Source organism: Platichthys flesus, chromosome 10 (genome assembly GCF_949316205.1).
Source record: "Platichthys flesus chromosome 10, fPlaFle2.1, whole genome shotgun sequence".
NCBI classification, from domain to species: Eukaryota; Metazoa; Chordata; class Actinopteri; order Pleuronectiformes; family Pleuronectidae; genus Platichthys; species Platichthys flesus.
In genome coordinates this window covers 22,335,730-22,877,520 of record NC_084954.1, presented here as the reverse complement: position 1 = coordinate 22,877,520, position 541,791 = coordinate 22,335,730, and the positions used below count along the sequence as shown (strand labels likewise).

At 41.6% G+C, this 541,791-nt stretch overlaps 11 protein-coding genes, 340 non-coding genes and 1 pseudogene across 360 annotated transcripts; 6 read left to right on the top strand and 346 right to left on the bottom strand.

Moving 5' to 3' along the window:
• The first annotated feature begins 14,330 nt into the window (after positions 1-14,330).
• On the top strand, positions 14,331-39,492 carry daam1a (dishevelled associated activator of morphogenesis 1a). Of its 2 annotated transcripts, none has more exons than XM_062397685.1 (26): positions 14,331-14,910; positions 22,093-22,287; positions 22,416-22,505; positions 22,607-22,678; positions 22,991-23,085; positions 23,162-23,381; positions 23,928-24,041; positions 24,549-24,659; positions 26,238-26,341; positions 26,482-26,548; positions 26,976-27,093; positions 27,188-27,326; positions 27,855-27,913; positions 28,899-29,086; positions 29,176-29,430; positions 30,869-30,970; positions 31,138-31,235; positions 33,022-33,106; positions 33,488-33,594; positions 34,082-34,170; positions 34,305-34,473; positions 34,759-34,866; positions 35,527-35,587; positions 35,669-35,803; positions 37,671-37,841; positions 38,150-39,492. In XM_062397685.1, exons 2-26 carry the CDS (start codon positions 22,108-22,110, stop codon positions 38,342-38,344), a joined length of 3,132 nt encoding a protein of 1,043 aa, XP_062253669.1. In that variant the 5' UTR covers positions 14,331-14,910; positions 22,093-22,107; the 3' UTR covers positions 38,345-39,492. The 2 variants fall into 2 exon arrangements, with proteins under 2 accessions (XP_062253669.1, XP_062253668.1); XM_062397684.1 differs by having other exon boundaries at positions 31,135-31,235.
• Positions 39,493-41,625: 2,133 nt separating this feature from the next.
• Positions 41,626-53,353, top strand: LOC133961950 (mitogen-activated protein kinase kinase kinase 7-like). Of its 2 annotated transcripts, none has more exons than XM_062397365.1 (14): positions 41,626-42,023; positions 42,462-42,572; positions 43,518-43,583; positions 44,195-44,240; positions 44,439-44,577; positions 46,235-46,359; positions 46,994-47,122; positions 47,562-47,692; positions 49,647-49,725; positions 49,845-49,972; positions 50,048-50,186; positions 50,694-50,755; positions 51,164-51,279; positions 51,942-53,353. In XM_062397365.1, the coding sequence occupies exons 1-14, from the start codon at positions 41,958-41,960 to the stop codon at positions 52,111-52,113; spliced, it is 1,509 nt and encodes a 502-aa protein (XP_062253349.1). In that variant the 5' UTR covers positions 41,626-41,957; the 3' UTR covers positions 52,114-53,353. The 2 variants fall into 2 exon arrangements, with proteins under 2 accessions (XP_062253349.1, XP_062253348.1); XM_062397364.1 differs by having other exon boundaries at positions 41,629-42,023; positions 49,842-49,972.
• A 25,416-nt stretch (positions 53,354-78,769) lies between these two features.
• Positions 78,770-94,863, top strand: LOC133962112 (transcription regulator protein BACH2-like). The gene is made up of 5 exons (XM_062397565.1): positions 78,770-78,785; positions 79,503-79,783; positions 83,131-84,546; positions 92,972-93,178; positions 94,286-94,863. Exons 1-5 carry the CDS (start codon positions 78,770-78,772, stop codon positions 94,721-94,723), a joined length of 2,358 nt encoding a protein of 785 aa, XP_062253549.1. The 3' UTR covers positions 94,724-94,863.
• Positions 94,864-103,578: 8,715 nt separating this feature from the next.
• Positions 103,579-106,518, bottom strand: LOC133962111 (gap junction alpha-10 protein-like). Its single transcript, XM_062397564.1, has 2 exons — positions 106,391-106,518; positions 103,579-105,096 (listed from the first exon to the last, which is right to left on the bottom strand). The coding sequence occupies exon 2, from the start codon at positions 105,055-105,057 to the stop codon at positions 103,579-103,581; it is 1,479 nt and encodes a 492-aa protein (XP_062253548.1). The 5' UTR covers positions 105,058-105,096; positions 106,391-106,518.
• A 2,160-nt stretch (positions 106,519-108,678) lies between these two features.
• On the bottom strand, positions 108,679-116,766 carry ankrd6a (ankyrin repeat domain 6a). Its single transcript, XM_062397482.1, has 14 exons — positions 116,506-116,766; positions 116,315-116,413; positions 115,948-116,046; positions 115,688-115,786; positions 115,151-115,249; positions 114,741-114,818; positions 114,487-114,591; positions 114,177-114,347; positions 113,446-113,571; positions 113,118-113,270; positions 112,586-112,699; positions 111,996-112,284; positions 110,902-111,269; positions 108,679-110,523 (listed from the first exon to the last, which is right to left on the bottom strand). The coding sequence occupies exons 1-14, from the start codon at positions 116,653-116,655 to the stop codon at positions 110,338-110,340; spliced, it is 2,136 nt and encodes a 711-aa protein (XP_062253466.1). The 5' UTR covers positions 116,656-116,766; the 3' UTR covers positions 108,679-110,337.
• An 11,978-nt stretch (positions 116,767-128,744) lies between these two features.
• LOC133963941 (U1 spliceosomal RNA) lies at positions 128,745-128,908 on the bottom strand. The gene has a single exon (XR_009923419.1). It is a non-coding gene; the product is annotated as a U1 spliceosomal RNA (small nuclear RNA).
• Positions 128,909-129,435: 527 nt separating this feature from the next.
• Positions 129,436-129,599, bottom strand: LOC133964100 (U1 spliceosomal RNA). Its single transcript, XR_009923572.1, has one exon. It is a non-coding gene; the product is annotated as a U1 spliceosomal RNA (small nuclear RNA).
• A 526-nt stretch (positions 129,600-130,125) lies between these two features.
• LOC133964007 (U1 spliceosomal RNA) lies at positions 130,126-130,289 on the bottom strand. The gene has a single exon (XR_009923482.1). It is a non-coding gene; the product is annotated as a U1 spliceosomal RNA (small nuclear RNA).
• A 524-nt stretch (positions 130,290-130,813) lies between these two features.
• Positions 130,814-130,977, bottom strand: LOC133963965 (U1 spliceosomal RNA). Its single transcript, XR_009923442.1, has one exon. It is a non-coding gene; the product is annotated as a U1 spliceosomal RNA (small nuclear RNA).
• Positions 130,978-131,504: 527 nt separating this feature from the next.
• LOC133964006 (U1 spliceosomal RNA) lies at positions 131,505-131,668 on the bottom strand. The gene has a single exon (XR_009923481.1). It is a non-coding gene; the product is annotated as a U1 spliceosomal RNA (small nuclear RNA).
• Positions 131,669-132,194: 526 nt separating this feature from the next.
• On the bottom strand, positions 132,195-132,358 carry LOC133964094 (U1 spliceosomal RNA). The gene has a single exon (XR_009923566.1). It is a non-coding gene; the product is annotated as a U1 spliceosomal RNA (small nuclear RNA).
• Positions 132,359-132,883: 525 nt separating this feature from the next.
• On the bottom strand, positions 132,884-133,047 carry LOC133964090 (U1 spliceosomal RNA). The gene has a single exon (XR_009923563.1). It is a non-coding gene; the product is annotated as a U1 spliceosomal RNA (small nuclear RNA).
• A 531-nt stretch (positions 133,048-133,578) lies between these two features.
• Positions 133,579-133,742, bottom strand: LOC133964016 (U1 spliceosomal RNA). The gene has a single exon (XR_009923491.1). It is a non-coding gene; the product is annotated as a U1 spliceosomal RNA (small nuclear RNA).
• A 533-nt stretch (positions 133,743-134,275) lies between these two features.
• On the bottom strand, positions 134,276-134,439 carry LOC133964055 (U1 spliceosomal RNA). Its single transcript, XR_009923529.1, has one exon. It is a non-coding gene; the product is annotated as a U1 spliceosomal RNA (small nuclear RNA).
• A 524-nt stretch (positions 134,440-134,963) lies between these two features.
• Positions 134,964-135,127, bottom strand: LOC133964015 (U1 spliceosomal RNA). Its single transcript, XR_009923490.1, has one exon. It is a non-coding gene; the product is annotated as a U1 spliceosomal RNA (small nuclear RNA).
• A 533-nt stretch (positions 135,128-135,660) lies between these two features.
• On the bottom strand, positions 135,661-135,822 carry LOC133964086 (U1 spliceosomal RNA). The gene has a single exon (XR_009923559.1). It is a non-coding gene; the product is annotated as a U1 spliceosomal RNA (small nuclear RNA).
• Positions 135,823-136,347: 525 nt separating this feature from the next.
• On the bottom strand, positions 136,348-136,511 carry LOC133963961 (U1 spliceosomal RNA). The gene has a single exon (XR_009923439.1). It is a non-coding gene; the product is annotated as a U1 spliceosomal RNA (small nuclear RNA).
• Positions 136,512-137,200: 689 nt separating this feature from the next.
• On the bottom strand, positions 137,201-137,364 carry LOC133964073 (U1 spliceosomal RNA). The gene has a single exon (XR_009923547.1). It is a non-coding gene; the product is annotated as a U1 spliceosomal RNA (small nuclear RNA).
• Positions 137,365-137,890: 526 nt separating this feature from the next.
• Positions 137,891-138,054, bottom strand: LOC133962747 (U1 spliceosomal RNA). Its single transcript, XR_009922321.1, has one exon. It is a non-coding gene; the product is annotated as a U1 spliceosomal RNA (small nuclear RNA).
• Positions 138,055-138,587: 533 nt separating this feature from the next.
• Positions 138,588-138,751, bottom strand: LOC133964077 (U1 spliceosomal RNA). Its single transcript, XR_009923550.1, has one exon. It is a non-coding gene; the product is annotated as a U1 spliceosomal RNA (small nuclear RNA).
• A 525-nt stretch (positions 138,752-139,276) lies between these two features.
• LOC133964074 (U1 spliceosomal RNA) lies at positions 139,277-139,440 on the bottom strand. Its single transcript, XR_009923548.1, has one exon. It is a non-coding gene; the product is annotated as a U1 spliceosomal RNA (small nuclear RNA).
• Positions 139,441-139,966: 526 nt separating this feature from the next.
• LOC133963907 (U1 spliceosomal RNA) lies at positions 139,967-140,130 on the bottom strand. The gene has a single exon (XR_009923385.1). It is a non-coding gene; the product is annotated as a U1 spliceosomal RNA (small nuclear RNA).
• Positions 140,131-140,876: 746 nt separating this feature from the next.
• LOC133964054 (U1 spliceosomal RNA) lies at positions 140,877-141,040 on the bottom strand. Its single transcript, XR_009923528.1, has one exon. It is a non-coding gene; the product is annotated as a U1 spliceosomal RNA (small nuclear RNA).
• Positions 141,041-141,573: 533 nt separating this feature from the next.
• On the bottom strand, positions 141,574-141,737 carry LOC133964052 (U1 spliceosomal RNA). Its single transcript, XR_009923526.1, has one exon. It is a non-coding gene; the product is annotated as a U1 spliceosomal RNA (small nuclear RNA).
• A 402-nt stretch (positions 141,738-142,139) lies between these two features.
• LOC133964105 (U1 spliceosomal RNA) lies at positions 142,140-142,302 on the bottom strand. Its single transcript, XR_009923577.1, has one exon. It is a non-coding gene; the product is annotated as a U1 spliceosomal RNA (small nuclear RNA).
• Positions 142,303-142,827: 525 nt separating this feature from the next.
• Positions 142,828-142,991, bottom strand: LOC133962829 (U1 spliceosomal RNA). The gene has a single exon (XR_009922398.1). It is a non-coding gene; the product is annotated as a U1 spliceosomal RNA (small nuclear RNA).
• A 527-nt stretch (positions 142,992-143,518) lies between these two features.
• LOC133963974 (U1 spliceosomal RNA) lies at positions 143,519-143,682 on the bottom strand. The gene has a single exon (XR_009923451.1). It is a non-coding gene; the product is annotated as a U1 spliceosomal RNA (small nuclear RNA).
• Positions 143,683-144,214: 532 nt separating this feature from the next.
• Positions 144,215-144,377, bottom strand: LOC133964104 (U1 spliceosomal RNA). Its single transcript, XR_009923576.1, has one exon. It is a non-coding gene; the product is annotated as a U1 spliceosomal RNA (small nuclear RNA).
• A 402-nt stretch (positions 144,378-144,779) lies between these two features.
• Positions 144,780-144,942, bottom strand: LOC133964103 (U1 spliceosomal RNA). The gene has a single exon (XR_009923575.1). It is a non-coding gene; the product is annotated as a U1 spliceosomal RNA (small nuclear RNA).
• A 525-nt stretch (positions 144,943-145,467) lies between these two features.
• LOC133962817 (U1 spliceosomal RNA) lies at positions 145,468-145,631 on the bottom strand. The gene has a single exon (XR_009922387.1). It is a non-coding gene; the product is annotated as a U1 spliceosomal RNA (small nuclear RNA).
• Positions 145,632-146,158: 527 nt separating this feature from the next.
• LOC133963973 (U1 spliceosomal RNA) lies at positions 146,159-146,322 on the bottom strand. The gene has a single exon (XR_009923450.1). It is a non-coding gene; the product is annotated as a U1 spliceosomal RNA (small nuclear RNA).
• A 532-nt stretch (positions 146,323-146,854) lies between these two features.
• On the bottom strand, positions 146,855-147,018 carry LOC133963905 (U1 spliceosomal RNA). The gene has a single exon (XR_009923384.1). It is a non-coding gene; the product is annotated as a U1 spliceosomal RNA (small nuclear RNA).
• A 526-nt stretch (positions 147,019-147,544) lies between these two features.
• On the bottom strand, positions 147,545-147,708 carry LOC133963969 (U1 spliceosomal RNA). Its single transcript, XR_009923446.1, has one exon. It is a non-coding gene; the product is annotated as a U1 spliceosomal RNA (small nuclear RNA).
• A 534-nt stretch (positions 147,709-148,242) lies between these two features.
• On the bottom strand, positions 148,243-148,405 carry LOC133964049 (U1 spliceosomal RNA). The gene has a single exon (XR_009923523.1). It is a non-coding gene; the product is annotated as a U1 spliceosomal RNA (small nuclear RNA).
• A 526-nt stretch (positions 148,406-148,931) lies between these two features.
• Positions 148,932-149,095, bottom strand: LOC133962736 (U1 spliceosomal RNA). Its single transcript, XR_009922310.1, has one exon. It is a non-coding gene; the product is annotated as a U1 spliceosomal RNA (small nuclear RNA).
• A 527-nt stretch (positions 149,096-149,622) lies between these two features.
• LOC133963987 (U1 spliceosomal RNA) lies at positions 149,623-149,786 on the bottom strand. The gene has a single exon (XR_009923463.1). It is a non-coding gene; the product is annotated as a U1 spliceosomal RNA (small nuclear RNA).
• A 526-nt stretch (positions 149,787-150,312) lies between these two features.
• On the bottom strand, positions 150,313-150,476 carry LOC133964078 (U1 spliceosomal RNA). Its single transcript, XR_009923551.1, has one exon. It is a non-coding gene; the product is annotated as a U1 spliceosomal RNA (small nuclear RNA).
• A 527-nt stretch (positions 150,477-151,003) lies between these two features.
• On the bottom strand, positions 151,004-151,167 carry LOC133963939 (U1 spliceosomal RNA). Its single transcript, XR_009923417.1, has one exon. It is a non-coding gene; the product is annotated as a U1 spliceosomal RNA (small nuclear RNA).
• A 526-nt stretch (positions 151,168-151,693) lies between these two features.
• LOC133964043 (U1 spliceosomal RNA) lies at positions 151,694-151,857 on the bottom strand. Its single transcript, XR_009923517.1, has one exon. It is a non-coding gene; the product is annotated as a U1 spliceosomal RNA (small nuclear RNA).
• A 526-nt stretch (positions 151,858-152,383) lies between these two features.
• On the bottom strand, positions 152,384-152,547 carry LOC133963932 (U1 spliceosomal RNA). Its single transcript, XR_009923410.1, has one exon. It is a non-coding gene; the product is annotated as a U1 spliceosomal RNA (small nuclear RNA).
• Positions 152,548-153,075: 528 nt separating this feature from the next.
• Positions 153,076-153,239, bottom strand: LOC133964083 (U1 spliceosomal RNA). Its single transcript, XR_009923556.1, has one exon. It is a non-coding gene; the product is annotated as a U1 spliceosomal RNA (small nuclear RNA).
• Positions 153,240-153,773: 534 nt separating this feature from the next.
• LOC133963893 (U1 spliceosomal RNA) lies at positions 153,774-153,937 on the bottom strand. The gene has a single exon (XR_009923372.1). It is a non-coding gene; the product is annotated as a U1 spliceosomal RNA (small nuclear RNA).
• Positions 153,938-154,463: 526 nt separating this feature from the next.
• Positions 154,464-154,627, bottom strand: LOC133963914 (U1 spliceosomal RNA). The gene has a single exon (XR_009923392.1). It is a non-coding gene; the product is annotated as a U1 spliceosomal RNA (small nuclear RNA).
• Positions 154,628-155,154: 527 nt separating this feature from the next.
• LOC133964096 (U1 spliceosomal RNA) lies at positions 155,155-155,318 on the bottom strand. The gene has a single exon (XR_009923568.1). It is a non-coding gene; the product is annotated as a U1 spliceosomal RNA (small nuclear RNA).
• A 527-nt stretch (positions 155,319-155,845) lies between these two features.
• On the bottom strand, positions 155,846-156,009 carry LOC133964070 (U1 spliceosomal RNA). Its single transcript, XR_009923544.1, has one exon. It is a non-coding gene; the product is annotated as a U1 spliceosomal RNA (small nuclear RNA).
• Positions 156,010-156,527: 518 nt separating this feature from the next.
• On the bottom strand, positions 156,528-156,690 carry LOC133964101 (U1 spliceosomal RNA). The gene has a single exon (XR_009923573.1). It is a non-coding gene; the product is annotated as a U1 spliceosomal RNA (small nuclear RNA).
• Positions 156,691-157,216: 526 nt separating this feature from the next.
• Positions 157,217-157,380, bottom strand: LOC133962652 (U1 spliceosomal RNA). The gene has a single exon (XR_009922232.1). It is a non-coding gene; the product is annotated as a U1 spliceosomal RNA (small nuclear RNA).
• Positions 157,381-158,434: 1,054 nt separating this feature from the next.
• LOC133964048 (U1 spliceosomal RNA) lies at positions 158,435-158,598 on the bottom strand. Its single transcript, XR_009923522.1, has one exon. It is a non-coding gene; the product is annotated as a U1 spliceosomal RNA (small nuclear RNA).
• A 1,047-nt stretch (positions 158,599-159,645) lies between these two features.
• Positions 159,646-159,809, bottom strand: LOC133964047 (U1 spliceosomal RNA). Its single transcript, XR_009923521.1, has one exon. It is a non-coding gene; the product is annotated as a U1 spliceosomal RNA (small nuclear RNA).
• A 527-nt stretch (positions 159,810-160,336) lies between these two features.
• LOC133964080 (U1 spliceosomal RNA) lies at positions 160,337-160,499 on the bottom strand. Its single transcript, XR_009923553.1, has one exon. It is a non-coding gene; the product is annotated as a U1 spliceosomal RNA (small nuclear RNA).
• A 526-nt stretch (positions 160,500-161,025) lies between these two features.
• LOC133964089 (U1 spliceosomal RNA) lies at positions 161,026-161,189 on the bottom strand. Its single transcript, XR_009923562.1, has one exon. It is a non-coding gene; the product is annotated as a U1 spliceosomal RNA (small nuclear RNA).
• A 526-nt stretch (positions 161,190-161,715) lies between these two features.
• On the bottom strand, positions 161,716-161,879 carry LOC133964066 (U1 spliceosomal RNA). Its single transcript, XR_009923540.1, has one exon. It is a non-coding gene; the product is annotated as a U1 spliceosomal RNA (small nuclear RNA).
• A 526-nt stretch (positions 161,880-162,405) lies between these two features.
• LOC133964093 (U1 spliceosomal RNA) lies at positions 162,406-162,569 on the bottom strand. Its single transcript, XR_009923565.1, has one exon. It is a non-coding gene; the product is annotated as a U1 spliceosomal RNA (small nuclear RNA).
• A 525-nt stretch (positions 162,570-163,094) lies between these two features.
• LOC133962641 (U1 spliceosomal RNA) lies at positions 163,095-163,258 on the bottom strand. The gene has a single exon (XR_009922221.1). It is a non-coding gene; the product is annotated as a U1 spliceosomal RNA (small nuclear RNA).
• Positions 163,259-164,312: 1,054 nt separating this feature from the next.
• On the bottom strand, positions 164,313-164,476 carry LOC133964046 (U1 spliceosomal RNA). The gene has a single exon (XR_009923520.1). It is a non-coding gene; the product is annotated as a U1 spliceosomal RNA (small nuclear RNA).
• Positions 164,477-165,003: 527 nt separating this feature from the next.
• On the bottom strand, positions 165,004-165,166 carry LOC133964079 (U1 spliceosomal RNA). Its single transcript, XR_009923552.1, has one exon. It is a non-coding gene; the product is annotated as a U1 spliceosomal RNA (small nuclear RNA).
• Positions 165,167-165,692: 526 nt separating this feature from the next.
• Positions 165,693-165,856, bottom strand: LOC133964088 (U1 spliceosomal RNA). Its single transcript, XR_009923561.1, has one exon. It is a non-coding gene; the product is annotated as a U1 spliceosomal RNA (small nuclear RNA).
• Positions 165,857-166,382: 526 nt separating this feature from the next.
• On the bottom strand, positions 166,383-166,546 carry LOC133964065 (U1 spliceosomal RNA). The gene has a single exon (XR_009923539.1). It is a non-coding gene; the product is annotated as a U1 spliceosomal RNA (small nuclear RNA).
• Positions 166,547-167,072: 526 nt separating this feature from the next.
• On the bottom strand, positions 167,073-167,236 carry LOC133964091 (U1 spliceosomal RNA). Its single transcript, XR_009923564.1, has one exon. It is a non-coding gene; the product is annotated as a U1 spliceosomal RNA (small nuclear RNA).
• A 525-nt stretch (positions 167,237-167,761) lies between these two features.
• Positions 167,762-167,925, bottom strand: LOC133962629 (U1 spliceosomal RNA). Its single transcript, XR_009922210.1, has one exon. It is a non-coding gene; the product is annotated as a U1 spliceosomal RNA (small nuclear RNA).
• Positions 167,926-168,979: 1,054 nt separating this feature from the next.
• LOC133964045 (U1 spliceosomal RNA) lies at positions 168,980-169,143 on the bottom strand. The gene has a single exon (XR_009923519.1). It is a non-coding gene; the product is annotated as a U1 spliceosomal RNA (small nuclear RNA).
• Positions 169,144-169,677: 534 nt separating this feature from the next.
• LOC133964072 (U1 spliceosomal RNA) lies at positions 169,678-169,841 on the bottom strand. Its single transcript, XR_009923546.1, has one exon. It is a non-coding gene; the product is annotated as a U1 spliceosomal RNA (small nuclear RNA).
• A 526-nt stretch (positions 169,842-170,367) lies between these two features.
• On the bottom strand, positions 170,368-170,531 carry LOC133964056 (U1 spliceosomal RNA). The gene has a single exon (XR_009923530.1). It is a non-coding gene; the product is annotated as a U1 spliceosomal RNA (small nuclear RNA).
• Positions 170,532-171,057: 526 nt separating this feature from the next.
• LOC133964063 (U1 spliceosomal RNA) lies at positions 171,058-171,221 on the bottom strand. Its single transcript, XR_009923537.1, has one exon. It is a non-coding gene; the product is annotated as a U1 spliceosomal RNA (small nuclear RNA).
• Positions 171,222-171,748: 527 nt separating this feature from the next.
• LOC133964040 (U1 spliceosomal RNA) lies at positions 171,749-171,912 on the bottom strand. Its single transcript, XR_009923514.1, has one exon. It is a non-coding gene; the product is annotated as a U1 spliceosomal RNA (small nuclear RNA).
• Positions 171,913-172,437: 525 nt separating this feature from the next.
• Positions 172,438-172,600, bottom strand: LOC133964017 (U1 spliceosomal RNA). Its single transcript, XR_009923492.1, has one exon. It is a non-coding gene; the product is annotated as a U1 spliceosomal RNA (small nuclear RNA).
• A 527-nt stretch (positions 172,601-173,127) lies between these two features.
• On the bottom strand, positions 173,128-173,291 carry LOC133964095 (U1 spliceosomal RNA). Its single transcript, XR_009923567.1, has one exon. It is a non-coding gene; the product is annotated as a U1 spliceosomal RNA (small nuclear RNA).
• A 534-nt stretch (positions 173,292-173,825) lies between these two features.
• On the bottom strand, positions 173,826-173,989 carry LOC133962687 (U1 spliceosomal RNA). Its single transcript, XR_009922265.1, has one exon. It is a non-coding gene; the product is annotated as a U1 spliceosomal RNA (small nuclear RNA).
• Positions 173,990-174,515: 526 nt separating this feature from the next.
• On the bottom strand, positions 174,516-174,680 carry LOC133964057 (U1 spliceosomal RNA). Its single transcript, XR_009923531.1, has one exon. It is a non-coding gene; the product is annotated as a U1 spliceosomal RNA (small nuclear RNA).
• A 440-nt stretch (positions 174,681-175,120) lies between these two features.
• LOC133963981 (U1 spliceosomal RNA) lies at positions 175,121-175,284 on the bottom strand. The gene has a single exon (XR_009923457.1). It is a non-coding gene; the product is annotated as a U1 spliceosomal RNA (small nuclear RNA).
• Positions 175,285-175,809: 525 nt separating this feature from the next.
• LOC133962723 (U1 spliceosomal RNA) lies at positions 175,810-175,973 on the bottom strand. The gene has a single exon (XR_009922298.1). It is a non-coding gene; the product is annotated as a U1 spliceosomal RNA (small nuclear RNA).
• Positions 175,974-176,499: 526 nt separating this feature from the next.
• On the bottom strand, positions 176,500-176,664 carry LOC133963944 (U1 spliceosomal RNA). Its single transcript, XR_009923422.1, has one exon. It is a non-coding gene; the product is annotated as a U1 spliceosomal RNA (small nuclear RNA).
• A 525-nt stretch (positions 176,665-177,189) lies between these two features.
• Positions 177,190-177,353, bottom strand: LOC133964044 (U1 spliceosomal RNA). The gene has a single exon (XR_009923518.1). It is a non-coding gene; the product is annotated as a U1 spliceosomal RNA (small nuclear RNA).
• Positions 177,354-177,879: 526 nt separating this feature from the next.
• On the bottom strand, positions 177,880-178,043 carry LOC133964084 (U1 spliceosomal RNA). Its single transcript, XR_009923557.1, has one exon. It is a non-coding gene; the product is annotated as a U1 spliceosomal RNA (small nuclear RNA).
• A 526-nt stretch (positions 178,044-178,569) lies between these two features.
• On the bottom strand, positions 178,570-178,733 carry LOC133963261 (U1 spliceosomal RNA). Its single transcript, XR_009922769.1, has one exon. It is a non-coding gene; the product is annotated as a U1 spliceosomal RNA (small nuclear RNA).
• Positions 178,734-179,259: 526 nt separating this feature from the next.
• On the bottom strand, positions 179,260-179,422 carry LOC133964102 (U1 spliceosomal RNA). Its single transcript, XR_009923574.1, has one exon. It is a non-coding gene; the product is annotated as a U1 spliceosomal RNA (small nuclear RNA).
• A 525-nt stretch (positions 179,423-179,947) lies between these two features.
• On the bottom strand, positions 179,948-180,111 carry LOC133963986 (U1 spliceosomal RNA). The gene has a single exon (XR_009923462.1). It is a non-coding gene; the product is annotated as a U1 spliceosomal RNA (small nuclear RNA).
• A 525-nt stretch (positions 180,112-180,636) lies between these two features.
• LOC133962617 (U1 spliceosomal RNA) lies at positions 180,637-180,800 on the bottom strand. Its single transcript, XR_009922199.1, has one exon. It is a non-coding gene; the product is annotated as a U1 spliceosomal RNA (small nuclear RNA).
• Positions 180,801-181,326: 526 nt separating this feature from the next.
• On the bottom strand, positions 181,327-181,490 carry LOC133963970 (U1 spliceosomal RNA). Its single transcript, XR_009923447.1, has one exon. It is a non-coding gene; the product is annotated as a U1 spliceosomal RNA (small nuclear RNA).
• Positions 181,491-182,015: 525 nt separating this feature from the next.
• LOC133964058 (U1 spliceosomal RNA) lies at positions 182,016-182,179 on the bottom strand. The gene has a single exon (XR_009923532.1). It is a non-coding gene; the product is annotated as a U1 spliceosomal RNA (small nuclear RNA).
• Positions 182,180-182,705: 526 nt separating this feature from the next.
• On the bottom strand, positions 182,706-182,868 carry LOC133964085 (U1 spliceosomal RNA). Its single transcript, XR_009923558.1, has one exon. It is a non-coding gene; the product is annotated as a U1 spliceosomal RNA (small nuclear RNA).
• Positions 182,869-183,394: 526 nt separating this feature from the next.
• Positions 183,395-183,556, bottom strand: LOC133964097 (U1 spliceosomal RNA). Its single transcript, XR_009923569.1, has one exon. It is a non-coding gene; the product is annotated as a U1 spliceosomal RNA (small nuclear RNA).
• Positions 183,557-184,082: 526 nt separating this feature from the next.
• LOC133963959 (U1 spliceosomal RNA) lies at positions 184,083-184,246 on the bottom strand. Its single transcript, XR_009923437.1, has one exon. It is a non-coding gene; the product is annotated as a U1 spliceosomal RNA (small nuclear RNA).
• Positions 184,247-184,773: 527 nt separating this feature from the next.
• On the bottom strand, positions 184,774-184,937 carry LOC133963951 (U1 spliceosomal RNA). The gene has a single exon (XR_009923429.1). It is a non-coding gene; the product is annotated as a U1 spliceosomal RNA (small nuclear RNA).
• Positions 184,938-185,462: 525 nt separating this feature from the next.
• LOC133963937 (U1 spliceosomal RNA) lies at positions 185,463-185,626 on the bottom strand. The gene has a single exon (XR_009923415.1). It is a non-coding gene; the product is annotated as a U1 spliceosomal RNA (small nuclear RNA).
• A 526-nt stretch (positions 185,627-186,152) lies between these two features.
• LOC133962605 (U1 spliceosomal RNA) lies at positions 186,153-186,316 on the bottom strand. Its single transcript, XR_009922187.1, has one exon. It is a non-coding gene; the product is annotated as a U1 spliceosomal RNA (small nuclear RNA).
• A 526-nt stretch (positions 186,317-186,842) lies between these two features.
• On the bottom strand, positions 186,843-187,006 carry LOC133962611 (U1 spliceosomal RNA). Its single transcript, XR_009922193.1, has one exon. It is a non-coding gene; the product is annotated as a U1 spliceosomal RNA (small nuclear RNA).
• Positions 187,007-187,532: 526 nt separating this feature from the next.
• Positions 187,533-187,696, bottom strand: LOC133962593 (U1 spliceosomal RNA). The gene has a single exon (XR_009922176.1). It is a non-coding gene; the product is annotated as a U1 spliceosomal RNA (small nuclear RNA).
• Positions 187,697-188,222: 526 nt separating this feature from the next.
• On the bottom strand, positions 188,223-188,386 carry LOC133964011 (U1 spliceosomal RNA). The gene has a single exon (XR_009923486.1). It is a non-coding gene; the product is annotated as a U1 spliceosomal RNA (small nuclear RNA).
• Positions 188,387-188,912: 526 nt separating this feature from the next.
• On the bottom strand, positions 188,913-189,076 carry LOC133963881 (U1 spliceosomal RNA). The gene has a single exon (XR_009923361.1). It is a non-coding gene; the product is annotated as a U1 spliceosomal RNA (small nuclear RNA).
• A 525-nt stretch (positions 189,077-189,601) lies between these two features.
• On the bottom strand, positions 189,602-189,765 carry LOC133963980 (U1 spliceosomal RNA). Its single transcript, XR_009923456.1, has one exon. It is a non-coding gene; the product is annotated as a U1 spliceosomal RNA (small nuclear RNA).
• Positions 189,766-190,291: 526 nt separating this feature from the next.
• LOC133962864 (U1 spliceosomal RNA) lies at positions 190,292-190,455 on the bottom strand. Its single transcript, XR_009922432.1, has one exon. It is a non-coding gene; the product is annotated as a U1 spliceosomal RNA (small nuclear RNA).
• Positions 190,456-190,981: 526 nt separating this feature from the next.
• On the bottom strand, positions 190,982-191,145 carry LOC133964051 (U1 spliceosomal RNA). The gene has a single exon (XR_009923525.1). It is a non-coding gene; the product is annotated as a U1 spliceosomal RNA (small nuclear RNA).
• Positions 191,146-191,671: 526 nt separating this feature from the next.
• On the bottom strand, positions 191,672-191,835 carry LOC133964010 (U1 spliceosomal RNA). Its single transcript, XR_009923485.1, has one exon. It is a non-coding gene; the product is annotated as a U1 spliceosomal RNA (small nuclear RNA).
• Positions 191,836-192,361: 526 nt separating this feature from the next.
• LOC133963870 (U1 spliceosomal RNA) lies at positions 192,362-192,525 on the bottom strand. The gene has a single exon (XR_009923350.1). It is a non-coding gene; the product is annotated as a U1 spliceosomal RNA (small nuclear RNA).
• A 525-nt stretch (positions 192,526-193,050) lies between these two features.
• On the bottom strand, positions 193,051-193,214 carry LOC133963979 (U1 spliceosomal RNA). Its single transcript, XR_009923455.1, has one exon. It is a non-coding gene; the product is annotated as a U1 spliceosomal RNA (small nuclear RNA).
• A 526-nt stretch (positions 193,215-193,740) lies between these two features.
• Positions 193,741-193,904, bottom strand: LOC133964050 (U1 spliceosomal RNA). The gene has a single exon (XR_009923524.1). It is a non-coding gene; the product is annotated as a U1 spliceosomal RNA (small nuclear RNA).
• A 526-nt stretch (positions 193,905-194,430) lies between these two features.
• Positions 194,431-194,594, bottom strand: LOC133964009 (U1 spliceosomal RNA). The gene has a single exon (XR_009923484.1). It is a non-coding gene; the product is annotated as a U1 spliceosomal RNA (small nuclear RNA).
• A 526-nt stretch (positions 194,595-195,120) lies between these two features.
• On the bottom strand, positions 195,121-195,284 carry LOC133963859 (U1 spliceosomal RNA). Its single transcript, XR_009923339.1, has one exon. It is a non-coding gene; the product is annotated as a U1 spliceosomal RNA (small nuclear RNA).
• A 525-nt stretch (positions 195,285-195,809) lies between these two features.
• On the bottom strand, positions 195,810-195,973 carry LOC133963977 (U1 spliceosomal RNA). The gene has a single exon (XR_009923454.1). It is a non-coding gene; the product is annotated as a U1 spliceosomal RNA (small nuclear RNA).
• Positions 195,974-196,499: 526 nt separating this feature from the next.
• On the bottom strand, positions 196,500-196,663 carry LOC133962581 (U1 spliceosomal RNA). The gene has a single exon (XR_009922165.1). It is a non-coding gene; the product is annotated as a U1 spliceosomal RNA (small nuclear RNA).
• A 526-nt stretch (positions 196,664-197,189) lies between these two features.
• Positions 197,190-197,353, bottom strand: LOC133962853 (U1 spliceosomal RNA). Its single transcript, XR_009922421.1, has one exon. It is a non-coding gene; the product is annotated as a U1 spliceosomal RNA (small nuclear RNA).
• Positions 197,354-197,879: 526 nt separating this feature from the next.
• On the bottom strand, positions 197,880-198,043 carry LOC133964012 (U1 spliceosomal RNA). Its single transcript, XR_009923487.1, has one exon. It is a non-coding gene; the product is annotated as a U1 spliceosomal RNA (small nuclear RNA).
• Positions 198,044-198,569: 526 nt separating this feature from the next.
• Positions 198,570-198,733, bottom strand: LOC133962840 (U1 spliceosomal RNA). Its single transcript, XR_009922409.1, has one exon. It is a non-coding gene; the product is annotated as a U1 spliceosomal RNA (small nuclear RNA).
• A 525-nt stretch (positions 198,734-199,258) lies between these two features.
• Positions 199,259-199,422, bottom strand: LOC133962570 (U1 spliceosomal RNA). Its single transcript, XR_009922154.1, has one exon. It is a non-coding gene; the product is annotated as a U1 spliceosomal RNA (small nuclear RNA).
• Positions 199,423-199,948: 526 nt separating this feature from the next.
• On the bottom strand, positions 199,949-200,112 carry LOC133963943 (U1 spliceosomal RNA). The gene has a single exon (XR_009923421.1). It is a non-coding gene; the product is annotated as a U1 spliceosomal RNA (small nuclear RNA).
• Positions 200,113-200,637: 525 nt separating this feature from the next.
• LOC133962559 (U1 spliceosomal RNA) lies at positions 200,638-200,801 on the bottom strand. The gene has a single exon (XR_009922143.1). It is a non-coding gene; the product is annotated as a U1 spliceosomal RNA (small nuclear RNA).
• A 522-nt stretch (positions 200,802-201,323) lies between these two features.
• LOC133964081 (U1 spliceosomal RNA) lies at positions 201,324-201,487 on the bottom strand. The gene has a single exon (XR_009923554.1). It is a non-coding gene; the product is annotated as a U1 spliceosomal RNA (small nuclear RNA).
• Positions 201,488-202,013: 526 nt separating this feature from the next.
• LOC133963249 (U1 spliceosomal RNA) lies at positions 202,014-202,177 on the bottom strand. Its single transcript, XR_009922758.1, has one exon. It is a non-coding gene; the product is annotated as a U1 spliceosomal RNA (small nuclear RNA).
• A 526-nt stretch (positions 202,178-202,703) lies between these two features.
• Positions 202,704-202,867, bottom strand: LOC133962805 (U1 spliceosomal RNA). The gene has a single exon (XR_009922376.1). It is a non-coding gene; the product is annotated as a U1 spliceosomal RNA (small nuclear RNA).
• A 526-nt stretch (positions 202,868-203,393) lies between these two features.
• Positions 203,394-203,557, bottom strand: LOC133963284 (U1 spliceosomal RNA). The gene has a single exon (XR_009922791.1). It is a non-coding gene; the product is annotated as a U1 spliceosomal RNA (small nuclear RNA).
• Positions 203,558-204,083: 526 nt separating this feature from the next.
• On the bottom strand, positions 204,084-204,247 carry LOC133964286 (U1 spliceosomal RNA). Its single transcript, XR_009923748.1, has one exon. It is a non-coding gene; the product is annotated as a U1 spliceosomal RNA (small nuclear RNA).
• A 525-nt stretch (positions 204,248-204,772) lies between these two features.
• On the bottom strand, positions 204,773-204,936 carry LOC133964039 (U1 spliceosomal RNA). The gene has a single exon (XR_009923513.1). It is a non-coding gene; the product is annotated as a U1 spliceosomal RNA (small nuclear RNA).
• Positions 204,937-205,463: 527 nt separating this feature from the next.
• Positions 205,464-205,627, bottom strand: LOC133964233 (U1 spliceosomal RNA). Its single transcript, XR_009923698.1, has one exon. It is a non-coding gene; the product is annotated as a U1 spliceosomal RNA (small nuclear RNA).
• Positions 205,628-206,153: 526 nt separating this feature from the next.
• Positions 206,154-206,317, bottom strand: LOC133963834 (U1 spliceosomal RNA). Its single transcript, XR_009923317.1, has one exon. It is a non-coding gene; the product is annotated as a U1 spliceosomal RNA (small nuclear RNA).
• A 526-nt stretch (positions 206,318-206,843) lies between these two features.
• On the bottom strand, positions 206,844-207,007 carry LOC133963823 (U1 spliceosomal RNA). The gene has a single exon (XR_009923306.1). It is a non-coding gene; the product is annotated as a U1 spliceosomal RNA (small nuclear RNA).
• Positions 207,008-207,532: 525 nt separating this feature from the next.
• Positions 207,533-207,696, bottom strand: LOC133964069 (U1 spliceosomal RNA). The gene has a single exon (XR_009923543.1). It is a non-coding gene; the product is annotated as a U1 spliceosomal RNA (small nuclear RNA).
• Positions 207,697-208,222: 526 nt separating this feature from the next.
• LOC133963811 (U1 spliceosomal RNA) lies at positions 208,223-208,386 on the bottom strand. The gene has a single exon (XR_009923295.1). It is a non-coding gene; the product is annotated as a U1 spliceosomal RNA (small nuclear RNA).
• Positions 208,387-208,912: 526 nt separating this feature from the next.
• Positions 208,913-209,076, bottom strand: LOC133964062 (U1 spliceosomal RNA). Its single transcript, XR_009923536.1, has one exon. It is a non-coding gene; the product is annotated as a U1 spliceosomal RNA (small nuclear RNA).
• Positions 209,077-209,602: 526 nt separating this feature from the next.
• On the bottom strand, positions 209,603-209,766 carry LOC133963238 (U1 spliceosomal RNA). Its single transcript, XR_009922747.1, has one exon. It is a non-coding gene; the product is annotated as a U1 spliceosomal RNA (small nuclear RNA).
• A 525-nt stretch (positions 209,767-210,291) lies between these two features.
• Positions 210,292-210,455, bottom strand: LOC133964033 (U1 spliceosomal RNA). The gene has a single exon (XR_009923508.1). It is a non-coding gene; the product is annotated as a U1 spliceosomal RNA (small nuclear RNA).
• A 526-nt stretch (positions 210,456-210,981) lies between these two features.
• Positions 210,982-211,145, bottom strand: LOC133963226 (U1 spliceosomal RNA). The gene has a single exon (XR_009922736.1). It is a non-coding gene; the product is annotated as a U1 spliceosomal RNA (small nuclear RNA).
• A 1,700-nt stretch (positions 211,146-212,845) lies between these two features.
• On the bottom strand, positions 212,846-213,009 carry LOC133964041 (U1 spliceosomal RNA). The gene has a single exon (XR_009923515.1). It is a non-coding gene; the product is annotated as a U1 spliceosomal RNA (small nuclear RNA).
• A 526-nt stretch (positions 213,010-213,535) lies between these two features.
• LOC133963214 (U1 spliceosomal RNA) lies at positions 213,536-213,699 on the bottom strand. The gene has a single exon (XR_009922725.1). It is a non-coding gene; the product is annotated as a U1 spliceosomal RNA (small nuclear RNA).
• A 526-nt stretch (positions 213,700-214,225) lies between these two features.
• Positions 214,226-214,389, bottom strand: LOC133962699 (U1 spliceosomal RNA). Its single transcript, XR_009922276.1, has one exon. It is a non-coding gene; the product is annotated as a U1 spliceosomal RNA (small nuclear RNA).
• Positions 214,390-214,915: 526 nt separating this feature from the next.
• Positions 214,916-215,079, bottom strand: LOC133963929 (U1 spliceosomal RNA). Its single transcript, XR_009923407.1, has one exon. It is a non-coding gene; the product is annotated as a U1 spliceosomal RNA (small nuclear RNA).
• A 525-nt stretch (positions 215,080-215,604) lies between these two features.
• LOC133964275 (U1 spliceosomal RNA) lies at positions 215,605-215,768 on the bottom strand. The gene has a single exon (XR_009923737.1). It is a non-coding gene; the product is annotated as a U1 spliceosomal RNA (small nuclear RNA).
• Positions 215,769-216,294: 526 nt separating this feature from the next.
• LOC133963800 (U1 spliceosomal RNA) lies at positions 216,295-216,458 on the bottom strand. The gene has a single exon (XR_009923284.1). It is a non-coding gene; the product is annotated as a U1 spliceosomal RNA (small nuclear RNA).
• Positions 216,459-216,984: 526 nt separating this feature from the next.
• Positions 216,985-217,148, bottom strand: LOC133964263 (U1 spliceosomal RNA). Its single transcript, XR_009923726.1, has one exon. It is a non-coding gene; the product is annotated as a U1 spliceosomal RNA (small nuclear RNA).
• A 526-nt stretch (positions 217,149-217,674) lies between these two features.
• On the bottom strand, positions 217,675-217,838 carry LOC133963985 (U1 spliceosomal RNA). The gene has a single exon (XR_009923461.1). It is a non-coding gene; the product is annotated as a U1 spliceosomal RNA (small nuclear RNA).
• Positions 217,839-218,362: 524 nt separating this feature from the next.
• On the bottom strand, positions 218,363-218,526 carry LOC133964251 (U1 spliceosomal RNA). Its single transcript, XR_009923715.1, has one exon. It is a non-coding gene; the product is annotated as a U1 spliceosomal RNA (small nuclear RNA).
• A 526-nt stretch (positions 218,527-219,052) lies between these two features.
• On the bottom strand, positions 219,053-219,216 carry LOC133963923 (U1 spliceosomal RNA). The gene has a single exon (XR_009923401.1). It is a non-coding gene; the product is annotated as a U1 spliceosomal RNA (small nuclear RNA).
• Positions 219,217-219,741: 525 nt separating this feature from the next.
• On the bottom strand, positions 219,742-219,905 carry LOC133964071 (U1 spliceosomal RNA). Its single transcript, XR_009923545.1, has one exon. It is a non-coding gene; the product is annotated as a U1 spliceosomal RNA (small nuclear RNA).
• Positions 219,906-220,431: 526 nt separating this feature from the next.
• On the bottom strand, positions 220,432-220,595 carry LOC133963203 (U1 spliceosomal RNA). Its single transcript, XR_009922714.1, has one exon. It is a non-coding gene; the product is annotated as a U1 spliceosomal RNA (small nuclear RNA).
• A 526-nt stretch (positions 220,596-221,121) lies between these two features.
• Positions 221,122-221,285, bottom strand: LOC133962793 (U1 spliceosomal RNA). The gene has a single exon (XR_009922365.1). It is a non-coding gene; the product is annotated as a U1 spliceosomal RNA (small nuclear RNA).
• Positions 221,286-221,811: 526 nt separating this feature from the next.
• Positions 221,812-221,975, bottom strand: LOC133963190 (U1 spliceosomal RNA). The gene has a single exon (XR_009922702.1). It is a non-coding gene; the product is annotated as a U1 spliceosomal RNA (small nuclear RNA).
• Positions 221,976-222,501: 526 nt separating this feature from the next.
• On the bottom strand, positions 222,502-222,665 carry LOC133963922 (U1 spliceosomal RNA). The gene has a single exon (XR_009923400.1). It is a non-coding gene; the product is annotated as a U1 spliceosomal RNA (small nuclear RNA).
• A 525-nt stretch (positions 222,666-223,190) lies between these two features.
• LOC133963789 (U1 spliceosomal RNA) lies at positions 223,191-223,354 on the bottom strand. Its single transcript, XR_009923273.1, has one exon. It is a non-coding gene; the product is annotated as a U1 spliceosomal RNA (small nuclear RNA).
• Positions 223,355-223,880: 526 nt separating this feature from the next.
• LOC133963921 (U1 spliceosomal RNA) lies at positions 223,881-224,044 on the bottom strand. Its single transcript, XR_009923399.1, has one exon. It is a non-coding gene; the product is annotated as a U1 spliceosomal RNA (small nuclear RNA).
• A 525-nt stretch (positions 224,045-224,569) lies between these two features.
• On the bottom strand, positions 224,570-224,733 carry LOC133963924 (U1 spliceosomal RNA). Its single transcript, XR_009923402.1, has one exon. It is a non-coding gene; the product is annotated as a U1 spliceosomal RNA (small nuclear RNA).
• Positions 224,734-225,259: 526 nt separating this feature from the next.
• Positions 225,260-225,423, bottom strand: LOC133963178 (U1 spliceosomal RNA). Its single transcript, XR_009922691.1, has one exon. It is a non-coding gene; the product is annotated as a U1 spliceosomal RNA (small nuclear RNA).
• Positions 225,424-225,949: 526 nt separating this feature from the next.
• LOC133962782 (U1 spliceosomal RNA) lies at positions 225,950-226,113 on the bottom strand. The gene has a single exon (XR_009922354.1). It is a non-coding gene; the product is annotated as a U1 spliceosomal RNA (small nuclear RNA).
• A 526-nt stretch (positions 226,114-226,639) lies between these two features.
• Positions 226,640-226,803, bottom strand: LOC133963273 (U1 spliceosomal RNA). The gene has a single exon (XR_009922780.1). It is a non-coding gene; the product is annotated as a U1 spliceosomal RNA (small nuclear RNA).
• A 526-nt stretch (positions 226,804-227,329) lies between these two features.
• Positions 227,330-227,493, bottom strand: LOC133964239 (U1 spliceosomal RNA). The gene has a single exon (XR_009923704.1). It is a non-coding gene; the product is annotated as a U1 spliceosomal RNA (small nuclear RNA).
• Positions 227,494-228,018: 525 nt separating this feature from the next.
• On the bottom strand, positions 228,019-228,182 carry LOC133964038 (U1 spliceosomal RNA). The gene has a single exon (XR_009923512.1). It is a non-coding gene; the product is annotated as a U1 spliceosomal RNA (small nuclear RNA).
• A 527-nt stretch (positions 228,183-228,709) lies between these two features.
• Positions 228,710-228,873, bottom strand: LOC133963908 (U1 spliceosomal RNA). The gene has a single exon (XR_009923386.1). It is a non-coding gene; the product is annotated as a U1 spliceosomal RNA (small nuclear RNA).
• Positions 228,874-229,399: 526 nt separating this feature from the next.
• LOC133963777 (U1 spliceosomal RNA) lies at positions 229,400-229,563 on the bottom strand. The gene has a single exon (XR_009923260.1). It is a non-coding gene; the product is annotated as a U1 spliceosomal RNA (small nuclear RNA).
• Positions 229,564-230,089: 526 nt separating this feature from the next.
• On the bottom strand, positions 230,090-230,253 carry LOC133964226 (U1 spliceosomal RNA). The gene has a single exon (XR_009923692.1). It is a non-coding gene; the product is annotated as a U1 spliceosomal RNA (small nuclear RNA).
• A 525-nt stretch (positions 230,254-230,778) lies between these two features.
• LOC133964068 (U1 spliceosomal RNA) lies at positions 230,779-230,942 on the bottom strand. The gene has a single exon (XR_009923542.1). It is a non-coding gene; the product is annotated as a U1 spliceosomal RNA (small nuclear RNA).
• Positions 230,943-231,468: 526 nt separating this feature from the next.
• On the bottom strand, positions 231,469-231,632 carry LOC133964061 (U1 spliceosomal RNA). The gene has a single exon (XR_009923535.1). It is a non-coding gene; the product is annotated as a U1 spliceosomal RNA (small nuclear RNA).
• A 526-nt stretch (positions 231,633-232,158) lies between these two features.
• On the bottom strand, positions 232,159-232,322 carry LOC133963166 (U1 spliceosomal RNA). Its single transcript, XR_009922680.1, has one exon. It is a non-coding gene; the product is annotated as a U1 spliceosomal RNA (small nuclear RNA).
• A 525-nt stretch (positions 232,323-232,847) lies between these two features.
• LOC133963765 (U1 spliceosomal RNA) lies at positions 232,848-233,011 on the bottom strand. The gene has a single exon (XR_009923249.1). It is a non-coding gene; the product is annotated as a U1 spliceosomal RNA (small nuclear RNA).
• A 525-nt stretch (positions 233,012-233,536) lies between these two features.
• LOC133963753 (U1 spliceosomal RNA) lies at positions 233,537-233,700 on the bottom strand. Its single transcript, XR_009923238.1, has one exon. It is a non-coding gene; the product is annotated as a U1 spliceosomal RNA (small nuclear RNA).
• A 526-nt stretch (positions 233,701-234,226) lies between these two features.
• LOC133963931 (U1 spliceosomal RNA) lies at positions 234,227-234,390 on the bottom strand. The gene has a single exon (XR_009923409.1). It is a non-coding gene; the product is annotated as a U1 spliceosomal RNA (small nuclear RNA).
• Positions 234,391-234,914: 524 nt separating this feature from the next.
• LOC133963976 (U1 spliceosomal RNA) lies at positions 234,915-235,078 on the bottom strand. The gene has a single exon (XR_009923453.1). It is a non-coding gene; the product is annotated as a U1 spliceosomal RNA (small nuclear RNA).
• A 535-nt stretch (positions 235,079-235,613) lies between these two features.
• On the bottom strand, positions 235,614-235,777 carry LOC133963742 (U1 spliceosomal RNA). Its single transcript, XR_009923227.1, has one exon. It is a non-coding gene; the product is annotated as a U1 spliceosomal RNA (small nuclear RNA).
• Positions 235,778-236,303: 526 nt separating this feature from the next.
• On the bottom strand, positions 236,304-236,467 carry LOC133963934 (U1 spliceosomal RNA). The gene has a single exon (XR_009923412.1). It is a non-coding gene; the product is annotated as a U1 spliceosomal RNA (small nuclear RNA).
• Positions 236,468-236,992: 525 nt separating this feature from the next.
• On the bottom strand, positions 236,993-237,156 carry LOC133963730 (U1 spliceosomal RNA). The gene has a single exon (XR_009923216.1). It is a non-coding gene; the product is annotated as a U1 spliceosomal RNA (small nuclear RNA).
• A 527-nt stretch (positions 237,157-237,683) lies between these two features.
• LOC133963936 (U1 spliceosomal RNA) lies at positions 237,684-237,847 on the bottom strand. The gene has a single exon (XR_009923414.1). It is a non-coding gene; the product is annotated as a U1 spliceosomal RNA (small nuclear RNA).
• A 525-nt stretch (positions 237,848-238,372) lies between these two features.
• LOC133964215 (U1 spliceosomal RNA) lies at positions 238,373-238,536 on the bottom strand. The gene has a single exon (XR_009923681.1). It is a non-coding gene; the product is annotated as a U1 spliceosomal RNA (small nuclear RNA).
• Positions 238,537-239,061: 525 nt separating this feature from the next.
• On the bottom strand, positions 239,062-239,225 carry LOC133962675 (U1 spliceosomal RNA). The gene has a single exon (XR_009922254.1). It is a non-coding gene; the product is annotated as a U1 spliceosomal RNA (small nuclear RNA).
• A 524-nt stretch (positions 239,226-239,749) lies between these two features.
• LOC133963989 (U1 spliceosomal RNA) lies at positions 239,750-239,913 on the bottom strand. The gene has a single exon (XR_009923465.1). It is a non-coding gene; the product is annotated as a U1 spliceosomal RNA (small nuclear RNA).
• A 526-nt stretch (positions 239,914-240,439) lies between these two features.
• Positions 240,440-240,603, bottom strand: LOC133963957 (U1 spliceosomal RNA). The gene has a single exon (XR_009923435.1). It is a non-coding gene; the product is annotated as a U1 spliceosomal RNA (small nuclear RNA).
• Positions 240,604-241,130: 527 nt separating this feature from the next.
• Positions 241,131-241,294, bottom strand: LOC133964005 (U1 spliceosomal RNA). Its single transcript, XR_009923480.1, has one exon. It is a non-coding gene; the product is annotated as a U1 spliceosomal RNA (small nuclear RNA).
• Positions 241,295-241,821: 527 nt separating this feature from the next.
• On the bottom strand, positions 241,822-241,985 carry LOC133964060 (U1 spliceosomal RNA). Its single transcript, XR_009923534.1, has one exon. It is a non-coding gene; the product is annotated as a U1 spliceosomal RNA (small nuclear RNA).
• A 526-nt stretch (positions 241,986-242,511) lies between these two features.
• LOC133963155 (U1 spliceosomal RNA) lies at positions 242,512-242,675 on the bottom strand. The gene has a single exon (XR_009922670.1). It is a non-coding gene; the product is annotated as a U1 spliceosomal RNA (small nuclear RNA).
• A 524-nt stretch (positions 242,676-243,199) lies between these two features.
• LOC133963950 (U1 spliceosomal RNA) lies at positions 243,200-243,363 on the bottom strand. The gene has a single exon (XR_009923428.1). It is a non-coding gene; the product is annotated as a U1 spliceosomal RNA (small nuclear RNA).
• Positions 243,364-243,888: 525 nt separating this feature from the next.
• On the bottom strand, positions 243,889-244,052 carry LOC133963717 (U1 spliceosomal RNA). The gene has a single exon (XR_009923204.1). It is a non-coding gene; the product is annotated as a U1 spliceosomal RNA (small nuclear RNA).
• A 526-nt stretch (positions 244,053-244,578) lies between these two features.
• On the bottom strand, positions 244,579-244,742 carry LOC133964203 (U1 spliceosomal RNA). The gene has a single exon (XR_009923670.1). It is a non-coding gene; the product is annotated as a U1 spliceosomal RNA (small nuclear RNA).
• A 524-nt stretch (positions 244,743-245,266) lies between these two features.
• On the bottom strand, positions 245,267-245,430 carry LOC133963975 (U1 spliceosomal RNA). Its single transcript, XR_009923452.1, has one exon. It is a non-coding gene; the product is annotated as a U1 spliceosomal RNA (small nuclear RNA).
• Positions 245,431-245,965: 535 nt separating this feature from the next.
• LOC133963705 (U1 spliceosomal RNA) lies at positions 245,966-246,129 on the bottom strand. Its single transcript, XR_009923193.1, has one exon. It is a non-coding gene; the product is annotated as a U1 spliceosomal RNA (small nuclear RNA).
• A 526-nt stretch (positions 246,130-246,655) lies between these two features.
• Positions 246,656-246,819, bottom strand: LOC133963933 (U1 spliceosomal RNA). Its single transcript, XR_009923411.1, has one exon. It is a non-coding gene; the product is annotated as a U1 spliceosomal RNA (small nuclear RNA).
• Positions 246,820-247,344: 525 nt separating this feature from the next.
• Positions 247,345-247,508, bottom strand: LOC133963694 (U1 spliceosomal RNA). Its single transcript, XR_009923182.1, has one exon. It is a non-coding gene; the product is annotated as a U1 spliceosomal RNA (small nuclear RNA).
• Positions 247,509-248,035: 527 nt separating this feature from the next.
• On the bottom strand, positions 248,036-248,199 carry LOC133963935 (U1 spliceosomal RNA). The gene has a single exon (XR_009923413.1). It is a non-coding gene; the product is annotated as a U1 spliceosomal RNA (small nuclear RNA).
• Positions 248,200-248,724: 525 nt separating this feature from the next.
• On the bottom strand, positions 248,725-248,888 carry LOC133964191 (U1 spliceosomal RNA). Its single transcript, XR_009923659.1, has one exon. It is a non-coding gene; the product is annotated as a U1 spliceosomal RNA (small nuclear RNA).
• Positions 248,889-249,413: 525 nt separating this feature from the next.
• Positions 249,414-249,577, bottom strand: LOC133962664 (U1 spliceosomal RNA). Its single transcript, XR_009922243.1, has one exon. It is a non-coding gene; the product is annotated as a U1 spliceosomal RNA (small nuclear RNA).
• Positions 249,578-250,101: 524 nt separating this feature from the next.
• LOC133963988 (U1 spliceosomal RNA) lies at positions 250,102-250,265 on the bottom strand. Its single transcript, XR_009923464.1, has one exon. It is a non-coding gene; the product is annotated as a U1 spliceosomal RNA (small nuclear RNA).
• Positions 250,266-250,791: 526 nt separating this feature from the next.
• LOC133963956 (U1 spliceosomal RNA) lies at positions 250,792-250,955 on the bottom strand. The gene has a single exon (XR_009923434.1). It is a non-coding gene; the product is annotated as a U1 spliceosomal RNA (small nuclear RNA).
• A 526-nt stretch (positions 250,956-251,481) lies between these two features.
• LOC133963948 (U1 spliceosomal RNA) lies at positions 251,482-251,645 on the bottom strand. The gene has a single exon (XR_009923426.1). It is a non-coding gene; the product is annotated as a U1 spliceosomal RNA (small nuclear RNA).
• Positions 251,646-252,171: 526 nt separating this feature from the next.
• LOC133964004 (U1 spliceosomal RNA) lies at positions 252,172-252,335 on the bottom strand. Its single transcript, XR_009923479.1, has one exon. It is a non-coding gene; the product is annotated as a U1 spliceosomal RNA (small nuclear RNA).
• Positions 252,336-252,861: 526 nt separating this feature from the next.
• LOC133964180 (U1 spliceosomal RNA) lies at positions 252,862-253,025 on the bottom strand. Its single transcript, XR_009923648.1, has one exon. It is a non-coding gene; the product is annotated as a U1 spliceosomal RNA (small nuclear RNA).
• A 526-nt stretch (positions 253,026-253,551) lies between these two features.
• LOC133964082 (U1 spliceosomal RNA) lies at positions 253,552-253,715 on the bottom strand. The gene has a single exon (XR_009923555.1). It is a non-coding gene; the product is annotated as a U1 spliceosomal RNA (small nuclear RNA).
• A 526-nt stretch (positions 253,716-254,241) lies between these two features.
• LOC133963915 (U1 spliceosomal RNA) lies at positions 254,242-254,405 on the bottom strand. Its single transcript, XR_009923393.1, has one exon. It is a non-coding gene; the product is annotated as a U1 spliceosomal RNA (small nuclear RNA).
• A 525-nt stretch (positions 254,406-254,930) lies between these two features.
• On the bottom strand, positions 254,931-255,094 carry LOC133964021 (U1 spliceosomal RNA). Its single transcript, XR_009923496.1, has one exon. It is a non-coding gene; the product is annotated as a U1 spliceosomal RNA (small nuclear RNA).
• A 524-nt stretch (positions 255,095-255,618) lies between these two features.
• On the bottom strand, positions 255,619-255,782 carry LOC133964059 (U1 spliceosomal RNA). The gene has a single exon (XR_009923533.1). It is a non-coding gene; the product is annotated as a U1 spliceosomal RNA (small nuclear RNA).
• A 525-nt stretch (positions 255,783-256,307) lies between these two features.
• Positions 256,308-256,471, bottom strand: LOC133964032 (U1 spliceosomal RNA). The gene has a single exon (XR_009923507.1). It is a non-coding gene; the product is annotated as a U1 spliceosomal RNA (small nuclear RNA).
• Positions 256,472-256,997: 526 nt separating this feature from the next.
• LOC133963144 (U1 spliceosomal RNA) lies at positions 256,998-257,161 on the bottom strand. The gene has a single exon (XR_009922659.1). It is a non-coding gene; the product is annotated as a U1 spliceosomal RNA (small nuclear RNA).
• Positions 257,162-257,687: 526 nt separating this feature from the next.
• Positions 257,688-257,851, bottom strand: LOC133964001 (U1 spliceosomal RNA). Its single transcript, XR_009923476.1, has one exon. It is a non-coding gene; the product is annotated as a U1 spliceosomal RNA (small nuclear RNA).
• A 525-nt stretch (positions 257,852-258,376) lies between these two features.
• LOC133964031 (U1 spliceosomal RNA) lies at positions 258,377-258,540 on the bottom strand. The gene has a single exon (XR_009923506.1). It is a non-coding gene; the product is annotated as a U1 spliceosomal RNA (small nuclear RNA).
• A 528-nt stretch (positions 258,541-259,068) lies between these two features.
• On the bottom strand, positions 259,069-259,232 carry LOC133963133 (U1 spliceosomal RNA). Its single transcript, XR_009922648.1, has one exon. It is a non-coding gene; the product is annotated as a U1 spliceosomal RNA (small nuclear RNA).
• A 526-nt stretch (positions 259,233-259,758) lies between these two features.
• LOC133964168 (U1 spliceosomal RNA) lies at positions 259,759-259,922 on the bottom strand. The gene has a single exon (XR_009923637.1). It is a non-coding gene; the product is annotated as a U1 spliceosomal RNA (small nuclear RNA).
• Positions 259,923-260,448: 526 nt separating this feature from the next.
• On the bottom strand, positions 260,449-260,612 carry LOC133963928 (U1 spliceosomal RNA). The gene has a single exon (XR_009923406.1). It is a non-coding gene; the product is annotated as a U1 spliceosomal RNA (small nuclear RNA).
• A 525-nt stretch (positions 260,613-261,137) lies between these two features.
• LOC133964157 (U1 spliceosomal RNA) lies at positions 261,138-261,301 on the bottom strand. Its single transcript, XR_009923626.1, has one exon. It is a non-coding gene; the product is annotated as a U1 spliceosomal RNA (small nuclear RNA).
• A 526-nt stretch (positions 261,302-261,827) lies between these two features.
• Positions 261,828-261,991, bottom strand: LOC133963681 (U1 spliceosomal RNA). Its single transcript, XR_009923171.1, has one exon. It is a non-coding gene; the product is annotated as a U1 spliceosomal RNA (small nuclear RNA).
• A 526-nt stretch (positions 261,992-262,517) lies between these two features.
• Positions 262,518-262,681, bottom strand: LOC133963669 (U1 spliceosomal RNA). Its single transcript, XR_009923160.1, has one exon. It is a non-coding gene; the product is annotated as a U1 spliceosomal RNA (small nuclear RNA).
• A 526-nt stretch (positions 262,682-263,207) lies between these two features.
• On the bottom strand, positions 263,208-263,371 carry LOC133963983 (U1 spliceosomal RNA). The gene has a single exon (XR_009923459.1). It is a non-coding gene; the product is annotated as a U1 spliceosomal RNA (small nuclear RNA).
• A 525-nt stretch (positions 263,372-263,896) lies between these two features.
• On the bottom strand, positions 263,897-264,060 carry LOC133964146 (U1 spliceosomal RNA). Its single transcript, XR_009923615.1, has one exon. It is a non-coding gene; the product is annotated as a U1 spliceosomal RNA (small nuclear RNA).
• A 526-nt stretch (positions 264,061-264,586) lies between these two features.
• On the bottom strand, positions 264,587-264,750 carry LOC133964135 (U1 spliceosomal RNA). Its single transcript, XR_009923604.1, has one exon. It is a non-coding gene; the product is annotated as a U1 spliceosomal RNA (small nuclear RNA).
• A 527-nt stretch (positions 264,751-265,277) lies between these two features.
• Positions 265,278-265,441, bottom strand: LOC133964123 (U1 spliceosomal RNA). The gene has a single exon (XR_009923593.1). It is a non-coding gene; the product is annotated as a U1 spliceosomal RNA (small nuclear RNA).
• A 525-nt stretch (positions 265,442-265,966) lies between these two features.
• Positions 265,967-266,130, bottom strand: LOC133964029 (U1 spliceosomal RNA). The gene has a single exon (XR_009923504.1). It is a non-coding gene; the product is annotated as a U1 spliceosomal RNA (small nuclear RNA).
• A 526-nt stretch (positions 266,131-266,656) lies between these two features.
• Positions 266,657-266,820, bottom strand: LOC133963121 (U1 spliceosomal RNA). Its single transcript, XR_009922637.1, has one exon. It is a non-coding gene; the product is annotated as a U1 spliceosomal RNA (small nuclear RNA).
• A 526-nt stretch (positions 266,821-267,346) lies between these two features.
• On the bottom strand, positions 267,347-267,510 carry LOC133964111 (U1 spliceosomal RNA). Its single transcript, XR_009923581.1, has one exon. It is a non-coding gene; the product is annotated as a U1 spliceosomal RNA (small nuclear RNA).
• A 526-nt stretch (positions 267,511-268,036) lies between these two features.
• LOC133963355 (U1 spliceosomal RNA) lies at positions 268,037-268,200 on the bottom strand. The gene has a single exon (XR_009922858.1). It is a non-coding gene; the product is annotated as a U1 spliceosomal RNA (small nuclear RNA).
• Positions 268,201-268,725: 525 nt separating this feature from the next.
• Positions 268,726-268,889, bottom strand: LOC133964028 (U1 spliceosomal RNA). Its single transcript, XR_009923503.1, has one exon. It is a non-coding gene; the product is annotated as a U1 spliceosomal RNA (small nuclear RNA).
• Positions 268,890-269,415: 526 nt separating this feature from the next.
• Positions 269,416-269,579, bottom strand: LOC133964020 (U1 spliceosomal RNA). Its single transcript, XR_009923495.1, has one exon. It is a non-coding gene; the product is annotated as a U1 spliceosomal RNA (small nuclear RNA).
• Positions 269,580-270,105: 526 nt separating this feature from the next.
• On the bottom strand, positions 270,106-270,269 carry LOC133963110 (U1 spliceosomal RNA). The gene has a single exon (XR_009922626.1). It is a non-coding gene; the product is annotated as a U1 spliceosomal RNA (small nuclear RNA).
• Positions 270,270-270,795: 526 nt separating this feature from the next.
• Positions 270,796-270,959, bottom strand: LOC133964099 (U1 spliceosomal RNA). The gene has a single exon (XR_009923571.1). It is a non-coding gene; the product is annotated as a U1 spliceosomal RNA (small nuclear RNA).
• A 526-nt stretch (positions 270,960-271,485) lies between these two features.
• Positions 271,486-271,649, bottom strand: LOC133963926 (U1 spliceosomal RNA). The gene has a single exon (XR_009923404.1). It is a non-coding gene; the product is annotated as a U1 spliceosomal RNA (small nuclear RNA).
• Positions 271,650-272,174: 525 nt separating this feature from the next.
• On the bottom strand, positions 272,175-272,338 carry LOC133964087 (U1 spliceosomal RNA). The gene has a single exon (XR_009923560.1). It is a non-coding gene; the product is annotated as a U1 spliceosomal RNA (small nuclear RNA).
• Positions 272,339-272,864: 526 nt separating this feature from the next.
• LOC133963656 (U1 spliceosomal RNA) lies at positions 272,865-273,028 on the bottom strand. Its single transcript, XR_009923148.1, has one exon. It is a non-coding gene; the product is annotated as a U1 spliceosomal RNA (small nuclear RNA).
• Positions 273,029-273,553: 525 nt separating this feature from the next.
• On the bottom strand, positions 273,554-273,717 carry LOC133964075 (U1 spliceosomal RNA). Its single transcript, XR_009923549.1, has one exon. It is a non-coding gene; the product is annotated as a U1 spliceosomal RNA (small nuclear RNA).
• Positions 273,718-274,243: 526 nt separating this feature from the next.
• On the bottom strand, positions 274,244-274,407 carry LOC133964064 (U1 spliceosomal RNA). The gene has a single exon (XR_009923538.1). It is a non-coding gene; the product is annotated as a U1 spliceosomal RNA (small nuclear RNA).
• Positions 274,408-274,934: 527 nt separating this feature from the next.
• Positions 274,935-275,098, bottom strand: LOC133964053 (U1 spliceosomal RNA). The gene has a single exon (XR_009923527.1). It is a non-coding gene; the product is annotated as a U1 spliceosomal RNA (small nuclear RNA).
• A 525-nt stretch (positions 275,099-275,623) lies between these two features.
• LOC133964027 (U1 spliceosomal RNA) lies at positions 275,624-275,787 on the bottom strand. Its single transcript, XR_009923502.1, has one exon. It is a non-coding gene; the product is annotated as a U1 spliceosomal RNA (small nuclear RNA).
• Positions 275,788-276,313: 526 nt separating this feature from the next.
• Positions 276,314-276,477, bottom strand: LOC133963098 (U1 spliceosomal RNA). The gene has a single exon (XR_009922624.1). It is a non-coding gene; the product is annotated as a U1 spliceosomal RNA (small nuclear RNA).
• A 526-nt stretch (positions 276,478-277,003) lies between these two features.
• On the bottom strand, positions 277,004-277,167 carry LOC133964042 (U1 spliceosomal RNA). Its single transcript, XR_009923516.1, has one exon. It is a non-coding gene; the product is annotated as a U1 spliceosomal RNA (small nuclear RNA).
• A 526-nt stretch (positions 277,168-277,693) lies between these two features.
• LOC133963344 (U1 spliceosomal RNA) lies at positions 277,694-277,857 on the bottom strand. Its single transcript, XR_009922847.1, has one exon. It is a non-coding gene; the product is annotated as a U1 spliceosomal RNA (small nuclear RNA).
• A 525-nt stretch (positions 277,858-278,382) lies between these two features.
• Positions 278,383-278,546, bottom strand: LOC133964026 (U1 spliceosomal RNA). The gene has a single exon (XR_009923501.1). It is a non-coding gene; the product is annotated as a U1 spliceosomal RNA (small nuclear RNA).
• A 526-nt stretch (positions 278,547-279,072) lies between these two features.
• Positions 279,073-279,236, bottom strand: LOC133964018 (U1 spliceosomal RNA). The gene has a single exon (XR_009923493.1). It is a non-coding gene; the product is annotated as a U1 spliceosomal RNA (small nuclear RNA).
• Positions 279,237-279,762: 526 nt separating this feature from the next.
• LOC133963086 (U1 spliceosomal RNA) lies at positions 279,763-279,926 on the bottom strand. Its single transcript, XR_009922620.1, has one exon. It is a non-coding gene; the product is annotated as a U1 spliceosomal RNA (small nuclear RNA).
• A 526-nt stretch (positions 279,927-280,452) lies between these two features.
• Positions 280,453-280,616, bottom strand: LOC133964030 (U1 spliceosomal RNA). Its single transcript, XR_009923505.1, has one exon. It is a non-coding gene; the product is annotated as a U1 spliceosomal RNA (small nuclear RNA).
• A 526-nt stretch (positions 280,617-281,142) lies between these two features.
• On the bottom strand, positions 281,143-281,306 carry LOC133963925 (U1 spliceosomal RNA). The gene has a single exon (XR_009923403.1). It is a non-coding gene; the product is annotated as a U1 spliceosomal RNA (small nuclear RNA).
• A 525-nt stretch (positions 281,307-281,831) lies between these two features.
• On the bottom strand, positions 281,832-281,995 carry LOC133964019 (U1 spliceosomal RNA). Its single transcript, XR_009923494.1, has one exon. It is a non-coding gene; the product is annotated as a U1 spliceosomal RNA (small nuclear RNA).
• Positions 281,996-282,521: 526 nt separating this feature from the next.
• Positions 282,522-282,685, bottom strand: LOC133963645 (U1 spliceosomal RNA). Its single transcript, XR_009923137.1, has one exon. It is a non-coding gene; the product is annotated as a U1 spliceosomal RNA (small nuclear RNA).
• A 526-nt stretch (positions 282,686-283,211) lies between these two features.
• LOC133964008 (U1 spliceosomal RNA) lies at positions 283,212-283,375 on the bottom strand. Its single transcript, XR_009923483.1, has one exon. It is a non-coding gene; the product is annotated as a U1 spliceosomal RNA (small nuclear RNA).
• Positions 283,376-283,901: 526 nt separating this feature from the next.
• Positions 283,902-284,065, bottom strand: LOC133963982 (U1 spliceosomal RNA). Its single transcript, XR_009923458.1, has one exon. It is a non-coding gene; the product is annotated as a U1 spliceosomal RNA (small nuclear RNA).
• Positions 284,066-284,590: 525 nt separating this feature from the next.
• On the bottom strand, positions 284,591-284,754 carry LOC133963996 (U1 spliceosomal RNA). Its single transcript, XR_009923471.1, has one exon. It is a non-coding gene; the product is annotated as a U1 spliceosomal RNA (small nuclear RNA).
• Positions 284,755-285,280: 526 nt separating this feature from the next.
• On the bottom strand, positions 285,281-285,444 carry LOC133963940 (U1 spliceosomal RNA). The gene has a single exon (XR_009923418.1). It is a non-coding gene; the product is annotated as a U1 spliceosomal RNA (small nuclear RNA).
• Positions 285,445-285,969: 525 nt separating this feature from the next.
• LOC133964025 (U1 spliceosomal RNA) lies at positions 285,970-286,133 on the bottom strand. The gene has a single exon (XR_009923500.1). It is a non-coding gene; the product is annotated as a U1 spliceosomal RNA (small nuclear RNA).
• A 526-nt stretch (positions 286,134-286,659) lies between these two features.
• On the bottom strand, positions 286,660-286,823 carry LOC133963074 (U1 spliceosomal RNA). The gene has a single exon (XR_009922611.1). It is a non-coding gene; the product is annotated as a U1 spliceosomal RNA (small nuclear RNA).
• A 526-nt stretch (positions 286,824-287,349) lies between these two features.
• On the bottom strand, positions 287,350-287,513 carry LOC133963984 (U1 spliceosomal RNA). Its single transcript, XR_009923460.1, has one exon. It is a non-coding gene; the product is annotated as a U1 spliceosomal RNA (small nuclear RNA).
• Positions 287,514-288,039: 526 nt separating this feature from the next.
• Positions 288,040-288,203, bottom strand: LOC133964117 (U1 spliceosomal RNA). The gene has a single exon (XR_009923587.1). It is a non-coding gene; the product is annotated as a U1 spliceosomal RNA (small nuclear RNA).
• A 526-nt stretch (positions 288,204-288,729) lies between these two features.
• On the bottom strand, positions 288,730-288,893 carry LOC133963633 (U1 spliceosomal RNA). Its single transcript, XR_009923126.1, has one exon. It is a non-coding gene; the product is annotated as a U1 spliceosomal RNA (small nuclear RNA).
• Positions 288,894-289,418: 525 nt separating this feature from the next.
• On the bottom strand, positions 289,419-289,582 carry LOC133963972 (U1 spliceosomal RNA). The gene has a single exon (XR_009923449.1). It is a non-coding gene; the product is annotated as a U1 spliceosomal RNA (small nuclear RNA).
• Positions 289,583-290,108: 526 nt separating this feature from the next.
• LOC133963960 (U1 spliceosomal RNA) lies at positions 290,109-290,272 on the bottom strand. Its single transcript, XR_009923438.1, has one exon. It is a non-coding gene; the product is annotated as a U1 spliceosomal RNA (small nuclear RNA).
• A 525-nt stretch (positions 290,273-290,797) lies between these two features.
• On the bottom strand, positions 290,798-290,961 carry LOC133964024 (U1 spliceosomal RNA). Its single transcript, XR_009923499.1, has one exon. It is a non-coding gene; the product is annotated as a U1 spliceosomal RNA (small nuclear RNA).
• A 526-nt stretch (positions 290,962-291,487) lies between these two features.
• Positions 291,488-291,651, bottom strand: LOC133963949 (U1 spliceosomal RNA). Its single transcript, XR_009923427.1, has one exon. It is a non-coding gene; the product is annotated as a U1 spliceosomal RNA (small nuclear RNA).
• Positions 291,652-292,176: 525 nt separating this feature from the next.
• LOC133963296 (U1 spliceosomal RNA) lies at positions 292,177-292,340 on the bottom strand. Its single transcript, XR_009922802.1, has one exon. It is a non-coding gene; the product is annotated as a U1 spliceosomal RNA (small nuclear RNA).
• Positions 292,341-292,866: 526 nt separating this feature from the next.
• On the bottom strand, positions 292,867-293,030 carry LOC133963971 (U1 spliceosomal RNA). The gene has a single exon (XR_009923448.1). It is a non-coding gene; the product is annotated as a U1 spliceosomal RNA (small nuclear RNA).
• Positions 293,031-293,556: 526 nt separating this feature from the next.
• LOC133963062 (U1 spliceosomal RNA) lies at positions 293,557-293,720 on the bottom strand. The gene has a single exon (XR_009922601.1). It is a non-coding gene; the product is annotated as a U1 spliceosomal RNA (small nuclear RNA).
• Positions 293,721-294,246: 526 nt separating this feature from the next.
• LOC133962711 (U1 spliceosomal RNA) lies at positions 294,247-294,410 on the bottom strand. Its single transcript, XR_009922287.1, has one exon. It is a non-coding gene; the product is annotated as a U1 spliceosomal RNA (small nuclear RNA).
• A 525-nt stretch (positions 294,411-294,935) lies between these two features.
• LOC133963051 (U1 spliceosomal RNA) lies at positions 294,936-295,099 on the bottom strand. Its single transcript, XR_009922591.1, has one exon. It is a non-coding gene; the product is annotated as a U1 spliceosomal RNA (small nuclear RNA).
• Positions 295,100-295,625: 526 nt separating this feature from the next.
• On the bottom strand, positions 295,626-295,789 carry LOC133963938 (U1 spliceosomal RNA). Its single transcript, XR_009923416.1, has one exon. It is a non-coding gene; the product is annotated as a U1 spliceosomal RNA (small nuclear RNA).
• Positions 295,790-296,315: 526 nt separating this feature from the next.
• On the bottom strand, positions 296,316-296,479 carry LOC133963332 (U1 spliceosomal RNA). The gene has a single exon (XR_009922836.1). It is a non-coding gene; the product is annotated as a U1 spliceosomal RNA (small nuclear RNA).
• A 525-nt stretch (positions 296,480-297,004) lies between these two features.
• On the bottom strand, positions 297,005-297,168 carry LOC133963947 (U1 spliceosomal RNA). Its single transcript, XR_009923425.1, has one exon. It is a non-coding gene; the product is annotated as a U1 spliceosomal RNA (small nuclear RNA).
• Positions 297,169-297,694: 526 nt separating this feature from the next.
• On the bottom strand, positions 297,695-297,858 carry LOC133963968 (U1 spliceosomal RNA). The gene has a single exon (XR_009923445.1). It is a non-coding gene; the product is annotated as a U1 spliceosomal RNA (small nuclear RNA).
• Positions 297,859-298,383: 525 nt separating this feature from the next.
• Positions 298,384-298,547, bottom strand: LOC133964002 (U1 spliceosomal RNA). Its single transcript, XR_009923477.1, has one exon. It is a non-coding gene; the product is annotated as a U1 spliceosomal RNA (small nuclear RNA).
• Positions 298,548-299,072: 525 nt separating this feature from the next.
• LOC133963622 (U1 spliceosomal RNA) lies at positions 299,073-299,236 on the bottom strand. The gene has a single exon (XR_009923115.1). It is a non-coding gene; the product is annotated as a U1 spliceosomal RNA (small nuclear RNA).
• Positions 299,237-299,762: 526 nt separating this feature from the next.
• LOC133963611 (U1 spliceosomal RNA) lies at positions 299,763-299,926 on the bottom strand. Its single transcript, XR_009923104.1, has one exon. It is a non-coding gene; the product is annotated as a U1 spliceosomal RNA (small nuclear RNA).
• A 526-nt stretch (positions 299,927-300,452) lies between these two features.
• On the bottom strand, positions 300,453-300,614 carry LOC133964003 (U1 spliceosomal RNA). The gene has a single exon (XR_009923478.1). It is a non-coding gene; the product is annotated as a U1 spliceosomal RNA (small nuclear RNA).
• A 525-nt stretch (positions 300,615-301,139) lies between these two features.
• Positions 301,140-301,303, bottom strand: LOC133963927 (U1 spliceosomal RNA). Its single transcript, XR_009923405.1, has one exon. It is a non-coding gene; the product is annotated as a U1 spliceosomal RNA (small nuclear RNA).
• Positions 301,304-301,827: 524 nt separating this feature from the next.
• Positions 301,828-301,991, bottom strand: LOC133963964 (U1 spliceosomal RNA). The gene has a single exon (XR_009923441.1). It is a non-coding gene; the product is annotated as a U1 spliceosomal RNA (small nuclear RNA).
• Positions 301,992-302,518: 527 nt separating this feature from the next.
• LOC133964014 (U1 spliceosomal RNA) lies at positions 302,519-302,682 on the bottom strand. The gene has a single exon (XR_009923489.1). It is a non-coding gene; the product is annotated as a U1 spliceosomal RNA (small nuclear RNA).
• A 526-nt stretch (positions 302,683-303,208) lies between these two features.
• On the bottom strand, positions 303,209-303,372 carry LOC133963955 (U1 spliceosomal RNA). The gene has a single exon (XR_009923433.1). It is a non-coding gene; the product is annotated as a U1 spliceosomal RNA (small nuclear RNA).
• Positions 303,373-303,898: 526 nt separating this feature from the next.
• On the bottom strand, positions 303,899-304,062 carry LOC133963999 (U1 spliceosomal RNA). Its single transcript, XR_009923474.1, has one exon. It is a non-coding gene; the product is annotated as a U1 spliceosomal RNA (small nuclear RNA).
• A 525-nt stretch (positions 304,063-304,587) lies between these two features.
• LOC133963321 (U1 spliceosomal RNA) lies at positions 304,588-304,751 on the bottom strand. The gene has a single exon (XR_009922825.1). It is a non-coding gene; the product is annotated as a U1 spliceosomal RNA (small nuclear RNA).
• Positions 304,752-305,276: 525 nt separating this feature from the next.
• Positions 305,277-305,440, bottom strand: LOC133963946 (U1 spliceosomal RNA). The gene has a single exon (XR_009923424.1). It is a non-coding gene; the product is annotated as a U1 spliceosomal RNA (small nuclear RNA).
• A 526-nt stretch (positions 305,441-305,966) lies between these two features.
• On the bottom strand, positions 305,967-306,130 carry LOC133963967 (U1 spliceosomal RNA). The gene has a single exon (XR_009923444.1). It is a non-coding gene; the product is annotated as a U1 spliceosomal RNA (small nuclear RNA).
• A 525-nt stretch (positions 306,131-306,655) lies between these two features.
• Positions 306,656-306,819, bottom strand: LOC133963910 (U1 spliceosomal RNA). The gene has a single exon (XR_009923388.1). It is a non-coding gene; the product is annotated as a U1 spliceosomal RNA (small nuclear RNA).
• A 525-nt stretch (positions 306,820-307,344) lies between these two features.
• LOC133963600 (U1 spliceosomal RNA) lies at positions 307,345-307,508 on the bottom strand. Its single transcript, XR_009923093.1, has one exon. It is a non-coding gene; the product is annotated as a U1 spliceosomal RNA (small nuclear RNA).
• A 525-nt stretch (positions 307,509-308,033) lies between these two features.
• Positions 308,034-308,197, bottom strand: LOC133963913 (U1 spliceosomal RNA). The gene has a single exon (XR_009923391.1). It is a non-coding gene; the product is annotated as a U1 spliceosomal RNA (small nuclear RNA).
• A 526-nt stretch (positions 308,198-308,723) lies between these two features.
• On the bottom strand, positions 308,724-308,887 carry LOC133963588 (U1 spliceosomal RNA). The gene has a single exon (XR_009923082.1). It is a non-coding gene; the product is annotated as a U1 spliceosomal RNA (small nuclear RNA).
• A 525-nt stretch (positions 308,888-309,412) lies between these two features.
• Positions 309,413-309,576, bottom strand: LOC133963916 (U1 spliceosomal RNA). Its single transcript, XR_009923394.1, has one exon. It is a non-coding gene; the product is annotated as a U1 spliceosomal RNA (small nuclear RNA).
• Positions 309,577-310,102: 526 nt separating this feature from the next.
• On the bottom strand, positions 310,103-310,266 carry LOC133963899 (U1 spliceosomal RNA). Its single transcript, XR_009923378.1, has one exon. It is a non-coding gene; the product is annotated as a U1 spliceosomal RNA (small nuclear RNA).
• Positions 310,267-310,790: 524 nt separating this feature from the next.
• On the bottom strand, positions 310,791-310,954 carry LOC133963963 (U1 spliceosomal RNA). The gene has a single exon (XR_009923440.1). It is a non-coding gene; the product is annotated as a U1 spliceosomal RNA (small nuclear RNA).
• A 527-nt stretch (positions 310,955-311,481) lies between these two features.
• LOC133964013 (U1 spliceosomal RNA) lies at positions 311,482-311,645 on the bottom strand. The gene has a single exon (XR_009923488.1). It is a non-coding gene; the product is annotated as a U1 spliceosomal RNA (small nuclear RNA).
• A 526-nt stretch (positions 311,646-312,171) lies between these two features.
• LOC133963954 (U1 spliceosomal RNA) lies at positions 312,172-312,335 on the bottom strand. The gene has a single exon (XR_009923432.1). It is a non-coding gene; the product is annotated as a U1 spliceosomal RNA (small nuclear RNA).
• A 526-nt stretch (positions 312,336-312,861) lies between these two features.
• LOC133963998 (U1 spliceosomal RNA) lies at positions 312,862-313,025 on the bottom strand. The gene has a single exon (XR_009923473.1). It is a non-coding gene; the product is annotated as a U1 spliceosomal RNA (small nuclear RNA).
• Positions 313,026-313,550: 525 nt separating this feature from the next.
• LOC133963308 (U1 spliceosomal RNA) lies at positions 313,551-313,714 on the bottom strand. Its single transcript, XR_009922813.1, has one exon. It is a non-coding gene; the product is annotated as a U1 spliceosomal RNA (small nuclear RNA).
• Positions 313,715-314,239: 525 nt separating this feature from the next.
• LOC133963945 (U1 spliceosomal RNA) lies at positions 314,240-314,403 on the bottom strand. Its single transcript, XR_009923423.1, has one exon. It is a non-coding gene; the product is annotated as a U1 spliceosomal RNA (small nuclear RNA).
• Positions 314,404-314,929: 526 nt separating this feature from the next.
• LOC133963966 (U1 spliceosomal RNA) lies at positions 314,930-315,093 on the bottom strand. The gene has a single exon (XR_009923443.1). It is a non-coding gene; the product is annotated as a U1 spliceosomal RNA (small nuclear RNA).
• A 525-nt stretch (positions 315,094-315,618) lies between these two features.
• On the bottom strand, positions 315,619-315,782 carry LOC133963909 (U1 spliceosomal RNA). The gene has a single exon (XR_009923387.1). It is a non-coding gene; the product is annotated as a U1 spliceosomal RNA (small nuclear RNA).
• Positions 315,783-316,307: 525 nt separating this feature from the next.
• On the bottom strand, positions 316,308-316,471 carry LOC133963576 (U1 spliceosomal RNA). Its single transcript, XR_009923071.1, has one exon. It is a non-coding gene; the product is annotated as a U1 spliceosomal RNA (small nuclear RNA).
• Positions 316,472-316,996: 525 nt separating this feature from the next.
• On the bottom strand, positions 316,997-317,160 carry LOC133963912 (U1 spliceosomal RNA). Its single transcript, XR_009923390.1, has one exon. It is a non-coding gene; the product is annotated as a U1 spliceosomal RNA (small nuclear RNA).
• Positions 317,161-317,686: 526 nt separating this feature from the next.
• LOC133963565 (U1 spliceosomal RNA) lies at positions 317,687-317,850 on the bottom strand. Its single transcript, XR_009923060.1, has one exon. It is a non-coding gene; the product is annotated as a U1 spliceosomal RNA (small nuclear RNA).
• A 525-nt stretch (positions 317,851-318,375) lies between these two features.
• LOC133963783 (U1 spliceosomal RNA) lies at positions 318,376-318,539 on the bottom strand. Its single transcript, XR_009923266.1, has one exon. It is a non-coding gene; the product is annotated as a U1 spliceosomal RNA (small nuclear RNA).
• Positions 318,540-319,065: 526 nt separating this feature from the next.
• LOC133963553 (U1 spliceosomal RNA) lies at positions 319,066-319,229 on the bottom strand. Its single transcript, XR_009923049.1, has one exon. It is a non-coding gene; the product is annotated as a U1 spliceosomal RNA (small nuclear RNA).
• Positions 319,230-319,755: 526 nt separating this feature from the next.
• LOC133964036 (U1 spliceosomal RNA) lies at positions 319,756-319,919 on the bottom strand. The gene has a single exon (XR_009923510.1). It is a non-coding gene; the product is annotated as a U1 spliceosomal RNA (small nuclear RNA).
• Positions 319,920-320,445: 526 nt separating this feature from the next.
• LOC133963040 (U1 spliceosomal RNA) lies at positions 320,446-320,609 on the bottom strand. The gene has a single exon (XR_009922580.1). It is a non-coding gene; the product is annotated as a U1 spliceosomal RNA (small nuclear RNA).
• Positions 320,610-321,135: 526 nt separating this feature from the next.
• LOC133963997 (U1 spliceosomal RNA) lies at positions 321,136-321,299 on the bottom strand. The gene has a single exon (XR_009923472.1). It is a non-coding gene; the product is annotated as a U1 spliceosomal RNA (small nuclear RNA).
• A 526-nt stretch (positions 321,300-321,825) lies between these two features.
• LOC133963663 (U1 spliceosomal RNA) lies at positions 321,826-321,989 on the bottom strand. The gene has a single exon (XR_009923154.1). It is a non-coding gene; the product is annotated as a U1 spliceosomal RNA (small nuclear RNA).
• Positions 321,990-322,514: 525 nt separating this feature from the next.
• On the bottom strand, positions 322,515-322,678 carry LOC133963995 (U1 spliceosomal RNA). Its single transcript, XR_009923470.1, has one exon. It is a non-coding gene; the product is annotated as a U1 spliceosomal RNA (small nuclear RNA).
• A 525-nt stretch (positions 322,679-323,203) lies between these two features.
• On the bottom strand, positions 323,204-323,367 carry LOC133963993 (U1 spliceosomal RNA). Its single transcript, XR_009923469.1, has one exon. It is a non-coding gene; the product is annotated as a U1 spliceosomal RNA (small nuclear RNA).
• A 526-nt stretch (positions 323,368-323,893) lies between these two features.
• Positions 323,894-324,057, bottom strand: LOC133963028 (U1 spliceosomal RNA). Its single transcript, XR_009922569.1, has one exon. It is a non-coding gene; the product is annotated as a U1 spliceosomal RNA (small nuclear RNA).
• A 526-nt stretch (positions 324,058-324,583) lies between these two features.
• Positions 324,584-324,747, bottom strand: LOC133963992 (U1 spliceosomal RNA). Its single transcript, XR_009923468.1, has one exon. It is a non-coding gene; the product is annotated as a U1 spliceosomal RNA (small nuclear RNA).
• Positions 324,748-325,273: 526 nt separating this feature from the next.
• On the bottom strand, positions 325,274-325,437 carry LOC133963017 (U1 spliceosomal RNA). Its single transcript, XR_009922564.1, has one exon. It is a non-coding gene; the product is annotated as a U1 spliceosomal RNA (small nuclear RNA).
• Positions 325,438-325,962: 525 nt separating this feature from the next.
• Positions 325,963-326,126, bottom strand: LOC133963546 (U1 spliceosomal RNA). The gene has a single exon (XR_009923043.1). It is a non-coding gene; the product is annotated as a U1 spliceosomal RNA (small nuclear RNA).
• A 526-nt stretch (positions 326,127-326,652) lies between these two features.
• On the bottom strand, positions 326,653-326,816 carry LOC133963005 (U1 spliceosomal RNA). The gene has a single exon (XR_009922554.1). It is a non-coding gene; the product is annotated as a U1 spliceosomal RNA (small nuclear RNA).
• Positions 326,817-327,341: 525 nt separating this feature from the next.
• Positions 327,342-327,505, bottom strand: LOC133963540 (U1 spliceosomal RNA). Its single transcript, XR_009923037.1, has one exon. It is a non-coding gene; the product is annotated as a U1 spliceosomal RNA (small nuclear RNA).
• Positions 327,506-328,031: 526 nt separating this feature from the next.
• On the bottom strand, positions 328,032-328,195 carry LOC133963920 (U1 spliceosomal RNA). The gene has a single exon (XR_009923398.1). It is a non-coding gene; the product is annotated as a U1 spliceosomal RNA (small nuclear RNA).
• Positions 328,196-328,720: 525 nt separating this feature from the next.
• On the bottom strand, positions 328,721-328,884 carry LOC133963528 (U1 spliceosomal RNA). The gene has a single exon (XR_009923026.1). It is a non-coding gene; the product is annotated as a U1 spliceosomal RNA (small nuclear RNA).
• Positions 328,885-329,410: 526 nt separating this feature from the next.
• LOC133963919 (U1 spliceosomal RNA) lies at positions 329,411-329,574 on the bottom strand. The gene has a single exon (XR_009923397.1). It is a non-coding gene; the product is annotated as a U1 spliceosomal RNA (small nuclear RNA).
• Positions 329,575-330,099: 525 nt separating this feature from the next.
• LOC133964023 (U1 spliceosomal RNA) lies at positions 330,100-330,263 on the bottom strand. Its single transcript, XR_009923498.1, has one exon. It is a non-coding gene; the product is annotated as a U1 spliceosomal RNA (small nuclear RNA).
• A 526-nt stretch (positions 330,264-330,789) lies between these two features.
• Positions 330,790-330,953, bottom strand: LOC133962994 (U1 spliceosomal RNA). Its single transcript, XR_009922553.1, has one exon. It is a non-coding gene; the product is annotated as a U1 spliceosomal RNA (small nuclear RNA).
• Positions 330,954-331,479: 526 nt separating this feature from the next.
• Positions 331,480-331,643, bottom strand: LOC133963517 (U1 spliceosomal RNA). The gene has a single exon (XR_009923015.1). It is a non-coding gene; the product is annotated as a U1 spliceosomal RNA (small nuclear RNA).
• Positions 331,644-332,169: 526 nt separating this feature from the next.
• LOC133963918 (U1 spliceosomal RNA) lies at positions 332,170-332,333 on the bottom strand. The gene has a single exon (XR_009923396.1). It is a non-coding gene; the product is annotated as a U1 spliceosomal RNA (small nuclear RNA).
• Positions 332,334-332,858: 525 nt separating this feature from the next.
• LOC133963506 (U1 spliceosomal RNA) lies at positions 332,859-333,022 on the bottom strand. Its single transcript, XR_009923004.1, has one exon. It is a non-coding gene; the product is annotated as a U1 spliceosomal RNA (small nuclear RNA).
• A 526-nt stretch (positions 333,023-333,548) lies between these two features.
• On the bottom strand, positions 333,549-333,712 carry LOC133963917 (U1 spliceosomal RNA). Its single transcript, XR_009923395.1, has one exon. It is a non-coding gene; the product is annotated as a U1 spliceosomal RNA (small nuclear RNA).
• Positions 333,713-334,237: 525 nt separating this feature from the next.
• LOC133964022 (U1 spliceosomal RNA) lies at positions 334,238-334,401 on the bottom strand. The gene has a single exon (XR_009923497.1). It is a non-coding gene; the product is annotated as a U1 spliceosomal RNA (small nuclear RNA).
• A 526-nt stretch (positions 334,402-334,927) lies between these two features.
• On the bottom strand, positions 334,928-335,091 carry LOC133962982 (U1 spliceosomal RNA). The gene has a single exon (XR_009922542.1). It is a non-coding gene; the product is annotated as a U1 spliceosomal RNA (small nuclear RNA).
• A 526-nt stretch (positions 335,092-335,617) lies between these two features.
• On the bottom strand, positions 335,618-335,781 carry LOC133962770 (U1 spliceosomal RNA). The gene has a single exon (XR_009922343.1). It is a non-coding gene; the product is annotated as a U1 spliceosomal RNA (small nuclear RNA).
• Positions 335,782-336,307: 526 nt separating this feature from the next.
• Positions 336,308-336,471, bottom strand: LOC133962970 (U1 spliceosomal RNA). Its single transcript, XR_009922532.1, has one exon. It is a non-coding gene; the product is annotated as a U1 spliceosomal RNA (small nuclear RNA).
• A 526-nt stretch (positions 336,472-336,997) lies between these two features.
• Positions 336,998-337,161, bottom strand: LOC133963429 (U1 spliceosomal RNA). Its single transcript, XR_009922931.1, has one exon. It is a non-coding gene; the product is annotated as a U1 spliceosomal RNA (small nuclear RNA).
• Positions 337,162-337,686: 525 nt separating this feature from the next.
• On the bottom strand, positions 337,687-337,850 carry LOC133964037 (U1 spliceosomal RNA). Its single transcript, XR_009923511.1, has one exon. It is a non-coding gene; the product is annotated as a U1 spliceosomal RNA (small nuclear RNA).
• Positions 337,851-338,377: 527 nt separating this feature from the next.
• LOC133962958 (U1 spliceosomal RNA) lies at positions 338,378-338,541 on the bottom strand. The gene has a single exon (XR_009922520.1). It is a non-coding gene; the product is annotated as a U1 spliceosomal RNA (small nuclear RNA).
• Positions 338,542-339,067: 526 nt separating this feature from the next.
• On the bottom strand, positions 339,068-339,231 carry LOC133963494 (U1 spliceosomal RNA). The gene has a single exon (XR_009922993.1). It is a non-coding gene; the product is annotated as a U1 spliceosomal RNA (small nuclear RNA).
• A 525-nt stretch (positions 339,232-339,756) lies between these two features.
• On the bottom strand, positions 339,757-339,920 carry LOC133964067 (U1 spliceosomal RNA). Its single transcript, XR_009923541.1, has one exon. It is a non-coding gene; the product is annotated as a U1 spliceosomal RNA (small nuclear RNA).
• A 527-nt stretch (positions 339,921-340,447) lies between these two features.
• On the bottom strand, positions 340,448-340,611 carry LOC133963483 (U1 spliceosomal RNA). The gene has a single exon (XR_009922982.1). It is a non-coding gene; the product is annotated as a U1 spliceosomal RNA (small nuclear RNA).
• A 526-nt stretch (positions 340,612-341,137) lies between these two features.
• Positions 341,138-341,301, bottom strand: LOC133963724 (U1 spliceosomal RNA). The gene has a single exon (XR_009923210.1). It is a non-coding gene; the product is annotated as a U1 spliceosomal RNA (small nuclear RNA).
• A 525-nt stretch (positions 341,302-341,826) lies between these two features.
• On the bottom strand, positions 341,827-341,990 carry LOC133963314 (U1 spliceosomal RNA). Its single transcript, XR_009922819.1, has one exon. It is a non-coding gene; the product is annotated as a U1 spliceosomal RNA (small nuclear RNA).
• A 526-nt stretch (positions 341,991-342,516) lies between these two features.
• LOC133963471 (U1 spliceosomal RNA) lies at positions 342,517-342,680 on the bottom strand. The gene has a single exon (XR_009922971.1). It is a non-coding gene; the product is annotated as a U1 spliceosomal RNA (small nuclear RNA).
• A 526-nt stretch (positions 342,681-343,206) lies between these two features.
• LOC133963459 (U1 spliceosomal RNA) lies at positions 343,207-343,370 on the bottom strand. The gene has a single exon (XR_009922960.1). It is a non-coding gene; the product is annotated as a U1 spliceosomal RNA (small nuclear RNA).
• A 526-nt stretch (positions 343,371-343,896) lies between these two features.
• LOC133962946 (U1 spliceosomal RNA) lies at positions 343,897-344,060 on the bottom strand. Its single transcript, XR_009922509.1, has one exon. It is a non-coding gene; the product is annotated as a U1 spliceosomal RNA (small nuclear RNA).
• Positions 344,061-344,585: 525 nt separating this feature from the next.
• On the bottom strand, positions 344,586-344,749 carry LOC133963942 (U1 spliceosomal RNA). Its single transcript, XR_009923420.1, has one exon. It is a non-coding gene; the product is annotated as a U1 spliceosomal RNA (small nuclear RNA).
• Positions 344,750-345,275: 526 nt separating this feature from the next.
• LOC133963448 (U1 spliceosomal RNA) lies at positions 345,276-345,439 on the bottom strand. The gene has a single exon (XR_009922949.1). It is a non-coding gene; the product is annotated as a U1 spliceosomal RNA (small nuclear RNA).
• Positions 345,440-345,965: 526 nt separating this feature from the next.
• Positions 345,966-346,129, bottom strand: LOC133963953 (U1 spliceosomal RNA). The gene has a single exon (XR_009923431.1). It is a non-coding gene; the product is annotated as a U1 spliceosomal RNA (small nuclear RNA).
• A 526-nt stretch (positions 346,130-346,655) lies between these two features.
• On the bottom strand, positions 346,656-346,819 carry LOC133963389 (U1 spliceosomal RNA). The gene has a single exon (XR_009922891.1). It is a non-coding gene; the product is annotated as a U1 spliceosomal RNA (small nuclear RNA).
• Positions 346,820-347,345: 526 nt separating this feature from the next.
• Positions 347,346-347,509, bottom strand: LOC133963196 (U1 spliceosomal RNA). Its single transcript, XR_009922708.1, has one exon. It is a non-coding gene; the product is annotated as a U1 spliceosomal RNA (small nuclear RNA).
• A 525-nt stretch (positions 347,510-348,034) lies between these two features.
• LOC133963991 (U1 spliceosomal RNA) lies at positions 348,035-348,198 on the bottom strand. Its single transcript, XR_009923467.1, has one exon. It is a non-coding gene; the product is annotated as a U1 spliceosomal RNA (small nuclear RNA).
• Positions 348,199-348,724: 526 nt separating this feature from the next.
• Positions 348,725-348,888, bottom strand: LOC133963435 (U1 spliceosomal RNA). The gene has a single exon (XR_009922937.1). It is a non-coding gene; the product is annotated as a U1 spliceosomal RNA (small nuclear RNA).
• Positions 348,889-349,414: 526 nt separating this feature from the next.
• Positions 349,415-349,578, bottom strand: LOC133963958 (U1 spliceosomal RNA). Its single transcript, XR_009923436.1, has one exon. It is a non-coding gene; the product is annotated as a U1 spliceosomal RNA (small nuclear RNA).
• A 525-nt stretch (positions 349,579-350,103) lies between these two features.
• On the bottom strand, positions 350,104-350,267 carry LOC133963080 (U1 spliceosomal RNA). Its single transcript, XR_009922616.1, has one exon. It is a non-coding gene; the product is annotated as a U1 spliceosomal RNA (small nuclear RNA).
• Positions 350,268-350,793: 526 nt separating this feature from the next.
• Positions 350,794-350,957, bottom strand: LOC133964034 (U1 spliceosomal RNA). The gene has a single exon (XR_009923509.1). It is a non-coding gene; the product is annotated as a U1 spliceosomal RNA (small nuclear RNA).
• A 526-nt stretch (positions 350,958-351,483) lies between these two features.
• LOC133962964 (U1 spliceosomal RNA) lies at positions 351,484-351,647 on the bottom strand. The gene has a single exon (XR_009922526.1). It is a non-coding gene; the product is annotated as a U1 spliceosomal RNA (small nuclear RNA).
• Positions 351,648-352,172: 525 nt separating this feature from the next.
• Positions 352,173-352,336, bottom strand: LOC133963990 (U1 spliceosomal RNA). Its single transcript, XR_009923466.1, has one exon. It is a non-coding gene; the product is annotated as a U1 spliceosomal RNA (small nuclear RNA).
• Positions 352,337-352,862: 526 nt separating this feature from the next.
• On the bottom strand, positions 352,863-353,026 carry LOC133963423 (U1 spliceosomal RNA). Its single transcript, XR_009922925.1, has one exon. It is a non-coding gene; the product is annotated as a U1 spliceosomal RNA (small nuclear RNA).
• A 526-nt stretch (positions 353,027-353,552) lies between these two features.
• LOC133963952 (U1 spliceosomal RNA) lies at positions 353,553-353,716 on the bottom strand. Its single transcript, XR_009923430.1, has one exon. It is a non-coding gene; the product is annotated as a U1 spliceosomal RNA (small nuclear RNA).
• A 525-nt stretch (positions 353,717-354,241) lies between these two features.
• On the bottom strand, positions 354,242-354,405 carry LOC133963412 (U1 spliceosomal RNA). Its single transcript, XR_009922914.1, has one exon. It is a non-coding gene; the product is annotated as a U1 spliceosomal RNA (small nuclear RNA).
• A 526-nt stretch (positions 354,406-354,931) lies between these two features.
• Positions 354,932-355,095, bottom strand: LOC133964000 (U1 spliceosomal RNA). The gene has a single exon (XR_009923475.1). It is a non-coding gene; the product is annotated as a U1 spliceosomal RNA (small nuclear RNA).
• Positions 355,096-355,621: 526 nt separating this feature from the next.
• Positions 355,622-355,785, bottom strand: LOC133962934 (U1 spliceosomal RNA). Its single transcript, XR_009922498.1, has one exon. It is a non-coding gene; the product is annotated as a U1 spliceosomal RNA (small nuclear RNA).
• Positions 355,786-356,310: 525 nt separating this feature from the next.
• On the bottom strand, positions 356,311-356,474 carry LOC133962847 (U1 spliceosomal RNA). Its single transcript, XR_009922415.1, has one exon. It is a non-coding gene; the product is annotated as a U1 spliceosomal RNA (small nuclear RNA).
• A 526-nt stretch (positions 356,475-357,000) lies between these two features.
• LOC133962923 (U1 spliceosomal RNA) lies at positions 357,001-357,164 on the bottom strand. The gene has a single exon (XR_009922487.1). It is a non-coding gene; the product is annotated as a U1 spliceosomal RNA (small nuclear RNA).
• A 525-nt stretch (positions 357,165-357,689) lies between these two features.
• LOC133962729 (U1 spliceosomal RNA) lies at positions 357,690-357,853 on the bottom strand. The gene has a single exon (XR_009922304.1). It is a non-coding gene; the product is annotated as a U1 spliceosomal RNA (small nuclear RNA).
• Positions 357,854-358,379: 526 nt separating this feature from the next.
• On the bottom strand, positions 358,380-358,543 carry LOC133962911 (U1 spliceosomal RNA). Its single transcript, XR_009922476.1, has one exon. It is a non-coding gene; the product is annotated as a U1 spliceosomal RNA (small nuclear RNA).
• Positions 358,544-359,068: 525 nt separating this feature from the next.
• LOC133963911 (U1 spliceosomal RNA) lies at positions 359,069-359,232 on the bottom strand. The gene has a single exon (XR_009923389.1). It is a non-coding gene; the product is annotated as a U1 spliceosomal RNA (small nuclear RNA).
• Positions 359,233-359,758: 526 nt separating this feature from the next.
• On the bottom strand, positions 359,759-359,921 carry LOC133964098 (U1 spliceosomal RNA). Its single transcript, XR_009923570.1, has one exon. It is a non-coding gene; the product is annotated as a U1 spliceosomal RNA (small nuclear RNA).
• Positions 359,922-360,446: 525 nt separating this feature from the next.
• On the bottom strand, positions 360,447-360,610 carry LOC133963377 (U1 spliceosomal RNA). Its single transcript, XR_009922880.1, has one exon. It is a non-coding gene; the product is annotated as a U1 spliceosomal RNA (small nuclear RNA).
• Positions 360,611-361,136: 526 nt separating this feature from the next.
• Positions 361,137-361,300, bottom strand: LOC133963366 (U1 spliceosomal RNA). Its single transcript, XR_009922869.1, has one exon. It is a non-coding gene; the product is annotated as a U1 spliceosomal RNA (small nuclear RNA).
• Positions 361,301-361,827: 527 nt separating this feature from the next.
• LOC133962899 (U1 spliceosomal RNA) lies at positions 361,828-361,991 on the bottom strand. Its single transcript, XR_009922465.1, has one exon. It is a non-coding gene; the product is annotated as a U1 spliceosomal RNA (small nuclear RNA).
• Positions 361,992-362,517: 526 nt separating this feature from the next.
• Positions 362,518-362,681, bottom strand: LOC133963401 (U1 spliceosomal RNA). Its single transcript, XR_009922903.1, has one exon. It is a non-coding gene; the product is annotated as a U1 spliceosomal RNA (small nuclear RNA).
• A 525-nt stretch (positions 362,682-363,206) lies between these two features.
• On the bottom strand, positions 363,207-363,370 carry LOC133963930 (U1 spliceosomal RNA). The gene has a single exon (XR_009923408.1). It is a non-coding gene; the product is annotated as a U1 spliceosomal RNA (small nuclear RNA).
• A 526-nt stretch (positions 363,371-363,896) lies between these two features.
• LOC133963846 (U1 spliceosomal RNA) lies at positions 363,897-364,060 on the bottom strand. Its single transcript, XR_009923328.1, has one exon. It is a non-coding gene; the product is annotated as a U1 spliceosomal RNA (small nuclear RNA).
• Positions 364,061-364,586: 526 nt separating this feature from the next.
• Positions 364,587-364,750, bottom strand: LOC133962888 (U1 spliceosomal RNA). The gene has a single exon (XR_009922454.1). It is a non-coding gene; the product is annotated as a U1 spliceosomal RNA (small nuclear RNA).
• A 527-nt stretch (positions 364,751-365,277) lies between these two features.
• On the bottom strand, positions 365,278-365,421 carry LOC133964106 (U1 spliceosomal RNA; annotated as a pseudogene).
• Positions 365,422-365,946: 525 nt separating this feature from the next.
• LOC133962759 (U1 spliceosomal RNA) lies at positions 365,947-366,110 on the bottom strand. Its single transcript, XR_009922332.1, has one exon. It is a non-coding gene; the product is annotated as a U1 spliceosomal RNA (small nuclear RNA).
• A 526-nt stretch (positions 366,111-366,636) lies between these two features.
• Positions 366,637-366,800, bottom strand: LOC133962876 (U1 spliceosomal RNA). Its single transcript, XR_009922443.1, has one exon. It is a non-coding gene; the product is annotated as a U1 spliceosomal RNA (small nuclear RNA).
• Positions 366,801-374,449: 7,649 nt separating this feature from the next.
• Positions 374,450-377,836, top strand: LOC133962241 (transmembrane protein 252-like). The gene is made up of 2 exons (XM_062397769.1): positions 374,450-375,185; positions 375,584-377,836. The coding sequence occupies exons 1-2, from the start codon at positions 374,920-374,922 to the stop codon at positions 375,825-375,827; spliced, it is 510 nt and encodes a 169-aa protein (XP_062253753.1). The 5' UTR covers positions 374,450-374,919; the 3' UTR covers positions 375,828-377,836.
• A 28,317-nt stretch (positions 377,837-406,153) lies between these two features.
• Positions 406,154-413,245, bottom strand: ldah (lipid droplet associated hydrolase). The gene is made up of 7 exons (XM_062397544.1): positions 413,160-413,245; positions 411,648-411,819; positions 410,661-410,795; positions 409,551-409,720; positions 409,126-409,366; positions 406,976-407,058; positions 406,154-406,898 (listed from the first exon to the last, which is right to left on the bottom strand). The coding sequence occupies exons 2-7, from the start codon at positions 411,784-411,786 to the stop codon at positions 406,710-406,712; spliced, it is 957 nt and encodes a 318-aa protein (XP_062253528.1). The 5' UTR covers positions 411,787-411,819; positions 413,160-413,245; the 3' UTR covers positions 406,154-406,709.
• A 4,146-nt stretch (positions 413,246-417,391) lies between these two features.
• On the bottom strand, positions 417,392-441,020 carry apoba (apolipoprotein Ba). 2 transcript variants are annotated; one of them, XM_062397542.1, is made up of 29 exons: positions 440,868-441,020; positions 440,034-440,075; positions 439,271-439,383; positions 439,031-439,176; positions 435,912-436,059; positions 435,508-435,648; positions 435,019-435,143; positions 434,848-434,924; positions 434,302-434,758; positions 433,801-433,945; positions 433,533-433,679; positions 433,112-433,323; positions 432,686-432,893; positions 432,413-432,583; positions 432,015-432,218; positions 430,989-431,162; positions 430,673-430,878; positions 430,401-430,583; positions 430,057-430,187; positions 429,598-429,808; positions 429,241-429,413; positions 428,964-429,139; positions 428,133-428,254; positions 427,674-428,047; positions 419,802-427,376; positions 419,599-419,710; positions 419,202-419,249; positions 418,910-419,096; positions 417,392-418,787 (listed from the first exon to the last, which is right to left on the bottom strand). In XM_062397542.1, the coding sequence occupies exons 1-29, from the start codon at positions 440,923-440,925 to the stop codon at positions 417,657-417,659; spliced, it is 13,197 nt and encodes a 4,398-aa protein (XP_062253526.1). In that variant the 5' UTR covers positions 440,926-441,020; the 3' UTR covers positions 417,392-417,656. The 2 variants fall into 2 exon arrangements, with proteins under 2 accessions (XP_062253526.1, XP_062253527.1); XM_062397543.1 differs by having other exon boundaries at positions 419,202-419,234.
• A 1,364-nt stretch (positions 441,021-442,384) lies between these two features.
• On the top strand, positions 442,385-463,481 carry LOC133962092 (D-glutamate cyclase, mitochondrial-like). Of its 3 annotated transcripts, XM_062397536.1 has the most exons (17): positions 442,385-442,481; positions 442,612-444,044; positions 444,496-444,584; positions 447,191-447,344; positions 448,962-448,982; positions 449,628-449,714; positions 451,056-451,212; positions 451,746-451,896; positions 452,289-452,411; positions 453,349-453,588; positions 455,042-455,159; positions 455,362-455,504; positions 455,687-455,786; positions 456,714-456,862; positions 457,753-457,872; positions 458,137-458,297; positions 462,163-463,481. In XM_062397536.1, exons 3-17 carry the CDS (start codon positions 444,503-444,505, stop codon positions 462,322-462,324), a joined length of 1,968 nt encoding a protein of 655 aa, XP_062253520.1. In that variant the 5' UTR covers positions 442,385-442,481; positions 442,612-444,044; positions 444,496-444,502; the 3' UTR covers positions 462,325-463,481. The 3 variants fall into 3 exon arrangements, with proteins under 3 accessions (XP_062253520.1, XP_062253518.1, XP_062253519.1); XM_062397534.1 differs by lacking the exons at positions 442,385-442,481; positions 442,612-444,044; positions 444,496-444,584 and adding an exon at positions 445,426-445,624; XM_062397535.1 differs by lacking the exons at positions 442,385-442,481; positions 442,612-444,044; positions 444,496-444,584; positions 448,962-448,982 and adding an exon at positions 445,426-445,624.
• Positions 463,482-463,629: 148 nt separating this feature from the next.
• Positions 463,630-480,413, top strand: dglucy (D-glutamate cyclase). Of its 5 annotated transcripts, none has more exons than XM_062397538.1 (15): positions 463,630-464,204; positions 465,928-466,016; positions 468,524-468,677; positions 471,062-471,148; positions 472,185-472,341; positions 472,862-473,012; positions 473,406-473,528; positions 473,709-473,948; positions 475,446-475,563; positions 475,766-475,908; positions 476,091-476,190; positions 477,379-477,527; positions 478,518-478,637; positions 478,909-479,069; positions 479,777-480,413. In XM_062397538.1, exons 2-15 carry the CDS (start codon positions 465,935-465,937, stop codon positions 479,936-479,938), a joined length of 1,947 nt encoding a protein of 648 aa, XP_062253522.1. In that variant the 5' UTR covers positions 463,630-464,204; positions 465,928-465,934; the 3' UTR covers positions 479,939-480,413. The 5 variants fall into 5 exon arrangements, 4 of the variants coding, with proteins under 4 accessions (XP_062253522.1, XP_062253524.1, XP_062253523.1 ...); XM_062397540.1 differs by having other exon boundaries at positions 471,021-471,148; XM_062397539.1 differs by lacking the exon at positions 465,928-466,016.
• An 11,027-nt stretch (positions 480,414-491,440) lies between these two features.
• Positions 491,441-510,092, bottom strand: LOC133962089 (ovarian cancer G-protein coupled receptor 1-like). The gene is made up of 7 exons (XM_062397532.1): positions 510,013-510,092; positions 496,185-496,463; positions 495,121-495,270; positions 494,290-494,423; positions 493,795-494,017; positions 493,512-493,692; positions 491,441-493,426 (listed from the first exon to the last, which is right to left on the bottom strand). Exons 2-7 carry the CDS (start codon positions 496,269-496,271, stop codon positions 493,062-493,064), a joined length of 1,140 nt encoding a protein of 379 aa, XP_062253516.1. The 5' UTR covers positions 496,272-496,463; positions 510,013-510,092; the 3' UTR covers positions 491,441-493,061.
• Positions 510,093-541,791: the final 31,699 nt, after the last annotated feature.

Below are 541,791 nucleotides of genomic sequence, written 5' to 3'. Positions count from 1 at the left end.
TTGGATAAGGCCAGTGATGGAAGAGAGAATGTGCTGGTTGTCACTGATGTCTTTTCAAAGTTTTCCCAAGCATTCCCAACACCAGACCAACGGGCCAGTACAGTAGCCTGTGTGTTGACTGAAAAGTGGTTCTACATTTATGGCGTACCCAAACGAATTCACAGTGATCAGGGAAAGTGTTTTGAAGGAGACCTTTTGAAAAGACTGTGTCAACTGTATGGAATTGAGAAAAGTAGAACCACACCTTACCATCCCGAAGGCAACGGACAGTGTGAACGCTTTAATCGAACATTGCATGACTTGTTGCGCACCCTCCCCAAGGAAAAGAAGAAAAAATGGCCAAAATATCTACCTCAGGTTCTCTATGCTTATAATACCACAGATCATCAATCAACTGGTTATTCACCATATGAGCTAATGTTTGGCCAGAAGGCACAACTCCCTGTGGATTTCCTATTGGGCGCATCACAGGAGGAACCCACGTCTAGGTCCGCAGAGGATTGGATGGATGAACATCAAAATCATCTGAGTTCAGTCTATCTTCATGTAAAGGAACGACTCCAGCAGGCAGCAGAACAAAGGAACAGACTCTATCAGCCAAACGCAACTTCGCTTATCGCTCCTGGAACCCTGGTCTACAGGAAAAGTCACCCCATAGGACGCCACAAAATTCAGGATGCTTGGGATCCAGCTGTGTATGTGGTGGTGAAAAACATGGATAAAGAAGGAAGGGTATATAAGATATGCCCTAGAGATGGTGTTGGCCCAGAAAAGAACCTTAACAGGGCAGAACTTAGGATTTTACCGACTGCCATCATCCATAGGCCCATGACCCAAAACCAACCAGTACCTGATCCAGGCCTGGTCGATGATTCACCGGATTTTAATGAAGACGACGAAGACAGTGACTCAGATGGGGTCTTAATCACCACGGAACCCGACTGGTGCAGAGTTCAGGCCCCCTCCCTCACTCCCCTTGAGCTAAATGGTCAAACCATGGGCACAGAATTACATAGCTCTGGCACCCCACTATCCACTTCAGATCACAGCCAAGAAAGTGGCCCAAGCAATGTTAATATAGTAGCAACAGGGCAGCCAAATTTATCACAAAGTAGGCCCAAAAGGAACGCAGCTGGGCATCACACTAACCCTTTTAACCTTCCAAGGTCAGTAAATGAAACCGTCGACATCTCAGTTAGAACCGTGCAGGTGAACCAGGCTGCAAATCATCACGTTGTTGAGACAGTGTTTAGACCCTGGTTGTAATTTGTCACCGGGTCGGTGACCTTTCAAAATTGGGGCCATTGTAGCGGGTCAGTTTTATACTTTTAGTACTGTCATTTTCCCCGCTCTGGATGTGTTAATTAACCTGACAGGACAGCAACTCCTATAGGCTGCGGGGAGGCAGAGGAGTTTATTTAGGGACACCTTAGCACTCTCCCTCGTCCTCTCTCTCTCTCTCCCCACTGCCGGTCCTGTGGGTGTGTGCATACGTTTAGCGTGAGCGCAGCACGTGCGGTCGCAATTGTTTGTCGCGGTAAGTTGCTGGAAGTTATATAATATTAACGGAGATCACAGAGAAAGTGTCCGCAAATTGTAACTGAAGTTTGTCCTTAGAGCCCAGCGCGAAGCTGTGTCTGTGTGCGAGTGCGTGCGACGGTGTCGGCGTCACCGTGGATGCACGCTGTCCCTGCTTTATTTTAATGACTTAAAGGTATGAGATAAGGATGTGTTTTTTTAATGTTTGTAAATGTTTTTAAATATTATAAATGTGCTTTTTAATTGTGTGACCTAACTATAACATGTGTGTTTTATAGGGCTGCCTCCAGCAAAATAGTTACGGTCACTGTTTTTTCCCACTTTAGATTTCATTTAGATTATTTGGTTTGATCATTTGTTTCTTTGTGTTATTTTGATTTGTTCTATGGCAAAGTGCAATATATATGGTTGACTGGGACTGTGCAATTCAGTGGTAGTGACTTGAATGGTGGTGAATTATTGGCTCCATAAAGTAGAGGCCCTCTTTTGACATTTTGTTGTATATCGTTTGCAGTGATTTTCTTAAAGTGTGTTATGTTTGGTTTTTAATGCATGATATTTTAGCATTGTACAATTGGGTCTGGAGCCTCTAATTTCTCTACTTTTTAAGCTGTCATTTATATCAAGTCCAGGCCAGCTTTTCCAACCTTTGCACATGTCACTTTACTGTTTGAGCAGTCTGTTTTAAACCATTTGCATCTATTAAATAAATTGTATTTTGTTCTGATATCTCAGCCTCCCGTCCCGTCTTATTCTGGATACTTGTTGAACCGAATTGACATTAACTGTCATCAGTAGAACCATTTTTAATCACTACATATAAGTTTAAAAAACAGTTTTCCTATTTAACTGCATGAAACTTAATACTGACTGTCCGTACAGGATTTAACTGTGTTATGGTTATGGCCGTGAGGAGCGAGCTCTGGATCGCCTGTGTCGTGGCTCAGGGCTGTAATGCGCTGATGGGCCAGGCTCTAAGTTGCGTTCAGAGGCGCTGTTACTGTGTGCTCGGTCATAACCATATTTTGAACTGTACTCAGAGATGCTGTCGTCATCTTCTGAGTAGTGGTTGTCTGTTTGGGCCAGAATGTCAGAGTACGGCTTCCTGCAGCTTCTACTGTGGGAATGCCTATCTCTGGGCAGTTGGTGAACATGGCGGATACGCTCTGTGTCCCCATGCTGCCTGCTGTCACCCCCCCCTCGTTTTGTTGTGAGGGGGCCTTTTTGAGGCTGTGGATAAATTTGACACCTTGGTGTTTGTTCTGACAGGCTCGGTTGCACCAACTGTAGCCTTGAGAATGATAACAGTTTCCCAAGCCACCTGTGACATCTTCCTGATCTGCTGCATTGAATGTTTTCCTTCCTGTGTCATCAGTATGACATGTGTGCGGATACATGGATGTAAGTTACGTAAGAACATGGCCTTGAAGGTGGGATTTTCTTCTAGTCCTGGTTCGTTCTTTCCTTGAAAATAAACATGCCTCAAACGTTTGAAATAATCCTTGGGATTTTCACGACGTGAATGTTTAATTTCTGATGCTGTAACAATGGCTGTTATCTCATCAGCAGTAGAAGAGAATTCCTCGACTAGTGCTTGACGGAGCTCTGTGTAGTTACTGGTGACACTGGAAGGAAGTGACCGAATTAACTTGTGAACAGCTGTAGAGCTGGTTTTTAACACAAGTCTAACCTTCTCTCTTTCTGTTGCATTTGGCACATCACTTAAGCTGAGATCTAGTTCTCTAAAGTAATTATCAATGTTGTGATCACAGTTGTCTGGATCAAATTGTTCAATATCTTTAGCTAGAAACTCCAACAACTCGAAGCGCGGACACTGTGAGGTCCGGCTGCGTGCATCTCCTGCTACAGGTCTCTCTGGTTGAGGGGGATGTGCTAAAACATTTTTGAATGTTGAAGTCCCCCCTTTCGAGAGTTGTGCACGGAGCAATGTGTCATGCAGCAGTGGATGAGAAGTGTATGAGGCACAATGTGTTCTTGAAGATAAACTACATATGTCATCAATGTCAGTCTCAGAGTCAGAAAGATGGGCGGTTAGGAAGCTGTTACCTCTTCCTGTCAGTGGAGGATCAGAAAGTGACTTCATTCCCAAAGACTTCGGGTCGGATGGGATTCTGTCCCATCTTGGGAGTGAAGAGGGAGTCAACCGTACACTAACGGAGGAGTATGAATCGGAGTAACCTGAATCACATTGGTTCAAAAACTGATGTGAGGCCGCGCCTTCTAATCTAAGTTTTAACAATTCCTCCTTGTGTGAAAACAGATCTGACTCTGCTGAGTGCAGGTCTCCCAAATAGTGCAGAGTTTTCTTACTAGCAGTCTGAACCTCCTGGAGGAGAAAAGCATTTTGTGCTCTAAGGGCATTTACCTCCTGTTCCATGACTGCTTTGCTCTGACAGGCAAGGTTGATTTGCCTGTGGAAATTAAGAATCATACATCTCAACAATGGACCCTTTGATGCTGTCTGTGCATCACACCTGTCATTAAGTAAAGAATCTATTTCTTTATCACACTCATTGAAGTTCAACTTGTTGATGAATTCAGGATAGCCAGGGTTCAGGCTCGGTGCTAGGGAAGAAACAAATTGTTCTACACAGGGGTTCTCCATTGTTGGATCTGAAATGTAAGGATTAGATTTAAGTTTATAAATCAAAAACAGTGTGGTTGGCTTTGGTGTTGCGATGGCAGACACCTTGTAGTGTGGATTTGATCATACACTAGCCTAACCAAAACTATGGTGAGTAAAACAATTCACCAAACTTTGAATCACACTAACTGATATGCAGGGCAGTAACAGTTAGGGGTTCTATAAATTCACAGGGCTGTAAGCACACTGTGGCTCTTTCTCAGGTTCTCTCCCCAACTTAGGCTGATATGCTAGGCAGTAACAGCCAGGTACAAGCTCTGTTACATAGGGCCGGTGGCAGGCTATGTCATAATTCAAAAGCATTTAACAGTTACAGGCAATTTCGCAGCTTGACCAGTTAACATTGAATATGTGATATTCAAATGTTAAAAGAAATTCTTAAAATTTCAACAAAGAACGTTCAACTATTATTAGCATTATTAGCATAGAATTATTAGCAACAATAGCAATCTTTAAGGGTTACACTATGGGACTTAAAATGGTAGTTCTTAATAAGTAATTATTAATAAACATTTAATTTCTGAGTAAATTAAATTTCACCACAATGCACTTGTTTGTAAATACGGTTGAATGTCTACTCCGGTAGCAGACTAGTGGAATTGAATTCAAGCCTCTGGCTTGACTGAAAATTCCAAATTCACCTATTTCTGGCTTTTGCCAAAAATGAAAAACACATTAATATTGCATAGTCATGAAGTTTTTACCAACTGTACTCTGCCTCACACGGGGCACCATCAATGTAGCTGGATCAGCCAGGCCACATTTGTATAGAAGGCATTATATGGCTCAAACTGCTTCTATCTCTATTCATTTAGAGTTCAGTCAGACAGAGACTATAGGTAAAATATTGAAATCCTAACACTACCTATGTTTCAGATCGGTGTAAAGACAGGATTAGTGTTGTGTCATCAGCATAGCTATGGTATGAAAAGCCATGTGAGCGAATGACAGAGCCGAGAGAGTTGGTGCACAAAGAGAAGAGGAGAGGACCCAGGACAGAACCTTGAGGGACCCCAGTAGTGAGAGGAAAAGGTTCAGACACAGATCCTCTCCAAGTTACCCTATAAGTGCCTTCGTTGAGGTAGGAAGAGAGCAGGGAGAGAGCAGAGCCTGAGACACCGAGGTCCTGAAGGGAGGAAATAAGGATCTGGTGGTTCACTGTGTCAAATGCAGCAGCGAGGTCTAGAAGGATAAGGACAGAGGAGGGAGAGGTTGCTCTAGCAGTGTGAAGCTGCTGAGAGACAGCAAGGAGGGCAGTCTCAGTTGAGTGACCTGCCTTTAAACCAGACTGTTGAGGGTCAAGAAGATTATTGTGGTTAAGATAGGAGGAGAGTTGATTAAAGATAGCGCGCTCAAGAGTTTTGGAAACAAAGGGAAGGAGAGAGACAGATCTGTAGTTATTTACTTCAGATGGGTCGAGGGTTGGTTTCTTCAGGAGAGAATTTACTCTTGCCTCCTTCAGAGAATTAGGGAAACAGCCAATTTACAGGGAAGTGTTGATAAGATGGGTAAGAAAAGGAAGAAGGTCAGGAGCAATAGACTGGAGAACGTGAGAAGGGATGTTGTTAAGGGGGCAGGTGGTCGGGCGGGCATAGGTTACCAAGGTCAGAACTTGATTGGGAGACAGGGGGGTGAAAGAGGAAAGCGAAGGTGATGAAGTCGAGGTTGATGGAAGTGTGGTTATAGAAGGAGGATCTGAAAATGAAGAGCGTATGTCATCTTTCTTTTTTGTAAAGTAGTTGACAAAGTGGCTTGGTAGAAGGGAGGAAGGAGGAGGGGAACTGGGGGGGTCGAGGTGGTTGGAAAAGATGGAGAAGAGTTTTTTGGGGTTAGAAAATGAGGATTTGCATCTTGAACTGCAAGATGAGAAAATGCAGTTTTTTATTTTAGACTAGGAAACATGAATCCTGATTTTTGCATGATTGCTATGTGCAGTAACAAAATACAAACTTCCAGCAGAAAAATATCTTGGTAGCTGAGCAGTTACAGTTCCTGCCATGAAAGACCAGAGTCCCTGTAAATATCATCTTTCCAATAAAGACCAAAAATGCCTCAAAAAGAAAATGTTTGGGACCTGATGCTGTTTATGTGTCCAGGGGCCGTATTATAAAGCATTTTATCTTAGCGCTAGGAGTGCTCCTAACTCGCGCTAAAACATTTTACGTAGGAGTTTTTTCTTAAAAGTTATTCACAAAGCCTTTGAGACCTACTCTTACTAAGGATAAATCACTAAGAGTGAACTAAGAGTGGCGCGCCGTTGCTATGGATGACGTTGATTCTCGTGCACGAGTTTAGAAGCGGTCAGTGCGGTGATTGGTTGTTCAGACGAGCCCACTAAATTACCGAAAAACAAGGAAATAGACTAGGCTAGAAATGAATTCCTATGAAGTAGTTATGGACAGTGCAGTTAGCAGAATACACGCATGATGACAAGTTTGTGCAGACCACGATAATGACGTTGTAGCCTGCACGTTCAAGAGAGAGAGAGAAAGCAAACAATAAAAATACGTAAATTGCTTTCAATCAAGGAGGCAATTAAAAGCACCCTGCAAAATACTATCCAATGAGCATTTTTCAGCACTTAAAACACTTTAAATAACAGCCCATACCGCCGTTCAAGTCCCCCTATCATGATGGATGTTGAAAACGTGAAACGCAAGCGAAAGGCCAATTGGTCCCAGGACCAATTGTTACTACTTGCCCAGTTTGTGCTGGAGCGGAGGGGGGTAATAAAGGGTAGATTAGGGGCTGGAGTGACAAGTAAGAAGAAGCGGGAGGCATGGGAAGAAATATGCGTAAACATAAATGCTTCCTTCCCTGCTGTTTGTCGCTCTACCGACGATTGCGAAAGATGTTGGTATGCCCTGCAATCACAGTGTAGGTTCGAGATTGCCGACTATAAAAGAGCTGTTGCGGCTACAGGTAAGTCCATTATTATCATTGCTTGCATTCATTTGGGAAATGCATTTGCATGTCTTAAATTTACAATTAACAAAGGCTACAGTGATATGAAACGTGAATGAAACTGAAATTTAATTTGTTGGAGGAGGATCTGCACCAAAGCCGTTGTCCCCGGTCGCATCGATGGTGTATGCCGTCCTAGGCTCGGACGCAAGCATTACTGGCCTTCAGGGTGCAGCTGATCCTGCAGTCGAGTTGCTAAAGGAGATTGAGGGGTATGCATGCAATGATTTCAAAAGGCTTCATGAAAAACCTTTCTGTTTAATATTTACAGAAGAATTACAACGTGCAACTGGTCAACCCACTTCCCAAAAATGTGTTACAAATTAAATATATATATATTCCCCACAGGAGAAATGAAGATGAAAGTCCAGCTGCAGCATCACATCACACAGCTCTTCCTCTTCTCCCCCTCCTAGCCCTTCCTCTGCCAGCTCTTCCTCTTCCAGCAGCACCTCCTCTCACAGCTCTTCCTCTTCCAGCAGCACCTCCTCTCACAGCTCTTCCTCTCCCAGCTGCACCTCCTCTCACAGCTCTTCCTCTTCCACCCCTTTCTCTTCCAACTCTCCCTCTTGGTGCACCCACTGGCTCTCCTCTCCCTCCTGCTGCTGGTACCAGTTCACTGTACGAGAAGAAATTGAGGATGGAAATGAGGGTTTTAAAAAGGCAAAGAAAGGTCCTCAAAGCGAAAGAGTGGCTAATAAAAATGAAGACAGAATATTACAGTCTTAAGATCGAAAAGTTGAAAAATTGAAAAAATAAATGTTATGAACTACACATGTGTGTTGACTGATTTGTGCCAAGGTGTTAAAATGTGCCAACAATACCTAAAATGTGTATTCACAAAGTGATCCCTAAATGCCAGTCCACTCGGTTCCACACGGCCAAATTCATTGTCATGTTGTCGAGCACCATCATCATCATCATCGGGGTCATCGTCCTCTAGATCGTCATCATCGTCTGGCTGTGGAATGTTCCTCCGCTTGCAGAGGTTGTGTAGAATGGCACATACAGTGATGACTGTGCTTGCCCTCTCTGGGGTGAGGCGTATTTCGCCGTGGAGTACATGAAACCGACGTTTCATCTGCCCAATTCCTCTCTCCACAACATTTCGTGTATGTTTGTGTGCTCTAACATATATGGAGGAAAACGGTTAACAATAATAAATATGGATTTAACAAATAAAAGGCGTCAAAGAGCCAATACGATGTGTTTTACGCATAGGACTAAGCGTAATCTAAAGCGTAATCTGCGTAATCACTTACATGTTATACTTTAGCTGTGCTCCCGGTTGTGGATTGAGGTAGGGTGTCAAAAGCCACGTCTTGCAGGGATAGCCACTGTCACCCAGCAAGTGACACCCAACTGGTACATGGTGCCTCTCAAAAAGCTGCCTCAGACCGCTCTCCATTAAAATGCGCGAATCATGGGTAGCTCCAGGCCACTTTGCAACAACATCCAGTATGTTGAAATTTGCATCAAAAACAACCTGCGTGTTGATGGAATGCACTTTCTTCCTATTGACGAACACGTCCTCATCTTTTGATGGAGCAATTATTTTTATGTGCGTCCCGTCAATAGCACCGACCACACCGGGCATACCTGCAATCGCCATGAAGTTGGCTTTGATCCTGTGTAATTGTTGAATGTCCAAAGGAAACCGGATAAACTGTTGGATAATATGTGGTCTAGCTAGCGCGTTGATATTTTGGTTTATGGCACGGCTGACTGATGGTTGTGATATTGCTAAATTGTCGGCATTGCAAAGTTGCATTTTCCCTGTTGCTAAATAACGTAGTGTTACTAAACATTTTATTTCGGGACTAATGGGATTATTCCTGTTAGTCGGGGATGTTATTGCATCCCGCACTAAGTCCACAACAAGTTGAATACCCTCACGATTTAGCCTATATCTCTTGATTAACTCACGGTCTTCCATTGTCTCCAAAGCATTTCGTCTCGCAGCCATTTTAGGATTCTTTGTGAATAGGTCTTAGTGAGTTAGGAGTCCTCTTGAGGACATTTAAGCTCTCCTTGACTTAGGTGCTACTTTTAGGCCTAAAATACTTTGTGAATTGCTCTTAGTGAAAAAAGTTAGGAGTCCTACATTTAAGAGTGACACGCCCATTATTTTTAGGAGTTACTCCTAAATTCGCCAGTTAGGACCTACTTTTAGCCCTAAAATCCTTTGTGAATACGGCCCCAGAGCTGCAGGATTCAGACAAACAACGATTATTATTATTATTATTACTATTATTATTATTATTATTATTATTATTAGTAGTAGTAGTAGTAGTAGTAGTAGTAGTAGTAGTAGTAGTAGTGGTGTCCCTAATTATGTATTACCATGAATAATTATAACTCTTGTTTGTCTCTCTCTATTTTCTCTCTCCCTCTCCTCCTTCCTCTCTCTTCTCTTCCCTCTTTTAAACCCCCCTCTCCTTCTTGCCCACATTGAGTCAGGTTCTAGAGGTTTCTTCCAGTTGATGAGGGAGTTTTTCTCTCCACAGTCTCCAAAGTGCTGCTCCTTGTGGGAACTGTTGGGTTTCTCTATACATTTTAAAGTCTTTCTATTTAAAGTGCCTTGAGATGATATATATGATTATATAAATGGTATTTAAATATAATTAAATTGACTAAAAACACATGACTCTTTGTCTTAGAGAACAAAGGTATTTGTTTTCAAATAGTCTCCATTTCTGTTTTTCAGCTCCAGGAAAGATTGAAGGAGAAAGGACTGAGTGGCGTCACCTTGAAGTGGAAAGAACCGGCTGATGGGAACGTTTTCCACGAGGAGGAAAAAGGTTCGGACAAGAAAAAAAAAACTGAGCTTTAAAAATTAGACTGTAACTTTTATTGCATGCGCTAATGTATCATGTCTGCACGTATTCACACCACTATGACTGTACGCAGTTAAACCATACCAATGAATGCTGTTGTATAAAAACTAGCCTTGGTTTGCTTATATGCTTAAACTGTGCGTCTGTGTATAAAGAGCATCAGGAATTTTATGCTGCCTGGAAAGAATGTCTAATTAACAGCAGACAAAGGGAGAGTCTCAATCGGAAGGAAAATGTAATTAGTTGTTAGGAAGGTTAATAATGTTACAGCTGATGATGTCTTATACTAAGGGAATGTCAAAGACACACAGCACAGCTCAAGCCCATGCAAAACAGATTTCTGTTTCCAACTGTACGCTTTCACCAGACAGCACCATATATCCAGCATAACGAAATGTAATAATGTATGTGCCCTTACTGGAATGATTGTTTTTTTAACTTATATTAAGTGTGTGGAAATGTAATCATTAAAAAAAAAATGCAGACAGTCATCACCTGAAATCTAATGGAGTCTGAAGACTGGACCTTCTAAATCGAGTAAGGCCTGAAACAGAGGCCTCCAAAACTCCAAGATTAATAATGGTGTCAAAGTTACAATCACAACTTTAATACACCATTTGAATCGACCCCTGACGTAACTGTAGGGGGAGACAAAGTCAACCACTCTTGAAATAATCAGGAGATGGAGAGATTCACCTCCTGATTGGTTGAACGTGCAACAGCAGAGACGAGGGTGAGCAGATAAGCAGAGGGTGTGAAGCTTAGTCTTCAGCTGGGTTCTGGAGCCAGTTCGGGTTTACAATTGTTAAAGAATAAACACTACTGCATTGAACTCTGACCATCTCCAGTGAATTCTTTTGACCAACTATCGAAACTCCAGTAATACCATAGTATACGTGTTTGAAAAGAAGTCTAGACTTAGCATCTGGTCCAGTATTAGACTTTTTATCTCTAATAAAGCCTCCTGTAGAAGAGTCTGACCCTCTTCATTACAACTGTTATTTACAATTTATAAACAAATCCTTTGTTTTCGTACTCCAAAGGGGCAACAAATAACCACAGGTTTTTAAATTGGTTCTGAATAATGTCTGAAGAATTAGATTCACGTTCATCCCAGAAATCCCAGAAATTGACACTGATTAACTTCAATGCATTAGGAGACAATCTCTTGACGGTTTTTATTTGACTCTGCTGATCCCTAGGGGTAAGACCATGGACTGCAGCTGCAATGAAGACTGCAGCCCCATTTACCCCAACCTTCCCAAAACAGGAATGTATACGCAAACTGCATGTACAACACACACACACACACAAACAAACTAACAAACACATTTATATATACATACACACAAAAATGTAAGGAGGAATTATGGTAAAAAGTATTCACATGGCAGTGGAATATTTCAATTTTTAATTTGATAACTTTATTAAACATGACTTTTTACATCTGACTATAGAGTGTAAACATTGTGTTGCCATGACTATAAGCAGTTACAGATCTTACAGTGTACAGTGTATGATAGGGTTGTCAGTGTTAAACTCGAGCTGTGACTCTTAGTGAAGGGATCATGAAAATGTTTCTGCATGTTTGTGTGTTTCCTGAAGGAGTCATTCTTCCTCTTCCTGCTTCTGTGGCTGCTCTAATGCATCCTGTAGGTTTTCCTAGCCTGGGCTCTCTCCTACTCCAGGACCTCTGTGTCATCCAGAAGCTCCAGACCTGGGATCTGACTGATGACGTACTGTCTGAAGAGGAACAAATTAAGACAAATGAGAAACGCCAATCACAGAAAAACGTAGGCATCTCACAATTTGAGGGCGAAATTGTACGATGGCTACGTTTTTCCAAGTAGCTCAACCCAACATAGCTATTACACGTTTTCTGATGAGACTGGGTTGGTCACCACTATGCTGATGGAAGGTGGGTGACATTTGGAGTCTTAGGAGTAAACAGCGTTGCAGCCAAATCCAATACAATTGAAGTAACTGGTGATCAACTTTTGTCTGCCTTTGTGTGCATCTGCACACAATCCAAAAGTTCAGCAAAGTTGGTATTTTAAGCCCTAAACAAATATGGTTTGATCAGAAGTTGCTATATTTATTGTTTATTAGAAAACTATTCACAGAACAGCCTTAGAATTGAGCTTCAGATCAATGTTTCTGATCACAAGAGTGATTTTAAAAACTTCACTAAATAAACTTCAGTGAATCAATGAACACAATACATGCAGTGTTAAGAAGTATTATGTAAAATGCAGGTTTACCTACTCAACATGCCGGGCATGGTGCACTAGGACTCAGCCAGTGGATGCTGAGTATGTCATAGATAACAACGTTACACGTTAGTATCCCTGTGGACAGAGTGGCTGTGACCATGACATGATTGTGTTGTGTGGCGCTGCTGGAGCAGCAGTGAACTTTTTATGGGCTCTGTGAAGGGGAAGAGCTCTGTTTGTGGCTGGCCTATCAAGGAATGATGTGGACACAGCTATCCAATGAGGAGGTTCATTCATCACGAGTATGAATAATGACACATTTTACTCGGATTGGAACTCCTGCCTGTAAAAGTCATTTTCCGTACCATATACACGTTTCATCTGAGTATTCAGCTCAACCCTACCCCCAACTGCTCTACAGAAATCAAACACGAATCCAGTGGAACCACTGTGATGTGGTTGAACAGGAGATTGGCAGCAAGAATGTGCAAGTGACAAATCTGCAAAAAAATGGTGGAATGCAGTCATGTGAACACAGAGCAGAATCTCAAGGTTAAACGCTGGCCCAAATCAGTGTTAGTAAGATATTCAAGATAAAGCGCTTGGTGAGTATGCATGTGTAAACTGAACAATGGTTTGTCTTTAGTAGTTTTTATTTTTGCTCAATGCAAAAATAGGCAATGAAAAAACAAGTCACGGGCGGAATTGGATTTTGATACTTAATTCATATTATTTGTTTGACCCGAATGATACACAGATTTACACTTCATAATAAATGTTAGGTTTTTTTAAGTTTTTAGTTATGAGCTGACTGCTCTCACCATAAAGGCCGATATACCTACTGCAAATCAGATGTCAGCGTGCTCCATTTCATCGATAAATGAAACTCGCATTATATTTTTTATTCAAAGTTGGTTTATCTAATTTTATTTAGTTGTTATGACACTGTCAATGTTGAAGTGCAAATTTTCCCTGTAACTTTCGTGACCCTGTAACTTTTGATATAATTATTTATTACATGCTATCAAAATGCCATGATTTTCAGCTGAGACTGACTAGTGATTGGTTGAACGGGTGTTTCACTGGTGAAGTGCTATTGTGGCTCCAGTACATCGCTAATGCATCAAATGCACTAGATAGCAGCATTCGTATCAGGGATATTTTAGCATAACTTATCCATTTTTACTGTCTATTAGAAATTGTTTACAATCATCATTACCAGTGGTGCACTACGTGTTAGTTCACTGACCGGACTATGCCTTTTGGAATGTAGCATCTTTTTCTGACACGTGCTGCCTTAAAATGGGGCCATGTTTACTGTGTTCACAAGAACAATGATGGACGCCACAAATTTCTTAAAGCTTCAACCTCAAAAGTGGAAATTTGTTTGCTGATCCTTTCAAAAATGGAAGAGGCTGCAGAGCTTCTATTTTTGTTGAATGGAAAAGGGAAATTTCCACTGTCATTATTTCTTTCCATGTCCTGCCTTAACTTGCACAATTGTGTCCCCTAGACGTCACAACAACATTAATATTAGCGTCTGTGTTGCTGTTTGCTAGCAGCAGCATTCACATACTGTCCTCGTCACAACCGCGAGCTCACAAGTTCCATTTGAAGGCGGCAACAATAAGTAAGAAGCATCAGAGGCCTGATGACGCTTTGTCCGCCCATCCCTAGCTTAGTCACTTACAATATGCTAATGACAGAGCGTGGGCCATGTGAGCGCAGCAATGCTAATTATGTAAACGTTGGTAAAACTGGTTGTGAGGAGCTGAACAACAGTAAATGTGAAAATGTTTCTGATCTGCTGATCGACATTTGAAAAATCTGTTTTTTGTTTGATGAGAAGCTACAGATATCACCATACAGACTGTCACATCTCTCTCTCTCTCTCTCTCTCTCTCTCTCTCTCTCTCTCTCTCTCTCTCTCTCTCTCTCTCTCTCTCTCTCTCTCTCTCTCTCTCTCTCTCTCTCTCTCTCTCTCTCTCTTACACACACACAAACACACACACACACACACTGTAGTGGGTGAGGTCTGGGCGTGACTGCCTCCACCAGGAATGTGGTCGTGTGTGTTTTGAACTCTCCACATTCTTTATAGTCTCACTCAGGCTGATCTGTCAGTTTCCCTGTGCCTGACAGATACTGAGAATAGGAATAGAGAGGTAGAGAAGAACAGGCCCTGTGTGGACATACGTGGAGATTTCTGATTTTCTTGGACACCTGCACATTTCTGCCCAACTCCCAGGAAATCCTTCTTTGACTCAGCTCTTGGTGACACTTCTTTCTCTGGTGGATTTTGTATTTATCTAGTTTCTATATTGACAAACTTTTTTTGGATTATAAAAACGCCTTCAGACACTGATTGGACTTTTGGAATTCAACTGTATCTCTGCTGAAAGTCCCACATACTCATTCAACGTCTTTAAAAAAAGGTTAGGGTTGGGATCTTCGCCTCAACATCATCTGCATTGTTGCGTTCTTTCTTTGTGTTGTTTAAAACGCATTCAGAGATTGTCGTTACTGATAACCAGCTGTTACAATGTTGGAATGACATTCGAGTTCGAGCTGCACTGATGGCGGAGTGAATGATCTCTGCTACAGACATTCATGTGACACCTGACTGATGCTACACACCTTGCTGAAGCTGAGCATGCTGTCTCACTGGATCACATAGAAGAGGATATCAAAGGTAATTTTTATTTTTACAAACAAGATCTGGCATTAAGTACCCCTATACTATAAGTATGTAACTGTACTCCATGAATGATTCAATTGTTCATTGTTTCAAGACTTGTTCTACACCTGTTTTAAACTGCTGTAACCCATATCCTCACTTTGGGAAGGATTCTCAAACAAGCGTAAATCTAAATTTCCAGAGGTGTACTTTGCCCGTGCAGTTTTACATGCCATTGCAGTGAAAAGTATTGTACCGTAATCTGTTTATATGTTCCCCAGAATTTCTGTATATCAATTACATGCACTGCACACTGTACAACACTGTAGTAGGAATCAGTTACTATTGGGACCACACTCATTCAATATAAATTAACCTTAAAAGTAGTGAACTGCGACTACAGTAACAGTTGCTGCTGTGTTACCTCGGATGCTGATGCTTTCCTGGTCTCTGAAACCTGATTAATCCTCTGTGACAACTCTTTGGATTTCAAATGTACACATGGAGACGTCTGGGGGCATGTTGGTGCAGTAGTCAACTCTGTCGCCTCAAATGCACGGCGGGAACGTTATGGGTTTGAAAGTTGCGATCACCTTCTGTCTGGAGTTTGTGTTCTCATCGATTTCCTCCCACAGTCGACTTCCAGGTAAACGGAGAACTCTATATTGCCCATAGGTGTGTATGAGAGTGTGGATTATTGTTTGTTTTCATGTTGGCCCTGTGACGGACTGGTGACCTATCCAGGGTGGACTCCGCCTTCGCCCAAAGTCACCTGGGATTGGTTCTATAGCCTTGCAATCCTCAAAGAATAAGTGGCTTTGATCCAATCATCTGTTTCAGTTGAAATGATTAAAATAATATTAATTCTGTATTAAAATTAACCATTGGGAAACACCTAGAGTCTCCAATATATATAACATACCACAAAATGAAAGTGTTCAAGATTTATGCATTGAGAGAATGGGATGGAACAATCTTGTTATTGTGTGCAAAAGGTTATTTAGAAAAAATGCATTTAAAATAATTAAAATAAGGAGAAATTGAAATATGTCTTGAAACGTTCTAAATTATTTGATGGATTTCTCTTTAGCACATTTGGACCATTGATTTTTTGACTGGCTGGAACTTTTAAAGTGTGGTTACACTTCACGAGAGCCAAGGGTGACAAAGTTCATTGCTACAAGTGCCACAACTCTTTTGCATGTGAATGAAACACAAGCACATGTCATCTACATCCAGTTTAAGTCCATCACATATAGGCGAGGAAATGTTCTCCACTACTGCCCATAGTTCATGTGTCGTGGTCCCAGGTTTATAACGTATTCAGCAGCCTGGAGCCCACAATTGGAGTTAACTAAACTAATTACATAAAATGGACATGGGTTAATGATTTACAATTACCATTAAGCAGCTCATGCAATGGGTGTATACATATATTTAGTCCGACATGTTCAGAAAATCATCTAAGCGTCTGTTCAGAAATAACGAGTGTAATTTTCAGGTCACTTATAGCCCGGGTGGCTGTAATGAGTGTTTGTTTGAACCTTATCAGGTTCAAACAAACCTGATAAGAGATGCGTTAGAGCACCAGGTCAATGACTGTATGCGAAAGCAATGCAAGGTTGTTGCATCCAAAGCAGAGCAGACAGGTGAGAGGAAAAGAGCACTGGTTTCATCTGGCTGAATTATGGACCACACAACATTGGGGTTACATTTTCTAATTACATACAAGAGTGGGGATGGGATTTATCTCCAGTTATCACCAGTTTCCTTCATGGTATTCTGAGCTGGAGTGATAAAATAAGATTGTAAAGGCGTAAATTTCCAGTAAATAAACTATCTCTGCATAATAACTGTCGAACAACTAAACAACCCATCACCCAATAGATGTGAAAATTACCCACACACCATTACATTTTTTTCATGTCAGTGCGACTGAGCTTTAGCATTTGTTAATTGTTGAGCTTTGGCAGCAAAAACTGTCTGACATTTGCATTACTTTTTTTTCTGCATGAGTATTAAGTGTAAATTCTTCGTATCATAGTAAATCAGACATTAATTCTGGTTGTGTAATAGTGGATCTGATGATGTTGCTTGTAAGTAACAACTCTAGGATATATTAATAGATATAAAAAGGTAGGAAAACGCAGATATGTTAGCTTTGTACAGATTAGCCAGATAACCTTTTAGTACACGCCCAAGCTGTTTTAGGATTATTAGGATAGGATCATCAGAACATAAATAAGGCTTACTCAATGAAACTATACATGGCCAAGAGCCAGTGTCACTTTTGTTTACAGTGAGAAAAACACAGAATAATAGTATTCAAATGCACTACTCAGAGACAGAAGGTTAAAAGATCAGTCTTTACTTGCAAACATTGGTCAGTACACAGGCTGTCAGTAAAACAGGCCAAAAATAAAATCCGACAAGGAGTGTATGTTGGACAGAGGCCGAAAAACTGCAAGGAGAAATGCGATTAGACATGATGTTCAAGATAAAATGACAGAGAGGAAGGGGAACACAGAGGTGGTGAAACCAATGAACCATAGGGGAAACCACATGCAGCAGACACACAGGAATGTGAAACCGTGAGAGGAGTGACTAAAAAAAAAATAGGAACAAATTCAACCTAGCAAACAGGGAAACATGACTGAGGGAGAGGAACGGTACATGACACAGCGCGTCCCTTAGAGATGTGGAACTGCTGTTCTGTTGCTGACACTGACCTTTGACCACTGTGTGGAAGAGGGGCAAGAGAAAACACAGTGGCCCTGCAGGGATCCATAAGAATTGATTAAACCCTGCAAACTCTGAGCTGAGTGGTTTAGCTGGGCATCTGGATGAACAATAACTCTGTCATCAATCCACACTGAAAGCAACATACACACAGCTGATCATTATTTGAGTCCTGCAGCAACAATTGACATGCTGTTATGTAAACAAACATTTTGGTGACTGAGGCAAGGACACTGCCTCAGTGTTTGTTCCAGGGATGTACATGTAAAAGCTAACTTCCCTATCTACTAATGGAGATTTGTAGAGACAGAAACTAGTCAACTTGTCTAAGTAAGATAACTCACAGAAAACTACTAAAACAGAGAACAATGTAGTTGGCATCCAAGCCAGTGTCACAATGTCATATTGATTTGTTGAGTTTGGCTGATTTAAACTACTAGAACTAATAGCCTTCCCTCCTTGGTTAACATCCATATGCCTGCGCTGAATGTGGATACGCATTGCTCCAGTCCAGCTAATATTCTTCGGTTATTCTTTATTACATTTTTAAACATAACCAGGTTACATGTTCAATCCTCTCTTTATATTTGTCATCTGTGAGCTTCTGTAAAACTTGTTACTTCAGTTCCTGGCCAATGGGCCCGGAAACTCCTTGAATTTGGTGTTTAACAAGGTCTGCACAAACACTACCAGACATATATCTGGCTGTCAGTGAGTCAATCTGTCCGGCACTTTGGTTTGGACAAAAACCTCTAAATGCAAACATGGGAAGAGAAACAGAAAAAGTTTTGAGATTTTTATTGTAAAAAAAACAAACAATTAAAGACAGCTGGTAGACGGACTGGACAAGGACCTGGGGCTGGGGTTCAACGAGCTAGGCAGGCAAATGTAGAACTGGTTTCCTGATAATCGACCAGTGGAGGCAGATGCTGAATCTGATTTGTGTTTTCATCTCTGATCTTAGTTGTTGAAAGGATAATTTTCCGATTACACTTTACCCTAAAACTGCCCTTTACTGTTTTCTTCTGTTGTGTCTGCAGGCAAAACACAGTACACTATGACTTTCCTCGCGGCAGATTAACCATTAACTCCGAGCATTTCATCATCCCTTGCAAGGCTCAGTTTTTACAATATATTCTGGAGCCATTATTGAAAAACCTCCTTTTAATGAGGTTATGTCAACCAGTCTTTGTACAAACTGAATGACTGCCTTCTCTTGAGTTGCATCAACCATTGGCCTTTAGAAACCAAGCAATGGATGGCTGTAGCTTCATCCAAAGTGAAGAGTGAGGGATAAGGCTTTGGGTGGCATTTTCTGAATCATTCACAACAAGGTTGATTGTCAAGTATCTTTTAATCTCTGGGACATGTGCCGGAATCACATCAACTTCCACTTCTAGGTTACACCATTGACCCCTACAGAGAAGTTCTACATTATATTAATCCATCCGTTTGATGCTTCATCTTCAAATTTTTCATCATTGTGGTGGCTATAGCAGAGGACGATAAGTGGATTGCCCCCAGACAGCTAATGATTAGATCCCTGGCTCTTCAAGACTGTGTGACTTAGTGTCGTTGGGCAAGATAAAGGACCCCAAAATGTTTGAATGGGATGAAAGCGGGATAGAGAAGCACATGGTGGTGCAGTTGTTAACTATGTTGCGTCAGAGCAAGGAGGTTCTAGAAACTTTGAGACCTGAGAAAACATTTACACTGTTGATTTGACTCTTTATTCTCAACAGAATACCTTTCCCCCTCAAGTTAATTTGACAATGCAACTTTATTTTGTGTTGAATGTGCATGTACTACCAGAATAGAAAAATACAAATGACACACATTGCAATCTAGACTACTTGTGCTGTCTTTGCTTGTGTGGCCTGAACCAAACAGCAGGTGCAAAGGACAACAAATGTGTTAGTCCTTGCCGAAATGAATCTTGTCCTGATGTTCTAACAAAGCATTACTTATCATTAAATGTTCTAACCTGTTTGAACTGTTGGCATTGATGCCAATTAACTTTAACTTAATGACAGTTGAGCTAATCCCTGATTTAGGAATATTGAATGAGTCATTAAAGCAAAATCAGTTCAAATCTGATAGATTTAGGAATAGGTTAAGATACGAATAGGATTCAAATAAAGTGCTGCAAAAAGTGTCCATTGGAGAGAACAGACAGCAGGATGCTGTTGATCACTGTATCCAAGGCTACCAATAGGTCCAGCAAGATAAGAATCAAAAGCTGCTTTCAGACACAATGCTAGCAGCCACTGGTCACCAGTGAAGGGAGCTGAGGAGCGGAGTAGTGTGAGTGAATTTAGGTTGGTTAAAGACCAGTCAAGCTGCTGCATTCTGGATGAGCTGCAGAGGTCGGATGGCACTAGCAGGTACACCAGCCAGGAGGGAGTTACAGTAGTCTAGGCGTGAGATGACCAGAGTCTGGACCAGAACCTGGACCAGAACCTGCGCCACCTTCTGAGCGAGAAGGGGACGAATTCTCCTGATGTTGTGCAGCATGTATCTACACGAGCGGGTTGTTGCATTAATGTTGGCAGTAAGGGAGAGTTGACTGTCGAGTGTCACATCCAGGTTAAGAGCAGTCTGGGTGGAGTTATCAAAGGTAAAAATCAGGTTTTGGGTGGGAGAGCCTTTTCCTGGAAGGAAAAGTAGTTCAGTCTTGTCAAGGTTAACGTTCAGGTTGTGTGCAGACATCCACTGAGATATGTCAGTCTTGCAGAGATTTGTGCTTCTACCTGTGTTTCAGATTGGGGAAAAGAGAGGATTAGTTGGGTGTCATCAGCGTAGCTGTGGTAGGAAAAGCCATGTGAGTGAATGACAGAGCCGATAGAGTTGGCGTACAGAGAGAAGAGGAGGGGACCAAGGACAGAACCTTGAGGGACACTAGTACTGAGAGGACAAGGTTCAGACACAGATCCTCTCCAAGTTACCATATAAGTGCGGTCTTTGAGATAGGCGGAGAGCAGGGAGAGAGCAGAGCCTGAGACACCCAGGTCCTGAAGGGAGAAAATAAGGATCTGGTGGTTCACTGTGTTAAATGCAACAGAGAGGTCTAGAAGGATAAGGACAGAGGAGAGAGAGGCAGCTCTACTAGTGTTACGTTGCTCTGAGACAGCAAGGAGGGCAGTCTAAGTTGAGTTTCCTGCCTTGAAACCAGACTGGTGAGGCTGTTATGATGAAGAGCAGCCTCACCAGTCTGGTAATCAGTCAGATAATCACAGCAAGAGGAGCCCAGCCTCTACCAGATCCAACATATTTGTGTAACCTTGAAAACAAAAGGTTGTTTGTCTCTTGCTTAGGATACAATCCATAGCTGTGTACCAATAGCAGATATACTGGACCTGTGTTGTCTCGGTACATATATGTTACGTGTATTTAAATGGAAAATAAAAGTCCTATCCATAAACTATCCATAAATTATATTTCCTACAGTATGTAGTTGCTGTTTTATTGTAATGTGAAAGGCTTGAGATGATGGAGTGCATATGAAGATGGACAACACATCTCCACTTCCTCCAATTATACAAAAATTAAGCTAAATTATCCTGGAAACAAGTTCTGCCATTTTGTGCTTTTGATGTAATTTGGAGCCAGAGTGTATGAAGTTGTTAGGATGGAACAGGGCTACAGTGTCAACATTCTGCTGACACAAATGCTCAGCCAATCACGAGCCAGTCTCAGCTTTCAATCATGGTGTTTCACTCCATATTTATCGCATCAAACAAACATATTAAAACCAAACATAACGGGAACATTTTACATTCGAACACTTATATGAACATTTATAAGAACTAATGATAAAAAAAATATTTCATTTGTACGTTGACGTTAGTTTTGTCAATGTCCATTCCACTGACATGGAGGCAGGTGTTTATGAGCGATAGTGCAACCTGCCACCAGGTGGTTATGAGGTTGATTTGGCTTCACTTTTGGGTAACTGTCATGTCATAAATCTTTAAATACAGTCTATGATTGAGAGTAGAGTATCACTACAAACAACCACACATAAACTTTATGGTTAACTTAACAAACTGTACACTGTGTTACCACTCTAACTTGGGAAATGTAAAGAAAAGCAAATTTTATTACTATATAGGGACCTGAGTATGCAGTTGTTTTGTAACTTCACTGAAACTATTTCTGTAGTGCAACAAACCAAATGATAAATCACACTCCTTATTGAATGACCATACACAGGACGGTGTTGTCAGTGCACTGAGCCACACCTCGTGATTCACCTGAGCCGGAGTGGTTCCAGATATGACTTATACATCACACCCAAACGAATTTGTGTGTCTGAATGTGTTACTTTGTGCATGTGCTTGTGTTTGATCATGTCAGTGCTGGTACAAAGGGGATCTTTGTGCAACCTTTGAAGACCTGGATAACTAACCACACATTTCACTGCTGTGATTATTCTTACCAGCTAATACTTCTGTTTAGGTCCCTGCTATAACCATGGCATCCCGGGTGAAGCAGCCCCAGGGGCGCAGTTTGTCCTCTCTGTTTTCTTGCTGCTTCAAAGGAAGGGACCAACCAGAGATCACCTACTGCCATGATAACATTGTGGCTTCAATGGAGCCTACCTTGCCCATGCCCCCTCTTCAGGAGCTGGACTCAATGTTCACCGAGCTGGTGGTGAGTACAAGGCGTTTTTCGAATGCTCAACACTTGAGTATGTCTAAGTGCCTTCAAACCTCAATAAGTATTTAAGTGCTTTTCTTCTCATCGTCCCTCTGTATCCTCATTGTGTCCTTCTATCCCAGGATGAACTGGACCTTACAGGGGAGCACAGGGCTGCCATGTTTTCTTTACCAGCAGAGAAGAAATGGAACATCTACTGTAGCAAGAAACTGGTAAGAAACTATAAATACACCAGAAAACCTATCTATGCAACCTAAAGCGTACAGTTTATGCATCATGACCTCATCTGCCTGTGTGTCTTTCTGTTTTTCAGGAGGCGGAGGAGAACAAAGGCGCAACCAACTGGCCAGAGTTTTATATTGACCAGCTCAGGTCCATGGCTGCCGTGAGTCACACAAGACATTCTGTTTTCATCCTGCTATTACCAGTTCATTCACAGAAAAAAATCAGATACTTTTGCTCCATCTCCAATTTTCTTCATAAAATTAGAAGATTATATTAATTTGAAAAATATAAATATATATAAAACTGTCAAAATGTTACACATGGGGGTTTCATAGATATAGTTATATACCTTTATATACTGTATGAATGAACTGTACTAAAATTTTGTCCCACTAAGGAGCAAAAGTTCTGTATGCCAAACACTCTCCATTATTGGCCCTGAATTAATTATTTTGTTTGACTCCATATCCAGAGGAGGTCTCTACTGGCGCTGGAGGGTGAGGATGAGCAGGGAAGACTTAAGATCGTTGATGGTCTTAAAACAGCTCTGAGGACACAGCCAATGAGGTATTGTTCCACTTCTAACACACGTTTCTGTGAAAAAGAATTACCTCCAACTTTCCCTCTGACTGATCTCCCCCAGGTTTGTGACACGATTCATTGACTTGGACGGCCTGTCGTGTATCCTGAATTTCCTCAAGTCAATGGACTATGAGACCACGGAGTCTCACATCCACACCTCACTGATTGGCTGCATCAAAGCTCTGATGAACAATTCACAGGGTCGAGCTCATGTCCTGGGTCACTGCGAGAGCATTAATATCATCGCACAAAGTCTGGCCACTGAAAACATCAAGACCAAGGTACAAACATTACATAGCCTACTCCGTGACTTTCTTTATTCTCAAAATCGTGTAGAAAATCTTTAGAAGCGGATTGATTTGATGAATGTCATTTTGTTTGTGCATGCTGGTTTGAAATTAGGAACTAATTTATTAGGATCAGTGAATGGGCCTATCTGGTCAACATGTCTTGCAAGATAATCAATCATACAAGTACAAAGGGTCGCAAGGCAACTGCAACATGACCACAAAGACAAGTAAGACAACCAGAACATGACATAAATGAGCAAAAAGACACAAAAGCAGAGATGAAAATTTACTACAAGACAAACTTAACAACCAATCAGAGACACAAAATAACCACATGACATATATAAGAACAAGAAATAGAAAAAAAACACATTGACATATAAAATGACTACGAGAAATGAAATGTGCACAAAGGGATGGCACTGCCCCAGCCTGTTTGTGCATTGCAACTAATGTTGGTTTCATGATGGATTTTCTTTAAGGACAAACTTTTCTTCTTCTTCTCATGTGTAACTGACCTTTCCTCTCTCTTCTTAGGTTGCAGTGTTAGAGATCCTTGGAGCCGTGTGCCTGGTGCCAGGAGGCCATAAGAAAGTGCTAGAAGCTATGTTGCACTACCAGAAATTTGCCTCAGAGAGAACACGTTTTCAGGTCTGATTTGTTTTTGTTTGATATCTTTTCATTTTCTGCAAAGGCAGATTTGAAAGGACGAAATAGAGGCGATTCATCAGATTTCTTGCCATGACCACTCATAGCTTAACACGCAGGACAAGGATTTTCTTTAGGAGTCAAAATGCTGAATTGGGGTGTTACAAAATAAAGTCAAATAATAAAAAAAACATTGATTCAAATGTTGAATTAATGTGATAAAATTTGTACATCCATTAGGTATCTTTCAGATATTTAATACTTTGCTCTCTGTATTGCTTGTATCGCTTATGTCTGTCCCATCATTTGGAATCATCCTCTTAGTGGTTGGACAGATTAACATGCTGACAGTGTGTGACAGAAAGTGATTAGCTACAGCCAGACCAACAGAGAAAAGACAATCATTTTGAAGCTCACCTGGTGTCAAACATCCAAAAGACCAGCAGCAAGTTCACTGTACCAACACAACTTACAAGTCTATAACCGGAGTTTTTTCTGTCCTGTGTGCAGAGCCTGCTGACAGACTTGGATAGATCCACGGGCCGCTACAGAGATGAAGTGAATCTGAAGACTGCCATTATGTCCTTCATCAATGCTGTGCTCAGTCAGGGAGCAGGAGAGGTAATGAACAAACTGTCTCCGTATGTTGTTTATTTATATTTTTTCTTTGGGTGCCATTCCTACGCTCCATTTGCATCCTAAGATAAGACAGGTTTTAAAGTTTGTATTTTAAAAACACCTGAGATGTACTTTATTACCTTCCCATCAAGAATGTGTCGCCAAGCCCGAAGTTCACTTGTCTTAGTGAAAATGACATTTTTTGGCGCCACTTAGTAGTGGCTAATTTGGTGTATTAGTGATTGTGTGTGTGATGACAAACTCAAACGTTGTGTCTCTTTATACTCGAACTTGTAGCATACTGTATGTTGATAAGCCTACTGAGGGTTGGTTAAGTCAGTGATTTTCAACCAGTATGCCGCGGAACACTAGTGTGCCGTGAGAGATCGTCAGGTGTGCCGTGGGAAATTATCTAATATCTAGTGTTGCACCAAAGTATCGGCCAAACATTGGTAGCGGCCGATATTCGCCTCGTTTACCGACATCTGCACATCGGTAATAAACTTGACTTTCACCGATATCATTGGTATTATTTGTGGTTAAACCGCTGGGCACGTGCCGTGGCTGGGGGAGAAGTCGCCCCGTCGACCTCCTCTCCACGCCGCCGGAGACCTGGCGTGCGGCACGCCTCTACGTTTTTTTAGGGGGGGAGGTCCTCTTCCGCGGTGCCTCACGGCGTCAGTGGTGCAGGGGCTTTCTTTCTCTTGGTCCACGGGGTGGTGTCCCCCACCGGTGCGGAAGGCGGGCCGTTGGAGGGGACCGGGTATGGCGGTCGGCGGCGGCGACTCTGGACGCGTGTCGGCCCTTCTCGCGGATCAACTCAGCTACGGCGCCCGCTAGGGGAACCCTCCGTTCGCGCGGGGGGGGGGGGGGGGGGGGCTCCGCCTAGCAGCTGACTTAGAACTGGTGCGGACCAGGGGAATCCGACTGTTTAATTAAAACAAATCATCGCGAAGGCCCACGGTGGGTGTTGACGCGATGTGATTTCTGCCCAGTGCTCTGAATGTCAAAGTGAAGAAATTCAATGAAGCGCGGGTAAACAACGGGAGTAAATATGGGCACTCAAAACAGGTCACTCTGTTTTAGACAGGGTTAAAAGGTCCTGTTTTAAATTATCCTTGTGGTATTTTGACCAAAATATGTTACAGACATTTCATTAAGACCCCAAGGAACCATATCAACTGTGATAAAATGGGTATAATATGTCTCCGTTAAATAAAGTTTAGTTAAATCAAAGATTTTTTCATAAATTTGATTCAATTTGTGCTCATTAAAAGATAAGAGTAATAAAGGGCTGAAATAATTTTAAATAGTGCTTTTTAATACATCAAATGTATTTACTTGCAAATGTAAAAAATGTGCCGCGGCTCAAAAAAGGTTGAAAATCAAGGGTTCCTGATCACTCTAGAAGAAGATAGTCAGGGCGACTGGCTCTTAAACTTTCGGGGACTGATTCTACTCCCAGATGGTTTCTGTTGGTGTTTGAGAATCCTGCATTTTCATTTTATATAACGTCAACAACAAAGATGAATATGAATAATATATGTGTTAATGTTGTGTCCATGTGTGTGTGTTCCACAGACCAGTCTTGAGTTCCGTATCCATTTGCGCTACGAGTTTCTGATGTTGGGCATCCAGCCAATTATTGACAAACTACGTTCCCATGAAAACGCCACCTTAGACAGGTACCGTACATCAGGTGCACTTCAAGGTGCAACCATGGAACTAACAAATAAGCACCAGAACACATGAATTGATTTATAGATTAACAGAGTTGAAATGTACTTTCTGAGTTTAGTTGTCACAGCTTGTTGTTGTCTTCCAGACATCTGGACTTTTTTGAGATGTTGAGGAATGAAGATGAGCTTGTGATTTCCAAACGCTTCGATGCTGTAAGTAATTTAGAAAAACCTTTACACTTTCCAAATGCTCTAACGCAAACTTTTCTTTATGTCAAATCCTTCAGATCCATCTGAATTTCAAACTTTTATAGATGAACAGATTCAATATTTTCAATTTTTTTACATTTAATAATTCAAATTTTTTACATCATTCCAAGAAACTTTGTTTTTTGTACACACCACAACTTTAGGGGATTAATAGAAACCAAAGACATCTAACAATAATAATAAATCATAATAATTAACATTTATACAAGCTGCATTTTATTGGTGCAAGTTTAGGGAGCTGTGTTTTCCAGTCCTTTATAATCGAACCCGCTGCACATCTTCAGCATGTCACATGTCATTTGAAAATACAAATCAAATATGTACTATGTTATAAAGCCAGTAATAAATGTCTTCTGCTACATTGTCTCAGGTCCATATAGAAACCAAAAGTGCAAGCCAGATGTTTGAGCTGATCAAGAAGAATCTGAACCACACTGAAGCTTACCCTCACCTCCTGTCAGCGCTGCAGCACTGTCTCATGATGCCATGTAAGACTGTCTGGCTGCCTGCTCGCCTACAGTTCACTGAATGATCCATGCTAGTAGAAGTTTCTCTCTTACTTGTCTCATTGTCTGTCTGCAGATAAACAGAACACCACCACACTTCAGTACTGGGTGTTGTTGGACCGGATAGTTCAGCAACTGGTTCTGCAGACGGACAAAGGTGAAAACCCTGACGTCGCTCCGCTGGAGGACTTCAATGTAAAAAATATTGTTCGCATGTAAGTGTGCTGGCATCCTTACTCTGAGACATGAACATAGCTAATTAATGGTAAACAAAACATTTCCTGTAGAGGCGGGTGCCGACGTTGCTAAAAACGATAAAATCAAACATCTTAATTTGTTATTTATCGTTGATACACAAATTTGATTTTGTCTCAAAAATACAATGAATCACAAATATTGGTATAATCCTTATTTAACTTATTAAATATTTAATAAGTTAAATAAGGATACAAATAAATATTTGTATATATATATATATATATATATATATATATTCATATATATATATATATATATATATATATATACATATTATCTTACATCTTTTTCAACACCTATCTTCAAAATGGAAAATTTGTGCCTGGTAGAAAAGACATGTAGCTCCATGAGAATGAGTTTCCAGGGGAATAGTGGACAAGCGTCCGTTTTGTTTGCGTGCATGTGTGTGCACACTTGTGTGTGTGGTGGTGGTGGTGGTGAAAGGCGCAAACTAACTTCTCATTTGTGTTCGTTTGTGTCTTTAGGCTCATCAAGGAGGGTGAGGTCAAACAGTGGAAAGAACAAGCAGATAAAATGAGAAAAGGTAAATACACACATGTACAGCATGTACAGCATTAAAATGAACAAACTTGGTTGGTTGTAAAGTTTTGCTTTTCCTGACTCATCAGCTGATTATGCAGCAGCAAGATTTATATGTAAATTTGTCTTCAACACTCAGTGCTTAATCTAAGTTACATGAATGAAAAAATACAATCTATTTGAACTAATAATACACAACTCATATATAGTTCTTACACATCATTCAAACAGATAATGAAATCAGATTTAACAAAGCTAGAGTCCAGCAGAGGTTTATGTTAGAACTACTTTGGTTTATAAACATACTCACAATCATTGGAGCTGGTTAACCTCTCTATTCATGAGTTGACCATCACAAACAATAATGCATGGTTGCTAGAATGACACCATGGAGAAGCTGTTGCTTCCCAGAAAACATCATTGTGGGCCTGAAGTTTTTTTTCTACAGAGCTAAAATGCTCCTCTGGATGGAGGTTATTTTCTTTTGCGTAATGCATTTTTGAAATATTTTTTTTTACTGTGGAGAATTCACAGCACTTGATTGGAGTTAAAAGGGGTCTGCATACACATGTGAAAACAACCATTGATTTTAGAATATGAATCAGCAGTTCTGTGTGAAGAATGGTCCAAGCACTGTGAGCATTTGATGGGTGTGTTACAAATAACGTAAATGTTTGTGTGAATCACTTAGTTAATCATTTAGATCAGGTCCCAATTAATAACCAATTATATTGTAATTCCAGGAGGTTCTTAATGTTTTTCTTGCCCCTGCAAATGCTTAGTCAATGCTTTGCCTTTAACAAAACAAACTAGACTACACTAGCTGGATACCTCCGGGACCGAGCTGGTAACACAAAGCATTTCCAAAATCACAATCAATGTCTTCCAGCCTTTGTATTTCAAGACTTATACCTCCAATAACTCAACCCCAGTTGGTAGAGCGAGAGCTCCTGTGAGTTTCTAGCTCTCTCACCCACTTTTTCATCCAGACCAGCAGAACTTACAGCAGCGTTTTGAGAAGAAAGAGAGGGAGTGTGAGGCCAAGAAAAAGGAGAAAGAAGATATGATGGCGATGGTGAACAAGATGAAGGTCAAACTGGAGCAAGAGGGCAACGACCACAAGCAAGCGAAGCTGCAAGTGGCAGGACTGTCTGCTCGTCTGCAGCAGCTCAGCTCTGTATGTTCACCATCACAACGAGCTCGCTCGTCTGTCTGTTCAGAACTTGTTGTCCTTGTTTGCTTTATTTTCTCTTGTTATCTTCTTAGAACTCCAGCATTCCAGGAGGACCTCCTGTGACTTCCGGAGGTTTAGTCCCCGCGGCTGTTGCCCCTTCCATCCCCTCTCCTCCTCCACCTCCTCCTCCTCCAGGTGGCCTACCATCTTTTGGAATGGGCCCAGGTGCTCCTCCTCCTCCTCCTCCGCCTCCTCCTCTAGGAGCTCAATTTAACGCTGCCCCGAAGAAGAATATTCCCCAGCCATCCAACCCAATGAAATCATTCAACTGGAACAAATTGCCTAAGGTCTATTGGTGCTAATTACTATCACTATTGATACTGTCTTTATTAACTACAGCCAACTGCTGATGATCCACATTAATTAGTAATTACTATTTATGTATCAATTTCTTACCTAAACTAGATGACAGATGTTGGGCATGTCAACTACTGACATCCTGACTCTCTGGACAGCGTAACAGAACTTGAGATGCATCAGCATCTACACCAACAAATACTGTTTATCTGAATTTTTCAGAGGCGAAGAGCTTGTTCAGCCATATCCTTAATAAGAAAATGTGTCTCCTATACATTGAGCAGGTTTTGATTAAAAGTTGTGGGTCTCCTTTGCAAAACTTGACAGGTGTTGATTAGTTAGTGTCCTGCTTTATATTAACCCAATAACTTTATAAATCCTACAAATGATTATGTATAACAGTACTTAACTGATCGCTTATTATTTATTTATTCAATTATTTATTTTGTCATTCATTGTCATTCATTCATACTGAGCAGCAGTGATCAGGTTTGCCATGTAAAGGTTTTGTTACTCATTTGTTAGAGACAAGGAGAAGACAACTGTGTCCTTAACTTCCTTTAAGGTTCAGTGCGTAGGATTTAATGGTCTGTATTTATATAGAGCTTTTCTAGTCTTGATGACCACTCAAAGCTCTTTACAGTACAGTTTTGCCAGTCACCTATACAAACACACAATCATACAGTGCATCTATGTGCAGAACTTTCTCTATACCATATCAATCACACGCTAGCGGCCCACTAGTGAGGGCCAATATGTAGTTCAGTATCTTAAGGACATGACAATATGTTGAATGGGGGAGATTGGGATCGAACCACCAACAAAATGTATGTCCCTCACCTTAATCTCCCTTACTTCCCTTTCAACTGTGTTAGAGAACCTACGGTGGCCCTCAAGTTACATTTAACCGGGATCTTCCCTCTCTAGATCCAGACTTTAGTTTGTCCATTACGGGTTAGTGTAAAAACATAGTGGACTCAGTGGAAGTGGACCTGCTCTCTTCGTAGATATGAAGAGCTGATTGTAGGGTAACAAAAACACAAGTGATTACATAACATTGAAATCATTGTTATAAAACATCCTTTTCCACACTGGACCTTTATTGTTGTGTTTATTTTCAATCTCCAACATCGCGACGAGTAATGTGAGACATGTTCATTCTTCCTTAAAGAATCTACAAGCTGATACTGACAGTAGCAATCACATTACAATCAAGGAGCAGCCAAAAGCTATTTTTTTCTTAAGTTTTATATTACTACACCACTATGAAGTGGGCAAGGAACTGGATTAGTTTGTAGTAGTGGTGGAATACACAGATAATCTCTACAGAGGTCAGAGTCCTGTCACAGTGTTGAAATTATAGGGTAAGTTATTAATTGGACCTCTAATCAAAATGATGTTATTAACATTGTTTATTTCTGGAAAAAGACGGAAGGAACCATATGGAAAGAGATTGATGATGTGAAGGTGTTCAAAGAACTGGATCTAGAAGAGTTCCAGAGGACATTCTCAGCTTACCAAAGACCACAGGTGACATAGTGAATACTGCACGGACACGAAACATACAATTACATACATTGCATTTGACGTATAAATCCATTGATATGTTATCGAATATATTTTCCCTGCTCCCAATTATCGCAGGGTTGTGTTGTATCGTTTTTTGTTGCTGTCTGACTATTCTTTTCATATAGCAGAAGGATGCTGAGGATGATCGCACAATTGCCAAGAAGGTCAAAGAGCTCTCAGTGATTGATGGTCGCCGCGCACAGAACTGCATCATTCTGCTCTCACGGTCAGTGTGTGGACACAATTGTTGCTGCTGGAAAAGTGGATATCGCTACCTATGGGCTTATTCCACTAATGATGGCATGACCAGCATTGGGTCATATCTCCATATGTGGTCTGAGTGATTTAATATCTCGTCTCATCTTGGATGCATTCACATCTCAACTTAGAGCTGTCCTCTTGGGATCAGATCAGTTAGGACAGATATTAATACCATATGTGAAAAGCACCTAAATTGACCTCATTCACTGTTTACAGAGAATGTCCTGCCAGTTAATGACAGTGATTATGATTTACCTCAGTGCAACTTCACATCTGGTGCCCACGGTGGGAACTGACCATGACCCAACAACTTCACCAGTCCACTGCCATATTGAACTCAAAACAACAATGACATTCCTTCCTGAAAGTCTGTAGTTTAGGCTTCTATGTCTCCAGTTTTTGACCTGATTTTAGCAATTATCAAATGGTTCTGATAGCATAGAGTAGGAGTGTCACCATTGGCTGTTCTTGTCACTGATTATGGGATGAACATTTTACAGACACAGAAAACAGAGCCCTGTATGTTTTTGATTGTATTTGAGTTAAGAACTAGAACAGCATTCTGCTGAAGAGTCCTATACGCATGATGTTGGATTGGTTAAAATGTATTAAGTACTTCTCAGGCCCAAGCCCCAACCTCCACAAGGTTTGTTGGAATCAGTTCTGTGCCTACCTTTTTGTAATCCTGCTAACAAATAAATCAACCAACAAATACATCAACAAACAAACATGGGTGAAAACATATCCTCCCTGTTGAAAGGTAAAATACTGATTTACAATATTGTTTATGGTTTGTATGCTAGCATAGAAGTTATATTGTTTTTATAAAGTTATAATAACAGTAGTTTATTTTTTATACTTTTGAGTAACAGACGTTTCACACCCTCAACAAACAATATATCCTGCTTGATTTATAATTAATTAATCAAAGTTCCTGTTGTTGACGAAAAAATTGTTGTTATTGTATACAAATTGTGTATCAATGTCAATATCAGAATCCGACTTTAGAATCAGAAGAACTTAATTGATTGTTCAATTGGGTTTAACAGTTACGGTACAGATCCATATAAAAATAAATATAAAATATAAGTATGGATGGGAAAAATAAGAGGTACATATATCTAGTTTGCTACTATATGTATAGAAAGAATAATATATATATATATATTTATATATAATAAAAATAATAACTTCCACATATGTATATTACAGTTCATACAACAGCTGAAATATCAGTAAAGAATTTAACTACTTTAAATTAATCAGCTAAATTTACATTTCAGGCGTTTTTTATTTGCTGCTATTTGCTCTCTGACATCGGTCAGACATTTTATTTAGTTTTGGTTTAATTTGCCTTTTTTTTCTTTTTGTAAATACATATTTGATATTACCACAGGGAGTCACCAAAATCAATTTCACAAACGACCCTCGACATAGTAGTCTTAATATTTTGGTTCCATATCAGTGTGGTATGTGTTAATTAAAGATATTTGATTCAAATATTGTTTTATCCTCTGATTACAATTTATTTAATAAACTCAGTTGCTACATCCCTGTCGAGATATATTTTTTTTACTTGGATTTCCCAGGTGTTAATGATTTAAGGAAGGTTTAACAAACAACAGAAATGACTTCCTCCACAGTGTTAAAAAAAACACATCTCTCTGTCAGCCTCTACACAAAGCCAGCATGGTAAATGTAAAACGTGTAAGTAATTCACAACTGAAATACAATCTATATCTGTGTTACAGGTTAAAGTTGACCAATGAAGAGATCCGTCATGCAATCCTGACCATGGATGAACAGGAGGATTTACCTAAAGACATGCTGGAGCAGGTGCTTAAACGCACACATTCAAAGGAACACAACCCGCAGACACACATCCCCATTCCTAAACATTGCATCGTGAAGAGTAGGGGGAGCATCTGTTCTCCAAGGCTCCTACTTTATTTGTAAATCCATTCGAGTGCCTGGCTGTTGGAAATTCTTCCACACCAACATGTTGATATAACAGCACTTTTTTTTCTATGCTGAGAAATTTGGTGTTCAGTATCTTGCCCAAGGACACTTCGTCACTGATAATAATGGATCGGTTTAGAGAGGTCTCTAATGGAAAAATGGAAACTACTCATTTAGGCTCATATGTCTGATAATTAACAACCAACTGATTGACAAAGCTTTCTGATCGATTGTTTGTATGTGTCTTTGTGTTTGAAGCTTCTGAAGTTTCTTCCTGAGAAGAGTGACATTGAGCTGTTAGAAGAACACAAGCATGAGCTGGACCGTATGGCCAAAGCAGATCGCTTCCTGTATGACATGAGCAGGTACGTACCAAATAACATGTTCTGATCACAGTTTGACACAGTCATTGGAATTTTGGTTATTGAAGCAGTTTCTTACCATCAGAAATGCTAAAAGCAGAAATCCCCAAGTTTAATAAACTCCCAGTCTTACAGTTAAATTTCACCAGAGGAAAATGTAGTTCCCTGGGGGAAAAAAAGCCTCCCTGTCCAGAAAATGCTGTTATCGTCCCTATCTACAGATTAATACCGTCGAATTTCCTACAACGTCAAACATTTCATATGAACTAGTTCTCCTCCAGCAGTCCCATGTGGCATGTTGTTCCCTCGCAACACATAAACATTAAAGATTAATCTGCACAAATGGTTTGAACAGCATTCACAGAGGAATTTTGATTATTGGGTCATTCGTTAAACAGATATACCATTGAGTTACACTTAATAAGGCTCCACCTCTTCCTGCTGGTGGATAAATATTCATAGTTGTTGTCTGTTTTGTGTCCACACCCAGAATCAGCCACTACCAACAGAGACTGCAGGCTCTCTACTTCAAGAAGAAGTTCGCTGAACGAGTGGCTGAGGTCAAGCCTAAAATCAAAGGTACCCTCCCTCTCTCATTTCTCTCTTTAAGCTCTGTATTATGTCCTCTGCTGAGATAATGATACGATACTAATTTGCAGTTATGGTTTGAGCGCTGGTCGTTAACATTTGCCTCCTTCTCTCTGTGGTTTCAGCTCTGTGCCTCGCGTCCCGAGAGGTGGTGCAGAGTGGGAGGCTGCACCAGCTGCTCGAAGTGGTTCTGGCCTTTGGGAACTACATGAACAAAGGACAGCGAGGAAATGCCTACGGCTTTAAAGTCTCCAGTCTGAACAAGCTAGCCGACACCAAGTCAAGCATAGACAAGTACAGTTCTCATCGAGGCTTCCTACGTCATTAGCCTTTTTTCATTGAAGACATTTTGACATATGGAAGCAGGAAACATTCTTGTGCCGACAATATAATGAGAGATGGCTGAATATTAAATACACCTGTGGATGGAGTGATTGTTTTTTTCTACTATTATGAGTCAACATGTCTCCTGGGATAAAATAAGGCCTTTACACATGTTCAACAATTTTTTTTCAAAGAAGTAAAGAAATTGATGTGTTCGTTGATTGATTGTCAAATGTGTGTGCTGTTTGTTCATAGAAACATCACTCTGCTCCACTACATGATCACTGTACTGGAGAAGAAGTACCTGGGTGTGGTGACCTTCGGTGACGAGCTACAGAATGTGCCAGAAGCTGCTAAAGTCAAGTAGGAATCAATCAATCATCAATCAACTGGAATTTGTGTAGCCCATATTCACAAATCACAATTTATATCAACGGGCTGGGAATGAAGTAACACACACAGACACGCACACGGCCATGAAGGTGATGGGATGTGACTCCAATGATCTAAGGTTTAAAAGCATTATGATTTAGTAGTGCTTTATATTTGGGGATTCAGTTGGTCTCCTCAGAGTCTGGAGGCTTGACAACAAACACTGGGCCACCTTTTGTTTTCAGCCGAGACTCTGTGACAGATAGCAGACACTTGTTTGAAATTCTCAAGCAGTAAGTTAGTAATAGGAGGAGAGCAGCTCTGACATATAAGGGTGTGATAATCCAGACAGAGCCTGTCAAATTATTGAGCGTAGTTTAAACTTGGACCTAAAGGAAAAGAAGGTTGGGAGGCAAAAATAGCTTTACTATGGCCAGAGTTTTAGAACCAGTTAGGAAGCTCGCTTCAGCACTTTGAATAAGTTTTGTGAGACATGTGTACAAGGTCATATATATATGCAGTGTATAACCTGGCCAAGACTTTGGAGGGTTCCATAAAAGTAACTACACTCAGCTGTTGGTCCAGTAGTTCCAGTTGCAACTCACCCTAAAACCACAAATAGCATGTGTTTGTTTTACCGTCTCCCGTCAGTATGACCGAGTTGGAGAAGGACATTGGCAATCTGAGATCTGGTCTAAAGAGTGTAGAGGCGGTAAGTGAGCTCAGTGGAGAGCATGAATATTTTGGTATAATGTCCTGTCCTTCTGTCTGATGTCCTGTGGTCCATTTGCAGGAGCTGCAGTACCAGCAGGCTCAATCCTCTCACTCTCCTGCTGACAAGTTTGTCCCTGTGGTCAGTCAGTTCATCACCGTGGCCTCCTTCAGCTTCTCCGAGGTAGAGGAGTTGCTCACCGAGGCCAAAGAATTGGTGAGTGGGCAACAGATAACTGCCATTCAGATTCACTGTCTGATTCATTGTGCTTTAAAATCCTTCAATATCATCAGAACCAGAAACCAGAATTATAGTTAAACATCTATGTGAAATTTTGGATCAGACTTCCAGTTTTCTTCTACCTTCAGTTTGATATCGGGATAGTTCACGGAAAAACTCATGATTTACTCACTTTTGGAGTTTTTAAGGAGTAAAGATTTTTGCAGCCAAATCCTCTGGAGCCGCATTCCCGTTCACTTACACACTGCACACAAGTTCTTGCCCTAGGTCACTTGCGGGGCACTTTTTTTTAGATTAGATTAGATTCAACTTTATTGTCATTGCACAGTACAAGTAAATATACAACGAAATGCAGTTAAGCATCTAACCAGAAGTGCAAAAAAAAAGGCACTAAAAGTGCAGAGTATTGTGCATAGTGGAATATGTAAATAAATAGGAAGTACAGTTAGAAATATAAATGGAATGTGAACAGTATTAAGAGGTAAGGTATGATATAAGAATGAGTACACTATGAGCAGGATAAATATATAAATATGAATACACTATAGGTGGGATAGGTGGGATAATACAGTAGTAGAAAAAATAACTCTGCAAACTAGTGCAAATGTTCACTGGCTGGAGGAGGGTGAGTGGCAATCCAAGCCAGAGAGGGGAAGTATAATCACTAAAGGCGAGTTCCCATACCTGGAGTCAAACCTGGGCCGCTTGGGTGAAAATCAGGAATCCTAACCACTTGCCCATATGGGACTGGTTTTAATGTGCTATCCTCGGATATTTATTGTAAAAATGTTGTAAATGTTGTGCAATAGTGCTTAAAAAGTGTTACCATAGAATTATGTGCCTTTAGGCACTCAATAAATTTGGTTATCAAAATAAAATAAAAAACATTAATATTTTAAATATTAATATTAAATCATAACTTTAATTGGTTAAAGTTGTGCCGGGTCACCACCCTTCAAAGAAGGGAAAAGATAGCTAATTTTTTTAATAAGATCAGTCTCATTTAGATCTAGTTCAATTAGAAATCTCAATATTTACTATTAAAGATTATATAATGAGTGATTTTCATTCTTCTGTGAATTCTCCCTTTATTCTGGGCCTAACCCTTAATAAACATACAGACATACGATTAATATTCATCAAAACATCATAACGAATTATGCAAATAAGCACATTAGCCAAATTGTTGTAATTTTCCTTTAAGATGGTATTGGGCCTACGCAAATGTGAAGCGAATAGCGTGAATCAAAGTTCACCAATGTTGCATTCCAGGGTAGCTATGCTGAGGAAGGGGATGCTGTATTTGCCTCCTTGCTCATACAGATTGGAAGTGAACAGGATGTTGTTGTATGTGTGACCAGTCCAAATACTTATGTTTGTCTCCACATTACATTGCAGCATTCATTTCACATCAGCATATAGACCAAAACAAATCAGCTGGTAGATGCCTTCCATTTCCAGTTTGTATCAAGTGATTATTTTAACCTGATGACATTTAAACCTAAAAAAATAGGTGTCTCCAGTGTCCATACTGAGGTCTGCTAGAGATATATTTAAAAAATGATAGAAGAAGAGTAGACAAATACAGTGACCATGAATGAAGCATTTTTTTCTCTCTTTTCGTTTGGTCTTGTCATCATGCCATCCACACCTTTCGTCAATAACCTGAGGATTTAAATCACAATTCCTCCTTGGGTCTATTACACCTGTACAGTCATGTGGTCAAGCTCCAGTCTGATAATTCAAACGCCAGGTGTAACTGGGACGTCCCTGTCATGAGGGCTGTGGGATCACAAACACACTTTTCATTGTCACTGTGCTCCCTCTTTGTCTCTTCTTGTAGTTTGGAAAGGCACTGAGACACTTTGGAGAGGACACATCCAGCCTGCAACCGGATGAGTTCTTCAGGATCTTCGACACTTTCCTTGTGGCGTTCTCCGAAGCCAAACAGGACAACCTGAACATGGCCAGAAGCAAGGAGGAGGAGGAGAGACGGGCACTCATGGAGGCACAGGTCAGCAGACATTTAGAGATGAAGAGAGGGATGAGCTGTCAGCAGATGTGAAAACGTTCTTTTGAAAGCATAGACAATTTATTACATCTGCTCTGGACCAGCTGTTTGTTGGTGGTGCACTCTTTTGAAAATGTTGCAAACTGCACAAACTTTAATGGTAACTTTTGAGAGCTGATATCTATGACAACACCTACCCACTATCCATTGTGTCTATTGATCACCTCATTCATGCATGGCTAAATGTACAGTTAAAAAATCCTCATCCATCCTCTCCCTGTCACAATCTCTGTCACTCTCTTTGCCTCTAGCTTAAGCGAGACCGAGAGCAGAAGGCGAAGAAAGCCAAAGCCAGTGAAGAGGAGGGCGAGTTTGATGACTTGGTGTCGGCCCTGCGCTCTGGGGAGGTGTTTGACAAGGATCTGTCCAAAATGAACCGCAGAAAACAACGAAAACTCAACTCGTATGAAGGCAGCCGAGAGAGACCAGCGGCAAAATTGAAGTAGTACCAGGAAACTTCACGGACAACAGCAGCTCACTGGGACTGTCCCATCGGGGATGTCTCAGTAACAATATGGTCGAACAGGAAGTTAACTATCTTAAATCCACTTTCATGGTTCAAGGTTGTGCAGATACATAAAGTATATACAGTATGCAGAAACAACCTTTGCCTGCAAGGATTTTTTTACTTCAGCCCTTTATTGTGTAACCAATGCTTTATGGAGAGCTGAGGCTAAAAGGACTATTGGTTGCTGATGACATTTTATGCTGGGTTACATAAATGTGTTTTGTGCATCTGCCGTGTGTTGATGTTGACACACAGCATTTGGATTTGGGGTTTCTTCCCATCAGTGCTCAATACAATGCTGAATAGAAGTACAGTGGACACAGCCAGATGAGCACGCACCAGGTTCAGCAGCTGCATCTACCCCCTCTTTCCACACTCATTGGTGGTTGATGACAGGCAGGAAATGTATTTGCATTAACTTAATTTTATTGGCTTGCGCCTGCACATAAGTGTTTGTTTGAACAAGATTTGATTGGCTCCTGCAGCACTTTGATATTTAATAATTTTATTAAATGACGGTCTGTAAATATATAGAAATTGTATCCAAAAATTGTATTCATTAGGTTGCTGCAGTATTTTTCAAATAAATACTTTTTGTGTGGACTCCTTATAGATGGATATTTAACAGGGAACATCTTCATGATCAGTTAATGTGCTCATATATTTTAATATGTGGAAAGTGATGAAATGAAAAGTGATATTATTAAGAATAATCACAGCACTATAACAAGGCTCAAGCTGCTCGTGAATTACCAGCTGCTGTAAAATGGTGTCCAGCTGTGTTGTGGACCTTTATTTATCTGTTTCTGTGTGGAGAATGTGGCCTTTAAAGATTGAATGTCTTTTTTTGGTAGAAACTGACAGTTAACATGTTGAGCATCTGGGAACATGTGGCACCTCTATGCCAACCTCTCAGAGGATGGAGAGGCTTGTGACTACTTGCACAAAAAATATATTTTCATGATTTCTTAGCCCATGATCTTGACACATTTATCCACTGAAAAAAATATATATATTATGCCTCTTCGGTCTGTTTAAATGTTGTGCTGTGGTCACCAATGTCAAGTAAAAGTGGTAATAAGAATATACCTATAATGACGTGTTTTTTATTTGTCTGTTTCTTTTATGTTAAAGAAAGAATTGAATAGGATAGAGCAACAACTACTAACAAAATAACAATAATGAATAATCAAATCCACTGTGTCGATTCAAGTTTGGTATATATCATAATCCATGTCCATGGGGAAGTGGCTTTGTGAGATGTACCAGACTCATTTTTAGAAATCTTTAACTTTTCACTTAAAATGCTAACATATTAACAGCTTTAGAAAGTATTTTTCCAATTTAGCAGAAAAAACAAGTAATAACTGTCTTAGGAAAGGCCTCCAGGTTAGATTTTGGAGAAGTTATGTCAAACAGCAATATTCGATTATTGTGTTTGTTCACTTGTGAGTTGTTTAGATTGGCCCAACTGATGTAGTCACTTACAGTAGTTGACATTCCTATGGAGAGAATGGAGATCAACCTCTATAGTGGTTAGGAGTCCCGAGAGGTCTGATCAGCATGTATGGACACAGCATCATCGAGCTGCATATCTCAAGTCTCGTAGAAGAGTTTAAATGCACCAAAACAAGAATGGAGAGGACGCTCTCAGAGTCCTGCGACAAATCTTTCAGGCTGTTGGACCATCATCAACCTATGAGGTCCTTCCCTCACCACAAAACCTGAACGAACACATGTACATGGAGACACAACCAGGTACTCAATGCCTTTTAGCAACAATAGAAACAAAGACAACTGCTACCAAAGCCTTGCCATCAAAACCTCAAACTCAGTTAAAAAGAAAAAACATTTGTCTGTGAGGGGGGACAGGGACAGTGAGGGCCTCCTCCACTGACCAGGAGACGTCAGTTGGAGCAAGCCAGAGACTTGGAGCTGTTAGTGGATGTGGGCCAGCGGCTTACAGTCCCATCACATATTGTCACTACCACCCTAAGACCTGAACTGATACTCTAGTCCAATACATTGTCCACTTTGTAGAATTGACATTACCCTGGGAGGATAAGGATGATGAAGTGAATGAGAGGAAAAGGCTGCGGAATGCAGACTTGGCATTTGAGGCACAACAATGTAGTTTAAAAGCAAGCGTTTGCCCTGTGGAGGTTGGCTGCAGGGGTTTCCGACAGCAGGTTGCTCAAAGATCTGGGAATCAATGGACAACCTTGCACAAGACCATAAAAGAAACATCACACATTGCAGAACACTGCAGCCACAGGCTCTGGATCAGAAGGAAATATCCCAACTGGGCCCCAAGATGCTAGGGAAAAAGGCACCTGAGTCTGGTCAACCTGTGTTGGGTCTGCCTTAGAGGGTGACTTGTGAGTTAAAGGCTGAAACACCTGATGACGATAAAGCACACCACTGAAGATTTGTCCATAGCATCTGCTGCTCAGTAATATCTGATAACATCCACTCGCAGTAGGCATTAATTAGTGCGGTAGAATGTAAAAGGGATATTCTCCCCCCCAAAAAATACATATAGGTAATGATGTCTGATCTACTGAGCGGGCAACATGGTTTCCATTGTACTGCCATACAAGCTAGCAGCCAGTCAGATTTACCTTTAGCCCCAATGTAGCCCATAAAGTTCGGTCTGTATCATTAATGTCAAGGCTAAAACACTGGATTACGCTAAGTTGCACAACTGAAGACATGTCCCTAACGTCCGCTGATGGCAGCTAGCACCTGCTTACATCTATTGATTGTTAGTAACTTAAATTCTGCAGAAGACTGGGTCTGATCTGATAGACTGGAAATAAACTAAGGGGTGGTGAGGAGAGGATTTTTTTCAAGGCCCTGGTTGTATAGGCTATTATAAATATATAATATACACACACACACACACACACACACACACACACACACACAAATAACAAATAACAAACATAGCAAATTAAGAACTGATGAAACACTATCTCATCAATTTGCAATGAGTGAATTCTGGAGGAATAAAAAAATAACTATAATGATGATGATGATGATGATGATGATGATGATACATGTCCATTCAAAGGGCTTTGGGGTCAGAGGTTTATGAAAGTTGTGGTGATTAATGATTGAGAAGCTTTGTCGCCTCCCCGTGGAGACTCCGGGCCCTGCAGAAAGGAAAACAAAGCTGCATTCAAGAGCGCGAGTCCATCCGCGGAGCGCTGGTGTGATCGCGTCATTATTCTGATTGTTGAACTAAGTGAAAACCTAATGTGATGAAATCAGCTCGACGGGGTTCAGTCCGTCTCGTGCTGGGTTCAAGTGTCAGAATGACTCCCGGTGCTCTTCACTCCGGCTGCCGTGAGACGTTCACAGACACTAGCATGGAATGAGACAACAGCCCTGCTTCTGCTCACTTCCTGAATCCACAACAACAGACGGAGCGCCGCTGTGTGTCAGGAGCAGCCGACACACGCCGAGTTTGTCTCGATAGCAGCAACTTTGAGGCGGTTTGAAATCCTGCATCGTCGGTTTGCGTTGACGAGTGTGGCCGCTGCTGTGCGATGGTGGAGGCTCCAGCTGTCTGTCTGTTCGAGGACATCCAGTATGAAGACATTCAAGTGGAAGCGGTAAAGTTACAGAGGCGGCAGCAGCAGCTTGACATTAGCTCTGAGCTGCAGGGTTTGTTTCAGTCCAGCTGTTTGTTTCATTCTGTGCCTGAGCAGCATGAAACTCAGCTGCTCGCACTGCACGATGCCATGTCGAATACTGTGAGAGCCCACCGAGGCCTGCACAGACCACCACACATCTCCCAGGGGTTCACACACCGAGCACAAGGCCCCAGGTTCACTAGAGACTGCCTGAGCTGGAACATGTTTTCAAGTGCAATATAATTATCTTCATACGTGTGAGCCAGCTCTCCTAACACTGGAGAGGCTGTGCTCTCTTTAACAAGGCCTGGTTGAGCTGTTTGGGATGTAAGGGGTTCCTGGGCCATAATAAGTTGGTGCACAACCATCCTGTTGGGTTTCGTCCTGGTGAGTTATGTCCTTGTTGTCTTTCTTCAGGCTGTTGGCAGAGGGACGTTTGGAGTCGTCTTCAAGGCCGTGTGGAAAGGAAAGGATGTGGCCATCAAGACCATCGAGAGTGACAATGAAAGGAACGCTTTCCTGGTCGAGGTACGGTGATCACCTCGGTGAAGCCCACCACTCCAACCATATCCCGACTCTCCAGTGCCCACTGTCTGAACGTCTAGATACGTTCTACATTTAATGGGAGAATAAGTCCCTTTAAGTCAGAGGAGGCTTTCTGTAAAACATTGACATGTGACAGGAAAGATCTGATCCCTCAAACCAAATTCTGTGGTGGCCAGATTAATTTACTGTGTGAATGCAAATGCATCCTGGGCCACACTGAGGGACCTACATTTTGTATCTTTTCACTGTTTTACATACATTGGATAACTTTTGGTCACTACCAGGATATTAACACTGGCCGACACTTATTGATTTAGTATTTTTTTTGTTTTTAAAATGGGTGAATTTATGAATCACTACATTGTAAAGCTGTGAGGAGCACATGTATTCATTTAGGCCCTCTCTTTACCTTGTGATTGTCCAAAACTCATCTCATCCCATCTGAACTCCTCCAAGTTGTTGCTCTGGTTGATCGTGCTGCATCCACAGTGCGTACAAAACTCCACACTTGCCTGTCCCTCTCTCTCTCTCTCACACACACACACACACACACACACACACACACACACACACACACACACACACACACATACACATCTCTAATTCTCTATTGTGAAAACCGTAGTTTTTTCTTCGTGAACAGAAATAACGTACATGGTTATTTTCATATAGAGCAGGGAAGGGAGGTCTGATACCCGTGGTCACAGGAGACGCATGTGGAGACATGATTCTACTGTCGGGTGGGAACTGACAAACTTAGAGCCGTCCTCTTGTGACCGGTTCTCTCAGGGCAGACGACAATACCAGGGTTAACCCTTGAGATTAAAGGTTTTATATGAAAACACATCGCAGTCCAAACACACTCACTGATCAGGTGTGTATAGTAATGTGTTTTTTTTTTCCACCTGCTCTCTTGTGTGTGCTCAGCTCCGCCAGCTCTCCCGGGTGAATCACCCCAACATAGTTAAGCTGTATGGCTCCTGTGACAATCCGGTGAGTATCACAGTGATCATGGCTAATGCCGAGTCAAACACATCATAGCTCATCAACAAGAGTTTCTGATTCAGGGCAGTTTTGGCACATACAATTTGTCTATTTAATTAATAATAAATACATTTAATATTAATGTAAAACCCTCATTCCAAAAAGTTGGGATAGTTTTTTTAAACAAAAATTGAATGGAATAATTTGCAAATTTTGGACCCTTATTCAATCTTATTCAATCTCCCCAAAACATACTAGATGTAAAATGTTCAAACTGATCAACTTTTTTGTTTTTGCAACCATATGCTCATTCTGAATCTTCTGAAAACATATGGCAATGGCAGAAAAGTAATGAAGATTAGAGGAGGTAACAATTTGCCATTGCATGGTTGATAAAAGGTTGATAAGTAATGATATGCATTGTAGTTACATGATATCTGGATATAAAATGACCTCCGACGCGAAAACCTGAAACAAGTCCACATAGCCTTCGACAGGGATTTATAATGTCCTGTTCACTCTTCAGCTCGTCCTGATCTGTAGGAAACTGACTTCTGCAGCTCTGAGGTCACTGCAATGATCTCACTGCTGATGCACAGTAACATGATTTGTGATTTCAGGTCTGTTTGGTCATGGAGTATGCAGAATGTGGCTCTTTATATAACGGTAATACATTATGCACATGCTTATGAAAATGTTTTTTTTTGTTAAAATACACATTTTAGTAGATTTATGTAATATTTTGGGCAATATATATCAATATAACCAAAAAAACGACACCAATGGTGCTTGGGTATTATCAGTGCAATGATAGTAGTCCACTTGTGGGCTCATATAGTGATGTCATTCTTTTCCTGACCTCAGTCCTTCACAGTGCCGACCCTCAGGCCCAATACACATCGTCTCATGCCATGAGCTGGTGTCTGCAGTGCGCCAAAGGAGTGGCCTACCTGCACGCTATGAAGCCGAAGGCCTTAATTCACCGTGACCTCAAACCACCAAAGTAAGACTTAATTAGCAAACACATAGAAGTCACACAGTTCAAACTTACTGGAAGAACTCTGGAAACTTTTGGAGGTGTGTTTGTCGGGCTACAGTTAAAAAGGTAAATTTCTTTCTGAAGCTGTTTTCAGACGTGACCTGTGGGTAAAGTCCGGAGAATTAGCTACAGAGTTTACCCAGAGTTTGTCTTTCACACATGCACAACTCATAAGGAGGTTCTCTGCACTGTTCACCACAAGAATAATTCCTCCACATTGCGTAGGCGAGAGGTGAAGCAGCTGGGTGCAGCACAAAGAAGCAGGAAGTCATATGTTAGAGCTACCGTGTAGATCATGTGATCACGTCTACAGCCCCCTGACACCGTCGTCAGCTTTTTCATCTGGAGATATTTGTTTTTTCCGTTTTGCTATCTGTCGTGCGTTACAAGCTTCATCAACCCCTCCACTCGCTCGCAGCGGGGATCCCCTTCTGGGCTCATACATTGGTTTCTCCTGATATTCAGCAGACTTTACATTTGCTGGAAGAAGTCAGCAGATAATCCGGAGCCTCTCACTCTGACTTTTGCGTTCACACATGCACCTCCGAGGATCTGCAGAGTTCTGTGCATGTCTGAAAGCAGCTTGATTCTGTCAAGATGTACAGATGCTGCACAATATATCGAAAATGTATTGTCATCGCAATGTCCACATACACAATATAAGTATCGTAAAAGACTGCTTGAACTGCGATAAACATTGTTCCATGTACCGTGCATTCACGAGCTGCACCTGGCCAATCAGATGGAGCCATGCTGCCGTAGATAATAATCTCAAGATATTCTGATCATTGATGGGTTTTTCCGTCAATGAATTGTATTTAAATGTTGATTTGATTGAAATGATAATATCACACAAAAATATCAACCCTGATCATCACATAATGATCGATACTGTTCTTAATGAGTTAAATCTACAGCCGTCTCCCTCGGGCTGCGGAGCTTTCCATGGTTTGTTTTATGTTTAATTCTTGAAAGTCATATCATCATCGCGATATTCATATTCCACAAGATTATCACTTTTTCCGAATATCGTTAAATTTTAAAAAGTAGCTGGTGTCAACTTTTCACCATTTCATATATCTTTTACTTTTCAGCTGTTCTGTCTGAATTCAAAAGTTCCTACCTGCTTGGTCTTGAATATATTGGTAGATGTGTGAGAGTATACCAGGTTATCTGTAGTATGTATGTCGCAGGGTTCTTTTTCATCTGCCATTGATTTTTTATTTCTTTTTTAAATAGGAAAACAAGATGGTTTTTTTTATATAACCGTTCGCTTTACACAGAAAATGAGAAGTCCAGGACTAATGTTCTGGGACAAAAGCAGCTCCTTTTAAAGCAGCAGCCCCTCCCACTACGCTTAATATTTTTTATAACTAAATACAATCAGACTTATTCTTCCCCCGTAAGGGGTCTTCAGCAATTTATGGCAGACATTTTCTAGATTACAAACAAAAAATTATTTTGTAGTTCATGTGACCACAAATGTGTAAGAGATCGAGTTACATGATAGGATTAAATGTGACTCTGTGTGCACTGCCTGCAGTCAGTGACGGACCTGCTCTGTCACAACGTAACACTGTATTTTCTTAGGTCTCTAATCTCTGTCCACTGTCTGTTTCAGTCTGCTCCTTGTGGCTCGGGGTACAGTGCTGAAGATATGTGACTTTGGCACAGCTTGTGATATCCAAACAACCATGACCAACAATAAAGGCAGTGCAGCGTGGATGGCACCGGAGGTCTTTGAAGGTGAGAGACGAGCACGACCGTCACTTCTAATTATCGAGATCCAGCCGAGGGCCGCTCAGATCAGTATTGATTATTGGCTAAAGATTTGCCTGTGTGGTTTGCCGGAGTACTCCAGCTTCTTCACACAGTCCAAACACATGCAGCTCTGTAGGTGTGAAAACTCACAACAACACAGAAATCTCTGCAGCATTCACGTGAGGTGTGGTGCAGCAGGCCGAGGCAGGACATCATTTTGTTTACAGTTCATCAACACCAGCGTTGGATTTTATCATCAAAAGCTCCCTTGACATCTTTGTGTGTCTTGTACGTGTACGGCCCCACTTTTTCACCCACGGATATTTATTTTCTTTTCTTTTTTTTTACTTTTGAATCTGTCGTATGTTAAAAACATCTTTAACTAGATTTGCATGTATGTAACTGATGCTTTTTTGGGTTCAAATATAAAGATTTATTATTGAATTCCCCCCCCACGAAGACTGTACTTGACTTGAAAGATGAGTTAGAATTTTGACCCTGATTCTCTATTGATCTTGCATTTTGTTAAAATATGACCTGTTTATTCAACAAATTGTTACCTTCATTCTGTGGCTGATGCTCTGATACAGTAAACATTGTGTTGATGTGTATTCCTCAGGCAGCAACTACAGTGAAAAGTGTGACGTGTTCAGTTGGGGTATTATCCTGTGGGAGGTCATCACACGCAAGAAGCCCTTCGATGAGATTGGCGGCTCAGCCTTTTGTATAATGTGGGCTGTCCACAGAGGTGAGTGGAATCCTAACACTGACTCAAAGGTCTAATGTGAAATGGTCACAAACCATTGAGAATTAAAAGGGCATATATAGAGGTGTGTTTTCGATTTGTTGGGGGGTACTGTTGGATTTGTAAAAAGGTAATGAAGCTGTGTCAAACGTGATAAATGGCTGGAGAAAATGGGGTTTTGGAGTCTGGTCGGACCGATGGCTGAGAGGAATCATGATGTTGAGCCCCAAGTGTTTATCATTCTCTGCTCATTTAGAAGACTTTAAAACCACGACCTCACTCAGGGGCAAAAATCTGCCATCGAACTTTAAAGAAATGAAAATGTGACCGGTTTTGTGATAATTATCATTATCAACTGATTCAACTGATGTCAAAGTAGGTTTGACTCACAATGTATTTTATTATGATGTTAAATTATTACTTTCTTCCCACTCTGTACCAGGTACACGGCCTCCTCTCATAAAATACCTCCCTGAACCAATCGAGACTCTGATGACCCGCTGCTGGGACAAAGAGCCCAGCCAGAGACCGTCTATGGAGGAGGTGGAGAACACCATGAGCCATCTCATGAAGGTATAATCCCGACTAGAAACCCCCTCCCTAAAAAGTATCCATCGTAGCTGGACTAAGTAAGAAAGTGACTAAGAGAGTGATGGAAATTGTGATCAAATTACGCCATAGGTTGGTCAGCAGAGTTTCCTCATCAGACCTCGCTCTTTCAAAATGAATTGACATTAACAGTTTTTATTATCAGAGCCGTCTAGTGACTGTTTTATTTAAAAGCACTAAGTTACTCTCCAGACTTTTTGGACTGACCTTAGCTACTTTCCATAGGAGAGTGTCCAGTACTGACCTGCGAGCGAGAGGCTCACTTCTCTCAGACCTTGTATTAACATACATCCTCTGATTTGCTAACAAACACAGGACTGAAACTGGCTGACATGAAGCAAAATGCAAACACGATGGCCTCAATTCCACACATTGTCTTCTGTACACAGGGTTTTGACCCTCTCTTTTTATTTCACCTGCTACACGAGGCTAACCACACTTTAACTCCACATTGGGTGTTTGTAAAGAAAGCTAAAGAAATTAGAGATGTGCCGAGCCTTTCATACTAAGGCTGAAAACCCCACTTCTGAAGATATTTGAGTATATTGTAATAAGAAGGATTAAGGGATTTAATATATGTGATCCTTTTATTGTGGGGCAAAAAGCAATTGCAGATATATTTGTAAAAATCTTCCACTGACTTTAAAATTACACTCATTGACTTTTCTATCACTGTAGTAGTGAGTCTGTTTTTCATTGGGTTCAGCTTGTAATGCCTTCTTTTGATGCAAACTGGATTATGTCATCTTTTTCCGTGTGTCTGGACAAAATAGGGCTGTGTGATATGAGCGAGGTCTGGAGCCCTGCTCCGTTGCAAAAAGCCAATGCAGAAGAAACCTACTACAATAAAAAAAAAAAGCACACACCAATCAAGTTAAGCTCAGCTTGGAAAAGACAAGGAACCATGGACGATGATGCCACCGTTCGTTTGCATCACCAGAAGTAGTTTTTGGTGAATTTTTTTTCACACATGTTGTCCTTTAACAGCAGAACGGTTGTGTCCTACTGAGGTTCGAGAGTGGAGAGTCATCTTCAGTGTTGCAGACATAAGCAAACGAATCGACAAAACCCATGAAGAATTACATTGATTGCACAGAGAGGGGACAACTTCATTAGAATGTCTTTTTTCAGAAAACACTGGTGGTTGCATTTGGACGATTGTGCAATAAGCATTATCGAAAGTTGCATTTCCCTCATATACACATGTACACTGCTGTACATTCAAATCATCACCAAAGCATATAGCCCATAAAAACAATCGAAAGGGTCAAAGTTGTCCAATTTAAACTAGATAAATAATGATTTATCTCATGAACTAAGTAAAAATAAATTCCACCTAAGAGTTACTGGTAGTCTTGGCTGCAAGAGCAGGCTGCTATTGCAAGCCGACTCCCATGCTGACCAGTAATTTGGGGCAATGAATGAAATGATTAGTTATGTTTATCACAGGCTGTCAGGGCCTGTGGGTGCAAAAAAAAACACAATTTACTCTTCTGATGATTTAATTTTTATAAGAAACATTAGAAAAGCACAACTCTTTCTGGAAACTCCTCTTCTCTTCTTTTTTTCTGGAAGAATAATGATATAGTGATCACAGATGTAATGATCAACAGTTGAATGTTTCCTAGACAAATGCTGTTTAAATAATTTGGTTATAGTGATCAGTGTTGATATTTGGTATTTTCTTACATGTTTTTACCGTAAAGAAATTTTTTGCCGTTTTTACCTCCAGAAGCTGTGAAATCGAGTTTTAGTGATCATCCACTTACAGTGATCAATTTGGCCCAGACAAAGGTGATCACTGTAAGTGGTTTCATAAACTTGGTAATGGTTTGTAATACTAGTAAATACCCTCCAATGCATGTCCTAATAAAGTGGAGTTGTGGTGAGTGACATGTGGTGTCTTTGAATCTCTCAGTATTTCCCAGGTTGTGAAGAACCACTGCAGCTGCCTCACCAGTCTTCAGCCAACAGGATTTCATCAGCCACAAGTTCAGGTAGCTATCAGCCCTGCTACTTTTATCAATGCACGAATATTGAATATCTATAAATAGACTTGTGTGTGTTGTTGTAGCCAGAGAAAGTATTTTCATAAATTCCTATGTGCTTGCAGCAGGTTCGTACGCCGACTACACCAACAGTAACAGAAGTGATGACAACGCGGATTACAGAAACTCAGAGGGCAGAGAAGAAACCCTGAAAAGCTCTGAGGCCAAATTTCCACTTCAGTTCAAACCTTCAAAGGTAATATAACCTTTACGAGTTTGTTTTCTTCAACCTCTGCTTTAGGGTTTTAACTTTTTTGTTTATCTCCCTCAGACAGCCACATTGCGCACTGGTTTGTCCAAGGTGTCCAGTGTGGACAGTCAACCAGGACGCTCCCAAAGCCCCACCTACTGCAGCAGCCCTGTAACCACCACTAACCAATCAGAGCTGAGGATGACATTTAGTCCAACAGGTAGGCAGCACCATGAGAAAGACAAAGGCTGATGCTGAAGATGCAGCAAGGCTGGAACTTGCTGCACTTCCAGCATTCTGACAGAGAGACAGATGTTTCTGGAATTATTAGTGAGATTTATCAATATTACAAATATTATCATTTTAGAGAATAGGAAGTTCCAGCTGTGGTAAGCTCTCATCATTGTTGAGAAGCAGACCGGTCTGATATAGATCTGCATAAGAACAGTATTCAATGTTAGCATTTATGGCCAACAGGTGGCAGAGAAGAGACCAGACTTTCGCCTTCTCCTTATCTTAATCATATAAGTAAACGTAAAGATGCTAGTAGCTTATTATTGAACCATATACTTTTTTATTATCCTATACCCGACAGTTGCTAGGTAAATAAGAGCTATGAATGCTAGGCATAGTCACTTATGACAAAACCTACTTATACCAGATATCTACTTACTGTTATCAGCCCTGAGATTTCATACTTCGACATTTTGTGTTTGTGTGTCCTTAGCTACCAATGGTGTAGACAGCTCTATTCCCATCGCCTACCTAAAGCTGGACCACCAGTTGCAGGTAAGTTAATAATATGATATAAGGTTGTTGTGATAATCATTGTCTTATTTATTTATATATATTATTACTAGCTCACAAATTATTCATTGAATTAGTTCTAGTCAGATATAATACTAATAGTCCAGAATTTTCTGAATCAAGATTCAACAAACATTTAACTGAAGTAAAAAACAAAGGTTGTGGCCTAAATAATTGTCTTGCTCGGATATTATCGGGTTTCATGAGATTCATTATTCCGTATAAAACCATATTTCCAAATTCCACAAATTTTTGTCCTGACATGGCTCTTGATGCATATTCTGCAAAATCAGGGCACAACAACTGACAAAATGTGTCTTCCACCTGTTGTAGATTTAAAGCTTTTGTTCCACAGTGTTAGTATATTAATCACTGGACCTGTGCTTTCAGCCTCTAGCTCCCTGCCCCAACTCCAAAGAGTCCATGGCTGTGTTTGAGCAGCACATAAGGATGGCTCAGGAGTTCCTCAAGGTCCAGTCGGAGATCACTCACCTTGTCCAGAGGAAGTAAGTCGAGTCTGAGATCGTGTGTTATCATCTTTGAGAGAGCTATACAGAATTGATCATAAAGGATTTGTAAAATCCATCTGCTGCTAATCAGCTGGGATGCATCTTTGTGCAAGATCATTTGGTAGTCATGGGCCATTTTCAGGCAAGACGTCCAGAGGAAGTCTGCAGAATGGCTCCCCACTTTCTCTTCACCTATGTACAATGCAGTTGGAGATTCTCCGCTCAGAAGCATTCACATGATTCAAATCTCTGCAGCTTTCAGGTGAAGGGTGATGCAGCAGGCAGAGGCAGGAAGAAACTAACTTTTACAACAAACGTTTGTTAACAGCACATCGACTTCCACAAGTATTCCACAGGCAATTCTTTTTTATTTTTATCTTCTTTAAATGTTTGCATCATCAACACACCCATTCGCGTGCATCTTAATCGGGGGGTGCTCTCACAATGGCATTTACGTTCACACAGACGGCCCCTCTGGAGAATGTTCGGAGGATCTCTGGAGTTCAATTGTTTACAGTGTCTGGCTCATATTAAAGCAAAATGAGAGAAACAAGCATATTTCCAAAACTGTTGAATGAATCCTGGGAGACATGTTTTACATGTAGGTGGATATTGTCAGTGACAGTGATGGAGTCTCTGCGCTGCTAACCTCTGCCCAGACAGGAGCTGATGTCGGAGCTGGAGGTGGACCAGGGGGAGCAGCACTCTTCATCTCGACTCATTCAGGAGCACAGGAAGCTGATGGAGGACAACGGCCACCTGTCGGCCCGCTACCAGGGCCTGAAAAGCAAACTGAGCCTGACAAGGAGTCATAACCAGCAGCACAGCTAGAACAGGAGACGGGGTCACAGCGATTCATCTACACCCTCTCTGTTGTTTTATTTGCTCTCTTCTGGACTCCCTCTTCTCATCATAGAGGAAATGAGACACTTCCACAGAAAGAGAAAAGGAGGGAAGCCCATCATCCTGAGAAAATTTGACATTTACCACCTCAAAGCAATGTATCCAGATAACATGATAATTAAATCCAAAGCTTTAAAGTGCGCCTGAAATGTAAGTTAGTTTTGTAATGAAAGAGAAAAATGATAAAGGAGCTGTCACAGATGTTTTGTGTGGTTCAAACCTCTGAGTGTGTTTTTCCATGATATCTGAGTGACAGCTGAGAGCTGGTATTGGACAGACCTGCCACCATGTTAAAGTAAATGGCTGGTGTTTTGAACCTGGGGCTTACTCATTCATTTAGTTGATTCTTACAACTTGTAAACTTCACACTCACATCCACTGTAAGGATTTGTAAAAACCCAACACCTGGACAGAAACATTTCATTTCAGGCATTTATGTCCAGAGTTTGGGCCCCCCAAAAAAGTATTTCCATTCACACAAATAAACCCCAACTGTTAATGAAAATGTTTTGAAGAAACAGCTTTAGGTATCAATTCCCTGTGAGGTTATAAATGAACTTACCTTTTACCAAGTGAGTTGTATTTTGTGTATTTTCTTTTTTTAATTATTGAAACTGACTACAACTGATAATTGTAAATCCTTCTTACTTTTATATATTCTGGTTATCACAGCATTTGTATTGTGTATTATGAAAAGAGGAAAGGCGGGGTGGGCGGAATCATGTTACTGTGAATACAAGTGTTACAAAAGCAGATCTGCTTCAGACATGCTGCCTGCGAGAAAAAGAACAGCTGTGTAGAAAGGTTGTTATAAATAACTGTAGAATAATGAACCTGACAGACTCTTATCTGTTAACGTTCTGTTGTCTTTAGTTCCTTTTTACTTATTTCACAGAATTTAATTAACATTATTCTACACTGCACTATCTGGGTGAGATCTACAGCATGTGATGTAGTCTCAGTTTAGTTTGGTGATTTCTATGACAGTGGGTTCCTCTGGCACTCTAATGGTTGTTAAAATGCAGTTCAAACGTTGCCTTAGGGTTCTTGTACAGTTTATTTTCTCACATCAAGTTATTTCATAAAATACGACACATTTCTTCAGTGATTTAAAAATGTACATACTGTACCTATATGTTTTTATAAAGTAAAGAAAGTGTGAAGTATTTTTCTCATTGTTTTGATTTAAAAAAAACTGCTGATGTTTCAAAAGTGCTTTTAAAGTTCAACCTGTCAGTCACAGTAGGGTACGTGAGTGGAGGTGACATGATGATTTACCGACGCACTTGTTCTGCTGTTAGTTTGAGGAGTTCCAGCACAGATGATTAGAAATGTCACCCAATCCCTTTAAATGAGGTGACAATGACATCATGCGTTGAATTAAGTGCACATGGCAGTGAAGTGAACCGTGAAACTGCGTCATAGCCAATTTATAGTTTTATCATTTTATAAAGTCCCAAAGTCGTATCTCAACCTATACATTTTTTAACTCCGGGACAAGAGTTTGTGTTCTCATCTTTATTTGTAAGTAGGATTACACAAAAACAATTTTTACCATGAAACTTGGTGGAAGGATGTAGTATTGTTCAGGGAAGAATCTGATGATCCAGATCAGGAGGTAGATCCAGTATTTCTTTGGTAGATTTCTTTAAGAATTCACATGATTATTGAAATCTTGCAATTTCAAACACAAAATACATTCATTTAAATCATCCTGCAGTGCAAATCATCATCACCGCACATCATCGTGCAGCGCACATCATGCTGGGGCGCACATTGTCCTGCGGCACACATCATCCTGCTGCGCACATCATCCTGTGCCGCACTTCATCCTGCGGCGCACATCATCATGTGGTGCACATTATCCTGCTGCGCACATCATCCTGGGGAGCACATCACCGTGCAGCGCACATCATCCTATGCCGCACATCATCCTGCAGCGCACATCATCCTGCGGCGCACATCCTCCTGCGGCTCACATAGTCCTGTGGCGCACTTCATCCGCACATCATCCTGCAGCGCACATCATCCTGCGGCGCACATCATCGTGTGGCGCACATCGTCCTGCGGTGCACATCCTCCTGTGGCGTACTTCATCCTGCGGCGCACATCATCCTGCAGAGCAGATCATCGTGAGGCGCACATCATCATGGGCGCACATCATCACCACACATCATTGTGCAGCACACTTCATCCTGCAGCGCACATCATCCTGCGGCGCACATCAAAGGAGGAGGGTTGGGGGAGCTAGAAGTTCCACCCCACATTACAGCCTTTTGATTAAATTTGTTATTCTAACAAAATCGATTTATGTATGTTGTTCTAGATAAAGTCATGAAGTTATTTTGAGAAGTGATTTCTATTTTAATGGCAAGATAAAAAAAAAGAATCAACAGAAGAATACGGAAGCGTATTGCATTCACTTTTATTTTTTAATTTTTTGGGGCATTTGTCTCGGAATTTCCAAGATAATTATCCCAGAAAAACAGAATAAGTTTTTGGGGAAGTGAATGTAATACGCTTCTTTAGAAGAAAGCTTATTTAAAGTTATAAACATATTTAGGGTGTTTTTTTGTCACTTTATGTTCGTCCTATAGCGACCATTACATTATGCAAATTAGTCGATGACGTCATTTAGCGACTTTTAGGACAGCCGATAGCTACTTTCCTTACTGAGGAGTTGGCAACACTGTCCGGCTTCCGCGGAGAGCTTTTCGTGCAGCTCTAATTTTTCTAACTACACGTCGGCATGGCGGAGAGCCTACGGATAGCAACTGGCTGTGATTGGTCCGTTAACGACAGTATTTCGGAACGACATCATTTCTGGACCTCAAACTTCCTGTTTCATTTCCGTTATCACAATTAACCCAAACATAACTACGATTCTAAAAAAAATGTGACCAGTGTGTTAAGCCAGTGGAGTTGTCCGGCTGACGGTGGCTGGTTAGAACCCTGGCGGCATGTGTGTACGGTCAAATACGGTTATAACGTACTTTCATAACGGCGCTAGCCACCATGCTAAATGCGGTGGTAACTGTGCAAAACATGCTGTCACAGCTTTAATTCCACGGGTGTCATGACACTGTTTCTCAAACACCGTCAGGTTGAAGCAAACACTTGGTAGTAGTTAGTATCGGGTGTCCCTGCTGACTGTGTGTGGAAGCTGGGGGGGGGGGGGGAGCTAGCTGTGTAGCTTCAGGCTGTTGATTTAGCAACGCAGTTCGGAAACAAGACCGGGGAACCGCTGTGCTAAGAAACGATAACATAAGCATTTTGACCCGCAGGGTGTCACTTTATTTTATTGAGTTGCCATCGTAGACGGAGTGTGTGAAAAGCCGGGATCAGGTAAATAATGAACGTGGACTTCTTCTGAGAGCTCATGAGGTAGGCTTCTCTAAGCTCGTCTTACGTAGCGCCATCTACTGTTCTGGCGCCCAACTGTTTTCAGCAACGGAGAACTGTAAATCAAAAAGTGTCCGTCCGATCCGTCCATCCATAACTGACTCGGAGAAGCATAGATTGGCTTTACTATTGGCACTCAAACCAGGTCGATCTGAGGAGGGCTGTTTTAAATGATCTTTGTGGTATTTTGACCAAAATAAGTTACAGACATTTCATTAAGAAGACCCCAAGGAACCATATCAGCTGTGGTAAAATGGGCATTATATGTCTCCGTTAAATCAAGTTTAGTTAAACCAAAGATTATTTCATAAATCTGATTGAATTTTTGCTCAATAAAAGATACGAGTGATAAAGGGCTGAAATATTTTAAAAATTTAGTTTTTTAAATAATGATTTAATTATTTTCCTGGCACAAAATGCTGAATGAATAACAACAAAAACAAAATAAACAAACATCGTTATCGGCTATCGGCCAGACTGTTGTTTTAAACGATATCGGCCAAGAATTTCCATATCGGTGCATCCCTAATTTTTATTTAATTTATTTCATAATAAATGTTGTTTCATCGTCGATACTCTATAGGCCTTGTTAGTTCCAGGTTAAATATGTGCACTAAGGTTCTTTCAATAAGTTTTCAATAAACGTTGAATCCTTCTGGCCCTTGACTTGTAGCAATTTTTTAATTTCGGCCCACTGTGTATTTGAGTTTGACATCCCTGGCTTACAGGATGGAAACTACATATGCAACAGACATGGTATAAACTATTTTGGAAAGGTCTTGAACTCCACTACAATAGCCCAATGAAAAACTATGGGGGGCGCCACTGAGTAGGACCAAAACCTTTAAAAAACTAGATTTGACCGTTTTATTAGTAAGAAAAACTAATTCTGACTAAACAGGTGATTTCTCACACCAAAAAACCATAAAGAAGCATGCTAGGTTCCCGGTCGCAGTCTCACATATTAGTGAAAACACATTAGAACAACAAAAGATGGGAACAACACACACATGAACAGGATTGCATTCAATTTGTAGTTCTCTGTATGATTCTTCCTGGTTGAGAATAGGGTTGTGAAAATAGGGTTTAGAAAACATAATAGCATTTTTTTATTCATAGCCTAATCTAAGGAGTAATTTGCTCCACAGTCTTTTTTAGAAAGCTCATAGCCCCAAGAGCTAGCCTTCTAGCTAGCTAACTTCTTCCAACTGCAGCTAACCCTTTTCTCCTTAACACCTACCTTTACATCTTCAATCATCCACTGTGTTGCAACAAATAAAACACCAGCACTTGCATATATTCTGTGCTGTCCCTGTCTACATTCTGTACTGTTCGTTTTGTTAGGAACCATTGCGTCGCACAGCCTTATTCATTATTCGTGTACAAGTCGCTCACAGCCACACACACAAACACACTAACAAGACCACAACGTTGCAATTAGAACTTTATTAACTTCACTACACACTGTATCTGCAAACAAACACAACTTTGGACAAGTTTCTGATTCGTCAAAGTCAGGCAACCGATGAGCCAGTTGCGAAGAAGCCAAAGCTTCGCAAATATGACGAGAGCTATTTGCAGTTTGGTTTCACCGTCAGTGGCAAGATTGAGCAACGTCCTCAGTGTTTTTTGTGTGCCGAGGGGCTGGCAAATGACAGCATGAAGCCATGCAAATTAAAAAGGCACCTCGACACCAAAGACCCCGACTTGAAAGAGAAGCCTGTGGACTTCTTTAAAAGGTAAAAGTGATGGCCTCCAGCAACAACAATCCACCATCTCCAAGCATAGCACTGTCTCCAAGCTATCTATCTGTCTACTATCTATTGTGGTGTAGTGAAGGTCGGTGGCAGCAGCGCGGAGTGCAACTACCCCTAACCAGCTTTGGGGGGGCCCAGCTTGCAAAAGTTTTAGAACCCCTGGTCTAAAGCATACAGTTGTAGTGGTGAATTATCCCCTACTGTAGGTGAACATGGTATCATGTGTAGTGTTATTGAAATTTGTTCTGACTTCTCTTCAGAAGAACTGCTACACAGGCTGATTAATTCATGCCCCTGCAAAAAACTTTGTTTAAGTCTTGTTGTCTTGCCCATCTTTTGAGGGATTTATGTCAAACCTCACACTAGTGGTCAGTATAACAATTTCAATATGTATTGTATGCAGCAAGGTGATCATGGCAAATATCTGTTTCTCTTTGTAGGTTCACCTGCTGCATGTCCTTGCACTGAAACACAACACTGTCTGACACTATTGGTCTCTTTGAGGTTTCCATTTCCATTTGGTTATTAATATTTTTACTTTATAACAGGTCCAGCCCTCGCTATATGATCATTCTGAATATCACAATAAGGCATTTAAGTCATTAAGAGGTGGTTTTAATTGAGAGGTGACAATTGGAGGAGGCAAAGCTGAGAGTGATATTTTTGAACTGGGAAACAAACGAGGTGACATAACCTGTCCTGAAAACACAGCAGATAGAAGAGAGCAGGCTATTGGTGTTAATGGCTGTTTCCACTGGAGATATGTGTCTGGTTTAAAAAAAGACTGGATTCTCTTAGATGCAAAGCAGCAGTTTCCATAGCGATCCATGTTTTTTTTATAAATCCCAGTACTCCCTCCGACAACATTTGGCACACGCTATCGTCACAGTCACAGTCACGCACAAACATGCACGCATGTAAGCACATGCAGAAAAGGTTTTTGATAACAGGTTTGGCTGAATTAAGACCACACCGGACATCAGTAGTTTGTGACATTCAGCAGAGCCATCTGATTTGTTAAAGAGGAAGAAAATATATGTGTACTGACTGCCATGAATTTGTCACCTCCTGCTGGTTAGAGCTTGTTGTTGAGTTAGGCAAGTCAGTACTCAAACATTATTGCAATATGAGTTATAGAGATAGAATACATTAAATAAAGTGACAGGCTATCTCAAGGCCAAGAGCTGGAACACCGAGTGAGAGCCTCCGGAGTCTCTGAGGTCTTTTGCCAGCTGGAACCCTAATGTCCGCAGAAATTTTATAGGGACACAAGTGAGAACACGGCAGGAGATCTTCAGCAGGATACTCCAATGAGCGAGTTGGGGGGTTGATGACATTTCTTCCATGCAACAGACAAAACATTTTAATAAGAACTAGAGCACAATATATCTGAATGAAAAGCAGTACCATGCACAAAGAATAAACAAAGATGTCAAGGGAGCTTGTGGAGTTGTGAACCGTCGCCATTGTCGATGTGCTGTAAACTATCATGATCTCTGCAACAGAATCAATATCTTGCTCCATCTTTCAGTGGGTATCTGCTTTTCTGGGGACCAGTCATTCTTATCCCCGATGGCCCCTGCAAAAAAAAGGTTTCTGAAATTGACCAGCTGTTTGCCCATATTGTTTTCAAACATGTACAAAGTTGCACTGTGGACCATTAATTGGCACACTAGAGTTCTCACAGTAGCAGCAGATACTATTGTTATTTAGTATATTCCTTCATTTACGTTTACATGTAAATTTACAGAATAAAATTATTCTAGGATGCATGAAATAGGACCGAATTAATTGCTCAACTAATGTTTCACTTTGCAGTTTTTAAAACGACCTACAATGTTCCTGTAAATCCAAGTGGCCATTTTTCAACATCACCTGCCTGGTGCTTTTGCCCTCAGGCTCTTGGAATGTCAACTCAGATGCCTTCTCCTGCCAGTTTGAGGAGATGACAGGAGAAATGCTCTCCAACAGGACATTATTTAGGGCCCCGGTTTGACTGAGGTCTATTATCTGAATAGTGCCACAGCCAGTCTCTTTTTTTTTCTGCTCCCAGTGAAAAGGCCAAACTGAATACGACAATCGAGAGGTGAAGATAAGCCTTTGATGTCTGGTATCAGAGGGCTAATCCACGTGAAATCATTATTAAATTTGAATAGGATCACAGCTCTGTCTGTTTCAGCCAGAGGTCTGTCTCCGACGCCTGAAGCCATTTACAACATCCATGCATCTCTTGTTTCCTATTTTAATGTCGTTATTTTTTCATGCTGTTTCCTCTATACCCCCCATGAAGATGGAGAACTTGTTTCCAAACATTCAATCAAATGACTTTTGATTTAATAGTTATTTGTATGTAGAAATAACCTGAGTGTCAGATGGTTCCACCACTTACTACACAGGACTCACAGACTTTGAACTACAGTGCATATTATTGTCTTATGAAAGGTGACTGTTCAGCATTTTGTTTATCTGACTGCTAATACTTTACTGTATTCGTTATTATAAGAAATACCATAAAAAAATACCATCAGAAAGTATGTGAACAGCTACCTGAGGACATTACTACCTTTAGATAATCTTTTCTTTGTCATTTCAACAGTATGAGACGACCCTTGGATCCATTCAGCCTCTTTCAAATAAAGATCCCGCTATATAGGTGACCAAGACCCCTCACTATTGTGTATGCTTGTTTACACTGAACCAAACAAAGCTGGCATAGATCTGCCCCAGTGTGTGATTTTACATAGAATGCTGGTGTTCCATAATCAGAGGCATGGCATGTAACACAACGTTTGGCGTCTGTCCCGTCATGCCGGCTCTCCCTTTTACACAGACATCAATCTGGCTCTGTGACTACCTCTGCCAAACCAACAACCCCACCCCCAATCTGTGTTCAGACATTTTAGACATAACACCAATGTGGAATAAAGGTGCAGGATTCCCACCTTGAATGGGCTTGTAAAAAAGGGCCGCCAGGGAACATCACATCCCCCCGCTTAGCTGATCTTAGCTGTCAGAGGAGCTGTACAAATCAGTTCTGGCTATTTATAACGTCTTGACATTGAGAATGTGGGCTGATCTGAATGCAGCGGCTCAGAATGAGGCCCAAGAGGTGCCTGTCTGTGGCAAACTGATAATATGTAGCAGTTCTGCCAGTTCCCGCAGGATTACGCTCTGGATTAGAAACCGTACTGTACCTACTGTCCTGTTGAGAATGGCCTCAGTGCACTGCAGACAATATATAATTATTCAATTGATCATATTTATATTTCTTTGTGTTATAGTTTGACTATAATGTATAATTGTGTTATATAATTGTGTTTGTTCAATAGATACGAGATATATATGAATTATGTCTGTATTGCAATCAAATTGATTGATTTTATTATTTAATTAATAATAATTAATATTATTATTATTTAAGTGTCTAAATAATTCAGCAGGTAAATCTTTTAAGAAAAGATTTAGTCATCTAATAACTACATTGTGATTTTTTTTCTGTCAATTGTCAGACAAAACAGTTTAACTGATTAGGAGACGTTAGTTTGGACTCTGGGAAAACTATAACATTCTTCATTGTTTATGGACCTTTAGACCTGTGCTCAAGAAAATGTGACAACAACCTTGCTAGTGACTGTGCTTTGGGCCAAAATGCTAATGTTAGATGTTAGCTAACATTAGCATGACATTTGCATCTTTGCACTAATCATAAAGTATAGCTTGGGTTTAGTTTTAACAAGACTACTGAACAAATACAATTTCACCCTTTTGGCTATGCAAGATGAAAAGTTAAGGTTCAACAATGTCAGTAGTACAAATCGTCTCTGGATCAGAATCTGCAGGGAAAAAAATATAGAGATGCATTTCAGTATGGACCAAGCAGTAGACCAATGCACAGTAAACTTGATCAAAACTGCTATTATACAGTAAAAAAAAATTTTCTTTTCTATTCAACTAAACATGGTGCTTTGCATTATGAATAAATCTAACCCAGATATTGATAACCTTGTTATCATCAGAGCACTCCCACTTATTTTTTCCGCATATTAATCAGAATCTTGGACCTTTGTTTACATCCTAAACAGCAAAGAGGGATTGAAAACCTGAACATTCTAGTAAGTGTTAATAGTGACACCTCAAAATGTCTTCTATGAAAAAGGAACAACTTCAGTAGACCTCCGGTAAACTGAACCTCAAGGCACACATTATACACACATGCAAAATAGTACTACAGTACTAGTATTAATGTTACTTATAGTACTACAAAGCTAAGATTTAATAAGACATGGGACTTAATGTGACCTCATAAATAAATGGGTAATGGGCATTTTAAGTAGCAAAGATTTTCACTTGTCAATGACCCAACATAAATGACATTGGCCCCTGAAAGTGACTTGTCCCATCCTTCATTACAATAACTTGAATTGAAATTATCCCTTTCTTAGGTCAAATTTCTGCACCACTCATCAATAAAAGTTAAATGAAGTTGTGAAGTAATACAATGTGTCTGTACTTCTTTTGCATTGTAGATAAATGTCTTTGTGAAGAAAAGACCCACTGATCCTAGCTTTCACTCCACATTTCTTGTGGACGCCTGCCTCCCAGTTGGCAGAGCCACTGTAGACTAAACACTAGATCAAATGGCAGAAATCTGACTTATTGTGGATTCCTGAGGAATTCAGAGGCATTGTGGGTTTAAGTCTGCTGTTAACAGGTCACAGCAGTTTCTGACGGTTCTCTGGGGATCTGTGTGGACATGGAAAGGAGGTAACAAGGTTCTAATTCAAGATTTCTGGCATGGTGTCCAGATGTCTCAAAGAGCTCCAAAATATATTAATTCACCTTTTTAAGTAATAGAAGCTTAAGGTAAGCCAGAGATTGGTAAATTGATTGGATTAATCAATAACTATAGTGATAATGTATGAATTGTCCATCTGTAATAGATGCATATATCTTGACACCCTTGGCTCAGGGTTTTAAGACACTTCCCTGACCCAGAAGGGATGAGTGTGATGCCTGATCGGATTCATGTGTGACTGATGGATGAAATGTGCTGCAGAGCACAACATCTCCACTGCATCGTCAAGGCAGGAGGCTCCATAGTCGTAGAGGAGCAGAGGGGGGCTTGGCCATTGTTGTGAATGAGGGCCAGCATGACGTCATGAAGCCAATGTCAACAATGCAGCTCCTGGAGGAGAAAAGGCGTTTCATCCTTACACACGCGCACGCACACACACGGAGGATCTATCTCCCACACACCGACTGATGCCGAGGGTCCATTAACAGCAGCAGTTGTGGCTGTCGGAGATTAGACACAATGTGGACTCGCTGGTTTTTCTGAGGATCAGCAGACGAGCAGGAAAAACAAGTAAGTCGCTGCCCGCGTTACACACAGTACGCGACCATTGCACGCTTGAACAACCTCGACCACGGGAGTCCCTTGTCAGCCGTGGGTTCGATGCTCGTGTGTCACTGACTCTCCGCACTTGCTTTGTGTTGCAGCCTGTCTCTGGTTGAGTAGCTTTAACTCCCCGTTACTTGCCCACCTTTCGATCATTTTAACTCCCGGAGGTTACGGGGATGCTGCTGCTCCTTGCTGTGTTTCATCGCAGATAAATGAAAGAACAACGTGTCTGGAGATTCCCGTCGAGGGGGAACAGGCTCCAGCGTGTTGCGGAGCGATTATTAAGAATGAGCGTTCGTAGTAGCAGGCTGAATGACCACGGTGCATGTGTTGGTGTTGTCGTTGTGACAGAGCGCACACGTTGCGGCGGTTCCACATGGAAGTTGCTCGGTGTTTGCGGGTCATTTATTGGAATGAAGACATTCTAACGGAGCTGCGGTGGGCTGAAGAAGAGGGGGGCGGGGGCACATGTTTTTCACTGCACACACACTGAATGCTGCCACAACCGGGGCACGCGCTGCTGTCATGCTGGGGGAGGAAGCGGCTGCAGGACAAAGGACCCAGCCTCCCACCCCCTTATTCCCGCCCTCAGCACCACTAAGCACCCATATATATATTATATATACACCCGCATGTGATGTTATATGCACTTATACATTATATTATTACATTATTTCATACGTATACGTCATATACGGCATAGTCATACGTATCTATATGACTATTTCATAAGCTGTGCGATACTGCCATTCACATATCATTACATAAAATGATATAAATAATAAACCACTTTGTTTATATTATATTTCAAAACATCTGTTGCGACAGAACAAATAATAAACATATCAAAGACAGGAAGTAAATTAATACGGTGTTATTTAACATCAAAGACAGCAAATGATACAACTCAAATGTTCTATTGAGGTCTTCTTTTCATTGTAGCCCTCATACGTGTATGTACTTATGCATGTTTTGTTATTCAATCAACACTCATATTCCATTATTATGAACCCTCTCTAATTCAGTGGCAGTTTGTATGGCTTGTTTAGTCCATTGTGTCCATGCCTTGTTGTAAAACAGATTAGCTTTTATTTTCCTATCCTTCAGGCCATGAAGTCACTCTCCTCATTTCCATCTTTCATTGCTCTCCTAATTTGGAAACAGCAACATCAAGCAAGAGTATTTTGGTTGTAATGGGGAGGGAGGACTCCTCACTCTGTTCTCCACTGATTTACACACAGTTCGGCTGAATGGCACAGATGAGAGTTGACTGAGCCAATGAAATATTTACTGCTACCACTTTGCCTGCAGTCAGCTATTGAGCAAAGACTTCTAAAATGTTTGCTGTAAATATTATTTTCATAACCCAAAGGGATAATGTTCTGGCAATACATACAAATTATAAGCAAATTTTATAACATTTAGCATAACATACTGTATGTTCTGTGAAGTCAGAGAATAACTTTGACTATGGGTTGTATCAGCTTGGGCTTGGATTTATTTAAGTTAGTCAAACAAGAGATGGTCTTCAGGCACATCATGGGAAGTGTAGCATTCACATAACATTCTGGACCCAAATTATGGACTTAAAGCAGAAGGTCCTGGCCACTGAAAAGTATTTATTCATTTATTTATTCAATCAGTTCACTTCTGTTGAATTGTCGATCACTTGTCAAGAAGTTGTTTCCATTATTTTATGAAGACATGTTTATATCGAAGGCTTTCCATGTGATTCGCATTACCAAGCTCCCTCAGCTATCGATCGAATGATGGGCTAGACTAAGATTTCCATTGTTAAGGGGGTTTGCAAGCAGTGAGGCAAAAAATGAAAAAAAATAGAAAAAGCGGTGACACACGTTAAAGACACCAATGGAGATGTCAAGAGAGTTTGGGTGATAAAAGCTGACGCCGGTGTCGGAGGGCTGTAAACATGATCACAAGATCTATGCAGCAAAGTTAAAATATCACTTCCTGCCTCTGCTGCACCTGGCATGCTCCACCTCTCACCTGGATAACATGGAGGAACCTCCCACTGCGGTGTGTGAAAGGCAAACTATGGTATTTAACCTGGAGTTCATGACTTAAAACAGCTAATGAGAAACCTGCTTTAAACTAAACACTTAAAAGTAATAACACAGATAATTTAAGTCCCAGGGACCATTGGTCATTTAAGTCAACAGATGTTTATTTTACTGTTCTCAGGACTTTTAAAACTTTGAACTAACTCAATAAACTTACCTTCAGGGATCCAGACAAGTTTGATCTCTGGACCTGGCCTCCACTTCCTACAGCTTTGCTTTCATGTATTTGTTGTCTGTTTTATTAGAGAGCTGCACAGCGACTCCAATTCATCAACATGGCTATTGTCGTTGTTGACGCCAGTTTCAAGTGACTGGAGCCGCTAGCTTGTCTATCAGTTGCTGCTCCTCATCATTTTCGTCATTTTCATGGTTGTGACCGTTTTTCGTTGACATAGTCTGGAGCTTGTTAAGCAGAGAGGAGAGCAGCTTGTTCAGGGCTTTTGTGCATTGAGGATTAAACCACGAAAAATATTTATATTATATCTATGATATTATATTTCTGTTATGTTTAATACATGCAAACTGTTCCTGTTTTTTTCTTATCAAGATCACTAAATTATTGAAAACCTTTAAAGAAAGTGTTTAGGGCTCCACTCAGACACGTCCACATCAGCATAGAAATTGTTTTTGTTTACAGCACATTCGACTATGAGAGTTTCAGTGTAGTTAACTAATTTAGTCACCGCTGCTATTTTTCAACGAACCCATATTTTTCACCACTGTTGCAATGATCTGCATTACATCTGTGAGAGACCTCGGTCTGTAACATTGCACTCAGATGCACTGGTCTACCTCAAAATTACGAGATAACCAACTGTGTGTTGACTTACTTAAGGCCAATGTATACTTCTCCGTTTTGACGGACACGGGCAGATAGGACCGCCTTCTTTGCCGTGGAACCTCCTCTCCAGGCTCCGCGGAGAGCTCTTCGTGCAGCTCTGATTTTTCTAACTATACGTCGGCATGGCGGAGAGCCTACGGATAGCCATTGGCTGTGATTGGTCCGCTAACGACAGTATTTCATTTCCGGACCTCAAACTTCCTGTTTCATTTCCTATATCACAATAAACCCAAACACAACTACAATTCTACGATTAATGTGACAAGTGTGTTATTTATCTGGTTTGTTGAGGGGTGGGGAGGTAGGGCTCTGCATCTGAGGTTGGTTTGAAAACAATGTGACTATAGCATGTTCGCAAACAGGAAAGGAGCGAGCACATGGGGAGGCATGTATTGATGTGTTTGGTAAGCACAGAGCATGTCGTACCATGGATTAATTTCATGTGGGTGTGTGTGCTGGGGTGGTGGTGTCATAGAGTCTTTGAACTAGCATTGCTCAGAGTTTTGAGCAAGTTTTCTTTCTTCTTCAGTCGACACTTCTCAACATCTCACTCTATTAACACTTGGTGAGGTAACCAGCTCTGACACTTTACTGACCAGAGTCTGTAAAAACTGTAAAAATGTATCGATACAACTGGTGTACATAGAATAGTTGCCTTTGCATTATGAAGAAACAGGGAAAATAAAGGATTTTGGACTAATGGTGTCCTTATGGAGTTGCAGATCATGCCTCTCAGTAAATGACCCTAGCTAGAGACATGCCTTACAATGACCACTAGGGAGCAGATGGATGAACCTGGACTGACTGAATGAGATGAGAGTCTGTGTCTCTTTGAGGGCTCTGCACAGGAGTGGGTGTGTGAACATCAGATACTGAGGAAGTTTGTCAAATGATGATTGTTTTTATTTTATCAAAATCTCCATGGCTCCGTGTTGTGTTTGATTTGCAAAACAAAACAATCAAAGTTCAATCTGATGAAGACAGCTTGTTTAGTTTTTGCATAATTTTCCTCTTCTCAAGCTGCTTTCTAAATTACTTCAAAAAATGTATCAAATAGCTTCATAATTCAGACTCTGCAGCTCTGATACATGTGTGTAAAGATGTGCAGGTGAAGGAAGTGTTGAGCACCACATGTGTGAGCAAGGGTAATGAGTACAGACTGACTGAGACCTAACACAACTCAATGGCAAACTGGTCTTAGTAAGTTTGGTGGAATTCTGTCAGCCATATCTCTTTTCCTTCCTTATCCATTCCTCCCCCATCACCTCTTCTTCACTCTGGCGGATTGTGTTCATTTTGGTGTGAAGCAGGGATTTCTGTTTGTTCTCCCTTGCTTGTCTTTAGGGTAATTTATTTATCCTCTAAGAATAGCTCTGACCACTGATATATTAAGTGATTGAGTATTTTTAATCATTAATTACATTAACATAAAAAAAAAAAAACACAGTGGTTTCCATATATTGTTGAAATTAGCAGTCTTGAAGTATATTAGAGTGGAATTTGCTCTAGTATTATCCTATTGAAACCAAATGTGGGTCTGGGTCAGACTTAGAGCTACTTTTTCAAAGATCTTGTATATGGATGTAGCACTAAGCCTATGTCCACACTCATACATTTCAGTTTTAAAATACATAACTTACGTCTATTGGAGATTTTGATCCTTTAACGCAGAGACTTTTGGAAATTCTGCTGGTCCTGTTTTAGTCTGAAAACACCAGGATTGCGTTTAAGACTAGACAGGCATAAAGTGAGACTTGAAAATAACTGAGCAGGCAACCACATTTACATCCAAATTGGATTTTATCAGATTAGAAGCGACAAATACAACATTGATAATAAATTACAAACATTGCAGATCCAGCTCGTTATCAGTCCATGAAAAAAAACTGTTTCTTCCTGTTTATACTGGCACACACAGCAATTGTATGTGAATTTTCAAGTGACATGTATTTTCAGGTGGGTAAGTATAAACCGGAAGAGGTAAAATTATTTTTCTTGTCCTATTAAAGACGATGTCAGACTCAGAACATGATCATTATTGGTCTCACTCTTTTAACCTCTGGTGTTAACCATCTGGTCTGTTCCTGTTTGGAAAAATTATTATATTTATGTGTGGAGCAAAAACTGTATCAGTATAACGTGAATGTATGTGTTCCTATGGAAACACTACATGTTAAAAAGTTATTTAACACTGAAACCCTTCCCCCCCTCCCTGCCTGGTTTGTGTTATCAGTTTAACAGCCATGTCCATCTTAGTATCCTACTGTCTGTCTATTGTGTTCCTGATACTAGTAATTAAATAAGTGCTATTTTCCACAGAAATTCAAACAAAATTACAAACTATATAACCAGGACATTTCTCATCATTACTTCCAGCTCTTGTTGCCATTTGTTGGCATTCCTGGTTTATCTGGTCCATAATCTTGCCACAGATCTGGCAACCCATCTGGCAGGGCTGGCGGTCATTAGTTTAGACAGGGTGGCAGATGGTGAGATAATGGTCAGCTGTTTGGGGCATTACTTAAATCAACATATTCCATGTAAGGTTTACTCTGCTTAAGCTAAATCTGTTGTTTAGTCCACAGAACTTTAAATCAGAGTGTCGGAGGGCTGTTTAGCCCGGCGGCCAAGGAGGAACCTGAGCATAAAAAAAGTTTGGCTTCCTTCTTTACCCAATCCCAAGGATGACCATTGCCAAAGCAAATTCGTAGTCATGATCAAATAACATTTATTTGATAAATCAGATAAACAAAGCATCAGGAAGAGCACAGCTCACCAACTAACTAACCTGTATCCAAAAGTAACGGGGGGGGGGGGGGGCAGGGATACCACCTGTGTCCCACCCTAACATAAGCAGGAGAAAAAGATAAATAAACAAAACAAAGGGCTTCTCACCCACAATTACCAGCGCTGCTCCGAGTATTATTCACAGGCTTTGAACAGACGATACAACGACGTCGGCACGATCGTGTTGGGAGCCAGGAAAACGGTTAATGTAAACCGTCAGCTCCTATCGCCCACCAGCCCCGAAAACCAGACACAGGAAAAAACACAAAGCAGGGTGAACAGCACAACCCTTACGCAGGGAGGGAGAACACCATAAAACTCACACATTCAGACATTATGACTCAGAGTCATAACAGGGACACATGTAGCTAGAATGAAAAATAAAAGACACATGCTTGGCTCAGTCAATGGCTGGTATTTTCTTGCCACGTCAGACTGTGCTGTAATTGAGTCTGATCATTGTGCTTGATGCCATGATATCATTTCATCCTAAGGAACCTCAGCAGGATCAGTTTAAATCAACCACACCTCCAAAATAGGAAAAACTCCAACTATCAGTCTATAAAGAATATGGCAGTCTAATCAGCAGCCCTCAAACCACCAATATGGGGTGTTAAATCCCACCTTCTCCACATAGATGTATTAGTTCTCGTTTTTCTCCTGCTCAATCAAACTATTTGATGGAAAACACTCAGGAGTGTTTAGTCAAGTACATGTTTGGTCTTAGTGGAGCCATTGAAGCAATTTGTGAGCTGATGTAATGTTACCAATGAAGCTGCAAAGGCTGCTTGATGCTGTGGAGGTTCCACCTGTCGAGACAGATTAACACAGGCTCTCACATTCATCTCCATATCTACTGCTGAGGGTAGACATGGCTGCGATTTTGATAGAAGGCAATTAGGATTTGTTTGCTTTGAAGGATTACAGCGGTCGCGTTGATAAACAAGACCTCTGATATGCTTTGCAAAGACGTGGCTGGCTTTAATGTATATCCAAAATGAAACAATGCAAGGTACAATGTAATGTGAGTGTGTTCTCACAGGATACTGAACACCAAGGCCCCACATGGCTGTTCCTAGCCTTCTCTTTGTGGCTGACTTGTGCCACTTTGTAGGCCTATTTGTAAGTTATTACAAGTTCCTTTCCGTTGATGTGTTTAAGTTTCAACTCAAGGTCACTTTTAATAGCACTTTAAATTGACCAATGGTACTCGGGTTGGAGAATCCAAAACGATGGAATCTATCATGGCACTGTGTTGCACCATCCACTGAAGTTTAAACTGCTTCACAAGAGAGGATTTGTCCACTGTAATGTGATCGCCACCAGGGCAAAATAAAATAAAATATATGAATGTATTATTGTCCTAATATAAACCAAACTAATGAGGCTGCTAACTTACCATTAGCAAAATCATCCTCGGAAAGCTTCTCTCTTGATTTCTCATTGAATGAGACGATGAACCGTACTGGTAGGAGTTAGTAAACCACTAAGTACAGAGAATAATCGGGGAAGAGTTATTGTGACTGACGAGACCTAGCCTGCTCCATGCTAACTCACATATCAGCTTGCCAAATAGCCCTTTGTGTAGCTTCTAACTGCCTTAAAATGGCATTGTGTATACTGTTTTCGCGAGAAGAGTCCTCTTGTGGTAAATATTGTCCTAAGAATATGCTGAAACCTCATTGTCCACAAGCAAAGGGATGTGATGCTGAAAAACCACAGAAGCAAATTCTTCATCAGATGATAATTCATATATTAAAATTGAATCACTCACTCACTCAAGTTCTGCAATATCAACATCGTATTGTGAAAGATAGACTGGGGGTTGATCCCCAGCTCTTCCAGTCTGCATGTCAAAGTGTCCTTGAGCTAGTCACAGAACTCCAACTTCCCCTTGAAGATGTGCCATGAATGAGTTTTCAGGGTGTGAGTGTGACATGCAGTGACGCACGTTAATGGTCCATAAGATTAGAAATACTTTATACAAATTCAGTCCATTTGCTCTATTTTAATTTTTTTGGCTGCCTTCCCATTGTGGTGAATTTGGATTTCTGGAGCAGTCCATCCCGGGCGTGTCTCATACAGCAAAAAAAACAACTTCACTTTCCCTGAAACCCAACAAGCCTGATCCACTATACTCTTAATGGCCCTGTAGCCTAAGGCAGAGTGATGTCAGCTCAGGCTCCCAGCTGAAAAGAGGGAATGGAAGTGTCAGGAACCAAGGACGACCTATAGAGGAACTCCCTTGGGAGGTAAAGTTGTCTTTTGCTATATCCATAACCATCAAACGTGAAATAAAATCCAGGGGATTCTGGCTTCTCAAATGTTATTGGGTTAATAATGGCAGTGACGTCACCACAATATTCAGTGTGACAACAGGAGGAGATGACAGGAGAATGATATGCCAAACGAACATCCGCTGAGTCTACGGATGACATCTGAGTCACCCCAGAATCTCTTGCGCTAGTGTTATGTGTTATAAATACAATATCACAAAGCTGCTCATGGTTTCTCTGCAGTGCAAGACAGCTGAAACACTGAAAGAATTCAGTGTATTTCATGAGGGTTAATCTGTCCTCCATGGAAACTTTGTGGGCGTCTTGCAGCCCACATGTGTACTTTCATTTTACGCCTACACACACACTGTGTTGCCTTGTGCAGAAGATAAATAATCCTTCGCTCAACATCCATGCCTTTATGACTCACGTGGCATTTGAGAGCTTGTGTAACCTCTCAAAAATTATTAACTTATTGCATAGTTTTGATGTGACACATTAAGCCTTGCACCAGGCATGAACATACTATATAATGGATATAATATATTTACACTGGCCACTATATAATAGCATGGCGATACTTGTGTGACTGGACATGCTGGTGAATGACTGATGCTGGTTATTTTCACGTGTAAAAGAAAGTGCCAAGAGTAGTTTCCAACTCACACTGTTGACTTGTGCTGAAAGGCACTGAATAGTGGAGTTTCCTCTTAATGCAACAGAGCTCATCTCTGTTCATCTCCAGTTTAACAGCCCTGTGAAAATACACATATTGTCCAAGAAGGAAAGCATTTTTGACCCAGAATGTTAATTCTTTCATTAAGAAGCTTGTGATCGATAAGTATCATCAAATATGTCTAGCTGTTATCGATAATTATAAATATAAAACAAAACGGTGTTCCTCACAAGACCTCAAATACTATTATATTAATTCAGACAAAATATATTAAATAAAACAAAATAATAATGATGCAAAAAAATATATATCCTCGTTGGAAGTGGGGAAAAATGTGACAAATTACATTTGGTGGCAGCCATGAGGTTAAAAAAGGGTTAATTTGATGGAAAAAATTGATGTGCTCAAACCATTCTCAGCCAAGGCCATTTAAGAGAGACTCCCATTTCGCTTGTGACGAGAGAAGGATACGGAAGCTCATTTGCAGTCACTCAAGCATGACGTATCTGTCTTGGAGGAACCATAACAAATCGCGGGAGTTGTTTTTTTCCAGAGTTTTTGGGTCGGTCGACATGCCAGATACCCAAATTAATGTGTAGAAGCACTACAAAAGTAGAATTTTCATAATATGTCCCCTTTAACCTTTAATAATGAATATCCACATCCAATTGCATGACCGTTTTGAAAACTGAAGATAGATCTGTCACTGGCTGCCATAACAGTCCCCTGGCATTGCATTACAATGTCCTCACATTCCTTTTAGGAAACAAACTAATTACTAAGGTATGATAATTTTTGATTTAAAAAACAGAATAAGGTACACTACCTTCAGAGATTATAATTAACAATTGATGCAAAGCTGCACTCCTTTATTGCAGCCTGGTTTGATAGTATGAGTATTTTGCTGCCTATGAGAGTGAAAGAGAATGAGACAGCTAATAACTACTCTCTGACAAATTTAAACGTATCTGTTGCATCCTCTCTGAGTGTTTTTGTAGTTCCAACAACTCCTACCTGATCAAGACATGTCAATTTTTCATCAAAGTTATCTTCTTTCAGGTAACGCTCATTCAGATCATAATAATTTAAGATAATCAATGTGAAAAATAAAGAGTGAGCGAATGGAGGAGCTAAATTGAAGCACAGTACTTTTGCTCTTCACCAGTAAAGTGATAAATTCTGTAATTTTACAATATCAGACTGAGACACTGACATTCACACAACAATGCTGGTGCATTATGTTTATGAAATAGTAGACATTTTCTGCTTTAATTTTACTATATTTATTGTAATAAATTTCCTAACCCTAACCCTAACATTGATTCGGTTGTCCTATGCAGTTTCAGTCTTCCCCAAATAAAGTTGGTTAGTTTCCCCATTCGATTCACACCTTAACCTTAATGTATTAGCTAAAACCACAACATTTCACACACAGATATTCTTCAATGAAATACGTTTTAAAAAAGGTTGTCATTTAACAGAATCAGAATGATCCAATATGAGTCTTCTTATCTGGAGGGCAGGTATGAAAGCAGTTAAATGTCTTAGTACATTTTTCCAGAACCTCTAAGGAGGGAAAGTGCTCCTCTCACATTTACAAATGGTGTCCTGAAGGAAGCAGATTAGAGCGCAGAGTGCTCTGAATCAGTGTTGAATGACCCACATGCAGTCTGCAGTGCTCTTGTGTGTGTGCGTGCATGTTTGTGTACTTACAGGATAAAAGGTGAAGTTATTGATGGAGAGGTCGAAGGCATGAGATACAAAGTACCTAGGTCAGCTATTCAGCTTCTATAGATTGTAACTTAATCACTAGTTAAACACACACACACAGAATGCAGACATTGTCCTTACCCCTTCCTGCTCATACCAATACATGTCTCCTTCCCCAATAAATGCTGTGCCATCTCCTACCAGTTCACTTATAATCCCTCCCTCCTGCAACAGGCCACTTGCCCTTCACACATACACTCCTGATCAAAATCTTAAGACCAGTTAAAAAATTGCATGAATTAGCATTTTGCACTGTTGAATCTTAGGAAGGTTCTAAGTAGAGTTTCAAAATGCAAAAAGAAGAAATGGGAACAAGAGCCCAAAATTTGTGAGCAGGCAATTTATTGAAAACAACAATTTAACTGAAGTAGGCTGTTCATCAGCTGATCAAAAGTTTAAGACCACAGCTCAAAAGAAAAAAAACCCTCCTAAAACAGAAATTAAAGTGTCAAAAACTGACTCAGTAATGAGTAGCTCCACCATTATTGTTGATCACAAAAATTCGTTTTGGCATGCCTGATGCAAGTGTTTCCAAAAGGCTAGTGCGTATGTTGCGCCAAGTGGTGAAGATGGCTTCACGAAGGGCATCCACTGTCTGGAACTGAAGTCCATTTCTGTAAACTTCCCTTGCCATCCATCTCCAAATGTTCTCAATTGGATTAAGATCAGGGGAACATGCAGGATGGTCCAAAAGAGTGATGTTATTCTCCTGGAAAAAAGTCGTAGTCAGACGGGCATTGTGAATTGGAGCGTTGTCCTGCTGAAAAACCCAGTCGTTACCACACAGACGAGGGCCCTCAGTCATGAGGGATGCCCGCTGCAACATCTCCACATAGCCAGCTGCGGTTTGACGCCCCTGCACAACCTGGAGCTCCATTGTTCCATTGAAGGAAAAAGCACCCCAGATCATGATGGCGTCCCCTCCACTGTGCCGCATAGAAAACATCTCAGGTGGCATCTCCTTGTCATGCCAGTAATGTTGGAAGCCATCAGGACCATCAAGGTTACATTTTTTCTCATCAGAGAATAAAACTTTCTTCCACCTTTGAATGTCCCATGTTTGGTGCTCCAAAGTCTAAATGGGCAATTTTGTGGCGTTGAAGGAGACGTGGCCTTTGAAGACGTTTCTTGTTTTTGAAGCCCTTCCTTCGCAGATGCCGTCTGATGGTTATTGGGCTGCAGTGAGCACCAGTAATGGCCTTAATTTGGGACGAGGATCGTCCCGTGTCTTGACGGACAGCCACTCGGATCCTCCGGCTCAGCGCCGGTGAGTTTTTTTTGGGTCTACCACATGATTTTTTGTTCCATAACCCTGAGGATCTTTTAAGAAATGCAAAATGACTGTCTTACTGCGTCCAACCTCAGCAGCGATGGCACGTTGTGAGAGGCCTTGTTTATGCAGTTCAACAATCCTACCACGTTCAAAGACGGTGAGCTTTTTTGCCTTTGCCATCAAGAGATCTTCACAGTGTGTTTACTTGACAGGAAATGACATGGAATCCAAATTTTTGCACAGATTTTGGCTTTTAAAGGCTGTGATCTTAAACTTTTGATCAGCTGATGAACAGCCTATTTGAGTTAAATTGTTGTTTTCAATAAATTGCCTGCTCACAACTTTTGGTCTCTTGTTCCCATTTCTTCTTTTTGCATTTTGAAGCTCTACTTAGAACCTTCCTAAGATCCAACAGTGCAAAATGCAAATTCATGCAATTTTTTAACTGGTCTTAAGATTTTGATCAGGAGTGTGTCTACAATGGCCCTCTGACATATTGTCAGGGCAGCTTATATATTCTGAGGGATGAAGAGGTTACATTTGCAACATTTCCACTTGACAATGGCAAGGTGAGTTATGCAGAGTTGAACGAGGCTTAGGTTAGAGCAAACACTGTTGGCTCTGACCTCAGAGGTCATTTGTCAGGATCACAATAACCACAGTGTAAGTGAGAGCTTCCCCAGAGCTGCCTTCTCAACAAAGGCTCATTGTTGAAAAGGAGATGCTGATGTCATAGAGGTGAGTTTCCGGAGCTCAGGAAGTGCCCAGGGAGAGCCTGGGTAATGTAGCCAAGATTAAGCACTATCTTTAGCTCTGTAAATTGAGTAAAAGGTCTCCCTGCCATAAAGTTTCTTAAGTATTTGCATGTGTCGATCTGTTGACATGAAAAATCAAGCACTTTGTCAGATTTGGTAAATAAGGCACTAAGGAATACATTCTACTTACTTTAAATTAAGAGGCCAGGCGGATAAAGTCTGCGGAGTGTCTCACTCGTACATTTGCATTCACACATGCACTTTCTCCAGGGAAAATACAGAGAGTTAAGTGAAAGTCTGAAAACAGCTTATAGACCCTTTTTCTCTGGTCAGGAAAGCACTAATGCCTGGATTTTGCCTACTGGGATTGTCTCTAGCTGCCTCTGATGACTCTCAAAGGAAAAGTGATACAGAAAATAGGTTGTCTGTTATTTGACACTCATTCAAACTCAACACTTCCTGTTGAAGTTTCAAATTAAATATCACACACTTTCTTAATTGGCCCTAAAATCCTCCACACCCCTCTCTCATATGCTTATAATGTGAAAATGCACATGATTAGTTCAGTCTGATTGACATCAGCTAAAACTTGGGGAGTGGTGAGCATGAGTGTTATTATGCTGATTAGATTAGTATTGTGGAAATGGGCTCTACTCAGAATACCCCACAGACACCATCAGATGAAAATAAGACATATTCAGGGCAGTGGAGATGGCAGGAAAAGGGTGTAGGAAAGTAGGGCATCATAATACATAAAAATACTGTATGCATTGACTGTAACCCCCCCCCCACACACACACACACACATGCGTACAGATGCACCTAGTGGAGATGGTAAATTATTAGTGTTTGTTGATTAATATTTGTGTGAGTAGGAGCAGCTTTGGAGGAAGATCCCAACCTGGCCTTGAAATAAATAATTCCCCACGTATGTTTTTGCTCTGCCTGCTGAGATGTGCGTATGCGTATGTGTGTGTATGTGTGTGTGTGTGTTTGTGTGTGTGTGTGTGTGTGCGTGTGTGTGTTTGGATGGCCTCAGATAGGTGTGTATCAGTGATGGATCTGCTGGGTTGTGTGTAGGCTACTGGAGGGAAATTGCTGAGGGGTTGAATATTAGGAAACACTTGCAAAGCCACTTGGGCAAGAGAATCCTCCTGCTGCTCTGCTTCACTGGGGTTTAGCCTGTTGATAGTGACTTTGAGATCTGTGTTTGCATACAGTTCGAGTGCTGTGTGTGTACTTACAGGATTAGGCTTAACTCTCTTAACCAACTCTGACTGTTTCCGACTGGGTCCATCATGGGTGGTCATGAGCGTTTAGGCCCAACTGTTCATTCTAAAGATAGATTTACTTTTAGAACCCTGGGCTTCCTGTGTTCACAGACAGTTCCAAAAAACAGCACTGGATCTCAATGCCACAACGCGAGCAAAGGGACAGATATATATAATATATTACACAAAGTGCAGGCTGAGCAACTCATCAGCACCTGGTTATTTTAGCCCAGTTACACGCTGTATCTCTCCTCTCCTTACTCCTCCCCCAGCATGGTCTGCGGCTAATACATGCCATCCTCTTGTAACACATATTAACACATAGCCCAGACAAAATGATGAAACCACTGGCAATGTCTTGTTTACCAAAGCCCCTCATACTCGATCTGAACACTTTACCCAGCGTGGAGGGAAAAAAAGGCCAAACATGGAGTAACACAGCCTAATATGTCAGAAACTGCTAATTCAAAGTGAGGAATGGCGAAATATTTAAAGTGGGGAATGTTTTTGCAAATTTCTGTGGTAAAGCAACTATATCTGAAATATCCAGGTTTACATTGCTGTTGGAGTTAATATGTTTTTTGAAAAAACTGTATTTTAATGACACAATCATTTTAAAGCAACCCTTCCATCACTGTCTCCATTGATTCTTACCTCAAAATGTAACTCACTTTGGCAACATTCAGTCAGGACTGTGGCTGTGTTGAGTCAGCTCTGAGTGCAGTAAGGTACTGTAGAGTAAAGTATAGGGATAGTAAATTCATCTCAGCCCTTTGTAGTAGAAATACATTAGATGACTTGACACAAAAAGCGATGTTAGTGAATGCATTTCCTCATTCTTTTGTTTTCACTCTCAACAGGCAGCCGCTCAAAAGATATGAGCACAGTGGTGCACTGGGCAAAGGGCTGTCATGAACAATTTGCAAGCATCATAAAAACTGAAGAGAATGGTCTGAGCCTGAAGTGTTGCTGAGGGGAGGCTGAAGATGATGTACAACGCTGAGATGATGATTGGCCCTTGGGCCACTGGAAGAAAAGACAGAACACTACTTCAGCAAGCCCCCAGTTCTGGTCTCTGCCTATTCAAAAGCCATGAATCAGCAGAAAGCAGCCCCCTCTCTGCCTATACTGACACACACACACACACACACACACACACACACACACACACACACACACACACACACACACACACACACACACACACACATACACATACACACACACACAGCCTATGGCTGATGAGACAGATAGACTGCATGCTCAGCTGTCTGTGTCAGGGCTTTATGTACTGCAGCATTGAAATGAAACACAATGAAAAGCCTCTGGATGAATCTGCCTGGAATGAGTGTGCAGGCTTCTTTATATTCATCTACTACTTATGTGCTTCTATCAACACATATAAATGTGCTGTATACACAGGTATATACACGTGTTTGCTCTTATAATAAACATTTTACAATTTACTATACAATAACCCCGTAGGGAATAGTTAAATACCCTTTTGTGTCCTTGTGCTGTTCAGATGTCTGAGACTGTCAGAGAGGTGTTGACGTGAAAAGAGAACTGGCAAGGCTTTTATTTTCAGAGAGACTCAGCAGTGTGAGGACAGCCATGTAAAGCGTATTACTGTTGTAGCAAAGACAGTGAGATACAGAGACACACACTGGAGGCAGGGTTGAGAGTAAAAGGTCTTTACTAATGTTCCAAAGGGTCATACGGAGTTGGTCTATCAAAAACAAAGACTATATATATAGTAGATGTAACTCTGGAAAGTTGGGAAAGCGAAGCCATTGCCTTAAACCTGTATTCTCTCGTATGGCCAGCAGAGGGTGACTTTACTGTTTGCAAAAATAAGTCCGTACCTATAGAGTCAACAAGAAAAGAACCGTACTTCTCACTTGATTTATAACATCAGTAAACATTTTCATACAGGAATGAAAATCATGATGTCCATTCAGTAAATGATGTTCCTATTTAGAGTCAAATAGATGAGAAACTATGGTAAACATTGGGACAAGTATGCTGTATGATTGATAGCTAGGACTGCAGGTCACAGGTGTAGGTGGGTGCGACGTGTCCTCAAGCTCTCAGTCAGGCTCATCCCCCCTCTCCTCCTAATGTGGTTATTTCTGGTCTCAAAAAAACAAGATGGTTGTGGGGTGGTATGGTGTTCATCTGCCACCTCACAGCAAGGTTTGAATCCAAGCTTGGCTGGGCCAAGGCTTCAAAAAGCAGTTCACAAACCTGAGAAAATTGTTGTTGAAAGCTGAGTACAAACAATGACTGTATACATGGGGATGAACCATGGTATTTTTTTTGCATATTAACAGATGCCAATTCATTTTCTAGTGCCTTTACTTATATTCCTACTTCTGTAGTATAGTGTGTGGCTCAGAAGTGGCTTGGTGTTGCAGTTGGACTTCATCCAGTTTTTCATACCATCACAATTTCCCCAAATTGTACATGGCATTACTGGGGCATTTAGGAATGTTGTGGAACTATAGGAAACAAATATATATTGATCTAAGTAGGTTTTTAAATAAACTTTTAATGCTACTCAACAACCAAACATTCTCAATGTTTTCTAAAGAACAAATCACCTAAATTAGCGAACAACTATGTTTCCTAGTTTGTACATGTTTCTATCAGGTCCTTGTTGTTATTTTTCAGATTCACATATTATTTATGTTGATTTGTAAGATCTTGTCAGTAGTCATGCTGAAGAGGAATTTGAGTGACTCCTGAAAATCTTTGTGGACCTAATTTCATGGTAATTTAGAAGGACTCAGAGTGGCATTTTGCGCTTGTCCGAAGTGGTGGACAGTTGGATGGACGGTCAGACAGATATTCTCGGTTATTTATCCTATGTAATTGTCTTTAAACACAATTGTCCAACAAACAACCTAAACAAACTCCTAGTTACCATAGTCGCTTCTGAAATTGAATACATTATCCTACACAAGAATGTACCTATGTAGCAAGCTGACACTATATCATTCCCTTCTTTCTCTCTTCTGTGCACAGTCCTCGAGGGAGTGATGTTGGCAGGCGAAGACCAGGACAGTGAGGCGGCATCGCCCATGTACGTCTATGAATCCAATGTCCACTGTGCCAATGTGCTGTTGAGCCTGGAGGAGCAGCGGCGGCAGGGCATCCTTTGCGATGTGACCATACTGGTGGAGGGCAGGGAGGTCCGCGCGCACAAGGCAGTTCTTGCTGCAAGTAGCCGCTACTTCCTCCAAGTCTTTCTAGGGCCCAACACATCACAAGGCGAAGCGGAGCCCATTATTGACCTGCCAGACAAGGTAAGAGGCCCCAACAAGAAAAACACAAGAAAAAGACTTTTACAGGGAGTGATCTGAAGTTGGAAGTATACAGGTTAAAGGGAAACAAATAACATAAAGCCTGTCTAATACAAGTTAGTAAGATGTGTGTATTCTAGAGGGCTGTCGGCCAAATTGTGCCTTCATCAGCATTGGTAATTGCTGTTATAAGCTTCCCAATTATGAATGTATTTTAATGTTTGTTTGTGGTTGGTTTCCTTTATTTTTAACTCTACGCTATTTTATTATCTAACATTATTAATTCCTGAATTGATTCAATACAAGATTCAGGAGTTTATGTGAATTTATTGATTTTACCCAAACTTAGACACTTCCCTGATAGACAGTCTAGGGCTGAGGGACTTTCTAGACATTTTGAGTGCATTGTCTAAAGCCTACTTCAGCTCAACAGCCAACCTGAGATGCCCATGGTAGAGTAGAGGTATTCATTAGGTCGTTTGGACCCGATCAGAAACATACCCTTGTAAAACCTACTTGAACCAGATATGCTTACGTCAGGATTTATTTCATCTGAGAAGATGATAAATTATATCTGGTCCAGAATGCAGTGGACTCAGACAGATGCAAAAATAAAGAGGACAGCAACACAAGCAGATGATCCACCAATTAACCAGCTACTGCAATGGAACAATAGAACAATGCATGGCATCACATGATCAGAGCTGCTAGAGTCTTCTTCGAACTCAGGTTTTGGACAAACAATTTGTGAAGTGAGGGCTCATGGATTGAAACAGCAGGGTTGACATAATTGATCTGTTAATAAAAAAATGTTGTGGCATGATTATTAATGGCATCGTCATGATAGTTGCTGCCGCTTGCCTTCACCACTGGGGCTGATCAGGGAACAGCTTCTGAACCGAGTGGCTTGCATTACCTTATTGTGTCCCAGATCTGTCATATTGATTAATGTTTTTTTTTTACTCTACTTTATACACCAATAACTCACGCTGGCCTGTAGCACTAGACAAATCAAACTCCTGATTTTCGTTCACTCTATCTCTCGTACATTTCTGGAGCTTATAAGAGCGCACAGCTGAAATCGGGTGTGAAATGTAGTATTTTCAAAACAGAACAACATATTGTTACATAATGGATTCATGTTAAATAGAACAGTTCACTTTACAGGTTATTGTATTCCACAGGTGATCAGATGCTACAGACTCATTTATATTATTCAGCGTGGGTCTTTTTGAATTGCACTGTAGACGGCTGAAGTAGAAAAATTCAAATATTTCCATTTAATAATGATAAATAAAGCAGCATTCATTAGCCTCTTAATAGGTAACGTTTTCATATAAACACATTTGAAACGGCTACGTTACAGTTGTCGGTAACTGCCAGCCTGTGGCCCACAACTGGCCAAACAATGTCCAGACTAGGAATCCCACACACTGTGCTGTACCTGCAAAACAACTTTATTGAGAAGGACGATGTGTCTCCACTTCCTCTCACTGTACATAAATGAAGCCAAACTATATATCTGATATATCGATGTGATTTTGTGGTTTAGAGTTGCATCTTAAACAGGCTTACACAGTTTGGCTTATTAGAGGAAATTACATAAAAACATCAGTGTTACTTTTGTCAGAGGTTATTTTTGACACAGTTCTCCCCTACATAATCCTCACTCATGTTTGGTGTTCGTTGTTAGAAATTGAAGCATATTTATGATTCAAGTCAGTTTGCTATTGCTTCAATTGATCAACCTCACCCCAATAAGTGACAGAAAACGTATACATATCTCAGTTTTAGATGCTGGGGTCTTTTAGGAGAGAGGCCAGTGTAGCTAAAGCACTAAATCAAATTTAGAAAAATTAAGACATATTTATCAAACTTCACACTAAATGTATTTACTTATTATTTGTCTTATAGTCCATCAACACACAATTTAATTTGTATTTTCAATGGTGCACTACCATTTGCTGTTCAATAGGGTAAATTAATTTGCTTAGTAGTGAAAATAATAATGACTGTCATGACTGGTTGGGATTCTATAAATGCTCAGGGTCATGCATGGCATCCTGACTAAACTGATGGAGTTCCTTACTAATACCATTTGTTATGTAATAAATGATGTTCTTGTTAACCTAAATCTGGTCAAACCCATTGTTTTAAATTCTATTGATGATCCTAAATTTTCTACAGATTCCAAATATCAGGCAGAATTTTGAGATAACATATGGATGTATACATTGTAATATCAATTTTAAAGGTTTAAAAGGAAATCCAGAATATTTTCTATAGATGGACTGGTGCTGTCAGAGGGTCTGGTTCAAATACTTCACTCAGTAAACGTTTCAAGATGACACCGAATATACAGTATTTATGCTGTCACACAGAGTTGAATTATTCTTTTTTAAAACCTTACAAATGCTTAAGAGGAAGTAGATCTTGAACTAGATTTGTAATAATTAATCATAGTCAAGAATTTGTTTACTCTCACCTCCACTGTCCTCTATATTATTTCTAGATTTCATAATTTGTTTTCCTTGTATTTGCTTCTATTTGGAGCCCCTGCTTTGCATCTATAAGTGCATCTATTCTTAATATTCTAATGTAAAAATGTGCTCTAATCAGTTTGTTGAAAGAGCTGCTGGAGCATTCTACCATGTAATAATTGCTCGGGTCCCAAAAGGAGTTTGCACAGAAAAATGATTTCATATTCCCTGATTACTCCCATCTCATTGCCACACCATCTCTTCCTCTGCTGCTTCTCATAGTGAGATTGTTAAAATTATTGACTAAGCTTCTCCAGGCTCCTCTTTGAGCATATAAAGACGTGTTTCTGCAGAGAAAACAGCAGCTGCTGGTGTAAGCTGAAAACGGGTTTACATCCACACTAATGTAAACACACATACATCTTCATGTATATACGTACACACAAAGCAATAAAGAGTAACCATATATAACAGCCATGGTGACCATTGGGAAGATGTGGAAGGGAACAAGGAAAGGGATCCTATTAAAAAGTAAAGACATCATGTAAAAGATGAGTAAACCAGGAATGTGCCTAAATGTTTGTCGGGTAAAATTCAGTTTCATCCATTTATAGTTAACCACCTCTTTCTTAAAAACCCAGACTGAATTGTTTTCCCATAGGTATTCCCACATCCCATGATGTTGTACACTAAACATTTCACTAGCAATATTATAATAATAATATTCTTTTTTTGCCATGGTCTTTTAAGAGTACTAAAATATTCTCACCACAATATGAACTCTAATAATACTGCTAATATTGTATTGCAATTATGACCATTTTATATCTCTCACTTATTAAAAAAAGTGTTCTCTACTCTCCTCTACAGGTGACAGCAAAGGGTTTTGCTCCACTCCTTCAATTTGCCTACACAGCCAAGCTGGTTTTAAGTCGAGAGAACATTCATGAGGTCATACTTTGCGCTGACTTCCTGGGTGTTAACAATTTGGAGGACTCTTGTTTTCGGTTCCTGCAAGAACAGCTACAGAATGACAGCCAACATGCTAGCAATGGCAAGGTGAAATATGACGATGACTTCACGGCCAAGGACACAATGTTTTCTGAGCAAAAATCTTTGGATGATTCTGCAGACACGAAGCCCCACGTAGCAATCACCGTTCCACTTCCCACTGACCTTCCTCAATGTCCTAAATACAGACAATATCACCACCAGATCTCTGACAACAAGCTTAATGGAGAAAACCACCATAGCGATGATGATGTCATTTTGCCCCATCATGCCTCAGTGAGCCCTGTAAGCTCACTGCTTGGAGACAACAGTGCTGCTTCACAAACTGTACTTATACCCTCAAGAATCAAAGAGGAACCCTTTGCGTTTGAGGAAGAGGACGAAACCAATGGTTGCAACCCAGAGTTGTGTTCTGAGGAAGTACTGGAGATGGAGCTAGAGGTAGAAGGGGTTCCAGTAGCAGCAGAGCATTCGCCAAGCCGAGGCTCACCCTCTTCCTGTCTGCGCTCCTACCTCCAGAGAGGTGGCCTGGATCTAAGTGGTGTGCCCAGTGCCACCATCCAGCAGCTACTGAACAACAGACTGTCCCTCAACCACTTTGGGGAACTCGTTAAACACAGACAGAGGGATAAGATGGAATCGCAAGCGGACCTCAAGACAGGCATTGCAGATGTGCTGCCAGCAATGTTGACTGGCATTGGTGACAACATGGACAGGCCAGTTTCCAAACCCTCCTCCTCTAAACGTGAGGGGGAGCTAGACAGGCGCAGTGTAATTTTCTCTTCGGCAGCTGGCGAGCGACAAATGATGGCCCATTCCCACATGGATGAGAATTTCATAGAAAAGGTCTCAACCCTGATGCAGGTAGAGCCTCTTTCATCTGGTCGGTCTAGCCTCATCACCAGCTGCCCTGTTCCCATCAAGACCTCAGCCCACTCTCCTCCTCCCTTTGAGGCTCAAACACAGACCCCCAGCTCCCGTTCCTCATTCTCTTACCCAGAGGACGCAGGCAGTTGTAGCTCGTCTTCCAGCCTGCCCCAGTTTGACTTTTCCTCATCCCCCCACTCAGGCTCCATCTCTGGACTGTCTCACTGCCTGGCTGGGGTGGTGGACCAGAGGAACACCCACACTGGAGAGGTGGTCTTCTCTCAGGGTTGTGCAAATATCAAAAGTGCACAGGAATTTGGTGCCAGTGGTGACAACTCCAGCGATGAATCAGGATCTTTCTCAGAGGGAGACAGTGAAAGTGGCGCCTCCAGAATCTCTGGTCCTGAGGTTAGTATGGTCTTCTATACTTTCTTGACCATAATTTTGTTTTTGCTAGTATCAAGGTCAATTGAGTTACTCCTAAGGCTGACCTTGTCTTGACACTGACACCAGTTTGACAGCTGTGTTAATGTGAGACTTTTGCTGAGCACCCCTAACTGCAAGTCTCAATGGGACAACTTAATATTCCTCAATTTCCTGAGATTTTCTTGAGTAAGTTGCTCAAAAGATATCCTTATTTGTAGCAAACTGGAGGAATGGAATTATGTTACATTACATTTTATTTAGCTGAGGCTTTTATCCAAATCTACTTACAATAAGTGCATTCAACTATGAGGGTACAAACCCAGAACAGCAAGAATCATGTAAAAGTACATTAACTTCAAAAGCCAGACTAAAAGTGCTACTTGTAAGTGCAACTAAACTTATTTGAATTTTGTTTTAATTGGTTATTAATACATCATCTTCTAAACCAAGGAGTTGGAAGAGATGTGTTTTTAGATGCGCTGGAAGATGTGTAAACTTTCAGAGAGTCTGTTAAGTGTTTAGCTCGCAGTGAGGGAGCAGTAAGCTGATTTGCAGATGCAGAGCGGAGTGAACAGGCTGGGGTGTAACGTTTGACCATGTCCTGGATGTAGACGGGACCTGATCCGTTCACAGCACAGTACGCAAGTAGTAATGTTTTGAACCGGATGAGCTGCAGAGGTCGGATGGCACTAGCAGGTAGACCTGCCAGGAGGGAGTTACAGTAGTCAAGGCGTAAGATGACCAGGGCATGGACCAGAACCTGTGCTGCCTTCTGAGTGAGAAAGAGACGTATTCTCCTGATGTAACTACACAAGCGGGTTGTTGCAGTAATGTTGGTAGTAAGGTAGAGTTGACTCTCGAGTTTCACAACCAGGTTCCTTGCAGTCTGGGTGGGTTCAACAGAAAACAAAAACACCTGGATATTGTGTATTTACTTAAGAGCTTAACGAGTAGAACCTGACCAATGTATGTTCAGTTATAACCGTGAAACCAGAACACACACATCATACACATCTTCATCTTTAAGATGCTTATAAATCTTTAAAAACAGACACCGCTTGTAGTTAATCATCATCAGCTCTCCCATGTGGCCCCAGAGTAGAATAATGAATTCTACTCTGGTTTGTGGGCGCCTTCACAACTGGGGCGTTAACCCTAACCCTAACCATAAATTGTGAAGCAAATACTTCTCAGGATTATTTGTCATATCTGTAGCACTCTTTCCACTTTTTATCTTGCACTACAATCAATTGAAAACAAAAATATAAAAATATTTATGATAAAATACTTTTTACCCAACATTTTTTAAATGCTATATTTTTTGCATTCTAGCAAAGGCTTTGAAAATAGTATAACAATATACCTGGAAAGATAGACAGATAGATGTACTTTATTGATCCCATTTGAGAGGATATTGTATCACAGCAACATGTCGAGGGCCTTTTCAAATAGAGCAAAGAGCAAAAGGCTCAATACAAAAGACAACAAAAGAGACAACCGTGCAAAATTGCAGTAGTTGTTGGAACATTGATGTGCAGTAAAAAATGTTTATGAATATAATATGTGCAGGAAAAAAATTCAGAGAGTTGTGGTGTAGACATTACCTATAGGGCTCATGGTTTTGAAGGTTCACCTTTTGACAGAGGTGAGAAATTGTGGAGTCCTATTGCTGTGGGCTGGAAAGATGTTCCTGTTTCAGTCATTGTGACAGTGGAGCTGAACCAGTCTGTTGGAGAAAGTGCTCCGCTGTCTGTCCACTAGGGGGTGGAGAAGATGCTTGTGATTGTCAATGATGGATAACAGTTTGTTCAGCGATTCAAAAGAGTCCGGTTTGCAGCCAATGCGGAGCCAGCCTTCTCAATCAGTTTGTTAAGTCAATAATATTGGCGAGTAAATATTCTCATTGTGGACATTGTACATGCACTGTAATGGTAGAATTTAGCCCAAAGCCCCACTGGAGCCTCGTGGAGCTTTGAGAATGGATGTTGATTTAAACATGTACTATGCAAGTTGTTTATGTGGTTTTTAGAATTTAGTTTCCCATTCAAACACTCACTCTCCCTTCTCTCTGCTTATAAATGGTGACATTAAGGTATTGATCACCACCAAGTGATAACCAGGCTCAATTTTTCAAGCTAAACATTAAAAGCACATATTCCTGGATAAGTAGTCTGGAACTTTTTTTCTCTCTCAAGTAGGCTGTAGGTGTAATATACAGCTGAGACTATTCTTAGACAATTTTCCTCTAAGGAGAAATGACGCAAACATGTCATCCTTATAAGAGCAGTATGGTTGCCATGGTAATACCTAAGCATATGCAATATGTAAAGATTTGAGAGAACAGTTTCTTGCTAGAGCTTTCAGTCTGTCTCACATTCACACACACCTACACACACTGATGAGATATTAAGTTTGATATTAATTAGTGATTATGGTCTATGTCCAGTCGATGACTCATGATGAGAGGTTAATGTTCTGTGAGGTGCTCAGATAATCTATCTACAGACATTTCAGTTACTGCTGTCCTAACTTGTGTATGGTCTAAATACAGTTAAGGAAACTGACAATTATGTAATTTCAGTCTAAATTCTATCCCTCTTAGCGTAGTAAGTCTTTTAAAAGTCTACATGTATCAGTAGGCAGGTACAACCTAAGGTTTGCAGAATCACATGTTACCTGGTATTGACATATTTAAATAACTATGGGTGCGTCAGCCTGGAGTTAAGAAGGCAACCTCTTGTTGTCTCTAAGATATCTGTGATGTTTGTTCCCACTCATTTTAAATGTGTAAAATGTTGTGTTACTAAGAAGCCTAAACCATACTCAGAAGAATTTTTAAATTAAGTCTCGGTGTTTTTCCTGACATTTAAAACAGAAAAGTGCAGGTTATCTTAGTCATTTAAAGTCAACATTACTTTTTTTTATATTTATTCATTTTCAAGTCAACTAAGACTCATTTTAGCCTAATCATAGTTAAAGAAAAACTGAAAAATTATTATAAAATGCTATAAGATAAGATTTGCGATGAATTTTTGGAAATTCCTCCAACTGATTTTACCCATTAAGTCTGGAGAGTTGCAGCAACCGTCCAATGCAATCCAACTTTTGCAACATCATGTAGAAAGTGACCAGAAAAAATAATTTTAGAATAGGTTCAGGACAAAAATAATCTACTTCATTAAATGTCGTTAATCCTAAATATCCCAGTCCATGACAAGTGATTGCTATCTTCTCCTGCCCCAGGATCCTTAAATTTTTTCAGACCATCAGTTGTGTAGTTTCAGAGGAGAGCTGTGAGACGGTTAGATCTTAAAATATTCAGCTTGTTTGTTACGAAGATCTAACCGTCTCACAGCTCTCCTCTGAAACTCCAAAACTGATGGTCTGAAAAAATTTCAGTTTCTCCCACAATTTATGTTATTAATACAATAGGACAACACACAATCACAGAAAAACACTGTCATTGACAATGAATGAAAGAGAGGCTGCTATATTGGATGGTGACACTTAATACTGTTCCAGCTCAAAGCAGAGTGATGATGTCACATCCTGCACATCTCTTTGCCTGTGAGAGAGAGAGAGAGAGAGAGAGAGCGAGAGAGAGAAAGAGAGAGAGAGAGAGAGAGAGAGAGAGAGAGAGAGAGAGAGAGAGAGAGAGAGAGAGAGAGAGAGAGAATAGTTGTGTCTGAATTCACAAAGTCCCTGATCACTATATTTACTGACAGCATTATATAGTGAGATCTTCATGGATGTGAATATTTTTCTTCTACTCTCACTATGGCCCACATTTATAGCCTTGCTGAGACCTACACAGGTGCCACCACATGACTATAACGACCAGTCAGCTGACCAAAAACAGAGCAAGCAGAAAGGGAGGGGCCGTAACAATACCAAAATCATAGGCCGGCCACTCCTGTGTACATTATGGATTTTTATGTGGTCTGTCCTACTTTGTTGCCTTGACCCAGTTGTCTCACCAAAATAATGGCTACACACACACCCAAGTGTGCCCTCTAGGCAGGTGGAAGGTGTCCTTTACATGTTTCCTCCACCATCTGCTACTCCTGACCCCCAATCTGCCCGGCTCCCATTATGGCAGCCTTTAAGGCCCTCCCCTCCACTAAACTTAGTTTTTTTCTGTTGTTCTTTTTTCCTTCTGATTTAGGTATATTTACGTTGTAATAAGAAATTATGAATGGTCATTATTAATATTAATAAGATAGGATACATTTGTATTTTCGGAGTGCAATTTTGAAGTTTTATTCATCCTCATATATTCTGCAGAGCTCCGAAGTCCCACATTTTCTTTCTTGTTAGATAAAAAATTATATTGTGTAGCACATTCTGTATTAGAAGGGGTAATTTGTGATTCAGTATCTTGCCCAAAGTAGAGGCACAATGTTCATTTTCTTGCTGCAGTGCTGTATACTGAGCAGAATTACCCAGTTATATACTTGTATAGCTGCAGACTTGGGTCTGAAGGTTGTGTCCGTTTCTGAGCAGACCTACTGTAGTAGCAGACATGTTATTATAAAAATATGAAATATCTCAGGAGCATTAACACAGGCCAAGCAAACAGGCAAGTTATGAATGGGAACTGCAATAGTAATAATACATTTTAATATTCAGCTGATAATTTGATCTTTAAGTAGCCAGATAAACGTATATAACTTTAGATACATTAATAACATAAACCACATTAGCTGCCTATTTACCGCCACTGAAACAGAAACATCAAAAAGTCAAAGTTACACTCAGAGTTGTCTGGCTATATCCTACACAATAGGTAGCCACCTGCTCTTCAAGTAGGAACTTTGGGAGCCAAAAGGGAAAGGGGATTTCCGGGGTCGAGCATCGAATCCAACTGAACACCCTCCAAATAAAGGAAACCAAACCACATCATTGGTTAAGTGTTTATTTGAAGTGTAAACCCCCGTAATCACTACAGGCAAATCATACGAATACAATATTGAATTAAAAATCATGTCTTGTTTAGTATCATTGCCTCAAGCCTTCTTGAATTGCTGCAAAAAACTGAAAATGTTGATGTGGACACCTTAAACAAGTCATTGTTATAACACCAGTTAAATCAGGAGAGACCTCCATTCAGTGTTTTAACAATATTTATTGACCTAAATTGTTAGAAAGTGACAGAAAGTGATGTGGATGTTATAGTGTTTTGGAGTTTGAGACCCCTATGTGATGTCATTGGCATTAGATGGGGAGACGCAGAACGTAGTACAGGGATTTCCCCCAGGGACTGGACTCTGTTGGTGGTTCAATCAATCAGTCAAACAAATTGTATTTGTATAGGTAATATTCAGGAATCACAATTTGTCTAGAAGGGCTTTACAAGGTGCGACATTCTCTGTCCTTAACCCTCAACAAGAGTAAGTAAAAACTCCCCAAAAGATGTAGTAATCTCAGAGAGAGCCACATGGGAGGGATCCCTCTCCCAGGACCGACAGAAGTGCAATAGATGCCACATGTAACGGAAAACATCAGCAAGTAAGAGTATGTGAGTTAGCATATTGTGTATCATGCAGTCTTATATTGTAATAATAGTCCACGATTAGCTACCACCACGATCGGATGCCATCATAGTCCACAATCCATGGGCCATTTAGAAATGCCCACAATCAGCTGATATATAAGCACAGAGAAAGTGAGAGATTTGAGATTTGATTGAATGGGGGTAAAGTCTCCCTGACTGAACTAACGCTGGGTTTCATTTAGTGATATAATTTGTCTCAGAGGATACACACTGTAAAATGGAAACCAGACCACCAGAGAGAGACACAGATTGGTTGGGGGATTTATGACCATCCAAGACTCACTTTGTCATTCCAACCTTATTATGTGACAGTTGAGAGTCACTATAAATAGATGTCTATAGAGTAAAGGACAGGCTGCACCTAAACACACACACACAGTGTTGTCATAAGTCACTTTCGGGGACATGCGTATTCATTGGACAGAAATAGCTTCAACCTAACATTTTAGTAACCATAATCTTAAGCACTGAGCCAAATAAAAAAATGGCTCTCAATTAAAATGTTCCCAGTTGGACATGACTGTGTGACAGTGAACCAGCATGCCAGAAACTGAGGCATCTAAATGGAATTCAGCCATTGTTCATATTATCATTATTTGCACTTGTGATCTTCCCACTTTGGCCTGTGAAAATGTTTGCCATGAGTATGTCTACTGGGGACACAGATTTGTGTCCCTGATTGGACAAGCAATCCCCAATTAAGTACTTTTTTATTCTGAAATTTGTCCCCAGATGTAGCTTATGACACACACATACGCACACAAACACTTATGTCATTGCTGTTTACTCGCAGCTCTGTGCTTAACACTGCTGGAATGAAGAAAATAGCATGATGTGCTAAAGCAGGTTGTTCGGATGTACAAAGAATACAAACAGTCAACACACTCAGTCATTCATCAGTGCTTTTCTTACCTTATGTTACAATTTTCAGAAATCAAAAAGCAGATGTAAGACAAAGGCAGGCAGGTTCGGTTAAAAGTATTTAACTAGAACAGCTCTGGCAAGCAGGCAAAAACAGAATCCAAATACTCATCCAAACAATGAACAAGGTAGTAAATAGAGCGGCCTGGTTACAGGAGCAGATGAACATCACAGTACAGATGAACCGACAAAAAGGACTGACTGAGGAGGACCTGGACACAGGTGAAACACATTAGAAACAGGCGAGAAACTTGCTAAAGGCAGGAAGTAAACTACACACATAAGAAATGTCAAAATAAAACAGGAAATAATAGTTTTATTATGTCCAAAATAAATTAAAGTATACCTGCATTCGTACTTGTAAGGCATTGAAAGCATAGAGTATGTGACATTTGCTGCATTGAATGACTACAATAACAGATACATGATAACTAAAACAAAATATCAGTACATGCTTAAGCACGTTAATGAACCAGAAAAATTGAAAAACGAAAATAATACACAACCTAAGCAGTTATTAAATTCAAACACATTGACCAATAAGGAAATAGCAAGCATGAAACACACTAAGTGCTTATTTTATATTTTGCACATGTGGGACCAAATTAACTATGGACTGTGGAACAAAGAACTTGTCCTGTGTTCCCTTTGTGTCAAAAGCTGCTCCAGTTATCAAGCAGTGTAATACTGACATCTAGTGGAGTGCTCAATATATTTGTTCTGCCTTTGTTATTGAATGCTAGATAATAATGAAGTATTAATCTTACAATTAAAACCCATATGTTCATTACAGGTGAAATACCTGCATTTAAAGTAGTTTTTATATAAAAGTATAAACATTTATATCCAACACATTACAACTTTGTGATGGAACTATGACAATAAATACCTTATAGACTGCTGCATTATTGAACCAAAACTAAATTAGAATTGCATTTAAACAACATAATGCTGTTCTTTATAACAAATATCAGGGATAGAAGAAGAATCCAGATTTTTTTACACAAGTAAATGTACCAATGCAGCAGTGTAAAATTCTCTATTCAAAACAAACGTTATACATTATCAGAATTTCAACATTGGATTATTAATAATTCAACATCAATGTACAAGCATCATATCACTGTTATAGCTGTTGGATAAATAGCTGCTTTACACACAGTTGTATGTACAGGGACACCAGATTAATCTGTATAATATACAATTTAGATGAACAGATGTATGTAAGCTGACTGTTTCAGACTGGCTGAAACTTACTTTAGTTGTTATGATAACAGCAGAAAGTTTATTAGCACAAATTGATTTTAGGAGCAATGATATGGATCTATTCCACTTCTGTTCGTCCTGGGAGAGGGATTCCTCACATGTGGCTCTCTCTGAGGTTTCTACATTCTTATCCCATTTTTTTTTTACATTTTCCTTACTCTTGTTGAGGGCAGAGGATGCCCCACCTTGTTGAAGCCCTATGAGACAAATTGTGAATTTGATTTGTGAATATAGGCCATTCAAATAACATTTTATTGATGACCATGTTTTTGCTGGACACCACCTTGGCAGATAGCAGTTATATGCAGCAAAACATGCCATCACTGCATAGATTATAGGGGCCTTGTGAGTCCAACATTGTCTTTGTATTTTACAAACTGATTCCAATTGGCAAAATCAGGCATCATTGTTTGACTTCATTTACATGATTCAGCCTATGCCTGCAGTTTTAAATTGGATTCAAAGTGCTATAGGTTGCAGTCAACACAGGCAGTGTTGCATATCTTGGCAACAATCAATACTAATAAATATGGAATATAGGTTCCCATGGCTCCCATGGTTCCCATAGTTCCCATGGTTCACTCAGGCTCTGTTCAAAATTTGACTACTAGGTGATCGCATGACATAACGGATTTTGATTTACATTAAAATATGTTGTCCTTTCAGGTGAAGCTGCCCTTCCCTGTGAACCAGATCACCAATCTGCCACGCAATGACTTCCAGATCCTCGTCAAGATGCACAAGCTGAGCTCAGAGCAGCTGGAATTCATCCACGACATTCGCCGCCGCAGCAAGAACCGCATCGCCGCCCAGCGCTGTCGCAAGAGGAAGCTGGACTGCATCCAGAACCTGGAGGGCGAGATCCGTAAACTGGTGCGATTGTACACACACACACACTCACACTCGCACACATCATTCCAATTAAACAAAGCTGCAACCAACTTGTATATGAAATGTAAGTATGTTAACAGGTTTAAAAACCTTTTAGGCGAACGCATCATCTGGTGGCCATATTGGAAGGTTTCTGTTGTCTATCCCATTATTTAGGAACAGCTAAATGCTATAAAATGTTGCCCATCAATGTTTTCAGTTTACGTATCCATCCCTTATGTGATAGCGTTATATGTTTTGATAAGATGATGACAAAGTGTGTTGTTCTATTGTATTTACCATTGTCATGAACACACAGTTCTCTGAAATGAGTCATCACAATATCACAGTTAATTCAGCTGTGGACAGTTTAAAGAATGTGGCTAAACTGGTACAAATCATTGGCTTGTGTTTCTTACTTCACTGGAGTTGTGGTGTTATCACATTTCCAGATCACAGCAAAAAGAAAACAATGGGCAAAATCTTTAAACTGATAGGCCTAACTATACATTGGAAACATAATTTAAAGTTGAGGTATACCTCCAGACTAAGCAATGTAAAATATAGTTTTTTACAAGCAATATTACTGATACAACCACTATTTTCTATGTTAGACTATTTGTGAGGGTAAGGTAAAGATTATGCATTGAATTAAAATGCCTACAACAAACAACATTTACGAATAAGGAATAACAGTGAACATTACTTGGAAGGAGGAAACAGACAGACTCTAAACTACACTACTATCACACCCCCACATGTTGCTTGCTAAATTTTAAGAGCAGGGTTAGACTGAAAACCACTCTGTATTGAAGCTATTTAAAGGGATATATTTGCGGGAGTCTGTTGCCTCAGGTACCACTGTGTGTTGGAAGTTTGAAGCCTTTCAGAACTAAACCACTGCAGAGTTTAAATGGAAAGGGATTTTACAGCCTCACATGCACAGTGTTAATGTGGGTGTGAATATGAGCATACATAGACTGTATTTTGCTTTGGCTCAGCGGTTTTTATGGTGAAAACAGTCAAGTTATTCTTGATAAAGTGCTTACTGTGGAGTGTACTGTGATTCCTCTCTGCTGACCTGATCATAGTTTGTCTTATTAACCTTAGGTGAGTGAAAAGGACAAGCTGCTAGGCGAACGCAACCAGCTGAAGGTTTGTATGTCTGAGCTGTGGCAGAACCTCTCCTTCCTCTCCCAGCAAGTGTGCAGGGAGGTGCAGGGCAGTCAGCTGCCTACCGTCTCCGCCAGCATCGACCTGACAGCCATGCCACCGTCGCCTTCTCCTGAAGATGTCGTATCCCAGCCCAGATCACCCATGACACAACACAACGAGGCAGTGTGTCTGTCGGATGTGGGTCTCCATCATGGGGGGGAGGATAGGCAGTATAGGGTAGAGGTGTCAGGTTCGGGGCAGGAGAACACAGATTGTCCACAGGAGCATGGATCCACTGAGGAAATACGTAGCCCCACTGTAACGGTGGATTTCTGTCAGGAAATGACTGAGAAATGTACGACAGAGGACCAGAAAAGAAGGGATTGTACTTAGAGTCTGGTGACAAAACGGTTTTGTCTATGACACACTTGTCTTTACCTTGATATTTGAAGTATTTTTTTTTTAATTTTTTTTAGATATTTTTTTTTTTTAAATGGATGACACAAGCGCTCTCAGCAATACTGTTCAACCGATATTTTTGGACTGGTATAAAACAGAAGCACTGGGAGATTTCTCTCTCCTCCTCCTCTCTCTATCATCTCAACTCTTTCTTCCCGTCAGCTTCCCCAGTTCTCTCGTGCATCACGGGAGGCCGAACTCAGGAATTCCACAGAATGTTTACTAATGTCCCTGTCAACATGTACATGCACTTTACTTTATGAGTCCTGTCTAATCTTGATCATTATTGTTAGTGCATATGATTGATTTGCGATAAATAATTAGCAGTAAATAATTCACATTAGCTTCTTTTCTGACAGTGAAATGAGAAGATGATACCAGCTTCATGTCTGTGTGTAGGGTACAGTAAAGAGCTGGAGCCAGAACATGGTTAGGCTAGATTAGCATAACAACTGGGCAAGGAGAAACAACTTGTCCGGTTTCTGCCAAAGGGAAAGAAATATGCCTAACAATAAGGGCAAGGCAAGGTAATTTTATTTATAAGCTCAAGAATCTAAATGTCTGCTTGAACTTTTGATATTTCTGTTGATATAGTATTATACATTATATAATGTTATCTCGGAATAAGACATGGATATTTCTGGAGTTGGTACGGCTGTAAAACCTTTGGAGAGGATGTTATGTCTTTACGAAACTGTCTAATTCCCCGCTGAATTCTTTACTCTCGTTTTGATTTATGGTGTGTTTATATCGCAGCTACTGCAATAGGAAATCTGACAGTTTGCAGTTGGTTCCAGGTGTGAAACAACTTTCCCTTCAATTATCACCTCACCTGCTGCCCGTAGGATTGAGAGAAGTAATTGGAGATTTCTCCATTTTCAGAAAGGAGGCCCACTTCTCCCTTTAAGTAAGTGGAATGCAGGGTAGTAGATAACGGCTCATTTTTCTAGGTTATTGTCACCGGTGTAGCGCCACTATTCTGATTGGGTTGATTTTGGTGTCGAGGATATTGGGAGTTATTGAATTGCTGGAAAAGAAAAACCTAATGTGTAAAAAGCTGCTACGAAAAAAAACTAGGTTTATTCTCTTGCAGTTGTAGTATTGGATTGTATTTATAGTAGACTAACTATCTTGCCTCTGGTGTGTTGACACAACTTTTGCTCTTTTCATCAAGAAGGAAATGTACAGACCTAATTTCCTGATATCTCTGACTAGAAATTTTGTTGAAACTGTACTGCTTATAATTATATATTGAAGAATTATGTTAACATGGCACATGACTTTACTGTCACTTGGCCCAGCTTCTGCTCGCCAAGAAAGAATTCTGATTATTATCTCCAACCGAAACCACAATTTGTATGCATCTTTTTTCTCTAGTTGTCTAGAACTACGTTATTATGTAAACTTGAGAGCTGATGGTAGACATACCTTTCACCTTTGGTGGCATAGTCAGAATATCTAGGCTTACCATGCCCATCTTCTCACCTCACTCAAAGAGAGAAAACTAAATACATTTTCAAAAATGTTGGTCTTTAAAATAATCAACAAATGTTTAAACATCAAACAGCTTGCTTTTTGTGATATGACATAAAGCTTCAGTGTGAATGATTTACTGGTGTCCAGCAGTGCGGCTGCATATTACAACCAACTAAGTACCTCTCCCTAACCCCCAAGGGCATATGGGGAAACTACTGTGGCCTTCAGGTATCACAAAAACACATAAGTCCCTCTCTAGTGTCAGAGTTTGATTTTTCCTTTCACATGGCAGTGAAACATGGCAGCCTCTGGGAAAGAGGACCTGCTCCTGATGCGGATATAAGGGCTAATTTTAAGGTAATAAAAACACAATATTTCTTAGTTTCAGGTGAATTTACGCTAATGAAAACACAAACTTCCTTTTTGCCGATAGATCCCCATGAATCCTACACACTGGAGCTTTTAACATCTCAAGTGAGTTGTCAGTAGTGACACAGGACTTTAAAGTAAAATGTTACCAAAGGTGTGTATTTGAAAAAAAAAAAAATCTCATTATGCAACGTTTCATTTAAAACACTCCACTTTTACTTTTTCTTGTACTCAGATGGACATTTCTACACATAACTTGTCTGCCTTGTTTCATATCTGTGCTAAGAGATAGAACATTGCAAAACATAAGCACTGCCCACCACCTCCAAGAGGTTACGCCTAGCACTGAGCAAACATGTCCAAACGAAGGGCCACGCCAGTGCTGATATGCATTTTTGCTGGCCATTTTCCAAAACATACTGCCTTGGTTCTAAGTTGATTTCATTCATTTCACTTTGCATGAAACTCAACATGCGTTTTGCTCTCGTTGTTTCAAAGTTACATGATATTCATGACAGGTTACTTGTTTTTTATTTTAAAGTTATTGTATATGAACACCAGAAATAATGTGTGTGAAATAAGAGATGGATTTCAATCAGACCTTCTTTTTTTTTCCAAACTTTATTGTGTTTAAATTTTTAATAGATGATTGCCATTTTTGTCTACCCAATATCACATTATGACAAATTAAATATATATTTTTTTTTTAAATTGGCAAACTTTAACAGAAGTTTTCTGAAATAATACTAAAGTAACGATTGATGTATCTAAAACATTCCTAAAGATTTGTGTGCTCCCAGAAGCAGAGTGGCCTCTATCATTCTAAATGGAAGAAGTTTGGAAACAAGTAGGACTGTCCATAGTCGGTTATTTAGCCAAACTGAATAACACAAGAAGGACCTTACTCAGGGAGGTATCGGTTTAGCTACTTAATGAATGGAAATTTCAGTTTTGTATTAATTATTCATCATTTTGTCGAGTGTAATGTGGGCAAAAATGGCAATTTCTGCGCAATAAAGTTAGCAAAATGTGAGGGTGTCTGAATACTTTCTGAAGCCACATTTACAAAATATAAATGAATGGAAAGCAACAGCTGCCGTAAAACTTATGCAGCACCGTGCCATGCTTTGGTAAATGGACAGTAAAAATGTGAAGTATAAATTATCCCTTTTAAATTTTAAACATTCTGGATTATTCCTTTAAATAACTGTTTAAATAACTGTTTAATTAACTGTTTAAATAATTTATAAGTGCTTTTTTCAACCTATTTATTTATTCTCTTAAAAGTAGCAACAATTTATGTTTGTACTTATGGCAATCATGTATTTAGCTACAATGTTCTAGTGTTATAGATAAGACAAAAACCCAGACTAAAAGTATTTGGTACAGTATATCTGTTCAAACGCAAACACACACACAATGTTCCTACTGACCAATCAGTATTCCTCATAGTGTATGGTATGAAGTTCAAAGCTCCAAACAAACACACTGGCGAATTATTGATTCAGGGAGATGCCAAATTCATCTGCTGTTGAAAAGTCGATGGTGATGCACGTGGCATGGGTGAGTGCTACTCCCGTCTGTTTTGTTGCTTAACTGTCATCTGCACATTGGAGCATGTCGACAGCATTTGAATACTGAATGTGTTTGGGCTTCTTTCTCCCATCAGGGTCAGGGTGGAGTGGTTTTTAACACAGGAAGGTCAAACAGCAATTTTAAACTGCAGTTGACAATATTTCATGCAAGTTGATTTTTAGGAACTGAACCTGAAAATCAAGAGCTGCTATTTCCCCTGTGTGATTTTGTAAATGTCAAACTATTCATTTTGAAGAGGGGTATTTGAAACCAGCGCAGTACATAAAGACAAATTGACCATGAAAGAAAAATGAACTGATCACAATCATGACATCAACATGTTAGCCAATGATAATCGTATTAGAATGTACTGAAGTACAAGTACACCGAAGAACACTGCTCACATAATTTTCATAGACGTTCATTTCTTAATGTGAACTTTATTTATTTGTACGTGTTTGGGGGGGGGGGGGGTGTTTGGGGTGGGACATGGGTGGGGGTGGTAGAGGAAATTGCATAGATGTAAAATGTAGGTCGCTACCCTTTCTTAGAATGAATTTATTGATGGTTGTAGTTTGTTATCGTTGACTATTTTATGAAAAAGTCCTAATTTACAAGTCACATGTACTTAAGTTTTAATATTTGAACTCAAAGGGGAGCGTGTTTACAATTTTGTGTCTTGCCTGTTCTTCTTGTTTTGTAAAGAAATAATTAAAATTCATTTGAGTGTTTCAGACTTTGAAAGAATAAAATGAATCTGACAAGTGCAGCTACAAATTCTTGCCTTAAGTTACAGAGGCCAAACTATCCACTAACTGAACAAATGATTTTGTTAACTTTCTACTTTATTCAGTAGAAAGTAAATATTCATAAAGGTTCTTTTTGTTACAAGTATATCTCACCCTCTGGAAATATGGAGACTCAAAGTGTTCAGTATTAAATGAAACAATGTTATGAATCACATAGATACTAATATAAGATCTCTCAAAACATAATATAACCATGAAACTGTGAGACAATAAGAATTAGACAAATAGTTTTTTCAAAAATTGTGTGACATAAAAAGATTTTTGAAGTGAATCAAATATCACAGTGAATTGTTGTTTCGGATATAAAATAACTGATAAGCTTTAAATGTAATATAATGTATTGTTTTATTTTACAGTTTTTGTACATGTCAATTTATTATTTTATTTGTTTCACAACATGCTATTTATTTCTTTAATGTTGGCCACTTTAATATTAACCACTGTGGGTCTCTATATAGAAGCCAAATTCAAAGTTAAGTGTCTTCTTGGAAGAGATTTGTTTCAACATGTATTTGCTGTAATGAATCAGAGGAATTTTGACATTTAAGTTAAATACCACAAGAAGTTACACTTGAGTAAAGATCTGTATGATGCATCATATGGATCAGCTTATAATCCTTTCTACACAAAACTGTGCAAAAAATGTGAACATTGGTGACAATGTGATAGCCAAACATTCATCTGCTAATGTGTTTTCATTTTTTGCAACAGTTTTTATATTTATAGAACATAAATTCCATGAACTTATTCTGTGCCTGACTTTTTAAATTCACCAGGACAACATGTTCCCTCAGTTTTCTCTCCACGCTACGATGTGAACGAAGCACATGCTGTATTTAAATGGAGCGCTGCACATCAGAGATGTTTACTGAAGTTGGTTGCTCTGCATTCTTTTTCTTTCAACTCTGAGAAGCACAATATTCCTCATATATGGAACAAGATTAGACCAAAGATGTTAAACTTTGAGGAATGATCACTCATCATAATTCTGTTCACAACGTCATGATTTTGGGAAAGAGTTAAATTCAGTGTTAAATTATAAATCTGATATTAATGTTCAGAATTATGCCATAAAAATCTATTTCCAATTCCATAAATCCTTTATTTTTACTAATCAGTCTTGAAAGTTCCCTTTAGATCTCTGCATCATTACCTTTCCCGTACGGAACCAAAATTAACTGGAGATTAAAAGGTTTGCTTGAGTCAGGTGATTCTTCACATGTTTGAAATGTTTGCAGAGGCTCAATATTGTTGCCTGGCAACGCTGAGCAGAATTTTCGGAACTAACTTCACTTGCAACTCCACCACGAAAACAAAACACTGACAGCAGTAAAAGTTGTCACTCTGCCCGCTGAGTAGCAAACTGTAATGAGATAAAAGAAGACACATCTGCCTGGCTTACGTTCAAAAAGCTTATAGTTTGCATAATGGTCAGCAGCAGTAATGTAGGCACTGCCAAAAAACACTGGTGTGCATTGCCTTTTGGAAATCATGTGTATGGCTTGTGCCATATTGTGCCTCTAACTGGTGCTGTGGATGTGCATGTTTTCAAAATAGCAGCTGCTGCTTTCTCCATGTTGAAGCTGATCAGAGGAAAATCCTGTAGACTCGATTGAGAACCACACTGTCTAACTCTATATCCTGCCATATTAGTCTGACATCAGATCAGTCATATCCACAAACTCGAAGACTGACGTACTCATCTTTTGGTCAGTCAAAGAGCAAAAGATGATTTTATTTGAATAGTATATTTGAGTTTCCAACTTTCCAACATCTCTGAATGCAGCGCTAATCTTGGCCCAGCAGTTACTACTTTAATTCTGGTTATCAGGGGAACATTTTCCCTTGTGGATGTTAGTGTTTTGGAATCAACTTTGCAATGACAACATGATGGCAGTACTTATTTAATCCAATCTGTTTAAAGAAAGAGTCTCAGATTGTGATTTAGGTTTTTCTAAACCTCTGTTGAACAGACTCTTAACACTTATCTACCTGGATGATTCAGCATACCTCTTTTTATGGACTGTATGATAGAAATGTAGAAAGTTTCTGTGATGTGTTTCTAACTTTTTACAGTGATCATTGTATTTGTAGATTTTGGTGAGCCATTTCTCACATTTCCTTTTTTTAGTACATGCAACATGACTGTTATTTGCAGATTCAGCATTTTTGATTTCCTATTTTTTATCTTTGAATGTTCAAATTACCTTTAAATTTGTTTAGATTTTCTTTGTAAATATTGTGCAACATGTCACGTTTTGTTTATTTGATATGACGGTTTTAAAGAGGAAAAAAAAAAAAATATGTCCAGGCAATTTTTGTTGAGAAATAAAACAAAAAGCATGAGAAGTCTATGTATGGGTGTCGCTGTGTTGATTCTGATGAAATCTTTGATGAAAAAGATGCTGTTTTGTTAAGAAGCATTTAATCGGAATATAATATAAAGTTTCTCTTGTAATTGCTGTATATAAATGACTATACAGACCATACACACATTCTAATCAAGTCTTTCACTTTAAGAAAATGTACTTTAGGTCCATGTTACAGTAGCAGACAGATCCTCTGATGAGATGCTCCATAATCTAGTGTTGTTTCTGCACAACCTAGAAATTCAGCCAACACATGGAATAATGACTACATTTTTTTTTTTTAACGACTCCATTCTGTCATTTAAGAAACCACGTGCAGGCATTTTAAGGTGCTTCCAAACCAAATATCAAATACTTGGCTTTGGCTGTCTCGTCGTGGCTGTTCTGGTTTTGGCCCCATGTAACTTGATTGGTGGCTCAATGTTGATGGCTGGATCATTGATACAGTTTCCCCACTGTTTGTGAACCAGCTGGGCTGTGGAACACAGCTCATATGGACATGATGTAAGCCTCATCTCTTCACTTCTTCATGATAGAGGAGATATCCAGAAACATACTCTGAGAAAAACAAGAAGGCATAAAACACTCATTGTATACCTGCAATCCACGAAAAAGCAAGCACATCTTTCAATATTTATCCATAAAGCCATTACTACATCTGTGCACTTTATGTACACAAATACACTTAAAGGCACACTTTTACTTTGGGGAACAATATAAAAGATGATATTTAAACCCTTTTGACCCTGATTGTTTTAAGGAGGAAGAACATATGCCAAACCATAAATTTTGCCTAGTTATGCAAGGTTATATGTGAGGTAGCAATGCAATGTTTTGTAGATACAATTTTTTTTTAATCTATAGAGAGTTGGCTGGTAACGTGAAGAGTAATACAGACATTACAGATCAATGCATTTCATCACATAACATTAACACTGTGTTTGGGCTGATTAAATTAATATTGTTTGAGAGAATCATTCTTATTTCCATATCTCAACAGTTGTCTTTGACATCCCTTAAGGTGACAGTCTGAAAAGTTCAAATTTTACAAGTCACTGTTAAATGCAAAATGAAGTGACACCAAGTGACTAGGCTTAAGTGGCGCCGATGAAAATACTGCATTATTTACATATCTGTAATATTAAGAAAATTAGTTGTCTGATGCAACTTTCCTGGGAACAAATTATGCCAATGAGATTTCTTTTAGGAATAATACCCTACAATGCTAAAATCGTCATCAGACAACAAATGATGGGCCATGAGGTTGGTACTCAATTATGTAGCTTCTCATTCAAAACTAACTTTATACTTCCTGTGACTAGTTTACTAATGATAACAGGAATGTGTTTATTGTTGAACTTGTCAGTATTTTTCAACAGCTGCTAAGTTGAAATATTGCAGGGAGTAATGGAGCAGTTGGGAGCAGCCTAAGTGAGCTGTCAGATGAAAAACTGCAAACATCCAACTCCTCAGCCTGGAAACTGACTCCTTCAACTGTGCCCTCAAAGTCAGATTACATATGCTCACAGATTGATGGAAAATTACTCCCTTAAAACAACAAAAGTCTGTTGTGGAGGTTGTCATTTGCCAAATTTGTTGTTTTTTCTTCTGGTAATTCCTTTGCACATCAATTTGAGAATGAATTTGTTATCGTGAGAGTTCGATTTAGTTATTAACTGTAAAAGATATATAATCTTATGTACAATATTATGGAATTCAATGTATTTTTTTTTTACTTTTAAATTTAATATCACACTCATCCTAAATTTGCAATTATAAAATATGTGTATCTTTTTATTGATTTACTTTTTCCATCACATTTTTATAAAATATTTTTTATCTTTGTAATAATCTTCGATCAGTTTTGCATTTTACATATTATACTTTGGTTATGATCTAAATATGATTAATTAACTTACACTAAAAATATTAGAAACTAGTTCTGTGACATCACCGCAATGCTCTTTCTTTATATTGCTCATTTCCTCTTTATTTTTGTTGCTTTTTTTCCTTTTTTATTAAATAAAGCTTTTATCTGGTTAGTCAGATCTGCAGGCCATTATCTCAAATTCCTTCAGAGCAGTTTGCAGTTTGCTTCTTTTCAGTACTTCCACAGAGAACACTAAATCTACACTGGCTGCCAGTCTGTCACTTCTGGGCTTTGTCTGGATAATCAGGAAAACGTATGACTTTATAACATTATAACACAAAATAATATTTTGTCTTTACTTGCCATTGACATTCTCCGGCCTCCAGCAGGTGGCATCATGGGCATGTCTCCCTGCAGGGAGCCTAATTCATCCGACTCCTCTGAAGAATGTAAGGAAGGGCTCATGGAGTCACTGATGGAGGAAAAACTCTCAGAGGGTGGTCTGATCATGAAGCTTGTCTTTCTGGGGTTGGGGATCAGGACCTCACTCCTCACTGATTCCCTACGCTCCTCCTCATTAAGGTCTCTGATAGTGCTGGGTCTGAAGGTGTTACCAGAAAGGAGACCCTCCAAATGGCCTGGGTGAGGGTGTTCCCCCTCCTGTATGTCCGCAAGATGGCTTGTTGCACTTCCCTCTGCATTGGATACAGCTGAAGCCCAGGGAGAATGGTGGTCCACCATGGCTGTGTGGCCCTCTGGACGTTCATGGGTTTGGGGGGCTTGCAGTGCACAGATCTGGCCATATCTGGGTGGCATCCTAGGTTGGGGACATATATAGATGGTCTGACTGTTTCCCAGATGAGCCAAGCTGTTATTTCTTTGTGCATCCTGGTTGGCTTTGAGCCCAGTGCTGTAATGAGGAGGCTTCATATCCACCTCTGGAATCACTTTGAACGTCTGAGTCAAAGGCCCATTGTGAGGTGATAAATTGCTCATTACACAAAGGTGTGGTAAGGATGTCTTCTTTTTGGACTTGTAAATGAAACTGTCATCTTCAATGTATCTATCTCCATACAGTGCCTGTTTGATTTTCTTGATGCCCAGGTGAGATATTTCCAGAATGTTGAGGAAAAGTGACACACCAGCAATGCCAATCATGAAGACCATGAAAATAGTCTTCTCTGTTGGCCGGGAGATGTAACAGTCTACACTGTTGGGGCAAGGCAGCCTCTCACACTTATACAATGGCTCCAATTGCACACCATAGAGTAAATACTGGCCCAGGATGAAGCAGACCTCCACCACAGAGCGTGTAAGGATATGGATGATGTAGGTTCTCAACAGAGATCCTCTGAGAGGAGCCTTCTTCACCTTCCTCTGCTCGTCTAACCTTCTCAGTTCCCTCTCCATTCGCTTATGGTCATCCAACGGCAACTCAGCTTCATCCAGCTCCTCCTTCAACTGAACTCGTCTGCGGTGGCGTTCCTTCTCCAGTGATCTGATGCAGTAGAGGGCATGGCCCATGTAGACCAGTGAGGGCGCGGACACAAAGATGACCTGCAGGACCCAGAAGCGAATAAGGGAGATAGGGAAGGCACGGTCGTAGCAGACTGCCTTGCAGCCTGGCTGGTCAGTGTTGCAAACAAACTCGGACTGCTCGTCATCCCAAACATCCTCAGCAGCAGCCCCCAGGATCAGCATGCGGAAGATGAAGAGTATGGTGAGCCATATCTTGCCCACGATGGTGGAATGAATGTGGACCTCTTCTAGGATGCTGCCCAACAGGTTCCAGTCACCCATGGTCAGCTTCTCACCAATTCACTGCCACATTTCTTAAAACTGTGAGGACACAGCATGCATGGAATGATTACGATATTGTTTCTCATTGTTTGATATCTGTTTATGATCATCTTGTCTTTTTATGGTCATTTGGTTCCTTTTTTACCTGATCTCTTTGACTTTCAAACAAGAAATGGTAACTGATCATGCAGGTGATCTGATAACTGGATCTTTGCTCCATAACATTGCACTTGTGAAAGTGGTTTAGTGAGTGTAATGTGGCAATACAGCTAACAATGAATCCAAAAAGGCTAGAAAGACAGATAATCAGACAGGTTGAAAGTAGTTTAGCCAGATTGGCTAATGCCTCTTCTGGAGATAAGATTGAAAGTAGGTGCAGCAGTAACCTCGTTAATAATGGCAGAGGCAAAGTAAATGTGCATAAATTCTGAACGGGACATTGACCCAGACATTTTGGTTGTAAGCTGTTGTGGATTTTTTCAATAGAGAGTTTTGGTTGAATGTTTGCATTTTATGCTTCAAATAAATTTCCCTGACCTGGATCATTGTTTACAATCTCGCTGAGATCATGCTGCTGGTGTTTGATCCCCTATTTTGGGTGATGTCGCAGTTCCAAGATCTTGAAGAGATTTGGGTATGGCTCTCTCAATCCCACTAGTTCCTATTGAAGAAGTAAATCTGAAAATATAAAATAATAAATAGGTCTTTTTTCTAACTATGCTCAGTCATTTTCTTCTACAGCTGACAACTATAGTCTATAGCAAAGCTTACTCAGAGAAAAGAGGGTATTTGCTCTGGGCTGCACCTATTGGTGGTCTGTAGAATTGTAAGTACTTTTGGCAGAAGGATGATGTATTGGGTCAAAATGAACTAAGTACATGCAATCAATGTAGAATATTACTTGAATTATTCTCTGTGTCTTGAAAGACTTCAAGCTGAGAATCACTTCAGTTACATGCTTTCAAACATAACAAACATTAATAGTCAACATTCTATACATATATTTTACATGACTTATTCATATCATTCAGGTTGTTGTTTTCTGACAGAAAAACATGATTGTCCATCATGACAATGTAGAAATGAGCCTCGTCCAGACCAAACAGAATGTGGTCTGGCATGTTGTTGCAACTTTAGAACAACAAATAGTCAGTGCCATTAAAGTCCAGGCTTTATTCAATCAATCCTTGAGCTCAAGAAGCCATCCAACATCATCACCTCAGTCTACATTTAGTTCATAAGAATGCGACTTAGCTCTAATATTTTTTAAGGGTGCATGTCATGACACTAAATGGCTCCATTCAAAAAAAAAAATCATTTTAGTAGCACTTACATATCACTGGTCTGGGCTCCCTCTTTGCCTCTTGATGCCCTGCATCATGTGTCTAGGAGTGGACAGTGTCTGTATGGCTACCCCATGAAGCTGTTTTGGAGTTCCTCTTGCGCTGGTACCTAACTCCGGTCCACATTCCTTTTCTCTCGCCTGTCGTTGTTTTAATGTGTATGTGTGTGTGCTGGTGCTGCCTGTGTGTATGATTGCTCTCCTGTGTAACATGCAGGGTTCACAGGATGTGAGTATCGATTGCCTCCCGACGGGACAATGCCCCCCATCCCCCTCCCCTCTCCCCTCTCCCGTGCCAGCAGTACCAACTCCAACCAGTGCCATCAATATCTCCCTCTCTGACAGAGTGATTTGATATTTGTTTATGGCTAGTTTTTCACGTAGGACCTGCTCCTGGTGCCGAATAAAGATAAAGATGTTAGAGCCAGCAGAGAGGCCTTTACATTTAAATTTACCACTTGAATGTGGCTAATGTGGTTTAACGGATCCTTCTTACCTGCCGTCTTGCCCAAAGCATATGTGCATGACTGCCTGGCATCTCTGCTGTGCACATTCAATCTAACAAGGTCTGTACAGGGACAATGACACATGTGAACGATTACTCAATAGAGAAAAAAGATTGCCAAATTAATTGTGATACCCATTGTGATGGGTATAGGGATAACATCTGGATTGTATTGTTAAAAAGCAACCACATAATGACAGGCAGGTATTCTTCTGTTTCTATATTCCCTTAAGGTTCAACATTAGTGAACTTCTTCACTTTTTTCAGAGACTGAGATTGATATCAATGTCATATCTGTGTTTTATGTATCTTGTACGAACAAATGTCATCGTAAGCCAAACTCAGCATAAAGACTTGGAAGTCTGGCCTACACTTTTTTGTGGTGACAAGCTGTCTTGCTTGTTTAATCTTTATTCAAAAAGAAATTAAACCATAGTATGTGGTTCCGGGGGAAGTCATATGTTGGATCCATTTCTTGACAGTTAACAGTTTATCCGTCTGCTTGTTCTCCTCAGTATAGCAAGGTTTGCCCGTGGGGTTTGGGTTTTAGTATTGGTCTCTAACCATGGCAAAATCTCGGCAGCAACAAGACTCCATGAAGCTGCCCAGTCATCGAATGAGGTTCATTAACTCCAATAAGGACAGCTTCAATGAAAAAATAAGCTATCATTATACAATCATATTAGCAGACACAAGGTTGTGACTTGCTTGTTATTTACATGTAAGCTCATTATCCAGCTTTGGTTCCCACTTACAATTTATAAATGTAATTATGGTTAATGCAGGTGGACCAGAAATAGTTAACATTAACCATCAGTCAATGTAAACACTTACACACCCCACTGTGATATCATTGTAGTTTATACTTTTTATCCCAAACATCAGTTCAGTTGTTTATGGTGTACCAAATATACAAGGTAATTTTGACCAGAATGCACTGCTGTATGCTAATAACAGTGACATGACATTGGCATGAGTTGTTTTGCATATTGAATGCTGACACTATGCTGCTCAGGGAGGCCTACATGCCCCCTCCCTCAGCGTTCAGAGTAAAGCAATAGTTCATATTACTGGCTTAATTTTACAGCCTTGGTGCTTGGCTGCATAAAATGACCAGCTGTGCCTGGAGGGCCTTTAATTAGGTTTCCATCGCGCTCTGACAGAGTCAATGTAGCATTGATTTGATTTTCCCTTCAGAAGCTTCTGCCGTGGTCACTGAGGCCAAATGCCAGATGTCATAGGCAGCTGTGGCTGAGGGGTAGAGTGGTAGTCCTCCAACCTGAAGGTCGGCGGTTCGATCCCCAGTCTGAACAATCTGCATGCCGAAGTGTCCTTGGGCAAGATGCTGAACCCTGAATGGCCCCCATAGAATAACAGAGTGCTGGGATAGATGCACTGTATGAATGTGTGTGTGATTGGGTGAATGTGAAACTGTAGTGTAAAGCGCTTTGAGTGGTCATCAAGACTAGAAAAGCGCTATATAAATACAAATCCATCCAAATACAAATCCATACCAGGATCATTAGGTTACACAACCAATGACTGCTCTGCCCGACGGACTGAGCTGTGAGGGTAGGACGATGTCTAATCCGTCTGTTGTTGTTTGACACTAGGCCTAAACTCATCCATGTGTTGAGCTTGATATCCTTATGAGGACTTTCCATTAGTTCATTAAATCCAACTTATCAAGAAACTAATGTAATGTAAGTATGTACATTTAAGGACCTTTTACTTTAGTGTAAAAGTTCATGCATTGAATTACTTCTTACTGGACTAAATGCAAAATTGGATTTTACAAACACAATTAGCAATACGCTTAGCAAATGATGCATTCATATTCCTCACAGTACAGAATTATTGTGTCACATCTCCATTCCACAAGCTCCATCCCAACAACTATAACAATGACATAAAATTTATAAATACAGTATCTGGTAACAATTAAGTGAGAAAAATGTAATGTCTTAGATGTCTGGTAAGGAAGGATAAGACAAAGGTCGTTAAGCAGATTCAAATTCAATATCAAACACATATAAAGAGTTAAAAAGTCTTTGGTTTTAAAACCCATACCAAATCACATGTTCCCCCCTCCCCTCCATAACATGATAAAAACAAGTAGCCAAGTTTGAGTTCTGCCTGACTCTTATTTTTTATTTTTCATTTGGGACAGGTAGTGAGGCAGTGGGCAGTATGATTTAAGCATAAAAAGTCAAAATAAAACCCAAGAGAGTGGAAATAAATCTATAAAAATACAGAATCTAACAGGGTAACATCAGAAAACAAATAAAATAAATAATAAATAAATGCATACATAGGCTACCTAAATACACATCTTGTTGTTGGCTGCACCATCAGTGTGTAAATTATGTGTCATATAAAAGCGTGTTGAAATGCTGTATGAAGGTTTGTCTGAATGGGTGAATCTGTGACTTTCTGTCAAAAGCACTTTGAGTTGTTGTTTAGAGCACAAATGTGTCATATAAACTCTGTCCATTTACAATTACAGCATAATTACATATCAGAGGGCTTATCCAAGCGGTGTAATCTAAAGTGACCAGCAGAGGTCACTGTGTTGTAAATGAACACGACAACAGATTGAAGGGAAAAGGTGAGTTACTCTTGAATGAGGATTTGAAATCTGTTTTATGGGAAGCTTTAATTTGCTGTCAAATGAAATTAAACAGGCTTTTAGTGTCTTAGTTTCTTTTCCATATGTAATCCAATTATGTCACGTTTCTGATCCATAGACAGCAAACTGCCTGAATATGGATCAGCATTGAGGAGACTGAACATTAGATAATATGGGATTAGCTACTACCTCATACTAACCTCTACAATAATACCTGTTACTGTGTCTATTAACTGTTTCACGAATGAATGGAGAGTGTTACCATAATACGGAAGCCCTATACGGACATGGAATCATACATCATATTTCCTTTGTTTTCCCTTGATAACAGGATAATTCCTTTTCATTCTCTTTTTTCTCCTAACCCAGTAATAGAAATGGCTGTTCGATGGCATTCCATAGTACTTTTTATACTAGGAGATGGGAAATGCAGCATAATATTGTGGTCAACCAAGTGGTAACCCATCATGACAGCGCCCATTAGTTTGTGAACTAAAGCCTCAAATTTGGCATTTTGGACATTCCATCTTGGGTTAAACTATGCACACCTGTTTGTACCTGAAACTTACTGCACCAGGCTTCTGGCTGCTCCACCTGAGAAACAGGTTGACCACAGCTTAACAGGGTATAATCTTTTTTATCAATTTTTTTTAATTTGTAGCCCGTTATACACAAAATAATTGCCTGATAAGAGGGAAGCATTTGCTTTAGATTAGTTTATTGAGTACTGAGTGGATAAATATTCAATTAAACTGAAAAAACTTAAATCATTCTTCTTTCTGTGTGGGTGACTGTGCTGGTGTATCAGACGTCTGCATTCTCATTGGTGTTCAGCCTCTGGAGCTCCTCCTCCAGCGTGCTGATTCGTTGCGTCAGCTCGTTCCTGTCCTGCTGGGCCCTGAGCTCGATCTGCTGCTCCACCTCCCCAAGCTTCCTCTCGTACCAGCGCTCTAACTGAGTGGACACCGTGTCAAAGAAACGCTGGGTCACCTGACAGTAGAGGTATGAAGTTTGAAAGAATTCAGAGCTTCCTACATTCATAAATATAAATATAAATTCTCAAGAGAACAGTCCAAAGTTTTTGGAATTGTGCATATTTTCTTTCTGTCTGAGATTAAGAAGAGAACATTGACATCTGTCTGTCTTTGTGTTAAGTACAGCTGGGAGGGCAATTAGCCTAGCCTAGCATAAAGACTGGAAACCAACCAAACCCTCCATGTTGCCCTCTATTATCTGAGTAAAATAATTACTGATAGAATGATGGCTACACATAATACAACATTGATCTGCTTGATTGACAGGTTCAGCAAAAACCTTTTATGCTCACTGTGGTGACCAGTTCCTCCTCCAACCCAGTAATACACTAACCTCCATAGCATGCAGATAGTTCCTCTCCTGGTTGAATGAGGGCTCAGTGGGTTTGATGAAACATTCCAGTGTTGTGGTGCTTTCATTGTGCCTGTTTTCTTGCCTGGAGGAGCTCATCAACTCTCCAAAGTGTTTCATGTGGGTCATGTCATGTCTGTGATCCTGATGTGGGATTAGTCCAGGTCCTTGTTCGCTGATGCTGGACTGACTGCTGCTGCTTGAGAATCCCCCCCCACACAATGGCACCACTGCAGCTACGGGACTGTCCTGCACTCCTGAATGTTGCCAGATGGGGTCAGCAGAACCCAGCGGGATGTCTCTGATGTGGCTGCTGTGTGGAGGAAACAGGGCTGTGTTCTCGTAATCATCTGAAAGAAGTGGGGTTGGAGAAAAAAATATTTCATCTACTCTACACAAAAGGAAAATAGAATATGTTCAATAAGTAACGTTGTCTGTCCATGGCAAATACCACACAATACACAAACAATTCATCATTCATTCAGTTTCAAGTTTTTTTTTCAATTGCTTTCAACAATGAAGCAGTTAAAATAAAAAAAATGCAGAATATCTGACTCAGTCCAACAGTGTGTGTTTATTACAAGTCATCCTTCTTTATCTCACCCTTTATTTCATGTCATCTCTACAGTGTTTTCTAATTTATAGTAGATATATTTACAAATGCAAAATTGATTTTTCATTTGTATTTTACGGTACTTACTAGCTTTTTTATGAAATGTTACCTGTGATCTTCCTCAATGAATGTAGTTGGCTTTATTGACACTGGGATGGCTTATTAGTGATCTACCACACTTTTAGTTTCAGTGCAGTTTATGATTTAGAATTTTAATTTGAATTCATGCTGTTTTGCAACGTAAATCATTTAAGTTAAATACCCCCCCCCCCCCCCCCCCAAAAAAAAGGTAAAATTACTGTTCTTAATTTGCATATAGTAGGCTACATGAGTAATCTTCTTCTCTTTCTTGGGCAGTTTCAATCTCAGATCATGAAGTGATATCAGCCATTAATACACTGTTGAACACCTCTTTTCAAAACGGGTCATTTAACTGCAATATTGAAGATTTTCTTGGACGTACCTGGTGACCTTTCCAGTCTCATTTCAAAGTATCTCCTCCTCCCAACCTGCTCAAGGTCCCCTTGGCCGGATTTTGTTGGCAGGATGTTGACATAGTTGGCCAGTGAAGTGCTGCTGTCACCAGATACAAGAGACAGCAGGGGGAGTGATTCCATATCAGCGTCTGCCTCAGACATCTCAACAGATGGTGAAGAGAGGAGTTTGTAATACTGGCTATTAGTTGGGATTCGGACATCCATGTCGTTTAGGTGAGACGTCCACCACATTTTCAGTTCATGACTCATTGCTGCCTGCTTGAGATAAGACACAAAGTTGCCGTATGATAAAATGTATTTATACAAAATTTGACCTAAACAACATCAGTCTTTGGAGTGCCAAAGATAGGTCCAGTTTAATTAAAAAAAATTCTTTCTGGAATTTCATCATTAAAATTGTGAGACAAATAACTAATTACTCAGTTTCATTAGCATTGCATCAAAGATATCTATCTTTTTAAGGGCTGAGAATTAAATGGCAAGATAAAACTGGCCCTCCTTATGCGGTTTCTGCATGGAAAGAAATCGAGGGTCAGCTGTAAGTAGTAAGTGATACCTGTGTCTTCAGAGCCTCCTCTCTGTCCTGGGCAGCTCTCCGCTCCATCATATAAACCATGTTCTTTTTCTCTGCTGCTGCTCTTTCCTCATTCAGCACATTCAACACTTTAATCTGTGCAAACCAAGGAGTAGAAAAATCTGGTAGAACACTGAGTCAACCAATTTGAACATATCAATCGTTAAATGTCGGTTTCACATGAAAATTCATATTTAGGTTTGCAAAGGGGGAATCCTTGTTAAATTGTAGTGAGCCAAAACAAAACAAAATTAAAACTAAGTTGTTACATTTTCTACAATGATGGTTTCCCTTTAATTGATGTTATCTAGCGAGAATTTATGGAACCAATTGATTGCTGAGTGTATAAACCCAATAGGCACACCTAAAGATATGCAATAGAAATTGTTCATATTAACAGACACTGGTAAAAAAGTTGGAAAACCCAAATGAGTTGAGCCACTATTTTATGGCACTGTGGGTGTAAAAGAAGTCTGAAACCATGTTCTGTTAGCAGAGATGAATGGAAAGAGACCTGATGTCGGTTCCTTTGGTCCATTTTGCCCATTTGGCTACTGACGCGCTCCTGGACGTTGAGAATGTGCAGCATCATCTCCTCCTGAGTGGCTTTCATTTGACCCTCCAGCTTCTTCAGGAAGGGCTTACAGTGGCATCCATTGGCTGGTGCCTAAAGAGAAAATGCTCAATATGTTAAGTAGCAACTTGATATTTTAAGCTCAGTGACAAGCAATGTTTGATGAGTTTCGTGAAAATGTGCCCTGGCATTGTTCCCCGATTTAGAACCACTGCTTTGCAAAAATGGTTTATGTTTGTAGTAAAAAAACATTGCATTCGTCATTAACCTGTATAAGGTTGCCATCCTCATCACGGTACCGCGTGAAAAGCTGGGTGAAGCCATCATCACAGAGTAGATCTCTCTTATTGTGAAAGTCAGTCTTCCCATTTATCAGATCATCTTCGTCCAAAGTCTTCAGAAGAGTGAAAGTAACACACTGTTACTAAAAACTGCAACTTACTTTCCTCAATGAAATTCCTATTTGTTTTTCCTATGATTTGCATGATATTTGGTGGTCTTAGAACAAGTGGAAACTACAATCTAGCTAAACTAGATGGGTTATCATTACAAGCTTAGCTTAGTTAGTGACCCACAAAAAACAACTACAAGAACATTTTAAAAGATCAATGTTATACATCACCTTCACTGCTAAAGCAGTAACTTTTGTAAATAAAAAAAAAACTTTTAACATTTAGTGAGTATGATTAGACGTGTATAGTGGTCTTGTGAGGTCATAAAATCACAAAAGAAAAAAGTAATTCTTGCATCTTCTAGCAGCCCAATTCTCTAAAATCAGTAACAGCCAACTTAAGAGGGGGGGAAATATTGACTTGCAGCCCGCAGTACTGCAAATAAATACTACTATGTTTTCATACTCTAAGTCATAATATTTCAAATTGTGTTATCTGCAGGATATGAGACCAACTTTTCAATTACCAAAATACAATAACTGCCAAGCAGGTGTAACTTTATGTGAGTTGAACATGCTGGTCCTGGTGCCTCCTGTTGTTCACCCACCTGCTTCTTTTCTCTTCTCCTGCAGTGGCTGTGAGCATTGTCTATTGTGGCTGGGGTCTTCTGATAAAGCTGCTGCTGCTGCCTTCGTCGCTGAGGCTGCCGCTCGGCTGCAGTTCGGTTCTGCATTTGTTCACTGTTGCGACATTCCTCCACCACAGAACAGCTGTCCTCCTAAGGACACACAGAATAAGGAACAGATTTTTTATTAGAAAAGTCTAAAAATGAATATGAAATGTTAAAGATTTGATTTAAATTGACTAACGCTCCTTCTCTCATGACACCCATCCTCATATGTTTAATAGTTTCTTACATTATTGGGCAGTATTTCTTCTCGGGTGAAAGACTGGGACCTGCGCTCAGATGTCAATCTTTCTCTTCGTTTCCTTATTGTTCTTCCTCTCATGAAGCGATGTACCTGAGGAGATACCAATCAAAAAGCCTGAATGCCAAACAACATGGCTACTCATATTACCAAACATGTCTGGATTCAAATTATTTTTCTAATAAAAAAACTGGGGCTAATAAAAGATAAGGTAATAAGATTCTAATATTGAGAAGACTAACCTGAGGAGCCCTGGCCAGAAGAATTGCCAGCTCTTTATGATTGTTGTCTCTGGCCTTGTCCAGTGATGTTTTACCTGCCTGGAAAGTATGTTACATACAGTACACAGGAAAACACAATGACATTTCATGACCTATAGCAACAATCCAAAATATTTCTTTCTGAAATATCCTGGATCTGGTTTTCATGACCTTTGGCAAGAGTTGTTGTTAAACGACTCTCCCCTAAAAGATCAACTTGAATAGTGTTGTGGGCATATACAAATACTTTGTGGTGCAGGTTTAGCCTTCTTAATGATGTTACTCTTGACATTGGAGCTCCAAGGTGTGTCAGAATTGGATGTATATCTAAGATAGGTAATCAGATATTTGAGAAATTATGTATGGCGTTTAACTTGTAAAAGGGAACTTACATTGTTTCTGATTTTCCCATCAGTCCCTGCCTCCAGTAAGAGCTGAACTGTTTTCTTATGGTTCAGAGCAGCAGCCACATGTAGAGCGGTTTCCCCTCCCTATAGGAAAACACCAACACCAACCCAGTCTTGTTGAAATTCCAATTATATAAAACTAATATGCAACAGAAAATATGTTTTACATGTTCTATTAATGTTAACCTTTATATTGGATAAGATGCAAATATTTAAGATGTACACAGACAACACTGTTATTATGTGTACAAGTGTCTTTGAGTATTCCACATAGATGGAGGTCAATGAAGAATGAACAATTGCAGCTGCATCTTGATCTTGCTCCTTGCTCACAAAGGGGGAACCTAAATGGCAGCTGAACTATACGTGCAGACACATTCAGTGAGATGTGGATATCAATTTCAGAGTGCCTCCGGTTTTATTGCATTGTCAGTGTGTGGATTAAGGTATATAAAAGCTGAAACTGTAACTAGAATCCATAAAATCCTTCTGAATATTGTGTTGATGACTGATATACTGCACCTTGTTCCTCTCTGTCACAGAGCACAATGAGTTTAACAGGATTTTCACCAGGGTCAGGTTGTTGTAGCGAGCAGCTACATGCAAGCAGGAGTCACCTACCTGGAACCAAAGCAGAGTTCTTTGTTTAGTCCTATACTGTTGTGAATTGTTCAACAGTTCATTGTACAATACCTCGACAATCTCATAGTGACAGTCTGAGTCCACTACTTTTTAAGTCTCTCAGAAGAGTTTGGTATATTGTGGCATGCTGGACAACTCACGTTATTCTTGGTGTCTGGGTTGGATCCTCCGAGCAGCAATACCCGAGCAGTCTGAGCGTGTGCATTCTGACAGGCCAGGTGGAGTGCTGTGTTTCCTGCCTGAATCAACTTAATACAGTTACTAGTGTCGATTTACATTGGGTTAATAGTTGGATACCATTATCTATAAAAGGAGCTTTTTGCAGACGTTATGATTTCATTAGAGAGTTTTGACAGTCAATGATGATTAATATATTTAGCTGACTTTCTGGTCCACAGTGTAACTCTTGTTAAATTATAAGAATAATAAAAGAAACAATTACCCTGTGGGGATCAATGAAATGTATGATTATTTTTATAATTATTATAATTATTGTTATTATCCTACCTTGTTCATGATGTGCACAGCAGCTCCTGCTTTAACCAGCAGTTTGACGCCCTGAGAAAACCCATGCCAAGACACCTCATGCAGTGCAGTGTTGCCATCCTTAAACACATATTGGATGCAATGCTCCAATTACAAATTGTTCTGTTGGTGAATGAATGAGATTTGAAATGCTGAGTGTGCCCACTACTCACCCTGTTCTGCAGGTCCAAAGCACAGCCTCCCTGAATCAGAGCAGTCATTGCATCACTGTTTCCCACCATGGCAGCTTGGTGCAGGGCCGTCTGGTGACCTGGGCCCTGGCATGATGATGCTGGGACATGCACTAGTGCTTGGACATTCATCACTGCTAGCACACACACATTCACACATTTTCATGTTTTTTTTACCAACATATCATTCAACATGTTATTTATTCGCCGTCGTATCCAATGATTACCTTCTTTTAGCTCTTGTTCAGAGAAAAACAGTCCTGGCTCTTTAGCTACTCAATTCTCCAGCATGTGGACACTAATCAAAGATTAAAACATTTGTAAATGTTTTGCTGTGCATGCAGCCACTAATAATATTACGTTTCTTTTTGTTGTCAACCAAATGATGTTCAAGTGATGCATTTTCTGTATTATCCTTCATAGTCTGGACTAGCCTATGTTGGCTCATTCACTAAATAGCACTGACCTGATTTCTTACACTGGCTGTCCTGTTCCTTTAATGTTAAGCATGACAAAGGATTTCGTGTCAGCACTGAAGAGCAGATAGTCAGATTATGCTGCATTCCAAGGGTCAATCTTTGTTGGCGATTAGATACTATGTTGAACCCAAAGCCTGAACAACAGAGCCTCTCAGAATGATGAGCCTTATTCTCCTCCCTCATCACTCAACACAATGTAGAACATACACCGTTCTCACTTTTTTTGCTGCGTGAATACAAATTCTTTATATTTTATACATACAGCTCACCCTATTATGTAATATGTTCTATGGAGTTTCTTCATCTGTTTGACTGTTCATTGAATTTATATTAGTGAACTTTTGCATCTACTGCCAGATTTTTTTTTTCTAGTCTTGGTGTGAAGATGGTGGAAGACTAATTTAGCAAAAGGCCTATGAATAGTTCTATGTTAAATACACCTACCTCTACATGATCAAAATGTAAAGGTGACACTTTTACAAGGAATGTGTTAGAGGTCTTTCTTGATAAACAACAGTCCATGGTGTGGCTGTGTTGGAATTCTTGGAGGCTTGTCATCACAGATTGTCAGGTCTGTTACAATCCTGCCCATGCAAAGACCTAAGCCTGCTTTATACCACATATTAATTCACAGCTGTAAGCCCGGGCTTAGAGAAAACACTACGGCAAGGTTCTAGACAGATACAACAACTGCTCCAGCCATAAGCCTTATTGGTATTAAAATACATTTTCACAATGAACATACACTCTAATGAGTCAGCTAGAGTTGCTAGCACATTTTTTATGTTTGGGCTAGTCCATTCAAAACATATCTATAATGGTAACATCAAGCCATTGTTCTGCTGTCAAGGTAAAAAAAAAAAAAATCGCTACACTGTAGGATAACAAATGATAATGTTGTTAGTGAATGTTTAACAGTTATGCTCAGTAAGACAATTTTTGCTTTGTTTTCAAATATATAGTTTTTGGGAGACAGGTTTGGATTAATATCGATCTTCCTTTCTGAAAGAAGGAAAATTAAAAGAAAAAAAACATTTAACAAAAAATTACAATTACTCTAATATTACATTGATTGATATTGTAAAAGCATAATTCAAATTCAACAAATGGCAGTTATACTGTTTCCCAGTTTAGCCTATTCAATGTTTGCTAGTGTTAAAAATGTCAACGTGATGGTAGATATTCCCACATTAGATGAAATTGTTGCTACATATTCTCATAGAAAATAAAAGCATTGCCCAAAATATGTTCTACCTTACTGACCGCGGAACCTGCAGACTTCTGTTACTCTCTGTTGTAGCAAAAAGGACCATTCATGCAAATCCAAACAAACAGTCCTACAAAGAGTTGGAAGCTTTGTGGTGTGTAAGAGGATGATGCAAAACCACCAACCACTCAATGTGTGAGTATGTGCAGAGAGGATGCCAGCTGTTGCACTGCAGCTTAATGAGTGAGAGATATACGGGGGGGGGATTGGTGAACATATCTACATCGATATGTGAAGCCATCTTACACGATGCCAAGGTGTGTTAACAGTTAACAGTTCATCTGATGTGAAATTATTTCACGGTTTCAACTGATTGATTGATTGATTGATTGATGAATTCTAGCTCATGCACATACACATACAAACACACACACACTTTCATTTATTTCCTGGAGACTTAATCTAACGATAACTTTTACTTTCCTTACCCTAACCTAAGTCTAACCAATTGTAACCATAAAGTACAAATTTTGGTGATTCACATTTACATTGGAGACCTGTTTTCAGTCCTCATAAGGACAACCGCACTCACAAATATAACACAGGGAGGATTAGGATCAGAATACGAAAATTAAATCTCGGACATATCATGCTTTGCTGGGAAAGCTGACATTCATCTAAGCTTTTGATGCACAGGATAGACAAAAAATTCCCAGAGTTGAACTGAAATTTCAGTAATGCCATAATAAACTAAAAAGACTGACGTCTTGTCATGTTCCCAAAGCCATCCTCCATACTTTGTGTATGATCACGAACCAGAAGGTAAATGGGTTGAGGTTTGGTTAGGTTTTGGGCTAGGCCTGGATGGCCTTTTATCTTTTACTTCTAAATTCTGCCAAAACTCTATTTTATTTGTCCTTGGGCAAGATATTAAACCCCATATGTCCCCTGGCTGTGCCGTCATTGTGGCCGCAACATCATGTACAGCTCTCTTTTCACTTTGATTCACCTCGTCATGAGGAGTTTTTCACTTCTGAAATGTCTCTGTCCAGATTCATCTTACAGTGATATGATGCCACCCAGTGAGTAAGATGAAGTAATGCATCCATCACTGACAGCCTCCATTTTTCTCCCAACATTGCAGACGTTAAGGCGCAGTGTTGTGATGCTACTATCTAGATCTAACTCTAGTAGATGTAACTTTACTTTTCCAGACCCATATCTTTTTAACAATCAGTTGCCCCCGCCATTTTTAGTAGGTCCAGATAGTTCTTCAAGCACGAGTCCATATAGAAGCAAGCTGGTTTGCACGCCTTCCAATTTAAAAGGATGAGATTGTTATTGGTTCGGCATAACAATGTCCAGAGCCGATGAACTGTGAGACTTAACTTATTGTCTCAGTTTTTACCTAATAGGCATGCTATATGAAACTCTAGAGAATTAAAATTAAAATCATCTCCAACCATATCATCTCCAACCAGAATGGGGATATCATCTCCAACCAGAATGTTTTAACAGCTGGACATTCGCACAGTAAATGGAGTTGTGTACATTGCTTCCCACTATTATACCAGCAAAAATTATAATCCAGAATCTCACACATTTAGAAGCACCCATAACCGATCTCGAAATTGTGTCCCACTGTGGAGGAGTTAAGGATATATTAAGGTCATGCTCCCAGGCCAGCTGGACAGACGAATTTGCATCAGGGGAATCCCTAAACATTAAGCTGTATATATGTCAATGTCCCTCAGAAGGTGATCCAACATGAGGCAGGGACAACTCCTTCTTTGCATGTCCTGCTTATGACAAAGGATATTTGTTGTTATGCAGTAATGCATTAAACGTGATACCATTAAATGGTGTGCCTTTCGGCATTCAATAAATGTGGTTTATCAAAATAAAACATTAAATATTAATATTAAATATTAGTTTTAAATAATAACTTTAATTGATTAGAGTTACCTCGGGGCACCACCCTTCTAAGGAAGGGAAAAGATATCAAATGCATTGATTAAGTCTCAATGGAACTATTTGGAACTATGATTAACAAAGCCGGTAACGACCTGGACTATATTTTCACCAGAAACTGCTCAACATCTAACCTCACTGTAACCCCACTTCATGTCTCCGACCACTTCTTTATCTCTTACTCTCTCCCATTATCTCAAACTGACAACCTTAACACATCAACAGAGTCTGTACCTGTCCGTCGCAACATTTGTTCCCTCTCTCCTTCCTCTCTAGCCTCCTCTGTTTTATCAGCCCTCCCTTCCACTGACTCTTTCTCACTCATGCATCCTAACTCTGCTACTGACATTCTCCTTTCTACTCTGTCCTCCTCTCTTGACTCTCTCTGTCCTCTTACGTCACGACAGGTCCGCAAGTCCTTCCCAGCTCCGTGGTTGTCTGACTCGGTGCGTGCCGTCAGAGCCACTATGCGAGCATCAGAAAGGAAATGGCGGAAATCTAAACACCTGGACGACCTGCTAGCTTATCAGTCTCTTCTCTCCTCTTTTTCTGCCTCTATTTCCACAGCCAAAAGCACTTTTTACCAAACTGCAATTCAAGCCTCATTTTCTAACCCCAAAAAACTCTTGTCCATCTTTTCCAACCTCCTCAACCCTCCCAGTCCCCCTCCTCCTTCCTCTCTTCTACCAAGCCACTTTGTCAACTACTTTACAAAAAAGATAGATGACATACGCTCTTCATTTTCTGATCCTCTTTCTATAACCACACTTCCAACAACTTCATCTTCATCCCCTTCGCTCTCCTCCTTCACCCCCCTGTCTCCCAATCAAGTTCTGACCTTGGTAACCTCCGCCCGCCCAACCACCTGCCCCCTTGACCCCATCCCTTTTCACATTCTCCAGTCTATTGCCCCTGACCTTCTTCCTTTTCTTACCCATCTAATCAACACTTCCCTGTCAACTGGCTGTTTCCCTAATTCTCTGAAGGAGGCAAGAGTAAATCCTCTCCTGAAGAAACCCACCCTCGACCCGTCTGAAGTAAATAACTACAGACCTGTCTCTCTCCTTCCCTTTGTTTCCAAAATTCTTGAGTGTGCTATCTTTAATCAACTTTCCTCCTATCTTAACCACAATAATCTTCTTGACCCTCACCAGTCTGGTTTCAAGGCAGGTCACTCAACTGAGACTGCCCTCCTTGCTGTCTCTCAGCAGCTTCACACTGCTAGAGCAGCCTCTCTCTCCTCTGTCCTCATCCTTCTAGACCTCTCTGCTGCATTTGACACAGTGAACCACGAGATCCTCATTTCCTCCCTTCAGGACCTCGGTGTCTCAGGCTCTGCTCTCTCCCTGCTCTCTTCCTACCTCAATGAACGCACTTATAGGGTAACTTGGAGAGGATCTGTGTCTGAACCTTGTCCCCTCACTACTGGGGTCCCTCAAGGTTCTGTCCTTGGTCCTCTCCTCTTCTCTTTGTACACCAACTCCCTCGGCTCTGTCATTCACTCGCACGGCTTTTCCTACCATAGCTATGCCGATGACACCCAACTAATCCTGTCTTTTCCCTGATCAGAAACACAGGTAGCAGCACGAATCACTGCCTGTCTGACCGACATCTCTCAGTGGATGTCTCAACACCACCTGAAGATTAACCTTGACAAGACTGAACTACTTTTCCTTCCAGGGAAAGACTCTCCCATCCATGACCTGACTATTAACTTTGACAACTCTGTGTTAACCCCCACTCAGACGGCTAGGAACCTGGGCGTAACACTCGACAGCCAACTCTCCCTTACTGCCAACATTTCTGCAACAACACGGTCCTGTAGATTCATGCTGTACAACATCAGGAGAATACGCCCCCTTCTCACTCAGAAGGCGGTGCAGGTTCTGGTCCAGGCTCATCTCACGTCTATATTACTGTAACTCCATCCTGGCAGGTCTACCTGCTACTGCCATCCGACCTTTGCAGCTCATCCAGAATGCAGCAGCTCGACTGGTTTTTAACCAACCTAAATTCACTCACACTACTCCTCCTCTCCGCTCCCTTCACTAGTTACCAGTGGCTGCTCGCATCCGGTTCAAAACACTAGTACTTGCATACCATGCTGTGAACGGACACCGGTCCAGTCTACAACCAGGACATGGTCAAACGTTACACCCCACCCCGTTCACTCCGCTCTGCTTCGGCTAATTGGCTCGTTGCTCCCTCACTGCGAGCTAAACAATCATCAAAAACACGACTGTTTGCCGTCCTGGCTCCTAAATGGTGGAATGAGCTCCCCATTGACATCCGGACATCAGAAAGTTTACACATCTTCCGCCGAAAACTAAAAACATACCTCTTCCGACTTTACCTTGAATAAAAACAAAAAAAAAAAAAACAACTACTAACAACTTTTGAAACACTTTAGTAGCACTTAAATGGCACTTACTTATAGCACTTTGTAGTTTTGCTTTATTTTGACGAAATTGTACTTTCTTGATTATTGTCGTCCTTGGTATGTACCCTTGGGTTTGAATGCACTTATTGTAAGTTGCTTTGGATAAAAGCGTCAGCTAAATGAAATGTAATGTAATGTAATGTAACAATTAAATTAATAGTATAACCAAAGTTACTTTATAGTGAGCTAAGTTGAAGGATATAGAGTTCTTGAGTGTAGCCGTTGAACATTCATTAAAACAACATTTGCCAAAGAAAACATTTATTATGAAGATATTAAAGTATAAAAAACACAATGGTGTACTTACTATATAAAGATGTGTATCAATCAATCAATCAAATTTTATTTGTATAGCCCATATTCACAAATTACAATTCATCTCATAGGGCTTTAACAGGGTGTGACATCCTCTGTCCTTAACCCTCAGCAAGAGTAAGGAAAAACTACAAAAAACCCTTTTAACAGGGTAAAAATATGTAGAAACCTCATAGAGAGCCACATGTGAGGGATCCCTCTCCCAGGACGAACAGAAGTGCAATAGATGCCACGTGCAGGACAACATCATCAATAATCAAAGTCTCTAGCAGCATTGATGAGGGTAGACATCCTGAAGGACAACCCCAACATGACATGCCAAGCAGTCCCGCTGCAAGCACAGTCCATGCTCAGCAACCATCTAGACCACGATCCACCATCCAGACCAGATGCCACTCCAGTCCTCAGTCACCGTCCACCGCCGCCCACCAGGAGGACCCATCACAAGCCACCACCGCGGTCCTGGTCCACCGCCCGTGCCCAATGCCAACGCGACACAGGGTCCGCCACCAGCACCACGATCAGCCCACATGACTCAGAATCCGCCACACTGGATCCAACACCGCGACCCCCGGTGCGCGATCCACAAACCGTAATCCATGGTGTGGCCACAGAGGCCCTGGATCTGCGGGTGATAAAGCAAAGGGATTCCGGGGAAGGGGGATAGGGATGGAGAAGAGGAAGGAGAAGCTGGAAAGAGAAGCTCTGTGTGTCATAAAATAGAACAAGTAACGTTCTGGCGCACTAATTAGCTCTAACTATAAGCTTTATCAAAAAGGAAGAATTTGAGCCTACTTTTAAACGAACAGATGGTGACTGCCTCCCGAACTGAAAGTGGTAGATTATTCCACAGCCGAGGGGCTTGATGGCTAAAAGCTCTGGCTCCTACTCTACTTTTAGAGAATTTAGGGACGACAAGTAGGCTTGAATTCTGGGAGCAGAGTGCTCTAGTGGGTTTATAAGGTATTAAAAGCTCTTTAAGGTATAAAGGCGCTATATTATAAAGGGCCTTGAAGGTGAGGAGGAGAATTTTAAATTCTATTCTAGATTTAACTGGAAGCCAGTGTAGCGATGCTAATATTGGAGAAATGTGCTCTCTTCTCTTTGTTCTCGTCAGGACACGTGCTGCGGCATTTTGGACAAGCTGTATAGTCTTTAACGACTTCCTGCTGGAGCCTGATAATAATGAATTACAATAGTCCAGTCTCGATGTAACAAAGGCGTGGACTAGTTTTTCTGCATCTTTTTGTGAAAGGACATGTCTAATTTTTGAAATATTACGCAAGTGGAAAAAAGCGGTCCTAGAAATTGTTTTAAGTGACTATTAAAGGATAAATCAGGATCGAAGATCACTCCCAAGTTCCTGACTGTTTCATTGGAAGCAAGGGCAATGTCGTCTAGCGCAGCTATATCATTAGATAATGCATCTCTAAGGTGTTTGGGGCCAAGTATTATAACCTCTGTTTTGTCTGAGTTTAATAAGAGAAAATTGCGGGTCATCCAGGTTTTTATGTCCTTGAGACATGTTCGAAGTTTAGTTAATTGATTACTTTGTTCAGGTTTTATTGACAAATATAACTGGGTGTCATCCGCATAGCAGTGGAAATTTACCGAGTGTGTCCTGATAATGTTTCCTAGTGGAAGCATATATAATGAGAATAAAATTGGGCCGAGCACAGAGCCCTGTGGAACACCATGATTAACTTTGGTGCGCACAGATGACTCATCATTAATTTGCACAAATTGGGGGCGATCAGAAAAATATGATTTAAACCAGTTAAGGGCGGTTCCATTAATGTTAATTAACTGTTTTAGTCTTTGTAATAAAATTTGATGGTCAATTGTGTCGAATGCTGCACTGAGATCTAACAGAATGAGGACAGACACAAGTCCCTGATCTGAGGCTATTAAAAGGTCATTAGTGACTTTTGCCAAGGCTGTCTCTGTACTGTGATTGGCTCTAAACCCCGATTGAAAGTCTTCATATATATTATTTTCCTGGAGAAACTCACACAGCTGATTGGCTACCACTTTTTCTAAGATTTTAGAAATGAAGGGGAGGTTAGATATTGGTCTGTAATTGGCTAAAACCTCTGGGTCTAGGGTGGGTTTTTTGAGTAGGGGTTTGATGACAGCTATTTTAAAAGACTGTGGTACATAACCTGATGATAATGACAGATTGATAATGTTAAGTAACAAACTATCAATTAGGGACAGAATTTCTTTAAGTAATTTGGTAGGAATGGGATCTAAGATACAGGTTGTTGGTTTAGAGCCTGAGATTAATTTGGTAAACTGATCACGGGTGATCAGAGAGAAGCTGTCTAAGTAATGGGTAGGATTCTCAGCCGTTTCTGAGATCTCTGTTGTTGGGAGGGTATTAGTGCCAATTGAGGGCAGGAGATGGTTGATTTTATTTCTAATAGTTTGAATTTTATCATTAAAAAAGGTCATATAGATATTGCTATTTAGGGATCGAGGAATACTGTGTTCGGTGGAGGTGTGACTCTCTGTCAGCCTGGCTACAGTGCTGAAGAGAAACCTGGGGTTGTTTTTATTCTCTTCTATTAGTTTTGAATAGTAGGCGGCTCTTACTCTGTGGAGAGCCTTTTTACATTCTTTAACACTATTCTCCCAGTCTATGAGGTTTTCAACATTGTTGCTGGAGCGCCACTTCCTTTCTAGTTTTCTTGATAATTGTTTTAACTCATTTGTCTGGGAATTATACCACGGAGCTAATTTACTATGTTTGACATTTTTCTTTTTTTAGAGGCACTATTGAGTCTAATGTTAATCGTAATGAGTCTGCAGAGCTATCGACGAGGTGGTCGATCTCAATGGAGCTCAGGGTTTTAAAGAATTTGTTGTTTATGTCTACTGCTAATATGGATTTAAATGTAATTGGGATTATTTCCTTAAATGTAGCTACAGCACTTTCAGGTAGACATCTAGAAAATGAATTTTTTATTAGTGGCATATATTCAGTTATTGAAAAATCAAAGGTTATTAAATTATGGTCTGATAGAACTGGATTGCGCGGAAGTACTGTTAAATTTTCAATTGCGACACCGTACGATAATACAAGGTCAAGTGTGTGGTTACCACAATGAGTATGCGTATGCGTACGTGAGTATGCGTGTGTGAGTGAGTGTGCTTTCAAAATGGTGGCTGGCCACTTAAAAGATAATGCCCCCCCCCCTCCCTTTGGAATGTTTACGACGTGTAGCGGAGATATTTGCGTGTGTGTGTGTTGGTGGCAATTAGAGAAGGTAACTAGATGCATGCAGAGAAAGACTGTGAAGGGCATAACATAACTAAAATTAACTTTCAAATAACTTATAACCAAAATATCACAACAAGTCATCCTTTAAAAAACACACGGGTAAAGAGGATGCTGGTTTACTTAAAATGAGCAAAATATAATTTGCATATATATTTAATATAGCATTGTGTCCATGAAAGTTCACACCATGTATGTTGTTACTAGAGCACCCAATGGCTCGATCTGCAGCACACTACGAAGGTACAGGATGAAAAATATTAAAAGAGTTGAGCCCAAACCTGCCTTGTTTATTTAACCTATTCATTCCTCATATGAAGCAGCAGGTAACTGGTGGAGGGATTATGCAGTAGTTGGAACCACCTTCATTAAAAACCCAGCCCTTCCAACTGAGATTTCATTGTTGCTTGTTTTCAGCCATCCAACATCACCTCCTCATAACACAGACTTCACTCATGCATACACCCATTAGTCGAGGACTTGTTGAAGTGAAGCGAACACTGCTGTGAAATTGCCAGAGGTGTGGACTCGAGTCACATGAGTTGGACTCGAGTCAGACTCGAGTCATGAATTTGATGACTTCAGACTCGACTAGACCAAATGTAAAGAGACTTGCAACTCGACTTGGACTTCAACATCAATGACTAGTGACTGCACTTGGACTTGAGCCATTTGACTTGATAAGACTTGCTCCTTTCCACAAAACACAAAGATTAAAAAGTATGTTATTAAGGAGCGCTCTGTATCTTTCATCGTGTTTGTGTGCGTCTGTGTGTGTGTGTGCAGCACCGCCGCTCCCAAAACGCGCACTACGCGCTGTGCATTGGGCACCAAGTCCTGAGGGGGCACCAAAAAAAAAGCAACTGAAAAAACATAATAGTTATAATAATTATGTAGCCGAGCGTTTGGTTGTATCATAAGTCCGGCTTCAGCCGACAAAGTACACGAGAGCAGGTCATGCGCTCGGGACAGCACACCCGTTTATTCTTCGTTCATTTTACAACTTCACTCGTCATCACAGCACCCACTTCGTTTAAAACCTCCTTTCAAAATAAGAGTCACTACCAATAAACCACTTAAAACCGGAAATACAAATCAACCCTCAACAATAAAGTCATTAAATAAATTAGCTTACAATTATAATGCCGATATTATTTCAGTAAAGAAATATTAGGTACCTTTTAGCCATGTATATCACAAAGAAGGCAGAACAAGAGATATATTAAATTGCTCAAAAAAAGTTAAAGAAGATTGACTATTCTTGTTTGTACTTATTGATAATTATTTAATGTAATCATAGAGGAGTTATGCTTAGGGCACCAAAATGGCTCACAGCGGCACTTGGTGGAATCATACTACTTCCCCATCGTGCACAAATGACTGACAGACTTTTGGCCAATTTGGTCTTTTGCAAATGCAATGCAGCATAGGGCCCTGACATTTAAAAAGCACAACCCTGTTCATTGTTATGTTCAGGTATTTGTTATGTTTCTCACATGTACACACACTCACAGACAATATGAGGTGAGATAAATGAGATGAGATAAACACAGGACAGGACAGAAATGTTCATGTTCATTTATTTGTTATGTTTCTCACATGTACACACACACACAGACAATATGAGGTGAGATAAATGAGATGAGATGAACACAGGAAAGGACAGAAACTGCTGTGGAACTAGTTAAAATGCAAAATACAATGTTAGCACTTTTGTACAAATAATTACAGTTGCACTTGTTTTTTCAAATGTGTTCATTCTGTAGGAGTGGTTTAAAATGAAGAATATTCTTGCAAAATATGAGTTAAATGTACAAAATGACTGGTTAATAGTGCAATAGGGAAGTACAATGTTGGCAAAAAATGTTTTCTGTAATTTCAATTGCACTTGTTTTAATAAATAAATACAGATTTTAAAAGCATACATGATCTGTGTAAATAGATTATTAATCAGTGATCAAAAGGACTCGAAAAGACTCAAAACTCAAACTGCAGGACTTGGACTTGACTTGAGACTTGTCAGTCTTGACTTTGGACTTGACTCGGGACTTGCCTGTCTTGACTTGGAACTTGACTTGGGACTTCAGGGCAAAGACTTGAGACTTACTTGGGACTTGCAAAAAAATGACTCGGTCCCACTTCTGGAAATTGCAATACCTTTATGACATCTAATTATTTTATCAATTTCCTTGTCTCCAGCCCTTTTATTTCCTCTGCAAAACACAGAAAACCTAGATGAAAAGCAACAAGGTAAGCCCTGGCCGTCTCTGATAAATCACCACAAAAGACAACACAAACTGCTCTAAATTCGGAATAATCAGCATACAGGCAGTAAAGAATTTCTAGCAAACATTACTTATCAAAACAGCAAACTTGGAACAGGAGTGAACCAGTCTATTTGCTGTAAAATTATACTTGAACCACAATCAGTGGCATTATAGATGCATTGTGTCTGGAGCACAAAATATCTACATCAAAGTCTATAAAATAGGCGCAGTGTGGGGCTCTTATTGCATTGAACATAACGATCAGGGGAGAGCGCGGACGCAGTCCCGCACTACCACAAATTATGCAGTCGAGATTCCCACATTTGGGGAATTCGCACGGGTCAGCACAACCGAAGTGCAATGGCTGAGCCTCGCCCTGGGTGAACCACCTTCATGATCATGGTATCTCCCCTGCCAGGTAAGTATGAGTTGGATGCATTGGAGACAGGCTCTTGTATCTTAGACCCAGTTGTTAGGCTCACGGTGCCTGCCATGCATATTAAAAGATTCCAAAGGCCTTCAGTATCACATCTTCCCCTTTTGGTGAAGGACTTGTTGGAGTGAAGCAAACACTTCTATGAAATGACATCTAATTAGTTTATCAATTTCCTTGTCTCCAGCCCTTTTATTTCCTCTGCAAAACAGAAAAAACCTAGATGAAAAGCAGCAAGGTAAGCCCTGGCCGTCTCTGATAAATCACCATAAAAGACAACACAAACTGCTCTAAATTCGGAAAAATCAGCATACAGGCAGTACAAGAATTTCTAGCAAACATTACTTATCAAAACAGTAAACTTGGAACAGGAGTGAACCAGTCTATTTGCTTTAAAATTATATTTCTACCACAATTAGTGGCATTATAGATTGCATTGTGTCAGAAGCACAAAATATCTACATCAAAGTCTATAAAATAGGCCCAGTGTGGGGCTCTTATTGCAATTGAACATAATGATCAGGGGAGAGCGCGGACGCGGTCCCCCACTACCACAAATTATGCAGTCAAGATTCCCACATTTGGGGAATTCGCACGGGTCAGCACAACCTAAGTGTTATGGATGAGCCTCGCTCTGGGTAACCCACCTTCATGATCATGGTATCTCCCCTGCCAGGTAAGTATGAGTTGGATGCATTGGAGACAGGCTCTTGTATCTTAGACCCAGTTGTTAGGCTCACGGTGCCTGCCATGCATATTCACAGATCCAAAGGACTTCAGTATCGCATCATCCCCTTTTGGTTAAGGACTTGTTGGAGTGAAGCAAACACTTCCATGAAATGACATCTAATTAGTTTATCAATTTCCTTGTCTCCAGCCCTTTTATTTCCTCTGCAAAACAGAGAAAACCTAAATGAAAAGCAGCCAGGTAAGCCCTGGCCGTCTCTGATAAATCACCACAAAAGACAACACAAACTGCTCTAAATTGGGAAAAATCAGCATACAGGCAGTACAAGAATTTCTAGCAAACATTACTTATCAAAACAGTAAACTTGGAACAGGAGTGAACCAGTCTATTTGCTTTAAAATTATATTTCTACCACAATTAGTGGCATTATAGATTGCATTGTGTCAGAAGCACAAAATATCTACATCAAAGTCTATAAAATAGGCCCAGTGTGGGGCTCTTATTGCAATTGAACATAATGATCAGGGGAGAGCGCGGACGCAGTCCCCCACTACCACAAATTATGCAGTCAAGATTCCCACATTTGGGGAATTCGCACGGGTCAGCACAACCGAAGTGCAATGGATGAGCCTCGCTCTGGGTAAACCACCTTCATGATCATGGTATCTCCCCTGCCAGGTAAGTATGAGTTGGATGCATTGGAGACGGGCTCTTGTATCTTAGACCCAGTTGTTAGGCTCACGGTGCCTGCCATGCATATTCACAGATCCAAAGGACTTCAGTATCACATCATCCCCTTTTGGTAAAGGACTTGTTGGAGTGAAGCAAACAATTCTATGAAATGACATCTAATTATTTTATCAATTTCCTTGTCTCCAGCCCTTTTATTTCCTCTGCAAAACAGAGAAAACCTAGATGAAAAGCAGCCAGGTAAGCCCTGGCCGTCTCTGATAAATCACCACAAAAGACAACACAAACTGCTCTAAATTCGGAATAATCAGCATACAGGCAGTACAAGAATTTCTAGCAACCATTACTTATCAAAACAGCAAACTTGGAACAGGAGTGAACCAGTCTATTTGCTGTAAAATTATACTTGAACCACAATCAGTGGCATTATAGATGCATTGTGTCTGGAGCACAAAATATCTACATCAAAGTCTATAAAATAGGCGCAGTGTGGGGCTCTTATTGCATTGAACATAATGATCAGGGGAGAGCGCGGACGCAGTCCCGCACTACCACAAATTATGCAGTCGAGATTCCCACATTTGGGGAATTCGCACGGGTCAGCACAACCGAAGTGCAATGGCTGAGCCTCGCCCTGGGTGAACCACCTTCATGATCATGGTATCTCCCCCGCCAGGTAAGTATGAGTTGGATGCATTGGAGACAGGCTCTTGTATCTTAGACCCAGTTGTTAGGCTCACGGTGCCTGCCATGCATATTAAAAGATTCCAAAGGCCTTCAGTATCACATCTTCCCCTTTTGGTGAAGGACTTGTTGGAGTGAAGCAAACACTTCTATGAAATGACATCTAATTAGTTTATCAATTTCCTTGTCTCCAGCCCTTTTATTTCCTCTGCAAAACAGAGAAAACCTAGATGAAAAGCAGCAAGGTAAGCCCTGGCCGTCTCTGATAAATCACCATAAAAGACAACACAAACTGCTCTAAATTCGGAAAAATCAGCATACAGGCAGTACAAGAATTTCTAGCAAACATTACTTATCAAAACAGTAAACTTGGAACAGGAGTGAACCAGTCTATTTGCTTTAAAATTATATTTCTACCACAATTAGTGGCATTATAGATTGCATTGTGTCAGAAGCACAAAATATCTACATCAAAGTCTATAAAATAGGCCCAGTGTGGGGCTCTTATTGCAATTGAACATAATGATCAGGGGAGAGCGCGGACGCAGTCCCCCACTACCACAAATTATGCAGTCAAGATTCCCACATTTGGGGAATTCGCACGGGTCAGCACAACCGAAGTGCAATGGATGAGCCTCGCTCTGGGTAAACCACCTTCATGATCATGGTATCTCCCCTGCCAGGTAAGTATGAGTTGGATGCATTGGAGACGGGCTCTTGTATCTTAGACCCAGTTGTTAGGCTCACGGTGCCTGCCATGCATATTCACACATCCAAAGGCCTTCAGTATCACATCATCCCCTTTTGGTGAAGGACTTGTTGGAGTGAAGCAAACACTTCTATGAAATGACATCTAATTAGTTTATCAATTTCCTTGTCTCCAGCCCTTTTATTTCCTCTGCAAAACAGAGAAAACCTAGATGAAAAGCAACAAGGTAAGCCCTGGCCGTCTCTGATAAATCACCACAAAAGACAACACAAACTGCTCTAACTTCGGAAAAATCAGCATACAGGCAGTACAAGAATTTCTAGCAAACATTACTTATAAAAACAGTAAACTTGGAACAGGAGTGAACCAGTCTATTTGCTTTAAAATTATATTTCTACCACAATTAGTGGCATTATAGATTGCATTGTGTCAGAAGCACAAAATATCTACATCAAAGTCTATAAAATAGGCCCAGTGTGGGGCTCTTATTGCAATTGAACATAATGATCAGGCTAGAGCGCGGACGCAGTCCCCCACTACCACAAATTAGGCAGTCAAGATTCCCACATTTGGGGAATTCGCACGGGTCAGCACAACCGAAGTGCAATGGATGAGCCTCGCCCTGGGTAAACCACCTTCATGATCATGGTATCTCCCCTGCCAGGTAAGTATGAGTTGGATGCATTGGAGACGGGCTCTTGTATCTTAGACCCAGTTGTTAGGCTCACGGTGCCTGCCATGCATATTCACAGATCCAAAGGACTTCAGTATCACATCATCCCCTTTTGGTAAAGGACTTGTTGGAGTGAAGCAAACAATTCTATGAAATGACATCTAATTATTTTATCAATTTCCTTGTCTCCAGCCCTTTTCTTTCCTCTGCAAAACAGAGAAAACCTAGATGAAAAGCAGCCAGGTAAGCCCTGGCCGTCTCTGATAAATCACCACAAAAGACAACACAAACTGCTCTAAATTCGGAATAATCAGCATACAGGCAGTACAAGAATTTCTAGCAACCATTACTTATCATAACAGCAAACTTGGAACAGGAGTGAACCCGTTTATTTGCTGTAAAATTATACTTGAACCACAATCAGTGGCATTATAGATGCATTGTGTCTGGAGCACAAAATATCTACATCAAAGTCTATAAAATAGGCCCAGTGTGGGGCTCTTATTGCAATTGAACATAATGATAAGGGGAGAGCGCGGACGCAGTCCCCCACTACCACAAATTACACAGTCGAGATTCCCACATTTGGGGAATTCGCACAGGTCAGCACAATCGAAGTGCAATGGCTGAGCCTAGCCCTGGGTGAACCACCTTCATGATCATGGTATCTCCCCTGCCAGGTAATCATGAGTTGGTTGCATTGGAGACAGGCTCTTGTATCTTAGACCCAGTTGTTAGACTCACGGTGCCTGCCATGCATATTCACAGATCCAAAGGACTTCAGTATCGCATCATCCCCTTTTGGTAAAGGACTTGTTGGAGTGAAGCAAACAATTCTATGAAATGACATCTAATTAGTTTATCAATTTCCTTGTCTCCAGCCCTTTTATTTCCTCTGCAAAACAGAGAAAACCTAGATGAAAAGCAACTAGGGAAGCCCTGGCCGTCTCTGATAAATCACCACAAAAGACAAAAGACAACACAAACTGCTCTAAATTCGGAAAAGTCAGCATACAGGCAGTACAAGAATTTCTAGCAAACATTACTTATCAAAACAGCAAACTTGGAACAGGAGTGAACCCGTTTATTTGCTGTAAAATTATACTTGAACCACAATCAGTGGCATTATAGATGCATTGTGTCTGGAGCACAACATATCTACATCAAAGTCTCTAAAATAGGCCCAGTGTGGGGCTCTATTGCAATTGAACATAATGATAAGGGGAGAGCGCGGACGCAGTCCCCCACTACCACAAATTATGCAGTCGAGATTCCCACATTTTGGGAATTCACACGGGTCAGCACAACCGCAGTGCAATGGCTTAGCCTCGCCCTGGGTGAACCACCTTCTTGATCATGGTATCTCCCCTGCCAGGTAAGTATGAGTTGGATGCATTGGAGACAGGCTCTTGTATCTTAGACCCAGTTGTTAGGCTCACGGTGCCTGCCATGCATATTCACAGATCCAAAGGACTTCAGTATCGCATCATCCCCTTTTGGTTAAGGACTTGTTGGAGTGAAGCAAACAATTCTATGAAATGACATCTAATTAGTTTATCAATTTCCTTGTCTCCAGCCCTTTTATTTCCTCTGCAAAACAGAGAAAACCTAGATGAAAAGCAGCCAGGTAAGCCCTGGCCGTCTCTGATAAATCACCACAAAAGACAAAAGACAACACAAACTGCTCTAAATTCGGAAAAGTCACCATACAGGCAGTACAAGAATTTCTAGCAAACATTACTTATCAAAACAGCAAACTTGGAACAGGAGTGAACCCGTTTATTTGCTGTCAAATTATATTTCTACCACAATCAGTGGCATTATAGAGTGCATTGTGTCGGGAGCACAAAAAATCTACATCAAAGTCTATAAAATAGGCCCAGTGTGGGGCTCTTATTACAATTGAAAATAATGATCAGGGGAGAGCGCGGACGCAGTCCCCCACTACCACAAATTATGCAGTCGAGATTCCAACATTTTGGGAATTCACACGGGTCAGCACAACCGAAGTGCAATGGCTGAGCCTCGCCCTGGGTGAACCATTTTCATGATCATGGTATCTCCCCTGCCAGGTAAGTATGAGTTGGATGCATTGGAGACAGGCTCTTGTATCTTAGACCCAGTTGTTAGGCTCACGGTGCCTGCCATGCATATTCACAGATCCAAAGGCCTTCAGTATCACATCATCCCCTTTTGGTGAAGGACTTGTTGGAGTGAAGCAAACACTTCTATGAAATGACATCTAATTAGTTTATCAATTTCCTTGTCTCCAGCCCTTTTATTTCCTCTGCAAAACAGAGAAAACCTAGATGAAAAGCAGCAAGGTAAGCCCTGGCCGTCTCTGATAAATCACCACAAAAGACAACACAAACTGCTCTAAATTCGGAAAAATCAGCATACAGGCAGTACAAAAATTTCTAGCAAACATTACTTATCAAAACAGCAAACTTGGAACAGGAGTGAACCCGTTTATTTGCTGTAAAATTATACTTGAACCACAATCAGTGGCATTATAGATGCATTGTGTCTGGAGCACAACATATCTACATCAAAGTCTCTAAAATAGGCCCAGTGTGGGGCTCTATTGCAATTGAACATAATGATAAGGGGAGAGCGCGGACGCAGTCCCCCACTACCACAAATTATGCAGTCGAGATTCCCACATTTTGGGAATTCACACGGGTCAGCACAACCGCAGTGCAATGGCTTAGCCTCGCCCTGGGTGAACCACCTTCTTGATCATGGTATCTCCCCTGCCAGGTAAGTATGAGTTGGATGCATTGGAGACAGGCTCTTGTATCTTAGACCCAGTTGTTAGGCTCACGGTGCCTGCCATGCATATTCACAGATCCAAAGGACTTCAGTATCGCATCATCCCCTTTTGGTTAAGGACTTGTTGGAGTGAAGCAAACAATTCTATGAAATGACATCTAATTAGTTTATCAATTTCCTTGTCTCCAGCCCTTTTATTTCCTCTGCAAAACAGAGAAAACCTAGATGAAAAGCAGCCAGGTAAGCCCTGGCCGTCTCTGATAAATCACCACAAAAGACAAAAGACAACACAAACTGCTCTAAATTCGGAAAAGTCACCATACAGGCAGTACAAGAATTTCTAGCAAACATTACTTATCAAAACAGCAAACTTGGAACAGGAGTGAACCCGTTTATTTGCTGTCAAATTATATTTCTACCACAATCAGTGGCATTATAGAGTGCATTGTGTCGGGAGCACAAAAAATCTACATCAAAGTCTATAAAATAGGCCCAGTGTGGGGCTCTTATTACAATTGAAAATAATGATCAGGGGAGAGCGCGGACGCAGTCCCCCACTACCACAAATTATGCAGTCGAGATTCCAACATTTTGGGAATTCACAGGTCAGCACAACCGAAGTGCAATGGCTGAGCCTCGCCCTGGGTGAACCATTTTCATGATCATGGTATCTCCCCTGCCAGGTAAGTATGAGTTGGATGCATTGGAGACAGGCTCTTGTATCTTAGACCCAGTTGTTAGGCTCACGGTGCCTGCCATGCATATTCACAGATCCAAAGGCCTTCAGTATCACATCATCCCCTTTTGGTGAAGGACTTGTTGGAGTGAAGCAAACACTTCTATGAAATGACATCTAATTAGTTTATCAATTTCCTTGTCTCCAGCCCTTTTATTTCCTCTGCAAAACAGAGAAAACCTAGATGAAAAGCAGCAAGGTAAGCCCTGGCCGTCTCTGATAAATCACCACAAAAGACAACACAAACTGCTCTAAATTCGGAAAAATCAGCATACAGGCAGTACAAAAATTTCTAGCAAACATTACTTATCAAAACAGTATACTTGGAACAGGAGTGAACCAGTCTATTTGCATTAAAATTATATTTCTACCACAATTAGTGGCATTATAGATTGCATTGGGTCAGAAGCACAAAATATCTACATCAAAGTCTATAAAATAGGCGCAGTGTGGGGCTCTTATTGCATTGAACATAATGATCAGGGGAGAGCGCGGACGCAGTCCCCCACTACCACAAATTATGCAGTCGAGATTCCCACATTTTGGGAATTCACACGGGTCAGCACAACCGCAGTGCAATGGCTGAGCCTCGCCCTGGGTGAACCACCTTCTTGATCATGGTATCTCCCCTGCCAGGTAAGTATGAGTTGGATGCATTGGAGACAGGCTCTTGTATCTTAGACCCAGTTGTTAGGCTTACGGTGCCTGCTATGCATATTCACAGATCCAAAGGCCTTCAGTTTCACATCATCCCCTTTTGGTGAAGGACTTGTTGGAGTGAAGCAAACACTTCTATGAAATTACATCTAATTAGTTTATAAATTTCCTTATCTCCAGCCCTTTTATTTCCTCTGCAAACAGAGGGTTAGGGTTAGGGTTAGGGTTAGGGTCCAAAGGACTTCAGTATCGCATCATCCCCTTTTGGTGAAGGACTTGTTGGAGTGAAGCAAACACTTCTATGAAATTACATCTAATTAGTTTATCAATTTCCTTATCTCCAGCCCTTTTATTTCCTCTGCAAAACAGAGAAAACCTAGACGAAAAGCAGCAAGGTAAGCCCTGGCCGTCTCTGATAAATCACCACAAAAGACAACACAAACTGCTCTAAATTCGGAAAAGTCAGCATACAGGCAGTACAAGAATTTCTAGCAAACATTACTTATCAAAACAGCAAACTTGGAACAGGAGTGAACCCGTTTATTTGCTGTAAAATTATATTTCTACCACATCAGTCGCATTATAGAATGCATTTTGTCGGGAGCACAAAAAATCTACATCAAAGTCTATAAAATAGGCCCAGTGTGGGGCTCTTATTACAATTGAACATAATGATCAGGGGAGAGCGCGGACGCAGTCCCCCACTACCACAAATTATGCAGTCGAGATTCCCATATTTTGGGAATTCACACGGGTCAGCACAACCGAAGTGCAATGGCTGAGCCTCGCCCTGGGTGAACCATTTTCATGATCATGGTATCTCCCCTACCAGGTAGGTATGAGTTGGATGCATTGGAGACAGGCTCTTGTGTCTTAGACCCAGTTGTTAGGCTCACGGTGCCTGCCATGCATATTCACAGATCCAAAGGACTTCAGTATCGCATCATCCCCTTTTGGTTAAGGACTTGTTGGAGTGAAGCAAACAATTCTATGAAATGACATCTAATTAGTTTATCAATTTCCTTGTCTCTAGCCCTTTTATTTCCTCTGCAAAACAAAGAAAACCTAGATGAAAAGCTGCCAGGTAAGCCCTGGCCGTCTCTGATAAATCACCACAAAAGACAACACAAACTGCTCTAAATTCGGAAAAATCAGCATACAGGCAGTACAAGAATTTCTAGCAAACATTACTTATCAAAACAGTAAACTTGGAACAGGAGTGAACCAGTCTATTTGCTTTAAAATTATATTTCTACAACAATTAGTGGCATTATAGATTGCATTGTGACAGAAGCACAAAATATCTACATCAAAGTCTATAAATTAGGCCCAGTGTGGGGCTCTTATTGCAATTGAACATAATGATCAGGGGAGAGCGCGGACGCAGTCCCCCACTACCACAAATTATGCAGTCGAGATTCCCACATTTGGGGAATTCGCACGGGTCAGCACAACCGAAGTGCAATGGCTGAGCCTCGCCCTGGGTAAACCACCTTCATGATCATGGTATCTCCCCTGCCAGGTAAGTATGAGTTGGGTGCATTGGAGACAGGCTGTTGTATCTTAGACCCAGTTGTTAGGCTCACGGTGCCTGCCATGCATATTCACAGATCCAAAGGCCTTCAGTATCACATCATCCCCTTTTGGTGAAGGACTTGTTGGAGTGAAGCAAACACTTCTATGAAATGACATCTAATTAGTTTATCAATTTCCTTGTCTCCAGCCCTTTTATTTCCTCTACAAAACAGAGAAAGCCTAGATGAAAAGCAGCCAGGTAAGCCCTGGCCGTCTCTGATAAATCACCACAAAAGACAAAAGACAACACAAACTGCTCTAAATTCGGAAAAGAAAGGATACAGGCAGTACAAGAATTTCTAGCAAACATTACTTATCAAAACAGCAAACTTGGAACAGGAGTGAACCCGTTTATTTGCTGTAAAATTATATTTCTACCACAATCAGTGGCATTATAGAGTGCAATGTGTCGGGAGCACAAAAAATCTACATCAAAGTCTATAAAATAGGCCCAGTGTGGGGCTCTTATTACAATTGAAAATAATGATCAGGGGAGAGCGCGGACGCAGTCCCCCACTACCACAAATTATGCAGTCGAGATTCCAACATTTTGGGAATTCACACGGGTCAGCACAACCGAAGTGCAATGGCTGAGCCTCGCCCTGGGTGAACCATTTTCATTATCATGGTATCTCCCCTGCCAGGTAAGTATGAGTTGGATGCATTGGAGACAGGCTCTTGTATCTTAGACCCAGTTGTTAGGCTCACGGTGCCTGCCATGCATATTCACAGATCCAAAGGCCTTCAGTATCACATCATCCCCTTTTGGTGAAGGACTTGTTGGAGTGAAGCAAACACTTCTATTAAATGACATCTAATTAGTTTATCAATTTCCTTGTCTCCAGCCCTTTTATTTCCTCTGCAAAACAGAGAAAACCTAGATGAAAAGCAGCAAGGTAAGCCCTGGCCGTCTCTGATAAATCACCACAAAAGACAACACAAACTGCTCTAAATTCGGAAAAATCCGCATACAGGCAGTACAAAAATTTCTAGCAAACATTACTTATCAAAACAGTATACTTGGAACAGGAGTGAACCAGTCTATTTGCATTAAAATTATATTTCTACCACAATTAGTGGCATTATAGATTGCATTGGGTCAGAAGCACAAAATATCTACATCAAAGTCTATAAAATAGGCGCAGTGTGGGGCTCTTATTGCATTGAACATAATGATCAGGGGAGAGCGCGGACGCAGTCCCCCACTACCACAAATTATGCAGTCGAGATTCCCACATTTTGGGAATTCACACGGGTCAGCACAACCGCAGTGCAATGGCTTAGCCTCGCCCTGGGTGAACTACCTTCTTGATCATGGTATCTCCCCTGCCAGGTAAGTATGAGTTGGATGCATTGGAGACAGGCTCTTGTATCTTAGACCCAGTTGTTAGGCTTACGGTGCCTGCTATGCATATTCACAGATCCAAAGGCCTTCAGTTTCACATCATCCCCTTTTGGTGAAGGACTTGTTGGAGTGAAGCAAACACTTCTATGAAATTACATCTAATTAGTTTATAAATTTCCTTATCTCCAGCCCTTTTATTTCCTCTGCAAAACAGAGAAAACCTAGATGAAAAGCAGCAAGGTAAGCCCTGGCCGTCTCTGATAAATCACCACAAAAGACAACACAAACTGCTCTAACTTCGGAAAAGTCAGCATACAGGCAGTACAAGAAATTCTAGCAAACATTACTTATCAAAACAGTAAACTTGGAACAGGAGTGAACCAGTCTATTTGCTTTAAAATTATATTTCTACAACAATTAGTGGCATTATAGATTGGATTGTGACAGAAGCACAAAATATCTACATCAAAGTCTATAAATTAGGCCCAGTGTGGGGCTCTTATTGCAATTGAACATAATGATCAGGGGAGAGCGCGGACGCAGTCCCCCACTACCACAAATTATGCAGTCGAGATTCCCACATTTGGGGAATTCGCACGGGTCAGCACAACCGAAGTGCAAGGGCTGAGCCTCGCCCTGGGTAAACCACCTTCATGATCATGGTATCTCCCCTGCCAGGTAAGTATGAGCTGGGTGCATTGGAGACAGGCTCTTGTATCTTAGACCCAGTTGTTAGGCTCACGGTGCCTGCCGTGCATATTCACAGATCCAAAGGACTTCAGTATCGCATCATCCCCTTTTGGTGAAGGACTTGTTGGAGTGAAGCAAACACTTCTATGAAATTACATCTAATTAGTTTATCAATTTCCTTATCTCCAGCCCTTTTATTTCCTCTGCAAAACAGAGAAAACCTAGACGAAAAGCAGCAAGGTAAGCCCTGGCCGTCTCTGATAAATCACCACAAAAGACAACACAAACTGCTCTAAATTCGGAAAAGTCAGCATACAGGCAGTACAAGAATTTCTAGCAAACATTACTTATCAAAACAGCAAACTTGGAACAGGAGTGAACCCGTTTATTTGCTGTCAAATTATATTTCTACCACAATCAGTGGCAGAGAAAACCTAGATGAAAAGCAGCCAGGTAAGCCCTGGCCGTCTCTGATAAATCACCACAAAAGACAAAAGACAACACAAACTGCTCTAAATTCGGAAAAGTCACCATACAGGCAGTACAAGAATTTCTAGCAAACATTACTTATCAAAACAGCAAACTTGGAACAGGAGTGAACCCGTTTATTTGCTGTCAAATTATATTTCTACCACAATCAGTGGCATTATAGAGTGCATTGTGTCGGGAGCACAAAAAATCTACATCAAAGTCTATAAAATAGGCCCAGTGTGGGGCTCTTATTACAATTGAAAATAATGATCAGGGGAGAGCGCGGACGCAGTCCCCCACTACCACAAATTATGCAGTCGAGATTCCAACATTTTGGGAATTCACACGGGTCAGCACAACCGAAGTGCAATGGCTGAGCCTCGCCCTGGGTGAACCATTTTCATGATCATGGTATCTCCCCTGCCAGGTAAGTATGAGTTGGATGCATTGGAGACAGGCTGTTGTATCTTAGACCCAGTTGTTAGGCTCACGGTGCCTGCCATGCATATTCACAGATCCAAAGGCCTTCAGTATCACATCATCCCCTTTTGGTGAAGGACTTGTTGGAGTGAAGCAAACACTTCTATGAAATGACATCTAATTAGTTTATCAATTTCCTTGTCTCCAGCCCTTTTATTTCCTCTACAAAACAGAGAAAACCTAGATGAAAAGCAGCCAGGTAAGCCCTGGCCGTCTCTGATAAATCACCACAAAAGACAAAAGACAACACAAACTGCTCTAAATTCGGAAAAGTCACCATACAGGCAGTACAAGAATTTCTAGCAAACATTACTTATCAAAACAGCAAACTTGGAACAGGAGTGAACCCGTTTATTTGCTGTCAAATTATATTTCTACCACAATCAGTGGCATTATAGAGTGCATTGTGTCGGGAGCACAAAAAATCTACATCAAAGTCTATAAAATAGGCCCAGTGTGGGGCTCTTATTACAATTGAAAATAATGATCAGGGGAGAGCGCGGACGCAGTCCCCCACTACCACAAATTATGCAGTCGAGATTCCAACATTTTGGGAATTCACACGGGTCAGCACAACCGAAGTGCAATGGCTGAGCCTCGCCCTGGGTGAACCATTTTCATGATCATGGTATCTCCCCTGCCAGGTAAGTATGAGTTGGATGCATTGGAGACAGGCTGTTGTATCTTAGACCCAGTTGTTAGGCTCACGGTGCCTGCCATGCATATTCACAGATCCAAAGGCCTTCAGTATCACATCATCCCCTTTTGGTGAAGGACTTGTTGGAGTGAAGCAAACACTTCTATGAAATGACATCTAATTAGTTTATCAATTTCCTTGTCTCCAGCCCTTTTATTTCCTCTACAAAACAGAGAAAACCTAGATGAAAAGCAGCCAGGTAAGCCCTGGCCGTCTCTGATAAATCACCACAAAAGACAAAAGACAACACAATCAGTGGCATTATAGAATGCATTGTGTCGGGAGCACAAAAAATCTACATCAAAGTCTATAAAATAGGCCCAGTGTGGGGCTCTTATTACAATTGAACATAATGATCAGGGGAGAGCGCGGACGCAGTCCCCCACTACCACAAATTATGCAGTCGAGATTCCCATATTTTGGGAATTCACACGGGTCAGCACAAGCGAAGTGCAATGGCTGAGCCTCGCCCTGGGTGAACCACCTCATGATAATGGTATCTCCCATGCCATGTAAGTATGAGTTGGATGCATTGGAGACAGGCTCTTGTATCTTAGACCCAGTTGTTAGGCTCACGGTTCCTGCCGTGCATATTCACAGATCCAAAGGACTTCAGTATCACATCATCCCCTTTTGGTAAAGGACTTGTTGAAGTGAAGCAAACATTTCTATGAAATGACATCTAATTAGTTTATCAATATCCTTGTCTCCAGCCCTTTTATTTCCTCTGCAAAACAGAGAAAACCTAGATGAAAAGCAGCAAGGTAAGCCCTGGCCGTCTCTGATAAATCACCACAAAAGACAACACAAACTGCTCTAAATTCGGAAAAATCACCATACAGGCAGTACAAGAATTTCTAGCAAACATAACTTATCAAAACAGTAAACTTGGAACAGGAGTGAACCAGTCTATTTGCTTTAAAATTATATTTCTACCACAATCAGTGGCATTATAGATGCATTGTGTCTGGAGCACAAAATATCTACATCAAAGTCTATAAAATAGGCCCAGTGTGGGGCTCTTATTGCAATTGAACATAATGATCAGGGGAGAGCGCGGACGCAGTCCCCCACTACCACAAATTGTGCAGTCGAGATTCCCACATTTGGGGAATTCGCACGGGTCAGCACAACCGAAGTGCAATGGCTGAGCCTCGCCCTGGGTGAACCACCTTCATGATCATGGTATCTCCCCTGCCAGGTAAGTATGAGTTGGATGCATTGGAGACAGGCTCTTGTATCTTAGACCCAGTTGTTAGGCTCACAGTGCCTGCCATGCATATTCACAGAATCCAAAGGCCTTCAGTATCACATAATCCCCTTTTGGTAAAGGACTTGTTGGAGTGAAGCAAACACTTCTATGAAATGACATCTAATAATTGTATCAATTTCCTTGTCTCCAGCCCTTTTATTTCCTCTGCAAAACAGAGAAAACCTAGATGAAAAGCATCCAGGTAAGCCCTGGCCGTCTCTGATAAATCACCACAAAAGACAACACAGACTGCTCTAAATTCGGAAAAATCAGCATACAGGCAGTACAAGAATTTCTAGCAAACATTAACTATCAAAACAGCAAACTTGGAAAAGGATTGAACCAGTCTATTAGCTGTAAAATTATACTTCTACCACAATTAGTGGCATTATAGAGTGCATTGTGTCGGGAGCACAAAATATCTTCATCAAAGTCCAGAAAATAGGCCCAGTGTGGGGCTCTTATTGCAATTGAACATTATGATCAGGGGATAGCGCGGACGCAGTCCCCCACTACCACAAATTATGCAGTCGAGATTCCCACATTTGGGGAATTCGCACGGGTCAGAACAACCGAAGTGCAATGGCTGAGCCTCGCCCTGGGTTAACCACCTTCATGATCATGGTATCTCCCCTGCCAGGTAAGTATGAGTTGGATGCATTGGAGACAGGCTCTTGTATCTTAGACCCAGTGGTTAGGCTCACGGTGCCTGCCATGCATATTCACAGAATCCAAAGGCCTTCAGTATCACATCATCCCCTTTTGGTAAAGGACTTGTTGGACTGAAGCAAACACTTCTATGAAATGACATCTAATAATTGTATCAATTTCCTTGTCTCCAGCCCTTTTATTTCCTCTGCAAAACAGAGAAAACCTAGATGAAAAGCAGCCAGGTAAGCCCTGGCACTCTGATAAATCACCACAAAAGACAAAAGACAACACAAACTGGTCTAAATTCGGAAAAATCAGCATACAGGCAGGACAAGAATTTCTAGCTAACATTACTTATCAAAACAGCAAACTTGGAACAGGAGTGAACCCGTTTATTTGCTTTAAAATTATATTTCTACCACAATCAGTGGCATTATAGAGTGCATTGTGTCGGGAGCACAAAAAATCTACATCAAAGTCTATAAAATAGGCCCAATGTGGGGCTCTTATTGCAATTGAACATAATGATCAGGGGAGAGCGCGGACGCAGTCCCCCACTACCACAAATTATGCAGTCGAGATTCCCATATTTTGGGAATTCACACGGGTCAGCACAAGCGAAGTGCAATGGCTGAGCCTCGCCCTGGGTGAACCACCTCATGATAATGGTATCTCCCATGCCATGTAAGTATGAGTTGGATGCATTGGAGACAGGCTCTTGTATCTTAGACCCAGTTGTTAGGCTCACGGTTCCTGCCGTGCATATTCACAGATCCAAAGGACTTCAGTATCACATCATCCCCTTTTGGTAAAGGACTTGTTGAAGTGAAGCAAACATTTCTATGAAATGACATCTAATTAGTTTATCAATAACCTTGTCTCCAGCCCTTTTATTTCCTCTGCAAAACAGAGAAAACCTAGATGAAAAGCAGCCAGGTAAGCCCTGGCCGTCTCTGATAAATCACCACAAAAGACAAAAGACAACACAATCAGTGGCATTATAGAATGCATTGTGTCGGGAGCACAAAAAATCTACATCAAAGTCTATAAAATAGGCCCAGTGTGGGGCTCTTATTACAATTGAACATAATGATCAGGGGAGAGCGCGGACGCAGTCCCCCACTACCACAAATTATGCAGTCGAGATTCCCATATTTTGGGAATTCACACGGGTCAGCACAAGCGAAGTGCAATGGCTGAGCCTCGCCCTGGGTGAACCACCTCATGATAATGGTATCTCCCATGCCATGTAAGTATGAGTTGGATGCATTGGAGACAGGCTCTTGTATCTTAGACCCAGTTGTTAGGCTCACGGTTCCTGCCGTGCATATTCACAGATCCAAAGGACTTCAGTATCACATCATCCCCTTTTGGTAAAGGACTTGTTGAAGTGAAGCAAACATTTCTATGAAATGACATCTAATTAGTTTATCAATATCCTTGTCTCCAGCCCTTTTATTTCCTCTGCAAAACACAGAAAACCTAGATGAAAAGCAGCAAGGTAAGCCCTGGCCGTCTCTGATAAATCACCACAAAAGACAACACAAACTGCTCTAAATTCGGAAAAATCACCATACAGGCAGTACAAGAATTTCTAGCAAACATAACTTATCAAAACAGTAAACTTGGAACAGGAGTGAACCAGTCTATTTGCTTTAAAATTATATTTCTACCACAATCAGTGGCATTATAGATGCATTGTGTCTGGAGCACAAAATATCTACATCAAAGTCTATAAAATAGGCCCAGTGTGGGGCTCTTATTGCAATTGAACATAATGATCAGGGGAGAGCGCGGACGCAGTCCCCCACTACCACAAATTGTGCAGTCGAGATTCCCACATTTGGGGAATTCGCACGGGTCAGCACAACCGAAGTGCAATGGCTGAGCCTCGCCCTGGGTGAACCACCTTCATGATCATGGTATCTCCCCTGCCAGGTAAGTATGAGTTGGATGCATTGGAGACAGGCTCTTGTATCTTAGACCCAGTTGTTAGGCTCACAGTGCCTGCCATGCATATTCACAGAATCCAAAGGCCTTCAGTATCACATAATCCCCTTTTGGTAAAGGACTTGTTGGAGTGAAGCAAACACTTCTATGAAATGACATCTAATAATTGTATCAATTTCCTTGTCTCCAGCCCTTTTATTTCCTCTGCAAAACAGAGAAAACCTAGATGAAAAGCATCCAGGTAAGCCCTGGCCGTCTCTGATAAATCACCACAAAAGACAACACAGACTGCTCTAAATTCGGAAAAATCAGCATACAGGCAGTACAAGAATTTCTAGCAAACATTAACTATCAAAACAGCAAACTTGGAAAAGGATTGAACCAGTCTATTAGCTGTAAAATTATACTTCTACCACAATTAGTGGCATTATAGAGTGCATTGTGTCGGGAGCACAAAATATCTTCATCAAAGTCCAGAAAATAGGCCCAGTGTGGGGCTCTTATTGCAATTGAACATTATGATCAGGGGATAGCGCGGACGCAGTCCCCCACTACCACAAATTATGCAGTCGAGATTCCCACATTTGGGGAATTCGCACGGGTCAGAACAACCGAAGTGCAATGGCTGAGCCTCGCCCTGGGTTAACCACCTTCATGATCATGGTATCTCCCCTGCCAGGTAAGTATGAGTTGGATGCATTGGAGACAGGCTCTTGTATCTTAGACCCAGTGGTTAGGCTCACGGTGCCTGCCATGCATATTCACAGAATCCAAAGGCCTTCAGTATCACATCATCCCCTTTTGGTAAAGGACTTGTTGGACTGAAGCAAACACTTCTATGAAATGACATCTAATAATTGTATCAATTTCCTTGTCTCCAGCCCTTTTATTTCCTCTGCAAAACAGAGAAAACCTAGATGAAAAGCAGCCAGGTAAGCCCTGGCACTCTGATAAATCACCACAAAAGACAAAAGACAACACAAACTGGTCTAAATTCGGAAAAATCAGCATACAGGCAGGACAAGAATTTCTAGCTAACATTACTTATCAAAACAGCAAACTTGGAACAGGAGTGAACCCGTTTATTTGCTTTAAAATTATATTTCTACCACAATCAGTGGCATTATAGAGTGCATTGTGTCGGGAGCACAAAAAATCTACATCAAAGTCTATAAAATAGGCCCAATGTGGGGCTCTTATTGCAATTGAACATAATGATCAGGGGAGAGCGCGGACGCAGTCCCCCACTACCACAAATTATGCAGTCGAGATTCCCACATTCGGGGAATTCGCACGGGTCAGCACAACCGAAGTGCAATGGCTGAGCCTCGCCATGGGTGAACCACCTTCATGATCATGGTATCTCCCATGCCAGGTAAGTATGAGTTGGATCCATTGGAGACAGGCTCTTGTATCTTAGACCCAGTTGTTAGGCTCACGGTGCCTGCCATGCATATTCACAGAATCCAAAGGCCTTCAGTATCACATCATCCCCTTTTGGTAAAGGACTTGTTGAAGTGAAGCAAACACTTTAAGAAATTACATCTAATTAGTTTATCAATTTCCTTGTCTCCAGCCCTTTTATTTCCTCTGCAAAACAGAGAAAACCTAGATGAAAAGCAACCAGGTAAGCCCTGGCCGTCTCTGATAAATCACCACAAAGGACAACACAAACTGCTCTAAATTCGGAAAAATCAGCATACAGGCAGTACAATAATTTCTAGCAAACATTAACTATCAAAACAGCAAACTTGGAAAAGGATTGAACCAGTCTATTAGCTGTAAAATTATACTTCTACCACAATTAGTGGCATTATATAGTGCATTGTGTCGGGAGCACAAAATATCTTCATCAAAGTCCAGAAAATAGGCCCAGTGTGGGGCTCTTATTGCAATTGAACATTATGATCAGGGGAGAGCGCGGACGCAGTCCCCCACTACCACAAATTATGCAGTCGAGATTCCCACATTTGGGGTATTCGCACGGGTCAGCACAACCGAAGTGCAATGGCTGAGCCTCGCCCTGGGTAAACCACCTTCATGATCATGGTATCTCCCCTGCCAGGTAAATATGAGTTGGATGCATTGGAGACAGGCACTTGTATCTTAGACCCAGTGGTTAGGCTCACGGTGCCTGCCATGCATATTCACAGAATCCAAAGGCCTTCAGTATCACATCATCCCCTTTTGGTAAAGGACTTGTTGGACTGAAGCAAACACTTCTATGAAATGACATCTAATAATTGTATCAATTTCCTTGTCTCCAGCCCTTTTATTTCCTCTGCAAAACAGAGAAAACCTAGATGAAAAGCAGCCAGGTAAGCCCTGGCCGTCTCTGATAAATCACCACAAAGGACAAAAGACAACACAAACTGCTCTAAATTCGGAAAAATCAGCATACAGGCAGTACAAGAATTTCTAGCTAACATTACTTATCAAAACAGCTAACTTGGAACAGGAGTGAACCCGTTTATTTGCTGTAAAATTATATTTCTACCACAATCAGTGGCATTACAGAGTGCATTGTGTCGGGAGCACAAAAAATCTACATTAAAGTCTATAAAATAGGCCCAATGTGGGGCTCTTATTGCAATTGCACATAATGATCAGGGGAGAGCGCGGACGCAGTCCCCCACTACCACAAATTATGCAGTCGAGACTCCACATTTGGGGAATTCGCACGGGTCAGCACAACCGAAGTGCAATGGCTGAGCCTCGCCCTGGGTGAACCACCTTCATGATCATGGTATCTCCCATGCCAGGTAATTATGAGTTGGATCCATTGGAGACAGGCTCTTGTATCTTAGACCCAGTTGTTAGGCTCACGGTGCCTGCCATGCATATTCACAGAATCCAAAGGCCTTCAGTATCACATCATCCCCTTTTGGTAAAGGACTTGTTGAAGTGAAGCAAACACTTTAAGAAATGACATCTAATTAGTTTATCAATTTCCTTGTCTCCAGCCCTTTTATTTCCTCTGCAAAACAGAGAAAACCTAGATGAAAAGCAACCAGGTAAGCCCTGGCCGTCTCTGATAAATCACCACAAAGGACAACACAAACTGCTCTAAATTCGGAAAAATCAGCATACAGGCAGTACAAGAATTTCTAGCAAACATTAACTATCAAAACAGCAAACTTGGAAAAGGATTGAACCAGTCTATTAGCTGTAAAATTATACTTCTACCACAATTAGTGGCATTATAGAGTGCATTGTGTCGGGAGCACAAAATATCTTCATCAAAGTCCAGAAAATAGGCCCAGTGTGGGGCTCTTATTGCAATTGAACATTATGATCAGGGGAGAGCGCGGACGCAGTCCCCCACTACCACAAATTATGCAGTCGAGATTCCCACATTTGGGGAATTCGCACGGGTCAGCACAACCGAAGTGCAATGGCTGAGCCTCGCCCTGGGTAAACCACCTTCATGATCATGGTATCTCCCCTGCCAGGTAAGTATGAGTTGGATGCATTGGAGACAGGCTCTTGTATCTTAGACCCAGTGGTTAGGCTCACGGTGCCTGCCATGCATATTCACAGAATCCAAAGGCCTTCAGTATCACATCATCCCCTTTTGGTAAAGGACTTGTTGGAGTGAAGCAAACACTTCTGTGAAATGACATATAATAATTGTATCAATTTCCTTGTCTCCAGCCCTTTTATTTCCTCTGCAAAACAGAGAAAACCTAGATGAAAAGCAGCCAGGTAAGCCCTGGCCGTCTCTGATAAATCACCACAAAAGACAACACAAACTGCTCTAAATTCGGAAAAATCAGCATACAGGCAGTACAAGAATTTCTAGCAAACATTAATTATCAAAACAGTAAATTTGGAACAGGAGGGAACCAGTCTATTCGCTGTAAAATTATATTTCTACCACAATTAGTGGCATTATAGATTGCATTGTGTCAGAAGCACAAAATATCTAGATCAAAGTCTATAAAATAGGCCCAGTGTGGGGCTCTTATTGCAATTGAACATAATGATCAGGGGAGAGCGCGGACGCAGTCCCCCACTACCACAAATTATGCAGTCGAGATTCCCACATTTGGGGAATTCGCACGGGTCAGCACAACCGAAGTGCAATGGCTGAGCCTCGCCCTGGGTGAACCACCTTCATGATCATGGTATCTCCCATGCCATGTAAGTATGAGTTGGATCCATTGGAGACAGGCTCTTGTATCTTAGACCCAGTTGTTAGGCTCACGGTGCCTGCCATGCATATTCACAGAATCCAAAGGCCTTCAGTATCACATCATCCCCTTTTGGTAAAGGACTTGTTGAAGTGAAGCAAACACTTCTATGAAATGACATCTAATTAGTTTATCAATTTCCTTGTCTCCAGCCCTTTTATTTCCTCTGCAAAACAGAGAAAACCTAGATGAAAAGCAGCAAGGTAAGCCCTGGCCGTCTCTGATAAATCACCACAAAAGACAACACAAACTGCTCTAAATTCGGAAAAATCACCATACAGGCAGTACAAGAATTTTTAGCAAACATAACTTATCAAAACAGTAAACTTGGAACAGGAGTGAACCAGTCTATTTGCTTTAAAATTATATTTCTACCACAATCAGTGTCATTATAGATGCATTGTGTCTGGAGCACAAAATATCTTCATCAAAGTCCAGAAAATAGGCCCAGTGTGGGGCTCTTAATTCAATTGAACATTATGATAAGGGGAGAGCGCGGACGCAGTCCCCCACTACCACAAATTATGCAGTCGAGATTCCCACATTTGGGGAATTCACACGGGTCAGCACAACCGAAGTGCAATGCCTGAGCCTTGCCCTGGGTTAACCATTTTCATGATCATGGTATCTCCCCTGCCAGGTAAGTATGAGTTGGATGCATTGGAGACAGGCTCTTGTATCTTAGACCCAGTTGTTAGGCTCACGGTGCCTGCCATGCATATTCACAGAATCCAAAGGCCTTCAGTATCACATCATCCCCTTTTGGTAAAGGACTTGTTGAAGTGAAGCAAACACTGCTATGAAATGACATCTAATTAGTTTATCAATTTCCTTGTCTCCAGGCCTTTTATTTCCTCTGCAAAACAGAGAAAACCTAGATGAAAAGCAGCAAGGTAAGCCCTGGCCGTCTCTGATAAATCACCACAAAAGACAACACAAACTGCTCTAAATTCGGAAAAATCAGCATACAGGCAGTACAAGAATTTCTAGCAAACATTAACTATCAAAACAGCAAACTTGGAAAAGGATTGAACCAGTCTATTAGCTGTAAAATTATACTTCTACCACAATTAGTGGCATTATAGAGTGCATTGTGTCGGGAGCACAAAATATCTTCATCAAAGTCCAGAAAATAGGCCCAGTGTGGGGCTCTTATTGCAATTGAACATTATGATCAGGGGAGAGCGCGGACGCAGTCCCCCACTACCACAAATTATGCAGTCGAGATTCCCACATTTGGGGAATTCGCACGGGTCAGCACAACCGAAGTGCAATGGCTGAGCCTGGCCCTGGGTAAACCACCTTCATGATCATGGTATCTCCCCTGCCAGGTAAGTATGAGTTGGATCCATTGGAGACAGGCTCTTGTATCTTAGACCCAGTTGTTAGGCTCAAGGTGCCTGTCATGCATATTCACAGAATCCAAAGGCCTTCAGTATCACATCATCCCTTTTTGGTAAAGGACTTGTTGAAGTGAAGCAAACACTTCTATGAAATGACATCTAATTAGTTTATCAATTTCCTTGTCTCCAGCCCTTTTATTTCCTCTGCAAAACAGAGAAAACCTAGATGAAAAGCAACAAGGTAAGCCCTGGCCGTCTCTGATAAATCACCACAAAAGACAACACAAACTGCTCTAAATTCGGAAAAATCAGCATACAGGCAGTACAAGAATTTCTAGCAAACATAACTTATCAAAACAGTAAACTTGGAACAGGAGTGAACCAGTCTATTTGCTTTAAAATTATATTTCTACCACAATCAGTGGCATTATAGATGCATTGTGTCTGGAGCACAAAATATCTACATCAAAGTCTATAAAATAGGCCCAGTGTGGGGCTCTTATTGCAATTGAACATAATGATCAGGGGAGAGCGCGGACGCAGTCCCCCACTACCACAAATTGTGCAGTCGGGATTCCCACATTTGGGGAATTCGCACGGGTCAGCACAACCGAAGTGCAATGGCTGAGCCTCGCCCTGGGTGAACCACCTTCATGATCATGGTATCTCCCATGCCAGGTAAGTATGAGTTGGATCCATTGGAGACAGGCTCTTGTATCTTAGACCCAGTTGTTAGGCTCACAGTGCCTGCCATGCATATTCACAGAATCCAAAGGCCTTCAGTATCACATCATCCCCTTTTGGTAAAGGACTTGTTGAAGTGAAGCAAACACTTTAAGAAATTACATCTAATTAGTTTATCAATTTCCTTGTCTCCAGCCCTTTTATTTCCTCTGCAAAACAGAGAAAACCTAGATGAAAAGCAACCAGGTAAGCCCTGGCCGTCTCTGATAAATCACCACAAAGGACAACACAAACTGCTCTAAATTCGGAAAAATCAGCATACAGGCAGTACAAGAATTTCTAGCAAACATTAATTATCAAAACAGCAAACTTGGAAAAGGATTGAACCAGTCTATTAGCTGTAAAATTATACTTCTACCACAATTAGTGGCATTATAGAGTGCATTGAGTCGGGAGCACAAAATATCTTCATCAAAGTCCAGAAACTTGGCCCAGTGTGGGGCTCTTATTGCAATTGAACATTATGATAAGGGGAGAGCGCGGACGCAGTCCCCCACTACCACAAATTATGCAGTCGAGATTTCCACATTTGGGGAATTCGCACGGGTCAGCACAACCGAAGTGCAATGGCTGAGCCTGGCCCTGGGTAAACCACCTTCATGATCATGGTATCTCCCCTGCCAGGTAAGTATGAGTTGGATGCATTGGAGACAGGCTCTTGTATCTTAGACCCAGTTCTTAGGCTCACGGTGCCTGCCATGCATATTCACAGAATCCAAAGGCCTTCAGTATCACATCATCCCCTTTTGATAAAGGACTTGTTGAAGTGAAGCAAACACTTCTATGAAATGACATCTAATTAGTTTATCAATTTCCTTGTCTCCAGCCCTTTTATTTCCTCTGCAAAACAGAGAAAACCTAGATGAAAAGCAGCAAGGTAAGCCCTGGCCGTCTCTGATAAATCACCACAAAAGACAACACAAACTGCTCTAAATTCGGAAAAATCACCATACAGGCAGTACAAGAATTTCTAGCAAACATTACTTATCAAAACAGCAAACTTGGAACAGGAGTGAACCCGTTTATTTGCTGTAAAATTATATTTCTACCACAATCAGTGGCATTATAGAGTGCATTGTGTCGGGAGCACAAAAAAATCTACATCAAAGTCTATAAAATAGGCCCAATGTGGGGCTCTTATTGCAATTGAACATAATGATCAGGGGAGAGCGCGGACGCAGTCCCCCACTACCACAAATTGTGCAGTCGAGATTCCCACATTTGGGGAATTCGCACTGGTCAACACAACCGAAGTGCAATGGCTGAGCCTCGCCCAGGGTGAACCACCTTCATGATCATGGTATCTACCCTGCCAGGTAAGTATGAGTTGGATGCATTGGAGACAGGCTCTTGTATCTTAGACCCAGTTGTTAGGCTCACAGTGCCTGCCATGCATATTCACAGAATCCAAAGGCCTTCAGTATCACATAATCCCCTTTTGGTAAAGGACTTGTTGGAGTGAAGCAAACACTTCTATGAAATGACATCTAATAATTGTATCAATTTCCTTGTCTCCAGCCCTTTTATTTCCTCTGCAAAACAGAGAAAACCTAGATGAAATGCAACCAGGTAAGCCCTGGCCGTCTCTGATAAATCACCACAAAAGACAAAAGACAACACAAACTGGTCTAAATTCGGAAAAATCAGCATACAGGCAGTACAAGAATTTCTAGCAAACATTAATTATCAAAACAGAAAACTAGGAACAGGATTGAACCAGTCTTTTACCTGTAAAATTATACTTCTACCACAAATAGTGGCATTATAGAGTGCATTGTGTCGGGAGCACAAAATATCTTCATCAAAGTCTATAAAATAGGCCCAGTGTGGGGCTCTTATTGCAAATGAACATAATGATCAGGGGAGAGCGCAGACGCAGTCCCCTACTACCACAAATTATGCAGTCGAGATTCCCACATTTGGGGAATTCGCATGGGCCAGCACAACCGAAGTGCAATGGCTGAGCCTCGCCCTGGGTAAACCACCTTCATGATCATGGTATCTCCCCTGCCAGGTAAGTATGAGTTGGATGCATTGGAGACAGGCTCTTGTATCTTAGACCCAGTTGGTAGGCTCACGGTGCCTGCCATGCATATTCACAGAATCCAAAGGCCTTCAGTATCACATCATCCCCTTTTGGTAAAGGACTTGTTGGAGTGAAGCAAACACTTCTATGAAATGACATCTAATAATTGTATCAATTTTCTTGTCTCCAGCCCTTTTATTTCCTCTGCAAAACAGAGAAAACCTAGATGAAAAGCAACCAGGTAAGCCCTGGCCGTCTCTGATAAATCACCACAAAAGACAACACAAACTGCTATAAATTCGGAAAAATCAGCATACAGGCAGTACAAGAATTTCTAGCAAACATTAATTATCAAAACAGCAAACTTGGAAAAGGATTTAACCAGTCTATTAGCTGTAAAATTATACTTCTACCACAATTAGTGGCATTATAGAGTGCATTGTGTCGGGAGCACAAAATATCTTCATCAAAGTCTAAAAATAGGCCCAGTGTGGGGCTCTTATTGCAATTGAACATTATGATCAGGGGAGAGCGCGGACGCAGTCCCCCACTACCACAAATTATGCAGTCGAGACTCCCACATTTGGGGAATTCGCATGGGCCAGCACAACCGAAGTGCAATGGCTGAGCCTCGCCCTGGGTAAACCACCTTCATGATCATGGTATCTCCCCTGCCAGGTAAGTATGACTTGGATGCATTGGAGACAGGCTCTTGTATCTTAGACCCAGTTGGTAGGCTCACGGTGCCTGCCATGCATATTCACAGAATCCAAAGGACTTCAGTATCACATCATCCCCTTTTGGTAAAGGACTTGTTGGAGTGAAGCAAACACTTCTATGAAATGACATCTAATTAGTTTATCAATTTCCTTGTCTCCAGCCCTTTTATTTCCTCTGCAAAACAGAGAAAACCTAGATGAAAAGCAGCAAGGTAAGCCCTGGCCGTCTCTGATAAATCACCACAAAAGACAACACAAACTGCTCTAAATTCGGAAAAATCAGCATATAGGCAGTACAAGAATTTCTAGCAAACATTACTTATCAAAACAGCAAACTTGGAACAGGAGTGAACCCGTTTATTTGCTGTAAAATTATATTTCTACCACAATCAGTGGCATTATAGAGTGCATTGTGTCGGGAGCACAAAAAATCTAAATCAAAGTCTATAAAATAGGCCCAGTGTGGGGCTCTTATTGCAATTGAATATAATGATCAGGGGAGAGCGCGGACGCAGTCCCCCACTTCCACAAATTTTTCAGTCGAGATTCCCACATTTGGGGAATTCGCACTGGTCAGCACAACCGAAGTGCAATGGCTGAGCATAGCCCTGGGTGAACCACCTTCATGATCATGGTATCTCCCCTGCCAGGTAAGTATGAGTTGGATGCATTGGAGACGAGCTCTTGTATCTTAGACCCAGTTGGTAGGCTCACGGTGCCTGCCATGCATATTCACAGAATCCAAAGGCCTTCAGTATCACATCATCCCCTTTTGGTAAAGGACTTGTTGGAGTGAAGCAAACACTTCTATGAAATGACATCTAATAATTTTATCAATTTCCTTGTCTCCAGCCCTTTTATTTCCTCTGCAAAACAGAGAAAACCTAGATGAAAAGCAACCAGGTAAGCCCTGGCCGTCTCTGATAAATCACCACAAAGGACAACACAAACTGCTCTAAATTCGGAAAAATCAGCATACAGTCAGTAAAAGAATTTCTAGCAAACATTAATTATCAAAACAGCAAACTTGGAAAAGGATTGAACCAGTCTATTAGCTGCAAAATTATACTTCTACCACAATTAGTGGCATTGTAGAGTGCATTGTGTCGGGAGCACAAAATATCTTCATCAAAGTCTAGAAAATAGGCCCAGTGTGGGGCTCTTATTGCAATTGAACATTATGATCAGGGGAGAGCGCGGACGCAGTCCCCCACTACCACAAATTATGCAGTCGAGATTCCCACATTTGGGGAATTCGCACGGGTCAGCACAACCTTAGTGCAATCGCTGAGCCTCGCCCTGGATGGACCACCTTCATGATCATGGTATCTCCCCTGCCAGGTAAGTATGAGTTGGAGACAGGCTCTTGTATCTTAGACCCAGTTGGTAGGCTCACGGTGCCTGCCATGCATATTCACAGAATCCAAAGGCCTTCAGTATCACATCATCCCCTTTTGGTAAAGGACTTGTTGGAGTGAAGCAAACACTTCTATGAAATGACATCTAATAATTTTATCAATTTCCTTGTCTCCAGCCCTTTTATTTCCTCTGCAAAACAGAGAAAACCTAGATGAAAAGCAACCAGGTAAGCCCTGGCCGTCTCTGATAAATCACCACAAAGGACAACACAAACTGCTCTAAATTCGGAAAAATCAGCATACAGTCAGTACAAGAATTTCTAGCAAACATTAATTATCAAAACAGCAAACTTGGAAAAGGATTGAACCAGTCTATTAGCTGCAAAATTATACTTCTACCACAATTAGTGGCATTATAGAGTGCATTGTGTCGGGAGCACAAAATATCTTCATCAAAGTCTAGAAAATAGGCCCAGTGTGGGGCTCTTATTGCAATTGAACATTATGATCAGGGGAGAGCGCGGACGCAGTCCCCCACTACCACAAATTATACAACGAGATTCCCACATTTGGGGAATTCGCACGGGTCAGCACAAGCTTAGTGCAATCGCTGAGCCTCGCCCTGGGTGGACCACCTTCATGATCATGGTATCTCCCATGCCAGGTAAGTATGAGTTGGATGCATTGGAGACAAGCTCTTGCATCTTAGACCCAGTTGTTAGGCTCACGGTGCCTGCCATGCATATTCACAGAATCCAAAGGCCTTCAGTATCACATCATCCCCTTTTGGTAAAGGACTTGTTGGAGTGAAGCAAACACTTCTATGAAATGACATCTAATAATTGTATCAATTTTCTTGTCTCCAGCCCTTTTATTTCCTCTGCAAAACAGAGAAAACCTAGATGAAAAGCAACCAGGTAAGCCCTGGCCGTCTCTGATAAATCACCACAAAAGACAACACAAACTGCTCTAAATTCGGAAAAATCAGCATACAGGCAGTACAAGAATTTCTAGCAAACATTAATTATCAAAACAGCAAACTTGGAAAAGGATTGAACCAGTCTATTAGCTGTAAAATTATACTTCTACCACAATTAGTGGCATTATAGAGTGCATTGTGTCGGGAGCACAAAATATCTTCATCAAAGTCTAAAAATAGGCCCAGTGTGGGGCTCTTATTGCAATTGAACATTATGATCAGGGGAGAGCGCGGACGCAGTCCCCCACTACCACAAATTATGCAGTCGAGATTCCCACATTTGGGGAATTCGCACGGGTCAGCACAACCGAAGTGCAATGGCTGAGCCTCGCCCTGGGTGAACCACCTTCATGATCATGGTATCTCCCCTGCCAGGTAAGTATGAGTTGGATGCATTGGAGACAGGCTCTTGTATCTTAGACCCAGTTGTTAGGCTCACAGTGCCTGCCATGCATATTCACAGAATCCAAAGGCCTTCAGTATCACATCATCCCCTTTTGGTAAAGGACTTGTTGGAGTGAAGCAAACACTTCTATGAAATGACATCTAATAATTGTATCAATTTCCTTGTCTCCAGCCCTTTTATTTCCTCTGCAAAACAGAGAAAACCTAGATGAAAAGCAGCCAGGTAAGCCCTGGCCGTCTCTGATAAATCACCACAAAAGACAAAAGACAACACAAACTGGTCTAATTTCGGAAAAATCAGCATACAGGCAGTACAAGAATTTCTAGCAAACATTAATTATCAAAATAGCACACTTGGAACAGGAGTGAACCCGTTTATTTGCTGTAAAATTATATTTCTACCACAATCAGTGGCATTATAGAGTGCATTGTGTCGGGAGCACAAAAAATCTTCATCAAAGTCTAGAAAATAGTGATCATGGTATCTCCCCTGCCAGGTAAGTATGAGTTGGATGCATTGGAGACAGGCGCTTGTATCTTAGACCCAGTTTTTAGGCTCACGGTGCCTGCCATCCATATTCACCGAATCCAAAGGCCTTCAGTATCACATCATCCCCTTTTGGTAAAGGACTTGTTGGAGTGAAGCAAACACTTCTATGAAATTACATCTAATAATTGTATCAATTTCCTTGTCTCCAGCCCTTTTATTTCCTCTGCAAAACAGAGAAAACCTAGATGAAAGGCAGCCAGGTAAGCCCTGGACGTCTCTGATAAATCACCACAAAAGACAACATAAACTGCTCTAAATTTGGAAAAATCAGCATACAGGCAGTACAAGAATTTCTAGCAAACATTAATTATCAAAACAGCAAACTTGGAACAGGATTGAACCAGTCTATTAGCTGTAAAATTATACTTCTACCACAATTAGTGGCATTATAGAGTGCATTGTGTCGGGAGCACAAAATATCTTCATCAAAGTCTATAAAATAGGCCCAGTGTGGGGCTCTTATTGCAATTGAACATATTGATCAGGGGAGAGCGCAGACGCAGTACCCTACTACCACAAATTATGCAGTCGAGATTCCCACATTTGGGGAATTCGCATGGGCCAGCACAACCGAAGGGCAATGGCTGAGCCTCGCCCTGGGTAAACCACCTTCATGATCATGGTATCTCCCCTGCCAGGTAAGTATGACTTGGATGCATTGGAGACAGGCTCTTGTATCTTAGACCCAGTTGTTAGGCTCACGGTGCCTGCCATGCATATTCACAGAATCCAAAGGCCTTCAGTATCACATCATCCCCTTTTGGTAAAGGACTTGTTGGAGTGAAGCAAACACTTCTATGAAATGACATCTAATAATTTTATCAATTTCCTTGTCTCCAGCCCTTTTATTTCCTCTGCAAAACAGAGAAAACCTAGATGAAAAGCAGCCAGGTAAGCCCTGGCTGTCTCTGATAAATCACCACAAAAGACAACACAAACTGGTCTAAATTCGGAAAAATCAGCATACAGGCAGTACAAGAATTTCTAGCTAACATTACTTATCAAAACAGCAAACTTGGAACAGGAGTGAACCCGTTTATTTGCTGTAAAATTATATTTCTACCACAATCAGTGGCATTATAGAGTGCATTGTGTCGGGAGCACAAAAAATCTTCATCAAAGTCTAGAAAATAGTGATCATGGTATCTCCCCTGCCAGGTAAGTATGAGTTGGATGCATTGGAGACAGGCGCTTGTATCTTAGACCCAGTTTTTAGGCTCACGGTGCCTGCCATCCATATTCACCGAATCCAAAGGCCTTCAGTATCACATCATCCCCTTTTGGTAGAGGACTTGTTGGAGTGAAGCAAACACTTCTATGAAATTACATCTAATAATTGTATCAATTTCCTTGTCTCCAGCCCTTTTATTTCCTCTGCAAAACAGAGAAAACCTAGATGAAAGGCAGCCAGGTAAGCCCTGGACGTCTCTGATAAATCACCACAAAAGACAACACAAACTGCTCTAAATTTGGAAAAATCAGCATACAGGCAGTACAAGAATTTCTAGCAAACATTAATTATCAAAACAGCAAACTTGGAACAGGATTGAACCAGTCTATTAGCTGTAAAATTATACTTCTACCACAATTAGTGGCATTATAGAGTGCATTGTGTCGGGAGCACAAAATATCTTCATCAAAGTCTATAAAATAGGCCCAGTGTGGGGCTCTTATTGCAATTGAACATATTGATCAGGGGAGAGCGCAGACGCAGTACCCTACTACCACAAATTATGCAGTCGAGATTCCCACATTTGGGGAATTCGCATGGGCCAGCACAACCGAAGGGCAATGGCTGAGCCTCGCCCTGGGTAAACCACCTTCATGATCATGGTATCTCCCCTGCCAGGTAAGTATGACTTGGATGCATTGGAGACAGGCTCTTGTATCTTAGACCCAGTTGTTAGGCTCACGGTGCCTGCCATGCATATTCACAGAATCCAAAGGCCTTCAGTATCACATCATCCCCTTTTGGTAAAGGACTTGTTGGAGTGAAGCAAACACTTCTATGAAATGACATCTAATAATTTTATCAATTTCCTTGTCTCCAGCCCTTTTATTTCCTCTGCAAAACAGAGAAAACCTAGATGAAAAGCAGCCAGGTAAGCCCTGGCTGTCTCTGATAAATCACCACAAAAGACAACACAAACTGGTCTAAATTCGGAAAAATCAGCATACAGGCAGTACAAGAATTTCTAGCTAACATTACTTATCAAAACAGCAAACTTGGAACAGGAGTGAACCCGTTTATTTGCTGTAAAATTATATTTCTACCACAATCAGTGGCATTATAGAGTGCATTGTGTCGGGAGCACAAAAAATCTACATCAAAGTCTATAAAATAGGCCCAATGTGGGGCTCTTATTGCAATTGAACATAATGATCAGGGGAGAGCGCGACGCAGTCCCCCACTACCACAAATTATGCAGTCGAGATTCCCACATTTGGGGAATTCGCACGGGTCAGCACAACCGCAGTGCAATGGCTGAGCCTCGCCCTGGGTGAACCACCTTCATGATCATGGTATGTCCCATGCCAGGTAAGTATGAGTTGGATCCATTGGAGACAGGCTCTTGTATCTTAGACCCAGTTGTTAGGCTCACGGTGCCTGCCATGCATATTCACAGAATCCAAAGGCCTTCAGTATCACATCATCCCCTTTTGGTAAAGGACTTGTTGGAGTGAAGCAAACACTTCTATGAAATGACATCTAATAATTGTATCAATTTCCTTGTCTCCAGCCCTTTTATTTCCTCTCCAAAACAGAGAAAACCTAGATGAAAAGCAGCCAGGTAAGCCCTGGCCGTCTCTGATAAATCACCACAAAAGACAACACAAACTGCTCTAAATTCGGAATAATCAGCATACAGGCAGTACAAGAATTTCTAGCAAACATTACTTATCAAAACAGTAAACTTGGAACAGGAGTGAACCAGTCTATTTGCTTTAAAATTATATTTCTACCACAATTAGTGGCATTATAGATTGCATTGTGTCAGAAGCACAAAATATCTTCATCAAAGTCTATAAAATAGCCCAGTGTGGGGCTCTTATTGCAATTGAACATAATGATCAGGGGAGAGCGCAGACGCAGTCCCCTACTACCACAAATTATCCAGTCGAGATTCCCACATTTGGGGAATTCGCACGGGTCAGCACAACCGCAGTGCAATGGCTGAGCCTCGCCCTGGGTGAACCACCTTCATGATCATGGTATGTCCCATGCCAGGTAAGTATGAGTTGGATCCATTGGAGACAGGCTCTTGTATCTTAGACCCAGTTGTTAGGCTCACGGTGCCTGCCATGCATATTCACAGAATCCAAAGGCCTTCAGTATCACATCATCCCCTTTTGGTAAAGGACTTGTTGGAGTGAAGCAAACACTTCTATGAAATGACATCTAATCATTTTATCAATTTCCTTGTCTCCAGCCCTTTTATTTCCTCTGCAAAACAGAGAAAACCTAGATGAAAAGCAGCCAGGTAAGCCCTGGCCGTCTCTGATAAATCACCACAAAAGACAACACAAACTGCTCTAAATTCGGAAAAATCAGCATACAGGCAGTACAAGAATTTCTAGCAAACATTAATTATCAAAACAGCAAACTTGGAACATGATTGAACCAGTCTATTAGCTGTAAAATTATACGTCTGTCACAATTAGTGGCATTATAGAGTGCATTGTGTCTGGAGCACAAAATATCTACATCAAAGTCTATAAAATAGGCGCAGTGTGGGGCTCTTATTGCATTGAACATAATGATCAGGGGAGAGCGCGGACGCAGTCCCCCACTACCACAAACTATGCAGTTGAGATTCCCACATTTGGGGAATTCGCACGGGTCAGCACAACCGAAGTGCAATGGCTGAGCCTCGCCCTGAGTGATCCACCTTCATGATCATGGTATCTCCCCTGCCAGGTAAGTATGAGTTGGATGCATTGGAGACAGGCTCTTGTATCTTAGACCCAGTTGTTAGGCTCACGGTGCCTGCCATGCATATTCACAGATCCAAAGGACTTCAGTATCGCATCATCCCCTTTTGGTAAAGGACTTGTTGGAGTGAAGCAAACAATTCTATGAAATGACATCTAATTAGTTTATCAATTTCCTTGTCTCCAGCCCTTTTATTTCCTCTGCAAAACAGAGAAAACCTAGATGAAAAGCAGCCAGGTAAGCCCTGGCCGTCTCTGATAAATCACCACAAAAGACAACACAAACTGCTCTAAATTCGGAAAAATCAGCATACAGGCAGTACAAGAATTTCTAGCAAACATTACTTATCAAAACAGCAAACTTGGAATAGGAGTGAACCAGTCTATTAGCTGCAAAATTATACTTCTACCACAATTAGTGGCATTATAGAGTGCATTGTGTCGGGAGCACAAAATATCTTCATCAAAGTCTAGAAAATAGGCCCAGTGTGGGGCTCTTATTGCAATTGAACATTATGATCAGGAGAGAGCGCGGACGCAGTCCCCCACTACCACAAATTATGCAGTCGAGATTCCCACATTTGGGGAATTCGCACGGGTCAGCACAACCTTAGTGCAATCGCTGAGCCTCGCCCTGGGTGGACCACCTTCATGATCATGGTATCTCCCATGCCAGGTAAGTATGAGTGGATGCATTGGAGACAGGCTCTTGCATCTTAGACCCAGTTGTTAGGCTCACGGTGCCTGCCATGCATATTCACAGAATCCAAAGGCCTTCAGTATCACATCATCCCCTTTTGGTAAAGGACTTGTTGGAGTGAAGCAAACACTTCTATGAAATGACATCTAATAATTGTATCAATTTTCTTGTCTCCAGCCCTTTTATTTCCTCTGCAAAACAGAGAAAACCTAGATGAAAAGCAACCAGGTAAGCCCTGGCCGTCTCTGATAAATCACCACAAAAGACAACACAAACTGCTCTAAATTCGGAAAAATCAGCATACAGGCAGTACAAGAATTTCTAGCAAACATTAATTATCAAAACAGCAAACTTGGAAAAGGATTGAACCAGTCTATTAGCTGTAAAATTATACTTCTACCACAATTAGTGGCATTATAGAGTGCATTGTGTCGGGAGCACAAAATATCTTCATCAAAGTCTAAAAATAGGCCCAGTGTGGGGCTCTTATTGCAATTGAACATTATGATCAGGGGAGAGCGCGGACGCAGTCCCCCACTACCACAAATTATGCAGTCGAGATTCCCACATTTGGGGAATTCGCACGGGTCAGCACAACCGAAGTGCAATGGCTGAGCCTCGCCCTGGGTGAACCACCTTCATGATCATGGTATCTCCCCTGCCAGGTAAGTATGAGTTGGATGCATTGGAGACAGGCTCTTGTATCTTAGACCCAGTTGTTAGGCTCACAGTGCCTGCCATGCATATTCAAAGAATCCAAAGGCCTTCAGTATCACATCATCCCCTTTTGGTAAAGGACTTGTTGGAGTGAAGCAAACACTTCTATGAAATGACATCTAATAATTGTATCAATTTCCTTGTCTCCAGCCCTTTTATTTCCTCTGCAAAACAGAGAAAACCTAGATGAAAAGCAGCCAGGTAAGCCCTGGCCGTCTCTGATAAATCACCACAAAAGACAAAAGACAACACAAACTGGTCTAATTTCGGAAAAATCAGCATACAGGCAGTACAAGAATTTCTAGCAAACATTACTTATCAAAATAGCAAACTTGGAACAGGAGTGAACCCGTTTATTTGCTGTAAAATTATATTTCTACCACAATCAGTGGCATTATAGAGTGCATTGTGTCGGGAGCACAAAAAATCTTCATCAAAGTCTAGAAAATAGTGATCATGGTATCTCCCCTGCCAGGTAAGTATGAGTTGGATGCATTGGAGACAGGCGCTTGTATCTTAGACCCAGTTTTTAGGCTCACGGTGCCTGCCATCCATATTCACAGAATCCAAAGGCCTTCAGTATCACATCATCCCCTTTTGGTAAAGGACTTGTTGGAGTGAAGCAAACACTTCTATGAAATTACATCTAATAATTGTATCAATTTCCTTGTCTCCAGCCCTTTTATTTCCTCTGCAAAACAGAGAAAACCTAGATGAAAGGCAGCCAGGTAAGCCCTGGACGTCTCTGATAAATCACCACAAAAGACAACACAAACTGCTCTAAATTTGGAAAAATCAGCATACAGGCAGTACAAGAATTTCTAGCAAACATTAATTATCAAAACAGCAAACTTGGAACAGGATTGAACCAGTCTATTAGCTGTAAAATTATACTTCTACCACAATTAGTGGCATTATAGAGTGCATTGTGTCGGGAGCACAAAATATCTTCATCAAAGTCTATAAAATAGGCCCAGTGTGGGGCTCTTATTGCAATTGAACATATTGATCAGGGGAGAGCGCAGACGCAGTACCCTACTACCACAAATTATGCAGTCGAGATTCCCACATTTGGGGAATTCGCATGGGCCAGCACAACCGAAGGGCAATGGCTGAGCCTCGCCCTGGGTAAACCACCTTCATGATCATGGTATCTCCCCTGCCAGGTAAGTATGACTTGGATGCATTGGAGACAGGCTCTTGTATCTTAGACCCAGTTGTTAGGCTCACGGTGCCTGCCATGCATATTCACAGAATCCAAAGGCCTTCAGTATCACATCATCCCCTTTTGGTAAAGGACTTGTTGGAGTGAAGCAAACACTTCTATGAAATGACATCTAATAATTTTATCAATTTCCTTGTCTCCAGCCCTTTTATTTCCTCTGCAAAACAGAGAAAACCTAGATGAAAAGCAGCCAGGTAAGCCCTGGCTGTCTCTGATAAATCACCACAAAAGACAACACAAACTGGTCTAAATTCGGAAAAATCAGCATACAGGCAGTACAAGAATTTCTAGCTAACATTACTTATCAAAACAGCAAACTTGGAACAGGAGTGAACCCGTTTATTTGCTGTAAAATTATATTTCTACCACAATCAGTGGCATTATAGAGTGCATTGTGTCGGGAGCACAAAAAATCTACATCAAAGTCTATAAAATAGGCCCAATGTGGGGCTCTTATTGCAATTGAACATAATGATCAGGGGAGAGCGCGACGCAGTCCCCCACTACCACAAATTATGCAGTCGAGATTCCCACATTTGGGGAATTCGCACGGGTCAGCACAACCGCAGTGCAATGGCTGAGCCTCGCCCTGGGTGAACCACCTTCATGATCATGGTATGTCCCATGCCAGGTAAGTATGAGTTGGATCCATTGGAGACAGGCTCTTGTATCTTAGACCCAGTTGTTAGGCTCACGGTGCCTGCCATGCATATTCACAGAATCCAAAGGCCTTCAGTATCACATCATCCCCTTTTGGTAAAGGACTTGTTGGAGTGAAGCAAACACTTCTATGAAATGACATCTAATAATTGTATCAATTTCCTTGTCTCCAGCCCTTTTATTTCCTCTCCAAAACAGAGAAAACCTAGATGAAAAGCAGCCAGGTAAGCCCTGGCCGTCTCTGATAAATCACCACAAAAGACAACACAAACTGCTCTAAATTCGGAATAATCAGCATACAGGCAGTACAAGAATTTCTAGCAAACATTACTTATCAAAACAGTAAACTTGGAACAGGAGTGAACCAGTCTATTTGCTTTAAAATTATATTTCTACCACAATTAGTGGCATTATAGATTGCATTGTGTCAGAAGCACAAAATATCTTCATCAAAGTCTATAAAATAGCCCAGTGTGGGGCTCTTATTGCAATTGAACATAATGATCAGGGGAGAGCGCAGACGCAGTCCCCTACTACCACAAATTATCCAGTCGAGATTCCCACATTTGGGGAATTCGCACGGGTCAGCACAACCGCAGTGCAATGGCTGAGCCTCGCCCTGGGTGAACCACCTTCATGATCATGGTATGTCCCATGCCAGGTAAGTATGAGTTGGATCCATTGGAGACAGGCTCTTGTATCTTAGACCCAGTTGTTAGGCTCACGGTGCCTGCCATGCATATTCACAGAATCCAAAGGCCTTCAGTATCACATCATCCCCTTTTGGTAAAGGACTTGTTGGAGTGAAGCAAACACTTCTATGAAATGACATCTAATCATTTTATCAATTTCCTTGTCTCCAGCCCTTTTATTTCCTCTGCAAAACAGAGAAAACCTAGATGAAAAGCAGCCAGGTAAGCCCTGGCCGTCTCTGATAAATCACCACAAAAGACAACACAAACTGCTCTAAATTCGGAAAAATCAGCATACAGGCAGTACAAGAATTTCTAGCAAACATTAATTATCAAAACAGCAAACTTGGAACATGATTGAACCAGTCTATTAGCTGTAAAATTATACGTCTGTCACAATTAGTGGCATTATAGAGTGCATTGTGTCTGGAGCACAAAATATCTACATCAAAGTCTATAAAATAGGCGCAGTGTGGGGCTCTTATTGCATTGAACATAATGATCAGGGGAGAGCGCGGACGCAGTCCCCCACTACCACAAACTATGCAGTTGAGATTCCCACATTTGGGGAATTCGCACGGGTCAGCACAACCGAAGTGCAATGGCTGAGCCTCGCCCTGAGTGATCCACCTTCATGATCATGGTATCTCCCCTGCCAGGTAAGTATGAGTTGGATGCATTGGAGACAGGCTCTTGTATCTTAGACCCAGTTGTTAGGCTCACGGTGCCTGCCATGCATATTCACAGATCCAAAGGACTTCAGTATCGCATCATCCCCTTTTGGTAAAGGACTTGTTGGAGTGAAGCAAACAATTCTATGAAATGACATCTAATTAGTTTATCAATTTCCTTGTCTCCAGCCCTTTTATTTCCTCTGCAAAACAGAGAAAACCTAGATGAAAAGCAGCCAGGTAAGCCCTGGCCGTCTCTGATAAATCACCACAAAAGACAACACAAACTGCTCTAAATTCGGAAAAATCAGCATACAGGCAGTACAAGAATTTCTAGCAAACATTACTTATCAAAACAGCAAACTTGGAATAGGAGTGAACCAGTCTATTAGCTGCAAAATTATACTTCTACCACAATTAGTGGCATTATAGAGTGCATTGTGTCGGGAGCACAAAATATCTTCATCAAAGTCTAGAAAATAGGCCCAGTGTGGGGCTCTTATTGCAATTGAACATTATGATCAGGAGAGAGCGCGGACGCAGTCCCCCACTACCACAAATTATGCAGTCGAGATTCCCACATTTGGGGAATTCGCACGGGTCAGCACAACCTTAGTGCAATCGCTGAGCCTCGCCCTGGGTGGACCACCTTCATGATCATGGTATCTCCCATGCCAGGTAAGTATGAGTGGATGCATTGGAGACAGGCTCTTGCATCTTAGACCCAGTTGTTAGGCTCACGGTGCCTGCCATGCATATTCACAGAATCCAAAGGCCTTCAGTATCACATCATCCCCTTTTGGTAAAGGACTTGTTGGAGTGAAGCAAACACTTCTATGAAATGACATCTAATAATTGTATCAATTTTCTTGTCTCCAGCCCTTTTATTTCCTCTGCAAAACAGAGAAAACCTAGATGAAAAGCAACCAGGTAAGCCCTGGCCGTCTCTGATAAATCACCACAAAAGACAACACAAACTGCTCTAAATTCGGAAAAATCAGCATACAGGCAGTACAAGAATTTCTAGCAAACATTAATTATCAAAACAGCAAACTTGGAAAAGGATTGAACCAGTCTATTAGCTGTAAAATTATACTTCTACCACAATTAGTGGCATTATAGAGTGCATTGTGTCGGGAGCACAAAATATCTTCATCAAAGTCTAAAAATAGGCCCAGTGTGGGGCTCTTATTGCAATTGAACATTATGATCAGGGGAGAGCGCGGACGCAGTCCCCCACTACCACAAATTATGCAGTCGAGATTCCCACATTTGGGGAATTCGCACGGGTCAGCACAACCGAAGTGCAATGGCTGAGCCTCGCCCTGGGTGAACCACCTTCATGATCATGGTATCTCCCCTGCCAGGTAAGTATGAGTTGGATGCATTGGAGACAGGCTCTTGTATCTTAGACCCAGTTGTTAGGCTCACAGTGCCTGCCATGCATATTCACAGAATCCAAAGGCCTTCAGTATCACATCATCCCCTTTTGGTAAAGGACTTGTTGGAGTGAAGCAAACACTTCTATGAAATGACATCTAATAATTGTATCAATTTCCTTGTCTCCAGCCCTTTTATTTCCTCTGCAAAACAGAGAAAACCTAGATGAAAAGCAGCCAGGTAAGCCCTGGCCGTCTCTGATAAATCACCACAAAAGACAAAAGACAACACAAACTGGTCTAATTTCGGAAAAATCAGCATACAGGCAGTACAAGAATTTCTAGCAAACATTACTTATCAAAATAGCAAACTTGGAACAGGAGTGAACCCGTTTATTTGCTGTAAAATTATATTTCTACCACAATCAGTGGCATTATAGAGTGCATTGTGTCGGGAGCACAAAAAATCTTCATCAAAGTCTAGAAAATAGTGATCATGGTATCTCCCCTGCCAGGTAAGTATGAGTTGGATGCATTGGAGACAGGCGCTTGTATCTTAGACCCAGTTTTTAGGCTCACGGTGCCTGCCATCCATATTCACAGAATCCAAAGGCCTTCAGTATCACATCATCCCCTTTTGGTAAAGGACTTGTTGGAGTGAAGCAAACACTTCTATGAAATTACATCTAATAATTGTATCAATTTCCTTGTCTCCAGCCCTTTTATTTCCTCTGCAAAACAGAGAAAACCTAGATGAAAGGCAGCCAGGTAAGCCCTGGACGTCTCTGATAAATCACCACAAAAGACAACACAAACTGCTCTAAATTTGGAAAAATCAGCATACAGGCAGTACAAGAATTTCTAGCAAACATTAATTATCAAAACAGCAAACTTGGAACAGGATTGAACCAGTCTATTAGCTGTAAAATTATACTTCTACCACAATTAGTGGCATTATAGAGTGCATTGTGTCGGGAGCACAAAATATCTTCATCAAAGTCTATAAAATAGGCCCAGTGTGGGGCTCTTATTGCAATTGAACATATTGATCAGGGGAGAGCGCAGACGCAGTACCCTACTACCACAAATTATGCAGTCGAGATTCCCACATTTGGGGAATTCGCATGGGCCAGCACAACCGAAGGGCAATGGCTGAGCCTCGCCCTGGGTAAACCACCTTCATGATCATGGTATCTCCCCTGCCAGGTAAGTATGACTTGGATGCATTGGAGACAGGCTCTTGTATCTTAGACCCAGTTGTTAGGCTCACGGTGCCTGCCATGCATATTCACAGAATCCAAAGGCCTTCAGTATCACATCATCCCCTTTTGGTAAAGGACTTGTTGGAGTGAAGCAAACACTTCTATGAAATGACATCTAATAATTTTATCAATTTCCTTGTCTCCAGCCCTTTTATTTCCTCTGCAAAACAGAGAAAACCTAGATGAAAAGCAGCCAGGTAAGCCCTGGCTGTCTCTGATAAATCACCACAAAAGACAAAAGACAACACAAACTGGTCTAAATTCGGAAAAATCAGCATACAGGCAGTACAAGAATTTCTAGCTAACATTACTTATCAAAACAGCAAACTTGGAACAGGAGTGAACCCGTTTATTTGCTGTAAAATTATATTTCTACCACAATCAGTGGCATTATAGAGTGCATTGTGTCGGGAGCACAAAAAATCTACATCAAAGTCTATAAAATAGGCCCAATGTGGGGCTCTTATTGCAATTGAACATAATGATCAGGGGAGAGCGCGGACGCAGTCCCCCACTACCACAAATTATGCAGTCGAGATTCCCACATTTGGGGAATTCACACGGGTCAGCACACCCGCAGTGCAATGGCTGAGCCTCGCCCTGGGTGAACCACCTTCATGATCATGGTATGTCCCATGCCAGGTAAGTATGAGTTGGATCCATTGGAGACAGGCTCTTGTATCTTAGACCCAGTTGTTAGGCTCACGGTGCCTGCCATGCATATTCACAGAATCCAAAGGCCTTCAGTATCACATCATCCCCTTTTGGTAAAGGACTTGTTGGAGTGAAGCAAACACTTCTATGAAATGACATCTAATAATTGTATCAATTTCCTTGTCTCCAGCCCTTTTATTTCCTCTCCAAAACAGAGAAAACCTAGATGAAAAGCAGCCAGGTAAGCCCTGGCCGTCTCTGATAAATCACCACAAAAGACAACACAAACTGCTCTAAATTCGGAAAAATCAGCATACAGGCAGTACAAGAATTTCTAGCAAACATTACTTATCAAAACAGTAAACTTGGAACAGGAGTGAACCAGTCTATTTGCTTTAAAATTATATTTCTACCACAATTAGTGGCATTATAGATTGCATTGTGTCAGAAGCACAAAATATCTTCATCAAAGTCTATAAAATAGCCCAGTGTGGGGCTCTTATTGCAATTGAACATAATGATCAGGGGAGAGCGCAGACGCAGTCCCCTACTACCACAAATTATCCAGTCGAGATTCCCACATTTGGGGAAATCGCATGGGCCAGCACAACCGAAGTGCAATGGCTGAGCCTCGCCCTGGGTAAACCACCTTCATGATCATGGTATCTCCCCTGCCAGGTAAGTATGAGTTGGATGCATTGGAGACAGGCTCTTGTATCTTAGACCCAGTTGTTAGGCTCACGGTGCCTGCCATGCATATTCACAGAATCCAAAGGCCTTCAGTATCACATCATCCCCTTTTGGTAAAGGACTTGTTGGAGTGAAGCAAACACTTCTATGAAATGACATCTAATAATTTTATCAATTTCCTTGTCTCCAGCCCTTTTATTTCCTCTGCAAAACAGAGAAAACCTAGATGAAAAGCAGCCAGGTAAGCCCTGGCCGTCTCTGATAAATCACCACAAAAGACAACACAAACTGCTCTAAATTCAGATAAATCAGCATACAGGCAGTACAAGAATTTCTAGCAAACATTAATTATCAAAACAGCAAACTTGGAACATGATTGAACCAGTCTATTAGCTGTAAAATTATACGTCTGTCACAATTAGTGGCATTATAGAGTGCATTGTGTCTGGAGCACAAAATATCTACATCAAAGTCTATAAAATAGGCGCAGTGTGGGGCTCTTATTGCATTGAACATAATGATCAGGGGAGAGCGCGGACGCAGTCCCCCACTACCACAAACTATGCAGTTGAGATTCCCACATTTGGGGAATTCGCACGGGTCAGCACAACCGAAGTGCAATGGCTGAGCCTCGCCCTGAGTGATCCACCTTCATGATCATGGTATCTCCCCTGCCAGGTAAGTATGAGTTGGATGCATTGGAGACAGGCTCTTGTATCTTAGACCCAGTTGTTAGGCTCACGGTGCCTGCCATGCATATTCACAGAATCCAAAGGCCTTCAGTATCACATCATCCCCTTTTGGTAAAGGACTTGTTGGAGTGAAGCAAACACTTCTATGAAATGACATCTAATAATTTTATCAATTTCCTTGTCTCCAGCCCTTTTATTTCCTCTGCAAAACAGAGAAAACCTAGATGAAAAGCAGCCAGGTAAGCCCTGGCCGTCTCTGATAAATCACCACAAAAGACAACACAAACTGCTCTAAATTCGGAAAAATCAGCATACAGGCAGTACAAGAATTTCTAGCAAACATTACTTATTAAAACAGCAAACTTGGAACAGGAGTGAACCCGTTTATTTGCTGTAAAATTATATTTCTACCACAATCAGTGGCATTATAGAGTGCATTGTGTCAGAAGCACAAAATATCTACATCAATGTCTATAAAATAGGCCCAGTGTGGGGCTCTTATTGCAATTGAACATAATGATCAGGGGAGAGCGCGGACGCAGTCCCCCACTACCACAAATTATGCAGTTGAGATTCCCACATTTGGGGAATTCGCACGGGTCAGCAAAACCGAAGTGCAATGGCTGAGCCTCGCCCTGAGTGAACCACCTTCATGATCATGGTATCTCCCCTGCCAGGTAAGTATGAGGTGGATGCATTGGAGACAGGCTATTGTATCTTAGACCCAGTTGTTAGGCTCACGGTGCCTGCCATGCATATTCACAGATCCAAAGGCCTTCAGTATCACATCATCCCCTTTTGGTGAAGGACTTGTTGGAGTGAAGCAAACACTTCTATGAAATGACAGCTAATTAGTTTATCAATTTCCTTGTCCCCAGCCCTTTTATTTCCTCTGCAAAACAGAGAAAACCTAGATGAAAAGCAGCAAGGTAAGCCCTGGCCGTCTCTGATAAATCACCACAAAAGACAACACAAACTGCTCTAAATTCGGAAAAATCAGCAAACAGGCAGTACAAGAATTTCTAGCAAACATTAATTATCAAAACAGCAAACTTGGAACAGGATTGAACCAGTCTATTAGCTGTAAAATTATTCTTCTAGCACAATTAGTGGCATTATAGAGTGCATTGTGTCGGGAGCACAAAATATCTTCATCAAAGACTATAAAATAGGCCCAGTGTGGGGCTCTTATTGCAATTGAACATAATGACAGGGGAGAGCCGGACGCAGTCCCCTACTACCACAAATTATGCAGTCGAGATTCCCACATTTGGGGAATTCGCATGGGTCAGCACAACCGAAGTGCAATGGCTGAGCCTCGCCCTGGGTAAACCACCTTCATGATCATGGTATCTCCCCTGCCAGGTAAGTATGAGTTGGATGCATTGGAGACGGGCTCTTGTATCTTAGACCCAGTTGTTAGGCTCAAGGTGCCTGTCATGCATATTCACAGAATCCAAAGGCCTTCAGTATCACATCATCCCTTTTTGGTAAAGGACTTGTTGGAGTGAAGCAAACACTTCTATGAAATTACATCTAATTAGTTTATCAATTTCCTTGTCTCCAGCCCTTTTATTTCCTCTGCAAAAGAGCGAAAACCTAGATGAAAAGCAGCCAGGTAAGCCCTGGTCGTCACTGATAAATCACCACAAAAGACAACACAAACTGCTCTAAATTCGGAAAAATCAGCATACAGGCAGTACAAGAATTTCTAGCAAACATTAATTATCAAAACAGCAAACTTGGAACAGGAGTGAACCAGTCTATTAGCTGTAAAATTATACTTCTACCACAATAAGTGGCATTATAGAGCGCATTGTGTCGGGAGCACTAAATATCTTCATCAAAGTCTATAAAATAGACCCAGTGTGGGGCTCTTATTGCAATTGAACATAATGATCAGGGGAGAGCGCGGACGCAGTCCCCCTCTACCACAAATGATGCAGTCGAGATTCCCACATTTGGGGAATTCGCACGGGTCAGCACAACTTAAGTGCAATGGCTGAGCCTCGCCCTGGGTGAACCACCTTCATGATCATGGTATCTCGCCTGCCAGGTAAGAATGAGTTGGATGCATTGGAGACAGGCTCTTGTATCTTAGACCCAGTTGTTAGGCTCACGGTGCCTGCCTTGCATATTCACTGAATCCAAAGGCCTTCAGTATCACATCATCCCCTTTTGGTAAAGGACTTGTTGGAGTGAAGAAAACACTTCTATGAAATGACATCTAATTAGTTTATCAATTTCCTTGTCTCCAGCCCTTTTATTTCCTCTGCAAAACAGAGAAAACCTAGATGAAAAGCAGCCAGGTAAGCCCTGGCCGTCTCTGATAAATCACCACAAAAGACAAAAGACAACACAAACTGCTCTAAATTCGGAAAAATCAGCATACAGGCAGTACAAGAATTTCTAGCAAACATTACTTATTAAAACAGCAAACTTGGAACAGGAGTGAACCCGTTTATTTGCTGTAAAATTATATTTCTACCACAATCAGTGGCATTATAGAGTGCATTGTGTTTGGAGCACAAAATATCTACATCAAAGTCTATAAAATAGGCCCAGTGTGGGGCCCTTATTGCAATTGAACATAATGATCAGGGGAGAGCGCGGACGCAGTCCCCCACTACCACAAATTATGCAGTCGAGATTACCACATTTGGGGAATTCGCACGGGTCAGCACAACCGAAGTGCAATGGCTGAGCCTCGCCCTGGGTGAACCACCTTCATGATCATGGTATCTCCCCTGCCAGGTAAGTATGAGTTGGATGCATTGGAGACAGGCTCTTGTATCTTAGACCCAGTTGTTAGGCTCACGGTGCCTGCCATGCATATTCACAGATCCAAAGGCCTTCAGTATCACATCATCCCCTTTTGGTGAATGACTTGTTGGAGTGAAGCAAACACTTCCATGAAATGACATCTAATTAGTTTATCAATTTCCTTGTCTCAAGCCCTTTTATTTCCTCTGCAAAACAGAGAAAACCTAGATGAAAAGCAACAAGGTAAGCCCTGGCCGTCTCTGATAAATCACCACAAAAGACAACACAAACTGCTCTAAATTCGGAAAAATCAGCATACAGGCAGTACAAGAATTTCTAGCAAACATTACTTATCAAAACAGTAAACTTGGAACAGGAGTGAACCAGTCTATTTGCTTTAAAATTATATTTCTACCACAATTAGTGGCATTATAGATTGCATTGGGTCAGAAGCACAAAATATCTACATCAAAGTCTATAAAATAGGCCCAGTGTGGGGCTCTTATTGCAATTGAACATAATGATCAGGGGAGAGCGCGGACGCAGTCCGCCACTACCACAAATTATGCAGTCGAGATTCCCACATTTGGAGAAATTCGCACGGGTCAGCACAACCGAAGTGCAATGGCTGAGCCTCGCCCTGGGTGAACCACCTTCATGATCATGGTATCTCCCCTGCCAGGTAAGTATGAGTTGGATGCATTGGAGACAGGCTCTTGTATCTTGACTTGTTGGAGTGAAGCAAACACTTCTATGAAATGACATCTAATTAGTTTATCAATTTCCTTGTCTCCAGCCCTTTTATTTCCTCTGCAAAACAGAGAAAACCTAGATGAAAAGCAGCAAGGTAAGCCCTGGCCGTCTCTGATAAATCACCACAAAAGACAACACAAACTGCTCTAAATTCGGAAAAGTCAGCATACAGGCAGTACAAGAATTTCTAGCAAACATTACTTATGAAAAACAGCAAACTTGGAACAGGAGTGAACCCGTTTATTTGCTGTAAAATTATATTTCCACCACAATCAGTGGCATTATAGAGTTTATTGTGTCGGGAGCACAAAAAATCTACATCAAAGTCTATAAAATAGGCCCAGTGTGGGGATCTTATTACAATTGAACATAATGATCAGGGGAAAGCGCGGACGCAGTCCCCCACGACCACAAATTATGCAGTCGAGATTCCCACATTTTGGGAATTCGCACGGGTCAGCACAACCGAAGTGCAATGGCTGAGCCTCGCCCTGGGTGAACCACCTTCATGATCAAGGTATCTCCCCTGCCAGGTAAGTATGAGTTGGATGCATTGGAGACAGGCTCTTGTATCTTAGACCCAGTTGTTAGGCTCACGGTGCCTGCCATGCATATTCACAGATCCAAAGGCCTTCAGTATCACATCATCCCCTTTTGGTGAATGACTTGTTGGAGTGAAGCAAACACTTCCATGAAATGACATCTAATTAGTTTATCAATTTCCTTGTCTCCAGCCCTTTTATTTCCTCTGCAAAACAGAGAAAACCTAGATGAAAAGCAGCAAGGTAAGCCCTGGCCGTCTCTGATAAATCACCACAAAAGACAACACAAACTGCTCTAAATTCGGAATAATCAGCATACAGGCAGTACAAGAATTTCTAGCAAACATTACTTATCAAAACAGCAAACTTGGAACAGGAGTGAACCAGTCTATTTGCTGTAAAATTATACTTGAACCACAATCAGTGGCATTATAAATGCATTGTGTCTGGAGCACAAAATATCTACATCAAAGTCTATAAAATAGGCCCAGTGTGGGGCTCTTATTACAATTGAACATAATGATCAGGGGAGAGCGCGGACGCAGTCCCCCACTACCACAAATTATGCAGTCGAGATTCCCACATTTGGGGAATTCGCACGGGTCAGCACAACCGAAGTGCAATGGCTGAGCCTCGCCCTGGGTGAACCACCTTCATGATCATGGTGTCTCCCCTGCCAGGTAAGTATGAGTTGGATGCATTGGAGACAGGCTCTTGTATCTTAGACCCAGTTGTTAAGCTCACGGTGCCTGCCATGCATATTCACAGATCCAAAGGCCTTCAGTATCACATCATCCCCTTTTGGTGAATGACTTGTTGGAGTGAAGCAAACACTTCCATGAAATGACATCTAATTAGTTTATCAATGTCCTTGTTTCAAGCCCTTTTATTTCCTCTGCAAAACAGAGAAAACCTAGATGAAAAGCAGCAAGGTAAGCCCTGGCCGTCTCTGATAAATCACCACAAAAGACAACACAAACTGCTCTAAATTCGGAAAAATCAGCATACAGGCAGTACAAGAATTTCTAGCAAACATTACTTATCAAAACAGTAAACTTGGAACAGGAGTGAACCAGTCTATTTGCTTTAAAATTATATTTCTACCACAATTAGTGGCATTATAGATTGCATTGGGTCAGTAGCACAAAATATCTACATCAAAGTCTATAAAATAGGCCCAGTGTGGGGCTCTTATTGCAATTGAACATAATGATCAGGGGAGAGCGCGGACGCAGTCCCCCACTACCACAAATTATGCAGTCGAGATTCCCACATTTGGAGAAATTCGCACGGGTCAGCACAACCGAAGTGCAATGGCTGAGCCTCGCCCTGGGTGAACCACCTTCATGATCATGGTATCTCCCCTGCCAGGTAAGTATGAGTTGGATGCATTGGAGACAGGCTCTTGTATCTTAGACCCAGTTGTTAGGCTCACAGTGCCTGCTATGCATATTCACAGATCCAAAGGCCTTCAGTATCACATCATCCCCTTTTGGTGAAGGACTTGTTGGAGTGAAGCAAACACTTCTATGAAATGACATCTAATTAGTTTATCAATTTCCTTGTCTCCAGCCCTTTTATTTCCTCTGCAAAACAGAGAAAACCTAGATGAAAAGCAGCCAGGTAAGCACTGGCCGTCTCTGATAAATCACCACAAAAGACAACACAAACTGCTCTAAATTCGGAAAAGTCAGCATACAGGCAGTACAAGAATTTTAGCAAACATTACTTATCAAAACAGCAAACTTGGAACAGGAGTGAACCCGTTTATTTGCTGTAAAATTATATTTCCACCACAATCAGTGGCATTATAGAGTTTATTGTGTCGGGAGCACACAAAATCTACATCAAAGTCTATAAAATAGGCCCAGTGTGGGGCTCTTATTACAATTGAACATAATGATCAGGGGAAAGCGCGGACGCAGTCCCCCACGACCACAAATTATGCAGTCAAGATTCCCACATTTTGGGAATTCACACGGGTCAGCACAACCGAAGTGCAATGGCTGAGCCTCGCCCTGGGTGAACCATTTTCATGATCATGGTATCTCCCCTGCCAGGTAAGTATGAGTTGGATGCATTGGAGACAGGCTCTTGTATCTTAGACCCAGTTGTTAGGCTCATAGTGCCTACCATGCATATTCACAGATCCAAAGGCCTTCAGTATCACATCATCCCCTTTTGGTGAAGGACTTGTTGGAGTGAAGCAAACACTTCTATGAAATGAAATCTAATTAGTTCATCAATTTCCTTGTCTCCAGCCCTTTTATTTCCTCTGCAAAACAGAGAAAACCTAAATGAAAAGCAGCAAGGTAAGCCCTGGCCGTCTCTGATAAATCACCACAAAAGACAACACAAACTGCTCTAAATTCGGAAAAATCAGCATACAGGCAGTACAAGCATTTCTAGCAAACATTACTTATCAAAACAGTATACTTGGAACAGGAGTGAACCAGTCTATTTGCATTAAAATTATATTTCCACCACAATCAGTGGCATTATAGAGTTCATTGTGTCGGGAGCACAAAAAATCTACATCAAAGTCTATAAAATAGGCCCAGTGTGGGGCTCTTATTACAATTGAACATAATGATCAGGGGAAAACGCGGACGCGGTCCCCCACGACCACAAATTATGCAGTCGAGATTCCCACATTTTGGGAATTCACACGGGTCAGCACAACCGAAGTGCAATGGCTGAGCCTCGCCCTGGGTGAACCATTTTCATGATCATGGTAGCTCCCCTGCCAGGTAAGTATGAGTTGGATGCATTGGAGACAGGCTCTTGTATCTTAGACCCAGTTGTTAGGCTCACGGTGCCTGCCATGCATATTCACAGATCCAAAGGCCTTCAGTATCACATCATCCCCTTTTGGTGAAGGACTTGTTGGAGTGAAGCAAACAATTCTATGAAATGACATCTAATTAGTTTATCAATTTCCTTGTCTCCAGCCCTTTTATTTCCTCTGCAAAACAGAGAAAACCTAGATGAAAAGCAGCAAGGTAAGCCCTGGCCGTCTCTGATAAATCACCACAAAAGACAACACAAACTGCTCTAAATTCGGAATAATCAGCATACAGGCAGTACAAGAATTTCTAGCAAACATTACTTATCAAAACAGCAAACTTGGAACAGGAGTGAACCCGTTTATTTGCTGTAAAAATTATACCTGAGCCACAATCAGTGGCATTATAGATGCATTGTGTCTGGAGCACAAAATATTTACATCAAAGTCTATAAAATAAGCCCAGTGTGGGGCTCTTATTGCAATTGAACATAATGATAAGGGGAGAGCGCGGACGCAGTCCCCCACTACCACAAATTATGCAGTCGAGATTCCCACATTTGGGGAATTCGCACAGGTCAGCACAACCGAAGTGCAATGGCTGAGCCTCGCCCTGGGTGAACCACCTTCATGATCATGGTATCTCCCCTGCCAGGTAAGTATGAGTTGGATGCATTGGAGACAGGCTCTTGTATCTTAGACCCAGTTGTTAGGCTCACGGTGCCTGCCATGCATATTCACAGATCCAAAGGCCTTCAGTATCACATCATCCCCTTTTGGTGAAGGACTTGTTGGAGTGAAGCAAACACTTCCATGAAATGACATCTAATTAGTTTATCAATTTCCTTGTCTCAAGCCCTTTTATTTCCTCTGCAAAACAGAGAAAACCTAGATGAAAAGCAGCAAGGTAAGCCCTGGCCGTCTCTGATAAATCACCACAAAAGACAACACAAACTGCTCTAAATTCGGAAAAATCAGCATACAGGCAGTACAAGAATTTCTAGCAAACATTACTTATCAAATCCGTCAACTTGGAAAAGGAGTGAACCAGTCTATTTGCTTTAAAATTATATTTCTACCACAATTAGTGGCATTATAGATTGCGTTGTGTCAGAAGCACAAAATATCTACATCAAAGTCTATAAAATAGGCCCAGTGTGGGGCTCTTATTGCAATTGAACATAATGATCAGGGGAGAGCGCGGACGCAGTCTCCCACTACCACAAATTATGCAGTCGAGATTCACACATTTGGGAAATAGCACGGGTCAGCACAACCGAAGTGCAATGGCTGAGCCTCGCCCTGGGTGAACCATTTTCATGATCATGGTATCTCCCCTGCTAAGTAAGTATGAGTTGGATGCATTGGAGACAGGCTCTTGTATCTTAGACCCAGTTGTTAGGCTCACGGTGCCTGCCATGCATATTCACAGATCCAAAGGCCTTCAGTATCACATCATCCCCTTTTGGTGAAGGACTTGTTGGAGTGAAGCACACACTTCTATGAAATGAAATCTAATTAGTTTATCAATTTCCTTGTCTCCAGCCCTTTTATTTCCTCTGCAAAACAGAGAAAACCTAGATGAAAAGCAGCAAGGTAAGCCCTGGCCGTCTCTGATAAATCACCACAAAAGACAACACAAACTGCTCTAAATTCGGAAAAATCAGCATACAGGCAGTAGAAGAATTTCTAGCAAACATTACTTATCAAAACAGTAAACTTGGAACAGGTGTGAACCAGTCTATTTGCTTTAAAATTATATTTCTACAACAATTAGTGGCATTATAGATTGCATTGTGACAGAAGCACAAAATATCTACATCAAAGTCTATAAATTAGCCCAGTGTGGGGCTCTTATTGCAATTGAACATAATGATCAGGGGAGAGCGCGGACGCAGTCCCCCACTACCACAAATTATGCAGTCGAGATTCCCACATTTGGGGAATTCGCACGGGTCAGCACAACCGAAGTGCAATGGATGAGCCTCGCCCTGGGTGAACCATTTTCATGATCATGGTATCTCCCCTGCTAAGTAAGTATGAGTTGGATGCATTGGAGACAGGCTCTTGTATCTTAGACCCAGTTGTTAGGCTCACAGTGCCTGCCATGCATATTCACAGATCCAAAGGACTTCAGTATCACATCATCCCCTTTTGGTAAAGGACTTGTTGGAGTGAAGCAAACAATTCTATGAAATGACATCTAATTAGTTTATCAATTTCCTTGTCTCCAGCCCTTTTATTTCCTCTGCAAAACAGAGAAAACCTAGATGAAAAGCAGCCAGGTAAGCCCTGGCCGTCTCTGATAAATCACCACAAAAGACAACACAAACTGCTCTAAATTCGGAATAATCAGCATACAGGCAGTACAAGAATTTCTAGCAAACATTACTTATCAAAACAGCAAACTTGGAACAGGAGTGAACCAGTCTATTTGCTGTAAAATTATACTTGAACCACAATCAGTGGCATTATAAATGCATTGTGTCTGGAGCACAAAATATCTACATCAAAGTCTATAAAATAGTCCCAGTGTTGGGCTCTTATTGCAATTGAACATAATGATCAGGGGAGAGCGCGGACGCAGTCCCCCACTACCACAAATTATGCAGTCGAGATTCCCACATTTGGGGAATTCGCACGGGTCAGCACAACCGAAGTGCAATGGCTGAGCCTCGCCCTGGGTGAACCACCTTCATGATCATGGTATCTCCCCTGCCAGGTAAGTATGAGTTGGATGCATTGGAGACAGGCTCTTGTATCTTAGACCCAGTTGTTAGGCTCACGGTGCCTGCCATGCATATTCACAGATCCAAAGGCCTTCAGTATCACATCATCCCCTTTTGGTGAAGGACTTGTTGGAGTGAAGCAAACACTTCTATGAAATGAAATCTAATTAGTTTATCAATTTCCTTGTCTCCAGCCCTTTTATTTCCTCTGCAAAACAGAGAAAACCTAGATGAAAAGCAGCAAGGTAAGCCCTGGCCGTCTCTGATAAATCACCACAAAAGACAACACAAACTGCTCTAAATTCGAAAAAATCAGCATACAGTTAGTACAAGAATTTCTAGCAAACATTACTTATCAAAACAGTAAACTTGGAACAGGAGTGAACCAGTCTATTTGCTTTAAAATTATATTTCTACAACAATTAGTGGCATTATAGATTGCACTGTGACAGAAGCACAAAATATCTACATCAAAGTCTATAAAATAGGCCCAGTGTGGGACTCTTATTGCAATTGAACATAATGATCAGGGGAGAGCGCGGACGCAGTCCCCCACTACCACAAATTATGCAGTCGAGATTCCCACATTTGGGGAATTCGCACAGGTCAGCACAACCGAAGGGCAATGGCTGAGCCTCGCCCTGGGTGAACCACCTTCATGATCATGGTATCTCCCCTGCCAGGTAAGTATGCGTTGGATGCATTGGAGACAGGCTCTTGTATCTTAGACCCAATTGTTAGGCTCACGGTGCCTGCCATGCATATTCACAGATCCAAAGGCCTTCAGTATCACATCATCCCCTTTTGGTGAAGGACTTGTTGGAGTGAAGCAAACACTTCTATGAAATGACATCTAATTAGTTTATCGATTTCTTTGTCTCTAGCCCTTTTATTTCCTCTGCAAAACAGAGAAAACCTAGATGAAAAGCAGCAAGGTAATCCCTGGCCGTCTCTGATAAATCACCACAAAAGACAACACAAACTGCTCTTAATTCGGAAAAATCAGCATACAGGCAGTACAATAATTTCTAGCAAACATTACTTATCAAAACAGCAAACTTGGAACAGGAGTGAACCCGTTTATTTGCTGTAAAATTATACTTGAACCACAATCAGTGGCATTATAGATGCATTGTGTCTGGAGCACAAAATATTTACATCAAAGTCTATAAAATAAGCCCAGTGTGGGGCTCTTAATGCAATTGAATATAATGATAAGGGGAGAGCGCGGACGCAGTCCCCCACTACCACAAATTATGCAGTCGAGATTCCCACATTTGGGGAATTCGCACAGGTCAGCAGAACCGAAGTGCAATGGCTGAGCCTCGCCCTGGGTGAACCACCTTCATGATCATGGTATCTCCCATGCCAGGTAAGTATGAGTTGGATGCATTGGAGACAGGCTCTTGTATCTTAGACCCAGTTGTTAGGCTCACGGTGCCTGCCATGCATATTCACAGATCCAAAGGCCTTCAGTATCACATCATCCCCGTTTGGTGAAGGACTTGTTGGAGTGAAGCAAACACTTCTATGAAATGACATCTAATTAGTTTGTCAATTTCCTTGTCTCCAGCCCTTTTATTTCCTCTGCAAAACAGAGAAAACCTAGATGAAAAGCAACAAGGTAAGCCCTGGCCGTCTCTGATAAATCACCACAAAAGACAACACAAACTGCTCTAAATTCGGAAAAATCAGCATACAGGCAGTACAAGAATTTCTAGCAAACATTACTTATCAAAACAGTAAACTTGGAACAGGAGTGAACCAGTCTATTTGCTTTAAAATTATATTTCTACAACAATTAGTGGCATTAAAAATTGCATTGTGACAGAAGCACAAAATATCTACATCAAAGTCTATAAATTAGGCCCAGTGTGGGGCTCTTATTGCAATTGAACATAATGATCAGGGGAGAGCGCGGACGCAGTCCCCCACTACCACAAATTATGCAGTCGAGATTCCCACATTTGGGGAATAGCACGGGTCAGCACAACCAAAGTGCAATGGCTGAGCCTCGCCCTGGGTGAACCATTTTCATGATCATGGTATCTCCCCTGCTAAGTAAGTATGAGTTGGATGCATTGGAGACAGGCTCTTGTATATTAGACCCAGTTGTTAGGCTCACGGTGCCTGCCATGCATATTCACAGATCCAAAGGCCTTCAGTATCACATCATCCCCTTTTGGTGAAGGACTTGTTGGAGTGAAGCAAACACTTCTATGAAATGAAATCTAATTAGTTTATCAATTTCCTTGTCTCCAGCCCTTTTATTTCCTCTGCAAAACAGAGAAAACCTAGATGAAAAGCAGCAAGGTAAGCCCTGGCCTTCTCTGATAAATCACCACAAAAGACAACACAAACTGCTCTAAATTCGGAAAAATCAGCATACAGGCAGTACAAGAATTTCTAGCAAACATTACTTATCAAAACAGTAAACTTGGAACAGGAGTGAACCAGTCTATTTGCTTTAAAATTATATTTCTACAACAATTAGTGGCATTATAGATTGCATTGTGACAGAAGCACAAAATATCTACATCAAAGTCTATAAATTAGGCCCAGTGTGGGGCTCTTATTGCAATTGAACATAATGATCAGGGGAGAGCGCGGACGCAGTCCCCCACTACCACAAATTATGCAGTCGAGATTCCCACATTTGGGGAATTCGCACGGGTCAGCACAACCGAAGTGCAATGGCTGAGCCTCGCCCTGGGTGAACCATTTTCATGATCATAGTCTCCCCTGCTAAGAAAGTATGAGTTAGATGCATTGGAGATAGGCTCTTGTATCTTAGACCCAGTTGTTAGGCTCACGGTGCCTGCCATGCATATTCAAAGATCCAAAGGACTTCAGTATCACATCATCCCCTTTTGGTAAAGGACTTGTTGGAGTGAAGCAAACAATTCTATGAAATGACATCTAATTAGTTTATCAATTTCCTTGTCTCCAGCCCTTTTATTTCCTCTGCAAAACAGAGAAAACCTAGATGAAAAGCAGCAAGGTAAGCCCTGGCCGTCTCTGATAAATCACCACAAAAGACAACACAAACTGCTCTAAATTCGGAATAATCAGCATACAGGCAGTACAAGAATTTCTAGCAAACATTACTTATCAAAACAGCAAACTTGGAACAGGAGTGAACCAGTCTATTTGCTGTAAAATTATACTTGAACCACAATCAGTGGAATTATAGATTGCATTGTGACAGAAGCACAAAATATCTACATCAAAGTCTATAAAATAGGCCCAGTGTGGGACTCTTATTGCAATTGAACATAATGATCAGGGGAGAGCGCGGACGCAGTCCCCCACTACCACAAATTATGCAGTCGAGATTCCCACATTTGGGGAATTCGCACAGGTCAGCACAACCGAAGTGCAATGGCTGAGCCTCACCCTGGGTGAACCACCTTCATGATGATGGTATCTCCCCTGCCAGGTAAGTATGAGTTGGATGCATTGGAGACAGGATCTTGTATCTTAGACCCAGTTGTTAGGCTCACGGTGCCTGCCATGCATATTTACAGAATCCAAAGGCCTTCAGTATCACATCATCCCCTTTTGGTGAAGAACTTGTTGGAGTGAAGCAAACACATCCATGAAATGACATCTAATTAGTTTACCAATTTCCTTGTCTCCAGCCCTTTTATTTCCTCTGCAAAACAGAGAAAACCTAGATGAAAAGCAGCAAGGTAAGCCCTGGCCGTCTCTGATAAATCACCACAAAAGACAACACAAACTGCTCTAAATTCGGAAAAATCCGCATACAGGCAGTACAAGAATTTCTAGCAAACATTACTTATCATAACCGTAAACTTGGAACAGGAGTGAACCAGTCTATTTGCTTTAAAATTATATTTCTACCACAATTAGTGGCATTATAGATTGCATTGTGTCAGAAGCACAAAATATCTACATCAAAGTCTATAAAATAGGCACAGTGTGGGGCTCTTATTGCAATTGAACATAATGATCAGGGGAGAGCGCGGAAGCAGTCCCCCACTACCACAAATTATGCAGTCGAGATTCCCACATTTGGGGAATTCGCACGGGTCAGCACAACCGAAGTGCAATGGCTGAGCCTCGCCCTGGGTAAACCACCTTCATGATCATGGTATCTCCCCTGCCAGGTAAGTATGAGTTGGATGCATTGGAGACAGGCTCTTGTATCTTAGACCCAGTTGTTAGGCTCACGGTGCCTGCCATGCATATTCACAGATCCAAAGGCCTTCAGTATCACATCATCCCCTTTTGGTGAAGGACTTGTTGGAGTGAAGCAAACACTTCTATGAAATGAAATCTAATTAGTTTATCAATTTCCTTGTCTCCAGCCCTTTTATTTCCTCTGCAAAACAGAGAAAACCTAGATGAAAAGCAGCAAGGTAAGCCCTGGCCGTCTCTGATAAATCACCACAAAAGACAACACAAACTGCTCTAAATTCGGAAAAATCAGCATACAGGCAGTACAAGAATTTCTAGCAAACATTACTTATCAAAACCGTAAACTTGGAAAAGGAGTGAACCAGTCTATTTGCTGTAAAATTATACTTGAACCACAATCAGTGGCATTATAAATGCATTGTGTCTGGAGCACAAAATATCTACATCAAAGTCTATAAAATAGGCCCAGTGTGGGGCTCTTATTGCAATTGAACATAATGATCAGGGGAGAGCGCGGACGCAGTCCCCCACTAACACAAATTATGCAGTCGAGATTCCCACATTTGGGGAATTCGCACGGGTCAGCACAACCGAAGTGCAATGGCTGAGCCTCGCCCTGGGTTAACCACCTTCATGATCATGGTATCTCCCCTGCCAGGTAAGTATGAATTGGATGCATTGGAGACAGGCTCTTGTATCTTAGACCCAGTTGTTTGGCTTACGGTGCCTGCCATGCATATTCACAGATCCAAAGGCCTTCAGTATCACATCATCCCCTTTTGGTGAAGGACTTGTTGGAGTGAAGCAAACACTTCTATGAAATGAAATCTAATTAGTTTATCAATTTCCTTGTCTCCAGCCCTTTTATTTCCTCTGCAAAACAGAGAAAACCTAGATGAAAAGCAGCAAGGTAAGCCCTGGCCTTCTCTGATAAATCACCACAAAAGACAACACAAACTGCTCTAAATTCGGAAAAATCAGCATACAGGCAGTACAAGGATTTCTAGCAAACATTACTTATCAAAACCGTAAACTTGGAAAAGGAGTGAACCAGTCTATTTGCTTTAAAATTATATTTCTACCACAATTAGTGGCATTATAGATTGCGTTGTGTCAGAAGCACAAAATATCTACATCAAAGTCTATAAAATAGACCCAGTGTGGGGCTCTTATTGCAATTGAACATAATGATCAGGGGAGAGCGCGGACGCAGTCCCCCACTACCACAAATTATGCAGTCGAGATTCCCACATTTGGGGAATTCGCACGGGTCAGCACAACCGAAGTGCAATGGCTGAGCCTCGCCCTGGGTGAACCACCTTCATGATCATGGTATCTCCCCTGCCAGGTAAGTATGAGTTGGATGCATTGGAGACAGGCTCTTGTATCTTAGACCCAGTTGTTAGGCTCACGGTGCCTGCTATGCATATTCACAGATCCAAAGGCCTTCAGTATCACATCATCCCCTTTTGGTGAAGGACTTGTTGGAGTGAAGCAAACACTTCTATGAAATTACATCTAATTAGTTTATCAATTTCCTTGTCTCAAGCCCTTTTATTTCCTCTGCAAAACAGAGAAAACCTAGATGAAAAGCAGCAAGGTAAGCCCTGGCCGTCTCTGATAAATCACCACAAAAGACAACACAAACTGCTCTAAATTCGGAATAATCAGCATACAGGCAGTACAAGAATTTCTAGCAAACATTACTTATCAAAACAGCAAACTTGGAACAGGAGTGAACCCGTTTATTTGCTGTAAAAATTATACTTGAACCACAATCAGTGGCATTATAGATGCATTGTGTCTGGAGCACAAAATATTTACATCAAAGTCTATAAAATAAGCCCAGTGTGGGGCTCTTATTGCAATTGAACATAATGATAAGGGGAGAGCGCGGACGCAGTCCCCCACTACCACAAATTATGCAGTCGAGATTCCCACATTTGGGGAATTCGCACGGGTCAGCACAACCGAAGTGCAATGGCTGAGCCTCGCCCTGGGTGAACCACCTTCATGATCATGGTATCTCCCCTGCCAGGTAAGTATGAGTTGGATGCATTGGAGACAGGCTCTTGTATCTTAGACCCAGTTGTTAGGCTCACGGTGCCTGCCATGCATATTCACAGATCCAAAGGCCTTCAGTATCACATCATCCCCGTTTGGTGAAGGACTTGTTGGAGTGAAGCAAACACTTCTATGAAATGACATCTAATTAGTTTATCAATTTCCTTGTCTCCAGCCCTTTTATTTCCTCTGCAAAACAGAGAAAACCTAGATGAAAAGCAGCAAGGTAAGCCCTGGCCGTCTCTGATAAATCACCACAAAAGACAACACAAACTGCTCTAAATTCGGAAAAATCAGCATACAGGCAGTACAATAATTTCTAGCAAACATTACTTATCAAAACAGTAAACTTGGAACAGGAGTGAACCAGTCTATTTGCTTAAAAATTATATTTCTACAACAATTAGTGGCATTAAAAATTGCATTGTGACAGAAGCACAAAATATCTACATCAAAGTCTATAAATTAGGCCCAGTGTGGGGCTCTTATTGCAATTGAACATAATGATCAGGGGAGAGCGCGGACGCAGTCCCCCACTACCACAAATTATGCAGTCGAGATTCCCACATTTGGGGAATTCGCACGGGTCAGCACAACCGAAGTGCAATGGCTGAGCCTCGCCCTGGGTGAACCACCTTCATGATCATGGTATCTCCCCTGCCAGGTAAGTATGAGTTGGATGCATTGGAGACAGGCTCTTGTATCTTAGACCCAGTTGTTAGGCTCACGGTGCCTGCTATGCATATTCACAGATCCAAAGGCCTTCAGTATCACATCATCCCCTTTTGGTGAAGGACTTGTTGGAGTGAAGCAAACACTTCTATGAAATTACATCTAATTAGTTTATCAATTTCCTTGTCTCCAGCCCTTTTATTTCCTCTGCAAAACAGAGAAAACCTAGATGAAAAGCAGCAAGGTAAGCCCTGGCCGTCTCTGATAAATCACCACAAAAGACAACACAAACTGCTCTAAATTCGGAAAAATCAGCATACAGGCAGTACAAGGATTTCTAGCAAACATTACTTATCAAAACCGTAAACTTGGAAAAGGAGTGAACCAGTCTATTTGCTTTAAAATTATATTTCTACCACAATTAGTGGCATTATAGATTGCGTTGTGTCAGAAGCACAAAATATCTACATCAAAGTCTATAAAATAGGCCCAGTGTGGGGCTCTTATTGCAATTGAACATAATGATCAGGGGAGAGCGCGGACGCAGTCCCCCACTACCACAAATTATGCAGTCGAGATTCCCACATTTGGGGAATTCGCGCGGGTCAGCACAACCGAAGTGCAATGGCTGAGCCTTGCCCTGGGTGAACCACGTTCATGATCATGGTATCTCCCCTGCCAGGTAAGTATGAGTTGGATGCATTGGAGACAGGATCTTGTATCTTAGACCCAGTTGTTAGGCTCACGGTGCCTGCCATGCATATTCACAGATCCAAAGGCCTTCAGTATCACATCATCCCCGTTTGGTGAAGGACTTGTTGGAGTGAAGCAAACACTTCTATGAAATGACATCTAATTAGTTTATCAATTTCCTTGTCTCCAGCCCTTTTATTTCCTCTGCAAAACAGAGAAAACCTAGATGAAAAGCAACAAGGTAAGCCCTGGCCGTCTCTGATGAATCACCACAAAAGACAACACAAACTGCTCTAAATTCGGAAAAATCAGCATACAGGCAGTACAAGAATTTCTAGCAAACATTACTTATCAAAACAGTAAACTTGGAACAGGAGTGAACCAGTCTATTTGCTTTAAAATTATATTTCTACAACAATGAGTGGCATTAAAAATTGCATTGTGACAGAAGCACAAAATATCTACATCAAAGTCTATAAATTAGGCCCAGTGTGGGGCTTTTATTGCAATTGAACATAATGATCAGGGGAGAGCGCGGCCGCAGTCCCCCACTACCACAAATTATGCAGTCGAGATTCCCACATTTGGGGAATTCGCACGGGTCAGCACAACCGAAGTGCAATGGCTGAGCCTCGCCCTGGGTGAACCACCTTCATGATCATGGTATCTCCCCTGCCAGGTAAGTATGAGTTGGATGCATTGGAGACAGGCTCTTGTATCTTAGACCCAGTTGTTAGGCTCACGGTGCCTGCCATGCATATTCACAGATCCAAAGGCCTTCAGTATCACATCATGCCCTTTTGGTGAAGGACTTGTTGGAGTGAAGCAAACACTTCTATGAAATGACATCTAATTAGTTTATCAATTTCCTTGTCTCCAGCCCTTTTATTTCCTCTGCAAAACAGAGAAAACCTAGATGAAAAGCAGCCAGGTAAGCCCTGGCCGTCTCTGATAAATCACCACAAAAGACAACACAAACTGCTCTAAATTCGGAAAAATCAGCATACAGGCAGTACAAGAATTTCTAGCAAACATTGCTTATCAAAACAGTTTACTTGGAACAGGAGTGAACCAGTCTATTTGCATTTAAATTATATTTCTACCACAATTAGTGGCATTATAGATTGCAATGGGTCAGAAGCACAAAATATCTACATCAAAGTCTATAAAACAGGCGCAGTGTGGGGCTCATATTGCATTGAACATAATGATCAGGGGAGAGCGCGGACGCAGTCCCCCACTACCACAAATTATGCAGTCGAGATTCCCACATTTGGGGAATACGCACGGGTCAGCACAACCGAAGTGCAATGGCTGAGCCTCGCCCTGGGTGAACCACCTTCATGATCATGGTATTTCCCCTGCCAGGTAAGTATGAGTTGGATGCATTGGAGACGGGCTCTTATATCTTAGACCCAGTTGTTAGGCTCACGGTGCCTGCTATGCATATTCACAGATCCAAAGGCCTTCAGTATCACATCATCCCCTTTTGGTGAAAGGACTTGTTGGAGTGAAGCAAACACTTCTATGAAATTACATCTAATTAGTTTATCAATTTCCTTGTCTCAAGCCCTTTTATTTCCTCTGCAAAACAGAGAAAACCTAGATGAAAAGCAGCAAGGTAAGCCCTGGCCGTCTCTGATAAATCACCACAAAAGACAACACAAACTGCTCTAAATTCGGAATAATCAGCATACAGGCAGTACAAGAATTTCTAGCAAACATTACTTATCAAAACAGCAAACTTGGAACAGGAGTGAACCCGTTTATTTGCTGTAAAAATTATACTTGAACCACAATCAGTGGCATTATAGATGCATTGTGTCTGGAGCACAAAATATTTACATCAAAGTCTATAAGTAAGCCCAGTGTGGGGCTCTTATTGCAATTGAACATAATGATAAGGGGAGAGCGCGGACGCAGTCCCCCACTACCACAAATTATGCAGTCGAGATTCCCACATTTGGGGAATTCGCACGGGTCAGCACAACCGAAGTGCAATGGCTGAGCCTCGCCCTGGGTGGACCACCTTCATGATCATGGTTTCTCCCCTGCCAGGTAAGTATGAGTTGGATGCATTGGAGACAGGCTCTTGTATCTTAGACCCAGTTGTTAGGCTCACGGTGCCTGCCATGCATATTCACAGATCCAAAGGCCTTCAGTATCACATCATCCCCGTTTGGTGAAGGACTTGTTGGAGTGAAGCAAACACTTCTATGAAATGACATCTAATTAGTTTATCAATTTCCTTGTCTCCAGCCCTTTTATTTCCTCTGCAAAACAGAGAAAACCTAGATGAAAAGCAGCAAGGTAAGCCCTGGCCGTCTCTGATAAATCACCACAAAAGACAACACAAACTGCTCTAAATTCGGAAAAATCAGCATACAGGCAGTACAAGGATTTCTAGCAAACATTACTTATCAAAACCGTAAACTTGGAAAAGGAGTGAACCAGTCTATTTGCTTTAAAATTATATTTCTACCACAATTAGTGGCATTATAGATTGCGTTGTGTCAGAAGCACAAAATATCTACATCAAAGTCTATAAAATAGGCCCAGTGTGGGGCTCTTATTGCAATTGAACATAATGATCAGGGGAGAGCGCGGACGCAGTCCCCCACTACCACAAATTATGCAGTCGAGATTCCCACATTTGGGGAATTTGCGCGGGTCAGCACAACCGAAGTGCAATGGCTGAGCCTCGTCCTGGGTGAACCACCTTCATGATCATGGTATCTCCCCTGCCAGGTAAGTATGAGTTGGATGCATTGGAGACAGGCTCTTGTATCTTAGACCCAGTTGTTAGGCTCACGGTGCCTGCCATGCATATTCACAGATCCAAAGGCCTTCAGTATCACATCATCCCCGTTTGGTGAAGGACTTGTTGGAGTGAAGCAAACACTTCTATGAAATGACATCTAATTAGTTTATCAATTTCCTTGTCTCCAGCCCTTTTATTTCCTCTGCAAAACAGAGAAAACCTAGATGAAAAGCAGCAAGGTAAGCCCTGGCCGTCTCTGATAAATCACCACAAAAGACAACACAAACTGCTCTAAATTCGGAAAAATCAGCATACAGGCAGTACAAGGATTTCTAGCAAACATTACTTATCAAAACCGTAAACTTGGAAAAGGAGTGAACCAGTCTATTTGCTTTAAAATTATATTTCTACCACAATTAGTGGCATTATAGATTGCGTTGTGTCAGAAGCACAAAATATCTACATCAAAGTCTATAAAATAGGCCCAGTGTGGGGCTCTTATTGCAATTGAACATAATGATCAGGGGAGAGCGCGGACGCAGTCCCCCACTACCACAAATTATGCAGTCGAGATTCCCACATTTGGGGAATTCGCGCGGGTCAGCACAACCGAAGTGCAATGGCTGAGCCTTGCCCTGGGTGAACCACGTTCATGATCATGGTATCTCCCCTGCCAGGTAAGTATGAGTTGGATGCATTGGAGACAGGATCTTGTATCTTAGACCCAGTTGTTAGGCTCACGGTGCCTGCCATGCATATTCACAGATCCAAAGGCCTTCAGTATCACATCATCCCCGTTTGGTGAAGGACTTGTTGGAGTGAAGCAAACACTTCTATGAAATGACATCTAATTAGTTTATCAATTTCCTTGTCTCCAGCCCTTTTATTTCCTCTGCAAAACAGAGAAAACCTAGATGAAAAGCAACAAGGTAAGCCCTGGCCGTCTCTGATGAATCACCACAAAAGACAACACAAACTGCTCTAAATTCGGAAAAATCAGCATACAGGCAGTACAAGAATTTCTAGCAAACATTACTTATCAAAACAGTAAACTTGGAACAGGAGTGAACCAGTCTATTTGCTTTAAAATTATATTTCTACAACAATGAGTGGCATTAAAAATTGCATTGTGACAGAAGCACAAAATATCTACATCAAAGTCTATAAATTAGGCCCAGTGTGGGGCTTTTATTGCAATTGAACATAATGATCAGGGGAGAGCGCGGCCGCAGTCCCCCACTACCACAAATTATGCAGTCGAGATTCCCACATTTGGGGAATTCGCACGGGTCAGCACAACCGAAGTGCAATGGCTGAGCCTCGCCCTGGGTGAACCACCTTCATGATCATGGTATCTCCCCTGCCAGGTAAGTATGAGTTGGATGCATTGGAGACAGGCTCTTGTATCTTAGACCCAGTTGTTAGGCTCACGGTGCCTGCCATGCATATTCACAGATCCAAAGGCCTTCAGTATCACATCATGCCCTTTTGGTGAAGGACTTGTTGGAGTGAAGCAAACACTTCTATGAAATGACATCTAATTAGTTTATCAATTTCCTTGTCTCCAGCCCTTTTATTTCCTCTGCAAAACAGAGAAAACCTAGATGAAAAGCAGCCAGGTAAGCCCTGGCCGTCTCTGATAAATCACCACAAAAGACAACACAAACTGCTCTAAATTCGGAAAAATCAGCATACAGGCAGTACAAGAATTTCTAGCAAACATTGCTTATCAAAACAGTTTACTTGGAACAGGAGTGAACCAGTCTATTTGCATTTAAATTATATTTCTACCACAATTAGTGGCATTATAGATTGCAATGGGTCAGAAGCACAAAATATCTACATCAAAGTCTATAAAACAGGCGCAGTGTGGGGCTCATATTGCATTGAACATAATGATCAGGGGAGAGCGCGGACGCAGTCCCCCACTACCACAAATTATGCAGTCGAGATTCCCACATTTGGGGAATACGCACGGGTCAGCACAACCGAAGTGCAATGGCTGAGCCTCGCCCTGGGTGAACCACCTTCATGATCATGGTATTTCCCCTGCCAGGTAAGTATGAGTTGGATGCATTGGAGACGGGCTCTTATATCTTAGACCCAGTTGTTAGGCTCACGGTGCCTGCCATGCATATTCACAGATCCAAAGGCCTTCAGTATCACATCATCCCCGTTTGGTGAAGGACTTGTTGGAGTGAAGCAAACACTTCTATGAAATGACATCTAATTAGTTTATCAATTTCCTTGTCTCCAGCCCTTTTATTTCCTCTGCAAAACAGAGAAAACCTAGATGAAAAGCAGCAAGGTAAGCCCTGGCCGTCTCTGATAAATCACCACAAAAGACAACACAAACTGCTCTAAATTCGGAAAAATCAGCATACAGGCAGTACAAGGATTTCTAGCAAACATTACTTATCAAAACCGTAAACTTGGAAAAGGAGTGAACCAGTCTATTTGCTTTAAAATTATATTTCTACCACAATTAGTGGCATTATAGATTGCGTTGTGTCAGAAGCACAAAATATCTACATCAAAGTCTATAAAATAGGCCCAGTGTGGGGCTCTTATTGCAATTGAACATAATGATCAGGGGAGAGCGCGGACGCAGTCCCCCACTACCACAAATTATGCAGTCGAGATTCCCACATTTGGGGAATTTGCGCGGGTCAGCACAACCGAAGTGCAATGGCTGAGCCTCGTCCTGGGTGAACCACCTTCATGATCATGGTATCTCCCCTGCCAGGTAAGTATGAGTTGGATGCATTGGAGACAGGCTCTTGTATCTTAGACCCAGTTGTTAGGCTCACGGTGCCTGCCATGCATATTCACAGATCCAAAGGCCTTCAGTATCACATCATCCCCGTTTGGTGAAGGACTTGTTGGAGTGAAGCAAACACTTCTATGAAATGACATCTAATTAGTTTATCAATTTCCTTGTCTCCAGCCCTTTTATTTCCTCTGCAAAACAGAGAAAACCTAGATGAAAAGCAGCAAGGTAAGCCCTGGCCGTCTCTGATAAATCACCACAAAAGACAACACAAACTGCTCTAAATTCGGAAAAATCAGCATACAGGCAGTACAAGGATTTCTAGCAAACATTACTTATCAAAACCGTAAACTTGGAAAAGGAGTGAACCAGTCTATTTGCTTTAAAATTATATTTCTACCACAATTAGTGGCATTATAGATTGCGTTGTGTCAGAAGCACAAAATATCTACATCAAAGTCTATAAAATAGGCCCAGTGTGGGGCTCTTATTGCAATTGAACATAATGATCAGGGGAGAGCGCGGACGCAGTCCCCCACTACCACAAATTATGCAGTCGAGATTCCCACATTTGGGGAATTCGCGCGGGTCAGCACAACCGAAGTGCAATGGCTGAGCCTTGCCCTGGGTGAACCACGTTCATGATCATGGTATCTCCCCTGCCAGGTAAGTATGAGTTGGATGCATTGGAGACAGGATCTTGTATCTTAGACCCAGTTGTTAGGCTCACGGTGCCTGCCATGCATATTCACAGATCCAAAGGCCTTCAGTATCACATCATCCCCGTTTGGTGAAGGACTTGTTGGAGTGAAGCAAACACTTCTATGAAATGACATCTAATTAGTTTATCAATTTCCTTGTCTCCAGCCCTTTTATTTCCTCTGCAAAACAGAGAAAACCTAGATGAAAAGCAACAAGGTAAGCCCTGGCCGTCTCTGATGAATCACCACAAAAGACAACACAAACTGCTCTAAATTCGGAAAAATCAGCATACAGGCAGTACAAGAATTTCTAGCAAACATTACTTATCAAAACAGTAAACTTGGAACAGGAGTGAACCAGTCTATTTGCTTTAAAATTATATTTCTACAACAATGAGTGGCATTAAAAATTGCATTGTGACAGAAGCACAAAATATCTACATCAAAGTCTATAAATTAGGCCCAGTGTGGGGCTTTTATTGCAATTGAACATAATGATCAGGGGAGAGCGCGGCCGCAGTCCCCCACTACCACAAATTATGCAGTCGAGATTCCCACATTTGGGGAATTCGCACGGGTCAGCACAACCGAAGTGCAATGGCTGAGCCTCGCCCTGGGTGAACCACCTTCATGATCATGGTATCTCCCCTGCCAGGTAAGTATGAGTTGGATGCATTGGAGACAGGCTCTTGTATCTTAGACCCAGTTGTTAGGCTCACGGTGCCTGCCATGCATATTCACAGATCCAAAGGCCTTCAGTATCACATCATGCCCTTTTGGTGAAGGACTTGTTGGAGTGAAGCAAACACTTCTATGAAATGACATCTAATTAGTTTATCAATTTCCTTGTCTCCAGCCCTTTTATTTCCTCTGCAAAACAGAGAAAACCTAGATGAAAAGCAGCCAGGTAAGCCCTGGCCGTCTCTGATAAATCACCACAAAAGACAACACAAACTGCTCTAAATTCGGAAAAATCAGCATACAGGCAGTACAAGAATTTCTAGCAAACATTGCTTATCAAAACAGTTTACTTGGAACAGGAGTGAACCAGTCTATTTGCATTTAAATTATATTTCTACCACAATTAGTGGCATTATAGATTGCAATGGGTCAGAAGCACAAAATATCTACATCAAAGTCTATAAAACAGGCGCAGTGTGGGGCTCATATTGCATTGAACATAATGATCAGGGGAGAGCGCGGACGCAGTCCCCCACTACCACAAATTATGCAGTCGAGATTCCCACATTTGGGGAATACGCACGGGTCAGCACAACCGAAGTGCAATGGCTGAGCCTCGCCCTGGGTGAACCACCTTCATGATCATGGTATTTCCCCTGCCAGGTAAGTATGAGTTGGATGCATTGGAGACGGGCTCTTATATCTTAGACCCAGTTGTTAGGCTCACGGTGCCTGCCATGCATATTCACAGATCCAAAGGCCTTCAGTATCACATCATCCCCTTTTGGTGAAGGACTTGTTGGAGTGAAGCAAACACTTCCATGAAATGACATCTAATTAGTTTATCAATTTCCTTGTCTCCAGCCCTTTTATTTCCTCTGCAAAACAGAGAAAACCTAGATGAAAAGCAGCAAGGTAAGCCCTGGCCGTCTCTGATAAATCACCACAAAAGACAACACAAACTGCTCTAAATTCGGAAAAATCAGCATACAGGCAGTACAAGGATTTCTAGCAAACATTACTTATCAAAACCGTAAACTTGGAAAAGGAGTGAACCAGTCTATTTGCTTTAAAATTATATTTCTACCACAATTAGTGGCATTATAGATTGCGTTGTGTCAGAAGCACAAAATATCTACATCAAAGTCTATAAAATAGGCCCAGTGTGGGGCTCTTATTGCAATTGAACATAATGATCAGGGGAGAGCGCGGACGCAGTCCCCCACTACCACAAATTATGCAGTCGAGATTCCCACATTTGGGGAATTCGCACGGGTCAGCACAACCGAAGTGCAATGGCTGAGCCTCGCCCTGGGTGAACCACCTTCATGATCATGGTATCTCCCCTGCCAGGTAAGTATGAGTTGGATGCATTGGAGACAGGCTCTTGTATCTTAGACCCAGTTGTTAGGCTCACGGTGCCTGCTATGCATATTCACAGATCCAAAGGCCTTCAGTATCACATCATCCCCTTTTGGTGAAAGGACTTGTTGGAGTGAAGCAAACACTTCTATGAAATTACATCTAATTAGTTTATCAATTTCCTTGTCTCAAGCCCTTTTATTTCCTCTGCAAAACAGAGAAAACCTAGATGAAAAGCAGCAAGGTAAGCCCTGGCCGTCTCTGATAAATCACCACAAAAGACAACACAAACTGCTCTAAATTCGGAATAATCAGCATACAGGCAGTACAAGAATTTCTAGCAAACATTACTTATCAAAACAGCAAACTTGGAACAGGAGTGAACCCGTTTATTTGCTGTAAAAATTATACTTGAACCACAATCAGTGGCATTATAGATGCATTGTGTCTGGAGCACAAAATATTTACATCAAAGTCTATAAGTAAGCCCAGTGTGGGGCTCTTATTGCAATTGAACATAATGATAAGGGGAGAGCGCGGACGCAGTCCCCCACTACCACAAATTATGCAGTCGAGATTCCCACATTTGGGGAATTCGCACGGGTCAGCACAACCGAAGTGCAATGGCTGAGCCTCGCCCTGGGTGGACCACCTTCATGATCATGGTTTCTCCCCTGCCAGGTAAGTATGAGTTGGATGCATTGGAGACAGGCTCTTGTATCTTAGACCCAGTTGTTAGGCTCACGGTGCCTGCCATGCATATTCACAGATCCAAAGGCCTTCAGTATCACATCATCCCCGTTTGGTGAAGGACTTGTTGGAGTGAAGCAAACACTTCTATGAAATGACATCTAATTAGTTTATCAATTTCCTTGTCTCCAGCCCTTTTATTTCCTCTGCAAAACAGAGAAAACCTAGATGAAAAGCAGCAAGGTAAGCCCTGGCCGTCTCTGATAAATCACCACAAAAGACAACACAAACTGCTCTAAATTCGGAAAAATCAGCATACAGGCAGTACAAGGATTTCTAGCAAACATTACTTATCAAAACCGTAAACTTGGAAAAGGAGTGAACCAGTCTATTTGCTTTAAAATTATATTTCTACCACAATTAGTGGCATTATAGATTGCGTTGTGTCAGAAGCACAAAATATCTACATCAAAGTCTATAAAATAGGCCCAGTGTGGGGCTCTTATTGCAATTGAACATAATGATCAGGGGAGAGCACGGACGCAGTCCCCCACTACCACAAATTATGCAGTCGAGATTCCCACATTTGGGGAATTCGCGCGGGTCAGCACAACCGAAGTGCAATGGCTGAGCCTCGTCCTGGGTGAACCACCTTCATGATCATGGTATCTCCCCTGCCAGGTAAGTATGAGTTGGATGCATTGGAGACAGGCTCTTGTATCTTAGACCCAGTTGTTAGGCTCACGGTGCCTGCTATGCATATTCACAGATCCAAAGGCCTTCAGTATCACATCATCCCCTTTTGGTGAAGGACTTGTTGGAGTGAAGCAAACACTTCTATGAAATTACATCTAATTAGTTTATCAATTTCCTTGTCTCAAGCCCTTTTATTTCCTCTGCAAAACAGAGAAAACCTAGATGAAAAGCAGCAAGGTAAGCCCTGGCCGTCTCTGATAAATCACCACAAAAGACAACACAAACTGCTCTAAATTCGGAATAATCAGCATACAGGCAGTACAAGAATTTCTAGCAAACATTACTTATCAAAACAGCAAACTTGGAACAGGAGTGAACCCGTTTATTTGCTGTAAAAATTATACTTGAACCACAATCAGTGGCATTATAGATGCATTGTGTCTGGAGCACAAAATATTTACATCAAAGTCTATAAAATAAGCCCAGTGTGGGGCTCTTATTGCAATTGAACATAATGATAAGGGGAAAGCGCGGACGCAGTCCCCCACTACCACAAATTATGCAGTCGAGATTCCCACATTTGGGGAATTCGCACAGGTCAGCACAACCGAAGTGCAATGGCTGAGCCTCGCCCTGGGTGAACCACCTTCATGATCATGGTATCTCCCCTGCCAGGTAAGTATGAGTTGGATGCATTGGAGACAGGCTCTTGTATCTTAGACCCAGTTGTTAGGCTCACGGTGCCTGCCATGCATATTCACAGATCCAAAGGCCTTCAGTATCACATCATCCCCGTTTGGTGAAGGACTTGTTGGAGTGAAGCAAACAATTCTATGAAATGACATCTAATTAGTTTATCAATTTCCTTGTCTCCAGCCCTTTTATTTCCTCTGCAAAACAGAGAAAACCTAGATGAAAAGCAGCCAGGTAAGCCCTGGCCGTCTCTGATAAATCACCACAAAAGACAACACAAACTGCTCTAAATTCGGAAAAATCAGCATACAGGCAGTACAAGAATTTCTAGCAAACATTACTCATCAAAACAGTGTACTTGGAACAGGAGTGAACCAGTCTATTTGCATTAAAATTATATTTCTACCACAATTAGTGGCATTATAGATTGCATTGGGTCAGAAGCACAAAATATCTACATCAAAGTCTATAAAATAGGCGCAGTGTGGGGCTCTTATGGCATTGAACATAATGATCAGGGGAGAGCGCGGACGCAGTCCCCCACTACCACAAATTATGCAGTCGAGATTCCCACATTTGGGGAATTCGCACGGGTCAGCACAACCGAAGTGCAATGGCTGAGCCTCGCCCTGGGTGAACCACCTTCATGATCATGGTATCTCCCCTGCCAGGTAAGTATGAGTTGGATGCATTGGAGACAGGCTCTTGTATCTTAGACCCAGTTGTTAGGCTCACGGTGCCTGCTATGCATATTCACAGATCCAAAGGCCTTCAGTATCACATCATCCCATTTTGGTGACGGACTTGTTGGAGTGAAGCAAACACTTCTATGAAATTACATCTAATTAGTTTATCAATATCCTTGTCTCAAGCCCTTTTATTTCCTCTGCAAAACAGAGAAAACCTAGATGAAAAGCAGCAAGGTAAGCCCTGGCCGTCTCTGATAAATCACCACAAAAGACAACACAAACTGCTCTAAATTCGGAATAATCAGCATACAGGCAGTACAAGAATTTCTAGCAAACATTACTTATCAAAACAGCAAACTTGGAACAGGAGTGAACCCGTTTATTTGCTGTAAAAATTATACGTGAACCACAATCAGTGGCATTATAGATGCATTGTGTCTGGAGCACAAAATATTTACATCAAAGTCTATAAAATAAGCCCAGTGTGGGGCTCTTATTGCAATTGAACATAATGATAAGGGGAGAGCGCGGACGCAGTCCCCCACTACCACAAATTATGCAGTCGAGATTCCCACATTTGGGGAATTCGCACGGGTCAGCACAACCGAAGTGCAATGGCTGAGCCTCGCCCTGGGTGAACCACCTTCATGATCATGGTATCTCCCCTGCTAAGTAAGTATGAGTTGGATGCATTGGAGACAGGCTCTTGTATCTTAGACCCAGTTGTTAGGCTCACGGTGCCTGCCATGCATATTCACAGATCCAAAGGACTTCAGTATCACATCATCCCCTTTTGGTTAAGGACTTGTTGGAGTGAAGCAAACAATTCTATGAAATGACATCTAATTAGTTTATCAATTTCCTTGTCTCCAGCCCTTTTATTTCCTCTGCAAAACAGAGAAAACCTAGATGAAAAGCAGCCAGGTAAGCCCTGGCCGTCTCTGATAAATCACCACAAAAGACAACACAAACTGCTCTAAATTCGGAAAAATCAGCATACAGGCAGTACAAGAATTTCTAGCAAACATTACTTATCAAAACAGTGTAATTGGAACAGGAGTGAACCAGTCTATTTGCATTAAAATTATATTTCTACCACAATTAGTGGCATTATAGATTGCATTGGGTCAGAAGCACAAAATATCTACATCAAAGTCTATGAAATAGGCGCAGTGTGGGGCTCTTATGGCATTGAACATAATGATCAGGGGAGAGCGCGGACGCAGTCCCCCACTACCACAAATTATGCAGTCGAGATTCCCACATTTGGGGAATTCGCACGGGTCAGCACAACCGAAGTGCAATGGCTGAGCCTCGCCCTGGGTGAACCACCTTCATGATCATGGTATCTCCCCTGCCAGGTAAGTATGAGTTGGATGCATTGGAGACAGGCTCTTGTATCTTAGACCCAGTTGTTAGGCTCACGGTGCCTGCTATGCATATTCACAGATCCAAAGGCCTTCAGTATCACATCATCCCCTTTTGGTGAAGGACTTGTTGGAGTGAAGCAAACACTTCTATGAAATTACATCTAATTAGTTTATCAATTTCCTTGTCTCAAGCCCTTTTATTTCCTCTGCAAAACAGAGAAAACCTAGATGAAAAGCAGCAAGGTAAGCCCTGGCCGTCTCTGATAAATCACCACAAAAGACAACACAAACTGCTCTAAATTCGGAATAATCAGCATACAGGCAGTACAAGAATTTCTAGCAAACATTACTTATCAAAACAGCAAACTTGGAAAAGGAGTGAACCAGTCTATTTGCTTTAAAATTATATTTCTACCACAATTAGTGGCATTATAGATTGCGTTGTGTCAGAAGCACAAAATATCTACATCAAAGTCTATAAAATAGGCCCAGTGACTCTTATTGCAATTGAACATAATGATCAGGGGAGAGCGCGGACGCAGTCCCCCACTACCACAGATTATGCAGTCGAGACTGCCACATTTGGGGAATTCGCACAGGTCAGCACAACCGAAGTGCAATGGCTGAGCCTCGCCCTGGGTGAACCACCTTCATGATCATGGTATCTCCCCTGGCAGGTAAGTATGAATTGGATGCATTGGAGACAGGCTCTTGTATCTTAGACCCAGTTGTTAGGCTCACGGTGCCTGCCATGCATATTTACAGAATCCAAAGGCCTTCAGTATCACATCATCCCCTTTTGGTGAAGAACTTGTTGGAGTGAAGCAAACACATCCATGAAATGACATCTAATTAGTTTACCAATTTCCTTGTCTCCAGCCCTTTTATTTCCTCTGCAAAACAGAGAAAACCTAGATGAAAAGCAGCAAGGTAAGCCCTGGCCGTCTCTGATAAATCACCACAAAAGACAACACAAACTGCTCTAAATTCGGAAAAATCAGCATACAGGCAGTACAATAATTTCTAGCAAACATTACTTATCAAAACAGCAAACTTGGAACAGGAGTGAACCCGTTTATTTGCTGTAAAATTATACTTGAACCACAATCAGTGACATTATAGATGCATTGTGTCTGGAGCACAAAATATTTACATCAAAGTCTATAAAATAAGCCCAGTGTGGGGCTCTTATTGCAATTGAACATAATGATAAGGGGAGAGCGCGGACGCAGTCCCCCACTACCACAAATTATGCAGTCGAGATTCCCACATTTGGGGAATTCGCACAGGTCAGCACAACCGAAGTGCAATGGCTGAGCCTCGCCCTGGGTGAACCACCTTCATGATCATGGTATCTCCCCTGCCAGGTAAGTATGAGTTGGATGCATTGGAGACAGGCTCTTGTATCTTAGACCCAGTAGTTAGGCTCACGGTGCCTGCCATGCAAATTCACAGATCCAAAGGCCTTCAGTATCACATCATCCCCGTTTGGTGAAGGACTTGTTGGAGTGAAGCAAACACTTCTATGAAATGACATCTAATTAGTTTATGAATTTCCTTGTCTCCAGCCCTTTTATTTCCTCTGCAAAACAGAGAAAACCTAGATGAAAAGCAACAAGGTAAGCCCTGGCCGTCTCTGATAAATCACCACAAAAGACAACACAAACTGCTCTAAATTCGGAAAAATCAGCATACAGGCAGTACAAGAATTTCTAGCAAACATTACTTATCAAAACAGTTTACTTGGAACAGGAGTGAACCAGTCTATTTGCATTAAAATTATATTTCTACCACAATTAGTGGCATTATAGATTGCGTTGTGTCAGAAGCACAAAATATCTACATCAAAGTATATAAAATAGGCCCAGTGTGGGGCTCTTATTGCAATTGAACATAATGATCAGGGGAGAGCGCGGACGCAGTCCCCCACTACCACAAATTATGCAGTCGAGATTCCCACATTTGGGGAATTCGCACGGGTCAGCACAACCGAAGTGCAATGGCTGAGCCTCGCCCCGGGTGAACCACCTTCATGATCATGGTATCTCCCCTGCCAGGTAAGTATGAGTTGGATGCATTGGAGACAGGCTCTTGTATCTTAGACCCAGTTGTTAGGCTCATGGTGCCTGCCTTGCATATTTACAGAATCCAAAGGCCTTCAGTATCACATCATCCCCTTTTGGTGAAGAACTTGTTGGAGTGAAGCAAACACATCCATGAAATGACATCTAATTAGTTTACCAATTTCCTTGTCTCCAGCCCTTTTATTTCCTCTGCAAAACAGAGAAAACCTAGATGAAAAGCAGCAAGGTAAGCCCTGGCCGTCTCTGATAAATCACCACAAAAGACAACACAAACTGCTCTAAATTCGGAAAAATCAGCATACAGGCAGTACATTAATTTCTAGCAAACATTACTTATCAAAACAGCAAACTTGGAACAGGAGTGAACCCGTTTATTTGCTGTAAAATTATACTTGAACCACAATCAGTGGCATTATAGATGCATTGTGTCTGGAGCACAAAATATTTACATCAAAGTCTATAAAATAAGCCCAGTGTGGGGCTCTTATTGCAATTGAACATAATGATAAGGGGAGAGCGCGGACGCAGTCCCCCACTACCACAAATTATGCAGTCGAGATTCCCACATTTGGGGAATTCGCACAGGTCAGCACAACCAAAGTGCAATGGCTGAGCCTCGCCCTGGGTGAACCACCTTCATGATCATGGTATCTCCCCTGCCAGGTAAGTATGAGTTGGATGCATTGGAGACAGGCTCTTGTATCTTAGACCCAGTTGTTAGGCTCACGGTGCCTGCCATGCATATTCACAGATCCAAAGGCCTTCAGTATCACATCATCCCCGTTTGGTGAAGGACTTGTTGGAGTGAAGCAAACACTTCTATGAAATGACATCTTATTAGTTTATGAATTTCCTTGTCTCCAGCCCTTTTATTTCCTCTGCAAAACAGAGAAAACCTAGATGAAAAGCAACAAGGTAAGCCCTGGCCGTCTCTGATAAATCACCAAAAAAGACAACACAAACTGCTCTAAATTCGGAAAAATCAGCATACAGGCAGTACAAGAATTTCTAGCAAACATTACTTATCAAAACCGTAAACTTGGAAAAGGAGTGAACCAGTCTATTTGCTTTAAAATTATATTTCTACCACAATTAGTGGCATTATAGATTGCGTTGTGTCAGAAGCACAAAATATCTACATCAAAGTATATAAAATAGGCCCAGTGTGGGGCTCTTATTGCAATTGAACATAATGATCAGGGGAGAGCGCGGACGCAGTCCCCCACTACCACAAATTATGCAGTCGAGATTCCCACATTTGGGGAATTCGCACGGGTCAGCACAACCGAAGTGCAATGGCTGAGCCTCGCCCTGGGTGAACCACCTTCATGATCATGGTATCTCCCCTGCCAGGTAAGTATGAGTTGGATGCATTGGAGACAGGCTCTTGTATCTTAGACCCAGTTGTTAGGCTCACGGTGACTGCCATGCATATTCACAGATCCAAAGGCCTTCAGTATCACATCATCCCCTTTTGGTGAATGACTTGTTGGAGTGAAGCAAACACTTCTATGAAATTACATCTAATTAGTTTATCAATTTCCTTGTCTCAAGCCCTTTTATTTCCTCTGCAAAACAGAGAAAACCTAGATGAAAAGCAGCAAGGTAAGCCCTGGCCGTCTCTGATAAATCACCACAAAAGACAACACTAACTGCTCTAAATTCGGAATAATCAGCATACAGGCAGTACAAGAATTTCTAGCAAACATTACTTATCAAAAGAGCAAACTTGGAACAGGAGTGAACCCGTTTATTTGCTGTAAAATTATATTTCTACCACAATTAGTGGCATTATAGATGCATTGTGTCTGGAGCACAAAATATCTACATCAAAGTCTATAAAATAGGCCCAGTGTGGGACTCTTATTGCAATTGAACATAATGATCAGGGGATAGCGCGGACGCAGTCCCCCACTACCACAAATTATGCAGTCGAGATTCCCACATTTGGGGAATTCGCACAGGTCAGCACAACCGAAGTGCAATGGCTGAGCCTCGCCCTGGGTGAACCACCTTCATGATCATGGTATCTCCCCTGTCAGGTATGTATGAGCTGGATGCATTGGAGACAGGCTCTTGTATCTTAGACCCAGTTGTTAGGCTCACGGTGCCTGCCATGCATATTCACAGAATCCAAAGGCCTTCAGTATCACATCATCCCCTTTTGGTGAAGGACTTGTTGGAGTGAAGCAAACACTTCTATGAAATGACATCTAATTAGTTTATCGATTTCCTTGTCTCCAGCCCTTTTATTTCCTCTGCAAAACAGAGAAAACCTAGATGAAAAGCAGCAAGGTAAGCCCTGGCCGTCTCTGATAAATCACCACAAAAGACAACACAAACTGCTCTAAATTCGGAAAAATCAGCATACAGGCAGTACAAGAATTTCTAGCAAACATTACTTATCAAAACAGCAAACTTGGAACAGGAGTGAACCCGTTTATTTGCTGTAAAAATTAAACTTGAACCACAATCAGTGGCATTATAGATGCATTGTGTCTGGAGCACATAATATTTACATCAAAGTCTATAAAATAAGCCCAGTGTGGGGCTCTTATTGCAATTGAACATAATGATAAGGGGAGAGCGCGGACGCAGTCCCCCACTACCACAAATTATGCAGTCGAGATTCCCACATTTGGGGAATTCGCACGGGTCAGCACAACCGAAGTGCAATGGCTGAGCCTCGCCCTGGGTGAACCACCTTCATGATCATGGTATCTCCCCTGCCAGGTAAGTATGAGTTGGATGCATTGGAGACAGGCTCTTGTATCTTAGACCCAGTTGTTAGGCTCACGGTGCCTGCCATGCATATTCACAGACCCAAAGGCCTTCAGTATCACATCATCCCCGTTTGGTGAAGGACTTGTTGGAGTGAAGCAAACACTTCTATGAAATGACATCTAATTAGTTTATCAATTTCCTTGTCTCCAGCCCTTTTATTTCCTCTGCAAAACAGAGAAAACCTAGATGAAAAGCAGCAAGGTAAGCCCTGGCCGTCTCTGATAAATCACCACAAAAGACAACACAAACTGCTCTAAATTCGGAAAAATCAGCATACAGGCAGTACAAGAATTTCTAGCAAACATTACTTATCAAAACAGCAAACTTGGAAAAGGAGTGAACCAGTCTATTTGCTTTAAAATTATATTTCTACCACAATTAGTGGCATTATAGATTGCGTTGTGTCAGAAGCACAAAATATCTACATCAAAGTATATAAAATAGGCCCAGTGTGGGGCTCTTATTGTAATTGAACATAATGATCAGGGGAGAGCGCGGACGCAGTCCCCCACTACCACAAATTATGCAGTCGAGATTCCCACATTTGGGGAATTCGCACAGGTCAGCACAACCGAAGTGCAATGGCTGAGCCTCGCCCTGGGTGAACCACCTTCATGATCATGGTATCTCCCCTGCCAGGTAAGTATGAGTTGGATGCATTGGAGACAGGCTCTTGTATCTTAGACCCAGTTGTTAGGCTCACGGTGCCTGCCATGCATATTCACAGATCCAAAGGCCTTCAGTATCACATCATCCCCGTTTGGTGAAGGACTTGTTGGAGTGAAGCAAACACTTCTATGAAATGACATCTAATTAGTTTATCAATTTCCTTGTCTCCAGCCCTTTTATTTCCTCTGCAAAACAGAGAAAACATAGATGAAAAGCAGCAAGGTAAGCCCTGGCCGTCTCTGATAAATCACCACAAAAGACAACACAAACTGCTCTAAATTCGGAAAAATCAGCATACAGGCAGTACAAGAATTTCTAGCAAACATTACTTATCAAAACCGTAAACTTGGAAAAGGAGTGAACCAGTCTATTTGCTTTAAAATTATATTTCTACCACAATTAGTGGCATTATAGATTGCGTTGTGTCAGAAGCACAAAATATCTACATCAAAGTCTATAAAATAGGCCCAGTGTGGGGCTCTTATTGCAATTGAACATAATGATCAGGGGAGAGCGCGGACGCAGTCCCCCACTACCACAAATTATGCAGTCGAGATTCCCACATTTGGGGAATTCGCACAGGTCAGCACAACCGAAGTGCAATGGCTGAGCCTCGCCCTGGGTGAACCACCTTCATGATCATGGTATCTCCCCTGCCAGGTAAGTATGAGTTGGATGCATTGGAGACAGTCTCTTGTATCTTAGACCCAGTTGTTAGGCTCACGGTGCCTGCTATGCATATTCACAGATCCAAAGGCCTTCAGTATCACATCATCCCCTTTTGGTGAAGGACTTGTTGGAGTGAAGCAAACACTTCTATGAAATGACATCTAATTAGTTTATCAATTTCCTTGTCTCAAGCCCTTTTATTTCCTCTGCAAAACAGAGAAAACCTAGATGAAAAGCAGCAAGGTAAGCCCTGGCCGTCTCTGATAAATCACCACAAAAGACAACACAAACTGCTCTAAATTCGGAATAATCAGTATACAGGCAGTACAAGAATTTCTAGCAAACATTACTTATCAAAACAGCAAACTTGGAACAGGAGTGAACCCGTTTATTTGCTGTAAAATTATATTTCTACCACAATTAGTGGCATTATAGATGCATTGTGTCTGGAGCACAAAATATCTACATCAAAGTCTATAAACTAGGCCCAGTGTGGGACTCTTATTGCAATTGAACATAATGATCAGGGGAGAGCGCGGATGCAGTCCCCCACTACCACAAATTATGCAGTCGAGATTCCCACATTTGGGGAATTCGCACAGGTCAGCACAACCGAAGTGCAATGGCTGAGCCTCGCCCTGGGTGAACCACCTTCATGATCATGGTATCTCCCCTGTCAGGTAAGTATGAGTTGGATGCATTGGAGACAGGCTCTTGTATCTTAGACCCAGTTGTTAGGCTCACGGTGCCTGCCATGCATATTCACAGATCCAAAGGCCTTCAGTATCACATCATCCCCTTTTGGTGAAGGACTTGTTGGAGTGAAGCAAACACTTCTATGAAATGACATCTAATTAGTTTATCGATTTCCTTGTCTCCAGCCCTTTTATTTCCTCTGCAAAACAGAGAAAACCTAGATGAAAAGCAGCAAGGTAAGCCCTGGCCGTCTCTGATAAATCACCACAAAAGACAACACAAACTGCTCTAAATTCGGAAAAATCAGCATACAGGCAGTACAATAATTTCTAGCAAACATTACTTATCAAAACAGCAAACTTGGAACAGGAGTGAACCCGTTTATTTGCTGTAAAAATTATACTTGAACCACAATCAGTGGCATTATAGATGCATTGTGTCTGGAGCACAAAATATCTACATCAAAGTCTATAAAATAAGCCCAGTGTGGGGCTCTTATTGCAATTGAACATAATGATCAGGGGAGAGCGCGGACGCAGTCCCCCACTACCACAAATTATGCAGTCGAGATTCCCACATTTGGGGAATTCGCACAGGTCAGCACAACCGAAGTGCAATGGCTGAGCCTCGCCCTGGGTGAACCACCTTCATGATCATGGTATCTCCCCTGCCAGGTAAGTATGAGTTGGATGCATTGGAGACAGGCTCTTGTATCTTAGACCCAGTTGTTAGGCTCACGGTGCCTGCCATGCATATTCACAGATCCAAAGGCCTTCAGTATCACATCATCCCCGTTTGGTGAAGGACTTGTTGGAGTGAAGCAAACACTTCTATGAAATGACATCTAATTAGTTTATCAATTTCCTTGTCTCCAGCCCTTTTATTTCCTCTGCAAAACAGAGAAAACATAGATGAAAAGCAGCAAGGTAAGCCCTGGCCGTCTCTGATAAATCACCACAAAAGACAACACAAACTGCTCTAAATTCGGAAAAATCAGCATACAGGCAGTACAAGAATTTCTAGCAAACATTACTTATCAAAACCGTAAACTTGGAAAAGGAGTGAACCAGTCTATTTGCTTTAAAATTATATTTCTACCACAATTAGTGGCATTATAGATTGCGTTGTGTCAGAAGCACAAAATATCTACATCAAAGTCTATAAAATAGGCCCAGTGTGGGGCTCTTATTGCAATTGAACATAATGATCAGGGGAGAGCGCGGACGCAGTCCCCCACTACCACAAATTATGCAGTCGAGATTCCCAGATTTGGGGAATTCGCACAGGTCAGCACAACCGAAGTGCAATGGCTGAGCCTCGCCCTGGGTGAACCACCATCATGATCATGGTATCTCCCCTGTCAGGTAAGTATGAGTTGGATGCATTGGAGACAGGCTCTTGTATCTTAGACCCAGTTGTTAGGCTCACGGTGCCTGCCATGCATATTCACAGATCCAAAGGCCTTCAGTATCACATCATCCCCTTTTGGTGAAGGACTTGTTGGAGTGAAGCAAACACTTCTATGAAATGACATCTAATTAGTTTATCGATTTCCTTGTCTCCAGCCCTTTTATTTCCTCTGCAAAACAGAGAAAACCTAGATGAAAAGCAGCAAGGTAAGCCCTGGCCGTCTCTGATAAATCACCACAAAAGACAACACAAACTGCTCTAAATTCGGAAAAATCAGCATACAGGCAGTACAATAATTTCTAGCAAACATTACTTATCAAAACAGCAAACTTGGAACAGGAGTGAACCCGTTTATTTGCTGTAAAAATTATACTTGAACCACAATCAGTGGCATTATAGATGCATTGTGTCTGGAGCACAAAATATCTACATCAAAGTCTATAAAATAAGCCCAGTGTGGGGCTCTTATTGCAATTGAACATAATGATAAGGGGAGAGCGCGGACGCAGTCCCCCACTACCACAAATTATGCAGTCGAGATTCCCACATTTGGGGAATTCGCACAGGTCAGCACAACCGAAGTGCAATGGCTGAGCCTCGCCCTGGGTGAACCACCTTCATGATCATGGTATCTCCCCTGCCAGGTAAGTATGAGTTGGATGCATTGGAGACAGGCTCTTGTATCTTAGACCCAGTTGTTAGGCTCACGGTGCCTGCCATGCATATTCACAGATCCAAAGGCCTTCAGTATCACATCATCCCCGTTTGGTGAAGGACTTGTTGGAGTGAAGCAAACACTTCTATGAAATGACATCTAATTAGTTTATCAATTTCCTTGTCTCCAGCCCTTTTATTTCCTCTGCAAAACAGAGAAAACCTAGATGAAAAGCAGCAAGGTAAGCCCTGGCCGTCTCTGATAAATCACCACAAAAGACAACACAAACTGCTCTAAATTCGGAAAAATCAGCATACAGGCAGTACAAGAATTTCTAGCAAACATTACTTATCAAAACAGCAAACTTGGAACAGGAGTGAACCCGTTTATTTGCTGTAAAATTATATTTCTACCACAATTAGTGGCATTATAGATGCATTGTGTCTGGAGCACAAAATATCTACATCAAAGTCTATAAAATAGGCCCAGTGTGGGACTCTTATTGCAATTGAACATAATGATCAGGGGAGAGCGCGGACGCAGTCCCCCACTACCACAAATTATGCAGTCGAGACTCCCACATTTGGGGAATTCGCACAGGTCAGCACAACCGAAGTGCAATGGCTGAGCCTCGCCCTGGGTGAACCACCTTCATGATCATGGTATCTCCCCTGGCAGGTAAGTATGAATTGGATGCATTGGAGACAGGCTCTTGTATCTTAGACCCAGTTGTTAGGCTCACGGTACCTGCCATGCATATTTACAGAATCCAAAGGCCTTCAGTATCACATCATCCCCTTTTGGTGAAGAACTTGTTGGAGTGAAGCAAACACATCCATGCAATGACATCTTATTAGTTTACCAATTTCCTTGTCTCCAGCCCTTTTATTTCCTCTGCAAAACAGAGAAAACCTAGATGAAAAGCAACAAGGTAAGCCCTGGCCGTCTCTGATAAATCACCACAAAAGACAACACAAACTGCTCTAAATTCGGAAAAATCAGCATACAGGCAGTACAATAATTTCTAGCAAACATTACTTATCAAAACAGCAAACTTGGAACAGGAGTGAACCCGTTTATTTGCTGTAAAATTATACTTGAACCACAATCAGTGGCATTATAGATGCATTGTGTCTGGAGCACAAAATATTTACATCAAAGTCTATAAAATAAGCCCAGTGTGGGGCTCTTATTGCAATTGAACATAATGATAAGGGGAGAGCGCGGACGCAGTCCCCCACTACCACAAATTATGCAGTCGAGATTCCCACATTTGGGGAATTCGCACAGGTCAGCACAACCGAAGTGCAATGGCTGAGCCTCGCCCTGGGTGAACCACCTTCATGATCATGGTATCTCCCCTGCCAGGTAAGTATGAGTTGGATGCATTGGAGACAGGCTCTTGTATCTTAGACCCAGTTGTTAGGCTCACGGTGCCTGCCATGCATATTCACAGATCCAAAGGCCTTCAGTATCACATCATCCCCTTTTGGTGAAGGACTTGTTGGAGTGAAGCAAACACTTCTATGAAATGACATCTAATTAGTTTATCGATTTCCTTGTCTCCAGCCCTTTTATTTCCTCTGCAAAACAGAGAAAACCTAGATGAAAAGCAGCAAGGTAAGCCCTGGCCGTCTCTGATAAATCACCACAAAAGACAACACAAACTGCTCTAAATTCGGAAAAATCAGCATACAGGCAGTACAATAATTTCTAGCAAACATTACTTATCAAAACAGCAAACTTGGAACAGGAGTGAACCCGTTTATTTGCTGTAAAAATTATACTTGAACCACAATCAGTGGCTTTATAGATGCATTGTGTCTGGAGCACAAAATATTTACATCAAAGTCTATAAAATAAGCCCAGTGAGCGGAGTGCTCTAGTGGGTTTATAAGGTATTAACAGCTCTTTAAGGTATAAAGGCGCTATATTATTAAGGGCCTTGAAGGTGAGGAGGAGAATTTTAAATTCTATTCTAGATTTAACTGGAAGCCAGTGTAGCGATGCTAATATTGGAGAAATGTGCTCTCTTCTCTTTGTTCTCGTCAGGACACGTGCTGCAGCATTTTGGACAAGCTGTAGAGTCTTTAACGACTTCCTGCTGGAGCCTGATAATAATGAATTACAATAGTCCAGTCTCGATGTAACAAAGGCGTGGACTAGTTTTTCTGCATCTTTTTGTGAAAGGACATGTCTAATTTTTGAAATATTACGCAAGTGGAAAAAAGCGGTCCTAGAAATTTGTTTTAAGTGACTATTAAAGGATAAATCAGGATCGAAGATCACTCCCAAGTTCCTGACTGTTTCATTGGAAGCAAGGGCAATGTCGTCTAGCGCAGCTATATCATTAGATAATGCATCTCTAAGGTGTTTGGGGCCAAGTATTATAACCTCTGTTTTGTCTGAGTTTAATAAGAGAAAATTGCGGGTCATCCAGGTTTTTATGTCCTTGAGACATGTTCGAAGTTTAGTTAATTGATTACTTTGTTCAGGTTTTATTGACAAATATAACTGGGTGTCATCCGCATAGCAGTGGAAATTTACCGAGTGTGTCCTGATAATGTTTCCTAGTGGAAGCATATATAATGAGAATAAAATTGGGCCGAGCACAGAGCCCTGTGGAACACCATGATTAACTTTGGTGCGCACAGATGACTCATCATTAATTTGCACAAATTGGGAGCGATCAGAAAAATACGATTTAAACCAGTTAAGGGCGGTTCCATTAATGTTAATTAACTGTTTTAGTCTTTGTAATAAAATTTGATGGTCAATTGTGTCGAATGCTGCACTGAGATCTAACAGAACGAGGACAGACACAAGTCCCTGATCTGAGGCTATTAAAAGGTCATTAGTGACTTTTGCCAAGGCTGTCTCTGTACTGTGATTGGCTCTAAACCCCGATTGAAAGTCTTCATATATATTATTTTCCTGGAGAAACTCACACAGCTGATTGGCTACCACTTTTTCTAAGATTTTAGAAATGAAGGAGAGGTTAGATATTGGTCTGTAATCACCAAAGTCTATAAAATAGGCCCAGTGTGGGACTCTTATTGCAATTGAACATAATGATCAGGGGAGAGCGCGGACGCAGTCCCCCACTACCACAAATTATGCAGTCGAGACTCCCACATTTGGGGAATTCGCACAGGTCAGCACAACCAAAGTGCAATGGCTGAGCCTCGCCCTGGGTGAACCACCTTCATGATCATGGTATCTCCCCTGGCAGGTAAGTATGAATTGGATGCATTGGAGACAGGCTCTTGTATCTTAGACCCAGTTGTTAGGCTCACGGTGCCTGCCATGCATATTTACAGAATCCAAAGGCCTTCAGTATCACATCATCCCCTTTTGGTGAAGAACTTGTTGGAGTGAAGCAAACACATCCATGAAATGACATCTAATTAGTTTACCAATTTCCTTGTCTCCAGCCCTTTTATTTCCTCTGCAAAACAGAGAAAACCTAGATGAAAAGCAGCAAGGTAAGCCCTGGCCGTCTCTGATAAATCACCACAAAAGACAACACAAACTGCTCTAAATTCGGAAAAATCAGCATACAGGCAGTACAATAATTTCTAGCAAACATTACTTATCAAAACAGCAAACTTGGAACAGGAGTGAACCCGTTTATTTGCTGTAAAATTATACTTGAACCACAATCAGTGACATTATAGATGCATTGTGTCTGGAGCACAAAATATTTACATCAAAGTCTATAAAATAAGCCCAGTGTGGGGCTCTTATTGCAATTGAACATAATGATAAGGGGAGAGCGCGGACGCAGTCCCCCACTACCACAAATTATGCAGTCGAGATTCCCACATTTGGGGAATTCGCACAGGTCAGCACAACCGAAGTGCAATGGCTGAGCCTCGCCCTGGGTGAACCACCTTCATGATCATGGTATCTCCCCTGCCAGGTAAGTATGAGTTGGATGCATTGGAGACAGGCTCTTGTATCTTAGACCCAGTTGTTAGGCTCACGGTGCCTGCCATGCAAATTCACAGATCCAAAGGCCTTCAGTATCACATCATCCCCGTTTGGTGAAGGACTTGTTGGAGTGAAGCAAACACTTCTATGAAATGACATCTAATTAGTTTATGAATTTCCTTGTCTCCAGCCCTTTTATTTCCTCTGCAAAACAGAGAAAACCTAGATGAAAAGCAACAAGGTAAGCCCTGGCCGTCTCTGATAAATCACCACAAAAGACAACACAAACTGCTCTAAATTCGGAAAAATCAGCATACAGGCAGTACAAGAATTTCTAGCAAACATTACTTATCAAAACAGTTTACTTGGAACAGGAGTGAACCAGTCTATTTGCATTAAAATTATATTTCTACCACAATTAGTGGCATTATAGATTGCGTTGTGTCAGAAGCACAAAATATCTACATCAAAGTAAATAAAATAGGCCCAGTGTGGGGCTCTTATTGCAATTGAACATAATGATCAGGGGAGAGCGCGGACGCAGTCCCCCACTACCACAAATTATGCAGTCGAGATTCCCACATTTGGGGGATTCGCACGGGTCAGCACAACCGAAGTGCAATGGCTGAGCCTCGCCCTGGGTGAACCACCTTCATGATCATGGTATCTCCCCTGCCAGGTAAGTATGAGTTGGATGCATTGGAGACAGGCTCTTGTATCTTAGACCCAGTTGTTAGGCTCATGGTGCCTGCCATGCATATTTACAGAATCCAAAGGCCTTCAGTATCACATCATCCCCTTTTGGTGAAGAACTTGTTGGAGTGAAGCAAACACATCCATGAAATGACATCTAATTAGTTTATCAATTTCCTTGTCTCAAGCCCTTTTATTTCCTCTGCAAAACAGAGAAAACCTAGATGAAAAGCAGCAAGGTAAGCCCTGGCCGTCTCTGATAAATCACCACAAAAGACAACACAAACTGCTCTAAATTCGGAATAATCAGCATACAGGCAGTACAAGAATTTCTAGCAAACATTACTTATCAAAACAGCAAACTTGGAACAGGAGTGAACCCGTTTATTTGCTGTAAAATTATACTTGAACCACAATCAGTGGCATTATAGATGCATTGTGTCTGGAGCACAAAATATTTACATCAAAGTCTATAAAATAAGCCCAGTGTGGGGCTCTTATTGCAATTGAACATAATGATAAGGGGAGAGCGCGGACGCAGTCCCCCACTACCACAAATTATGCAGTCGAGATTCCCACATTTGGGGAATTCGCACAGGTCAGCACAACCGAAGTGCAATGGCTGAGCCTCGCCCTGGGTGAACCACCTTCATGATCATGATATCTCCCCTGCCAGGTAAGTATGAGTTGGATGCATTGGAGACAGGCTCTTGTATCTTAGACCCAGTTGTTAGGCTCACGGTGCCTGCCATGCATATTCACAGATCCAAAGGCCTTCAGTATCACATCATCCCCGTTTGGTGAAGGACTTGTTGGAGTGAAGCAAACACTTCTATGAAATGACATCTAATTAGTTTATGAATTTCCTTGTCTCCAGCCCTTTTATTTCCTCTGCAAAACAGAGAAAACCTAGATGAAAAGCAACAAGGTAAGCCCTGGCCGTCTCTGATAAATCACCACAAAAGACAACACAAACTGCTCTAAATTCGGAAAAATCAGCATACAGGCAGTACAAGAATTTCTAGCAAACATTACTTATCAAAACAGTTTACTTGGAACAGGAGTGAACCAGTCTATTTGCATTAAAATTATATTTCTACCACAATTAGTGGCATTATAGATTGCATTCGGTCAGAAGCACAAAATATCTACATCAAAGTCTATAAAATAGGCGCAGTGTGGGGCTCTTATTGCATTGAACATAATGATCAGGGGAGAGCGCGGACGCAGTCCCCCACTACCACAAATTATGCAGTCGAGATTCCCACATTTGGGGAATTCGCACGGGTCAGCACAACCGAAGTGCAATGGCTGAGCCTCGCCCTGGGTGAACCACCTTCATGATCATGGTATCTCCCCTGCCAGGTAAGTATGAGTTGGATGCATTGGAGACAGGCTCTTATATCTTAGACCCAGTTGTTAGGCTCACGGTGCCTGCCATGCATATTCACAGATCCAAAGGCCTTCAGTATCACATCATCCCCTTTTGGTGAAGGACTTGTTGGAGTGAAGCAAACACTTCCATGAAATGACATCTAATTAGTTTATCAATTTCCTTGTCTCCAGCCCTTTTATTTCCTCTGCAAAACAGAGAAAACCTAGATGAAAAGCAGCAAGGTAAGCCCTGGCAGTCTCTGATAAATCACCACAAAAGACAACACAAACTGCTCTAAATTCGGAAAAATCAGCATACAGGCAGTACAAGAATTTCTAGCAAACATTACTTATCAAAACCGTAAACTTGGAAAAGGAGTGAACCAGTCTATTTGCTTTAAAATTATATTTCTACCACAATTAGTGGCATTATAGATTGCGTTGTGTCAGAAGCACAAAATATCTACATCAAAGTATATAAAATAGGCCCAGTGTGGGGCTCTTATTGCAATTGAACATAATGATCAGGGGAGAGCGCGGACGCAGTCCCCCACTACCACAAATTATGCAGTCGAGATTCCCACATTTGGGGAATTCGCACAGGTCAGCACAACCGAAGTGCAATGGCTGAGCCTCGCCCTGGGTGAACCACCTTCATGATCATGGTATCTCCCCTGCCAGGTAAGTATGAGTTGGATGCATTGGAGACAGGCTCTTGTATCTTAGACCCAGTTGTTAGGCTCACGGTGCCTGCCATGCAAATTCACAGATCCAAAGGCCTTCAGTATCACATCATCCCCGTTTGGTGAAGGACTTGTTGGAGTGAAGCAAACACTTCTATGAAATGACATCTAATTAGTTTATGAATTTCCTTGTCTCCAGCCCTTTTATTTCCTCTGCAAAACAGAGAAAACCTAGATGAAAAGCAACAAGGTAAGCCCTGGCCGTCTCTGATAAATCACCACAAAAGACAACACAAACTGCTCTAAATTCGGAAAAATCAGCATACAGGCAGTACAAGAAATTCTAGCAAACATTACTTATCAAAACAGTTTACTTGGAACAGGAGTGAACCAGTCTATTTGCATTAAAATTATATTTCTACCACAATTAGTGGCATTATAGATTGCGTTGTGTCAGAAGCACAAAATATCTACATCAAAGTATATAAAATAGGCCCAGTGTGGGGCTCTTATTGCAATTGAACATAATGATCAGGGGAGAGCGCGGACGCAGTCCCCCACTACCACAAATTATGCAGTCGAGATTCCCACATTTGGGGAATTCGCACGGGTCAGCACAACCGAAGTGCAATGGCTGAGCCTCGCCCTGGGTGAACCACCTTCATGATCATGGTATCTCCCCTGCCAGGTAAGTATGAGTTGGATGCATTGGAGACAGGCTCTTGTATCTTAGACCCAGTTGTTAGGCTCATGGTGCCTGCCATGCATATTTACAGAATCCAAAGGCCTTCAGTATCACATCATCCCCTTTTGGTGAAGAACTTGTTGGAGTGAAGCAAACACATCCATGAAATGACATCTAATTAGTTTACCAATTTCCTTGTCTCCAGCCCTTTTATTTCCTCTGCAAAACAGAGAAAACCTAGATGAAAAGCAGCAAGGTAAGCCCTGGCCGTCTCTGATAAATCACCACAAAAGACAACACAAACTGCTCTAAATTCGGAAAAATCAGCATACAGGCAGTACAATAATTTCTAGCAAACATTACTTATCAAAACAGCAAACTTGGAACAGGAGTGAACCCGTTTATTTGCTGTAAAATTATACTTGAACCACAATCAGTGGCATTATAGATGCATTGTGTCTGGAGCACAAAATATTTACATCAAAGTCTATAAAATAAGCCCAGTGTGGGGCTCTTATTGCAATTGAACATAATGATAAGGGGAGAGCGCGGACGTAGTCCCCCACTACCACAAATTATGCAGTCGAGATTCCCACATTTGGGGAATTCGCACAGGTCAGCACAACCGAAGTGCAATGGCTGAGCCTCGCCCTGGGTGAACCACCTTCATGATCATGGTATCTCCCCTGCCAGGTAAGTATGAGTTGGATGCATTGGAGACAGGCTCTTGTATCTTAGACCCAGTTGTTAGGCTCACGGTGCCTGCCATGCATATTCACAGATCCAAAGGCCTTCAGTATCACATCATCCCCGTTTGGTGAAGGACTTGTTGGAGTGAAGCAAACACTTCTATGAAATGACATCTAATTAGTTTATGAATTTCCTTGTCTCCAGCCCTTTTATTTCCTTTGCAAAACAGAGAAAACCTAGATGAAAAGCAGCAAGGTAAGCCCTGGCCGTCTCTGATAAATCACCACAAAAGACAACACAAACTGCTCTAAATTCGGAAAAATCAGCATACAGGCAGTACAAGAATTTCTAGCAAACATTACTTATCAAAACAGTTTTCTTGGAACAGGAGAGAACCAGTCTATTTGCATTAAAATTATATTTCTACCACAATTAGTGGCATTATAGATGCATTGGGTCAGAAGCACAAAATATCTACATCAAAGTCTATAAAATAGGCGCAGTGTGGGGCTCTTATTGCATTGAACATAATGATCAGGGGAGAGCGCGGACGCAGTCCCCCACTACCACAAATTATGCAGTCGAGATTCCCACATTTGGGGAATTCGCACGGGTCAGCACAACCGAAGTGCAATGGCTGAGCCTCGCCCTGGGTGAACCACCTTCATGATCATGGTATCTCCCCTGCCAGGTAAGTATGAGTTGGATGCATTGGAGACAGGCTCTTGTATCTTAGACCCAGTTGTTAGGCTCACGGTGCCTGCCATGCATATTCACAGATCCAAAGGCCTTCAGTATCACATCATCCCCTTTTGGTGAAGGACTTGTTGGAGTGAAGCAAACACTTCTATGAAATGACATCTAATTAGTTTATCGATTTCCTTGTCTCCAGCCCTTTTATTTCCTCTGCAAAACAGAGAAAACCTAGATGAAAAGCAGCAAGGTAAGCCCTGGCCGTCTCTGATAAATCACCACAAAAGACAACACAAACTGCTCTAAATTCGGAAAAATCAGCATACAGGCAGTACAATAATTTCTAGCAAACATTACTTATCAAAACAGCAAACTTGGAACAGGAGTGAACCCGTTTATTTGCTGTAAAAATTATACTTGAACCACAATCAGTGGCTTTATAGATGCATTGTGTCTGGAGCACAAAATATTTACATCAAAGTCTATAAAATAAGCCCAGTGAGGGGCTCTTATTGCAATTGAACATAATGATAAGGGGAGAGCGCGGACGCAGTCCCCCACTACCACAAATTATGCAGTCGAGATTCCCACATTTGGGGGATTCGCACAGGTTAGCACAACCGAAGTGCAATGGCTGAGCCTCGCCCTGGGTGAACCACCTTCATGATCATGGTATCTCCCCTGCCAGGTAAGTATGAGTTGGATGCATTGGAGACAGGCTCTTGTATCTTAGACCCAGTTGTTAGGCTCACAGTGCCTGCCATGCATATTCACAGATCCAAAGGCCTTCAGTATCACATCATCCCCTTTTGGTGAAGGACTTGTTGGAGTGAAGCAAACACTTCTTTGAAATGACATCTAATTAGTTTATCAATTTCCTTGTCTCAAGCCCTTTTATTTCCTCTGCAAAACAGAGAAAACCTAGATGAAAAGCAGCAAGGTAAGCCCTGGCCGTCTCTGATAAATCACCACAAAAGACAACACAAACTGCTCTAAATTCGGAATAATCAGCATACAGGCAGTACAAGAATTTCTAGCAAACATTACTTATCAAAACAGCAAACTTGGAACAGGAGTGAACCCGTTTATTTGCTGTAAAATTATATTTCTACCACAATTAGTGGCATTATAGATGCATTGTGTCTGGAGCACAAAATATCTACATCAAAGTCTATAAAATAGGCCCAGTGTGGGACTCTTATTGCAATTGAACATAATGATCAGGGGAGAGCACGGACGCAGTCCCCCACTACCACAAATTATGCAGTCGAGACTCCCACATTTGGGGAATTCGCACAGGTCAGCACAACCGAAGTGCAATGGCTGAGCCTCGCCCTGGGTGAACCACCTTCATGATCATGGTATCTCCCCTGGCAGGTAAGTATGAATTGGATGCATTGGAGACAGGCTCTTGTATCTTAGACCCAGTTGTTAGGCTCACGGTGCCTGCCATGCATATTTACAGAATCCAAAGGCCTTCAGTATCACATCATCCCCTTTTGGTGAAGAACTTGTTGGAGTGAAGCAAACACATCCATGAAATGACATCTAATTAGTTTACCAATTTCCTTGTCTCCAGCCCTTTTATTTCCTCTGCAAAACAGAGAAAACCTAGATGAAAAGCAGCAAGGTAAGCCCTGGCCGTCTCTGATAAATCACCACAAAAGACAACACAAACTGCTCTAAATTCGGAAAAATCAGCATACAGGCAGTACAATAATTTCTAGCAAACATTACTTATCAAAACAGCAAACTTGGAACAGGAGTGAACCCGTTTATTTGCTGTAAAATTATACTTGAACCACAATCAGTGACATTATAGATGCATTGTGTCTGGAGCACAAAATATTTACATCAAAGTCTATAAAATAAGCCCAGTGTGGGGCTCTTATTGCAATTGAACATAATGATAAGGGGAGAGCGCGGACGCAGTCCCCCACTACCACAAATTATGCAGTCGAGATTCCCACATTTGGGGAATTCGCACAGGTCAGCACAACCGAAGTGCAATGGCTGAGCCTCGCCCTGGGTGAACCACCTTCATGATCATGGTATCTCCCCTGCCAGGTAAGTATGAGTTGGATGCATTGGAGACAGGCTCTTGTATCTTAGACCCAGTAGTTAGGCTCACGGTGCCTGCCATGCAAATTCACAGATCCAAAGGCCTTCAGTATCACATCATCCCCGTTTGGTGAAGGACTTGTTTGAGTGAAGCAAACACTTCTATGAAATGACATCTAATTAGTTTATGAATTTCCTTGTCTCCAGCCCTTTTATTTCCTCTGCAAAACAGAGAAAACCTAGATGAAAAGCAACAAGGTAAGCCCTGGCCGTCTCTGATAAATCACCACAAAAGACAACACAAACTGCTCTAAATTCGGAAAAATCAGCATACAGGCAGTACAAGAATTTCTAGCAAACATTACTTATCAAAACAGTTTACTTGGAACAGGAGTGAACCAGTCTATTTGCATTAAAATTATATTTCTACCACAATTAGTGGCATTATAGATTGCGTTGTGTCAGAAGCACAAAATATCTACATCAAAGTATATAAAATAGGCCCAGTGTGGGGCTCTTATTGCAATTGAACATAATGATCAGGGGAGAGCGCGGACGCAGTCCCCCACTACCACAAATTATGCAGTCGAGATTCCCACATTTGGGGAATTCGCACGGGTCAGCACAACCGAAGTGCAATGGCTGAGCCTCGCCCCGGGTGAACCACCTTCATGATCATGGTATCTCCCCTGCCAGGTAAGTATGAGTTGGATGCATTGGAGACAGGCTCTTGTATCTTAGACCCAGTTGTTAGGCTCATGGTGCCTGCCATGCATATTTACAGAATCCAAAGGCCTTCAGTATCACATCATCCCCTTTTGGTGAAGAACTTGTTGGAGTGAAGCAAACACATCCATGAAATGACATCTAATTAGTTTACCAATTTCCTTGTCTCCAGCCCTTTTATTTCCTCTGCAAAACAGAGAAAACCTAGATGAAAAGCAGCAAGGTAAGCCCTGGCCGTCTCTGATAAATCACCACAAAAGACAACACAAACTGCTCTAAATTCGGAAAAATCAGCATACAGGCAGTACAATAATTTCTAGCAAACATTACTTATCAAAACAGCAAACTTGGAACAGGAGTGAACCCGTTTATTTGCTGTAAAATTATACTTGAACCACAATCAGTGGCATTATAGATGCATTGTGTCTGGAGCACAAAATATTTACATCAAAGTCTATAAAATAAGCCCAGTGTGGGGCTCTTATTGCAATTGAACATAATGATAAGGGGAGAGCGCGGACGCAGTCCCCCACTACCACAAATTATGCAGTCGAGATTCCCACATTTGGGGAATTCGCACAGGTCAGCACAACCGAAGTGCAATGGCTGAGCCTCGCCCTGGGTGAACCACCTTCATGATCATGGTATCTCCCCTGCCAGGTAAGTATGAGTTGGATGCATTGGAGACAGGCTCTTGTATCTTAGACCCAGTTGTTAGGCTCACGGTGCCTGCCATGCATATTCACAGATCCAAAGGCCTTCAGTATCACATCATCCCCGTTTGGTGAAGGACTTGTTGGAGTGAAGCAAACACTTCTATGAAATGACATCTTATTAGTTTATGAATTTCCTTGTCTCCAGCCCTTTTATTTCCTCTGCAAAACAGAGAAAACCTAGATGAAAAGCAGCAAGGTAAGCCCTGGCCGTCTCTGATAAATCACCACAAAAGACAACACAAACTGCTCTAAATTCGGAAAAATCAGCATACAGGCAGTACAATAATTTCTAGCAAACATTACTTATCAAAACAGCAAACTTGGAACAGGAGTGAACCCGTTTATTTGCTGTAAAAATTATACTTGAACCACAATCAGTGGCTTTATAGATGCATTGTGTCTGGAGCACAAAATATTTACATCAAAGTCTATAAAATAAGCCCAGTGAGGGGCTCTTATTGCAATTGAACATAATGATAAGGGGAGAGCGCGGACGCAGTCCCCCACTACCACAAATTATGCAGTCGAGATTCCCACATTTGGGGGATTCGCACAGGTTAGCACAACCGAAGTGCAATGGCTGAGCCTCGCCCTGGGTGAACCACCTTCATGATCATGGTATCTCCCCTGCCAGGTAAGTATGAGTTGGATGCATTGGAGACAGGCTCTTGTATCTTAGACCCAGTTGTTAGGCTCACAGTGCCTGCCATGCATATTCACAGATCCAAAGGCCTTCAGTATCACATCATCCCCTTTTGGTGAAGGACTTGTTGGAGTGAAGCAAACACTTCTTTGAAATGACATCTAATTAGTTTATCAATTTCCTTGTCTCAAGCCCTTTTATTTCCTCTGCAAAACAGAGAAAACCTAGATGAAAAGCAGCAAGGTAAGCCCTGGCCGTCTCTGATAAATCACCACAAAAGACAACACAAACTGCTCTAAATTCGGAATAATCAGCATACAGGCAGTACAAGAATTTCTAGCAAACATTACTTATCAAAACAGCAAACTTGGAACAGGAGTGAACCCGTTTATTTGCTGTAAAATTATATTTCTACCACAATTAGAGGCATTATAGATGCATTGTGTCTGGAGCACAAAATATCTACATCAAAGTCTATAAAATAGGCCCAGTGTGGGACTCTTATTGCAATTGAACATAATGATCAGGGGAGAGCGCGGACGCAGTCCCCCACTACCACAAATTATGCAGTCGAGATTCCCACATTTGGGGAATTCGCACAGGTCAGCACAACCGAAGTGCAATGGCTGAGCCTCGCCCTGGGTGAACCACCTTCATGATCATGGTATCTCCCCTGCCAGGTAAGTATGAGTTGGATGCATTGGAGACAGGCTCTTGTATCTTAGACCCAGTTGTTAGGCTCACGGTGCCTGCCATGCATATTCACAGATCCAAAGGCCTTCAGTATCACATCATCCCCTTTTGGTGAAGGACTTGTTGGAGTGAAGCAAACACTTCTATGAAATGACATCTAATTAGTTTATCGATTTCCTTGTCTCCAGCCCTTTTATTTCCTCTGCAAAACAGAGAAAACCTAGATGAAAAGCAGCAAGGTAAGCCCTGGCCGTCTCTGATAAATCACCACAAAAGACAACACAAACTGCTCTAAATTCGGAAAAATCAGCATACAGGCAGTACAATAATTTCTAGCAAACATTACTTATCAAAACAGCAAACTTGGAACAGGAGTGAACCCGTTTATTTGCTGTAAAAATTATACTTGAACCACAATCAGTGGCTTTATAGATGCATTGTGTCTGGAGCACAAAATATTTACATCAAAGTCTATAAAATAAGCCCAGTGAGGGGCTCTTATTGCAATTGAACATAATGATAAGGGGAGAGCGCGGACGCAGTCCCCCACTACCACAAATTATGCAGTCGAGATTCCCACATTTGGGGGATTCGCACAGGTTAGCACAACCGAAGTGCAATGGCTGAGCCTCGCCCTGGGTGAACCACCTTCATGATCATGGTATCTCCCCTGCCAGGTAAGTATGAGTTGGATGCATTGGAGACAGGCTCTTGTATCTTAGACCCAGTTGTTAGGCTCACAGTGCCTGCCATGCATATTCACAGATCCAAAGGCCTTCAGTATCACATCATCCCCTTTTGGTGAAGGACTTGTTGGAGTGAAGCAAACACTTCTTTGAAATGACATCTAATTAGTTTATCAATTTCCTTGTCTCAAGCCCTTTTATTTCCTCTGCAAAACAGAGAAAACCTAGATGAAAAGCAGCAAGGTAAGCCCTGGCCGTCTCTGATAAATCACCACAAAAGACAACACAAACTGCTCTAAATTCGGAATAATCAGCATACAGGCAGTACAAGAATTTCTAGCAAACATTACTTATCAAAACAGCAAACTTGGAACAGGAGTGAACCCGTTTATTTGCTGTAAAATTATATTTCTACCACAATTAGTGGCATTATAGATGCATTGTGTCTGGAGCACAAAATATCTACATCAAAGTCTATAAAATAGGCCCAGTGTGGGACTCTTATTGCAATTGAACATAATGATCAGGGGAGAGCGCGGACGCAGTCCCCCACTACCACAAATTATGCAGTCGAGACTCCCACATTTGGGGAATTCGCACAGGTCAGCACAACCGAAGTGCAATGGCTGAGCCTCGCCCTGGGTGAACCACCTTCATGATCATGGTATCTCCCCTGCCAGGTAAGTATGAATTGGATGCATTGGAGACAGGCTCTTGTATCTTAGACCCAGTTGTTAGGCTCACGGTGCCTGCCATGCATATTTACAGAATCCAAAGGCCTTCAGTATCACATCATCCCCTTTTGGTGAAGAACTTGTTGGAGTGAAGCAAACACATCCATGAAATGACATCTAATTAGTTTACCAATTTCCTTGTCTCCAGCCCTTTTATTTCCTCTGCAAAACAGAGAAAACCTAGATGAAAAGCAGCAAGGTAAGCCCTGGCCGTCTCTGATAAATCACCACAAAAGACAACACAAACTGCTCTAAATTCGGAAAAATCAGCATACAGGCAGTACAATAATTTCTAGCAAACATTACTTATCAAAACAGCAAACTTGGAACAGGAGTGAACCCGTTTATTTGCTGTAAAATTATACTTGAACCACAATCAGTGACATTATAGATGCATTGTGTCTGGAGCACAAAATATTTACATCAAAGTCTATAAAATAAGCCCAGTGTGGGGCTCTTATTGCAATTGAACATAATGATAAGGGGAGAGCGCGGACGCAGTCCCCCACTACCACAAATTATGCAGTCGAGATTCCCACATTTGGGGAATTCGCACAGGTCAGCACAACCGAAGTGCAATGGCTGAGCCTCGCCCTGGGTGAACCACCTTCATGATCATGGTATCTCCCCTGCCAGGTAAGTATGAGTTGGATGCATTGGAGACAGGCTCTTGTATCTTAGACCCAGTAGTTAGGCTCACGGTGCCTGCCATGCAAATTCACAGATCCAAAGGCCTTCAGTATCACATCATCCCCGTTTGGTGAAGGACTTGTTGGAGTGAAGCAAACACTTCTATGAAATGACATCTAATTAGTTTATGAATTTCCTTGTCTCCAGCCCTTTTATTTCCTCTGCAAAACAGAGAAAACCTAGATGAAAAGCAACAAGGTAAGCCCTGGCCGTCTCTGATAAATCACCACAAAAGACAACACAAACTGCTCTAAATTCGGAAAAATCAGCATACAGGCAGTACAAGAATTTCTAGCAAACATTACTTATCAAAACAGTTTACTTGGAACAGGAGTGAACCAGTCTATTTGCATTAAAATTATATTTCTACCACAATTAGTGGCATTATAGATTGCGTTGTGTCAGAAGCACAAAATATCTACATCAAAGTATATAAAATAGGCCCAGTGTGGGGCTCTTATTGCAATTGAACATAATGATCAGGGGAGAGCGCGGACGCAGTCCCCCACTACCACAAATTATGCAGTCGAGATTCCCACATTTGGGGAATTCGCACGGGTCAGCACAACCGAAGTGCAATGGCTGAGCCTCGCCCCGGGTGAACCACCTTCATGATCATGGTATCTCCCCTGCCAGGTAAGTATGAGTTGGATGCATTGGAGACAGGCTCTTGTATCTTAGACCCAGTTGTTAGGCTCATGGTGCCTGCCATGCATATTTACAGAATCCAAAGGCCTTCAGTATCACATCATCCCCTTTTGGTGAAGAACTTGTTGGAGTGAAGCAAACACATCCATGAAATGACATCTAATTAGTTTACCAATTTCCTTGTCTCCAGCCCTTTTATTTCCTCTGCAAAACAGAGAAAACCTAGATGAAAAGCAGCAAGGTAAGCCCTGACCGTCTCTGATAAATCACCACAAAAGACAACACAAACTGCTCTAAATTCGGAAAAATCAGCATACAGGCAGTACATTAATTTCTAGCAAACATTACTTATCAAAACAGCAAACTTGGAACAGGAGTGAACCCGTTTATTTGCTGTAAAATTATACTTGAACCACAATCAGTGGCATTATAGATGCATTGTGTCTGGAGCACAAAATATTTACATCAAAGTCTATAAAATAAGCCCAGTGTGGGGCTCTTATTGCAATTGAACATAATGATAAGGGGAGAGCGCGGACGCAGTCCCCCACTACCACAAATTATGCAGTCGAGATTCCCACATTTGGGGAATTCGCACAGGTCAGCACAACCAAAGTGCAATGGCTGAGCCTCGCCCTGGGTGAACCACCTTCATGATCATGGTATCTCCCCTGCCAGGTAAGTATGAGTTGGATGCATTGGAGACAGGCTCTTGTATCTTAGACCCAGTTGTTAGGCTCACGGTGCCTGCCATGCATATTCACAGATCCAAAGGCCTTCAGTATCACATCATCCCCGTTTGGTGAAGGACTTGTTGGAGTGAAGCAAACACTTCTATGAAATGACATCTTATTAGTTTATGAATTTCCTTGTCTCCAGCCCTTTTATTTCCTCTGCAAAACAGAGAAAACCTAGATGAAAAGCAACAAGGTAAGCCCTGGCCGTCTCTGATAAATCACCAAAAAAGACAACACAAACTGCTCTAAATTCGGAAAAATCAGCATACAGGCAGTACAAGAATTTCTAGCAAACATTACTTATCAAAACCGTAAACTTGGAAAAGGAGTGAACCAGTCTATTTGCTTTAAAATTATATTTCTACCACAATTAGTGGCATTATAGATTGCGTTGTGTCAGAAGCACAAAATATCTACATCAAAGTATATAAAATAGGCCCAGTGTGGGGCTCTTATTGCAATTGAACATAATGATCAGGGGAGAGCGCGGACGCAGTCCCCCACTACCACAAATTATGCAGTCGAGATTCCCACATTTGGGGAATTCGCACGGGTCAGCACAACCGAAGTGCAATGGCTGAGCCTCGCCCTGGGTGAACCACCTTCATGATCATGGTATCTCCCCTGCCAGGTAAGTATGAGTTGGATGCATTGGAGACAGGCTCTTGTATCTTAGACCCAGTTGTTAGGCTCACGGTGACTGCCATGCATATTCACAGATCCAAAGGCCTTCAGTATCACATCATCCCCTTTTGGTGAATGACTTGTTGGAGTGAAGCAAACACTTCTATGAAATTACATCTAATTAGTTTATCAATTTCCTTGTCTCAAGCCCTTTTATTTCCTCTGCAAAACAGAGAAAACCTAGATGAAAAGCAGCAAGGTAAGCCCTGGCCGTCTCTGATAAATCACCACAAAAGACAACACTAACTGCTCTAAATTCGGAATAATCAGCATACAGGCAGTACAAGAATTTCTAGCAAACATTACTTATCAAAAGAGCAAACTTGGAACAGGAGTGAACCCGTTTATTTGCTGTAAAATTATATTTCTACCACAATTAGTGGCATTATAGATGCATTGTGTCTGGAGCACAAAATATCTACATCAAAGTCTATAAAATAGGCCCAGTGTGGGACTCTTATTGCAATTGAACATAATGATCAGGGGATAGCGCGGACGCAGTCCCCCACTACCACAAATTATGCAGTCGAGATTCCCACATTTGGGGAATTCGCACAGGTCAGCACAACCGAAGTGCAATGGCTGAGCCTCGCCCTGGGTGAACCACCTTCATGATCATGGTATCTCCCCTGTCAGGTATGTATGAGCTGGATGCATTGGAGACAGGCTCTTGTATCTTAGACCCAGTTGTTAGGCTCACGGTGCCTGCCATGCATATTCACAGAATCCAAAGGCCTTCAGTATCACATCATCCCCTTTTGGTGAAGGACTTGTTGGAGTGAAGCAAACACTTCTATGAAATGACATCTAATTAGTTTATCGATTTCCTTGTCTCCAGCCCTTTTATTTCCTCTGCAAAACAGAGAAAACCTAGATGAAAAGCAGCAAGGTAAGCCCTGGCCGTCTCTGATAAATCACCACAAAAGACAACACAAACTGCTCTAAATTCGGAAAAATCAGCATACAGGCAGTACAAGAATTTCTAGCAAACATTACTTATCAAAACAGCAAACTTGGAACAGGAGTGAACCCGTTTATTTGCTGTAAAAATTAAACTTGAACCACAATCAGTGGCATTATAGATGCATTGTGTCTGGAGCACATAATATTTACATCAAAGTCTATAAAATAAGCCCAGTGTGGGGCTCTTATTGCAATTGAACATAATGATAAGGGGAGAGCGCGGACGCAGTCCCCCACTACCACAAATTATGCAGTCGAGATTCCCACATTTGGGGAATTCGCACGGGTCAGCACAAACGAAGTGCAATGGCTGAGCCTCGCCCTGGGTGAACCACCTTCATGATCATGGTATCTCCCCTGCCAGGTAAGTATGAGTTGGATGCATTGGAGACAGGCTCTTGTATCTTAGACCCAGTTGTTAGGCTCACGGTGCCTGCCATGCATATTCACAGACCCAAAGGCCTTCAGTATCACATCATCCCCGTTTGGTGAAGGACTTGTTGGAGTGAAGCAAACACTTCTATGAAATGACATCTAATTAGTTTATCAATTTCCTTGTCTCCAGCCCTTTTATTTCCTCTGCAAAACAGAGAAAACCTAGATGAAAAGCAGCAAGGTAAGCCCTGGCCGTCTCTGATAAATCACCACAAAAGACAACACAAACTGCTCTAAATTCGGAAAAATCAGCATACAGGCAGTACAAGAATTTCTAGCAAACATTACTTATCAAAACAGCAAACTTGGAAAAGGAGTGAACCAGTCTATTTGCTTTAAAATTATATTTCTACCACAATTAGTGGCATTATAGATTGCGTTGTGTCAGAAGCACAAAATATCTACATCAAAGTATATAAAATAGGCCCAGTGTGGGGCTCTTATTGTAATTGAACATAATGATCAGGGGAGAGCGCGGACGCAGTCCCCCACTACCACAAATTATGCAGTCGAGATTCCCACATTTGGGGAATTCGCACAGGTCAGCACAACCGAAGTGCAATGGCTGAGCCTCGCCCTGGGTGAACCACCTTCATGATCATGGTATCTCCCCTGCCAGGTAAGTATGAGTTGGATGCATTGGAGACAGGCTCTTGTATCTTAGACCCAGTTGTTAGGCTCACGGTGCCTGCCATGCATATTCACAGATCCAAAGGCCTTCAGTATCACATCATCCCCGTTTGGTGAAGGACTTGTTGGAGTGAAGCAAACACTTCTATGAAATGACATCTAATTAGTTTATCAATTTCCTTGTCTCCAGCCCTTTTATTTCCTCTGCAAAACAGAGAAAACATAGATGAAAAGCAGCAAGGTAAGCCCTGGCCGTCTCTGATAAATCACCACAAAAGACAACACAAACTGCTCTAAATTCGGAAAAATCAGCATACAGGCAGTACAAGAATTTCTAGCAAACATTACTTATCAAAACCGTAAACTTGGAAAAGGAGTGAACCAGTCTATTTGCTTTAAAATTATATTTCTACCACAATTAGTGGCATTATAGATTGCGTTGTGTCAGAAGCACAAAATATCTACATCAAAGTCTATAAAATAGGCCCAGTGTGGGGCTCTTATTGCAATTGAACATAATGATCAGGGGAGAGCGCGGACGCAGTCCCCCACTACCACAAATTATGCAGTCGAGATTCCCACATTTGGGGAATTCGCACGGGTCAGCACAACCGAAGTGCAATGGCTGAGCCTCGCCCTGGGTGAACCACCTTCATGATCATGGTATCTCCCCTGCCAGGTAAGTATGAGTTGGATGCATTGGAGACAGTCTCTTGTATCTTAGACCCAGTTGTTAGGCTCACGGTGCCTGCTATGCATATTCACAGATCCAAAGGCCTTCAGTATCACATCATCCCCTTTTGGTGAAGGACTTGTTGGAGTGAAGCAAACACTTCTATGAAATGACATCTAATTAGTTTATCAATTTCCTTGTCTCAAGCCCTTTTATTTCCTCTGCAAAACAGAGAAAACCTAGATGAAAAGCAGCAAGGTAAGCCCTGGCCGTCTCTGATAAATCACCACAAAAGACAACACAAACTGCTCTAAATTCGGAATAATCAGTATACAGGCAGTACAAGAATTTCTAGCAAACATTACTTATCAAAACAGCAAACTTGGAACAGGAGTGAACCCGTTTATTTGCTGTAAAATTATATTTCTACCACAATTAGTGGCATTATAGATGCATTGTGTCTGGAGCACAAAATATCTACATCAAAGTCTATAAACTAGGCCCAGTGTGGGACTCTTATTGCAATTGAACATAATGATCAGGGGAGAGCGCGGATGCAGTCCCCCACTACCACAAATTATGCAGTCGAGATTCCCACATTTGGGGAATTCGCACAGGTCAGCACAACCGAAGTGCAATGGCTGAGCCTCGCCCTGGGTGAACCACCTTCATGATCATGGTATCTCCCCTGTCAGGTAAGTATGAGTTGGATGCATTGGAGACAGGCTCTTGTATCTTAGACCCAGTTGTTAGGCTCACGGTGCCTGCCATGCATATTCACAGATCCAAAGGCCTTCAGTATCACATCATCCCCTTTTGGTGAAGGACTTGTTGGAGTGAAGCAAACACTTCTATGAAATGACATCTAATTAGTTTATCGATTTCCTTGTCTCCAGCCCTTTTATTTCCTCTGCAAAACAGAGAAAACCTAGATGAAAAGCAGCAAGGTAAGCCCTGGCCGTCTCTGATAAATCACCACAAAAGACAACACAAACTGCTCTAAATTCGGAAAAATCAGCATACAGGCAGTACAATAATTTCTAGCAAACATTACTTATCAAAACAGCAAACTTGGAACAGGAGTGAACCCGTTTATTTGCTGTAAAAATTATACTTGAACCACAATTAGTGGCATTATAGATGCATTGTGTCTGGAGCACAAAATATCTACATCAAAGTCTATAAAATAGGCCCAGTGTGGGGCTCTTATTGCAATTGAACATAATGATCAGGGGAGAGCGCGGACGCAGTCCCCCACTACCACAAATTATGCAGTCGAGATTCCCAGATTTGGGGAATTCGCACAGGTCAGCACAACCGAAGTGCAATGGCTGAGCCTCGCCCTGGGTGAACCACCATCATGATCATGGTATCTCCCCTGTCAGGTAAGTATGAGTTGGATGCATTGGAGACAGGCTCTTGTATCTTAGACCCAGTTGTTAGGCTCACGGTGCCTGCCATGCATATTCACAGATCCAAAGGCCTTCAGTATCACATCATCCCCTTTTGGTGAAGGACTTGTTGGAGTGAAGCAAACACTTCTATGAAATGACATCTAATTAGTTTATCGATTTCCTTGTCTCCAGCCCTTTTATTTCCTCTGCAAAACAGAGAAAACCTAGATGAAAAGCAGCAAGGTAAGCCCTGGCCGTCTCTGATAAATCACCACAAAAGACAACACAAACTGCTCTAAATTCGGAAAAATCAGCATACAGGCAGTACAATAATTTCTAGCAAACATTACTTATCAAAACAGCAAACTTGGAACAGGAGTGAACCCGTTTATTTGCTGTAAAAATTATACTTGAACCACAATCAGTGGCATTATAGATGCATTGTGTCTGGAGCACAAAATATCTACATCAAAGTCTATAAAATAAGCCCAGTGTGGGGCTCTTATTGCAATTGAACATAATGATAAGGGGAGAGCGCGGACGCAGTCCCCCACTACCACAAATTATGCAGTCGAGATTCCCACATTTGGGGAATTCGCACAGGTCAGCACAACCGAAGTGCAATGGCTGAGCCTCGCCCTGGGTGAACCACCTTCATGATCATGGTATCTCCCCTGCCAGGTAAGTATGAGTTGGATGCATTGGAGACAGGCTCTTGTATCTTAGACCCAGTTGTTAGGCTCACGGTGCCTGCCATGCATATTCACAGATCCAAAGGCCTTCAGTATCACATCATCCCCGTTTGGTGAAGGACTTGTTGGAGTGAAGCAAACACTTCTATGAAATGACATCTAATTAGTTTATCAATTTCCTTGTCTCCAGCCCTTTTATTTCCTCTGCAAAACAGAGAAAACCTAGATGAAAAGCAACAAGGTAAGCCCTGGCCGTCTCTGATGAATCACCACAAAAGACAACACAAACTGCACTAAATTCGGAAAATCAGCATACAGGCAGTACAAGAATTTCTAGCAAACATTACTTATCAAAACAGTAAACTTGGAACAGGAGTGAACCAGTCTATTTGCTTTAAAATTATATTTCTACAACAATTAGTGGCATTAAAAATTGCATTGTGACAGAAGCACAAAATATCTACATCAAAGTCGATAAATTAGGCCCAGTGTGGGGCTCTTATTGCAATTGAACATAATGATCAGGGGAGAGCGCGGACGCAGTCCCCCACTACCACAAATTATGCAGTCGAGATTCCCACATTTGGGGAATTCGCACAGGTCAGCACAACCGAAGTGCAATGGCTGAGCCTCGCCCTGGGTGAACCACCTTCATGATCATGGTATCTCCCCTGCCAGGTAAGTATGAGTTGGATGCATTGGAGACAGGCTCTTGTATCTTAGACCCAGTTGTTAGGCTCACGGTGCCTGCCATGCATATTCACAGATCCAAAGGCCTTCAGTATCACATCATCCCCGTTTGGTGAAGGACTTGTTGGAGTGAAGCAAACACTTCTATGAAATGACATCTAATTAGTTTATCAATTTCCTTGTCTCCAGCCCTTTTATTTCCTCTGCAAAACAGAGAAAACCTAGATGAAAAGCAACAAGGTAAGCCCTGGCCGTCTCTGATGAATCACCACAAAAGACAACACAAACTGCACTAAATTCGGAAAATCAGCATACAGGCAGTACAAGAATTTCTAGCAAACATTACTTATCAAAACAGTAAACTTGGAACAGGAGTGAACCAGTCTATTTGCTTTAAAATTATATTTCTACAACAATTAGTGGCATTAAAAATTGCATTGTGACAGAAGCACAAAATATCTACATCAAAGTCGATAAATTAGGCCCAGTGTGGGGCTCTTATTGCAATTGAACATAATGATCAGGGGAGAGCGCGGACGCAGTCCCCCACTACCACAAATTATGCAGTCGAGATTCCCACATTTGGGGAATTCGCACAGGTCAGCACAACCGAAGTGCAATGGCTGAGCCTCGCCCTGGGTGAACCACCTTCATGATCATGGTATCTCCCCTGCCAGGTAAGTATGAGTTGGATGCATTGGAGACAGGCTCTTGTATCTTAGACCCAGTTGTTAGGCTCACGGTGCCTGCCATGCATATTCACAGATCCAAAGGTCTTCAGTATCACATCATCCCCGTTTGGTGAAGGACTTGATGGAGTGAAGCAAACACTTCTATGAAATGACATCTAATTAGTTTATCAATTTCCTTGTCTCCAGCCCTTTTATTTCCTCTGCAAAACAGAGAAAACCTAGATGAAAAGCAGCAAGGTAAGCCCTGGCCGTCTCTGATAAATCACCACAAAAGACAACACAAACTGCTCTAAATTCGGAAAAATCAGCATACAGGCAGTACAAGAATTTCTAGCAAACATTACTTATCAAAACCGAAAACTTGGAAAAGGAGTGAACCAGTCTATTTGCTTTAAAATTATATTTCTACCACAATTAGTGGCATTATAGATTGCGTTGTGTCAGAAGCACAAAATATCTACATCAAAGTCTATAAAATAGGCCCAGTGTGGGGCTCTTATTGCAATTGAACATAATGATCAGGGGAGAGCGCGGACGCAGTCCCCCACTACCACAAATTATGCAGTCGAGATTCCCACATTTGGGGAATTCGCACGGGTCAGCACAACCGAAGTGCAATGGCTGAGCGTCGCCCTGGGTGAACCACCTTCATGATCATGGTATCTCCCCTGCCAGGTAAGTATGAGTTGGATGCATTGGAGACAGGCTCATGTATCTTAGACCCAGTTGTTAGGCTCACGGTGCCTGCTATGCATATTCACAGATCCAAAGGCCTTCAGTATCACATCATCCCCGTTTGGTGAAGGACTTGTTGGAGTGAAGCAAACACTTCTATGAAATGACATCTAATTAGTTTATCAATTTCCTTGTCTCCAGCCCTTTTATTTCCTCTGCAAAACAGAGAAAACCTAGATGAAAAGCAACAAGGTAAGCCCTGGCCGTCTCTGATGAATCACCACAAAAGACAACACAAACTGCACTAAATTCGGAATTCAGCATACAGGCAGTACAAGAATTTCTAGCAAACATTACTTATCAAAACAGTAAACTTGGAACAGGAGTGAACCAGTCTATTTGCTTTAAAATTATATTTCTACAACAATTAGTGGCATTAAAAATTGCATTGTGACAGAAGCACAAAATATCTACATCAAAGTCGATAAATTAGGCCCAGTGTGGGGCTCTTATTGCAATTGAACATAATGATCAGGGGAGAGTGCGGACGCAGTCCCCCACTACCACAAATTATGCAGTCGAGATTCCCACATTTGGGGAATTCACACGGGTCAGCACAACCGAAGTGCAATGGCTGAGCCTCGCCCTGGGTGAACCACCTTCATGATCATGGTATCTCCCCTGCCAGGTAAGTATGAGTTGGATGCATTGGAGACAGGCTCTTGTATCTTAGACCCAGTTGTTAGGCTCACGGTGCCTGCCATGCATATTCACAGATCCAAAGGCCTTCAGTATCACATCATCCCCGTTTGGTGAAGGACTTGTTGGAGTGAAGCAAACACTTCTATGAAATGACATCTAATTAGTTTATCAATTTCCTTGTCTCCAGCCCTTTTATTTCCTCTGCAAAACAGAGAAAACCTAGATGAAAAGCAACAAGGTAAGCCCTGGCCGTCTCTGATGAATCACCACAAAAGACAACACAAACTGCACTAAATTCGGAAAATCAGCATACAGGCAGTACAAGAATTTCTAGCAAACATTACTTATCAAAACAGTAAACTTGGAACAGGAGTGAACCAGTCTATTTGCTTTAAAATTATATTTCTTTATATTTCTACAACAATTAGTGGCATTAAAAATTGCATTGTGACAGAAGCACAAAATATCTACATCAAAGTCGATAAATTAGGCCCAGTGTGGGGCTCTTATTGCAATTGAACATAATGATCAGGGGAGAGCGCGGACGCAGTCCCCCACTACCACAAATTATGCAGTCGAGATTCCCACATTTGGGGAATTCGCACAGGTCAGCACAACCGAAGTGCAATGGCTGAGCCTCGCCCTGGGTGAACCACCTTCATGATCATGGTATCTCCCCTGCCAGGTAAGTATGAGTTGGATGCATTGGAGACAGGCTCTTGTATCTTAGACCCAGTTGTTAGGCTCACGGTGCCTGCCATGCATATTCACAGATCCAAAGGCCTTCAGTATCACATCATCCCCGTTTGGTGAAGGACTTGATGGAGTGAAGCAAACACTTCTATGAAATGACATCTAATTAGTTTATCAATTTCCTTGTCTCCAGCCCTTTTATTTCCTCTGCAAAACAGAGAAAACCTAGATGAAAAGCAGCAAGGTAAGCCCTGGCCGTCTCTGATAAATCACCACAAAAGACAACACAAACTGCTCTAAATTCGGAAAAATCAGCATACAGGCAGTACAAGAATTTCTAGCAAACATTACTTATCAAAACCGTAAACTTGGAAAAGGAGTGAACCAGTCTATTTGCTTTAAAATTATATTTCTACCACAATTAGTGGCATTATAGATTGCGTTGTGTCAGAAGCACAAAATATCTACATCAAAGTCTATAAAATAGGCCCAGTGTGGGGCTCTTATTGCAATTGAACATAATGATCAGGGGAGAGCGCGGACGCAGTCCCCCACTACCACATATTATGCAGTCGAGATTCCCACATTTGGGGAATTCGCACGGGTCAGCACAACCGAAGTGCAATGGCTGAGCCTCGCCCTGGGTGAACCACCTTCATGATCATGGTATCTCCCCTGCCAGGTAAGTATGAGTTGGATGCATTGGAGACAGGCTCTTGTATCTTAGACCCAGTTGTTAGGCTCACGGTGCCTGCTATGCATATTCACAGATCCAAAGGCCTTCAGTATCACATCATCCCCATTTGGTGAAGGACTTGTTGGAGTGAAGCAAACACTTCTATGAAATGACATCTAATTAGTTTATCAATTTCCTTGTCTCCAGCCCTTTTATTTCCTCTGCAAAACAGAGAAAACCTAGATGAAAAGCAACAAGGTAAGCCCTGGCCGTCTCTGATGAATCACCACAAAAGACAACACAAACTGCACTAAATTCGGAAAATCAGCATACAGGCAGTACAAGAATTTCTAGCAAACATTACTTATCAAAACCGTAAACTTGGAAAAGGAGTGAACCAGTCTATTTGCTTTAAAAATATATTTCTACCACAATTAGTGGCATTATAGATTGCGTTGTGTCAGAAGCACAAAATATCTACATCAAAGTCTATAAAATAGGCCCAGTGTGGGGCTCTTATTGCAATTGAACATAATGATCAGGGGAGAGCGCGGACGCAGTCCCCCACTACCACAAATTATGCAGTCGAGATTCCCACATTTGGGGAATTCGCACAGGTCAGCACAACCGAAGTGCAATGGCTGAGCCTCGCCCTGGGTGAACCACCTTCATGATCATGGTATCTCCCCTGCCAGGTAAGTATGAGTTGGATGCATTGGAGACAGGCTCTTGTATCTTAGACCCAGTTGTTAGGCTCATGGTGCCTGCCATGCATATTTACAGAATCCAAAGGCCTTCAGTATCACATCATCCCCTTTTGGTGAAGAACTTGTTGGAGTGAAGCAAACACATCCATGAAATGACATCTAATTAGTTTACCAATTTCCTTGTCTCCAGCCCTTTTATTTCCTCTGCAAAACAGAGAAAACCTAGATGAAAAGCAGCAAGGTAAGCCCTGGCCGTCTCTGATAAATCACCACAAAAGACAACACAAACTGCTCTAAATTCGGAATAATCAGCATACAGGCAGTACAATAATTTCTAGCAAACATTACTTATCAAAACAGCAAACTTGGAACAGGAGTGAACCCGTTTATTTGCTGTAAAAATTATACTTGAACCACAATCAGTGGCATTATAGATGCATTGTGTCTGGAGCACAAAATATCTACATCAAAGTCTATAAAATAAGCCCAGTGTGGGGCTCTTATTGCAATTGAACATAATGATAAGGGGAGAGCGCGGACGCAGTCCCCCACTACCACAAATTTTGCAGTCGAGATTCCCACATTTGGGGAATTCGCACAGGTCAGCACAACCGAAGTGCAATGGCTGAGCCTCGCCCTGGGTGAACCACCTTCATGATCATGGTATCTCCCCTGCCAGGTAAGTATGAGTTGGATGCATTGGAGACAGGCTCTTGTATCTTAGACCCAGTTGTTAGGCTCACGGTGCCTGCCATGCATATTCACAGATCCAAAGGCCTTCAGTATCACATCATCCCCGTTTGGTGAAGGACTTGTTGGAGTGAAGCAAACACTTCTATGAAATGACATCTAATTAGTTTATCAATTTCCTTGTCTCCAGCCCTTTTATTTCCTCTGCAAAACAGAGAAAACCTAGATGAAAAGCAACAAGGTAAGCCCTGGCCGTCTCTGATGAATCACCACAAAAGACAACACAAACTGCACTAAATTCGGAAAATCAGCATACAGGCAGTACAAGAATTTCTAGCAAACATTACTTATCAAAACAGTAAACTTGGAACAGGAGTGAACCAGTCTATTTGCTTTAAAATTATATTTCTACAACAATTAGTGGCATTAAAAATTGCATTGTGACAGAAGCACAAAATATCTACATCAAAGTCGATAAATTAGGCCCAGTGTGGGGCTCTTATTGCAATTGAACATAATGATCAGGGGAGAGCGCGGACGCAGTCCCCCACTACCACAAATTATGCAGTCGAGATTCCCACATTTGGGGAATTCGCACGGGTCAGCACAACCGAAGTGCAATGGCTGAGCCTCGCCCTGGGTGAACCACCTTCATGATCATGGTATCTCCCCTGCCAGGTAAGTATGAGTTGGATTCATTGGAGACAGGCTCTTGTATCTTAGACCCAGTTGTTAGGCTCACGGTGCCTGCCATGCATATTCACAGATCCAAAGGCCTTCAGTATCACATCATCCCCTTTTGTGAAGGACTTGTTGGAGTGAAGCAAACAATTCTATGAAATGACATCTAATTAGTTTATCAATTTCCTTGTCTCAAGCCCTTTTATTTCCTCTGCAAAACAGAGAAAACCTAGATGAAAAGCAACAAGGTAAGCCCTGGCCGTCTCTGATAAATCACCACAAAAGACAACACAAACTGCTCTAAATTCGGAATAATCAGCATACAGGCAGTACAAGAATTTCTAGCAAACATTACTTATCAAAACAGCAAACTTGGAACAGGAGTGAACCCGTTTATTTGCTGTAAAAATTATACTTGAACCACAATCAGTGGCTTTATAGATGCATTGTGACAGAAGCACAAAATATCTACATCAAAGTCGATAAATTAGGCCCAGTGTGGGGCTCTTATTGCAATTGAACATAATGATAAGGGGAGAGCGCGGACGCAGTCCCCCACTACCACAAATTATGCAGTCGAGATTCCCACATTTGGGGGATTCGCACGGGTCAGCACAACCGAAGTGCAATGGCTGAGCCTCGCCCTGGGTGAACCACCTTCATGATCATGGTATCTCCCCTGCCAGGTAAGTATGAGTTGGATGCATTGGAGACAGGCTCTTGTATCTTAGACCCAGTTGTTAGGCTCACGGTGCCTGCCATGCATATTCACAGATCCAAAGGCCTTCAGTATCACATCATCCCCTTTTGTGAAGGACTTGTTGGAGTGAAGCAAACAATTCTATGAAATGACATCTAATTAGTTTATCAATTTCCTTGTCTCAAGCCCTTTTATTTCCTCTGCAAAACAGAGAAAACCTAGATGAAAAGCAACAAGGTAAGCCCTGGCCGTCTCTGATAAATCACCACAAAAGACAACACAAACTGCTCTAAATTCGGAATAATCAGCATACAGGCAGTACAAGAATTTCTAGCAAACATTACTTATCAAAACAGCAAACTTGGAACAGGAGTGAACCCGTTTATTTGCTGTAAAATTATATTTCTACCACAATTAGTGGCATTATAGATGCATTTTGTCTGGAGCACAAAATATCTACATCAAAGTCTATAAAATGGGCCCAGTGTGGGACTCTTATTGCAATTGAACATAATGATCAGGGGAGAGCGCAGACGCAGTCCCCCACTACCACAAATTATGCAGTCGAGATTCCCACATTTGGGGAATTCGCACGGGTCAGCACAACCGAAGTGCAATGGCTGAGCCTCGCCCTGGGTGAACCACCTTCATGATCATGGTATCTCCCCTGGCAGGTAAGTATGAATTGGATGCATTGGAGACAGGCTCTTGTATCTTAGACCCAGTTGTTAGGCTCACGGTACCTGCCATGCATATTTACAGAATCCAAAGGCCTTCAGTATCACATCATCCCCTTTTGGTGAAGAACTTGTTGGAGTGAAGCAAACACATCCATGAAATGACATCTAATTAGTTTACCAATTTCCTTGTCTCCAGCCCTTTTATTTCCTCTGCAAAACAGAGAAAACCTAGATGAAAAGCAGCAAGGTAAGCCCTGGCCGTCTCTGATAAATCACCACAAAAGACAACACAAACTGCTCTAAATTCGGAATAATCAGCATACAGGCAGTACAAGAATTTCTAGCAAACATTACTTATCAAAACAGCAAACTTGGAACAGGAGTGAACCCGTTTATTTGCTGTAAAATTATATTTCTACCACAATTAGTGGCATTATAGATGCATTGTGTCTGGAGCACAAAATATCTACATCAAAGTCTATAAAATAAGCCCAGTGTGGGGCTCTTATTGCAATTGAACATAATGATAAGGGGAGAGCGCGGACGCAGTCCCCCACTACCACAAATTATGCAGTCGAGACTCCCACATTTGGGGAATTCGCACTGGTCAGCACAACCGAAGTGCAATGGCTGAGCCTCGCCCTGGGTGAACCACCTTCATGATCATGGTATCTCCCCTGCCAGGTAAGTATGAGTTGGATGCATTGGAGACAGGCTCTTGTATCTTAGACCCAGTTGTTAGGCTCATGGTGCCTGCCATGCATATTTACAGAATCCAAAGGCCTTCAGTATCACATCATCCCCTTTTGGTGAAGAACTTGTTGGAGTGAAGCAAACACATCCATGAAATGACATCTAATTAGTTTACCAATTTCCTTGTCTCCAGCCCTTTTATTTCCTCTGCAAAACAGAGAAAACCTAGATGAAAAGCAGCAAGGTAAGCCCTGGCCGTCTCTGATAAATCACCACAAAAGACAACACAAACTGCTCTAAATTCGGAAAAATCAGCATACAGGCAGTACAATAATTTCTAGCAAACATTACTTATCAAAACAGCAAACTTGGAACAGGAGTGAACCCGTTTATTTGCTGTAAAATTATATTTCTACCACAATTAGTGGCAATATTGATTGCATTGGGTCAGAAGCACAAAATATCTACATCAAAGTCGATAAATTAGGCCCAGTGTGGGGCTCTTATTGCAATTGAACATAATGATCAGGGGAGAGCGCAGACGCAGTCCCCCACTACCACAAATTATGCAGTCGAGATTCCCACATTTGGGGAATTCGCACAGGTCAGCACAACCGAAGTGCAATGGCTGAGCCTCGCCCTGGGTGAACCACCTTCATGATCATGGTATCTCCCCTGTCAGGTAAGTATGAGTTGGATGCATTGGAGACAGGCTCTTGTATCTTAGACCCAGTTGTTAGGCTCATGGTGCCTGCCATGCATATTTACAGAATCCAAAGGCCTTCAGTATCACATCATCCCCTTTTGGTGAAGAACTTGTTGGAGTGAAGCAAACACATCCATGAAATGACATCTAATTAGTTTACCAATTTCCTTGTCTCCAGCCCTTTTATTTCCTCTGCAAAACAGAGAAAACCTAGATGAAAAGCAACAAGGTAAGCCCTGGCCGTCTCTGATAAATCACCACAAAAGACAACACAAACTGCTCTAAATTCGGAATAATCAGCATACAGCCAGTACAAGAATTTCTAGCAAACATTACTTATCAAAACAGTTTACTTGGAACAGGAGTGAACCAGTCTATTTGCATTAAAATTATATTTCTACCACAATTAGTGGCAATATAGATTGCATTGGGTCAGAAGCACAAAATATCTACATCAAAGTCGATAAATTAGGCCCAGTGTGGGGCTCTTATTGCAATTGAACATAATGATCAGGGGAGAGCGCGGACGCAGTCCCCCACTACCACAAATTATGCAGTCGAGATTCCCAGATTTGGGGAATTCGCACAGGTCAGCACAACCGAAGTGCAATGGCTGAGCCTCGCCCTGGGTGAACCACCATCATGATCATGGTATCTCCCCTGTCAGGTAAGTATGAGTTGGATGCATTGGAGACAGGCTCTTGTATCTTAGACCCAGTTGTTAGGCTCACGGTGCCTGCCATGCATATTCACAGATCCAAAGGCCTTCAGTATCACATCATCCCCTTTTGGTGAAGGACTTGTTGGAGTGAAGCAAACACTTCTATGAAATGACATCTAATTAGTTTATCGATTTCCTTGTCTCCAGCCCTTTTATTTCCTCTGCAAAACAGAGAAAACCTAGATGAAAAGCAGCAAGGTAAGCCCTGGCCGTCTCTGATAAATCACCACAAAAGACAACACAAACTGCTCTAAATTCGGAAAAATCAGCATACAGGCAGTACAATAATTTCTAGCAAACATTACTTATCAAAACAGCAAACTTGGAACAGGAGTGAACCCGTTTATTTGCTGTAAAAATTATACTTGAACCACAATCAGTGGCATTATAGATGCATTGTGTCTGGAGCACAAAATATCTACATCAAAGTCTATAAAATAAGCCCAGTGTGGGGCTCTTATTGCAATTGAACATAATGATAAGGGGAGAGCGCGGACGCAGTCCCCCACTACCACAAATTATGCAGTCGAGATTCCCACATTTGGGGAATTCGCACAGGTCAGCACAACCGAAGTGCAATGGCTGAGCCTCGCCCTGGGTGAACCACCTTCATGATCATGGTATCTCCCCTGCCAGGTAAGTATGAGTTGGATGCATTGGAGACAGGCTCTTGTATCTTAGACCCAGTTGTTAGGCTCACGGTGCCTGCCATGCATATTCACAGATCCAAAGGCCTTCAGTATCACATCATCCCCGTTTGGTGAAGGACTTGTTGGAGTGAAGCAAACACTTCTATGAAATGACATCTAATTAGTTTATCAATTTCCTTGTCTCCAGCCCTTTTATTTCCTCTGCAAAACAGAGAAAACCTAGATGAAAAGCAACAAGGTAAGCCCTGGCCGTCTCTGATGAATCACCACAAAAGACAACACAAACTGCACTAAATTCGGAAAATCAGCATACAGGCAGTACAAGAATTTCTAGCAAACATTACTTATCAAAACAGTAAACTTGGAACAGGAGTGAACCAGTCTATTTGCTTTAAAATTATATTTCTACAACAATTAGTGGCATTATAGATGCATTGTGTCTGGAGCACAAAATATTTACATCAAAGTCGATAAATTAGGCCCAGTGTGGGGCTCTTATTGCAATTGAACATAATGATAAGGGGAGAGCGCGGACGCAGTCCCCCACTACCACAAATTATGCAGTCGAGATTCCCACATTTGGGGAATTCGCACAGGTCAGCACAACCGAAGTGCAATGGCTGAGCCTCGCCCTGGGTGAACCATCTTCATGATCATGGTATCTCCCCTGCCAGGTAATTATGAGTTGGATGCATTGGAGACAGGCTCTTGTATCTTAGACCCAGTTGTTAGGCTCACGGTGCCTGCCATGCATATTCACAGATCCAAAGGCCTTCAGTATCACATCATCCCCGTTTGGTGAAGGACTTGTTGGAGTGAAGCAAACACTTCTATGAAATGACATCTAATTAGTTTATCAATTTCCTTGTCTCCAGCCCTTTTATTTCCTCTGCAAAACAGAGAAAACCTAGATGAAAAGCAACAAGGTAAGCCCTGGCCGTCTCTGATGAATCACCACAAAAGACAACACAAACTGCACTAAATTCGGAAAATCAGCATACAGGCAGTACAAGAATTTCTAGCAAACATTACTTATCAAAACAGTAAACTTGGAACAGGAGTGAACCAGTCTATTTGCTTTAAAATTATATTTCTACAACAATTAGTGGCATTAAAAATTGCATTGTGACAGAAGCACAAAATATCTACATCAAAGTCGATAAATTAGGCCCAGTGTGGGGCTCTTATTGCAATTGAACATAATGATCAGGGGAGAGCGCGGACGCAGTCCCCCACTACCACAAATTATGCAGTCGAGATTCCCACATTTGGGGAATTCGCACAGGTCAGCACAACCGAAGTGCAATGGCTGAGCCTCGCCCTGGGTGAACCACCTTCATGATCATGGTATCTCCCCTGCCAGGTAAGTATGAGTTGGATGCATTGGAGACAGGCTCTTGTATCTTAGACCCAGTTGTTAGGCTCACGGTGCCTGCCATGCATATTCACAGATCCAAAGGTCTTCAGTATCACATCATCCCCGTTTGGTGAAGGACTTGATGGAGTGAAGCAAACACTTCTATGAAATGACATCTAATTAGTTTATCAATTTCCTTGTCTCCAGCCCTTTTATTTCCTCTGCAAAACAGAGAAAACCTAGATGAAAAGCAGCAAGGTAAGCCCTGGCCGTCTCTGATAAATCACCACAAAAGACAACACAAACTGCTCTAAATTCGGAAAAATCAGCATACAGGCAGTACAAGAATTTCTAGCAAACATTACTTATCAAAACCGAAAACTTGGAAAAGGAGTGAACCAGTCTATTTGCTTTAAAATTATATTTCTACCACAATTAGTGGCATTATAGATTGCGTTGTGTCAGAAGCACAAAATATCTACATCAAAGTCTATATAATAGGCCCAGTGTGGGGCTCTTATTGCAATTGAACATAATGATCAGGGGAGAGCGCGGACGCAGTCCCCCACTACCACAAATTATGCAGTCGAGATTCCCACATTTGGGGAATTCGCACGGGTCAGCACAACCGAAGTGCAATGGCTGAGCCTCGCCCTGGGTGAACCACCTTCATGATCATGGTATCTCCCCTGCCAGGTAAGTATGAGTTGGATGCATTGGAGACAGGCTCATGTATCTTAGACCCAGTTGTTAGGCTCACGGTGCCTGCTATGCATATTCACAGATCCAAAGGCCTTCAGTATCACATCATCCCCGTTTGGTGAAGGACTTGTTGGAGTGAAGCAAACACTTCTATGAAATGACATCTAATTAGTTTATCAATTTCCTTGTCTCCAGCCCTTTTATTTCCTCTGCAAAACAGAGAAAACCTAGATGAAAAGCAACAAGGTAAGCCCTGGCCGTCTCTGATGAATCACCACAAAAGACAACACAAACTGCACTAAATTCGGAATTCAGCATACAGGCAGTACAAGAATTTCTAGCAAACATTACTTATCAAAACAGTAAACTTGGAACAGGAGTGAACCAGTCTATTTGCTTTAAAATTATATTTCTACAACAATTAGTGGCATTAAAAATTGCATTGTGACAGAAGCACAAAATATCTACATCAAAGTCGATAAATTAGGCCCAGTGTGGGGCTCTTATTGCAATTGAACATAATGATCAGGGGAGAGTGCGGACGCAGTCCCCCACTACCACAAATTATGCAGTCGAGATTCCCACATTTGGGGAATTCACACGGGTCAGCACAACCGAAGTGCAATGGCTGAGCCTCGCCCTGGGTGAACCACCTTCATGATCATGGTATCTCCCCTGCCAGGTAAGTATGAGTTGGATGCATTGGAGACAGGCTCTTGTATCTTAGACCCAGTTGTTAGGCTCACGGTGCCTGCCATGCATATTCACAGATCCAAAGGCCTTCAGTATCACATCATCCCCGTTTGGTGAAGGACTTGTTGGAGTGAAGCAAACACTTCTATGAAATGACATCTAATTAGTTTATCAATTTCCTTGTCTCCAGCCCTTTTATTTCCTCTGCAAAACAGAGAAAACCTAGATGAAAAGCAACAAGGTAAGCCCTGGCCGTCTCTGATGAATCACCACAAAAGACAACACAAACTGCACTAAATTCGGAAAATCAGCATACAGGCAGTACAAGAATTTCTAGCAAACATTACTTATCAAAACAGTAAACTTGGAACAGGAGTGAACCAGTCTATTTGCTTTAAAATTATATTTCTTTATATTTCTACAACAATTAGTGGCATTAAAAATTGCATTGTGACAGAAGCACAAAATATCTACATCAAAGTCGATAAATTAGGCCCAGTGTGGGGCTCTTATTGCAATTGAACATAATGATCAGGGGAGAGCGCGGACGCAGTCCCCCACTACCACAAATTATGCAGTCGAGATTCCCACATTTGGGGAATTCGCACAGGTCAGCACAACCGAAGTGCAATGGCTGAGCCTCGCCCTGGGTGAACCACCTTCATGATCATGGTATCTCCCCTGCCAGGTAAGTATGAGTTGGATGCATTGGAGACAGGCTCTTGTATCTTAGACCCAGTTGTTAGGCTCACGGTGCCTGCCATGCATATTCACAGATCCAAAGGCCTTCAGTATCACATCATCCCCGTTTGGTGAAGGACTTGATGGAGTGAAGCAAACACTTCTATGAAATGACATCTAATTAGTTTATCAATTTCCTTGTCTCCAGCCCTTTTATTTCCTCTGCAAAACAGAGAAAACCTAGATGAAAAGCAGCAAGGTAAGCCCTGGCCGTCTCTGATAAATCACCACAAAAGACAACACAAACTGCTCTAAATTCGGAAAAATCAGCATACAGGCAGTACAAGAATTTCTAGCAAACATTACTTATCAAAACCGTAAACTTGGAAAAGGAGTGAACCAGTCTATTTGCTTTAAAATTATATTTCTACCACAATTAGTGGCATTATAGATTGCGTTGTGTCAGAAGCACAAAATATCTACATCAAAGTCTATAAAATAGGCCCAGTGTGGGGCTCTTATTGCAATTGAACATAATGATCAGGGGAGAGCGCGGACGCAGTCCCCCACTACCACATATTATGCAGTCGAGATTCCCACATTTGGGGAATTCGCACGGGTCAGCACAACCGAAGTGCAATGGCTGAGCCTCGCCCTGGGTGAACCACCTTCATGATCATGGTATCTCCCCTGCCAGGTAAGTATGAGTTGGATGCATTGGAGACAGGCTCTTGTATCTTAGACCCAGTTGTTAGGCTCACGGTGCCTGCTATGCATATTCACAGATCCAAAGGCCTTCAGTATCACATCATCCCCATTTGGTGAAGGACTTGTTGGAGTGAAGCAAACACTTCTATGAAATGACATCTAATTAGTTTATCAATTTCCTTGTCTCCAGCCCTTTTATTTCCTCTGCAAAACAGAGAAAACCTAGATGAAAAGCAACAAGGTAAGCCCTGGCCGTCTCTGATGAATCACCACAAAAGACAACACAAACTGCACTAAATTCGGAAAATCAGCATACAGGCAGTACAAGAATTTCTAGCAAACATTACTTATCAAAACCGTAAACTTGGAAAAGGAGTGAACCAGTCTATTTGCTTTAAAAATATATTTCTACCACAATTAGTGGCATTATAGATTGCGTTGTGTCAGAAGCACAAAATATCTACATCAAAGTCTATAAAATAGGCCCAGTGTGGGGCTCTTATTGCAATTGAACATAATGATCAGGGGAGAGCGCGGACGCAGTCCCCCACTACCACAAATTATGCAGTCGAGATTCCCACATTTGGGGAATTCGCACAGGTCAGCACAACCGAAGTGCAATGGCTGAGCCTCGCCCTGGGTGAACCACCTTCATGATCATGGTATCTCCCCTGCCAGGTAAGTATGAGTTGGATGCATTGGAGACAGGCTCTTGTATCTTAGACCCAGTTGTTAGGCTCATGGTGCCTGCCATGCATATTTACAGAATCCAAAGGCCTTCAGTATCACATCATCCCCTTTTGGTGAAGAACTTGTTGGAGTGAAGCAAACACATCCATGAAATGACATCTAATTAGTTTACCAATTTCCTTGTCTCCAGCCCTTTTATTTCCTCTGCAAAACAGAGAAAACCTAGATGAAAAGCAGCAAGGTAAGCCCTGGCCGTCTCTGATAAATCACCACAAAAGACAACACAAACTGCTCTAAATTCGGAATAATCAGCATACAGGCAGTACAATAATTTCTAGCAAACATTACTTATCAAAACAGCAAACTTGGAACAGGAGTGAACCCGTTTATTTGCTGTAAAAATTATACTTGAACCACAATCAGTGGCATTATAGATGCATTGTGTCTGGAGCACAAAATATCTACATCAAAGTCTATAAAATAAGCCCAGTGTGGGGCTCTTATTGCAATTGAACATAATGATAAGGGGAGAGCGCGGACGCAGTCCCCCACTACCACAAATTTTGCAGTCGAGATTCCCACATTTGGGGAATTCGCACAGGTCAGCACAACCGAAGTGCAATGGCTGAGCCTCGCCCTGGGTGAACCACCTTCATGATCATGGTATCTCCCCTGCCAGGTAAGTATGAGTTGGATGCATTGGAGACAGGCTCTTGTATCTTAGACCCAGTTGTTAGGCTCACGGTGCCTGCCATGCATATTCACAGATCCAAAGGCCTTCAGTATCACATCATCCCCGTTTGGTGAAGGACTTGTTGGAGTGAAGCAAACACTTCTATGAAATGACATCTAATTAGTTTATCAATTTCCTTGTCTCCAGCCCTTTTATTTCCTCTGCAAAACAGAGAAAACCTAGATGAAAAGCAACAAGGTAAGCCCTGGCCGTCTCTGATGAATCACCACAAAAGACAACACAAACTGCACTAAATTCGGAAAATCAGCATACAGGCAGTACAAGAATTTCTAGCAAACATTACTTATCAAAACAGTAAACTTGGAACAGGAGTGAACCAGTCTATTTGCTTTAAAATTATATTTCTACAACAATTAGTGGCATTAAAAATTGCATTGTGACAGAAGCACAAAATATCTACATCAAAGTCGATAAATTAGGCCCAGTGTGGGGCTCTTATTGCAATTGAACATAATGATCAGGGGAGAGCGCGGACGCAGTCCCCCACTACCACAAATTATGCAGTCGAGATTCCCACATTTGGGGAATTCGCACGGGTCAGCACAACCGAAGTGCAATGGCTGAGCCTCGCCCTGGGTGAACCACCTTCATGATCATGGTATCTCCCCTGCCAGGTAAGTATGAGTTGGATTCATTGGAGACAGGCTCTTGTATCTTAGACCCAGTTGTTAGGCTCACGGTGCCTGCCATGCATATTCACAGATCCAAAGGCCTTCAGTATCACATCATCCCCTTTTGTGAAGGACTTGTTGGAGTGAAGCAAACAATTCTATGAAATGACATCTAATTAGTTTATCAATTTCCTTGTCTCAAGCCCTTTTATTTCCTCTGCAAAACAGAGAAAACCTAGATGAAAAGCAACAAGGTAAGCCCTGGCCGTCTCTGATAAATCACCACAAAAGACAACACAAACTGCTCTAAATTCGGAATAATCAGCATACAGGCAGTACAAGAATTTCTAGCAAACATTACTTATCAAAACAGCAAACTTGGAACAGGAGTGAACCCGTTTATTTGCTGTAAAAATTATACTTGAACCACAATCAGTGGCTTTATAGATGCATTGTGACAGAAGCACAAAATATCTACATCAAAGTCGATAAATTAGGCCCAGTGTGGGGCTCTTATTGCAATTGAACATAATGATAAGGGGAGAGCGCGGACGCAGTCCCCCACTACCACAAATTATGCAGTCGAGATTCCCACATTTGGGGGATTCGCACGGGTCAGCACAACCGAAGTGCAATGGCTGAGCCTCGCCCTGGGTGAACCACCTTCATGATCATGGTATCTCCCCTGCCAGGTAAGTATGAGTTGGATGCATTGGAGACAGGCTCTTGTATCTTAGACCCAGTTGTTAGGCTCACGGTGCCTGCCATGCATATTCACAGATCCAAAGGCCTTCAGTATCACATCATCCCCTTTTGTGAAGGACTTGTTGGAGTGAAGCAAACAATTCTATGAAATGACATCTAATTAGTTTATCAATTTCCTTGTCTCAAGCCCTTTTATTTCCTCTGCAAAACAGAGAAAACCTAGATGAAAAGCAACAAGGTAAGCCCTGGCCGTCTCTGATAAATCACCACAAAAGACAACACAAACTGCTCTAAATTCGGAATAATCAGCATACAGGCAGTACAAGAATTTCTAGCAAACATTACTTATCAAAACAGCAAACTTGGAACAGGAGTGAACCCGTTTATTTGCTGTAAAATTATATTTCTACCACAATTAGTGGCATTATAGATGCATTTTGTCTGGAGCACAAAATATCTACATCAAAGTCTATAAAATGGGCCCAGTGTGGGACTCTTATTGCAATTGAACATAATGATCAGGGGAGAGCGCAGACGCAGTCCCCCACTACCACAAATTATGCAGTCGAGATTCCCACATTTGGGGAATTCGCACGGGTCAGCACAACCGAAGTGCAATGGCTGAGCCTCGCCCTGGGTGAACCACCTTCATGATCATGGTATCTCCCCTGGCAGGTAAGTATGAATTGGATGCATTGGAGACAGGCTCTTGTATCTTAGACCCAGTTGTTAGGCTCACGGTACCTGCCATGCATATTTACAGAATCCAAAGGCCTTCAGTATCACATCATCCCCTTTTGGTGAAGAACTTGTTGGAGTGAAGCAAACACATCCATGAAATGACATCTAATTAGTTTACCAATTTCCTTGTCTCCAGCCCTTTTATTTCCTCTGCAAAACAGAGAAAACCTAGATGAAAAGCAGCAAGGTAAGCCCTGGCCGTCTCTGATAAATCACCACAAAAGACAACACAAACTGCTCTAAATTCGGAATAATCAGCATACAGGCAGTACAAGAATTTCTAGCAAACATTACTTATCAAAACAGCAAACTTGGAACAGGAGTGAACCCGTTTATTTGCTGTAAAATTATATTTCTACCACAATTAGTGGCATTATAGATGCATTGTGTCTGGAGCACAAAATATCTACATCAAAGTCTATAAAATAAGCCCAGTGTGGGGCTCTTATTGCAATTGAACATAATGATAAGGGGAGAGCGCGGACGCAGTCCCCCACTACCACAAATTATGCAGTCGAGACTCCCACATTTGGGGAATTCGCACTGGTCAGCACAACCGAAGTGCAATGGCTGAGCCTCGCCCTGGGTGAACCACCTTCATGATCATGGTATCTCCCCTGCCAGGTAAGTATGAGTTGGATGCATTGGAGACAGGCTCTTGTATCTTAGACCCAGTTGTTAGGCTCATGGTGCCTGCCATGCATATTTACAGAATCCAAAGGCCTTCAGTATCACATCATCCCCTTTTGGTGAAGAACTTGTTGGAGTGAAGCAAACACATCCATGAAATGACATCTAATTAGTTTACCAATTTCCTTGTCTCCAGCCCTTTTATTTCCTCTGCAAAACAGAGAAAACCTAGATGAAAAGCAGCAAGGTAAGCCCTGGCCGTCTCTGATAAATCACCACAAAAGACAACACAAACTGCTCTAAATTCGGAAAAATCAGCATACAGGCAGTACAATAATTTCTAGCAAACATTACTTATCAAAACAGCAAACTTGGAACAGGAGTGAACCCGTTTATTTGCTGTAAAATTATACTTGAACCACAATCAGTGGCATTATAGATGCATTGTGTCTGGAGCACAAAATATTTACATCAAAGTCTATAAAATAAGCCCAGTGTGGGGCTCTTATTGCAATTGAACATAATGATAAGGGGAGAGCGCGGACGCAGTCCCCCACTACCACAAATTATGCAGTCGAGATTCCCACATTTGGGGAATTCGCACAGGTCAGCACAACCGAAGTGCAATGGCTGAGCCTCGCCCTGGGTGAACCATCTTCATGATCATGGTATCTCCCCTGCCAGGTAATTATGAGTTGGATGCATTGGAGACAGGCTCTTGTATCTTAGACCCAGTTGTTAGGCTCACGGTGCCTGCCATGCATATTCACAGATCCAAAGGCCTTCAGTATCACATCATCCCCGTTTGGTGAAGGACTTGTTGGAGTGAAGCAAACACTTCTATGAAATGACATCTAATTAGTTTATGAATTTCCTTGTCTCCAGCCCTTTTATTTCCTCTGCAAAACAGAGAAAACCTAGATGAAAAGCAACAAGGTAAGCCCTGGCCGTCTCTGATAAATCACCACAAAAGACAACACAAACTGCTCTAAATTCGGAAAAATCAGCATACAGGCAGTACAAGAATTTCTAGCAAACATTACTTATCAAAACAGTTTACTTGGAACAGGAGTGAACCAGTCTATTTGCATTAAAATTATATTTCTACCACAATTAGTGGCAATATTGATTGCATTGGGTCAGAAGCACAAAATATCTACATCAAAGTCGATAAATTAGGCCCAGTGTGGGGCTCTTATTGCAATTGAACATAATGATCAGGGGAGAGCGCAGACGCAGTCCCCCACTACCACAAATTATGCAGTCGAGATTCCCACATTTGGGGAATTCGCACAGGTCAGCACAACCGAAGTGCAATGGCTGAGCCTCGCCCTGGGTGAACCACCTTCATGATCATGGTATCTCCCCTGTCAGGTAAGTATGAGTTGGATGCATTGGAGACAGGCTCTTGTATCTTAGACCCAGTTGTTAGGCTCACGGTGCCTGCCATGCATATTCACAGATCCAAAGGCCTTCAGTATCACATCATCCCCGTTTGGTGAAGGACTTGTTGGAGTGAAGCAAACACTTCTATGAAATGACATCTAATTAGTTTATGAATTTCCTTGTCTCCAGCCCTTTTATTTCCTCTGCAAAACAGAGAAAACCTAGATGAAAAGCAACAAGGTAAGCCCTGGCCGTCTCTGATAAATCACCACAAAAGACAACACAAACTGCTCTAAATTCGGAATAATCAGCATACAGCCAGTACAAGAATTTCTAGCAAACATTACTTATCAAAACAGTTTACTTGGAACAGGAGTGAACCAGTCTATTTGCATTAAAATTATATTTCTACCACAATTAGTGGCAATATAGATTGCATTGGGTCAGAAGCACAAAATATCTACATCAAAGTCGATAAATTAGGCCCAGTGTGGGGCTCTTATTGCAATTGAACATAATGATCAGGGGAGAGCGCGGACGCAGTCCCCCACTACCACAAATTATGCAGTCGAGATTCCCACATTTGGGGAATTCGCACGGGTCAGCACAACCGAAGTGCAATGGCTGAGCCTCGCCCTGGGTGAACCACCTTCATGATCATGGTATCTCCCCTGCCAGGTAAGTATGAGTTGGATGCATTGGAGACAGGCTCTTGTATCTTAGACCCAGTTGTTAGGCTCACGGTGCCTGCCATGCATATTCACAGATCCAAAGGCCTTCAGTATCACATCATCCCCGTTTGGTGAAGGACTTGTTGGAGTGAAGCAAACACTTCTATGAAATGAGATCTAATTAGTTTATCAATTTCCTTGTCTCAAGCCCTTTTATTTCCTCTGCAAAACAGAGAAAACCTAGATGAAAAGCAGCAAGGTAAGCCCTGGCCGTCTCTGATAAATCACCACAAAAGACAACACAAACTGCTCTAAATTCGGAAAAATCAGCATACAGGCAGTACAAGAATTTCTAGCAAACATTACTTATCAAAACCGTAAACTTGGAAAAGGAGTGAACCAGTCTATTTGCTTTAAAATTATATTTCTACCACAATTAGTGGCATTATAGATTGCGTTGTGTCAGAAGCACAAAATATCTACATCAAAGTCTATAAAATAGGCCCAGTGTGGGGCTCTTATTGCAATTGAACATAATGATCAGGGGAGAGCGCGGACGCAGTCCCCCACTACCACAAATTATGCAGTCAAGATTCCCACATTTGGGGAGTTCGCACAGGTCAGCACAACCGAAGTGCAATGGCTGAGCCTCGCCCTGGGTGAACCACCTTCATGATCATGGTATCTCCCCTGTCAGGTTAGTATGAGTTGGATGCATTGGAGACAGGCTCTTGTATCTTAGACCCAGTTGTTAGGCTCACGGTGCCTGCCATGCATATTCACAGATCCAAAGGCCTTCAGTATCACATCATCCCCTTTTGGTGAAGGACTTGTTGGAGTGAAGCAAACACTTCTATGAAATGACATCTAATTAGTTTATCGATTTCCTTGTCTCCAGCCCTTTTATTTCCTCTGCAAAACAGAGAAAACCTAGATGAAAAGCAGCAAGGTAAGCCCTGGCCGTCTCTGATAAATCACCACAAAAGACAACACAAACTGCTCTAAATTCGGAAAAATCAGCATACAGGCAGTACAAGAATTTCTAGCAAACATTACTTATCAAAACAGCAAACTTGGAACAGGAGTGAACCCGTTTATTTGCTGTAAAAATTATACTTGAACCACAATCAGTGGCATTATAGATGCATTGTGTCTGGAGCACAAAATATCTACATCGAAGTCTATAAAATAATCCCAGTGTGGGGCTCTTATTGCAATTGAACATAATGATAAGGGGAGAGCGCGGACGCAGCCCCCTACTACCACAAATTATGCAGTCGAGATTCCCACATTTGGGGAATTCGCACAGGTCAGCACAACCGAAGTGCAATGGCTGAGCCTCGCCCTGGGTGAACCACCTTCATGATCATGGTATCTCCCCTGCCAGGTAAGTATGAGTTGGATGCATTGGAGACAGGCTCTTGTATCTTAGACCCAGTTGTTAGGCTCACGGTGCCTGCCATGCATATTCACAGATCCAAAGGCCTTCAGTATCACATCATCCCCGTTTGGTGAAGGACTTGTTGGAGTGAAGCAAACACTTCTATGAAATGACATCTAATTAGTTTATCAATTTCCTTGTCTCCAGCCCTTTTATTTCCTCTGCAAAACAGAGAAAACCTAGATGAAAAGCAACAAGGTAAGCCCTGGCCGTCTCTGATGAACCACCACAAAAGACAACACAAACTGCACTAAATTCGGAAAATCAGCATACAGGCAGTACAAGAATTTCTAGCAAACATTACTTATCAAAACAGTAAACTTGGAACAGGAGTGAACCAGTCTATTTGCTTTAAAATTATATTTCTACAACAATTAGTGGCATTAAAAATTGCATTGTGACAGAAGCACAAAATATCTACATCAAAGTCGATAAATTAGGCCCAGTGTGGGGCTCTTATTGCAATTGAACATAATGATCAGGGGAGAGTGCGGACGCAGTCCCCCACTACCACAAATTATGCAGTCGAGATTCCCACATTTGGGGAATTCCCACGGGTCAGCACAACCGAAGTGCAATGGCTGAGCCTCGCCCTGGGTGAACCACCTTCATGATCATGGTATCTCCCCTGCCAGGTAAGTATGAGTTGGATGCATTGGAGACAGGCTCTTGTATCTTAGACCCAGTTGTTAGGCTCACGGTGCCTGCCATGCATATTCACAGATCCAAAGGCCTTCAGTATCACATCATCCCCTTTTGTGAAGGACTTGTTGGAGTGAAGCAAACAATTCTATGAAATGACATCTAATTAGTTTATCAATTTCCTTGTCTCAAGCCCTTTTATTTCCTCTGCAAAACAGAGAAAACCTAGATGAAAAGCAACAAGGTAAGCCCTGGCCGTCTCTGATAAATCACCACAAAAGACAACACAAACTGCTCTAAATTCGGAATAATCAGCATACAGGCGGTACAAGAATTTCTAGCAAACATTACTTATCAAAACAGCAAACTTGGAACAGGAGTGAACCCGTTTATTTGCTGTAAAATTATATTTCTACCACAATTAGTGGCATTATAGATGCATTTTGTCTGGAGCACAAAATATCTACATCAAAGTCTATAAAATGGGCCCAGTGTGGGACTCTTATTGCAATTGAACATAATGATCAGGGGAGAGCGCAGACGCAGTCCCCCACTACCACAAATTATGCAGTCGAGATTCCCACATTTGGGGAATTCGCACAGGTCAGCATAACCGAAGTGCAATGGCTGAGCCTCGCCCTGGGTGAACCACCTTCATGATCATGGTATCTCCCCTGTCAGGTAAGTATGAGTTGGATGCATTGGAGACAGGCTCTTGTATCTTAGACCCAGTTGTTAGGCTCACGGTGCCTGCCATGCATATTCACAGATCCAAAGGCCTTCAGTATCACATCATCCCCTTTTGGTGAAGGACTTGTTGGAGTGAAGCAAACACTTCTATGAAATGACATCTAATTAGTTTATCGATTTCCTTGTCTCCAGCCCTTTTATTTCCTCTGCAAAACAGAGAAAACCTAGATGAAAAGCAGCAAGGTAAGCCCTGGCCGTCTCTGATAAATCACCACAAAAGACAACACAAACTGCTCTAAATTCGGAATAATCAGCATACAGGCAGTACAAGAATTTCTAGCAAACATTACTTATCAAAACAGCAAACTTGGAACAGGAGTGAACCCGTTTATTTGCTGTAAAATTATATTTCTACCACAATTAGTGGCATTATAGATGCATTGTGTCTGGAGCACAAAATATCTACATCAAAGTCTATAAAATAGGCCCAGTGTGGGACTCTTATTGCAATTGAACATAATGATCAGGGGAGAGCGCGGACGCAGTCCCCCACTACCACAAATTATGCAGTCGAGACTCCCACATTTGGGGAATTCGCACAGGTCAGCACAACCGAAGTGCAATGGCTGAGCCTCGCCCTGGGTGAACCACCTTCATGATCATGGTATCTCCCCTGGCAGGTAAGTATGAATTGGATGCATTGGAGACAGGCTCTTGTATCTTAGACCCAGTTGTTAGGCTCACGGTACCTGCCATGCATATTTACAGAATCCAAAGGCCTTCAGTATCACATCATCCCCTTTTGGTGAAGAACTTGTTGGAGTGAAGCAAACACATCCATGAAATGACATCTAATTAGTTTACCAATTTCCTTGTCTCCAGCCCTTTTATTTCCTCTGCAAAACAGAGAAAACCTAGATGAAAAGCAGCAAGGTAAGCCCTGGCCGTCTCTGATAAATCACCACAAAAGACAACACAAACTGCTCTAAATTCGGAAAAATCAGCATACAGGCAGTACAATAATTTCTAGCAAACATTACTTATCAAAACAGCAAACTTGGAACAGGAGTGAACCCGTTTATTTGCTGTAAAATTATACTTGAACCACAATCAGTGGCATTATAGATGCATTGTGTCTGGAGCACAAAATATTTACATCAAAGTCTATAAAATAAGCCCAGTGTGGGGCTCTTATTGCAATTGAACATAATGATAAGGGGAGAGCGCGGACGCAGTCCCCCACTACCACAAATTATGCAGTCGAGATTCCCACATTTGGGGAATTCGCACAGGTCAGCACAACCGAAGTGCAATGGCTGAGCCTCGCCCTGGGTGAACCACCTTCATGATCATGGTATCTCCCCTGCCAGGTAAGTATGAGTTGGATGCATTGGAGACAGGCTCTTGTATCTTAGACCCAGTTGTTAGGCTCACGGTGCCTGCCATGCATATTCACAGATCCAAAGGCCTTCAGTATCACATCATCCCCTTTTGGTGAAGGACTTGTTGGAGTGAAGCAAACACTTCTATGAAATGACATCTAATTAGTTTATCGATTTCCTTGTCTCCAGCCCTTTTATTTCCTCTGCAAAACAGAGAAAACCTAGATGAAAAGCAGCAAGGTAAGCCCTGGCCGTCTCTGATAAATCACCACAAAAGACAACACAAACTGCTCTAAATTCGGAAAAATCAGCATACAGGCAGTACAATAATTTCTAGCAAACATTACTTATCAAAACAGCAAACTTGGAACAGGAGTGAACCCGTTTATTTGCTGTAAAAATTATACTTGAACCACAATCAGTGGCTTTATAGATGCATTGTGTCTGGAGCACAAAATATTTACATCAAAGTCTATAAAATAAGCCCAGTGAGGGGCTCTTATTGCAATTGAACATAATGATAAGGGGAGAGCGCGGACGCAGTCCCCCACTACCACAAATTATGCAGTCGAGATTCCCACATTTGGGGGATTTGCACAGGTTAGCACAACCGAAGTGCAATGGCTGAGCCTCGCCCTGGGTGAACCACCTTCATGATCATGGTATCTCCCCTGCCAGGTAAGTATGAGTTGGATGCATTGGAGACAGGCTCTTGTATCTTAGACCCAGTTGTTAGGCTCACAGTGCCTGCCATGCATATTCACAGATCCAAAGGCCTTCAGTATCACATCATCCCCTTTTGGTGAAGGACTTGTTGGAGTGAAGCAAACACTTCTTTGAAATGACATCTAATTAGTTTATCAATTTCCTTGTCTCAAGCCCTTTTATTTCCTCTGCAAAACAGAGAAAACCTAGATGAAAAGCAGCAAGGTAAGCCCTGGCCGTCTCTGATAAATCACCACAAAAGACAACACAAACTGCTCTAAATTCGGAATAATCAGCATACAGGCAGTACAAGAATTTCTAGCAAACATTACTTATCAAAACAGCAAACTTGGAACAGGAGTGAACCCGTTTATTTGCTGTAAAATTATATTTCTACCACAATTAGTGGCATTATAGATGCATTGTGTCTGGAGCACAAAATATCTACATCAAAGTCTATAAAATAGGCCCAGTGTGGGACTCTTATTGCAATTGAACATAATGATCAGGGGAGAGCGCGGACGCAGTCCCCCACTACCACAAATTATGCAGTCGAGACTCCCACATTTGGGGAATTCGCACAGGTCAGCACAACCGAAGTGCAATGGCTGAGCCTCGCCCTGGGTGAACCACCTTCATGATCATGGTATCTCCCCTGGCAGGTAAGTATGAATTGGATGCATTGGAGACAGGCTCTTGTATCTTAGACCCAGTTGTTAGGCTCACGGTGCCTGCCATGCATATTTACAGAATCCAAAGGCCTTCAGTATCACATCATCCCCTTTTGGTGAAGAACTTGTTGGAGTGAAGCAAACACATCCATGAAATGACATCTAATTAGTTTACCAATTTCCTTGTCTCCAGCCCTTTTATTTCCTCTGCAAAACAGAGAAAACCTAGATGAAAAGCAGCAAGGTAAGCCCTGGCCGTCTCTGATAAATCACCACAAAAGACAACACAAACTGCTCTAAATTCGGAAAAATCAGCATACAGGCAGTACAATAATTTCTAGCAAACATTACTTATCAAAACAGCAAACTTGGAACAGGAGTGAACCCGTTTATTTGCTGTAAAAATTATATTTCTACAACAATTAGTGGCATTAAAAATTGCATTGTGACAGAAGCACAAAATATTTACATCAAAGTCTATAAAATAAGCCCAGTGTGGGGCTCTTATTGCAATTGAACATAATGATAAGGGGAGAGCGCGGACGCAGTCCCCCACTACCACAAATTATGCAGTCGAGATTCCCACATTTGGGGAATTCGCACAGGTCAGCACAACCGAAGTGCAATGGCTGAGCCTCGCCCTGGGTGAACCACCTTCATGATCATGGTATCTCCCCTGCCAGGTAAGTATGAGTTGGATGCATTGGAGACAGGCTCTTGTATCTTAGACCCAGTTGTTAGGCTCACGGTGCCTGCCATGCAAATTCACAGATCCAAAGGCCTTCAGTATCACATCATCCCCGTTTGGTGAAGGACTTGTTGGAGTGAAGCAAACACTTCTATGAAATGACATCTAATTAGTTTATGAATTTCCTTGTCTCCAGCCCTTTTATTTCCTCTGCAAAACAGAGAAAACCTAGATGAAAAGCAACAAGGTAAGCCCTGGCCGTCTCTGATAAATCACCACAAAAGACAACACAAACTGCTCTAAATTCGGAAAAATCAGCATACAGGCAGTACAAGAATTTCTAGCAAACATTACTTATCAAAACAGTTTACTTGGAACAGGAGTGAACCAGTCTATTTGCATTAAAATTATATTTCTACCACAATTAGTGGCATTATAGATTGCGTTGTGTCAGAAGCACAAAATATCTACATCAAAGTAAATAAAATAGGCCCAGTGTGGGGCTCTTATTGCAATTGAACATAATGATCAGGGGAGAGCGCGGACGCAGTCCCCCACTACCACAAATTATGCAGTCGAGATTCCCACATTTGGGGAATTCGCACGGGTCAGCACAACCGAAGTGCAATGGCTGAGCCTCGCCCTGGGTGAACCACCTTCATGATCATGGTATCTCCCCTGCCAGGTAAGTATGAGTTGGATGCATTGGAGACAGGCTCTTGTATCTTAGACCCAGTTGTTAGGCTCATGGTGCCTGCCATGCATATTTACAGAATCCAAAGGCCTTCAGTATCACATCATCCCCTTTTGGTGAAGAACTTGTTGGAGTGAAGCAAACACATCCATGAAATGACATCTAATTAGTTTACCAATTTCCTTGTCTCCAGCCCTTTTATTTCCTCTGCAAAACAGAGAAAACCTAGATGAAAAGCAGCAAGGTAAGCCCTGGCCGTCTCTGATAAATCACCACAAAAGACAACACAAACTGCTCTAAATTCGGAAAAATCAGCATACAGGCAGTACAATAATTTCTAGCAAACATTACTTATCAAAACAGCAAACTTGGAACAGGAGTGAACCCGTTTATTTGCTGTAAAATTATACTTGAACCACAATCAGTGGCATTATAGATGCATTGTGTCTGGAGCACAAAATATTTACATCAAAGTCTATAAAATAAGCCCAGTGTGGGGCTCTTATTGCAATTGAACATAATGATAAGGGGAGAGCGCGGACGCAGTCCCCCACTACCACAAATTATGCAGTCGAGATTCCCACATTTGGGGAATTCGCACAGGTCAGCACAACCGAAGTGCAATGGCTGAGCCTCGCCCTGGGTGAACCACCTTCATGATCATGATATCTCCCCTGCCAGGTAAGTATGAGTTGGATGCATTGGAGACAGGCTCTTGTATCTTAGACCCAGTTGTTAGGCTCACGGTGCCTGCCATGCATATTCACAGATCCAAAGGCCTTCAGTATCACATCATCCCCGTTTGGTGAAGGACTTGTTGGAGTGAAGCAAACACTTCTATGAAATGACATCTAATTAGTTTATGAATTTCCTTGTCTCCAGCCCTTTTATTTCCTCTGCAAAACAGAGAAAACCTAGATGAAAAGCAACAAGGTAAGCCCTGGCCGTCTCTGATAAATCACCACAAAAGACAACACAAACTGCTCTAAATTCGGAAAAATCAGCATACAGGCAGTACAAGAATTTCTAGCAAACATTACTTATCAAAACAGTTTACTTGGAACAGGAGTGAACCAGTCTATTTGCATTAAAATTATATTTCTACCACAATTAGTGGCATTATAGATTGCATTCGGTCAGAAGCACAAAATATCTACATCAAAGTCTATAAAATAGGCGCAGTGTGGGGCTCTTATTGCATTGAACATAATGATCAGGGGAGAGCGCGGACGCAGTCCCCCACTACCACAAATTATGCAGTCGAGATTCCCACATTTGGGGAATTCGCACGGGTCAGCACAACCGAAGTGCAATGGCTGAGCCTCGCCCTGGGTGAACCACCTTCATGATCATGGTATCTCCCCTGCCAGGTAAGTATGAGTTGGATGCATTGGAGACAGGCTCTTATATCTTAGACCCAGTTGTTAGGCTCACGGTGCCTGCCATGCATATTCACAGATCCAAAGGCCTTCAGTATCACATCATCCCCTTTTGGTGAAGGACTTGTTGGAGTGAAGCAAACACTTCCATGAAATGACATCTAATTAGTTTATCAATTTCCTTGTCTCCAGCCCTTTTATTTCCTCTGCAAAACAGAGAAAACCTAGATGAAAAGCAGCAAGGTAAGCCCTGGCAGTCTCTGATAAATCACCACAAAAGACAACACAAACTGCTCTAAATTCGGAAAAATCAGCATACAGGCAGTACAAGAATTTCTAGCAAACATTACTTATCAAAACCGTAAACTTGGAAAAGGAGTGAACCAGTCTATTTGCTTTAAAATTATATTTCTACCACAATTAGTGGCATTATAGATTGCGTTGTGTCAGAAGCACAAAATATCTACATCAAAGTATATAAAATAGGCCCAGTGTGGGGCTCTTATTGCAATTGAACATAATGATCAGGGGAGAGCGCGGACGCAGTCCCCCACTACCACAAATTATGCAGTCGAGATTCCCACATTTGGGGAATTCGCACAGGTCAGCACAACCGAAGTGCAATGGCTGAGCCTCGCCCTGGGTGAACCACCTTCATGATCATGGTATCTCCCCTGCCAGGTAAGTATGAGTTGGATGCATTGGAGACAGGCTCTTGTATCTTAGACCCAGTTGTTAGGCTCACGGTGCCTGCCATGCAAATTCACAGATCCAAAGGCCTTCAGTATCACATCATCCCCGTTTGGTGAAGGACTTGTTGGAGTGAAGCAAACACTTCTATGAAATGACATCTAATTAGTTTATGAATTTCCTTGTCTCCAGCCCTTTTATTTCCTCTGCAAAACAGAGAAAACCTAGATGAAAAGCAACAAGGTAAGCCCTGGCCGTCTCTGATAAATCACCACAAAAGACAACACAAACTGCTCTAAATTCGGAAAAATCAGCATACAGGCAGTACAAGAAATTCTAGCAAACATTACTTATCAAAACAGTTTACTTGGAACAGGAGTGAACCAGTCTATTTGCATTAAAATTATATTTCTACCACAATTAGTGGCATTATAGATTGCGTTGTGTCAGAAGCACAAAATATCTACATCAAAGTATATAAAATAGGCCCAGTGTGGGGCTCTTATTGCAATTGAACATAATGATCAGGGGAGAGCGCGGACGCAGTCCCCCACTACCACAAATTATGCAGTCGAGATTCCCACATTTGGGGAATTCGCACAGGTCAGCACAACCGAAGTGCAATGGCTGAGCCTCGCCCTGGGTGAACCACCTTCATGATCATGGTATCTCCCCTGCCAGGTAAGTATGAGTTGGATGCATTGGAGACAGGCTCTTGTATCTTAGACCCAGTTGTTAGGCTCATGGTGCCTGCCATGCATATTTACAGAATCCAAAGGCCTTCAGTATCACATCATCCCCTTTTGGTGAAGAACTTGTTGGAGTGAAGCAAACACATCCATGAAATGACATCTAATTAGTTTACCAATTTCCTTGTCTCCAGCCCTTTTATTTCCTCTGCAAAACAGAGAAAACCTAGATGAAAAGCAGCAAGGTAAGCCCTGGCCGTCTCTGATAAATCACCACAAAAGACAACACAAACTGCTCTAAATTCGGAAAAATCAGCATACAGGCAGTACAATAATTTCTAGCAAACATTACTTATCAAAACAGCAAACTTGGAACAGGAGTGAACCCGTTTATTTGCTGTAAAATTATACTTGAACCACAATCAGTGGCATTATAGATGCATTGTGTCTGGAGCACAAAATATTTACATCAAAGTCTATAAAATAAGCCCAGTGTGGGGCTCTTATTGCAATTGAACATAATGATAAGGGGAGAGCGCGGACGTAGTCCCCCACTACCACAAATTATGCAGTCGAGATTCCCACATTTGGGGAATTCGCACAGGTCAGCACAACCGAAGTGCAATGGCTGAGCCTCGCCCTGGGTGAACCACCTTCATGATCATGGTATCTCCCCTGCCAGGTAAGTATGAGTTGGATGCATTGGAGACAGGCTCTTGTATCTTAGACCCAGTTGTTAGGCTCACGGTGCCTGCCATGCATATTCACAGATCCAAAGGCCTTCAGTATCACATCATCCCCGTTTGGTGAAGGACTTGTTGGAGTGAAGCAAACACTTCTATGAAATGACATCTAATTAGTTTATGAATTTCCTTGTCTCCAGCCCTTTTATTTCCTTTGCAAAACAGAGAAAACCTAGATGAAAAGCAACAAGGTAAGCCCTGGCCGTCTCTGATAAATCACCACAAAAGACAACACAAACTGCTCTAAATTCGGAAAAATCAGCATACAGGCAGTACAAGAATTTCTAGCAAACATTACTTATCAAAACAGTTTTCTTGGAACAGGAGAGAACCAGTCTATTTGCATTAAAATTATATTTCTACCACAATTAGTGGCATTATAGATTGCATTGGGTCAGAAGCACAAAATATCTACATCAAAGTCTATAAAATAGGCGCAGTGTGGGGCTCTTATTGCATTGAACATAATGATCAGGGGAGAGCGCGGACGCAGTCCCCCACTACCACAAATTATGCAGTCGAGATTCCCACATTTGGGGAATTCGCACGGGTCAGCACAACCGAAGTGCAATGGCTGAGCCTCGCCCTGGGTGAACCACCTTCATGATCATGGTATCTCCCCTGCCAGGTAAGTATGAGTTGGATGCATTGGAGACAGGCTCTTATATCTTAGACCCAGTTGTTAGGCTCACGGTGCCTGCCATGCATATTCACAGATCCAAAGGCCTTCAGTATCACATCATCCCCTTTTGGTGAAGGACTTGTTGGAGTGAAGCAAACACTTCCATGAAATGACATCTAATTAGTTTATCAATTTCCTTGTCTCCAGCCCTTTTATTTCCTCTGCAAAACAGAGAAAACCTAGATGAAAAGCAGCAAGGTAAGCCCTGGCCGTCTCTGATAAATCACCACAAAAGACAACACAAACTGCTCTAAATTCGGAAAAATCAGCATACAGGCAGTACAAGAATTTCTAGCAAACATTACTTATCAAAACCGTAAACTTGGAAAAGGAGTGAACCAGTCTATTTGCTTTAAAATTATATTTCTACCACAATTAGTGGCATTATAGATTGCGTTGTGTCAGAAGCACAAAATATCTACACCAAAGTATATAAAATAGGCCCAGTGTGGGGCTCTTATTGCAATTGAACATAATGATCAGGGGAGAGCGCGGACGCAGTCCCCCACTACCACAAATTATGCAGTCGAGATTCCCACATTTGGGGAATTCGCACGGGTCAGCACAACCGAAGTGCAATGGCTGAGCCTCGCCCTGGGTGAACCACCTTCATGATCATGGTATCTCCCCTGCCAGGTAAGTATGAGTTGGATGCATTGGAGACAGGCTCTTATATCTTAGACCCAGTTGTTAGGCTCACGGTGCCTGCCATGCATATTCACAGATCCAAAGGCCTTCAGTATCACATCATCCCCTTTTGGTGAAGGACTTGTTGGAGTGAAATAAAACACTTCCATGAAATGACATCTAATTAGTTTATCAATTTCCTTGTCTCCAGCCCTTTTATTTCCTCTGCAAAACAGAGAAAACCTAGATGAAAAGCAGCAAGGTAAGCCCTGGCCGTCTCTGATAAATCACCACAAAAGACAACACAAACTGCTCTAAATTCGGAAAAATCAGCATACAGGCAGTACAAGAATTTCTAGCAAACATTACTTATCAAAACCGTAAACTTGGAAAAGGAGTGAACCAGTCTATTTGCTTTAAAATTATATTTCTACCACAATTAGTGGCATTATAGATTGCGTTGTGTCAGAAGCACAAAATATCTACATCAAAGTATATAAAATAGGCCCAGTGTGGGGCTCTTATTGCAATTGAACATAATGATCAGGGGAGAGCGCGGACGCAGTCCCCCACTACCACAAATTATGCAGTCGAGATTCCCACATTTGGGGAATTCGCACGGGTCAGCACAACCGAAGTGCAATGGCTGAGCCTCGCCCTGGGTGAACCACCTTCATGATCATGGTATCTCCCCTGCCAGGTAAGTATGAGTTGGATGCATTGGAGACAGGCTCTTGTATCTTAGACCCAGTTGTTAGGCTCACGGTGACTGCTATGCATATTCACAGATCCAAAGGCCTTCAGTATCACATCATCCCCTTTTGGTGAATGACTTGTTGGAGTGAAGCAAACACTTCTATGAAATTACATCTAATTAGTTTATCAATTTCCTTGTCTCAAGCCCTTTTATTTCCTCTGCAAAACAGAGAAAACCTAGATGAAAAGCAGCAAGGTAAGCCCTGGCCGTCTCTGATAAATCACCACAAAAGACAACACTAACTGCTCTAAATTCGGAATAATCAGCATACAGGCAGTACAAGAATTTCTAGCAAACATTACTTATCAAAACAGCAAACTTGGAACAGGAGTGAACCCGTTTATTTGCTGTAAAATTATATTTCTACCACAATTAGTGGCATTATAGATGCATTGTGTCTGGAGCACAAAATATCTACATCAAAGTCTATAAAATAGGCCCAGTGTGGGACTCTTATTGCAATTGAACATAATGATCAGGGGAGAGCGCGGACGCAGTCCCCCACTACCACAAATTATGCAGTCGAGACTCCCACATTTGGGGAATTCGCACAGGTCAGCACAACCGAAGTGCAATGGCTGAGCCTCGCCCTGGGTGAACCACCTTCATGATCATGGTATCTCCCCTGGCAGGTAAGTATGAATTGGATGCATTGGAGACAGGCTCTTGTATCTTAGACCCAGTTGTTAGGCTCACGGTGCCTGCCATGCATATTTACAGAATCCAAAGGCCTTCAGTATCACATCATCCCCTTTTGGTGAAGAACTTGTTGGAGTGAAGCAAACACATCCATGAAATGACATCTAATTAGTTTACCAATTTCCTTGTCTCCAGCCCTTTTATTTCCTCTGCAAAACAGAGAAAACCTAGATGAAAAGCAGCAAGGTAAGCCCTGGCCGTCTCTGATAAATCACCACAAAAGACAACACAAACTGCTCTAAATTCGGAAAAATCAGCATACAGGCAGTACAATAATTTCTAGCAAACATTACTTATCAAAACAGCAAACTTGGAACAGGAGTGAACCCGTTTATTTGCTGTAAAATTATACTTGAACCACAATCAGTGACATTATAGATGCATTGTGTCTGGAGCACAAAATATTTACATCAAAGTCTATAAAATAAGCCCAGTGTGGGGCTCTTATTGCAATTGAACATAATGATAAGGGGAGAGCGCGGACGCAGTCCCCCACTACCACAAATTATGCAGTCGAGATTCCCACATTTGGGGAATTCGCACAGGTCAGCACAACCGAAGTGCAATGGCTGAGCCTCGCCCTGGGTGAACCACCTTCATGATCATGGTATCTCCCCTGCCAGGTAAGTATGAGTTGGATGCATTGGAGACAGGCTCTTGTATCTTAGACCCAGTTGTTAGGCTCACGGTGCCTGCCATGCAAATTCACAGATCCAAAGGCCTTCAGTATCACATCATCCCCGTTTGGTGAAGGACTTGTTGGAGTGAAGCAAACACTTCTATGAAATGACATCTAATTAGTTTATGAATTTCCTTGTCTCCAGCCCTTTTATTTCCTCTGCAAAACAGAGAAAACCTAGATGAAAAGCAACAAGGTAAGCCCTGGCCGTCTCTGATAAATCACCACAAAAGACAACACAAACTGCTCTAAATTCGGAAAAATCAGCATACAGGCAGTACAAGAATTTCTAGCAAACATTACTTATCAAAACAGTTTACTTGGAACAGGAGTGAACCAGTCTATTTGCATTAAAATTATATTTCTACCACAATTAGTGGCATTATAGATTGCGTTGTGTCAGAAGCACAAAATATCTACATCAAAGTATATAAAATAGGCCCAGTGTGGGGCTCTTATTGCAATTGAACATAATGATCAGGGGAGAGCGCGGACGCAGTCCCCCACTACCACAAATTATGCAGTCGAGATTCCCACATTTGGGGAATTCGCACGGGTCAGCACAACCGAAGTGCAATGGCTGAGCCTCGCCCTGGGTGAACCACCTTCATGATCATGGTATCTCCCCTGCCAGGTAAGTATGAGTTGGATGCATTGGAGACAGGCTCTTGTATCTTAGACCCAGTTGTTAGGCTCATGGTGCCTGCCATGCATATTTACAGAATCCAAAGGCCTTCAGTATCACATCATCCCCTTTTGGTGAAGAACTTGTTGGAGTGAAGCAAACACATCCATGAAATGACATCTAATTAGTTTACCAATTTCCTTGTCTCCAGCCCTTTTATTTCCTCTGCAAAACAGAGAAAACCTAGATGAAAAGCAGCAAGGTAAGCCCTGGCCGTCTCTGATAAATCACCACAAAAGACAACACAAACTGCTCTAAATTCGGAAAAATCAGCATACAGGCAGTACAATAATTTCTAGCAAACATTACTTATCAAAACAGCAAACTTGGAACAGGAGTGAACCCGTTTATTTGCTGTAAAATTATACTTGAACCACAATCAGTGGCATTATAGATGCATTGTGTCTGGAGCACAAAATATTTACATCAAAGTCTATAAAATAAGCCCAGTGTGGGGCTCTTATTGCAATTGAACATAATGATAAGGGGAGAGCGCGGACGCAGTCCCCCACTACCACAAATTATGCAGTCGAGATTCCCACATTTGGGAAATTCGCACAGGTCAGCACAACCGAAGTGCAATGGCTGAGCCTCGCCCTGGGTGAACCACCTTCATGATCATGGTATCTCCCCTGCCAGGTAAGTATGAGTTGGATGCATTGGAGACAGGCTCTTGTATCTTAGACCCAGTTGTTAGGCTCACGGTGCCTGCCATGCATATTCACAGATCCAAAGGCCTTCAGTATCACATCATCCCCTTTTGGTGAAGGACTTGTTGGAGTGAAGCAAACACTTCTATGAAATGACATCTAATTAGTTTATCGATTTCCTTGTCTCCAGCCCTTTTATTTCCTCTGCAAAACAGAGAAAACCTAGATGAAAAGCAGCAAGGTAAGCCCTGGCCGTCTCTGATAAATCACCACAAAAGACAACACAAACTGCTCTAAATTCGGAATAATCAGCATACAGGCAGTACAAGAATTTCTAGCAAACATTACTTATCAAAACAGCAAACTTGGAACTGGAGTGAACCCGTTTATTTGCTGTAAAATTATATTTCTACCACAATTAGTGGCATTATAGATGCATTGTGTCTGGAGCACAAAATATCTACATCAAAGTCTATAAAATAGGCCCAGTGTGGGACTCTTATTGCAATTGAACATAATGATCAGGGGAGAGCGCGGACGCAGTCCCCCACTACCACAAATTATGCAGTCGAGACTCCCACATTTGGGGAATTCGCACAGGTCAGCACAACCGAAGTGCAATGGCTGAGCCTCGCCCTGGGTGAACCACCTTCATGATCATGGTATCTCCCCTGGCAGGTAAGTATGAATTGGATGCATTGGAGACAGGCTCTTGTATCTTAGACCCAGTTGTTAGGCTCACGGTACCTGCCATGCATATTTACAGAATCCAAAGGCCTTCAGTATCACATCATCCCCTTTTGGTGAAGAACTTGTTGGAGTGAAGCAAACACATCCATGAAATGACATCTAATTAGTTTACCAATTTCCTTGTCTCCAGCCCTTTTATTTCCTCTGCAAAACAGAGAAAACCTAGATGAAAAGCAGCAAGGTAAGCCCTGGCCGTCTCTGATAAATCACCACAAAAGACAACACAAACTGCTCTAAATTCGGAAAAATCAGCATACAGGCAGTACAATAATTTCTAGCAAACATTACTTATCAAAACAGCAAACTTGGAACAGGAGTGAACCCGTTTATTTGCTGTAAAATTATACTTGAACCACAATCAGTGGCATTATAGATGCATTGTGTCTGGAGCACAAAATATTTACATCAAAGTCTATAAAATAAGCCCAGTGTGGGGCTCTTATTGCAATTGAACATAATGATAAGGGGAGAGCGCGGACGCAGTCCCCCACTACCACAAATTATGCAGTCGAGACTCCCACATTTGGGGAATTCGCACAGGTCAGCACAACCGAAGTGCAATGGCTGAGCCTCGCCCTGGGTGAACCACCTTCATGATCATGGTATCTCCCCTGGCAGGTAAGTATGAATTGGATGCATTGGAGACAGGCTCTTGTATCTTAGACCCAGTTGTTAGGCTCACGGTGCCTGCCATGCATATTTACAGAATCCAAAGGCCTTCAGTATCACATCATCCCCTTTTGGTGAAGAACTTGTTGGAGTGAAGCAAACACATCCATGAAATGACATCTAATTAGTTTACCAATTTCCTTGTCTCCAGCCCTTTTATTTCCTCTGCAAAACAGAGAAAACCTAGATGAAAAGCAGCAAGGTAAGCCCTGGCCGTCTCTGATAAATCACCACAAAAGACAACACAAACTGCTCTAAATTCGGAAAAATCAGCATACAGGCAGTACAATAATTTCTAGCAAACATTACTTATCAAAACAGCAAACTTGGAACAGGAGTGAACCCGTTTATTTGCTGTAAAATTATACTTGAACCACAATCAGTGACATTATAGATGCATTGTGTCTGGAGCACAAAATATTTACATCAAAGTCTATAAAATAAGCCCAGTGTGGGGCTCTTATTGCAATTGAACATAATGATAAGGGGAGAGCGCGGACGCAGTCCCCCACTACCACAAATTATGCAGTCGAGATTCCCACATTTGGGGAATTCGCACAGGTCAGCACAACCGAAGTGCAATGGCTGAGCCTCGCCCTGGGTGAACCACCTTCATGATCATGGTATCTCCCCTGCCAGGTAAGTATGAGTTGGATGCATTGGAGACAGGCTCTTGTATCTTAGACCCAGTTGTTAGGCTCACGGTGCCTGCCATGCAAATTCACAGATCCAAAGGCCTTCAGTATCACATCATCCCCGTTTGGTGAAGGACTTGTTGGAGTGAAGCAAACACTTCTATGAAATGACATCTAATTAGTTTATGAATTTCCTTGTCTCCAGCCCTTTTATTTCCTCTGCAAAACAGAGAAAACCTAGATGAAAAGCAACAAGGTAAGCCCTGGCCGTCTCTGATAAATCACCACAAAAGACAACACAAACTGCTCTAAATTCGGAAAAATCAGCATACAGGCAGTACAAGAATTTCTAGCAAACATTACTTATCAAAACAGTTTACTTGGAACAGGAGTGAACCAGTCTATTTGCATTAAAATTATATTTCTACCACAATTAGTGGCATTATAGATTGCGTTGTGTCAGAAGCACAAAATATCTACATCAAAGTATATAAAATAGGCCCAGTGTGGGGCTCTTATTGCAATTGAACATAATGATCAGGGGAGAGCGCGGACGCAGTCCCCCACTACCACAAATTATGCAGTCGAGATTCCCACATTTGGGGAATTCGCACGGGTCAGCACAACCGAAGTGCAATGGCTGAGCCTCGCCCTGGGTGAACCACCTTCATGATCATGGTATCTCCCCTGCCAGGTAAGTATGAGTTGGATGCATTGGAGACAGGCTCTTGTATCTTAGACCCAGTTGTTAGGCTCATGGTGCCTGCCATGCATATTTACAGAATCCAAAGGCCTTCAGTATCACATCATCCCCTTTTGGTGAAGAACTTGTTGGAGTGAAGCAAACACATCCATGAAATGACATCTAATTAGTTTACCAATTTCCTTGTCTCCAGCCCTTTTATTTCCTCTGCAAAACAGAGAAAACCTAGATGAAAAGCAGCAAGGTAAGCCCTGGCCGTCTCTGATAAATCACCACAAAAGACAACACAAACTGCTCTAAATTCGGAAAAATCAGCATACAGGCAGTACAATAATTTCTAGCAAACATTACTTATCAAAACAGCAAACTTGGAACAGGAGTGAACCCGTTTATTTGCTGTAAAATTATACTTGAACCACAATCAGTGGCATTATAGATGCATTGTGTCTGGAGCACAAAATATTTACATCAAAGTCTATAAAATAAGCCCAGTGTGGGGCTCTTATTGCAATTGAACATAATGATAAGGGGAGAGCGCGGACGCAGTCCCCCACTACCACAAATTATGCAGTCGAGATTCCCACATTTGGGGAATTCGCACAGGTCAGCACAACCGAAGTGCAATGGCTGAGCCTCGCCCTGGGTGAACCACCTTCATGATCATGATATCTCCCCTGCCAGGTAAGTATGAGTTGGATGCATTGGAGACAGGCTCTTGTATCTTAGACCCAGTTGTTAGGCTCACGGTGCCTGCCATGCATATTCACAGATCCAAAGGCCTTCAGTATCACATCATCCCCGTTTGGTGAAGGACTTGTTGGAGTGAAGCAAACACTTCTATGAAATGACATCTAATTAGTTTATGAATTTCCTTGTCTCCAGCCCTTTTATTTCCTCTGCAAAACAGAGAAAACCTAGATGAAAAGCAACAAGGTAAGCCCTGGCCGTCTCTGATAAATCACCACAAAAGACAACACAAACTGCTCTTAATTCGGAAAAATCAGCATACAGGCAGTACAAGAATTTCTAGCAAACATTACTTATCAAAACAGTTTACTTGGAACAGGAGTGAACCAGTCTATTTGCATTAAAATTATATTTCTACCACAATTAGTGGCATTATAGATTGCATTGGGTCAGAAGCACAAAATATCTACATCAAAGTATATAAAATAGGCGCAGTGTGGGGCTCTTATTGCATTGAACATAATGATCAGGGGAGAGCGCGGACGCAGTCCCCCACTACCACAAATTATGCAGTCGAGATTCCCACATTTGGGGAATTCGCACGGGTCAGCACAACCGAAGTGCAATGGCTGAGCCTCGCCCTGGGTGAACCACCTTCATGATCATGGTATCTCCCCTGCCAGGTAAGTATGAGTTGGATGCATTGGAGACAGGCTCTTATATCTTAGACCCAGTTGTTAGGCTCACGGTGCCTGCCATGCATATTCACAGATCCAAAGGCCTTCAGTATCACATCATCCCCTTTTGGTGAAGGACTTGTTGGAGTGAAGCAAACACTTCCATGAAATGACATCTAATTAGTTTATCAATTTCCTTGTCTCCAGCCCTTTTATTTCCTCTGCAAAACAGAGAAAACCTAGATGAAAAGCAGCAAGGTAAGCCCTGGCAGTCTCTGATAAATCACCACAAAAGACAACACAAACTGCTCTAAATTCGGAAAAATCAGCATACAGGCAGTACAAGAATTTCTAGCAAACATTACTTATCAAAACCGTAAACTTGGAAAAGGAGTGAACCAGTCTATTTGCTTTAAAATTATATTTCTACCACAATTAGTGGCATTATAGATTGCGTTGTGTCAGAAGCACAAAATATCTACATCAAAGTATATAAAATAGGCCCAGTGTGGGGCTCTTATTGCAATTGAACATAATGATCAGGGGAGAGCGCGGACGCAGTCCCCCACTACCACAAATTATGCAGTCGAGATTCCCACATTTGGGGAATTCGCACAGGTCAGCACAACCGAAGTGCAATGGCTGAGCCTCGCCCTGGGTGAACCACCTTCATGATCATGGTATCTCCCCTGCCAGGTAAGTATGAGTTGGATGCATTGGAGACAGGCTCTTGTATCTTAGACCCAGTTGTTAGGCTCACGGTGCCTGCCATGCATATTCACAGATCCAAAGGCCTTCAGTATCACATCATCCCCGTTTGGTGAAGGACTTGTTGGAGTGAAGCAAACACTTCTATGAAATGACATCTAATTAGTTTATGAATTTCCTTGTCTCCAGCCCTTTTATTTCCTTTGCAAAACAGAGAAAACCTAGATGAAAAGCAACAAGGTAAGCCCTGGCCGTCTCTGATAAATCACCACAAAAGACAACACAAACTGCTCTAAATTCGGAAAAATCAGCATACAGGCAGTACAAGAATTTCTAGCAAACATTACTTATCAAAACAGTTTTCTTGGAACAGGAGAGAACCAGTCTATTTGCATTAAAATTATATTTCTACCACAATTAGTGGCATTATAGATTGCATTGGGTCAGAAGCACAAAATATCTACATCAAAGTCTATAAAATAGGCGCAGTGTGGGGCTCTTATTGCATTGAACATAATGATCAGGGGAGAGCGCGGACGCAGTCCCCCACTACCACAAATTATGCAGTCGAGATTCCCACATTTGGGGAATTCGCACGGGTCAGCACAACCGAAGTGCAATGGCTGAGCCTCGCCCTGGGTGAACCACCTTCATGATCATGGTATCTCCCCTGCCAGGTAAGTATGAGTTGGATGCATTGGAGACAGGCTCTTATATCTTAGACCCAGTTGTTAGGCTCACGGTGCCTGCCATGCATATTCACAGATCCAAAGGCCTTCAGTATCACATCATCCCCTTTTGGTGAAGGACTTGTTGGAGTGAAGCAAACACTTCCATGAAATGACATCTAATTAGTTTATCAATTTCCTTGTCTCCAGCCCTTTTATTTCCTCTGCAAAACAGAGAAAACCTAGATGAAAAGCAGCAAGGTAAGCCCTGGCCGTCTCTGATAAATCACCACAAAAGACAACACAAACTGCTCTAAATTCGGAAAAATCAGCATACAGGCAGTACAAGAATTTCTAGCAAACATTACTTATCAAAACCGTAAACTTGGAAAAGGAGTGAACCAGTCTATTTGCTTTAAAATTATATTTCTACCACAATTAGTGGCATTATAGATTGCGTTGTGTCAGAAGCACAAAATATCTACACCAAAGTATATAAAATAGGCCCAGTGTGGGGCTCTTATTGCAATTGAACATAATGATCAGGGGAGAGCGCGGACGCAGTCCCCCACTACCACAAATTATGCAGTCGAGATTCCCACATTTGGGGAATTCGCACGGGTCAGCACAACCGAAGTGCAATGGCTGAGCCTCGCCCTGGGTGAACCACCTTCATGATCATGGTATCTCCCCTGCCAGGTAAGTATGAGTTGGATGCATTGGAGACAGGCTCTTATATCTTAGACCCAGTTGTTAGGCTCACGGTGCCTGCCATGCATATTCACAGATCCAAAGGCCTTCAGTATCACATCATCCCCTTTTGGTGAAGGACTTGTTGGAGTGAAATAAAACACTTCCATGAAATGACATCTAATTAGTTTATCAATTTCCTTGTCTCCAGCCCTTTTATTTCCTCTGCAAAACAGAGAAAACCTAGATGAAAAGCAGCAAGGTAAGCCCTGGCCGTCTCTGATAAATCACCACAAAAGACAACACAAACTGCTCTAAATTCGGAAAAATCAGCATACAGGCAGTACAAGAATTTCTAGCAAACATTACTTATCAAAACCGTAAACTTGGAAAAGGAGTGAACCAGTCTATTTGCTTTAAAATTATATTTCTACCACAATTAGTGGCATTATAGATTGCGTTGTGTCAGAAGCACAAAATATCTACATCAAAGTATATAAAATAGGCCCAGTGTGGGGCTCTTATTGCAATTGAACATAATGATCAGGGGAGAGCGCGGACGCAGTCCCCCACTACCACAAATTATGCAGTCGAGATTCCCACATTTGGGGAATTCGCACGGGTCAGCACAACCGAAGTGCAATGGCTGAGCCTCGCCCTGGGTGAACCACCTTCATGATCATGGTATCTCCCCTGCCAGGTAAGTATGAGTTGGATGCATTGGAGACAGGCTCTTGTATCTTAGACCCAGTTGTTAGGCTCACGGTGACTGCTATGCATATTCACAGATCCAAAGGCCTTCAGTATCACATCATCCCCTTTTGGTGAATGACTTGTTGGAGTGAAGCAAACACTTCTATGAAATTACATCTAATTAGTTTATCAATTTCCTTGTCTCAAGCCCTTTTATTTCCTCTGCAAAACAGAGAAAACCTAGATGAAAAGCAGCAAGGTAAGCCCTGGCCGTCTCTGATAAATCACCACAAAAGACAACACTAACTGCTCTAAATTCGGAATAATCAGCATACAGGCAGTACAAGAATTTCTAGCAAACATTACTTATCAAAACAGCAAACTTGGAACAGGAGTGAACCCGTTTATTTGCTGTAAAATTATATTTCTACCACAATTAGTGGCATTATAGATGCATTGTGTCTGGAGCACAAAATATCTACATCAAAGTCTATAAAATAGGCCCAGTGTGGGACTCTTATTGCAATTGAACATAATGATCAGGGGAGAGCGCGGACGCAGTCCCCCACTACCACAAATTATGCAGTCGAGACTCCCACATTTGGGGAATTCGCACAGGTCAGCACAACCGAAGTGCAATGGCTGAGCCTCGCCCTGGGTGAACCACCTTCATGATCATGGTATCTCCCCTGGCAGGTAAGTATGAATTGGATGCATTGGAGACAGGCTCTTGTATCTTAGACCCAGTTGTTAGGCTCACGGTGCCTGCCATGCATATTTACAGAATCCAAAGGCCTTCAGTATCACATCATCCCCTTTTGGTGAAGAACTTGTTGGAGTGAAGCAAACACATCCATGAAATGACATCTAATTAGTTTACCAATTTCCTTGTCTCCAGCCCTTTTATTTCCTCTGCAAAACAGAGAAAACCTAGATGAAAAGCAGCAAGGTAAGCCCTGGCCGTCTCTGATAAATCACCACAAAAGACAACACAAACTGCTCTAAATTCGGAAAAATCAGCATACAGGCAGTACAATAATTTCTAGCAAACATTACTTATCAAAACAGCAAACTTGGAACAGGAGTGAACCCGTTTATTTGCTGTAAAATTATACTTGAACCACAATCAGTGACATTATAGATGCATTGTGTCTGGAGCACAAAATATTTACATCAAAGTCTATAAAATAAGCCCAGTGTGGGGCTCTTATTGCAATTGAACATAATGATAAGGGGAGAGCGCGGACGCAGTCCCCCACTACCACAAATTATGCAGTCGAGATTCCCACATTTGGGGAATTCGCACAGGTCAGCACAACCGAAGTGCAATGGCTGAGCCTCGCCCTGGGTGAACCACCTTCATGATCATGGTATCTCCCCTGCCAGGTAAGTATGAGTTGGATGCATTGGAGACAGGCTCTTGTATCTTAGACCCAGTTGTTAGGCTCACGGTGCCTGCCATGCAAATTCACAGATCCAAAGGCCTTCAGTATCACATCATCCCCGTTTGGTGAAGGACTTGTTGGAGTGAAGCAAACACTTCTATGAAATGACATCTAATTAGTTTATGAATTTCCTTGTCTCCAGCCCTTTTATTTCCTCTGCAAAACAGAGAAAACCTAGATGAAAAGCAACAAGGTAAGCCCTGGCCGTCTCTGATAAATCACCACAAAAGACAACACAAACTGCTCTAAATTCGGAAAAATCAGCATACAGGCAGTACAAGAATTTCTAGCAAACATTACTTATCAAAACAGTTTACTTGGAACAGGAGTGAACCAGTCTATTTGCATTAAAATTATATTTCTACCACAATTAGTGGCATTATAGATTGCGTTGTGTCAGAAGCACAAAATATCTACATCAAAGTATATAAAATAGGCCCAGTGTGGGGCTCTTATTGCAATTGAACATAATGATCAGGGGAGAGCGCGGACGCAGTCCCCCACTACCACAAATTATGCAGTCGAGATTCCCACATTTGGGGAATTCGCACGGGTCAGCACAACCGAAGTGCAATGGCTGAGCCTCGCCCTGGGTGAACCACCTTCATGATCATGGTATCTCCCCTGCCAGGTAAGTATGAGTTGGATGCATTGGAGACAGGCTCTTGTATCTTAGACCCAGTTGTTAGGCTCATGGTGCCTGCCATGCATATTTACAGAATCCAAAGGCCTTCAGTATCACATCATCCCCTTTTGGTGAAGAACTTGTTGGAGTGAAGCAAACACATCCATGAAATGACATCTAATTAGTTTACCAATTTCCTTGTCTCCAGCCCTTTTATTTCCTCTGCAAAACAGAGAAAACCTAGATGAAAAGCAGCAAGGTAAGCCCTGGCCGTCTCTGATAAATCACCACAAAAGACAACACAAACTGCTCTAAATTCGGAAAAATCAGCATACAGGCAGTACAATAATTTCTAGCAAACATTACTTATCAAAACAGCAAACTTGGAACAGGAGTGAACCCGTTTATTTGCTGTAAAATTATACTTGAACCACAATCAGTGGCATTATAGATGCATTGTGTCTGGAGCACAAAATATTTACATCAAAGTCTATAAAATAAGCCCAGTGTGGGGCTCTTATTGCAATTGAACATAATGATAAGGGGAGAGCGCGGACGCAGTCCCCCACTACCACAAATTATGCAGTCGAGATTCCCACATTTGGGAAATTCGCACAGGTCAGCACAACCGAAGTGCAATGGCTGAGCCTCGCCCTGGGTGAACCACCTTCATGATCATGGTATCTCCCCTGCCAGGTAAGTATGAGTTGGATGCATTGGAGACAGGCTCTTGTATCTTAGACCCAGTTGTTAGGCTCACGGTGCCTGCCATGCATATTCACAGATCCAAAGGCCTTCAGTATCACATCATCCCCTTTTGGTGAAGGACTTGTTGGAGTGAAGCAAACACTTCTATGAAATGACATCTAATTAGTTTATCGATTTCCTTGTCTCCAGCCCTTTTATTTCCTCTGCAAAACAGAGAAAACCTAGATGAAAAGCAGCAAGGTAAGCCCTGGCCGTCTCTGATAAATCACCACAAAAGACAACACAAACTGCTCTAAATTCGGAATAATCAGCATACAGGCAGTACAAGAATTTCTAGCAAACATTACTTATCAAAACAGCAAACTTGGAACTGGAGTGAACCCGTTTATTTGCTGTAAAATTATATTTCTACCACAATTAGTGGCATTATAGATGCATTGTGTCTGGAGCACAAAATATCTACATCAAAGTCTATAAAATAGGCCCAGTGTGGGACTCTTATTGCAATTGAACATAATGATCAGGGGAGAGCGCGGACGCAGTCCCCCACTACCACAAATTATGCAGTCGAGACTCCCACATTTGGGGAATTCGCACAGGTCAGCACAACCGAAGTGCAATGGCTGAGCCTCGCCCTGGGTGAACCACCTTCATGATCATGGTATCTCCCCTGGCAGGTAAGTATGAATTGGATGCATTGGAGACAGGCTCTTGTATCTTAGACCCAGTTGTTAGGCTCACGGTACCTGCCATGCATATTTACAGAATCCAAAGGCCTTCAGTATCACATCATCCCCTTTTGGTGAAGAACTTGTTGGAGTGAAGCAAACACATCCATGAAATGACATCTAATTAGTTTACCAATTTCCTTGTCTCCAGCCCTTTTATTTCCTCTGCAAAACAGAGAAAACCTAGATGAAAAGCAGCAAGGTAAGCCCTGGCCGTCTCTGATAAATCACCACAAAAGACAACACAAACTGCTCTAAATTCGGAAAAATCAGCATACAGGCAGTACAATAATTTCTAGCAAACATTACTTATCAAAACAGCAAACTTGGAACAGGAGTGAACCCGTTTATTTGCTGTAAAATTATACTTGAACCACAATCAGTGGCATTATAGATGCATTGTGTCTGGAGCACAAAATATTTACATCAAAGTCTATAAAATAAGCCCAGTGTGGGGCTCTTATTGCAATTGAACATAATGATAAGGGGAGAGCGCGGACGCAGTCCCCCACTACCACAAATTATGCAGTCGAGACTCCCACATTTGGGGAATTCGCACAGGTCAGCACAACCGAAGTGCAATGGCTGAGCCTCGCCCTGGGTGAACCACCTTCATGATCATGGTATCTCCCCTGGCAGGTAAGTATGAATTGGATGCATTGGAGACAGGCTCTTGTATCTTAGACCCAGTTGTTAGGCTCACGGTGCCTGCCATGCATATTTACAGAATCCAAAGGCCTTCAGTATCACATCATCCCCTTTTGGTGAAGAACTTGTTGGAGTGAAGCAAACACATCCATGAAATGACATCTAATTAGTTTACCAATTTCCTTGTCTCCAGCCCTTTTATTTCCTCTGCAAAACAGAGAAAACCTAGATGAAAAGCAGCAAGGTAAGCCCTGGCCGTCTCTGATAAATCACCACAAAAGACAACACAAACTGCTCTAAATTCGGAAAAATCAGCATACAGGCAGTACAATAATTTCTAGCAAACATTACTTATCAAAACAGCAAACTTGGAACAGGAGTGAACCCGTTTATTTGCTGTAAAATTATACTTGAACCACAATCAGTGACATTATAGATGCATTGTGTCTGGAGCACAAAATATTTACATCAAAGTCTATAAAATAAGCCCAGTGTGGGGCTCTTATTGCAATTGAACATAATGATAAGGGGAGAGCGCGGACGCAGTCCCCCACTACCACAAATTATGCAGTCGAGATTCCCACATTTGGGGAATTCGCACAGGTCAGCACAACCGAAGTGCAATGGCTGAGCCTCGCCCTGGGTGAACCACCTTCATGATCATGGTATCTCCCCTGCCAGGTAAGTATGAGTTGGATGCATTGGAGACAGGCTCTTGTATCTTAGACCCAGTTGTTAGGCTCACGGTGCCTGCCATGCAAATTCACAGATCCAAAGGCCTTCAGTATCACATCATCCCCGTTTGGTGAAGGACTTGTTGGAGTGAAGCAAACACTTCTATGAAATGACATCTAATTAGTTTATGAATTTCCTTGTCTCCAGCCCTTTTATTTCCTCTGCAAAACAGAGAAAACCTAGATGAAAAGCAACAAGGTAAGCCCTGGCCGTCTCTGATAAATCACCACAAAAGACAACACAAACTGCTCTAAATTCGGAAAAATCAGCATACAGGCAGTACAAGAATTTCTAGCAAACATTACTTATCAAAACAGTTTACTTGGAACAGGAGTGAACCAGTCTATTTGCATTAAAATTATATTTCTACCACAATTAGTGGCATTATAGATTGCGTTGTGTCAGAAGCACAAAATATCTACATCAAAGTATATAAAATAGGCCCAGTGTGGGGCTCTTATTGCAATTGAACATAATGATCAGGGGAGAGCGCGGACGCAGTCCCCCACTACCACAAATTATGCAGTCGAGATTCCCACATTTGGGGAATTCGCACGGGTCAGCACAACCGAAGTGCAATGGCTGAGCCTCGCCCTGGGTGAACCACCTTCATGATCATGGTATCTCCCCTGCCAGGTAAGTATGAGTTGGATGCATTGGAGACAGGCTCTTGTATCTTAGACCCAGTTGTTAGGCTCATGGTGCCTGCCATGCATATTTACAGAATCCAAAGGCCTTCAGTATCACATCATCCCCTTTTGGTGAAGAACTTGTTGGAGTGAAGCAAACACATCCATGAAATGACATCTAATTAGTTTACCAATTTCCTTGTCTCCAGCCCTTTTATTTCCTCTGCAAAACAGAGAAAACCTAGATGAAAAGCAGCAAGGTAAGCCCTGGCCGTCTCTGATAAATCACCACAAAAGACAACACAAACTGCTCTAAATTCGGAAAAATCAGCATACAGGCAGTACAATAATTTCTAGCAAACATTACTTATCAAAACAGCAAACTTGGAACAGGAGTGAACCCGTTTATTTGCTGTAAAATTATACTTGAACCACAATCAGTGGCATTATAGATGCATTGTGTCTGGAGCACAAAATATTTACATCAAAGTCTATAAAATAAGCCCAGTGTGGGGCTCTTATTGCAATTGAACATAATGATAAGGGGAGAGCGCGGACGCAGTCCCCCACTACCACAAATTATGCAGTCGAGATTCCCACATTTGGGGAATTCGCACAGGTCAGCACAACCGAAGTGCAATGGCTGAGCCTCGCCCTGGGTGAACCACCTTCATGATCATGATATCTCCCCTGCCAGGTAAGTATGAGTTGGATGCATTGGAGACAGGCTCTTGTATCTTAGACCCAGTTGTTAGGCTCACGGTGCCTGCCATGCATATTCACAGATCCAAAGGCCTTCAGTATCACATCATCCCCGTTTGGTGAAGGACTTGTTGGAGTGAAGCAAACACTTCTATGAAATGACATCTAATTAGTTTATGAATTTCCTTGTCTCCAGCCCTTTTATTTCCTCTGCAAAACAGAGAAAACCTAGATGAAAAGCAACAAGGTAAGCCCTGGCCGTCTCTGATAAATCACCACAAAAGACAACACAAACTGCTCTTAATTCGGAAAAATCAGCATACAGGCAGTACAAGAATTTCTAGCAAACATTACTTATCAAAACAGTTTACTTGGAACAGGAGTGAACCAGTCTATTTGCATTAAAATTATATTTCTACCACAATTAGTGGCATTATAGATTGCATTGGGTCAGAAGCACAAAATATCTACATCAAAGTATATAAAATAGGCGCAGTGTGGGGCTCTTATTGCATTGAACATAATGATCAGGGGAGAGCGCGGACGCAGTCCCCCACTACCACAAATTATGCAGTCGAGATTCCCACATTTGGGGAATTCGCACGGGTCAGCACAACCGAAGTGCAATGGCTGAGCCTCGCCCTGGGTGAACCACCTTCATGATCATGGTATCTCCCCTGCCAGGTAAGTATGAGTTGGATGCATTGGAGACAGGCTCTTATATCTTAGACCCAGTTGTTAGGCTCACGGTGCCTGCCATGCATATTCACAGATCCAAAGGCCTTCAGTATCACATCATCCCCTTTTGGTGAAGGACTTGTTGGAGTGAAGCAAACACTTCCATGAAATGACATCTAATTAGTTTATCAATTTCCTTGTCTCCAGCCCTTTTATTTCCTCTGCAAAACAGAGAAAACCTAGATGAAAAGCAGCAAGGTAAGCCCTGGCAGTCTCTGATAAATCACCACAAAAGACAACACAAACTGCTCTAAATTCGGAAAAATCAGCATACAGGCAGTACAAGAATTTCTAGCAAACATTACTTATCAAAACCGTAAACTTGGAAAAGGAGTGAACCAGTCTATTTGCTTTAAAATTATATTTCTACCACAATTAGTGGCATTATAGATTGCGTTGTGTCAGAAGCACAAAATATCTACATCAAAGTATATAAAATAGGCCCAGTGTGGGGCTCTTATTGCAATTGAACATAATGATCAGGGGAGAGCGCGGACGCAGTCCCCCACTACCACAAATTATGCAGTCGAGATTCCCACATTTGGGGAATTCGCACAGGTCAGCACAACCGAAGTGCAATGGCTGAGCCTCGCCCTGGGTGAACCACCTTCATGATCATGGTATCTCCCCTGCCAGGTAAGTATGAGTTGGATGCATTGGAGACAGGCTCTTGTATCTTAGACCCAGTTGTTAGGCTCACGGTGCCTGCCATGCAAATTCACAGATCCAAAGGCCTTCAGTATCACATCATCCCCGTTTGGTGAAGGACTTGTTGGAGTGAAGCAAACACTTCTATGAAATGACATCTAATTAGTTTATGAATTTCCTTGTCTCCAGCCCTTTTATTTCCTCTGCAAAACAGAGAAAACCTAGATGAAAAGCAACAAGGTAAGCCCTGGCCGTCTCTGATAAATCACCACAAAAGACAACACAAACTGCTCTAAATTCGGAAAAATCAGCATACAGGCAGTACAAGAATTTCTAGCAAACATTACTTATCAAAACAGTTTACTTGGAACAGGAGTGAACCAGTCTATTTGCATTAAAATTATATTTCTACCACAATTAGTGGCATTATAGATTGCGTTGTGTCAGAAGCACAAAATATCTACATCAAAGTATATAAAATAGGCCCAGTGTGGGGCTCTTATTGCAATTGAACATAATGATCAGGGGAGAGCGCGGACGCAGTCCCCCACTACCACAAATTATGCAGTCGAGATTCCCACATTTGGGGAATTCGCACGGGTCAGCACAACCGAAGTGCAATGGCTGAGCCTCGCCCTGGGTGAACCACCTTCATGATCATGGTATCTCCCCTGCCAGGTAAGTATGAGTTGGATGCATTGGAGACAGGCTCTTGTATCTTAGACCCAGTTGTTAGGCTCATGGTGCCTGCCATGCATATTTACAGAATCCAAAGGCCTTCAGTATCACATCATCCCCTTTTGGTGAAGAACTTGTTGGAGTGAAGCAAACACATCCATGAAATGACATCTAATTAGTTTACCAATTTCCTTGTCTCCAGCCCTTTTATTTCCTCTGCAAAACAGAGAAAACCTAGATGAAAAGCAGCAAGGTAAGCCCTGGCCGTCTCTGATAAATCACCACAAAAGACAACACAAACTGCTCTAAATTCGGAAAAATCAGCATACAGGCAGTACAATAATTTCTAGCAAACATTACTTATCAAAACAGCAAACTTGGAACAGGAGTGAACCCGTTTATTTGCTGTAAAATTATACTTGAACCACAATCAGTGGCATTATAGATGCATTGTGTCTGGAGCACAAAATATTTACATCAAAGTCTATAAAATAAGCCCAGTGTGGGGCTCTTATTGCAATTGAACATAATGATAAGGGGAGAGCGCGGACGTAGTCCCCCACTACCACAAATTATGCAGTCGAGATTCCCACATTTGGGGAATTCGCACAGGTCAGCACAACCGAAGTGCAATGGCTGAGCCTCGCCCTGGGTGAACCACCTTCATGATCATGGTATCTCCCCTGCCAGGTAAGTATGAGTTGGATGCATTGGAGACAGGCTCTTGTATCTTAGACCCAGTTGTTAGGCTCACGGTGCCTGCCATGCATATTCACAGATCCAAAGGCCTTCAGTATCACATCATCCCCGTTTGGTGAAGGACTTGTTGGAGTGAAGCAAACACTTCTATGAAATGACATCTAATTAGTTTATGAATTTCCTTGTCTCCAGCCCTTTTATTTCCTTTGCAAAACAGAGAAAACCTAGATGAAAAGCAACAAGGTAAGCCCTGGCCGTCTCTGATAAATCACCACAAAAGACAACACAAACTGCTCTAAATTCGGAAAAATCAGCATACAGGCAGTACAAGAATTTCTAGCAAACATTACTTATCAAAACAGTTTACTTGGAACAGGAGAGAACCAGTCTATTTGCATTAAAATTATATTTCTACCACAATTAGTGGCATTATAGATTGCATTGGGTCAGAAGCACAAAATATCTACATCAAAGTCTATAAAATAGGCGCAGTGTGGGGCTCTTATTGCATTGAACATAATGATCAGGGGAGAGCGCGGACGCAGTCCCCCACTACCACAAATTATGCAGTCGAGATTCCCACATTTGGGGAATTCGCACGGGTCAGCACAACCGAAGTGCAATGGCTGAGCCTCGCCCTGGGTGAACCACCTTCATGATCATGGTATCTCCCCTGCCAGGTAAGTATGAGTTGGATGCATTGGAGACAGGCTCTTATATCTTAGACCCAGTTGTTAGGCTCACGGTGCCTGCCATGCATATTCACAGATCCAAAGGCCTTCAGTATCACATCATCCCCTTTTGGTGAAGGACTTGTTGGAGTGAAGCAAACACTTCCATGAAATGACATCTAATTAGTTTATCAATTTCCTTGTCTCCAGCCCTTTTATTTCCTCTGCAAAACAGAGAAAACCTAGATGAAAAGCAGCAAGGTAAGCCCTGGCCGTCTCTGATAAATCACCACAAAAGACAACACAAACTGCTCTAAATTCGGAAAAATCAGCATACAGGCAGTACAAGAATTTCTAGCAAACATTACTTATCAAAACCGTAAACTTGGAAAAGGAGTGAACCAGTCTATTTGCTTTAAAATTATATTTCTACCACAATTAGTGGCATTATAGACTGCGTTGTGTCAGAAGCACAAAATATCTACATCAAAGTATATAAAATAGGCCCAGTGTGGGGCTCTTATTGCAATTGAACATAATGATCAGGGGAGAGCGCGGACGGAGTCCCCCACTACCACAAATTATGCAGTCGAGATTCCCACATTTGGGGAATTCGCACGGGTCAGCACAACCGAAGTGCAATGGCTGAGCCTCGCCCTGGGTGAACCACCTTCATGATCATGGTATCTCCCCTGCCAGGTAAGTATGAGTTGGATGCATTGGAGACAGGCTCTTGTATCTTAGACCCAGTTGTTAGGCTCACGGTGACTGCTATGCATATTCACAGATCCAAAGGCCTTCAGTATCACATCATCCCCTTTTGGTGAATGACTTGTTGGAGTGAAGCAAACACTTCTATGAAATTACATCTAATTAGTTTATCAATTTCCTTGTCTCAAGCCCTTTTATTTCCTCTGCAAAACAGAGAAAACCTAGATGAAAAGCAGCAAGGTAAGCCCTGGCCGTCTCTGATAAATCACCACAAAAGACAACACTAACTGCTCTAAATTCGGAATAATCAGCATACAGGCAGTACAAGAATTTCTAGCAAACATTACTTATCAAAACAGCAAACTTGGAACAGGAGTGAACCCGTTTATTTGCTGTAAAATTATATTTCTACCACAATTAGTGGCATTATAGATGCATTGTGTCTGGAGCACAAAATATCTACATCAAAGTCTATAAAATAGGCCCAGTGTGGGACTCTTATTGCAATTGAACATAATGATCAGGGGAGAGCGCGGACGCAGTCCCCCACTACCACAAATTATGCAGTCGAGACTCCCACATTTGGGGAATTCGCACAGGTCAGCACAACCGAAGTGCAATGGCTGAGCCTCGCCCTGGGTGAACCACCTTCATGATCATGGTATCTCCCCTGGCAGGTAAGTATGAATTGGATGCATTGGAGACAGGCTCTTGTATCTTAGACCCAGTTGTTAGGCTCACGGTGCCTGCCATGCATATTTACAGAATCCAAAGGCCTTCAGTATCACATCATCCCCTTTTGGTGAAGAACTTGTTGGAGTGAAGCAAACACATCCATGAAATGACATCTAATTAGTTTACCAATTTCCTTGTCTCCAGCCCTTTTATTTCCTCTGCAAAACAGAGAAAACCTAGATGAAAAGCAGCAAGGTAAGCCCTGGCCGTCTCTGATAAATCACCACAAAAGACAACACAAACTGCTCTAAATTCGGAAAAATCAGCATACAGGCAGTACAATAATTTCTAGCAAACATTACTTATCAAAACAGCAAACTTGGAACAGGAGTGAACCCGTTTATTTGCTGTAAAATTATACTTGAACCACAATCAGTGACATTATAGATGCATTGTGTCTGGAGCACAAAATATTTACATCAAAGTCTATAAAATAAGCCCAGTGTGGGGCTCTTATTGCAATTGAACATAATGATAAGGGGAGAGCGCGGACGCAGTCCCCCACTACCACAAATTATGCAGTCGAGATTCCCACATTTGGGGAATTCGCACAGGTCAGCACAACCGAAGTGCAATGGCTGAGCCTCGCCCTGGGTGAACCACCTTCATGATCATGGTATCTCCCCTGCCAGGTAAGTATGAGTTGGATGCATTGGAGACAGGCTCTTGTATCTTAGACCCAGTTGTTAGGCTCACGGTGCCTGCCATGCAAATTCACAGATCCAAAGGCCTTCAGTATCACATCATCCCCGTTTGGTGAAGGACTTGTTGGAGTGAAGCAAACACTTCTATGAAATGACATCTAATTAGTTTATGAATTTCCTTGTCTCCAGCCCTTTTATTTCCTCTGCAAAACAGAGAAAACCTAGATGAAAAGCAACAAGGTAAGCCCTGGCCGTCTCTGATAAATCACCACAAAAGACAACACAAACTGCTCTAAATTCGGAAAAATCAGCATACAGGCAGTACAAGAATTTCTAGCAAACATTACTTATCAAAACAGTTTACTTGGAACAGGAGTGAACCAGTCTATTTGCATTAAAATTATATTTCTACCACAATTAGTGGCATTATAGATTGCGTTGTGTCAGAAGCACAAAATATCTACATCAAAGTATATAAAATAGGCCCAGTGTGGGGCTCTTATTGCAATTGAACATAATGATCAGGGGAGAGCGCGGACGCAGTCCCCCACTACCACAAATTATGCAGTCGAGATTCCCACATTTGGGGAATTCGCACGGGTCAGCACAACCGAAGTGCAATGGCTGAGCCTCGCCCTGGGTGAACCACCTTCATGATCATGGTATCTCCCCTGCCAGGTAAGTATGAGTTGGATGCATTGGAGACAGGCTCTTGTATCTTAGACCCAGTTGTTAGGCTCATGGTGCCTGCCATGCATATTTACAGAATCCAAAGGCCTTCAGTATCACATCATCCCCTTTTGGTGAAGAACTTGTTGGAGTGAAGCAAACACATCCATGAAATGACATCTAATTAGTTTACCAATTTCCTTGTCTCCAGCCCTTTTATTTCCTCTGCAAAACAGAGAAAACCTAGATGAAAAGCAGCAAGGTAAGCCCTGGCCGTCTCTGATAAATCACCACAAAAGACAACACAAACTGCTCTAAATTCGGAAAAATCAGCATACAGGCAGTACAATAATTTCTAGCAAACATTACTTATCAAAACAGCAAACTTGGAACAGGAGTGAACCCGTTTATTTGCTGTAAAATTATACTTGAACCACAATCAGTGGCATTATAGATGCATTGTGTCTGGAGCACAAAATATTTACATCAAAGTCTATAAAATAAGCCCAGTGTGGGGCTCTTATTGCAATTGAACATAATGATAAGGGGAGAGCGCGGACGCAGTCCCCCACTACCACAAATTATGCAGTCGAGATTCCCACATTTGGGGAATTCGCACGGGTCAGCACAACCGAAGTGCAATGGCTGAGCCTCGCCCTGGGTGAACCACCTTCATGATCATGGTATCTCCCCTGCCAGGTAAGTATGAGTTGGATGCATTGGAGACAGGCTCTTATATCTTAGACCCAGTTGTTAGGCTCACGGTGCCTGCCATGCATATTCACAGATCCAAAGGCCTTCAGTATCACATCATCCCCGTTTGGTGAAGGACTTGTTGGAGTGAAGCAAACACTTCTATGAAATGACATCTAATTAGTTTATGAATTTCCTTGTCTCCAGCCCTTTTATTTCCTCTGCAAAACAGAGAAAACCTAGATGAAAAGCAACAAGGTAAGCCCTGGCCGTCTCTGATAAATCACCACAAAAGACAACACAAACTGCTCTAAATTCGGAAAAATCAGCATACAGGCAGTACAAGAATTTCTAGCAAACATTACTTATCAAAACCGTAAACTTGGAAAAGGAGTGAACCAGTCTATTTGCTTTAAAATTATATTTCTACCACAATTAGTGGCATTATAGATTGCGTTGTGTCAGAAGCACAAAATATCTACATCAAAGTATATAAAATAGGCCCAGTGTGGGGCTCTTATTGCAATTGAACATAATGATCAGGGGAGAGCGCGGACGCAGTCCCCCACTACCACAAATTATGCAGTCGAGATTCCCACATTTGGGGAATTCGCACAGGTCAGCACAACCGAAGTGCAATGGCTGAGCCTCGCCCTGGGTGAACCACCTTCATGATCATGGTATCTCCCCTGCCAGGTAAGTATGAGTTGGATGCATTGGAGACAGGCTCTTGTATCTTAGACCCAGTTGTTAGGCTCACGGTGCCTGCCATGCAAATTCACAGATCCAAAGGCCTTCAGTATCACATCATCCCCGTTTGGTGAAGGACTTGTTGGAGTGAAGCAAACACTTCTATGAAATGACATCTAATTAGTTTATGAATTTCCTTGTCTCCAGCCCTTTTATTTCCTTTGCAAAACAGAGAAAACCTAGATGAAAAGCAACAAGGTAAGCCCTGGCCGTCTCTGATAAATCACCACAAAAGACAACACAAACTGCTCTAAATTCGGAAAAATCAGCATACAGGCAGTACAAGAATTTCTAGCAAACATTACTTATCAAAACAGTTTACTTGGAACAGGAGAGAACCAGTCTATTTGCATTAAAATTATATTTCTACCACAATTAGTGGCATTATAGATTGCATTGGGTCAGAAGCACAAAATATCTACATCAAAGTCTATAAAATAGGCGCAGTGTGGGGCTCTTATTGCATTGAACATAATGATCAGGGGAGAGCGCGGACGCAGTCCCCCACTACCACAAATTATGCAGTCGAGATTCCCACATTTGGGGAATTCGCACGGGTCAGCACAACCGAAGTGCAATGGCTGAGCCTCGCCCTGGGTGAACCACCTTCATGATCATGGTATCTCCCCTGCCAGGTAAGTATGAGTTGGATGCATTGGAGACAGGCTCTTATATCTTAGACCCAGTTGTTAGGCTCACGGTGCCTGCCATGCATATTCACAGATCCAAAGGCCTTCAGTATCACATCATCCCCTTTTGGTGAAGGACTTGTTGGAGTGAAGCAAACACTTCCATGAAATGACATCTAATTAGTTTATCAATTTCCTTGTCTCCAGCCCTTTTATTTCCTCTGCAAAACAGAGAAAACCTAGATGAAAAGCAGCAAGGTAAGCCCTGGCCGTCTCTGATAAATCACCACAAAAGACAACACAAACTGCTCTAAATTCGGAAAAATCAGCATACAGGCAGTACAAGAATTTCTAGCAAACATTACTTATCAAAACCGTAAACTTGGAAAAGGAGTGAACCAGTCTATTTGCTTTAAAATTATATTTCTACCACAATTAGTGGCATTATAGATTGCGTTGTGTCAGAAGCACAAAATATCTACATCAAAGTATATAAAATAGGCCCAGTGTGGGGCTCTTATTGCAATTGAACATAATGATCAGGGGAGAGCGCGGACGCAGTCCCCCACTACCACAAATTATGCAGTCGAGATTCCCACATTTGGGGAATTCGCACGGGTCAGCACAACCGAAGTGCAATGGCTGAGCCTCGCCCTGGGTGAACCACCTTCATGATCATGGTATCTCCCCTGCCAGGTAAGTATGAGTTGGATGCATTGGAGACAGGCTCTTGTATCTTAGACCCAGTTGTTAGGCTCACGGTGACTGCTATGCATATTCACAGATCCAAAGGCCTTCAGTATCACATCATCCCCTTTTGGTGAATGACTTGTTGGAGTGAAGCAAACACTTCTATGAAATTACATCTAATTAGTTTATCAATTTCCTTGTCTCAAGCCCTTTTATTTCCTCTGCAAAACAGAGAAAACCTAGATGAAAAGCAGCAAGGTAAGCCCTGGCCGTCTCTGATAAATCACCACAAAAGACAACACTAACTGCTCTAAATTCGGAATAATCAGCATACAGGCAGTACAAGAATTTCTAGCAAACATTACTTATCAAAACAGCAAACTTGGAACAGGAGTGAACCCGTTTATTTGCTGTAAAATTATATTTCTACCACAATTAGTGGCATTATAGATGCATTGTGTCTGGAGCACAAAATATCTACATCAAAGTCTATAAAATAGGCCCAGTGTGGGACTCTTATTGCAATTGAACATAATGATCAGGGGAGAGCGCGGACGCAGTCCCCCACTACCACAAATTATGCAGTCGAGACTCCCACATTTGGGGAATTCGCACAGGTCAGCACAACCGAAGTGCAATGGCTGAGCCTCGCCCTGGGTGAACCACCTTCATGATCATGGTATCTCCCCTGGCAGGTAAGTATGAATTGGATGCATTGGAGACAGGCTCTTGTATCTTAGACCCAGTTGTTAGGCTCACGGTGCCTGCCATGCAAATTCACAGATCCAAAGGCCTTCAGTATCACATCATCCCCGTTTGGTGAAGGACTTGTTGGAGTGAAGCAAACACTTCTATGAAATGACATCTAATTAGTTTATGAATTTCCTTGTCTCCAGCCCTTTTATTTCCTCTGCAAAACAGAGAAAACCTAGATGAAAAGCAACAAGGTAAGCCCTGGCCGTCTCTGATAAATCACCACAAAAGACAACACAAACTGCTCTAAATTCGGAAAAATCAGCATACAGGCAGTACAAGAATTTCTAGCAAACATTACTTATCAAAACAGTTTACTTGGAACAGGAGTGAACCAGTCTATTTGCATTAAAATTATATTTCTACCACAATTAGTGGCATTATAGATTGCGTTGTGTCAGAAGCACAAAATATCTACATCAAAGTATATAAAATAGGCCCAGTGTGGGGCTCTTATTGCAATTGAACATAATGATCAGGGGAGAGCGCGGACGCAGTCCCCCACTACCACAAATTATGCAGTCGAGATTCCCACATTTGGGGAATTCGCACGGGTCAGCACAACCGAAGTGCAATGGCTGAGCCTCGCCCTGGGTGAACCACCTTCATGATCATGGTATCTCCCCTGCCAGGTAAGTATGAGTTGGATGCATTGGAGACAGGCTCTTGTATCTTAGACCCAGTTGTTAGGCTCACGGTGCCTGCCATGCATATTCACAGATCCAAAGGCCTTCAGTATCACATCATCCCCGTTTGGTGAAGGACTTGTTGGAGTGAAGCAAACACTTCTATGAAATGACATCTAATTAGTTTATGAATTTCCTTGTCTCCAGCCCTTTTATTTCCTCTGCAAAACAGAGAAAACCTAGATGAAAAGCAACAAGGTAAGCCCTGGCCGTCTCTGATAAATCACCACAAAAGACAACACAAACTGCTCTAAATTCGGAAAAATCAGCATACAGGCAGTACAAGAATTTCTAGCAAACATTACTTATCAAAACAGTTTACTTGGAACAGGAGTGAACCAGTCTATTTGCATTAAAATTATATTTCTACCACAATTAGTGGCATTATAGATTGCATTGGGTCAGAAGCACAAAATATCTACATCAAAGTCTATAAAATAGGCGCAGTGTGGGGCTCTTATTGCATTGAACATAATGATCAGGGGAGAGCGCGGACGCAGTCCCCCACTACCACAAATTATGCAGTCGAGATTCCCACATTTGGGGAATTCGCACGGGTCAGCACAACCGAAGTGCAATGGCTGAGCCTAGCCCTGGGTGAACCACCTTCATGATCATGGTATCTCCCCTGCCAGGTAAGTATGAGTTGGATGCATTGGAGACAGGCTCTTATATCTTAGACCCAGTTGTTAGGCTCACGGTGCCTGCCATGCATATTCACAGATCCAAAGGCCTTCAGTATCACATCATCCCCTTTTGGTGAAGGACTTGTTGGAGTGAAGCAAACACTTCCATGAAATGACATCTAATTAGTTTATCAATTTCCTTGTCTCCAGCCCTTTTATTTCCTCTGCAAAACAGAGAAAACCTAGATGAAAAGCAGCAAGGTAAGCCCTGGCCGTCTCTGATAAATCACCACAAAAGACAACACTAACTGCTCTAAATTCGGAAAAATCAGCATACAGGCAGTACAAGAATTTCTAGCAAACATTACTTATCAAAACCGTAAACTTGGAAAAGGAGTGAACCAGTCTATTTGCTTTAAAATTATATTTCTACCACAATTAGTGGCATTATAGATTGCGTTGTGTCAGAAGCACAAAATATCTACATCAAAGTATATAAAATAAGCCCAGTGTGGGGCTCTTGTTGCAATTGAACATAATGATCAGGGGAGAGCGCGGACGCAGTCCCCCACTACCACAAATTATGCAGTCGAGATTCCCACATTTGGGGAATTCGCACGGGTCAGCACAACCGAAGTGCAATGGCTGAGCCTCGCCCTGGGTGAACCACCTTCATGATCATGGTATCTCCCCTGGCAGGTAAGTATGAATTGGATGCATTGGAGACAGGCTCTTGTATCTTAGACCCAGTTGTTAGGCTCACGGTGCCTGCCATGCATATTTACAGAATCCAAAGGCCTTCAGTATCACATCATCCCCTTTTGGTGAAGAACTTGTTGGAGTGAAGCAAACACATCCATGAAATGACATCTAATTAGTTTACCAATTTCCTTGTCTCCAGCCCTTTTATTTCCTCTGCAAAACAGAGAAAACCTAGATGAAAAGCAGCAAGGTAAGCCCTGGCCGTCTCTGATAAATCACCACAAAAGACAACACAAACTGCTCTAAATTCGGAAAAATCAGCATACAGGCAGTACAATAATTTCTAGCAAACATTACTTATCAAAACAGCAAACTTGGAACAGGAGTGAACCCGTTTATTTGCTGTAAAATTATACTTGAACCACAATCAGTGACATTATAGATGCATTGTGTCTGGAGCACAAAATATTTACATCAAAGTCTATAAAATAAGCCCAGTGTGGGGCTCTTATTGCAATTGAACATAATGATAAGGGGAGAGCGCGGACGCAGTCCCCCACTACCACAAATTATGCAGTCGAGATTCCCACATTTGGGGAATTCGCACAGGTCAGCACAACCGAAGTGCAATGGCTGAGCCTCGCCCTGGGTGAACCACCTTCATGATCATGGTATCTCCCCTGCCAGGTAAGTATGAGTTGGATGCATTGGAGACAGGCTCTTGTATCTTAGACCCAGTTGTTAGGCTCACGGTGCCTGCCATGCAAATTCACAGATCCAAAGGCCTTCAGTATCACATCATCCCCGTTTGGTGAAGGACTTGTTGGAGTGAAGCAAACACTTCTATGAAATGACATCTAATTAGTTTATGAATTTCCTTGTCTCCAGCCCTTTTATTTCCTCTGCAAAACAGAGAAAACCTAGATGAAAAGCAACAAGGTAAGCCCTGGCCGTCTCTGATAAATCACCACAAAAGACAACACAAACTGCTCTAAATTCGGAAAAATCAGCATACATGCAGTACAAGAATTTCTAGCAAACATTACTTATCAAAACAGTTTACTTGGAACAGGAGTGAACCAGTCTATTTGCATTAAAATTATATTTCTACCACAATTAGTGGCATTATAGATTGCGTTGTGTCAGAAGCACAAAATATCTACATCAAAGTATATAAAATAGGCCCAGTGTGGGGCTCTTATTGCAATTGAACATAATGATCAGGGGAGAGCGCGGACGCAGTCCCCCACTACCACAAATTATGCAGTCGAGATTCCCACATTTGGGTAATTCGCACGGGTCAGCACAACCGAAGTGCAATGGCTGAGCCTCGCCCTGGGTGAACCACCTTCATGATCATGGTATCTCCCCTGCCAGGTAAGTATGAGTTGGATGCATTGGAGACAGGCTCTTGTATCTTAGACCCAGTTGTTAGGCTCACGGTGCCTGCTATGCATATTCACAGATCCAAAGGCCTTCAGTATCACATCATCCCCTTTTGGTGAAGGACTTGTTGGAGTGAAGCAAACACTTCTATGAAATGACATCTAATTAGTTTATCAATTTCCTTGTCTCAAGCCCTTTTATTTCCTCTGCAAAACAGAGAAAACCTAGATGAAAAGCAGCAAGGTAAGCCCTGGCCGTCTCTGATAAATCACCACAAAAGACAACACAAACTGCTCTAAATTCGGAATAATCAGTATACAGGCAGTACAAGAATTTCTAGCAAACATTACTTATCAAAACAGCAAACTTGGAACAGGAGTGAACCCGTTTATTTGCTGTAAAATTATACTTGAACCACAATCAGTGACATTATAGATGCATTGTGTCTGGAGCACAAAATATTTACATCAAAGTCTATAAAATAAGCCCAGTGTGGGGCTCTTATTGCAATTGAACATAATGATAAGGGGAGAGCGCGGACGCAGTCCCCCACTACCACAAATTATGCAGTCGAGATTCCCACATTTGGGGAATTCGCACAGGTCAGCACAACCGAAGTGCAATGGCTGAGCCTCGCCCTGGGTGAACCACCTTCATGATCATGGTATCTCCCCTGCCAGGTAAGTATGAGTTGGATGCATTGGAGACAGGCTCTTGTATCTTAGACCCAGTTGTTAGGCTCACGGTGCCTGCCATGCAAATTCACAGATCCAAAGGCCTTCAGTATCACATCATCCCCGTTTGGTGAAGGACTTGTTGGAGTGAAGCAAACACTTCTATGAAATGACATCTAATTAGTTTATGAATTTCCTTGTCTCCAGCCCTTTTATTTCCTCTGCAAAACAGAGAAAACCTAGATGAAAAGCAACAAGGTAAGCCCTGGCCGTCTCTGATAAATCACCACAAAAGACAACACAAACTGCTCTAAATTCGGAAAAATCAGCATACATGCAGTACAAGAATTTCTAGCAAACATTACTTATCAAAACAGTTTACTTGGAACAGGAGTGAACCAGTCTATTTGCATTAAAATTATATTTCTACCACAATTAGTGGCATTATAGATTGCGTTGTGTCAGAAGCACAAAATATCTACATCAAAGTATATAAAATAGGCCCAGTGTGGGGCTCTTATTGCAATTGAACATAATGATCAGGGGAGAGCGCGGACGCAGTCCCCCACTACCACAAATTATGCAGTCGAGATTCCCACATTTGGGGAATTCGCACGGGTCAGCACAACCGAAGTGCAATGGCTGAGCCTCGCCCTGGGTGAACCACCTTCATGATCATGGTATCTCCCCTGCCAGGTAAGTATGAGTTGGATGCATTGGAGACAGGCTCTTGTATCTTAGACCCAGTTGTTAGGCTCATGGTGCCTGCCATGCATATTTACAGAATCCAAAGGCCTTCAGTATCACATCATCCCCTTTTGGTGAAGAACTTGTTGGAGTGAAGCAAACACATCCATGAAATGACATCTAATTAGTTTACCAATTTCCTTGTCTCCAGCCCTTTTATTTCCTCTGCAAAACAGAGAAAACCTAGATGAAAAGCAGCAAGGTAAGCCCAAGCCGTCTCTGATAAATCACCACAAAAGACAACACAAACTGCTCTAAATTCGGAAAAATCAGCATACAGGCAGTACAATAATTTCTAGCAAACATTACTTATCAAAACAGCAAACTTGGAACAGGAGTGAACCCGTTTATTTGCTGTAAAATTATACTTGAACCACAATCAGTGGCATTATAGATGCATTGTGTCTGGAGCACAAAATATTTACATCAAAGTCTATAAAATAAGCCCAGTGTGGGGCTCTTATTGCAATTGAACATAATGATAAGGGGAGAGCGCGGACGCAGTCCCCCACTACCACAAATTATGCAGTCGAGATTCCCACATTTGGGAAATTCGCACAGGTCAGCACAACCGAAGTGCAATGGCTGAGCCTCGCCCTGGGTGAACCACCTTCATGATCATGGTATCTCCCCTGCCAGGTAAGTATGAGTTGGATGCATTGGAGACAGGCTCTTGTATCTTAGACCCAGTTGTTAGGCTCACGGTGCCTGCCATGCATATTCACAGATCCAAAGGCCTTCAGTATCACATCATCCCCGTTTGGTGAAGGACTTGTTGGAGTGAAGCAAACACTTCTATGAAATGACATCTAATTAGTTTATGAATTTCCTTGTCTCCAGCCCTTTTATTTCCTCTGCAAAACAGAGAAAACCTAGATGAAAAGCAACAAGGTAAGCCCTGGCCGTCTCTGATAAATCACCACAAAAGACAACACAAACTGCTCTAAATTCGGAAAAATCAGCATACAGGCAGTACAAGAATTTCTAGCAAACATTACTTATCAAAACAGTTTACTTGGAACAGGAGTGAACCAGTCTATTTGCATTAAAATTATATTTCTACCACAATTAGTGGCATTATAGATTGCATTGGGTCAGAAGCACAAAATATCTACATCAAAGTCTATAAAATAGGCGCAGTGTGGGGCTCTTATTGCATTGAACATAATGATCAGGGGAGAGCGCGGACTCAGTCCCCCACTACCACAAATTATGCAGTCGAGATTCCCACATTTGGGGAATTCGCACGGGTCAGCACAACCGAAGTGCAATGGCTGAGCCTCGCCCTGGGTGAACCACCTTCATGATCATGGTATCTCCCCTGCCAGGTAAGTATGAGTTGGATGCATTGGAGACAGGCTCTTATATCTTAGACCCAGTTGTTAGGCTCACGGTGCCTGCCATGCATATTCACAGATCCAAAGGCCTTCAGTATCACATCATCCCCTTTTGGTGAAGGACTTGTTGGAGTGAAGCAAACACTTCCATGAAATGACATCTAATTAGTTTATCAATTTCCTTGTCTCCAGCCATTTTATTTCCTCTGCAAAACAGAGAAAACCTAGATGAAAAGCAGCAAGGTAAGCCCTGGCCGTCTCTGATAAATCACCACAAAAGACAACACAAACTGCTCTAAATTCGGAAAAATCAGCATACAGGCAGTACAAGAATTTCTAGCAAACATTACTTATCAAAACCGTAAACTTGGAAAAGGAGTGAACCAGTCTATTTGCTTTAAAATTATATTTCTACCACAATTAGTGGCATTATAGATTGCGTTGTGTCAGAAGCACAAAATATCTACATCAAAGTATATAAAATAGGCCCAGTGTGGGGCTCTTATTGCAATTGAACATAATGATCAGGGGAGAGCGCGGACGCAGTCCCCCACTACCACGAATTATGCAGTCGAGATTCCCACATTTGGGGAATTCGCACAGGTCAGCACAACCGAAGTGCAATGGCTGAGCCTCGCCCTGGGTGAACCACCTTCATGATCATGGTATCTCCCCTGCCAGGTAAGTATGAGTTGGATGCATTGGAGACAGGCTCTTGTATCTTAGACCCAGTTGTTAGGCTCACGGTGCCTGCCATGCATATTCACAGATCCAAAGGCCTTCAGTATCACATCATCCCCGTTTGGTGAAGGACTTGTTGGAGTGAAGCAAACACTTCTATGAAATGACATCTAATTAGTTTATCAATTTCCTTGTCTCCAGCCCTTTTATTTCCTCTGCAAAACAGAGAAAACCTAGATGAAAAGCAGCAAGGTAAGCCCTGGCCGTCTCTGATAAATCACCACAAAAGACAACACAAACTGCTCTAAATTCGGAAAATCAGCATACAGGCAGTACAAGAATTTCTAGCAAACATTACTTATCAAAACCGTAAACTTGGAAAAGGAGTGAACCAGTCTATTTGCTTTAAAATTATATTTCTACCACAATTAGTGGCATTATAGATTGCGTTGTGTCAGAAGCACAAAATATCTACATCAAAGTCTATAAAATAGGCCCAGTGTGGGGCTCTTATTGCAATTGAACATAATGATCAGGGGAGAGCGCGTACGCAGTCCCCCACTACCACAAATTATGCAGTCGAGATTCCCACATTTGGGGAATTCGCACGGGTCAGCACAACCGAAGTGCAATGGCTGAGCCTCGCCCTGGGTGAACCACCTTCATGATCATGGTATCTCCCCTGCCAGGTAAGTATGAGTTGGATGCATTGGAGACAGGCTCTTGTATCTTAGACCCAGTTGTTAGGCTCACGGTGCCTGCTATGCATATTCACAGATCCAAAGGCCTTCAGTATCACATCATCCCCTTTTGGTGAAGGACTTGTTGGAGTGAAGCAAACACTTCTATGAAATGACATCTAATTAGTTTATCAATTTCCTTGTCTCAAGCCCTTTTATTTCCTCTGCAAAACAGAGAAAACCTAGATGAAAAGCAGCAAGGTAAGCCCTGGCCGTCTCTGATAAATCACCACAAAAGACAACACAAACTGCTCTAAATTCGGAATAATCAGTATACAGGCAGTACAAGAATTTCTAGCAAACATTACTTATCAAAACAGCAAACTTGGAACAGGAGTGAACCCGTTTATTTGCTGTAAAATTATATTTCTACCACAATTAGTGGCATTATAGATGCATTGTGTCTGGAGCACAAAATATCTACATCAAAGTCTATAAACTAGGCCCAGTGTGGGACTCTTATTGCAATTGAACATAATGATCAGGGGAGAGCGCGGACGCAGTCCCCCACTACCACAAATTATGCAGTCGAGATTCCCACATTTGGGGAATTCGCACAGGTCAGCACAACCGAAGTGCAATGGCTGAGCCTCGCCCTGGGTGAACCACCTTCATGATCATGGTATCTCCCCTGCCAGGTAAGTATGAGTTGGATGCATTGGAGACAGGCTCTTGTATCTTAGACCCAGCTGTTAGGCTCACGGTGCCTGCCATGCATATTCACAGATCCAAAGGCCTTCAGTATCACATCATCCCCGTTTGGTGAAGGACTTGTTGGAGTGAAGCAAACACTTCTATGAAATGACATCTAATTAGTTTATCAATTTCCTTGTCTCCAGCCCTTTTATTTCCTCTGCAAAACAGAGAAAACCTAGATGAAAAGCAACAAGGTAAGCCCTGGCCGTCTCTGATGAATCACCACAAAAGACAACACAAACTGCTCTAAATTCGGAAAAATCAGCATACAGGCAGTACAAGAATTTCTAGCAAACATTACTTATTAAAACAGTAAACTTGGAACAGGAGTGAACCAGTCTATTTGCTTTAAAATTATATTTCTACAACAATTAGTGGCATTAAAAATTGCATTGTGACAGAAGCACAAAATATCTACATCAAAGTCGATAAATTAGGCCCAGTGTGGGGCTCTTATTGCAATTGAACATAATGATCAGGGGAGAGCGCGGACGCAGTCCCCCACTACCACAAATTATGCAGTCGAGATTCCCACATTTGGGGAATTCGCACAGGTCAGCACAACCGAAGTGCAATGGCTGAGCCTCGCCCTGGGTGAACCACCTTCATGATCATGGTATCTCCCCTGCCAGGTAAGTATGAGTTGGATGCATTGGAGACAGGCTCTTGTATCTTAGACCCAGTTGTTAGGCTCACGGTGCCTGCCATGCATATTCACAGATCCAAAGGCCTTCAGTATCACATCATCCCCGTTTGGTGAAGGACTTGTTGGAGTGAAGCAAACACTTCTATGAAATGACATCTAATTAGTTTATCAATTTCCTTGTCTCCAGCCCTTTTATTTCCTCTGCAAAACAGAGAAAACCTAGATGAAAAGCAGCAAGGTAAGCCCTGGCCGTCTCTGATAAATCACCACAAAAGACAACACAAACTGCTCTAAATTCGGAAAAATCAGCATACAGGCAGTACAATAATTTCTAGCAAACATTACTTATCAAAACAGCAAACTTGGAACAGGAGTGAACCCGTTTATTTGCTGTAAAAATTATACTTGAACCACAATCAGTGGCATTATAGATGCATTGTGTCTAGAGCACAAAATATCTACATCAAAGTCTATAAAATAAGCCCAGTGTGGGGCTCTTATTGCAATTGAACATAATGATAAGGGGAGAGCGCGGACGCAGTCCCCCACTACCACAAATTATGCAGTCGAGATTCCCACATTTGGGATTCGCACAGGTCAGCACAACCGAAGTGCAATGGCTGAGCCTCGCCCTGGGTGAACCACCTTCATGATCATGGTATCTCCCCTGCCAGGTAAGTATGAGTTGGATGCATTGGAGACAGGCTCTTGTATCTTAGACCCAGTTGTTAGGCTCACGGTGCCTGCCATGCATATTCACAGATCCAAAGGCCTTCAGTATCACATCATCCCCGTTTGGTGAAGGACTTGTTGGAGTGAAGCAAACACTTCTATGAAATGACATCTAATTAGTTTATCAATTTCCTTGTCTCCAGCCCTTTTATTTCCTCTGCAAAACAGAGAAAACCTAGATGAAAAGCAACAAGGTAAGCCCTGGCAGTCTCTGATGAATCACCACAAAAGACAACACAAACTGCACTAAATTCGGAAAATCAGCATACAGGCAGTACAAGAATTTCTAGCAAACATTACTTATCAAAACAGTAAACTTGGAACAGGAGTGAACCAGTCTATTTGCTTTAAAATTATATTTCTACAACAATTAGTGGCATTAAAAATTGCATTGTGACAGAAGCACAAAATATCTACATCAAAGTCGATAAATTAGGCCCAGTGTGGGGCTCTTATTGCAATTGAACATAATGATCAGGGGAGAGCGCGGACGCAGTCCCCCACTACCACAAATTATGCAGTCGAGATTCCCACATTTGGGGAATTCGCACGGGTCAGCACAACCGAAGTGCAATGGCTGAGCCTCGCCCTGGGTGAACCACCTTCATGATCATGGTATCTCCCCTGCCAGGTAAGTATGAGTTGGATGCATTGGAGACAGGCTCTTGTATCTTAGACCCAGTTGTTAGGCTCACGGTGCCTGCCATGCATATTCACAGATCCAAAGGCCTTCAGTATCACATCATCCCCTTTTGTGAAGGACTTGTTGGAGTGAAGCAAACACTTCTTTGAAATGACATCTAATTAGTTTATCAATTTCCTTGTCTCAAGCCCTTTTATTTCCTCTGCAAAACAGAGAAAACCTAGATGAAAAGCAGCAAGGTAAGCCCTGGCCGTCTCTGATAAATCACCACAAAAGACAACACAAACTGCTCTAAATTCGGAATAATCAGCATACAGGCAGTACAAGAATTTCTAGCAAACATTACTTATCAAAAGAGCAAACTTGGAACAGGAGTGAACCCGTTTATTTGCTGTAAAATTATATTTCTACCACAATTAGTGGCATTATAGATGCATTGTGTCTGGAGCACAAAATATCTACATCAAAGTCTATAAAATAGGCCCAGTGTGGGACTCTTATTGCAATTGAACATAATGATCAGGGGATAGCGCGGACGCAGTCCCCCACTACCACAAATTATGCAGTCGAGATTCCCACATTTGGGGAATTCGCACAGGTCAGCACAACCGAAGTGCAATGGCTGAGCCTCGCCCTTGGTGAACCACCTTCATGATCATGGTATCTCCCCTGCCAGGTAAGTATGAGTTGGATGCATTGGAGACAGGCTCTTGTATCTTAGACCCAGTTGTTAGGCTCACGGTGCCTGCCATGCATATTCACAGAATCCAAAGGCCTTCAGTATCACATCATCCCCTTTTGGTGAAGGACTTGTTGGAGTGAAGCAAACACTTCTATGAAATGACATCTAATTAGTTTATCGATTTCCTTGTCTCCACTCCTTTTATTTCCTCTGCAAAACAGAGAAAACCTAGATGAAAAGCAGCAAGGTAAGCCCTGGCCGTCTCTGATAAATCACCACAAAAGACAACACAAACTGCTCTAAATTCGGAAAAATCAGCATACAGGCAGTACAAGAATTTCTAGCAAACATTACTTATCAAAACAGCAAACTTGGAACAGGAGTGAACCCGTTTATTTGCTGTAAAAATTAAACTTGAACCACAATCAGTGGCATTATAGATGCATTGTGTCTGGAGCACATAATATTTACATCAAAGTCTATAAAATAAGCCCAGTGTGGGGCTCTTATTGCAATTGAACATATTGATAAGGGGAGAGCGCGGACGCAGTCCCCCACTACCACATATTATGCAGTCGAGATTCCCACATTTGGGGAATTCGCACAGGTCAGCACAACCGAAGTGCAATGGCTGAGCCTCGCCCTGGGTGAACCACCTTCATGATAATGGTATCTCCCCTGCCAGGTAAGTATGAGTTGGATGCATTGGAGACAGGCTCTTGTATCTTAGACCCAGTTGTTAGGCTCACGGTGCCTGCCATGCATATTCACAGACCCAAAGGCCTTCAGTATCACATCATCCCCGTTTGGTGAAGGACTTGTTGGAGTGAAGCAAACACTTCTATGAAATGACATCTAATTAGTTTATCAATTTCCTTGTCTCAAGCCCTTTTATTTCCTCTGCAAAACAGAGAAAACCTAGATGAAAAGCAGCAAGGTAAGCCCTGGCCGTCTCTGATAAATCACCACAAAAGACAACACAAACTGCTCTAAATTCGGAAAAATCAGCATACAGGCAGTACAAGAATTTCTAGCAAACATTACTTATCAAAACAGCAAACTTGGAAAAGGAGTGAACCAGTCTATTTGCTTTAAAATTATATTTCTACCACAATTAGTGGCATTATAGATTGCGTTGTGTCAGAAGCACAAAATATCTACATCAAAGTATATAAAATAGGCCCAGTGTGGGGCTCTTATTGTAATTGAACATAATGATCAGGGGAGAGCGCGGACGCAGTCCCCCACTACCACAAATTATGCAGTCGAGATTCCCACATTTGGGGAATTCGCACAGATCAGCACAACCTTAGTGCAATGGCTGAGCCTCGCCCTGGGTGAACCACCTTCATGATCATGGTATCTCCCCTGCCAGGTAAGTATGAGTTGGATGCATTGGAGACAGGCTCTTGTATCTTAGACCCAGTTGTTAGGCTCACGGTTCCTGCCATGCATATTCACAGATCCAAAGGCCTTCAGTATCACATCATCCCCGTTTGGTGAAGGACTTGTTGGAGTGAAGCAAACACTTCTATGAAATGACATCTAATTAGTTTATCAATTTCCTTGTCTCCAGCCCTTTTATTTCCTCTGCAAAACAGAGAAAACCTAGATGAAAAGCAGCAAGGTAAGCCCTGGCCGTCTCTGATAAATCACCACAAAAGACAACACAAACTGCTCTAAATTCGGAAAAATCAGCATACAGGCAGTACAAGAATTTCTAGCAAACATTACTTATCAAAACCGTAAACTTGGAAAAGGAGTGAACCAGTCTATTTGCTTTAAAATTATATTTCTACCACAATTAGTGGCATTATAGATTGCGTTGTGTCAGAAGCACAAAATATCTACATCAAAGTCTATAAAATAGGCCCAGTGTGTGGCTCTTATTGCAATTGAACATAATGATCAGGGGAGAGCGCGGACGCAGTCCCCCACTACCACAAATTATGCAGTCGAGATTCCCACATTTGGGGAATTCGCACAGGTCAGCACAACCGAAGTGCAATGGCTGAGCCTCGCCCTGGGTGAACCACCTTCATGATCATGGTATCTCCCCTGTCAGGTAAGTATGAGTTGGATGCATTGGAGACAGGCTCTTGTATCTTAGACCCAGTTGTTAGGCTCACGGTGCCTGCCATGCATATTCACAGATCCAAAGGCCTTCAGTATCACATCATCCCCTTTTGGTGAAGAACTTGTTGGAGTGAAGCAAACACATCCATGAAATGACATCTAATTAGTTTACCAATTTCCTTGTCTCCAGCCCTTTTATTTCCTCTGCAAAACAGAGAAAACCTAGATGAAAAGCAGCAAGGTAAGCCCTGGCCGTCTCTGATAAATCACCACAAAAGACAACACAAACTGCTCTAAATTCGGAAAAATCAGCATACAGGCAGTACAAGAATTTCTAGCAAACATTACTTATCAAAACAGCAAACTTGGAACAGGAGTGAACCCGTTTATTTGCTGTAAAATTATACTTGAACCACAATCAGTGGCATTATAGATGCATTGTGTCTGGAGCACAAAATATTTACATCAAAGTCTATAAAATAAGCCCAGTGTGGGGCTCTTATTGCAATTGAACATAATGATAAGGGGAGAGCGCGGACGCAGTCCCCCACTACCACAAATTATGCAGTCGAGATTCCCACATTTGGGAAATTCGCACAGGTCAGCACAACCGAAGTGCAATGGCTGAGCCTCGCCCTGGGTGAACCACCTTCATGATCATGGTATCTCCCCTGCCAGGTAAGTATGAGTTGGATGCATTGGAGACAGGCTCTTGTATCTTAGACCCAGTTGTTAGGCTCACGGTGCCTGCCATGCATATTCACAGATCCAAAGGCCTTCAGTATCACATCATCCCCGTTTGGTGAAGGACTTGTTGGAGTGAAGCAAACACTTCTATGAAATGACATCTAATTAGTTTATGAATTTCCTTGTCTCCAGCCCTTTTATTTCCTCTGCAAAACAGAGAAAACCTAGATGAAAAGCAACAAGGTAAGCCCTGGCCGTCTCTGATAAATCACCACAAAAGACAACACAAACTGCTCTAAATTCGGAAAAATCAGCATACAGGCAGTACAAGAATTTCTAGCAAACATTACTTATCAAAACAGTTTACTTGGAACAGGAGTGAACCAGTCTATTTGCATTAAAATTATATTTCTACCACAATTAGTGGCATTATAGATTGCATTGGGTCAGAAGCACAAAATATCTACATCAAAGTCTATAAAATAGGCGCAGTGTGGGGCTCTTATTGCATTGAACATAATGATCAGGGGAGAGCGCGGACTCAGTCCCCCACTACCACAAATTATGCAGTCGAGATTCCCACATTTGGGGAATTCGCACGGGTCAGCACAACCGAAGTGCAATGGCTGAGCCTCGCCCTGGGTGAACCACCTTCATGATCATGGTATCTCCCCTGCCAGGTAAGTATGAGTTGGATGCATTGGAGACAGGCTCTTATATCTTAGACCCAGTTGTTAGGCTCACGGTGCCTGCCATGCATATTCACAGATCCAAAGGCCTTCAGTATCACATCATCCCCTTTTGGTGAAGGACTTGTTGGAGTGAAGCAAACACTTCCATGAAATGACATCTAATTAGTTTATCAATTTCCTTGTCTCCAGCCCTTTTATTTCCTCTGCAAAACAGAGAAAACCTAGATGAAAAGCAGCAAGGTAAGCCCTGGCCGTCTCTGATAAATCACCACAAAAGACAACACAAACTGCTCTAAATTCGGAAAAATCAGCATACAGGCAGTACAAGAATTTCTAGCAAACATTACTTATCAAAACCGTAAACTTGGAAAAGGAGTGAACCAGTCTATTTGCTTTAAAATTATATTTCTACCACAATTAGTGGCATTATAGATTGCGTTGTGTCAGAAGCACAAAATATCTACATCAAAGTATATAAAATAGGCCCAGTGTGGGGCTCTTATTGCAATTGAACATAATGATCAGGGGAGAGCGCGGACGCAGTCCCCCACTACCACGAATTATGCAGTCGAGATTCCCACATTTGGGGAATTCGCACAGGTCAGCACAACCGAAGTGCAATGGCTGAGCCTCGCCCTGGGTGAACCACCTTCATGATCATGGTATCTCCCCTGCCAGGTAAGTATGAGTTGGATGCATTGGAGACAGGCTCTTGTATCTTAGACCCAGTTGTTAGGCTCACGGTGCCTGCCATGCATATTCACAGATCCAAAGGCCTTCAGTATCACATCATCCCCGTTTGGTGAAGGACTTGTTGGAGTGAAGCAAACACTTCTATGAAATGACATCTAATTAGTTTATCAATTTCCTTGTCTCCAGCCCTTTTATTTCCTCTGCAAAACAGAGAAAACCTAGATGAAAAGCAGCAAGGTAAGCCCTGGCCGTCTCTGATAAATCACCACAAAAGACAACACAAACTGCTCTAAATTCGGAAAATCAGCATACAGGCAGTACAAGAATTTCTAGCAAACATTACTTATCAAAACCGTAAACTTGGAAAAGGAGTGAACCAGTCTATTTGCTTTAAAATTATATTTCTACCACAATTAGTGGCATTATAGATTGCGTTGTGTCAGAAGCACAAAATATCTACATCAAAGTCTATAAAATAGGCCCAGTGTGGGGCTCTTATTGCAATTGAACATAATGATCAGGGGAGAGCGCGTACGCAGTCCCCCACTACCACAAATTATGCAGTCGAGATTCCCACATTTGGGGAATTCGCACGGGTCAGAACAACCGAAGTGCAATGGCTGAGCCTCGCCCTGGGTGAACCACCTTCATGATCATGGTATCTCCCCTGCCAGGTAAGTATGAGTTGGATGCATTGGAGACAGGCTCTTGTATCTTAGACCCAGTTGTTAGGCTCACGGTGCCTGCTATGCATATTCACAGATCCAAAGGCCTTCAGTATCACATCATCCCCTTTTGGTGAAGGACTTGTTGGAGTGAAGCAAACACTTCTATGAAATGACATCTAATTAGTTTATCAATTTCCTTGTCTCAAGCCCTTTTATTTCCTCTGCAAAACAGAGAAAACCTAGATGAAAAGCAGCAAGGTAAGCCCTGGCCGTCTCTGATAAATCACCACAAAAGACAACACAAACTGCTCTAAATTCGGAATAATCAGTATACAGGCAGTACAAGAATTTCTAGCAAACATTACTTATCAAAACAGCAAACTTGGAACAGGAGTGAACCCGTTTATTTGCTGTAAAATTATATTTCTACCACAATTAGTGGCATTATAGATGCATTGTGTCTGGAGCACAAAATATCTACATCAAAGTCTATAAACTAGGCCCAGTGTGGGACTCTTATTGCAATTGAACATAATGATCAGGGGAGAGCGCGGACGCAGTCCCCCACTACCACAAATTATGCAGTCGAGATTCCCACATTTGGGGAATTCGCACAGGTCAGCACAACCGAAGTGCAATGGCTGAGCCTCGCCCTGGGTGAACCACCTTCATGATCATGGTATCTCCCCTGCCAGGTAAGTATGAGTTGGATGCATTGGAGACAGGCTCTTGTATCTTAGACCCAGTTGTTAGGCTCACGGTGCCTGCCATGCATATTCACAGATCCAAAGGCCTTCAGTATCACATCATCCCCGTTTGGTGAAGGACTTGTTGGAGTGAAGCAAACACTTCTATGAAATGACATCTAATTAGTTTATCAATTTCCTTGTCTCCAGCCCTTTTATTTCCTCTGCAAAACAGAGAAAACCTAGATGAAAAGCAACAAGGTAAGCCCTGGCCGTCTCTGATGAATCACCACAAAAGACAACACAAACTGCTCTAAATTCGGAAAAATCAGCATACAGGCAGTACAAGAATTTCTAGCAAACATTACTTATTAAAACAGTAAACTTGGAACAGGAGTGAATTAGTCTATTTGCTTTAAAATTATATTTCTACAACAATTAGTGGCATTAAAAATTGCATTGTGACAGAAGCACAAAATATCTACATCAAAGTCGATAAATTAGGCCCAGTGTGGGGCTCTTATTGCATAGAACATAATGATCTGGGGAGAGCGCGGACGCAGTCCCCCACTACCACAAATTATGCAGTCGAGATTCCCACATTTGGGGAATTCGCACAGGTCAGCACAACCGAAGTGCAATGGCTGAGCCTCGCCCTGGGTGAACCACCTTCATGATCATGGTATCTCCCCTGCCAGGTAAGTATGAGTTGGATGCATTGGAGACAGGCTCTTGTATCTTAGACCCAGTTGTTAGGCTCACGGTGCCTGCCATGCATATTCACAGATCCAAAGGCCTTCAGTATCACATCATCCCCGTTTGGTGAAGGACTTGTTGGAGTGAAGCAAACACTTCTATGAAATGACATCTAATTAGTTTATCAATTTCCTTGTCTCCAGCCCTTTTATTTCCTCTGCAAAACAGAGAAAACCTAGATGAAAAGCAGCAAGGTAAGCCCTGGCCGTCTCTGATAAATCAACACAAAAGACAACACAAACTGCTCTAAATTCGGAAAAATCAGCATACAGGCAGTACAAGAATTTCTAGCAAACATTACTTATCAAAACAGCAAACTTGGAACAGGAGTGAACCCGTTTATTTGCTGTAAAAATTATACTTGAACCACAATCAGTGGCATTATAGATGCATTGTGTCTGGAGCACAAAATATCTACATCAAAGTCTATAAACTAGGCCCAGTGTGGGACTCTTATTGCAATTGAACATAATGATCAGGGGAGAGCGCGGACGCAGTCCCCCACTACCACAAATTATGCAGTCGAGATTCCCACATTTGGGGAATTCGCACAGGTCAGCACAACCGAAGTGCAATGGCTGAGCCTCGCCCTGGGTGAACCACCTTCATGATCATGGTATCTCCCCTGCCAGGTAAGTATGAGTTGGATGCATTGGAGACAGGCTCTTGTATCTTAGACCCAGTTGTTAGGCTCACGGTGCCTGCCATGCATATTCACAGATCCAAAGGCCTTCAGTATCACATCATCCCTTTTTGGTGAAGGACTTGTTGGAGTGAAGCAAACACTTCTATGAAATGACATCTAATTAGTTTATCGATTTCCTTGTCTCCAGCCCTTTTATTTCCTCTGCAAAACAGAGAAAACCTAGATGAAAAGCAGCAAGGTAAGCCCTGGCCGTCTCTGATAAATCACCACAAAAGACAACACAAACTGCTCTAAATTCGGAAAAATCAGCATACAGGCAGTACAAGAATTTCTAGCAAACATTACTTATCAAAACAGTTTACTTGGAACAGGAGTGAACCAGTCTATTTGCATTAAAATTATATTTCTACCACAATTAGTGGCACTATAGATTGCATTGGGTCAGAAGCACAAAATATCTACATCAAAGTCTATAAAATAGGCGCAGTGTGGGGCTCTTATTGCATTGAACATAATGATCAGGGGAGAGCGCGGACGCAGTCCCCCACTACCACAAATTATGCAGTCGAGATTCCCACATTTGGGGAATTCGCACGGGTCAGCACAACCGAAGTGCAATGGCTGAGCCTCGCCCTGGGTGAACCACCTTCATGATCATGGTATCTCCCCTGCCAGGTAAGTATGAGTTGGATGCATTGGAGACAGGCTCTTGTATCTTAGACCCAGTTGTTAGGCTCACGGTGCCTGCCATGCATATTCACAGATCCAAAGGCCTTCAGTATCACATCATCCCCGTTTGGTGAAGGACTTGTTGGAGTGTAGCAAACACTTCTATGAAATGACATCTAATTAGTTTATCAATTTCCTTGTCTCCAGCCCTTTTATTTCCTCTGCAAAACAGAGAAAACCTAGATGAAAAGCAGCAAGGTAAGCCCTGGCCGTCTCTGATAAATCACCACAAAAGACAACACAAACTGCTCTAAATTCGGAAAAATAAGCATACAGGCAGTACAAGACTTTTTAGCAAACATTACTTATCAAAACCGTAAACTTGGAAAAGGAGTGAACCAGTCTATTTGCTTTAAAATTATATTTCTACCACAATTAGTGGCATTATAGATTGCGTTGTGTCAGAAGCACAAAATATCTACATCAAAGTCTATAAAATAGGCCCAGTGTGGGGCTCTTATTGCAATTGAACATAATGATCAGGGGAGAGCGCGGACGCAGTCCCCCACTACCACAAATTATGCAGTCGAGATTCCCACATTTGGGGAATTCGCACGGGTCAGCACAACCGAAGTGCAATGGCTGAGCCTCGCCCTGGGTGAACCACCTTCATGATCATGGTATCTCCCCTGCCAGGTAAGTATGAGTTGGATGCATTGGAGACAGGCTCTTGTATCTTAGACCCAGTTGTTAGGCTCACGGTGCCTGCCATGCATATTCACAGATCCAAAGGCCTTCAGTATCACATCATCCCCTTTTGTGAAGGACTTGTTGGAGTGAAGCAAACACTTCTTTGAAATGACATCTAATTAGTTTATCAATTTCCTTGTCTCAAGCCCTTTTATTTCCTCTGCAAAACAGAGAAAACCTAGATGAAAAGCAGCAAGGTAAGCCCTGGCCGTCTCTGATAAATCACCACAAAAGACAACACAAACTGCTCTAAATTCGGAATAATCAGCATACAGGCAGTACAAGAATTTCTAGCAAACATTACTTATCAAAAGAGCAAACTTGGAACAGGAGTGAACCCGTTTATTTGCTGTAAAATTATATTTCTACCACAATTAGTGGCATTATAGATGCATTGTGTCTGGAGCACAAAATATCTACATCAAAGTCTATAAAATAGGCCCAGTGTGGGACTCTTATTGCAATTGAACATAATGATCAGGGGATAGCGCGGACGCAGTCCCCCACTACCACAAATTATGCAGTCGAGATTCCCACATTTGGGGAATTCGCACAGGTCAGCACAACCGAAGTGCAATGGCTGAGCCTCGCCCTTGGTGAACCACCTTCATGATCATGGTATCTCCCCTGCCAGGTAAGTATGAGTTGGATGCATTGGAGACAGGCTCTTGTATCTTAGACCCAGTTGTTAGGCTCACGGTGCCTGCCATGCATATTCACAGAATCCAAAGGCCTTCAGTATCACATCATCCCCTTTTGGTGAAGGACTTGTTGGAGTGAAGCAAACACTTCTATGAAATGACATCTAATTAGTTTATCGATTTCCTTGTCTCCACTCCTTTTATTTCCTCTGCAAAACAGAGAAAACCTAGATGAAAAGCAGCAAGGTAAGCCCTGGCCGTCTCTGATAAATCACCACAAAAGACAACACAAACTGCTCTAAATTCGGAAAAATCAGCATACAGGCAGTACAAGAATTTCTAGCAAACATTACTTATCAAAACAGCAAACTTGGAACAGGAGTGAACCCGTTTATTTGCTGTAAAAATTAAACTTGAACCACAATCAGTGGCATTATAGATGCATTGTGTCTGGAGCACATAATATTTACATCAAAGTCTATAAAATAAGCCCAGTGTGGGGCTCTTATTGCAATTGAACATATTGATAAGGGGAGAGCGCGGACGCAGTCCCCCACTACCACATATTATGCAGTCGAGATTCCCACATTTGGGGAATTCGCACAGGTCAGCACAACCGAAGTGCAATGGCTGAGCCTCGCCCTGGGTGAACCACCTTCATGATAATGGTATCTCCCCTGCCAGGTAAGTATGAGTTGGATGCATTGGAGACAGGCTCTTGTATCTTAGACCCAGTTGTTAGGCTCACGGTGCCTGCCATGCATATTCACAGACCCAAAGGCCTTCAGTATCACATCATCCCCGTTTGGTGAAGGACTTGTTGGAGTGAAGCAAACACTTCTATGAAATGACATCTAATTAGTTTATCAATTTCCTTGTCTCAAGCCCTTTTATTTCCTCTGCAAAACAGAGAAAACCTAGATGAAAAGCAGCAAGGTAAGCCCTGGCCGTCTCTGATAAATCACCACAAAAGACAACACAAACTGCTCTAAATTCGGAAAAATCAGCATACAGGCAGTACAAGAATTTCTAGCAAACATTACTTATCAAAACAGCAAACTTGGAAAAGGAGTGAACCAGTCTATTTGCTTTAAAATTATATTTCTACCACAATTAGTGGCATTATAGATTGCGTTGTGTCAGAAGCACAAAATATCTACATCAAAGTATATAAAATAGGCCCAGTGTGGGGCTCTTATTGTAATTGAACATAATGATCAGGGGAGAGCGCGGACGCAGTCCCCCACTACCACAAATTATGCAGTCGAGATTCCCACATTTGGGGAATTCGCACAGATCAGCACAACCTTAGTGCAATGGCTGAGCCTCGCCCTGGGTGAACCACCTTCATGATCATGGTATCTCCCCTGCCAGGTAAGTATGAGTTGGATGCATTGGAGACAGGCTCTTGTATCTTAGACCCAGTTGTTAGGCTCACGGTTCCTGCCATGCATATTCACAGATCCAAAGGCCTTCAGTATCACATCATCCCCGTTTGGTGAAGGACTTGTTGGAGTGAAGCAAACACTTCTATGAAATGACATCTAATTAGTTTATCAATTTCCTTGTCTCCAGCCCTTTTATTTCCTCTGCAAAACAGAGAAAACCTAGATGAAAAGCAGCAAGGTAAGCCCTGGCCGTCTCTGATAAATCACCACAAAAGACAACACAAACTGCTCTAAATTCGGAAAAATCAGCATACAGGCAGTACAAGAATTTCTAGCAAACATTACTTATCAAAACCGTAAACTTGGAAAAGGAGTGAACCAGTCTATTTGCTTTAAAATTATATTTCTACCACAATTAGTGGCATTATAGATTGCGTTGTGTCAGAAGCACAAAATATCTACATCAAAGTCTATAAAATAGGCCCAGTGTGTGGCTCTTATTGCAATTGAACATAATGATCAGGGGAGAGCGCGGACGCAGTCCCCCACTACCACAAATTATGCAGTCGAGATTCCCACATTTGGGGAATTCGCACAGGTCAGCACAACCGAAGTGCAATGGCTGAGCCTCGCCCTGGGTGAACCACCTTCATGATCATGGTATCTCCCCTGTCAGGTAAGTATGAGTTGGATGCATTGGAGACAGGCTCTTGTATCTTAGACCCAGTTGTTAGGCTCACGGTGCCTGCCATGCATATTCACAGATCCAAAGGCCTTCAGTATCACATCATCCCCTTTTGGTGAAGAACTTGTTGGAGTGAAGCAAACACATCCATGAAATGACATCTAATTAGTTTACCAATTTCCTTGTCTCCAGCCCTTTTATTTCCTCTGCAAAACAGAGAAAACCTAGATGAAAAGCAGCAAGGTAAGCCCTGGCCGTCTCTGATAAATCACCACAAAAGACAACACAAACTGCTCTAAATTCGGAAAAATCAGCATACAGGCAGTACAAGAATTTCTAGCAAACATTACTTATCAAAACAGCAAACTTGGAACAGGAGTGAACCCGTTTATTTGCTGTAAAATTATACTTGAACCACAATCAGTGGCATTATAGATGCATTGTGTCTGGAGCACAAAATATTTACATCAAAGTCTATAAAATAAGCCCAGTGTGGGGCTCTTATTGCAATTGAACATAATGATAAGGGGAGAGCGCGGACGCAGTCCCCCACTACCACAAATTATGCAGTCGAGATTCCCACATTTGGGAAATTCGCACAGGTCAGCACAACCGAAGTGCAATGGCTGAGCCTCGCCCTGGGTGAACCACCTTCATGATCATGGTATCTCCCCTGCCAGGTAAGTATGAGTTGGATGCATTGGAGACAGGCTCTTGTATCTTAGACCCAGTTGTTAGGCTCACGGTGCCTGCCATGCATATTCACAGATCCAAAGGCCTTCAGTATCACATCATCCCCGTTTGGTGAAGGACTTGTTGGAGTGAAGCAAACACTTCTATGAAATGACATCTAATTAGTTTATGAATTTCCTTGTCTCCAGCCCTTTTATTTCCTCTGCAAAACAGAGAAAACCTAGATGAAAAGCAACAAGGTAAGCCCTGGCCGTCTCTGATAAATCACCACAAAAGACAACACAAACTGCTCTAAATTCGGAAAAATCAGCATACAGGCAGTACAAGAATTTCTAGCAAACATTACTTATCAAAACAGTTTACTTGGAACAGGAGTGAACCAGTCTATTTGCATTAAAATTATATTTCTACCACAATTAGTGGCATTATAGATTGCATTGGGTCAGAAGCACAAAATATCTACATCAAAGTCTATAAAATAGGCGCAGTGTGGGGCTCTTATTGCATTGAACATAATGATCAGGGGAGAGCGCGGACTCAGTCCCCCACTACCACAAATTATGCAGTCGAGATTCCCACATTTGGGGAATTCGCACGGGTCAGCACAACCGAAGTGCAATGGCTGAGCCTCGCCCTGGGTGAACCACCTTCATGATCATGGTATCTCCCCTGCCAGGTAAGTATGAGTTGGATGCATTGGAGACAGGCTCTTATATCTTAGACCCAGTTGTTAGGCTCACGGTGCCTGCCATGCATATTCACAGATCCAAAGGCCTTCAGTATCACATCATCCCCTTTTGGTGAAGGACTTGTTGGAGTGAAGCAAACACTTCCATGAAATGACATCTAATTAGTTTATCAATTTCCTTGTCTCCAGCCCTTTTATTTCCTCTGCAAAACAGAGAAAACCTAGATGAAAAGCAGCAAGGTAAGCCCTGGCCGTCTCTGATAAATCACCACAAAAGACAACACAAACTGCTCTAAATTCGGAAAAATCAGCATACAGGCAGTACAAGAATTTCTAGCAAACATTACTTATCAAAACCGTAAACTTGGAAAAGGAGTGAACCAGTCTATTTGCTTTAAAATTATATTTCTACCACAATTAGTGGCATTATAGATTGCGTTGTGTCAGAAGCACAAAATATCTACATCAAAGTATATAAAATAGGCCCAGTGTGGGGCTCTTATTGCAATTGAACATAATGATCAGGGGAGAGCGCGGACGCAGTCCCCCACTACCACGAATTATGCAGTCGAGATTCCCACATTTGGGGAATTCGCACAGGTCAGCACAACCGAAGTGCAATGGCTGAGCCTCGCCCTGGGTGAACCACCTTCATGATCATGGTATCTCCCCTGCCAGGTAAGTATGAGTTGGATGCATTGGAGACAGGCTCTTGTATCTTAGACCCAGTTGTTAGGCTCACGGTGCCTGCCATGCATATTCACAGATCCAAAGGCCTTCAGTATCACATCATCCCCGTTTGGTGAAGGACTTGTTGGAGTGAAGCAAACACTTCTATGAAATGACATCTAATTAGTTTATCAATTTCCTTGTCTCCAGCCCTTTTATTTCCTCTGCAAAACAGAGAAAACCTAGATGAAAAGCAGCAAGGTAAGCCCTGGCCGTCTCTGATAAATCACCACAAAAGACAACACAAACTGCTCTAAATTCGGAAAATCAGCATACAGGCAGTACAAGAATTTCTAGCAAACATTACTTATCAAAACCGTAAACTTGGAAAAGGAGTGAACCAGTCTATTTGCTTTAAAATTATATTTCTACCACAATTAGTGGCATTATAGATTGCGTTGTGTCAGAAGCACAAAATATCTACATCAAAGTCTATAAAATAGGCCCAGTGTGGGGCTCTTATTGCAATTGAACATAATGATCAGGGGAGAGCGCGTACGCAGTCCCCCACTACCACAAATTATGCAGTCGAGATTCCCACATTTGGGGAATTCGCACGGGTCAGAACAACCGAAGTGCAATGGCTGAGCCTCGCCCTGGGTGAACCACCTTCATGATCATGGTATCTCCCCTGCCAGGTAAGTATGAGTTGGATGCATTGGAGACAGGCTCTTGTATCTTAGACCCAGTTGTTAGGCTCACGGTGCCTGCTATGCATATTCACAGATCCAAAGGCCTTCAGTATCACATCATCCCCTTTTGGTGAAGGACTTGTTGGAGTGAAGCAAACACTTCTATGAAATGACATCTAATTAGTTTATCAATTTCCTTGTCTCAAGCCCTTTTATTTCCTCTGCAAAACAGAGAAAACCTAGATGAAAAGCAGCAAGGTAAGCCCTGGCCGTCTCTGATAAATCACCACAAAAGACAACACAAACTGCTCTAAATTCGGAATAATCAGTATACAGGCAGTACAAGAATTTCTAGCAAACATTACTTATCAAAACAGCAAACTTGGAACAGGAGTGAACCCGTTTATTTGCTGTAAAATTATATTTCTACCACAATTAGTGGCATTATAGATGCATTGTGTCTGGAGCACAAAATATCTACATCAAAGTCTATAAACTAGGCCCAGTGTGGGACTCTTATTGCAATTGAACATAATGATCAGGGGAGAGCGCGGACGCAGTCCCCCACTACCACAAATTATGCAGTCGAGATTCCCACATTTGGGGAATTCGCACAGGTCAGCACAACCGAAGTGCAATGGCTGAGCCTCGCCCTGGGTGAACCACCTTCATGATCATGGTATCTCCCCTGCCAGGTAAGTATGAGTTGGATGCATTGGAGACAGGCTCTTGTATCTTAGACCCAGTTGTTAGGCTCACGGTGCCTGCCATGCATATTCACAGATCCAAAGGCCTTCAGTATCACATCATCCCCGTTTGGTGAAGGACTTGTTGGAGTGAAGCAAACAATTCTATGAAATGACATCTAATTAGTTTATCAATTTCCTTGTCTCCAGCCCTTTTATTTCCTCTGCAAAACAGAGAAAACCTAGATGAAAAGCAACAAGGTAAGCCCTGGCCGTCTCTGATGAATCACCACAAAAGACAACACAAACTGCTCTAAATTCGGAAAAATCAGCATACAGGCAGTACAAGAATTTCTAGCAAACATTACTTATTAAAACAGTAAACTTGGAACAGGAGTGAATTAGTCTATTTGCTTTAAAATTATATTTCTACAACAATTAGTGGCATTAAAAATTGCATTGTGACAGAAGCACAAAATATCTACATCAAAGTCGATAAATTAGGCCCAGTGTGGGGCTCTTATTGCATAGAACATAATGATCTGGGGAGAGCGCGGACGCAGTCCCCCACTACCACAAATTATGCAGTCGAGATTCCCACATTTGGGGAATTCGCACAGGTCAGCACAACCGAAGTGCAATGGCTGAGCCTCGCCCTGGGTGAACCACCTTCATGATCATGGTATCTCCCCTGCCAGGTAAGTATGAGTTGGATGCATTGGAGACAGGCTCTTGTATCTTAGACCCAGTTGTTAGGCTCACGGTGCCTGCCATGCATATTCACAGATCCAAAGGCCTTCAGTATCACATCATCCCCGTTTGGTGAAGGACTTGTTGGAGTGAAGCAAACACTTCTATGAAATGACATCTAATTAGTTTATCAATTTCCTTGTCTCCAGCCCTTTTATTTCCTCTGCAAAACAGAGAAAACCTAGATGAAAAGCAGCAAGGTAAGCCCTGGCCGTCTCTGATAAATCAACACAAAAGACAACACAAACTGCTCTAAATTCGGAAAAATCAGCATACAGGCAGTACAAGAATTTCTAGCAAACATTACTTATCAAAACAGCAAACTTGGAACAGGAGTGAACCCGTTTATTTGCTGTAAAAATTATACTTGAACCACAATCAGTGGCATTATAGATGCATTGTGTCTGGAGCACAAAATATCTACATCAAAGTCTATAAACTAGGCCCAGTGTGGGACTCTTATTGCAATTGAACATAATGATCAGGGGAGAGCGCGGACGCAGTCCCCCACTACCACAAATTATGCAGTCGAGATTCCCACATTTGGGGAATTCGCACAGGTCAGCACAACCGAAGTGCAATGGCTGAGCCTCGCCCTGGGTGAACCACCTTCATGATCATGGTATCTCCCCTGCCAGGTAAGTATGAGTTGGATGCATTGGAGACAGGCTCTTGTATCTTAGACCCAGTTGTTAGGCTCACGGTGCCTGCCATGCATATTCACAGATCCAAAGGCCTTCAGTATCACATCATCCCTTTTTGGTGAAGGACTTGTTGGAGTGAAGCAAACACTTCTATGAAATGACATCTAATTAGTTTATCGATTTCCTTGTCTCCAGCCCTTTTATTTCCTCTGCAAAACAGAGAAAACCTAGATGAAAAGCAGCAAGGTAAGCCCTGGCCGTCTCTGATAAATCACCACAAAAGACAACACAAACTGCTCTAAATTCGGAAAAATCAGCATACAGGCAGTACAAGAATTTCTAGCAAACATTACTTATCAAAACAGTTTACTTGGAACAGGAGTGAACCAGTCTATTTGCATTAAAATTATATTTCTACCACAATTAGTGGCACTATAGATTGCATTGGGTCAGAAGCACAAAATATCTACATCAAAGTCTATAAAATAGGCGCAGTGTGGGGCTCTTATTGCATTGAACATAATGATCAGGGGAGAGCGCGGACGCAGTCCCCCACTACCACAAATTATGCAGTCGAGATTCCCACATTTGGGGAATTCGCACGGGTCAGCACAACCGAAGTGCAATGGCTGAGCCTCGCCCTGGGTGAACCACCTTCATGATCATGGTATCTCCCCTGCCAGGTAAGTATGAGTTGGATGCATTGGAGACAGGCTCTTGTATCTTAGACCCAGTTGTTAGGCTCACGGTGCCTGCCATGCATATTCACAGATCCAAAGGCCTTCAGTATCACATCATCCCCGTTTGGTGAAGGACTTGTTGGAGTGAAGCAAACACTTCTATGAAATGACATCTAATTAGTTTATCAATTTCCTTGTCTCCAGCCCTTTTATTTCCTCTGCAAAACAGAGAAAACCTAGATGAAAAGCAGCAAGGTAAGCCCTGGCCGTCTCTGATAAATCACCACAAAAGACAACACAAACTGCTCTAAATTCGGAAAAATCAGCATACAGGCAGTACAAGAATTTCTAGCAAACATTACTTATCAAAACCGTAAACTTGGAAAAGGAGTGAACCAGTCTATTTGCTTTAAAATTATATTTCTACCACAATTAGTGGCATTATAGATTGCGTTGTGTCAGAAGCACAAAATATCTACATCAAAGTCTATAAAATAGGCCCAGTGTGGGGCTCTTATTGCAATTGAACATAATGATCAGGGGAGAGCGCGGACGCAGTCCCCCACTACCACAAATTATGCAGTCGAGATTCCCACATTTGGGGAATTCGCACAGGTCAGCACAACCGAAGTGCAATGGCTGAGCCTCGCCCTGGGTGAACCACCTTCATGATCATGGTATCTCCCCTGCCAGGTAAGTATGAGTTGGATGCATTGGAGACAGGCTCTTGTATCTTAGACCCAGTTGTTAGGCTCATGGTGCCTGCCATGCATATTTACAGAATCCAAAGGCCTTCAGTATCACATCATCCCCTTTTGGTGAAGAACTTGTTGGAGTGAAGCAAACACATCCATGAAATGACATCTAATTAGTTTACCAATTTCCTTGTCTCCAGCCCTTTTATTTCCTCTGCAAAACAGAGAAAACCTAGATGAAAAGCAGCAAGGTAAGCCCTGGCCGTCTCTGATAAATCACCACAAAAGACAACACAAACTGCTCTAAATTCGGAATAATCAGTATACAGGCAGTACAAGAATTTCTAGCAAACATTACTTATCAAAACAGCAAACTTGGAACAGGAGTGAACCCGTTTATTTGCTGTAAAATTATATTTCTACCACAATTAGTGGCATTATAGATGCATTGTGTCTGGAGCACAAAATATCTACATCAAAGTCTATAAACTAGGCCCAGTGTGGGACTCTTATTGCAATTGAACATAATGATCAGGGGAGAGCGCGGACGCAGTCCCCCATTACCACAAATTATGCAGTCGAGATTCCCACATTTGGGGAATTCGCACAGGTCAGCACAACCGAAGTGCAATGGCTGAGCCTCGCCCTGGGTGAACCACCTTCATGATCATGGTATCTCCCCTGTCAGGTAAGTATGAGTTGGATGCATTGGAGACAGGCTCTTGTATCTTAGACCCAGTTGTTAGGCTCACGGTGCCTGCCATGCATATTCACAGATCCAAAGGCCTTCAGTATCACATCATCCCCTTTTGGTGAAGGACTTGTTGGAGTGAAGCAAACACTTCTATGAAATAACATCTAATTAGTTTATCGATTTCCTTGTCTCCAGCCCTTTTATTTCCTCTGCAAAACAGAGAAAACCTAGATGAAAAGCAGCAAGGTAAGCCCTGGCCGTCTCTGATAAATCACCACAAAAGACAACACAAACTGCTCTAAATTCGGAAAAATCAGCATACAGGCAGTACAATAATTTCTAGCAAACATTACTTATCAAAACAGCAAACTTGGAACAGGAGTGAACCCGTTTATTTGCTGTAAAAATTATACTTGAACCACAATCAGTGGCATTATAGATGCATTGTGTCTGGAGCACAAAATATCTACATCAAAGTCTATAAAATAAGCCCAGTGTGGGGCTCTTATTGCAATTGAACATAATGATAAGGGGAGAGCGCGGACGCAGTCCCCCACTACCACAAATTATGCAGTCGAGATTCCCACATTTGGGGAATTCGCACAGGTCAGCACAACCGAAGTGCAATGGCTGAGCCTCGCCCTGGGTGAACCACCTTCATGATCATGGTATCTCCCCTGCCAGGTAAGTATGAGTTGGATGCATTGGAGACAGGCTCTTGTATCTTAGACCCAGTTGTTAGGCTCACGGTGCCTGCCATGCATATTCACAGATCCAAAGGCCTTCAGTATCACATCATCCCCGTTTGGTGAAGGACTTGTTGGAGTGAAGCAAACACTTCTATGAAATGACATCTAATTAGTTTATCAATTTCCTTGTCTCCAGCCCTTTTATTTCCTCTGCAAAACAGAGAAAACCTAGATGAAAAGCAGCAAGGTAAGCCCTGGCCGTCTCTGATAAATCACCACAAAAGACAACACAAACTGCTCTAAATTCGGAAAAATCAGCATACAGGCAGTACAAGAATTTCTAGCAAACATTACTTATCAAAACCGTAAACTTGGAAAAGGAGTGAACCAGTCTATTTGCTTTAAAATTATATTTCTACCACAATTAGTGGCATTATAGATTGCGTTGTGTCAGAAGCACAAAATATCTACATCAAAGTCTATAAAATAGGCCCAGTGTGGGGCTCTTATTGCAATTGAACATAATGATCAGGGGAGAGCGCGGACGCAGTCCCCCACTACCACAAATTATGCAGTCGAGATTCCCACATTTGGGGAATTCGCACAGGTCAGCACAACCGAAGTGCAATGGCTGAGCCTCGCCCTGGGTGAACCACCTTCATGATCATGGTATCTCCCCTGTCAGGTAAGTATGAGTTGGATGCATTGGAGACAGGCTCTTGTATCTTAGACCCAGTTGTTAGGCTCACGGTGCCTGCCATGCATATTCACAGATCCAAAGGCCTTCAGTATCACATCATCCCCGTTTGGTGAAGGACTTGTTGGAGTGAAGCAAACACTTCTATGAAATGACATCTAATTAGTTTATCAATTTCCTTGTCTCCAGCCCTTTTATTTCCTCTGCAAAACAGAGAAAACCTAGATGAAAAGCAGCAAGGTAAGCCCTGGCCGTCTCTGATAAATCACCACAAAAGACAACACAAACTGCTCTAAATTCGGAAAAATCAGCATACAGGCAGTACAAGAATTTCTAGCAAACATTACTTATCAAAACCGTAAACTTGGAAAAGGAGTGAACCAGTCTATTTGCTTTAAAATTATATTTCTACCACAATTATAGGCATTATAGATTGCGTTGTGTCAGAAGCACAAAATATATACATTAAAGTCTATAAAATAGGCCCAGTGTGGGGCTCTTATTGCAATTGAACATAATGATCAGGGGAGAGCGCGGACGCAGTCCCCCACTACCACAAATTATGCAGTCGAGATTCCCACATTTGGGGAATTCGCACGGGTCAGCACAACCGAAGTGCAATGGCTGAGCCTCGCCCTGGGTGAACCACCTTCATGATCATGGTATCTCCCCTGCCAGGTAAGTATGAGAGGGATGCATTGGAGACAAGCTCTTGTATCTTAGACCCAGTTGTTAGGCTCACGGTGCCTGCTATGCATATTCACAGATCCAAAGGCCTTCAGTATCACATCATCCCCTTTTGGTGAAGGACTTGTTGGAGTGAAGCAAACACTTCTATGAAATGACATCTAATTAGTTTATCAATTTCCTTGTCTCAAGCCCTTTTATTTCCTCTGCAAAACAGAGAAAACCTAGATGAAAAGCAGCAAGGTAAGCCCTGGCCGTCTCTGATAAATCACCACAAAAGACAACACAAACTGCTCTAAATTCGGAATAATCAGTATACAGGCAGTACAAGAATTTCTAGCAAACATTACTTATCAAAACAGCAAACTTGGAACAGGAGTGAACCCGTTTATTTGCTGTAAAATTATATTTCTACCACAATTAGTGGCATTATAGATGCATTGTGTCTGGAGCACAAAATATCTACATCAAAGTCTATAAACTAGGCCCAGTGTGGGACTCTTATTGCAATTGAACATAATGATCAGGGGAGAGCGCGGACGCAGTCCCCCACTACCACAAATTATGCAGTCGAGATTCCCACATTTGGGGAATTCGCACAGGTCAGCACAACCGAAGTGCAATGGCTGAGCCTCGCCCTGGGTGAACCACCTTCATGATCATGGTATCTCCCCTGTCAGGTAAGTATGAGTTGGATGCATTGGAGACAGGCTCTTGTATCTTAGACCCAGTTGTTAGGCTCACGGTGCCTGCCATGCATATTCACAGATCCAAAGGCCTTCAGTATCACATCATCCCCTTTTGGTGAAGGACTTGTTGGAGTGAAGCAAACACTTCTATGAAATGACATCTAATTAGTTTATCAATTTCCTTGTCTCAAGCCCTTTTATTTCCTCTGCAAAACAGAGAAAACCTAGATGAAAAGCAGCAAGGTAAGCCCTGGCCGTCTCTGATAAATCACCACAAAAGACAACACAAACTGCTCTAAATTCGGAATAATCAGTATACAGGCAGTACAAGAATTTCTAGCAAACATTACTTATCAAAACAGCAAACTTGGAACAGGAGTGAACCCGTTTATTTGCTGTAAAATTATATTTCTACCACAATTAGTGGCATTATAGATGCATTGTGTCAGGAGCACAAAATATCTACATCAAAGTCTATAAACTAGGCCCAGTGTGGGACTCTTATTGCAATTGAACATAATGATCAGGGGAGAGCGCGGACGCAGTCCCCCACTACCACAAATTATGCAGTCGAGATTCCCACATTTGGGGAATTCGCACAGGTCAGCACAACCGAAGTGCAATGGCTGAGCCTCGCCCTGGGTGAACCACCTTCATGATCATGGTATCTCCCCTGTCAGGTAAGTATGAGTTGGATGCATTGGAGACAGGCTCTTGTATCTTAGACCCAGTTGTTAGGCTCACGGTGCCTGCCATGCATATTCACAGATCCAAAGGCCTTCAGTATCACATCATCCCCTTTTGGTGAAGGACTTGTTGGAGTGAAGCAAACACTTCTATGAAATGACATCTAATTAGTTTATCGATTTCCTTGTCTCCAGCCCTTTTATTTCCTCTGCAAAACAGAGAAAACCTAGATGAAAAGCAGCAAGGTAAGCCCTGGCCGTCTCTGATAAATCACCACAAAAGACAACACAAACTGCTCTAAATTCGGAAAAATCAGTATACAGGCAGTACAATAATTTCTAGCAAACATTACTTATCAAAACAGCAAACTTGGAACAGGAGTGAACCCGTTTATTTGCTGTAAAAATTATACTTGAACCACAATCAGTGGCATTATAGATGCATTGTTTCTGGAGCACAAAATATCTACATCAAAGTCTATAAAATAAGCCCAGTGTGGGGCTCTTATTGCAATTGAACATAATGATAAGGGGAGAGCGCGGACGCAGTCCCCCACTACCACAAATTATGCAGTCGAGATTCCCACATTTGGGGAATTCGCACAGGTCAGCACAACCGAAGTGCAATGGCTGAGCCTCGCCCTGGGTGAACCACCTTCATGATCATGGTATCTCCCCTGCCAGGTAAGTATGAGTTGGATGCATTGGAGACAGGCTCTTGTATCTTAGACCCAGTTGTTAGGCTCACGGTGCCTGCCATGCATATTCACAGATCCAAAGGCCTTCAGTATCACATCATCCCCGTTTGGTGAAGGACTTGTTGGAGTGAAGCAAACACTTCTATGAAATGACATCTAATTAGTTTATCAATTTCCTTGTCTCCAGCCCTTTTATTTCCTCTGCAAAACAGAGAAAACCTAGATTAAAAGCAGCAAGGTAAGCCCTGGCCGTCTCTGATAAATCACCACAAAAGACAACACAAACTGCTCTAAATTCGGAAAAATCAGCATACAGGCAGTACAAGAATTTCTAGCAAACATTACTTATCAAAACCGTAAACTTGGAAAAGGAGTGAACCAGTCTATTTGCTTTAAAATTATATTTCTACCACAATTAGTGGCATTATAGATTGCGTTGTGTCAGAAGCACAAAATATCTACATCAAAGTCTATAAAATAGGCCCAGTGTGGGGCTCTTATTGCAATTGAACATAATGATCAGGGGAGAGCGCGGACGCAGTCCCCCACTACCACAAATTATGCAGTCGAGATTCCCACATTTGGGGAATTCGCACAGGTCAGCACAACCGAAGTGCAATGGCTGAGCCTCGCCCTGGGTGAACCACCTTCATGATCATGGTATCTCCCCTGTCAGGTAAGTATGAGTTGGATGCATTGGAGACAGGCTCTTGTATCTTAGACCCAGTTGTTAGGCTCACGGTGCCTGCCATGCATATTCACAGATCCAAAGGCCTTCAGTATCACATCATCCCCTTTTGGTGAAGGACTTGTTGGAGTGAAGCAAACACTTCTATGAAATGACATCTAATTAGTTTATCGATTTCCTTGTCTCCAGCCCTTTTATTTCCTCTGCAAAACAGAGAAAACCTAGATGAAAAGCAGCAAGGTAAGCCCTGGCCGTCTCTGATAAATCACCACAAAAGACAACACAAACTGCTCTAAATTCGGAAAAATCAGCATACAGGCAGTACAATAATTTCTAGCAAACATTACTTATCAAAACAGCAAACTTGGAACAGGAGTGAACCCGTTTATTTGCTGTAAAAATTATACTTGAACCACAATCAGTGGCATTATAGATGCATTGTGTCTGGAGCACAAAATATCTACATCAAAGTCTATAAAATAAGCCCAGTGTGGGGCTCTTATTGCAATTGAACATAATGATAAGGGGAGAGCGCGGACGCAGTCCCCCACTACCACAAATTATGCAGTCGAGATTCCCACATTTGGGGAATTCGCACAGGTCAGCACAACCGAAGTGCAATGGCTGAGCCTCGCCCTGGGTGAACCACCTTCATGATCATGGTATCTCCCCTGCCAGGTAAGTATGAGTTGGATGCATTGGAGACAGGCTCTTGTATCTTAGACCCAGTTGTTAGGCTCACGGTGCCTGCCATGCATATTCACAGATCCAAAGGCCTTCAGTATCACATCATCCCCGTTTGGTGAAGGACTTGTTGGAGTGAAGCAAACACTTCTATGAAATGACATCTAATTAGTTTATCAATTTCCTTGTCTCCAGCCCTTTTATTTCCTCTGCAAAACAGAGAAAACCTAGATGAAAAGCAACAAGGTAAGCCCTGGCCGTCTCTGATGAATCACCACAAAAGACAACACAAACTGCACTAAATTCGGAAAATCAGCATACAGGCAGTACAAGAATTTCTAGCAAACATTACTTATCAAAACAGTAAACTTGGAACAGGAGTGAACCAGTCTATTTGCTTTAAAATTATATTTCTACAACAATTAGTGGCATTAAAAATTGCATTGTGACAGAAGCACAAAATATCTACATCAAAGTCGATAAATTAGGCCCAGTGTGGGGCTCTTATTGCAATTGAACATAATGATCAGGGGAGAGCGCGGACGCAGTCCCCCACTACCACAAATTATGCAGTCGAGATTCCCACATTTGGGGAATTCGCACGGGTCAGCACAACCGAAGTGCAATGGCTGAGCCTCGCCCTGGGTGAACCACCTTCATGATCATGGTATCTCCCCTGCCAGGTAAGTATGAGTTGGATGCATTGGAGACAGGCTCTTGTATCTTAGACCCAGTTGTTAGGCTCATGGTGCCTGCCATGCATATTTACAGAATCCAAAGGCCTTCAGTATCACATCATCCCCTTTTGGTGAAGAACTTGTTGGAGTGAAGCAAACACATCCATGAAATGACATCTAATTAGTTTACCAATTTCCTTGTCTCCAGCCCTTTTATTTCCTCTGCAAAACAGAGAAAACCTAGATGAAAAGCAGCAAGGTAAGCCCTGGCCGTCTCTGATAAATCACCACAAAAGACAACACAAACTGCTCTAAATTCGGAAAAATCAGCATACAGGCAGTACAATAATTTCTAGCAAACATTACTTATCAAAACAGCAAACTTGGAACAGGAGTGAACCCGTTTATTTGCTGTAAAATTATACTTGAACCACAATCAGTGGCATTATAGATGCATTGTGTCTGGAGCACAAAATATTTACATCAAAGTCTATAAAATAAGCCCAGTGTGGGGCTCTTATTGCAATTGAACATAATGATAAGGGGAGAGCGCGGACGCAGTCCCCCACTACCACAAATTATGCAGTCGAGATTCCCACATTTGGGGAATTCGCACAGGTCAGCACAACCGAAGTGCAATGGCTGAGCCTCGCCCTGGGTGAACCACCTTCATGATCATGGTATCTCCCCTGCCAGGTAAGTATGAGTTGGATGCATTGGAGACAGGCTCTTGTATCTTAGACCCAGTTGTTAGGCTCACGGTGCCTGCCATGCATATTCACAGATCCAAAGGCCTTCAGTATCACATCATCCCCGTTTGGTGAAGGACTTGTTGGAGTGAAGCAAACACTTCTATGAAATGACATCTAATTAGTTTATCAATTTCCTTGTCTCCAGCCCTTTTATTTCCTCTGCAAAACAGAGAAAACCTAGATGAAAAGCAACAAGGTAAGCCCTGGCCGTCTCTGATAAATCACCACAAAAGACAACACAAACTGCTCTAAATTCGGAAAAATCAGCATACAGGCAGTACAATAATTTCTAGCAAACATTACTTATCAAAACAGTTTACTTGGAACAGGAGTGAACCAGTCTATTTGCATTAAAATTATATTTCTACCACAATTAGTGGCACTATAGATTGCATTGGGTCAGAAGCACAAAATATCTACATCAAAGTCTATAAAATAGGCGCAGTGTGGGGCTCTTATTGCATTGAACATAATGATCAGGGGAGAGCGCGGACGCAGTCCCCCACTACCACAAATTATGCAGTCGAGATTCCCACATTTGGGGAATTCGCACAGGTCAGCACAACCGAAGTGCAATGGCTGAGCCTCGCCCTGGGTGAACCACCTTCATGATCATGGTATCTCCCCTGCCAGGTAAGTATGAGTTGGATGCATTGGAGACAGGCTCTTGTATCTTAGACCCAGTTGTTAGGCTCACGGTGCCTGCCATGCATATTCACAGATCCAAAGGCCTTCAGTATCACATCATCCCCTTTTGGTGAAGGACTTGTTGGAGTGAAGCAAACACTTCTATGAAATGACATCTAATTAGTTTATCGATTTCCTTGTCTCCAGCCCTTTTATTTCCTCTGCAAAACAGAGAAAACCTAGATGAAAAGCAGCAAGGTAAGCCCTGGCCGTCTCTGATAAATCACCACAAAAGACAACACAAACTGCTCTAAATTCGGAAAAATCAGCATACAGGCAGTACAATAATTTCTAGCAAACATTACTTATCAAAACAGCAAACTTGGAACAGGAGTGAACCCGTTTATTTGCTGTAAAAATTATACTTGAACCACAATCAGTGGCTTTATAGATGCATTGTGTCTGGAGCACAAAATATTTACATCAAAGTCTATAAAATAAGCCCAGTGAGGGGCTCTTATTGCAATTGAACATAATGATAAGGGGAGAGCGCGGACGCAGTCCCCCACTACCACAAATTATGCAGTCGAGATTCCCACATTTGGGGGATTCGCACAGGTTAGCACAACCGAAGTGCAATGGCTGAGCCTCGCCCTGGGTGAACCACCTTCATGATCATGGTATCTCCCCTGCCAGGTAAGTATGAGTTGGATGCATTGGAGACAGGCTCTTGTATCTTAGACCCAGTTGTTAGGCTCACAGTGCCTGCCATGCATATTCACAGATCCAAAGGCCTTCAGTATCACATCATCCCCTTTTGGTGAAGGACTTGTTGGAGTGAAGCAAACACTTCTTTGAAATGACATCTAATTAGTTTATCAATTTCCTTGTCTCAAGCCCTTTTATTTCCTCTGCAAAACAGAGAAAACCTAGATGAAAAGCAGCAAGGTAAGCCCTGGCCGTCTCTGATAAATCACCACAAAAGACAACACAAACTGCTCTAAATTCGGAATAATCAGCATACAGGCAGTACAAGAATTTCTAGCAAACATTACTTATCAAAACAGCAAACTTGGAACAGGAGTGAACCCGTTTATTTGCTATAAAATTATATTTCTACCACAATTAGTGGCATTATAGATGCATTGTGTCTGGAGCACAAAATATCTACATCAAAGTCTATAAAATAGGCCCAGTGTGGGACTCTTATTGCAATTGAACATAATGATCAGGGGAGAGCGCGGACGCAGTCCCCCACTACCACAAATTATGCAGTCGAGATTCCCACATTTGGGGAATTCGCACAGGTCAGCACAACCGAAGTGCAATGGCTGAGCCTCGCCCTGGGTGAACCACCTTCATGATCATGGTATCTCCCCTGCCAGGTAAGTATGAGTTGGATGCATTGGAGACAGGCTCTTGTATCTTAGACCCAGTTGTTAGGCTCACGGTGCCTGCCATGCATATTCACAGATCCAAAGGCCTTCAGTATCACATCATCCCCTTTTGGTGAAGGACTTGTTGGAGTGAAGCAAACACTTCTATGAAATGACATCTAATTAGTTTATCGATTTCCTTGTCTCCAGCCCTTTTATTTCCTCTGCAAAACAGAGAAAACCTAGATGAAAAGCAGCAAGGTAAGCCCTGGCCGTCTCTGATAAATCACCACAAAAGACAACACAAACTGCTCTAAATTCGGAAAAATCAGCATACAGGCAGTACAATAATTTCTAGCAAACATTACTTATCAAAACAGCAAACTTGGAACAGGAGTGAACCCGTTTATTTGCTGTAAAAATTATACTTGAACCACAATCAGTGGCTTTATAGATGCATTGTGTCTGGAGCACAAAATATTTACATCAAAGTCTATAAAATAAGCCCAGTGAGGGGCTCTTATTGCAATTGAACATAATGATAAGGGGAGAGCGCGGACGCAGTCCCCCACTACCACAAATTATGCAGTCGAGATTCCCACATTTGGGGGATTCGCACAGGTTAGCACAACCGAAGTGCAATGGCTGAGCCTCGCCCTGGGTGAACCACCTTCATGATCATGGTATCTCCCCTGCCAGGTAAGTATGAGTTGGATGCATTGGAGACAGGCTCTTGTATCTTAGACCCAGTTGTTAGGCTCACAGTGCCTGCCATGCATATTCACAGATCCAAAGGCCTTCAGTATCACATCATCCCCTTTTGGTGAAGGACTTGTTGGAGTGAAGCAAACACTTCTTTGAAATGACATCTAATTAGTTTATCAATTTCCTTGTCTCAAGCCCTTTTATTTCCTCTGCAAAACAGAGAAAACCTAGATGAAAAGCAGCAAGGTAAGCCCTGGCCGTCTCTGATAAATCACCACAAAAGACAACACAAACTGCTCTAAATTCGGAATAATCAGCATACAGGCAGTACAAGAATTTCTAGCAAACATTACTTATCAAAACAGCAAACTTGGAACAGGAGTGAACCCGTTTATTTGCTGTAAAATTATATTTCTACCACAATTAGTGGCATTATAGATGCATTGTGTCTGGAGCACAAAATATCTACATCAAAGTCTATAAAATAGGCCCAGTGTGAGACTCTTATTGCAATTGAACATAATGATCAGGGGAGAGCGCGGACGCAGTCCCCCACTACCACAAATTATGCAGTCGAGACTCCCACATTTGGGGAATTCGCACAGGTCAGCACAACCGAAGTGCAATGGCTGAGCCTCGCCCTGGGTGAACCACCTTCATGATCATGGTATCTCCCCTGGCAGGTAAGTATGAATTGGATGCATTGGAGACAGGCTCTTGTATCTTAGACCCAGTTGTTAGGCTCACGGTGCCTGCCATGCATATTTACAGAATCCAAAGGCCTTCAGTATCACATCATCCCCTTTTGGTGAAGAACTTGTTGGAGTGAAGCAAACACATCCATGAAATGACATCTAATTAGTTTACCAATTTCCTTGTCTCCAGCCCTTTTATTTCCTCTGCAAAACAGAGAAAACCTAGATGAAAAGCAGCAAGGTAAGCCCTGGCCGTCTCTGATAAATCACCACAAAAGACAACACAAACTGCTCTAAATTCGGAAAAATCAGCATACAGGCAGTACAATAATTTCTAGCAAATATTACTTATCAAAACAGCAAACTTGGAACAGGAGTGAACCCGTTTATTTGCTGTAAAATTATACTTGAACCACAATCAGTGACATTATAGATGCATTGCGTCTGGAGCACAAAATATTTACATCAAAGTCTATAAAATAAGCCCAGTGTGGGGCTCTTATTGCAATTGAACATAATGATAAGGGGAGAGCGCGGACGCAGTCCCCCACTACCACAAATTATGCAGTCGAGATTCCCACATTTGGGGAATTCGCACAGGTCAGCACAACCGAAGTGCAATGGCTGAGCCTCGCCCTGGGTGAACCACCTTCATGATCATGGTATCTCCCCTGCCAGGTAAGTATGAGTTGGATGCATTGGAGACAGGCTCTTGTATCTTAGACCCAGTAGTTAGGCTCACGGTGCCTGCCATGCAAATTCACAGATCCAAAGGCCTTCAGTATCACATCATCCCCGTTTGGTGAAGGACTTGTTGGAGTGAAGCAAACACTTCTATGAAATGACATCTAATTAGTTTATGAATTTCCTTGTCTCCAGCCCTTTTATTTCCTCTGCAAAACAGAGAAAACCTAGATGAAAAGCAACAAGGTAAGCCCTGGCCGTCTCTGATAAATCACCACAAAAGACAACACAAACTGCTCTAAATTCGGAAAAATCAGCATACAGGCAGTACAAGAATTTCTAGCAAACATTACTTATCAAAACAGTTTACTTGGAACAGGAGTGAACCAGTCTATTTGCATTAAAATTATATTTCTACCACAATTAGTGGCATTATAGATTGCGTTGTGTCAGAAGCACAAAATATCTACATCAAAGTATATAAAATAGGCCCAGTGTGGGGCTCTTATTGCAATTGAACATAATGATCAGGGGAGAGCGCGGACGCAGTCCCCCACTACCACAAATTATGCAGTCGAGATTCCCACATTTGGGGAATTCGCACAGGTCAGCACAACCGAAGTGCAATGGCTGAGCCTCGCCCTGGGTGAACCACCTTCATGATCATGGTATCTCCCCTGCCAGGTAAGTATGAGTTGGATGCATTGGAGACAGGCTCTTGTATCTTAGACCCAGTTGTTAGGCTCACGGTGCCTGCCATGCATATTCACAGATCCAAAGGCCTTCAGTATCACATCATCCCCTTTTGGTGAAGGACTTGTTGGAGTGAAGCAAACACTTCTATGAAATGACATCTAATTAGTTTATCGATTTCCTTGTCTCCAGCCCTTTTATTTCCTCTGCAAAACAGAGAAAACCTAGATGAAAAGCAGCAAGGTAAGCCCTGGCCGTCTCTGATAAATCACCACAAAAGACAACACAAACTGCTCTAAATTCGGAAAAATCAGCATACAGGCAGTACAATAATTTCTAGCAAACATTACTTATCAAAACAGCAAACTTGGAACAGGAGTGAACCCGTTTATTTGCTGTAAAAATTATACTTGAACCACAATCAGTGGCTTTATAGATGCATTGTGTCTGGAGCACAAAATATTTACATCAAAGTCTATAAAATAAGCCCAGTGAGGGGCTCTTATTGCAATTGAACATAATGATAAGGGGAGAGCGCGGACGCAGTCCCCCACTACCACAAATTATGCAGTCGAGATTCCCACATTTGGGGGATTCGCACAGGTTAGCACAACCGAAGTGCAATGGCTGAGCCTCGCCCTGGGTGAACCACCTTCATGATCATGGTATCTCCCCTGCCAGGTAAGTATGAGTTGGATGCATTGGAGACAGGCTCTTGTATCTTAGACCCAGTTGTTAGGCTCACAGTGCCTGCCATGCATATTCACAGATCCAAAGGCCTTCAGTATCACATCATCCCCTTTTGGTGAAGGACTTGTTGGAGTGAAGCAAACACTTCTTTGAAATGACATCTAATTAGTTTATCAATTTCCTTGTCTCAAGCCCTTTTATTTCCTCTGCAAAACAGAGAAAACCTAGATGAAAAGCAGCAAGGTAAGCCCTGGCCGTCTCTGATAAATCACCACAAAAGACAACACAAACTGCTCTAAATTCGGAATAATCAGCATACAGGCAGTACAAGAATTTCTAGCAAACATTACTTATCAAAACAGCAAACTTGGAACAGGAGTGAACCCGTTTATTTGCTATAAAATTATATTTCTACCACAATTAGTGGCATTATAGATGCATTGTGTCTGGAGCACAAAATATCTACATCAAAGTCTATAAAATAGGCCCAGTGTGGGACTCTTATTGCAATTGAACATAATGATCAGGGGAGAGCGCGGACGCAGTCCCCCACTACCACAAATTATGCAGTCGAGATTCCCACATTTGGGGAATTCGCACAGGTCAGCACAACCGAAGTGCAATGGCTGAGCCTCGCCCTGGGTGAACCACCTTCATGATCATGGTATCTCCCCTGCCAGGTAAGTATGAGTTGGATGCATTGGAGACAGGCTCTTGTATCTTAGACCCAGTTGTTAGGCTCACGGTGCCTGCCATGCATATTCACAGATCCAAAGGCCTTCAGTATCACATCATCCCCTTTTGGTGAAGGACTTGTTGGAGTGAAGCAAACACTTCTATGAAATGACATCTAATTAGTTTATCGATTTCCTTGTCTCCAGCCCTTTTATTTCCTCTGCAAAACAGAGAAAACCTAGATGAAAAGCAGCAAGGTAAGCCCTGGCCGTCTCTGATAAATCACCACAAAAGACAACACAAACTGCTCTAAATTCGGAAAAATCAGCATACAGGCAGTACAATAATTTCTAGCAAACATTACTTATCAAAACAGCAAACTTGGAACAGGAGTGAACCCGTTTATTTGCTGTAAAAATTATACTTGAACCACAATCAGTGGCTTTATAGATGCATTGTGTCTGGAGCACAAAATATTTACATCAAAGTCTATAAAATAAGCCCAGTGAGGGGCTCTTATTGCAATTGAACATAATGATAAGGGGAGAGCGCGGACGCAGTCCCCCACTACCACAAATTATGCAGTCGAGATTCCCACATTTGGGGGATTCGCACAGGTTAGCACAACCGAAGTGCAATGGCTGAGCCTCGCCCTGGGTGAACCACCTTCATGATCATGGTATCTCCCCTGCCAGGTAAGTATGAGTTGGATGCATTGGAGACAGGCTCTTGTATCTTAGACCCAGTTGTTAGGCTCACAGTGCCTGCCATGCATATTCACAGATCCAAAGGCCTTCAGTATCACATCATCCCCTTTTGGTGAAGGACTTGTTGGAGTGAAGCAAACACTTCTTTGAAATGACATCTAATTAGTTTATCAATTTCCTTGTCTCAAGCCCTTTTATTTCCTCTGCAAAACAGAGAAAACCTAGATGAAAAGCAGCAAGGTAAGCCCTGGCCGTCTCTGATAAATCACCACAAAAGACAACACAAACTGCTCTAAATTCGGAATAATCAGCATACAGGCAGTACAAGAATTTCTAGCAAACATTACTTATCAAAACAGCAAACTTGGAACAGGAGTGAACCCGTTTATTTGCTGTAAAATTATATTTCTACCACAATTAGTGGCATTATAGATGCATTGTGTCTGGAGCACAAAATATCTACATCAAAGTCTATAAAATAGGCCCAGTGTGAGACTCTTATTGCAATTGAACATAATGATCAGGGGAGAGCGCGGACGCAGTCCCCCACTACCACAAATTATGCAGTCGAGACTCCCACATTTGGGGAATTCGCACAGGTCAGCACAACCGAAGTGCAATGGCTGAGCCTCGCCCTGGGTGAACCACCTTCATGATCATGGTATCTCCCCTGGCAGGTAAGTATGAATTGGATGCATTGGAGACAGGCTCTTGTATCTTAGACCCAGTTGTTAGGCTCACGGTGCCTGCCATGCATATTTACAGAATCCAAAGGCCTTCAGTATCACATCATCCCCTTTTGGTGAAGAACTTGTTGGAGTGAAGCAAACACATCCATGAAATGACATCTAATTAGTTTACCAATTTCCTTGTCTCCAGCCCTTTTATTTCCTCTGCAAAACAGAGAAAACCTAGATGAAAAGCAGCAAGGTAAGCCCTGGCCGTCTCTGATAAATCACCACAAAAGACAACACAAACTGCTCTAAATTCGGAAAAATCAGCATACAGGCAGTACAATAATTTCTAGCAAATATTACTTATCAAAACAGCAAACTTGGAACAGGAGTGAACCCGTTTATTTGCTGTAAAATTATACTTGAACCACAATCAGTGACATTATAGATGCATTGCGTCTGGAGCACAAAATATTTACATCAAAGTCTATAAAATAAGCCCAGTGTGGGGCTCTTATTGCAATTGAACATAATGATAAGGGGAGAGCGCGGACGCAGTCCCCCACTACCACAAATTATGCAGTCGAGATTCCCACATTTGGGGAATTCGCACAGGTCAGCACAACCGAAGTGCAATGGCTGAGCCTCGCCCTGGGTGAACCACCTTCATGATCATGGTATCTCCCCTGCCAGGTAAGTATGAGTTGGATGCATTGGAGACAGGCTCTTGTATCTTAGACCCAGTAGTTAGGCTCACGGTGCCTGCCATGCAAATTCACAGATCCAAAGGCCTTCAGTATCACATCATCCCCGTTTGGTGAAGGACTTGTTGGAGTGAAGCAAACACTTCTATGAAATGACATCTAATTAGTTTATGAATTTCCTTGTCTCCAGCCCTTTTATTTCCTCTGCAAAACAGAGAAAACCTAGATGAAAAGCAACAAGGTAAGCCCTGGCCGTCTCTGATAAATCACCACAAAAGACAACACAAACTGCTCTAAATTCGGAAAAATCAGCATACAGGCAGTACAAGAATTTCTAGCAAACATTACTTATCAAAACAGTTTACTTGGAACAGGAGTGAACCAGTCTATTTGCATTAAAATTATATTTCTACCACAATTAGTGGCATTATAGATTGCGTTGTGTCAGAAGCACAAAATATCTACATCAAAGTATATAAAATAGGCCCAGTGTGGGGCTCTTATTGCAATTGAACATAATGATCAGGGGAGAGCGCGGACGCAGTCCCCCACTACCACAAATTATGCAGTCGAGATTCCCACATTTGGGGAATTCGCACGGGTCAGCACAACCGAAGTGCAATGGCTGAGCCTCGCCCCGGGTGAACCACCTTCATGATCATGGTATCTCCCCTGCCAGGTAAGTATGAGTTGGATGCATTGGAGACAGGCTCTTGTATCTTAGACCCAGTTGTTAGGCTCATGGTGCCTGCCATGCATATTTACAGAATCCAAAGGCCTTCAGTATCACATCATCCCCTTTTGGTGAAGAACTTGTTGGAGTGAAGCAAACACATCCATGAAATGACATCTAATTAGTTTACCAATTTCCTTGTCTCCAGCCCTTTTATTTCCTCTGCAAAACAGAGAAAACCTAGATGAAAAGCAGCAAGGTAAGCCCTGGCCGTCTCTGATAAATCACCACAAAAGACAACACAAACTGCTCTAAATTCGGAAAAATCAGCATACAGGCAGTACAATAATTTCTAGCAAACATTACTTATCAAAACAGCAAACTTGGAACAGGAGTCAACCCGTTTATTTGCTGTAAAATTATACTTGAACCACAATCAGTGGCATTATAGATGCATTGTGTCTGGAGCACAAAATATTTACATCAAAGTCTATAAAATAAGCCCAGTGTGGGGCTCTTATTGCAATTGAACATAATGATAAGGGGAGAGCGCGGACGCAGTCCCCCACTACCACAAATTATGCAGTCGAGATTCCCACATTTGGGGAATTCGCACAGGTCAGCACAACCGAAGTGCAATGGCTGAGCCTCGCCCTGGGTGAACCACCTTCATGATCATGGTATCTCCCCTGCCAGGTAAGTATGAGTTGGATGCATTGGAGACAGGCTCTTGTATCTTAGACCCAGTTGTTAGGCTCACGGTGCCTGCCATGCATATTCACAGATCCAAAGGCCTTCAGTATCACATCATCCCCGTTTGGTGAAGGACTTGTTGGAGTGAAGCAAACACTTCTATGAAATGACATCTTATTAGTTTATGAATTTCCTTGTCTCCAGCCCTTTTATTTCCTCTGCAAAACAGAGAAAACCTAGATGAAAAGCAACAAGGTAAGCCCTGGCCGTCTCTGATAAATCACCAAAAAAGACAACACAAACTGCTCTAAATTCGGAAAAATCAGCATACAGGCAGTACAAGAATTTCTAGCAAACATTACTTATCAAAACCGTAAACTTGGAAAAGGAGTGAACCAGTCTATTTGCTTTAAAATTATATTTCTACCACAATTAGTGGCATTATAGATTGCGTTGTGTCAGAAGCACAAAATATCTACATCAAAGTATATAAAATAGGCCCAGTGTGGGGCTCTTATTGCAATTGAACATAATGATCAGGGGAGAGCGCGGACGCAGTCCCCCACTACCACAAATTATGCAGTCGAGATTCCCACATTTGGGGAATTCGCACGGGTCAGCACAACCGAAGTGCAATGGCTGAGCCTCGCCCTGGGTGAACCACCTTCATGATCATGGTATCTCCCCTGCCAGGTAAGTATGAGTTGGATGCATTGGAGACAGGCTCTTGTATCTTAGACCCAGTTGTTAGGCTCACGGTGACTGCCATGCATATTCACAGATCCAAAGGCCTTCAGTATCACATCATCCCCTTTTGGTGAATGACTTGTTGGAGTGAAGCAAACACTTCTATGAAATTACATCTAATTAGTTTATCAATTTCCTTGTCTCAAGCCCTTTTATTTCCTCTGCAAAACAGAGAAAACCTAGATGAAAAGCAGCAAGGTAAGCCCTGGCCGTCTCTGATAAATCACCACAAAAGACAACACTAACTGCTCTAAATTCGGAATAATCAGCATACAGGCAGTACAAGAATTTCTAGCAAACATTACTTATCAAAAGAGCAAACTTGGAACAGGAGTGAACCCGTTTATTTGCTGTAAAATTATATTTCTACCACAATTAGTGGCATTATAGATGCATTGTGTCTGGAGCACAAAATATCTACATCAAAGTCTATAAAATAGGCCCAGTGTGGGACTCTTATTGCAATTGAACATAATGATCAGGGGATAGCGCGGACGCAGTCCCCCACTACCACAAATTATGCAGTCGAGATTCCCACATTTGGGGAATTCGCACAGGTCAGCACAACCGAAGTGCAATGGCTGAGCCTCGCCCTGGGTGAACCACCTTCATGATCATGGTATCTCCCCTGTCAGGTATGTATGAGCTGGATGCATTGGAGACAGGCTCTTGTATCTTAGACCCAGTTGTTAGGCTCACGGTGCCTGCCATGCATATTCACAGAATCCAAAGGCCTTCAGTATCACATCATCCCCTTTTGGTGAAGGACTTGTTGGAGTGAAGCAAACACTTCTATGAAATGACATCTAATTAGTTTATCGATTTCCTTGTCTCCAGCCCTTTTATTTCCTCTGCAAAACAGAGAAAACCTAGATGAAAAGCAGCAAGGTAAGCCCTGGCCGTCTCTGATAAATCACCACAAAAGACAACACAAACTGCTCTAAATTCGGAAAAATCAGCATACAGGCAGTACAAGAATTTCTAGCAAACATTACTTATCAAAACAGCAAACTTGGAACAGGAGTGAACCCGTTTATTTGCTGTAAAAATTAAACTTGAACCACAATCAGTGGCATTATAGATGCATTGTGTCTGGAGCACATAATATTTACATCAAAGTCTATAAAATAAGCCCAGTGTGGGGCTCTTATTGCAATTGAACATAATGATAAGGGGAGAGCGCGGACGCAGTCCCCCACTACCACAAATTATGCAGTCGAGATTCCCACATTTGGGGAATTCGCACAGGTCAGCACAACCGAAGTGCAATGGCTGAGCCTCGCCCTGGGTGAACCACCTTCATGATCATGGTATCTCCCCTGCCAGGTAAGTATGAGTTGGATGCATTGGAGACAGGCTCTTGTATCTTAGACCCAGTTGTTAGGCTCACGGTGCCTGCCATGCATATTCACAGACCCAAAGGCCTTCAGTATCACATCATCCCCGTTTGGTGAAGGACTTGTTGGAGTGAAGCAAACACTTCTATGAAATGACATCTAATTAGTTTATCAATTTCCTTGTCTCCAGCCCTTTTATTTCCTCTGCAAAACAGAGAAAACCTAGATGAAAAGCAGCAAGGTAAGCCCTGGCCGTCTCTGATAAATCACCACAAAAGACAACACAAACTGCTCTAAATTCGGAAAAATCAGCATACAGGCAGTACAAGAATTTCTAGCAAACATTACTTATCAAAACAGCAAACTTGGAAAAGGAGTGAACCAGTCTATTTGCTTTAAAATTATATTTCTACCACAATTAGTGGCATTATAGATTGCGTTGTGTCAGAAGCACAAAATATCTACATCAAAGTATATAAAATAGGCCCAGTGTGGGGCTCTTATTGTAATTGAACATAATGATCAGGGGAGAGCGCGGACGCAGTCCCCCACTACCACAAATTATGCAGTCGAGATTCCCACATTTGGGGAATTCGCACAGGTCAGCACAACCGAAGTGCAATGGCTGAGCCTCGCCCTGGGTGAACCACCTTCATGATCATGGTATCTCCCCTGCCAGGTAAGTATGAGTTGGATGCATTGGAGACAGGCTCTTGTATCTTAGACCCAGTTGTTAGGCTCACGGTGCCTGCCATGCATATTCACAGATCCAAAGGCCTTCAGTATCACATCATCCCCGTTTGGTGAAGGACTTGTTGGAGTGAAGCAAACACTTCTATGAAATGACATCTAATTAGTTTATCAATTTCCTTGTCTCCAGCCCTTTTATTTCCTCTGCAAAACAGAGAAAACATAGATGAAAAGCAGCAAGGTAAGCCCTGGCCGTCTCTGATAAATCACCACAAAAGACAACACAAACTGCTCTAAATTCGGAAAAATCAGCATACAGGCAGTACAAGAATTTCTAGCAAACATTACTTATCAAAACCGTAAACTTGGAAAAGGAGTGAACCAGTCTATTTGCTTTAAAATTATATTTCTACCACAATTAGTGGCATTATAGATGCATTGTGTCTGGAGCACAAAATATCTACATCAAAGTCTATAAACTAGGCCCAGTGTGGGACTCTTATTGCAATTGAACATAATGATCAGGGGAGAGCGCGGATGCAGTCCCCCACTACCACAAATTATGCAGTCGAGATTCCCACATTTGGGGAATTCGCACAGGTCAGCACAACCGAAGTGCAATGGCTGAGCCTCGCCCTGGGTGAACCACCTTCATGATCATGGTATCTCCCCTGTCAGGTAAGTATGAGTTGGATGCATTGGAGACAGGCTCTTGTATCTTAGACCCAGTTGTTAGGCTCACGGTGCCTGCCATGCATATTCACAGATCCAAAGGCCTTCAGTATCACATCATCCCCTTTTGGTGAAGGACTTGTTGGAGTGAAGCAAACACTTCTATGAAATGACATCTAATTAGTTTATCGATTTCCTTGTCTCCAGCCCTTTTATTTCCTCTGCAAAACAGAGAAAACCTAGATGAAAAGCAGCAAGGTAAGCCCTGGCCGTCTCTGATAAATCACCACAAAAGACAACACAAACTGCTCTAAATTCGGAAAAATCAGCATACAGGCAGTACAATAATTTCTAGCAAACATTACTTATCAAAACAGCAAACTTGGAACAGGAGTGAACCCGTTTATTCGCTGTAAAAATTATACTTGAACCACAATCAGTAGGCATTATAGATGCATTGTGTCTGGAGCACAAAATATCTACATCAAAGTCTATAAAATAAGCCCAGTGTGGGGCTCTTATTGCAATTGAACATAATGATCAGGGGAGAGCGCGGACGCAGTCCCCCACTACCACAAATTATGCAGTCGAGATTCCCACATTTGGGGAATTCGCACAGGTCAGCACAACCGAAGTGCAATGGCTGAGCCTCGCCCTGGGTGAACCACCTTCATGATCATGGTATCTCCCCTGCCAGGTAAGTATGAGTTGGATGCATTGGAGACAGGCTCTTGTATCTTAGACCCAGTTGTTAGGCTCACGGTGCCTGCCATGCATATTCACAGATCCAAAGGCCTTCAGTATCACATCATCCCCGTTTGGTGAAGGACTTGTTGGAGTGAAGCAAACACTTCTATGAAATGACATCTAATTAGTTTATCAATTTCCTTGTCTCCAGCCCTTTTATTTCCTCTGCAAAACAGAGAAAACATAGATGAAAAGCAGCAAGGTAAGCCCTGGCCGTCTCTGATAAATCACCACAAAAGACAACACAAACTGCTCTAAATTCGGAAAAATCAGCATACAGGCAGTACAAGAATTTCTAGCAAACATTACTTATCAAAACCGTAAACTTGGAAAAGGAGTGAACCAGTCTATTTGCTTTAAAATTATATTTCTACCACAATTAGTGGCATTATAGATTGCGTTGTGTCAGAAGCACAAAATATCTACATCAAAGTCTATAAAATAGGCCCAGTGTGGGGCTCTTATTGCAATTGAACATAATGATCAGGGGAGAGCGCGTACGCAGTCCCCCACTACCACAAATTATGCAGTCGAGATTCCCACATTTGGGGAATTCGCACGGGTCAGCACAACCGAAGTGCAATGGCTGAGCCTCGCCCTGGGTGAACCACCTTCATGATCATGGTATCTCCCCTGCCAGGTAAGTATGAGTTGGATGCATTGGAGACAGGCTCTTGTATCTTAGACCCAGTTGTTAGGCTCACGGTGCCTGCTATGCATATTCACAGATCCAAAGGCCTTCAGTATCACATCATCCCCTTTTGGTGAAGGACTTGTTGGAGTGAAGCAAACACTTCTATGAAATGACATCTAATTAGTTTATCGATTTCCTTGTCTCCAGCCCTTTTATTTCCTCTGCAAAACAGAGAAAACCTAGATGAAAAGCAGCAAGGTAAGCCCTGGCCGTCTCTGATAAATCACCACAAAAGACAACACAAACTGCTCTAAATTCGGAAAAATCAGCATACAGGCAGTACAAGAATTTCTAGCAAACATTACTTATCAAAACAGTTTACTTGGAACAGGAGTGAACCAGTCTATTTGCATTAAAATTATATTTCTACCACAATTAGTGGCACTATAGATTGCATTGGGTCAGAAGCACAAAATATCTACATCAAAGTCTATAAAATAGGCGCAGTGTGGGGCTCTTATTGCATTGAACATAATGATCAGGGGAGAGCGCGGACGCAGTCCCCCACTACCACAAATTATGCAGTCGAGATTCCCACATTTGGGGAATTCGCACGGGTCAGCACAACCGAAGTGCAATGGCTGAGCCTCGCCCTGGGTGAACCACCTTCATGATCATGGTATCTCCCCTGCCAGGTAAGTATGAGTTGGATGCATTGGAGACAGGCTCTTGTATCTTAGACCCAGTTGTTAGGCTCACGGTGCCTGCCATGCATATTCACAGATCCAAAGGCCTTCAGTATCACATCATCCCCGTTTGGTGAAGGACTTGTTGGAGTGAAGCAAACACTTCTATGAAATGACATCTAATTAGTTTATCAATTTCCTTGTCTCCAGCCCTTTTATTTCCTCTGCAAAACAGAGAAAACCTAGATGAAAAGCAACAAGGTAAGCCCTGGCCGTCTCTGATGAATCACCACAAAAGACAACACAAACTGCTCTAAATTCGGAAAAATCAGCATACAGGCAGTACAAGAATTTCTAGCAAACATTACTTATTAAAACAGTAAACTTGGAACAGGAGTGAACCAGTCTATTTGCTTTAAAATTATATTTCTACAACAATTAGTGGCATTAAAAATTGCATTGTGACAGAAGCACAAAATATCTACATCAAAGTCGATAAATTAGGCCCAGTGTGGGGCTCTTATTGCAATTGAACATAATGATCAGGGGAGAGCGCGGACGCAGTCCCCCACTACCACAAATTATGCAGTCGAGATTCCCACATTTGGGGAATTCGCACAGGTCAGCACAACCGAAGTGCAATGGCTGAGCCTCGCCCTGGGTGAACCACCTTCATGATCATGGTATCTCCCCTGCCAGGTAAGTATGAGTTGGATGCATTGGAGACAGGCTCTTGTATCTTAGACCCAGTTGTTAGGCTCACGGTGCCTGCCATGCATATTCACAGATCCAAAGGCCTTCAGTATCACATCATCCCTGTTTGGTGAAGGACTTGTTGGAGTGAAGCAAACACTTCTATGAAATGACATCTAATTAATTTATCAATTTCCTTGTCTCCAGCCCTTTTATTTCCTCTGCAAAACAGAGAAAACCTAGATGAAAAGCAACAAGGTAAGCCCTGGCCGTCTCTGATGAATCACCACAAAAGACAACACAAACTGCTCTAAATTCGGAAAAATCAGCATACAGGCAGTACAAGAATTTCTAGCAAACATTACTTATTAAAACAGTAAACTTGGAACAGGAGTGAACCAGTCTATTTGCTTTAAAATTATATTTCTACAACAATTAGTGGCATTAAAAATTGCATTGTGACAGAAGCACAAAATATCTACATCAAAGTCGATAAATTAGGCCCAGTGTGGGGCTCTTATTGCAATTGAACATAATGATCAGGGGAGAGCGCGGACGCAGTCCCCCACTACCACAAATTATGCAGTCGAGATTCCCACATTTGGGGAATTCGCACAGGTCAGCACAACCGAAGTGCAATGGCTGAGCCTCGCCCTGGGTGAACCACCTTCATGATCATGGTATCTCCCCTGCCAGGTAAGTATGAGTTGGATGCATTGGAGACAGGCTCTTGTATCTTAGACCCAGTTGTTAGGCTCACGGTGCCTGCCATGCATATTCACAGATCCAAAGGCCTTCAGTATCACATCATCCCCGTTTGGTGAAGGACTTGTTGGAGTGAAGCAAACACTTCTATGAAATGACATCTAATTAGTTTATCAATTTCCTTGTCTCCAGCCCTTTTATTTCCTCTGCAAAACAGAGAAAACCTAGATTAAAAGCAGCAAGGTAAGCCCTGGCCGTCTCTGATAAATCACCACAAAAGACAACACAAACTGCTCTAAATTCGGAAAAATCAGCATACAGGCAGTACAAGAATTTCTAGCAAACATTACTTATCAAAACAGCAAACTTGGAACAGGAGTGAACCCGTTTATTTGCTGTAAAAATTATACTTGAACCACAATCAGTGGCATTATAGATGCATTGTGTCTGGAGCACAAAATATCTACATCAAAGTCTATAAAATAAGCCCAGTGTGGGGCTCTTATTGCAATTGAACATAATGATAAGGGGAGAGCGCGGACGCAGTCCCCCACTACCACAAATTATGCAGTCGAGATTCCCACATTTGGGGAATTCGCACAGGTCAGCACAACCGAAGTGCAATGGCTGAGCCTCGCCCTGGGTGAACCACCTTCATGATCATGGTATCTCCCCTGCCAGGTAAGTATGAGTTGGATGCATTGGAGACAGGCTCTTGTATCTTAGACCCAGTTGTTAGGCTCACGGTGCCTGCCATGCATATTCACAGATCCAAAGGCCTTCAGTATCACATCATCCCCTTTTGGTGAAGGACTTGTTGGAGTGAAGCAAACACTTCTATGAAATGACATCTAATTAGTTTATCGATTTCCTTGTCTCCAGCCCTTTTATTTCCTCTGCAAAACAGAGAAAACCTAGATGAAAAGCAGCAAGGTAAGCCCTGGCCGTCTCTGATAAATCACCACAAAAGACAACACAAACTGCTCTAAATTCGGAAAAATCAGCATACAGGCAGTACAAGAATTTCTAGCAAACATTACTTATCAAAACAGTTTACTTGGAACAGGAGTGAACCAGTCTATTTGCATTAAAATTATATTTCTACCACAATTAGTGGCACTATAGATTGCATTGGGTCAGAAGCACAAAATATCTACATCAAAGTCTATAAAATAGGCGCAGTGTGGGGCTCTTATTGCATTGAACATAATGATCAGGGGAGAGCGCGGACGCAGTCTCCCACTACCACAAATTATGCAGTCGAGATTCCCACATTTGGGGAATTCGCACGGGTCAGCACAACCGAAGTGCAATGGCTGAGCCTCGCCCTGGGTGAACCACCTTCATGATCATGGTATCTCCCCTGCCAGGTAAGTATGAGTTGGATGCATTGGAGACAGGCTCTTGTATCTTAGACCCAGTTGTTAGGCTCACGGTGCCTGCCATGCATATTCACAGATCCAAAGGCCTTCAGTATCACATCATCCCCGTTTGGTGAAGGACTTGTTGGAGTGAAGCAAACACTTCTATGAAATGACATCTAATTAGTTTATCAATTTCCTTGTCTCCAGCCCTTTTATTTCCTCTGCAAAACAGAGAAAACCTAGATGAAAAGCAGCAAGGTAAGCCCTGGCCGTCTCTGATAAATCACCACAAAAGACAACACAAACTGCTCTAAATTCGGAAAAATCAGCATACAGGCAGTACAAGAATTTCTAGCAAACATTACTTATCAAAACCGTAAACTTGGAAAAGGAGTGAACCAGTCTATTTGCTTTAAAATTATATTTCTACCACAATTAGTGGCATTATAGATTGCGTTGTGTCAGAAGCACAAAATATCTACATCAAAGTCTATAAAATAGGCCCAGTGTGGGGCTCTTATTGCAATTGAACATAATGATCAGGGGAGAGCGCGGACGCAGTCCCCCACTACCACAAATTATGCAGTCGAGATTCCCACATTTGGGGAATTCGCACAGGTCAGCACAACCGAAGTGCAATGGCTGAGCCTCGCCCTGGGTGAACCACCTTCATGATCATGGTATCTCCCCTGCCAGGTAAGTATGAGTTGGATGCATTGGAGACAGGCTCTTGTATCTTAGACCCAGTTGTTAGGCTCATGGTGCCTGCCATGCATATTTACAGAATCCAAAGGCCTTCAGTATCACATCATCCCCTTTTGGTGAAGAACTTGTTGGAGTGAAGCAAACACATCCATGAAATGACATCTAATTAGTTTACCAATTTCCTTGTCTCCAGCCCTTTTATTTCCTCTGCAAAACAGAGAAAACCTAGATGAAAAGCAGCAAGGTAAGCCCTGGCCGTCTCTGATAAATCACCACAAAAGACAACACAAACTGCTCTAAATTCGGAATAATCAGTATACAGGCAGTACAAGAATTTCTAGCAAACATTACTTATCAAAACAGCAAACTTGGAACAGGAGTGAACCCGTTTATTTGCTGTAAAATTATATTTCTACCACAATTAGTGGCATTATAGATGCATTGTGTCTGGAGCACAAAATATCTACATCAAAGTCTATAAACTAGGCCCAGTGTGGGACTCTTATTGCAATTGAACATAATGATCAGGGGAGAGCGCGGACGCAGTCCCCCATTACCACAAATTATGCAGTCGAGATTCCCACATTTGGGGAATTCGCACAGGTCAGCACAACCGAAGTGCAATGGCTGAGCCTCGCCCTGGGTGAACCACCTTCATGATCATGGTATCTCCCCTGCCAGGTAAGTATGAGTTGGATGCATTGGAGACAGGCTCTTGTATCTTAGACCCAGTTGTTAGGCTCATGGTGCCTGCCATGCATATTTACAGAATCCAAAGGCCTTCAGTATCACATCATCCCCGTTTGGTGAAGGACTTGTTGGAGTGAAGCAAACACTTCTATGAAATGACAACTAATTAGTTTACCAATTTCCTTGTCTCCAGCCCTTTTATTTCCTCTGCAAAACAGAGAAAACCTAGATGAAAAGCAGCAAGGTAAGCCCTGGCCGTCTCTGATAAATCACCACAAAAGACAACACAAACTGCTCTAAATTCGGAATAATCAGTATACAGGCAGTACAAGAATTTCTAGCAAACATTACTTATCAAAACAGCAAACTTGGAACAGGAGTGAACCCGTTTATTTGCTGTAAAATTATATTTCTACCACAATTAGTGGCATTATAGATGCATTGTGTCTGGAGCACAAAATATCTACATCAAAGTCTATAAACTAGGCCCAGTGTGGGACTCTTATTGCAATTGAACATAATGATCAGGGGAGAGCGCGGACGCAGTCCCCCATTACCACAAATTATGCAGTCGAGATTCCCACATTTGGGGAATTCGCACGGGTCAGCACAACCGAAGTGCAATGGCTGAGCCTCGCCCTGGGTGAACCACCTTCATGATCATGGTATCTCCCCTGCCAGGTAAGTATGAGTTGGATGCATTGGAGACAGGCTCTTGTATCTTAGACCCAGTTGTTAGGCTCACGGTGCCTGCCATGCATATTCACAGATCCAAAGGCCTTCAGTATCACATCATCCCCGTTTGGTGAAGGACTTGTTGGAGTGAAGCAAACACTTCTATGAAATGACAACTAATTAGTTTATCAATTTCCTTGTCTCCAGCCCTTTTATTTCCTCTGCAAAACAGAGAAAACCTAGATGAAAAGCAACAAGGTAAGCCCTGGCCGTCTCTGATGAATCACCACAAAAGACAACACAAACTGCTCTAAATTCGGAAAAATCAGCATACAGGCAGTACAAGAATTTCTAGCAAACATTACTTATTAAAACAGTAAACTTGGAACAGGAGTGAACCAGTCTATTTGCTTTAAAATTATATTTCTACAACAATTAGTGGCATTAAAAATTGCATTGTGACAGAAGCACAAAATATCTACATCAAAGTCGATAAATTAGGCCCAGTGTGGGGCTCTTATTGCAATTGAACATAATGATCAGGGGAGAGCGCGGACGCAGTCCCCCACTACCACAAATTATGCAGTCGAGATTCCCACATTTGGGGAATTCGCACGGGTCAGCACAACCGAAGTGCAATGGCTGAGCCTCGCCCTGGGTGAACCACCTTCATGATCATGGTATCTCCCCTGCCAGGTAAGTATGAGTTGGATGCATTGGAGACAGTCTCTTGTATCTTAGACCCAGTTGTTAGGCTCACGGTGCCTGCTATGCATATTCACAGATCCAAAGGCCTTCAGTATCACATCATCCCCTTTTGGTGAAGGACTTGTTGGAGTGAAGCAAACACTTCTATGAAATGACATCTAATTAGTTTATCAATTTCCTTGTCTCAAGCCCTTTTATTTCCTCTGCAAAACAGAGAAAACCTAGATGAAAAGCAGCAAGGTAAGCCCTGGCCGTCTCTGATAAATCACCACAAAAGACAACACAAACTGCTCTAAATTCGGAAAAATCAGCATACAGGCAGTACAATAATTTCTAGCAAACATTACTTATCAAAACAGCAAACTTGGAACAGGAGTGAACCCGTTTATTTGCTGTAAAATTATATTTCTACCACAATTAGTGGCATTATAGATGCATTGTGTCTGGAGCACAAAATATCTACATCAAAGTCTATAAACTAGGCCCAGTGTGGGACTCTTATTGCAATTGAACATAATGATCAGGGGAGAGCGCGGACGCAGTCCCCCACTACCACAAATTATGCAGTCGAGATTCCCACATTTGGGGAATTCGCACAGGTCAGCACAACCGAAGTGCAATGGCTGAGCCTCGCCCTGGGTGAACCACCTTCATGATCATGGTATCTCCCCTGTCAGGTAAGTATGAGTTGGATGCATTGGAGACAGGCTCTTGTATCTTAGACCCAGTTGTTAGGCTCACGGTGCCTGCCATGCATATTCACAGATCCAAAGGCCTTCAGTATCACATCATCCCCTTTTGGTGAAGGACTTGTTGGAGTGAAGCAAACACTTCTATGAAATGACATCTAATTAGTTTATCGATTTCCTTGTCTCCAGCCCTTTTATTTCCTCTGCAAAACAGAGAAAACCTAGATGAAAAGCAGCAAGGTAAGCCCTGGCCGTCTCTGATAAATCACCACAAAAGACAACACAAACTGCTCTAAATTCGGAAAAATCAGCATACAGGCAGTACAAGAATTTCTAGCAAACATTACTTATCAAAACCGTAAACTTGGAAAAGGAGTGAACCAGTCTATTTGCTTTAAAATTATATTTCTACCACAATTAGTGGCATTATAGATTGCGTTGTGTCAGAAACACAAAATATCTACATCAAAGTCTATAAAATAGGCCCAGTGTGGGGCTCTTATTGCAATTGAACATAATGATCAGGGGAGAGCGCGGACGCAGTCCCCCACTACCACAAATTATGCAGTCGAGATTCCCACATTTGGGGAATTCGCACAGGTCAGCACAACCGAAGTGCAATGGCTGAGCCTCGCCCTGGGTGAACCACCTTCATGATCATGGTATCTCCCCTGCCAGGTAAGTATGAGTTGGATGCATTGGAGACAGGCTCTTGTATCTTAGACCCAGTTGTTAGGCTCACGGTGCCTGCCATGCATATTCACAGATCCAAAGGCCTTCAGTATCACATCATCCCCTTTTGGTGAAGGACTTGTTGGAGTGAAGCAAACACTTCTATGAAATGACATCTAATTAGTTTATCGATTTCCTTGTCTCCAGCCCTTTTATTTCCTCTGCAAAACAGAGAAAACCTAGATGAAAAGCAGCAAGGTAAGCCCTGGCCGTCTCTGATAAATCACCACAAAAGACAACACAAACTGCTCTAAATTCGGAAAAATCAGCATACAGGCAGTACAATAATTTCTAGCAAACATTACTTATCAAAACAGCAAACTTGGAACAGGAGTGAACCCGTTTATTTGCTGTAAAAATTATACTTGAACCACAATCAGTGGCATTATAGATGCATTGTGTCTGGAGCACAAAATATCTACATCAAAGTCTATAAAATAAGCCCAGTGTGGGGCTCTTATTGCAATTGAACATAATGATAAGGGGAGAGCGCGGACGCAGTCCCCCACTACCACAAATTATGCAGTCGAGATTCCCACATTTGGGGAATTCGCACAGGTCAGCACAACCGAAGTGCAATGGCTGAGCCTCGTCCTGGGTGAACCACCTTCATGATCATGGTATCTCCCCTGCCAGGTAAGTATGAGTTGGATGCATTGGAGACAGGCTCTTGTATCTTAGACCCAGTTGTTAGGCTCACGGTGCCTGCCATGCATATTCACAGATCCAAAGGCCTTCAGTATCACATCATCCCCGTTTGGTGAAGGACTTGTTGGAGTGAAGCAAACACTTCTATGAAATGACATCTAATTAGTTTATCAATTTCCTTGTCTCCAGCCCTTTTATTTCCTCTGCAAAACAGAGAAAACCTAGATGAAAAGCAACAAGGTAAGCCCTGGCCGTCTCTGATGAATCACCACAAAAGACAACACAAACTGCACTAAATTCGGAAAATCAGCATACAGGCAGTACAAGAATTTCTAGCAAACATTACTTATCAAAACAGTAAACTTGGAACAGGAGTGAACCAGTCTATTTGCTTTAAAATTATATTTCTACAACAATTAGTGGCATTAAAAATTGCATTGTGACAGAAGCACAAAATATCTACATCAAAGTCGATAAATTAGGCCCAGTGTGGGGCTCTTATTGCAATTGAACATAATGATCAGGGGAGAGCGCGGACGCAGTCCCCCACTACCACAAATTATGCAGTCGAGATTCCCACATTTGGGGAATTCGCACGGGTCAGCACAACCGAAGTGCAATGGCTGAGCCTCGCCCTGGGTGAACCACCTTCATGATCATGGTATCTCCCCTGCCAGGTAAGTATGAGTTGGATGCATTGGAGACAGGCTCTTGTATCTTAGACCCAGTTGTTAGGCTCATGGTGCCTGCCATGCATATTTACAGAATCCAAAGGCCTTCAGTATCACATCATCCCCTTTTGGTGAAGAACTTGTTGGAGTGAAGCAAACACATCCATGAAATGACATCTAATTAGTTTACCAATTTCCTTGTCTCCAGCCCTTTTATTTCCTCTGCAAAACAGAGAAAACCTAGATGAAAAGCAGCAAGGTAAGCCCTGGCCGTCTCTGATAAATCACCACAAAAGACAACACAAACTGCTCTAAATTCGGAATAATCAGTATACAGGCAGTACAAGAATTTCTAGCAAACATTACTTATCAAAACAGCAAACTTGGAACAGGAGTGAACCCGTTTATTTGCTGTAAAATTATATTTCTACCACAATTAGTGGCATTATAGATGCATTGTGTCTGGAGCACAAAATATCTACATCAAAGTCTATAAACTAGGCCCAGTGTGGGACTCTTATTGCAATTGAACATAATGATCAGGGGAGAGCGCGGACGCAGTCCCCCATTACCACAAATTATGCAGTCGAGATTCCCACATTTGGGGAATTCGCACAGGTCAGCACAACCGAAGTGCAATGGCTGAGCCTCGCCCTGGGTGAACCACCTTCATGATCATGGTATCTCCCCTGTCAGGTAAGTATGAGTTGGATGCATTGGAGACAGGCTCTTGTATCTTAGACCCAGTTGTTAGGCTCACGGTGCCTGCCATGCATATTCACAGATCCAAAGGCCTTCAGTATCACATCATCCCCGTTTGGTGAAGGACTTGTTGGAGTGAAGCAAACACTTCTATGAAATGACATCTAATTAGTTTATCAATTTCCTTGTCTCCAGCCCTTTTATTTCCTCTGCAAAACAGAGAAAACCTAGATGAAAAGCAGCAAGGTAAGCCCTGGCCGTCTCTGATAAATCACCACAAAAGACAACACAAACTGCTCTAAATTCGGAAAAATCAGCATACAGGCAGTACAAGAATTTCTAGCAAACATTACTTATCAAAACCGTAAACTTGGAAAAGGAGTGAACCAGTCTATTTGCTTTAAAATTATATTTCTACCACAATTATAGGCATTATAGATTGCGTTGTGTCAGAAGCACAAAATATATACATTAAAGTCTATAAAATAGGCCCAGTGTGGGGCTCTTATTGCAATTGAACATAATGATCAGGGGAGAGCGCGGACGCAGTCCCCCACTACCACAAATTATGCAGTCGAGATTCCCACATTTGGGGAATTCGCACGGGTCAGCACAACCGAAGTGCAATGGCTGAGCCTCGCCCTGGGTGAACCACCTTCATGATCATGGTATCTCCCCTGCCAGGTAAGTATGAGTTGGATGCATTGGAGACAAGCTCTTGTATCTTAGACCCAGTTGTTAGGCTCACGGTGCCTGCTATGCATATTCACAGATCCAAAGGCCTTCAGTATCACATCATCCCCTTTTGGTGAAGGACTTGTTGGAGTGAAGCAAACACTTCTATGAAATGACATCTAATTAGTTTATCAATTTCCTTGTCTCAAGCCCTTTTATTTCCTCTGCAAAACAGAGAAAACCTAGATGAAAAGCAGCAAGGTAAGCCCTGGCCGTCTCTGATAAATCACCACAAAAGACAACACAAACTGCTCTAAATTCGGAATAATCAGTATACAGGCAGTACAAGAATTTCTAGCAAACATTACTTATCAAAACAGCAAACTTGGAACAGGAGTGAACCCGTTTATTTGCTGTAAAATTATATTTCTACCACAATTAGTGGCATTATAGATGCATTGTGTCTGGAGCACAAAATATCTACATCAAAGTCTATAAACTAGGCCCAGTGTGGGACTCTTATTGCAATTGAACATAATGATCAGGGGAGAGCGCGGACGCAGTCCCCCACTACCACAAATTATGCAGTCGAGATTCCCACATTTGGGGAATTCGCACAGGTCAGCACAACCGAAGTGCAATGGCTGAGCCTCGCCCTGGGTGAACCACCTTCATGATCATGGTATCTCCCCTGTCAGGTAAGTATGAGTTGGATGCATTGGAGACAGGCTCTTGTATCTTAGACCCAGTTGTTAGGCTCACGGTGCCTGCCATGCATATTCACAGATCCAAAGGCCTTCAGTATCACATCATCCCCTTTTGGTGAAGGACTTGTTGGAGTGAAGCAAACACTTCTATGAAATGACATCTAATTAGTTTATCGATTTCCTTGTCTCCAGCCCTTTTATTTCCTCTGCAAAACAGAGAAAACCTAGATGAAAAGCAGCAAGGTAAGCCCTGGCCGTCTCTGATAAATCACCACAAAAGACAACACAAACTGCTCTAAATTCGGAAAAATCAGCATACAGGCAGTACAAGAATTTCTAGCAAACATTACTTATCAAAACCGTAAACTTGGAAAAGGAGTGAACCAGTCTATTTGCTTTAAAATTATATTTCTACCACAATTAGTGGCATTATAGATTGCGTTGTGTCAGAAGCACAAAATATCTACATCAAAGTCTATAAAATAGGCCCAGTGTGGGGCTCTTATTGCAATTGAACATAATGATCAGGGGAGAGCGCGGACGCAGTCCCCCACTACCACAAATTATGCAGTCGAGATTCCCACATTTGGGGAATTCGCACAGGTCAGCACAACCGAAGTGCAATGGCTGAGCCTCGCCCTGGGTGAACCACCTTCATGATCATGGTATCTCCCCTGCCAGGTAAGTATGAGTTGGATGCATTGGAGACAGGCTCTTGTATCTTAGACCCAGTTGTTAGGCTCATGGTGCCTGCCATGCATATTTACAGAATCCAAAGGCCTTCAGTATCACATCATCCCCTTTTGGTGAAGAACTTGTTGGAGTGAAGCAAACACATCCATGAAATGACATCTAATTAGTTTACCAATTTCCTTGTCTCCAGCCCTTTTATTTCCTCTGCAAAACAGAGAAAACCTAGATGAAAAGCAGCAAGGTAAGCCCTGGCCGTCTCTGATAAATCACCACAAAAGACAACACAAACTGCTCTAAATTCGGAATAATCAGTATACAGGCAGTACAAGAATTTCTAGCAAACATTACTTATCAAAACAGCAAACTTGGAACAGGAGTGAACCCGTTTATTTGCTGTAAAATTATATTTCTACCACAATTAGTGGCATTATAGATGCATTGTGTCTGGAGCACAAAATATCTACATCAAAGTCTATAAACTAGGCCCAGTGTGGGACTCTTATTGCAATTGAACATAATGATCAGGGGAGAGCGCGGACGCAGTCCCCCATTACCACAAATTATGCAGTCGAGATTCCCACATTTGGGGAATTCGCACAGGTCAGCACAACCGAAGTGCAATGGCTGAGCCTCGCCCTGGGTGAACCACCTTCATGATCATGGTATCTCCCCTGCCAGGTAAGTATGAGTTGGATGCATTGGAGACAAGCTCTTGTATCTTAGACCCAGTTGTTAGGCTCACGGTGCCTGCTATGCATATTCACAGATCCAAAGGCCTTCAGTATCACATCATCCCCTTTTGGTGAAGGACTTGTTGGAGTGAAGCAAACACTTCTATGAAATGACATCTAATTAGTTTATCAATTTCCTTGTCTCAAGCCCTTTTATTTCCTCTGCAAAACAGAGAAAACCTAGATGAAAAGCAGCAAGGTAAGCCCTGGCCGTCTCTGATAAATCACCACAAAAGACAACACAAACTGCTCTAAATTCGGAATAATCAGTATACAGGCAGTACAAGAATTTCTAGCAAACATTACTTATCAAAACAGCAAACTTGGAACAGGAGTGAACCCGTTTATTTGCTGTAAAATTATATTTCTACCACAATTAGTGGCATTATAGATGCATTGTGTCTGGAGCACAAAATATCTACATCAAAGTCTATAAACTAGGCCCAGTGTGGGACTCTTATTGCAATTGAACATAATGATCAGGGGAGAGCGCGGACGCAGTCCCCCACTACCACAAATTATGCAGTCGAGATTCCCACATTTGGGGAATTCGCACAGGTCAGCACAACCGAAGTGCAATGGCTGAGCCTCGCCCTGGGTGAACCACCTTCATGATCATGGTATCTCCCCTGCCAGGTAAGTATGAGTTGGATGCATTGGAGACAGGCTCTTGTATCTTAGACCCAGTTGTTAGGCTCACGGTGCCTGCCATGCATATTCACAGATCCAAAGGCCTTCAGTATCACATCATCCCCGTTTGGTGAAGGACTTGTTGGAGTGAAGCAAACACTTCTATGAAATGACATCTAATTAGTTTATCAATTTCCTTGTCTCCAGCCCTTTTATTTCCTCTGCAAAACAGAGAAAACCTAGATGAAAAGCAGCAAGGTAAGCCCTGGCCGTCTCTGATAAATCACCACAAAAGACAACACAAACTGCTCTAAATTCGGAAAAATCAGCATACAGGCAGTACAAGAATTTCTAGCAAACATTACTTATCAAAACCGTAAACTTGGAAAAGGAGTGAACCAGTCTATTTGCTTTAAAATTATATTTCTACCACAATTAGTGGCATTATAGATTGCGTTGTGTCAGAAGCACAAAATATCTACATCAAAGTCTATAAAATAGGCCCAGTGTGGGGCTCTTATTGCAATTGAACATAATGATCAGGGGAGAGCGCGGACGCAGTCCCCCACTACCACAAATTATGCAGTCGAGATTCCCACATTTGGGGAATTCGCACAGGTCAGCACAACCTAAGTGCAATGGCTGAGCCTCGCCCTGGGTGAACCACCTTCATGATCATGGTATCTCCCCTGTCAGGTAAGTATGAGTTGGATGCATTGGAGACAGGCTCTTGTATCTTAGACCCAGTTGTTAGGCTCACGGTGCCTGCCATGCATATTCACAGATCCAAAGGCCTTCAGTATCACATCATCCCCTTTTGGTGAAGGACTTGTTGGAGTGAAGCAAACACTTCTATGAAATGACATCTAATTAGTTTATCGATTTCCTTGTCTCCAGCCCTTTTATTTCCTCTGCAAAACAGAGAAAACCTAGATGAAAAGCAGCAAGGTAAGCCCTGGCCGTCTCTGATAAATCACCACAAAAGACAACACAAACTGCTCTAAATTCGGAAAAATCAGCATACAGGCAGTACAATAATTTCTAGCAAACATTACTTATCAAAACAGCAAACTTGGAACAGGAGTGAACCCGTTTATTTGCTGTAAAAATTATACTTGAACCACAATCAGTGGCATTATAGATGCATTGTGTCTGGAGCACAAAATATCTACATCAAAGTCTATAAAATAAGCCCAGTGTGGGGCTCTTATTGCAATTGAACATAATGATAAGGGGAGAGCGCGGACGCAGTCCCCCACTACCACAAATTATGCAGTCGAGATTCCCACATTTGGGGAATTCGCACAGGTCAGCACAACCGAAGTGCAATGGCTGAGCCTCGCCCTGGGTGAACCACCTTCATGATCATGGTATCTCCCCTGCCAGGTAAGTATGAGTTGGATGCATTGGAGACAGGCTCTTGTATCTTAGACCCAGTTGTTAGGCTCACGGTGCCTGCCATGCATATTCACAGATCCAAAGGCCTTCAGTATCACATCATCCCCGTTTGGTGAAGGACTTGTTGGAGTGAAGCAAACACTTCTATGAAATGACATCTAATTAGTTTATCAATTTCCTTGTCTCCAGCCCTTTTATTTCCTCTGCAAAACAGAGAAAACCTAGATGAAAAGCAACAAGGTAAGCCCTGGCCGTCTCTGATGAATCACCACAAAAGACAACACAAACTGCACTAAATTCGGAAAATCAGCATACAGGCAGTACAAGAATTTCTAGCAAACATTACTTATCAAAACAGTAAACTTGGAACAGGAGTGAACCAGTCTATTTGCTTTAAAATTATATTTCTACAACAATTAGTGGCATTAAAAATTGCATTGTGACAGAAGCACAAAATATCTACATCAAAGTCGATAAATTAGGCCCAGTGTGGGGCTCTTATTGCAATTGAACATAATGATCAGGGGAGAGCGCGGACGCAGTCCCCCACTACCACAAATTATGCAGTCGAGATTCCCACATTTGGGGAATTCGCACGGGTCAGCACAACCGAAGTGCAATGGCTGAGCCTCGCCCTGGGTGAACCACCTTCATGATCATGGTATCTCCCCTGCCAGGTAAGTATGAGTTGGATGCATTGGAGACAGGCTCTTGTATCTTAGACCCAGTTGTTAGGCTCATGGTGCCTGCCATGCATATTTACAGAATCCAAAGGCCTTCAGTATCACATCATCCCCTTTTGGTGAAGAACTTGTTGGAGTGAAGCAAACACATCCATGAAATGACATCTAATTAGTTTACCAATTTCCTTGTCTCCAGCCCTTTTATTTCCTCTGCAAAACAGAGAAAACCTAGATGAAAAGCAGCAAGGTAAGCCCTGGCCGTCTCTGATAAATCACCACAAAAGACAACACAAACTGCTCTAAATTCGGAAAAATCAGCATACAGGCAGTACAATAATTTCTAGCAAACATTACTTATCAAAACAGCAAACTTGGAACAGGAGTGAACCCGTTTATTTGCTGTAAAATTATACTTGAACCACAATCAGTGGCATTATAGATGCAGTGTGTCTGGAGCACAAAATATTTACATCAAAGTCTATAAAATAAGCCCAGTGTGGGGCTCTTATTGCAATTGAACATAATGATAAGGGGAGAGCGCGGACGCAGTCCCCCACTACCACAAATTATGCAGTCGAGATTCCCACATTTGGGGAATTCGCACAGGTCAGCACAACCGAAGTGCAATGGCTGAGCCTCGCCCTGGGTGAACCACCTTCATGATCATGGTATCTCCCCTGCCAGGTAAGTATGAGTTGGATGCATTGGAGACAGGCTCTTGTATCTTAGACCCAGTTGTTAGGCTCACGGTGCCTGCCATGCATATTCACAGATCCAAAGGCCTTCAGTATCACATCATCCCCGTTTGGTGAAGGACTTGTTGGAGTGAAGCAAACACTTCTATGAAATGACATCTAATTAGTTTATCAATTTCCTTGTCTCCAGCCCTTTTATTTCCTCTGCAAAACAGAGAAAACCTAGATGAAAAGCAACAAGGTAAGCCCTGGCCGTCTCTGATGAATCACCACAAAAGACAACACAAACTGCACTAAATTCGGAAAATCAGCATACAGGCAGTACAAGAATTTCTAGCAAACATTACTTATCAAAACAGTAAACTTGGAACAGGAGTGAACCAGTCTATTTGCTTTAAAATTATATTTCTACAACAATTAGTGGCATTAAAAATTGCATTGTGACAGAAGCACAAAATATCTACATCAAAGTCGATAAATTAGGCCCAGTGTGGGGCTCTTATTGCAATTGAACATAATGATCAGGGGAGAGCGCGGACGCAGTCCCCCACTACCACAAATTATGCAGTCGAGATTCCCACATTTGGGGAATTCGCACGGGTCAGCACAACCGAAGTGCAATGGCTGAGCCTCGCCCTGGGTGAACCACCTTCATGATCATGGTATCTCCCCTGCCAGGTAAGTATGAGTTGGATGCATTGGAGACAGGCTCTTGTATCTTAGACCCAGTTGTTAGGCTCATGGTGCCTGCCATGCATATTTACAGAATCCAAAGGCCTTCAGTATCACATCATCCCCTTTTGGTGAAGAACTTGTTGGAGTGAAGCAAACACATCCATGAAATGACATCTAATTAGTTTACCAATTTCCTTGTCTCCAGCCCTTTTATTTCCTCTGCAAAACAGAGAAAACCTAGATGAAAAGCAGCAAGGTAAGCCCTGGCCGTCTCTGATAAATCACCACAAAAGACAACACAAACTGCTCTAAATTCGGAAAAATCAGCATACAGGCAGTACAATAATTTCTAGCAAACATTACTTATCAAAACAGCAAACTTGGAACAGGAGTGAACCCGTTTATTTGCTGTAAAATTATACTTGAACCACAATCAGTGGCATTATAGATGCATTGTGTCTGGAGCACAAAATATTTACATCAAAGTCTATAAAATAAGCCCAGTGTGGGGCTCTTATTGCAATTGAACATAATGATAAGGGGAGAGCGCGGACGCAGTCCCCCACTACCACAAATTATGCAGTCGAGATTCCCACATTTGGGGAATTCGCACAGGTCAGCACAACCGAAGTGCAATGGCTGAGCCTCGCCCTGGGTGAACCACCTTCATGATCATGGTATCTCCCCTGCCAGGTAAGTATGAGTTGGATGCATTGGAGACAGGCTCTTGTATCTTAGACCCAGTTGTTAGGCTCACGGTGCCTGCCATGCATATTCACAGATCCAAAGGCCTTCAGTATCACATCATCCCCGTTTGGTGAAGGACTTGTTGGAGTGAAGCAAACACTTCTATGAAATGACATCTAATTAGTTTATCAATTTCCTTGTCTCCAGCCCTTTTATTTCCTCTGCAAAACAGAGAAAACCTAGATGAAAAGCAACAAGGTAAGCCCTGGCCGTCTCTGATAAATCACCACAAAAGACAACACAAACTGCTCTAAATTCGGAAAAATCAGCATACAGGCAGTACAAGAATTTCTAGCAAACATTACTTATCAAAACAGTTTACTTGGAACAGGAGTGAACCAGTCTATTTGCATTAAAATTATATTTCTACCACAATTAGTGGCACTATAGATTGCATTGGGTCAGAAGCACAAAATATCTACATCAAAGTCTATAAAATAGGCGCATTGTGGGGCTCTTATTGCATTGAACATAATGATCAGGGGAGAGCGCGGACGCAGTCCCCCACTACCACAAATTATGCAGTCGAGATTCCCACATTTGGGGAATTCGCACGGGTCAGCACAACCGAAGTGCAATGGCTGAGCCTCGCCCTGGGTGAACCACCTTCATGATCATGGTATTTCCCCTGCCAGGTAAGTATGAGTTGGATGCATTGGAGACAGGCTCTTATATCTTAGACCCAGTTGTTAGGCTCACGGTGCCTGCCATGCATATTCACAGATCCAAAGGCCTTCAGTATCACATCATCCCCTTTTGGTGAAGGACTTGTTGGAGTGAAGCAAACACTTCCATGAAATGACATCTAATTAGTTTATCAATTTCCTTGTCTCCAGCCCTTTTATTTCCTCTGCAAAACAGAGAAAACCTAGATGAAAAGCAGCAAGGTAAGCCCTGGCCGTCTCTGATAAATCACCACAAAAGACAACACAAACTGCTCTAAATTCGGAAAAATCAGCATACAGGCAGTACAAGAATTTCTAGCAAACATTACTTATCAAAACCGTAAACTTGGAAAAGGAGTGAACCAGTCTATTTGCTTTAAAATTATATTTCTACCACAATTAGTGGCATTATAGATTGCGTTGTGTCAGAAGCACAAAATATCTACATCAAAGTATATAAAATAGGCCCAGTGTGGGGCTCTTATTGCAATTGAACATAATGATCAGGGGAGAGCGCGGACGCAGTCCCCCACTACCACAAATTATGCAGTCGAGATTCCCACATTTGGCGTTTTCGCACGAGTGACACAACCGAAGTGCAATGGCTGAGCCTCGCCCTGGGTGAACCACCTTCATGATCATGGTATCTCCCCTGCCAGGTAAGTATGAGTTGGATGCATTGGAGACAGGCTCTTGTATCTTAGACCCAGTTGTTAGGCTCACGGTGACTGCTATGCATATTCACAGATCCAAAGGCCTTCAGTATCACATCATCCCCTTTTGGTGAATGACTTGTTGGAGTGAAGCAAACACTTCTATGAAATTACATCTAATTAGTTTATCAATTTCCTTGTCTCAAGCCCTTTTATTTCCTCTGCAAAACAGAGAAAACCTAGATGAAAAGCAGCAAGGTAAGCCCTGGCCGTCTCTGATAAATCACCACAAAAGACAACACAAACTGCTCTAAATTCGGAATAATCAGCATACAGGCAGTACAAGAATTTCTAGCAAACATTACTTATCAAAAGAGCAAACTTGGAACAGGAGTGAACCCGTTTATTTGCTGTAAAATTATATTTCTACCACAATTAGTGGCATTATAGATGCATTGTGTCTGGAGCACAAAATATCTACATCAAAGTCTATAAAATAGGCCCAGTGTGGGACTCTTATTGCAATTGAACATAATGATCAGGGGATAGCGCGGACGCAGTCCCCCACTACCACAAATTATGCAGTCGAGATTCCCACATTTGGGGAATTCGCACAGGTCAGCACAACCGAAGTGCAATGGCTGAGCCTCGCCCTGGGTGAACCACCTTCATGATCATGGTATCTCCCCTGCCAGGTAAGTATGAGTTGGATGCATTGGAGACAGGCTCTTGTATCTTAGACCCAGTTGTTAGGCTCACGGTGCCTGCCATGCATATTCACTGAATCCAAAGGCCTTCAGTATCACATCATCCCCTTTTGGTGAAGGACTTGTTGGAGTGAAGCAAACACTTCTATGAAATTACATCTAATTAGTTTATCAATTTCCTTGTCTCAAGCCCTTTTATTTCCTCTGCAAAACAGAGAAAACCTAGATGAAAAGCAGCAAGGTAAGCCCTGGCCGTCTCTGATAAATCACCAAAAAAGACAACACAAACTGCTCTAAATTCGGAATAATCAGCATACAGGCAGTACAAGAATTTCTAGCAAACATTACTTATCAAAAGAGCAAACTTGGAACAGGAGTGAACCCGTTTATTTGCTGTAAAATTATATTTCTACCACAATTAGTGGCATTATAGATGCATTGTGTCTGGAGCACAAAATATCTACATCAAAGTATATAAAATAGGCCCAGTGTGGGACTCTTATTGCAATTGAACATAATGATCAGGGGATAGCGCGGACGCAGTCCCCCACTACCACAAATTATGCAGTCGAGATTCCCACATTTGGGGAATTCGCACAGGTCAGCACAACCGAAGTGCAATGGCTGAGCCTCGCCCTGGGTGAACCACCTTCATGATCATGGTATCTCCCCTGCCAGGTAAGTATGAGTTGGATGCATTGGAGACAGGCTCTTGTATCTTAGACCCAGTTGTTAGGCTCACGGTGCCTGCCATGCATATTCACAGAATCCAAAGGCCTTCAGTATCACATCATCCCCTTTTGGTGAAGGACTTGTTGGAGTGAAGCAAACACTTCTATGAAATGACATCTAATTAGTTTATCGATTTCCTTGTCTCCAGCCCTTTTATTTCCTCTGCAAAACAGAGAAAACCTAGATGAAAAGCAGCAAGGTAAGCCCTGGCCGTCTCTGATAAATCACCACAAAAGACAACACAAACTGCTCTAAATTCGGAAAAATCAGCATACAGGCAGTACAAGAATTTCTAGCAAACATTACTTATCAAAACAGCAAACTTGGAACAGGAGTGAACCCGTTTATTTGCTGTAAAAATTAAACTTGAACCACAATCAGTGGCATTATAGATGCATTGTGTCTGGAGCACATAATATTTACATCAAAGTCTATAAAATAAGCCCAGTGTGGGGCTCTTATTGCAATTGAACATAATGATAAGGGGAGAGCGCGGACGCAGTCCCCCACTACCACAAATTATGCAGTCGAGATTCCCACATTTGGGGAATTCGCACAGGTCAGCACAACCGAAGTGCAATGGCTGAGCCTCGCCCTGGGTGAACCACCTTCATGATCATGGTATCTCCCCTGCCAGGTAAGTATGAGTTGGATGCATTGGAGACAGGCTCTTGTATCTTAGACCCAGTTGTTAGGCTCACGGTGCCTGCCATGCATATTCACAGACCCAAAGGCCTTCAGTATCACATCATCCCCGTTTGGTGAAGGACTTGTTGGAGTGAAGCAAACACTTCTATGAAATGACATCTAATTAGTTTATCAATTTCCTTGTCTCCAGCCCTTTTATTTCCTCTGCAAAACAGAGAAAACCTAGATGAAAAGCAGCAAGGTAAGCCCTAGCCGTCTCTGATAAATCACCACAAAAGACAACACAAACTGCTCTAAATTCGGAAAAATCAGCATACAGGCAGTACAAGAATTTCTAGCAAACATTACTTATCAAAACAGCAAACTTGGAAAAGGAGTGAACCAGTCTATTTGCTTTAAAATTATATTTCTACCACAATTAGTGGCATTATAGATTGCGTTGTGTCAGAAGCACAAAATATCTACATCAAAGTATATAAAATAGGCCCAGTGTGGGGCTCTTATTGTAATTGAACATAATGATCAGGGGAGAGCGCGGACGCAGTCCCCCACTACCACAAATTATGCAGTCGAGATTCCCACATTTGGGGAATTCGCACAGGTCAGCACAACCGAAGTGCAATGGCTGAGCCTCGCCCTGGGTGAACCACCTTCATGATCATGGTATCTCCCCTGCCAGGTAAGTATGAGTTGGATGCATTGGAGACAGGCTCTTGTATCTTAGACCCAGTTGTTAGGCTCACGGTTCCTGCCATGCATATTCACAGATCCAAAGGCCTTCAGTATCACATCATCCCCGTTTGGTGAAGGACTTGTTGGAGTGAAGCAAACACTTCTATGAAATGACATCTAATTAGTTTATCAATTTCCTTGTCTCCAGCCCTTTTATTTCCTCTGCAAAACAGAGAAAACCTAGATGAAAAGCAGCAAGGTAAGCCCTGGCCGTCTCTGATAAATCACCACAAAAGACAACACAAACTGCTCTAAATTCGGAAAAATCAGCATACAGGCAGTACAAGAATTTCTAGCAAACATTACTTATCAAAACAGTTTCCTTGGAACAGGAGTGAACCAGTCTATTTGCATTAAAATTATATTTCTACCACAATTAGTGGCATTATAGATTGCATTGGGTCAGAAGCACAAAATATCTACATCAAAGTCTATAAAATAGGCGCAGTGTGGGGCTCTTATTGCATTGAACATAATGATCAGGGGAGAGCGCGGACGCAGTCCCCCACTACCACAGATTATGCAGTCGAGATTCCCACATTTGGGGAATTCGCACGGGTCAGCACAACCGAAGTGCAATGGCTGAGCCTCGCCCTGGGTGAACCACCTTCATGATCATGGTATCTCCCCTGCCAGGTAAGTATGAGTTGGATGCATTGGAGACAGGCTCTTATATCTTAGACCCAGTTGTTAGGCTCACGGTGCCTGCCATGCATATTCACAGATCCAAAGGCCTTCAGTATCACATCATCCCCTTTTGGTGAAGGACTTGTTGGAGTGAAGCAAACACTTCCATGAAATGACATCTAATTAGTTTATCAATTTCCTTGTCTCCAGCCCTTTTATTTCCTCTGCAAAACAGAGAAAACCTAGATGAAAAGCAGCAAGGTAAGCCCTGGCCGTCTCTGATAAATCACCACAAAAGACAACACAAACTGCTCTAAATTTGGAAAAATCAGCATACAGGCAGTACAAGGATTTCTAGCAAACATTACTTTTCAAAACTGTAAACTTGGAAAAGGAGTGAACCAGTCTATTTGCTTTAAAATTATATTTCTACCACAATTAGTGGCATTATAGATTGCGTTGTGTCAGAAGCACAAAATATCTACATCAAAGTCTATAAAATAGGCCCAGTGTGGGGCTCTTATTGCAATTGAACATAATGATAAGGGGAGAGCGCGGACGCAGTCCCCCACTACCACAAATTATGCAGTCGAGATTCCCACATTTGGGGGATTCGCACAGGTCAGCACAACCGAAGTGCAATGGCTGAGCCTCGCCCTGGGTGAACCACCTTCATGATCATGGTATCTCCCCTGCCAGGTAAGTATGAGTTGGATGCATTGGAGACAGGCTCTTGTATCTTAGACCCAGTTGTTAGGCTCACGGTGCCTGCCATGCATATTCACAGATCCAAAGGCCTTCAGTATCACATCATCCCCTTTTGGTGAAGGACTTGTTGGAGTGAAGCAAACACTTCTTTGAAATGACATCTAATTAGTTTATCAATTTCCTTGTCTCCAGCCCTTTTATTTCCTCTGCAAAACAGAGAAAACCTAGATGAAAAGCAGCAAGGTAAGCCCTGGCCGTCTCTGATAAATCACCACAAAAGACAACACAAACTGCTCTAAATTCGGAATAATCAGCATACAGGCAGTACAAGAATTTCTAGCAAACATTACTTATCAAAACAGCAAACTTGGAACAGGAGTGAACCCGTTTATTTGCTGTAAAAATTATACTTGAACCACAATCAGTGGCATTATAGATGCATTGTGTCTGGAGCACAAAATATTTACATCAAAGTCTATAAAATAAGCCCAGTGTGGGGCTCTTATTGCAATTGAACATAATGATAAGGGGAGAGCGCGGACGCAGTCCCCCACTACCACAAATTATGCAGTCGAGATTCCCACATTTGGGGAATTCGCACAGGTCAGCACAACCGAAGTGCAATGGCTGAGCCTCGCCCTGGGTGAACCACCTTCATGATCATGGTATCTCCCCTGCCAGGTAAGTATGAGTTGGATGCATTGGAGACAGGCTCTTGTATCTTAGACCCAGTTGTTAGGCTCACGGTGCCTGCCATGCATATTCACAGATCCAAAGGCCTTCAGTATCACATCATCCCCGTTTGGTGAAGGACTTGTTGGAGTGAAGCAAACACTTCTATGAAATGACATCTAATTAGTTTATCAATTTCCTTGTCTCCAGCCCTTTTATTTCCTCTGCAAAACAGAGAAAACCTAGATGAAAAGCAGCAAGGTAAGCCCTGGCCGTCTCTGATAAATCACCACAAAAGACAACACAAACTGCTCTAAATTCGGAAAAAATCAGCATACAGGCAGTACAATAATTTCTAGCAAACATTACTTATCAAAACAGCAAACTTGGAACAGGAGTGAACCCGTTTATTTGCTGTAAAATTATATTTCTACCACAATTAGTGGCATTATAGATTGCATTGGGTCTGGAGCACAAAATATCTACATCAAAGTCTATAAAATAGGCCCAGTGTGGGGCTCTTATTGCAATTGAACATAATGATCAGGGAAGAGCGCGGACGCAGTCCCCCACTACCACAAATGCAGTCAAGATTCCCACAGGTCAGCACAACCGAAGTGCAATGGCTGAGCCTCGCCCTGGGTGAACCACCTTCATGATCATGGTATCTCCCCTGTCAGGTAAGTATGAGTTGGATGCATTGGAGACAGGCTCTTGTATCTTAGACCCAGTTGTTAGGCTCACGGTGCCTGCCATGCATATTCACAGATCCAAAGGCCTTCAGTATCACATCATCCCCTTTTGGTGAAGGACTTGTTGGAGTGAAGCAAACACTTCTATGAAATGACATCTAATTAGTTTATCGATTTCCTTGTCTCCAGCCCTTTTATTTCCTCTGCAAAACAGAGAAAACCTAGATGAAAAGCAGCAAGGTAAGCCCTGGCCGTCTCTGATAAATCACCACAAAAGACAACACAAACTGCTCTAAATTCGGAAAAATCAGCATACAGGCAGTACAAGAATTTCTAGCAAACATTACTTATCAAAACAGTTTACTTGGAACAGGAGTGAACCAGTCTATTTGCATTAAAATTATATTTCTACCACAATTAGTGGCATTATAGATTGCATTGGGTCAGAAGCACAAAATATCTACATCAAAGTCTATAAAATAGGCGCAGTGTGGGGCTCTTATTGCATTGAACATAATGATCAGGGGAGAGCGCGGACGCAGTCCCCCACTACCACAAATTATGCAGTCGAGATTCCCACTTTTGGGGAATTCGCACGGGTCAGCACAACCTTAGTGCAATGGCTGAGCCTCGCCCTGGGTGAACCACCTTCATGATCATGGTATCTCCCCTGCCAGGTAAGTATGAGTTGGATGCATTGGAGACAGGCTCTTGTATCTTAGACCCAGTTGTTAGGCTCACGGTGCCTGCTATGCATATTCACAGATCCAAAGGCCTTCAGTATCACATCATCCCCTTTTGGTGAAGGACTTGTTGGAGTGAAGCAAACACTTCTATGAAATTACATCTAATTAGTTTATCAATTTCCTTGTCTCCAGCCCTTTTATTTCCTCTGCAAAACAGAGAAAACCTAGATGAAAAGCAGCAAGGTAAGCCCTGGCCGTCTCTGATAAATCACCACAAAAGACAACACAAACTGCTCTAAATTCGGAATAATCAGCATACAGGCAGTACAAGAATTTCTAGCAAACATTACTTATCAAAACAGCAAACTTGGAACAGGAGTGAACCCGTTTATTTGCTGTAAAAATTATACTTGAACCACAATCAGTGGCTTTATAGATGCATTGTGTCTGGAGCACAAAATATTTACATCAAAGTCTATAAAATAAGCCCAGTGTGGGGCTCTTATTGCAATTGAACATAATGATAAGGGGAGAGCGCGGACGCAGTCCCCCACTACCACAAATTATGCAGTCGAGATTCCCACATTTGGGGAATTCGCACAGGTCAGCACAACCGAAGTGCAATGGCTGAGCCTCGCCCTGGGTGAACCACCTTCATGATCATGGTATCTCCCCTGCCAGGTAAGTATGAGTTGGATGCATTGGAGACAGGCTCTTGTATCTTAGACCCAGTTGTTAGGCTCACGGTGCCTGCCATGCATATTCACAGATCCAAAGGCCTTCAGTATCACATCATCCCCGTTTGGTGAAGGACTTGTTGGAGTGAAGCAAACACTTCTATGAAATGACATCTAATTAGTTTATCGATTTCCTTGTCTCCAGCCCTTTTATTTCCTCTGCAAAACAGAGAAAACCTAGATGAAAAGCAGCAAGGTAAGCCCTGGCCGTCTCTGATAAATCACCACAAAAGACAACACAAACTGCTCTAAATTCGGAAAAATCAGCATACAGGCAGTACAATAATTTCTAGCAAACATTACTTATCAAAACAGCAAACTTGGAGATCAACGTTTGAATCATTCTTGGTCATATTTCCGGCCACCTTGCAAATGTAAATCGAACATTCACCTTCCTTTTTGCTTTGTTTTGCTCTCCAGCATGCCCAAAAACAGCTTAGTTTCTGTAGTTTGATACCGAGCAGTTATTGTGTCTCTCAAAGCTTTTTGGATGTAGTTGGCAACTGGATCCAAAATGCCTCCCGTGGATGTGGTGATTGAGAGTGGTTAGAGAGTTTTGACTGTTTAAACAAAACAACGAAGTGAAAGAAGCTGCGGCTACATCCACATCAAACTATGTTTTAGTTTAAAAACCCTTTGCTGTTGACCACACTCAAACTTAGAAACTATGCTGTCTCCATTTTAGTTTGAAAATGTAGGGGCTGCGTTTCATTATGGATGTTTTGAAACAATGACACAGTCGCATTCTGATTGGTTCTTATCAGTCGTGACTCGTCCACCAGTGGTGAAGGCAAAGCCTTATAGGCTACACACTTACTTTCAATAATAGTTTCAGACTGAAAAGTATAGCAGCGACCGTCAGGGCTGGGTTTTTTTTGTAAGGAAAGGGTTTATGTGTTGTCCAAACCCAGTCTTGGTGCAAATATAAATCTAACATGGGAAAATCCAAAAATGATTATAACTTATTTTGTTTTGTTGACGCAGTTAAAGTCAGGTTTCAAAGGTGGAACACAACAAGAACGATTTCATTCTCTAAAGTGATCTGGTATGAATTTGTTTTTCAAAGTCCCTGTGGTCTCCCCACCACCACCACTCCGCCGACGTGCTGCTGTATCAGGCAGCGCAGGCCAGGGGCCGGTATTTCAAAACTTGTAATCCAGATCAGAATGATCTGGATAACCAAATCCCCCTGTCCTCAGCCACGGATCAACCTGATCTATCCCGGTATTTCAAAACTTTGCTGGATTGGATCAGAGTGATCCTGATACCGGCAGATTGGGATGTCCAAATCCGTCCCGCCCCCTGGATCACAGACAGGAAACAGGAAATGGAGCCAACATTTTACAGAAAAAGGAGAAGCAAGCTCAACTATTGTCTCTGAATTAAAGTATAATCTTAGCCAGTGCTGATGCGTCCTCAGACTAGATGAAAGTCAATCATTATATTGAGTTAACCAATTATGTAAATCAGCACAAAGTTGAAAGAAGAGCTCGGCGATCTCTAATTAAGCAGAGTTCGCGCTAATGCGAGCTAACGCTGCTCCATTGACTCCTGTGTTAAGGAGCTAACAAGCTAGTAAATAGGCTAGCGTCTGTATGTTGCGGTCCACAGTCCATTTGAATGCATTCACTCGCAAGGCATTGTGTGTAGATTTTAAAATGTGTTGTACATATCTTTTTAGGAAACAGTTGTTAACAAAGGGGACAGCCCTAAAACCTTAATATTAGATTTTCTTTACAGATGTCTGTGGGAAGAGACTTGCACAGACTTGCTCCAAATGGCATTACTTTTTGAGCTTTGGCTATGAAAATTAATTGTGTGTGCTGAATGCATGTGAATAAAAACATTTGACAGAGTTTCAGTGGAGGCCTTTATCAGTGGGTAACTTAACAAAAAAAACTGTTACTTAAATAAGGCATTCATATTCAAACTTAAACATACAAATAATTCTAAAAAATGAACAAATCAAACTAACACTTCTTAAACAAGAAGAAGTGAAGTTAAGAATTCATTTGCTGGAAAAGCAGTTAAAAGACTGAAATGTATACTGCATAGTTTAACACTGTTTGTTTAATAAATCACATTGTTTTTCCTTCATAATTCCTTCTTAATTGGAGTTTGTAATGTCACTTACACGCAGTAGTGTAATGTTTATTCTGTGTTGCACTTCTGACGCCGATTTGTTAAAGCATTGCAGTGAACAGCGTGCATGTTTGCAGAAAAAAAAAAGGAACGTGAAAAGTAAATAAACATTGATCAAACAGCAGTGAAGCTTAGTTGTATTAAACAAAGAACTTTGGGAGCAGTTACACTTCAACTGTTCAAATCTTAACATGTAATCTCCCTCAAATCCACCTCTGAGGTGGGATCAGGGTGATCCTGATTTTTAGGATCAAACTGATTCAGATTTCCCACTTAAGTTTTGAAATACTCAACAGCAGCTTTTAATCCGGATCAAAGGCAGGATTGGATTGCCAAATCTGAATCTGAATCTTCAGGATCAGATTTGCTTTGAAATACCCGTTTTTAGGATCTGATCAGGATTTAATCCAATCCAGGTGGATTAATCCTGTCGGATCATTTTGAAATACCGGCCCCAGGAGATAGGGAGCAGCAACAGGGCTATTGGGACTCCCAAGGACCCAATCGATCTCCTCATTGATGCCCTCCTGCCTCGGCCTAGTCCAGACAACTGGGAAGGTTTGAACGGCCACTACGGGAAAGAGCAGTGAAACACTACAGACGAGAGCAGGCCTGACATAAGGGGACGCACATGATTAGGGCGGCAGGAGAGCCACTTAGAGGAAGAAAAAAAAGATACAGAGTCAGAGTGAAAGTTTGAAAAGTCAAAAACCTTCACTCTCTCCTTGCCTATATTTTACGCAGCCGTAGCCATTCACACACGAAAGGGGGGAGACAGGGTTCAAACCTTCAGGATAGTGGACCACCCCCTCTACCTCCTGAGCCACAGCTGCTTTCAAGACTCCCGTTTTCTTTTAACATACAAAGTACAAACTAACCCAAAATAATGACTATCATATATAAATATATATTATGTTATATTGCGGTGGCTAGCTGTGGCCTCAGGGTCTTAGGCACCTCAAGGGGCGGTAACCCTCAGACACCGTGGTGGACACCGGTGGTCAGGGAAGCCGTCCGATTGAGGAAGGAGGCCTTCCGGGATATGATATCCTGGAGGACTCCGGACTAACCCTAACCCTACTCACTGGATCGGCTGGCGGCCGAGTGTGAAGCGGCTGGGATGAGGATCAGCACCGCTAAATCTGAGGCCATGACTCTTAGCAGGAAACCGATGGATTGCTTACTCCGGGTAGGAAATGAGTCCTTAGCCCAAGTGAAGGAGTTCAAGTACCTCGGGGTCTTGTTGGCGAGTGAGGGTACTATGGAGCGTGAGATTGGCCGGAGAATCGGAGCAGCGGGGGCGGTATTGCGTTCGCTTTACCGCACCGTTGTAACGAAAAGAGAGCTGAGCCGCAAGGCAAAGCTCTCGATCTACCGGTCGATCTAAGTTCCTATCCTCACCTATGGTCATGAGGGCTGGGTGATGACCGAAAGGACGAGATCGCGGTACAAGCGGCCGAGATGAGTTTTCTCAGAAGGGTGGCTGGCGTCTCCCTTAGGGATAGGGTGAGAAGCTCAGTCATCCGTGAGGAACTCGGATTAGAGCCGCTGCTCCTTTACTTAGAAAGGAGTCAGCTGAGGTGGTTCGGGCATCTGGTAAGGATGCCCACTGGGCGCCTCCCTTGGGAGGTTTTTCAGACACGTCCAATGGGGAGGAGACCTCGGGGAAGACCCAGGACTAGGTGGAGAGATTATATCTCAACACTGGCCTGGGAACGCCTCGGGATCCCCCCTTCAGAGCTGGTCAATGTGGCCCAGGAAAGGGAAGTCTGGGGCCCCCTGCTTGAGCTGCTCCCCCCGCGACCCGACCCCGGATAAGCGGATGACGATGAGTGAGTGAGTATATTATATACTATATATACTGTACTATTTTTATATACTGTCTAACAATAATATTATCATCATATCATCAGTACTATTACCATAATCTTTCCACTGTATCTATCTATCTATCTATCTATCTATCTATCTATCTATCTATCTATCTATCTATCTATCTATCTATCTATCTATCTATCTATCTATCTATCATGTTTATCCTAAACAATCTAATAATTGATGTCAAGTCACTTTGTGTGTTTGTTCTGAGTGTGCAGTGTGGCCCTGATGTGTGTTAATGACAGAGGTGATGGCAGCTCCTCATCAGTGTCCGGCTGATTAATTAATAACTGGCCCTTCACTTTCTCACTCTCTCACAACTAATGGATCACTGTCTCAGTCTGTCTGTAATTATCACTTCATAATGAGGTCCAAATTCAGGCTTGTGTGTAAGAGGTTCATCTGTGTGTGACACCGAGAGGGAGGGTAATATGAAGTTTGGAACATGTAATAGATTATATATTGAATTTATTAGTTGTTAATTCCTTCCATGCTGGAAGTACGCTGGTGTTCATCAAGTACGGCCTTTAAGTATAAATCTATTTGCACTTTATTTGAATCTTTACACTTCCACTTCCAGTTCAGAGGGATGCACTGTATCTACAGATGAAGAATTTGTATAAATTGCAAAATTGCATAAATTATCATACAGAATAAAATATATATGTTCTAGATTAAACTATCATCTATATTGTTAATATATATATACATACTGCAGCAGAAGTGCGAGCAAGAGGGGGTTGATGGGAAATATCTCCCTGGTTAAATAGTCCACCTGATGAGGTGGGTGTGTATTATAGATGGTTGTGGAGATTGAGGTATGTCACATGATGTATGTAACATGATTGGCGCAGTGCAGCTCGAGTTTCCTGCCAGAACTAGCTCGCTGGTGTCGCCACATTAGCGTCAACAATTTTCAGAGTACATTTTTTGGAACTAAGTTTTCACCAAACAAGAAGTTCCTGTGAGAGCTGTTGACAGTGTGAGTTAATTAAACTTAGGCTGAGGCCAAATATACAATACTTGGATAAATTATTAGGATTATCATTCTTACATTACAACCCTGCAATGAGCTGGCGACCAGCAGAGTGAACCTGTCAGTTGGCATTGGCTCCAGATGACCCTGTCACCCTTCAAAGGATAAAGACAAAAGGTAATGGATGTACGTTGTATTTGTGCTTGATACTATTATTGATATATAATATGATAACATTTAGTACATTTTCTTTTAATTTGTGTGCATGTGTGTGTGTGTGTGAAGCAGGCAGGGCCGTATCAGACCACCAACTGCTCCCTCCACCGTGGGCACATAAAAAACACGCGCTTGCATACAGTGGATTTTTATAAAACAAGCCTCTAGAGCAGTGATTCTCAAATGGGGGTACGCGTACCCCTGGGGGTACTTGAAGGTACTCCAGGGGGTACTTGAGATTTTTTTTAAATATATTTAAAATTAGCATCCATTCAAAAATCCTTGAAAAATTGTTATTTAACAAATATTCAATAAAATATAAGTGTAAGTTCATGAACTAAATTTTATATTCAGTAGGGTTTTCAATTTAATTATCCTAAAAAAACAGAGTCTCCCCCATACCGATGGTTTGACCCAACCTGGCACACGCCACCTGTCATCACCTGTCATCACCTGCCTTGAAAACTTTCAACAATGGAGTCGAGTTGAAGTGCAGCAGCAATGCTGCTGAAAAACGGAGGGACAAGTACCAAAGATGGCGAAACCAGAGCAGAGAGCCTTCCCTAAACAACACCGTGAGAGCTAGTGCCTCTTCGGAGGGGCGCTAAAATGGAAAAGTTTTCCGTTGTGAAGTTAATGATTCATAACAATAAGTCTCTACCGGTACCCTTTCAAAATAAAAGCATGTAATACAAAAGCGGAAATGAAATTGTATGACCCTAAAGCGAGCAAATATGTCACAATAAAATAACAGAAAGACACTTCAATAATATTAACAATAACATAGATTGGGTTATTTACACTTTATGTTTTTCTGTGGAGAGAGATTAGCCAGCAGTGGCATTAAGCCACCACATCTTCAGCGGTATCTCCAGACAAAACATGAAAGTCATGTTGGTAAGCCACCTGAGTTTTTTAAGAGGAAACTTTCTGAATTCAGGTCATCTCAAGACACGATGCGAAAAGCCTCCCCAAAGCAAACGGAAACAAGCTACCTGTCCTTTTCAATCCTTAAAGAAGATATTTTAAGATGATGAATATTAAAAAAATATGTTTTGAGCTAATCTTTTATTTAAAACTAAGTTAGTGATTTATTTTTTGGGAAGAAGTGTTTAGCTATAATTAAGTTCATGAGTTCAGTTTGAGAACATATCTTTATTATGATTCCAAAAGAGGTCACTTTAAGTTGATAATTATTTTGAGGTGCACAAATCTTTATTTATATTGAGATAATAATAAAAGTCTTTAGTTATTTTATATCTTTTTATTTCGTAACAGTTCAAGAGAGACCACTACAAATGAGCAATGTTATGGACATTGATGGAGTTTTAAATTTGAATGTGTCTAGTTACAAGGCTTAATAAATCACATTACATCTTTCTTTCAACCAAAAATGCTTTGCGCTGGTTAGGGGGTACTCGGCAGAATTTTTTCTTCGAAGGGGGTACTTCACTGAAAAAAGGTTGAGAACCACTGCTCTAGAGGACGAGAGCAGAAGAACACTTTGAAATAGGATTTCTTACCAACAGTGGATCTGTTCTACGGACGCAGACACTGAAATCCCCCGGAGCAAGAACACACTCCCAGATGAGCATTGCAGCGCAGCACAGGTGACCACTTGTTTCTGATTATCTGCTGTGCAGCGTGCAGCATTTTGCAGAGTCATTCACCTGTTTTTTTTTTTTTTATAGACTTCCCTCTATTTTCTTTCATGGGTCATCTCATTGAGGCCATCAGTGCATGCCGTCTGTGATAAGAGAAGATAGAGTTGTCAGAAAATGCACTGACGTGTCCCTAACGTCATCATTAGGAAAAAGGTCTCGTCCTGCATCAGACTGCTGACCAGAATAAGTGCCACCATAAACACGCATTACTTGGTGATTGTGACCTATTTGTCGGTCACTATCTGATGTGGGCATCAAGCGCAGGGGTGTGTTAACATGTCACCAAAAAAACAACAACACATTGCCAAGCTCAGGGGATAAACTCTTCATTTAAAAGAGCGATAAGGATTCATAAAACCTTTACGATCTCTGAGCAGCAGAAGAGCCCTGATGACTGTGCTGCTTTAAAGACAAGGGTTGGAAGGGGTGTGGCTGGATTTCATTAATATCTCCGTCTGAGAATGGCTGAGCGCACCATTCATGATGCAGCGTCATGATGACCTATCACATAGTCAACAAAATGTTATCGAAAAAGTACAAAGGAAAATTGTTATAAAAGTATGTGTTATGATCAAAAACAAGTTAATTTGGGAGAACCTTAGAAAACTACAAATATATATAAAAGAAAAACTGATGTTGTGTATCAAAGGGTTAGGCAGAAAGAATACCCCAGGCTTCAAATAATTCCTTTATGTCATTTTTCTTTAATGTCACAGTGTCAGTGGTCATACATTCCCTTGCTTTTTTATATGTTGCAAAGGTGAAAAGTGCACAAAAGGCAAGCAACACGGAACCGTTATGTTGCGATATGGAGTTCTCATCTGTCCGCCAACGAGTCTGCTGTATTGTTTTCTTACCAGCTCTCAGCCAAAATAATTTCCTCGATGTGTCTGCCTGTAGCAGCTCTATCTCGCTCATCCCTCTGACCCCAGATTAATACTGTGTTAATATACAACCGTGGAGGGAGGAGCATTCCACGGGGAGGTGGCAGAGAAACTCACAATTGTGTTCAGATTTGAAGAGGTGACTTGTTTCTAGTGTAGGTGACTCTAGCATTGTCTTATCCTGAACAGGCACCAAGGGATAACTGGAAGTCGGTGTCATCGGGACTTTTGAAGGTTTTTTCTCCGTCTCTCCATCAGAAGACACAAAGAAGGAGGGACAGGCAAAAAGACGACAAGGGAGTTAAGTGATCATGATTGTGACGAAGCAGATGCTGTCTCTAGCCTGTATCATCCTCCATTGCCTGGGCAATGGGATGACGCTCATCGGGGTCTACCTGCTGTCTGTGCAGACCGAGTTAAAGTTGACCTGGAAGACCCTCCCTGCCTATATGTTGATAATCTTTGGCCTCATGGTGGTCTTCATCGGGTTCCTCTGGAACATCTGTCACAGCATAAAGACCAAGATGTACCAGAGAGAAGGACCTGAGCAGCAGATCCAAATCTACACCATTGACAGGTAATTGTTATAAGAATGACAACACTGTAATTTGACTTTAATGAAAACATTGAATGAAATGACCTTTTTTCGTGTGAAAAATATGGAACTTTTAAGCGATTTAATCTCATTAAATTAAATCAAAAAAAGCAGTTATGTAAAGTTATAATAGTGCTTTGTGTTGGAAACCACAGGTACAATGTCACATCAAAACCTTTAACTTTTAGAATTGTTCACATATCATTTGTTATCTATCTCTAGTCTCATTTTAACCCTCGTTCTATGTGAATTTTCAACATTTGGCTTGGAACAACAGATAATGCATATCTTTACAGATAAGTTCTGTCTCTTTTTCTGATGATAAAATCTTATTGAATCATGTGCAACAAAAAACAAAACACCCTATCTTTTCTCTGCAGACCAGGCTCCTTTCCCCCGTCGTACGAGGACTCCCAGGCAGGCCGCATCTCTTCTGATACACCCCCTGAGTCTGCGGTTGTGGATGTTGAGATGAGCCTCGCTCCTCCGCTGTACAGCCAGGACAGCTCAGAGGCCCCGAACTGCACGTGGAGCTGGGAGGCGCCTCCTCGGTACAGTCAGGTGGATCAGCAGGGACAGGATGATGCAGAGGAGCTGAGGCGAGAAACGTTGTCCCCACGCTGAGAGATGAGATGTCGACCAGTTCCAGAAAAAATATAAAAGACATGTAAACGATGGCCCACGGAAACGTGTTGACATCACATTTGTGCCATGGATCCACATCCAGCTCTTAACCTCTGAACTCTAGTGAGTGAACAAACTGCTCAGGCTTGTTTCAGCCCAGCGGTATTAATAGAAGTACTGGCTGTTCAGGTAAACTGTGGATCTGTGTTGATTTTACTCTAAATCAGTGGTTACTTAACAGTATCAACCTGTCAAATTGTTTTACCTGCACTGTATTGTTCCTTTTTGGGCACAATTGAAATTAATTCATGTTTAGAAGTTTAGAAGTAGAAGATGACGCCTGATCATTTGAAGTTTGTGTTATAGAAGAAAAACCCAAGTCCACAAAAGGTTTCTCTAATATTTTTGCCGTCCTGGGGATAATTTCTATTTACACTCTTTAAGATATTTTTGGTATAATATCAATAACACTACATTACATTGACAATTAGATCAAACCAACAACCGTAAACCTTTAAGTTAAGTATATGCATATATTCTACAAATATACAAACTACTATGCATCTATAACTCGAACCCTTCTTGGTATGATTTGGATTAGTCAATTAAAAATTATTTTGTCGATTTTTCCAAGTGGCTGCCTATCTAAGTAAAGGCCAATGTATGCTACTCCGAGTCCGTTGCGGACTGACGGACGGACGGAGCGGACGGAGCCTTTTTGATTTATAGTTCTACGAGCCTTTTTGTTGTGAAAACAATTCACCGCCAGAACAGTAGATGGCGCAACTGAAGTCGAGCTTAGAGAAGCCTACCTCATGAGGTATATAGAAGAAGTCCACGCTGGTTTATTTACGTCATCCCGGCTCCTCACACACAGTGAACGATGGCAGCTAACAGAAAAAGGATGTTGAGGACGCGACAGTTTTTGCTGAATAAAGTGACACCCAGCGGGTCATAATGCTTATGTTATCGTGTCTTAACGCAGCGGTTCCCCGGTCTTGTTTCCAAACTGCGTTGCTAATTCAACAGCTGCAACAGCTTGAAGCTACAAGGAGGCAGCTAGCTTCCCCCCAGCTTCCACACACAGTCAGCAGGGACACCCGATACTAACTACTACCAAGTGTTTGCTTCTAACCTGACGGTGTTTGAGAAACAGTGTCATGAGCCGTGGGATTAAAGTCGGTTTTTTGCGCTGTTCCCACCGCAGTTAGCATGGTGGTTAGCCCGCTAGCCACGTTATGAAAGTTCGTTATAACAGTATGTGACCGTACACACATGCCGTAAGTGCTCTAACCAGCCACCGTCAGCCGGACAATGCCGCTGGCTTAACACACTTGTCACATTAATCATAGAGTCGTAGTTGTGATTTTTGTTTATTATGATGTAGGGAATGGAACAGGAAGTTTCCATTCCGAAATGCTAGCGTTAGCGGACCAATCACAGCCAAGGGCTATCCGTGGGCTCTCCGCCATTTCGACGTGTAGAAAAAGGAGAGCTGCACGAAAAGCTCTCCGAGGAGCCGCGGAGAGGCACGGAGAGGGCGTTCCACGTTGGAGAAGGCGGTCCTATCTGTCCGTGTCCGTCAAAACGGACAAACGGAGATATACAGTATATCTGATGCACTGAGCTGTTGATTACAATATGGACTTTGTGAAATAAGTTTTCACTCAATAAATCTGTGGCCAGAATAATTAATAGATAACATGATAAACTAACTGCTTAGTGGAAGTATGAAAAGAGTGTTATTGGTCTTACTATTTTTTATAAAAAAAACTTCGAATTTGTATATAAGTCTATTGGTCCTTACTGAGGTATAATAAAATATGTGTTTGACTGGTGTAGCAAGTCTTTTCACTTTTAATGTAAGAAATAAGGAGATGTGCTAACAGGCTGTTTTAACAGATTCCGAATATTCACTCTGAAGTGCACCTGACAGTACACCTTGTTACTCAGAAGTCACCTGACAGCTCAGTCGTGAAGTTCACCCAATAAAAACAATGGTGGAGCATTTATTGCTCTGGTGTGCAACGTTGAAGCTTAAACATTTTTGACAACTGACACTGTTCAAATTGACAAAGTACTTTAAAAGTAACATTTTCATCTAATTCTGCTTCTTCCTATTTAACACACATCTCTGACACATGGATCATTTCAGCTGAAACTCAAACCGTCTTCCAAGCAACAAATTGAAATGGTAATAAAGTGGCGTGGATCCTCATCCAGCCTCAGAAAGAACCACTGATTATGAAGCAGCCGGATGAGGCAATACATTGTAATGGCTGACTGATTGAACACATCCTTGCGGGTATCCACTGGCATATCCTCAACTCATAATGATGGCAATCAGCTTGTTTATGAGATCTTCGCTCTGCGTCTCATTCAGGCCATATAAAGATAAAGCCTTGTCGTTCCTTTTCGCTGCACAACAGTTTTCAGGGGTTCCCACACTCTGCCCCAAACAGCTGCCGCACTCGCCAGACAAAAGCCAGTACTTCTCCTCAAGGATGTTCAATCATCGCGCAAAGTATCCGCACAACACAAGGCTCTAAATTATGAGGAATTTGTTTAGTTAAAATCCAAAGCCGCTAGAGGGCGACATATCTCAATCTGATGTGTTTTTATTTTTCCCCATTAGAGCTTTTCAATTAAATAAGAAATAAAAGGCAACCGCTACACACACAAAAAAAAGGTAATTGGGATTTTAAAAAAAGTAATATATATTCAAAAATGGTTATGTGGCATTCCCAAAGGCCTGAACTGACAAATTAAAGGAAAAGAGTAAAATTCATTCATTCCTTTTCTTGCTGAGGCGTCATTATTTTACATTTGCTCCTCAGGCAGTATTCATGAGTGTGAAAACTCCCCACGTCTTCATGCAGTGAGATGTGCTTCCAATTCAAACACTGTCATTCCCTCCACTATGTTATATTAGCTGTGATGCAATGTGGCTTTACTTCTATGCTTTGGCGAAATTATGAATTCTGCATGAATTGGTTATAAAAAAATAATACACTGTGACATAATGTATATGGGTGAGAAAGGGAAGCAACATGAAAAGTGAACACTGCACCATTATACAAAAACCAGCGTGAGTTACAAAACGGACAATTTCTCTTTGATAAAAGCAAGGCACAAACATGAATCGTCAGTCTGCAGAGAACTTGTTTGCTGTTTACAGATTTTTCACTATTAACCCCATGAGATAATTAAATAGCCTTCCTGCCTGAGACACCATGCTATGGTTTCCACTAGTGGTCAATACACATGTGAGATAATAGCGTGCAGCATTCCTTTTCTTTTTCAGAGATAAACTCCTGCAGCCTCTGTTGAGTCGTCATTAAAGGAAAAACTGAAAACTGATGCTAAAGAGAAGCTTTGAGGGCATTGGTGTCTGTATGAACTGGTGGATGAATGTGCATGTGCATGTGTGTGTGTTGTCCTGCTAGCTCATGTGATGACTTTGGGCAGCGGCGTCCCATCCGCTCGTGGATGCTGGAGATCTACAAGGCGATGGCGATGAGAGGACCTAGTGCCTACTGCAGAGAGTGACGTTCAGCTCATGGCTACAAACTTTGCAATGCAGGGATTATTCAACTATGATGTTTTGAATCGAGCAGCGAGGAACGTTTGCAATCTGAGGGCGCACATGGAGATTTATCAGAATCACAATCAGAATCAGAAGCTATATTGTCATTGCACAATTTAGCTGTGTAGCACCTAAAAAACGATCAATACATATGACAAATTTAGGTTGTGTTTCTTTTAAGATCATAAAGTTTATTCTACTTTAATTTTACCCTGCTGGATCATCAAGGATTTTAGTTGTGACCAGCTTTAGTGCGCATTCTATCTCTCTTTAAAACTATGTGTGCTGGACTAACAGCAGTTGGTTCGGGAACATATTTCAAGCCCTGGAGGAAAAATCCTAAAGATCACAGCACTCAGAAATGACAATGTACAACTTATCATTTTCTGTCTCTGTTGTTTTTATATTGAGGATTTGTGAAGTTTTCATGAGTTTTATTTGCATTGTTTGAACCTTTGACTAATGGAGCTCAGCGTAAATTCAGTAAGGAAGACTTAAAACCCCATTCAGATCAGCTGACTGCGGGCGTTCTTAAATATCGGGAATGCCCAGGGGAGGGCTTAACCCGTATGCGTCAGCTGATCGTAGGTGTTCCCAATCATCTAATCAGGCCCGCGCTGGTTCCTTCAGCCAGTCACACAGCAGTTGTCAAACTTTAAAAATCCCTTCTCTTCTCTCCCTCAGCAGTGTCAATGCAGTGACTCGCACAACGCAAGCTGTCGCTCATCTGGCTTATTCACATCGCTTTCATTTCGACGTCGGATCCCGACAACGATTATCGCACACAAGAGGTTGGACCCAGCATTCAAGAGATCGGTCAAATCCTACGGATCATCGGTGCAAGGCTTCGCCGGTTTTAACTCGACGAGGCTCCCACGGGGAGGCGACTTTATGGCTCAGATGCAACACCGTGGCATCATGTTCGCTTCAGGCCGGCTTCCTCCTCGTCTCCGTGAGCAGCGGTTCAAGAAAACAGCTTGATTCTACCGGGTTGCAGTTCGGAACACGTTTCAGCGACCCCAGCGGGTCCCGCGCCGCGTCTGTTCGACCAAAGTTTCAACAAGCGACTTCTTCCAAAGCCCCCTCCCGAAGATAAGTATTACATCGTCCTTTTTAACACTCACAGTAACCACTCTAGCTTTAGTTAATATTCTGACCACCACTCTGCAGTCCCCGGTCCTCAGCACCAGTGACGAAACTTTGATTTCAGAGGTGGGGGGGACACAAATATTTTTTATAAAACTCTTCAGTTCACTGTGTTTTCTAGTAGTTCTTCTAGTTTTCTGTTGCTACTTTTAAGTTTACTGTTCCCTTTTTTGGTTTGTCTGGTTGTAAAGCATGTAGCAAAACATTATCACCCAATTCTGTGTTTCACCTTGTTAGTCAACTTCACTCCATCTCAGTAGCATCAATTTTACACTTATTTTTGGAATATATGGTAAACAGACCTCATTTACATAGTGGTGGGCAGGTCAAACTGGCAGGAATATCACAGGTGGGGAGAAATTGAATAAAATGTCCATAATTCAGTGTAAGTAGTCAAGTGATCAAATTTATTTAAAATTAATGTAACACAGAACCACTGTCATTTTAGGCAGTTATAGTAGTTTCTCGTCTTGTTAAGCCTTACAGGATGATCGTGGCAATTAAGGTGTGAAAGGGTGTATTTATAATTACACGGTTTGTCTGATAACACTGTATTTGTTATCTCTTTGTTTCTTTCACACAGTGGCGAGGTTAACAGATCCACCAGCCTCAGTTAGTATATTTGCGGCTTCTCAGCTACATGAAGCTTCCAAACACATGTTGTCTTTGGTCATTGGCAATGATGAATTCCTGGCAGAGTTTCTTCCTGTCCAAGGCATCAATCCTTTCTTGGTGTATGTGACAAACTGCCACATTGTTCAGGCGTTTCTGCTTCATGCAGTTGCGAAGCCAGGTCTTCAACCTCCTCAGTGCACTGAAACTCCTCTCGGCTTCAGCAGACGATGTTGGAACAACCAACAACAGCCTCACAAGGACCTCCACCTGATCAAAAAGACCTCTGACTTCAGGCAGCATGCTTCTCAGAATGTCTGCAGCTTCTGTGCTTGACATGTAGGTGTTCTTTGACTTAAACATGGCTAACTCCACATCCAATATCCTCCTATTGATCTCTGGATACTGGTCCACAATGGCATCACTTTTTCCAGTTACAAGTACATTCTCCAACTTCTGAAGAACTTCAAGGCTTGTTTGATGAAACCGCTCTCTGAATTGCACATCTGCTGTGTCAAGCATCTGGAAGAACTCCCTTCTGAAGTAATCAACAGAAGCTGCTGGGGCATGTGCTGCAGCTTCACCAGCTAGGCGTTTCGGTGGCCTGCGGATACGAGGCATTTCAATTGGGCTGATATTTAGTGAGGTGACCAGCTCTGTTGCACTGTCAAAGATCTGTTGGAATGTTCCCTCTGTTCTTTTCTCTTGCAGAGCTGTCTTGACATAATGTGCTGCAGCCTGCATGCCCGCAACTGTGATGGTTCGTTTTTTGTAATGATTTGTTGAGGCATTCCATTTCCTCAAGAACTTCCATAGCGAGATGGAGTCCCAGCACTGTGTTCCCTTTCTGGAATCTGTCAAGGAGACCATTTGCCTTTGTAGCTGTTTCCGAGCCACCGGTTGAAGCCATCTCCTCCAAACTGAGCAACACTGCCTCATACTGTTTGAGGACTGAATGGACTGCTGCCACTCGCACAGTCCACCGTGTAGGACACAGTGGCTTCAGAGTGGTAAATGATCCATGTTCAGATGTGGCAATTTTGCAGAAGATGGTCTTGAACTTTCCTGAAAGTCCAAACCAATGCCCCAATTCATGGACCCACTGCAGTGAATCACGGACGACAGATGAGGCTGCACAAGTTGCCTGTGTTATCAAATTAACACAGTGAGGACCACAGTGTATGAACAGTGCCAGTGGTTGTGCTTGTCTAAGATAGGCCTGTGCACCAGCATATTTTCCGGACATATTTGCTGCTCCATCATATGTCTGTCCCCGGAGCCCATCGAGAGACAAATTGAGACGAAGCAGGACATCTTTGGCTACATTTGCTAGGTTTTGTCCAGTTGTGAGCGACACTTCATATAAACCAACAAATACTTCATGAGGAATTAGGTCGTGGTCAACGTAGCGAAGACAGATTGATTCCTGTTCGGTCCCAGTTATGGCCTGTGTTCCATCAATGATGATGGAGTATTGCAACTGTGGTTGTGATCTGATTTCAGTGGCTATATTTCTGACAATGTAGTTTGCCATTATGCTCAACATCTCATTTTGGATTTTGGGGCTTGTGTAATCATGAGAACGTGAATTAAGCCACTCGAACAGCATGGAGTCATCATCTGATCTCAACTTGAGTAACTGAGAAAGATTTCCTTCCTCAGATTCATTGCCTCTAAGAGCCAGGCCTTGTCTGCCTAGGAATTGCACACAGCTCATGATCTTCATCAAGCATGCCCTTGCCTTTTGCTGTGATGCTGCCAATGCACTAGAAAGCTGAGAATTAATTGGATTTGCTTTTTGACAATGTGTAGTAACTGCAAGCTTATGAGACTTGCTTTTTATATGATCTGTAAATTTCTCCACAGCCTTTTTCCAATTTCTGAACCCAGCAGAGACAAATGCTGAATCAGTGTTTTTCGCCAGTGAAGACTTGTCAAGTTGAAATGCTTTTACACAGTAAAAGCACAGGACTCCATTCACACTATGACTGTAATGAATCCAAGGAAATTCTTTAAACCATTTCTCTTGGAAATGTAGGGTTCTGTTTGCAAGTTTTTGAACCGCTATTTCTTTTGGATTGGGCTGATATGGCTGAGTTATCTGATCTGGCCCTGCTCTTCCATCTTGTTCTCCTTTATTGCCTGAGCATCCACTGACCCCTGGCTGCTGCTGATCCAGCTAAGATAGACATAACAAAAGGTGGAATATCTATGAGCTTATAATTTAATTAATTACAATAATGACGTTGAACTTTGTTGTTGATGTTTGAACTTTGAAGGCTCTGATACAGATTATCATCACCCTAACATTTGTCACAATGTTTAATCTCATAACTAACATATGTTTATTCTTTCAACCTCACCTGTGAGCCTCCAGCCTCTTCTCCTCTAACTCCTCCAGCCTCTCCTGCTCTCCCTCCTCCAGCCTCTTCTCCTCCAGCCTCTTCTCCTCTATCTCCTCCAGCCTCTTCTCCTCTATCTCCTCCAGCCTCTTCTCCTCTATCTCCTCCAGCCTCTTCTCCTCTATCTCCTCCAGCCTCTCCTGTTCTCCCTCCTCCAGCCTCTTCTCCTCTATCTCCTCTAGCCTCTCCTGCTCTCCCTCCTCCAGCCTCTTCTCTTCTATCTCCTCCAGCCTCTCCTGCTCTCCCTCCTCCAGCCTCTCCTCCTAGATCTCCTTCTGCATCTCTACTATCCGTCACCTGACAAAAATATATTGATGCATGACATGAGCAGTGGGACAGTTTGGGGTGCAACAATCATCAATTTCAATGATACGGTTATAGAGGAAAAAACTTTTTTTTTTCACAATAATTATGAGTATTGATGTATAAAATCACATTTGTAATCTGAGGTTTTATTGTATTTTTCCCTAAATCTTTCATTGTTAGTGTTTTACAACATAACATGTTGCTGCCTTTCAACATAAAAAATAATACATGAAAATAAGTGTATCTCTTTGGCATTAAATATAAGCTTTTTAAAATCCGTTGCATTGTTGAGGCTCTACTGTCATAATAATAATAATAATAATATTAACAACAACTAGAACATTTCTAAAGAAATTGTCAGGGCCTGGTGGAGCCCACCAATCAGAGCAGAGCAGTCACCCGCAGCGGCTCCTGTGACATTTGACACCGCTGAGAGACAAACCACTGAAACCAAAGCATTTTTGGCCAAACTGTAGTTAGTTCCTATCATTGAACCGGCTTCACTGTGAGCATCCTGAGCTCTTCCTGAACGTCTGCATATATATTTTATGTGGCTAAAGTTAGGAAATGGGGTTTTTAGAGCGATTGATAGAAACTGGTACCTCTGCTTTCCTCCAGAAATTTCCGCGCCTTTTTTTTTTTTTTTTTTAAACTTTGTTTATTTTTGTGTTGCATAGTTATTTAAACAGACATGTAATAGAAAAACAAACACAAAAAAAAAAAAAAAGCACATACATAAAATGGGTAGAAAAAAGGTCATAGAGTCACTTTGTTATTATATAAGTAGCTTGGGGGAGGGAGCCAACCAGAGTATGTGAACATGTGTCCAGGATAAGAGGTAAGTCCTCTTGTTTGACCCAACAATGAGTATCACGGGGGCATTTCAAGGAAAAAGTCTGAAGTGAAAGTCCATTGTCCACCGGAAATCCCGACGCCCGCCGAAAGGGGGCGCTATATTCCACAAGCATACAAAAGGGCAGCAGACCTTTGTTTTTATCTGCATTACAGATGGATATACTTACATGCATACATATACATCTTCAAGAATTCACACACATTTTTATACATTTATACCTTTATCAATACCATAGCTGTATATTATCTAAACGGATTCAAAATGAGTTGACCATTTTCTCCATATATTTGTGAATTTGTCCACACATAGGTTTAAGGAGAAAGTCAGCCTTTCCATATGATACATTTCTTTTACAGTTCCAATCCACTCCCCTTTTGTCGGGGGTTCTTTGTTAAGCCACCTTCTTGTAATGCATTTTTTACTAGCTGCCAACATTATTTTAAGCAAATACTTGTCGCTAGAGTTAACTGTGGACGGGATATTCCCAAGATATATTGTGCAAAAGTCATGTTTGGTCTCGAAACCCATTATAACGTTAATTTTTCCTACTATTTCCAACCAGTAGGGTCGGATAGTTGGGCACTCCCAGAATATGTGGAAATGGTTCGCCTGGGTGTCTCCACACTCCCTCCAGCAATGCCCATACTCTGGCAAACCCCTCTGAAGTTGTTTTATTCTCGGAGTGATAAAACATCGAATCATATTTTTCCACACAAATTCCCTCCACTGGCCTGAACTTGAAGTCCTCCGATGGGTTTCGCAAATGTTCAGCCAATCCTCTTCAGAAATAATTATTTTAGATTCTTTTTCCCATTTTGATTTAATATAAAGTGTGGAAGTTCCTTTATGTGACTGTAAACACGAATAAATTCTAGCGATAAGTTTTCTGTTGAGTTTAGATTTATATGCATCAATCATGATAGTTATTAGGTCCGTGTTGCAATTTTCTGTTGTTTTTATATTGCTATTAAAGTAAGATCTAACTTGAAGATATCTGAAGAAGTCTTGCTTTTCTAGGTGGTACCTATCACTAGGTTTTTGAAAGTCAACCAGCAAACCACCATCCAAAATAAGACAGTAAGTGGTAATGCCTTTAAAGGACCAGTTTTTATATCTGCCATCCATGTGGGAAGGCCCAAAATCTTTATCGTTTGCAACCCATCTTAGAATTTTGATATGATTTTCCAATTTTAATTTAAGACACTCACCAAACCAGATGTTTAGGGGAGTTTTTGTCCAGCAATTTAATTTTTCCTTAACAGATGAGTATAAACTTCTGTCCCCAAGTAATGTTTGGAGGGGAATATCCAATTGACTCAGATCTAAATTTTTCCACTTAGCACTGTAACATGGGTTGCACCAATAAATTAAATATCTCAGTTGGGCTGACTTGTAATAGTGCTCCATGTTCGGTAGAGAGAGTCCCCCCTTATCTGTGTGTTATTGCAATGTAATATATATAACTCTAGGTTTTAAGCCTTTCCAAATAAACACAGAAAACATTCTTCTCCACTCGATAAATTGTTTTGACGGTACTTCTACAGGTATTGATTGAAAGAAAAAAAGTAATCGTGGTAAGATGTTCATTTTGATTATGTCTATTCGATTATGCAAGTCCAGAGATAATAAGGTCCACCTATTCAAATCTGCCTTTATTTCTTTGTTAAGTGGTAAGTAGTTTATAGCGTATATATTGGATAAATCTTTTGGGATGCTGATCCCGAGATATTTTACAACATCATTGTCCAAATTAAAGATAGACGGATTAAGTAGTTGTGCTGCGGGTGTATAATTGTATGACAATATTTGTGTTTTGTTTATGTTCAATTTGTAACCTGAGTAGTGACCAAACGTTTTCAAACTGGAAAATAATTTAGGCAAGCTCAATTCGGGCTGGGAAAGAGTAACCAATACATCATCCGCGTAAAGGCAGGTCTTATATTCAGTCCCTTTAATCCAAATTCCTCTTATTTCATGATCTTCTCTAATTGCTTGCGCTAGTCGCTCTATGAATAAAGCAAACAAGGCCGGGCTTAAGGGGCATCCTTGTCTACATCCTCTTTCAAGCTGAACGGGGTTTGATAGACTACCATTTATTTTTATTCTGGCTGTAGGGGAGTGGTATAGGTTTTTTAAAGATAGAATAACTGAGCTATTAAAACCAAATCTCTGCAGGGTTAAGTATAAGTATTCCCAGCTGACCGAGTCAAACGCCTTTTCTGCATCTAGGCTGAGACAAATGGATTTATCTTCATTTTTACTCATATGCTCCATTAGGTGTAAGGCCCTTCTTATGTTGTCTTGTGTCTGTCTGTTTTTTAAGAAACCTGTTTGATCGTCATCTATTATATCTGGAATTATATTTTCTAATCTTTTTGCAATTATTGAGGCATATAGTTTGTAGTCTATGTTTAGAATTGAGATGGGTCTATACGAGCTACATTCAGACTTGTCCTTACCCGTCTTTGGGATGACAGAAATAATTGCCTGTCTCCATGATATTGGCATTTCTCCCCCCTTCAGCGTAAAATTAAAGCATTTCAATATTACCGGTGCTAAAATCTCTCTAAATGTTTTGTACCATTCCGCTGGATATCCGTCCGCACCAGACATTTTATTTGTTTTAAGTCTCGAAATGGCACTGTCTAGTTCTTGTTTTGTTATCTCACATGTCATTATACTATTCTGTTCCGTGCCAATGGACGGCAGGTCCAATGAGTTAAAAAAATTAACAATGCTTGGGGATTCTGCACTACCCGGTTGTGTGTACAGACCCTTATAGTAATATTCAAAGCATTGTTGTATTTCTTTCAACTTATGACACACTTTGCCAGATTGTGTATCTTTAATTTTATGGATGGACCTTTCATCCTGTTGTTTTTTTATCCTCCAGGCTAATAATCTTTTGGCTCTTGGCCCATTGTCATAGTATCTTTGTTTAGTGAATTTAAGTTTCATCTCTTCTTGACTGTCATATATCCTATTTAAATTTTGTTTAGTCACTTTTATCTGATCTAATACTTGGGGGTCATTAAGTTCCATATGTTTGATTTCTAAGTGTTTTAGTTGTAAAAGTAACATTATGAGTTTCCCCCTGATTACAGCTTTGGAAGCATCCCATATGTTACTTGGAGATAGTTCATCATTGTCATTGTGTTCTAAATACTCTTTAAATTCTTTTTCAATATATTTTTTGCACGATGGGTCATTTAATAGGCTAGTGTTAAGCCTCCAAGTTGTTTTTTTAATTTCGGTATCCAGATGTAGAGATAAATATACCCCTGCGTGGTCCGATACGTCTTTAACACCTATATCACATTGTGTGATTCTATGCCTGTCAAAGTTGAACATGAAAAAGTAGTCAATTCGTGAATGTACGCTGTGAGGGTGGGAAAAAAAAGTAAATTGTCTTTCTGTCGGGTGAGTTTGCCTCCAGATATCCATCAAACCTGCTTCATGAAAAAGTTTGACTGTAACTGTCTCAGGGTTCGTTCTTTTCGTTAAGTTAGAGGAGTCAAGGGAGGGTTGTAGCTGTACATTCCAGTCCCCACCACAAATGAGCACACCTGAGGTCTCCTCAGCAATTAAATCAAATATTTTTTTAATAAATATCATATCGTTGCCTGGGGGTCTATAAACGTTTAGCAGTGTCACAGGTTTCTGGTCTATATGTTCCTTTACTAAGATGTAACGCCCCTCTGTATCCGTTAATTGCTTTGAAAATTGGAATGTTACCTTATTTGAAATCAGTATTGCTACCCCTCTTGTTTGCTTACGTCCAAAAGATGAGTAGTAAGTATTTTTAAAGCCAAAGCGTTTTAATTTTTCGTGTTCCACATCACAGAGGTGAGTCTCTTGCCAGAAAACCATTTGCTGTTTCTCTCTCTTCATTTTAGTTAGTAGCTTGTTCCTTTTGATGGGGTTAAGCAAACCATTAACATTCAAAGTGATAACTTTGTACTCCTGGTTTATCATCCTATCCCATTAGACCAATAAACACATAATGCTCCTCCAATGACCTGAACATGTAAACAAAAAAAAAAAGTATGTGCTACACAGTAAAACATAAAAGTAGTGACCTCCAAAAGTGAAGTACAAATGTAACTTCTGAACAGGGAGGGGAGGCCTCCAGGAGGAGGGCCCCTCCAGGTGCGCATTGATGTCATCAGTGTCATCAGAGCACACATCCAGCGGCTTGAGTGCAGATAAATCCCCCCCAGATTACTGGTCCAGAGAGTGACTAATGTTTTGGCTAAGTATACTCAAAACCATAGCAATTTATATAAACAGGTAAAGTAACAGGACTGATATTCAAACTTTAATCAGCCACGAACACTGTTAAAACATCTTATAGGCTACATATATATATATCTGTGTGCGTAAACTCTGACGTAGGCTATTATCTCTAGTTACTCACGAGTGCATCTCAGTTACAGTTCTCCTAAAGCCTTTGAGAGTGTTGAAATCTCCGTAGCTTCTCTCGGGCTCGATCGATGCCTGCGGTGTGGTTTCGGCGTTCGGTGGGTTCGCGGAGCTCCCAGCCTGCGTCTGTCAGTCTCCTCCGGGGCGCCTTTTCTGCGCCGCTCCGTTGGTTGCCGACAGCCACAGGTGCAGCGGTCTCTTCACCAGGCGACAGAATCCCCCTCTTCAGCATGTCCTCCGCTGCCTCTTTCGCATTAGTGTATGTCGTCGGTCCCTCCTCATAAAAGACTCGGAGCCTTGCAGGTGCGGGTGTCTGGAACCTCAGCCCTTTTGCCTTTAATACTTTCCTCAGCGGGGCATATTCCTTTCTTTTCTTCATGGTTTCCACCGGGTAATCGTGGTCGAAAAAAACTCTCTTTCCATTAAGGTGAACCTCCTTCTTTCTCCAAGCAGTGCTCAGCACCAGATCTTTGGTGCTGTAGGCGAGAAAATAGGCGATCATGGATCTCGGGGCGGCATGGGGAGGTGGCTTCGGGCCGAGAGATCGGTGGCAGCGTTGTATTTTAAGGTCAACGTCGGGGAGCGATCACTCTGATTTGATAAACTCCTCTAAGAACGCACAGGGATTGTCGTGCTCCTCTCCCTCGGGGATTCCAAAAATGCGGAGATTATTTCTGCGGGAGCGTGTTTCTAGGTCCACTAATTTGGATAGAATGTGCTCTTGTTGCTGCAAAGTTTCAAGCAGCACGCTCTTTGCGTTAGCGTCCCATTCTTCCACCTCGGCCACTCGTGTCTCTACTTCGTCCAGTCTGACCTGTGTATTATTCAGCTCCACACCGATCTCACTCAGCTTCTGGTTCACTTCTTCTTTAAAGTTCCCCAGCTCTTCCTTCATGTCTCGCTTAATTGTCTCGCAGAAACCATTCAGTTCCCTCTTCAAGTCGGCATGTCCTGCCTTTATGTCAGCATGGATTGCCTTGATGCTAGCTTGCAGAGTGTTCATGTCCACGCGCTCGTTAGCTTCGACCGTGTCGACATCTACATCAGCTTCTCCACTCGCCATTTCCTCGTGTTCCGATCTGTTTTGAATAGTGACGTTCTTAGCCTTCCTTAGTTTATATTTCCCCATTAAATTTGTAATAAAATAAGCCGGAATAATTCTCTAACAATGGGGAAATTCGTGGACCAGTCGAGGAGTTCACAAACTACTCTGCTGCCCGCCTCGCCGCCATCACCGGAAGTCTCGCGCCTTTTTTTAACAACAATACATTTTATTTATCAGCACTTTCAATAAAACTCAAATACACTTTACAAGATTACTGAGAGCTTTGTAATTGATGAGGAGGATCTTGAAGTGGACGTGCTGCTTTATTGGGAGCCAGTGAAGGTGTCGCAGGATGGTGTAACGCATTTCTTTGAGTGACTTACACTTTGACTTTGAAAGAAGTCTCTTATGTCCACTTTTCTTTTTTTAGACATCCTGGCTGCGCCTAATTACCAAACACACACACACCGATTCAAACGTTAATGTAAATGAAACCTCTGATATTACAATCCTTCCAGCTGACGTGGCCCAGGCAAAACAAACGCCCAACTTACAGAGGAAGATTAACACGGCCTCCTCCCCAACTGGCAGACCGGTGTGCGTCCTGGTGCTGTTTATAACCTGATGGAGTGACAGCGGGGACGGCCAATCACACAAGGAATGCAGAGCCAATGGAGGAGCTTGTGGGCAGGTCTCAACGAAAGCAAACTGGCTTCAGCTCGAGCGGCCGTTTCCGCTTGGTCCTAGTGCCTGACGAGTCTCTGTTTACCATAGTGTAACATGGTTTCCGGACGGTGAAAACTGCAGGGGACCAGAACGGCCTTTTGAAAAAGCGCAGGGGACATGTCCCCTGTGTCCCCCCCCCAAATTATGTCCGTGCTCAGCACACTGACACTCGTCTAAAACCCTTGCACGCGCAGGCGCCGCATCGGCATATTTATTATTTGTTCTGAGACTCGGAAGCACTTTACTTTTTCAGAATCTTATGTGGTTGAGGCATGCAATACACACCTGAACCGGACCGATTCATTTCCTCTAATTGATCACAGGTGCGCGTGCATTTGATGGCCGTCTCGTATATCCCGAGACCACGTGAGCGTCAGTCGCTCACGTCCTTAAGGCCTCAGTATGCTTCTCCGAGTCCGTTGCGGACTGACGGACGGACGGAGCGGACGGACCCTTTTTGATTTATAGTTCTACGAGCCTTTTTGTTGTGAAAACAATTCACCGCCAGAACAGTAGATGGCTCAACGGAAGTCGAGCTTAGAGAAGCCTACCTCATGAGGTGTATAGAAGAAGTCCACGCTGGTTTATTTACGTCCTCCCGGCTCCTCACACACAGTGAACGATGGCAACTAACAGAAAAAGGATGTTGATGACGCGAATAAAGTGACACCCAGCGGGTCAAAATGCTTATGTTATCAGCGGTTCCCGGTCTTGTTTCCAAACTGCGTTGCTAATTCACCAGCTGCAACAGCTTGAAGCTACACGGAGGTAGCTAGCTCCCCCCAGCTTCCACACACAGTCAGCAGGGACTCCCGATACTAACTACTACCAAGTGTTTGCTTCTAACCTGACGGTGTTTGAGAAACAGTGTCATGAGCCGTGGGATTAAAGTCAGCGGGGTTTTGGCGCTGTTCCCACCGCAGTTAGCATGGTGGCTAGTCCGCTAGCCCCGTTATGAAAGTCCGTTATAACCGTATGTGACCGTACACACATGCCGTAAGTGCTCTAACCAGCCACCGTCAGCCGGACAATGCCGCTGGCTTAACACACTTGTCACATTAATCATAGAGTTGTAGTTGTGATTTTGGTTTATTGTGATGTAGGGAATGGAACAGGAAGGTTCCATTCCGAAATGCTGGCATTAGCGGACCAATCACAGCCAAGGGCTATCCGTGGGCTCTCCGGCATTTCGACGTGTAGTTAAAAAAAAATGAGAGCTGCACGAAAAGCTCTCCGAGGAGCCGCAGAGAGGCCCGGAGAGGGCGTTCCACGTTGGAGAAGGCGGTCCTATCTGTCCGTGTCCGTCAAAATGGAGAAGCATACATTGGCCTTTAGAATGAACGCTCCGCAAACGCCAGATGCAATATGCACTGAACGACAGGGCTAGTATATCAGAGGTGGAGAAGCTCACCTCGGGCATCTTCTGGCGTAAAATCAATTGGGCAATCCGGCAGAGCATAATCTAAACGTCCTGGCGGACATTAAAAAATACTGGGCCGAATCCCATCAATTCCTCGCATCAGTGAACGTTAGATACGTACTGGCATCGTCATCCGTACACGATTGAGGGGCCATAAAGATAATCTACATGGCAGCGCTGCCTCCCTGCGTAATCTTAAAATCCACAAACATCATTCACCAGGGGTGTTTCCAGGATTGAAAGAAAGGGGGGGCTTAGCCCCAAGGATGCGAACGTTTGTCTAAGCCTAACCCTAGACATAATTTCAGGGTCACTGTGAAATTTGACAATACAAATATGAACTTTTCTCAAATGGAGATAAATAATTCTCAATGAATTGGATGATATAGCGTTATGAGGGACACTATGACATTAAGTTTTCACTAGCATTAACTGATTATAAACAACAACGTTATATAGGCACCGATATTGTTTTAAAATACTAGAGATAGATATTAATGCAAAGAATAGAGAGTGTCGATAGTAGTTTCTACATTTCAAATTTGCTCGTCCAGTCTTGCTCACTGGAGACATTTTCTAACAAAATAGCTAGCTAAGTTGTTAACATAGCTCATTACAATATTCCCTTTCATTTGCCTCAAGTAAAACTAAATTTAAGCAGGTAACAATTGTTAACAACTACAGATAGCCACATTCTGTAACTACCTGCACTTAAAATGTCATTCCGTGCATCATTTTCTATGAGCTAAACTCCTTGGCTGTAATCCTGCTTTCTCGATGAGAGACGTTACGTGGCAGGGTGAGAGTCAGCGCAGCAGCAATGCAGACTCCCCAAGGTCCTAGTGCCCGGTTTTATTGTTAAGTATGATGAGAGGCTATTGGTTAGTAATTTGAAGGGGGAGAAAACACTCACTCATCATCATCATCATCCGCTTATCCGGGGTTGGGTCGCGGGGGGAGCAGCTCAAGCAGGGGGCCCCAGACCTCCCTTTCCCGGGCCACATTGACCAGCTCTGACGGGGGTATCCCGAGGCGTTCCCAGGCCAGTGTTGAGATATAATCTCTCCACCTAGTCCTGGGTCTTCCCCGAGGTCTCCTCCCCACTGGACGTGCCTGGAAAACCTCCCAAGGGAGGCGCCCAGTGGGCATCCTTACCAGATGCCCGAACCACCTCAGCTGACTCCTTTCTAAGTAAAGGAGCAGCGGCTCTAATCCGAGTTCCTCACGGATGACTGAGCTTCTCACCCTATCCCTAAGGGAGACGCCAGCCACCCTTCTGAGAAAACTCATCTCGGCCGCTTGTACCGCGATCTCGTCCTTTCGGTCATCACCCAGCCCTCATGACCATAGGTGAGGATAGGAACTAAGATCGACCGGTAGATCGAGAGCTTAACCTTGCAGCTCAGCTCTCTTTTCGTTACAACGGTGCGGTAAAGTGAACGTAATACCGCCCCCGCTGCTCCGATTCTCCGGCCAATCTCACGCTCCATAGTACCCTCACTCGCGAACAAGACCCCGAGGTACTTGAACTCCTTCACTTGGGCTAAGAACTCATTTCCTACCCGGAGTAAGCAATCCATCGGTTTCCTGCTAAGAGTCATGGCCTCAGATTTAGCGGTGCTGATCCTCATCCCAGCCGCTTCACACTCGGCCGCCAACCGATCCAGTGAGTGCTGAATGTCACAAGCCGATGATCCAATGAGGACCACCTCATCCGCAAAAAGCAGTGACGAGATCCTCAGACCCCGAACTGGGAGTACAGAGATTGGATGGCCCTGAGGAGAGACCCCCTTACCCCATACTCCCGCAGCATCTCCCACAGTTTCTCCCGGGGGACCTGGTCATACGCCTTCTCCAGATCCACAAAACACAAGTGGACCAGATGGGCATACTCCCAGGCCCCCTCCAGGATCCTTGCGAGAGTGAAGAGCTGGTCCGTAGTTCCATGTCCGGGACGAAAACCGCATTGTTCCTCTTCAATCTGAGGTTCGACGATCGGCCGAAGCCTCCTTTCCAGCACCTTGGAGTAGACTTCACCAGGGTGGCTGAGAAGTGTGATACCCCGGTAATTGGTACACACTCTCTGGTCCCCCTTTTTGAACAGGGGAACCACCACCCCGGTTTGCCACTCCTTTGGCACTGTACCCGACTCCCACGCGATGTTAAATAGGCGTGTCAACCATGACAGCCCCTCAACACCCAGAGCCTTTAGCATTTCTGGCTGGATCTCATCAATCCCTGGGGCTTTGCCACTGCGGAGATGTTTGACTACCTCAGTGACCTCCACCAGGGATATTGACGACGAAACACCATCAACCTCGAGCTCTGCATTCCAACATAGAGGGCGTGTTATTCGGATTCAGGAGTTCCTCAAAGTGTTCCTTCCAACGTCCGACGACCTCCTCAGTTGAGGTCAACAGAGCCCCATCCTTACTGTACACAGCTTGGATGGTTCCCCGTTTCCCCCTCCTGAGGTGCCGGATACTCTCTCAGAAACACTTTGGTGCCGACCGAAAGTCCTTCTCCATGGCCTCTCCGAACTTCTCCCACACCCGCTGCTTAGCCTCCGACATGGCAGCAGCTGCAGCCCTTCGGGCCTGTCGGTACCCTGCAACCGAGTCCGGAGTCCTCCAGGATATCATATCCCGGAAGGCCTCCTTCTTCAATCGGACGGCTTCCCTGACCACCGGTGTCCACCACGGTGTCCGAGGGTTACCGCCACTTGAGGAGCCTAAGACCCTGAGGCCACAGCTAGCCGCCGCAGCTTCAGCAATGGAGGCTTTGAACACCGCCCACTCCGGCTCAATGCCCCAACCTCCACAGGAATGCCAGAAAAACTCCGCCGGAGGTGTGAGTTGAAGATACCTAGGACGGGGGCCTCCTCCAGACGTTCCCAGTTCACCCGCACTACTCGTTTGGGCTTACCAGGTCTATCCGGAAATTTCCCCCATTCCCTGATCCAACTCACAACCAGATGGTGGTCGGTTGACAGTTCCGCCCCTCTCTTTACCCGAGAGTCCAAAACATGTGGCCTCAGATCAGATGACACGATCACAAAATCGATCATTGATCTTCGGCCTAGGGTACTCTGGTACCAGGTACACTTATGAGCACCCTTATGTTCGAACATGGTGTTTGTTATGGATAATCCATGACTAGCACAGAAGTCCAATAACAAACGACCGCTCGGGTTTAGATCAGGGAGGCCGTTCCTCCCCACCACGCCTCTCCAGGTGTCTCCATCGTTGCCCACGTGGGCGTTGAAGTCACCCAGCAGAACTACGGAGTCCCCTACTGGAGCCCCATACAGGACTCCATTCAGGGTCTCCAAGAAGGCCGAGTACTCTGAGCTGCTGTTTGGTGCATACGCACGAACAACAGTCAGAGTTTTCCCCCCTACAACCCTTAGGCGCAGGGAGGCGACCCTCTCGTCTACCGGGGTAAACTCCAACACCGCGGCGCTCAGCCGGGGATTTATGAGTATCCCCACACCCGCCCGGCGCCTCACGCCCTCGGCAACTCCTGAGAAGAATAGAGTCCAACCCTTATCCAGGAGTACGGTACCAGAGCTGAGACTGTGCGTGGAGGTAAGCCCCACCAGATCTAACTGATAGCGCTCCACCTCCCTCACAAGCTCCTGTTCCTTTCCCCACAGCGAGGTGACGTTCCACATCCCCAGAGCCAGCTTCTGCCGCCCGGGTCTGGTCCGTCGAGACCCCTGACCTTCGCTGCCACCCATGTGGCTGCGCACCCCGTCCACATTTGTGGACGGGGGCCCCGGGCTTCCTCCGGGCCGGGTCACATCTCCTCTTTTTTCGTTATTCACATACAAAACAGAAACGCACTCGCATATGTAGCATGCTAGAGTTATAAATAACTCGTTCATGTGAAAACAATAGTTGACAAAAATAAGACTGAAGAACAGTCTAGGGGGAATTCAGCCCCCTAAAATCGTAGAATACTGATCACAAAAGTATTTTCATGATGTTTAAATACAGAATTATAAACTCTGGAGCGATCAACAACCTAAAGCAATAGATATATTAAATTGATTCATTCAACTTATCGTTCCCATAAAATAAATGCATAAATTCAAATGTAAATAGATAAAAATAATCTATGAACATGTTTAATACACAAACTATCTCCAGTAGCGAGATTATAGGTACACCGCGAAATGCAACTTCTTCAGCTTTCCAAGGTATTCCCTTGGCTCACTAGAACAACCGGGAAGAGTATCTTCTGCCTTCACTCCCTATATCCGTCCTCGCATAAACACATTCCTTTTGAATCAAAGTTGAGAAAGCCTGATGTCTTCAAATGTATATAACTGGTGGTGGTTCCGGATCATTTGCTCATTCTTTAAGTGACGCTAGCTATACAGTTAAATTCTCTCTAAATCAGAATTATTTTTATTGCCATGTACATTTGCACATACAGGAAATTGCCTTGGGCACTCTCCTCACTACATACTGAACTACACCTGGTCGGTTGATGACCCCTTACGTGCGAGCGGCGTATGTGCACCATGTATTTTACTTTCGGTCCAGCGGACCTTAGTTTCAGTTTTGTCATTTGACTTAATTTCTGTTACGGTTAGGGTTAGGGTTAGGATTGTCTAACTGTGTATTTGTGTTAAAGTCAAAAGGTCAAGGCCACACTGACCTCATCTTATGGTTTCAGTTGTCAAGAGACACAGTGTCATTTATACGAGAGAAAATATGTAGAAATATGTAGACGGACACTGCGCTGGTTAGCGGAGTCATACAACGCAGTGCGGTAATTCTAGTGTAGTTTTTTTTTAATAAATGGGTTCTCTTTTTTTACAATCTACAAAAAGTCTATACATTTGGTCACAGAATGTTACACAAATAAATTGCCATTAAAGTTGGCATCTTGCTGTCTCGCCAGTCTGACGATGCATCTGAAGCGTCCATCAAGGGCGTTCTGCAGGTAATTTGGATTGTTTGTTTCTTGTGAAGAGGAGAATAACATGAATTCATACCAATATCAGTTTACAATCAAACCTTCAGTCAAAGGGAAATGCTAATATTTCTACATGATACATATTCAGTCCCTTAAGCAAAATAACAATGATGGCAGGCCGCAACCTTGATGCCTTCGTCTACTTTGCCTACAGACTAGTTTGCAGAGTCTCGTGCTGCCGCCCCGTGACCGATACATCATCGCTCTTTTCTGAAACTAATGAAGGCAAATTCACACATGGAGACAGAAATAATCAGAATAAATTAGGTGTAAAGATTGCTAACATTATGTTTGATGGGGGTCATCATTATACATAACAGAGGAAAACTTTGAACATGTATTCCTTAAATTGACTTGCCTTCTTGTGGAAAAAGTTGTTTTCCCAGTTAAACAATCACAGCAGGGAAGCATTATTGATAAAAATTCTTTCAGTGTGATATTAACTTGTATGTCAGCAAGCGTACTTTCGGGATTTTATAAAAATGTATATTTGGCATATTATATAAAATGGTGTTTCTGGCATGTAACTTAAAAGTACCTCTTTAATGGTAGGATCATTTCTCTCCCTCATCTTCCTCGTGGTACGTGGATGATGGTAGTGGGCTCAACCCGGCTTCTCTTTCTCTCCAGGCTGCCCTTCCTGCTCTTCATCAAGCAAAACAAAGTGTTCGGTCCAAGTTATTGACGTTAATGAAACTCCTGTAGCTTCACCTGGATCGTCCTTGATTAAAAAACAGAACATAGGAATTGTTTTATAAAATGAATTGCAACTCCATAACATGGAAACATTATTGTCATATTGCATACTATACATTAATCCAAATTGATCTGATATTTTGGAGTAATGGTAGAGAAATACAATCCTTATTAATCTAAAGCATTCATATATCAAATTCATGTTTATATTTATATTGTAGCGTCCCTCAATGATGAGCTAAGCGTCTTGAACTGGTTTCAACAACCATGTATTCACCTCCAAGGTAGCACAGGCTACGGTGGGCTGTAGCATGTGGCTAACAATGGCATATTAGCTGAAGATTAGCATTGTGTGTATCAACGGACTCCGCATCCGCTGTCTCAGCACTCGGACTGTAAACCTAGATTGTAACGATCTTTAAAAACAATAAACTACTCACCTGACAGAAGGAAGATGACATCGTTTGTCTTCCCAGCGCTCGGTGGTTACTACGCAGCTCCGAGTTAAAGAACCGGATGTTTACTAAAAGCCACACGTCAGTTCCGCTCGCCAGGTCCGTCCGTGGCGCAGTCGGTCCCCCTTCGGGATGAACGGTCTCGCAGGATCCTTCGCATTAGAGGTGTAATCTAGCCTCAAATATTAATATTATATATCGTGAATAACATTCACGATCACTGAAGGACACCACGCAGGGACGGTGATTTAAACAGCACGCTGCGCCGTGCTGGCATGGCAGCGTCATAGCAACCCTCATAGCAACGATAAAAACATTCGTGATAACTATTAAAATATTTATCATAAGCACGAACTGGCTGAAGACTGTGGAAGCAAAGAACACATTTCTCGCTAGAAATGGTGTCAGAATGTATTTTTATGCCCAAACTAAGTTACAAAACTATATTTTTATCTGAGAAAACAAGGAATATCCGCCATGTTTTCCTCTCCGCAGACGGGAGCTTGTGAGTCACGTGACGTGAGAACACGCCAATGCAAAACAATGGGCTGACAAAATGTTACCATCTCACACTCTGAGAGGCCAGATTGTGAGATGGTAACGTCGTTCCAAGTGGACCAACGTTGCCACTGAACGTTTTCTGATGAGACTGGGTTGGTTCTATTGGTGCTTTCTGGACATCTATTTAAAAAAAATAGCTTTTTTTGTATATAGATAAAGATATATAGATATCTATATATGCCATTTGAGCTTCGGATGGGATTGTCTGTTTTGTTTATTAAGGACTTTCTTTTGGCCTTGTACCTCTCACTCATTCTGTTAATCCGTGAAGTATAACCTCATGTATCAACTAAGAAAAAAGAGTCCCTGATGGAAATGTTATTGCATGGTTTTATTCTAATTTCAACTCATATTTATGCATATATTTAAAAAATAATGGGTTAATATTCCATTTAAAGTTATTTTAAAATTGTCGTTGTTTTTTGGGCGGCATCTCAAGGGACCCCCACTTTGGGAAACCCTGGTCTAAAGCAATGAGGTAATTCAAGTTTGTAATGTTTCAATGATGTCTTCTAATCGACTCTAGGAAAGTTGACTAAATTGCTTTCAGCAGTAATCAGATCGCTTGACTTTACTTGGTGTATTATTGGAATGTGAGGAAATGATTTTCCCTCTAGTTTAAGGCAGTTTCCCCTTTCTGACTATGAATATATATTCAAATATTTTCACACTTTATTTCCAACATAGAACCAAACCATGGTCATTTATATCTTTAACGTATTGTTTCTAAAATGATTCAGAGCATGAATACATAAATTCAACCATTATCTAATTGACCACACATACAGTTTAGTTTAATGTGGCTGTTTTACTGTTGATGAACCAGTCATTAGAGTCAGAACAGTTTGTCTCCATAGAGAAAGTGTGTGGCTCTTAAAAGAGCCGTTCCTTTGATGTCATGTCTCCGTAGAGCAGTTTACTTGGAGCTGGTGTACTTGGTCACGGCCTTGGTGCCCTCAGACATGACGTGTTTAGCCAGCTCCCCGGGCAGCAGCAGGTGTCAGGCCTGTTGGTTTATCCTAAATAAGAGATGAGCCGGACTGGTCCAATTCTAGTATTTATAAAGATGCAATGAAAGTTGAACAACATAGCTATGGACAATTATCACAGCCTAGGCTAAATCAGTTAGCAATAGGTAGTTAATAATGGCCCCGAAAAGAAGGGGTTTGATATAATTATAACAGTAGATTTAATGTGATTGGTTTAAAATATTGGAGGAGAGTCCACAGCTGTAGTCCCACATCTCTTGTCACGAAATCCAGGAAGTGACGAGAAGCCGTTCTCCATTACGATACTACCCTACGCTGCCTGTTGCTAGACTCTCCTGATAGTTCGATGTTGTTTCATAAACTAGCCTTGAGTAGAAAATATTATGTTCCTGCTCCCTCTGCTATATGTTCTGTTTGTACAGACATTCAATACAACTTAACCAAACAATGTTAACCTGACTTTGCCCCAGATGGGACAGTTCCTTCAACTACGGGAATTATGCTTTAAAATCAGAAGTTAGAATTTAGAACAATGGAAAGATTAATTATTAACACTATGCAGCAAGGGTTATTTAAAAATCATTTGTGTGAAGGCCTTATCTGGCTCAAACTGCTCATGCTCCCCCCTCCTGTCTTTATTCGTTAAGAGTTCAGTCAGGCCCACGTACCAGCTAGAATTTAAATTCCTAACACGGGCGGATGGTGGTATCTGGTCCTTTGGGCGAGGTGCAGCTAGCCAAAGGGCACCCGCCCTTCCCAAGAAAAAAAAGGTGATCGTGATGAATGTTGTACATTTTCATTATAATCAATCATTTTGACCCCATCAATTAAAACCCTCCAGAGACTTAAAAATGTTTGACTTAGGTTAGGTGTACGTTTCAAGTATTGTTTGTTCATTTGTTGACTACTTAAATAGCCTTTTATCTAAAACATAACCCCCAACCGAAAGTAAATGTAATATTGAACTCGATTTCGTCCTAAACAATCATTATAAATATGTGTAAGAGAGCACTGATGCGAACACTATGGGTCCAGGTCGATGAATATACATACCATGAAAAAAAAATATTTCTACACAGCTGTCCCCATTAAATGAGTAAAAGACAAATGTTAAGCAAAAAAATTATGTTACCTATTTATTTATTTAGAGACCTTAAACTTTTTATGAGGTGAAATTGACCCCAAGGACAATAGGCAGGTTCAATTCCAACAATGACACGTGGCTGAGGGGTAGAGTTGTCGTCCTCCAACCTGAAGGTCGGCAGTTAGATCCCCAGTCTGACCCATCAGAATGCAGAAGTGTCTTTGGGCAAGATGCTGAACCCTGAATGGCCCCCCCATAGAATAACAAAGTGCTGTAAATAAATGCACCGTATGAATGTGTGTGTTATTGGGTGAATGTAAAACTGTACTGTAAAGCACTTTGAGTGGTCATCAAGACTAGAAAAGAGCTATATAAATACAAAACCATTTACATCTACATAACAGTCTAAAACTCGATATACAAATTGACTCTTTAAATGTAGTCAAAAACATGCACAGTTTTTGTTTTTAATAAGCAATAAAAGTAATTAAGTTGCAGTTACTAAAAATTGTTAGTGCAGTGTCCAGCAGTGTAAGCACTTGATGCTTGACTGGAACTGTTTTTGATAGTGTTATGAAATTACCCATTTATTATTAGTGTGACTATGTTCATCTTTCATTTGGCATCATTGGATACTGACCAGTTTTTAAAGCACCTCATGTATGCTTGAAAGTGTTGTGGATTACAAATTGACATTCTGCTGGATTCTGTTTTACTATATTCTTCTGGTTTGATTTGCAGAAATGGAGCTTAGAAAAAATGGTCATTGTTTTGTGGTGGAATCCTTAACATGCTATTTTCTTCCCCTGCCACCTGTAGCTGTCCGTCAAGAACGACGGGGAGCTCAACAAACTCCTGAGCAGGGTGATCAATAGGTAACATATTGACAGGTTGACAGAGATCTCTCCCTCATAACATGATAATTAAATGTCTGTGACATCGAGCGAACGCGCCCCCCCCTGGAGAGGGCCCCCCCCACCAGTGGCTAAAAAGCCCAAGTCAGCGGCAACCAAGAACCCATCAGCTGCTAAAAAGTCCCAAAAGAAGGTGAGGAAACCAGCAGCGACAAAGACGGCCACCAAGAGCCACAAGAAGGTGGCGAAAAGGCCCCTGCTGTCAAGAAAGCCCCCGCGAAGAAGGTCGCCAAACCCAAAGCGAAGAAGACAGCAGCCAAGAAGAAGTGAGCTGTCCTCACTATGAAACATGTCCATCCTGGTAAAGGCTCTTTTAAGAGCCACACACGTCTTTGCACAAAGAGCTGTTTCCTCATCATTCATCACCACTGTCAATACATATGTAGAGACAGAGTTCTTAACTAAAGCAAGTCAAGTTACATAGAAAGATATTTAATATATTTCAATAATGTCAAGATTTAGCAGTTATTTACCATCAAAATATAAAATATAATCAAGTAATATATAACATATCCTAGACTTTGTGTGAAGGAGATGCATACTGCTATGACACACACACACACACACACACATACTATACATATTATTTTGCTAACAATTGCTTTTTTCCCCCAATATGGGCTATGGTCCTGCTTGGGTGTGTCCACATGTGGTCATTTATACCCAGTGCTCAAGTGTAAATCAATAGAAATTTAAAGATTTAAAGATTTAAAGATTTAAAATAGTTTCCTACAAATCATACTCGCTCTCCTTTGAATGCAAACTTCTATAACTCTATTCTGACTAGTTTTTCCACCATGACATTGGCCCTGTGTAGGTGTGTTAACAACTTGGAGCTAATTATTAAACCGACCCTGAAAATGGAAAATTATAATTTTTCAGAGTATAAGTTTACCAAATAAAGTACATACCTTGTTTCAGGACCATGGTGCAGCACCCAAACAGTTTGATGCCCTGAATAGATGTTGTGGAGCAGAGGGCAGATGCTTTACGCATCAGGTCGGTGCAGAAACACACGCAGGTGACCACTCTGTACTTCGAGCCAGGGGGTAAGATGAGCCACCACTGTATTTAGATAAGCAATAATGTGATCACAAATTAAGGAAGGGTAGTCAACATTACTCATTCCATCTTTCACTCAAGCACATGGAGACAGTGGCAAGGAAACCAGAACATACATTTTTTTGTCAAAGTAAATTCACCCTCATGTTGTTAAAATTCTGTCTTGCATCTTAATTAAAATATATTAACAAGAATACATAGACAGACACTCACATACACACACACACACGCACATACATTAATATAAACAGACAGACAGACATTTTGTGCATATATAAATTATCAGAGAGCTACACAGTTGTTGCTATAAAGAACACACCTGAGTCGGAGTAGCATATTTCAGCCTTTAAACTGCAGTATTCTGGACCCTGACTGACTGACTTACCTATTGACTCTATCTTGTTAATGTAGACACTATTGCAATAAACACTAAAATAAAACACAGCACTTGATATCACTTTTTACTTGCTGGCTTTCTATTCAGCCTGACTATCTTTGTAACTGACCACTGACAGCTTCCCATCAGCTGACCTTTCTGATCACATTCAAGCATTTATATATATGTATATAAATACATGTATATATGACACAAGCAGAGTAATACCTTGAAAATAACAAAAAATAAATAATGGTTTAAATTATTAAATTGTTCAAAAAAGAATGGTGTTTGAAATGACTTTCTTAAGCTATTGTGGACATTCATAGTTTATTTGTTGTGTTCTTGTCAAACATGTATCATTGTATTTCAAAAGGTCCAACTATCAGCTTTTTTCAGCTGTCAATTTCACCTCAGGATGTTCATCAGTTAACGGAACTGGACCAAGGGTCATCTCATGACCAACATTTCAACCTCAGCTCACATGATGAGGCCAAAGTTCTTTGAGTTCAGTGAAGAAGACCCTGAGAAGTGGTCGAAAGCTCAGAAAACAAGAGTAGCTTCTGGTTGAATTGATCCAGAGTCACGCTCCTCTGGGGAACAAGAGTAAACTTCAGTGGTCAAAACATTTATGTGGTCATAAACTTTAGTCCACGCCCACCAACGGTGGGCCTCACCGAGACCAGCCGCTCGCCTCCCTACTAATAGCTTTTCTTCAGCCATAGAGGAAAACCAGTGAGGCCCAAAACTTAAAGGGCTGCGCCTATACTCATAGAATCTAGAGTTACAATACGTAACTAACGTTCTATATCGTATAGGCTTCGCCCTTTAAGGCTATCGCTAGTGGGTTAAAGGCGAAGCTCGATGTAGTCCATGCCTCACTGGGTCTGTACAGTACCACAAGCATAAACACATCTGCCTAATAACCATCAACCATTCCAGACGTCGTAACGGAATATGAATATATTCCATGATGGAATGGTCAGGAAAAAACTACTGCTGTAAGACGTGGCAGACAAAAGTTACGCACTGTAACGGTCCAGCAAATACAGAGTAGAACAGATCCACCTCTGCTTTGCCGAACCTGTTCCAAATCTGAATCACCAGTTCGGGATGAAGGCTCCAATCCCCGTGTCGAGGACCTCCCCTCGACATGATGTCCGCTCCCGTGTTCAAAACACCCGGAATATACACTGCCCTGACTGAGAGAAAGTGTGTGTGTGTCCACAGCAGCAGCCGCCTCGCCATGTTGAGCAGCTGCGCGGAGCGCACTCCTCCTTGGCGATTTATGTAGGCTGCTGTCGCCTTGTTGTCTGTGCGGATCAGGATGTGTTGATCCCGCAGCAGTGACGCAAAATGCCGGAGTACTTTCCACACAGTGAGGAGCTCCAGCGCGTTTATGTGGAGAGACATGTGAGCTGGCCACTGTCCTCCCACCACTTGTGACAGACACGTTCCCCCCCATCCCGAGAGAGATGCGTCTGTGAACACTGAAATGTGTGATGCAGCTCTGCCCAGCGGCACTCCCGCTGACAGTGTGCGGGGATTCTTCCAGTGGATTAGATCTGCGTTCACTGAGGGAGGAACGGCCACCATGCGTCTTCGCTGACGCACAGGATCGACGTGCAGACGAATGAACCATCTCTGCAGACGTCTCATGTGTAACAGGCCCAGGGGCACTACCACGTGACCTGCTGACATCATGCCCAGCAGGCGCATGACAGAGAGAGCTGTCACAACATTGGGGGGCGTGACGCGGCGGAGAAGAGCTGTCAAAGCCTCCATTCTCTGCTGTGAGAGCCGCGCTCTCATACTGACGGAGTCTAGCTCCACCCCCAGATACGTCACGAATTGGGCGGGGAGCGCGGAGCTTTTCTTCCAGTTTATCGTGAAGCCCAGACTCGACAAATGACACACCAGTGTTTGTGTCTGTAACGCAGCTTCCTCCCTGGAGCGAGCTAATAATAGCAGGTCGTCCAGGTAGAAAAGCACTCTCATCCCTGTCCTGCGTAACGGCTCCAGCGCCGGGGGGGGGGGGGGGAGCAAACTGCAGAGTGTAACCTCGGCTCACAATCCTGTCCATCCATTTGTCCATCAAACATACGCGCTGCCACTCTGAGTATGCTCCGAGAGGGGGCGTGCACTTGCTTGGTGCTCTGTGGTTGTCATGGTGACGAGCCAAGCTAGAGCCCTGGCCGCCGTTGTTCGCATCGGAGGACTCTCCGGAACAACCCATGGGGGGCTCACAGCGAAAGGGGTGATCAGAAGCCCCCGGAGCACACAGGCTCTCAACTGCACTTGCGGTCAGACGCTGACACGGGGATGACCATAGATATGGGATGACGCCTCGATGTCAGAGAACTGCTGCTTAGGATGTCCTTTTATTTTACAAGGCTCCTGAACGCATCTCTTATGTGCAGTCAAACCCTCGCTCCTTGAGAAAGGAGGAAGGGAGACGCTGAGTACAGATGCAGTGTGTGTGTCGTCCATACGAGGCGTTAAGACGGCGCTCGATGGCTCATGGACACACTTACTGTCAACAGAAAAAGGTGTGGGGAAAAACTCTGTCTTTGTGACAGAGGAGATGTACTGACTTAATGTGTTGAGGCTGTGCCGTGTATCAACGGGCAGTTCACACGGTGTGGGGGATGTGTGTGAAACAGTGACAACGGAGCTAGCTGACTCAGAAGAAGACTGTTTTATTCGAAAATTTTCCATTTTCAAAACACACGAATCCCCCCCAAAATGTCAGAATCTCCTCCCCTGCTTCCTGGGAGGTTCCTCCGGAGGGTTGGACCAGGAACAGGGCGCTCGCCGCGTTTTCCCCCAACGCGGTGTCTGCCGTGCGGTCTGCGGACCCGAGCGAGGAAGAGGGGGCTGGTCAGGTGGAACGGGGAGTTTGGAACGTTGATGGTTTCTTACTTTATCTTTGGAGGCTGATATGAATACAACACAATAGTGTTTTAATAAATTTGGTAGGCAATATATTTTGCTATGATTTCTGTAATCAAAAGTTCTACACAGAGCCACCAATTTAAATCAGCTGTCAGATTTTAGTTTTTTTTTCTTTTCTATCCAATTCCATATCAACTTACATCATTAGGCCTATACAAATATAATATATATTAAAGTGAATATTGTATTTATTCCGAACGAAACGTATATTCAATCATTATTGTTTCTCTATTATTTAAAAGAATATCGTCACTGTCATGAGCATGTCAATAAATGAAAGCGCTCATGTCCTTAAATCTCCACGGATCCATTCTGCCACCATTTTGGCGACGTCTCTTCCTGCATCCAGGACAAAGGCATGACGGAACCCTTTTTCACACAGTCTTATATCTCCATGTGGGAAGTCCTGCTTGATGTCGAGATAATACTGCACAGGGCACCAGTGGTCTGTGGCTCCATAATAAAATATAAGCTGAAAATACAATAGATATGTTGTTTACTATACAACTTTGAACCATTAACACATGTTAATCATGTTTATTTTCTTACCTTTTCAAGATTTTTCTTGATCGTTATGTTGTCTCTTTCAAGAACTTTCTTCATTTCCTGACCACCCATGTACATAGCATTGGCTGCAAAAGAAAGATAATTACATTAGTTTAGTTGTTGCTTTGATTCAGGTTATTCATTTCATGATCAACAGACACATTCAAAGTTGAACAAGAGACTTGGGGGTCAGGTATGAAACAAGCAAATTAGTTTTTTTTGTGTTCTGATCAAATAACTCAACATTTATAACAGTATCCAGCTGTCTGTACAAGCTAGCTTTAAAATACTTTATACACATTCAGTCATTTGGTTAATTGACGAGGAGCCTAACCGGGTGTTTGTAGGCTGTGAGTTTCACGTTGGTCTTGTTAAAAGTGTGCTAATATCTGCATTGTTGAAAAAAAACATTATATATTACTATATGTATTATTATATTCAGCAGTGATAAATTGCTAACATAAATAAAGGGATAAGGAAACGCACTATTCACACCCCTTAAAAGTATTTGTGAAGGAGTGTGAATAGGATCAGTTTATTTGGTTGTCACAGATTCAGTGAGTGAGTATTCTCAGCTAAAGCTACATAATTTGAGTCTTTTTGAAACTACTTCTCAGTAGTTGGACTTTTTTATATCATGTTTGTGCATGAAAGCACTGTTGAGTCTGTTAAAAAAGGCTGAAGTTACGGAATTGTTATGTATGATGTATAACTTTGTGTCCTTAAGAGACACGGTTTGGTTTTTAATTAAAATGGGGAGAGCGTGGCCTAGGGGATAGAGCGGGTGCTCAGCAACAATAAGGTTGCCGGTTCGAATCCCACTCTATCCATCTGCATGCCTAAGTGTCCTTGGCACGATACTGAACCCCTAGATGGCCCCTCATAAAATGATGAGTGTTCTAAAAATGTAAGTCGCTTTGGATAAAAGCGTCAGCTAAATGACATGTAATGTAATGTAATGTAAAAAATGCAGCTAATAGAGTGTAAAAGGGAATATTTCCCTCTCTAGCATCGCCACCTGCTGGTCGTTTTGGTTTATCATGAAACATGTTTTTTTGTATTGAAATACTGTGGTATTCTCTACTCTCTCAGATTCAAACTGCACCATCTTTTCATTAAACAAATTTGAGAAGTTGAAAATGATCCTCAATTTGGGTCGTGGTTTGTCATTAAGGGGTGATGGTGGGTCCCGAAGCCAGACCAGTTGAGAACCACTTTCTTACTTAAAGTCGGCTCCATGGAGGAAGACCCAGGAAGACCCCACATTTGAAAGAGTAACGTAAAAAAAAGGCTGTGTAGAGTAAGTTAATCCCTGTTTTCAAGCCACTTTTCTTCTGATGGTATGTCTTTTGAAAGAAGAAACTTAAGTCCCATTAAGAGCAACAAAAACGGTTTGACCCAAAAGGTAAGATATGTATATATTTTTGTGTGTCATTGTTTTTGTACATGTTGCAGCTCCATCTGTTCATAATCTACAATAATGTTACACCTTAAAATAATGACACCATAACTTAAAACTGTCACTGTAAAACCACAGCATTATTAGTCTTTGGTGTTTTTCTCCTGGAGGGAGAATAAATTGGTTTCAAGTAAATGAAAAGTGTACGACATGAAAATTGAAGTAAACAAAGTGAATGCATTATAATACCACATTATGTGATTTTGTAACTTGATACTGATGTGATGATGACATCATTCCTACCATATTACCATGAATGATTCTTCGGTCTATATAAGATTCAGATTGTGTCTTTAGTCCTACAAAATGCAAAGGTACCTAAAATAAATGCATTTTTTCAACAACGCTTGATGTCTTTCTTCATGATGTCACTTATCATGTGACATAATATGATGGGTAATATATTTCCAATCAATATAAGCTTCAGATTGTTTCTCCATTATTTGCATAGGTATCCTGGGAAATGGGTCACCCCAACCTTATTTTTCTTTTGGAGTATACTCACACACACACACACAATCTCACACAATCACACACAATCTCACAAACACAATCACACAATATCTCTCACACAATCTCTCACACACAATCACACACAATCTCTCACACACAATCACACACAATCTCGCACACACACTTTGACAAAAACATTTGGATCGTACAAATAAAAGGGCAAAATCAAAGCTTAACCAACCTGCACAGTCACCACTGAGCAGACCTAGAGTCGGTCGGACTACACTGAGGTCCAGAGAGCGAATGCCACCAAACACCAGTTTGATCAGGCTGCCTTTCAGGCTGTCAGGCAGCAAAGAGAGCAGGAAGACTGGCAGGTAGGCCACATAACGCATATGACACAGTACAGGGGTCATGACCTTCCCCTGAGGGGTCTCAACCATCCGCTCAATGGTTGGAAACAGCATGACAGCCTTCAGAACCTGTATCAAATAAAAGAAGGAAAATCGTAGATGGTAAAAGAGTCACTCTGAGACCAGAAATTGTTAATGATGGAAACTCCCTGAATAGAGAGGGAGTTTTTCATGTGATTTTTTTCTTCCTTTTAAGAAAGATGGGTGTTTCAGCAGCATAATCTTACTGACTTGGTGATGAACAGTTATTAACCTTGAGTTCAGGGTCTCTCTTCATCATTTCTAGAATAATGTAGCAGCCGATGGAGTGCCCAACTAGGACCAGGCTAGTCTCTCTAGGAACATGTTTCTTGAGGAAGGCCAGCTTGTGTTCAATCTGTCCATTCAGACCAAACACATCCTGCTCTGCTGCCAAGGAAGCATCTGTTCAAAACAAAGACAAAATATGGGCATGTGGTGTCTTTATGCCTGGACTTATCGGGCACTTTTAGTACAATTAGTGCATATCAGTGTTGAAGTACATTTATTTTTAGAGAATCAATAGTTATTTTTCCAGAGATTTCCAGAGTCCAGAGATTCTGCTCTAAAAGAGTAATTCAGAGTGATACATTTCTCTCTTTAGCTGTTTTCAGACATGAACTCTGGGGAATGTCTGCTCAATGGGGTCCGGACTTTCACCGGAGTTTGCCTTTCACACATGATAAACGCAGCAGTGGATTCTCTGCTCAGATGTTTTACCTACAACTTAAAAGTATCTGGAGCATTCAGGTAAAGAGTATCAATTAACGTATCAACTCTGCTACAGAGATTGCATGTTTTGTGATCCCCTACCACCAAAATCCCTGGCACCTCATTGTTTATTCCAAGTTGATATCTTTGTCGGTGTCTGGTACATGTATCTTTGCTCTTTTTCAACCTGAGATATTTGTATTATTATTGTCTTTTTCAGTATTGTATCTATTGTGTTTTAGAAATGTCCCCCTTGTGCCCCCTTGCTTGCAGTCAATCCACTGGATTATCTCCTGCTGTTTTCTAACATGGGTTCATTCAGACATTATAAACGTTTTTACTAGGGCACTGGCAGAAGAAACTCCAAAGAAAGTCTGGGATCTCTCACTCAGACATTTGCGTTCTCAAATACAGCTCATCTGATAAATGTCAAGAGATTATCCAGAGTTTGGTGCATGTCTGAAAGCAGCTTATATTGGTTGGAGTCTAGTTGGCATATTAAATACAGGAAAAAAACAGGGCCAATATACTCTGCCCACAAATTACTCCTTAATACCTCCCCCACCCTCTCTCTCCCTCTCTTCATCAAATATAATTGGTTAAATCAGTGTGTAAACTTTAAAGGAATCAATACCTTCTACCATGTCCATGGAGTCTGGAGGTACACAGTGACCTGCATGACTTACAGCCCACACTGGGTGGTGGTACCCAAACATGCTATGAAGTGTTAGCATGAAGGTTTTGTAGTAGCCCACAATGCCAGGATTTCCTGTATGGAAGAGGAAAACATAACTGTATATTTTACTGTGAAAGATGTGATTAATTCCTTGAGATACTCAATAAATATAAATGTTATTGGTTGTTAGCGTCATGTTGTTACATTTCGTTCAAATTCTCCCATTCACTCTCTCACCTATATTTTCGAAAAACCTCAAAAATGCATCTTACAAATAACATTTCCATGCAATGGTCAATTTAAAAGTTGCTAATCTTAACAGATTAACAAATGACCTCAAAAACCTTTGGCTTATTTAAACCTATTAAACCTAAGTGTTCTTAAATGTGAAAGTTTATTCTCAATGGAAACTGATAACAAATACATGTCATTACCAATGCACACCTCTGGATCTCTGTTATGAAGCTGCAGGTGCTCAGTGATGCAGTATTACACAAAAACACAACAGAGTGCACGCATTCATGTAATTCTAATACATTCTGAGAGTTATGATTATCTGGTTTTAGAAATGAAAACAGAAACATGCACCTTCAGTACTGATAGTTCAAATCTATCAATGGCAGTAACTCTATCGGACACATTTTCAAAGCTAATTAATCATACGCATAATCTACTTTTATCATTTAAAATCTTTAATGGTATATCTTTGTCAGTATTTGTATTTGTTTTAACTATTGTATGTACATCACTCGATTACAAGGAACTTTTAGCTGTACTAACCTGTATGTTAGGTGCTATACAAATACATTTTTTATTGAGTGATTCATAAAAACATAGTGTTATGGCATAGTGGATGAATGACCCGTTGTTTTAACTGTTAGCAAACAACTGGTCAAAATGAGGCAAATTATATGATCATTAACACAAAGTGTTGGTCTTACTCACCTGGAATGACAAGAAATAGGAGTTTGTGACCTGAATTTAACTGACGGGAGCCAAATTTAAGGACCTCCGTGTTAGCTCCACAGCAGTAGATGAATTCTGTCTGTGGTTGATCCCTGCTGTCTGTCACCATGTTTTCCATCTCATCAGCTTGGAATACAAAGAAGGGGAAAATCTGAAAGCCAAAGGACATCTGATCAGTTAACTTTAAAAGTCACGTGTTAATGCACTTTTCAGGAGCTTCAATCATCACTTACATGGTAAATATACATTGCATCAGATCTAATAAAGAGGTCCTGTTGTTATTGTGTAGTTGTGTAGTAATTGCCAGCAGTTTTAAAAGGTGATGCATTTGTCAGGGTTTAAAAACTGACTTTTGGACTGAGGTGCAACTGACAAGACTTGACCCCAGTGGACTATATGTTGATAACTGACTGCCTGTCATGTGTATGAATAATAGGCCTTAATGTAGATTTTTCTCTCCATTGTTTGTTTTTCTCAATTCTTCCTTTTTTTCTACTCAGTTTGATGCTGATATAGTTTAACTATAAGACTGTAGAGTGAAATGATTTTAATTCTTTGTCCATTTTTATTATTGGAACCTCTCGTTATTAAGGGTTACTGTCTAAAAATCCCAGTTATGCTTTTTCCCCTTGAAAATAAACCGACAGGGAAGAGAGCTATAGTGGTTTTAGTGATGAAGAGTGGGTACACCTGTACATCGAAGTGAACTCCTCTACGGCAGCTAATATGAGATATAAAGGAAGTAATTACTTCCCTTTATCGGATAAATAATTCTCCTCTCAGAGAGAAAAGCCACAGTTCTTCAATTACATCACAAAGAACATCCCAAACAAAACTACTTTGTGTTGTATGGCTACAGCAAAGCAATACAATTATTTCCCATTTAAATAATTCTTACACACATACATCCACACGCACATTTATTCTTGTTAAACTGATGGCTGATATGGTTGATGTTTTTTTTTTTCTTAAAATCTTTTTCATGTATGAATTAATCATTGAAATGATTATTTTTCAGTGTGTGACGCTTTAAGTGCGTGTTTTTGTTTGTGTGTGCGTATGTGTGTGTGTGATTATGAAAGCCGATTAAATGATAAATAACATAAAAAGGGAGTGGTGCGTTTACGGGCTCCTCTTGGCAATGTATTCAAGTAATTCTAGGACCACACCAGAAGGCTAACAAATGACCTCAATAAAGTTGGTATTTCAAGATAACGGATATCCCTTCTGCTCATTCATTGGCACCAAATTACAAAACGATTTTTCAGTAAAATATACTGAGGTGGCTGAGGTGTACCTCTACTATTTCCTTCTACCAGTTTATTACTGTGTTAAATTGATGATATTTTAAATACAGTTTGGTCTAACAGTAAAACTGACAGTAATTTAAATGAGTTAATTACAATATACTGAACGACGCTAGGGCAAATCCAAGTAGCTGTTTTGCTGTCACTGTCTGACATGTGTAATATTTGATAATAAATGTTTTACCTCTAAATATTGCGGAGAAACCCTCAATGATAGGTGTCTCCGGTTGGATCCGTGTATGAGGACTTCCTGTCTCTCACAGTGCTGGATTCTGATTGGTGAGCTAGTGGACCTCCCACTCTGACAAGCTTTTTAAATTTGTTTCTTAAAGGGGTAGTTTCCAAGCAACATTCAGCCACATTACTGGCAAAATTAAAAACAGACAAAGAAAGACAGATAGATGAATAGATAGATAGATAGATAGATAGATAGATAGATAGATAGATAGATAGATAGATAGATAGATAGACAATTAAAAAAATGTTATCCATAAACGTCATGGTGTTTACCTCTGATATCTGTCATAAAAGGCCTGATCTATATATATTCATACGTCAAACACTTTTATTTTTTACTACTCGCACATTTATTTAGTTGCAATTCCAAAAAGAAGGACAAATACTTGAGTGACTTGCATTGTTTTAACACTACTGATTCTGAGGTAAATAAGATATACTGGAATTGTAAGATCACAAAGACAAGGGAAGATACTAATAGGAATCTTATCTTGTCAAAATAAGACATAAATATGATGTGTTATTCTACAAGAAAAAACGGAATTAACTGACTTATCATGATCTCTTCGCAACGTATATATTAATAAAGAGACAAACTGATAATAGTCAATGTTTTACTATTTCTACATAACATGGAATCTGTTTGAACAAAATGTTGTATTCTATATAAAAACATTTGTGAATACATCTAAAAAATGTTTCAATTAAAATATCGTTAATAAATATGCAAACAACTGATGTCAAATGATAATGGGTGTGTCCTGTTGGGCCATGTGGCGGCATGAGTTAGAATCACTTGGTCACAAGAGTAGGAGGCTATTGAAAAAAGTCGTTACATTCATGAAAAAAAGATAAATAACAATAATAATAATGAATAAAGTAGACGGTCATCCAATTTATATATCAGCATGAGCAAGTAACCAATCCACAAGTTTGTCTTTAGTCTCAGCACACGGTTAAGTCTGAGCAATGTAAGAGATGACTGGACATCAGTGACCAACTTTAATAAGTACATTGTTACAAAATAAATTAAACATATTTTCACAATACATGTCTTCCTCTTCAGTGTCAACCCTCCAGCTGGTGTGACCCTTTCTAACCATCAGTTACCCTGAGTCTAATTGAATTTATCCTCCAATATGGGAGGATGACAAGATGAGAGAGGTGTTAATCTCATGACCTACTTAATAGACCTTTAGTGAAAACAACTTTAAACTCATCCTGTGCAGCAGAGACTGGTTTCTGTTTGAAGGGAGTCCGATGAGATGGTGAACTTCTGCTGGTGCAAAAGGCCGTGACAAAGATGGACAAGGATTAGAGGAACTGAGAGAAAACATTATGTTTAAACAAATGGGATACTGCCCCAAGGTGGTGATAACCCCCAAAAGGATTTTTTTTTAAATCACAATAAACGTCACTAGAGATTTGGAAGTTCATATTCATTTTTTTTTAGTATATAATGTATTGGTTTGGTTCATGTGAAGTTGAGCATTTTCATTACTGTTTGTTAGAGACATATTCTTTGACACATTAAAGGATAAATCATAACTTTTTTCATGATAATCCTGGTAACTCCTGGGAGAGCATGGCCTAGGGGATAGAGCGGGTGCTCTGCAACAAGAAGGTTGTCGGTTCGAATCCTACTCTTTCCCATCCGCATGCCTAAGTGTCCTTGGCAAGACACTGAACCCCTAAATGGCCCCTCATAAATGTTGAGTGTACTAAAAATGTAAGTCGCTTTAGACAAAAGCGTCAGCTAAATGACATGTAATGTAAACATAATTCTTGAAAATCTGTCTCTCATTCCTATTTGACTGTGTTGTAAATCTCAGCTCTAATTAAAAAATTGGGGGTCGCACGCAGCAGTGTCATTTTTTTAAAGGCTCAGTATTTACTCAAGCAATTGATAACTTGCCACCTAGCCTTACACTCTGGCTCAGTGAGGTGTGTTTAGAGTTTTGGGATGTCCCGTTGAAAGACTGCATTTATTGCTTACTAAAAATAGAAACTAAATGAAAATATTTTCACACCAAAATATAATTCATCAGACATCAGTGTTTTCCACCTTGAGAATTAATGCCAACTAAAATGGCTGATAGTCACAAGTTATAAGATGAGATAAGATTCAACTTTATTGTCATTGCACAGAGTACAAGTACTTAGAAAACGAAATGCAGTTTAGCATCTAACCAAGTGTAGAAAAAAACAGTAAAAGTGCAAAGTATGTGAATATGTAGAGTGGAAGTGAGGAAGATAAATATCTTAATATATAAATATATATAAATATGAATACACTATAGGTGGGATAATACAGTAGTAAAATATAACAGACTTATTAAAATGTTCAGTGGCTGGAGGTGGGTGTATGGCAGTCCAAGCCAGGGTGGAGGGGGGAAGTACTGTCACTGGAGCAGGTGTGTATCACTGTGGTGCAGAGTTCAGCAGGATGACAGCTGCAGGGATGAAGCTGTTCCTGAACCTGCTGGTCCGGGAATGGAGGACCCTGTAGCGCCTCCCAGAAGGAAGGAGGACAAACAGTCTGTGGCTGGGGTGTGAGCGGTCCTTGACGATGCTGCGCGCCATCCGCAGAGATCTCTTGCTCTGCACAACCTCAATAGTGGGAAGTGAGGAACCGGTGATGAGTTGGGCAGTTTTCACCACCCTCTGCAGTGTTTTCTGGTCCGCAACTGAGCAGTTGCAATACCACACTGAGATGCAGTTGGTAAAGATGCTCTCGATGGTGCAGTGGTAGAAACTTACCAGAATCTGAGGAGACAGATGGGCTTTCTTCAGTCTCCTCAGGAAGAAGAGACACTGCTGTGCCTTCTTGACCACGGTTGAGGGGTTGAGGGTCCAAGAGAGGTCCTCAGAGATGTGGACACCCAGGAACTTGAAGCTTGCAAAACGCTAAGCCTCCGTCCCATTGATATGGATGGGGTTGTGTTAGCCACCTTTCTTCCTGAAGTCCATAAGGAGCTCTTTGGTCTTCTCTCATTCTCTTTGTGTCACTGGATGTGGGACAAGGCCCATTGTTTTTAATGTGAGGTGTAGACATAATGTACAGCAAATCCATTGTTTCATCTGGGCATAGTCATGGTCCCATCCCAGTGATGATTGTCCACACCTGACAAGGACAAATAACTCTATACTATAAAGGGTTTTATACTTCAGTTCATACAACTGCATTGTTTTTATTCCCAGTGGCTCATGATGATGTTGGGTGGTAAAACAAGTAGAATACAGAGAATGCAGTAATACCTTTTCCAAACTAACTATAATTTTCCTTTTTACTCATAAAGCAAGCATTAAGTCTTGCAATCAACCTTGTCGAGCTATATGATCTGATATAGATCTGATCTTATTTGATTACAAACAGATAGAGTGGATGATCTCCTACATGTCCTGGGAGAAACAAACACAAACCCATAGAATTGTCTTTCTTATGTTTGTTTTACACAAACTATGTACAATATCATAATTTCATCACAGGAGTTCAGAAAGAGCTCAGGTTTATTAAAAGCTTTTCCCCATCATGTTTTTTCTTTTAAAAAACAGTAATTGTTCAATTAACTAACCCTTATGTAAAGGTTTACGAATCATATTTTTAACTATTTGTTAGCAAATATCTTAATCTGAATAGTCGTCAGTAACTTAAGCTCTCAGATAAATGGAGTGGAAATGGAGCTTTTGGGGTCAATTGGAGGACTGGGACAATTGACCATTGCCCCTTGCTGAGTATATGTAATCCACCCTTGTGTGTCATGGCTATTGAAGTAAAACAAAAAAAACTATTGTGCTCTGTGTATTTTGCTTTGGCTCTAATTGACTGGTAGGTATTATACATATAAAGACCCACAGAGGTAATATGGTCCGTGGGATGCAAAGTGGGACAGCTTTGCTCAGTTCCTGTTTTATTCTCTGAGTGATCTATTGAGCCACTGTTTTGTGTGTATGAGTATGTACTTTTTTTTTTTATCTGAGGCATTTTGTGTCAATTTGAGACAATTTGTAATGAGGGTGCCATATAAATAAAGTTATATTAATTGATTGATTTACTTGAACTTGAACCTTTTCCCCGAATGAGTGATGTACACATTTCATATAGTTGGTTAAATGTTTCACCTCTGTCTTTAAGACAGATACCTTTGCTACTTGCGGAGTAAATCAGGAGTTACTGTGAGAAATGCAAACATTTGTTTTATTTATTGTTTAACTGACCACCATCATCAAACAATCTTTCAAAACATGCTAAACATTAATTGGGCATAACGGTATAAATTGTCAAGTATAAAGCAATATCACTTCAGAATAACTTGAGTATATTTCATAAGAACTAAAATTCCCATAAACTAATATTTATTGGCAATGTACAAAAAGTCATTTTTTTTATCAGGACATAAATGTCGTTAGCCTTGATGAAGAAATCCATGATTCACTGACTTGATCACATTGGCCAGTTGCTGAAAGACTTCCAACGGAAGGGTAAGGGAATTTCAATTTCAGTCTTTTTATTGGTCACTCTAATGTATGGTGCTGTGTTCTGTGATGCCCTTCTCATTAGGTCTACACCCTCATGAAGTCCTCCATAGAGCTGTGATTGCAAAATAGAAATAAACTCCTTGGTATTGTTATTTGCACTTTCCATATTTAAAGCATTATAAGCCTCTTGAATCTTTAGTTTGGTAAGGTCTTTGTATTCACCCATCTGTCTCTTTGCCTTCTCAACTTGGTGTTTTGAAGATTTCAGAACCTCTCCATAGACAGCGTCAACTTGAGAAGCAATTTCTACCTTTTCATCTTTCAGGTAGGTAATAATATTCTTGGTCTTTTCAACAATCACTTGAAAGAGGCTATTAACTGTTACATGAAGCAAACTAAACCCCCTATGCAGTGACTCTCTTAGCTGATCATATGCAGATCTGGTAGTAAACTCCAGTTTTTCTATGATCTCCTTTACATTGACAATAACCTTGGTCCCAGGTATGGTGAACTCAACCTCCCTGATGTATCTAGAAACCTTCTCCATGAGGTGGGCAAACCTTTGGATTGCCCTGTCAGTGGCTATTGATAGAGACCTATGAGCGTGAACAAACATGTATAATGTCGAGAGCTTCTCTTCAGATCCAGGCACTGTAAATTTTGTGGCGTTAAACAACTCTTTGACTTCAATTAGCAAGGCGATTATATGTCTATCAACACGTTGCAACACTTGTTCAGCCTCGTGAGGTAGTTTGTCTAAAACAACCTTCACATTTATTGACTCCCCAAGGTGTTGGATTGAACTCTGCAGTGAGTTAAGAGATATAGGGACCTCATTGTAGACTCTCTCGATGGCATTGGAAACTGTGTTTTTTAGCTTCATGTTGCCTCGGTTGAGGTCAAAGCCAAAGTGGGCAGTGTGATACTTGTTAATGAATTTGAGTACAGCATTGTTCATAGCAGGAATCCTCTCCTTGGTACCCTCAATAGCATCATTGAGGAAATCCAGATTCCATGACATCTGTAAGATTAACTTCTGAGAGCTTCTCAATGTGGCTTTGGCAGCAAAAACATCAGTATCCTTCTCAGGAGTAGACTGTAGTTGAAGGAAAAATTGAGAAGAATTGCAGTTAAAGGTTGCACAGCATATACCGTGAGTCATATGAAGATTTAAAACAATTTGGGATTTTGACAACAATATGCAAATAAAAGATTTACCAGGTAGCGACTGAACAGTTTTCCAATCACTTGTGATGGAGACTTTCGCTGAAATTGCAGTCCAAGGAAGCCGGATGTTGGAGAAGACATGGAGGCTGTGATGCCATCTTTGCGGGAAGCGAAGCGGAAGCTCACATCACTAAATGTTGGGCTGGTGATGTCCACATTAAGAGTATGACGAGACTCCCTGTAAAACAGGAAAAGTGTGAAGGGAGTATTACTTAGTGTGCATTTATTTCACACAAACACTTATGAGAAGTGCTGAACTATGCAGAAAAAAAAAAAGGCTTACATCGAGTCAGGCAGAGGAGCTTGGCGTTTCATTCTGAAAGAAAAACAGCTATATTTAAAGTACAATTAATCAAGATTTATTTTGTTCAACCAAGGGCAACAGTATTACATATACGTTCATGACACCTACCAGACTGCTTCAGTATGTCATGGTAGCCTTTTTGAGATTGGATATCTAAAAATTCTGCTAAAGAATCATTAAGTAACTAAATGGAAATTGGTTCTTAGAATACTGACTAATACTATATCTCTTTGGACTTTGAGTTGTATGCCAAGATTTAGCTTTAAAAAAACAACTGTTACTTAATTTATTCCACCTATGTTCTCATTTTTTCCTTTATCAGAGGTTAATCTGGGAAAATATATATAGAAGCAGATAATATATTGTATACACTTACCTCAGGTTGCGCGCCAAAACATGTTGCCAGTTAACATTTACATCATTGTGGATTAAGTTCCCTTTCCCATTTACATCGATTCCTCCATTATCAAATCCAAGGTTTGCAGTGGCTGAGGAGACATCCAGAAAATACGATCTATTTATATATTGCAATATCGTAATTCAGACAAAATGGTCGAATAGAATGTGATTTAGTCTTACCAGAAAAGTCATATTCCAAGAAGATCATGGTAGAAGTGCATAAGGAATTCAGTGAGGTTGCAAGGCTAGAGTCCTTTTTCTCCAGATTGGCAGTTGTTGATACATTATAGATAGGGGAGGACATCTTAAGAGTGGCACTAAGAGACCCGAAAGCTGGGATAAACACGCTTGCTGGAAAATGTAGGGCAATTTCAGGAATTTCAATTCTTTGTTCTGGAATTGTAATTGTTGGAAGTTCAAAGTTTGAAATCTGGCGTGTAACCTCATCGAGACTGATGGTATGCTCTCCAAAGCTAAAAGATTTTGGCAGTGTGAAAGATGAGACTGTGATTTCATATTTTGGAATCTTGAATGAAAGGAATGACATTTTCCCTTGTAGATACTCAATATTAATATCGTAACTGGGCACTGACATTATTGGCAAACCAGGAAGCATGATTTCAAAGGCTGGGGTGGTAATTTCCTTTGGAATGTTCAGGTTCTTTGGATCAATTGTAAATGGTTCTACATGTAAATTGGTGAATGGCAAATAAAAGGGTGGAATTGAGATCACAGGTGGAAGACTTAGATGATCAGGAACATCAGAGGTTTCAAATCGCACATCAATGTTCTTAATGGAGTGTGAAATTTGTTCTCCCCAAGCTGGTATAGGAATGCGAATTTCAGGAATGCTAAAAGTGATTCCATTTTCAAATAGTTTAGATGGTATTGCATACTCCTGGCCTTCCGGAGACTTTGTATACACAAAGCCATATGATATGTTAAGGAATTGTAAGCTGTCCATAGTTGTGACCTTATCAAGTTGTAGCACATCCCAGAGGGTCCTCTGATAAACAGGTAGCTTTACTGCCTTCAAGAAAGCTAGGTGGCCCTCCACGGATTCAGTCAAATCCATGCATACCTGAGATTCATCGTTCAACATGAATAAATCACAAGCATGGGTAAGAGATGTCAGTTTTCCCTTACCACTCCAGGCAAGGGACTGCTTCTCTGAGCTGATGGCCAGGTTGATGCTCTGAATCAGTCCAACATCACCCCAACTACTTGGCTGACTTGAATCAATGTTCAACATAGCCTTGAGGTTAGTTAAAGGAACAAATTCCAATTCTCCTTTGACAATGTGCTGTCCATTTGTGTTGAAAGATGCTGATTTAACATTGTTATTGCACATGTAATCCACTGTTGCAAACATTCGCTGGGAGGAAACCTCAAGAGCCAAGTTCTTGTTCAAGTCGACCTGGAATATGTTATTGTTTGAGCTTCGTTTTTGCTTCTCTTCTGTCTTAATGTTTGAGTTTAAGGTTGTCCGGACAGTTGAACGCATGCGGTTGGCATTAAGGTAGAAACTGGCCTCATTCTCTACGTATCCAATAAAATTATAACTTCCCATTGTTGTTACGTCGGACTTCCCTTGGGTAGACATTTCCAGTGAAACATAGGAAGAAAGTGCCTCCAGTGCCCAGTTTACATCAAGGTTTCCTTTGCCTAGGGATTCAAGCAGTGGAATGTTAAACATGTATTTTAGTTTTTTCTTGGATGCAACAGTTGGCTTGATATTGGTATTTCCGATGAGTTCTTGGCTGACTTCTAAATAGAGGAAGGGTAGATCGATTTTTGCATTGTTAGCTACAGAAGCTTCCATGATCCTTTTTGTAAAACTAACCGCACATTCATGGTTTGCTTCCACATTGTTGTGCTCAATGGATATAGTGCTGGCAAGTTTTAGTCCTCTCTTCATTGTCAGACTGGTTGTGCCATCCATTTTTCCATTTAAAACATCAAACACAGATGTTGAGGAAGCACCAAACCGAGCAACAATGTCTCCCTGGTTGTAAAGGCCAGCATTAGCACTCAAGGTAATCACTGTGGATTTGAAGGAGAAATCACAAGTTGTGTTACCCATGGCTGGAATCACAATGTTGTTCTGAATGGTTGGCAGTGTAAATGTGGGCAGCTTTATTTCACTTAGAGTTTCTGGAACATGGATGACAGGTAGCTCCAAAGATGGTAGCACAAGGGTATAAGATGGTACAGAGAAACCCAGTGCTGGAAGTTTGAAGCTTGGTGTACTAACCTCTTTAGGAACAAAGTAGCTAAAAGCCGGCATCTCAGCACTGAATGCAGAAACGTCAATATTTAGTATCGGTATTTTGTATCCAGGTAATGTGAAGATTCTTGGAGGCAGGCTAGAAGTGTCAATTTTGTGCTTGATATACTGTGACTTTGCCCGATTGTATGAATCTTTTAGAAGCACAACTACTTTGTCTCTTGATTGTTCAAATTGGGCCTGAATGATGTTAGCGTTATCACTGATGGCATTGTAGATTGGTTCAAGGTGTAATTCAATGCTGTGCAAATCGGGGTTCTTGTGGTAATGAAGCCTCAGGCTCATATCGAATGACTGTTGAGGAGTGGTAAGTAGGGTTTTGAATCCAGCCTCTTCCCACAGAGATAGATGTCTGACCTCAGGGGTTTTAATTTCAAGATAAGGGACCACTATTTCTGGGATAGAGAGAGGAACAGTCAGAAAGTCCAGATTAGCCTCTGCAGTAGCTGATGAGTAAAAGAAGATGTCTACATCATTGTTTTCTGCTGTGAAGTTATGATTGTACTTGTACTGGTTGAATCTTGCCAGGGCAAACCAACAAGAACGCTGCTTGTCAGCATTTAATATGACTCCATAGTCCTGCTGGAGATCCACTTTACCAGTGAGTTTTAAGGGGAGGGACATTCTTGAGTTCACTTTATTCTTAATGTCAAGCACAATCTCAAATGGATGTGCCAAAAAGTCCAACGAGTTGGACATGGATCCAGTCAGACTCCCAGTGAATTCCGCATCATGAGAGGCAGTCAGTGCAACTTTCAAGTCACCAATATGTGTCTGTGCATTTAGAACCATAACACTTTTCTTGACAGATGGGACTTCAGTTTCACATAGTGCTTCAACAGTAATATGGCTTAAGCTTACTGATTCAGCAGTCAGCGATTGCTTTGATTTCAAAGCCTTACTGTCTGTTTCTCCAGCAAACGTTAACTTTGCAGTGCTGAAATTGATGTTTAAATCTATATTGCTTGTGTGTGTGCCTTCATCAGAGTAGTCTTTAATTGACCACTTGCCATTACCAGAAGATTCTCCAGTCACAGCAATTCTGCCAGATTCTATTGCAGCAGCAATATTCTGTTTCAGTGATGCCTGACTTGAAGTTTCAATTAATGGGATGTCCGCATTGTGATTGTACGTTGTGTCTATGGCTGCATAGATTCCACTCTTCAAAGTAAGTGACATATTGTTGACCAAGTCTGCTGTGTACATTTGGATTGTGACCTTGGTATTAGACTTGGCCAAAGCCTCAGCAGACGTGCCTGTAAGTGTTATGGATCCCTCATGATCAATGGAGAAGGCCATGTGTGTAGCTTTAAATGTTTCTGTGAATAGCAGCTTCTTCATTCTGGGAGCACCCAACTGAGCAGTGGCTTCAAATTTATATTCAAGGGGCTCAATTGGCGATTTTGCATGAGAGATAATAGTGGCTGTGAACTGTGGGTTTTTTGTTGTGGATGACGAGTTTTCAATCTTTCCCGTGGTTACAAGAGTATACTGTGGGGAATTCACTCTAAATTCTCCATGGAGTTTACCGAAAATTGGGATACATATGTCACTGGGAACCTGAGGCAAATTGATATCTGGAATTGTTAGCATTGTGATTTCAAAGTCCTTAACATTTAATTTGGGGATGACGATGGCTGGAAATTTTATTTCTGAAAGAGTTATTTCTGAGAATGATAAATCTGGTAGGTCCAATAGGTAGAGACATTTTAGGTCACCAAATATTTCCTCAGGGTCAGGCATTTGGATTTCAAATTCTTTGATGTCATCTATGACTGCAACAATCTTTGCTTTGATTTCATTGAAGTCTATGGTAAAGGCAGGGATCGTGTAGGAGTTCAGAATAGTAAACTCAGGGACTAATATTTGAGCTGGGATGATAATCTCTTGCAGTCTGTTCAGATTGATGATAAATGACGGAATGACAAGGTCAGTTAGAGGTAAAGTAAAGGTGCCAACTTCAATCTCTGCTCTTTTCAGTGCATCCAAAACTCTATCTACAGAGTGCTTTATCTGGGAAATTACCTTATTGTCATTTACCACTTGTCTTATCTTCTCTATCAGCTGGTTAAATTGCACAGTAATGTAGGCAACAATATTGGTGTAGGATTCACTGGCTCTTTGAATGTGAATGTACATTTCATCTCTGATATCCATATCAAGGATTCTTTGTCTCATGTCCTCAAGGAGATCCTGCACTTTCATCTTAATGTCATTGTAAAATGTAGTGTCGATCACATTTTTTAGTTTCTTTACAGCTTCTGCAATATTTGTGTTTTTGAGTTTATCCAAATATGTGTAGATGGAGTTTTGAATCTCTCTAAAGAAATCCCTAATGGCCTCAATTTTTTGAACTATCTCGTATGTTTTTATTTGCTCGTTGATATAGTTTGTTAGGTCAGCTATTTTATTGTTGATCTCATCAACAAATGCACTGTGATCAAATTCCTTCATTGACTTTAGCATTAATGATATTTGTTCATTAAGGGCATCAATGTTTTTCTTAAAGTCAGTTGCTCTAAGCTGGCTCGTCACACTGTGGATGAATTGCATGGTTTTATCATAAACAAATTCAATGTTGATAGATTTCAAAGCATCTGCTACAGACTGAACGGTCTCTTCAATTTTTAACTCCTTGACAAGAATCACCATATGATCCATTAATTCTTTAAGTTTACTGTCAAGATTGTATTTTAAAAGAAGATCCCTAATATAGGCATACACACCGTTGAGTTTGTGGGGGATTTCATATTCATCAATCCAGTTAACGATAACATCATTCATAGATTCAATCACTTTAGCTATTTCCGAAGAGGGAATTTGATATGATAGCTCCTCAAAATACATGGCCAAATTGATTGAGAGAAGGTAGTCATTTACATCTTGGAAAAACATGTTGATGTCTAACTTCTCAATTGTCTGTTTTAGTTCGGACAGTTTGTCTTTTAATATTTCTAATATCCTATATTTAGAATCAAGCTTCTGCAGCCATGCAGCACTGGTTTCTGTGAGTTTCTGTAAATTAATCTGTCGGATAATGTCCTCAATGGCATGTAGTGCTTTGATAAGCGATGGCTTGATTTCATACTTCTCATCCAAGGCTTGAAGATGATTTCCAATCTTTGAGAGAAAATTGGTTATCTTGGCAAAAAGATGTCCTTCCTTGAGATTGTTTTTTATTGTAAGGATGAGCTCTCTTATTTTAGTGGCACTGTCCATCACTGTGTTTTCCAAGTTCATTTTCAAATTGTTCATCACAACCTCCAAGTCATCAATTGTTACTGCAAATTCAGTGATCAAATAATCTAGTTTTGCTTTTACTTGATTCACTTTGTTCTCTAATTCAATCTTTTGCATGAAGTCCCTCACTTGCATTGGTAGTAAATCTAACTTGGCTCTAAAATCAGTGACTAGCTGATTAATATTTAAATTGTTGATGAAATGTTGAAGAGATTCTAACGCTTGTACAAGTGTGTTCTTGAGACTCTCAAAAGCAGCAGGAAGGCTCTCAATGAACGGGATATCAATGATATGACAGTCACTGTTCTTGTCATACTTGAGGAAACCAGCCACATTGAACTCTTCTGTTTCTGGTTGTGATCTCTGGTCTTTGCTCAGTTTGCTGAAAATGTCTGTTAATATTGCTCCTGAAAACTCAAAACCAATCTTCTCAGGATTATTGTAAGTAGTGATGTCCTGGTTGTATGCATGGTTATTCAGTTTAGATTTTACTTTCCAGGTCATATATTGGTTATTCGGGGCCAGGAGGCCATCAACATTGCTGTCTAAATTAGTGGAAGACTCTCCGCTTGGAAGGAAGTGTGTGCTTGACACCCGGCTGTCATGTGAGTATGCAAGAGCCAAAGGCTCAGCTTTCACTAACAACTTGCTGTATAGTTGTCCAGTGTGCTCTGCATATAGATTAATTTCTCCATCACTATTGACAAGAGCATCAATAGCGATACTGAAAGGCACGACCATGGTGCGAATGGTGCTGTCCAAACGTAGTGGCTTCGAGTTTATTCTTGCTTCACATTTTGACTTTGAGAAAAGTCCAGCAAACTCAAGCTCACAGTTGTGACTTAGCTGGGCATCCATTATATCTCCAGTCATGCTGAATTGCATTGTACCAACCATATCTTCATAGGTCAGTTCATATGAATGTTTAATGATGTGTTCTTCTCTATATGCTCCCATTATTGTTCCACTCATATCCAACTTAATTGGCTCAAGCTTCATGTGGCCTTCATTTTTCAAACTGACGTCATAAAATCGGAGGTCATTTGTCATATCAACTGATGCAACAAATGGCTTCATATCAAGATTGGTTTCGTGCTTGTAGTAAACATCTTCACAGATGATGCTGTTAGTCTTTGAGGTAAGAGCTAGGGTCCACAGAGTGAGAGTCAGGGTTTGGCTATTTTCTGTTTTCATCTGCTTCATTGTTCCCATGATATTGCTAGCGAAATTCAGAGCTCGATGGTTGAGGACAATATCCAAGTTGTTTCTTGTGGTTGCATCATATGCATTGCCCTTGAGTATGCCATGCAAAGAGGCCTCCACACCTGTGACTTTACCCTCAATGTTCAGTTCTCCACGGCTCTCCTCAGCCATTGCTTTGGTCCATGAGGACAGGGAAGCACCATTGTTGTCTATGGCACCATTGAAAATATTCTCTATGGTCACAGGGCTACATTGAATGCCGTTAGTTCCACTTGTGGTCAGACCATTTCTTCCAAACATAACAGAAGCTTTGTGCAATCCACGACCTGTGGCAAATGTGAGGGAACCTTCAGAGTTCACCTCAACTCCATTCAAATCCAGGGATCCTGTTATAAGTGAGTAGGCCCTATTTGTTTCATCATCTGCCTGTGACTCAATTCGGAGGATGGCCATATGATCAGACACACCAAGTTCAATTTTGTTACTGACAGATTTTTCCATGACTTTGGCAATAGCATTGCATTTTAGGATAAGTTGTGCATTCTTATACTTGAGCTCTGCTACATGCTTGAGGATGTCATCCTGGGCATTGGTTTTAGACACAATATTTAACTCAGAGTTTGCATAGACTCCATGGATTCTGTTGTGAATTTGTATGAATGGCGAGTCAAAGTGCAGGGTGGACTCTCCTCTTCCCTCTCTATCTTGTGGACGCAGATTATAGCTGTTTGTGTAGGAGGAGTTGGTGTAGAATGAACCTATTCTAAGCAATACATCCAGGGTGCCATCTCCCGAGACTTCATCTGAATCTAGAGTGGAAGTTGACTGGGCAGAGTAATAGAGAGAGGCCTGCAAGCCCACTGGACTTGAGGCTTCCATCTTATAGTTAGCGTTTGCCTTCAATTTATCTGTAATCCTTAAGGTTTCTATGACACTGAAGCTTGTGTCAATGAGGCTATGGCTGAAGGAAGTATTTAGAAGATACTTGAGATAGTCATTAGCTCTTCCAGACGTCATCCCAGTTCCTTGACACAAACAAAAATAAATTATATTACTATAACTATCTGTAACTACACAGGAAAATATCTAGAATATGCTCTGAACAGATGGCTTCTGTTATGTTAAGCATTAGTTCATGCACATTTTAACACATCTTGCAGGAACCCCTGCAATGTGTGTCAGATGGATATCCAGATGGAATAAACTCAATTGCATGAAAACTACACAAATACATCTTAGTCTTAACCAATCTATGTGAATACAGCAAAATCCTACAGCATTTTTTTTATTATGAATAATCTGCATTTTTGGAAGTTTCTTACCTTCAAGCTTGTATGACAATAAGTTGATAGGTGATTGAGCCATGGCCTTGCACTGAACTATGTAGCTGGGGAAATCAACAGAGTTGTTGCCCCCAGTGATGGAGCCTTCCCATTGGTAGAAATTGCTGTTGATCTTGGTGGATGCTTCCGCCAGACCAAGAAGGGGTACAGTGAAATCCAAAGAAGCTGGTATAGTAAAGGATGGTAATGGATAGGTTTTGGCAGGGATATGTAGGCCTATCTCTTGTAAATCTATGAGGGGAATAGACAAAGTGGTTGGAATGTTAAGTTCCTCTGACTTTTTGCCTCCAAGTGGAAGAGAAAGCGAGACAGCCAGCTTATCCTTGTTGAACTGGTAACGGAACAAGCTGTCACTGTTGAGGTGAAAAAAAAGGAAAGGGGGTTAAGGCCATACTTATTTGAAAACAATTATTTTCAAACTCTAGATTAAATACTTACAAGTGTAGAAATAGTTTCTCAGGCACAGCAGGCAAGGTGAGATCTGAGATGCTTCTTTTACTTCGTAGGTTTGCAAGGTAGGGAAGGCGTGCTGTTAATTTGTCCAGCCATATGTTACCTGCCTTCAGAGTGACATGAAGATCAGTTAAATCTCCCGTTAACCAGAAAGTGCAATGCTTCGTAAAGCACTCAAATTATACATAATGACAGAGAGGGAGAGAGAATCATGATGATTCTTTGTCGAATAGCTTTGTACTCGCCTATCAAAATGGATTTGGACTGGATAGGATCTCTATTTATTTATTAGTCCCAAACACATGCACAGACATGCACAGGCACACTCATGCAGGTAGGGAAATTAAACCTCTGCTTTTGACCTGGTTCAGGACACACAGAGCAGTGAGCAACCATGTACGGCGCCCGGGGAGCAGATGTTGGGGAGTAAGGTGCCACTAGACAGGGTAGGGAGAATCCTTTTGGATTTTTGGACAGATCAATCCAGGTTCGTCTTTTTGTTGTTTCCCCGTGGAGTGGAACCAGAGACGAACCAGAGACCTTTTCTGCCCATAGTCCAAGTTTCTGCCACTAGTCCACCGTCTCTATCTGAGTCTGGTAGCAACTGCCCAATGTTTTAATTATGGCGATTTATGTCACGGACTTTTTTCATAAAGCTTTGTACCTAACTACCTGCCTCCACCAATCTTACAGGGGGAGATGGATTTTCTCAATATGTCATTGAATCAGAATTGATAGGGGCCAATACCACACATTTGCAATGATGTTTTAGGGTTTTAGGAAGAACAATATAGTGTCAAATGTCAAAGCACATACCTCAATTCCTTTGTTGACTATGTGACGAAGTTTCATATCAGACTTTGCCACTTTCTGGTCCAGGACATCGTCAATGAGCTGCTGCAGCTGCTCATGATAATTTGTTACATCTGGGATCAATTTGTGAATCTCTGAATTCATGTTGGATTTCAGTTCAACTTCAAACCTGTCATCATCTGTAAAGAAAAAGTCAAAAAGCATGCAAACACTTATTATTAAATAAGTATTATTAATCTGAGTTATTACTTGAAGATCTGACTGAATAGCTGTAAGTTACCATATCTGAGTAAAGCTCTCTGTTGGTACAATGTCTCAGGGAGGTTGATGATTGTCTCTAAGTCCATGAGAACATCTTCATCCCTCTTTAGGGTTGCAGTGACAGACACATCTGTCTTCAGAGAGGGGATGACCATCTGGAGTTGCAGCATGGCATTCTTCATCATGTCAAGCCTAAATTTTAATAAACGACATGTATGTTGATAAGACACAACTTAATTGGTTAATTGTTTGCATTTCCTGGGATGTTTCTCATCCACTCATTCCCTGTCTAAAGGGTCATGAAACCAGGCAGCGCAGTTGACAGGCTAGCAATGTCTATCATGAAATAGGACGTTTTAAGAACAACAGTACAAACCTTGTACGTCCAACAAGAGTCAGTTGTGGGATGTTCCTGTTTGTGATGTCAATGGTGATACCTCGCATTTTCTTTTCCTTAGCATCACTGTCAGTTACCGCCAGCTTGATGCCTGCTTCCACATTATAGTTAGGAATGACGACCTCAGAGGTGAAAATTTTCTTATTGCGGTTGTATTTCAGTGTTGCAGTGGCTTCTGTTGAATCATCACCTAGAAACAGCAGATATTAAACTTATTTAGCCTAAGCTTATTGTGTACATTCATGAATTCTTAACGATTAAAGGTCATGACAGTGCAGACTTGGGACAGTCAGGCAAAATCCAGGGTTATGTTCAATTGCATTTTTTATACCCATTGTTTTTTTTAATCACAACTGCATATGTTAGCTGTATGATTACTAGCTGGCCAACACACATATAGATACAAACAAACATACACATATTTTATAATGAATGTACCTTCTGCCTTCACCGTTAGCTTTAGAGTGTCCACTTTGTGATGACCCTTTTTACCCTCTCTGAGTGTTTCAACAGTGATGGTGGCCGTGTACTCTGAAATGTCTCCTGTAGGCTGGATTTCCACTGCAAACCTGCGTGAGATTAAATGTTTCAATAAATCTGGCACTCTGGAAAAACCCTGTTGATTCAATAAAGGAGGACTCCATTAGGAAAATGTAAATATCAAACAATTACAGAGCTACACTATTGATGTATTAGCTACCCAAATATAAAATACAACAATCAGAAATCTCAGATCAGAAAATCCTCCCAAACTCATATTTCATAATTCAGCCACCGCTTACATGGTTTCTCCAGTCAGGGGGAAATATGGGGCCTTGTCCATGGAAGGAGCATTAGAGTAACGCATTATTTTGCAGAATTTCAAACCACTGAATAGGAGCTGGCAGTCAGTTGAGTCTGTCCTGTCCTCCACCAGTGATGGCACTATTTTCGTTTGACCGGAGGAGACTGACAGCAGCTTGTTGCTGTATTTCAACAGGAAAAAGGACAGTTATGAATACTGAGAGAAAACGGTTAAATGGCTTTTGTATCATTTGACACAGGTGACACTGACCTGATACGAAGCAACTGAATGTTTGACTTAGGAGCAGGTATGGACAGACGCATCTGGTTTCTGTTCACAATGACCTCAGCATTGACGGAACTCTCATGGTACATGTTAGTGTGCATCTCAAGCCCAGCCTCCACATAGTCTGGAATGTGCACACCCATTTCTGTGATAAATTCTAACCCAAGTGATGGCATGAAGGATAATTTAGTCTGCAAGGAGAAGAACACAACATAATAGTTGTAAACAAAAACCCAGTTTCATTTAATTAAAATTATAATTTTATTTTTCAATGTAGGCTACAATGAAGAGCCTAACTTACTTTCCCGCTACGACCCGTGTGAACCAGACCTCCTTTGGCGCCAGGTGCAAACACACCAGCCATTGAGAACTTCAGAGGGAAGCCAGAGGCAGTAGGTAGAGAGAAAGCACTCTCCATGAAGATATAGTGGGCAAAGACCTCATTGTCAGTGCTGGAAACCAATGACGAAAGGAACTGTTGGAAGGAAAAAACAGTAGTTGCTATGAATACATCACTTTCAGTTGCGTATTTCACCATAAGTACTGATTTCATTAAAGTGCTCAATCAAATATGTAAATGACTCAAAATAAGGCAAAAAAATAAGATTCCATGTAAAAGGTTGCTGTGAGACATAATCAACATTATAATCATTATATCCTTCATCACACTGCCTAGCATTGTTATTATGATAACATTAGCATGCTGATGTTGGTATCCAGCTCAAAGTACTGCTATGCCTACATAAAGCACCACAGGTCTGCTGGCATGGCTACCAACTCTTTGGCTCAGACCTGGTATTAACGTCTGTCTGAGGTGATCCAAATCCCAAGTAGACAGCTCTATTGTTGCAACAAATCACTACATTAAAAGAACTTAAAAATGCTTTTAAACTCAGTGTCCAACAAATCTATTTGTGGCCACTGCTATAATATTAGTATTAGCCCCACATATATATCATTTTTAAAATTTCAAATGAGACATTATTTTTATTTCAGTGTAGATCTGCTAAATGAGATCCAATCACAAGTGGTCACTGCATGTGGAGATGAATTCTAATGGCAGCTCTGAATTGTTGTACTGCGACCTGTCCATTGTGATCGAATCTCTACAGGTTGATACAAGATCTGGCCAAGGCCTTAGTTCACAACATTGAGCTGTCAACCTTGTGAACTCTTGTTTTTAGTCATATAGCCAAGGGAACAACATTTTTAAGTTCATGCTGTTAAACAATTGGCCTTGATACTTTTCATAAATTCACTAATAATTTCTGGACAAAAAAGACAGTTTAAAGAGACAAAGTTCATGTCAGCAAACAACAGATCTAACCTTGGCTGGTAGAACCCTGAAGAAAACATGGTAGTACATGTTTAGAGTTTCAACCATCTTTCTCATTTCACTGGACTTCAAGTAACCTATCTCATTTCCCAGAAGCCGGAGATAGGTGATGGCCTCCGGTGCTTGAGAGAAACGGACTTCATCCATGAGCTTCTGGAGGCTGTTTGTGATGTCTTTCAGAAGATCCTCTGGGACCTAAGGACATCTAGGTTTTAGCTTGTATCCATGCAAAAGCAATGAAGCTGCCACACCGGTCAGACATAACAGTATTTCCAAGTTACATCATAACAGGTTTCATTTTCAGTAGTAAATGTTCAAGTTGAGACAATGTTTTATTCATGTAGCATAGTCAAGCACAATATGAAAAGTCTGTTCAAAAATCTCCTCACCTGTCTTTTCATTCTATTTCTGTCTGGGGCGATTCTGTCCAAAACAGGTTTGAGCACCTGGGCTTTGTCCTCGGCCCAGTACATGACTTTGGAGATGGAGTCAGGGAAGAAACCCTTCTCTCCAAAAAAAGCATCAATTGTTGGCTCAAATCCTGTTCCCTCAACACCAACCTTGATGGGGTGGATGTGAATAGAATCGATTGTTTGAAAAATCTTTGCAAAGCTCATGTGAATGCCTCCACTACATATACAAATGTGTTCTTGAAAACATACCTCAAAGATGTCATAGTTGTAATCAAAAACCCTAAGTGTGGTTTCCAGCATCACCTCCTTCGGTAAAGTATCCCTGCTATCGAAGATGATGTTGGTGTGTGCTGAGCCCAGGCGAGAGTCTATTTTGTAGTTGTGTGACATGCCATCAAAAACCATGTTTAGAGTTGATGGATGGTCTGTCAAGGCCAACTCAATGTATTCCCTGAGTCTTTGGGAGGTGCATAAAGAGGATTTCAGATGCATCAGGGCAAAACAGCAATAATACTATTTTCTTTCTCAAATCAAAACTTCTTGTAAGATTTTACCAGACACGTAAACATGATGCATGCCAAGAATCCATGGATAACCTCTTGATGTTGACAGTAAACTATTTATTTATTGTACATTTTCGTTGTAATACTATATTGCTGCTGGCTGATTACTCACTGATACATCTGTGGCTCATCAGAGTTGCGGATGTTGTTCAGGTGAGAGACCAGGAAGCTCTTGAGCTGCTCGTCATTCACGTTCTCCAAATCGTTCACAATGTCTTTAATAAGGGCTTCATCTGGGCTCTTCATCAAAATCAGGTAAGCTGCAATACGTTTTTCAACGGAGTTCTGCGTGTCCCGGTAAACCTCCATGACAATGCTTCTGACCTGTAGTTGACAAAATGATAAATTACTGATGTTTGTCCAAAAGATTTTCACATTTTTCCATCGGCAGTGATAAACTATAATATTATATTTATAATCATGATTTGGTGCTCTTTACTGCTGTTATCTTTATGGTAATTTGTTCACATTTCAAACAGCACATGGTGTGTTCATCATCACACTTCCATGCATGTACTAGAAATGTGTGTTACCTCATCATTCATGTCCATCAACCTTAAGGCCTGTATAGCTGCCTTTTGGTTAGATAAAGGAATGTCTGTTTTCTTAGCACATTGCAAAATGGAGGAAATCAAGCTGGGGCTGACAGCCTGCATGGCTTCGCCCATGACACCAACGACCTAGAGAAGAAGAAAAAAAATAACATCTTGGATAATGGGATCTTGAACCAAATTCCACTAAGTTGACTCATAAGTGAAGACAACACGACTGTATGTGAGATGTTTGCGTGATCATCATTACCTTCAGTACAAGGAAGGACATCTCATCAGGATCAGTGGGAAATTCATGGTTATCATCAAGGATTTCTCCTGAGCAATCTTTTAAGAGTGTCTCCATGAACTTTGACACATCTGTCACCACTGGAGTAACCTCTCCTTTATGGAACCTATGGACAAGTGACAGCAAATTTTTATATTCATTCATTCTCAATGCTGATTGGCTTTCACAACATTGTGTCACAAAACCTTTTTAAAGGGTATACACGTTTAAATATCTCCACTTTAGGAAGAGAGGTGAATGGTGCGAAATTTAGGCCTCAGCATTTATTTTGTATACAATCTCATCATGTCAAAAGTTTGTTTTGCATTTATGAATTTATCAGTGGGGAACCTTCACCTTCCCGTTCACTTCCAATCAGTGCGAGAATAAAACAATTGCTTCCTGTGGTGGAGAAAATAGCAGCATTGATTTGCATGGATTTAAGCTTTGGGGAACATTGACCCACAACATCCATATACTTACTTCTTGACTGTGTTGGCCAGAGCATACATGATTGCCTTGCTCTGTTTATAGTGAGCCATGCTGAGCATATCTCTGACACGTGCTGCATCAGGATTAGCCTGTAGACTCAGCCCATAGACTAGAGCATCCATCTCTAGTGACACCCCATCAATAGTCCTGATGGCCTGGATGATGGCACTTGTGCACTCCGGAGTCCCACACTGGAGCAGAGCCTGCCAGGTAAGCCAGCCTGATATATCTAGCATTTCAGTGACTGTCTGGCTCAGGGTCTCATTCCTCATGACACGCAGGCTAGACACCAGTTTATGGAATAGACTGGGCCTCTTCTCACCCAGGTCTGTGCCTGCTAAATCCACAAGGTCCCGAAGTGTGCTAAGAGCATTGTCCTTCGTCTGGACTGGAGCTTTATCGTCAGGGTCTTCAAAGTGGAGAGGCTTGCTCTGGCTAGGGTTCACATCTGTGTACACACATAGTTATGTTTTCAATCCAGGAAGTTTACTAAACCTTCACTATCAGGCTGCAGACATGCTTCAAATGATAGCTCACCAAATACTCTGTTGTTGATCCTCTTGGAGCTTTGAAAGCTGATATCCTGGCTCACCACAGATGATATCCCATTGTCCCTGCAAAGCAGATAAGAAGGTGATGCAGAGTGTATAATATATTGATAAACACAAACACACACACACACAAACAATCATACAAATGATTACTTACTCATAGGAGAAGGGCAGGTAGATGTGTTTTTCTGTGCATGTGACTTTCAAGATGTGCTTTCCCCTGTTATCAAACTGGTAGTCACAGTCTTGAGTGCTTGTAATTAGCTTTGACATTGGATGATGCTGGGAACAAAAACAGTGAGTGTTCATAGTAATGTAAACTTTCAATTTGCAGGAATAATTTGACAAATTCATTTTATTTTTGGCAACCTACGGGATCCATCCCAGTTTTTTGTAATACCATTTTAAATACAAGTGGTTGTATTGATACATCCCATTGAAAAAAAATAAATAAAATAGGGATATAATATTATGAAACTAGATAGAATACTATCATTAGAAAGATGCGGAATACAAACGGCAACTTAAAGTGGCAAAAGTTTACAATTCAAGAGTCTCATGGTCAAATATGTACATCTGAAATATAGGTCTCAAAGCTATACATATTTAATAAGGAACAGCAGGCAGGTATTATTGTCTCTCTCACCAGTTTTTGCAGCAGGGCCAAGGGGCTGTTGGCGAGTTCCCTGCTATAGAACTGGTCACACTGAGAGAGGTCTCTGGACAGTTTTACATCCGTGGTGCCATTCACCAGGTTGTCCGTAAAACAAAGGCCATGCACTGTGCTCTGAAAAAAACAACAAAAAACAGGGACATAGCTCATAAATGTTAAAAGTATTATACATGCAGGTGTAAGTGTGTTAATTGGCAGGTTGTCGTTTACCATAATTTGGCCTCTTCCATGTTATTTTACTGTGTATTACCTCCTTTGATTGCTCATATGAATGCTGTATTGATAGCTGTATGCAACAACCCATCTTCATGTGCACACCCTGCTGCTGAAGTTGTGCCTTTGCTTTAATCCTCTTTGGGTTGTGTGAGGATACTAACCATGATGCTGCGCTGTCCCTCCTCCACAACTGGCACCATGAGTGCCGAGACAATTCCTCTCTTAATGTTGAGGAGGTTGACCTGCTCGTCTGTCTTGGGGTAAAGCTGGACAGTGGTGACATCGTCTACAGTGAACTTCAGAGGGTTCCTGAATGAAGAAAAGACAAACCACGATGTTACATTTTACAGTAAACATGGCCAGCAATTCAACTCAGGAAAGTCTTACACGCTCTTTGTTCTCGTCACTTCAAATATGTTTTAGTAATCTGACAGTGTCCCGTTCCTGAACAGCATGGTGCCAAAGAACTACTGTAAAATAATTATAATATCTCAATGTGCATACCAACTGATGTATTAGGAATACATAAAAGATTATTTACACACATGGACAAACTTGTTGGTACCCTTCTGTTAAATAAAGAAAAACCCACAATGGTCACTGAAATAACTTGAAACTGACAAAAGTAATAATAAATACAAATGTAATGAAAACTAACTAATGAAGATCAGACATTGCTAAACCTTGCAAAACCTTCTGAGGCAATCACTGCAATCATTATCCTGTTGGAGGACCCATGACCTGCAACTGAGACCAAGCTTTCTGACACTGGGCAGCACATTTCGCTCCAGAATGCCTTGATAGTCTTGTACATAACTAGTCTTTTGCATCTATGAACATAGAGCTGATGTGACTTGCCAAAAAGCTCCAGTTTTGTCCCATCTGTCCAAAGGACATTCTCCCAGAAGCTTTGTGGCTTGTCAATATGCATTTTGGCAAATTCCAGTCTTGTTTTTCATAATTTGCTTTCAACAGTGTTGTCTTCCTCGGTCATCTTCCATGAAATCCACTTTGGCTCAAACAGCGACGGATAATGCGATCTGACACTGATAGACCCTGACCTTGGAGTTTACCTCTGATCTCTTTGGAAGTTGTTCTGGGCTCTCTAGTTACCATTCGTGCTAATACGTCTATTCATTTTGTCATCAATTTTCCTCTTGCGGCCAAGTCCAGGGAGGTTGGCTACAGTCCTGTGGAGCTTAAACTTCTGAATAATATGTGCACCTGTAGACACATGAACATCAAGCTGCTTGGAGATGATCTTATAGGCCTTACCTTTAACATGCTTGTCTACGAAAAAAATTATAATCTCCTGAGACAACTCTGTCCTTAGCTTTCTGTGATCCATGTTCAGTGTGGTACACACAATGATACCAAACAGCACAGTGACTACTTTTCACCCTTTAAATAGGCAGATTGACGAGTTTGAAGACACCTGCGATGCTAATTAGAAGACACACCTTAATTTAACATGTCCCTATGGTCAAATTATTTTCAATCTTATCTAGGCATACCATAATTTTTGACCAGGCCATTTTCAATACTTTTTTTTTTTAAATGATTCTGTTGAACCACAATTCAAAAGCAATGTCTGATTTTCGTTAGTTCATTTTAAGTACATTTTTATGTATTATTACTTTTGTCAGTGTCAAGTTATTTAAGTAACCATTGTTGGTTTTTTGAAGGGTCCCAACAATTGTGTCCACGTCGGTATGTATACTGTATATTATTTCAGACTCAGGCATTAAACAGGATCTTTCAAGCCTTAATCTGAGTTTTTAGTAAAAATACTATTTAGTTTCTGAGGTAAATCACAATTCTTAATTATAAGGTGTAACACATGAAGCGAGTATAATCATTGCATATTTAAATAACTGGAAAACATTTTATTTTATTATTAAATTTAATGTATTTTGAAGTTGTCATGACACAGAAGGAAACATATATTTGATATTGATATCATTATTCACCAATGGTGTAGTGTAAAGACTCAGATATTTCACTTTAAATAAAAAAAAAGGGCTTGAAGAACATCAGAAAGCACTGATCAACCTTCTTAAATGGCTATTGAATAGTGATAGATATTTGAGGAAAACCATTATAACTTTCCCTTAACTTTTGGGGCAGTGGAGAATTTTGAACAAATGATTGACATGCAATCACATTTTAAGATGCAGATTCATACATCTTGCAACATTTTCATTCATTAGGAGTTATGTATGGAATCCCATTTCCACCACTGTGATGAAGAAAATAAAAATCCTCTATATAAATATGACTTATTATCTCATTATTATGACTTACTATCTCATAATTATGATATAGTGACTGTGGGCAGGGTGCAACAGAGCAGGGTTAGGGTTAGACAACCGCCGGTCTCTCACAAGTGGGCGACTATTAATCGAGGCAGGGACATAACATAATCAATTCCTTTTTTCTGCTACGTTCATTGTCTTAGCGATGTGCCGCCGCTGCATAGTCAGGACCAGCGCTGCTTCAGGATCAGAACAGACGCTTGTTAAAGGTCCGATTGTCCTGCATGTGTCGGAGTCTGTTTCCGCCTCACTTCCCCTCAGACCTGCGCTCACTTTACACTTTAACAATAAACACCAGCACTAATCACAAGTTATTAGGACACGTACAGGACTGACGTTTACTTTGTGTTTGTTTGAGTTCATGAGAAACATGTTTAAACACCGTTTGCACGCATTCCCCTGCTTCACATTACATCAGACGTAAAGTGACGCGCACAGTCAAGACATCAGGATTAAAGTGATGGAACGATTATGGCTCATGATCCGTCATCATCGATTAATAACTAAAAAATACATGTGATTATCAAACTGATAGATGGACAGAGACGAGCATACACACAAACTCACACCCCCACACACACACAAACGCACCCTCCTGCAGACAGACCCTGCAGTCAGTATCTCATAATAATGAGATAATAAGTCATAATTATGAGATATGAAGTCATAATAATGATATAGTAAGTCATAATTATGAGATACTATCTCATAATAATGAGATAGTAAGTCATAATTATTTTCATCTAATAAAAAATCTGATAAAAATTATAGCAAGGCAGTTTGTTCCAAGACTTTATTTGATTTTAAAATGCCTTAGATTTCAATTATAACTTTGTACATGATAATGCAATTTACCCAACATTTACAAATTTACTCTTCTTCTCTTTTTCTTTTTCATCTCATCACAAAGGAGATGTCATAATACTGCATGTGTATTTGCCCTCATTAAGATGGTTTGCACTAACTTTTCCATGGCAGCCTTGAAGGCCTCCGAGCCAGGGGCCTGCATGTAGATTGGCTGACCCTGGGCATCCGTGACCGACACCTCACTGAGAGCACAGTTCCTGGTGTGCATGATGAAACTGCATGCTTGGGGGACTTCGATCTCGACCTAATGATATGTTACAGCAGACACGGGGTCAGCAGAGAGACAGAGAGGCACCTCAGATAAGAACTTTTGTTTGGGACACATAACAGTCACATACCTGACAAGAGACTTTGGGGCCGTTCCTCAGATTGGCAGTGCCCACTACACCATTTCTGCTCTCTGTTGTGTACTGGTACACATATTTCTTGTAGGCCTTGAATCTGGATGCCACTGCAGTAAAAGGATGGTATCACATAGTTATAATGACTCTCTGAATGTGTGTCTCTTGGACAATGCTCTAAGTGCTGATCAACTAATTTCAAACAGTGGCTTAAAAAGGGAGATTATTGTCCCTATATCAAGCCTAAAGTGATTACTTTGTTCTGCATTAGATATTTAAAGTCAACTTTCCAAATCATGACCAGGGAGGAAAACCTTTGGACCCAGCAACCGCAGTGAATGACGTAAGTGATGCTCTAAACAATGAAAAACTGTTATTGTACTGTATAACAAACAGCACTAAGCAAGTTCACTAGAGCCTGCTGCTATCTCCTGAAAACAAGTCATGTGTTTATTAGTTTAGCACTGCAGGTCAGTGTGTCTGTTAGGAACACCATATCACCCACCTCCTCTATCTACCCTAAGCACATACACACTAAGCTCACATAGGTACAAAGAGCATCAAGCCCCTTCTAGGAATTGAGAAAGTCCAGTGCTTCGAAATTTGAATAATTCAAAGTAATTAAGGGGGTTGTATTGCTTAAAAAATTCAATGCAACAATTTATAAACCATAATAATAAAATAGCCTAATGAAAACCACTCAATTACATTGTTTAATTATGATTTTGAGTAAAATTTTTATTAAATGACATCTACTTACATAGACATGTTGACGTTTGTTCATTGATGTCACTGCCCTCCTCTGGAAAACAAAGAGTTAACTATTGTGTGAATACTAAACATTATGTCACAAAAAAACTGTTGATTACAACTCAACTAAGAAATTGTACAATTGGCTTGAAAAGGCGTGGGCCGAAATTTTTTAGAAATAAAAATATTTATTTTTTTAGTTGAGTTATATGTCCCTTTAAATCACCAGCTGGGGCAAGTAAAGAAAAATACAAACACACACACGATAACTATTTAGAAAAAAAGATTGTGCTTGATTACATAGTACTAACCGAGAATAGGATAAAATGCAAGTTAAGTCTAGGCATCAAATATGTCAAATAAATAAAAAAGACCTGGGTGGGTTATTTTCACATTTGTTTCCTTGTTTTTTAAAGAGATGGGTACTTCCATACATTTATAACACATTCTGTAATTGAACTGCAAAGGGTAAGCTGTGTGATGAACTCAAATACTGTTTCTATACATATTTACAGACCATAAATGCATATTTCAACGTGGAGTTTATGTATTTATTTAATCATTTAAAACTCAATTTTAAAAATAAGCCTAAAATATTGTAATAACCTCAATATCTGCTGTAAATTCCTCTACCACATGTAGACTTTTTGAAGGGAGGTATAATGGACGGCCTTGCACAATCAGATAAATCTGAATTATAAGTATGTTGGCTGGGAACTATATATATATATATATATATATGAATGTGTGTGTGTTACAAAAAAATACAAAAAAATAAGCATGCTTGCAAGATTTAGCACAAGTCCTAATCCAATTTGTTAAATCAAAATAGATAACTACTTACGAGCCAAAGTGTAGCTGCTCAACAGCAGTAACAGACACAGGTTCCGATAACCCATCATGGGCTATACTACAGAGTTTGCTCTGTGTTCTTTAACTCTTCTGTCTTGACTAATACAGCAACACTTCTACCCCAACCATTTATAAAGTCCCTCCCTGTCGCTCCAGGCCTGCTGAAGTATATAGACACAAAGCCTGAGAGGACATCCCAAAGTACAAACTCTAATCAAAAGGCAGAGACAGTTATAATCAATACCACAAAAAAAGTATCACAGGTTTGTTAATGTTCGGTATTTGGCTCATATTAGATTAAGACCACATAGTACATGATAAATAAGAAAGAATTCAACATTATTGCAATTTGTATAACTTGCACATCACAAGCAGGGGTCGGTCACGTGCTATAAAGACAGTGGGATGCTTCTCTGTACTTTTCGTTGTACATTACAGAAACTGGTCATGATTCCAATGTAAACAAGGGCAGGCTCAACCAAAACACACAGGACTGAAAATTGTTTAAACAAATCCAAATCAAGGTTATTTGGGCTGCCTGCATAAAGATGTTTTGCCTCTTTAATTCAAGAACCGTTTCATGAATAGTTAATATCAATGACTGAGAAATGTGTGTTCTTAATATTGTCTTTGAAAGCAACTATTGTTTGACTTACAGGTCTTGTGTGAGAAGACCTTAATCAATATCATAAGGGTTTAATTGCATGGACAACATCCCAGAACAGCATTAGCATGACATAACATTTTTTCCTTTTTTATAATCTTCATGACTAGGGCTGACTCACAATAGAGTGACATGCATTTTTTAATCAATCAATGCACACTTTGAGACAAAAGAAACTTGAATAACAGGTCATGTGAATAATATCAGTACACTTACAACTCAAGTATTCCCTGTATCAGTTCAATCACCGGACAGCTCTTTTCACAGGTCAGAGTTCAACTTTGTTCACCTTTGACCAAGCTGATGTGTTCAGACAGCCAATAGAAAAACTGCTGCAGTTTGTTCTGAATTGGAAGAGTTACTCGTTTGTAGTCTTTATGCAGTGAAATGGTCCCTGTCTGTGTTTCACTATTAAATATTTGGATTAATATCGCTGCTTTTGTGTCTGCTGTATTTTACTGTTGTAAACTGCTGGGGTTCGGTGACTGAATCGAATGGGAAAGTAATTGAAGATTCACTGGATGATAGGAATTTGGTGTGTATGAATGATTGCAGAGGAGCCAGGATTGACATATCAACAGGTGCAGAATCAACACATCCCATTAGTCTCTAGCCTTTTGGCTGGAGTAAGTGGCTGGCATATCAGATGGTAGTCTAATGTGCAGTAGGGGAAACAATTGAAGTGAGAGCAGGTGGGAGAGTCCAAAAATGTAGGTTTGAAGCCGACAGTTTCGAATTTGATCAGAGCCATCTTTGTGATTTGAGCCCAGACAGAGGCGTACCATATTTACCGTATTGGGACAAAAAGGACGAGCTGGGTCTGACCTCTGACGTCCAACTTGAGAACTGTAAACACGCCCACCAACACTGGACACGGAACACACTGTCCTATCAACTGGGCTGAGAACTAGCTGCTAACACAGATAGCTTCCATCATCCCAGGTAAAGATCATAACGTTTAATAATCAGAAAAGTTAGTAGTGCACATGTCCACATATGCTCTGAAATATTAATGTAGTAATGAGTCGAGCTAGGTTAGTTTTTGGGCTAACACTGTGTTTAAAATTTGCAGAACATGAAGAGACGTCCGATCAGAGCTGAGCTGCTACATGAACTGTGATGAATAACATCTCCTGGTCTATGTGCATCTTTCGTCCATCACCATCATTACAGTCAAACATTAAGTTAAACATTTTAAATGTACGAGTAGCTTGTGTTCCTCCAGTCTTTGGCCTTTACTCTTACACTAAACAGACGACTAAATCAATTGCTTTAAAATGTGTATAAAACACGTTTCCTCTCTATGTGTTTCTTGTTAAAGTTGGCTGACGTGATTTTCCGGTTTTAAGAAGTGATGGGTGTTCCTATTTTTCAACGGAGCAGACATTGAGTCACATTAGAAAGGAAATAATATGGTTATTTGTGCAGTTTATCTGGATTTTATAAAAACGAATCTTTGCAGTTGTTTCCTCTTCACAACAACTCAAACTATGTCCATGTTGATGGACAGACGCTCATAACGTTCCGGTCGTCCTGTATGAGTCTCTGTCAGAGTGTTCTTCCTCCTCACGCTACACTTTAACAATGAACACCATCACTGATCACACGTTTTTAGGACAAGTACAGTACTGATGTTTACTTTGTATCTGTTTGATTCTAAACTCTCTAGAGTTAATGCGACACATATTTAAACATTTGATCCAGTAAATGCTCAAATTAGAGTTTGTCCTTTTAAGCCTGAGGTGCAGCACACAAGTCTCAACTGAATGAATGCGACATCAGTGTGGAATCCACTGACCACTGTCATAGACTTACTGTTGTAGACCGATTTTTCAATTGAACCCATATTTTGTAAATTACAGCACACTTATGATAACAGCAACTGCTTAAAGCAGACATTTCCATCTAGGCTACAGCTCAACATACACTTTATGCATATAGCATGTACATCCACTGTCTAGCATGTGACCCCATTGTCTAAACCTTTGTTGCAGAAGTGGATCCTTAGGTCACCTGATCAATAGTGACCTTTTGCTGTACTCTGGTTGAATTCTGTTTATCTACTCCGCTAACTGACAAACATCCTTATACCCCAGAAATGATGCAATCTATAAGTCACATTTTATAAACACAGAACAATACATTCACACACACCATGTTTTTGGCCAGGGTGCACCCCACAACAAGACACTTAAATATGAGCACAGACACTTGTCTCAGAACCTTGTTTATTGACCAATTTCCACCACACTGTCTTTAAAACTTTTTAAAGCACTTACTTAATAAAACAGAGTTCCTATTTGACTGATGGTATTAACTGATGAAAAAGTATATATGTGCAGTTATATAGGAAATTGTGTATGTTATACATTTAAATGCATCAAGATGCATTGTTCTGCATTCAAATAGTTATGGAATCGTGTGTCTAGTGAAGATGCACACCTCGAGTGAGCACACGGTCATCGGCAGTCATGGCAGCACCTCCCAGCTCCTGTCCCACTTGTGGTGGGTTTTCTTCTCTTTTGCGAACTGCAGACCTCCTGACCGCCTGGGAGTCATTGTTGTTCCCTCCGGGACAAGGGACTTTATGCGGGGGAGGTAGTGAAAAAGGACTGGTAGTTAAGGTTATTTTCTGGTTGACTGCTATGTGGTTCTTGTTATGACTTATGTGCAGCTAAGTTACAATGTGATTAATAACTACAGCTAGAAGCAGTGACAGAAAGCATTGTTGTCAGCTCAGCCATGATACACAGTATGTTGCATCCTGTTTTTAAGATGTTGCCCTTATAGTGGACACGTTATGTCTCCATGAACAGTCAGCTCTGTTATGACGCATTTTATTTTTTATCAACCTAATTATCCCACATACAAATTTGCCACAATAGTTGTGAATTAGATTTTAAAGCAATGAATAATTTTGCAAATAAAACAACCAAATTGTGTCTTTGTTGTGTAGGTGAAACATGCGGACTGCGTTCAGAGCCACAAGATGTTCTCTCAGTTACCTCAGGGGGTTTTCTACCTCTGCAATGGATGCCATGTCAGGTAGAAAACACAAACACACACACACACACACACACACACACGTTGTATGCACATTATATGATGGACATAGACCATGGCCTTTAGTTTTGGTTTCATAGCATTTCCTCGCTTTCTCTTGTTTTCTCTCTTAGTTAGATTTTGTATATTTGCCAATCTCTCCTGTGATATTATAGAAAACCCTTCTAGAGAATAGAGAGAAAACGGATTTGACCGTCAAGTCTCCTCTAACTCGATTCTACTGTGGAAACTTCTAGGGATCACGCCGAGTCAGATTCATGAGCAGTTGATAATATGAAAGAAATGTGAAGCTAATTAATGATCCCTGAACCTGAGAAAATAGTAACAGCGGGCTAACTGACTCTGCTGCTCTCACTCTCTCTCTCTCAGCTGATGCCTCTGTTTAGCTACAGCCTAAATGTTTATTTGTTTGTCGATACAATATCAACTCTGATCGTCACATAATGATCGATACCTTTCTTAATGAGTTATATCATTCTTCAGAGAGCCCGCATTCATTAGCCATCCAACTCGCTCTTTTCCCCTCTCTCTCTCGCTCCCTCTTTCACACTCAGACATGAGTAATTTCTGAGTAAAACCAACAGACTTTGTTAACTAAGTACATGTATGTAGAGCTGGAAGAGATACCAGGGCGCTCCGCTTGGCTTGACTTGGTTGGAGCAAGGCACAGCGTGGATGATAGCCCGTCTAAGCGATATTCCTACTAATATTTAACAGCTTTTCAAACATTAACCAAAATCCAACTTTACTTAAACATTAAGCCTAGAAAAACCAGCAGGATAAGTACAAGCCTCTGCAATTACCAGTTCCGTATGGATGGAATGTGTTCTCTTGCAGACAAGAAAAACCAGACTGTCAAGACAGTAAGAGAGAGTGATAACATTTAGTCTGAGTGATTTACAAAAGTGTGCGGTCTAAGATGGAGCTCTCGGGGGATTTGAAATGTCTGAGTCCTGCTGAATTAAGGCTTTTATTTAGGCGGAACGATTCCGGAATAATCAAAACAACTGGATTAGCTGAAGGTAAGAGCCAGTGTGACCCCTATATTTCTGCATGTGACACTGGAACAATGTACTTTTACATTACATTACATTACATTTGATTTAGCTGACGCTTGCATCCAAAGCGACTTACAATAAGTGCATCAACTCCGAGGGTACAAACCCAGAACAACAAGAATCAGGAAAGTTTCTTAAAAAATTAAGCAAAACTATAAAGTGCTATAAGTAAGTGCCATTTAAGTGCTACTAAATTATTAGTTTCAATAAATGTTAGTATTATTTATTTTTTATTCAAGGTATAGTCGGAAGAGGTATGATTTCAGTTTGCGGCGGAAGATGTGTAATCTTTCTGATGTCTGGATCTTGATGTGTAGCTCATTCACCATTTAGGAGCCAAGACAGCAAACAGTCGTGGTTTTGAGTTTTAGCTCGCAGTGAAGGGGCAACGAGCCGATTGGCCAAAGCAGAGCGGAGTAAACGGACTAGGGTGTTACGTTTGACCATGTCCTGGATGTAGACTAGACTTGATCCGTTCACAGCACGGTGCACAACTACTAATGCTTTGAACCGGATGCAGGCAGCCACTGGTAGCCAGTGAAGGGAGCAGAGGAGCGGAGTAGTGTGAGTGAATTTAGGTTGGTTAAAAACCAGTCGAGCAGCATTCTGGATGAGCTGCAAACATCTGATGGTAGCAGCATGTAGACCTGCCAGGAGGGAGTTACAGTAGTCTAGGCGTGAGATGACCACCAGAGCCTGGACCAGAACCTGCACCGCCTCCTGAGTGAGAAGGTGGCGTATTCTCCTGATGTTGTACAGCATGAATCTACAAGAACGTGCTGTTACAGTAATGTTGGCAGTAAGGGAGCGTTAGCTGTCGAGTGTCGAATTGTCAAAATGAATTGTCAGGTCGTGGGTGGGAGAGTCTTTCCCTGGAAGGAAAAGTTCTTGCAATGATTTACTTACTTGTGAGACCTCAAGTCATTTTGAACATAGGGAAATCAGGAGTGTTCACACCAAGATGAAAATAAATTACAATTAAAAAAATATTTTCTTTTCAACTGTGGAGGCATCAATATTAAACTGTGTACCAATCATAATCATAGACGACATATCCCACATAGGAGTTACTTGTTGATGAGATTGTACTCCAACCAGTAAATAAGAGAAAAGTCACTTTCTAGGTAAACAAATCGAGTTTGCAATAGATAAATGTGGCAAATCAGTACCATGATAGTCCATAATTGAAGTAAATTACTTTACTAACTGTTATTTAAATATCGTTCAAATAAACATTGATATCAGCTGTGATATACACTCATTAGGACTTAGTTTATTTAGGTGATACAGATCACGTATTTAGACTCATAACCAAGGTATTGACATAGCTCCCATAGAATATCTAACTCTGGTTTGATGAAAGTCATGTTTGAAAGTCAGCCTTTTGACCTAAAGAAAGAACAACATTTGTCATGTTACCTCTTACTGATAAATTAACCTCTACGAGACCTAGAGAAGCTCTTTAAAGTTACATTTAAGTTATTATTATTACAATTATTACGTGTTTGTGTTTATTTTACTTTTTGTTAGGATACATGCAGGCGAATGTGGCCATCCTGCCCAATCATCTGGCCGATGACTTCGAAGCCTTCTGTCAGAGTAATCCCGCCTCCTTGCCTCTTCTTTATCGCAGCCAATCAGGAGAGACCTCCTGTCCGCCTCTGGCTCGACATGCCGACATAAGGTATTCACACACTGTACATACCCCACTTTAGTTTTGTTTCTGTTGATTCTTTTGGTTCAGGACTTTCTGTAGTGATTTGAACATCTTTAAAAACATTTAAAAATGAATCAGGCAACGTAGGGATGCACTATATATATATATATATATATATATAGCACCAGTCAAAATTTGGACACAACTTCTCATTCAAGGGCTTTTCTTTATTGTTTTATCTTTCCACATTGCAAATTAATATTGAAGACATTAAAACTATGGAGGAACACATATTGAATAATGTAGTAAACAAAAAAATGTGAAACGAACCAGAATAGGTTTTATATTTTAGATTCTTTAAAGTAGCCACCTTTTCATCTGATGACAGCTTTGCACATTCTTGGCATTCTTTCAACCGGCTTCATGAAGTAGTCACCTGGAATGGTTTTCAATTAACAGGTTTGCAATGTCAAGAGTCAATTTGTGTAATTTCTCGACTTAATGTGTTTGAGACCATCAGTTGTGTTGTGCAGAGACAGGGTTGGTGCACAGTTCTATAATGTGAATATGCCTTTTTCGACTACAGTTCTATTCCATAATTGCAAGAACGACTCAACTAAGTAAAGAGAAACAACAGTCCATCATTACTTTAAAAACAGGAAGGTCATTAAATCCATAATATGTCAAGAACTTTGAATGTATCCTCCAGTTCAGAGGATCGCCTCAGGACAGGAAGACCAAGAATTACCTCTGCTGCTGAGTAAAAATGAATTTGAGTTACCAGCCTCAGAGACCGCATATTAACAGCACCTCAGATTAAAGGCAACATAAATGCTTCGCAGAGTTCAAGTAGCAGACACATCTCAACATCAGTTGTCCATGGGAGACTGTGTGAATCAGGACATCATGGTCAAATTCATGCAAAGAAGCCACTAGTGAGGGAGAACAACAACAAGAAGAGACTTGCTTGGGCCAAGAAACACAAGGAATGGACATTAAGCCAGTGGAAATCTGTACTTTGGTCTGATGAGTCCAAATTTTAGATTTCTGCTTCCAACCACCATGTCTTTGTTAGACGCACAAAAAGTGAGCGGATGCTCGCTACATGTGTGGTTCCAACCGTGAAGCATGGACGAGGAGGTGTGATGGTGTTGGGATGCTTTGCTGCTGATACTGTTGGTGATTTTATTCAAAATTCGCAATCACCTGACCTAAACCCAAATGAGATGTTCTGGGATGAGTTGGACCACAGTGTGAAGGCAAAGCAGCCAACAAGTGCTCAGCACCTCTGGGAACACTTCAAGACTGTTGGAAAACCATTTCAGGTGACTACCTCATGAAGCTGTTTGAAAAAAGGCCAAGAGTGTGCAAAGCTGTCACCAAAGCAAAAGGTGGCTACTTTGAAGAATCTAAAATATAGAACATATTCTGGTTTGTTTAACTCTTTTTGTTTACCACATAATTCCATATGTTTTACTTCATAGTTTGGATTTCTTCAATATTAATCTGCAATGTAGAAAGAAACACAATTAAAGGACACGAAAGATGTGTGGGTGAACCAGGACTACATGTCTGTTTATTTCTTCTTTTCTCCTCTCTCTCCACAACCGAACCAATTTCGTTGGTGACCCTTCACAACAATAGTCCAGCAGACACACTGCTTATGTAAGGAAACACACACCAACCTTCCACAATAAAAGAAACTAAACAAAATAGCATACCATTTCAATATGAAATAGACATTGTTGCAGTCAGTCACATCAGTTCTACAAGAGCCTTCATTTTTTGATGAAAGATGGACTTTATATTTTGTTTCAACTAATTGTGTTTAATTATATACATTTCTATTCAGAGATATTGTCAGTGCATCTTATTTATTTTGAATATTAATGAAAAAGGTTTGATAAGATGTATGTTACATGAAGGCCAAAGTATAGAGACACCTTCCTTACTCTCATGCACTAAAAGTACATAGGCTATCTTCAACCTTTTTCCTTTTCATTATTGAGCATAATATTCCACGTGCTTTTGTCAGTTTTGATCAGTTATATAATAGCCTTTATTTTTGAATGCACATTATTTTATCTGAATAACTGTTTTTGCACATTGATGTGTCTTATTTGAGATGTCAAAATATTTAATCTTAATACTTTTTAGATTAAATATTTTTAGATTTTTTGTTAGATATTGAATAGATGTTATTGATGTAGCTGTTTTTAAAAGCAATGAAAGTCATTTTTTAACCTTTGACTCTTTCCATGCACCTTAGAGCTTGGTGAAGTTACCTGGACTCTGTTTGTTTGTCTTCAGGACAGATATGTCTCAGTACTGTGTGTATGAGAAGGGTCAACTCATGAAAACAGTCTCCAGTCTGCAGAGCTACACCGATCAGGCAAGGTAATTCTAACACAACAGTTGAGTGCCACAGGTCTCGCCACAGATGTTCTTTGACAAATGCTTTACACACCCTTGCCCTGATCCACGTCTCACCATAAAATCTTATCATAGAGGAAAACTGACGTGCAGTATGAATCATAAGGCCTTGTGCATAATGTAGGTGTGTGCCTTTCTAAACTAGGTCCAGTCAATAACGTTTAATTGTTGGATTCCAATCTGGCTCTAGACACATCTCATTACCACACTTTGAAGTGCCACAACAAACCCTTGGGACACTATTGTTGATAAGATTTTTGTTGAATTTACAAAAACACTCAAGAAACGTTTTAACTTTGTTATAATTGATTATGGAGTGTAGATTGACGGACAACAACGTACATTTTTTTGATTTAGAATCAAAATCCACGAAACGATAATAATTGCAAAGAGTGACAGAGTCCAACACTATAGACACTGTATGCCCATAGATCTCAACTAATTGTGTAACAGGGTAAACTTGGGTCACTGATGCACACAGTTGACAGCAGCAAACAATATCACCTCTTCACAGTGGATTGCATTCATGATGCAGTCAATAATTATATCAACCAGTCAAGAGTGTGTCATTTTTTAAGCCTACAACATTTATGGAAGTAAACTCAAGGGCAATAAGGCACAATCACACATGTAGACACAAGTGTTGTGTTGTTAATGGTAATTTTGCATACTGCTTAACTAATGTTTAATCAAGAAAAAACCTGTTTAGTATCCCAGCATAGAAAATGTAGGCTCAATTCAGTTTAGTTCAGTTCATTTGGAGTGTTTCTTTAAAAGAAACACTCCAAATGAAAAATTAAAAAATAAACACCAATGCTTGCATACTGATGTGGTGTCATCCAAGTGTCTGTAAGCCCCGACATTGAAATGTATCTCATGACAGTGTCATTTACACCATGTTTTTAGCCTAAAAGTTTTTTTTTTAAATTTAAAGAAGTGGTCACAATTTAATTCCAATGTATTGGATTTGACAGCAACAGAGTTTACTCCTTAAACTCCAAAATTGTTTTCTGCAATCAAATACCTCACTCACCCCTCCTTCGGCATAGTGGTGAGTAGATAATTGGTGAATTATCCCTATAAGACTACACTGTACCGTATATTTGCCTAAGGGTGCCCCCTAGCTGGTTCACCTGGCCATGCCTCTAGCCACACTGTGCTTTCATGTGAAAATAAAATAATCTTGTTTAAATAGTTCACGGTTGAAAATCAAGTAATTTTATCTTTGATCCATAATAAATGGCCTGTCATGGTCAGATTGTAATCCTTACGAGGCTAACTTCACTTTCTTTATTGTGCTCCGAGGAATGCATCAGATCAGCAGGATGTGCATCATGGCCATCAGTGGTCAGACATGGTGTGTTTCTATCTGGGCTGCAGCTTTGGCTTTGAGGGCAGACTGAAGACATCAGGAGTCCCAATTAGGAACGTGGAGCAGGGCAGAAACGTCAGCATGTACAGGGTATGGTACAAATATAACTATAATTATAAATGACTTTTTGTCACCATGAGATGGCAGTTAGGACATCAGGGCCCGCATATTGAAGCAGCTAAATTGAAATCAGCCGTTACTCCATTTGTAATCTTGATCTGTGCTTTTCCTACTTTGACATATCACAAATATTTGCCATGAAAAATACAAATTTAGCATTTGTTCTGTATTATATCTGAAAGGATTGAGATTCTAATAATATCTCCCAAACCCAAGGGTGACAGCTTCAGGTTTGTCAGTCAAAGACAGGGTTAACTAATGTTTATGCTAATAGTATTAAAACTATAAAGATAAAACAAAGTGTCAATGCTTAATGGATCAACCTGAGCCAGGGAACAAAAAATCTATATATACCATACGGTTTGATGTGACAGTGTAGTGTGAACCATTAGAACTGCAATTAGCATCATTTTCGGTTTTTCAGTTTGTTCCTATACCACTGAATAGGTTTCACTCTGATCTACTCTGCAACATCTGTGTTGTACATGTTTGTGTGTTTGCAGACTGCAGTTCCCTGTATCCCTGCTGGAGTGTTCAGCTGCCCTGTAGTTGTCAGTATGCGTCCTGTTCCAGCTGAGAAGCTGGATGCAGCAGTGGAGGTTTCTCATCTCAGCCCACTATCACATGGAGCCCCTATACACATTGGAGAACCAGGTACACAAACACACATTCTAGTACTTTTTATATATGTGAGGACTCTTGTTGACATAATGTATTCCCTAGCCCCTTACCTCAACTTTAACCATCCCAACTAAATGTCTAGCCATAATCTTTACCCTAACCCTAACATGATCCTAATTCTATCTAAACCCTAAAAGCAAGTCTTAACCCTCAAACAGCCTTTTGGAAAAGTGAGTGCTGCGAAAAATGTCCTAAGTCCCTAGGTTCTACACCCAATATTGTCCTTAGATATACATATGCAGGATAATGGCCTTAATTCACCAGTATCGCCAAAAGATGGCATAAGGTTTCCAAATGTGTGTTTATACATTCTGTCTTTCACTCTGTCTGTCTGCCTGTCTATCTGTTTCTGTTTGTGTGTTCAGCTGTCCTAGGCATACTGGACCTGTGCAGACCTGACTATGGGGACCGACTTGAGCTGCAGCCTGGTGATGTCCCTGTCTTCTGGGCCTGCGGAGTGACTGCTATACAGGCAATACGCAGCACCAGTGAGCGGATTAATTGGCTAGAACCTTCTTAACTTCAGTTACTCACCAGTTATACAATTAAAGAGATTTTGGTAAATGATCATGATGTTAGCGTGAGCTGATCTTTCTGCTTGTCATACTCAGACTAAAGTTCAAAATATCTAACAGAGTGAACTGACCAGTGGCGATTCTAGAAAATTTTACATGGGGTGGCAGAAGGGTGGCAAGTTAAATTCAAGGGTGGCAAATCACACACACAAAGTCAAGTCAAGTATTTTTATTGTTGGAAACACACATGCCTGGTGTCTATATGTATTTATTTATACCAATCGCTAATGAAAACAGTTAACATATTTATAATTCGAAATTCCTCCCAGCCTTTATACCACATACACAATAGGGTCTATAGCATATAACCGAGTCATCCTCTCACATTTTAATGCAGCTGTATAGCGAGCTAGCTACTATTCCTATCGACTTTTGCAAGCTAGCAATTAAATAAACGATGAAATTACAACGGAATTGTCTATCACATATGACCACCCATCACATTTTCTTGATTCAAGTTTCAGCTGTACTGTACCCTTTTTCATCACTGCAAGCGTAAAGTTGGCTTGTCTCCAGTTCTTTGGCTTTCAAACCGTTTCTGTCTTCATTTGAATGAAGCGGCAGATGCGCACGGTGAGAAGAGAGCAAATAGGATTCATGGACTCAACCATTTTACAGGGGAGGGGGGACATAAAGATTTTAGTTCTTAAACTTAAACAAGTTACCAATGAGATCAACAGCTTCAGTAGCAAAAAATATAATACCATTCAATAAATGTATATTGGAGACACTTCTAACAACCTGGGTGGCAAGTGGGGTGGCAAGCATTTTTTGGGGGGTGGCAGCTGCCACCCCTTGCCACCCCGGTAGTTTCGCCACTGGAACTGACATCATGTTTTCTATCTTTCAGAGCCTTCGCTGGCATTCAGTCACTCACCAGGCTCTATGTTCCTGACCGACATTCCAGACTCCCCTACTTCCACCATATCCACTCCCTCTGACAGCAGGAACACTCCATACATCGAACCCAACCCTGGGCTGATCCCCCTCTGCATCCTGGTATCCCACAAGCCCTTGCTGTACAGCCTGGCATCTCAGAGGGCAGTGTCAAGGATCAGAGATCTGGAGAAGATTATTGGAGAGGACCCAGGTAAATATACACAAACATTTGTGTTTGTTAGTAAAGATATGTACGTGTTTTGGAGGAGATGAATCTAACATGGAGTTATATGTCAGCAGTATGTGTATATTCAGGCAGTGACATATGTTTTCATTGACAACATTACACAACAGTAGTTGACATGACTGAATATCACATACATCACTTGAATGCCCAGCCAATATTCACTCTGACTCTTAAGCTGATAAATGTACCACTATGTTCACCATCTGATCACTCTCTGCTGTTTGGTGCTGTGAAGGAGGCCGACACTGAGATACTTTTACTCAGCTGTCTACTATGAGCAAGGTTGATAAGAGCAGTGATATTGAACCTAAACAATGAGGATGCTGACTGTTAACCCCAACAATTCAAAGCAGAGGAGGCTCCACAGAGCTGAAGAGAACTGTGGAGATCCCCTTTTGAATTTCCACATCGTCCATTGTTTAATTTATATATAAAAACATGCATTATTATCATGGGGTGTTTGTATCGTACAAGACTGTTATTACAGAGAAAACAGGTGATAATAGAAACATTTACAGTGTGAACGGAAGGGAGTGAGCACAAGTTTGTTAATGAGCTATGAAAGGAGAAATGAATACACTGGCAGCCTTCCCAACACACACCAGGCACTAACCAAACAAGTTCACATACTGTCATTATCAATACACGTTTGGTGATAACATACAGGCACATGCGAATTATAACTTGATTAGATCGCTTTAACTGTCTCACAATGACAAGTAAAACCCTTTGTAATGACCTGATTTTTTTTTAACTTGGATCTGATCAAGTCTAGACAACCACACCGTGCTTAAGCGAATAACATTCAATTCTAATGTAATTTCACTTTATTGAAGATAAGAAATTCACAATGTTGATGGAAAAAAGTAACTTAACCCTTGAATTCTAATAACTTGAACCTCCTATGGCAGCAATACGTTCTAAAAAGCTCTTCAAAGCATCTCTATGAAATGAAGGTGTAAACTCTGAGCGTAGATCTCCCTCTTTGTGAGGCATGGCTCACATCAGCTGATTCTTGTTATCACAAACTCAAAATGTATTTCTTTGTAAGTCAGAGTTTCTATTACATAAGCCTCTTACCTTGTCTCCTTGATTGGATCCGAGGTTTGCTGTTCTCCTGAATCGAGTTTGCTTTTGTTGACATCATTACCCACTGATTCATATCCACATCTTCATGGAAATTGGTGGAGTAGTTTGTGCTTAATCCTGCTGAGTTACAAACAATTCATAGAGAAACATAACCTCCTTTGCATAGATAAATGTGCAAAACATGATAAAGAATTGAATGTTTGGCCAGTAAGAGAGGGATAATGCACCAGTGGTCCAGCTATTTATAAGTATTCATTAAGCAGCTCTTCCACTAACAAGCAGTGGCAGAAAATGGAATTCAAGTTGTCTGGATATTGTCTGTCACCAGGTCAACGGGGGATCCAAGTTTTATGCACTCAGGATGAACTTTTGCGCTCCAGTCTTGCTCTCTCCCACTCTTCCTCCGTTGCCATAACAACCGGCTTCCCTACACACTACATGCACAGGTACCTGCACATTCAGTACACACAGTTCACAAAGTAAGCTCACGTTGTTGGGAACACCTGCATATGCATCCTATTTAATAAGCCAATCACAAGGAAGCAATGGAGTTCATAAAATTTTAAAGACACAGGTCACAAGCTCCAGTGAATTATTCCCCTAAAAACGTTGATCTGAATTATCTGTTTGTCTGTGTTTTCCCTTTAGCCCTCCTGATGTGACAGATGGGCCACCTGGAGCTATTGCAATGGCAACTATGCTGTTGTCTCTAGGGAAACAGGTGACGATGGTAACCGACAGGAGAGCCCTGGAGATGAACCAGGCCCTTATTGATGAAGCTGTGAAAACAGGTGGGAGAGTGTTTTAATGAAAATCTGTGGAATAAATACATCAATCCATCTCCAGGATTGTACCAACACAACTGAAGTAATTATTTGTATCCCTTTTGATCATTGTCTTGAAATTTAAGCAATTGTTACTTTTAAAGAGAAAGCCTCTGCTAGCACTAATCTCCCTACAATTCCCCCATCAGGTGTGCTGAAAACTGCAATCCCATTGGTCACTTTTGAAGACTGTGGACCAGACGCCGCACTGCATTTCCTGTGTCACCATGGAGACCCCAGCAAGCCCAGGTTATTTTAACTGTGACGTGTGTTTGCAGTAAGAATGATTACAAAGTAGTCTTCCAATTCCAAGTAAAGAGTAAAGTCATAATTTTGAAGAAACTTAAATATTCCAAGGAAAGCTTTGTTAAATTGTAGAATAAAGAATAAACATATTTGTTTAGGAAATAAACAGCTAGGAGAACCTTTGCCCGTTGGAGTTCCACTCCTTCTGGGTGCCAAATCTTGATCCAACCTGCAATTTGTAACTAGAAACTCGTTTGAATAGCACACAGATGTAATCAATGACAGACACTCAACCACTACTCAACCTTTCCTCTTGGTTCTTACTTCCTGATAGACTTAAACAATTATCTCAAAGTCTAAATAATAATTTTAGAATATAGAACATGATGGTGATTGTCCCTTGTCCTCTGCACAAATAAAGCTAGCTACTACAAGTAGATGTTAGCAGGTGTTAGTGGCCGCCAGCGGATGTAAGGCACATAACTTCAGTATTATGAAAAGGCGTATTTTTTTTTGAGTCATGAAATATTTTACATTGTATACTAATGGTGAACACAACAGTCTATGTATAAAGTGATTGAATAGAAGAAATATGTATCTTGTCTTCCATATCTATCCATCCAATTCATTCTCCAGATGTAAAAAAAAACCAGCAAAAATATCACGATACACAATTAAAGTTTATTATGAATTCATAAAGATTACACTAGGCTTATGTGTCCTTCCATCGGGTGCGTTTGGGACAATAGGTATCATTCCAAACATAGAATACTCAAATCAGTGAGTAGAAGAAAAATGCTTCGTTAAAAATCCTTGAGTATTTAGCTAGACATGTAATGTGCAATTTTCACGTGACTATGGAGTCATTTAGTCTGTCTTTCAGCTGTCTAAGTGATAAATTCCTTATTTGATTATTATGTTTAAATCCAGGTATGACCACCTTGTGGCGATAGAGCGCAGTGGAAGGGCTGAAGATGGAAATTACTACAACATGAGAGGCGTAAACATCAAACATTTGGTGGATCCTATTGATGACCTGTTTATTGCTGCCAAAGATATACCTGGAATTATCACTACAGGTCGGTAACACTTCCTACAGTTTGCTGCCTGTTTTACTTATGTTTATGTGAACTTTTTTCATTTTAGTAAAATGACTGTATCAATGTAGCCATGTCCACTGAAAGTTATATGTAAATACAGCATATATTTTATATTAACACTTCTGTTTAAGTTTTACTTATCTTAGGTTATACAACACTAAACTCGTACCAATATGTGTATATATTCATATACATATCAGCATATGTTTGTATATTTTAATGTAAAGCAGCATTTTTTAAACCTTAAATTTGCATCCAAATTAGTGTGATGTTATAGTGACTTGGAGAAAGGAGGACAGGTGCTGTTAGCATTCCAAGGCCTCACACTTATAGACTTTGTTAAAAAATGTTAAACCTGAAAACCACTTCATCACTTGAACGTGGAGCCAAGCAATTATTCACTATGTGTGGCTGCAGAGGGCGCTGTTGCTCCGTAAAGGTTGCATTATGTTGCCTTATAGCGCTTAGGTTTGACAGTCATGTCAAATAAAGTTTTTTTAATGTGTTTATTTATGTAGCCAGTAATGTTTAATGTACATATACTTAAGGTGCATTATGTGTATAGGTATTGGGGTGTCCCACTGCATATGTGCAGAAAACGTTTTTCATTTTTTGGCTGAAGTGATGTCACTTCACTTTTCCCTGGGTTGTATCACTTCTTAAACAGTTAACACATACTTAACATATGCATAATACAGACCAAACATGTGTTATCCCACTGTAGGAGTGCTTGCAATTGATAATATTGACTCTTTTTACACTATCACTAAAATGTCTGTTTACATCTGTCTGATTGTTGAGTTTATTTGTCACCATCTATCATAATTGATCATATATCTGAGCAGAATTTCTTTCCTCTGTCTCTGCAGGTATTGGAGATGGTGGTAATGAGCTGGGCATGGGTAAACTGAAGGAGACGGTGAAGAACCTGATGCCCAATGGGACCCTCATAGCTTGTGATGTTCCTGCTGATTACGCCATCACTGCAGGTACAGACAATCACTAAAAAATGAAAGATTTAACTACAACTATAGCGTTTTTGACCAAGTTACAGTTATTGATACAGGCCTGGTTATTTATGACAGTTGTCTAAGTACAGGTTGGACTCATTTAGGCGACAGTACATTCCTGATGATCATCATTTCCCATTTAGAGCCAACACCCTTTCTTTGATAAAAGCACTAGCATGCTTAACTGCAGTTGTACTTGCCAGCATCTTTGGTTCATCTTTATTCACATCCTTCTTCCTCCAGGGGTTTCTAACTGGGGGGGCTATGCTGTGGCCTGTGGGCTCTACCTGCTCCACACTTGCCCTTCACACCAGCGTTACCTAAAAAAAGGTCTTGGAGAGGAAACCCCAGCCCCCCAAGAGCAGCTGCGGGACTGGATTGCTAACCTGCCGTCTGTGGACAAGGTGCCCGAGGCAAACACACAAATACTTTTATTAATATTCTCCATTTTCACCAGATCTGTATTTCTCATATCCGGCTAATTTCAAATAAATAGCTGCCCACTGCTCTGTGTGGTCACTAACCTTGTGAGTTTGTTGTGTTCCTTGTGCTGTGTCCACCTAGAGATGGGTTAAAATCAGAAGTTGAATTTCCCAATTGAATTTAGTATGACGGGGCCCCCGTCTGGAGCTAGGCCCAGACGGAGGGCTCGATGGCGAGCGTCTGGTGGCCGGGTTTGCCACGGAGCCCGGTCGGGCATAGCCCATACAAACTACGTGGCACCCCCACTCTCTTCATCTCATGGGCCCACCACCTGTGGGAAGACCCGTTGGGGTCGGGTGCGCAGCCACATGGGTGGCAGCGAAGGTCAGGGGTCTCGACGGACCAGACCCGGGCGGCAGAAGCTGGCTCTGGGGACGTGGAACGTCACCTCGCTGTGGGGAAAGGAACCGGAGCTTGTGAGGGAGGTGGAGCGCTATCAGTTAGATCTGGTGGGGCTTACCTCCACGCACAGTCTCAGCTCTGGTACCGTACTCCTGGATAAGGGTTGGACTTTATTCTTCTCCGGAGTTGCCAAGGGCGTGAGGCGCCGGGCGGGTGTGGGGATACTCATAAATCCCCGGCTGAGCACCGCGGTGTTGGAGTTTACCCCGGTAGACGAGAGGGTCGCCTCCCTGCGCCTAAGGGTTGTAGGGGGGAAAACTCTGACTGTTGTTTGTGCGTATGCACCAAACAGCAGTTCAGAGTACTCTGCCTTCTTGGAGACCCTGAATGGAGTCCTGTATGGGGCTCCAGTAGGGGACTCCGTACTTCTGCTGGGTGACTTAAACGCCCACGTGGGCAACGATTGAGACACCTGGAGAGGCGTGGTGGGGAGGAACGGCCTCCCTGATCTGAACCCGAGCGGTCGTTTGTTATTGGACTTCTGTGCTAGCCATGGATTATCCATAACAAACACCATGTTCGAACATAAGGGTGCTCATAAGTGTACCTGGTACCAGAGTACCCTAGGCCGAAGATCAATGATCGATTTTGTGATCGTGTCATCTGATCTGAGGCCGCATGTTTTGGACACTCGGGTAAAGAGAGGGGCGGAACTGTCAACCGACCACCATCTGGTTGTGAGTTGGATCAGGGAGTGGGGGAAATTTCCGGATAGACCTGGTAAGCCCAAACGAGTAGTGCGGGTGAACTGGGAACGCCTGGAGGAGGCCCCCGTCCTAGGTATCTTCAACTCACACCTCCGGCGGAGTTTTTCTGGCATTCCTGTGGAGGTTGGGGGCATTGAGCCGGAGTGGGCGGTGTTCAAAGCCTCCATTGCTGAAGCTGCGGCGGCTAGCTGTGGCCTCAGGGTCTTAGGCTCCTCAAGGGGCGGTAACCCTCGGACACCGTGGTGGACACCGGTGGTCAGGGAAGCCGTCCGATTGAAGAAGGAGGCCTTCCGGGATATGATATCCTGGAGGACTCCTGACTCGGTTGCAGGGTACCGACAGGCCCGAAGGGCTGCAGCTGCTGCCGTGTCGGAGGCTAAGCAGCGGGTGTGGGAGAAGTTCGGAGAGGCCATGGAGAAGGACTTTCGGTCGGCACCAAAGTGTTTCTGGAAGACTATCCGGTACCTCAGGAGGGGGAAACGGGGAACCATCCAAGCTGTATACAGTAAGGATGGGACTCTGTTGACCTCAACTGAGGAGGTTGTCGGACGTTGGAAGGAACACTTTGAGGAACTCCTGAATCCGAATAACACGCCCTCTATGTTGGAGGCAGAGCTCGAGGTTGATAGTGTTTCATCATCAATTTCCCTGGTGGAGGTCACTGAGGTGGTCAAACATCTCCGCAGTGGCAAGGCCCCAGGGATTGATGAGATCCGGCCAGAAATGCTAAAGGCTCTGGGTGTTGAGGGGCTGTCATGGTTGACACGCCTATTCAACATCGCGTGGGAGTCGGGTACAGTGCCAAAGGAGTGGCAAACCGGGGTGGTGGTTCCCCTGTTCAAAAAGGGGGACCAGAGAGTGTGTGCCAATTACCGGGGCATCACACTTCTCAGCCTCCCTGGTAAAGTCTACTCCAAGGTGCTGGAAAGGAGGGTTCGGCCGATCGTCGAACCTCAGATTGAAGAGGAACAATGCGGTTTTCGCCCCGGACGTGGAACTACGGACCAGCTCTTCACTCTCGCAAGGATCCTGGAGGGGGCCTGGGAGTATGCCCATCCGGTCTACATGTGTTTTGTGGATCTGGAGAAGGCGTATGACCGGGTCCCCCGGGAGAAACTGTGGGAGGTGCTGCGGGAGTATGGGGTAAGGGGGTCTATCCTCAGGGCCATCCAATCCCTGTACTCCCAAAGCGAGAGCTGTGTTCGCGTCCTCGGCAGCCAGTCAGTTTCGTTCTCAGTGGATGCTGGTCTCCGCCAGGGCTGCGCCTTGTCACCAATCCTGTTTGTGATATACATGGACAGGATATCGAGGCGTAGTCGTGGTGGGGAGGGGTTGCAGTTCGGTGGTCTGAGGATCTTGTCACTGCTTTTTGCAGATGACGTGGTCCTCATTGGATCATCGGCCTGTGACCTTCAGCACTCACTGGATCGGCTGGCGGCCGAGTGTGAAGCGGCTGGGATGAGGATCAGTACCGCTAAATCTGAGGCCATGACTCTTAGCAGGAAACCGATGGATTGCTTACTCCGGGTACGAAATGAGTCCTTAGCCCAAGTGAAGGAGTTCAAGTACCTTGGGGTCTTGTTCGCGAGTGAGGGTACTATGGAGCGTGAAATTGGCCGGAGAATCGGAGCAGCGGGGGCGGTATTGCGTTCGCTTTACCGCACCGTTGTAACGAAAAGAGAGCTGAGCCGCAAGGCAAAGCTCTCGATCTACCAGTCGATCTTCGTTCCTATCCTCACCTATGGTCATGAGGGCTGGGTGATGACCGAAAATACGAGATCACGGGTACAAGCGGCCGAGATGAGTTTTCTCAGAAGGGTGGCTGGCGTCTCCCTTAGGGATAGGGTGAGAAGCTCAGCCATCCGTGAGGAACTCGGATTAGAGCCGCTGCTCCTTTACTTAGAAAGGAGTCAGCTGAGGTGGTTCGGGCATCTGGTAAGGATGCCCACTGGGCGCCTTCCTTGGGAGGTGTTTCAGGCACGTCCAGTGGGGAGGAGACCTCGGGGAAGACCCAGGACTAGGTGGAGAGATTATATCTCAACACTGGCCTGGGAACGCCTCGGGATCCCCCCGTCAGAGTTGGTCAATGTGGCCCGGGAAAGGGAAGTCTGGGGCCCCCTGCTTGAGCTGCTCCCCCCGCGACCCGACCCCGGATAAGCGGATGAAAATGAGATGAGATGAGATGATTGTGTGTGCATGATTGATTCGGGACGAATTAAGGAAATCTTAATCTTAATCCTGTTATTATTTAAACTTCAGCTTTTATTTTTTTCAAGATGTAGACAACTCCATTCCAAACAAAACTCTTGTTTTTTTCTCTCTCTCTGACCCAGCTTTTTAATAAAAATTTGACCATGTTAGTTAACTACAGCCTATTACTAGATGGATACTAACTTATAAAAAACAGTTATGTATGTCCAGTCTGTCTCTCACGGAAGCGTATTGCAGCAAGTTCTGTTAGAATAGTACATTATCTCCGTGAAAAATAAACATCAAATGCATTGTTTTGTTATTTCAAAATTGTGCAACACAAAAATATAGCTTAGTGACTGTACAAAAATGATTTGTCTTGATCGACTTATTAAGATTGTGAATATTTTTGGGAGAAAGTCAAAAGCCCCTCTCTACACATTTCGATTTACACACTCTCTCCTCTCTCTTTCTCTTTGTCCTGCAGGAAGAGTCTTTCCTCTCCACGCTGGTGCGGTTTGGAATAAGAAGTGGGAAAACTGCTCACCTCGCCATGGAGGTGGATGGTTTGACCTTTCACCCCACACACTCTGACATAATCACCAGACTACTGGAGGTCACACAAGGCTCCACCTCTCAAAACCCCTGATCTGCTACTCCTGTGTATTATCAGGAGTATTTTTCAAAGAGACACTGTTCTCGAAAGTTAAGGATCTCTCTTTCTATCTTGAGCATCAACATAACTTTGATATGGTGATATCATATCAACATGGTCTAGTGGCAGAAACTTGGACTATGGGCAGAGAAGGTCTCTGGTTCGTCTCTGGTTCGTCTCTGGTTCAACTCCACGGAGAGACAACAAAAGACGAACCTGGATTGATCTGTCCAAAAATCCAAGAGTCTCCCTACCCTGTCTAGTGCCCCTGAGCAAGGCACCTTACTCCCCCAACATCTGCTCCCTGAGCGCCGTACATGGTCGCTCACTGCTCTGTGTGTCCTGCACACAGATGGGTTAAATGCAGAGGTTGAATTTGCCTGCCATTGCATGGGTGTATTGTGCATGTCTGTGCATGTGTTTGGTATGAATAAACATATCTTAATCTTAATCATAATAGAAATTAACACTTTATAATCAAAATACTCTTCTGAAACTTGTCTTACATCCCAAGAGGTACATTGTAAATACAAATTATACATTATGAATATGTGGCTGCTTTTCCATCAATGTTATTACTTCCTTTTAACACTGAGTGCTCACTCCACAGAGCAACTATTTCCCAGATGGGAAAATCATTTTAGATTTGATGCTAATTTGTTGCAAACCTTTTTAGAAAGTAACACCACATTAGGAGCCAAGAAAGCAAACAGTTGTGACTTTGTTGAATGAGGGAGCAACAAGCCGATTAGCAGATGTAGAGCGGAGTGTTTTGAAGACCCTCATCAAGTCTTACCTTGTTAATGACACTATCCAGCTCATCCCCATGGGATGTTGATCGACCACAAAGGTGGAATATCTTTTAGGCACACCATTTTACCAGTTTATTAGTGAACATAGCATGAATAACTATGTGGGTCTGTGTCTTTTCTTAATTTACCCACACATGGAATCAACAGCAACATTAAATTTAAACAAACTGGTCACTTGTCCATCCTTGGAGAGGGACCTGCACTTGTGGCTCTCTCTGAGGTGTCTACGTATTTTTAACCCTAACCCTAACAGAGAATGTCACACCCTGTTAGAGCCCAACGAGACGAATTGTAATTTGTGAATATGGGCTATAAAAATAAAATTGATTGATTGATTGATTGACTTGTCCCTGTCTCTTGCTCTCGCATGTCACTTTCAATTTCTAAAAAAAAGTAACCTCAGGCACTCAATGATCATGGAGAGAAGGGGCATGGGCTTTTTGTCCCCGATGGCAGCTTGGAGGAGGAGAAGATCTGTGACTTAAGAAGGAGCTGAGGATGACAGACCTCTCTCTCTCTCTCTCTCGTTCTATCTCTCCCTCTAGTCTATTGAACAAGAAGAGATGTGTGGGGGGAAATCGTACTGTCTTTTGTGAATTTATTCAATCAGGAAATACAAGATAGAATATAACAGAAAATATAAAAGAATATATCTAATAATATAATTGAGAATGTATATCAGAGTCTATATTCAGCTGAAGAGGACAGGGCTATTGTATGTATTATTATTTATTGATTCATAATTTTTTTTCAAGAGGATATAGTTTGTAAGTGTATTGTCCGGTCCACACTCCAGGTGCGGTAATGTGCCCCAAGCTGGATGCCGACCGCCATTAAACATGAAGAAGAGGGTGGCGCTAGTTGGCAACAGCGCACCAGGATGCTCAGTGACCATCACACACCAACAAGGAAGAAAACAATCGGTCAAAGTTGAAACAACATTCCCCGGTTCTCCAGAGCTGTCATTATGTCCTTGAACTAACAGTCGTCATCTGCAAACAAAATAGAGAAACTAACGGGACGCCAACCACGGCAGTTTGACACCACGCAGCCCAAACCGAGGTAAAACAGACCACAGGATCGAAACACGGAGAGTGTGTGGTCACTTTGGTACAATGTTCCTGACTCGCACTCATCTACACAGTGAAGGCTCATGTGGCGTTATTACTGGGATTGTTAAACTGCCACGTTTCCTCTCTATGTGTTTCTTGTTAAAGGTGGCTGACGTGATTTTCCGGTTTTAAGAAATGATGGGTGTTCCTATTTTTCAACAGAGCAGACATTGAGTCACATGAGAAAGGAAATAATCCATACGGTTATTTGTGCAGTTTATCGGGATTTTATAAAAACAAATCTTTGCAGTTGTTCCCTCTTCACAGCAACTCGAACTATGTCCATGTTGATGGACAGACGCTCATAACGTTCCAGTCGTCCTGTATGAGTCTCTGTCAGAGTGTTCTTCCTCCTCACGCTACACTTTAACAATGAACACCATCACTGATCACACGTTTTTTAGGACACGTACAGTACTGATGTTTACTTTGTATTTGTTTGATTCTAAACTCTCTAGAGTTAATGAGACACATATTTAAACGTGCTACACAACACTTGATACAGTAAATGCTCAAATTAGAGTTTGTCCTTTTAAGCCTGAGGTGCAGCACATACGTCTAAACTGAATGAATGTGACATCAGTGTGGAATCCACTGAACAGCAACTGCTTAAAGCAGACATTTCCATCTAGGCTACAGCTCAACATACACTTTATGCATATAGCAGGTACATCCACTGTCTAGCATGTGACCCCATTGTCTAAACCTTTGTTGCAGAAGTTGATCCTGAGGTCACCTGATCAATAGTGACCTTTTGCTGTACTCAGGTTGAATTCTGTTTATCTACTCAGCTGACTGACAAACATCCTTAAACCCCAGAAATGATGAAATCTACAAGTCACATGTTATAAACACAGAACAATACATTCACACACACCATGTTTTTGGCCAGGGTGCACCCCACAATAAGACACTTAAATATGAGCACAGACACTTGTCTCAGAACCTTGTTTATTTACCAATTTCCACCACACTGTCTATAATACTTTTTAAAGCACTTACTTAATAAAACAGAGTTCCTATTTGACTGATGGTATTAACTGATGAAAAAGTATATATGTGCAGTTATATAGGAAATTGTGTATGTTATACATTTAAATGCATCAAGATGCATTGTTCTGCATTCAAATAGTTATGGAATCGTGTGTCTAGTGAAGATGCACACCTCTAGTGAGCATACGGTCATCGGCAGTCATGGCAGCACCTCCCAGCTCCTGTCCCACTTGTGGTGGGTTTTCTTCTCTTTTGCGAACTGCAGACCTCCTGACCGCCTGGGAGTAATTGTTGTTCCCTCAGGGACGAGGGACTTTAAGGGGGGGAGGTAGTGAAAAAGGACTGGTAGTAATGGTTATGTGCTGGTTGACTGCTATGTGGTTGTTGTTATGACTTATGTTCAGCTAAGTTACAATGTGATTAATAACTACAGCTAGAAGCAGTGACAGAAAGCATTGTTGTCAGCTCAGCCATGATACACAGTATGTTGCATCCTGTTTTTAAGATGTTGTCCCCTTATAGTGGACACGTTATGTGTCCATGAGCAGTCAGCACTGTTATGACGCATTTTATTTTTTATCAACCTAATTATCCCACATGCCACAATGGTTGTGAATTAGATTTTAAAGCAATGAATAATTTTGCAAATAAAACAACCAAATTGTGTCTGTGTTGTGTAGGTGAAGCATGCGGACTGCGTTCAGAGCCACAAGATGTTCTCTCAGTTACTTCAGGTTTTTTTTTACCTCTACAATGGATGCCATGTCAGGTAGAAAACACACACACACACACACACACACACGTTGTATGCACATTATATGATGGACATAGACCATGGCCTTTAGTTTTGGTTTCTTAGCATTTCCTCGCTTTCTCTTGTTTTCTCTCATCGTTAGATTTTGTATATTGGCCAATCTCTGCTGTGATATTATAGAAAACCTACTAGAGAATAGAGAGAAAATGGCTTTGACTGCAAGTCTCCTCTAACTCGATTCTACTGTGGAAACTTCTAGGGATCACGCTCAGATTCATGAGCAGTTGATTATATGAAAGAATTGTGACGCTTATTAATGATACCAGAACCTGAGGAAATAGTAACAGCGGGCTAACTGACTCTGCTGCTGTCACTCTCTCTCTCTCAGCTGATGCCTCTGTTTAGCTAGAGCCTAAATGTTTATTTGTTTGTCGATACAATATCAACTCTGTCACATAATGATTGATACTTTTCTTAATGAGTTATATCATTCTTCAGAGAGCCCGCATTCATTAGCCATCCAACTCGCTCTTTTCCTCTCTCTCTCTCGCTCTCTCTTTCACACTCGGACATGAGTGAAGTCTGAGTAAAAACAACAGACTTTGTAAACTAAGTAAATGTATGTAGAGCTGGAGGAGATACCAGGGCACTCTGATTGGCTTGACTTGGTTGGCGCAAGGCACAGCGTGGATGATAGCCTGTCTAAGCGATATTCCTACTAATATTTAACAGCTTTTTAAACATTAACCATAATCCAACTTTACTTAAACATTAAGCCTAGTGAAACCAGCAGGATTAGTACGAGCCCCTTCAGGTACCATCTGGATGGAATGTGTTCTCTTGCGGAACAGAAAAAAACATACTGTCAAGATAGTAACAGAGAGTGATAACATTTAGTCTGAGTAATTTACAACAGTGTGCGTGCTAAGATGGAGCTCTCTCGGGATTTGAAATGTCTGAGTCCTGCTGAATTGAGGCTGTTATTTAGGCGGAACGCTTCCGGAATAATCAAAACAACTGGATTAGCTGAAGGTAAGAGCCAGTGTGTCACCTATATTGCTGCATGTGACACTGGAACAATGTACTTTTACATTACATTTGATTTAGCTGACGCTTGTATCCAAAGCGACTTACAATAAGCCCAGAACAACAAGAATCAAGAAAGTAAAATGTCTTCTAAAATAAAGCAAAACTACAAAGTGCTATAAGTAAGTACCATTTAAGTGCTACTAAATTATTAGTTTCAATAATTGTCAGTATTATTTATTTTTTTATTCAAGGTATAGTCGGAAGAGGTATGATTTTAGTTTGCGGCGAAAGATGTGTAAACTTTCTGATGTCTGGATGTCGATGTGGAGCTCATTCCAACAGTTAGGAGGCAAGACAGCAAACAGTCGTGGTTTTGAGTAAATGGACTCTGGTGTAATGTTTGACCATTTCCTGGATGTAGACTAGACTTGATCGGTTCACAGCACGGCACACATGTACTAATGTTTTGAACCGGATGCAGGCAGCCACTGGTAACCAGTGAAGGGAGCGGAGGAGCGGAGTAGTGCGAGTGAATTTAGGTTGGTTAAAAACCAGTCGAGCTGCTGCATTCTGGATGAGCTGCAAACGTCTGATGGCAGCAGCATGTAGACCTGCCAGGAGGGAGTTACAGTAGTCTAGGCGTAAATGACCAGAGCCTGGACCAGAACCTGCACCGCCTCCTGAGTGAGAAGGTGGCATATTCTCCTGATGTTGTACAGAATGAATCTACAGGAACGTGTTGTTACAGTAATGTTGGCAGTAAGGTAGAGTTGGCTGTCGAGTGTTGAGTTGTAAAAGTTAATAGTCAGGTGGTGGGTGGGATAGTCTTTCCTTGGAAGGAAAAGTACTTGCAATGATTTACTCACTTGTGAGACCTCAAGTCATGTTGAACATAGGGAAATCAGGAGTGTTCACACCAAGATGAAAATAAATTACAATTTAAAATATTTTCTTTCAACTGTGGAGGCATCAATATTAAACTGTGTACCAACCATAATCATAGACGACATACCGGTATCCAACATAGGAGTTACTTGTTGATGAGATTGTACTCCAACCAGTAAACAAGATAAAAGTCGCTTTCTAGGTTAACAAATCAAGTTTGCAATAGATAAATGTGGCAAATCAGTACCATGATAGTCCATAATTGATGTAAATTACTTTACTAACTATTATTTAAATATCATTCAAATAAACATTGATATCAGCTGTGATATACACTCAGCAGGACTTAGTTTTTTTAAGTGATATAGATCACTTATGTAGACTTATCACCAAGGTATGGACATAGCTCCCATATAATATCTAATTCTGGTTTGATGAAAGTCATGTTTGAAAGTCAGCCTTTAGACCTTAAGAAAGAACAACATTTGTCATGTTACCTCTTACTGATAAATTAACCTCTAAGAGACCTAGAGAAGCTCTTTAAAGTTACATTTAAGTTATTAGTATTATAATTATTATGTGTTTGTGTTTGTTTTACTTTTTGTAAGGATACATGCAGGCGAATGTGGTCATCCTGCCCAATCATCTGGCGGATGACTTCGAAGCCTTCTGTCAGAGTAATCCCGCCTCCTTGCCTCTTCTTTATCGCAGCCAATTAGGAGAGACCTCCTGTCCGCCTCTTGCTCGACATGCCGACATAAGGTATTCACACACTGTACATACACCACTTAAGTTTTGTTTCTGTTGATTCTTTTGGTTCAGGACTTTCTGTAGTGATTTGAACTTCTTTAATAAAATTTAAAAATTTAAATGGGAGATTTAAATGGGAGAGCGTGGCCTAGGGGATAGAGCGGGTGCTCTGCAACAAGAAGGTTGCCGGTTCGAATCCCACTCTATCCCATCTGCATGCCTAAGTGTCCTTGGCAAGATACTGAACCCCTAGATGGCCCCTCATAAAATGATTTGTGAGTGTGTTCTAAAAATGTAAGTCGCTTTGGATAAAAGCATCAGCTAAATGACATGTAATGTAATGTTATCAGGCAAAGTAGGGATGCACTATGTATATCACATATATAAATATATAAAGCACCAGTCAAAAGTTGGACACAACTTCTCATTCAAGGGTTTTTCTTTATTGTTTTATCTTTCTACATTGCAGATTAATATTGAAGACATTAAAACTATGGAGGAACACATGTAATAATGTAGTAAACAAAAAAGTGTTAAACAAACCAGAATGTGTTTTATATTTTAGATTCTTTAAAGTAGCCACCTTTTCATCTGATGACAGCTTTGCACATTCTTGGAATTCTTTCAACCGGCTTCATGAAGTAGTCAACTGAAATGGTTTTCAATTAACAGGTTTGCCTTGTCTAGAGTTAATTTGTGGAATTGCACGACTTCTTAATGTGTTTGAGACCATCAGTTGTGTTGTGCAGAGACAGGGTTAGTGCACAGTTCTATAATTTGAATATTCCTATTCGACTGCAGTTCTATTCAATATATTGCCAGAACCACTCAACTAAGTAAAGAGAAACAACAGTCCATCATTACTTTAAAACAGGAAGGTCACTAAATCCATAATATGTCAAGAACTTTTAATGTATTCTCCAGTTCAGAGGATCGCCCCAGGACAGGAAGACCAAGAATTACCTCTGCTGCTGAGTATAAATGAATTAGAGTTACCAGCCTCAGAGACCGCAAATTAACAGCACCTCAGATTAAAGGCAACATAAATGCTTCGCAGAGTTCAAGTAGCAGACACATCTCAACATCAGTTGTCCATGGGAGACTGTGTGAATCAGGACATCATGGTCAAATTCATGCAAAGAAGCGAGGAAGACCAAGAAGAAGAAGAGACTTGCTTGGGCCAAGAAACACAAGGAATGGACATTAAGCTAGTGGAAATCTGTACTTTGGTCTGAGGAGTCCAAATTTGAGATTTCTGGTTCCAACTGCCATGTCTTTGTTAGACGTACAAAAGGTGAGCGGATGGTCGCTACATGTGTGGTTCCCACCGTGAAGCATGGCGGAGGAGGAGGTTTTGGGGTGCTTTGCTGCTGATATTGTTGGTGATTTATTCAAAATTCAAGGCATACTTAACCTGCATGGCTACCACAGCATTCTGCAGCTACCTGCCATCCCATCTGGTTTGCGCTTAGTGGGACCAGAATTTGTAGAAACAGGACAATGACCCAAAATGCACCTCCAGGCTATGTAAGGGCTATTTGACCAAGAAGGTGAGTGATGGAGTGCTGCGTCAGATGACCTGGCCTCCACAATCACCCGACCTAAACTCGAATGAGATGGTGTGGGATGAGTTGGACCACAGAGTGAAAGCAAAGCAGCCAAAAAGTGCTCAGCACCTCTGGGAACACTTTAAGACTGTTGGAAAACCATTTCAGGTGACTACCTCATGAAGCTGATTGAAAGAAGGCCAAGAGTGTGCAAAGCTGTCACCAAAGCAAAAGGTGGCTACTTTGAAGAATCTCAAATATAAAACATATTCTGGTTTGTTTAACACTTTTTTGTTTACCACTTCACAGTACATATGCTATCATCAACCTTTTTCCTTTTCTTTATTGAGCATAATATTCCACGTGCTTTTGTCAGTTTTTATCAGTTATATAATAGCCTTTATTTTTGAATGCACATTATTTTATCTGAATAACTGTTTTACATTGACATGTCTTATCTGAGATATCAAAATATTTCATCTTAATTCTTTTTAGATTAAATATTTTTAGATTTTCAGGTGTGCATCAACTACAGGCTATGAACATCTTTTAAATAAACATGAAATTATAATCGGTATTGGGTGTTTGCAGCATGTAATTATCGTATATTAATTATATTCCACAGCGTGCATCCCTGCAGCAATGTATGAAAAAGGAAAATTCAAAAATATGACCCTATTAAACTAAAGTAGGAACGTAAATGTTTATCTTTGTTCATGCAAGATATTGAATAGATGTTATTGATGTAACTGTTTTTAAAAGCAATGAAAGTCATTTTTTAACCTTTGACTCTTTCCATGCACCTTAGAGCTTGGTGAAGTTACCTGGACTCTGTTTGTTTGTCTTCAGGACAGATATGTCTCAGTACTGTGTGTATGAGAAGGGTCAACTTGTGAAAACAGTCTCCAGTCTGCAGAGCTACACCAATCAAGCAAGGTAATTCTAACATTCTAACACACACAAACAGTTGAGTGCCACAGGTCTCGCCACAGATGTTCTTTGACAAATGCTTTAACACCCTTGCCCTGATCCACGTCTCACCATAAAATCTTATCATAGAGGAAAACTGACGTGCAGTATGAATCATAAGGCCTTGTGCATAATGTAGGTGTGTGCCTTTCTAAACTAGGTCCAGTCAATAAAGTTTAATTGTTGGATTCCAATCTGGCTCTAGACACATCTCATTAACACTTTGAAGTGCCACCACAAACCCTTGGGACACTCAAAAACACTCAAGAAATGTTTTAACTTTGTTATAATTTATTATTGAGTGTAGATTGATGGAAAACAATGTACATTTTATTGATTTAGAATCAAAATCCCCAAAACGATAATAATTGCAAAGAGTGACAGAGTCCAACACTGTAGACACTGTATGCCCATAGATCTCAATTAATTGTGTACCAGGGTAAACTTGGATCATTGATGCACACAGCTGACAGCAGCAAACAATATCAGTTCTTCACACTGGATTGCATTCATGATGCAGTTAAAATTTTTATCAACCAGTCAAGAGTGTGTCGTTTTTTAAGCCTACAACATTTATGGAAGTAGACTCAAGGGCAATAATGCACAATCACACATTTTTTTTTACATTTGAAGAAGTGGTCACAATTTACTTCCAATGTATTGGATTTGACAGCAACACAGTTTACTCCTTAAACTCCAAAATTGTTTTGTGCACTCAAATACCTCACCCACCCCTCCTTCGGCATAGTGGTGAGTAGATAATTGGTGAATTATCCCTATAAGACTACACTGTACCGTATATTTGCCTAAGGGTGCCCCCTAGCTGGTTCACCTGGCCATGCCTGTAGCAACACTGTGCTTTCATGTGAACAAAAAATAATATGGTTCAAATAGTTCACGTTGAAAATCAAGTAATTTTTTCTTTAATCCATAATAAATGGCCTGTCATGGTCAGATTGTAATCCTTACGAAGCTAACTTCACTTTGTTTATTGTGTTCCCAGGAATGCATCAGATCAGCAGGATGTGCATCATGGCCATCAGTGGTCAGACATGGTGTGTTTCTATCTGGGCTGCAGCTTTGGCTTTGAGGGCAGACTGAAGACAGCAGGAGTCCCAATTAGGAACTTGGAGCAGGGCAGAAACGTCAGCATGTACAGGGTATGGTACAAATATAATTATAATTATGAATGACTTTTTGTCACCATGAGCTGGCATGTAAGACATCAGGGCCCGCATATTGAAGCGGCTAAATTGAAATCAGCTGTTACTCCATTTGTAATCTAGATCTGTGCTTTTCCTACTTTGACATGTCACAAATATTTGCCATGAAAAATACAAATTTAGCATTTGTTCTGTATTATATCTGAAAGGATTGAGATTCTAATAATATCTCCCAAAAGGTTGACAGCTTCAGGTTTGTCAGTCAAAGACAGGGTTAAATAATGTTTATGCTAATAGTTTTAAAACTATAAAGATAAAACAAAGTGTTAATGCTTAATTGATCAACCTGAGCCAGGGAACAAAAAATCTATATATACCATACAGTTTGATGTGACAGTGTAGTGTGAACCATTAGAACTGCATTAGCATCATTTTCTGTCTGTTCCTATACCACTGAATAGGTTTCACTCTGATCTACTCTGCAACATCTGTGTTGTACATGTTTGTGTGTTTGCAGACTGCAGTTCCCTGTATCCCTGCTGGAGTGTTCAGCTGCCCTGTAGTTGTCAGTATGCGTCCTGTTCCAGCTGAGAAGCTGGATGCAGCAGTGGAGGTTTCTCATCTCAGCCCACTAGCACATGGAGCCCCTATACACATTGGAGAACCAGGTACACAAACACACATTCTAGTACTTTTTATAAATGTGAGGACTCTTGTTGACATAATGTATTCCCTAGCCCCTTACCTCAACTTTAACCATCCCAACTAAATGTCTAGCCATAATCTTTACCCTAACCCTAACATGATCCTAATTCTATCTAAACCCTAAAAGCAAGTCTTAACCATCAAACAGCCTTTTGGAAAAGTGAGTGCTGCGAAAAAATGTCCTCAATCCCTTGGTGCTACACCCAATATTGTCCTTAGATATACATATGCAGGATAATGGCCTTAATTCACCAGTATCACCAAAAGATGGCATAAGGTTTCCAAATGTGTGTTTATACATTCTGTCTTTCACTCTGTCTGTCTGCCTGTCTATCTGTTTCTGTATGTGTGTTCAGCTGTCCTAGGCATACAGGACCTGTGCAGACCTGACTATGGGGACCGACTTGAGCTGCAGCCTGGTGATGTCCCTGTCTTCTGGGCCTGCGGAGTGACTGCTATACAGGCAATACGCAGCACCAGTGAGCAGATGAATTGGCTAGAACCTTCTTAACTTCAGTTACTCACCTGTTATACAATTTAAAGAGATTGTGGTAAATGATCATGATGTTAGCGTGAGCTGATATTTCTGCTCCTCATACTCAGACTAAAGTTCAAAATATCTAACAGAGTGAACTGACATCAAGTTTTCTATCCTTCAGAGCCTTCGCTGGCATTCAGTCACTCACCAGGCTCTATGTTCCTGACCGACATTCCAGACTCCCCTACTTCCACCTTATCCCCTCCCTCTGACAGCAGGAACACTCCATACATCGAACCCAACCCTGAGCTGATCCCCCTCTGCATCCTGGTATCCCACAAGCCCTTGCTGTACAGCCTGGCATCTCAGAGGGCAGTGTCAAGGATCAGAGATCTGGAGAGGATTATTGGAGAGGACCCAGGTAAATATACACAAACATTTGTGTTTGTTAGTAAAGATATGTACGTGTTTTGGAGGAGATGAATCTGACATGGAGTTATATGTCAGCAGTATGTGTATATTCATGTAGTGACGCATGTTTTTATTGACAAAATTACACAACAGTAGTTGACATGACTGAATATCACATACATCACTTGAATGCCCAGCCAATATTCACTCTGACTCTTAAGCTGATAAATGTACCACTATGTTCACCAGCTGATCACTCTCTGCTGTTTGGTGCTGTGAAGGAGGCCGACACTGAGATACTTTTACTCAGCTGTCTACTATGAGCAAGGTTGATAAGAGCAGTGATATTGAACCTAAACAGTGAGGATGCTGACTGTTAACCCCAACAATTCAAAGCAGAGGAGGCTCCACAGAGCTGAGGAGACCTGTGGAGATCCCCTTTCGAAGTTCCACATCGTCCATTGTTTCATTGATATATAAAAACATGCATTATTATCATGGGGTGTTTGTATCCTACAAGACTGTTATTACAGAGAAAACAGGTGATAATAGAAACATTTACAGTGAGAACAGAAGGGAGTGAGCAGAAGTTGGTTAATGAGCTATGAAAGGAATAATGAATACACTGGCAGCCTTCCCAACACACACCAGGCACTTACCAAACAAGTTCACATAGTGTCATTTTTAATACACGTTTGGTGATAACATTCAGGCACATGCAAATTATTGGATCGCTTTAATTGTCTCACAATGACAAGTAAAAACCTTTGTAATGACCTGATTTTCTGCAGTAATTGCTTATTAACTTGGATCTGATCAAGTCTAGACAACCATACCGTGCTTAAGCGAATAACAGACAATTCTAATGTAATTTCACTTTATTGAAGATAAGAAATTCACAATGTTGATGGAAAAGTTAACCCTTGAATTCTAATAACTTGAACCTCCTATGGCAGCAATAAGTTCTAAAAAGCTCTTCAAAGCATCTCTATGAAATGAAGGTGTAAACTCTGAGCGTAGATCTCCCTCTTTGTGAGGCATGGCTCACATCAGCTGATTCTTGTTATCACAAACTCAAAATGTATTTCTTTGTAAGTCAGAGTTTCTATTACATAAGCCTCTTACCTTGTCTCCTTGATTGGATCCGAGGTTTGCTGTTCTCCTGAATCGAGTTTGCTTTTGTTGACATCATTACCCACTGATTCATATCCACATCTTCATGGAAATTGGTGGAGTAGTTTGTGCTTAATCCTGCTGAGTAACAAACAATTCAGAGAGAAACGTAACCTCTTTTGCATAGATAAATGTGCAAAACATAATAAAGAATTGAATTTTTGGCGCGGTAATCCAAATTCCTGGTGAATCATTTTCTGAGGGTCTTTTACCAGTAAGAGAGGGATAATGCACCAGTGGCCAGCTATTTATAAGTAATCACTAAGCAGCTCTTCCACTAACAAGCAGTGGCAGAAAATGGATTTCAAGTTGTCTGGATATTGTCTGTCACCAGGTCAACGGGGGATCCAAGTTTTATGCACTCAGGATGAACTTTTGCGCTCCAGTCTGGCTCTCTCCCACTCTTCCTCCGTGGCCATAACAACCGGCTTTCCTACACACTACATGCACAGGTACCTGCACATTCAGTACACACAGTTCACAAAGTAAGCTCACTTTGTTGGGAACACCTGCATATGCCTCCAATTTAATAAGCCAATCATAAGGAACCAATGGAGTTCATAAAATTTTAAAGACACAGGTCACAAGCTCCAGTAAATTATTCTCCTAAAAACGTTGATCTGAATTATCTGTTTGTCTGTGTTTTCCCTTTAGCCCTCCTGATGAGACAGATGGGCCACCTGGAGCTATTGCAATGGCAACCATGCTGTTGTCTCTAGGGAAACAGGTGACAATGGTAACCGACAGGAGAGCCCTGGAGATGAACCAGGCCCTTATTGATGAAGCTGTGAAAACAGGTGGGAGAGTGTTTTAATGAAAATCTGTGGAATAAATACATCAATCCATCTCCAGGATTGTACCAACACAACTGAACTAATTATTTGTATCCCTTTTGATCATTGTCTTGAAATTGAAGCAATTGTTACTTTTAAAGAGAAAGCCTCTGCTAGCTCAAATCTCCCTACAATTCCCCCCTCAGGTGTGCTGAAAACTGCAATCCCATTGGTCACTTTTGAAGACTGTGGACCAGACGCCGCACTGCATTTCCTGTGTCACCATGGAGACCCCAGCAAGCCCAGGTTATTTGAACTGTGATGTGTTTCATGGGAATTTCTCAATAGTCAAGCACAAGTCATTACAATGTCTTTCTGGAAGTTTATTCTACATCTGCAGATGGACATCAATGTACAAGACCATGAGATAGATTTCATACAATGAGCCATGACATACAAGAAAAACCGCCCTTTATACATCTCCAAGCCCCTCCTAGAGAGGAAACAAACTAGTCTTCCAATTCCGAGTAAAGAGTAAAGTCAACATTTTTAAGACACTTAAATATTCCAAGGATAGCTTTGTTATATTGTAGAATAAAGAATAAACATATTTGTTTAGGAAATAAACAGCTAGGAGAACCTTTGCCCGTTGGAGTTCCACTCCTTCTGGGTGCCAAATCTTGATCCAACCTGCAATTTGTAACTAGAAACTCGTTTGAATAGCACACAGATGTAATCAATGACAGACACTCAACCACTACTCAACCTTTCCTCTTGGTTCTTACTTCCCGATAGACTTAAACAATTATCTCAAATTCTTAATAATAATTTTAGAATATAGAACATGAGGGTGATTGTCCCTTGTCCTCTGCACAAATAAAGCTAGCTACTACCAGTAGATGTTAGCAGGTGTTAGTGGCGGCCAGTGGATGTTAGGGACATAACTTCAGTATTAGGAAAAGGCGTGTGGCTTTCATAGTTGAGCAGAAATCATCTCTCTGCCTTTTAAAACTAAACACTGTCCCATTTTAGAACATTAGACAAGATGGAGAATATTTTTTTTGAGTTATGAAATATTTTACATTATATACTAATGGTGAACACAACAGTCTATGTATAAAGTGATTGAAAAGGCACAGGCAGAAGAAGACGTTTCTTGTCTTCCATATCTATCCATCCAATTCATTCTCCAGATGTTAACAAACCCAGCAAAAATATCACGTTACACATTTTAAAGTTTATTATGAATTCATAAAGATTACACTAGGCTTATGTGTCCTTCCATCGGGAAGGAACAATAGGTATCATTCCAAACATAGAATACTCAAATCAGTGAGTAGAAGAAAAGTGCTTCGTTAAAAATCCTTGAGTATTTATAAAGTGTTTTAGCTAGACATGTAATGTACAATTTTCACTTGACTTTGGAGTCATGTAGTCTGTCTTTCAGCTGTCTCAGTGATGAATTCCTTATTTGATTATTATTTTTATATCCAGGTATGACCACCTTGTGGCAATAGAGCGCAGTGGAAGGGCTGAAGATGGAAATTACTACAACATGAGAGGTGTAAACATCAAACATTTGGTGGATCCTATTGATGACCTGTTTATTGCTGCCAAAGATATACCTGGAATTATCACTACAGGTCGGTAACACTTCCTACAGTTTGCTGCCTGTTTTACTTATGTTTATGTGAACTTTTTTCATTTTAGTTTATTGTAAAATGACTGTATCAATGTAGCCATGTCCATTGAAATTATATGAAAATACAGCATATATTTTATATTAACACTTCTTAGGTTATACTACACTAAACTCGTATTAATATGTATATGTATATATAACATTACATGTCATTTGGCTGACGCTTTTGTCCAACGCGACTTACAATTAGTACACTCATCATTTTATGAGGGGCCATTTAGGAGTTCAGTATCTTGCCAAGGACACTTTGGCATGCAGATGGGAGAGAGTTGGGTTTGAACCGGCAACCTTCTTGTTGGAGTGCCACCACTCTAACCACTAGGCCACACTGCCCCCATATATATATATATACATATCAGCATATGTTTGTACATTTTAAAGCAGCATTTTTTAAACCTTAAATTTGCATCCAAATGAGTGTGATGTTATAGTGACTTGGAGAAGGAGGACAGGTGCTGTTAGCATTCCAAGGGCTCACACTTATAGACTTTGTTAAAAAATGTTAAACCTGAAAACCACTTCATCACTTGAACGTGGAGCCAAACAATTACTCACTATGTGTGGCTGCAGAGGGTGCTGTTGCTCCGTAAAGGTTGCATTATGTTGCCTTATAGCGCTTAGGTTTGACAGTCATGTCAAATAAAGTTTTTTTAATGTTTATTTAGGTAGCCTGTAATGTTTAATGTATATACACTTAAGGTGCATTCTGTATATGGGTATTGGGGTGTCCCACTGCATATGTGCAGAAAACGTTTTAAATTTTTTGGCTGTGTTATCCCACTGTAGGAGTGCTTGCAATTGATAACATTAACTAATTTTACACTATCACTAAAATGTCTGTTTACATCTGTCTGATTGTTGAGTTTATTTGTCACCATCTATCATAATTGATCATATATCTGAGCAGAATTTCTTTCCTCTGTCTCTGCAGGTATTGGAGATGGTGGTAATGAGCTGGGCATGGGTAAACTGAAGGAGACGGTGAAGAACCTGATGCCCAATGGGAGTCTCATAGCCTGTGATGTCACTGCTGATTACGCCATCACTGCAGGTACAGACAATCACTACACCAGCTGGTACAATACAGACACTGCAGAACATGCTGTTACTGATGTTACAGGCTCATATGAACATTAGCAGGAATGACTAAATACTCACAAACACACTAAATAAGTGGAACTGGCACCGGCATGTTACGTCACAATTTTTTCAACCACCAGAAGTGTTCAAAGAGTTTCACAGTGAGTTCAAGAGGTTAGACAACAGAGGAAATCGTCAGGAAATGGCACCCCACCATTTATTTCTCAGTGATGTGTTCCCAGGGGTTTCTAACTGGGGGGGCTATGCTGTGGCCTGTGGGCTCTACCTGCTCCATACTTGCCCTTCACACCAGCGTTACCTAAAAAAAGGTCTTGGAGAGGAAGCCCGACCCCCCCAAGAGCAGCAGCAGGACTGGATTGCTAACCTGCCGTCTGTGGACAAGGTGACCGAGGCAAACACGCAAATACTTTTATTAATATTCTCCATTTTCAGCAGATCTGGATTTCTCATATCCGGCTAATTTCAAATAAATAGCTGCCCACTACTCAATGTGGTCACTAATCTTGTGAGTGTGTTGTGTTCCTTGTGCTATGTCCACCTAGAGATGGGTTAAGATCAGAAGTTGAATTTCCCAATTGAATTTATTATGATTGTGTGTGCATGATTGATTCGGGACGAATTAATGAAATCTTAATCTTAATCTTGTTTTTATTTAAGATGTAAATCATCTTCAGCTTTTATTTCTCAATATGTGGACAATTTCAAACAAAACTCTTGTTTTTTTCACTCTCTCTGACCCACCTTTTCAATAAAAATGTTACCATGATAGTTAACTACAGCCTATTACTAGATGGATACTAACTTATAAAAAACAGATATGTATGTCCTGTCTGTCTCTGATGAAAGCGTATTGCAGCAAGTTCTGTTAAAATAGTACATTATCTCTGTGAAAAATAAACATCAAATGCATTGTTTTGTTATTTCAAAATTGTGCAACACAAAAACATTATATAGCTGTGTGACATACACAAATGATTTGTCTTGATCGACTTATTAAGATTGTGAATATTTTTGGGAGAAAGTCAAAAGCCCCTCTCTACACATTTCGATTTAAACACCCTCTCCTCTCTCTTTCTCTTTGTCCTGCAGGAAGAGTCTTTCCTCTCCACGCTGGTGCGGTTTGGAATAAGAAGTGGGAAAACTGCTCACCTCGCCATGGAGGTGGATGGTTTGACCTTTCACCCCACACACTCTGACATAATCACCAGATTACTGGAGGTCACAAAAGGCTCCACCTCTCAAAACCCCTGATATGCTACTCCTGTGTATTATCAGGAGTATTTTTCAAAGAGACACTGTTCTCGAAATTGAAGGATCTGTCTTTCTATCTTGAGCATCAACATAACTTTGATATCATAAGAGAAAATAACACTTTATAATCAAAATACTCTTCTGAAATTTGTCTTACATCCCAAGAGGTACACTGTACAAACAATTACAAATTATACATTATGAATATGTGGCTGCTTTTCCAACAATGTTATTACTTCCTTTTAACACTGAGTGCTCACTCCACAGAGCAACCCGATGGGAAATTCATTTTAGAAGTGATGCTAATTTGTCGCAAACCTTTTTAGAAAGTAACACCACATAGACGCACACACACATACACTAAACAAACATATACACAGACGTACACACACAATAAATATGCTAATTGGTGAAATGCTAATTTCTTTTTATTCAGACTGCTGAATGAAAGTGTAAATAAAGAGAGAATTGTGTATGTGATTGTCGATGCTGCCTTGGTTACCTTTCAGCCCTCTCCTCTTTCTTGACTACCACTCTCTGTTAGGCTGGATCGTTAGAATTAATAATTCAGAACGTTGATTTTATGTTAATGCTTAAAAGAAGAGAAAATACACTTGGTGTCATGGTCCGGGATGCATCATTTGTGTTTCTGCATAAGGATGACTTTGTAAACAACTGAGGATAGTGGATCTTTTGTTCCAATACTCATATAAAAATCATATTAAATCAAAATAGGCTGAATGACATTCTTAGACATATAGGCATTAACAGATGCTAGTGTGAGTTGGATGGGAAATTACATATCTCAGCACTGCTTGTGTTATCGTAGCACACAGCTTGAAAGCTTGTAAGAGCCTCACAGCTTTGTCAGTTGATTAAATGTCTTGGTTGAGCTAGTATGTCAGAGATCTGCACGCCTCATCTCAAATGAAATAATGCAGCATGAAGATGGTCACATTGAGGCAGCCAATGCTGCTCTGTTTGAGTGCAGTGTCACACTGAACACAGAGGTAAGTATTGATGGCAGCTCTTCACAAACTAGGTCTTCAACTAATTTATGTTACGTTACATAAATAATGAAAGCAAGGTCCCTTCCTAAAGACAGATTTTTACCTGAACTTCAGAACTGTTATGGCCCTTTGAATCGGTAACATGTTCATGATCTTGAGGGTAAGTGTAGTAGTGGCAGTGTGGCCTAGGCGTGGAGTGGACGTCCTCCAACAAGAAGGTTGTGGGTTCAGTCCTCACTCTTCCCCATCTGATTGCCAGGTGTCCAAATGAAACCGCATCTTATTGCAAAACAAGACCGACAGCAAGATGAGGCAGAAAGATTCTACCGAAATGTAGCAAATAAATAAAAAAAAAAACACTGACACCAGTTTCCTCTGCACCACTTTTTTTTTTTTGTTTTTTTACAACGGCAACATTGATAAAAGGAGATCTAGAGTGTTTTTTTCTTCATGTTTAGTTTAAAGTTTGATCTCTTCCAACTACTGATAACCTGACAGGGATCTTTCAATGTCAAGATTCCTAATTTACTTGATTATTGTACCGCTTTATCTTCCCTGTTCTGGTTATACTGGAAACACAAACATGAGACAAATGTGTCACTGCTCCGTTAAATAGATCAGGGATTTTGTCAGTAAAAAATAAGAAAGAATCTAGTAAATATTTTACGAGGTTGAGCCAAAGAATGAGGGCCAGCCAGAGTACACGTCTCTTATTTCGCTCATTTTTTTTTTTGCTGTTCTCTAATCATCTCCTTTTCAGCAGTGACCTTTGACCTTAATATGACCCAAGTTTATTGTGACTTCCTGCTAAACGACAGCAGCAGCCAGGAGCAACTGATATTGCCAAGATTAAGACACAGTTGCATTAATATCACACACACACGTACAAACACACACACACACACACACAAACACTTAATACTTGGATAAGTTCCTCCACAGGAAGGATGCTGCTACAAAACCAAATACAATGTCACACAAAGAACATTTTTGTTTTCTCATACCATCGATTTAATTTCAGCTCCTGGTTCACCTGACAACTTTATTTATAAATCTCCTAAAACCAATAAACAGTAGTAACTCACATCCAGCCAAACATAATATCACTCCAGCAAGTGACTGAAATACAGAGACACAAGTGCTGTTCACTTATCCAGAGAAACAGAGAAATGTTACATCTCAGAGGCAAGGCAATTCTTTGTGTACAAGTTATTTTGAAATATAATTTTTTTCACAAAAATATGACTAGAGCACTGTTGAAGAAGTACATTTGAACAGGTAACCTGTATATTGACTAACAATTAATACGGGTGGAACTATAGTTAGCACTGCTGCTCAAAGCAAGAAGGTTCACTGTTCAAACCCGAAGTTTGTGGTTCAGTTTGTTTTCTCCAGCTGCTCCTGCTACCATCAAGCAGATCAGTGGCATAAATAATTAATATATGTATATTGTTTATTTTTGAAAAATATGAAAACTAATTCAAATTGCTTGCAGTTGTCTGAAGTAACTTCAACTCAAAACGATAAAATATAAGTTGTTTACGCCATCTCAAGTACATCTGACATCACTGACTAACATTCCCTGCGAGCTGATTGGCTTCAGTGGAACTTCAGCAAATCCTGTGATTTCTTTACAAAAAACACTAAAACAAGACAAAAAGAGGATAAAGAAGCTGGGTCCGGACCGACACAATTTACAGATTCAGCAGCAAGTGACAGGGAAGAGTCTACACCCAGTGCTTCTCGCGCTCTTCTTATTACATTACATTTCATTTAGCTGACGCTTTTATCCAAAGCGACTTACAATAAGTGCATTCAAACCCGAGGGTACACACCAAGGACGACAAGAATCAAGAAAATACAATTTCTTCAAATAAAGCAAAACTACAAAGTGCTATAAGTAAGTGCCATTTAAGTGCTACTAAAGTGTTAGTTTCAAAAAGTTGTTAGTTTTTTTTTTTTTTTTTTTATTCAAGGTAAAGTCGGAAGAGGTATGTTTTTAGTTTTCGGCGGAAGATGTGTAGACTTTCTGATGTCCGGATGTCAATGGGGATCTCATTCCACCATTTAGGAGCCAGGACGGAAAACAGTCGTGTTTTTGATGAGTGTTTAGCTCGCAGTGAGGGAGCAACGAGCTGATTGGCTGAAGCAGAGCGGAGTGAACGGGGTGGGGTGTAACGTTTGACCATGTCCTGGATGTAGACTGGACCGGATCCGTTCACAGCATGGTATGCAAGTACTAGTGTTTTGAACCGGATGCGAGCAGCCACTGGTAACCAGTGAAGGGAGCGGAGGAGAGGAGTAGTGTGAGTGAATTTAGGTTGGTTAAAAACCAGTCGAGCTGCTGCATTCTGGATGAGCTGCAAAGGTCGGATGGCAGTAGCAGGTAGACCTGCCAGGAGCGAGTTACAGTAATCTAGACGTGAGATGACCAAAGCCTGGACCAGAACCTGCATCGCCTTCTGAGTGAGAAGGGGGTGTATTCTCCTGATGTTGTACAGCATGAATCTACAGGACCGTGTTGTTGCAGAAATGTTGGCAGTAAGGGAGAGTTGGCTGTCGAGTGTTACGCCCAGGTTCCTAGCCGTCTGAGTGGGGGTTAACACAGAGTTGTCAAAGTTAATAGTCAGGTCGTGGATGGGAGAGTCTTTCCCTGGAAGGAAAAGAAGTTCAGTTTTGTCAAGGTTAATCTTCAGGTGGTGTTGAGACATCCACTGAGAGATGTCGGTCAGACAGGCAGTGATTCGTGCTGCTACCTGTGTTTCTGATCGGGGAAAAGACAGGATTAGTTGGGTGTCATCGGCATAGCTATGGTAGGAAAAGCCGTGCGAGTGAATGACAGAGCCGAGGGAGTTGGTGTACAAAGAGAAGAGGAGAGGACCTAGGACAGAACCTTGAGGGACCCCAGTAGTGAGGGGACAAGGTTCAGACACAGACCCTCTCCAAGTTACCCTATAAGTGCGTTCATTGAGGTAGGAAGAGAGCAGGGAGAGAGCAGAGCCTGAGACACCGAGGTCCTGAAGGGAGGAAATAAGGATCTGGTGGTTCACTGTGTCGAATGCAGCAGAGAGGTCTAGAAGGATGAGGACAGAGGAGAGAGAGGCTGCTCTAGCAGTGTGAAGCTGCTGAGAGACAGCAAGGAGGGCAGTCTCAGTTGAATGACCTGCCTTGAAACCAGACTGGTGAGGGTCAAGAAGATTATTGTGGTTAAGATAGGAGGAAAGTTGATGATGTTGGGCAAGAGTCCCTACAGAACTAACCATGTGCTGGGATCCACACACAATGGGTCGTAAAAGCTTGGCCTTTGAGCCAAGATGAAGCCAGCTAAAGTCTCCCTCTAAGATCCAGCACGGAGATTGTATTTTCTGGTGTTAACTTAATCCCTGGGGTCTCCCCAGAAACCCCTGCTCTGCTCCTGGCCGCTCCCACTCTCCTTTGACCTCTGACACTCAATTGGCTAAAAGCCAGCATCATCCCATGACCAGCACCTCAATGAGGCAGGACCTCTCAGGTAGAACAAAACCACTGAGACATCAATAATCGCAGCCATTTTACCCTGCTCTGAAGACAACACCAGGCCCCTTCGGGGCCTCCCAGATGATTTAGTTGCTAGAGGGGGCAACCAGAGTTATTTTCTTTCATTTCTTTCATTGTCTTTTATCTCAGTCGACGTTTTTATTTTCAAAAGGACTTTTGCTCTTTTAACTTGAAAAGACCAAACAGGAAATTGCACGCGGAACAATCTCAGACTGTTTCACTTTCCCCACGGACTTTTTACTTTCTTTTCCCAACGATCTACAAACGGCTTCCACAGCCGTCCCCTGCAGAAGCGCGAGATTCATTCCGCTGAGGAGCACGAGCTCCACATCCCTGAAGAAGAAGGACGACGTTCATCCCGTTGAGGAGCAAGACGAAATGTATTTGTAGTCAATCCTCCATTTTGAGAGTTTTTAGGCCTTGATTCCACGAATCATGATCGGCCGCCATCTTGGTTGTGACGTGACTGCGTCATCGCCATGCCCCCTTCTTTTTCTCTCTCTCTCGCTCTCTCACACACACACACTCACACACACACACCCACACAGACACAGAGACACATCGATAGACACAGACAGATACACACACACAGATACACATAGATGAATACATGTGTTTTCTAAATTGTGATAAGCGGCTGCTGTTGTTATCTTTGAAATATGGGAGTTTGTTAAAATGATGAATCATTGAATAACATTATAACTTTATTTCCCCTTTTTAATAAATGGTTTTGTAATTAAAGTACCTCTAGTCTGTGATTATTTGTGCATATGTATGTGATTGCAGCTGGATTATAATTGCCTGTGTTCGAACTTAAAACCCTTCATTGTTTATTATATAATCATTAATACTATATATTGAGATTATTAATATAACTTATATCATTGAGACTGATATTTTATAGATTGAATTGTTGGTCCCTGTAACCAGGGTGGTGCCCCGCGACAATAAGCAATGATTAAAGATTTTGTAATATTCTTAATTGATAATTGTATTGTTTTCATTAATTATTTTAACTATTATTAATGGATAACCGTATCATTTCTAATTAAATGTGTTACTGTTCTTAATTAATAGCTTTGTCATTTTTGATTATTTTAAATAAATAATTGTTATAGTGCTAGACTTAGAAAGCCCTTGATTAAAGAGCCACCAGCTCACGTTTCAAATAGATTCTCTCCACTCAGCGAGGCACCCGCTGATAAACAAACTCTGATTATTGGCGACTCGGTTCTGAGAAACGTCAGGTTAGCGACACCAGCGACCATAGTTAATTGTATCCCAGGGGCCAGAGCCGGCGACATCGAATCTAAACTTAAGTTAATGGCTAAATCTAAAAAAGGTAAATACAATAAAATCGTAATTCACGTCGGCAGCAACGACTCCCGGCTTCGTATGTCGGAGGTCACTAAATTGAATGTTGAGTCGGTGTGTGCTTTTGCTAAAACGATGTCGAACACAGTAGTTTTCTCTGGCCCGCTCCCTAACACAACAGGTGATGACATGTTTAGCCGCATGTTGTCTTTTAACCGCTGGCTGTCGAGGTGGTGTCCTGTAAACGGCGTGGGCTTTATAGATAATTGGCTAACTTTTTTGAGAAAACCTGGTCTTGTTAGGAGAGACGGCGTTCATCCCACTTGGGATGGAGCAGCTCTCTTATCTAGGAATATTACTAAGTCTATAACATGACAACCCATAGTTGGGACCAGGAAGCAGAGCTGCAGTGCTAAACACTTCTCTGCGCTCCCTCTGGATCAGTCACAAAACCCCATAGAGATTGTGTCTGTTCACCGTCCGATTAAATTATTGAAATTAAACAATAATAGAACGAGAACTCCACACAAAAATTTAATACAAATTAAAACAACCTCTGAAACAATACAGGAAACCCAGACTTTTAAATGTGGTCTTTTAAACATTAGATCACTGGAAAAAAAGGCTCTTTTAGTTAATGAAATAGTCTCTGATTACAACATAGATTTATTGTCCCTCACTGAGACGTGGCTGCATCCTGATGATTATGTCAGTCTAAATGAATCTACTCCCCCCAGTCATATCAATTCACAGGTTCCTAGAGAAATTGGGCGAGGAGGTGGAGTTGCTGCTATTTTTAACTCCAGTCTATCAATTAATCCTAAACCTAAACTCAGCTACAAGTCATTTGAATGTCTGGTTCTTAGTCTTCCACGCCAATCAAGGAACCACCAACAGCCAATCATATTTGCCGTAGTTTACCGTGCTCCCAGGGCTTATACTGAATTTTTAAAGGAATTCCCTGAGTTTTTATCAAACTTAGTCCTAAAGACCGATAAAATTATTATTGTTGGTGACTTTAATATTCATGTTGATAATAATAAAGATTGCCTTAGCGTAGCATTTATTTCAATACTAGACTCTATTGGTTTCAGTCAGTGTGTGCACAAACCTACTCATTGTGGTAACCACACACTTGACCTTGTATTATCGTACGGTGTCGCAATTGAAAATTTAACAGTACTTCCGCGCAATCCAGTTCTATCAGACCATAATTTAATAACCTTTGATTTTTCAATAACTGAATATATGCCACTAATAAAAAATTCATTTTCTAGATGTCTACCTGATAGTGCTGTAGCTAAATTTAAGGAAATAATCCCAATTACATTTAAACCCGTATTAGCAGTAGATATAAACAACAAATTCTTTAAAACCCTGAGCTCCATTGAGATCGACCACCTCGTCGATAGCTCTGCAGACTCATTACGATTAACATTAGACTCAATAGCGCCTCTAAAAAAGAAAAATGTCAAACATAGTAAATTAGCTCCGTGGTATAATTCCCAGACAAATGAGTTAAAACAATTATCAAGAAAACTAGAAAGGAAGTGGCGCTCCAGCAACAATGTTGAAAACCTCATAGACTGGAAGAATAGTGTTAAAGAATATAAAAAGGCTCTCCACAAAGTAAGAGCCGCCTACTATTCAAAATTAATAGAAGAGAATAAAAATAACCCCAGGTTTCTCTTCTGCACTGTAGCCAGGCTGACAGAGAGTCACACCTCCACCGAACCCAGTATTCCTCCATCCCTAAATAGCAATATCTTTATGACCTTTTTTAATGATAAAATTCAAACTATTAGAAATAAAATCAACCATCTCCTGCCCTCAATTGGCACTAATACCCTCCCAACAACAGAGATCTCAGAAACGGCTGAGAATCCTACACATTACTTAGACAGCTTCTCTCTGATCACCCGTGATCAGTTTACCAAATTAATCTCAGGTTCTAAACCAACAACCTGTATCTTAGATCCCATTCCTACCAACTTACTTAAAGACATTCTGCCCCTAATTGATAGTTCGTTACTTAACATTATCAATCTGTCATTATCATCAGGTTATGTACCACAGTCTTTTAAAATAGCTGTCATCAAACCCCTACTCAAAAAACCCACCCTAGACCCAGAGGTTTTAGCCAATTACAGACCAATATCTAACCTCTCCTTCATTTCTAAAATCTTAGAAAAAGTGGTAGCCAATCAGCTGTGTGAGTTTCTCCAGGAAAATAATATATATGAAGACTTTCAATCGGGGTTTAGAGCCAATCACAGTACAGAGACAGCCTTGGCAAAAGTCACTAATGACCTTTTAATAGCCTCAGATCAGGGACTTGTGTCTGTCCTCGTTCTGTTAGATCTCAGTGCAGCATTCGACACAATTGACCATCAAATTTTATTACAAAGACTAAAACAGTTAATTAACATTAATGGAACCGCCCTTAACTGGTTTAAATCGTATTTTTCTGATCGCTCCCAATTTGTGCAAATTAATGATGAGTCATCTGTGCGCACCAAAGTTAATCATGGTGTTCCACAGGGCTCTGTGCTCGGCCCAATTTTATTCTCATTATATATGCTTCCACTAGGAAACATTATCAGGACACACTCGGTAAATTTCCACTGCTATGCGGATGACACCCAGTTATATTTGTCAATAAAACCTGAACAAAGTAATCAATTAACTAAACTTCGAACATGTCTCAAGGACATAAAAACCTGGATGACCCGCAATTTTCTCTTATTAAACTCAGACAAAACAGAGGTTATAATACTTGGCCCCAAACACCTTAGAGATGCATTATCTAATGATATAGCTGCGCTAGACGACATTGCCCTTGCTTCCAATGAAACAGTCAGGAACTTGGGAGTGATCTTCGATCCTGATTTATCCTTTAATAGTCACTTAAAACAAATTTCTAGGACCGCTTTTTTCCACTTGCGTAATATTTCAAAAATTAGACATGTCCTTTCACAAAAAGATGCAGAAAAACTAGTCCACGCCTTTGTTACATCGAGACTGGACTATTGTAATTCATTATTATCAGGCTCCAGCAGGAAGTCGTTAAAGACTCTACAGCTTGTCCAAAATGCTGCAGCACGTGTCCTGACGAGAACAAAGAGAAGAGAGCACATTTCTCCAATATTAGCATCGCTACACTGGCTTCCAGTTAAATCTAGAATAGAATTTAAAATTCTCCTCCTCACCTTCAAGGCCCTTAATAATATAGCGCCTTTATACCTTAAAGAGCTGTTAATACCTTATAAACCCACTAGAGCACTCCGCTCCCAGAATTCAAGCCTACTTGTCGTCCCTAAATTCTCTAAAAGTAGAGTAGGAGCCAGAGCTTTTAGCCATCAAGCCCCTCGGCTGTGGAATAATCTACCACTTTCAGTTCGGGAGGCAGTCACCATCTGTTCGTTTAAAAGTAGGCTCAAAACCTTTCTTTTTGATAAAACTTATAGTTAGAGCTAATTAGTGCGCCAGAACGTTACTTGTTCTATTTTATGACACATGACACACGGAGCTTCTCTTTCCAGCTTCTCCTTCCTCTTCTCCATCCCTATCCCCCTTCCCCGGAATCCCTTTGCTTTATCACCCGCAGATCCAGGGCCTCTGTGGCCGCACCATGGATTGCGGTTTGTGGATCGCGCACCGGGGGTCGCGGTGTTGGATCCAGTGTGGCGGATTCTGAGTCATGTGGGCTGATCGTGGTGCTGGTGGCGGACCCTGTGTCGCGTTGGCATTGGGCACGGGCGGTGGACCAGGACCGCAGTGGTGGCTTGTGATGGGTCCTCCTGGTGGGCGGCGGTGGACGGTGACTGAGGACTGAAGTGGCGTCTGGTCTGGATGGTGGATCGTGGTCTAGATGGTTGCTGAGCATGGACTGTGCTTCATCAATGCTGCTAGAGACTTTGATTATTGATGATGTTCTCCTGCACGTGGCATCTATTGCACTTCTGTCCGTCCTGGGAGAGGGATCCCTCACATGTGGCTCTCTCTGAGGTTTCTACATATTTTTACCCTGTTAAAAGGGTTTTTTGTAGTTTTTCCTTACTCTTGCTGAGGGTTAAGGACAGAGGATGTCACACCCTGTTAAAGCCCTATGAGATGAATTGTAATTTGTGAATATGGGCTATACAAATAAAATTTGATTGATTGATTGATTTTAATAATCATATTTCATGGCCAACGTCAATTCTACTCCTACTATTGCACAACAATGAAAAACAGAGGTGACTAACTGCATGTGGTGTAAGTGACGCATTTTATTCCTTCATCTATTTGCTGTTTCAAAGTGTCGGCAAATGATATGAAAGTTGCCTCTGGCTTTCAATTGTTTGACCTCCAAAAAGAAAAAAAAAGAAGAAAAAAAACTGAAAAAGTCCCATTCTGCCCCCACTTCCTGTTATTGACACCACCAACGTCAGAGAGGAAAGAAAGGCCTAGGTCACACTAAAGCACACTAGTATGCACAGAAAGCCAACGAATACACATGCACACACACACACACAATAGTATGGCTCTACACAGCAAACACACAACTAAAGCATAGCTGTCCTTTAGTTTGCATACAGTTTCATACTTTTATAAAAAATATCATCATCACGTTCATATCTGTAAAGAGGTCATTTGAACATTTATCATTATAACACGATACTATGAACATTATTTTAGTAACAACCATAGCTTTAACAATATTGTATCTACGTAAGAATGTCATATTATGAGCATAACAATATAGAACCATTCCCATGCACATAGCAACATGTAAACACTGTATGTTGTTAAAGTGACATTTATCATTTCATAGCACAGAAGCAGAACATGTCATATGCTGTTCACCCATCTGCATTCACTGACACCTTCATGGACATTTAAATTTGCCCAAAGACATTGACTCACAAAAAAGCATAACTTTCTTAAAAAATGACATTCATGAAGAATAAATAGTAACATTTTTTAAAACCTTTAACTAATAATATAAGTTAGCGTAGAAGTTAGCAAATAGGAAAATACAGTTTTGTCAAACTATTCAAATGTATCTAAAGCAAGACTGCTTAACTTTTGATTGAAGAATCAATGATCCGACAAAGGAAACATTGAATCTTTAAGCAATGAAACACACCAGTGGCTTCTGGTGGCTTATGTTACCACATTACTGACCTGATGACTCTTTACTACTTGAGCTGCTGGTGATCTTTGCACATTAACCATCATCACTTGTCAATTAATGGTGACATTAGATGCTTAAAGTTTAATTTTCTTGCTTTTCTGTATTAATTCTACCATAAAGTCTCTAGTCCATTGATTTTCTATTCTACTGAATTTATAACCAACTTTATTAATCTATCCCCTTCATTTAGATATCACTTATTCCGATCAGACAAGGCATCAAACGACAATTTATTATGTCGGGTACACAGCTGTACAAGTATTCAATAATCTAATTTAAAGGTCCAGTGTGTAATATTTTGATGAAAAGGATCTACTGACAGCAATTTTATATAAAATAAACCTAGTGATGTTTTTACGAGTGTGTTTCACCACAATTATGAGAATTGTTGTTTCATTAACCCTAGAATGGGCCCTTTTATATTGAAACACTTTATATTTACATCGGGGGGGGGGGGGGGGGGGGCATCTCTATGGAGGCAGCCATGTTTCTTGTAGTAGCCCAGACTGGACAATCTAAACACCTTTTGAGTTTTTATGACAACTGAAGGTTACCACAGGTTCTCTTTCATGTTGGGAAGGGGAGAATGAGGTGAGGGGTATTGACCTGCAACATGCACATTCACCACTAAATTCTATACACTGCGACATTATCACACCGTTCATGTATTGATTTACTGTCATGTAATATGTCACATCAATATGTGCTTATGCTGCATTTGGGATTTCAATACCACTTCAAAGTTGGATTACATATGTTCTGGTACTGTGTATTTGTGCTGTTGCTTTATCTCAATAGGTAGAAGAATTGTGAAAGTAATGTGTTTTTCTCTAGGTAGTATATCAGATCGATTTTTGAAAGGATCAGACTGCGCTGCAAAAAGAGAATAATTGGTTCACTTGTTTTCACTCTTAAAGACTTATCCCTCCCATCATTATAGTACATAAAAAATTCACTTATTCTAATAGTGAAATCAGAAGATGACTGTAGTGCAGTTTTACTCAACCTACACTCATTGCCCCCTAGGGTTAGGGTTAGGGCTAGACAAGGTTATGACAAGGTGACAACCCATTAGTAGAGTTGAAGACTTTGGCAGCAGTTAGTTTCAACAATCTTTGATTTGGCCAGTTTATCTTTTGACAATCCCTCTAAATATCAACCAGACTGGATGGGGAGTATCTGGGAACTGAAGTCTTGATGCTTATACACGTTTTCCTTTTCACAATTATTCAAGCCATTGTAACTTCTTGGAAACACTCAGAGCTTTGGAAAATGGTTTTAATTCTGTTGCAAGGTCCACAGTCCAGTTCCTTGCTTGTGTTTTATCTGAACTGCAGCATGAACTGTAGGAGCTTATACACAGGTGTGTTTGTGTGTCCACTCAAATACATTTTCCCCAGATGGTCAAACATCAGGAGGCACATGACCACAATTTGGAGCCAAAGCAAAGTGTCTGAATACTTCTGTAAATTGATGCAGCTTTTTGGATGGGTTACTGAGTATAGAATGATGGGCAAAATCGTGATTTTACGACTTAAAAGCTTTTTCAGATTCCTCTAGGGTGTTATATATTCTACAATAAAGGGATCTGTTCTCCCCAACAGACAACACTGCACCTGAATTACCTCACCTGAACACATCATCATGATGTCATTTGACATCATGAGACAGGCTGCCCCAAATTTTCTAAATGTGCAGCTAGTCGGACGGACACACCTCCTAACAAAGTCAGGTAAAGGGAAACTGGAGGCCATGTTTTCTTACATACACTGGAAGCAGTTGGCCACTCACCACAGATTGGACGAGACGGCCAATCAGAGAAGACAGATTTTTTTGGAGTGCAGGCTTAAAGAGACAGGAGCTAAAATCAAGCGTTTCAGAGAGAGGCTAAAAAGAGGGGCTGCAGCAATGGACAGGTAAAGCAAATATTATGGTAACTGTAAAAACAGTGCACCCAAGAGTGGATTAAGTTGGCTCACCTGATTTTGTCAATGCCCAGACACAACATAATTTCAAGCTCAACCACAGCAGGCTTTTTTTAAATGGTTTAAAGTTGATCTATAAAGAACTGTCCAAACTTTTGTCAATTTTTGTTACTTTGTACAATTGAGGGTATGATTGTTTTTTCATCCATCTGTGTAATTAAAATTGTGTTTTTTATGGCAGGGTCTGTTTTTGCATTGTTGAGTGTGCTGGTGTGAGTGAGAAGCATCACTGTTGGGTGGACGTTGTTCTCGTCAGTTGGGACCTCATGTGAATCTATAGCCGGGTTGGCGGGACTCGCTTTGCCACGGCGACAGCAGCAACAGAGTATCCTGGCAAAGGGTTGGATTACGGCTCTGTACAGGCTGCGGCGGGCACTTTCGCTGACGAAGCAGTAGAGAGCAGGATCCGCCACGCAGTTCAGGGTGGTCAGCAGCAGGGACAGGTGGTAGTAGTTAAATATTTCTAGGAAATAAGAATACAGGCGATCTGGTTAAGATGTGTTTTCACTCTCACTCACAAGACAAAATTTCGACAGAGGAAACCGTACTTGAAATAAAGTCGCAGTCCCGCTCCAGGAGGGTGCGTACTAACAAGAAGACATGGTATGGGGAGAAACAAACAAGGAAGATGAGAATGGTGCTGCCGACCAACTGTCGGATCCTTATCTTCTGAATCGGCTGTGTCCCTGCGCTCCGGCCCACAGCACGGAGGACGCACAGGTAGCTGACCTGGACAGGAAAAAAAATGTTATCTAATCATGCTACATCCATTAAAACCCCTGTGTGGATGCCACTGTGCAACAATAACTGAGAAAAAATATATGATAGTACCGACAGAATGGACAGCGGGAATACAAAGCCAATTGTGAAGCGGTAGTAGTTGATCGGGTACTCCCACGGCTCCATGGGGTAGTGCTCGAAGCACACTGATTGGTTCTTGCTGTCTTTGCTCAGTTCTTTGTGGCGGAAGAAGACCACGCCTACTGCAATCTCCTTCAGCCAGATGATAGCACTAACAAGCCATGCTGCATTCATAGAGCGGAGAGAGGTGAATCTGGAGGTTTAGAAAGAACAGTAAAGATTAAATACACTTCTTTTGTACCACACATTTAATTGTCTGATTTTAGTGGAGCAATGTGGTTGTTAATTTTACCAATTCAACAAACGTGATGACTAATATTAAGTTATATATTTCGATTAGCTTTTGGAAGAACTGGTAGATTTCTTGTTCCAGTGCATTAAATAACATGATTGTCAATAGTAATAGCAGTTGTTACGGAGCTACAGTGGAGAATAGCTCGACGAACTTCTCACCATCAAGCTTACCTTAAAGGATGAACCACAGCTAGGTAGCGATCCAGACTGATACAGCACAGGAAGCCAATGCTGATGTAGATGTTTTCATACAGTAGGAAGCCACACAACTGACACAACCATTCCCTGTGATGCCAATCGTCGTCCTGAACCAACACATATACACTGTTTTTATCAAGAACATCATACTGGCAACGGGGGCCTATCTTATACTGTTACACCATCTTTGCTAGTTTCAGATTGATAATGAAGATAGTGGCCATAAAGAGATGATCATGATCAACAACAATTCGGAGATAGACTGTGACAGTCAAACCATGATTGATTGATGTTAATGGGACCAAAGTGGTCCGAACTCGACTTCAAGTCCGAGCCGACCACATAAACTGTTCCTGCTGCTGAGGAAGATTGGTTTCCCCCACATTATCTCAGCATTATCATTTCCTTTCATGAAGACATGCAGGGTGTAGTCAGCTATTTTGGGGAAACCTCAGCTTTGTTTGGCATTTTCCTCTCGTTGCTATTATTATTGTTATTATTTAATTCACCCACAGATTGCGCATTTGATTCAAAACAAAGGGTACAGTCAGACTGACAATGTGAAACTAATGTAGGTCATCATGTATGTATTTGTATATCTGCTATTATAACATTATGAACAGCAGCAGTGATGTTTTCAGTTGTGATTCTGATGGATTTTGTTATACAGATAGCTTGCCTATAGGTAAAGAAGGCTAGGCGAGTTTATTTAACATCTTATAAAACGTTGCATTATCCAAAGCTTTCAGTGATAGGTGGTGCATTAAGCAAATTAAAAGTATAACAGAACAAATTTTATTTTACCTGAATGAAATATTGTAGCCACACTGGTAACGATGCCAGGTACAACAGATCAGATACAGTGAGGTTCATTAAATAAACTCCCAGTTCATTCTTCTGCTTCAGCTGTACAGCAGCATGGTACAGAGAGTACATGTTGGAGGGAACACCAACCTGGAATCATTAAGATCATTCATTGTTATTTTTTGATTTCTCTGTAACACCCAGTTTTATTTCACACTTCCTTCTCTCCAGCCAATCCAAGCTGACATTTGCTAAGAGGCGGGATAAATCCTGGACATACAGAGTTTCAAATTGGGAAGTTTCTGACAGTGCAAATCACAACACCACCGTATCATTCCTACAAAGAATCCCCATATTGGGAAATCCCGAATGCAAAATCAATCAGTCACAACATTGTTATGTCCAATTTAAACATAAACAACATAACAAAAAATATGAAAACGCATCCTAATCACTTTCTTAATATCAGCAAATACTATAAGAACAGCTTTGGTGTATGGCAGATATGATTAGTAAACACTTGAGTAAGGCAATGGAAATATTGTAGGGCTTACTTTATATTCATCACACTGACCTCCACTTACTTTCAACCACGTTACTTCAATAAAGAAGGACAAATTTAACAAGGATTCACAATGCTTATGTAATAAGATGTTAATGGGTTGAGGTGGGTGCAAAATTTATTTGGAGATAATTGTTACGCTAAACTTTGTGATTGAGGTCGGCTTGGCAATATTGGACCCCTACCCAACCTGGGCTATACTATGGACAATTTAGTCTACAGTTAGCAGGGAGGATACCGACCTCCAGGGAGGCCCTTTAAGGTTGGTGAGTTGAAAAAAATAAATTCTTCTGAAAATGTCCACCAAAGTAATCAGGAATACCACCTGAAAAGTTTGTTTGGGTACCCTGTTGATGAAGCTCAAATCTACTTATACTGCAATTAGGACATGATTTTTCTGAGCTGTTATTATCCTTTCCTGTAAACAAACATGAACTTGTATAAGGAATTCAGAAACCCTTTTAAACAGTTTTGTACAGGTATTCAACATATTCACACTTACCAATAGTACAAGGATGTACACACTGGAGAAGAGGTACTGGTGGATTGCATAGCTGATTGTGCAGTTAATCCTTTCCTCCTCAGACATGGTGACCGCCTTCACATCACACTCACACTAATTCACCTTTAACATGCACACACTGACATGGATGTTCTTACACATGTTCTTAGGTTCTTGTGACAAAAGATCTTTCAACACACACACAAATCCTCATTAAACTGGTTTCATCTGGTTGAGTATTGGTCTGGTCTGATTGGGTAGTCCGGTCTCATTTGGCCACTGTAAACACAAATATAGTTTAGCTTAGTATAAATAAAAAAAACTCAGATTTTATATTAGATATGGTCCTGTCACTGCTTTGAATTAAGGTTAGAGCTTTCATTGCCATAACAGCATGCTAACATTGACAAAGCTAAAATATGATATCTACTTTGTTTAGCATCTTAGCTCAGCCTCTTTGTATTACGGTGGCCCTGAGAGCTCAACGAACATCAATTTAAGAAAACACAGGCAAGTTAAGAAAACACATATAAGTTGACAAAACACAAGCACAATAAGAAAACATCTTCATCAAGTTCAAAACACAACACATTACAGAAACGCACAGCAAATAGACACACGCGATGCAAATAGAGAAACGCGCTGCAAATAGAGAAGAAATGACAACGGAAGTGTTTCCAGAGGACAGCTAAAAGTGATGGACACTGCTGCCACAGCAGACACAAAAACGTCCAATACACCATACAAATTCGGTTCCACACAGGGGTCTGCCACCCAAGGCTCTGGAGCCGAATGCGGCTCTTCAGCCCCTCTGCAGTGGCTGTACATTACAATGTTGTGCATATGTTTCGCGAACGCTGAACTTAACAAATCTGTTTTCATATTATTAACGTGAACGTAACGAAGAACGTGAGTGAACGTCATGTTCATTTTTTAAATCATCATCGTATAAGGCCATCATGAAATACCAGGAGCGGTCGAGTGTGTGTGTCCTAGCGCTCCGACCCCGCCCACTCGCTCGGAGAGAGCCAGAGTGAGCTCTGAGCTCTGAAGATGGTCCGATCTAGAGACATGTCGTCTTCTCCTGTTAAACTGAATAAACAGCGCTAACAAGCAAGCCCCTGTTTGTGAGGCAACACTTCCGTTGTTGTTTCTTCTCTATTTGAAGCGCGTTTCACCATTTGCAGCGCGTTTGTCTATTTGCAGCGTTTCTATAATGTGTTGTGTTGTGTTGTGAACTTGATAAAGATGCTTTCTTACTTTGCTTGTGTTTTGTCAACTTGCATGTGTTTTCTTAACTTGCATTTGTTTTCTTAAGTTGCTGTTTGTTGAGCTCTCAGGGCCACTGTATCATATCCTAAAATGTTCTATCTAGCCCTAAACACAAAGTAGTTAACAGAAATGTAATTATTCACTAGTACAAATTTTGCACAACAGTAAAAGTTAAAGGATCACCTTACTTCAATAAAATGTGTATGTGTAATGTAGGGAGACCTAGAATGTCTGTACTAACTATATCAGTAACGTTGTTGAGATAATTTTCCAAAAAACATTCAGATCAAACTCATTGTGGGGCCACAAACATATTCACCAGAATCAAAAGGGTTCATCATATGGGGACCATGAATGACTGTGCAAAGCGTCTTGGTACTCCACTGAATAGATAGACAATAGAGTAGTCTATCTATTGCCCGACCAAACAAACAGAGTGACAGTCACATCCAGGTCACTGACACCATACAGTTGTTGATTCAGGGTAAATCTGAAGTGAAGCAATATGCTGACTTCCTGTTGAAACTGTGACCGCATCGTCTTCCTCTAAATGATTTGCGTTTTGTCATAATATGACTAATGTCATCAGGCATTGACTTGAGTCCATTTACAAGTATATTCTGATATTAGAAAGATAAGATCATTTTTTTTCAGATCATTGAGACACTGTTGAATTTGCAAACAATATTAGTATTTACCAACAGCCATTATCAAAGATTCATTGTGAAATGGTTGTTGCTTTTGAAGATCATTTTATGAGCCAATAAACTATAAGAATAATAAAAACATGTTACCCCTAAATCTTGAACCCTCGTTGAGATGGTTAAATGAAGAAAAACTGAGGATGGCCTTACCACTGCTTGTGTTGACGTGGCAGTAGTTTCACTCACAGCAAAGTCAGACTTACTCTTACAGGCTGCCAGACCACATTATAATGAGTGACACTCAAGCACTTCTCCTTAACTTACAGAGATAATGACCGAGTGCGGAAGGATGCAACTTGTGCAGCATTTCCCCTATAAAGCATTCCTCTTAGTTCAGCTTTTGGCAGATATGATATGACATTTACAGTTACAATACACCAATTATTGGTAACTGGCTAAAACCCAAACCAGTGGTACAGAGAGCCTGTTTTAAAACCTGCTTGATTACAAAAGAGAGTGCTCCTCATCATGCAGATTACTTACCATGTCTACATCAGTGGTGGCCAACTGTCCTCCACTCTGCAACTACACTGCAACACTGTGGCAGAAATTGCTGTAAAACTGCTGCTAATGCAGCATTGTTCAGATGATTTTGTAATATCACACAACTTGAAAAATGTCCAATACATTTTCTCTGCAGTTTTCACAGCCCTTAATTGGCCTTTTAATGTTCTAAACTAGGCCGATTGCATTTGTCTATTTGCATTACTCCCCTGTGAGTAATGGGCTGTGGGCCCTTTACTCCTTGAATTGACTCAAGTGCACCGTTCGCTTTAAATATTAATAATTAGTTTCAGTGAAGTGCAAAATGTATAGATAGTATGTGATACGAAAATAAAAGATTTAAACAGGGTTTTCACTCAGGGATTGTAGCACCACTACTCTATATAGGCAGTAGATATTTTCTGGCACAGGTTAATTTAAATGTGATGCTGAAAAAGCAGGTCCAGTAATTAAGTAACAGTGGCAGTTAAAATGCAAATATTAGTGCACAATTCGAAATATCAGTTTTCATCATTGACTGTATGTATGGATGGACGTCATGACAGCGCCCAAAAAGTGGAGACATAGTTTCTTGATCACCCCCTGTTGGCTGGCTGCCATTTAAGTCATGAAACCCGCCTCCTCCATATTAGTGGATGGTACATGGATTAAAAATCCAAAGTACACATCAACCTTTTTTTTCAAAGATGGCTGCTGTCATTATACGTTGTCCCCAACCCATACCAATCAGTGAGATGAAGAGAGAGAAAAACAAAATCGCAGAATCCAAGCTTATAGAGACTTATATGCAAAAGGAGTTTCAGCAAAGACCTGAATGAAGGGTCTGGATTCTGGTAAATGAGAGATTTCAGGTACAATTTTCCACAAACTTGCAATAGAATAGGTTTTCATAGAACCATATTATCCCTTTGCCATTATTTCTTAGTGAGTCTTAGCAATGCCCCTTTTCTTTGAACTCCAACTCCAGTTTAAGACTAGTCAATGGACAATGATGCCTCTGAATATAAACTATATTTCTTTTCTCCAGCATTTTTAGAATGGCTCCATAAGTACATACCATAAAACCATTTAGAGCCACTTTGACACCACACATTTAAACCACACGCAGCATCTCAGTCTGTCATTCTGTGTGACTCGTCTTCCCAAATAAACCACTTCCAGATTAAGGCACAGCTGGATGTACTGTGCATTCTTTTGAGTCAAGCTAAAACAATCTCTTAACCCTTATTCAACCAGATGAGTGGACTATATTAGACTATAGCAATACTGAATGTTTTTGGGGGATATTTCATATTTTTTTCTGAAAAAATATTTTCTCTGCACACTCTCAGCCACCGATCCTGCAAGAGAGGATGTGATCTGAATCTAATAACAGTGTGTGTCACAGGACTTTATCAAGATGCTTATATGTTGAACTGCAAAAACAGCCAACGCACATTTCCTTGAGACGTTTGACATCTGGCCGAACTAATCTCCCCCATTTTTGTGTAAAAAAGTCCTATTTTCTATTTCCACTTGTGACTCATCATTCCCTCCACCACAGACCCCCCACACTCACTTAGAACAAGCATTTACAAACTTCTGCATTCAAACATTAACTGTTTGATTCACATTCACTAAATAATGCACACTGAACCTTTAGGGGGGACACGTGAGATTATAAGAAGATCTCACCCTCAAATTATGATAGAAAAATTACTTTTTACCATAGGGTTTGAGTGGTAGGGTGCATGCTGAATGTAAGAAGAGTAATCCACAGCGCTGAGGTCGCAGATGGGGCAAAAAACAATTGTGCATTCCATCTTCATTCTAAGCTTTATTCTTATTAAACATAAGGACATGTGGGTGATATGAGACTTTTTATTTAACTCTATTATTTTTTATGCAAAGCAGGTAGTTTATAGTTTTTATCTCTTTCACTCAGTATAGGGAGCAGGTGATAATTCCAGGGGGTACTATTTAAAGTCATGTGATCCATTTTCAATATACAACACATTGACTACATCATTCAGCTAAATTCTAGTTTTGGTCTGAGAGATACAATATAACCAATAAAACTCTTAGTGTAAATCACTCCAATGAGTTCTTCTTTTTCAATATAAACTACAACTCAAGCTGAAGCCTGTGAAGTCTGCCAACTAAGGGAAAGTGGTTGGATCTTTTAATGTTTCAAAACAGCAACACAGGCAGAGAACAAGTTGTCTTCAGTTTTACCAAGAATATACAATGATTCTTTATAATTACTCATCTGACCTTGGCCTCGGCCCTTTCCCTGTTCAATGAAAGTGACTGGACTTTTATTTCATATAAATTCAACAGTAACTTTTCTTTACGGAATGAGTCTCTCTGTGATACTTTATTCACATAATATGAGATGAATTGTTGAGATGAGAAACACATTAAGTTATTGTTCACATCCCTGGACAACTCATGACAGTTGTTTGATTCCAAAGGTCAAAATAATGTTAATTTAAATCTATTTTGGCTGATATGATGTGTCCGTGTTTGTTTGGTTCTCTGGAAAGTCTGTATTATTTAGCAACAGAAGTTCTTGCGAAGAAAGCAACACGTCCCGATTAATACAAGCCAAGTAATTAGCTGATATCATAACAGTGTTTATTGGGCGAGAGTAAAACACAAAACATAAACCTTGGAAGGAGTGGACACAAGCTGCAAACCCAACAATGTTTATACATACTGTATATCCTTTGTCAAGTTGATATGGAGAACATGACAGGCACTTATTTCCATTGAGTAACATTAGCGTCTATGCAGGGTAGTGTTTCTGAATACCTGATTAGTGCAATTCCCTGATCAGCTTTTGAAACGAAACTAAAACATATCTTGCTTTTTAGCGAAAATATACCCAACTATACTCACTAGCTAGTGGGGCTGTCACTTTTTATTATGAATTTTAACATTCATTCAAACATGGGGGGTGGAAGGGATTCATTTTCAAACTGACATGACCTGTTTGAATTAGACATATACAGTATAGCAGCTCTTCAGAAAGCATAGGATTGTGTGAAGTACTTTCCCTGCGATCCACTAGGCTGCTCAGTATCAGCACATTTGACATCTTCACCTACAAAAATGGAGGAAGCTAGCAAGAAAACCATAGGCAGCAGTAATGACCACTGTGGCTGTTTATCAACTAAGTTTAAAGCAAAAGGCTTACTGGGGGGTTGAATACATTTTAACTAATTGCGTGTCATGCTAAATTCTCTACAACAACAACAAAACAAAACTAGGGCTACGTAGTAGCACTGATGGGCCCGAGCACACGCATTTTGAACCCGGTTCGGTAAGTGGAGAGAGCGATCAATGAACAAGCGCACGTCTCCGCATAGCATGCGTTTTGGGCACTGCGGCAAGGACCACGCTCACTAATCACGCATTACGGTCCACCATATCAAGTCAGACCCCATAGTGAAAGCTTTATCTAAATCGAATTTAGTTTTAAACTAGGCTTACCTCCTTTTGGCAATGTCGCTATCACTATACTAGACTAATAGATCTGATCAGGTCAAAAACACTCTTTTATCTCTTCAGATCGTATAAATCGTTCATCTTTGCATCTAAGACATCAAATGATTTTAACATTACTGACACTGTGACATTTAAGCAAACTGACAACAACAAATTATTTACTTAATTAATCCTTTGAAGTGTTCTTTTATATATACAGCTCAACTTGACCAGTGATAGCAAAGCCAGGAGGAATAAGGATGGACCTCAGAATCCACACATCAGACACAACTGTCACTCTCACCACTGTGTCAAAAACGATGTCTTCCAATTTCTCTATGATGCACAAAGCCACCAGCAAATATTGCAGAAAGCATTGTGTGCACAGACTATAGCGAAGATTTAACAGACTTGTAACAGCTTTAAGCTCGCTGTTGCCTTACCCATCAATTGGGAGTGTGAACTCATCTTATTCTTTCTCTCTCTCTTTCAATAGGCCCTTTGGCTCTCTCATCCAGATGTACACTCAGGTACTAAAATTAGGTTCTGTTTGATTTATCTTGAATCTGTAAGCAGAGCTAAATTGTCTGGTCACCATATAAATACAGAGTTCGGTATCTATTCTGCAGAGGATGGTTCCAGTGCAGAGGTTCAATTCTCCTAGTAAACAAACCACTCACTGAACATTCACGATTCTCCTTTTAGACCCCACCATTAATAACTTTCTACAATACCCTGTGATCAATATCTTATTTCCCCAAGGATGCTGGAACACTAGTGCTGCAGCATGATCAGTGACCCTGACAGCAGTAACTGTGGCAACAGCATCGGGTTCTAAATCAGACGCAAATGAGGGTCCTGTCACTGCTCCAGCCAATATACTGATAACACAACTGTTCCTTAACTCTATCATGGATATCACAGGTCACATACAAGATTGTCTCAGTAAAAGACAAATGGTTGATAATTGTCATATAAACACATTCCTTCCAAATCACAGGATGTCGTGTGTCACTCCACATCATCACATCACCTTTTCTCATTTGCACTTGTAAACATGGAAGCGATCTACTCTCCAGTGTTTGGTTCAGTTTACCACACAGCATCAATTACGCCTCAATTTCTGGAACGAGTCTGTGTTTTATAACAACACAGCCTGAAATGTCTTTGTTTTAGTCTCATGCAATTGCACCACAGCCCAACTTAGTCACACTGACCTTGTACTGACTGTTACATGATTCATATTAAACTAAAAGAGAGTGTAGCAACAGGCATGCTACCTCTCACTCAAAAGACTACAGGAGAAACAGTGGTGGGCTGCATCCTTAACACAGTGTCACAACATGTAAATAAACTAAAATAAATAAAGCCCAGACCTGAAACCTGATTCAAAATAAGGTGAAAATATTTAACCATGTGCCTGTTAAGTGGATTGTTTTTATATCTGCACAGGCCTTCACCACAGTTTGTCATGGATCTACAAATAAGATGTGGTGTTGTTGCTGCAGGGGTCTGCGTCTGTCTATCTACTGTCTGTGTAAAGGGGCGTTATTTGATTTAAGTACCTGGTGGCTAGGTTTGATTTATGATGCCTCAGAAAAACAAAGAAGCAGAGAAAACACACCAGAGTCTGACTGAAGTGAAAAAAGCAGGTTAGGTATGTGCACCTTAAACTAAGACATTTGTTAGCAACTTGTCAACAGGGGCATGTCGGTAGCTGGTTGATGTCAATGGTTGACCATTTACATTACCATTACTATAACTAGTATTCAATTACAAAACAAATTCAGAAAATTACACAATTAATTATCAAGATCAGCTCAAGGCTGATTTTTGCATTTCTTATTTTGATTTGAGCATATAATCAAAAGTATGAAAAATGGTATCAGATTAATAAACAAATAACGGAATTACATTATTTGTTTCTTTTTTCAGACTTTGGATTCTTAATTGAATATGGAAAGAACCAGTGGTAGAGAAATTATGGAGTAATTTTTCAATTTTGTATATTTAACTGTTAGAAAAGTTAAGTCCACAGCTATGGTTTCCTGTTTGTTCTCCCCCAGACATTATAATTTTTTTTTTGTCCAGCAGGTTGTAAATCAGCCTCCGGCTCCGTTCTTTTTGTTGATTTACAGTCTGCTTCAGCCTCTTACAGATTTGATTAATTGTCAATACATCTTTAAAACAGGTTGTTGTGCTTTTTACCAGAGCTGTTCATCAACTAATGTCACATCAAGTGAATAACACATGTTCACCTTGGAATGTAATACACTAGATGATGAGTACTGAGCTTCTCTGTCCCTCCGGATGTGGACATGATACCTCCTTTTCATGATCACTGACACCCTCATTGCAAGGCCTGCCAACATCAACCGGCTTAAAATCATAGATTTAAAGAATCATACTCCATATGTCTTTAAATTCAGAGTTCCCAACATCATCTCATCACATGTCAGATTAAAACAGCTGATTAGTAGTTACTCTATCACAGAGTTTCAGATCTGGATCACACAGGCTTAATCATCAGATAATCAGTCCATAAATTAATCTGGATTTCGTTTTTCTCATGAATAACTTTGAAGATGAATAAACTGAAGTAATCTTTCCCCTGATCGCTCACAGAGATTGGACTTCAGAGATGAGGTAAAATATGATTTGATGTGTATTACGTTATCATGTAGCTTCACGCACACACACTCCTCTCCACTCTAAGTGTATTGACTCAGGACCATTCAGCCATCGCAGCAAGATGACTGCCCCTTTAGGCTCTGGGAAGCTTCACCTTGAGTAACATCACTGTATTTCTCAGTTTCCCTCTTTGATCCAGACATCGGTGCACAAAGTCTGACTTTGAAGTTTGACAGTTGAATCAGATTAGGCTATTTAAATTAATATTCAACGGTTAGTTTTTCATTGAATTTTTGAATTGGGTTTTGTGGAAAATTCAATGTGACAAAAAAATGTAAATGTTATAATTAAAAAATTGCCTCTACTAAGCTAATGGCAGCAAGCAAATAATTCAATACATTCGCATATCCAAAAAGTATTTAATATCTTGTGTTTTCTTTCTGAATGTATTAACAGACTTCATAATTCATGTAAGAAAATGCTGGCAGTAAAAGTGGATCAAAACATCACAGCAGGGATGATTATGCAAACCGTCCACCATAATAAGAGACTTCCCTGCTTCTAACTAGTATGTGGGGATATTTGAAACCCTCACTGGGCTTTTGTCTCCATCTTTATAGCTAAGCGCTGAATGTTGTGGTTTTTTTGGAACTGCATTTCCCAGAGATCACCTGCCCTCAAAACAGCACTGTGATATAGTACTTTTCTGACCTGTGAATTTATACGTTGTTCTCTTCCCTTTTCTCTGATCAGCTGAGGTGTAAACATTTTGAAGGATAACTGAAGGTCAATGAATTGATGAATTACAAGGGGGTCTTTACTTTACTCCTCCAGATTTAGATAAGAGTTTACACAAATATGTGTGACACATACTAGTGTTTACTGGCATCCATTGAGTTAGCGTATGTCAAACACTGTTGCAGTTATGAGGACATTTCTGTCTTTAGTTTGCAAGGCAAATGTGTCCATTAAATGTTGTATAAGAATCATTTTTTTATTTAGGATAATTAGGATTAATCAATAGTGGAATTTCCCACAACTTTCAGGAACTCAAGATAAATCTGATGTAGATTGAAAGCTATTTTCGACATTAGGAAAAACAATCAACTTATCAGATTTTTGTGGATGGGATTTTGAATAGAATTTTTCATCTTCTTGTATAAATACCTGGCAGCATTTATGGAAAATATCAACAGAAAAAAAGTAAATAAACCTCGATAACATGTCAGGTTCTTGTAACTTGTTGTAAACTTACAGAAGTAACAACTGATCAACTGTTATTGCATGTCTCCTTACAAGTCACCACTACCACAACTTCAATGTCAACTGAAAATGTCAACAACTGACAGAATCTGTCTGTCGGTTTGTATAGTTAACATGAAGACAATGTCAGACAGAATAAAAGAGCAATAAGTAGTATTTCAGTCTAAAAAACTAGGCTGAACCCTACTACATCTCTCTGTGTGCATTGTGTTCCATTGTCATTATTAAGTGAACAAATTTAAAAGGGATAAACCATGACAGCCCAATATTAGCTTGAATAGCTAATGTCCCCCCTCAATAAGCCAGGGCCTCAAGCAGAGGTGAAAGTCTCAAAATGCTGATTCAAACAACCATGTTCAATTTGCTGACTATGCAGTCCATTCACCATTCAAAGATGGTTAAGTTAGCAAAACAGTAGATGAAGCATCACTGTTCAAAGGCACTTCTTTAAATGAGGACGTATAGCACTGTGAATTACAGCTGAGCCCAGTCCCCAGTAAGAGGGGATTGGTGAAAGGTACTGATTACGTTAGTGGCAATGATTATTCACTGAAATCAATTCATATTGAAAATTAATTGATAACACATTGATAACACACTGAAAACAACCATTAAGGGCCCATGAAATTTGAACTCCAGTTGATACTGTGGTTATGTGCCACAACTACAGTGCAGCACAATGAGATTTTATGATGTGTCAGACATAAAGACTCAAAACTATATACATTATTCATGTCCATTAACTGCTTCTCATGTGAAAGCAGCAGTACATGTGATACAATATAACGGTCTCAGGAGCTGAGAATTCCATTTTATTTGCGGTATTCTATTAAGAACTAAAGCCTATCCAGCTTTTCTTCTGATTAGGAACACTTACTCCAGGGCCCCTGACACTCCTCTCTCTCTACACCTTGCACTGACCTCTAAGCTGGATTCTATGTTTTAGGCCACTGACAATGCATACAGACATTGGCTTTTTCTGCCTTTCTGTTTATGTCTGCAGTGTGTCATGATGGACTTTTCATTGATGAATGCGTTTGATGTACAAAAAGAACCACTGCAATCTGTCTGACCAGTGCACAATATCTGAGCAGAGACCCAAGAGTGACAGCAACCTGTGCCAATTTACTTTTCAAGTACAAGGATGGCCAATTTAATTCAGCAATTGTGTTTGTACCAGAACTAGTCAATATGTGGAAGTAGTGTCTGACAGTCGTCCAGCTGGACGTGGGCTGGATGTGGGCTGAGGAACTAGCCTAAAAAATCGGACCCAAGTATCATATAAGAGTATATTGCTATTTACAACTCAATTGTTCTTCTTTTCTTGTTTCTATATTCTGGTTATAGTTTGATGCCTTTAGTTGTAGACAGCTTCCTGAAACAAAACTAAAACAAATCCATTAAAGGTTCCGTGTGTAGAATTTGGTGACAGCTAGTGGTGAAGGGTCATGTGGCAGCTGAATAACCCTCACTTCACCATCTCCTTCCTAACATGAAAGAGAACCTATGGTAGCCTTCAGTTGTCATAAAAAACATCAAAGGCTTTTAGTTGGTCCAGTTTGGACTACTGTAAAAAAACTTGGTGGCCTCCTTCTAGAGGACCCTCACCCCAATACCCAAATTCTGAGGTGTCAGATGAAAGAAAGTCATTTGATGTATTTTATATATTCATGTTCTATTTCTGCCAATAGATCCTGTCGTGTATTCGTTAGAGTAAAACATGTTGATATATGCTTAAAAACACAAAGACATTCTCAGAGAGTCCACCAGATGTCTGTCTTATTTACTTTACCCTTTGGGGACGACCTTTGACCTAGGGAACCATCTCTGACCAGTTAACAGATGGGCTCAGAAGGAATGTTCTTGACCCGTGTGTCTCATGTTCGGACACAAAAATGTGCCTTTATTTAGTCAGAAATCCCATGTGGGATGTGTTATACCTGAAGTCATGGGTGGAACCAAACTCCCTATATATGTGTGCTTTCATCTCCTGCAAGTCAGACTTTCACTATTGGCTGTGTGTCTCCGGGTATCTAGATGCCCGTCCCGACCTGTAATTTCTTGTAATAAACTTTGTTACACTGAAACTACTGGGTCCCCGGAATCCTTCCTTCATCATCAACAACTTCTACAACATCATTGACCTCTCGGCTGCATCAAATATACGATAATCCCTTTTACCTAAATCTCACACTGACCCTTGAAACTATTGAATGTCACGTGTCAACTCTCTGTGTGCAGCTTTTGTAAGCTTTCGCAGTATGGGTGAAGTGACCCTTTAAGAAGTGGTCCAGGTATCGATGGGTTTAATCAGTCACTAAGTAAATAAAAGTCTGTGTCTGCTCTGCTGCACATCAGTGAGTTAGTGGCATTGTGAGAGAGAGCATGGAGCAGATAGAGCAGTGAGGTTAACCAGCAGTAGAGTCATGGGATGCAGCCATGACACATGTATCTAAAGGTGATACGATAAAATCAGATTATTATTACATTACATTTCATTTAGCTGACGCTTTTATCCAAAGCGACTTAAAAGCAAGTGCATTCACAAATGAGGGTACAAACCCAGATCAACAAGAATCAAGAAAGTAGAATTTGCTTCAAGAAAGGCAAACTACAAAGTGCTATAAGTTGGGGCCATTAAGTGCTACTAAATTGAACTTAAAAAAATATAGATTTTCTGCTGTCCTGATGTCATTTGGAGTCTCATTCAACCATTTAGGAGCCAGAGATGATAAGACTATTTGATCACACACCTGGGAAATGCCCTGGCTACAGCAGCAGACAGGTCAAAATGAGGTAGATAAGAGAATACAAATATAAAAGAACTCGACAGAAAAATATTAATTGAAATTAAAATAAACCCTTCACTACAGTAAAAAATATTGTTTGTAGAGATAAAAATGTATTTCAGAAACTTGCAGTGGTACATGATGATTGCTAAATGATGTAAAAGCATAAGGTGATACTGGCAAAATTAGGATATAGAAAAGTAGATTGTGATGATAGAAAAAAAACAGCCAGTATTTATTTAAGTTCATGCTGTTATGGACTCTGACAGCAGTGGGAATAAAATTACATGTGGTAGCTGTGGGTGCAGCAGTCTGCTGCTGAAAGAGCAGCTCCGGGCCAACACAGTGTTGTATAGGGGGTGAGAGGTGTTGTCCATGATGGAGTTCAACTTCGGTAACATCCTCCTCTCACCCACTTCCTCAGTGAAATTCAGAGGGCAGTCCAGGACTGAGCTGGCCCTCCTAACCAGACTGTTAAGTCTTTTTCTGTCCCTCTCAGTGCACCCACATCCTCCTCATTATCACAGCAGCACTAAATTCTGCCAAAATCCACACCAAATCTACAGCACTAAAATTTAGAAGTTTAGATTTTCTTCTCAACCGCAAATTCGCAACATCCCCATGATACTGAAATATGAATTTAACATGTACCTGAGCTTGACAGAGGTTTATATTAAATTGATATGTTGTCAGTGCAGAAAAATAAACAGACCCCAACAGGTGCAAGTGGACTGGCTTACAGTCCATGTATGGCTGCATCCCACACTTCTCTATCAGTCAATGATCCATGCATGGTGACTCTCTATGAATATTACATGAAGTTCTGCTCTCCACCAGCCAGAGAAAGGACTGTGTGAAGCTTTCCCCCTCCAGCTGCACACAGCATATGAAGTCCACACAGGGGAAGTGTTGTGTTGTCTCTCAGCAGCAGCGGCTACTGGCAGAACTGATAGTTAAGATAAATAAGGAATAAATCTGGATTATGCAAACATTTAAACCCTGTCTTCCTGCCCTCCTCAGAATAAACTAACGTTTACTTTGCCTTTGATGTTTCACCCGCAGCACAGCGAGTCACATTCAACAGGATGTAAAGACGGAGCATGTCTCTCACACACTCACACACGCTCTACTGATGGAATCTCAAATTCAACCAACAATTATCAACATGTTCATGATAGAAAGACGATCAGGTCTTACCGAAGCTGTCCTCTGTGAAGCTCTGCATCAAACTGACTGCTCTCTCTCTCTCTCTCTCTCTCTCTCTCTCTCTCTCTCTCTCTCTCTCTCTCTCTCTCTCTCTCTCTCTCTCTCTCTCTCTCTCTCTCTCTCTCTCTCTCTCTCTCTCTCTCTCTCTCTCTCTCTCTCTCTCTCTCTCTTCCTGGCTTACGCTCTAAAGCATGTTGAAATATGCAGCCTCTGAATAAGAATGAATGCCGCGATGGTGGTGTTGTTTTCACCTAGTGTGTGTGTGTGTGTGTGTGTGTGTGTGTGTGTGTGTGTGTGTGTTTGTGTTTGTGTTTGTGTGGAAACACCTACTGTAGCGAGAGCTACGGAGTAGTAGTTTGACAGGTGTCTCTCTCTCTCTCTCTGTCTGTCTGTCTGTCTATATCAGATAGCAGTCACCACTGTACAACTGACACTAAAATGAAGGCCTAAACTTAATATACATTCTACTGTCATTTACAAAGTATTAACTGTTAATTCAGAACTTTGCAAAAGGAAGTTAAGCTGCACTTTGACACACCTCAGCTTTTCCTAACAGATCCTCTCAAAGTTTTTAAATTATGTCCACTCAAATGATGAGTTTGGTCGTGGGATTTTCATTGTGTTGTTGTTGCCTGAGTGGCGTTGGTCCTTGGGTAGCTTCAGACTGCTCACTGACATCATATAAGGTAGGCTAGTTTTCTTGACTCCCTAATTTTTCACTAATTTTAGATCCTTTTATAGTGGCCCCCCATGAAACCTTTTTTTGGTTTTATGAGATGTTATATCGGGGAAAATAATAGATGATTACTTCAAATTGTTCTTATTGAGCTTTTGGCACCATAGTAGAAGAGCTATGAGGTAGCCTGTGTGGTGGATGTGTTATTTGTCTAATATAGTGTTTTCAGGTATTTAATTAGCAGTGACATCTGAGATCTGTTGCTTTAGTGACATCTGAGATCTGTTGCTTTGGCCTTTGGGTTGTTTTCACACTAGGGTTCCGGGTTTGGACAGCAGAGGGAGTGGCTCGTTCATTGTCCATGGACTTGAAGCCAGAGAACAACGTGTCCGTTTCATTCCTGCACTTTTCCTCTATTTTAGGGGCGTAACATTTGGAGGCACCGCTGGGAATTGTGTGTAAGTTCAGGATCAGCTTCGACAGGAAGTAGATGTCCTCAACCGTCACGCAGCCCTCTATAAACTACACAGACATCAAGAGCAGGTGGTGAAGTGTCTGCAGTGGGATCCTGACAACCTGAGGACGGAGTGCACGTTATCTGAGGTGTTATTAAATACCAGGAGAGCTGCTACCAACCTAAGAGTTAAAAGGGACCACAAGTCAACGTTCATCCACACGCTCTGATAGAAAGATGAGTTCTTCAGAGATGGAACAGCTACAGCTGGAGATAATCAGAGAACTGTGTGTACTTCCTAGAGATATTCTGGTGGAATTATGTGACTTTCTAATCATCGCAGGGCCAGAGTTTGAGTTTGTAACTGGGAAGAGTCGAACAGCTCTCATGACACTAATTTCTAACCACATACAGAGGGAGGAGCTTGAAGAGCTGGAGGATAAGGGAATGTCTTTTCTACTCCATTTTCAGGATAAAATGTCTGAGCTCCGGGTAGTTGCCTCAAGTGACACACAAGAACACGTAAAAACGCAGGGAGAAGCTGTGAATGAGGAACAGATTAGGAAGGATCAGGAACGGGAAAAGATAATTAACGAGATCGAGGCCTTGCAGCTCAAGTTAGAAAAGACACAGAAACCAAGTGAGGAAAATAAGCAAGTGGACAAAGAATATAAAAAATTGTTTTCCAGCAACAACAACGCACAGAGCAAACCTGCACCTCCCCCATGGCACAAGGATTTTAAAATATCGGGACAAATTGGTGAACCAGGACAGAAAGATAAGCTTATATTTTCAAGTTTAGCTCGTCAAATTGAACATGGCCTGAGTAAAGGGTTTCCAGAACTTGAGATTGTCGATGCAGTGATAAGAGCAATTTCTCCTGGTATGCAACTCCGCAGCTATTTGGAAGGGAAGATGAACCTGACATTGGCCACAATGAGACGTATACTTCGGTCTCACTATCAGGAGAAGAGTGCAACCAAGCTCTATAAACAGCTCACCTCTGAGGCGCAGGGCATCAAAGAAACCCCACAGAACTTTCTTATCCGAACCTTCGACCTGAGACAGAAGATTTTGTTTGCCTCGCAGGAAGCAGAGTCGGGCCTTAAATATGACCCAAGCTTAGTACAGAACATGTTCCTGCACACTGTGTTGACTGGTCTACAGAGTGATAATGTGAAACGTGATCTTCAACCATATCTTGAACAGACTGACATCTCAGATGAGTTGTTACTTGAGCGGATGAATGCAGCTTGTGCATGTGAAGCTGAGAGCCAAAGTAAGAGAAAATTAATAGCACAACAACGTCCTGTCATGATTCATTCAGCCCAGTCCAAAGATTCTCCTGTTGAGAAGGAAGAGAAATTGCCTGCCCAACAAAGATCAGATAAAATTTCCCCTATGTTACTCTCCCAGCTTGAAGAAATGAGGTCTGAGATGGCTGTACTTAAAGATCTCAAAGCTGAAGTGTCTCAAATCAGAGAGTCTATGCAGCAGCCTCAGTATACACCACGACATTATCCACCAGCAGGTGGAGCAGAGAGCACATCAGTTCAGCAATTTCCGGGCCAGCAGATGCAGGAACCGCCACAAGGATATTGGTCCACTTCTGGTCATGGACAGCGAGGGGAGATTGCCCAGTATCAGCAACGGTTTTCCCCACGGCGCAGTTTTCCTCCACCAAACCGTGGACGTATGAGGAGATGTTTCGGTTGCCAACAGCGGGGAACTGAAGACTATTCCATGCACTGTTACAGGTGTGCCAGCAGTGAGCACTTCCTGTCTGGCTGCCGGGCTCAAGGACAAAGACATGTTGGCGTGAACACTTTAAACGGGGAAGGGTTGCTCCCACGGGACAGGGAGTGACCAATTACACAGCAGTGTCCCCACATTGTGAAAACTGTGGAAAAACGGGTAAAACAGTAACATTAAAGCAATATGCCTCATGTAAAAAAGTACTCTACTGTTCGAGACCTTGTCAAGTTGATAATTGGCCTGTGCACCAAAAGAAATGTGCACCACTTTTATGTATGAACATGAACTCTCCCTCTACAAGAAAAAAACAGGTTAACATGGCTCCACTGGTGGGGAGAAAGTATATGTTTGACTGTTACATCCAAGATATAAGGGTTCAAGCCTTGTGGGACTCGGGCTCCCAAGTGACAATAATTGATGAGCTATGGAAAGAAGAATACTTGCCTGACACAAAGCTAAGAGACATTTCTGAAATACTGGACACAGCCGACAAACTAGACATAGTGGCAGCAAACGGTGAGAACATGCCATATGCAGGGTGGGTGGAAGTCACTTTCAGACTAGCTGCAGGAGAAGCTCCAATGACAGAAGTCGTAGTCCCCACACTTGTAATGAGAGGAAATAAGCTTATTCAACTAATAATTGGCTAAAATGTTACTGAGCTCATTATAGACAGCGAGCTGAAACAGTCCAACACCACTGATCGGGAAAAGATGGGTTATGCGGTGAGGGCCGTATTTCCTGACCTAGGGCCGACTCAAGCAAAAGCATTTGTGGAACAAATTCGTGCTTAGCAGATGAATGAGTATGTTGTCAAGACAAAGAAGGAGAGGATCAACATTCCAAAACACACTTCGATCCAGGTGGAGGGTCATGTGCTCATGTGTTCACCACAAGATGACATCACACTGATCATGGAGCCAAATGTGAACCCCCGCTGGACAGAGGGGCTCGAATTCTGTGACACACTCGTAAAAGTGATAAAAGGTAACAAACCATCCATTCTTTTGAGAGTGCAGAACCCCACAGACCATGACATAGTGTTGGCAGGGAGAACTGTGATTGGCACTGCCCAGCCCATTCAGGCAGTTTATCCAGCCTCCATTCTAGAAGGATCCAGCCCTGCCCCTCACAAGGTGGATCACATGAAAGTGGAAAGTAACCCAGCTGCTGACGATGCATGGGACCCACCTGTGAATTTGAGCCACCTTAGTGAGCCAGAGCGAGCAAGAGCTCATCAGATGTTAAGGGAGGAGTCTGCCTCCTTTTCACGAACAGATGAGGACATTGGTTGCGTAGAAAAACTGCAACTCAGAATATCACTGAAAGACACAGAACCTGTTGCAAAAACCTATCTTTCAGTGCCAAAGCCATTGTATCGTGAAATAAAAGACTATTTGCATGATCTCATCACACAGGGCTGGGTTCAGAAATCAAATTCACCATATGCTTCACCAGTCGTCTGTGTTCGAAAAAAAGATGGGAGTTTAAGACTATGTATTGACTTCCGTGAGGTGAACAGAAAAACTCTCCCTGATCGCCAGCCTATTCCCAGAGTACAAGATATCATGGATGGTCTTGGAGGAAACTCTTGGTTCTCACTGCTAGATCAAGGTAAAGCTTATCACCAGGGTTTCATGGCCAAAGAGAGCAGACCTGTGACTGCTTTTGTAACTCCCTGGGGCCTTTATGAATGGATTCGGATCCCCTTTGGCTTAATGAACGCCCCAGCTGCCTTCCAGCGTTGCATAGAGGAATGTTTGGCAGGACTGAGAGATGAGATCTGTATTCCATATTTAGATGACACTCTGTTTTACAGTAAATCTTTTGACGAACATGTAGAGGATGTGAGGACAGTATTACAGCGACTACGGCAGTATGGGATAAAGCTCAAGCCTAGTAAATGTGAAGTGTTCAGGCGTGAGGTCCGATACCTCGGGCTGATGGTGTCTGCTGAGGGCAGTAAAATGGACCCGGCTGATACTCTGGCTGTGAGAGCTTTAAAGGAGAAGAAGCCGAGAACCGTAGGAGAGGTGAGGGCAGTCATGGGACTACTCAGCTACTACCGACAGTACATTCAGAACTTCTCTCGAATAGCGGGACCCCTGTATGCTCTACTTGAAGCAGACCCTGAGACAGCTAAACAAAAAGCCAGCTATGCAAAGACAAGGAATGTAAAAAGAAAAAGCAAAGGGGCATCTTCACATAAGCTGATTACATGGACTGACAAGCACCAGCAGATCCTGGAAAATTTGGTCTGGTGGAGCCGCCTATTCTTGGATTTCCAGACTTCCACAAACCCTTCATCCTGCACACAGATGCTTCAAATAAAGGCCTAGGGGCAGTGTTGTATCAAGAACAGGAGGGACAGTTACATGTTATTGCGTATGCATCCCGCACACTGACCTAAGCTGAGAAGAATTACCATCTTCATTCCGGTAAATTAGAGTTTCTCGCATTGAAGTGGGCTGTTACTGATCGTTTTAGAGATTATTTGATTAGTTCACCGTGCACTGTGTACACGGATAACAACCCACTTACCTATGTATTGACGACAGCCAAACTCAACGCCACAGGACATAGGTGGGTTGCTGAACTAGCAGATTTTCATTTAACTATCAGATATCGTCCGGGAAAAGAGAACATTGATGCTGATAGTCTTTCAAGAATGCCCTTTGAAATTGGAACAATGATAGAAGAATGCACAGAGGAAATGTCTTCTCCTTCCATACAAGCAACAGTGCAAGCAGTGGAAACAGTAGATGCAAACACAGTGTGGTTCACAAGGGCGATCGAGAGTGCAGAGAGAGATGTGGGAACACCTATGCTTTTCTCTAGAGCAGCTATACGTCAAGCCCAGAAAGAAGATCAGAACGTTGGCCCGGTTGTACACACTAGACAGTTAGATAAGAAACCGGTGGGGCAGGAACTGAGATTATTCAGTGCTCAGAGCAAGTGTTTACTCAGGGATTGGGAGAAACTCAGCTTAGATGGAGACGGAATACTTCACAGAGAGACTGCCAACAGAAAGCAACTGGTGCTACCAGAGAAGTACAAGGCAACAGTTCTGAGACAACTTCACAATGAAATGGGACACCAAGGTAATGGAACAAACAACATCCCTCATTCGAGATCGTTTCTTCTGGCCACACATGCAGCAAGAGATAGAGCATTATGTGTCTCAGATTTGTACATGCCTCAAACAGAAGAAGCCCTCCAGACAGACTAGAGCCCCTCTCACACCCATCGTCACGACACAACCATTTGAATTGATTAACATTGACTTCCTGCACTTAGACAAATGTAAAGGGGGTTATGAATACATACTAGTGATAGTTGATCATTTCACACGATTTGCACAAGCTTATGCTACAACTTCTAAATCCGCCAAGACAGTTGCAGATAAGGTGTTTAATGATTATGCACTGAAAATTGGATTTCCTATGAGAATTCACCATGATCAGGGAGGTGAATTTGAAAATCAGTTATTTGCACAGATGCAGAAGAACTGTGGAGTGATGGGTTCAAGAACCACACCGTATCACCCAGAGGGGAATGGTCAAGTTGAACATTTAAACCGAACACTGCTGCAAATGTTGAAGACGCTCACTGAAAAGCAGAAATCGAACTGGAAAGAGTCACTTCCTAAGCTCATTTATGCCTATAATAGCACGCGCTGTGAAGTCACCGGATTCTCTCCATTCTATCTCCTGTTTGGGAGGTCACCGAGGCTGCCTGTTGACCTAATGTTTGGTTTGACTCCTGAGACAGGAACTGCAGACCAACAGGAATACATGAGAAGATGGAAAAGACAAATGCAAGAGGCCTATGATATCACAGCAGGAAATGCTAAGAAATGTGCTGATAGGAGCAAGAGAAATTATGACTCTAAAGTGAGGAGTTCTGTGCTGCACGAGGGTGACCGTGTCCTAGTTCGGAACCTGACACCCAGAGGTGGAACGGGAAAGCTTCGGAGCCATTGGGAAGAGTGCATTCATAAAGTCATCCGTCAAATGGGAAAAGACATGCCCATTTATGAAGTACTGCCGGAGCGAGGTAAAGGGAGCGGAAGCAGGATATTACTCCATAATCTCCTGTTATGTTGTGACCACCCACCGATAGAGACACAGCTAAAACCTGAAACGTCTAAGAGAAAAACAACATCTCAGACCAGCAGAGATAAGCAGGAACCTCACCAAGAAGAGGAGGATGATGAGAGTGATGACGATGACTGTGGGTACATTGTTGGTGACTTTAATATTCATGTTGATAATAATAAAGATTGCCTTAGCGTAGCATTTATTTCAATACTAGACTCTATTGGTTTCAGTCAGTGTGTGCACAAACTTACTCATTGTGGTAACCACACACTTGACCTTGTATTATCGTACGGTGTCGCAATTGAAAATTTAACAGTACTTCCGCGCAATCCAGTTCTATCAGACCATAATTTAATAACCTTTGATTTTTCAATAACTGAATATATGCCACTAATAAAAAATTCATTTTCTAGATGTCTACCTGATAGTGCTGTAGCTAAATTTAAGGAAATAATCCCAATTACATTTAAACCCGTATTAGCAGTAGATATAAACAACAAATTCTTTAAAACCCTGAGCTCCATTGAGATCGACCACCTCGTCGATAGCTCTGCAGACTCATTACGATTAACATTAGACTCAATAGCGCCTCTAAAAAAGAAAAATGTCAAACATAGTAAATTAGCTCCGTGGTATAATTCCCAGACAAATGAGTTAAAACAATTATCAAGAAAACTAGAAAGGAAGTGGCGCTCCAGCAACAATGTTGAAAACCTCATAGACTGGAAGAATAGTGTTAAAGAATATAAAAAGGCTCTCCACAAAGCAAGAGCCGCCTACTATTCAAAACTAATAGAAGAGAATAAAAACAACCCCAGGTTTCTCTTCAGCACTGTAGCCAGGCTGACAGAGAGTCACACCTCCACCAAACCCAGTATTCCTCGATCCCTAAATAGCAATATCTTTATGAACTTTTTTAATGATAAAATTCAAACTATTAGAAATAAAATCAACCATCTCCTGCCCTCAATTGGCACTAATACCCTCCCAACAACAGAGATCTCAGAAACGGCTGAGAATCCTACCCATTACTTAGACAGCTTCTCTCTGATCACCCGTGATCAGTTTACCAAATTAATCTCAGGTTCTAAACCAACAACCTGTATCTTAGATCCCATTCCTACCAAATTACTTAAAGAAATTCTGCCCCTAATTGATAGTTCGTTACTTAACATTATCAATCTGTCATTATCATCAGGTTATGTACCACAGTCTTTTAAAATAGCTGTCATCAAACCCCTACTCAAAAAACCCACCCTAGACCCAGAGGTTTTAGCCAATTACAGACCAATATCTAACCTCTCCTTCATTTCTAAAATCTTAGAAAAAGTGGTAGCCAATCAGCTGTGTGAGTTTCTCCAGGAAAATAATATATATGAAGACTTTCAATCGGGGTTTAGAGCCAATCACAGTACAGAGACAGCCTTGGCAAAAGTCACTAATGACCTTTTAATAGCCTCAGATCAGGGACTTGTGTCTGTCCTCGTTCTGTTAGATCTCAGTGCAGCATTTGACACAATTGACCATCAAATTTTATTACAAAGACTAAAACAGTTAATTAACATTAATGGAACCGTTTGCTTTATCACCCGCAGATCCAGGGCCTCTGTGGCCGCACCATGGATTACGGTATGTGGATCGCGCACCGGGGGTCGCGGTGTTGGATCCAGTGTGGCGGATTCTGAGTCATGTGGGCTGATCATGGTGCTGGTGGCGGACCCTGTGTCGCGTTGGCATTGGGCACGGGCGGTGGACCAGGACCGCGGTGGTGGCTTGTGATGGGTCCTCCTGGTGGGCGGCGGTGGACGGTGACTGAGGACTGAAGTGGCGTCTGGTCTGGATGGTGGATCGTGGTCTAGATGGTTGCTGAGCATGGACTGTGATTGCAGCGGGACTGCTTGGCATGTCATGTTGGGGTTGTCCTTCGGGATGTTTACCCTCATCAAATGCTGCTAAAAACTTTAATCTTGAAGATGTTCTCCTACACGTGGCATCTATTGTACTTCTGTCCATCCTGGGAGAGGGATCCCTCACATGTGGCTCTCTCTGAGGTTTCTACATATTTTTACCGTGTTAAAAGGGTTTGCTTGCTGAGGGTTAAGGACAGAGGATGTCACACCCTGTTAAAGCCCTATGAAACAAATTGTAATTTGTGAATATCGGCTATACAAATAAAATCTGATTGATTGATTGATTGAAATAAATGTGCTGTTCGCAGGATGAGGAAGGCAACTTAACAGAGGAGGAAAGCTGGAAGCATGGAGCAGATGGGCACATGGCCACCACTGCCGACCCAATTGGAGATTGTCATGGTAAGGGTAAAAACATTCGGGTACCAACTGATGTTATCTGCTCCTGGCTGAAGGCTAGAGTTACCTTATGAGGTGACTGAGGAAAGCATCTACGTGTATGAAAATGCTCTGGTAAATGGTCTGTATTTGTAAAGTGCCACTCATGTTGAATGATGAAGACTGGGATTGAACTGCCAACCCTCTGGTTAGAGGATGTCCCCTATGTCACAACACCCATTCCCTAAATGTTCCAGATATTTAAAAATCAAGATTGATGAATCATTCATTCACCACATGCTTCCATCAGGTTCTGTGGAAATCTGTTCTTTTGATTTTGTGTAATCTTGGTTGAAAACCAACGTACAAACCATAGCACAGGGAACTCATTCTCCCAGGATTCCTCAACTTCACACAGAGGTTTGAAAAATCGCCAATTGGTCACTCTGGCCCCAGGACCTGTGAGGTCACCGGGCACTGCCCCTCTTCTATTCTTTTTTCTACAATCCTTCCAAGGAGGCAAGCTGCCAGCCTCTTCTCCTGCATTGCCGAGGGGGAAGCCTCGCTGCTCCAGCTGAAATCTTCTTTTCCCATCCAACGAGAGCAGCGCAAGCTCATCTCATCAAGGAAACCTCCTCACAAACCAAGCTCTACCAAACTCCTAACAGCGACTCGATGTCCTGCAGGTAAACTTCAACCAGCATCTGAGCTGCACAGCTCAAGAGAACCGCGAAGGCAGAAACCATATGACCAGCCGGAGACTTCACAGAACTGCGAACTGAACTGCAACTTTCTTTCTCCCTTTCTAAGGACAGGTACCACCACTAGGCTTAATAATTATACTAGGCTAAGCAAGACTGTTTAGTCAATTCTGTGTGATGTTTATGAGCTTGATATGTTCTGTGATATTTTGGGTTATAAGTTATTCGAAAGTAAGGTTAGTTTGTAATGCTCTTCATGGTCTTTATTTTCATTTCAGTCCACACTCTTTGTCTAACGTAGCATTCACACAGACACACGCATATCTCTTCACCTAATTAAATCGTCCCCCGTTACCGGTCGTAAAACATCTTCTGAAGAAAGGGGGGCCGTTAACTAGAGGGGGGACAGTGACCATTTTGAAAGCATGCTGAAGAAGGTGTGACCTTTTGGCAAGCCACCATTTTGGGAAGCACTCTGACTTACATAGACACACACACTCACATACACTTCTTGGTTTAGTTAGTACATTGTTAGAAATTTGTATTTTTATACTTTAATATATTCATAATAAATGTTTTTCTTTCACAAATGTTCTTTCATTAATGTTGCATAAGTGAATTTTGCCAACCTCTACACTGTCAAGAACTCCATAACCTTCCATGTTCATTATATAATCTTTAATAGTAAATATTGAGATTTCTAATTGAACTAGATCTAAATGAGACAGATCTTTAAATTCGATTGTTGGTCCCTGTTATCAGGGTGGTGCCCCGTTTTTTCTAAATTATGATTACAAATCGTATTATTCTTAATTGATAATTGTACGGTTTTCATTAATAATTTCATTACTCTTATCTGATAACTTTATCTATACAATTAGGGCCCGAGCACCAAAATCGGTGTGAGGCCCTATTGAATTTGTAAGGATTTTAATTATTATTAGGGCCCGAGCACCGAAATCGGTGTGAGGCCCTATTGAAATTGTAGGCATTTTTCCTATTATTATTAGGGCCCGAGCACCGAAATCGGTGGGAGGCCCTATTGAAATTGAAATGATTATTAGGGCCCGAGCACCGAATGGTGAGCGGCCCTATTGAAATTGAAAGGATTGTTATAAGGGCCCGAGCACCGAAATCGGTGGGAGGCCCTATTGAAATTGAAATGATTATTAGGGCCCGAGCACCGAAATCGGTGGGAGGCCCTATTGAAATTGAAATAATTATTATTATTAGGGCCCGAGCACCGAAATCGGTGGGAGGCCCTATTGAAATTGAAATGATTATTATTATTATTAGGGCCCGAGCACCGAATGGTGAGAGGCCCTATTGAATCTGTAAGGATTTTTATTATTAGGGCCCGAGCACCGAATGGTGAGAGGCCCTATTGAATCTGTAAGGATTTTTATTAGGGCCCGAGCACCGAATGGTGAGAGGCCCTATTGAATCTGTAAGGATTTTTATTAGGGCCCGAGCACCGAATGGTGAGAGGCCCTATTGAATCTGTAAGGATTTTTATTATTATTATTATTATTAGGGCCCGAGCACCGAATGGTGAGAGGCCCTATTGAATCTGTAAGGATTTTTATTATTATTATTATTATTATTATTATTATTATTATTATTTCCCTTTGGGGGGCTTTTTCAGGGTCTAGACATGCTCAAAAAGTTATGAAACTTTGCAGGAAATTCAAGGTCTGCGGATATTTTAGTATTCTGGAGTAATTGGAATTGGGCGTGGCAAAATGGCTCTACAGCGCCCCCTGGAACCAGCCCCTAGGTTTCCACATAACGGATTTTCATCAAAATCTGGATATAGGTGTATCGTGACCAGTCATGAAAAAAAGTCTCATGGAGCATTATGAAAAACGCAACAGGAAGTCCGCCATTTTGCTTTTAGTGGCCATTTTGGCAATATCCCACATTTTTACTTTTACGTACTTGTCCCAGGGCTTTCATCAGATCAACTTCAAATTCAGATGAGTGTCATCACAACAAGATGGAGATAAAAAATGATTGAGGGATTTTTTTTTTATCACACCGTGTGACCGTGGCATGGCGTTAAAAATTGGTTACACGCCATCAAAACACGGGCATCTGTATCTCGGACATACATGTTCCAATCAAGTCCAAACTAGACATGTAAGACAATAGTCCCCGCCTGATGACATCTATGCATAAATGATGACTTAAAACCGCAGCGCCCCCTGGTGGCAACAGGAAATGTCTTGTTTTTTGCTTGTCTTACACTTGGATGAATTTCTCCTCATCCACTGACCTCAACCATGTCAAACTGTATCAAATGGGTCCCAAGACATTGACAATGAAGACATAAGATTACCGTGACTTTTCGTCAAACGCCATATGAATGGCGTGGCATTAAAGTTCATCAACTCGCCGTGAAACACGAAATTGCTGTAACTTCAGTGTTCATGATTCTATCTCTCTCAAACTACATGTGTGTAACAACAGCCCCCCCCTGAAGATATTCATATGGTTTTAAGAAATGGGCGTGGCAAAAAAACTGACCAGCGCCCCCTATAGGGCAACCCCGGCACTACGATGGCCGACATTTATACAAATCTATCGGGACATGTGTCGTTTCATAACAAACAAAAAAATATCTTGGATAGGTATGCTTGACCAAACAGGGAGGCCGCCATTTTGGATTAAGTGGCCATTTTTTTTCCATATTCCACATTTTTACTTGATGCACTTGTCCCAGGGCTTTCATCAGATTAACTTCAAATTAAGATCAGTGCCATCACAACAAGATGGAGATAAAAAGTGATTAAGAGATTGACCTTTCGTCACACCGTGTGACCGTGGCGTGGCGTCTTGAGTTTGATTAAACGCCATCAAAACACAAGGTTCTGTATCTCGGACATACATTGTCCAATCGAGTCCAAACTAGACATGTAAGACAAGGGTGCCATCCTGATGACATCTACACAGAAATTATGACTTGAAATTACAGCGCCCCCTGGTGGCTACAGGAAGTGACATGTTTTATACTTTGATGAACTGCTCCTGGCTGATTTACAATATACAGCTCAAATCAGATCAGTCAAGTCATTAGATCATGGTCAGAATTGTGACGTTTCCTCAAACCGTGTAAACATTGATGTGCGGCGAAGGATTTTCCTTCGCCAAAGGACACGATGTTATCATAACTCCACTGTGCATTGTCCTATCACTACAAAACTTCTGTCACATGGTCAGAGTCCAAGCCTGAACAGCTCTATGTGTCAATATTTCCTCAGTGTCATAGCGCCACCTACTGATTCGCCAGGAAACAGGAAGTACTTTGTTAATCCACTCTGCATTATCCAACCGGCTCCAAACTACTGACCTATGATCACAATCCTGAATAGAACAGCTCCATATATGAATATTAGTTCAGGATCATAGCGCCACCTATTCATCAGTGTGAAAATTAAGTTGCGGAAACATTGTCCAATTGACACAAAATTTCTCACGCTACATCAGAGCGCCTACTTGAACAGATCTATATGTCTGTGCGTAATAATAGTGATGGCGCCACCTACTGGCAAACCTACTGCCGCAGAGCGCAAAACGCATGCAACGTGGAGAAGTGCATGCTCGATCGATGATGTGCGCTTGGTCATCGATCGCTCTCTCCACCGACCGCAACAGGCTTCAACATGCGGGTGCTCGGGCCCGCAAGTGCTACAACGTAGCCCTAGTTAGGGCCCGAGCACCGAATGGTGAGAGGCCCTATTGAATCTGTAAGGATTTTTATTATTATTATTATTATTATTAGGGCCCGAGCACCGAATGGTGAGAGGCCCTATTGAATCTGTAAGGATTTTTATTATTATTAGGGCCCGAGCACCGAATGGTGAGAGGCCCTATTGAATCTGTAAGGATTTTTATTATTATTATTATTATTTCCCTTTGGGGGGCTTTTTCAGGGTCTAGACATGCTCAAAAAGTTATGAAACTTTGCAGGAAATTCAAGGTCTGCGGATATTTTAGTATTCTGGAGTAATTGGAATTGGGCGTGGCAAAATGGCTCTACAGCGCCCCCTGGAACCAGCCCCTAGGTTTCCACATAACGGATTTTCATCAAAATCTGGATATAGGTGTATCGTGACCAGTCATGAAAAAAAGTCTCATGGAGCATTATGAAAAACGCAACAGGAAGTCCGCCATTTTGCTTTTAGTGGCCATTTTGGCAATATCCCACATTTTTACTTTTACGTACTTGTCCCAGGGCTTTCATCAGATCAACTTCAAATTCAGATGAGTGTCATCACAACAAGATGGAGATAAAAAATGATTGAGGGATTTTTTTTTTATCACACCGTGTGACCGTGGCATGGCGTTAAAAATTGGTTACACGCCATCAAAACACGGGCATCTGTATCTCGGACATACATGTTCCAATCAAGTCCAAACTAGACATGTAAGACAATAGTCCCCGCCTGATGACATCTATGCATAAATGATGACTTAAAACCGCAGCGCCCCCTGGTGGCAACAGGAAATGTCTTGTTTTTTGCTTGTCTTACACTTGGATGAATTTCTCCTCATCCACTGACCTCAACCATGTCAAACTGTATCAAATGGGTCCCAAGACATTGACAATGAAGACATAAGATTACCGTGACTTTTCGTCAAACGCCATATGAATGGCGTGGCATTAAAGTTCATCAACTCGCCGTGAAACACGAAATTGCTGTAACTTCAGTGTTCATGATTCTATCTCTCTCAAACTACATGTGTGTAACAACAGCCCCCCCCTGAAGATATTCATATGGTTTTAAGAAATGGGCGTGGCAAAAAAACTGACCAGCGCCCCCTATAGGGCAACCCCGGCACTACGATGGCCGACATTTATACAAATCTATCGGGACATGTGTCGTTTCATAACAAACAAAAAAATATCTTGGATAGGTATGCTTGACCAAACAGGGAGGCCGCCATTTTGGATTAAGTGGCCATTTTTTTTCCATATTCCACATTTTTACTTGATGCACTTGTCCCAGGGCTTTCATCAGATTAACTTCAAATTAAGATCAGTGCCATCACAACAAGATGGAGATAAAAAGTGATTAAGAGATTGACCTTTCGTCACACCGTGTGACCGTGGCGTGGCGTCTTGAGTTTGATTAAACGCCATCAAAACACGAGGTTCTGTATCTCGGACATACATTGTCCAATCGAGTCCAAACTAGACATGTAGGACAAGGGTGCCATCCTGATGACATCTACACAGAAATTATGACTTGAAATTACAGCGCCCCCTGGTGGCTACAGGAAGTGACATGTTTTATACTTTGATGAACTGCTCCTGGCTGATTTACAATATACAGCTCAAATCCGATCAGTCAAGTCATTAGATCATGGTCAGAATTGTGACGTTTCCTCAAACCGTGTAAACATTGATGTGCGGCGAAGGATTTTCCTTCGCCAAAGGACAAGATGTTATCATAACTCCACTGTGCATTGTCCTATCACTACAAAACTTCTGTCACATGGTCAGAGTCCAAGCCTGAACAGCTCTATGTGTCAATATTTCCTCAGTGTCATAGCGCCACCTACTGATTCGCCAGGAAACAGGAAGTACTTTGTTAATCCACTCTGCATTATCCAACCGGCTCCAAACTACTGACCTATGATCACCATACTGATCTGAACAGCTCCACATATAAATATTAGTTCAGGGTCATAGCGCCACCTACTGATCAGTGTGAAAATTAAGTTGTGTTAACATTGTCCAATTGACACAAAATTGCTCACGCTACATCAGAGCGCCTACATGAACAGATATATATGTCTGTGCGTAATAATAGTGATGGCGCCACCTACTGGCAAACCTACTGCCGCAGAGCGCAAAACGCATGCAACGTGGAGAAGTGCATGCTCGATCGATGATGTGCGCTTGGTCATCGATCGCTCTCTCCACCGACCGCAACAGGCTTCAACGTGCGGGTGCTCGGGCCCGCAAGTGCTACAACGTAGCCCTAGTTATTAGGGCCCGAGCACCGAAATCGGTGGGAGGCCCTATTGAAATTGAAATGATTATTATTATTATTATTATTATTTTTCTTAGCTTAAATGAATTGGCTTTTTGAGGGCTTTAATGTGCTCAAAAAGTTGTAGGAGTTTGCAGCAAATTCGAAGGCGGCGTAAAATTACGTATTCTGGAGTATTTTGAAAAGGGCGTGGCAAAATGGCTCAAGAGCGCCACCTACGGAAAAGCCCCTCATTTAGCATTCACCGATCCTCAAAAAAAACATAGACTATTGTGTATCATGAGTAGTTGCACAAAAAAGTCCATCAGTGCATTATGAATAACGCAACAGGAAGCCCGCCAGTTTGACTTTAGTGGCCATTTTGGTCATATTCCATATTTTTTCTTTGATGTACTTGTCGTACAGCTTTCATCAGATCAACTTCAAATTTAGACGATCGTCATCACAACAAATTGGAGATCTAAAGTTATTGAAGGATTACGTTTTAGCAAAACCGTCTGACCGTGGTGTGGCGTTAAAGTTTGATGAAACGCCATCAAAACACAAGCTTCCATATTTCAGACATATTTTGTCCAATTGAGTCCAAACTAGACACATACGACAAGAGTCGCCACCAGAAGACATCGGTGCAGAAATTGTGACTTACAATCACAGCGCCCCCTGGTGGCAACAGGAAATGTCTTGTTTTTGGTACGTGTTATGTTTTTATGTACTACTCAGACAGCTTTCATCAGATCAACTTAAAAATTAGATGAGACTCTACAAAACAAGATGAAGATCTAAAGTTATCAGAATTTAAACTTTTCATCATACCGTGTGACCGTGGTGAGGTCTCAAAGTTCGACTAAACGCCAATATAAGCGAGCTTCTGTAACTTAGACATATTTTGTCCAATCGACTCCAAACTACACATATAAGACAAGAGTCGCGACCGGAAGACATCTACCTAGAAATCATGACTTAAAAGGAAAGCGCCCCCTGGTGGCATCAGGAAATGTCTTGTTTTGGTCATCTTACTCTTTGATGTATTTCCCTCCAGCCACTTTACTAAACCATGTCAAACTGTGTCAAATTGGTCTCAAGATATTGATAATGTAGGCATAACATTATTGTGACTTTTCATCATGCAGATTGTTAATGGCGTGGCATCAAAGTTCATCAGCTCATCATGACCTATGAAACCCATTTTAACAGAGTTACCCTGAACGCAGCATGAGACCGCTTTCGGTTTGTTACGTCTCACACTTGGATGTATTTCTCCTCATTCACTTTGCTAAACCATGTCAAACTGTGTCACATGGGTCTCAATATATTGATAATGTAGGCATAACATTGCTGTGAGTTTTCATCATGCGGATTATTCATAGCTTTGCAGCAGACTTCTTCAACTCGCCATGACAAACGAAGCTGCATTTAACACAGCTGCAAGTGAACGCCTCATGAGTTACGTCGTCACAAGCTGCGGAGCTGTGTATCACGAAGAACCGGAGAACGGTTGGCGAGTCTGGATGAGAGGACGGCGGCGGAGTCACTGTGGACGTTGTTCGCTCAGCAGGTTAGAGTGTGGGACTCAAAGCTTTTTTCCCCCGTCCGTCGTGTCTTTTCCTGTGTGAACTCTGCCGCTCTCAACAGCAGCACTGGCTATGAGCTAGCTCCTGCTACCTCCAACGAAGCATCTCTCAACTGCTACGTAAGTTAAACGGACACTTCTGACTGACTGTGATGATAAGCAAAAGAGACACTGTGGATGTGTGATGTGTTGTACTGCATTTGTTTGATCTGTTTACTAATACTAGCTCTAATAAATACTGTATAAATTATATTTTGCTCCTGAATTGAACTGTGTTAAAGGGGTTCACATGGAAAATATATGTTCAATTATGTAAAGGGTGATTTTTGTTACTATTATACTAATGGAGATTTAGCACTTGCTACACATTGTAAGAGCAGCTGTTCAAAGGAGCACTACGTCTTTTAAGGCTCTTTATTCAGAGTCACGGTGTTGATGTCCTGTCACGTGTTACAGTGAAAAATAACCGTGTCTCCCACCTTCAGTATTTAAATCGTTAATCTCAGACAGACTTCACTGAATTCTTTTGTTAAATATGAGTAAGTCATAGCCTTGTAACTTTACTAGAACAGACAGTGTCATACAGAGTTGTGGGTTTATATGCACTACCTATTTCCTAATCTGAAATGATTATGCTCTGATTAACTTTGAACTAATATTTTATTTTTACCATTTAAAAGTCTGTTAATTACTTAACCTGGCCCATGTATGACTTTACATATCTGTGTATTGGTTTCATGTTCCTCTAGAAGGTCCAACTTGACACACAACTTGAATCCAACCAGACTGAACACTGACTCCAGGTACAGACCTGATTTCATTACTTAAAAACAATCAAAGTATTGCACATAATACATAATGTATTAAATTATAATGCAATACTTTTAATGTGAAATAGCTCCATTAAAAACATTCATTGTCATGGTAGTGCACGTTTTAATCCAAAAGCATATTCAAATACACAGTTGAATATCCACAGAAAATAAGATTACACACTTTGTTCATATGTAACTCTTCCTCTACAATAATGACGATCACTTTCATGTTTCCTATCATTTTATTAGGGACAGACGAGCCTGAAGGACACAGCTGTGATGACCATGTTCTGTCTCTTATGGCAAAGCAGAAATATAAAACACTGGGTTCTTATCTAAAGTGTATCAAATCAGATCTCCACCATGTTGCTGCTGAGGACATCAGGTGCTGCAGTTCTTCATCTATGAAGAGAAAAAACGCACTGTTAAAGAATGTTTTGTGTTGTGTATAAAGCACAACAGATTTCAGATAGAACTGTTGTACTGTGGTCTTGGTTTATATCCTCATGGTGAAATGTACATATTTTAAGTCCCTTCTGATAAAAGTGCTGAAAGAAATACAACATTGTACAAATACATAAAATGTCTTTCTACCTCATCAGTACTATTCAAGGTGATAATCTCCCACAGACCTATTGATAACAGTCCAAATCAAGTCTTTCCACTTCTCTCAGTGTGAAAACATAATTCTATAATTAATTTGAGAACTGTTTACAACACTGATGTGTGGAGATTAAAATCATACCTAAACTGTCTAATTCACTGTAAAACTCCATGACATTCGCAGGCCATCTGTAGTTAAGGGAGCAACGCATGGAGTGATGTGTAGATTACTAGTTTGATGATGCATGAGGAGAGGCGGTGGTCGAGTGGCAGAAACTTGGACTATGGGCAGAGAAGGTCTCTGGTTCGTCTTTGGTTCGACTCCATGGAGAGACAACAAAAGTCGCACCTGGATTGATCTGTCCAAAAATCCAAGAGTCTCCCTACCCTCTCTAGTGCCCATGAGCAAGGCACCTCACTCCCCCAACATCTGCTCCCCCGAGTGCCGTACATGGTCGCTCACTGCTCTGTGTGTCCTGCACCAGATGGGTAAAAAGCAGCGATTAAATGTCCCTACCTGCATGAGTGTGCCTTTGCATGTCTGTGCATGTGTTTTGGATGAATACATGGATTTTAATCTTAATCTTTTAATCTTAATCAGTTGTCTTCCAGTTGACCAGCATGAAGCTGCAGATCTCCACCATGTTGCTGCTGGGGACATCAGGAGCTGCATTAATGAGGAGCAGAAGCGTACTGTTATGAATGTTTTGTGTTGTTTATGAAGCACTACTTATTTCAGCTAGAACCGATGTACTAGGGTCTGGGTTTGTATCCTAATGGTTAAATGCACATACTTTAAATCGCTTTTGATAAAACGTGACAAAGAAATACAACATTGTACACATAGATAAAATGTCTTTCTACCTCATCTGTAATATTCAAGGTGATGATCTCCCACAGAGCTGTTGATAACAGTCCACATCAAGTCTCTCCACTTCCCTCAGTGTGAAAACATAATTATATAATTAATTGGAGAAGTGTTTACAACACTGATGTGTGGACATTATAATGTTATCACTACTGTCTAATTCACTCTACAACTCAAGACAGACTAAATAAACGATGTGAAAATAGTAATGGCGGATATACCATCCTGTATCAGAATATTGGTGAAACAGTTACTATCACATGAAACGTACACGTGTAGCGTATTGATAGTAACTCATTAAAAAAAAGAATGTCACAACCAAAACAAGACTGTCGAGTTATCTTGCTTCAATCTGTTCATTAGACGTGATAAATAAACGGTAACTTTTATAACAATTACATATTACAAAAAACTTGAGGCATGTAAGCATATGATGATAGATAAAGCAAAAGGTTATGTTGGATAGTTTCAAGGTTACTTACCTCTAGTTCAGCACCAGCGGCTGGCCAGAAGAAGTGGAGCGATCTTCCTTGCCGCACAGGGCAAACGCAGGCAATGTGGAGACGAGCGCTTGGTCATCGAACGTTCTCTCTTCCCCGACCGCAACAGACTTGAAATTGCCTGTGCTCGGGCCCGTTAGTGCTACAACGTAGCCCTAGTTATTATTATTTCCCTTTGGGGGGCTTTTTCAGGGTCTAGACATGCTCAAAAAGTTATGAAACTTTGCAGGAAATTCAAGGTCTGCGGATATTTTAGTATTCTGGAGTAATTGGAATTGGGCGTGGCAAAATGGCTCTACAGCGCCCCCTGGAACCAGCCCCTAGGTTTCCACATAACGGATTTTCATCAAAATCTGGATATAGGTGTATCGTGACCAGTCATGAAAAAAAGTCTCATGGAGCATTATGAAAAACGCAACAGGAAGTCCGCCATTTTGCTTTTAGTGGCCATTTTGGCAATATCCCACATTTTTACTTTTACGTACTTGTCCCAGGGCTTTCATCAGATCAACTTCAAATTCAGATGAGTGTCATCACAACAAGATGGAGATAAAAAATGATTGAGGGATTTTTTTTTTATCACACCGTGTGACCGTGGCATGGCGTTAAAAATTGGTTACACGCCATCAAAACACGGGCATCTGTATCTCGGACATACATGTTCCAATCAAGTCCAAACTAGACATGTAAGACAATAGTCCCCGCCTGATGACATCTATGCATAAATGATGACTTAAAACCGCAGCGCCCCCTGGTGGCAACAGGAAATGTCTTGTTTTTTGCTTGTCTTACACTTGGATGAATTTCTCCTCATCCACTGACCTCAACCATGTCAAACTGTATCAAATGGGTCCCAAGACATTGACAATGAAGACATAAGATTACCGTGACTTTTCGTCAAACGCCATATGAATGGCGTGGCATTAAAGTTCATCAACTCGCCGTGAAACACGAAATTGCTGTAACTTCAGTGTTCATGATTCTATCTCTCTCAAACTACATGTGTGTAACAACAGCCCCCCCCTGAAGATATTCATATGGTTTTAAGAAATGGGCGTGGCAAAAAAACTGACCAGTGCCCCCTATAGGGCAACCCCGGCACTACGATGGCCGACATTTATACAAATCTATCGGGACATGTATCGTTTCATAACAAACAAAAAAATATCTTGGATAGGTATGCTTGACCAAACAGGGAGGCCGCCATTTTGGATTAAGTGGCCATTTTTTTTCCATATTCCACATTTTTACTTGATGCACTTGTCCCAGGGCTTTCATCAGATTAACTTCAAATTATGATCAGTGCCATCACAACAAGATGGAGATAAAAAGTGATTAAGAGATTGACCTTTCGTCACACCGTGTGACCGTGGCGTGGCGTCTTGAGTTTGATTAAACGCCATCAAAACACGAGGTTCTGTATCTCGGACATACATTGTCCAATCGAGTCCAAACTAGACATGTAAGACAAGGGTGCCATCCTGATGACATCTACACAGAAATTATGACTTGAAATTACAGCGCCCCCTGGTGGCTACAGGAAGTGACATGTTTTATACTTTGATGAACTGCTCCTGGCTGATTTACAATATACAGCTCAAATCAGATCAGTCAAGTCATTAGATCATGGTCAGAATTGTGACGTTTCCTCAAACCGTGTAAACATTGATGTGCGGCGAAGGATTTTCCTTCGCCAAAGGACACGATGTTATCATAACTCCACTGTGCATTGTCCTATCACTACAAAACTTCTGTCACATGGTCAGAGTCCAAGCCTGAACAGCTCTATGTGTCAATATTTCCTCAGTGTCATAGCGCCACCTACTGATTCGCCAGGAAACAGGAAGTACTTTGTTAATCCACTCTGCATTATCCAACCGGCTCCAAACTACTGACCTATGATCACAATACTGATCTGAACAGCTCCACATATAAATATTAGTTCAGGGTCATAGCGCCACCTACTGATCAGTGTGAAAATTAAGTTGTGTTAACATTGTCCAATTGACACAAAATTGCTCACGCTACATCAGAAGCCTACATGAACAGATATATATGTCTGTGCGTAATAATAGTGATGGCGCCACCTACTGGCAAACCTACTGCCGCAGAGCGCAAAACGCATGCAACGTGGAGAAGTGCATGCTCGATCGATGATGTGCGCTTGGTCATCGATCGCTCTCTCCACCGACCGCAACAGGCTTCAACGTGCGGGTGCTCGGGCCCGCAAGTGCTACAACGTAGCCCTAGTTATTATTATTAGGGCCCGAGCACCGAAATCGGTGGGAGGCCCTATTGAAATTGAAATGATTATTATTATTATTATTATTATTTTTCTTAGCTTAAATGAATTGGCTTTTTGAGGGCTTTAATGTGCTCAAAAAGTTGTAGGAGTTTGCAGCAAATTCGAAGGCGGCGTAAAATTACGTATTCTGGAGTATTTTGAAAAGGGCGTGGCAAAATGGCTCAAGAGCGCCACCTACGGAAAAGCCCCTCATTTAGCATTCACCGATCCTCAAAAAAAACAAAGATTATTGTGTATCATGACTAGATGCACAAAAAAGTCCATCAGTGCATTATGAATAACGCAACAGGAAGCCCGCCAGTTTGACTTTAGTGGCCATTTTGGTCATATTCCATATTTTTTCTTTGATGTACTTGTCGTACAGCTTTCATCAGATCAACTTCAAATTTAGACGATCGTCATCACAACAAATTGGAGATCTAAAGTTATTGAAGGATTACGTTTTAGCAAAACCGTCTGACCGTGGTGTGGCGTTAAAGTTTGATGAAACGCCATCAAAACACAAGCTTCCATATTTCAGACATATTTTGTCCAATTGAGTCCAAACTAGACACATACGACAAGATTCGCCACCAGAAGACATCGGTGCAAAAATTGTGACTTACAATCACAGCGCCCCCTGGTGGCAACAGGAAATGTCTTGTTTTTGGTACGTGTTATGTTTTTATGTACTACTCAGACAGCTTTCATCAGATCAACTTAAAAATTAGATGAGACTCTACAAAACAAGATGAAGATCTAAAGTTATCAATATTTAAACTTTTCATCATACCGTGTGACCGTGGTGAGGTCTCAAAGTTCGACTAAACGCCAATATAAGCGAGCTTCTGTAACTTAGACATATTTTGTCCAATCGACTCCAAACTACACATATGAGACAAGAGTCGCGACCGGAAGACATCTACCTAGAAATCATGACTTAAAAGGAAAGCGCCCCCTGGTGGCATCAGGAAATGTCTTGTTTTGGTCATCTTACTCTTTGATGTATTTCCCTCCAGCCACTTTACTAAACCATGTCAAACTGTGTCAAATTGGTCTCAAGATATTGATAATGTAGGCATAACATTATTGTGACTTTTCATCATGCAGATTGTTAATGGCGTGGCATCAAAGTTCATCAGCTCACCATGACCAATGAAACCCATTTTAACAGAGTTACCTTGAACGCAGCATGAGACCGCTTTCGGTTTGTTACGTCTCACACTTGGATGTATTTCTCCTCATTCACTTTGCTAAACCATGTCAAACTGTGTCACATGGGTCTCAATATATTGATAATGTAGGCATAACATTGCTGTGAGTTTTCATCATGCGGATTATTCATAGCTTTGCAGCAGACTTCTTCAACTCGCCATGACAAACGAAGCTGCATTTAACACAGCTGCAAGTGAACGCCTCATGAGACATGAAAAGTTACGTCGTCACAAGCTGCGGAGCTGTGTATCACGAAGAACCGGAGAACGGTTGGCGAGTCTGGATGAGAGGACGGCGGCGGAGTCACTGTGGACGTTGTTCGCTCAGCAGGTTAGAGTGTGGGACGCTCTCAAAGCTTTTTTCCCCCGTCCGTCGTGTCTTTTCCTGTGTGAACTCTGCCGCTCTCAACAGCAGCACTGGCTATGAGCTAGCTCCTGCTAGCTCCAACGAAGCATCTCTCAACTGCTACGTAAGTTAAACGGACACTTCTGACTGACTGACTGACTGTGATGATAAGCAAAAGAGACACTGTGGACTGACTTTGCAGAGTCAATTCCGTAGCGACATTGAGACTGCATGCTGGTGCACGTGTGATGTGTTGTACTGCATTTGTTTGATCTGTTTACTAATACTAGCTCTAATAAATACTGTATAAATTATATTTTGCTCCTGAATTGAACTGTGTTAAAGGGGTTCACATGGAAAATATATGTTCAATTATGTAAAGGGTGATTTTTGTTACTATTATACTAATGGAGATTTAGCACTTGCTACACATTGTAAGAGCAGCTGTTCAAAGGAGCACTACGTCTTTTAAGGCTCTTTATTCAGAGTCACGGTGTTGATGTCCTGTCACGTGTTACAGTGAAAAATAACCGTGTCTCCCACCTTCAGTATTTAAATCGTTAATCTCAGACAGACTTCACTGAATTCTTTTGTTAAATATGAGTAAGTCATAGCCTTGTAACTTTACTAGAACAGACAGTGTCATACAGAGTTGTGGGCTTATATGCACTACCTATTTCCTAATCTGAAATGATTATGCTCTGATTAACTTTGAACTAATATTTTATTTTTACCATTTAAAAGTCTGTTAATTACTTAACCTGGCCCATGTATGACTTTACATATCTGTGTATTGGTTTCATGTTCCTCTAGAAGGTCCAACTTGACACACAACTTGAATCCAACCAGACTGAACACTGACTCCAGGTACAGACCTGATTTCATTACTTAAAAACAATCAAAGTATTGCACATAATACATAATGTATTAAATTATAATGCAATACTTTTAATGTGAAATAGCTCCATTAAAACATTCATTGTCATGGTAGTGCACGTTTTAATCCAAAAGCATATTCAAATACACAGTTGAATATCCACAGAAAATAAGATTACACACTATGTTCATATGTAACTCTTCCTCTACAATAATGACGATCACTTTCATGTTTCCTATCATTTTATTAGGGACAGACGAGCCTGAAGGACACAGCTGTGATGACCATGTTCTGTCTCTTATGGCAAAGCAGAAATATAAAACACTGGGTTCTTATCTAAAGTGTATCAAATCAGATCTCCACCATGTTGCTGCTGAGGACATCAGGTGCTGCAGTTCTTCATCTATGAAGAGAAAAAACGCACTGTTAAAGAATGTTTTGTGTTGTGTATAAAGCACAACAGATTTCAGATAGAACTGTTGTACTGTGGTCTTGGTGTATATCCTCATGGTGAAATGTACATATTTTAAGTCCCTTCTGATAAAAGTGCTGAAAGAAATACAACATTGTACAAATACATAAAATGTCTTTCTACCTCATCAGTACTATTCAAGGTGATAATCTCCCACAGACCTATTGATAACAGTCCAAATCAAGTCTTTCCACTTCTCTCAGTGTGAAAACATAATTCTATAATTAATTTGAGAACTGTTTACAACACTGATGAGTGGAGATTAAAATCATACCTTAACTGTCTAATTCACTGTAAAACTCCATGACATTCGCAGGCCATCTGTAGTTAAGGGAGCAACGCATGGAGTGATGTGTAGATTACTAGTTTGATGATGCATGAGGAGAGGCGGTGGTCGAGTGGCAGAAACTTGGACTATGGGCAGAGAAGGTCTCTGGTTCGTCTTTGGTTCGACTCCATGGAGAGACAACAAAAGTCGAACCTGGATTGATCTGTCCAAAAATCCAAGAGTCTCCCTACCCTCTCTAGTGCCCATGAGCAAGGCACCTCACTCCCCCAACATCTGCTCCCCCGAGCGCCGTACATGGTCGCTCACTGCTCTGTGTGTCCTGCACCAGATGGGTAAAAAGCAGCAATTAAATTTCCCTACCTGCATGAGTGTGCCTTTGCATGTCTGTGCATGTGTTTGGGATGAATAAATGGATTTTAATCTTAATCTTTTAATCTTAATCAGTTGTCTTCCAGTTGACCAGCATGAAGCTGCAGATCTCCACCATGTTGCTGCTGGGGACATCAGGAGCTGCATTAATGAGGAGCAGAAGCGTACTGTTATGAATGTTTTGTGTTGTTTATGAAGCACTACTTATTTCAGCTAGAACCGATGTACTAGGGTCTGGGTTTGTATCCTAATGGTTAAATGCACATACTTTAAATCGCTTTTGATAAAACGTGACAAAGAAATACAACATTGTACACATAGATAAAATGTCTTTCTACCTCATCTGTAATATTCAAGGTGATGATCTCCCACAGAGCTGTTGATAACAGTCCACATCAAGTCTCTCCACTTCCCTCAGTGTGAAAACATAATTATATAATTAATTGGAGAAGTGTTTACAACACTGATGTGTGGACATTATAATGTTATCACTACTGTCTAATTCACTCTACAACTCCATGACAGACTAAATAAACGATGTGAAAATAGTAATGGCGGATATACCATCCTGTATCAGAATATTGGTGAAACAGTTACTATCACATGAAACGTACACGTGTAGCGTATTGATAGTAACTCATTAAAAAAAATAATGTCACAACCAAAACAAGACTGTCGAGTTATCTTGCTTCAATCTGTTCATTAGACGTGATAAATAAACGGTAACTTTTATAACAATTACATATTACAAAAAACTTGAGGCATGTAAGCATATGATGATAAAGCAATAGGTTATGTTGGATAGTTTCAAGGTTACTTACCTCTAGTTCAGCACCAGCGGCTGGCCAGAAGAAGTGGAGCGATCTTCCTTGCCGCACAGGGCAAACGCAGGCAATGTGGAGACGAGCGCTTGGTCATCGAACGTTCTCTCTTCCCGACCGCAACAGACTTGAAATTGCCTGTGCTCGGGCCCGTTAGTGCTACAACGTAGCCCTAGTTAGGGCCCGAGCACCGAATGGTGAGAGGCCCTATTGAATCTGTAAGGATTTTTATTATTATTATTATTATTATTATTATTATTATTATTATTAGGGCCCGAGCACCGAATGGTGAGAGGCCCTATTGAATCTGTAAGGATTTTTATTATTATTATTATTATTATTATTATTATTATTATTATTATTATTATTATTATTATTATTTCCCTTTGGGGGGCTTTTTCAGGGTCTAGACATGCTCAAAAAGTTATGAAACTTTGCAGGAAATTCAAGGTCTGCGGATATTTTAGTATTCTGGAGTAATTGGAATTGGGCGTGGCAAAATGGCTCTACAGCGCCCCCTGGAACCAGCCCCTAGGTTTCCACATAACGGATTTTCATCAAAATCTGGATATAGGTGTATCGTGACCAGTCATGAAAAAAAGTCTCATGGAGCATTATGAAAAACGCAACAGGAAGTCCGCCATTTTGCTTTTAGTGGCCATTTTGGCAATATCCCACATTTTTACTTTTACGTACTTGTCCCAGGGCTTTCATCAGATCAACTTCAAATTCAGATGAGTGTCATCACAACAAGATGGAGATAAAAAATGATTGAGGGATTTTTTTTTTATCACACCGTGTGACCGTGGCATGGCGTTAAAAATTGGTTACACGCCATCAAAACACGGGCATCTGTATCTCGGACATACATGTTCCAATCAGGTCCAAACTAGACATGTAAGACAATAGTCCCCGCCTGATGACATCTATGCATAAATGATGACTTAAAACCGCAGCGCCCCCTGGTGGCAACAGGAAATGTCTTGTTTTTTGCTTGTCTTACACTTGGATGAATTTCTCCTCATCCACTGACCTCAACCATGTCAAACTGTATCAAATGGGTCCCAAGACATTGACAATGAAGACATAAGATTACCGTGACTTTTCGTCAAACGCCATATGAATGGCGTGGCATTAAAGTTCATCAACTCGCCGTGAAACACGAAATTGCTGTAACTTCAGTGTTCATGATTCTATCTCTCTCAAACTACATGTGTGTAACAACAGCCCCCCCCTGAAGATATTCATATGGTTTTAAGAAATGGGCGTGGCAAAAAAACTGACCAGCGCCCCCTATAGGGCAACCCCGGCACTACGATGGCCGACATTTATACAAATCTATCGGGACATGTGTCGTTTCATAACAAACAAAAAAATATCTTGGATAGGTATGCTTGACCAAACAGGGAGGCCGCCATTTTGGATTAAGTGGCCATTTTTTTTCCATATTCCACATTTTTACTTGATGCATTTGTCCCAGGGCTTTCATCAGATTAACTTCAAATTAAGATCAGTGCCATCACAACAAGATGGAGATAAAAAGTGATTAAGAGATTGACCTTTCGTCACACCGTGTGACCGTGGCGTGGCGTCTTGAGTTTGATTAAACGCCATCAAAACACGAGGTTCTGTATCTCGGACATACATTGTCCAATCGAGTCCAAACTAGACATGTAAGACAAGGGTGCCATCCTGATGACATCTACACAGAAATTATGACTTGAAATTACAGCGCCCCCTGGTGGCTACAGGAAGTGACATGTTTTATACTTTGATGAACTGCTCCTGGCTGATTTACAATATACAGCTCAAATCAGATCAGTCAAGTCATTAGATCATGGTCAGAATTGTGACGTTTCCTCAAACCGTGTAAACATTGATGTGCGGCGAAGGATTTTCCTTCGCCAAAGGACACGATGTTATCATAACTCCACTGTGCATTGTCCTATCACTACAAAACTTCTGTCACATGGTCAGAGTCCAAGCCTGAACAGCTCTATGTGTCAATATTTCCTCAGTGTCATAGCGCCACCTACTGATTCGCCAGGAAACAGGAAGTACTTTGTTAATCCACTCTGCATTATCCAACCGGCTCCAAACTACTGACCTATGATCACAATCCTGAATAGAACAGCTCCATATATGAATATTAGTTCAGGATCATAGCGCCACCTATTGATCAGTGTGAAAATTAAGTTGCGGAAACATTGTCCAATTGATACAAAATTTCTCACGCTACATCAGAGCGCCTACTTGAACAGATCTATATGTCTGTGCGTAATAATAGTGATGGCGCCACCTACTGGCAAACCGACTGCCGCAGAGCGCAAAACGCATGCAACGTGGAGAAGTGCATGCTCGATCGATGATGTGCGCTTGGTCATCGATCGCTCTCTCCACCGACCGCAACAGGCTTCAACGTGCGGGTGCTCGGGCCCGCAAGTGCTACAACGTAGCCCTAGTTATTATTATTATTATTATTATTTCCCTTTGGGGGGCTTTTTCAGGGTCTAGACATGCTCAAAAAGTTATGAAACTTTGCAGGAAATTCAAGGTCTGCGGATATTTTAGTATTCTGGAGTAATTGGAATTGGGCGTGGCAAAATGGCTCTACAGCGCCCCCTGGAACCAGCCCCTAGGTTTCCACATAACGGATTTTCATCAAAATCTGGATATAGGTGTATCGTGACCAGTCATGAAAAAAAGTCTCATGGAGCATTATGAAAAACGCAACAGGAAGTCCGCCATTTTGCTTTTAGTGGCCATTTTGGCAATATCCCACATTTTTACTTTTACGTACTTGTCCCAGGGCTTTCATCAGATCAACTTCAAATTCAGATGAGTGTCATCACAACAAGATGGAGATAAAAAGTGATTGAGGGATTTTTTTTTTATCACACCGTGTGACCGTGGCATGGCGTTAAAAATTGGTTACACGCCATCAAAACACGGGCATCTGTATCTCGGACATACATGTTCCAATCAAGTCCAAACTAGACATGTAAGACAATAGTCCCCGCCTGATGACATCTATGCATAAATGATGACTTAAAACCGCAGCGCCCCCTGGTGGCATGAGGAAATGTCTTGTTTTTTGCTTGTCTTACACTTGGATGAATTTCTCCTCATCCACTGACCTCAACCACGTCAAACTGTATCAAATGGGTCCCAAGACATTGACAATGAAGACATAAGATTACCGTGACTTTTCGTCAAACGCCATATGAATGGCGTGGCCTTAAAGTTCATCAACTCGCCGTGAAACACGAAATTGCTGTAACTTCAGTGTTCATGATTCTATCCCTCTCAAACTACATGTGTGTAACAACAGCCCCCCACTGAAGATATTCATATGGTTTTAAGAAATGGGCGTGGCAAAAAAACTGACCAGCGCCCCCTATAGGGCAACCCCGGCACTACGATGGCCGACATTTATACAAATCTATCGGGACATGTGTCGTTTCATAACAAACAAAAAAATATCTTGGATAGGTATGCTTGACCAAACAGGGAGGCCGCCATTTTGGATTAAGTGGCCATTTTTTTTCCATATTCCACATTTTTACTTGATGCACTTGTCCCAGGGCTTTCATCAGATTAACTTCAAATTAAGATCAGTGCCATCACAACAAGATAGAGATAAAAAGTGATTAAGAGATTGACCTTTCGTCACACCGTGTGACCGTGGCGTGGCGTCTTGAGTTTGATTAAACGCCATCAAAACACGAGGTTCTGTATCTCGGACATACATTGTCCAATCGAGTCCAAACTAGACATGTAAGACAAGGGTGCCATCCTGATGACATCTACACAGAAATTATGACTTGAAATTACAGCGCCCCCTGGTGGCTACAGGAAGTGACATGTTTTATACTTTGATGAACTGCTCCTGGCTGATTTACAATATACAGCTCAAATCAGATCAGTCAAGTCATTAGATCATGGTCAGAATTGTGACGTTTCCTCAAACCGTGTAAACATTGATGTGCGGCGAAGGATTTTCCTTCGCCAAAGGACACGATGTTATCATAACTCCACTGTGCATTGTCCTATCACTACAAAACTTCTGTCACATGGTCAGAGTCCAAGCCTGAACAGCTCTATGTGTCAATATTTCCTCAGTGTCATAGCGCCACCTACTGATTCGCCAGGAAACAGGAAGTACTTTGTTAATCCACTCTGCATTATCCAACCGGCTCCAAACTACTGACCTATGATCACAATCCTGAATAGAACAGCTCCATATATGAATATTAGTTCAGGGTCATAGCGCCACCTACTGATCAGTGTGAAAATTAAGTTGTGTTAACATTGTCCAATTGACACAAAATTGCTCACGCTACATCAGAGCGCCTACATGAACAGATATATATGTCTGTGCGTAATAATAGTGATGGCGCCACCTACTGGCAAACCTACTGCCGCAGAGCGCAAAACGCATGCAACGTGGAGAAGTGCATGCTCGATCGATGATGTGCGCTTGGTCATCGATCGCTCTCTCCACCGACCGCAACAGGCTTCAACGTGCGGGTGCTCGGGCCCGCAAGTGCTACAACGTAGCCCTAGTTATTATTATTTCCCTTTGGGGGACTTTTTCAGGGTCTAGACATGCTCAAAAAGTTATGAAACTTTGCAGGAAATTCAAGGTCTGCGGATATTTTAGTATTCTGGAGTAATTGGAATTGGGCGTGGCAAAATGGCTCTACAGCGCCCCCTGGAACCAGCCCCTAGGTTTCCACATAACGGATTTTCATCAAAATCTGGATATA

Coding starts and splice junctions, on each gene's coding strand:
- LOC133961950 (XM_062397364.1), top strand. CDS start 41,958: ATGGTGGAGGCTCCAGCTGTCTGTCTGTTCGAGGACATCCAGTATGAA. Junction 42,573..43,517: donor GGAACGCTTTCCTGGTCGAG/GTACGGTGATCA, acceptor GTGTGTGCTCAG/CTCCGCCAGCTCTCCCGGGT. Junction 50,756..51,163: donor AGCTGGACCACCAGTTGCAG/GTAAGTTAATAA, acceptor CTGTGCTTTCAG/CCTCTAGCTCCCTGCCCCAA.
- dglucy (XM_062397537.1), top strand. CDS start 466,931: ATGGAGCTCTCTCGGGATTTGAAATGTCTGAGTCCTGCTGAATTGAGG. Junction 475,909..476,090: donor TGATGAAGCTGTGAAAACAG/GTGGGAGAGTGT, acceptor TTCCCCCCTCAG/GTGTGCTGAAAACTGCAATC. Junction 479,070..479,776: donor ACCTGCCGTCTGTGGACAAG/GTGACCGAGGCA, acceptor TTTGTCCTGCAG/GAAGAGTCTTTCCTCTCCAC.
- ankrd6a (XM_062397482.1), bottom strand. CDS start 116,655: ATGAATGTCCAAGCACTAGTGCATGTCCCAGCATCATCATGCCAGGGC. Junction 116,047..116,314: donor CTGTGCACATCATGAACAAG/GTAGGATAATAA, acceptor AAGTTGATTCAG/GCAGGAAACACAGCACTCCA. Junction 110,524..110,901: donor ACTATCTGCATGCTATGGAG/GTTAGTGTATTA, acceptor CTCTACTGTCAG/GTGACCCAGCGTTTCTTTGA.
- ldah (XM_062397544.1), bottom strand. CDS start 411,786: ATGGAAAACATGGTGACAGACAGCAGGGATCAACCACAGACAGAATTC. Junction 410,796..411,647: donor CCTATTTCTTGTCATTCCAG/GTGAGTAAGACC, acceptor TCTTCCATACAG/GAAATCCTGGCATTGTGGGC. Junction 407,059..409,125: donor GCTCAGTGGTGACTGTGCAG/GTTGGTTAAGCT, acceptor TTTCTTTTGCAG/CCAATGCTATGTACATGGGT.
- LOC133962089 (XM_062397532.1), bottom strand. CDS start 496,271: ATGTCTGAGGAGGAAAGGATTAACTGCACAATCAGCTATGCAATCCAC. Junction 495,271..496,184: donor TGTACATCCTTGTACTATTG/GTAAGTGTGAAT, acceptor TAATGATTCCAG/GTTGGTGTTCCCTCCAACAT. Junction 493,693..493,794: donor TCCCGCTGTCCATTCTGTCG/GTACTATCATAT, acceptor TTTCCTGTCCAG/GTCAGCTACCTGTGCGTCCT.
- LOC133962092 (XM_062397534.1), top strand. CDS start 445,522: ATGGAGCTCTCGGGGGATTTGAAATGTCTGAGTCCTGCTGAATTAAGG. Junction 449,715..451,055: donor AGCTACACCGATCAGGCAAG/GTAATTCTAACA, acceptor TTGTGCTCCGAG/GAATGCATCAGATCAGCAGG. Junction 455,505..455,686: donor TGATGAAGCTGTGAAAACAG/GTGGGAGAGTGT, acceptor TTCCCCCATCAG/GTGTGCTGAAAACTGCAATC.
- LOC133962112 (XM_062397565.1), top strand. Junction 84,547..92,971: donor CCAGAATCTCTGGTCCTGAG/GTTAGTATGGTC, acceptor TTGTCCTTTCAG/GTGAAGCTGCCCTTCCCTGT. Junction 93,179..94,285: donor AGGGCGAGATCCGTAAACTG/GTGCGATTGTAC, acceptor TATTAACCTTAG/GTGAGTGAAAAGGACAAGCT.
- LOC133962111 (XM_062397564.1), bottom strand. CDS start 105,057: ATGGGTGACTGGAACCTGTTGGGCAGCATCCTAGAAGAGGTCCACATT.
- daam1a (XM_062397684.1), top strand. CDS start 22,108: ATGGCATCCCGGGTGAAGCAGCCCCAGGGGCGCAGTTTGTCCTCTCTG. Junction 26,342..26,481: donor GAAAACGCCACCTTAGACAG/GTACCGTACATC, acceptor GTTGTCTTCCAG/ACATCTGGACTTTTTTGAGA. Junction 35,588..35,668: donor GTCTAAAGAGTGTAGAGGCG/GTAAGTGAGCTC, acceptor GTCCATTTGCAG/GAGCTGCAGTACCAGCAGGC.
- LOC133962241 (XM_062397769.1), top strand. CDS start 374,920: ATGATTGTGACGAAGCAGATGCTGTCTCTAGCCTGTATCATCCTCCAT. Junction 375,186..375,583: donor CAAATCTACACCATTGACAG/GTAATTGTTATA, acceptor TTTTCTCTGCAG/ACCAGGCTCCTTTCCCCCGT.
- apoba (XM_062397542.1), bottom strand. CDS start 440,925: ATGATGGGTTATCGGAACCTGTGTCTGTTACTGCTGTTGAGCAGCTAC. Junction 429,140..429,240: donor GAGAGCTTTACTCAGATATG/GTAACTTACAGC, acceptor TTTTCTTTACAG/ATGATGACAGGTTTGAAGTT. Junction 419,097..419,201: donor GCTCCTCTGCCTGACTCGAT/GTAAGCCTTTTT, acceptor CCTGTTTTACAG/GGAGTCTCGTCATACTCTTA.